The sequence below is a fragment of the Cyprinodon tularosa genome, unplaced genomic scaffold, assembly GCF_016077235.1.
Source record: "Cyprinodon tularosa strain WSP-4 unplaced genomic scaffold, ASM1607723v1 ctg51, whole genome shotgun sequence".
Classification (NCBI taxonomy): Eukaryota; Metazoa; Chordata; class Actinopteri; order Cyprinodontiformes; family Cyprinodontidae; genus Cyprinodon; species Cyprinodon tularosa.
The window spans coordinates 857,687-1,387,370 of record NW_024039241.1 but is presented as its reverse complement, the minus strand read 5'-3'; the positions used below and the strand labels follow the sequence as shown (position 1 = coordinate 1,387,370).

The window sequence follows — 529,684 nt, the reverse complement described above, 5'->3', positions numbered from 1 at the left end:
CGCTTCTCCCCCCCAACAGTACGGCGAGCGTTACGGGACAAAATGTTTTCCACGACGTCCGCATCACCTACCTTCTCAAGTGATGAGGTTTGTTTACATAGATAATTTTACAGATAGTATTTATTAGTCTGTGTAGGGTATAGATTTCAGTACCGTCTCAGTTCATCTCTCTCAACTTGCCGTAGTTACTTTCGAGCGTAATGGGCGATCTCGCAATCGCTAGTTTGTTGGCTCTGCGCTGCCGTAGCGCAAAGATGTCTGCCTCCATGGCTGCGAGACCCGCTCCTATGTAATTATAAATAAAGAATTCTAAGGCAACGCAAATATTAAGGTTAAGAGGCTGAGCTCGTAGATGATGATAAATAACATAGTTATGTATAATATATTACATTTCTGACCGTATATCCCTGTAATTATTACACACTGTAGCTTTAAAGCAAAGACTGATCAGTAGTTTAAATTGCTTTAAGTTTCAAGTAATTTGTCAAACCATTTGATATTTTAGGGAAATTTAATACAACAGAACTTATTTGAATTTAAAGTATACTTTATAGCATTGTAGCATGAGTAGGAAAAACTACATATACTTAATGGAGAAACATCTTTCTAAATAGCTCAAGTTATTCACGACAGGCAGAGTAGCCAGAAAATGTACTTCAGTAGTCTAAAAGTAAGAAGTTTCGGACTTTACAACTACTACTAAAAGAACATTTCAATATGTTCTGCATACAGATGTTGCTATTTATTACCCACGTCAGATTCTATACACAGTACTTTAGATTATTTGGAAAAACGTCAATTTAGTTTGAGATTTCTTAGAAAAATCATATTCTGTACTTTTTAATCTCAACAGAAATGTAAACATGTGATTGATCAAAGCACACTTAGCCAAACCAAACACATTTTTTATGTCATTTAGTTTTACAAAACTACTATAACTCACATACTTTCCAGATCCCTCCCCTCCTGCCAATGACCAAAGGATGCTGCATGCGGCATACTTTTTCAGGGTGTAAACTGAGTGAAGGAACAGAGAGCAGAGTGTCTACACAGCAGGACCAAATCACACAGTAGTATTTGGACACCCTCAGATTGCGATTTATTCTTTTATTTGCACCGCTGGCGTGCACTAAAAGATCCAATGGCTAAAATGTGATAAACCCAAACCAATCTGTGGGATGGCGGAGAATGCATTGTGGTCAAAACCTCGCTGCCTTGCCTCAGCTGAGCGTTGCACAGAAATATTCTCCAAATGTAGCACCACATGGAGTGTGGCCCCACATACCTGCAAGGAATCTAGTCCCTTTTTAAGAAAATCTTTAGCTAACACTGAACTTGAAGATGAAAGAAAAAGGAAGTTAACTCTGTTTGGTTTAAAAGGGTAGAGATTTGAATGACGTTTTCACCTCACAGTGAAAAGATGACTCAGCTGAGTGACTCATTTAAATCTGCCCCCCCCCATGCAACTAGAACATACAGTACTGTATTATTTAGTGCATGCTCGAGTTAAACTGCTGAAGAAAGGTATTTCTCTTTATTTTTTTTTTATTTTGAAAGGTTCTGTAGATTTATTTTCAAACTGCTTCTTTTGGAGGGTATAGAGGATGCTTATTATAGTTAGTATGATGCATAAATCCACATCTTGTTGAATAATTCAGAGCCATGGGATCTCTAAATTCAGTATGAAAGTCCAGCTGGATGTGTCACTTGCTGTTTGTTCACGGAAAAATGAAGAGGAAAACTGCCTCACTCTCTGAGCCTAAAATGTGTCAGATAAAAAAAAAGATGTTAACATCAGACACAGATAACCAGTGTAAACAACAACTGCACTTGATTTTACTTCAATCCAAGTTGTTTATATAATGCCAATTCACATCACATGCCCACTCAGGGCACCTTACAGGGTCATTTCAATCACACTCTAAAGAGAGAATGCAGCTCCGACCTAAATGGATGCTTTAGTTGATGATAGATACATTATTAAGTTTACTTAAAATTCTTTATTTACTATAGTTTAATTTCAAAGCTTATAAACCAAATAAATTAATCTGGGTAAGCTAAATCCAACCCTCTGTTACCAATTGAAACAGTTGGAGTTGAATTATGGGGTAAATCCTAAATACAGATTTGTAAAACATTTTATATCCAAGGAAACCCAGCAGACTGCATACAGTAGAATCTTTGGACATGCAGAGTTAACTTATTTTAAGAAAACTCCTTCATTTAATCATAGAAAAGAATGCCTCTCCTGTAAAATTGTAGTAATTAATTATTATGAACGCCATTTTTCCAGATAGCTTACACTAAATATAGCCTGACTTATAGCAGACCTTTAACAACAACAAACAAACAACAACAACAAAACTAAAAAATAAAACAAATTCCATTACATTCTCACTTACAATTCGTCAAAAACATTAATGCTTGGTCAGCATCCATCAGACACCAGTGCTGGGATTAACAACACTACCCGTAGTTGTTACCTGTTTTACTAACTCTTAATTTTTTAATTGAAAAAAGAAAAAAAATTACTTTTAACATATCAGTTATGCTGTTACTTGTCATCTAACACAGATGCTGTTGGTAGCTATATTGTAAGATGTTTACTAGTATTTGTTCAGGTTTAGGAGTCTGGGTTAGAAATAGATTATTATAAGTTCTACAGTTTGCAGTTCATGTAACATTTTTGCAAGTTCTTGCCACAACTTCATATGCATTCTGCACATCAATAAATTAGAGGTCTACTCAGTATTTAATGTGCAAGGGCCTTGACCAAGCACAAATTTCTGACACACTGGGAGTTAGAGTGCCCCCAAATTCTATATAAATGTGATTCAAATTCTCTTGAAATGTAATTTATATTAAATTGAAAATCATTTGAAATTCAATTGAAATTCAAGAATACTTTATTAATTACAAAGGGAAATTAAACAATGTTGCAACTCTCATTGTTTTGTTTTTTCACTAAATTGCTTAAAATGCAGTAAGCTGGAAAGGCTATGTGGAAGTGGATCTGAATAACCCTGTTGTTGTTCAACAGTCATCTTTAGAGAATGCTTTCATGTTCTTGATTTAGGAAGAATTCTTCTTTGTGAAATAATTTCTTCTAGAGGATTTCCAAGAACAGCACCAGCCTTTTTATTAGCATATTAAGCTTCTTTAGTCTTTTGGTCTGCTGCTGCTACCTCAACAGATGACGGAAGACATGACAGTCTCCCCAACAACCCTAACCCTGATATTAAAGAGGACAAGAAGGTGATTATACCTCCTCGATACCCTTTAATTCTTCTCCCATGATTATATCATTCAGCTTTTCCAGTTTCTGCTCAAACTTACAATCATCTCCCTTGCTTTGTGTACATTGAGAATCTGAATGTTTCCCCACCATTGCACAAAGCAGTTCACTAGATGACAGGAATCTGTCTTGTCTTGAAGTCTGAGGTGCACAGACTAAAAAGAAATGGTTATGTACCGTCTCTTGTGCTGTTGACTACCTTATTAGAAACACGACTTCAAATAATTATTCAACTAAGAACATTAAATTGGTTTTACCCTCGATTTTGAATGATTAAATAATCAACTACAACTCCAGTTCTAGTTAATCATATATTTATAATCTACAGTTAAAATATCACAACATAGGTTTTCTCACCTTTCCCAAAATTTGTATCACTGTTTCCCGAGACATTTGGGAAAATAACACGTAGACTGACAACACAAAAATTAAACTATTGGTAAAGCATCAGTTATGTTAAATGTTAAACCTCACATAATTTCATAAAAAGAATATGATAACCACAGTCAGGCATGGTGACAGTAGTTTAATAGTCTGGAGTCACTTCAGGACCAGGACAACTTACCATTTTTGATGAATTCAAGTTTATGCGGCAGTACAGCGACCTGCTGCAAATCCACCTCTAAATGGCTGAAATGGAAATAAAGAGCAGCTTTTTTGTGGTTTACTACAATCTGATCTTGAATCCAATAGAAATAAGAAGGCAAGACATAAAACAGACATGCTTGACAAGCATAACGTTTAAGCAAAGTGGATAAAAACACCTCCACAGTGATACAAAACCGAGAATGGCAATAGCAGCCCACCTGGTGAATAGGTATCAAGGCAACTATTTATTATTTAGGGACTTGTTGGTTAAAAAAGATCTCTTTCTAATAAGAAATGCAAACATTTATTTGAAAACTGCTTTTGTATTTAACAAGTTTATCTCTATCAGGTACCAAAACCCATTTAATAATCTGAAACATTTAAGACAAAAGGGCAAAAATAGAAGAAACTCATTAAGAGGGAAAATACTCTTCCACAGCACAATAGTATGTAACCGTTCAACACAATACATCATCCCAATGTATGTGATGTATTGTGATGAATGGTTTGTACTGAAACTGAAATCTGGATTGCAATGTAAATTGTAGTTGGCAATAAAGTTGATTGATTGATTGATAAAGTTATTACACACAGAGGGAAAAAGTTCACATGTGTAAAAAATCCTACATTGCAATGACTCAAAACAGAGGACCCAGTATTCAGGCCAGGCAGACAGTGGAATAACTTCAAAAGCATTTATTAAAAACTGAACATGTCTTCAGAATAAGCAGATACAGTAGGGCATCTAAGGCAGGAATCTCTGCAGTAGAGAAATACAGGTTAGTGACCACTAACCATCTAGTGACTAGAGATTAGATCCAAGCAGATGACAGGGAAAGGCAGGATAATCCAGAAGGCAAAGTCAAGAGGCAGATCCAGGTTTAGTCCAAAGTGGAATCCAACAGAATCATAAGACAGGTCAGGCAAACAAAACAGACAGGGGCAGGCAGACTCAAAGGTCGCAATGAAGAAATGGGTCAGGATCAGGCAAACAGAACACTATTAGAAACGCTAGCAACTCTAAAACCAAAGGCTCAAACATAATCTGGCACTGATGTTTGGGACAAAGCAGCTTAAATAGAGTCAGGAGCAGTTGGATCGGATGAGCAGTAATGAGAAACTGGGCAGAGCTAGACAGGTGAAGGCAATTTGCAATTAATCAGTCATCAGCGCCAAGATAATGACATATATTTGCCTGTTCAGCAAAAGAAAAAGATTTTTTAAAGCAGGCTACCTCTGCATTTGTTTTAGCCTCCATTTTCAACTATCATGTCTTAATTAGTATATTTTTAGAGCATGTATATATTGTTTCCATTTACCTTTAAACATATTTATTAAAATACAGTAGAAAAAAAAGCATAACATATTCCACTGTTTCTTAATAAAGCAAGATGTATACATTTAAAATCGTCTCCATAGGTAGTGATAGCAATAACCTTCTATTTCATGATTCGTCTTGCAGAGCTATGATTTCACGAGTCCACCTCATATAAGTCATGTAAATGTCATTCTGTTGTCTTCATCAGTTTGGTTTGTTTCATCCATCGAGCAGAGGTTGGTATGATCTTCCCTCTTTAAAATAGGTTGTATTACTGAATCTCTTCCACTGCTGTAGCAAAGGGGATCATAAGTACTGATGAGAACATTGTTTTCTGGGTCACTATATAAAAGCAGAGGTCGACAGTGCAAAGGAAAGAGCAAATGCAGTGTATTTGGTGGGTAACAGTGCAGCTAGCAAGAGAAACGAGGAAGATATTATTGCTTGATGGCAATTCTTTACAGGTACATTTTAGAAAAAAAGTATTTTGGATTTCCTGAGTGGATTAGAGGTTTTCTAGCCATCACAAGTCACACAGTTAAAGGCACTCTGATATTCAAACAGCCAGAAAATAAAGCTGCAGCACAATAAATGCTCACTGTAAAAATCAAACCCTTCATGTTAAAGCTACAGTGTGTAATAATTACAGGGATATACATTTAGAAATGTAATATATTATACATAACTATTTATCATCATCTACGAGCTCAGCCTCTTAACCTTAATATTTGCGTTGCCTTAGAATTCATTATTTATAATTACATAGGAGCGGGTCTCGCAGCCATGGAGGCAGACTCCTTGCGCTACGGCAGCGCAGAGCCAACAAACTAGCAATTGCGAGATCGCCCATTACGCTCGAAAGTAACTACGGCAAGTTGAGAGAGATGAACTGAGACGGTACTGAACAATAGATGGCAGTATTAAAATTATCTATGTAAACAAACCTCATCACTTGAGAAGGTAGGTGATGCGGACGTCGTGGAAGACATTTTGTCCCGTAACACTCGCTGTGCTGTTGGGGGGGAGAAGCGGTGGGGGGGGAGATGTTCATGTTGCTGCGGTCTGCAGTCTGGACGCTAGATGTCGCTGAAAATTACACACTGTAGCTTTAAACATACTAATTTAGATTGAAAACCAATATAATCTAATTGTTTTGCAATGAAGCCAACATTAAATATTCACAAAAGATACATTTAGCTGAACCATTCTTCTCAACCATGATTGATTTTTAACATTTAATTTTATTCATTTTATTTTATCATTAATTATTTTCTGTCAGGGTATTGATAATAATAGGAACATGGCACATGAGAGCTTATTTCGTCTTAGTCACTCTTCAAAACGGGCAAAAAAAAAAAAAAAAGAAACATTAGGATAGATGTCTGTTAAAGCTGCAAAAAATTGTGATTTCCCTACTTCCTCTATTCAGGTCATATTTAAGTAGTTTAAAACATGGATGGAACTGTGATCAAAGCTTACTTTTATTTGCCATCACACACTGAATGTAGAAAAAATATCTTTGCAGAAAAGAGTAACGTTTTTAGTACCCAAGACTCCATAACACCATTTTCTTTTAAGGCTTTGGGTTTAAAAGGTTTTATATTTTTTGTTCAGAGAAACTGTCCCTCTAACATAAAATCATCTGTCAGTCAGATTTGGAACCCAGGCAGATTTGTTCCACTTTTGCTTTCTTTGCTGCCCATTTCACTACTTCACAAGACATCTTTTTATTTGCCTCAGAACTGTTGTGTGAAACAAAGGAGCATTTTTTCCGGAAAAAGTAAAGCTGTCCAGATACATATCAGTTTTGTACAATATTTTATGCCTTACCAGCATGCTCTTCTTGCAGCTTTAGGGAACTTGCTAGAAATACTGGAACTATAAAATATGAACCAAACTGTAAACATCTGGACACAGTGATTTATTTTGAGTGGCATTGTGTTGAATATACTGCAAAGAGAATTCTATGTTTCTTTATTTCAATTCTTTTCTCAATTACCCTCTACTGCTATTGCAAGACTGTGTTTTTTGCTTTACAGATAAGGCACCAATTACATCAGGGTGTTGTTTTCTTTTTGTCGTTTTTGTCCTTCTCTAACAGCATCCTAAAATGTCATCTTCTAGCCTGCTGCTCACTGTGTTATTGTCTTCAGAAATAGTAGTGTGCTGTGAGTAAGCTGTATATGGCATGTTCGCAAGCTTGGTTGTAATTCCTCACACGTTGCCTAGAAGGTAATTTTTCAGTTTAGCAGGCATCAAATGGCTTCCATTCATTAAGTATTTAAGGACATATATCCACAGGGTTGACAGATTTAAAAAAGGATCGTTTGATTTCAATGCAGCAGGAAGATGTTTGAATCACCTCAATCGGTTGGAGTCAAATTATGGGTTGTGCGACAGTTTTATTCAGGATTAACCAATCAATTTTAAAAAGAAAGCCATGTGCGGGTGGTTATTGTGTAATTTGAAATTACTCCTCTGAGCAGAAATGCATGAAATGTACTTAAAAAGAAGAAAATTGACATTGATTGTGATCGCAATGACTTTATACCAAAAATTATGATTAGTAAATAGACCAAAGGCTATAGAGAGCTCTATTTTCCTTTTTTGTACTGACAAATAAACCTAAATGTAAAAACTTGGGTCTAACGTTGTTATGAAGTTTGGTTTAAAAAGAGCCTTGCAAAAGTATTCACACCCCTTAAGCTCTTCACAAAGTTTGGCGTTAAAAGCTTTAAAAACACTATATATTTGATGCTGGTTTTGTGGCAGACGAATGGTCTGCAAGTCCAAATGTGGAACTGGATGCTCTCCAAAGTGGTTCCTAAGAAATCTGGCAGAAATAATAACATAACGTAATGATTTTAAATTTAAAGCATGTAAAATTAACTCATTCCCAATTTCTACATAGAATTTACAGAACCAAACCAGTGGTGCAATTGGCACAGTTTTGTAAGGTTACAGGCTTTGGATTTTTTATTCTGATAGCTATAGAATTCAAGAAATAACATTTATTGTCTTTTTGTGAAGACAGAACATGATTTTTCTTTATTTTGAAATCATTAAAAGTTTTTATGACGCACCTAAGACCCCCGTAAGCCAGGCAAGAACAGATTTATTATGAGTTTGCTGCAAAGAAGGCAGGTAGACTGGTAGCAGCTTTGATCACTGGGAGCATATTGAACAAACTGATGATGGGTCAGAAGCCAATGAGAATCCAGAGAGGACTGGCTCAGCACAGTTCCATGCCAGGATTATTACAAACAAATTGTAACTACAGCTCCTAGCATGCATTGCAGTTCTTGCGTCACAACAGAGGTGATAAAATCAGCATCTATATATGTTTTGCAGCTGTTGCTACTCTGGAGTGGCCTGGCCTGTTAGATTACATTATGGCATGTACACAGTGTGTTAGCCTGAACTGTAGAATCAAATTTCAAATTCAGGGCTAACTGATTAAGTGGAAACAGTTCAGAACCAATTTATAACAATGGATGGGACGCAAAAAAAAAATGTATACGAAAAACTCTTACAGTGACCAAGTGTTGAAATTTTAACAATAGAAAAAGCTCTTTGGGGACATAATAAAGAGCATCATCAATACAAGCTGCAATCTGGACTGTTAAGCTTTCAAAATGGGGTGTTACATTAAGGTCTTACCTTCCTTGCTGTGGTTGGTCCTATTTGTTTTAGACTGAGTATTGAGCTTTACCAGACTGACTAAGTCAGTCATCTGGGCTATGTGGCGTTCGGAAAGATAGTGGTTAACCTCGTGGTGCGGTAGTTTAGTGGTCAAAGCCTGTAGATCACTAATTTTATCAATAACCTTGTAAGCTTGGAGACTGCAGAAAGGATTGCTTGCAGAGCTTTCTGATTGGTACAAAGCACTTCATATTTCTTTGGGATATTGTATTTATCACCTCAAAGTTGCATGAAAAAGGATCTTTGCAAAACCATTCAAGTTTAGTCAGAAAGAGCCTTTAAAGATGGAGGTTTGAGCCTTGGTACAGATTGTCCATTGGATTTAGATGTGCTCTCACACTGGATCACTCAACATGTGTGCAATCTGAAACTTTTGTTCCAGTTCTGGCATTATATCTGAGGTTTATGGCCCATTTGAAGGTTAACCTCAAGTCATTTCCAGTTACAAACAATGTTGCTGCAGATGGAACCTTGTGGTTGATGAAAAGTTGATTTGTTCAAATATCTTCCAAGCTGAATTGCTGATTTCTGGGTTACTCTCTGAGTTTTTGTCTGAGTAATGCTCTGATTATCCAGGGGGTAGTTCTGGTGGATGAGCATGTCTTTGTAGGTTTCTGGTTATTGTTTTATGACCTCAAGTTCCAAGTCCTGCACAGCTTCCTCCCTGACCTGTAGGCTGTGTTCCTTGGCCTGTGTAATTCTGTTTCTTAATTATTGTTCTCTTTCAAACCTCTTATGTAGAATTAATTTATGCTAAGTTTACTTTCACAAAGGGGAACTTAAAATAGATTACCCTTGAAGAAAATTATAAAAATTTTATTAAAGGTATTAGAATAAAGGGGGATGGACACAAAAGTGTGAGACAAACTATTTATACATTTCCTTTAGCCACACAACTGTACAAAGCCTCTAAAACTTTGAAAAGTTGAAGGGATGGAAAACCTTTTCCTTGACAAGTAGCTGTATGAATACCAATAGCTTTTACAAAGTTATTGGCAGCCCTCAAATTTCACCTTGAGCACAGAAATCCTCTGTTTCCTGCAGTCTCAGGACAAAAAGGGTGACAGCAGATATCTTCAGAGGGAGATGGTGTCACCACACAGTGGAACTATTGTCCTGAGAGTCTGTCTTGGGAAGCACACAGAACTCCTTTGTGCACTGCTGATATTAATCTGTAAAGACAGAAATGTGGAGGAGTCTGACTAAGCTCACACGCAACCACACACATCAGCACACAAACTCCATCATATGCATAATTATTATGTAACAGCAAAGAGAGGAGAAGCTGTGTCCACTACATGCAGTGCTTCACATGATCACATCATAGAGGTTTCATTCTTCTAAGACAATTTACAGATCACACTTAGTCTGCAGGCCTCCTGTCACCACAAGCAGACGTTAGGTGCAGCTTGCAGATGTCATAGAGGAATGCCAGCCAACGATCATCATCAAGAGACAGAGAAGCCTAACTGTATTTCAGACAATTGACAATGCCCCCCCAGATTGACATATGGAAGAACAAAAGAATAATGTTCTATGACTAATTTGACAAGGGACTAAAGTCCCAGACAAATCCAGTTAAATTAGAAAGTACAGCCAAATTCTATAAAAGAGCTTGAACCACTGCTTGCTTCACTGCATGCTATATTTCCATATATTATTAGTAACAAATGTATAATTGCAAACGTGCTGCTTTTTTTTAAGTTCACCATCCCCAAAGTATGGCAGGGTTTTGTTTCCTTGGTTATTATCAGTACATCACCTATTTTTTTTTAGCTAAGGTAGGTCAATAGCTGAAACACAGGAAACATGAGTCAATCAAGACTGAGGAGGTAGATGTAAATACATTTAGGCATATGCTGCCATCTAGAGATACAGAACTATTACAACATACAAATAGCTCTAGACATCAGAAGTCAACACATGAAGATTACATTTTACATGTAATTTCTTTGCTGTAACATTTGGGGGCAGCATAGCTCTTCTTCAAGAGTTTACATTTTCTCGTTTGATTCAAGCGTGGGCTGCATAGGAAGGCAATTAGGAAGAATTATAACTAATGTGGATCACTTTTCTGCCATTAAAGAGGTGTAATTTGGATAATGGCAAATGATAGATTTTCTACCAACACTAACTGTGTGGCCTCAAACTGTCTGAATCTGACCCAACCCACTAGCCAGAAAAGAGGACTGACACTAAATTGCTGTTATGTGAACTGAAAATGCCATTGTTTGAGTTTTATTACACTAAAAGGATCTGTATTGTTGAAAATATAAAATATTTCCTTTTTTGTTATTGTCATGCTATTTCATAGCACACTTTCAAAACGGGTGTGCTCTCCATGTTGTGACAGTTGCAGCCTTTTTCTAGCTCTTTATTTCATGATTTTCTTACATATTTTGATGATCAACTCATCAGTTACTTAGAATTAAAGGAAATTATTCCTAATTTACCTCATCTGATATGCAGTCATCATTTTGAAAGAATGCATGCACATGTTCTTTATCATTATTTTACAAGATACCAGAAAAAAAGTGAAAATTAACTCCATGAAATGAGAGAAATGCAGCTGTTAGATTTGAGCAAGTGGCAAACAGTTGATCAGAGCTATGAATCCATCAAAACAAGAGGGTGTGTCTCTTCTTAGTGTGTCATTACTTATAAATGGTATTAAAGGCTATACCACAAGACTGATATGTAGATTTTCAAAGCAGACAAATCATACAACTTGTGAAGTGACTTCAGCATGCACCGGCTTTTGAAATTCACAGTGACAGTTTGTATCAGATCTTTAGTCTTTCAAGAAGGCTGTCACTTTGGATTTCACTCAAGATGTATGACAAGCCTCTGACACACTCAAACCCCATTTTAAGCCCAGCACTGTATGCAGAACACTCATCTCTGCTAACAAATCACTTTCAAATGCCCCCTGTGATACTGAGGCACCACAAGACATCTAAGTGTGAAAATGAGACAAGAAACAATCATTGTTTGCATGTAGAGTCTTGTGGACAATATTTTGCACTTCAGCAGATGAGGTAATTGAAGTATTTGACCAGAAGTAAAGCTGCTCAGTGTTGTCTGTTTATGCTGTCTGCTCCTAAGGGCCACAACTATAAAGAAACATGCAACTTTTACTGAATCTTTTGAGTCTGTCAACACTCAAAGTTAAAAAGTTAAATAAAACCAACAAACATTTCTTTTATTTTTTTTATGTTATAATTTTTTATATCATAACAAAGGCTTGGCTGGTTTATCCTCAGAAACCAGGTCGTCTGCGTGTGTCGCAGTTAACGCAGATATGCCCCCACCTTCCGCGGACACTCTGCTGCACCTCTCCAAAATTGTAGGTGTCCGCAGTCAGTGCCTCAGAAATAGGCCTCTGTTTGGTCAAATCTACATCCACTCTTCACAATGCATATTTCCTGTTTGGTACCTTACCGGCTCGTTTTGTTTGTATGACCGCCATTGTGGAAAACAACTCATGACCAGCTAGAAGAGCGAAGTGTGTGAGAACGCTGGGACCCTTTATCCACCTGGATCCCCGCTCTTTTTTGCCCTCATGTCCCTCCGTTGTTGAAAAATCTTGCCCCTTGCTTTTTTCCACTTCTTCACCGCCTCGGCCGTATCTAGACCCACAGCTAGTACGCGATTTTCCCTCTTGCGTTGTGGTGTGGAATAGCATACCACAGACCATGCTTTAAAATTGGTAATGATTCAGAAATATCTACGACAACCTCACTGCGACACACTGCTGCAGGAGTATAACCAGCCCTTAAGGCTACAACTTCATAGTGCCAGGGATGTTGGAAGACCTTTTCTTCTTTGGTTTTGACTATAACTGAATGATAAAAATATTATTTATAATATAAAATGCTATGTTCTAATTTGCATGGTTATGCCATCATGATACAATGTTATGTAATGTTGAGGTCTAATACGGTGGTCTATATGATTCCAGATCTGTAAGTTATCAGATTCCTCTCCTATGGAACCAACTACCAGTGTTAGTCTGTCAGACACCGTGTCTACTTTTAAGGCTAGCCTTAAAACTTTCCTTTTCGACAAAGCTTAGTTAGAGTGGCTCAGATTATCCAGAGCTATCTCCGTAGCTATGCTGCTATAGGCTTAGACTTCTGGAGGACATAGGGGCCCCTTTTAAATAATTCTGCTTCACTTTATCTCTATTCTCCCATCCTGCAGTATTTGTTTGTCCTACCTCTAACGTAATGCTCTTTCTGCTTTTTCTCATCATAGTAGCTTCATCTGGTTAGTTCCTGTTTGGCTGTGACTCCTTCTTGGAGAGAAATATCAGCTGTGCTGCTGCCATCAACACTTTTGTTCATAGATGTTGGAGCTTGGCCTGTTTTTCATTGAAGTCCTGTGTCTCTGACTATGACTAACTCTATGTGCTCTCTTTTATCCTCTGACATGGGAACTGGCTAGGAGCTTGTCTCCCTAGCCGTGTGTTTCCTGGGCCACCTGTGGAACTGGTTGACAGTTACCTATTGTATCTCTGCTTCTTTCTGTATGACTGCTTCTGTCTCCTTAAATCCCTGTCGGCCTCAGGGCAGTTCACACTGAGCCTGGTTCTGCTGGGGGTTGCTTCCTGTTAAAAGGGAGTTTTCCTCTCCACTGTCACTACAAGCATGCTTGGTGTGAGGAATTGCTGTTGAGTCAATGAGTCGATTAAATCATCTGATTTTCCTTAGAAAACTTTGAACCAATCTGACTGAATGATCTGGGTGAATTGTCTCTGTAAAGTGCTTTGATATGAGTTGTTGTGAATTGTGTTGTGAATTGGCGGTATATAAATAAACTGAATTGAATCTGCATATTCACTAATTTTGTAAGCTCTCATATGTTACATTGCACTAAATAATACTGTTTTGTGATATGTTCTGATATAACATGCTTGTTAGTTTTTTTGGTTGTTAGTTGAGCTGATTCTTAGATTGATTAAAAGAAAACAATGTTAGCTACTTGCTATGAGCTCTAATCACCAATTTCAGTATCCTGGTATTTTGAATTGTAAATTATGTGAGACAGTTCATACGAAGTGTTAACTATTTGTGAAAAGCAAGATAAAGGGGTAAATGCAAATATTATCTGTGAAATGGCATTTAGAGCTTACCGTAAATACTCATTTACACAAGGGATATGACAACTATTCAGAGCTTTTGGAAGGATGTTAAAAAGGTTGGTTTAAGTCATACCAATATTTACTGAAATATGCCCTTACTTACTCATCTGGAGTTTAACAAATGAAAATTATTGTGTGATCAATAATTGTCAGAAAAAAACAAACAAACAAAAAACAGGTTATGTATCTACTAACAAATTGTATGTAAATATTTGCTTTCATCTCAGTATGATGTTGATATGCCACATCAGTCAGTTCCAAAGTTAAAGCCAGGACACATCTGAGGGATTCTAATGAGTGTGAAGAATTAGATTCCCATTTCTAAAAACAACCAAAAAGTGGTTATCTGAAATAATTATTTGGAGTGTTACTGTTGCAACTGACAGAAAACAAAGCCCAGTTAGTAAAAATCAAGACATTTTGCTATTGACTTAGTTTGTATTTTTAATGCACCTCTCTTTAATTGACCTAAGGGGAATATCTGTGTGGTTAAAGGATACATGTGATGAGGTCATGAATTGCTTACAAAAACCTTGTTTGAAACTATTGAGTTTAAGGAACAATCATCCAAAATATGTAGAGTTATTTTTTTTTATATAATGAGGCGACTACTCACTACTGCAGTTAGTTAGGTAGTGTCTAGAACTGTTAACTAGGTTTGTATAACACAGAGGGGCAAAAAAGTATTCCCTCAGCTAGTGATTGTGCAAGTTCCTACTTAGAAAGGTCTTGAATTTTCTTCACAAATACTATTCAAATTTAAGAGACTAATAGCATTGTAGGATGTTTAATTAATTTGATTATAAATTATGGTGGAGAATAAGTATTTGGTTCCCCACAAACAAGCAAGATATCTGGTCCTCGAAGACCTGTAAATTCATATTTAAGAAGCTCTTCTGTCCACCACTTGTTATCTGTTTTGAAAGCACCTGTTTAATCTCATTATCTGTATAAAAAAAACAACACATGTCTCAGCCTTAAACAGTCAGACTCCAAACTCAGCCATCTGTAACATGCTGGGAAGAGTAAATCTATAATCAGCAAGCAAGTTGGTATGAATCAATTAATTGTGGGAGCACTTATAAGACCCAGGGTACCATCAGTAACACATTGCATCTAGAGAAAGTCAAAACAGGACAAATGGACCAAGTATTCAAGGCGAGTCAGACAAGGGAAGTTTCAAAACATTTAATGACGGATGGGTCAAAACCCAATCACTGACAGTCTGGTTTAACAGGAAGGCAAGATCCAGCTGATGGACTGCCAAATGAGATGCGGCTCAGAGCCGTTCAATGTGTCCCTGATGTGGCAACCCCTGTTAGCAGGCAGGAGACCGATCCAGGTCAGAGAAACAGCTCAGAACCAGACAGTTCCGAGATCCAGGAGTCCATAGCCCGACCAGGGGTTCCGATCCGAACAGATACAGACAGATCCAGGGTTCCAGGAGTCCTCAGAGCGTGAAGGCAGGTTCGGAGTTCTATGAGTCCAGCATCGAGCTCAGACAGACATGCTCAGATGACAGGCAGTTTCAGTGGTAGAGAGGAACATAGACAAGACATGGTAACAGGATAAATGCCTAACTTTAAACTGGTCTCCTCTTGGGAGCCAGGCTTATGGGACTAAAACTGACCTCTACCGCATTCTGAGCCAAAACCCAGAAGGCTCCCCAGAAAAGGACGAGAACCTGCTATCCACCCGCACGCCGAGCCAAAACCCGGAGGGCTGGACATGATCAAAAGACATGAGACAAACAATAAACCCTCTCAATCCACTGGCCTCCGGAGATGGGGACATGAACCAGGGACTTAAACTAATGAAACAAACATGAATAACTGACATGAAAAAATAAAACGAATAAGCTAAGAAAACATGAATACAAACAAATAACTAAGAATACACAAAGGAACAAAGAATAATGAGTATAGGGAAATATGTTCAGATGAAACAAAAATATAACTTTTTGGCGCAAACTCAACTAGTTGTATTTAGAGAAAGAAGAATTCTTGCTGTTCTAGCCCAAGAACAACAAGCCTACTAAGAAGCATTGGGGTGGAAACATCAAGCTTTCAGGCTTTTTTTCTGTAAAGTTGACTGGATGACTGGTTTGTGATGAGGGAGGAATGAACAAGGCCATGTTCCTGAACTTGGCTTGGTCCTCCAGCCTGACAATGATCCCAAACATACTGCTTGGGCAACAAAGGAGTGACTCTGTAAAAAAAAAAAAAAAAAAAACTCCTCATGATTATGAACTGGCCTATAACATCTCCAGAAGTCACCATTAAAAATGTGGTGGAGGGAGTTAAAAGTACATGTTGTCCAGCACAGCCCACAAACATCATTGCTCTAGAGGAGATCTGCATGGAGGAATGAGCCAAAATACCAGATACAAAGTGAGCAAACCTGCAGAAGACTTATAGGAAACATTTAACCTCTGTCATTGCCAACAAAGGATATGCTACAAAGTATTTAGTTATTGAACAAATGCTTATTTTCTACCATGAATAAAACCTTAAAAAAAAAGCCTGCATTGAGATATCCTGATTTTTTCCTAATTTGTTCTGTTATAGCTGTGTTCTCTTGATGAAAAATACAGACCTCTCTTATCTTTCTAAATAGGAGAAATTGCACAATCAAGGACTGACAGAATTGTATCCCAACATAGCAATTTATTACATTTCTATCTACAAAACTAAAATAACATATTTTGATGTGCTTTGTTGGGCGTGTAAAGTAGTCTATTGATTGCATCAACCTAGTCAGTCTAAGCTCCCTGGTTAGTATAATATCACATTTAGTGTCATATAATGCAGGAATTTCCTGTTTGTAAAGGACACAACTCTTGTAAACAGTTTATTGGCTCTCAAAGGTAAATCCACAATAGGATTTCACTAAAACAAGATTAAGACAAACCAAACTAATAAAACTGTCCTTATATCACCTTTGCAGGAACAACAGGATTCACTCCAATCATTTCTTGATAATGCTTTATGCATGTTATCACAGTAAAATAATGGAGATGTTTAAAATTTATTTTGCTTTATTTTTCAATACAGCATCATAACACAGACACAACGTTATGTATAGCCCAAAGTTGACAATTTATTGAACAGTCATGAGACTTGCTGAATAGTTAATGTTTTTATAGAAAAAAACAAAAAACAAATAAATGGTTGGACTCAAATAGATTCTAAAATAATAAAACATTATTTTGATAGCTGTTAGTGACATAAAAAAAAAATAGAAAATGCTTGTTTTAATTCTAAATGAAAAACTCTGAGTAAATATATTCAAAAATATTCAGAAATGTTTGGCTTTATTAATATTTCCAAAAAACATATACTCCTTTTTGTGTGCACTATTCAAAGTTTAGGAGAAGCTAAGGGCAAAAGGTACAATATGAACTTCAAACAGAATAAAACGAACTTTGAAGAGTGTTCATTTGCCTTCTCTCGCTTCTGTTGATTGTGTGAGAAAAATAAGAACAAAGACATTTGCCTTTCAATCATTTCTTCTTTGGCCCTACCCTGCCTTTGCTTTTCATCTCTAAATAACATTAATTGATGAAGACTCTCACTTTGTATCTGCCCATACCAAAAAGACATCGAAAAGCACTGAGTATTATCATTTCAACATCCAATACCCCCAGCTATTTTGAAACAAAAAATATCCGTCTGTTGTGTTTGGGGTTTAGCAACTGGATGGCAGAACACTAATTGTTAGGGTGCGCATATGAAAGTGAAATGTTTCCAAATTTTGTTTCTTTTGTTTAATAAAGGCTGGAAAGTTATGTAAACTGTTACAACTGGCACTGAATTGCAGCAAAGTGTGTAAGCGTGCAAACCCACAACTTTACACAAACACACAAAAAAGGACCAATATGGGGACCTCTGGGTGCCACATGTACAATACCGCTAGGTCACATTTGTCAGAACAGTATTCAGTCCAAGCTTAATGCACAACAAAGAAAACCACCACTGGTTCGACGAAATAGGTGGTACACAAAACCTCCCAGGACCTGGACTAAGGAAAGATCCCACACCTCTAGTCAATTGAAAGAACCAACATCTGGACAGAAGAACAAAATGAGATACAAACAGGAGCAGCTCTGGACAAGCATCCCAAGGACAGTCACAGGATTGGACACATCATTGTCAAACCCACCAATTTGCAAGGTACTCTGGTGGAAGGTCTTCCCAAAGAACAGCTCTCAGGCTGTTAAGAAATATCAAGGGGTTATGATCAGCTGAAAAACAATTGCAGAGATATTTAAAGTTCTCAAATTTTTACCTCAAATAAAAGTAAAGATAGCCCTTGAAAATGCCTGGTACAAGTAAAGTAAATCTTAATCTCCTTTTTTCAAGTGAAATTATAAAACTGCAGGGTCTATATTCTATACAAAAGCTAAACAAAGTGGTTCTCTTAAATTACACAAAATACATTTTTGGAAACTTTCTTTACAAAAAGGTTTTATCCACATGAAAGGGGTTAATTTTCCACTCTTGCTGACATAAAGAACATAAAAAAAAAACCTTTTTCTATTTTTTTCTGAAAATAAAATTTCAGACAGGATAATATACATTAGATTGAACTGAACAAAAATCCCATATAAGAAACTGATTTTTTTAGAGCTTTGGAATTCGCCACATTAAAGTTGCAAATGGTCTTAAATTTCAAATGGAACTTGAAATGTGCTGTAATTGACTTGTAAATCTTAAATCTAATATGGAGGAAAGGAATGGGATTGTTATGTATCTCAGAATCTAATCCATCATCCTAAATGCCTTCCACCACCCTGTCATCATCCATGTTCCTATCAGTGTTTAACTATAAACAACCTGTGCTCCAAATGGACAGATTCTCTTGGTGCTCTTGATTTTCCCTTTGTTTTGTTGCAGCTGTTACATCATGTTTTCTATAGGTATAGAAGCAACAAGGCGATTCTAAGAAAATAAGGAGTAGAAAGTACAAACTGTGTTCAAATGTAGCGTGTAACAGTAAAAACAAAGTAAAAAAAAATATATATATATAGGTAGAAATAATCTCAGTAAAAATCTCAGAAATTTCAATAAATAAGTACAGTGTTTAGAATTGAAATTAAACTACACATATCGATCTGGGAAGGTTTCTGCAAAAAACTGTTTGCAAAAGGGAGGGATATTCAGTACAATTGTTCACATTTAACATTCAGTGTCGCCTAACTCTTTACTTTAGGTTTCAATTCAATGTGTTAACTCTTATATTTGAAATCCTTTTTTAAACATCAGTAAGGTGTAAATGTACCTTGTTAGAAATATAAATATGCTTTTTGTTCAAAGAAAGATTGTAGAAATAGGTTAAAAATACCTGAATCCTTTTTTCATACTGAAGTAATAAGAAAGGTAAAATTTTGAAGAACTGCATATGTCTTTCTAATTTTAAAAGGTAACACACCCCTTGAAACATGTTTTTGGCTGTACAGCATACTGCATAGAATTTAAATGCTTTTCCTTCTGTTAGAGAATCTTGCTAGACTAGTGTGGCATAAGGACTTTGAATAAAGATATCTTGATTCAATGTTTTAAATGCTAAACAGAGAGTCTTTAAGACAAATTAAAATTTAGTCTAATTAAGAACTAACAAAATTGTGTTTTGATGTATTTGTGGCATTAAGATAACTTCAAGTTAAGATCATATCGAAGCTGCAATTAATACAGTATATACAGGTCAAACTCATATTAAATTATTATAATATTTACAACATATTCTTAAAACACAGTCATGGTTTGTGAACCTTGCTGGTGAAGGCAGATATAAACATTGGACACCATAAGGTGGGTTTGTGCATGGTGGTAAGACCTGTCACTGTTCAGATGTCAACTTGGAGACAAGTCCAAAGTTCATTTTTTTTTTTACTTTGGTGTGACATGGGTCTATATTTCAGAACCAGAGTCCCGATCTCTGGATATAGGTGACAAAATCTACCCGACAGCACCACTACAGTACAGCTAAATAATGACCAAGATAACTGACTGGTACATTTTGTACCACACTCATTTAACATCATTATTAGTTGGGAAGAAACAAGGCTTCGGATGTTCAGAAAATCTGGGACATACAATAAACAATTACAATCCTTGTTATGGTGTTGTTGTACTGAATCGATAAAAATGCATAAGACAAAACAAACACTGCATAACAATGCCGGCCTTTCTCCTTTATTTATATTCTTTTATACTAGACACTGTTCCCATTTCACACTGCAAAATGTCCTCATGTCACGGTTTTATCCCTTTCCGACAGAGAGGAAACAGGAATGCAAATGCAGCGCTCTAACTAATTACACATCCTGATGGCTTGGCTGCCTGTATGTATCCACCTGGCCCATTAACTTTCAGTTCAGAGAGTGGATTTTCCACACCATTTCTACAATTAAAGCAGTCAGTACATAAGCATCTCAATTCAGGCTCCTCTAAATTCTTGAAATTGATAGGCTTTATTAGGCTAATAAGTTTATTTTTACATAGTCATTGAAATAGAAAAAAAGTATATTTTATTATCTGAAGCCCTTCTCACAAGAGCCACTAAAAAGTCTGTGTTGGATTGAAGTTATATCATAATGTTTTTCAAGTTCAGACAAGTTCAGACAGAAATCACTTGTCAGCTCTGCCTAAAAGGATTCAATTCAGAAGAAACGGACAAAACTGTCTTTTCTGAGAATTTTGGATAGTGCTGTTCTTATCCTTGATTCTTATTCTTGCACTCTGTCATATAAGAACCAAAACCAATGTATTCTATACATTTTTTTTTTTTATCAACACAAAATAGAGCATGAATATGAACAGGAAGTAAAGTGATAGGTGGTTTTAAATTCTCCCAGATAATTACCAAAAAAATGTTGCATGCATAGAAAATCTCTCATTCATGGTAGTCCTAAAAATAAAAAATATGTAGCCATTTTTTTCACACGTCAACTGACTGATAAACCCCATCTGTAACATTTATGCTGATGGCTCCAGATATTTGTTGGTGTGTTTTTTAAGTTTGGGTAAAAAAATACCTGAGTATATAACAAATAATACGCTATTGCACTGATCAAACATGGTGGCTGCAGCCTGTGTTGTGGGCGTGAGAGGTGACCTGAAGACAGGTGCTGCTTAATATACAGTAATCTTGACTTTGAAGCTGTCAGAGCTTTTAAAAACCAATTAGATTCAATATTCAGCAACAGTACTACCCTAAACATGCTACAAGAGAAAGAAAATAATATTTTTCTTTTTACCGATGCTCTCCTTCCAGTCTAACTAAGGTTAACGTACTATTTTGCAATGAAGCAAACATTTCAGACTCGAGTTGAAGTGGATGTGGTAGAGAAATCTACCAAAAGACTTGTAACTGTATGTGAAGTTAAACATGTTTCTTCGGGGGATCTGATTGCAGGTTATGCAGCACTTTTCAGATTTATATTTAGAAAAAAGGACATGAAAGCTATGTACGGATTTTATTTAATGTTAAAATTATACTATGCATGGTCTAAAATAAATTCAAGTTTGCTTTAAGGGGACAACATGTAGAAAAATTTAATGAGTACAGATACTTTTACAAGGTATGTAGTTAAGCTCAGATCTTGTTTAATACACTGTAAAACAAAGAATGACTTAAAAAAGCTGAAGCAAAAGAGGAACCAAGTTTGAACTGTTTTCATCTGTATATGACTCATTCTAACCTCTTTTTTTCTGTTACACAACCAACTCATTTATAAAGCTACCTTCTTACAAAATGTCACAATATAAGGATAATCCATCTATCAAGTTGGACGAGTTGTTCCAGTTTACCTTTATCTGTTACCTCACTGAACTGAGCCTTTCCATATTATTGCATATTTACAAAAGCCAGACCCAGCTTGCTTGTTTGTCTCAAAGAGGGCAAAAATTAGAATTTATCTTACGACCTTTATTTTAAGACACATTTAGATTTCTGGCAGAGACCTCATCAAACTGCAGAGAAAGCTCACCCTAGCAGCATAATAAACGAAACACAGAAAAAGGCCCATGTCTCTGTTGCAGCTCCTTTATTAAACTACTCACAAAATTCACAGCCCAGCCACAAATATGTCTTGTGTAGCATGTCGTCAAAATTCAAAGCTTCATTATTTCACATCTCGCTCTGTGTGAAGCCGCATAAAGCTGTTTAGATGGCAGCGGCCATGTTTACTGCTGTGAGAAAGTGTGACAAAGAGATATATTGTAAATCTAGGTGTCTAAATGAGACTGACAACACCACTTAATTTCAGTCTGCTATCACATTGTGGCATCATACATTCAAATATTTGTCGCCACTGGGAAATAAATTTATGATGCAATGTTTTCTTTGAGGAATGCAAGCGAGGATTTATGACTTATGCTTTTGCTAAGAAAGCATTGCACCTTGAGGAATCTGGTTAAATCTTCATTACTATGAAGCAGGCGTGGGTTTTTAAGTCTAACTTTACAAAGAACACTTTTGGCTTTAAGAAACACATTTGATGTTTCTGCAAATGTAGAACTCATTATATTTTGGGGTTTTTAGAGGAAAAAACAAAAGTAAAGCTTCAAATCTCCCTCTAATCTTTTTCGAATAATTGGTAATGAGAATATTAAAACCAAATCTTGCAAAAGTTAAATAAATTGCATATTTTTTCTTTTACGGCTTAACATGAAGCTGAATACAAGGAAAGATGTCATATCTCTGAGAGGTTCTGGCTAATTAAGACAACCTGAATCAAAGGGTCAACTTGAGAAAAATCTTTATTTTTCCTTTTTCATTTCATCCCCAAAGAAAATAAAAAAAATAACTGTCAACATAGTTTTTACAATTGAGATATCTGAAAATATTATTTATGCACAGTAGGGCTGAATGATTTTTGCCAAAAATTTAAATTGTGACTATTTTTAACCAAATTGTGATTTTATTTCGATGTTCTTTGCACTAACCACAAACTTTTAGATGTTTCGACCCAGGCTTTTGGTTTTAGAAAGCTTGTTTGCCCTAAGAGCATTGTTATAAGATTTTACTATAGCCTTTGTGAGAATATGTGTTAACTTCTACTTGCATGCATTGATCTGCATGCTAGCTGCTATCTCTCCACCTTTCTGTGTGGTGACGAACCCACGTCAAAGGTTTGGCCACCATCCAAAGAGCTGTAAGGAAAAATTTAGTGTCATACTCATGTTAAATATAGTGCGATAAAAACATCAGTGTGTCTGCGATTTGAAATTTGCATTTTATTAAATTGTGATTATTTTGCAAATGCAATTAATTGCCCAGCCCTAATGTGGAGACTGACACCTTTCAGATTGTCATTTCAACACAATTCTTTTTCATCTGTCAGTATCAATAGTGATCTTTCAGTATCAATAGGGATCTTGTCTCTTTTTGTACTTACTGTGTATTCTTGGTTCTGCTGGTTAAGATGAAATGTATTTTTCTCCAGCAGTTAATTTCTAGAACAGTGTGTCTCATTCAAGAACCATTTGTATTCACAAATTATTTCTTAAATCATCCATAGGATTAGAAGAAAATGTAGCATTCACCGTTTTCTCCTATTTCTAATCTTCTCTAGTACCAAGTACCAATTTTACAAGTGCTCCAGACATGCTAGTATTCTTTTGCAATCTATTTAATGTCATCCAAACCAATTTTTTGACTAAATGACTACATTTGGTTTACTTAGAAGCAATCTTCCATTTTAGGCTACATTATCATATATTATGCATTTCTGCAAATTTATAAAATTTTTATCAGTTAATGACAATAATGTCGGTCCCCTGCAGCTGGCATGTTGATATCCAGGGAAACTGATTTAATTTGCTTTTATTTCATCAAAAGAAAGAACAGTCTTTGAGCTCTAAGTCAGTTCAAGCAACTATTAAAATAAATCTGAAATAGGAAATGGATAGAAAGTTCAGCAAAGCTCCTCTTAGAGTGAGACATGCATATATTTCACTCCACGGCAGCTCCTTGGCTTTTTTATTCCATAAAATGTGGAATGTTTTGGTTTGGGTCTGGCTGAATTAATCAAATTAGAGTTTTATTGTAAACATTTTCCATATGTTAATCCGTTATAAAAGTGGAGAGTATGATGAATGGATGACAGACATGGTCTGGAAAAGTACATTACACATGTGTCTGTCTGTATTAAAAGGAGATTTAGTAGCATGTTGTCGTTTGAACTCATATTAAGCATTTACATTATATGTTGCACCTCTTGCCTCTGCTTGTTCATTCATTGAGTCTTGGGAACGTGTACCCTCCTATGGAATAATCAAGCTGGTAATTATGCAGATTTACATTTCTAATGGACGCGTACTCATATACAGTATGCACAGGTGGACTGGATCAAGTTAAGATCATTTAATGAAGTTAAGAACGTTTGTTGAATCTGATGTGTTGCATTTGTAAAAGCCCTCAGTAGGAGAAATAATAAGAGAAACTTACGATAAGCATATGAAAATGTTGTTGCATGAGGCCTATTATTTAGTTGTGGTTATTTCAAAATTCTAATATATTTCAGTGCTGTCCAATCCATCCATCCATCCATCCATCCATCCATCCATCCATCCATCCATCCATCCATCCATCCATCCATCCATCCATCCATCCATCCATCCATCCATCCATCCCAATACAGGAGAAACAGGCACCAAATTTGATTTCCTCAGAATTAATTTGATGAACTAATCGATCTCTCCCAACATAGACATGCTAGGGGAGATGGATTAGTTCATTGGATTAATCCAGTATAAACCATATAACACTTGCCTTTTCTTTGATATCATTGTTTCCTTTGCATGTCCATGCTCTGAAACTAAATTAGACATCAATAAACTGACCATCGTATTTAGTGTCAATTTCCTACCTGAAGTCATAAGCCCACAGTGTCGAGCTGCTTGTGATATTAATTGTTTAAAAACAAAGACACCAGCATGCAAACACTTCAGAAAGCAAATTGTCTTGGTGACACACTTGTGCTTTTCAACACCTTGAGCCAGACAATCTGACAGGCTGCACTAAGCAAGTACAGACTTCTTGTTAATACATTTTCTGATTAATACAGATTGTGTTTTAATCTGAGAAACCATCCTGGCGGAAAGGATGAGGGATTACATTTTCCTTATTCATCTCAGAAATTAATTGAAAAGACCCACACGGTGGTCTTATCACTTGTGTCCCCAGCTGAGCTGCGGTCATGCTGAGATATGAATGACAGGAGAAAATAAGAAGACTTAATGAACAGCTATTGGGAGATTTTGGACCTAGGTGTTTTTTTTTTCTTCTACTAAACCAGTATTGGTGCATCAAGGTTAAATGTTAGCATTTGAAGTGTTGCTTCATTTGTGATAAATGCAAAGTCACTCTTAATATATGGAGATTTTCTTTTTGGCTATTTAGGTGAGACAATTAATTGGAGTTTATTACTTAAAACAGATATAAATCACACAGTATAACATTAGAGATATTACACATTTGAGTTTGATTGTTTAAAACTGGGGATGAGTTCTTATATAGTTTTCCTCTTATATTTTAATGCACAAATCCCAGTACACACTTTGCAATATTTCATATAAATTCAACTGAAACATAATGCGTGGTTTTACCAGTTTATAATTTTATACTTGTTTTAGTTATTCCTCGTTCTGTGAGCACAGTAAATGAGATATCCCACAGTATCTAAGTGACAGATCTAATCTGGGAATAGTATTTAGATGACAAGGAGGTCCCTGACCTCTTTTTCTTGTGACCCCCTTAAAGGAACGGTTTGATATGGATTTATTTGCTTTCCTGCCAAGAGACAGATGAGAAGATTTATATCAGCTTTTTGTCTGAGACAAATATAAATATAAGCCAGCAGTCAGTTTGTCAGGCTAAACATAAAGACTCGAAGCAGGGGCTGAGGGTAAAATTGTGACAAATGTATCTTACAGACTTTTTCTAAACTAAGTTCTGCACATGCAGTTTTTGTCAGGGATTAAGATCCATAACTAAGGCCATAAATACCAGTTTAAATTGAGATTTTTAGTCACTAACTGATATGGAATGTTAGTCTTGAATGTCTAATATGTACAAGGTCAACAGGCTCAAACATATGTGCAGCCCACACTATTATTTTGTTGAATAACCGTCAGACACTACTGTGGATATTTGCAAGGTGCTGGCTTTTTCCAACTGCACTTCACTTGGCACAATTGGTGGCATCTCTTTAAATTAGTCTTTCGTTGTAAATTCTGGCTTTTGTAAACCAGACTGTTTACAAAAGCCAAAATTGACTGTAGGGCTTAACTTTACATGATCAGGGAGATTTATCTAGAAGTTGGGGAGCTCAGAGTACAAGTGGGAATATTTAACCAAATATTTGACCGATGACTGATGAGAGAAATAACCATTTTTACGCAGAGCTAAACCTTGCAACTGTTCCTCCAGACAAGCCAAGTGTTTGCTGAGAGAAGTTTTACAGCCCAATAAGGCAAACATTGAACACAATGACATTAAGTATGTTTGGATGAGTCAATGTGAGGCTTTCAGACCTAAAAATAATATAAGAACTGACAAATAGGGTCTGATTTGCATAAGGGGACCACAGTAATGGTAGAAGCAGAAAAAACTTCAACAATTACTGATTTCCTGACAATGATGGAAGACACCTGATGTACTGTATGTTGCTCTGAATTGAAGACTAATGATATGGACAAGTTTCGCATGCATTTACAGTTTACTTCTGACACCAAGCCAATTCTGCTCTCATCTCCGGTTCAATAGGTCAGCATTTATTTATATTGGATGCTGATGGTTCTCAAATTTGTATTTTTTAGTTTATTTGACATAAAAAAAGCTTCTTTATCAATGCTTCAACCTGCTATTGTATTGATTTGAGAGTATAGTACAAAATGGCCTAATTTTACAAGCAAAGTATTTTTGCACTTGTTGAGTCAGTGGCAGTAGACAGGAACGCCAGAACAACCTAAAAAGCTTGGAAGCTTATCAATACTTACATAGAGAATAAATAAGCCGTGTGCTCAGCCACAAACACAGCAGTCTGGTTTATATGAAGGCAGATGTTCAATGGTGTCTGGTGTCTGAATCATCTCTAATGCCGGGGTGTTGGGTATGGAGAGATGGAGACTGCAGCTTTACAGCTGGATCCACCTGATCATGCAGCTGCTACCCCAGCGCCCCAACATGATTTTGAAAAAAAAGAAAAAAAGAAAAAAATATATATATGTATGTATATACACTCACATTTAAAGACAGAGTTCGCAGCTCCACTCAGACTGCGTGTACATTGTTACATCAGTCAGAGATGTAAGGTTAAGTTCATGCCATGCATGTCTTATCTTTAGTGTACGTGGATAGATCTGGTTTATTTTTCTCATTTTGTAATAATCTGCTGCTGCAGACCCAAAGTATGGCACCTGAAAGATGCTGGTCAAGCTATTTTCATTGTGCATTGCTGGGTAGGGTATAACGAATGCAGGTGGAGACGGTGGGACTCTTTTACACCTTTATTTAAGCCATTATAGAGCTCTGGTTTTCAGCCATAACTCAGACCACAAACCAGTACATCTGCGGAAACCAACAAAATTGGCAGACCCTTTAATTTTGGCTATGAAACTTTTCAATAGATTTTTGAAAGGGTAGTAGGCTTTGGCAGAATGATGCTCACACTAAGCCGGGTTCTGCTGGAGGTACAGTATCTACCTGTTAAAAAAGAGTCTTTCATCTCCACTGTAACTGCAAACATGCTGGGTTTGAGGAATTGCTGCTAAGTTAACAAAACAGTGCAAACAAACTACTGTTGCTACAAGTTCATCCAGAAGGAGCAAATCATTTATTTAATACAAGCATCTTGGTTGCTTTGGACAAAACATTTTATTCAACATGTCTGTATAATTTGAAGGAATTGTCTCAGTTAAGTGCCTTGAGAGGACGTGTGTTGTGAATTAAAATGAATATGATTTTTATTTGATTTCCCAACCTATTCTTTTAGATTTAAAACAACATTTCATCTTGTTAAATTTAAAAGCATTTGTGTGACTCAGTCAAATAGGTATTTTCCTTTTGGTTATTCCACTAAAAGTGGCTTTACGTGGTCTGAAAAGAAACACACAAACAACCTAAGTTATAAAACAAATTGCAATACATCTAAATAAAGTGAAGGTGCTCACAAATACTTTTGAAAGCTTGAGAGCTTTTGGTGGGTGTCTAGGGAGGAATATAAGATAAAAATGAAAAACAACAAAAAAGAACAACAAACAAAAACAGGGTCCTTATTTAATGTGATTGTCGTTATTGTCAAACTGGTTGCTTTTATTTATCAATCTAAATATATTTAGAAATAACATAGGTACTCTCAAATGTCACAATAAGGCAGAACTCCCCATTTTGGTTTGGTTATATTTCGCTTTGCTAAAAGTATAGAACTAAAAAAATTATTCAGTAATTTCTGCCACTGTGGCAATATAGAGGAACTTCATTCAGTTCCACTGTATGAACCAGTGACGTGCGGTCAGGGGAGGCAGGTGAGGCAGTGCCTCACCAGCCATCATGGAAAGAAAGAAAATATATAATCATAAAGTAATTTAAATTGTTATATTCATCCGGTGGTTTGTACTAAAAAATATTAATTTTTCATGTAGCTTCACCAATTTCGATTTTTATTTGTTCAAAATCGCTGAATTTTCTTATTTTCCCATTCAAATGCTTGGAAGCGATGCCGGTGAGGCAGCAGCGAGCTCTGCCTCACCTTGGATTGCGCAACCCCTGGCTCTGCGCTGGCTGCAAAGCGGAGAGAGCATGTTGCTGTACGGCGTCAATAAAATGGTTTAAACAAATGTAATATGTGAACTTATTTCTAATAATTTGGCTTATGTATATAATGTACAGAGCTTTTTGTCACCAACTGTGTTTGTGTAACGTGTTTCGTGTAATGAGCGATTATAAACGGCAGAGAACAAGTTCGAGGTGAGGCAGGCAGTTCTCTTGCCTCATGGCAGGGGGTGCTCAAGAGACTGAAAACATAAGGCAGGAACAGGACGGATCAAGGAAGGCTTTCTTCCCTGGCAGTGATCTCCATTGAGACAGAGAGACTTTTAAAACTGAAGGAAGATAAGGAGGACTTCTATTCATTTATAAGTAAAGGTAAGACAGTAATAACATTTATTTTGTTTTGTTTTTTAAGGAAATGTGTGTTTTGTGAGCTACAGTTTGTATGTGTAAGGATGCAGAAGTGAAACATAACCTGTAAACTGCTGTCAATCTATGCATCTATTTGCAAATCTGATTCTGATGACGTCAGTGCCTCACCAGCTATGAACCTCACCGCACGTCACTGGTATGAACTGCATATAAAAATCTTACATATGAATTTATTCAAGTCAAGATAGGCTTTTATACAACTGTTCTTTACTATCTAAATGTGGCCATGCCATAACCTGAAGTTGTTACTTCCTCAACATCCAGAAACCTTAGTTGTACAATTTCACAATGATTTATGAGCTAAATGTGTTTTTTTTTTCTTTAAAATTCAACACAAAAGATGAATGCTGAAAAATTTCAGGATGGACCTTATGTTTCCACAAAAGGAAAATAGATCCCCTGGAACTGAAACTACACGTATCTCTTCACAAAAAAAATTATCATTTGGCCAGATTTTCTACCTAATTTTGAAAATGTGACGTAACTGGGTTTATAAATAAAAGCAATACATCCATAAAAACATCTTGAACTTTCTGTTGGGATCTGGAGTAGTTCCACCTTTCTCCAGCAGAGTCCGCCATGGATCCTCCTGAGCTGAGCCTTCGACACACCTGAGGCGCATCTCATCATCAGAGGACCGACAGTATATAACCTGCCTTCAGACCTTGCCTCAACGCCGCAGTGTTAAATCCAGTTTGGTTAGCACCTGAGCCTAGCATCTTCTGAGAACCTTTGTTGCTCTTGAGTCCTGATAGGATTCTAATCCCTTTTGTCTCTGCTTTCAGGAATCCAGTTTTTCCCTTGTGAGCTCTGGATGGGCTTAAACTGCCGAGCCTGCCCTCTGAGCCGAACCTGAAGACTCTTCCCTGGATTCCCATGCAGCTCTGGACTAAGAGCTGGAAACCCAAAGTCAAGGTCTGCCCTCACGTTAGAAGTAAGACGCTGAAGCGGTTATTGGACTCTGCTGAACTAAACAGTCTCTGGACCCAACAGTTCCTCTCTCAAAGCCAAACCCGGACTTCTCAAGGTATAAACCTGAAACTCTCAAACTCAAACTCATCTGCTTCCAAGCTAACTGAACTGTCATCTTCACAGACTCCAGTGAACCAGTCCCCAGGCCTGAACCAGTTCCTGTGTTTATTCCATGTGCTTGTGATCAATAAAACTTGTTAAACTTTTCATCCGTTTCCGTGGTGTTCTGCATACTGGGCTTTTCTGAAACCCATCATGACACTTTCCTACTGACTGCCTCGTCATGAATACTTTGTCTATCTGTTCCATTCATTTACAGCATTTACAACACAACATTGGATGCTATCAGCCTAAGTATGCAAAAGATGTTGTTACACAGTAAAATCTGAGGTAGGGGAAACACACTGTATAGATGCTGAAAAAAAGTTACCAACAAATGGAGCCGTGAGGAACAAGATGTTAGATTTTTGTTTGGCAGGTGTGTAAATCAGTCAACATACTATAATAAGCATGAAGGTTAACACACTGTTTTTATTTTATAAATCAAAACAGAACAATTTTCCAGATGAACTAACTTTTCCTAGTAATTTGGATATTGTGATCCATTGTTAAAATATCCAGCTTTGGGGTCTTCAAAAGAGGTTTGGCTTTGTTTCGGACAATTTAAAATTAAAGCTTTACAAACAACAGAAAAGTGGTATGATGAAGTGATGAATTTTTCTCTTTCTTAGCCCTCAGCATCAACAGTCTCCCAGATTCGTACTATTGAGTTTATTATACTCCAAAAGTCTTTTAAGAAAGCAAATATATTAATTCATGTACATATAAACATACATATACACGTTCACATTAACCTACAGTATACACATTCTCCTTCATAAAAGTATTACACATAACCCACATGACATTAACCATTGACAAAATATCTATATAGTTTTCTACATTAGTTATGACCTATACTGATGTTCATCTTCATTCATCTCATATCTTTTTAGAAAACCAGTCTAAAGATTTTCCTAAACAGTCTCGTGCTTGGATATTGCTTTAATCAAGACAGAGTTTGTTCCATTGTTTTTTTCAAACCTTTTACTGAAATGCTAATTTTTCCATCTTTGTTAAAGCACATACAACTTTGAAATTTAGATTATCTTCCTGTAATTATATCCTCTCTCTTTCAAAACAAACTTTTGTTTGTATGCTATCTGGTAGCTGTTTATTTATATCTTTATAAATTCAACATGAGGCTTGAAACTTTACAAGATCACTAACAGTGGTGACAGGCTACAATATTTCAGGTGCATGCGGCTGAGGATACTTCGTAAAAGACTTGAATATAAATCAAACAGTTTCTGTAAGAGATAAATAGACATATTACCATCAATTTACCAGAGCATTAAATATATGTGTATTAAATCAGTTGAAGTTATGCATTAAGCTAAGAAAAACATTGTATATAGTAATTAAACATTCCTCACCACATTTGTAAATATTAACGCTTACAAATTTCCTCTAAAAAACTAAAATAAGAAAATAGATGGCTTATAAAGCAAAAGCAAGTTCATGTCTCATTGCACCAGGCAAATATTTTCTTTCCTTCAAAGGCCATCCACTAGACACTGAGGTGAGAAACATCAAATCAAAGGTCAGGTTTGAGGCAGTAGCTTTAGGGCAGTCTGAGGATGAGAAAGAGAAGGGAAGGGTGTAGAGGCCAGCATGGTTTCCAATTTAAATTCAGATGGCCTCGCTACCCTGATGTTTACTTAAGAGTTATTCGTTTTCCTCAAGTAAATGTTTAGGGAAGGATGCTACTCTTTTGAGACGACATCAGTGCATGGGGTGATTTTGAGCAATAAAATGAAACACGGCTTTATGTGTGCTTTAAAGGCAGACCTTGGAGCTACTTTAGAAACCTTCTTTTCGGTTAAAATTATTTATTTTTTTTATATCTATATAGAGCCACAAAACTATTCTTTCATACATTCACTATCATTGTAACTGAATTGATTTATTTTCAACGGCTTAAAGGGAGAAAGCTGAAATGGTCGTTCTCGTGTACGTATAGACATTCAGCATTATGAGTATTCCATCAATCAGGACCATAACTTTATACTGTACAATCGTAAATAAATAAAACCCTGTTTAACTGATGTTCATTTTTGTTATCTTAAAATAACAGATTATGCGGCATAAAGGTCTAAATGGATTATCTTGAACACGGAAATTATTCCTGATTCTGGTCTAATGTGTCACAAAAAGGATTTTTGCAGACGACAACAACATGAGGCCAACATACCAGGACAGAGGATGTTGTTAACAAAGTATTTTTATAATTAAGGTCACTGTCTAACAGAAACCACCCCTCCCCTCTTCATATAATTTGAATAATATGTGTCAATGAAGCCAACTACATTGGGAAATCATAATGTGGTTCATCCCCAGTGTGGCCTGTTTTAATTTACAATGATTTACTGTTGGGTCGATTAACCCTTTGAGCAATAATTAGACAGTGGGATTGCTGATTTTATGTTACCAACTATTCAAGATTATGGTGATTTTCACAAAGATCTAAAGAAATTAATGGATTTTTATTTATACATAACAGATAAAAAGACACCCATTTAGTGTTTACATGATGAAACCCCACGTTTTCTTTTTTCTGCTTATCGCCAGCCACTGCACTGCCCTACTAGACTAATGACACAGAGGACACTTGGGCTCTGAATGTGCAGGGACAACTTCTTTAAAAAAAATCGACTCTCTGTTTGAAATGTTGGAGAAACGGTGTGGCAGCACGCTCCTTCATGCTTCAGTATCCCTTTTGTTATTTAACGACCGTTTAAAACTTCTGAGGCACATCGTTTAGAGCTGCAATACTGAGAGATGATGAAGTTCTCTTATTTAACTGACCTCATTCTCAGAAACCATTGTTCATTTCATTGCCCAAAAGAGTCTATCTATCTATCTATCTATCTATCTATCTATCTATCTATCTATCTATCTATCTATCTATCTATCTATCTATCTATCTATCTATCTATCTATCTATCTATCTATCTATCTATCTATCTATCTATCTATCTATCTCTATCTATCTATCTATCTATCTATCTATCTATCTATCTATCTATCTATCTATCTATCTATCTATCTATCTATCTATCTATCTATCTATCTATCTATCTATCTATCTATCTATCTATCTATCTATCTATCTATCTATCTATCTATCTATCTATCTATCTATCCATCCAATTGGGTAAGATGTGGTTCAACTGTAGCTATAAAGACACATTCCAGAAATTTGAACAAGCTTTGAAATGACATTTTTTTTCTTTAGAAATAAAGTTTTGTTTTGTTTATTTGATAATCTCTATCTTACAGAAATCCAAGATAGCCCTTAACAGTGATCTTATAGGTTGCTTGATCATGACCTATGGAGCAAAACTGGTTTTGTAAAGCCCTCTATAAAACTTTAGCGAAGGCTTTTAAAATTGATATTATAATAATATAAAATGAAAAATAAAATATTGGATTTTTACTTATTTGTCAACTCTTCTATTGTTTTTCTTCTTAAGGTTTACTTGGTGCATTGATGAGGTAGATTATTGAACAGATACCTACTGTACAATAATGGCACTGTTAATAACAAGAAATACAGTTTCTGATAAAACAAAAAACTATATGCACACCCAATATCAAATGCCACCTAAAATTGCAAAAAAACAACAACAAACAAAATATATAAAAAAAATAAAAAGGAAACATAGGTATATCACATAAAGTATATAGTATAAGGATGTTTGCCTTATTAAGGCCTTAGATAAAGTTTGGTGCACCTCTGACTGTTGAAATGAGTAAACATCTTTTTTAGTTTATGAACCAAACTTTTAAGCCTGCTTGAAATGTCACTGTCAAAAATAAAGTAAATGTGAAAAACTATTAGGTCATCCAGATAAAAGCGCTGCTCCAAAATATTGGACTCCATGCTCGTCTCATATTCCTGTTTGGAATTTGACTACATCTGTATTCTTCAACTTGTATTGATTCTTCTAATGTCTCTGTTGAAAAAATGATCCCACAGTTAGGTCAGTAATTTTGAAATGGGCCTCACAAAGTACTGATCTCTCTTATCTGGCCCTGGTATCTTAATGAAAATTTATTGGCGGAGTCAGGTAGAACTTAATTTAGTGAAACCAGGTCTGCCAGGAGGGGTGGGACAATATTCCAAGAAATAATTGTGATGGGTTGGTTAAAGTTGCTTTAAAATACTAGGGAAAGGCATGTAAACCTCTAAGAAATTTCAAATTCATTCTAAATTAAAAAAATCTCTTCCCCGTCCCCCTGGCATCTAGAAAAATAAAAAAGTTCTGAAATTCTAGTTTATCTGAAAAAGTAAATGATTAGGTCTATTTGAAAATATCTAATATCAACAATACCTATTTAAGCATATGTTAACAGGTTCAACAATTGGTAAATTAGAGAAAGACCATATATTATATGCCCATATTTTTTAAACTATTTCTCAGTTTTTTTCTTATCATGCAGTTCTCTGGGGTGGGGTGGGATAAGGAGAGATCAAATGCCATAACTTATTGACCTCCACATTAAAGGTAATTAAATAAACTTTGAATTCAAACAGCATGAGATGAACTTAAGCCGCAGTCTGCTGTGGGACGGTGCAATGAGTCCATGTGTATCATCTAAAAGAACTGAAAGAAAAATTTTATCACAAAAATGAAATGAATACAGAGTTTATGTTTATTCAAAAACCCGGTCTCTAATTCTGGCTCCACAGAGCAACTATTCAGCATTGCAGACAACATAAGACAATATGATGGTGTTGTATTATCATAACAATGCCAATTAACATACAAATAGGGATGCGTTAAAGCCCAGCCAACAATTTACAGGCCACTAACTATCTAATTAAACCATCTAATTAATGCTTATCCTTATGTTTCCATAAGGCTTCCTTAAAGCCTTAATGAAATAAATACATAACTTACATAAATCTGCCACTTAAAAAAAAAAAAAAATGTTTGCATCACTTTAATCAAAACCGTGAGATTTGCTGGAGGGGCTCTGGGAAAGTTTGAAAGCTCTGGTGTAATCTGGAGTCAGACATTCACTGCTTCGACAGCAGTCAATGAAATCTATAGAACAGAGCAGTGGAATAAATAAACCAGCAGAGAGGATCACCACAGCTGAAAATATAATGCTGCTATATGTAATAAATGAACCTAATTTTCAGTATTGTGTCACTTGGAAAAATAGAACATTCTGTATAATGGCTCTTGCTGAATATTGCTTTTACCTCAATCTCTTGAAGGTTGCAGTCTTCTTTGTTTGTTTTGGACAAAAAAAAAAAGCTTGAAAACCCCTTCCTTTCAAAACTATTCAAAAAAAGAATCTCTAAGCCATATGCTTATCTCTCTTGCTGCATTAATTGAAATAAAAAAAAGAAGAAAACAAAACTTATTTACATGTGTGAAAGCAGAGTGTTAAAAAACTAATTTGTACATCCAATAGGATTACAAACGACTTTTGTCTGCTGTGTGAAGGTTAAGATATTCTGCAGAATATTGTGACGTCTAGCGTATGCACAGTAGGCTTATTTTGTGATTTGAACTACAGCACATTCTTAAAGAAAAAGAGGTCCTTAATACTATTTATAACCAATGCCTTACAGACACTGCCACACCTCTTGAATTTATTCACATTTTGTCACGTAAACAACCACAAACTTGATTTCATTTTTGAACTATTTTCAACCACAGGTCTACACCATGTATTGCATTTTAGAAGTCAAAACCTTTTTTCTATTTTTAACTATGAATCAATTTTTTTGCAGAAAGACTTCGTATTGTAATCACATCTGTGATGTCTCCGAAAGCAAACTTACTTAGATGGGATGATTAATGTATATCCATGTACAACTGAAGCTCAGGAAATTAGAATTATACTAAAAAGGTTCAATGTTTTGTTTTCAGGGAAATGTATTTATTATCTAGATTTGTAATACATTGAATACAATATTTAAAGCCTTTTTTTCTTATTTTGATTGTAATGTATAATTCAGTGTATCTAGTAAATTTTAATATTGTAAAAAGTTTGTTGAATATTCAATAAAAGTTAAGTAGAAGAAAAAAGGGTGGGAGAAAAAAGTTTACCAAGAAGAGAGGATGTATTCACACCCACCACATTTTGTCTACTTTACATAGACCAGGCCTAATTTCCCTTCTTGGACCTTTCATACAGGTGTGAGTAAAGACCAGCAAACTCCGGTTGTCTTGACTCACTTCTAAACCAACTGTGGTGCAGTTTGCTTCAAGTATGAATACAAATTAGTAAGTAATGACTCAGTCAGACCCAAACTCAGAAAGTATACTTGTCTTTAGAATTAGCAAGCCGCTGTAAATTATACCCCTGTTGCTAGCGAGTGGTAGATCTCCCCCTGAAGGATGAAGTTTCCAACAGGTCTCAAAATTAAGTCTCAAAATCTACTTTTAGAATTGCTTCTAACACTCTCAATGGTTTTGGAGCTGTAATAACAAATATGCAAAACAGAGGTGCTGCATGCAGTTCTACCATACAAGCTCTCCTCCATTTCTGGTTGATGTACAGTACAGTCCACTACAAACTGACCAAACAAAAAAAAAAAGAATTTTTTTTGTTTGTTTTTTTCATTACACAGTTTTTTCACATTCTTCAATAAAGGTTTGATTTTTGAATTGCATTTGTAATAGTTGTGACAGATTGCCTGGTTAAGATTAGAGGGACATCCATTAATTGGCAGGTTTTAGGTTGTGCAATATTCATCATGTTAGGAATCCAGTTTGTGTGGGTTGTGTTTTTGTTTGTCTTCCCTCCTCCACCAGGCGGCGCCTGGTTCTGGTTGGCCTCCTCACACACCTGTGGATGGTTACCTCATTAACAGAGGACTCTTAAGCTGCTGACTGCCACTACCTTTACGCCAGAGTGTTTGCCAGTTTTGGGTACTCTAGCCAAGCTGAGTTTTGCTGAGTCAAACTGAGTTTTTGTCTACCTTAGTTTTTAACCTTGCTGTTTTTGTCTTTGCCTCTCGGCAGGAAGTAATCCTGCAAACTGGATGTTTTGGACCTTCTCCCCCCTGGAAGGATTCTCTGAGCACCAAACTAAGCTGAGGATTCAAGTTTGTGGTTTGGATCAACTTTAACCCTCAAGGACTGTTTTGGGCTTCTCACTGAGCAGGGGATTCATCTCCACTATAATCTGGGTAAACCCTGTCCGCTCTCCAACGAACAAGACATTCACTGGAACAACCGACACCGACTGGATTCAATAAGAGACACCTTTTTCTGTAAACATGAGTCTGCAACCTATTCCTCTTCTTCAAGTCAAAGACACTAATTTCCCACTGAGCCTGAACTAACTGCAGAATCTTCCCCTACACTTTCCAGTTCCGGTTCGACAGTGTTCAGAGCAGCACTGGACTCATCTCATTCACTCTAAATAAAATCACATCAGATGATGGATTGAACAGCACCCTATGAGTGTTCTTACATCCTCATGATGGGGTTTATTTACTCATATATATATATATATATATATATATATATATATATATATATATATATATATATATATATATATATATATATATATATATATATATATATATATATATATATATATATATAAACATTTATATATAATTACAACAGGAAGACTTGTTTTATTAAATGTGTAGCTTTTGGAAACAACTGGTTGCACTGAATTTCTGGAGTATCAGATTAAAGAGATTTTTATTCTTTTTATCATTTAAAACTGCTCTTCACAGCAATGTAAAAGTAACTGTTGATGTATCAGATAAAACAGCAATAAACTATTTATAAAGCACTGCAATGTTAAATCGTGTATAGTCAATTTTGTTTCATTAACCACACTGTTCAGCAAGAAAGGTCACAAACAGGCTTATTGGAAATCCTTAAAATATTGTTTAGAGATTAAGTCTACGATAAAAGATTCTCCCACAAATAAATTTGCTAATTCTCATAGGATTCAATTAAAAGGAGGCTTTAATGTAATAACTGCTCCCGAATGTGATGCTAAAAGCAGCCCAATGTCTACGGAAATACATACAGATTTATAACATTTCCATGTATTAGCTTAGCAGCAAGCTTTGATGGTTAAACATGCTTTGATACAGCCTCTATACATCTTTATTAATATACTGTTATAACTGGTATTATGTCATCAGTTTGACGTTGACTTTAATGAGGAAAATTATAGGCATGGTATTCTTCATTAACAACGGGTGGCCATGGCCGCCTGGCACCTAGCAGAAATAGAGACAGACAGTGTGATGCTAATGATCCTGAATTTGCATTATGGTATTCAATCTACTATATGTGGGTATGTTGAGCCAAGTGTTTCCAGCTGTGCTGAAAATTCTACTAAACTGTATAGACAGCGACTACACAGCATAAAACTTGCCCTGCTTTAGACCTTTTCACCAGTTTTATAATCATCTGAAGCACAGTTTGTGGTTTAATGTCTCTTCATATAATCGTGTAAATGATCAGGTTAACATAATTTCCCCTGCAAGATCAACAGACACCACTTTAATTTGATTAAGAACTGATGCTGTTTCATGACATAATTACTGAAGTCCATAATAAACTTTAATAATGTGACTCAGTGGATTTATAGTAATAAAAGATCAAATAATATTCAAAATCTTACATGAATAATGTGCTATATATGTTTTATGTATTGCTTCTCACATAGATTCAGCAACAAGATGAAGTATCCTGTTGGAACATTTTATGAGGTTAATCAATCTAAAAATGCATTTGATATGCATGGGTCCAAACTTGAAGAACAGCAAGTCCTGACATTTTTTATTTGACCCCAGTAGAATTTCAGCAGGTTAGTAGTGTGATGGGAGTGTGGAGAAATTGTATTGTTTGACTGAACAATAGGGTTACTGTCTTTCTTGTATTTGTAAATGATCTAATCTGTCATTAAAAAAATACTCTAAAACCTATATACCGGTAATATACAGTCATTTTTTGAAGGAGCTAGTAGGAAGTCCAGACTTATACCTCATAGAAAATCTAAGGTGGAGGGTACATTTTTGGGCTAATAAGACCTTCCACATTTAAAAGGGTATAAATTGTCCAAATAATCATGGAGACATGCCATAAAGGGTTCAGCAATTATAAGAAGGCCTTTACTGTTTTATTACCATTAAAAGCTTTAAAGAACTTTGAGAAATGCTACAATATTTTTATGTCAATTTTTTGAAAATAATAATAATAATTAGGTTCTAAAATGTATACTTCTTTTATAGTGCTTTATTCGTTTTTTGAGGCATGCCTGTCTTGATTCCTTAAAAAAAAATCTAATTCTGGGCATATAAAAACTAATTACAAATCTGCCAGGGGTACTGCATGGATATCAATGGACTTGAAGTGACATTGTGTACGTCTTTACTGAAAAAAAAATCTGTAAAATAGCCTTTTTATTTTAAGCTTTACAACTAGTTGTTTGATGGGCAGACTGACATCTCAGTAGTTAAGTGCTGATGCCTTTATAAGCCTGTAGCCTATTTTTTACTTAATTTACTTTGGGTCTGATGTTACTGCAGTGTTTGACAGATCTGATGTCAAGCTTTTCCATGTTAAATCTGTCCGAACTAGCAAACAATCCAACCATTTTATTCAAGAAGGACTTTGTGGACACTCTGAAGCCACCGTCATCCAGCTCAACTCAGACACCAATGGCAACTCCAGGTAATGTGAAAAAAAAAGTAAAAATAAATAAATAACAAAAATGTGTTAAGTACAAGCAGGAGTTATGAGAACAAGCATAAGAGGGCTTTCTGTGTTTTGGCCCCAGGTGGCATTAGGTAGGTGATATTCTCCTTACATTCTCATCAGTCTGAAACAGTTGCTTAAGAAACCAGTCATTTTTTCCACATACTCCCGACATTAGCACCCAAGTACTCTGTTCCCTAGAGAACATGAACCCTTTTGATCAGAACCCTAAAGTAATGGTTCTTAACTTGTGATAGGAGTAGCACTACATGTGCTTTGATGCCTTAAGTTGTATTTAGGAAATAAAGATAGCAAAGATATTCTGTAAACAATACGTACAAAGCAAATCAGCAGTAAATGAGCTTTTCAAGAACAATAACTTTTACTTTGAAACAGAAACTGTTTGACAGACAGTTGCAATAAATATGTTTGTTAAGAACTCTCATAGTATCCCAAAGAGGACTGAAGGGAACCATAAAGGTACAGATGATTACCTAGTTACTGTAGTATTGGGGCCTAAGGAACACAACTTATCCTACAGAAAAAACTACAAATTAGTTCATTCAGATACAAGCTTGCACTATCAGAAATAAAATACTACCAGTTTAGTTATTATTTTGATATTATGCATTTAGGTATTTAAACAAAATAAAAATGTTTGCAACCTAAATGAATAAATATCCAAATACACCATTGATTAGAGCAGTTCTGACTTTGCTTTAAATTCAGTGGAGGATTTTGAAGCCTCATTCTGACAGAAGCTGCAAACATGCACTCTTGCTGTTTGAAGTTAAATCCTCCCATTATCACAAATAGATCTTAGAAATATTGAATTCTATACAAAAAGGAACTCAATGAATATTTATTCAACAAAACCTACTGTATACTTACATAATGAACTTTCTTTGTATCCATTTGTTAGATATCCTGAGTTCCCACTCAGCAACATAACATAAATGCCTCCTGCGCATGATTTTATAGGTAGAGTTCAGGAAAACCAGCTCAGCTGGGCTTGGTATCCAACAACCTATAGAGACTGTAAAACATATGCCTTTAGCTGACAGAGCAACCCACTTTGAGCAGTAATTATACCAAAATTGTAAGAAAATATAAAACATTTTGGATTTAAGATTTTAAAAATGTTTTCATCTGTCAGTAGGTTCTATCCAGAACTCCTCAAGTGGAAACATTTTAGTTTTACCTGGTTTCATTTTGTAAAAAATGCTCTTTAAGGAACCTTTGGCTATCCGATTATTTAATCGAAAAAATAATCAACAGATTAATTGATTTACTAAATAATCGTTATTTGCAGCCCCAATTGTTACCAATCTGCCTTAGAAAATAGCTCTAGTGATGTTGGTCTCAACATGCAGCCTGGTCAGCAAGAGCATTTTTTCTTCATTTTTCTTCACCATCTAAGTAGATATATCAGCAAAACCTGCATTATACAGTAAAAATATCAAAACATGACAGCAATCCAATTTTGTTTTGCATGATTGATCCATATAAATAATCCACTGCATCTTTAATAATAAATTTGGATCTCAGTGATCAGCCAATGTTTCTTTAAATAATTAATATATTCCTATATGAAATGAAGTTTATATTGACCAACTTGAAATTGTTTACAAAAATAACTGTCTGCCAGTGACAAATTAGTAAATTGGTCTCTAAAATGAGAAGGTGCCTTTTTTAGTCAGGCAGTATGTTAGTATCTTGAATTTGAATAGAAAATATTCTGAGTTTTGCAATAAATTTGTTGGACCACCTGGGTTAATACATCATTTCAAGCCTCAAGAGGAACTGAAGTGACCGAAAGAAACACAGAGCACAAGGCCCCGCAGTCCCTCTGAGTTCAGACTGATACAAATGGTAGAACTGAAACAATATTTCTCTTTTGCACATACAAGACGGGGAATTCGAGCTAAAGCCTCTCGAGCCAACTTGACACACACTGTTCCTTGACAAATTTCTTACCATTAAGCATCCGCAAGGTTCCATGCGACTCGTGATTTATTATAATCACCTGCTGTGTGTCTGCAGATGCAAAATTGCCTGTGCATGGACTGGCTGATAAAAGGTGTAGACTATGTGTACCAATTAGGTATTTGCTAATGTTTATGTTGAGGAGAATAAAAGAGATAATTCCTGTTGGTAATATTTTTTTCACGATTTAATGCACAATTTTTAAAAAGCAAAAAACATAAACACCAAAAAAAGAAGAGCACTAGTGCAAGTGGGTTTGTTTTCTAAGCAATAAGTATTCTAGAGGCTTAAAATTAATGACTAATCATTAACTTTAATGCATCCAAGGATTAAGGATTACTCCTCTAACAGCATGGAGCAGTATTTTACAAGTGCTTCCCACATGTATGTAAATGTGACAAAACAAGACAGAAAACCAGCTGAGCGTACATGTTTTCCCCCCTCAGAGGCATGAAGAATTGATGGCCTGTGGTGGCATATTTGGACTATCATTTCCTGTAGTAATTTACTGCAGAAGGGAAATAAAAAGAGACTGGAATTCAAGCAGAAATGCTGTCCCCCATAAATGCTGTTGCGATGATGCAAATTGTAGTGTAGCTGGAACAAAACAAAAAACATATTTCTGAATGTGATGTTACAATCTGTTTTATAATGTTGATGTACAGTGTAAAACAATCCATACCTGTTTCATATTTTGTCACATTTCAATCATGTACCTCAGTTTTTTTTTATTTAAATTGTACGTATTAGACCAAAATAAAGTCGTGATTTTTTTTATAAATGCCTTTGAAAATACATACAAATAAAACCTGAAAAGTGATGCACGTGGTATTTATTTATTTATTGCATTAAAATAAAATCAAGCTCAACTAATTGTCCCCAGATGTCTACCATCGTTGCCTTGAAGATTAAGATGCCTTTCTTCCATGTTTATTGACTATGACCAGCTTCCCCAAAGCATCTCTACAGCATGACGCTGCCATTGCCAAATTCACTGTAGTATTCAGTATTTCTGAAGTAACCGCAGGTTTCGGGTGTTTGTTTTAGCCAAATAATAACAAAATCATTACTTTTTTGAAACACTTTTTGTATATGTTACTGTAGTGGTATAGAAATATACATATTTCTACTCGAATAGCTTCCAGGTGAGAAGTTCCGGTTAGGTAAAGTGGGCATTGTATATAAGAAGAAGCTGCGTCCAGCTGGACACGTCTTCCTCATGCTCCCAATGTGCGGCTGGTGTCTTGAATATTCTGGCAGTAAAGGCAGGGGTGGATTTACCATGCCCCAAGTTCCCAGGGGGCCCATAAAACTCTGTTTACATGTTTTGATTAATAAAACTATTACCTATTTGTGCACATTAATTATGTTTTTGATAAAAATTATTTCGCTAAAATGCCATCAAAACGCTTATAATATTAAGTGTGTTTTAGCCCCCCCCAGCAGAAAACCATTTGAAAACAAACAATGTGAAAAGCAGTGTTGCGAACTTAGCATTTTTGTCACCATATTTAGCAACTTTTCAGACCCCACTAGCACTTTTATTAAAAAAAAAAAAAAAAAGCGCCTACTGCCAAATCTAGCACCTTCTTTCTGCTACTGAAGACTTTGGCAACAATATATTAAAGGACCGAACTCTGATCTCCAGAGCAAGTAGATATATAACCCCGCCTCCTGCTCTCCTCTATCTTGTCTGCTGTCATGATTCATGCAGCTATTATTTAATACAAAAGGAAAATTGAGAACAGATAAGCAAATCATGGCTTGTTTACAGTGAAAAGGACTGTGTCATTTACTTTTGCTGTCACGTTTTTGGAAATACAGGAAGGAGCAATCAACTAAGTGAGCTTAGACCTAGGAAAAAATCTTTCATTCCTTTTCAGGCAGCATGAAAAGTCAGCTCAGTACAAAAGATAGAGAGGAAAAAGACAAGAAAAGGGACAAGAAGAGAAAGAATTAAGGAAGAAAACAATAATGTCTGTATACTCTAGAAAAATTTCTGCATCTGTATAATGGGTCTGTTTTATGTGTTGTCTTCTCGATTCAGAGGGCCCCATGCCCGTCTTTGCCTAGGGCCCCAAATTTCCTAAATCCGCCCCTGAGTAAAGGAGCAACAAATTGATAAGTGTGGTGCATGCTGCTCTTATTTCCTAGTGCTAGGTGTCATCTATCCCTGCCTGACTTTTTGTCAGCAAATCTGATTTCAAGATATTGTGTGTGCGCGTTTGTGAGTATTGGCAGGAATTCATTATTTATTTTGTTCCAGCCCTTTTGATTCTTTATATAACTGTTAATTTATTTGGATATTGTTTTTCTTTTGTATAAGGTTTAAGGTTGTTACATTTATTAATTGTTTTCTGCTTACAGTTGCTGAGGTCCGGTGTAGGTGCTGGTGGGTTGTCTCACTGGGTTTGGTGATTTAAAGGGTTTTTGTTAGCTGTGTTTGGTGGATGCCGTCCCTATAGTTGCCCCTTCTGCTGGTAACCTCAGTGACTGTAGTTTCTTCTGTTTTTCTTAATTTTTTTTTGGTTATTATAAAGGACTATTTTTTAAAGAGTATTTTAAAAAGAATTTAATAAATAGCTTTCTGTAAATAGCTTTCTGTTTGAAACTGTCTCAGATGTCTCAATCCATGCATAACTGAACCTGTGTGCCTTAAAAAGAGGATAATATTCCCTGGGTGAAATTTCCAGGGTGGCGTTGTTGAGCAATTTATTTGGGTCTAGAAATTTAAAATGCACAATATTCCACAATGTTTCATCTAGTGTTACCACATTACAGCTACACATACAGTAGTAGCCATTCAAAATTTCCCCACTTTCCTTGATGGGTTCTTTGCTGGTTCCCTACAATTCCTTTTTAAACATCAATCTTTGTACTAAAATAATCTTTTAGGATTTGCGGACAATATGATCTAAAGAGAAGCTCCATGTCATGGTTGGATCCTTTTCTTCAGTGAAAGGGTGGAATCAGAGTTAAAAAAAATATGCACGCCCAGGAGAAGCAGGGGGCCATTTTGAATGGCTGCTACTGTATTGTGAGGGATTTCTCTATAAGCTTTTCCCAGTTATAGAGAATGACATATTTGCCTATTGTTCTTTAGTGTCTGAGTGCATCAATTTTCAACTATTAATGATTTTACTTATTTGGATTTATGTCAAAGCTTTATTAGGGTTTAAAAACACAGATTAGCTCTAGCTTTATGCCTAAGGTCGGCATTCTGCTGGTAGATTATTTTGCTCCCCATGCTCAGCTCTTTTGCAGCCTCTTACTGGTTTATTTTAGGATCGCTCAGCATATAGTTCAATGCATCTTACCATTAACTCACCCAGCCTTCCTGTCTTTTCCAAAATAAAGCGTAGCACTACTATGTTTCATGGTAGCAATGATAGATGTCTGTTGGCGGTTAGGTGCACTAGATTTCCTTGCGGCATATCAGTGTACTAGGGGGTAAAAATGCATGCCATACCTTTCAGATTTTCTTTTGTGAAAATATTAAATATATTTCCCCTCTTTTGACTTAGTTTGCTGTAGTTTGGTTTTATTATGAAAAAATTCCCCATTTTAAGGATATTTTTGTAACACATTATAGTGTGCATTTTGTATTTGGTATGTAGAAGTAAATTCCATGTTTTGGTCAGAACATGGGGACAAAAACGTATATTTCATTCCAATTTGCCTTGTTCTGTATCAGCCACTGTGGGTCACTTACCAAGGTCTGATTCAATTATTCTTCCTTTCATAACAGGAGGAAAACATTTTCATGGTGAACGGTTTTCCTAAATAGATTACTATCTGAAATAATTCAATTTCCGTTAATTTGATTGATTTCATACCAAGGGGGAAAAGAAATCTTAATTTAAAAGCATTGCATTTCTAATCAAACATTAACGGAGGAGCAGCGGCAGGCGAAAATCTTTTATTACCAGTTTCTCCACTAATTTAAATAAAAAATGCTCACGGCTGCCCCTATTAAATATCACCATCACAATTCAGTGCATGCCCTCATATGCGAGATCTCCTAAAAATAAGCTCCTTAACTCTTTGCATCCTTTTCCATGTGTCCTGCACGCATAATCAACAAACAGAGAATCTAACGGTGGCCATTACAGCAGAGGATCCAGAAAAAGGAGTTCACTCATCTGATCCATTCCCATTTATTATTCATTCCAGACACACTAGGCTTCACTTTTAGGGCAGACCTACAAAACCAATCTATCCTTGTGAGCAAAAAGGAAACGCCACGTAGTAGTATGACTCACCGAGACACCAGAGAGACTGAAACAGATAGAAAGACAACGGGGTACAAACAGTGATCCACAGGTGAAGTGAATCATCAAGGAAACGCCAAATCAAATTATCACAAACCTGAAAACGAGAGAGAAATAAAAAAAGAAGGAAGGAAAGTTCCACACACAAAAAGAGAGGTGACATTTTTGACTTATTGAGCACTTCTTCAACAGGTGCACTCTGCAGACGGGTGCCCACTGGTGCTATGCTGTCAGAAAATACAGCATTCTGGCCACTGCTGCGAGGAGAAAACACCTTGCAGAGACATTGTGTGAGTGGCAGGCAGAACTGGCAGGCTGCCACAGATAATAACATCTGAAATAAATTTGATGTGTGGAATTCAATCTGTAGTGATAGGGACGGCTGCAGCATTAGAGTGAAGTTCTAAATGCTATCTACTCATCCATGGAATGAGGACTGACACGCAGCCTCAGAGAATAGATTGTGCAATTAGCAGCCTTTGTGCTGTTTTGACACAATGAAAAGGGGAAATGAGATTCAACGTTGTCATGCATGGCTTTCTGTGGCTCTGCGATTCTCATATGATAGTCTTCCTGTACTCCAGGTGAGAATAAGTTGAGATATTTGGAGATGTAATATAGCACAGAGAGAATGCACAAGGGAGACTTATTAATAATCTGAAATATTTTATTCAGACTGTGTGATTTTTGGAGTGTTTCATTCTGATGTGATATTATTCCCATTCTGATGGTCATCAATGTGAGGTGCAGTATGCAGTTCAAGGACAAGGGGGCGCTCTTTGAGTAGACATTGAGCAAAAATGTTTGGAGAACCAGAAGGAGAATGAAAGATAAAGCAAGATAGAAAGGTTTGGTGATGAATGAGAATTAAACTCCATTTAATTATTTTGCAGAAACAAAAAACAATCTTTGCTGTTTTCAACATGTTGGTCTTTGAGGTGAATGAATAACAGCAGCCACAATAATCTTGTTAGAGGTAGTCTAGTAGGAGAATTAAATGCTTTCCTCAAGCAAAAATGCTCTATAGGAGGATTTCATTAAACAGGAATATCAGCAGAAAGGTAATTAGTATTAGCATTTAATTTAAAAGAAAATAAATGATAGATTATATTGATGTGTAATTGTCAAGCTCTGCCCTTGTTATGGCCCACATCATTATGGCGTAGACAGCTGACCAGTTCGCTAGTCTTCATCACTGATATGCTCTTCAATGAGGGAAAGCTATGAAATGTTCTGGCTACAGAAGCTGTCTGTTCAATGGAAAGTTGAGTGGAAGGAAATGTGTGTTGGAGAAAAGTGTGCATGTAACAGAGTTAAACACAGCACTGAGAGCATTGTGAAGAAAAGCCCATTCAGTAGTTGAACTGTATGTGGATTCAGTTCCATAAAGGCAATCACACTCAGACATATCCAGAACAATTTGCTACACTTGGTTAAATCCTTGTGTTTATCAAAAAGTGACCTGAAGACACTTTCTAAATATAAGCAGACTCTTACTTAGTGTTTCAATCTGAAAATTAAAGATTTTTCTTTAAATTTCCTTTAGTAATCAAGGTCTAATAGTGTGAATTGAAATGAAAGAAACACAGAATCCAAGTTTAATGTAATCCAATGTAAAGTTTTTATATGAAGTAATGTTTGGGGAACAATTTACTCTTCTAGTTTTGGTCCGCTTAGTTAGTCCAAAGTCCAAAGTCAAAATCCATCATGGTGCTTTGATACAGCTCTGTGTAAACAGCTCCTTTATCAACTCGTACGGTTAACAACTGTTTAACCCCATTGGCTTGTATATAGTTCTGTATTCTGTAATACAATTTCCTGAGGAAATGAACTGTGTTTAAAGTAGGTGTTTAAATTTTCCTTTGAATAAAAATTAATACATGATTGACGGTTAATCACTCAATGTGCAAAGAGTCTGGATCATGACAAACATAGACCAGAGTGTTCTTTACCCAGTCCACATAATCTAAATCACCCCAAATTGTTTAACATGTAATGTGTGTACAATTGTAACAGCTATAGAAAAGGTCTTCTTGTATTTAGGTATTTCAGGAAAATATATATAACCCATTGTATATTAATTTATTGACATGCAAAAAATGAATACTGAACACAAATTTAATTTTTATCAGACCATTACATTCTACTGCTATAAAAAAAAGCCCAGCCAACAGAGCATAACTTGGTTTCCCACATCCGAATAAACAGCGTAAAACCCATAAAAGAAAATTACTATAATACAACCATAAAGTGTCTGTGGTCCTCTGTGGAGAATTTACCTCACAGCACTGCCTGGTATTTCATGCTTCCAATGGAATCACATTTATATTCCCTCAATTCGACCTCTGGGAATTACAGGAAGTCTAAGCAGGCAATCGGAGTAGGCAATAACATAGCCTTAAACATTTTTTAAAAGTCTCATGAGGAAGCGTTGGATTATTTCTATAGCAGCCTAGGTGTCATTGCAACGTAATGCAGCTCCCATGCAATAGTGAGCAGCCCCCCTATCCTCTCTTTCTCTCTCTCCGCCCCTCATGTGTCTACATTTCCATCCCATGGCCGTCTCTAGGTGATTTAGCGCCGCCAGTCTCAAGCAGGTATCCAACATGGCGATCACGGGGAGCGGATCTCTCGCTATTTCTTTCTATGTTTTAGTGATTTCAGCGGCGTTTCTTCACAAAGGTGAGTTAGTTTATTCTTCCCCTGAACGATCTAGTGACGGATCTCCTCCTTCACAACACTCAATAAGCCCAACAATTAAAAAAAAGGGTGAAGAAGAGTATAGCGCTCGCGAAGTGAAGTTGGTGCGTTTGCGCGCACGATGCGCACCAGCTTCTCCTCGAATCTCAGCATCCCTCTCGGTTTGTTGTTTTAATAAGAGTGTCCACTATCCACCCAGATACGCTCCGTTTTTATAGAAGATCTAGATCTGGTTTAAACTGTGTTCTCCACTGGATGTTGCAGGAGTTGCTTTAAAAAGTAAGAAGCAGAGATAAAGTATGAGCTGTCGAACGGGATCTATCCAAACGGGGAAGGCAGTGGCTTTTCTGGAGAATGAAATGAGCAGCAGGCTCTAATTCTAGTCTACAGTATATTCATAGATAAAACTCATCCCCTCAAGTCTTTCCTAGGCTCTGCGCTTCAGGTGCGCTTCAGAGGGGGGAAAAAACACGCATTGCAGCTTGTGTATCCTGTGGCCGCTCAGCAGCTGCAGACCCGGATCCATGCGACTATTCATGTGTCCGCAGTCCGCACTTTATTCAGCCCAAGAGGCTGCAAGTGAACATCTGCCATGCCACCTCATTAAAGGTGCAACAATCCTAGATGTTTCTTTTCTTTCTTTTCTCTGGATGTGCACGCTCATAGCATTGCATCAGAGTTGTGTCAGATTTTTAGGAGAGGTTACAATGGCCCCACTTTTGGAAACACTTTTGCAGGTAAGGATTGCCATCTGTATCCCGAGCAAATGAAGCAACTGTTTGAATGACACAGAGTTACACTTAGTGGCTTGATTCTGGCTCATGATGAAACCAGCGGTGCATAGAGCAATGTTATCTGCAGCACACATCAACAGGTCTGCAGAAACGTATGTGTGGGCATGTATTGGTTAACTTGTGGGGACAGTGTAAGGTGGATTTTCAGGAATATGCTGCTTTGTCGTTTAGGTGTAAGCAGAGTTTAGGTAGGGGTTTGGGTTGGGTATATATTTGTAATGACCAGGGTTAGACCACACAAATGGAGGTGAAATGGATGGAAGGTAATGTAAAGACCTCTTCAGGACAGCAGGACATGCCATTTGTATATGTGTGAATGTGTGTGTGTGTGTGGTGCTTCCAAAATGAGGGTACTTGTTAAAGAAATGTTTTGACAGAATGTTATTTTTTTGCAGTTCAGTGGTTACAAGGCTTTCATTTCAGAGCTGCTGAATTTATTATGCTCTGTGCTGAATTGCAGCTAAATGACATTTACAGCATTGTCTAATGTCTCCTTGTCACATTAATTTAATTAACCTCTCAGCAGAATAAAATAATGCATCCTGAATGTGGAATAACCTCCAGGCACAATGCAGTGAGAGCTGTAAGGCTTATGGAATAAAAGCAAGCTGTTCTTTGCTGCTCACTTGTTTTTAACCTGACCTTAAGTTTTAGGCCTTATGATGGACAAATAATCCTTTTTAGAAGCATTTTGCCGTACAAGCAGCAAAAGGTTTTCTACTAGATTTGTGGATTTAGAGACTGACAGTTTTCCGCTTTCTTCTTTGCAAGATAGCGTTTATGTTAGACTGAATGAAAAGCACCTGCAGATTGCAAATTCCACTAGGTTCTATGGACTTTGAGTAGGCTCTATTTACACACAATTCTCACACTGCATCTCTTCTCTTGGTTGACCCAGCAGCACGGCTGGACCATTTTGGAATCCAAACTCACTTTGGATCCATATTATCAAATAATTTGCCGAAGAATAACTAGATTTTATTTAAGGACTCCCTATAATAATAGACAAATCTGTAAATGTACGTATATCTGTCTATTAACCATCGTCAACATTAGATACATTTCTGTTAACTAAAAAAGGTAGTCAAAGCACTAAAGATGAAATGCACTATTATTCCAATAATACAACTGCTTTATAACTGGACACAGACATACTATATAAAAAGGGAACGTTTTATAACTCTTTTTACTTTGAATGAATTATTTTGGTCTGACATTTGCATTTATCACTGCCTTCTTTTGTGTGTTTTGATCATTTTACTCGGAGCTCATCTCAGCTTCAAAGAGGGGGGTATTTGAGCGCTTCCATCGTAAATCAGAGCTAAAGTAATTCTGTGCTGGAGTGGAACACAAGCAGTGTAAATCTGCAGGCAACACAGAACACACAAATATTATGATATAACCTAAAACCTTTCTTAGTATCTCAGATTAGAGCTGGACAGTAAAGCAACATCAATATATTTATATATCCCAGTAAGCATTTATTTAATAATTACAATATAAAATTTCAGGTACTTCAGTATTAAGTACAGTCCATTACCACTGCATTTGTCACCGACTCTCTTTTATTTAGTTTTATGTTTTTTTTTTTAAAGCAAATATTTTAAAATGTAATATTGGATGACTGCTCTATACATGGCAAAATAATTGTCTTAGATTCTTACAGGATTCAATTGGTAGCATTTTTGAAAGTCTGTTTTTTTTCAGTAATATCAATATTAAATTGATAAAGAAATTAATAAATATATTGTGATATAAGTTTGGGCCATATTTTTGAACCCCAGTTCTGATTATATGTAGTGTTTCTATCTGGCTGAAGGTGATTATCTAAACCTTGCTCAGGTCTGCTGGAGCTTCTAACTAGATTTTAACAAAGCATTCCACCAGCATTATGTTGGCACAACTATATCGTACCAACAGGTTGATGCATTGAGGGTGCAGTGTTGGTTTAGGTTATTCTGATGTAACATGAATAGATTGCTGAAAGAAAGGGCTCTTAAGAAGATCCCACGCAGCGTGCAAAAGGGTTCAAGGTTTTCTTTTAACAATTTGAAGTTGTTGAGGAAAGTAAAATAGAGAATTTGTAATTGTATGCTTTTTTCTAACTTTTACATATAACGGAAGAAAGGTTAAACTTCTTCAAATAGTTGAGTATGTGTGTTTTTTGAGTCACAAATCAATATCTTGCACTCTCAGTTTTGTTCGAGTTAATCTAAAACAAGCGGTGCAAAACAAATGCAAACCCTTGTATTCATTCCTTAAATTTTTAAAAAAAATTTTCGTTATATTGTATTCTTTTTCCCCTTACACAACTAGAAATGAGGGAATACCAAGGCTCAAAACAAAACTAAAATTGCAAGACATTTTGCATGACTCACAAAGCAAAGGTTGTGTACTTGTACACCAGAATTTGAAGAGATGATGTTTTTAAATAAAATTGTTAAAGAAAAATCTGTAATTATAAAATCTCCCAAGTTACAATGCAAAAATACAGCCATCGAGAGACTTGGAATACTTGGACAAAAACTAAGAATGTAAGGATCAATTTGTGTACTCAACAATCTGAATAGGTGTAATTTTTTTTTTAATGTTCAAATACTGAGCTTTCAAAATGATCTTCATATTAACTAGCTGAACTCTGGTTACTACATGTTGGCCTCTCTTAAAATGAACCTAAATTTGTCTGTTTAAAAATATTTTAGGTCACAAAGGAACACAGATTATTCCGGGTTCTGACTAGTGTATTTCAATGTAGAAGGACCCCACACTGTCACCACGACCCTGTGACTGCCCCCCCCCTCCCGTAACTGATATCTGCCCCTCCCGCGCACTAGGGTGGTGTCCAGCGCATTTCACACAACCACTTGTTATAGTGAAAGTTGTCAAAATTACACCGAAATCAGACCGATGCACTCAATTTTATGGAAATAATGGCTGTGGAAAGTTTTTTTTTAAACACATTGACATGCTTGTTTGCAGCCATGCATCGGATAAGCGCTATGAAAATGTGAACCCTAAAAATTTTAGACTCTGCGTTCAACTCAGACATGTAAGTGTTCTTGCAGGCAGGTGAACACATGGGCTCCCGTCCCACCAGCAGACAGAGAGCAACCTTCGAGGGTAGCGGTGGAGCATCCAGGTTCTTGATCTGTCAAGCTGAACCATATGATAGTCATGCTTTTATTTATTTATTCTTTTTTTTGACACTCTACCCAATAAAACGCAGCATTATTGCTGTGTTGGTGTGAAGCGTTGGTGTGAAGCCGTGGCTTGAAGTAGATGGCAATAACCCCTCACTGGGTTTCTCTGATGTTTCCATATAAAAGAGAGATATGAACCTTGCCTTTCAGTATGGAAGAAGATTGCAAGAAATAGGGGTAGGCTCAATTAGTAAAGAGGCAATCAAAAAAGGAAGACAATATAGTTGTAGAGCATAGAATAAAGAAAAAAAAAATCACACAGCCCTACCCCAACTCTAATAAAAAATCCTGGTGAGAACCCTACCGGTCCTGCTATTGAAACTCTTACTCAAGTAAACGATCTAAAACTACTGCTGGAAAGCCATGAGGGGGAACCTAACTTAGCCTAACAAATAGTTCAACAAGTTTTGCATTGCATTCTTTGATAAATGCATTCTTTGATAAATGCACTTAAAACTTCTGTATTTTTCTGTATTTTTTACTTTGGTCTATGAATGAAGCTGAACATAATTGTATTCCTTAGGTTATATATAGGTATATATAGGTATTATTTCAGCAGCAGTAGGAATCCTTTTTTTTTTTTTTTAGATTGAAGCGGTCATGTCATTTTTACAATTTAGCTTAAAATGTGTGTGTAAATTCAGCAATACCATGACATTTTACTCAAGTACTACCAAATGAAGCCAACACCAATCCATTTTTTGTCCTGGTTATCAAAAGACAACACTGCTCCTTCTCTGAACAGTGGCGGTCGTAAAACTACAGAGCTGCGTTGCCTAAGCATCCCCGTTATGAAAAGATGAGACTTTGCATTACAACAGAGGAATCTGTTTAGCGGTGTGTCTCTCCCCCGGGTCTCCTGGGGCCCTGCCTGTTGTAGCGCATCAGATGGTTGAATTTCAGAGGGTTCAATGATCCCACTTATTGCCGGTTTAAAGCCATTCGTCAGGACTGAGTGATGGTGAAGTGGATCAATACGAGCTGTCATGAAGCCTAGAGGCGCCGCTGAAGGACAGGATCTCAGAGAAACAAAAGGAAACATACAGCTGTTACAGAGCTCTTGGATGCCAGTTGGCGTCTGACCCTGTGAGTGATTGACAATGTTCGGCTCAGGCTGCCTACGGTGGGCTTTAGCTTTGAAACAGATACCGCTGAAATCTGCTCACAGCGTGCTGCTCTGCCCTCAATTTGTGTTTGTATATTTGTATTCTGGTGGGTGGTTGTTTTTTTTCTTCTTCCTCTGTTATTATGCAAGTTTCCCCTGTGTTTTATGATTGTCCTGTGGCCATGGAGGATGTTAGCGCCTAAGGGACAGGGATTCATCCTTTTTATGCATGAATAGGTTGTACATAGCAGATAAGGTCATTAGCTTAGCAGAAACGAAATCTAAGGAGTAAAATAAATTATAATAAAGTCTTAAACATTTAAATATTATTTACTAGAAGCTGCTCAGGACTTTTGCTTTTAGCTTTGCATTTCAGCAAGCAGCATAGTTTAATGAACTCTAGGGGCCCGATCTTCAGAAGGTTTGCGTCTCTTAAACCAGGTGCAAATGTGTTGTACACACAGAGCAGATCTTTATAGACGATGCAGAGTGATTTGTGTTTACAATAACGCAGTCGCAGACATAGTTTGCAAACCTTTTCTTTGCTTGTTTGGCTTATTCAGTACAGAGATACATTTCTAATGACCGAACTGCAGAAATTCATGGGTAGAGGATATGAAAATGTAAGCATTTCCAACGTGCAAAGCAATTTCCGAATCTGAAAATCCAATATGGCCAGAGTTTTTGTGTTTTGTGTGTTTGTAAGTAATTTTGAAAGTGAGGTTCAAACAAAAATATCTGACTTTTACAGCCCTTGTCAAACTGCCTGTAGAACACGCAATCCACCTATTTTATTTTGCGGATCCAAACCAGTTTGCATGTCGTAACAGTTGTGCAGCAATCTTTAATAAGAAATATTACATATATGTACATACATATTAGCGCTGCAACAATTAATCAGATTAATCGTGTTTAATCGATTATTGAAATAATAGTTGACTAATTTAGTAATCATTTAATTCTTCAATGGAGTATAGAGACTGTAAAACGTCTCTATATTTTGGTAATTATAACAGAATTGTAAAATAAATATGTAAACATTGTGCATTTAAGATAAAAAAAAGCTTTTACTTCTATCAATATGCTCTATCCAGCACTCCACAAGTAAAAAATTTTATGTGGTTTAATTTCACAAAAAGTCTTCTTTAAAAAAACCTTTTGCTATACGATTATTAATCAGTTAATTGGAAAAAAATAATCGACAGATACATTGATTTGTAAAATAATTGTTAGTTGCAGCCCTAATAAATATATATATATATATATTATATTTTATATATAAACACACACACACACAGTTTAGATATATAAAGTATAAATATGTGTGCATGAAACGTATAGTAAGGGCTATCCAAACTTCCAAAACAACACACAAGATAAAAGGGGATCTTATTGGACAAAAAGTCTTGTTCTGTAGTTTGTCTGAGCTTCAAAGGGTTTCTTGGACTTTGAATGCTTTTTACTTACTCTTTTTATACCCAGTCATGGTTCTCAGCCATTGATGTATATTGTGCAGTACATGCTTACTTATTAGACGAAGGGGCGAAATAAGAAGTGACTGGCCTAAAAAAACAGCTATCCCCAGCAGATGAAAGAAGGAAGAAATATGGCTGTGAGTTCTTTCGGCTGCTTCTTTTATGGGGACCAATATGAAGCCATTTCAACCTGTACATAGACTTGGCAGAATTTCTATGAGAATGGCCTTCCTGCCTTATGATAATTAGGGCTTCTGAGTCTTTCATTTGTTTTAGTCAAAATTAAAATCACATCTCATAGAAAAAAAATTGAAATATATTTTTATATATGTTTTGGCCATATTGTCTAACCCTAAGTTTGATACAATACTAATATTTCAAATGTTTTTTTAAGGGTGTAAAAAGAAAGTAGTTTGAGCAGACTTGGCGGGACAAAGGTATGAATTAGGCAGGTTGACCTAGACTCTATGCAAGTGTATTTAAGTCCAAAGTACAGCTCATGGCTAAGCTCTGTGGCCATTTCAATCATGTTGTGTGCTTCCTGAGCAAAGCTCAAGAATGATACAAATTTGTTCCTCCAGGAAATTGATCTAATGCAGATATACACTTTATATTTGTTCTTGGTGATATTTTCACTAATAGATTTTCATATTCTTGAAAGAAGAATATGTTTACAACAAAGTGTATGTCCTTTATTAACCATACTTTTTGTTTTTATTTTGACATTTTATCTGGGGCTAAAAACTTTAGTTCACTGTATTATTCAACCTGGCTAAATACATCTGAGTGAGATAAGTCCAATAAAAAAAAAAATAAATATATTTATTTCCATGGATGATTATTCGGTTCAGCATCAAAAGCCAAAATAATATCCAGCAGCATTACAAAAAGCTATGCAGCAAAATGTAAACGCATTATTGTAACTTAGATGCCTCATAGCATAAACTTTAAAGGTACATTGCATGAGTTTAAAGGTTAAATATCACTTTAGTTTTTCTTTTTGTCTATTTTCACATACATGTCCTTGCAAGTGCACATATAAAATGAGTTTTCCTGTATTTATTAGAGTTTCCTCTATAGGCGCTAGTAGTCATTGCATAAAGGAGTGACTCGGCTGGATTTTCTGGGCCTGTGTTGGAGTGTGACGTGCTGCTTGATTCCGTTCACCTGGCTACTTTGTTGAGCTTTCACTGCCATAGATGGATTTGCAAGGAAACATGGGCGACTCTTTCTGAATGTTGCTAGTCTTTTTTATTATGAAAAAATTAAACAAGTGCATTTCAAGCTCAACATTAAAATAAGGACATGCAACTTTTTTCTAGTGTCAAAAAGAGCCAAACTGGACTCTGCTTAATGGAGGAATCAGACGAGTAAATCATTGGGACAGCATTCAACAAATGAAGAGAGATCAGATCAGCCCGGGGAAGGAAAAGGGACCCACGGTTTGCCCTTTTTTTGCTACAAAGATAAGATTCTCTCCTCAAAATAACTTCAGTTTTTATAACTTGTTTGCCTTTGAAGAAACTAGGCCTCTCAACAAAAGACTTGTTCTGTCACTGTGATACTTTACTTTTCTACTATGCACGTGCACAACACTGATGTTTGTTTTTACTTATCTCCAGAGAGGACAGACATCTGGAAAATCTCTGGTGTTTGAGCTATGGTCCTTTAATAGTTTTTAACATTTTAATAAGAGATTTTCTTTTTCTTTAACCGATAACTTGGAATTTAAGTAACCTCAGCCACATCTTCCAGGCTCTATGGGACAGTGTCGCTTCTCCTTTAAACCATCCCAGGCCCCTTTGCTAATAGCATGGATTTTCGTTCCAAACAGGTATAAAAGAATAACGATTATAGTTATAGTTATAGTTATAGTGTGAATCTGATTACTACTGTCTGCACCTACTCCACATCAGATAATTAGTCCCCCCATTGTTTCTGTCTCCCATATATACACCACCTGTTCAGTTACTCTTTGCTGGTTTCTTCTTGTTACTTGGCTCCCTATGTGTGCTTTCTTCTGATGTCTCCTGGCTTTTTGGTTTGATCGAGTGAGTGATTGATTGACGTTATTGATCTCACAGTGGAGAAATGTACTTGTTATATCACCTCAAATAGTCAAAAAGAAGAAGAAAGTACCAAAGGAAGAAAAGGCGCATGGGGCTATATTCATATAGATATATATATATATATAGTGTTGCGCTGATGCCATTTTTTGGCCCGGCTATGCAGTATCAGCCGATACAGATACCACACCAATACCATCTGTTTGAAAGGGATATGTGTGTGTGTGTTTATTTATGAAGAACTGCATACTACTTGGATTTAAAATAATTGCCATCATGGCTTTGTCAAGCTGCTGCCTACCTTTGTGAAGCAGACTAATACAAAGAGAATCCACTTTTATTGGTCCCCAAAAAAGAAGCAGCCAAAAGGGAGAATCCACTATTGCCTACCTGGAATCAGTGACAATAGTTGAATAAACTTCTGGCTCTCAAAATGGTATCGGTGCCCTATTTATTGGTACTCGCCGATACTGATACCACCTTTTTAGTGCTGTATCAGAACCCTGCCGGATACTGGTATCGGTACAACAATAATATATATATAGATGGGTATTTATATTTATTTATATATATAGTTATTGCACTGGGTTTCAAATATAAAGAAAGAGGTTATGGCACAGGGTATTAAATATTAATTGCACATTATACATTGCACAAGTTATTGCCGTTGTAGTGTCTCATTGTAGAGTCTGGTGGCAGCAGGGATGAATGTCCTGCATCAGCGCTCCTTTTTACAAACAGGGTGTAAAGGTCTTTCATTAAAGGAGCTGCTCAGCTCCTCTACACTCTGGTGCAGGGGTCAGAGGTGTCGTGCATGATGGATTTAAGCTTGGACAGCACCCTCCTCTCAACCACATTCTCCACTGAGTCCTGAGTGCAGCATAGGACAGAAATGGCCTTTCTCACCAGTTTGTGAAGTCTCTTTTGTGCTGCTCTGCGCTGCCAGGGGCCCAGCAGATGACAGCGTAGAGGAGGGCTGATTCCACCACAGAATCATAGAAGGTTTTAAGCAGGGGCCTGCTCATTCCAAAGGATCTCAGCCTCCACAGGAGTTGAAGGTAGCTTTGGCCCTTCTTGTACAGGGCATTGGCGTTATGAGTCCAGTCGAGTTTATTATTGATGTGAACACCCAGGTATTTGAAACTCTCCACAGTTTTTATGTCTTGCACCTGGATGGGAGTGAGGTGGGGGTCTTCTCCTGAAATCGATCACCATCTCCTTGGTCTTACTGGTGTTAAGACACTGGTGGTTCTTCTCACACCAGTCCACAAAGTTCATGTTGACCGATCGATACTCCAGCTTGTTTCCCTCAAAAACACAGCTTATAACGGCAAAGTCATCGAATAACTTCTGGAGATGGCAGCTAGTGAAGTCTGAGGTGTTGAGGGTGAAAAGGAACAGAGATAGAACAGTGCCCTGGGGGTCCAGTACTGCCACCTCTGACTGACTGCCGTGCAGCCGCATATACTGAGGGTGTTCAGTGAGGTAGTTGACGGTCCCATGCAGCAAGATGTCTGTCCAGTCCAACATCCTCCAGCTTCCCCCTCAGCAGCTCTTGTCTGATGGTTTTAAAAGCGCTGGAAAAGTCATTCTTTGATTCTTGGATTCGGTTTCTGTTTTCTTTTTTATTTCATTAAACCTGCAAGAACTCATCTCTGCCTCCCTCATCTCTACCTACGGGTCATAAACCAACCTCCACCCAACCTGACACAAGCAAAGATTACTTGGGTTCTGAGTTAATACCATTTTCTGGTCAAAACCCTGTAGCGGATTGATGAGAGTCAATACAATAAAGATGATTGAATTGCGCTAGCCTTGTAAACTAGCCCAACCCGCCATCTGGTTTGGAAGAGAACCGAATGTTTCAGAGGTGGAGAATTATGTCCCAGAGGAAACAACAAAAAACGTGTTAGGAGTGGCCAATAATTTGACAAGGGTTTTTATGCCCCCCCCCCCACCCCCCCACCCCACTCCCCCTAGATCCACCCCTGTTGCAGACGATTGTAAAACGTCTCTTAATCTCAAAAGATCTTTAACGCAGAAACGACTTCATTTAGATATGTACATCATTTTAAAGTTGACAAGCCCTAGAAACTGCAGTTGAGAAATCAGTCAAATTGCTACTGTAGAATGGCCACATGTTGTCAACAGATGTTCTAGACCAAGGGTGTCAAACTCAAGTCCTTAAGAGCCCTGCAAGTTTTAAATATTTCCCTGGTCTAACACACCTGAATCCAATGATTGCATTATCTTATCAGCATGCAACCAAATTCTGAAGAGTCCCGCTAATGACCTGGTTATTTGGTTCAGGTGTGTTATCTAAAAGGTTCAGGAAACCAGCACCTTTTATATTAAGGAAAAAATGTGAAACCCTTTTCATACCTACAGTAATGTTTATATTGCTCTTTACTATCCATTTCATTAGAATATTGCAGGTTTGATTTCATGCTGAACAAGAAAAAAGGAGAGACCCCACAATTCATATATTCTACCTTTTTAAATTAAAAAAGGAAAAACTATTATGCCCGAGTACCTTCAGCCCCAATCAAGTGAAAACCACCAAAACGGTGAGCTCTGAACATCATTTATTTATTTAAATGCGTGTTTAAGTTTCTATTAATCTTTTAATAATCAATTCAGAACTTTAAATTTCAGCGGCATACTTTACAGCTTTTTCTGAAATGGTTTTTCTTCTATCGTCTGCATGAAAAAGCACTTATAGAACAGTACATGGTAGATTTAATAGTGCACTTAATGGCCCATTGATATGTGAAGTATTTCATTGCCTGTACTATGAGATCACCATTTTACATCATTTGTAACAATAATATACTCTTCTATTTAAAGAAATTGGATTCATTGCTCATTAAATATACATTAAGCTGTGCCTAATAAGCCTCCGTCTAATTGTTGGGTAATGCATGGCACTATTTTATGTGGTGGCAGCTAATCTAAGCTGCGGAAAGTAAGTGGCTGGCAAAGAATTGGCAGCAGGAATTTTGCCACTTTTAGCAGATTTAACAAAGAAAGCTGTGAAAGCTATGTACCTCTGAGGTGTGCAACATCAACTCTAGTGGCACAGACTTCTGCAAACTTAAATTCATTTTCTCAGCTGTAAAACACCTCTTCTTGCTCATGTGTTTTTTAAACGTTACACTTCTTTTCAGTTTCTAAACGTGCCTCAGTGTAACTTTACTCTATATGGTGTTTCTGAGAGGTCTTTTTGATTTTGACACTAATATGAGTAAAATTAATACAGAATATCTGATACTAGCTATAAAGTAAATTTTACACTCAATTAGAGTGGAAAAAAAATAAATAAAACAATCTCTGGTTCTGCTTTCTCTCCCATTTGTCATCCTGTTCACTTTATCATCTATTTTAAGATTTCATAGCTTGCTTTTAAAGTTTCGAAAGGTTTGGGCCAAAAATATCTAAATTATGTTAACATCCAAACTAAGGCATGGCGCTATAGTCAACTAACCAGTGTCTCCAGATGATCCTAGATCAAAAGGAAAAGCCAGAGGTGATTGAGCGTTGGTATTTTCCACAAGCCATAGAACAGTTTACCTTGTAACAGTTTTAGACTATTGATATACCGTTAAATCTGTCCTTAAAACCACTTTTTCCCTTTAAAATGTTATTCTAGTAGGATCCATCCATCCATCCATCCATTGGTATACTGTATACATATATACAGTATTCCCAAATTTTTGTCACCATGTTGATGAGTTGTGTTGTTTGAGTCATGAATTTAGGCCTTGCAGTCTTGAGAAGGTTCGCTATTTAATGTTTTTTTGCCATTTATTGAGTAGGACTTTCACTATGATTCAAAGGAGTTACAAAGCACCAGGTCTTGCTGTTTAACCCTTTCTAGACTAATAGATTTTCTTTAGTTTAATCAAGGGATGAAGTGTTCATTTTAGATATATATTTTAGCCTATTTCATAATAGACATATTCTTTTTAGGGATTTTCACAGGTCTAACCTTTGTGTGTTTTGTAAAATTGGAATAAAAATGGCTATCAAGCATAAATCTTAAATGGGGTCACAAATAACAGGATACTAGATCAGATTATTTTAGTTTTACTCTTCTAGTGAAGGAAATCATCATTTAAAAACAGCTTTTTATATAGTCGGTCAACTTTGCGTGATATAGATGTGTATAGTTTTTATGATGATCAAAGATAATACAATGGAGGCAGGTTAAAGCTAACCCTTTTGCATTTGGCCCTGTGGAGTAAGATCTTTTCCTTCATTTGAAGCAAAATCTGACACGAAGAAAATAAATGCCTTTAAAGGTTTGAGTTGGAAAAAAAAAGGAAATCTCTGTTTATCCTTGATTTTACCTTCCTTCCAATTTCTGAAATACTCCAATGTCGTATAAAAAATATAAAACCTTAGCCTGGATCCTGGGCATGAGGGGTTTTGTCTGCATACTTTATAGTGGGACCCCTGAGTCAATACCGTGGCATGTTGTTTTGTCAAGGTCGCAGAGTGCAGCGGCAAACACGCTATTACTGCAAGTCTTATACTTAATACTAAAAAAAAAAAAACCTCTCAGAGGACATTTCCATTTGTGCCGCAGTGCCACACAGAAGGACAAAACTGAGGATGATCAAAAATCGGTCTGTCTGTGTCGAAATGTAGTAAACAGTCAATTAGGGGAAAGAGACAGATGACAGGTTCTTTTATGGTCGTGGGGACAGAAGCTTCCATTCACAGTGATGTGGTAATGAGGAGGAGAGCTGATGTCTCTGCTTATGAATATGACATTGTTCTCTCTGTTCTGTGGATCTGAGAGACCTCACTCTATTTGCTGCGATGTTTAGACACTGACAATCAGGCCCGCATGGAAAAAGGAAAAAAAAAAAAAAAAGTAAATGCAATGGTTTTGTTTTGAAAAAAGGACAGAGAGTGCGCATTAGTATGGGTGATGGAGCAATTACAAGCCATCATTAAGGCTTACAGCGCAGCACTTTTCTAAATGAAAAACTCCAATGGGCAGATATCCTCCCCAACCAGCACCATGCAAATAACTTTCACTTTTATCAAGTTGCTAAAAAATATGGACGAGACATCATCCATTCTATGCTCTGACTGCACGGCTGTTTTGTTAGTTATTACGGCCCATCATCGATCTAGTTTTCACACACAACATTCAGATGCCAATAACTGTGTTTTTACAAGCTGAGGATGAGGTTCAGGTTTTGACACTTTTAAACTCTCCATCGTATTAATATGATGCAAGACCTCTACTCATATTATTGGAAGTAATACTTTGAAATTCATCAAATATACCCATATACATAAGCAGATAATAAAGAAAATAAGCTGCATCCAATATAAGTGTGATTCTGTAAATACAAATGGAGTTCAATGCAGCATTGAAAGAGGCTTTTTATTTTATTTTATAGAATGACCAAGATTCACATGAAATGCTTCTTTAAATGTAAGTGGACGTAATTTTTGTAGAGCTTTTCTGGATAAGACCGACCTCTCAAAATGCTTCACAGTACAGTTACATTCACGAATGCATATATGCATATGGCCATAAATCAGTAATAGAGTATCAGCTACTTTAATAGTCATTTTTTTTGGTAAAAGACCACATATTCTCCTAAACATGCCCTATAATAAAGTACAAATTAATGTCTTTTTTTTTTTTTTTTTTTTTTTTATGAAAGACCCTTTGTTAACGGAAAGTCCTGTTATATTAAAAATGTAAAGTTCTGAAAGTACTTTAAATGTGAAATTATAAGATACTGTTAAATAAATTATACGTGTTTTAATTGAGAGTAATGTAATTTGAATGTGCTTTACTGACATCCATGTTTGTCAAAGAACGCTACTGCAACCTACCGGTTTGTGACGTCATGGTGCGGTATCGGATATTGATCAAGTCCCAGTGCTGTATCCAAGGGCGTAGGTTTGATTTGAACTTTGGTAGGGACACTATTGGTCTGGTGTCATTGGTGCTATGCAATATGCCCTTTTTTATGCTCGATGTGAGCATCCGCACTGATAAGAGGAATTCATTGTTAAAAGAGAAAAGCAACATTTTGCTCCATTAATAAAAATGTTATAAGCTCTACACTCATTAGATGCTGTTTATCAATGTTTGAAGTATCACCGGCTCTGATGAATGTGGAATTCGGTCTGTTTTCCACTTTGAAAACGGTTTCATTTGAACGACTAAGAGAGAAGGTAAATACAGGATTTTCTTTTGAAGATATAGAATAGATCAGAGTTAAACCCCACTGTTATATTTTTACCTACTATTCTCTCTCTGTATCAAGCAAAATAATACATTCATTAAAATATTAACTTCACTAAAAAAGTTGAACATCTGGGCTGTAGTTAGTCTGTGTAGCCAATTTCATGTATTTCATCTGGGGCTGCAAAAAATGAATCATATTAATTGATTATTTCAATAATCGTCAACTAATTTAGTAAGTGATTCATCATTAACTGGAGAATAGAGACTTTAAAACATACAGTAATATAAATGTAAAATGTGCCTTTCCCCACAGAGCAACCTACTTAGATCAGTTATTATATCAAAATTGTAAAAATAAAAACAAAAAAATGAAAACAGTAATATCAACTAAATATCGGTAAAAAGGAAACCCTCACATTTTCTTTTTTAGTTGGCTGTGGCTAAGAATCAGAAATGTTGATGCTTACAGCCTTTATTTGCCCATTTTTCCAGCAGTCTTCAGAACTCCTGGCTGACCCAGAATATTTCGTTTTATAAAAGAAAAAAAAAAGGTTTTTGTTTTTTAGTGTACATGATATTCATTTTTTTATTGGGACTAGTTTTGTAGCCTAATATTAATTGTAGTAACCGCTGCATTCTAGTGTGAATACATTTTCAATGTTGTGCTCCAAGCACACGTGGACTAGAAAACAGCCAACCGGAGAGAGAGAAGGCGGAACTTAAGGCAGAACAACCAATGAGAGTAGAGTTAAACAGAGCAGCACAGTTCCATGCGCTGCTACATGAAAGGGACACGAGAGACCAGGCAGAGGAGCTGCGAGAGGAAAAGAAGCCACTGCTGCAACAACTACTGCTGTAAATTATAAACATGTTGTTCACATCCAATTATTGGTAGGGACAATTAGGTCGGTTCGAAATTTTGGTAGGGACATGTCCCTATGGTCCCTATGCAAACCTACGCCCATGGCTGTATCTGATGTTTTTCAAAATGCACTATTATCAAAGTCATCTTGAAAACCTTCTCTTTCGAAATGTTGGCTACATATTAAGTGTTTTTTCTCTGGCCAGAAGTTTGATGGCAAATCCTCCCTCTTCAAGTTGGCAATCTAGCAACAAACCCGTGGTGGATCATGAATCAGGAAGGTGAAACAACATCCTACTGCCATGCACGTGGGCATTGTCAGTTTAACCATAGCTCTCGTGAATTTCAATGGTGAAGTCCTCTCAAAATCTTAAATAATTGTTGTTGATTGCATGTGTCTAGCAGTTCTTAATTATTTTGCTTGTAAAGCGGGGAGACTATCGCTCAGCTTACCGTGATGTCACTGCCGGGAGATGTCAGGAGTGAGGTCTTACTATATTTGGGCAAAAATGGCTGGTCCCGGACTAAGTGATCGTGACGAAATTTATTGTTTCCATTTTGTTTTGTTTTGCTGATTAATGCTAAATTCTTTAAATCACCATAAACGTCTTAGTTTCCATGCTGACTGGACTTTTCATTTAATTTTTAAACAGTTTGGTAAAATTGCTCTAATTTGTAGGTTTTTATCCAGCAAACAGGTTTTCCTTATTTCACATTATATTATAGACATCTCCAAACAAGAAGCAGTAGTAAAGAAGATTCTCACTTAATCTAAAAAACAAAACAAACAAAAAAAACCCAACCAGAATCACTTTTTTAAATCACTGTTCAACAGACTGCAGAAATAATATTTCTACTTTTCAGAATATTTAGTCACAAAGTAAGTTTTTTTTAGTTTTCATTTGTTACCTCTGTGTTAAAATTTAAAGTGGCGGTGTTTTATGTGCAGTAGCAAAAGAAAATAATAAAACAAATCCTTTTTCAGCTGAATGGTTGAACCCTTCAGCCACTGGTTGCTACTCACACTCAGCAGTTTCCAAGCAACATCATTATCCATTGGGAGAGATGTTTCTATTATTCTGATGATTCCAAGTCAAACATTTACTCTCCATTAGCATTTTCTTTTTGTTTCTACCTAGCTACTAACTCCAGAGTGAAATGCATTCCACTCATCTAAACACTGTACTGTATTTGTTGTTAAGCAGATAATGTGTCTGAGATTTCTTTAGAGCTTGTTTGCAGTAGCAGCGAATGTGTTCAAGAAAAAGGGGACAAAAACATTCATGACAAACTTAACATTTCCTAGATTGATTAAGATTACATCAAGGCTTATGCCGATTTCAAGTTTTTTATATATTTGATCGTTTTTTTTACTATAACACATAACAGAAAGAAAAATAGCACTGCAAGTTCATTGACTATGACGGAGTATTAGGGCCAAACTTGGAGAAAAAAAAAGTCGTAAGATTACTAGTTTCTTCTCATGATCACATAAAAATCATATCACGTGATTAAATGAATAGTATTGCTAGTTTATTCTCATAATATTCTGAGAACAAAGTTCTAATTTTTCAAGAATACGGTAATGATAAAATAAACTTGCAAATCATCAGCATATTCAGAAAAAAAATATACGAACAATATCTGACCAGCACAGCCAACCTACCAAACAACAATCTCCATTTGTAAACATAATAATAACTCGGTTATTATTATGGTTTAATATTTCCTTATTTTTAAAACTGATACAGAAGTAGGACTTTATATTCATTATTCTACTACTTTATTCTCATAACATTACAGCCTGTCAAAAATAAATGTCTCTTTTGTTTAGCCCCAATACTGTTATAGCAAGTATTTTAGAGTGTAACAAAAAATGTTGGAGTTTCAGAATCCTTACCAGTTATTGATGCAAGTATACTGTATGTCTCAAGCTTGTATCTGTTCCTTTTGAATTAAAAAAACAACAATAAGTAATCTCTATCAAAATGTATGCTGGAAACATGCATTATATACTGGAAATTCCTGGAGGCATTTGGGGAAAAAAAATGACTTGCAGTGTCTGACCCCATCAGAGCCTATCAAACAATATTGAATTATTTTCATTTCATTATTTTAAGTGCTATATCTCTGCCTTTACTAATATCATATTTTGACTTTTTAGACCTTTTGCCTATCTTGTCTTTAGTATTGGCATCCATATGTTAACAATTATGGACTGGATCTATAAATTACCTAAAAAGAAACTTATTTTTCTTCCTTTATTTGTTTTACTGCCCTCCTTGGCTAAGATACGACATGCAATGTTTATTCTTTTGTGGAATTTGTAATAAGTTAAGGATGCATTTCCTCTTTGTCAAAATTATTTGAGCTTATTGTCCCATTGGATCACCTCATAAAATGTGCTCATTCATCCATATGTCATCTGTGCTACCTGAGATTTGATTAAAAAAATAAATAAAAATAGATTATGGGATTCATCAAAGCATCAAAGCAGTTAAAATTGAGCAACACCAAAGGGGAATTATTAAATACTCAGATACCAGACAAAATGAATCTCAGGAACTGCTTACACATCTTCAATTTTTCTGGATTTTCTCACATTTAGGGCTGCAATTGACGATAATTTTGCAAATCGATTAATCTATCGATAATTTCTTCGATTAATCGATTTATAATTTGATAGCCACAGGTTTATTAAAGTACATTTTTTATGAAATTAAACCAGGGGAAACTAAAACTTTCCCACTTGAGGATTTCTGGACTGAACATATTGACAGACGAAAATGCTTAAAAACAAAATAATAAATGCAAAATGTTTATGTATATTTTTTTAAATTTAGATATAGTTATGGTTCTAAGTGCGTCTCTCTGTCAGATAAAAGCATATTTTACAGTCTCTATACTCCAGTTAATGATTAATCGATTACTGAATTAGTTCATGATTATTTCAATAATCGATTAATTGTGATTACCGTATTTTCACGACCATAAGGCGCACCGTACTAAAAGGCGCACTCTCAGTTATTTGTCCCATTTCTGTATTTAACACACACATAAGGCGCACCGGACTATAGGGCGTGTTTTTTATATACAGGTACATGTCCTCTACTACCTTTAAATACCTCTACTGCGTATTTAAAAATACAGCAGGGGCAAAACTGAGTATGATTGTGCTTTATTCATGTATTTATTACAAAGTATTAATGAAACCTGGGAGCTGGCCGTGAGACAGAAACATCGCAGATGACACAGCGCTGTGATCACTCCTAAATTAACTTAAAATCCTGAAACCTGCCGACGGAATATGTTCGCTTTTATTACCGGTATCCTGGTGCCTGCAGTTTAAATTATTTAGATGAAAAACACCTGCCAGCCACCGCGTGAACCCGGAGCCTAGAGGCTGCTGTTGAAGAGATTTCTACTGTCGGTGCACCGCTGGTATGTGGGGGTCTGAGCGGCTCCGACAGAAATAGATAATCTGGATGAACTGACTGCAATTATTAAGTTTTCAGGTGGCCTTTCTCACTTAAAAACATATTAAAAACATATTAAAACTACTTTCCAGCAGCAAAACTTCAATTTTTCCATCTGAGCAGCAGCAGCGCGTTGGCAGATGCTTAAACGCTCCCGACGCGCTGCGCCTGCTGCTCAAAACGCGCTGCGGGACCTTTTGCTGCACCTATACGCGCGTCAACCATTGACTTTGCATGTAAACTCGCTGCTTCTGCTGCACCTGCTGGGTCCGGTTCACACCGATGTCGAGCGGTTGAACAGCGAGCACAGCGTTAATTTGTTTCCCCATGTTTTTCACATCAGCTGTGAGATGGGCACGCATGGAGTTACATATTAACAGCGATGGTGATGAGTGGAAAAAAAACACCTGGTCTCCTTACATTCAGCCACTCTTTCATCATCTCCTCAATGAGGTGGTCTCAAAAGTCGCAGTTACAATACACATAGGGTGCACCGCACCAAAGGGCGCACCGCACATTTTGAGGGAAAAAAAAGACGTTTAAGTGCGCCTTATAGTCGTGAAAATACGGTAATCTGATTGTTTCAGCCCTAGTCACATTTAAGACTTATTCGACCAAAGATTTATTTTTTCTTCTTAAAGATTTAAGTAAACTGGGCTTATGCTGTATGGGACAAAGATACATTTTCATAAAATGTCTGCAAATAATTAATCAGAAAGACCGGGTTAATACTGCATTTAATAAGATTAATATTTTTGTTGAAAAGCTTTTGGCATCAATCTTCTCTAAATCTTTGTACATCCGTTTAAGAAGAGTTTTCTACATCCCTTCTTTGTAGATTCTTTCAAGCCTATTCAGGTTGGATGGGTACTGTTGGTAGACAGCTGTTTGTCTCTGGCTGCGACAATCAAATGCGCTCACTGGTGCTAATTCAATTCCTTTGTAGTTTTGGCTGTGTGATTGAAGTCTTAGTATAATAGGACCACTGGGTTCTTGTTCACTTCTCTGACTCATGACCTATTTTCCTGATCGATCAGTTTGGTAGCCCAGGCAGATCTAGGGTGTCAGTTTTCTTCTATTTCCAAATATAACGGATTGTGAATCTTTTTCTTTTTTTTATGCTGCCGACAATCTATTCTCTCCTCAGATTTTTGTTTTGACACAACTGAATTACTGAGGTCTGCAAAGCATCTTTGGGCTACACAGATTAGTTTCTGCACTGATGTGCTCTGTCAATTGTAAGACTTTATATAGAGGAATCATGTCCAATTAACTGAATTTAAAACTCCCTTTTGTCTCTGAAGGATCTTGTTTATTGTCGCTGTAAAGGTCCCAGTAGTGTTCAGACAATATTAGCACTTTTTATGTATGTCAAATAGGAAACTTCTCTTCATTATATGAACTATTTGTGTAAACTTTTAAAAGAATCATGCTCACATGAATTTTGGATTAGAACAGAGAAGAAGGACCAAAATGTAAATGTATATTTGATGACATATTCTGCCTCTCAGGTTGACTGTAGCAAAATAGATGTCCAACAAAAGACAGACCCTTGACCGCGGTTGACAAGAACTTGCCACATTAAGGCTAAATAAAAGGTGATCAATAGAGAGAAGAAAGGACTCTGTGAGAACGAAGAGGGAATCTTTACTTATTGAGCCACTGCTAATCCACTGCTTCAATCAGAATGAAAAGGGTTCTGGTTCCCAATCGACAGCTGCAGTGTTTGGCTTTTAAAAAGAAAAGTTTAGTCTATTCTGCTTAAAAAAAAAAAAAATAATGCGGCTGCTCCTTCTCTTCTTTGGATAGCTGTTATCTGGTATGTCCAGTGTGGTTTGATAGTAGGTTGAACACTTCAGAAGCCTCAACCAGAGCCTTTCTCTGTGCAACAGATCTTTCAGCCAACAAGGAGAGCAGCAGCAGCTTATTTGTGTTTTCCTGGGCTTGCTCAAGCACACATCAGCCTGATAAATACCTACAGTGCACAGTGGAACACATTGCAAATAATTCAGTGCTGTACGGAATTAAAGTATCGACAGAATGAAAACAGTGCAGTAATCAATAAATCGTAGGCTGCTAATAGTAAAGCAATCTGCTGCAGCTGGCACATTTTAGCCTGTGATAAGAGGGAAAATGTGAAAAATCTTGTTTATATACAGTCAGACGTCAGAGGAAAGGCCTGTTCTTACTTTACACCCTCCTGAACAATCAGTCGCTCTCGTTCTCACCGGAGTGCTGTTTGCAAATGCATTTATGCAGGCATGAATGAAATATTATTCCCTTACACAGCAGGATACAGCCAGTTTCAGGGACAACATTACAATAGCCGGGTCCCTCCAAATGCTGTGTTGCTTTTTCAGCATTGCCCCCAAAGCCCCCCTAATGTTTCTGTGATTTTATTTAACAACACACCAAGGGATGCCAGCTGGAAAGAACTCACAAATCTTAAGAAAACAACAATACACACGGAAGTATGGCAAAGGGCTCGGAAAATAGAAAGTCTGAGTTTATATAAGCAATATCTCTGAAATGAATTCTAGGTCTTTTAAAAATGTATTTATGCAATGCAATTTTCTTTGTGGTTAAAATAGGCCTGTTTACATATCCACCGAACGCAACAAGCAGTTTTTTCATCTCCTTGTGACTGTAAATTAATATCGGTGTTGGGATATTGCTTTTTATATAAAAATATAACTGAGGTTGAAGTTAGAGCTAAGGAATCCTCCTTTTTTGTTTGATTATTCAATTTACTAGCTTCTATCTTTCTCTGGTAATTGTTATGCATCATAGAAGAAACTAAGATACAAGATACTCTTTTGTGTTTAAGCTTAGAAAACATATTTGCAGATGGTTACTTTGCACAATAAAGAGCAGAACTGCAAAATGTGTAGAGGGGCAAAATGGCTGATACCTCTTCCCAATAGAAATGTTTGAGAGGGGGTAATATGGGCTCTGAGATATAAATTGAATTTATATGTAGATCTGTGAAAATCATACAATGGTGACATTTTCAGTAAATAATGAGATTGGATTTTAGTCAACATAAATCCACATTTTGTTCACTCCTGTCGATATCATATGTGCATTCATATAATGTGTCCACAGTCCTGAGCACAGTCGGTTGTGACTCAACCCCTCTTATTAGTATGTAAATTATTTCCTTTCACTCTTTTAGAAGTAAACAATGTTTGCCTTTCAACCATTTCTGTGAAATATGAATATTGTAAAATATACTGTGCTATATTATTCACAAAAATATTTTGGAGACCACAAAATAAACCATGTCATTTAAAAATAAATAATAAATAATGTCATTTAAGCAACCTAGATCATTATTTTTACACTTCCCCCTTTTCTTGAATTCTATATCTATGTGATAAAAAGATTTTTTCTTATGTATTTATTTTTTTCTTCCCATTATCATCTTTGAATTACTTATTTATTTTTAAATTTGTAAAATGCTGTTATACTTTCTACAATAACAATGTGACTGTGCAGCCTGCAATGCTACTATACTGTCTTTTGTCTTTGCTTTTGTGGAGGCAGTGTTTGTAAAAACTGAATAAATTCCCCTGATGAGAATTTACCCATTTTGGATGGCCAAAAAAAAGGAAGAATCAATAGGTGAAGGTCAAAAACTACACTTTTGAGGCTGTTGATTTGCCAGAGTTCTTGCCAAATAACTGTGTGGGAGAAAAGGCTTAAATTCACAGTTCTTTCTTTAGTGTTGATGAAGATGATAATGACTTTTGAGATTTAAAAAAGAATAATCTATCAAAGGACTGGTTTTCCCTTATGACTAATGTGGTCATGTGCTATGAAGGCCTGAGTTAGACAAGACAACTGTTCACATTTCTGTCATTAGCAAAGGGCTTAACTGGAAACTGTTGTTTTGGCTTTTCATTCTGACAGATAACCTTTTTTTTCCAGATCATAGATCCAGATAATTTTAACATGGAAGAAGATTGTAGGAGATTTAAATTTTTTTTTTCATTTTTTCAGTCCCTGCAATCAGTAATTTTTAATTTTTCTTCAAGCATTCTTGGTTTCATTTTCAGGTGGAGGTTATGCTTGGACATCTAGAAAATGAGGTTTTTGCCCATTTTTGCTTAATTGATTAAATTTGGTAACATTAAATGTAGAGGAAATCTTCAAGTACTGCTACAGATTGTTATTTAGATTGTGGTTTTGACTTTGCTATTGCAAAGGCTTGGATCTGAATACTCCCCCCCCCAATTTTCATGTCTATTTCAGCTGCTATTGTTGTCCAGCTTTGACCGTTATTCAGCTTCACTTATATCTCAGTAACTCTTATCTGCTTCCCTGTACCCCCAGCATGATGCTGCCTCTATCATGTTTTCACATAAGGGTGGAGTGTTTAGGGTTTGTAGTTAGTATTAGTGTTTCTCCTCACATAGCAGTGCAGTAGAAACAGTTCAGTTCATCTGAACAACACAGACTTTTTCCAATGTTGTTTCTTAAATGACATGCAGCAAGCTGCGGTAATCACTTTCTTTTAGTAAATCTGTCGACTTTTACATAAAAGGTTGGACAAATTCTCCAACCTGAGCCATTCGTCTTTGTACTCAATGCATATGTTCAACTTTATGTTGTTTTATGATATAAAATATATACACAATACAATTCAGAATATTACTTTAACATGGCTCTATCCAAAGGTGTGAAATACTGGAATATTTTATTGATGGTCTCTAAAAATCTAGTCTTATTTACTAGTCTCTAGTCTTTATTAACTCATAGTACACTCAGCCTGCCTGTTATGTCTCTTTGCAAGTCTTGCTTTTGTAAAATGATTTTTAGAGAAGAGAAAGCCACAGAACTGATCGTGGTTGTAGAATCTTTCAAGGTGAATCAGAAGGCATTTTGATGCTGTATACCCAGAGGTGAGCTTCTAAACGACATGTTGGTGCTGCCTGCCTCAGGGGGCATGGTGGTCTTCAGTTATCAGAGCAAAGATAGACCCATCTTAATTACTCTCACATGCAGTGCTATAATCTGTCATTGTCAGCCTGATCAAGACTGTGCAAACCAAGCACTAAGGCTCATTCACCCAAACCGGAGGCCTATTGATTACTTCTCATACTTGAGTCATTGCAGTGCAGAGAGACATGCGAGGCAATAGAGCTAATGGAAGGGGGGAACTCAAAGTCACATTGTTTACATCTAAGATGACAGGTGAATGTATTTGAAAGGAAATATGAGCGTGATGTATTGGCTTCCAAATAACTGTCTGCTGGTAACAAGCTGCAGAGTATTTGGCTGCTCTGTCATGTTGGTGAATGTAAAACAGTTATTTCCCCTTTTAGTATTCAAAGTTTTATGCAAAAAACTAAAATGAATACAGGTCACAGTAGGAGGATTTTGTTTTATCTTTGCAGGTTCTCAAATCATCTCAGATCATCAGTTATATCCAGGTGCCTAATCATTTTCACTAGCTTTTTTCTTAATGTAATTACTCTACCATTGTATTAATGCATTAAGATTAAATGTCTTACTCTTTGAATGAATTATTATTTCCCTTTCTTTTTTTTTTACCTTTTCATTACACTGGATCATTTTAGTTGTAAAAAGAAATTACACTACATTTCTTATGTTTAAAGGTGTTGTGGAGGATTTTTTTCAATCTTTAAAAAAAATGCCTGTGCAAGAGCATGCACAAGCCCATTTATCCTAGTGCATGCTCTGTTTAAATGTTGCTGATCTCATAACTCATACAAGCTTACTGTGTCTGAATGTCCGCCCTAACCCCTAAAACCCTTACCGATCACTATATAGAGCGGGGACTTGTGGATTTTATATTGAACTTAGTTAACTGACCGTTCGGACAGATGATCACTGCTTTTTGCTCCCCGTTGGTCACGTAACTCCTCCTCCACTACGCAATGCCTGCGCCATGTTTGTTATTAGTCGCCGCTGTCGGGTAGCAACAGCCTATGGTGACAGAGGGCCGTTGTGACGAAATTGTGATTAAGCAGGTATCTTTGCACCTCTCCAGCAGCAAATTCAGGAACACATCAATGGCTAAAGATGCTGCACTTGCAAAGGAGTTGAGCAATTTCTTCTCTTTCTTTAAAAGGCAAAGGCCTGAAACAGTCATACCTTTAAAGCTGGGATGCAGCATATTCACCATTATAGTGTAGGAGCAACAGGGGAGGCTATGGGAAAATTATCCTGCCATAATGCAAGAGCACATAATTTCAGTTTGAGAAAAGAATTTCATCTTCTTGCACTCAAAACTTATAATGCTCACACTCAAAACATGCGCTCTCTCTCAAATATTTTCTCTTCTCTCTCAAATCTTTGTTTCTTCTCTCAGATTTAATGCTTCTTGCACAGATATTTTCTCCTCTCGCTTGCTTCCTTCTCTTTGCGCACAAACCGCACTCTGCTTGAGTCTCAGTTACGCTCCCAAACCCGTAGGCTCTGCTTGCGGATTTTTTTTGCTCTCTCTCAGATTGGATCGGATCGTCGCCTAGCAACCTTTCCAGCCAATACAACGAAAGCCTCGGAAAGGGTGCGCTTGTCTAACTCTACTGAGTGTGCCTGTGATAAACCTTACCGACAATAAAATGGCTTTTTAATTTAAAAGCTGTTAAAATAAGAAGCTGAAAAACAACAACAATAAGGAAAATAAAAAAAGGAAATAATAAAGCGATTCAAGAATCACCAATAAAAAGTTACTTAATTTCTGCTGGAGGCAGAATTAGCATCTGCCCTGACTAGCAAACATTTTTTTTTTTTCTGACGAGCAACTCTGAGGCGGGAGTTTTCTGTTCACATCACGTCACGTCTGAAAATGGATAGCTTTTAATTCTTTGGAATGGAAAAAGAGGGAAATTCCCACAGACTCTGTAATGATGCAAACTATCCTGTTTCTGAACACAGTGTTACATTACTCACAAGGGAAGAGATAGAAGACTGAATGTCACTAATATACACTATTGATTGATTGATTAATATTATTTATCCTAGGAAATAGGAGAGGCACATTCCTGGATTTCACAGTTGATTTTTGTTTAAATGGATGGAAAGAATGGATGAAAATATCACTGTCCCCGTCTCCTATTTTAATTTTTGTAAAATGTATTTATTTTTATCTATGAGCTGGAAATGTCCCCACATTAGATTGCAGAAATCACCTTACTGTGGGCAAAAATAATCACTTGAAAACAAATTGACCTTAAATAAATAAAAAAAAAAGACTATCAAAATCCCTCTTGCGTAACCAATGGTAGCAAAGGAGCACTCTGAAACTAGCAGTATTAGCCAATAGGAAGAAGAAGGGGGCCGGTCTTAGGAAAGCATGTACCTCCTCCTCTCGTTTCTTGCTCAAGTTGCCAGATAGATTTTGGTACAGTGCTGAAGATCTACACGGAAAGTCACCCTGCGCCGTTTATGGCTCCATTCAACGGAGAGACGTGTAAAAAGTCAAAAAATAAATAAATGAAACTTTCTGTTTGGAGAGAAGGATGATAGAGAGAACGGAATTGCAGGGAGTGGGAAAAATGCAGTTCATGAACCCCGGGAAGATGTCACGACCATAGATAAAGGTCTCAAAAATAAATAGCACTGGGCATGTCTGGAGGAGACAGGGCGGAACAAAGACTTTCTTTCTGACTTGTCTCATAGAGTCAGAGGGGCCCCAATGTTTCACAGCCCATGGCTGTAACGTTGTGCAGCTCCCCCAAGGTTTGCGTCCTTACCCATGTACACCTACTGTATGACTGTGTTGGCAATCACCCTGACAATGGCATCTTCAGATTTCATAATTATACCACTGAGCATGGGCTTGTCTCTCATGGTTATCAGTAATCATAAAAGGACAAGATCAACTGATTGGTGGGATTGTGCACCAATAACAACTTGTGCATTAATAGTTCTAAGACCATGGGTGTGATTTGTACTTTAGGAGAAGGAAGTTTGCCTTGTGTGTAGCCCTGGTCAATGTTTGGAGAGTGCAGCTAATTTTATAGTTCCTGCGTGTGCAGCTTGACACAGACCACCAATGGAACCTTCACACAGTAGTGCTTTAAAAAGAAGCTGTAGCATCACTTTTACTGTCTTAGGATTTTCATGAGGCTCAATCTGCTACAGGGGGTGCTGATATCCGCTCACCACTGCTCCATCCATAAGAGTGAGCTGATATACTGCATCTCTGTATGGTTCCATGTGCACCATGGCACAAAACAATGAACTACAGAGGATCATCAACATGATCCTGAAGATCATTGGCCAAATATTTCCCTCAGTAAGGGACCTTTTCAGAACTTGTTCAAAGAGGGCCTGCAGACTTCGGAGAAAGTCTTCATGTTAGACACTGTGGTGTGCTGGACAACCTGAAAACAACCCCATGATACTGGTAATTCTGCTGTGCATTGCTGTCTTTTATTAAAATTAACATTAAAAATAGTTTAAGAAAAACACATTGATCTTAGAATAAACACCTAATAGCCAACCATCAAACAAAGCAGTGGAGGTTTGGTGTTTTGGGCCTGTTTTTCTGCAGCAGGTCTTTCTTGTAGTCAATTATAGACACCTTTGTATGCCAACGCATCCAAAAGGTAAACTTTTTAGCCAAATTAACTCATGAGGCAATCAAAAGTAGTAATATATTTAAAAGACGAGTGGGCAGAATTATTCCATTGTGATAGGAAAGCCTGCTAAAGAGTTACAGACAACATCTAATGGGCTATTGCTGTTGAAGGTGTGTTTACAACTATTAAATCACAGTGTTCTTATTATTCACGAGACTTTTCTATTTCTGTTTAATTTGGTTCAGGGAATAATGGCATTTTAAGCACTTGAGGTAAGTTTTGAATTTTCGACTCTGGTTAAGATTGAATCATTTTTACGACAACCTGAGAAAAGAAACACCAGAAAGGAAAGAGAGTTTACTGTCTTTTAGATTTGTTTTTTATTTTTTAAATTCTTTGTGGATACTGATTTCCCACTGTCTTAGAGCATTCACGTGGACTATTTATAAAACCTTCTCTGCATGTGTCTGAAAAAAATAATAAAAAACTACAGACTCAATTTATTCTCTAAATAGGGGCTTGGGGTCAGAAATTGCACAATTAGGACCCAAAGTGCTCCATAAACTGTTTATTTCTTTTTGTTGTGTCTCTTTTCTGGCAGTTTTATAAAAGATGAATGGCAGATAGACTTCAGCTTGAAAATAATGAATAAATAAAACTGTTTTTTTTTGTATTACAGTTTGGTTTACGATAAGCAAACTAATTATGATACAAAACCCTTTAAGACATTTAATTGCAAGGTTTCAATCCCCTTTTCATATAATGGGTTTGTATTAGTTTCATGTATTTTTTTTTTCTATGTTTCCATCTCGATGCATTTTCCTACTTTCAATTTTTCCCACAGGGGTCGAAAAGAGGTGTTGAGTGTTTCTTGAGGACCAATGGGCTTTAATTGAGTTGGCAGTTCTTATTCCTGTTTATCACAATGCAGTGTTGTTTGTTTTGATGTCACGCTAGAGATAGATCCACACTGGCAAGATCCATTGCTATGTTTCTGTTTGGTAAGACAAGTTTAATTATTTCCTTATTATAATATATAATTATTTCCCAGTTATAATGTGAAGGAAACAAACAACAACAAAAAACAGGCCAAAAGTGATTGCAGCAATTTTATCATTTCATTTTTGTAAACTTTAAATTTCGTTACCATGACTAAGCCTATTGTAACTTAAATATATCGTAGTCCTTCATTAGTAACTCACAAAACAACCACTCAGTTGTTTATTTTATATCTAACATTTAGCTTACTGTTGATGCCTTGCAGCTGACATCACAGACATTCAAATCTAGCCTTGCCTATACTGAGCACCTGTTCTGGTCCGCCGCATGTCAAAGCGCAACTTTGTGAGCGGCTATTGACTCCTGCTTAATGATTGGCCTCAATGTTGTGGTTTCCCAGTACAAATATATTTAGACTGTGGCCCAAAAGTTTGGTTCCAAGATAAATTTCTCAGGTAATGCATTTCATCTTAGGCTTTGCTTTGCCTTAAATATTTTCCTCTAGTTGACAACGATTTGACATACTGTACATATGATATGCAAATATGTTTACTGTTGTATTTACGTTGTCAACCTTGCAAGTCTTATAAACTCTGAAACTAAGGGAGTTGGAGCTATTTTATGATTGTCTTAGTGAATAATTAATTCATATTTGGTGCATTAATGGGCTGAATATCTAATTTTCATGTTATAGATATTCTATGTAATCTATGAATATGTGTATTGAACGGCTGCAACCTACGATTATTTTGCAAATCCATTAATCTGTCGATTATTTTTTAGATTAATCTATTAATAATCGGATAGCCATAGATTCCTTAAAGTACACTTTTTTTAAACAAATTCAGTCAGGTGAAACTGACATTTTTCTACTTGTGACTATCTGGTGTCTGCCCACTGCAAATGTAAAGCAGGGTAAGAGGATTTGATTTGATATTTATATAAATCTATGTGATAATATTAGATACAAGCCGTATATTTTCAGTATTTCAATTATTTATAGAAATGTGTTTCTGTTACATAAGCCTTCAGTCCAAATGGGTAGACTTAAAAATGTTTTAAAATCATGTATAATTTTAAGATTTAGTATGTTAGCTGGGTAAATTTACTGCTAAAAACAGTATGTGGCGCTAGTCTTTTGCCCTCCAGCAGCAAAATGTGGGGCAGGGTCTTGCACAGGTGACATCACATTTCAACGTGCCTATAATTGCTGCTCTAAGTTGGTCGCTCTGTCTGCCACAGGCATGTTTAAGAATCTCTATACTTCACTTAACAATTAATTGATTACTAAATTAGATGACAATAATCACGATAAATCTGATTTTTTTGTTTCAGCCCTATTGTAAAGTATAAAGCTTTATCCCGGAACAAGACAGCAGCAGATTTCTTCACATTTGACCATTTTTTGATTAGAAACGCCAACATGTTGTTATAATAGAATCATAATATAACAGTGTGATTGTAACTTTGTCTGAACAAATACATTATCTTCTCCTAGGAACATTCAGTTCCCAATGTTCTTATCTCGAATTTGGCCTTGTTTAGTTTTGATTGCGTTTCAATGTTTGTGGTCATTGTAGAATCTGTAAATTGTTATGTTTCATATTCTGAAGTAGATGTGACATGTAAACACTCATTAGTGTGAAGCTACTGTTTACAAAAACATTGTTCAATAATTATATTTCAACTCATTTTCAGTGGACATAGAGGCTGATGTACACTAATGATGGGGCTTTAGTTAGCATGTTTAATTCAAACAAAGTTTTCTCAACTCTGAACCTTTTCGACTAGAAACTGAACTTTGCCTTCCAATTGAGCAGGAACCAAATATGGATTTCTTTTCTTACAAGTCTGGGGCCACTCTCGTCAGAGCTGTCAGTCTAATAGCTGGAGGTAGAAAAGCAGTAGAACCCTTATAGAGCAGCTATTTTCTGTTTGTGAACTATTTAATGGGCCTCACAACCCAAAAGTTTGCAGCCTTATTTTCTTGAGGCACTATGGCTCATAAACACGATGATTATTTGTTTGTCATAAACATGATCATTACTGGAATTGTCAGTTTATGCAGCAATAAACACAATTTCATTCCAAGTTTGGCAACAGCCACTTTATGGCCTGTTAAGTAAACCAAAACTAATTGAATACTTAATAGTGATTTAGGTGGAATATGGAAGAATGCTCGGCAAAAATGTTATAGATTTTTTATTTATTAAAATGTTTTGTGTGGAATATTACTTTTAAGTACAGGTATTATGTGTGTGTGTCTGTGTGTGTTTATGTGTGTACTTGTTTATGATATCTACCTAAGACAGGTTTTGTTATATTTACTAACCCTCTGAGGACCAACAGCCCTTATGGGGACCAAAGGCTGTTTATAATGTGGCAGACCCCCATTTGTAACCTTAGAGAGTCAGTTTAGAGGTTTGTTGTGAATTTACTTTAGGTTAGGGTTAAGACTGATAATGGTTAGGGTTCGGGTAAATATCAGGGTTTAACATAAATGTAATTACTAGAATTAATGTAAGTCAGTGTTAAGTCTTAATGTGGATACAAAAATAAACTTGTGTGTAGCTTAGTTTGCTGAGACGAAGACAATATTTTTTCACACTTTAAGAAACTTCGGGTACAAAAACAAACATTTTATGCTTTTGGCATTTTTTTTTAGCTCATTAATTTTACTACAAGGCAGGAAAAAACTGCTTCTTCTATTTGACTGCATATTAACTTTCTTTAGAAACCTGAGTCTGTCTGTCTCGGATAATAAAAAATGACTTGTATGATTATTCTACTAAAAGAAACAGAAAATAAAACACAGGACAAAGAGACAATCTATACTGTAGGTAGACATTAGACAGACAGAAAAAAAATTACCAACACCAGTGAAATTGAACATATAATAATCTTCAGCAACAGGTGGAGGAGGGGTACAGAGATTTTGTTTGCTGTTTTTTTACTGGAATCAGTAGCAGTAATAATTATTGCTCTATTGTTTTAAATTTAAAGCAGTTTGGTTCTAATATTTCTGTAAAATGCATTAAAATTGTAGTGTGTTTCTTTTAAGGTTGCAGAGGGAATCCGTTCCAGTATATGCTCTTTCTACAACAGAGGAAAGTTGTTCATATCTGTTTGCAATGTATGGATTTGTGTTTAAAAGAAATATGAATGCAGGAATTATTCCTGGTCTATGCAATTACATTTTTTATATTACTTTTAGCTTAATTTGTTACTGTTAGCATAATTTGTTTATTTGGATGATTAAACTCCTATTGTTTTTTTTTTTTTATAAGGCAGTTACTTCAAAGTGAAATGAGTGGCAATTTATGAAGTTTACTGAGATAAGCTGTTTAGATGTTCAGCATCTTATATCCTATCTTGAAACGACATTGTTCGCCTTTTTGTATTAAGGGTTCATTGCAAAATCCTAGCAATGCCACATACTGTCCAAAGATAATGATAAATTTAATGAAAAGACCACAGTCTCTGTAAAACTGCACAACATTTATAGTGCCTCATTGGTATGTTAGCAGCTTACAACTTATTTTTTAAGGCATGTTTGGCATCACCATGTTTGTCTGGCTTATTTGGAGGTAAAATTGACAGCTCTTTTGTTCTGACCTCCAGAACTATTCTTATAAAGGACCAACTATCAAATACATGTTTTATAAATGTAGTATTATCCATCTATCTAAAAATTCAGGCGACATATACCTAAATTACATACTTCTTTTCACTAAATAATCTAATTAACCATCAAATTCCTTGCTTACATTAAAGCCTGTTAGGAAAAAATCTGACCTTAGAATGGTATGATTTCAAAGTGTATCTGGTCACTGCTTGACATTTGCTCTTTGAAATGTGCAGCTTTGGCTTTAGGCAGTTTATCTTGCTTGCCATATGCTTGTCACTTGCAACTCTTTTGGAGCCCGCGATAGATTTCCTCCTGGGAGAGAAACTTCTCCAAACTCTCCTCACGTTGCCAAATGGTACTTTGCAGTAGGGAGGGCAATGCTTTTAAGAGATGAGAGGGCCTTGTGTGATTAACCTTGATTGTAACCAGCTCCAAACACTCTCTTTGGTAATATATGATGATAGCTTTGGTCTATTTCCAGCCTTTTTTCATGTTGTGGATGTAGGGGTAGAGGGGAGGCCTGTCCACTTCAGAAAGAAGCAGACAGACATCTCAATATTGAAGCTCCTCTTCATATTTTAATTGCAGATGCTGTAATCATGTAGGACGTTGTGGTTCGTGACAAGAAATTGATTTCATGGTCCTTAAACCTGTGGAATAAATACAGACATAGAAATGTGTTTAGCTTAAGATGTGGTTAAGTGTATTTACATTTTGATTTACAGGGATATTTACCTACAACTAAGTATTTGTATGTCAAACAGTGTTTTAAGATTTACACAAATCTCTTTGAGACACAAGTTGTTGATTTTTTTTTTTACCTTAAAACTCAGTTTTACTTTTATGAATTAAAAAAAATAAATAAAAAAATCCCAAAATTTCAGCAGCAGCATGATGAAATACATATTTTGTAGCCTCACTGTGGTCTAAGCTGTCCAAATAAAAAAGTTTAGTTTCTACTATATGAGTCCATGTCAACTGAGATGAGAATCACAGAAGCCCAAAAACAGATATCAATAAATGTAAACAGCACTGGCCTGGAGATGCCATTAAAAAGAATAGAATGACTAGACCTCATGGAACCCTAAACATATTGTTATTTTGAACCAGAAGGAGTTATTGGCTGTGAGCGCTAAGATGACATCCATAAATTTAGGGTTTTATTGGAAAATGTAGATAGGCTGCATAGGAGATGTAAATGATTTACTTAGCATAAAGTTTTGCTTGAACAGCCAGGGAGATAGGGTAGTTAAGGAGGGAGTGTGTGTGTGCGACAAGAAAAAAACTAAAAGGCGGCACTGAATCCAAAGCTGATTTCCTAAGCCTAGAATCACGATCTGTGCATGAATAAATAGGCCGGACCTGGGTAACTTGGATTATTCTGGTTCAAATATCAGTAGACTTAAGGCTTGTCAAATGGCATACATGTGTAATAAGATTGTTGTACATGATTTCATTTCACCACTTGGTCCTCAAATGTCACATCTTCTAAGGTTTATGCTGATTGTTTCTCACTCTGTGTGCGAATTACTGCTTTATTCCCTCTGCCTATTTTATATTATGTGTTCAGGGCAATTTAGCAGAAACCTAGTCACATTTAAAATTCCCTTTATTAAATTTATAATGATGTGATTTCTAAACAAAATACTTTGCAGTAAGGACAGCTTGTACGATGAATAGCAGAGCTCAGATAAATCACCATTAGCTTTATTGTTGCCTGTCAGTGGAATGCAACGTGGGACAGGACAACAACACTGAATCAATTAAACTGAACCAGATAATCATGTTTTGGCCCGTCTGAATACAAAGCTCAGATTGTTGAAAAGCTGCGGCTTCAAAGTACAGAGTATTTGCATTCAGTTGTGTATCACTCTGACATGTTGGCCTCATCTTTGGGTAAATCTCAAATCTGCATTTATTCAAATGTGTCGAACGCGTTGAAGGTTGACACTGCATAATCCATCAAAATGTTCCATTTGAAGAAAGACGTGAGAATGATCTGAATCATCAGAAAGTTTTTTTTTTTTTTCACTTCTGGTTAAAACACAGATATTAGGGGGGCCAAATTTTTAACCCATGAGAAAAGAAATTAAATGGAAAAAATCTTTGATGCATAAACATTCTCTTCTGACTCTTGAGTTAGACAGCAGCCTTTTCCTCTAACTGATGTTCCCTATCTTTTCTATGTTAACAGCATCAGAATGTTGTGAATAATGTATTATGTGCCAGATGCAAAAGTGAAATAAAAGGTTTAAGTCATTATTAGGAGCAAGGAAATTGCTTCTTGAATAACAAAATGTTTTTCCAGTAAGCAAATCTTCACTGCAGTTAAAGCTTGTTAAAGCCCACAGGACCTTTGCAAGATGCAAAACATACACATCAAAGCTATTGTGCACAACTTCCAACAACATTGCCTTTCCTGATATGGAAAAAAGTAAATATCTTAATAAGGAGATTGCAAAAACAGATGGTAGCCATTTGCAGTATTTAATTTTTTACTTCATTTGTTTCTGTTTTCATATTATATTATTATGCTTATGTTAGCTTTTAAATTTAGAGACTGTTTGTTAATATTTCAAATTAAGTGCTTGACGTGACCCTTGTACCAAAATCTTGAGAGGCCATTTTCTCCCCTTTGTCTGCTATATGAACCATTGAGGGGACATCTTCAAAGTGTTGAAGTGTGGTAATGTGAAAAAGGATAAAATAGTTTTTATCAGTTACAATTACACCTGAAGTAGAATCTGCTATATTACTATATTTTCTTTTTGTCATACTCCAATTTTATATATTATAAAAAAGTACATAACAGGTCTATTAAGGCAGCAATTAGAGATAATAAAATTAATGATTAAGATGAGATGATTCTATTAAGAAAATGCGTTTTTTTATCTTGATCTTGATAATAAAAAAACTTAAGGTGTCAGTTGTTTTACAGTTTTCTGGGAGTTTATTCCAGATCTGTGGCGCATAACAACCAAACTCTGCTTCTACAGGTTTAATTCTGATTCAGAGTCAGCAGTATAGATTGAGCCAGAAGACCGGAGAGGTCTGGAAGATTGATACACTGACAGGAAGTCTGTGATATAATTGGGGCCAAACTATTAAGTGATTTACTACTTACTGTTACTATTAAAAGTATTTTAAAATCACAAACCAGTGGCAAAAATATTTGTTTTTACTTTGTTTTTCATGCTCTACGGTATTTTAAAACTATTGCTTCTACAGATGTAGTACAGAAATGGCTAAATACAACACAGCTAACCTTGAATATAAAACATTTCTGCATCACAGAGATGTTAAGTCCTTACTTTTGGTACAGCCTCATCTTAATAGCTTACTTAGCATAACGTTTTGCTTGAAAAAGCAAGTGGATGTTGTAGTGGGCAAGGACAGGGAATTATGTGTGTGACAAAGGAAGTATTCGAAGCGAGAGGTTATTCCTGATCTGTACATGAATTAAAAAGCTGGACCTACGTACCATGAATTATTCTGGTTCACGTGTCAGCAGACTTAAAGGTTGTCAAGTAGTATAAATGACGTATATCGGTAAAGATATGTATCCTTTAAAGTGTTTTATCTTATCTTTTTCATGCTTGATAAAGTCCTTTGACATCTTTTATTTGTGTTTTACGATCAGTAAAAGGACTTATTATAAATTCAGTTCCTGTTGTGAAGGGAAGAAAAATTAGATTTGAGTCCACTCCTCATTTGTCAAAGTAAAAATTTGTGTGGGGAGGAGAACAAAGATGTGTTTCAGAAGTAATCTTTTCAGGGACTGCAGTCAAGGTTGTGGTTCGGGCCAGTGTATTAAGAGATGCTTACATTCATTCAGGGCTTGTGATTATTGTGTGTGGGAGAGCAGGAAGCTGTATTTTTCATCCCTGTATCCATTCTCAAGGTTGGAATGTGCAGTGGGTTGACGCATGTGTAAAAAATGAATTAAGCCACATTTTGCTGTGCTTCAGTTAAGGTCAAAACTGCACCCTTAATCTCAGTCACACTTTATCATCGGGTTTTTGGGATCAAAATGGAATTTAGTTACAACTTAACATGGTTGATAGGGAGGTAATTATCTTTTTGCTTTATTTTTTTGTGCAAAAAACAAAACAAAAGAAAGTCTTTATTTAGCTCGTTCCAAGGTTCAGAACCTGCTCTGCACCTGTTAAGCTTACGTATACTGTGTATTGTGCATGCAATCATTTTAGATCACTTGCAGCATGTCCACTATTTGCATGAACAATTGCTTTTTGTAGTATCAATTTTTATTTGTAATTGCTGAGGTCAGACTCAATGTCTCAAAGCAGTTTCAATTGTGTTTGTATGCTCAGAGCAGATTTTGCAAAGAATGTGCAAAATTATTTGGGTTCGCAATTCAGCTGACAAACAATTTTTTTTGCGTGCATGCCTTCTTTAATATGTAAATCATATTTTAATGACCTAACTGTGACATTTTATAGGTGGGGTAAAATGCGAAGGTAAACAATTACCACATGCAGAGAATTTTCCAAATCTAAACGTTAGCTGCCATTGTGCCACAAAAGAGTCATTGGTGCAAAGTCAGAGGATGGAAAGATTCTGTGCACATGAAAACATATTTGGACAATCAAAAATAACAATCCTAGAAAGAAGAAAACATCCTGCAGATATAGAATATACAATTGAACCAAATCTAAAAAGACTGAACTTTGAATATCGTGGCATGTTTATAAAAAATACCATAAAACCATCTCTGTGATTTTAAAACTCATCTTCCTTTTACAGACACTCTCAAACTGCCTGTATAACACCCAATCTGCTTATTGTAATGGGAGGCATCATATCGGTTTGCACATCTTACGCAGTCTTTGTAGAATACCTACAGCACTATTATTTATTGCACATACTGCAAAGCCTAATATCCCTCAAAGCAGGGTGTAAACGAAAAAAGTTGCAAATACTGAATAAAGAGAAATTGAACACTTACTAGATTTTTCTTGTTTATGACTGAACACATAAACAGAGGTTTTAAAATAATACAGTCACACCTCTCTGTCAACAACAGAAGGGAAGTCTGCTGTGTTTATTTTTAACTATCCATTTAGGTACTTTATAAATAAACATAACTCCTCTAGAATATAAAGATGCATTTGTTGTCTCTGGGTGGATGATTTCCAGTAGTGCTTGGTTAAAAACATGTACAGGGAGCCTTTATATTTACCTTGTTTGACACATGGAGCCCTCGGCTGATGAACTGACTGACATATGGTTGGCATTCAGGAGGGCTCCTGTCTGTCAAACATATTGTAAACATGACACTGTTGGGGAAATTTGTCACCCTTCACTAATGTAACATTGCATGTTACATTGGTGAAGGAAGTTTCATGCAAACAAGAGTTTAAACTTGTGTTCACCCTGCTTATTCTGATTATTTTATATAGTTATATTTAAGATTTGATCACAATGCTAATATCGGTGAAAACAATCTCACCTCTGCTTGTCTTTTCTCCAGCCATCATTTGTTGTGATTGTTTTTTTTATATTTATCTCAACATTTGACGCACAATTTCCTACAGATTTTACTCTTCTGCATCATTTTGCCTACCCCTGAAAGCTTTAGCTATCAAGCATCCGGAATAGCATAATTGTGGAGTATTAGACCATCAAAATGACATATCAGTCAGAGACGATATGCAAAATGTCTCCAAGGCCTGCTTGGTTTACGCTTAGTTCTTGTCAAAATGGGTTGAAAAATTGAGGCTTGTTTTGCGCCCAGATCATAATTTCAATTGGTGTTTATGAGAGCCATCAAGCGTTTGCATTTGAAGGTGACTCTGGAAAGCATCACATCAGAGTGTGGACATGCTGAAACAATCCTTTCAGACAAGCTGTCTCCTCTCTCCAGGCCTTTTAAATCATCATCACTTTAAGCTGGCTGTATGATTGTTCACATGATATATCAGCTGTTAGAGCTGTGGCATACACGCTGCCAGCACAGTGACAATGATTCTGGCAGCAAGCCCTTGCTTGTTTCAGCACTAGCACTTGTTTGATGATTCTGTTTCCTGTTATTAAGCTATCACCTCCATGCTGTTGAGTCAAGCAACCCCCTCCCCGGTTCACTTTTAGTTCATGTTTCCCGGTGTTGACCAGCTGGTTGTTTCAATGAATGTTTTATGTTTTCACTCATTTTGAAGCAGCTTGTTAAAACGCAAGTTTTTGACAGCAGCTTGAAGCTTCTGTCTCTCCAAACACTCAGCTGTCTTTGCATCAACAGAATCTGTGTAAATTTCCTATCGATCACAGTTAGGCCAAAAGTAAGGGACTTTTGTGTAAATTAGCCTCCCAAGCCGTGGATGAGAACACAGTCATATCAGATTCTGAAGCCTAATTGCTGACATTATGGCACTGTAAGACAGGCAGAAATTTTGAGCACATTAATTAATTTGGGAAATGAGTTGCTGTTATGTTCTTTGTTTTGATTGCTGACACATTGGAGAAAGCATTTGGTGACAATTTGGTGAGAAATTCATGAGCTTGTGGAATCTCAAGACATATCTCTAAAATATTATAAAATAAGATCCCTATAAACTGTAAAGACTTCAAGACCAAACAGAAAGATATTTGAATGCTGGGCAGTTTTGTGCCCAAATTCTTAAACTGAATCTTCCTTCTAGGTTTACTGTAACTTCAGGGGTCTGATGAGACAATTACTGTAAAAAAAAAAAAAAGAATAAACGAATTACCTGCTTTACTACATGGTTATAGTGTACTAGTGCATTCAAACAGAATGATGCATTCACACGGCACAATGTGACCAAACCCTATATAAAAATACAAAATCTCAGTTAATGCAGTATAATTTTGATACCCATATTAATGAACAAAAAAATCCTGTTACAGAATCCTTTACAAATTTATCACAATTACTTTATTACTTTGCCATTTTTATAAATTCCCCCAGTATAACACTTTAGAAATATTTTCTTTAAAAACAAAACACACATAGGTCAACTACATAAAACCTGGAACTTCAGTTAGTGAAGAATACTCTAACCATTAGACTGTAATGTGTTGAAATAGCAGAAATGTGATATCACCCCTATTGAATTAAATCCATTTGTTCTATAAATAAATTTTGAATAATTGTCAAACCCTACGTGAAACAAGGGAGTGATTTACATGAACCCTCAGGAATGCAGCGATGCAAAGGACACATTTGTAGCTTTTTAAACCTGTTGTGAAGTCGATGTCTTAAAATCTGAATTCAAGAATTTGTAATTTTCTGTTGCTTTAACCAATCAGGGAGCGGATGTGGGTGTAAGCTTGGGCGAAGATTAGCAATCTAAAGCTTTTTTTCAATCAACAAAAAATATAGAAAAAGTCATGAAGTAATGAATGCTCTATGTATAGAGGTTTGTTGTTGGCTTTTAAAAAAAGCTGTTTGGCCTCTTGCTGCTCCAGTACCAGATCCCTCCTTGCCTTATCTCTGTTGTCTGGGCGATCCTCACCTGAAGCAGGGTAACAGTCTTGGATCCAGGACAAACAGAGATAACGCGGGAGGAGACGATGATTCAGCCGTAGCTCCTGGAACGGGAGCATCTCTGGATCTTGTGAAGCCAGGAACACTTTGATTTTCCACATTAAATTCAACACCAGAACTCACTCTATAAAATACAGATCCATGTTAGTGAAATGGAAAACAGGACAGCAGGTAGAAGCTCCTCCTTTATGATGAGCTGGTGAAGTGAGCTTCTCCCGTTGTCCATGTGAATTGTTGGCAAAAAGTCAAGCGAACAACAGCATGTGATAAATTCACTGCATGGAACACAGTGTGAATGCACATAAACACTTTTCTCCACGTAACCTGGTATAAGTCTTTGCAACTTGTTTTAAATCTTAGAAGATAACATCCATGACAAAGAGATGGTGCCTCATCTACATCATGTTAGTACAGGTTCTATTCTAAGCTGTGTGCAATTTGATCTAGTAGTGCTTGAAGCAGCTTGAGAGGACATCAATACATTCTCAAACAAAAGTTGCATATGCTCTCTACTTATACAAAAAAGAAATACTGCATGGACACTCATCTTAGAGTATGTGATTATTCTCAGCACTCAGTGGCAGACATGAGTCTGAAGACTATGCATGAATGTAAAATACATTATTATGTAGACATGTAAGCTAAAGGTCTCCTTTGAGTTTCTGCACAAGAGATTTTACATATTTTAACAGTTAGTGATTTTTGAAACATATATAGTGAATAATGATCATGTATGCGATTCTAAATTTCGTTTTAGTCAAAGTGAAATTTTGATTTAGCAGCTCTCAGCTTTTTTTTAATCTGCACACGTTTTTTTTTTTTTTTCTTCGGAACAAGTGTTAAACCATACGTTTTCTGCCAGACAATATCACTAATAAACATTTTAAGACCTCCCCTCATTATGTTGAAAATCTGTCTTTTGTTCTGCTTTCAGTCTCATAATATTTTAGCACCAGCAAATGTAAATTAATGCAGTGTTTGGGGAATAATGGCCCTTAACAAATTTGTTTCTGCTAGAATAATGTTTATTGGAATTACCCAATGTTTTTGCTAAATTCTGGCACATTAGATTTGTATTTGAGAACCTTCTTTAATAGATAGGGGACCATATTATCAAGTGGTGGCCAGTAACCAAAAGGAAAAACTGAAAAGAAATACTGTTCTTTTTAAAATATTAAATACATAATATTAAGAAAATAAATATGGAGCTTTGAGATTTTTTTTTTTAATCTTTGCTAAATTACAGCAACAAACTTTCAGGTATTTTATTGGATATTTAGGTGATAGGTGAGGCAGCAGGAACAGGAGGTAGAAGCTACAACTCGAAATATTCGGTTAGCAGCCTAACTGTGCAAAGTTGACTGAGATATTTGGTAAATACTTGCAGCTGTCCCGTAATCGTAGCAAGCAGTTGTTCTAAAACACATTGACTCAGGGATCTGAATACATATGCATATGTGTTTATGATTGACATCATATTCATACATTTCCTATATGTTGAAATTTTCAGGGTGACAAAATCTAAAAAAGACGTTTTATTTTAAAGCATTGAGCAATGAGATGATATCTGGAAATTTTGACGTTGCAATAAATCCGAGTGAATCCAAATGAAAAGTTGTGTATGACTGTTTTTTTTTTGCCATCTTTTAAATCAGAGCAATGCCTTTAGAAGTACTAAAGAGTTGTGTAAAACTACATTTTGAAAAGCCTCTACTAGAGATCAGCTGATTTTTTTCAAGTCTGATGCTGATATATATTTTGACACCAGTCAAACCAATCCCTGATATGTGCCACCTAGTTTTGGGGGCTGATTCTTCAGGCCGATATTGCTTTCTCTTCCCCCATTTCCATGACAAATCAAACAATTATGTCAGATGTTTTGTAGATCTCAATTTAAACATAAAGAAACATGTGAAAGAAAACAACAACAATGGATAGCATGTGTGAATAGGTTTGTATTAGGGATGTCCAAATCCAATACGAATATCGATCAGATACTAGATATTATCGGATTTTATCGGCCGGCATCTTAAATCCCAGATATTGTCATGCTGATAGAAACACTGTTTCTGTTAAAAAATTGTGGTTAATTTTACATGGGTCAGTTGTTGTAGACTTTTGTTCCATTTTTTAATGTAATATTACTTGATCAAGTTTTTATTTCATATATTGTATAACATAAGTAATAAAAGGAGGTATGACTCATGCTAACATTGTAATGGGTCAGTATTGGTATTGGCCAAATACTCCATGTTGCGATATCAGTATCGTATTAGAAATGAAAAAGTTATTTTGTATTTCTCTATGTACATAAACTAATCCATATGCTCACTTAATGCACTTGTGGAGTAAAATAGACTGATAAGTAGTAATCTGGAAGATTACTGATGTTATTGACTATAGGAAGTTATGATTAAAAAACTTTCACTTCTTCATACCCCTTTTCAAACATTGGTACTAAATTATATGTCATTTTTTATACATAATGTAATTTTGATTTTAATTGTTGGAAATAAAGTTAATTCATTCATTTATAGCTAATGGAGGCAGTGACAATATATGAGCCTTAATTGTTCTCAAGGCATGGCTGCTGAATGCACTAATTAATGAGCAAAGGTTGTGCTTGCCTTGGCCGATGCCGGTACAGGAAAAATACACTTATATAAGGCCAAAAATATCTACTGGCCAAAGTATTGGTATTTATCTGGTCTTTTTGTCTCAGTGAAAATCTAAAATGTATTTGATAAACATCAGCAGAACAGGATTCTCAGCTTTTTCAATGGTATCTTTATTTAAGAGCTTCCTTTTCTTTCCTCTTTATTTTCTTTTGTCCTTATCCCTCTTCCTTTTTATCTGCTGAAGCCCCTTTTTCTGTCAGGGGCCAGGTGTGCCCGATCTCAGCTGGGCATTATCCTGGCCAAGATTGTCCTTGGACCCCTATGTTGGTCTTATGACCTCCGCTCCGGCAGCCACCATACATCACCAACTGTTCTTAAAGCCATCCTCGCTGCTGATTAATCCACTATGGTATCATTCAGAGCTGATCAAAGGCGAAGCAGCAAAGTATTTTATGGAAATAATCTCTCAGTCATTAGCCATATGTTTGACAAGTATCCTCTCCTGGAACTGGCACTGCTCTATAAATCACAAACACAGATCTGACAAGAGGTGATGATGAAAGGGAGCAATGCATATCCTGACTGGGAATCAACGAGAATTTTATTATTAATGGATTACAGACCAGGCTGCCATAAAGTAGCCCAGTCTTTACTTGATGTATGTCTGCCAAGAATATATTTTGGGTCATCTTTGCTGCCACTATATTTCTTCAGAGACCATGTTGTGGCCATTACTATTATAACCATGGCCTGCTGCAGGGATCATCCCCCCAAATTTGAACACCCAGATGTCAACATGCGCATCTTGTTGTAACAGAAACAATGAAAACAAATGATGTCACAGATCACCTAAGCATGTTTTCTTCCTCATAATATGAATTTGATACCCTGCCAACCCCCTTCTGTGTCCTCCTTATAGTCCAAAGCCGCCCACTCTCCGTCTCCTGTCTTCCTCGGCCATCTCCCCCGGCTAGAGGGACAAGACAGGACAGGAAAGGATAAATTACAGTCACAGAGCCTGGGCTCTCTCTCATGCTTTCATTTGCACCGGCAATTAATCAGCCATCACTGGAGAGCTCTTGCATGTCAGGCTGAGGATTTTATTAGGAATGTCCTTTATGGGCCTTAATGAGACTTATGTCTTCCTTGAGTATTTCATTTGCTGCACATAGCTTGGCTGCTTGTAACCTTGAGGTGAGGATTTTTTTTTTCTTTGCCTAAAACAGTAAAGCTTAGCAGAGCTTTACTACTCACCTCTTAGTGATCTTGACTTGATTTGTGCTTTCATCCTCTGCCTCTCTCATCATTACAAATCCTTGTGTCTTGCAGTCATCTAATTTTAGATACAATTAGGCCTAATTTGTTTTGTTTATTCTGCAATCCTTTTTCTACGCTCCAGTTTTGAAATGTAGCACTAAGTGCACTATTAAAAATGCAGCAGATTGCCCTCCTTTGTTTTTTTGGTTTTTGTTTTGCTGTAAGGCACTGTTGAAACATATGGCTCTTTCAATGTCTGTTTTAACAAAAAATATTAAAAGGTATACAAGATCAAACCACTGACCATTAGTAGTGGGATTACCACAAATAACCAAACTTCAAACTTTAAAACAATTTAATTTTTTTGGAGGTTACAATTTTCGAGAAATATTTTGGATGCAACAAAAGGTGTAATGAATTACAATTAGAATAAAAAAGCCTTCAAAGTTTTTTTTTTTATTTCAATGGTTTTATAATTACACAGTCAAGTGTTTGGATTTAACAGTGGAAGGTTTTCAAGATAAAAAGAAAAAAGGACTCTGGAAAATAACTTTCTGTGCAAATTTTCCAACTTGTGCTTTGGAGTTTGTTCATATGGGCCATAAGGGCCGTTAACCAGGATAAGAAAGTTGGTCTACATTAGTATTTGAAGCTAAATATTAGTTATGTTGTTGTTCTTATGTTATGTTGTTCTTAAAGGGATTTTTATCTCTCCATTCCCTGGACTACAGTCCCCTGCTTCCCATTCCATATTGAATAAAGCTGTCCCTTTGTATGTTGGTGCCTACCCCAAATCTAATGAGGTTTTCATTCCATTGATCCAATCTAAATAAACCATTTCTATGCTTTTATCTTTGGTTCCTATATGGTTTGTGTATATTGTTATTAGGACTTGTATGGGTTTCTTTTTTCCACTAACAGAAGAGGCCAGACATGTCATTTTCAATGAATAATTGTTGATTCAATAGATTTCCCCACTTGAACCTCCACAGTTCCTCAAAATTTACAAGGTTCATCTTGACCTCTCCAGACTTCGGCACTTAATGCTTTTCTTCCAAACTCTGTGAATTTAGGTAGGCAACTTAATCTTGATTTGTTTGCAGTGTTTGTCTATATTCTTTGGTAAATAACTGGAAAGTGCTCTCCTAAACTCTCAAGCTTGGGATATTGCTTTGAAAACTAACTGCGTGTAGAACTCCTCCACATCTTCATCTCTGACCTTTCTTGTCCGTTTGTTGATCTTAATGGTGCGGTTTGTTAGTTTCTTTTTGTACCAAACCTCAAAGGCCTTTACACAATAGCTGTAGTTATTCTAATTACATATAAAGGGACTCCATTAAGGTGGTGACCTTTGAAGCCAGTGGGTTGCAGTGGATTTTGTCCCAGAGGAAAGGGGGTTTAATAAAAAAAAAAACATTTCACTGACAATAGATTTATAGAAAAATATTATCTTCTGCATTGAGTTGACCAGTTACATAAAATTCTAAAAATAAACAAAAAAAATACATACTGGCTGTAATAAGAGCTGTCTATATTAATTTGTTATCAGCATAAATCTGACACTAATGTAACCATGTAGTTAACACAGTTAATGATAACATTGATTTACTTTATTTTATCTGTAATTAAGAATTTGGAAAAAGATCAAGGGAATGATAAAGACTAACTACTGAAATGTTGCTTGGAGGATTTTGGTGAATTTAAAATGTTCATTTTTGTTTGCTTGTAGGGTTTCTTTGATGTTGTAAATTGGCAGCCTAAAATTTCGTACAGCATAAGCTCAAAAATTATTATTTGCCAAACCTCTAAGCATTCACATCAAAAAAGGCTCAATTTACTGAACAATAAAAGAGACTTCTGTTATTAGTTTGCACACCTCAAATTCAAACATAAATTGGACTGAAAATGGGAACGATTTTTACAGGGTGGATCAACATTAAATAGTTTTTTTATCAGACCACTATTTCCCCAAGTGCTTAATATTTCATGCACAATATCTCTGTTTTTTTCCCTGTATCTTTTAATAAGGGTCAGAATATTTATTTTTATAGATGTGGCATATTCTAATCTTGAGAGTTCATTTCTAAATAAAAGGACACTTGTCATTTCTGATGGAGATACCGAAGGAAACGTCTTAGATTCTGATTATAAATTAGGCATTTGAATTTAAATCTTCGTATATCTATAGTTTTAAATCCAAATCTTTATTTCTTCAAAGCTTTGGGTCCGGCCATGGTATCAGTAAATACAAATATGATATATTCTTAAGTACAGAATCATGTAGGTAGGTTACAGATATCCTAAAATATTAAGCAGACATCATCTTTTTCTGTTACCTATTAGAAAAATCAATCAAACACATCTTTCCACGTGTCATTTGGCAAGTGGGACTGCCATATGATTTTAATTGTCTGTCGGTTTTTACCTCAGTTTTATTTCTTGGGTTAAGACATTTTGTTTAATTGTATTGTTTTTGTCAAAATGTATCTTTTGTGGAATCTGTCTTTCTGTTTTAGTGGCAAATAGACCTTTTTGACAATGTTAATTATTGCAAGGAAAATAGGCTTTTTTAGGCTGTCTGGGTGACAAATCTCCCCACCCCTTCCTTCCAACATTACCACACAACCCACATTACACATTTTGATGTGCAGCTTGGCTGAGCTTCAGAGGTTGGAAATGTTAATTTTGGATTAGCAGAAGATTTGAAGCCCCTTCTATCATTGTATCAAGACATGGACATGGCAGCAACTTCAATCAGTGTACATATTAGAGTGAAAGTAGAAAAAAGAAAAATCTTCAATTGAAATTAAAATTACTAATATAGAATTAAAAAACATACAAATAATTATTTCTTAGCTGAGGTCAAAAATGTCGAAATGTATTTCAAATGAATTTGATGGATTTAAGATGCCTTTGCTACCTGAGCACGTCTTTAGGAAACAAAGGTTTTTCCCTTTTCTTTGTCTTGCAGTCGTACTGCTTAGTGTGGATCCAAAAGGAGAAAATGCTTGGAGTGGGCGTGATCAAGTTAACCCGTAACCACAGAGTCAGGCAGTAAGAGGATATGGAGGCCATCTGGTAGCATTTTTACAGTATGGTATGGCACTTTGCCCATGTGTGCTACAGAAAGGGTCGTACGTTGGTCATGAAAGAGATACTCCCTGGTATTCTCTGCAAGGACACACGCATGAATATTCTCTGCCCAATTTTCCAGGTCAGACATCAGCACGGGCAAAGTACACGACCTGCTCACATCTGTTGCCAGGTTTCTCAATCTGGATGATCAAACGCTGTGACCTTTAAAAAACTTTAACGGTATCTTAGTGGTTCTTTGAGCTGCTTTTTGCTCCACATGATGAAAGTGTATGATTGGGAAAGGCCCTTTGGATTCATAATGTCCCTGCCCTCATTTTTAGTTGTCTAAGAAGTTGATAAATAGGACATCTTTTTGTACTGCCATGAAGTTTAAAAATTAGGTAATGCGTAGAATACATGTGTTTTATTAAATCAATAAAACAAATGATGTATCTCATAATAAAATACATTGCTAACCAAAATAATATGAGCAAATGTTTTCTAAAAAAAAATAAAAAAAACATAAAACTACTTGGTGTCACTTGAGAAACAAGAACCACATTTTAAAGAGAAAATCAAAGCCCTGTTATGAAGCATAGCTTCTTATTGTTTTACATTATATCAATACACAGAAGAGATATGTGGGCTGAATACAATTCAAAGCAGTTTCCCTCTGATAGAAAGGACGTAGTTTAGACTATAAAATGAGATAATTCAAACGCCTACATAGAAATGTATCGGCTGTCTCTAACATCCTTTCACATTCAAATAGGGAACAATGCAGAAACATGACTAATAAAATCCTTTTTATACGTTCATTGTAGATCACTTTGCAATTGACATGCAAAATTTGTAGGAGTTTTTAATTGTTTTCTACTTAGCCATCAAGAAACACACATGCATACAGATGCTTACAAAATCACACTTCTTAGTGAGTGCAGAGGCACCAGCTGTGCTCTCTGCTTGACAACCAGGTGGTTCAGTCATAGAGCGGTAGAGCTTCAGTTAATTAAGGTTACCTATTTCAGTTTTTTCAATCCCTTATCTTTCAGGGGAGTAAAACCCTTAGGTTTTTTTTCTATTTATGTATTATATTATTTTATTATTTAACAGTCAAAACATTGTTTTCCACTTCCCTAATGGCTAAGACCTAACCAATGAAACTTGGCTGGAGAGTGAATGATACCCCGTTTAGTTTATTTTGAGAACTGTGGTAGCTGAAAATCAATATTGAACTTCAAGAAGCTATTTACTTTACCTTGAAAATGTTTAACAGGGGCTTATCGAGCGGTCTGTGTGAAGTTGTGTGATGAAATCATGAGCCAAACTGTTTCTCTTGCTCACTGTTGGACCGTAATGTGATTATTGGTCAAGTTAAATAGGAATGAAAATATTCTGTGTCATTGCTTCGGACTTTCAGAAATATTTCGTTAACTTGTAAAGCATGATAAACTACACTATTTTACAGTTTTTAATGCCTTTTGAAATTGTTCCTTTATAAGACGTGTGCAAATCTATGTTGACAAGTTAGGGAATAACTAAAAGAAAATATTTAGTTGTTTGCACCTACCAATTTAGACCATGAAGTCAATATATAGTTATAAGCAACTAAACCACTAGAAGGATTTAAAATAAGGGAAAATATTATCTGTCACAGTTAAAGAATTACAAGAAAAAGAAAAATAGAACAGGGATAAAACTGAGTATATACATAGGAATAAAAGAGAGTATATCCATGGGAATAACATTTTTTTTCTTGAAATATAAAGAATAATGCCTTATTAACTTATTTTACCACATGCCTGATTAATCCGATTCAAACAGTAAAAAATATAATTTATTCCTATAGAATTGATGTTTTTTCTACACTCATATCTATTTGCAGAAGTTACCTCAGTTTGTCTTTATCATTCAGAGTAAATAAACAATATTTAAATAGATTATTTGGTTAGGATTAGAAACAAGAGTTGTAACTCAAGTGATCATCTAAAGTAGGAATATGTGTGCTTTTTTCTAGGTGCAAAATTGGGCTTAGGTGCAAACTTTTTTTTTTAATCCAAAGCCAATTAATTTGTAGTTTGAGGTGTGACAGTGGTAAGAAGCACAAATAGAAGAGCAGAATCATCAGACCAGATTTAATAACCAACATCGTGCTAATTTCACCTTTGATTGCATGCAGTGCTTAATGCCTAAAGAAACATTGAACTATTAATTTTATGGCCAGTGTGCCTTCCTCTGCTGTACACAATATGATCACACAAGGATATATTTGGCATAAAAATGTATGTTTTTCTGCCAGCCCTGGGAATTGTATTTAATGTTTAATAATTCACTGTTTGAGTGTAATGAATTAAGAGTTAGCTTCTAGCACTAAAAGGCCTCAAAATCTCTCTTTTGAAAATCATTTGAGGCCTATCCATTTGTCGTTTCCAAGAGGCTTCATCTGGAGCAGGACGTTTGCTCCAGTTTAGTTTTTATAAAGGCTTTGGAAGGCTTTTTACTGTGCCAGGGCTTGGTTTCTAGAGTAGATCACAGTGGTGTGAACAAATCCAGAACCCTGAGTCAAACTAGAGAACCATAGCACGGCACAGCCACGACTACCAGCACAGTTTATCTGAACCCTGCAGCTATTTGCTTACCATTTGAATGACTGAGTTTCAAAGTAGAAAGAGAGGATCTGATGTAAGAACAGCGTAACTGGATAGAAAAAGAGGAAAAACAAAGTAACAGTGCACATTTTATGAGAAAAGAATTGGAAAATGTCTTGTGGATCTAAATGGAATAGTGAACACAGCACAGCAACAGAAACCCAGCTCTGTAGAAATGCTGGCTCGATTTGAATACCCTAAATTGTAGCTCCTACATTCTATCCTTTCACCTTTTGCTGGTCCAGCAGTAAATACACTTTCCAGGTAGGAAAGGAACTCCAGAGTCTGTACAGAATTCAGACAGCCCTTTCCTTATGGACATCAATACTGCTCTCCATTGTAAAAAAAACCCTAAACATATGAAGGCATATATACAGTTGGAATCTCAGTAAGTCCCTATGCTAACTGAACCGGCGATAGGAAGCATTCTGCCTACTATTCCTAGATCCTTCCTTACTGCCAGCTGCATTTAGATGGCTTTTATTGTGGCGATTATTGATCATTTTCTACAATAGCTTAAGTGTCATTACTAATGAGATGGATTCTATTGTGTTTTTTTTTTTTTTCATAACTGCATGACATTGTTTGGTACGGTCCAAAAATATCTTGCTTAAAAGTATAATAGGGCAAATGAAGGTGTTAATTGTCTTTGTTTGTGGACCTATCATTTGGCCTGAAAAACAAAAGTAAAAAAAAAAAACGAAATTCATGAACGTCAGATTTACCAAATTTAAGTACATTTATTTCTGTTTTATTTTTCCCAACCCTTTCATTACTTCTCTGTTTTTTTACTTATTATATTTAAACATTTTATATTCCTTTTCAAATTATTTAAGAAACCTTTTTAGTTTTATTCTCTGATATATTTTGTGATAAAATATATTCTCTCGCAAAACAGATTTACCTTAGACCATTCATTTCCACCTCTTTTATTCCTGCTCTTGCTTTTCCCATTTGCAATCCCCATGTGCAGACATGTAAAAACAGAAAAGGCGGTCATTGGAACAGTGTCACCACCGCCACTTCTCTCCATTTATCCGAGGTCAATAGCTGCTGTTGGTTGTTTAAATAAAAAATAAGCATATAAGTGCAGAGACAAATTACAACATTTCAAAATAAAATAAAAACATATATATGTTTTTATCCAAGCAACTGATCTATATATAAATTTCCTCTTTCTATCACTACGTTGCATAAATTGTAATTTTAACCTTTTGCCAAGGTATTATGTTAATAATTATATATTTTTTATATATATACATATATTCTTAAAGATGGGAAAATTGGTCCTTCATTAAAGGTGCCAATCTATTTAACCAATTGAAATGAAACAGAAATACCAGTAGGGCTGTATTTATTGCTTGTACCTTCAAATAAAAGATAAAGATCTGTGAAGTGCTGCAGTTAACCATCATGAAATCTCCAACATAGTTTTTGGCAAAGCAGTAAAAAAACAAACATTATTCAACAAGAAGGACAGACATGTTGAAAATTCATAACATTTTATATGCCAGTCACTCAAGATGCTACCCTTCTTTCAAAGTTCATCGAGCAGCAGCTACAGAGCAGGAAACATGTAGCTTGAACTGAGCCACGGCAACAAATATGCACAGCAGGGTCATTTGCACAATAAAGATTTTTTTTTTTTGCATCTGTAGCCGAGTAACATTTTGAGCCATCAGTCAGCTTGCGAGGGGCTTTTACATCTTAACCAGCAGAAGCATTTGCATCCAGCTGAACTTTATGGTGCCTCACAAGATTCAGGGGGCAAAAAAGAAGGAGACAGACTGAGTGACTTTTTGCGCACAACCACCCACCAGCTGCCGGAACATAAATAGCAGCGTATGATTATGGTTGAGCGAGAGGGAAAACACCCTGTGTTTTAGTGCTTTGTGGAGGTCATGTGGCAGTCGGTGGGTGTGTTCTTGCAGTTCCTGCTTAGAAAAACAAGCTAAATTAGACCTTTATGGATGCAGCCACGTAAATCCTCAGAATCTCACATTGGCAGTTCTGGTAATCCCCCCCTCCCATATTTGTTTGCAGCTTTAGTATAAACACATCTTTCAGTGCTGCTGATTGTGCCGTCGCTGGAAGCTGATGAATGTGACCCTGAAATAAATTAGACTTTTCTACATCTCCTTTATGCCTCTTTTTGTTTGTTTATATGATGGAGAATAGAAAGATGTGTGAATTGTTTTATTGCTCATACTCTGCTGCAGGTTTGTCAAAGATGAGCTCAGTTTCAGATGACTTGGTGGTGTGCCCTCGACATGATGCAATGCACCGCAAGTCCACTCTCCTTTGAACTTGGGCTTTCAAGCTAGACCGCCAATTTTTTCTAATTTATTTATTTTTTTTATTATTATTTTTGCTGCTTTTCTTTTGTACTGGAATACAAATGATGTGTGAAAGTTGAAAACACATTATTTCTTTCAAATTACTGCGGCGTCACTGACTTGGGAATTTAATAGATTAGATATTCAATGAAATTTAAAGCCAGCATTTCTGCTTAAGTGCAGACAGTATAATAGAGCGAGGCAGTATGATAACTAGAAAGTTATTGCTGGAGTTTCTATGTAGTTTGGATGAATATGAAAAAGGAAAGTCCTTTTTTTTTTTTTTTTTTTTTTTTTTTTTTCTTTCCCAGGTTGGGGTCTCAACCGCACCCTCTCCCAAATACATCTCAAGTCTCCGCTAAGTGCGGAGCCCATTCCCCCCGTCCTGCTCTCCCTCCGCTGGCTGGCGTCGGGGCTCACCGGTGCACTGTTGGAGCTGGGGGTGGATGCCCGGGGGACTGCTGGCTCATTCCTGGCGGCCTCTCCACTGGCCCCGGCCGGCCGGGGCTTTGCTGGGGCTCCTGTCTGGGGGTGGGGTGCCCTTGGGGCCTCGGATCCCTGGGGCCTGGGACTGGATCCGCTTCGGGGTGGGGCTGGGTGTTGTTCGGGGATTTTCGGGGTCGGTGCCGGTGCCTTCGCTACGATGCCGGTTCCTGGGCGGTGTTTCTTTCCTATGCCGGTTCTGTGGTATCGGTTCGGGGAGGGGGGGAGCTGCGCGGCATGGTGGGGTGCGGGTCTTGGGTCCTGTTTTGGGCTCCGGTTTTTCCGCTCGCACTTCTCCTCTTGCCTATTTATTTTAATTGTAATTATTAATTAATTTATTTATTTACCTATTTATTTGTTATTTTTTTTTTTTTTTTTTTTTTTTTTTTTTTTTTCTCTTCCTCGGTGGGGGGGAGCGGTTGCGGGCGGGTCGGTGTCTGGTGTCCGCTGTCGCATTGTGGGGGCCCCTTTTTTTTCTTTTTTTTTTCTTCTCTTTTTTTCTTTGGGGGGTTTGGCATGTCTGTTTTCTCGGGGGGCAGGCGGGCCTGCTGGGTGGGGGTCCTGCTGGCGGCGCGCCGCTGGTGTGTGGGGGTCCGGGCGGCTCCGGCGGGGGTAGTGTTGGGGGGCCGGTCTGGGCGGGCTGGCTGCGCTGGCTGGGTATTCGGGTGGGTTTTCCCTCCTTGAGGCATGGCGGGGCTGCTCTGTTCCCACTGATCGCGGCGGGTGGGGCTGCGGGGCGGGTGTGGGCCTGGGGTGGCTATGACCGGCGCGTGGTGGGGGGCCGGGGCGGCGGAGCTGCTCTGGCCGCGTGTCGGGGCCTGGTGCGGGCTGCGGGGGGGGGGTGGCGGACGTGGCTGGGCTGCTTTGGCATCGTCCGGTGGGGGGGGCGGCGCGGTTCGCTCCGCTCTGGCTTTGTGCTGCCCCTCGGGCTGCTGGGGGGGGTGGTTGCGCCGGCTGCGGTCTGCTCCTCTTGCGGTTTTGCGCCGGGCGGCTTTTCTGCTCTCGGGCTGATTCTGTGCGCGGTGTGTTTCGTTGCGCGCTGTTGGCATCGGTCTTGGTGGGGTGGGGCTGCGCTTTTGGCCGGGGGGGCGTTTTGGGGGGGGTCCCGCGGCGCTCGTGGCCGGTTCGCGGCGGATGCGCATGGGCCCCGGCCGGGGGCGGGGCCGTCTTAGTGTTTTCCTGGGTGGTGCGGTCGCGGTGGGTGTTGCGGCCGGTCGCCGGGGCTTGGTGCGGGGGGGCGGGGCGTGTTTCGGTGCTCTGTGGGGCTGGGGCGTTTCGGTCGGCGCCGTGGGGGGGCTGGTGTTCGGCGCCCGGCCCTACTTCGGGGTGGCCGGCTGCCGGCGGGGCCCGCGGTGGCTGGGGGGCTTCCTCGTGGCTGTCTCTCCTCCTGCCTTGGTGGGGTCTGATTTCCGGGGCTGGCCCCGCCTTGGTGCCTTCGCTTCTGGGGTCCCCTTGGGCGCCTGGGGCTTTGGGTCTCCCGGCGCTGGACTCAGTGCTCTGGGGGGTGTGCCTCTCCGGCTCTCCACAACCACTATTGAGCATTTTTTTCTATGGTTAAAACTTTACATGCACAAGTTCACCCTCACAAACAACTACAGGTGCTAGGCTTCAGGTACTTAGAGATTCACTTCCAAACAGAAACCCCACATTCATATCTTCAGGTAACACAGAGTACATGTCAGACTTAATAATATTACTTTAGTGATAGTTTCAAGGTGTTTGCTTTATTGTATATCTCGTACCATGTTTTTTGGTTGTGCTGTTCTTTTTTCTTTTTTTTTTTTTTTTTCTCCATCTCATTACAGGTGTTGAAGCAGACTGAAAATGTTTTGTCATTGTCTCCTTCCTATCTCCTCTTTCTTTCATCTTTTGTCCTGTTTTTTTCTTTTTCCTTCTTCTTCTTCTGTTTTTCTGCTCTACTTACATTGCAGTGTCCATATGAACTGTAAAACTCCCTGCATAATTATAATAAAGCAATTTATATACATGAAACAAGTGGAGCGGTATGGCAATTGCGATACCGCTACACTTGTGAAAGTAAAATCTGTTGGGCTCCTTTTGGCATCAAGACAATTATTCTTATTGCCACCTTGCCAGACAGGACACTGTAGAAAAAAAAAAAAAAAAGAAAAAAAAAAAAAAAGAAAAAGGAAAGTCCTAGAGTCTTTCTAAATCAATCTGTCTGTCCGTCCATCCATCCATTGTTGTCTTTGGAGTAGTTTGGATTAATGGTTCGAAATTTGTCCAGAAACTTAAAAGAATCCTAAAAATGTCAGTCTGGGCAAATTTTAAACTTCTAAATGAAAAAATGTTTTAGAAGCCTGTTTAATATTTCTATCTTAGCAGCAAAGCAGAAAGTACTCATGTCATTTTGTATCAGTTCTTGTCAGAACGTTGCTGCTTTTCCCTTTATAGCAACTGTATTTGCAGTCTGTCTCCATTATATCTGAGTGACTTCTTGAAACGTAGTGCCCTGATTAGTTAATCGTAAGTCATGTGCCCTTTTTTTGTAACCTATGCTCATTTATTTCCAGTGTGTTACTGACACAGAAATATTTGGCTGTCATGTTTCTGACAGCTGAAGAATTCATGGAGCAAGTTTCATGAAGTGGCCGTGCTTCTCCCAAGTGAAAGTGACTGTTAAATATGCATGGCAGAAAAATAAATGAGGCAGCCTTCTAAGGAAATGTTGATGTTCAAGAGGAACTTCTGTGCCTCTGATTTACAAGTCTGTTTTATTTGCTACTTTGATGCTGCACTTGTTGAGATCCAGTGCTGCCTCCAGGTGCACCCACTTTTTTTTAATACAAAATGAAGGCTGCTGCTTACCAATGCGGCCACTTATTTCTGTCTCAGTCTGCTTTGCTCATGTGAACATTTTGTCTTTAATGAGACTGTTTTGGGTGGTCAAAAAAGACATGTTTTTGTGATTCTTTGGTGGGGAGCAACTGTCTTTTTACCACTATGATATATATTTTTTTAAGTAGGTAGAATTTAATGACTTGTTGTCTCAGTTAGAGTTTTTCTTCTTATTTTTGTTTTCATTCTGACCTATTTTAACTGTAAATGTGTCTTTTGCCTGATGCCGCAATGAGCTGTCATTTTGAAAAGTGAAAAAAAGCAGGCGGCAGGATCTGGATGAGCTGAAAATAAAAGTTTATAAAGAAAGATAACTGTGGCTAAATACTTGAAGAGATCCAGGTTTATTTCCTGCCAGCAGCCTCATTTGCTTTGTGGTGCGATCCAAGTAACGCTTTTGTCAGTGTTAGTGGGTGGGAGGATTTTGAGGGACCGAAATTTGAAAGGTTTACCTTCTTAGATTTGACGTACATTAATTAATTTTTAAAAATCAATTGTTTCTTCTTAAACCCAAAGGAACTGAAAGGGAGATAAAAAAAAAGGGAAAAGAAGATAATTAGAAAATATTAAAGGCGAATAAGGACTAATACTGAGCCAACAACATTGACAAAATAACACTGTGGTTAAAAGCAAAGCAAAGCAGTTTTTGTTTCCTTAATAAAAAAAAAAAAAACTTAAGTCTGTATTTTTGCTTCTATGCTTCATATGTTCCCCACTTCTCCCCACCCATATCATTACTGTAATAAAGGCCTCTAAGACTAAAAAAAAAATTAATTGATAAATAATTTAAAAAATGGCAGTTATGCATTATGTTAAAATAAAACATAATAACCTTGAAAACCATGACTTTGCATTTTCTTTTTAATTGTATTATTAAAATTGTTGGACATTAAAATCAAACAAAAAGCACTTAAAAACTTATCATGCAACAGTGAATACAATTTACAAAATAATGTATTCATTTTATTCTTTCTATTATCATTATTATTATAACTATTATTATTTTTATTATTATTATTTAATTACATTTATAACATAACAACATTTTTATTTTTTTTATGTAGCTTTATCTTATGGTCCTGCGCTAGTTGAATCTGCCATTACCAGCATTTAATATGGGCTGAATAAAGTTGGGACTTTTGACTTTTCATTTTTCATTAAAACAATTAGTAAAATTTGATTTAATTTATTCATTATATACAGAAAATGACTGAATAATTTGCCTCTGGATCTATTAGAGGCATAATTCTTGTAAACTATTTGAAGCAAAAAATGTTTTCTCTTTGGAAACGTAAATTGAATTTGTGTAAGTATGAAAAAAGGGTTATGCGTTAAAAATTCAACAATTAAATGTTTAACCTAAGAAACATAAATAAATTACAACTAGTGAGTCATTTGCAGTGCAACATTGTCTGCCGCCTGCAGCTCTAGAGACATTTATGGTTCTTTAAACCTTTTCAGGGCCTCTCTTAATTACTTTAGACAACAGGGATTTAAAACGGAGCAGTCTTTGAATATAGATGTAAATAATGTTCTTCTATTTGTAGGAGTTCTTCATTGACTTCTCAGGGAAAAAAATATATGGATTTTATCAAATGTCCAATTTTTTCTCCATCATTATATCATAAACTACAGGCTGCTTAGATTTCCATATACTGTAGGTTCCCTTCAATAGAAAATATGCAATCTTTATATCTTACTTTGTTACAGAGCATGAACATAAAAATAAAACTGTGGTGAATTTATGATTAGCAAAAACTGGCATTACGATTTTTATAGAAATGTAGGATATCTAATGCACTAACCTGTAGAGGTTTTTTTTTTTAGATTTTTTTGGACAAAGATTCTGCCTTTGTGTTTTACTGGTTGGAGCTTCAGTTTAATTCTCATCTGACTTCACATTGAAACTTTTTACTTTTTACTGAATGTTTGCCACAACCTAAGGGTCTCTTCTCATCCCAGCTGTTGCAGAATGAGTTTTGGTTTGGTGTGAAAGCCAAGAGATTTAGTCCACATATTGATAACTGATTAATAATATAATAGAGCGGAGTCAAAAATACAGCAGTTTTACACCTATTTAAAACAAGCTTGAAAGTTTTATTCACAGTGAGTTGTGTCTGTGTAATCTGGAAAAAAATGCAGACATTAATTGTTTTTGAATAGATTTCTGAGCCTTTTGTCACTTATTGATTGTTTATGTAACATAAAATTTAATTCCTGCTGTGGAATAAAAAAATGCAATAATAATAATAATCAAAAAGTAATAAAGGTGGGTGCTCTTTGTCCAGCTCTGATCAACATTCATCAAGCTTACTTGAACAGGGTTCTTTGTCTTCTCTCTTATTTTGTGTAGTATGTAATACTAATTGGCTACTTATATCCAGGCCATTTACCCCCTGTCAGAATTTCACAGGCAGGGAACCAAAGCTCTGGAGTACATTGACAGAAATGGAACTGCCATACAGCAGCTGTACTCATGACCATAGTGATTAGGCAATGCAGGTGGAACATATTGCCCCAAAAAACATCAAAAGGGTTAGGGTTAGCTGGGACCCTGGGCTTGCTAAACAAAATCCTGCATCCTAAGGCACTGTCGGCCCTAGGACGTGGCTTAGAAAAGTTACTGCATCTCGTGATAATTGCAACATATAAAAAAAGGGGGCACTCCATAATTCTCATTCTCAATCAAGTTAGCTGCAAATAATAAGAAAAAAGGTTGTATATAAAGGTTGTAGTCCTTTTAGAGAGGCCTGTTGAAGAAAATACCCCATAGGCTGCAGGGTAAAAGTTTAAGACCTGCAGTAAATGTTTTTTTACAGCGCAGTAATGAACATTTAGTCTGATGAAAAGCTGAGGCAATGCTTTGCTATATGCCTAAATGTTGCTCTCAATGACAGTTAAATTATGTTTATGAAGAGAGAGCAGACGTCCTCTTAATGAAGCATATGCTCATACTTCTGGGCCATTCCCATCCAGACATAAATCAGATCTGCTCTTATTTCATTCATAAAGTGGTACAAATGTTTTAAAATAGAAAAACATCTCCAACAAAAATAAATAAAAAGAAAATTAACTGGGTCCTTTATTGGAAACCTAGGAGAGGCTTTAAGTGGAGTGTTTGAAATGAAAGTTGATGCACAGCATGGTGCTCAGCATGAGGCTCAGCGTGACGGGTGAGCTCTGACGTGGGAATAAATTGATCTTTGGTCTCTCTTAAAATTTGATATCTCAAATCTGATCTCTGTCTAAATGTCTGACAGCTGAGGTGGATGAAAAAGAATTGTATTAAACACTTTTCTCTTCACTAAAAAAGTGAATACGTTCTTATTATTTACAGATAGACATTATATCAGAAAAATACCAAATGGAGAAACAGAGTAGGAAACAATGCATTCTACGTTTGTAGGCTCACTGGTAAAGATTTATAACAAACTTTCTAATAGCTACGTTTTTATTGTTGTACCAGTATCTCACTGTGCCGTTTTAATTCCACCCTTTAATGAGAGCACATTTACTCTATGTGTGTTTTTGTGTACTGATTTCCCTTCATCACAGTCCTCTTTAAACTTTTGTGCCTGTAATGGAATAAAGTAAAACTTTTAAAGTTTATGTTAAACAAAAACATTGAAATGTTGACAAAATAGAAAAATCTCTGCTTGGAAAAAAAGGAAAAAACTTAAACCATGATGTGAAAATGTCTTCATCCTTAAAAAAAATAGACGATACAAAATATCCTAAACACTTGCTGTGCTTTATAAAGCTGCCATTCCTTATTTAAAAGCTGCAGACTGAAAATCTGAAATCCTTATTTAGTGTTCACACTAGCATGTATAGCCATAGATGACAGGACTCAGCAGGGGAGAATGTCAAATATGCATTTGATGAAATATTTAGCTTTTCATGGGATTTATTTGAAAGCATTCAATGAAACTGCATGACTCATTTGTGTTTACATATTAAATGTACTAAAATAGTTTTTTTTTTATGATATTTTAAACATAGTAGAACAGATAAAAAAAAAACTATCATTAAAAAGAAAAATAAATTAAGAAAATTCATCAAACTTATGCTGTTTTGTATTGAGGCTAGCACTGTTAGAAAACAGTTTAAGACCCTTACTGATTTATGAACAGGCAGAACTAAGCTAAATTACGACATCTTGTTATACAGTATGGAAAAAAGAAGTGAGCTACTGTTCAGGATATGTCCACCTTCTTTGGATCTCTTCTTTTTATTTATTTGTTTTACTAAATTCACTGTGTATATTTCAGAGCTTATTAAAAATACAAATATGAAACAGGACAAAACCATCACTTGAATTGAAGTAAAATGACACCTCCATCGGCTATTTTATGGCAGCCATTTTGACAGGTCACAGTAGGGAAAGTCCATATGAATAACTGCCGTTTTCCACTTGGAGGGGGTTGTGCTTTGGGGCATGCTGGTTCACTGTCGTTGCTCACTAGGACGGATGGAACTGAACCATCATTTACTCCACATGTGCTCTGCTGCTGTGACGAGCCCAAATGACCGGCGTGACAAAGGCCCATTGTAAAGATAGATGCCAGAACTGTATCAATTGGATTTTCTGCCTATTTTTACAGTATACAGATGCAGATTGAATAATAATGTAGGTGTATTCTTGAAAAGATCTTATGATGCAAATGTGGTTCAGTAATAGAGATTGGGTATGGTACAGATTATTTAGATTTACCGTAAAGTGGGATGATGTGCTCTTGATTAACTCAATGTCACATCAGTTTACTGGAATGTGGTAATTGAATCTTTTTTCTTTGTGGGTCTAAATGCTTTTGTCCACAGTAAACAGTTAGTAAATGAGAACTAAGAGAATAGGGGAAGATCTGTGAGGAAGGTTTTAATGTCAGTAATCAAACCCTGGACAGATATATTTCTGCTATGCCATGGGGAACACCTAAAACTTCCATTGTTGTAACAAAGCTAATTATTGTGGAGTGATGGCTAATATTATTCATTTTAGAATATATTCATTTTAGAAATGTACTTATTAAGTTAGCTTTTATGGAAGGCTTATTACAAACTACATATTAAAACTGTGCATATGTTCGAGATTTCCTTAGGTGCAAATGTTACCTAATGATGATAAAAAATAATGCAATTATCAAAACAGAAATTATGCACATATATATCCTGCAGTGGACTGGCGACCTGTCCAGGGAATACTCCGCCTCTCACCCGTAGACAGCTGGAGATAGGCATCAGCAACCCTCATGACCACGCTTGGGATAAACATGACAGTAAATGGATGGAGATAAATATATATATATATTAATGAAGCATTCATTTCAAATTCTAGAAAGCTGAAAAGGGAAGATATATTAAGAGTTTGTTGGAAAATAGACCATAACAGTTTAGAATTTTCTCTTTATTGGATTGCAGTATATCATCAGAACCCTGTATCAACCACATATGAATTCCTCATATTTTAGATGCAGACATTTAGATAAAATGTTTGGCATGCTTCTCAAAGTTTTTTTTTTTTGGGAGACCAACATTTCTGTAGAAATGTGGGAAAACGTGCCCAAATCAGGCCTCTCTATGAAGTAAATAATAAGCTCAGTAGTAGACTTGTTTTTTTTTTTTTTTTTTCCAGGAACTAGTTCATGATTTTTTGCCTGTTCTTGCTATCTGATTTGATAAGTTTATCCGAAGTAAAATTTACATCTGTGACAGAATTCACAGCTATTTAAGAATGTAGTTTTGATGTACAGTAGATCTTTGGATTGGATATGATTTTTTAAGAAAGTAATTATTTATGGAAACATTTTGGGAATAGAACTTTGCAATTATAGTGATACATTTAACCAATTAATATTCATATTTTATTTATATTTATTAAATTACATAATATTAGTTTAATACAACTAGCGATGCATTAGTTGCAGAATGGACAAAATTATTTATAAATGATTTATATACAACTATTTATTTTTAATCATCTTGTAAAGATGCTTAGTTCACTCTATAGAAATGAAATGAAGTAATGGTTTATAAAGGAATAAAATAATTAATTACCAATAATTCATATTTTTATTCATATTTTTAAAGTCTACAATATTATAACAAGGAGATATGAGTAAATACAAAAGGCAGTTTTAAAATAGAAGTTTGATTTCCTGATCTGCAAAAGAAATCCCTCCATAACTCTCAAAACTTTTTGTAACACACTTGGCAAACCTCGCATCAACTGCAGTCATAATCGGCATTGAGTTTTTTTTACATCACAGAGGAAAAATTTCTACTTTGCAGAACTAATTAAATTTAGTGCCACTAAATATTTTGACCAGGGGTGACAAGTTGAAGCAGGTCAAAGCCTTCATTGGTCACGAAGCAAAATTTATAATTTTGGGCCTTGTGTTTTGCTGCACTTAACAGTCAGCTGATCAGATCATTCACATCTCTACTATAAACTCATCACACCTCCTACAGTGCTGCTTACATTCTTCTATATGTATATAATATAGCATGCAATTTATTATACGAGTGTAATGTGGGTTATCATTTTTTTTATTTCAAATAACGGCACCAGCAATGTGCAAAAATTATCTACAATATAATCACAAAATAAATAAATTAATAAAATATTGCTAATTAAGAATCCTAAATTCAATCATACAAAAACAAACACATTTAAATATTAGAATCAAAGTAGCAAGTAATTCTTGAATAATATCCCTTCCTTTTTGTGCTTCATTCTGGCCAACAAGATCAGTTTATTTTTCTTTATTTTTGGTGACAGAAATGTGGTTAATCAAAATTTATCCATGAATTAAGAAGGTAGAATTGACTTGTCCTCAAAAATATCTATAACCCATTTAATTAAATACACAAATAGTTCACTAATTGTTCTCCACAGGTTCTTGTGTGAGGAAAAGTTTGTATCTTCTCAAAAGACAGTCGCCTTGAAAAATTTAAAGTTTGGTTTTGCATTACCTTTTAAAAAAAATGTTTGTTTTTTTGTTATTGTTTAAAATTTTATTTTTATATTAAGCCAGGTTTTTTTTTTTTATGAAAAAAGATGTTTAAAGAGTTTAATCATACACGTGTGAAAAAAAGAGGAAAAGAAACTGTCGAAATCTGTGAAGACTTTTTATTTTAGCATGTAACGGGACAAAACCTCACATATAAATAATATGCGAGCTAACTGCAGGGGTGCTTATGTGTTACCAGAGTAGCTTCTTTCACATGAAAAATATATATACGTATACACAGTACTCTGTCAAGTGCTAAGGAACTCACACAGAGACATATTTTTGCAAAATGTGTGATGATTCATTTACACATGAATGGTGTGAAACACGGTGTCTCCATAATAGTTTCCGTCTTTCCCCCCCACATCAAATGATAATATCAGAAATGGATTTAGATAGCAGAACATTACTGTCCAGGTCTACATTCAACTCTTTAATTCTCGTTTCATCATTTTAATTAGTGAATACTCTTTTTTATTTATTTATGGAATTGCATCTTCTCAGCGCCTCTGTGCCTTTAAGTTTGTTTTACCCTGAATCCTCTTATCTTACATTCTCCCCATTACTGTCCACTGGATTATGAATGAAATAATCATTGTTTTCCAGTTGAAAGTTCTACAACTCGTCTTCTTGCTGATGATTATCTTGTTTAAAGCATATGTGCTGAAAAATATAATGTGTAATTTGAATGCCAATGATTCCAACAAATGTATCCTGGAGAAAGACGTCGCTCTAAGCTTTTATATCCTTTGTGCATTTGCAGCTTCTTTTCAGGAGCTCGAGACTGTATGAAAAGAGCAATTAAACTGTCCTTACACCTGTGAAAAAAATCTTGATCTTTATAGTGTGAGAATGGACTTTACACAAGAGATCATTGTTTCTTAATAAACAAATGTTGAGTGTTATGTGTTCCTATGTAATATGTGTGTGGAAGAATGGTTAGCATTGCAGTACAAATTCCAGTCAGTTTTTTTCTTTGAAAGGGTTTAATTAACATGGCCAAGTGAGGGTCAGTCTCTGGGTCCACAGAAGCTTTTGCCTTCCATTACGTCTTCTGAGGGTTTTGTTTTAAACACACAATTTTCTCTGTATGTGTGTGTTTTTTAGGGAAAGCGGCTTGGTTGAGGTGGATAGTCAGGTCAGTGGATGTGTGAATTGAATGACTGTCAGGTTTCAGAGTCAAGCCTCTCTTGCGAATGCTAAACCATTTGACTGTGATGCACGACTGAGATGCTGAACTCTTTCCAAACTGTTTTGCATCAAACTTTGCATAAGATAAAAAGCAAAACATTTCACTGAAGAGTCAATGCATATTTTTACTCTGTCTCTAACTTCCAGGAATATAAATAATGTTTTCTAACATCCCTCTTCTAAGCCAGGATTAAAAGAGGCAATGTTACATTTCAGCCCATTTATTTTTTTCTTTAATGAAACAATAACTTAATGCGTTTTGACCAATATATATTTTCAAAACGGTCATCAATCAAATGTACTCCAAATTACCAATGCTGTAAATATATATATATATATATATATGTATATATATATATATATATATATATATATATATATATATATATATATATATATATATAATGAAGACCCTCTTGTGGTTATGAGAGGGTCTATATCTATATATATATATATATATATATATAATGAAGACCCTCTTGTGGTTATGAGAGGGTCTATATCTATATATATATATATATATAGATATATATAGATAGATATATAGATATATCTATATATATATATAGATATATATATAATGAAGACCCTCTTGAGGTTATAAGATATATTATTGAAAATATATAATAATTTGGAAGAAATGGGTTTTTCACTTGCCTTTAAAAATGTGAGAAAATGTGTTTTTTTTCAAGGTGTTGGTTAATGAAAGAAAAATGAATCAGTCAAATAAACAAAAAGCATTTTTTTGATATTTTGCGTGAGGTGTTTGTGAATGAGAAAAAAACAAAAATAAGCATTTTCACTAAAAATATCTATGTAAACTAGACTGGAAACCAGCAGTATTATGAAGATGGCTGTTTTAACAGTTTAATTGAATGTGAAAGTCTGATGAGAGGGTTTCACCAGAGTCAGCGACTGGCATTTGTTTTTGGCGTTTGGAGACAAACTTTGAGAGTTTCTGAAAATGCCAGTTGGCCTGTGACATCACTGGTGAACCCCAGAGGATTTTTAAATCCCACCAGATTGATTTGGAAGAATCTTTCTTTGACACTTAATCTTTGGTCCAGGGGTCAGATCCGGGAGAGTAGAGAGAGACAGAATGATCAAGGGGACAACCCAGAGTTTGGAATCTGAGAGCCAGGCCAAATTCAAAGCCAGGTGATCTGAGATTCAGATACAATCCAGGGGAGAATACAAAAGTGAGGTCAGGGCACAAAAAACAGGTCAGAGATCCAAAAACACACCATGACAGCTCCGATAGGGTTCAGGCAGGCTCAGAGAATCAGGAGGGAGAATCGGGTAAGAATCAGGCAGACAGACAGGTCCAGGGGCGCCGTATTGGGGGGGGAAAGGTTGGATGATTCCGAGGGCCCTTGACTGGAGGCCCTTAGAATTGTTTTTATATTTTCAAATATAAAAAAAAAAAAATCCGTGAAATAGATCGGTAAATAAATAATCTTCATGTTCTCATGTTTTCAGCAGTAAACAACCCCCCCCACCCCTCCCGTGAAATTGCAATAAATTGTTTGGTGCTCAGATCCTGCATTGCTTCAGGTCTCCCCGTCTGTCACCCGCAGTTCGCTCATACAGGGGCATAAATGCCACGTGCACGTCATTTTACGCAGTGTGAACGAAAGAAACAAATTAACAAGAAAATGTGAAAATAAGCAGCAGTGTGGTAAAAAATGTCAGCAACTGAAAAATGCAGCTCCCCAAAGTCTGTATTTCAAAAAGGAACAAAAAGGAAGGGGAAAGAGGAGAGAGGGAGAAGGCGTCCGATACCATGACCCAGTTTTCCTCCCCTCTTGTTTTTTTTCAGAAAAATTTGTTAACTGAATAGCTCAAATTAACGTAAAATAAAATAGCCATCTGCTGGGTACAACTACATAGTTATTCTTCCTCAATGTTGGAGGGGAATCACATAATTAAAGATGCCGCCCAGCTGGGTGAAGTCTGAAACTGAGCAGGATTGCAAGTTCTTTATCATTTTGTTGTGTTTTTTTTTTTTATTTAAAAAAAAACCAAACAAAAACAAAAAACAAAACCAGGATTAATCTAGCGTATATTGAGCCTATTGTTTGTCTGTAAATAACACAGAGTTGAGAATTGACCTTTACAAACCAGGCCAGGCAACAGCAAAACACCATTGTCCTCAGAGGGTTAACATGAGCTAAACGCTAGTAGATCTTTAGCAGTATATTTACATTAAATTACTGTTTTTGTCCACCTTCACCATGTAAACAGATGATCCACCAGCAGCCCCCTACCCTGTCCCAGTGACAGGTGAGCAACATGTTCAGGGACAGGCCAGTTTGCATCAGTACAGTCTTTAGGAATTTCCCTCTTTTTACTGTTATATACATGTATATTTATACACATATTGAAAAACTACTTTTGTTTAAATAAAAACTATAAAATAAAGTGCATTGGGTAGCCTCCAGCAGCCTGTGTTAAAATCTGTGTCAATATAACAGTTTATTCAGATTTTTATATTCAGATTAAATTACAACCATTAAAAGGCATCTGTAAATCTCGATTGAAGCAGCCAGATAAAAAATACATGTTTTGTCATTACACGTACAGGTTAATGAAAAACAAGATCTCGGGGCCAGCATAAAAATAATTTGTCCTTTAATAAAGTTATAGTGAAACCTAATAGGAATATATTTTCACAATCGTAAACCTATTTTCTATGCATGTGGATTGCATGCATAGGATTTAAATATAAAGTTTAAAGTTAATGTATACTTAACTTTTTCATTTTCTGATAATTTTGCTTTTTAGAAATTTTACAATAAAATTACATTGACATTGTAAATTATCCTCCTCAGTGCAGCTTGATAGGAGTTTTAAAGCTTTCATGGGGCCCCCAAATTCCTGGCGCCCCCCCTGGACAGGTATACAGGAATCCTGAATAAAACTCACCAATGGCTTGTAATAATCTGGCCCTAGTGAGTGCTGCTTATATAGTCAGCTTAGTAGGTTAATCAGATGGAGGCTGATTGGAAACAGGGCGGAGCTGACAGGTGTGTTGAATCCTGAATCAAACCAGCGCTAGTGTCAGGAATAATGACAAAAACACACTACAAGCTGATCCAACTTTAATGTATCCATGCATCCATCCATCCATTTTATGGATGCATGAGCCGGATCGCAGAGGCAGCAGGCTAAGCAGAGATGCCCGGACTTCCCGATCAACAAACAACAAACAACTTCTACAAATATATATGTATATGTATAAATATATATAATATATGTAATGTCCTTAAAACAGGTCAAAATGAGGCTTAGTATTACTTGTGGCCACTTGCCTGTATAATGTCCCTACAACGCCTGGCCACGCCCCTAAAGAGGGAGAGGATGGTCTTCTGAGGGATATCAGGTTCTCAGTGTGAGCCTGCGTTCAGTGGCGAATTTGCTAATCCTATTGTTCTCTAGCAAGTACCAATTGTTGTGCACAACCCCAATATCTGTTGATGTCGTGTCCTTATACCATTCACTCATGGAGTTGCTCATAAGAACATTTGTTGCCTTCAGGAGGTCATTTTGCAGGACTCTGGCAGTCCATTTCCTCCTTGCACAAAGGTGGAGGTAGTGCTCCTGCTGCTTGGTTGTTGCCCTGCTACAGACTCCTCCCTGTCTCCTGGTGTACTGGCATGTCTCATGATAGCACCTCCAGCCTCTGGACACTAAGAAAGAAACAGCAGACTGTCTTACCACAGCGGATTTTTGATGTTCCATTCTGGATGAGCTGCTCTACCTGAGCCAGTTGTGTGGGTTGTAGAGTCCGTCTCACGCTACCACCAGTGTGAAAGCACCACCAACATTCAAAATTACCAAAACACAGCCAGAAAGGTGGTGCAGTGGTCCCCACCTGCAGAACTAATCCTTTATTAAGTGTGTCTTGCTAATTGCCAATAATTTCCACCTGTTTTCTATATGATTTGCACAACAGCATGTGAAATTGGCTGTTAATCGGTGCTGCTTCTTTAGTGGACATCTTGATTTCACAGAAGTTTAATTTAACTGAAGTTATATTGTTATGTTTACACGTTCCCTTTATTTGTTTAAGCCGTGTATTTTGGTGCTAAATAATTGTGTGATTTATCGACTAAAATATTTAAAAATCTATTCTCTGAGATATGGGGAAACATTTTGAGGACTCTGGAACAGGGGTGATGTGCTCCACTTTCTTAGTTTTAGTCGGGGTATGAGCAGCTGTATTCTAAATCAACTGCATCTGTCGGATTGTCTTTTGTAGCAGCACTTGAATGCAGTAATTATGATTATTGATTAGCTTGGAAAAAAGTGCTAGGGAGTGGTTACTGCTTTGAAAGCAAGTTGGAGCTTTTTCAGAGTTTTCATTATTTTGTGTCTAACTTTGTCTGATCTCTTGCAGAGAAGGTCCATAGATTGACGTTGAACTAAAAAAATAATACATGGTTCTCTACATGAGCCATGCTCTTTAAATCCTCACTGTACCACCACTGTATTTAATTAATTTTATTTTTGTTTGTTTGTTTTGTTTATTTTTATTTACTTTTTAGTATAAACAGAAGTACTGGCACAGATCCACAATTTTTTCCTGCTTCACTGTATTTTCATTTTAAACTAATTTTCTTTGACCTCTCAATGGATGCATTTTAACATCAAAAGTTGACATTTACCAATTACAAAGTAAGCTAAACAAAAACAAAACTTTAGTGGTTAATTTATACAGTATTTGGCTGTTATAAACTCTTATCATTTTACCCTTTTGCTGCTCTGATTGCTTGTTTTGCTTATTTATTTACCAAGGAACAATGCACATTAATTGAGAAGAATGTTGTTAGAATGAGAGTCCTTTGTGTCAGTTTGGTCCAATGAGTTCATTGTCACTTGGTGACAATGTGATATCTAGCTGTTGGTCAGCTGCATAGTTATGATAACTTATTTTGTTAATTATAACTTGAGTAGGGGGGACCATGTAGATATTGAAAGGAGGCGCCGTGATATTGATAATTGGCGAACGCCACGTGTACCTATTGTGGTATATAATGTAGAGTTGCCTTCTAACACATAAACTGCCCTGTGATTCAGGGAGGAAACTGGTGCTGTATTAGAAAGATGTTCTAATACAGGAAAGCTATCAACAGTATGGAACGCTACTCTAAGGTTCAATAATACCAGCTTCCAAACCCTGCCTTCATTCAGATGTCATTGAGTACCTTGACGAGGGCAGTCTCAGTGCGGTGGTAAACACTAGCCTGACTGAAAGATGCTTTTTCAGTAATCTTACTGATGAATAGGAGGTTTGGGTTGTTGAAGTTACTTTTTTTTTTTTTAACAGCTGCTTTATAATTGCTTTATTTTGCTTTTTTTCCAGATCTGGCTGAAAACACCTCAGTAAAGGGACATTAATTTTTGTTAGTTCTAAATCAGATGGGCAAAGCTTTCATAAGGAGAGATGTGGGTAAAACACTGAAACAGCAGAAGAAATAGCTTAGTTGGTGTATGATTTCTTCTAGGTTTTTACTACCGTTTCTTGTAAAATTGAGGAATTTTGTCAAACTCAGTTGTAGTTGGAAACAATTTTGCTACTAGAATTAATTGGGATTTACTGACTGCCTCTCCTATTTTTGGGGTCGGAGGGATTTGTGAAAAAGTTAGTTGACTGGAGTTGAGATGCTACTGTCACAGGATGGTTTGTTAAGCCACGTTTACTGTGGCAACAAGAGAGCAAAAGCACTATTCCTGTTTTTGCTTATTCTAAAAGTGATGTACAAAAAAAAAAAATAATTGCAATGAATAAAACATCTTAAGGGAATTAAAGTACAACCAATGAAATTTCCAGATAAGTGTCAGAACTCAGATTGGTAACACTAGAGAGGAACAGAGATGGGGAAGAAAAAAAATAAACGTTTCTCATCACACAGCAACAGGGGAAGCATGGTTGAGGAAACATTCTACATTCAGTACACAAGTGGTCCATTGTTTGATAGGTTAAAAAATCCAGCAGACAGAAAGGAGTCATAAGTCAGGTGGGGGTCAAAAACCATTAAATGAGACTACATCAAAATAACCAGGCAGGAGCAGAAAAAGAGCAGGGGTTCAGATGGCAGAAAAAGGGTCATGATCTCAAGGACTTGGCTTGGCCTGAAAAAGCCAAAATTCATGAAGATCTATCACTTGTGAGTGGAATGGGCTTTTTTCCAGGATAGCACATATGGTGATACTTAGAAAGACATGGGTGATCTTGGTTTGGTGATGGGTGCAGTCATGGGTAAGTAGTGCAGTGGCATATGGAAAACCAATCATAGAAACAGCCTATATACATGAATCATAACACTCTGTTTACCGTTCTGTGATCTGATTGGCAGCTCCACAACCTTTGATTTATCTTCTCAGAATTGAAATACAATTGCTGTCTTAATCAAATTCTTGTTCATTTATAAGTAACTTAACACCTCTCAATTTTAATTGAATTACCTCAACCGCTAAATATGGTTCAGGAGCAACCAGATCATCTTCCATAAAATAGAGGATCATTACATAACGTTAATACCCAGCCATGATAAGCTTGGCTTGCCAGTGCTGAAATAATTTAATTTGCAAACTGGTGTGTTTACTTTAAGAGCGCAAATGAGTAATCTGTCCCTGGTTGTGCTGGCCTGGATCCCCGTTGTGAGTTAGACAGATGGTTATTGCTGGGATTTCAAAGTGATGGAGTAAAACTAACGTCGCTTGCCTTTGCCAGCCTCAACTCTTTCATCCCAGTGAGTTGCACTTAAGGAAAACAGCCCCTTGTTGCCTAAATGAAAGTGCACAACAAAGCAAATCTGCTGACTGTCACTACTCAGCACATCAGTTTCCCGAGTGCCAGACTGAGGGGAGCAAAGCAGAAGCAGCTTTCTGCACTCGACCGCTCCTTCTTCCAGGCCGGTGCAACTCCGCGTCCTGAGAGGTAAATGGATGAATGGGGGGCTTTATGGTAATGAGGAAGTGTAATGGTACTCACCTCTCAGTCCCAGTGGCTGGAACAGTAGCTCTCTGTGTCTTTTATCAGGGACATGAAAGGAGTACAATGAGTCTCTATGCTATCAACAATACGGTGTCATTTGAAGCAGATTATCCCGCTGTTCAAGAAGAGGAAAATAAAGGCCCAGGAGACAATGGATGGAGCTATGAGCCAAGGTTTCTCCTCCCATAAGGGGATCCTTCATCCTGCTTTGTCTTATTTCTAAAATCTAATCTGCCAGCCATCCCACTCGTTATCATCTAAGGAAACATTTCACAGATATATCTCAGATACAAATGCAAAAGCGTAGGTTTTCAAAGGGGCACAAGTACATCAAGCTTTCTATTGTACCCTGAGTCAAAACCAACAACGGATAAATAGATAATCTTTTGATAACAACAGAGGTGGATAGAATACCACAAAAAATTACCCAAGCATAAAAAGATATGCTTTAACATTTTATTATTCAAGTACAAGTAAAAAGTTGTCATCTAAGAAATAACCCTCTAAGAATAAACAAGTGCTATACTTGTCCAAATTGCTACTTAAGTAGCAAATGTTTGCAATTTTAGGTATAAACGAAAAATTACATGATTACAAAACATCCATTTGGGCAGAAAAATCAGTTTTCCAAATCATTTTTTTTTTTTCAGTACAAACTTATAAACCAATTTTCACAGTAGCTAACACATATTTCAGGAAGGATAAAGGGATGAAGAGCTTCCATTGAAAATAATTAACGTTTACTGCATATTCACCTAATCTTGGAATACATTTGGTGGGTATAGAACCAAAAAGTCAAGTAAGAGTAGTGATAGAATATTACTTAAGTTAAATGGTATGTTAGAGTACAGCTATTCCTAAAACTATTGTTTTAAAGTAACTTAAGTAAATGAGTAAATGAAACTAGTTTCTACTCATCTCTGGATATCAATGTGTGCTAACCTCTCCATTTATTTTCATTATTGCCGGTTATCAACCTTTTTATATGGTTGCCCAGAGTTTTTTCAGGTCAAAACCAAAAGCAACAACTCAAAAAAGAAAAGTTGCCACACAAAAACAAACCTGGAATGCAATAACCCTAATTTAACCTTAGGATGACATCAAAAAGGGGTGTTTTAGACACAAAGGCTGGATTTTAATAAACAGTAATTTGTCAAAGTACTGTCTTGGACAGAGGCAGCACTACTGTATAAGACATCTGTTTATACAGTTTTTTAGCTAAAAAAAAAAGTTGATTTAGGTGTAAGCAGTCCTTTAAGCAGTTGTAAAGTTGCACAAAATACCAAACAGACTGATTGATAATCCTCCAAGTTTCACCCTTTGCCAATGATGTGGTTTTTACAACAGATACTGTAGCTCCCAAAGAGCTTTGATTTGGAAATCTTGGAGTGCAACTGGGATTAGATGTACAGTACAGATAGAGCCAACTAAGGCAGGCTTAGCCCACATAATATATGCTGCAAGCCTCTCAAGATATATAATGCAGTAATTCTGATTACTGATTAGCTCTGAAAAAAGTTTTAGGGAGTGGTTACTGCTTTGAAAGCAAGTTGGAGCTTTTTCAGAGAGTTTTAATTATTTTGTGCCTAACTTTGTCTGGTCTCTTGCAGAGCAGGTCCACAGATTGAATGTTGAACTAAAAAAAAAATGCATGGTTCTCTACTTGGGCCATGCTCTTTACATCCTCACTGTACCACCGCTGTGTTTATTAATTTTATTTTTGTTTGTTTGTTTTGTTTAGTTTATCATTATTTACTTTTTAGTATAAGCAGAAGTACTGGCACAGGTCCACAATTTTTTCTATGTGTTAAAAAAAAAACTTGCGTCACTGTATTTTCATTTAAAACTGATTTTCTTTGACCTCTCAATGGATGCATTTTAACATCAAAAGTTGACATTTACCAATTACAAAGTAAGCTTAAATACAAACAAAACTTCAGTGGTTAATTTATACAGTATTTGGTTGTTATAAACTCTTATCATTTTACCCTTTTGCTGCTCTGATTGCTTGTTTTGCTTATTTATTTACCAAGGAACAATGCACATTAATTGAGAAGCCTGTTGTTAGAGTGAGAGTCTTATTCTTTGTGTCAGTTTGGTCCAATCAGCCTAAGTGGAGGCCGTAGATAAACAACACATTGCAAAATTACAATACTGGCAAGAAGAAAATCCTTGGATACCAGTGTGGTGTGAGGAGGAGCTTAGGATGATTTTATCTTTAGTTCAGACTTTAGGTTTTGCGACTGACATTTTCAACAGAAACGTAAAATGTAAGAGGAAAAAAAGCACATCATGTCCTCTTTAATATTTATGCTCTGACCTTATCCATAGTCAACATGTAGAAAATTAAAGACCATCCTTCTATGTGACACATCTTTCCTCTGTGTATGCACTCCACCAAGGTGTTGCTCCAGTTTGTAGATCTATTACAATCTATTATCTAGATTTTATCTATAATAATGCTAATAATGATGTTCAAAGGAGACTAGCTTCCCTACAGCCAACAAAGATTTTAGTATTGGTTTTACAATGTGTTTGTATTAATAACATCTCATGATGCACTAATGTCTGTAAGTAATCTGGAAACACAGCACTCTGCCTACAAACCAAAATCCAATGAATAATAAAAATAATGAAATGTACAAACTGATATGAATTTATTTCTTTGGAGTTATGACTAATCTAAGTAAAACAATCAGAAATTTTTTATAACTACTCTATATGACCAGATGAAATTGTAAATGTCAAAATAAATGTTTTATTAACCTATCATTAGTTCATTAATTATATATATATAAATATATATATATATATATATATATATATATATATATATATATATATATATATATATATATATATATATATATATATATATATATATATATATGAATATACAAATTAATTAAATCAATTGCACAGCTTTTAAACAAGACATCTACATTTAACTTATATTGCTGATTGGTATTGTTAACTTTGCAGCAGTTCCTTAAAATGAGCAAGTATATGGTGGCAGTGGAAAGGAACAATACCTTCTTTTTTACCTCCTTTGGTAAGTACTACATTACTACGAGGCTGTGTTTAGGATGAGGTAGGTGCTGTTTTTCAAGAGCTGAAAAAAATTTGACAAAAGGTTGTCTTTCACTAAGGAAGCCCTCCCTATTATTTTGCAGTTTGTCAAATGATGAAGCACTTCATATTTAAAATGTGATGATTATACGTCGTTAAAGGTACAAGTTGTGTTGTGAAGAATGTGTTTTTCGTCAGAGAGTTTATGTTACCTAGTTTGTTTCCTTTTTTATTTGAAAAAAGAAGAAGCAAGAAACAGTTTAAAATAAAAACAGGAAATCAATATAATCAAACTCTTCCATTAGAAACTCCCAACACTTCACACACTAGTCTCTCCCTTCCTTCTTTTCCTTTATTTTTATTTATATAGTTTGAGAATAACTTAATTAAAGTCAAGGCAGGGATTCATGCTGTGAGAGATGATGGGAGGCCTGAGATGATTTGTGATGGATTACTGCATTTTATCTTCCCTTTATTTACTCGATAAAAATGCTGTGAGGCTTGATATAATACAAAACGAATGTGTGATAAAAAAGTGTTTTTATGTTTGCTGAAAAACATTCAAAAAACAACTCTTTCTCAAAACAAACAAGACTTTTTTCCGCCTTAGTTTATATATATATTTATATATATATATAATCCTTGTTTTTGTTTTGAACTGGTGTCCTGCTGTCTGCACAGATAAAAGTGGTGGCAGCAGCAGTAGGTACCTGTAAAAAGCTACTCTGCAGAGCTGCAGTGATAAACACGGCTTTTAATTGGATATCATGGGGGGAGTAGAACACACCATCTTCACTTCAACTGATTAATTAGCAAAGTTTGCTTCTCTGTTTATTTTCTCTTTCCCAAACATCACCCGACACTGTACAAGGTTATTCTATACAAGGTTAGCATCAAAGTTGAGAAAAGTTGAGCAAAGATCTAATGCTGTGGTTATAAGGGTCACATCATGGCCCTCTTACATGTTTTCTTAGACTTTAGCGCATGGTCCATGAAATATTAGAGGCAACTACAACAGGATCACAGTAATACTGCACTCATATCCAACCTGTCTTCAGAGCAGCTTTTATTGCACTTTAATTAGGAGGGAAATGAGAAGGTTCACCTCTGTGCTCTTCTCTTTTCTGCAGCACATGTATCTCTGAAGATTGTTGTTCAAAATCAAATATAAATCAAACCCCTTTTAAAGATATTATACAATATTTAACAAGGCTTTTCCCCTGAGGAACATCCCCTACTAATTAAAGAATACTCCTAATTGACAATGGCTTTACTTTTACAAGCCACTTACACAAACTCAAAGAAATAACTATAACCTTGTTGTTAAAATACCTGCCACAATATTGTACATTCCCCCCCCCCATTGACCTTAGACTTCTCTGTCCAGTCCAATGTTTTATGATCATTTTCTGACTTTCAAGTGAGTCAAATTTCACCAACCCACAGAAGACCTTTATTATAGATGCATGCTTTTTAAAAATAGTATTCCAGTAAGATTATTAGTACCGTATGCTAAATGCAGTGCGGGCTAACTTTATTTATAGAATAAGGGAGGATTTTGTAACAATAAAGAGAGAAAGCAATGGACGAAAGAAGAAAAGGATAACAACACTAATTACGTTATTTGTTATTGGAGTTATTGAAAAAGGCTCAGATTTAGTTATTTTGAATTCCAGAAAGGACAGAAAGTCTAAAAAGCTCATAGTAGGAACATTGTATTTCAGATTGAAAGAGAATCACACTTTTAACAAAGTAAAGCAAACATGCTTTGCTGTATGATTTTGAGGTTTTACTCCATCGTGTATCATACTGGATGTATAGTTATTTTGGAAATCTTACCATGAAAAGGAAGATCTATTTTTAAATGTATACCCTTATTAACTTTTTATAGCCATGTGAGTACCTTTTGTGGAAATATCTAATATAATGACAAGCCTGCAAATATGTTCTGTTTCGAAATGTGAGTTAAACCCTGTGCTACAGATAGTGTATCAAATGACACCTCATATTTTCCTAATAATTTAAATAATTGATGGCATTCATGAATATGATATAAACCACCAGCCTGTTCAGCGTACCACCAGCCTGTTTAGCCTTCTACCAGACTGTTCTACTGTTCAGTCTTTTACAGTTGTGGTCAAAAGTGTACATACACTTGTAAAAAATCATAATGTTATGGCTGTCTTGAGTCTTCAATAAGTTCTACAACTCTTATTTTTCTGTGATAGAGTGATCGGAACACATACATGTTTGTCACAAAAAACAGTCATAAAATTTGGTTCTTTCATAAATTTATTATGGGTCTGCTGAAAATGTCACCAAATCTGCTGGGTCAAAAATATACATACAGCAACATTAGTATTTGGTTACATGTCCCTTGGCCATTTTCACGGCAACTAGGCGCTTTTGGTAGCCATCCACAAGGTCCTGGCAAGCTTCAGGTCGAATGTTTGACCACTCTTCTTGACAGAATTGGTGCAGTTCAGCTAAATGTGATGGTTTTCTTGCATGAACCTGTTTCTTTAGCACTGTCCACATGTTCTCAATGAGGTTTAAGTCAGGACTTTGGGAAGGCCATTCTAAAACCTTAATTCTAGCCTGGTTTAGCCATTCCTTTACCACTTTTGATGTGTGTTTTGGGTCATTGTCTTGTTGGAACACCCAACTGCGCCCAAGACCCAACCTTCAGGCTGATGGTTTTAAGTTTTCCTGCAGAATTTGGAGGTAATCCTCCTTCTTCATTATCCCATTTACTTTCTGCAAAGAACCAGTTCCACTGGCAGCAAAACATCCCCAGAGCATAATACTACCACCACCATGCTTGACAGTAGGCATGGTGTTCCTGGGATTAAAGGCCTCACCTTTTCTCCTCCAAACATATTGCTGGGTGTTGTGGCCAAACAGCTCAATTTTTGTTTCGTCTGACCAGAGAACTTTCCTCCAGAAGGTTTTATCTTTGTCCATGTGATCAGCAGCAAACTTCAGCCGAGTCTTAAGGTGCCTTTTCTGGAGCAAGGGCTTCTTTCTTGCACGGCAGCCTCTCAGTCCATGCCGATGTAAAACACGCTTTACTGTGGAGACTGACACCTGTGTTCCATCAGCTTCCAAATCCTTGCAGACCTGCTTCTTGGTGATTCTTGGTTGACTCTTGACCATCCTGACCAATCTCCTCTCGGCAGCATGTGATAGCTTGTGTTTTCTTCCTGATCGTGGCAGTGACACAACTGTTCCATGCACTTTATACGTGCGTATAATTGTCTGCACAGTTGCTCTTGGGACCTGTAGCTGCTTTGAAATGGCTCCAAGTGACTTCCCTGACTTGTTCAAGTCAATAATTTGCTTTTTCAGATCCACACTGAGTTCCTTTGACTTTCCCATTGTAGCTTTTGTAGCTGAGTCTAATCACTGGGTCAAATGAGCCCTATTTAAATGGGCTCATGAGAAGTCAACAGCTGTAGTCAATCAGAATCACTTAGAAGAAGTGAAGAGGCCATGACATGAAGCTAATTTGATTGACACAACTCGCTACATCACCAAAGTTGACAAATTTTGTTGCTGTATGTATATTTTTGACCCAGCAGATTTGGTGACATTTTCAGCAGACCCATAATAAATTTATGAAAGAACCAAATTTTATGACTGTTTTTTGTGACAAACATGTATGTGTTCCGATCACTCTATCACAGAAAAATAAGAGTTGTAGAACTTATTGAAGACTCAAGACAGCCATAACATTATGATTTTTTACAAGTGTAGGTACACTTTTGACCACAACTGTATATCCACATCGTTCTATAAGCTGAAGTGCTAGGCCGTGTCCAGCTCAAATATCAGATCTCTGGATTCTGATGCCAAATCTTACTCTACTATCGTTTGTGCAATTAGAACTATGAAAATATTCCACTTTGTCACAGAGGTTTATAATCTGTAGTATTTCCAGGGGATGCCCTGATCCACATTTGTTTCACTTCTGCTCTGATCTCTGGATTTTGATATCTGCAGACCCTGATACTTTTCCCAATACCAGAGCTCTGTTTGCTTTATCGTTATTACTATGGATATTTTCAAGAGGCTACGTTAAAACTAATCTTTGCAAGCAAATACAGTATGTTTGGGAATGTTGACAAAGTTGAAAGACCTAGCGACCTTTCACTCACACCAGTGATCAGCCTTTTCTGCTGTCTGTATCTTCCTAGAGGTTCCCATTATGCACGTAGATTGGAATGGAAGCAACATCACCATCACTGCCATGTTAACCTACAATTAGGGATGGGACGATTTATGAAAACCATCCAAACCGTTCGGTTCGACTGTCTCGGTTCGATTCGCGTGTGTTTCGTTCGGTTCATGCGCTGCTCCATTTTCTCATAGGCGAAGCGTTTACACTCCAGAGCAGAAGGTGGCGGTACTGCGACCAAAGCCAACCACCAGTAGTAAACAAGAAGAAGAAGAAGCGAAGCAGCTTAGCCGGGTGGGAAAGAACAGGAGTTGGAAGACGCGCCAGCAGCACTTTAAAGGTCTGCTGTATGGGACCGCTTTGCATTTAGAGTGACCTACGATGGCGGCGGAAAGAAAGTTGTGGATAAAAGTGCAACAGTGTGCAAGCATTGTGCAACATGTTTTGTTTATGCTAACAGCAACATGACCAACATGTCATTCTAACCCCGAAATCCCTCATACTCCATCAGCAACCCCCACTCCGCTCCGCTGCGCTCCAGACCGGCTGCTCAAAGCAAAGCCTACAGCCTTTACTGTTGCTCCCGTCCGCTCCACTCTGAGTCCCTTGGAGATGGTAGAGAGCATGCGCGACATGATTAAATTCAAAGCAGCAAAACATACGGAAATGATCCAGGGTTTCCGCGGATCATTTAAAATAATTACAATCCATTATTTTTTGGGGGATTTTTTCATTAATTTCATACATTTTTATGGGATTTCGGTGTAACAATCAACATATACCGAACCAAACCGAAAACCGTGACCAGAAACCGTGAATCGAGACCGAACCGTGGATTTTGTGAACCGTTCCACCCCTACCTACAATATAGACAACTTGCCAGATAGCAATGCATTTATTAAATCTTCCTCCATTACTGATTTGTAATAATTCCTAGATTGTTGCCTCTACTTACTATTAATTACAGCCATGCGTGATGACGTAATCTGGACAACAAGGCATTACGTCTTTACTCTTTGAGGTACTTAAGCTGGGCGTAGACTGTGCGATTTTCAGGGCAATTTTTCCAGTCTTGCGAGAATCTTTTGATCGGCCCGACTTTTAGCCTGATCGTGCGTCATGAGTTGTGTAGTGTAGAGGGGGTAACGAGGGGTGATCAGCCTCAGGAATCGTGAAGTCGGGAGATTTTCTCCGGTCGTGGGCATATTGCTCAATGCGCATGCGCAAACAAGGATTTTTCTGCCTTGATGCATGGCAGGGATGCAATGAGTGAAATGCAGTTCTGTCTGTAAAATTGACAACCATAGTAGCCAGGTTTGCTCAGCCATGTCTTTTTTCCAAATAAGTCGTTGCCTTTTCTTTTTAGGGCTTTCAGCACACAATTGCACAAACTGCCAAGGCAGCAAGTTTCACTATAGTGTTCTTAATATTCCCCTTCTATTTGTTTGGCTTCCGGATAGGCGAGTCAAAGCAGCTCCATCTCACTGCGGAGGTGCTAGCTTTAAGAGGTGGTTTTTAGTCATACAGTGTGAGCAGTAGCTGCGTGCAATGATTGAAAAAAATTGCACAGTGTATGCCCGGCTTTAGTTAATTTGCTTGAAATCACCTCAAATTTGAATTTTTCTATTTCGAACCTTAAAAAATTCTAATTTCAATTGATTCATAAACTCAGCTATTGGATCGATGCATTTCTGTTTTCCCATCTCCAGAGCCCTAGTGGGTCTAAAGTTTGGAGAATCAAGCTAGGCTATATTTATGCATTTGATCATCAGTTTGCTTCCATTGTCAAAGCTACAAAGTAAGAGACCTTCCACTTTCAGGTACACTGAAAGCAGCTTTGATGTTAAAAGTTGGATGTTGTTGCTATGAATTTGCAGTTTAACATCATAATACATCTGAAAGGCTCATTGAATGAACCAGACATTTAAAAACAGTGGTCTCAAAGTGCAAAGCTTCTTTTTTTATTATTATTTTAAGCTGATAGAGACTTCACACACATCAGTGTATCCTCTGAAGCACAAAGAAAAAAATGTGATTTTGTCAACTTTGTAGCAGACACAGAGATACCATACATCTTAAACCTTAAGGTTTGGTCCTTCAGGCAGATTTTCTGCTTTTTAACACCTACACATCGGTTTGAAACCCGAAACACAGAGCTTGTTTCAGTCAGTATTCATGAAACAGTTAAGCTTCAACTGATATCAAACTGTGTCTGAGCTGTCACCCAATGTCAATCAGAAGACTGTATCAAAAGCTTAGTCAGTCAGAGCTGAGAGGTTTGTTTTGCTATTTCAGGGATACACGTGAGAACACATCGTGGATTTTTATTTATGGCTTACACCACTTTTGAATGAAGCTTTTAAATAGGGTGGATGCTTTCAAGCCACCACCAGTTGCTCCTAATTCTCTCTGAAAGCAATCCTCCCTACTCTGGGGTGAGGCTGCAGTCAGAGAGACTTTCTGCCTGGTTAGGGTTCACTAACCTGAAACTATGAGGGGTCCAAAGCAGTTAACTGGGGCGGACATTTGTACCAAAACAGTGTTTCTTTTTATTTTCTTGCAGTGCAGCAAACAGAGCTGCAGTTACTACCTCTGAATTTTCCTTAAGACAGTGTGGCTGGGCCTTGGCTTTGTGTATTCTCTTCCTTCTAATGGACTGTCTTCAGCCAGAGGTGCTATCCATCACATGCACTACCTGAAGTCTGGAGCCTCTATAAAGATTAGGACTGTTAAGAGAAGATGGATGGCCCCTGTCGCTGCCAAGCATCATTCCCAAATGCCTAAATTAAATCTAGAAATTCTCATGGGGAGCCCAGATTAGCCTGGTAATAGCTGGCATGAGCCAGGAGTTGCCTCTGTCCCCCGTCATCATTACAGAGGTATATCTTTAAATATTTATGAAAATTGTGAACATTAGCTTTAAGAGTTATTTAAGGTTAGTTGAAGAGCACTTTAGAGGTTGAAGAAAATCTCACCTCAGTTGAATTCCCAGTGATCAAGGTGGCATATTCTAAAGAGGCAGCAGTTAGCTGAGGGTATCTTTTCATATTTCCTTCACCTCTCCTCTCTCCTCTGCTTCCCTTTTTGCCTCTGGGAATTAGTCAAAGACCGAAACAATCGTTAAGGAAGTCCATATTAGATTGACCTTTGTATCTCAGCTTACACCTCTTCTGGTCTTTTAAAAGGTTTTTTGGTCCTGTGGCCTTATAAAGCCAGTAGTTATGGATTTGTTTCCACTCACAGATGGTTTTGTGGAACATAAAAAAAAAAAAACATTTAGAGGAATATTTTATTATCTCTCAAATGGTAGTACTATTTTAAAGAGGAAGAAAAAAAAAAAGGTAGTTTTAAATTGAATAAAAATTTACTTTTATTTCTATGTTATCCTTTAGTTTTTTCTTCAAGTAATGTTAATGTTTGCGTTTCTTGATTCTTCTTTTATAAAATGGATGAATTAGTAAGAGGTCTGATGTAGTAACAGGGTACTCTAAGGTCCGCTCTGTAAATGTACTTATTGCTAGTCCCAGTCGTTTCATCTTGTTACAGGACCATCAGAAGTTGACTCTTGAATAATAATTGGAGAGGACATTTTAATGAAGGATATTATTTATTATTATGGTTCCATTAAATTTAAAAAATTAAAAATCCCGAAAGGAACTTGAATAATGCAACGTTTTGCAGATCATATTGTTACTAAACTTCTGACAGTGACTTTTTTGCAAACCTTCAGCAAAGCAGTCTGTGCTCCCGGCTGCTTTATTTCATACATGGTTGTTAATGGAAGTCATGGGATCACCTAGATTCACTGTGATTCAATATTTTGGTTGAGAAAGCAAAGGTTGTGGTGTAAATGCATTTGTTTTTGAATCAAATCTTGCTGACTTTGTTTAAAACATTACATGTTTTTGACTAAATACGGCAAAAACTTGTGTGCAGCATGGAAGCATCATGAAATAGTAATGATTAATTGTTAAATTGACTTAACCAATCCTTTGCTTTAAGTTAAAGATACATTGTGAATATTTTGGTTTAACATTGAAAAAAAAAAAACATTTTAAACGCAAAAGTAAAGAAAAAAAAAAAGTATTAAATCAAAATAAAAACACCCCAAAAAGAAAAAATAAATCTTGTTTTGAGAAGATGAATTCGAAATTGAAATTTTTTTTTTTTTTTATGAACAAGCATGCTCATAAAACATGAGGAAATGATAAATAATTTGTCCTGTTTAGGAGCTTATTTCATATAGCCTACAGGGCTGACTCTCTCTGCTCTGGAGGTTAATGGAAACTATGTTAGAAATGAGAAATCAAAATACACGCACCGCACAACCCAAGCTGTTGGAGTTTATGATGGCTTCCCGTGGATGTAATGCCCTCCCCAGTCTGGTCATTTCCTTTGCATTTAGAGAGTTATTTAATAATGAATCAGTAGTGAGCACTGGAGGTGTTATGAGCAACTGATATCACTATGCCTTCTAGAAAGGCTTTTCTTTGTGGTACTTTTTCTCTATGTCAATCATTTCCTATTTGAAGAATAGTAAACTGCTTCCAATCTTTTTTCACAGTTTCAACTCCAAAGATTTAAATCTAGTTTCAAGAACATCAACCTGCTGCTGCAATGCCTTCCTCGGCCTCTCTTCTCATGTCAATGCATCATTAAAGATTTCTACAATCTTTTCTCTCTTGCTTGGAGGGTAAAGTCCCTTGTGTATCATAGCTAAGTCTGGCAATAGTGGAGATGAGGGGATTTTCTCATTTCCTCTGTTTTGGAACAGAATCACATTAGCACAGTGACAGGGGTTGTATGACTAGACCATATAACATCCCATTTTGCCTTGGTCCAAATGAGAGATGTGTTCTGCTCGACACTGCAGGTGCTTTGCAGCAGGTGAATGATGCAATAGGAATACAGGTGCTGGTCATAAAATTAGAATATCATGAAAAAGTAGATTGATTTCAGTAATTCCATTTAAAAAGTGAAACTTGTATATTATATTCATACATTACATACAAACTCATATATTTCAGATGTTTATTTTGTTTAATTTTGATGATTACAAATGACAACAAATGAAAATCTCAAATTCATCATATCAGAAAATTAGAATATTACTGAAGACCAATAAAAACAAAGGATTTATAGAAATGTTGGCCAACTGAAAAGTATGAACATGAAAAGTATGAGCATGTACAGCACTCAGTATTTAGTTGGGCCTCCTTTGGCCTGTATTACTGCAGCAATGCGGCGTGGCATGGAGTCGATCAGTCTGTGGCACTGCTCAGGTGTTATGATAGCCCAGGTTGCTCTAATAGTGGCTTTTAGCTCTTCTGAATTGTTGGGTCTGGTGTATTGCATCTTCTTCTTCACAATACCCCATAGATTTTCTATGGGGTTAAGGTCAGGAGAGTTTGCTGGCCAATTAAGAACAGGGATACCATGGTCCTTCAACCAGGTACTGGTAGCTTTGGCACTGTGTGCAGGTGCCAAGTCCTGTTGGAAAATGAAATCTGCATCTCCAAAAAGTTGGTCAGCTGCAGGAAGCATGAAGTGCTCTAAAACTTCCTGGTATGTGGCTGCGTTGACCCTGGACCTCAGAAAACACAATGGACCAACACCAGCAGATGACATGGCACCCCAAACCATCACTGACTGTGGAAACTTTACACTGGACTTCAAGCAACGTGGATGAAGTGCCTCTCTTCTTTTCCTCCAGACTCTGGGAGGAAAACCCATGTCTTTCATACGTCTGTGTGTGGTGGTTCTTGAAGCACTCACTCCAGCTGCAGTCCACTCTTTGTGAATCTCCCCCACATTTTTGAATGGGTTTTGTTTCACAATCCTCTCCAGGGTGCGGTTATCTCTCTTGCTTGTACACTTTTTTCGACCACATCTTTTCCTTCCCTTCGCCTCTCTATTAATGTGCTTGGACACTGAGCTCTGTGAACAGCCAGCCTCTTTAGCGATGACCTTTTGTGTCTTGCCCTCCTTGTGCAAGGTGTCGATGGTCGTCTTTTGGACAACTGTCAAGTCAGCAGTCTTCCCCATGATTGTGTAGCCTATAGAACTAGACTGAAAGACCATTTAAAGGCTTTTGCAGATGGTTTGAGTTAATTAGCTGATTAGAGTGTGGCACCAGGGGCCATCAATTTTGAACCTTTTCACAATATTCTAATTTTCTGATATGATGAATTTGAGATTTTCATTTGTTGTCATTTGTAATCATCAAAATTAAACAAAATAAACATCTGAAATATATGAGTTTGTATGTAATGTATGAATATAATATACAAGTTTCACTTTTTAAATGGAATTACTGAAATCAATCTACTTTTTCATGATATTCTAATTTTATGACCAGCACCTGTATTGGAAATTACTCTCTGTGGCATTTCCACTTATGTTAGCTAGCTTCACCCCTGCTTCTAGGGTTGCCACAAATTCCTTAAAATACACAATCATTCAGTAGATGATAACATTTTGCATCCCATTTGAAATCAATTAGGAAAATTGTTTGCCTTGTGCTTTCCAGTTATCTTTAATGTAGCATTATATATAAAGATAATAGCAGCCTTAAGGATGTACACCAGTGTACTACACCAAAGCAAATTTCCATGAGTGGATCAAACTCTGTCTAAACATATCAACCATCACAGCATCACTAACTTGCTTTTGATATTTTCATGCTTTTTCTTGTTTGTTTTTTCAGTAGTACACAATTTTATTAGAGATAAGCAAAAAAGAGAAAAAACAAATTTGACGATAAAACACACAAATAGTTTTATCATAAAATCACATCACTCAGTTTGCATTATTTATTTGACAGCATATATGATAAAATGCTAATATTCTTTTTTTGATTTTCTTATAAATATTTAATTTCCCATCCAGACTCTATAAAGCTTTTCTAAACCTAAGAGATCACATAGTATGACAGTGATCAAAAGGGAGTTTTTTTGTTTATTTGGTGGATTGTGAACCCAACACACTTACCGCTGTTTTGCAAAGTCCAACTTTTGGTACAGTAGGAGAAGCTATTGAGCTATTTTTACTCATTTGTGTCATGTTTTTATTTTATATTTTTACTGCACTAGGGGCTTGTTTCTCGACAGTAGGTTGACAGGAAAGGGGGTATGAGAGAGAGACATGCGGGAAAGGACCACAGGCCGGATTCGAACCCGGGTCGCCCCAACGAGGACTAAGGCCTCCATACGTGGGTCGTGCGCGCTAACCACTGCCCCACCTGCACACCCGTGTCATGTTTTTTTTTGTTTTTTTTTCACCCACATAAAGAACATAAATATAACATATACATAATTTAAATAACTTCAAAGTAAAGACACAGCTTTACTTTTACAAAAATGCACTCATTTTTTTAATTTTAAATACGAGGGTTGTAAATTTTGAGCAATGAATGAAGCATCAAGTAATGAACCTTTAGGCAAAGCACTGGGTTCGAAGGCTTAATTGCTTTGTGAAGCTTAATTTAGCCATTACTAGCTCTGGGCTGCCAGCTGGGAAGAGGACCAAAGGCTTCACCTTGAGCTTCATAGATGTCTGAAGAACTCAGATTTCTCAGAGGAGCAGAAACATTAGTCCTAAGAGAAGCATGGGAGAGAACTAGCTAATAATGTTTCTAGGTAAGAAAGTTCAGGACCTCAAGAGGGTAAGGAGTTAACACAGAGTTCAACACTCTAGCACTGGAGAGCTGGCAGCAGACTCCTTAAGTAGTCCACTGCTTGATGGGGAACAGGTGAAACCAATCAACCCGCCACTCAGGGAGAAAGTGTTTGAGGAGGACCTCTGAAGGAGAAGCTCAAAACTGGTTGAATGGGAGGAAAACTTCAAGACCCAAACAATTTGTTAGGATAACTGAATTTTTTTAAGTTTCCACTGTATGTCAGCATTTGACGATCTACTAAATTTAGTTTCTTAGAGGCCTCAGTCTATTAACGAGGCACTAAATACCTACACTAATGACACTGGGTCAGAGTTTGGACTATCAATGATTTGTAATTATTTGGAAGTGATGCCTTTATGAGATTTTTTTTTTTTTTTTGCAGTGCTATAAAACTAAATAAATGCACTTCACAGAATAAATTGCATCATGAGAGACAAAAAAAAGTGTAAAAACTGAGATAATTCAAAATTGATCCATTCTGAGCCTAAGCTCCAACCAAATTAGTTAAGAAATCAATAAAAAAATATCAAAGCCAACAATGATGAAATCATCAAATATTTCTCATCTTTAAGTTCCAAAGATATTTCTGATTTGATCTTAACTGTTATATGTAAACATGGAACCCTTTAAACCTGACTCAGGTATAGCAGTTTTCTTATGAGCAATGGGCCAAAGTTGCATCAGGCTGTTGTTAGTGGGTTCTGAAACATTTAATACATTTTTATTCAAGAAACCATAATTTCAGTCATCTTAACTGAACTACAGCAAGAAAGTAATTGTTTCATCTTGACAGGCAGTAAAGAAGTTGTTTTATCTTGTTAACAGTTTATCTAAAAATCAGAACTGAAAAACATTACAGCTGACTTAAATTGAAAAAGCCACAATTTAAAACCCTGTGTGAAGTGTTGAAAACTCTTAGCCTTTTCATTATTATTATAAGAGTCCAATTATCAGAATCATAAATACTTTAATAATCCCAGAGAGAAATGACTTTTGTTACATACTCCAGATACAGTTTTATATATATATATATGATAGTATATATATCAGAGTATTATTTAAAATACTGGCTAGGTTTGGTATGTGATTAAGACACTGACTTTGTTTACAGTGTTTACACACTCACATTTTGTCAACATTAGTTAAATATGTGGAAAACATCACAGGAAATAAGTGTAAGCAGCACTTATGACATTAATTCATGTTGCTGTTATCATTTTTATTAAACTTCATATGTCAGTAATCTGATGAGCTCTAATCATCTAAATATCACATGACAACTTAATTCTCCACTGATAAGTTTGAGGGTAAAAACTTTTTTTTCACTTAGACCCCGTTCATTATTGCTCAGATTTCTTTCGCTTTACCTTAAAATGTGGTAAAGCCATCAGTGGATAATTATTTTGTTGTCCCACAAGATATGGGATTCAAAGCCGCCATTACTGGTTGAAGTGCTAGCTGTTTTATGGTGGCAGTGTTGAGCACCAGCTAACTGTATTAGCAGACCTGGCCACCTCCAGTGTTGTGTGTAACCAGCCAAGATGTGTCAGGGGAGCAGAGTGCTATTATCTGAAATGAAAATCCATGCTATCCTGACTGCTAAAATTAGTGTCAGCTGGGGTATTGAGTCTTTAAAAAGGAATCCTGGCCTTTTGGCTCTCAGCCTGTCTGGCTATAGATGTCTCTAATGAGTCATTAGCTGCATGGCCTCTCCTCTCATGAGTCCACCCCATAATGGCACACCTTTCATCTATTTTACAGAGAGGCTGTCGTTGGTCATTAGTACGGCTCTGAAGTCCTATTACCTTTACGTCAATGATGAATGAATAGAACGCTGCTGCCAAGAACAATATCTCTCCGTATCCTCCGGTCAACCATGACTCTGTTTTAATTCAATTTCTCCTTTGCCATTAAATGTAATTGATAATTGATGTGGTCGGACTTCATTGTGAGAAGATGTTCAATGTTTGAGCTAGAACCGCAGGGCGCCCTGTCATTTCTGCCTGTTTGCTGAAGGTTTGTTTTGCTGTTTTCAGCAGCAGCAGCAGTTTTGCTGTCACAGATGATGACTTGACACTGATGTGATCCTTGGGGAGAGCTGTGCCTCTTGGAAAGAGAAACCTTCAAAAATAATGAAGCTGCTTCACTGGTCTAAAATGCTGCACAAATGCCCACAAGTGCCATCTGGGCTGTGCTGCTTGCTCCCTTCTCTCTCTCTCTGTAAAATTATGCAGCTTTGTATTGTTTTTTTGTTTTTTATTCTTTGTGTATTTGTTTATGAGACAAGAGCAAATTGTAAGTATGTGCTTTAGATTGACAATTTTGGGCAAGCTCGAAGTCTTCGGTTCAAAACAGAGGGCACTATCGACGGGGTTCAGTGGCTTGTTTTGCATAAAACAGCCTGAGGAAACATTCAAACAAGCACCTTTTTTTTTACTTCACCAGCTCCTCTGTTTGTCCAAAATGCGGATTCACTGCTGTGTTTCCTCTCACCTTGACATATTGTATTGATTAAATTCTAAATATGTAACTTTGATAAGGGAAGGATCATTACACAGTCAGAGGTGTTGCCCACAGTGATTAGGTAATTACTTTAGATTTGAGGTTAATCAATTAGCCAGTTGATTTATTTCTAATCAATGGGCTTAGCTGACAAAGCCTTGCTCTTTAATTGAATGGTCATGTTGTGCTTTGCATGAATTATCTAACAATGAATCTATCACCCCTCTGAAACAGCACTGATTGCATTATTGTTTACCAAATATTCAGGTTCTTGGAATTTCTGTCTCAAGAACTGTAGATATAAAAATACCTACCATATAGCAAAAATCTTAAAGATTAAAAATTTGAAGACTATTTTCCAGACTATTATGTGAATATTTTAACTATTAATTATTTATATTAACACAGTACTTTGGGAGTTTGTATTCAAAGTGTGTCTAGCCATTAGCTAAACACAGAGGAATCAACATTACCCCCACCGAGCCACAATTTTAAAAACCAAACTAGGGACATAGAGGCTTGATTTGCTCAACCAATGTACTGTAATAATAGTATGCAATGATAGTATTTTAAGTGTTTCAGAGTTCATTTTTTATCAATATCAATAATATTGACTTAAAAGTATAATGGAGGATTTTCGCAAATTTTTTTTTATTCTCCACTTAAAAACCCCAAAAAAATGCATGTACAAGAGCATGCATGAGCCCATATGTCCAGATGCATGCTCTATTTAAAAGTTGTTGTTCTCATAGAAGCTTATTGTGCTTGATGTCCGCCCTAACACCTAAATCCCTCATTCACCATATAGAGCAGGGACTATATAGTGGACTTTTTAAAAGAAAACTCAGTTAATACATTTGGACAAATGATCACTGCTTTTTGCTCCGTTGGTCTCGTAACTCCTCCACTGTACGGTGCCTGCGCTATCTTTTTTATTAGTTAAGGCTGTCGGGCTGCTGTGACAGCAAATCGCGTAATGCTTTGCAAGGAGAGTTCTCCACGCAAAGCATTCTGCTATATATCTGCCTCTTCTTAGGCCTTTCTTTTCTTCCCATACACTTCGTAGAAACTTTATATCTTACCACCCTTTACACGCCATTTTCAAAGAACCGCGGTGAGAAAGGTGAGCTTCAGTGACTGTCTGAAACCGTAGCTCACCACACATATATGCCTGAAAGTGTGCATTCGAGGAAGAAGATAGCTAATGGAACAAGCACGTAGGACGGCCTTACGTAAACATAAAAGCAGAAGGATTGACAATTACAGTAGCAGCCATTCAAAATGGCCCTTCCCAGTCAAAAGCCAGCCGAATGGCAGCAAAATCCCCTCCAACTTCCAGCCACATAGATATTTTTTCACTCTAACTCTGCCCTTTCACTTAATTACAGGGTCTGACCAGGAGACAATGCTTCTCTTTAAATCTTAATGTCTACAAATCATGACAGAAAGAAAAGTTTAGCTGCTTAAAAAGGAACTGTAGGGGACTAGCCAAGGACCAGCAAAGGGCCCCTCAAGGAAAGTGGGGAAATTTTGATTGGCTACTACTTTAGGAGGACCACCGTGTGCTTTGACAAACATGTCAGATTCAACAAACCATCAGAAAAGCGTACACCTTTGCGTAAGTCTGCGCGTGTTCCAGAGAAATCTAAATCTGCATAATTATTGCCCAATAATGCCATATAAGGGACCCATATAAGGCTATGAGGACGAAGAGGAAAAACTTCAAAGGTTTGTGGACTGAGGCCCTCCTGACTTAGGATCAGTAAAAAGCCATGCAGTGGGATGTAAATGCTGTGGTTGCACTGTTTCAGAAGTACAAAATAAAATAAAAAAGATTTAAAAAAATACTATTAATGGAAAAAGCGTTTAATCCAAAAACACTGAATAAAAACTTTTGATGGAGGCAAGAGGTGTAACTTATGATGTAAAGTTTATGAGATTGCCATCTATTAACACAACAACATTCTGCTAAGTCTCTTTTCTCCTGTTCATTACATAAGAAATGACAAACATAAGAGTTTCAACAACGTGGAATCTAAAAAGGAATATAATTTTTGTTTTGTGTAATGAAATCCAATAAAGGTTAGGAAATAGTAATATCTTTAGCCGAATAAAGTGAGATATCAATCTAATATTTAATAACTAATATTTGAAAGGACTAAATCTGTAAAAGAACCCCTTTGCCTAATTCTCTCTTTTTTATTAGTTCGGTTCAATTCAAATTTCAGCTAGAATGTTAAGATGTGAAGGAAAACTATAAATCAATATTTTGCAATACAAATTCTGATTGACATAGTTCTAGAATTACCTTATCTGCTGCCAACCCCCCTTAACTCTCTGCAATCTGCTTTCCTGGTTAGTGTAAAAAAAGTAATCGTACTGCGCATACTTTTTTTTCTTTTGCAAACAGATCTATTTCTATTTCTTCACTTTTAGGTTTCATTTTCCAGGCTCTTTTTTTTCCTCTGAGGCACATATTTTCTGTAGAACTCATTTAAATCCTAAATTCTACAATTGGCCCTCAATGCTTTCTTATTATTTTAGTATTTTTTATTGCAGTAGAATTTAGTGGCTTGACCTTAGTATTAGCCTTTATGTAACTTTGTTCAAGTGGTGTCCTTGCTCAGAAAATCAGTTCCTGCTTGCAAATATGTAAGGCTAGAAATATTTCTCGCTTCTCAATGCTTCTCAAGGCTGAAAACAAATTGCAATATGTATCCTTTTGTTGGGTGTATCATGAAGGCTTCAGAGGGAAAGCAGATGTGTTCATCACGGAGAGTTTTACTACACTGTTTTACTACAGTAGTGTTGTAGACGCTGGATGTTTGTCACTTTATTCAAAATTGAAAAACGAGTGCATCAGGCGATAATCCACCTTTACTGAGCTCAGAGACAGCTCATGTTTATTCTGTTGAGCTGTTATCTAGCAGCTGCCACAAACTGAGAACTGCTTAAGAGGAAACCCTTGAACTCCTCCCAATAATTGACCCTCAACTGCATTATGAATGATTATTAGTAGCAGTCTAGACGGTGTGGTTTTTGGTGTCCCAGTCTTTGTGTGGGCTTCACCGTCTGTATGGGATGCTCTTTATGCTGCTCTATAGCCAGCTCTGTGCCAATAGGGACAAAAAAACATCTTAGGAGCACCTGTGGGTTTCAGTCTAATAAAAAAGTGTAGGTGTTAGATAAATAAGCCAGTGGTTAACTTAATACTCTGCACCAAATTCAAAGCAGTGCTTTAATCCGGATTTCTGCAGTTTTATATTAGAATGCAAGTTTTTAAATGTTGTCCATTTGGACAAGGATAAGTATAATTCATTTAAAATTTTGGTCCATGTCATAAAATCTTTCCAAAATATTTTTTAAGCAAAAAAAAAACAAACAAAAAAACATAAGATTTTCTATACAAGATATAAAATTACAGATCCAAATTAATGATAAAATATTAGGTTAACTAATTTTTTGCTGCATAATAACTACTTTTTATCTGTCTGTAAAGTTACTTTTCAATAATTTTCTAATTCAGTGAGTGGCACCTTTGGAAAACAGTCTACAAAAAAACCTTCCCTTAATTAGATTCTCATTTGAGACCTAAGCATAGAATGATAGGAATATGGAAAGGAAGCTTTGCTGGATGTTTCAAAAACCCGAACGACAGAAGCACAACCATTAGGAGACAAGAACCCGACAAAGGGTGTTTAAAGCCTCTGGAACTGCTAACGATGCAGGAGCTAAAGACTATACAGCAGGTGTGCTAATTGGTAATTGAGAACAGGTGTGAAGGAAGCTAAGAACAATACAGACTTTGAAAAGCAAGCACAAATACAAAAAGAGCAAAGAGGCATAAAATAAGGATTCATGTAGAGTAAGCCAAGTAAATGCAATATTTACACAGACATGCTGTGAAAGGCCTTGCACAAAACTCCTCTAATAAAAATAGTCATGCACTAATCTGACCTGCCAATGTGAGCCAGATCTGATTTTACTGCATTTTTCTTTTTACTGTGTTTACAGTATTTTTCCACTTTCTGGTAAATTGAAAATTTACCCTTCTTTAGTCAAATATCTACCCTAAATGTAACATTGCAGTTTCTCCAGAGATTACAGGGCTGTCCTTCTCTGCATCAAAGGAAACCTATCCGTACATTTAAATTATCCAAACTCAAAAAATGTATCTGCACCCATAAAAAATAACACTTCAGATTTTAATTCATTTGAGTTTATGTTTAAAGCACCAATTCACAACAAACGTCATATCAGGGTGCTTTACAGAAACAACCAGATTATTCATTTAGATTGGTTCAAAGATTTCTGTTTAAGAAAAACCAGCTGATTGCATCAGTTCAACGTAAAATGTTGGACAAAAGCTCAAGTCTATACATAGATGTGTTGAATTAATCATTCATTCATTTATTGGAGCAGTAATTGAGCTTAAAGGAGCCTTTCAGTGGTGAATGTTTATCAATTATTCATACTAGTAGCAGATGTGACGTCACATGTTTGTGTGTAGGAGAGATCAGTTTCTGGTTTTTGGTCTCTAAAAAAGGATTAACCTTTATTTTAGAGAAGTGCATGGTTATTAGGGTAATGATTTCAATGTCAATCAGCCAGGTAATCATTTTACAAAGACAGCTGTTTGTATGTTGTTTTCCATAGTCTATCTAGACATTACCTGATGAAAGATTTTCTGGTACAGCGCTCCATTTGTTTGAATCCTACTTGAAGGACAGAGCCTTCTGTTGCAGATGGTAACTTTACATCAGAGACCACAAAAAGCATGTGTGACGGTCCACAAAATCCATCTTAGGGCTCATGTTATTAAATAGCTAGATGCTCCCCTTAACTTAGATTATAATAGAAAAAAACTTTAGTTACCATAACTGTGCTGACGATGCAAGCCTCTCTATTAAAATCTTACATGGTTACTATAAACCCATTCAAGCTCTGCGTTTAAAAAACGGAAATAATATTGTTTCGACCATGGGAAGAATATTTAAAAGTTAGAGCTGTGTTTTGGTTAATACTGCTAGAAACCACAAAGTGGGTTTCAAGTCTGAGGGTAGTGATGGACCTAGAGCTGAACCACCAGAGGCACATAAAGACAGTGCCAAGATTGGCGTTTTCTTTAGACAAATGAAAATCTCCAGGATTAAAGGACTGATGTCTCAGTCTTTACTTTACTGCAACATTGTCTGCACAGGTCTGCCTAAAAATGTATCAGACAGCTGCAATCACTCCATTTCTAAACTCCTTGCACTGGTTCTCCATATCTCAAAGAATAGATTTTGTGTCTTTTTTTTCATGCTCAGAACTCGATAGGTCTTGCTACAGAATTTCGCTACTAAAAAAGACAAGTATTATCTGTCCAAGCTATGCTGCATTCACTGACCAGAGAAAATAAGCTTTTAATATTTCTTCTTAGATAGTAAAAATATTAAATTTCCCCAACAATGGAGATATTTTAAGGTTAAACAAATTTTGCAGTTGGCTTGATTTATTTGTTTTTGATTTGATGAAAATTACATAAATGGAATAGAATAATCACAATAATAGGCATCAGAAACTATTTATAATTCATCTTTTTCAGTGAGATACACATTTTGTAAGGTTTAGAAGGCCTCCTAACAATCACTCTTATCTTTAGCTTTCCCCACAGATTATCTATTAGTTCAAAGCAAGATGATGGCTTAGCCACTACAAACAATGATTTTACTTTAAATCAAAATATTCATGCCAGTCAAACTGAGTGACTAATCATAACTGCCTGACCTAATTTTAAGAGTTTATTTGAAGTATATGTGAACATAAAAAATAAAAATAGCTGGAGTTTAAAATTTCTAAATTGGTTTTAAACAGGTGGGTATTTATTTAGTCAGGCTATCTGCTCAGGCAGCAAGGCCAGGTGGGCTGGCTAACAGCATTGTCATGTCTAGCTTGGAAACTAGTTTCCAAACAACGTTAATGTAATGAAAATTATAGGTATCAACTGTTAAGCTTATTTCCAATAAACTGATGTCCTTCTTTTTAGGATGAGAAAAATATAGTTTATTTTAATAAAAGAATTTTACTGTGCTGCACAATATGGTGAAAATCTAAATATTTTATGATTTCAAAACTTAACTGGGCAAAGCTAATGGTAGACTCAAATTTTTCTTTCTGTCTGAAACATGCGCACAGATGACTTATAGCTGCACAAGCTCGTTATAATTCATTACTGGGAATCACAAAGTCGTTCACAGAGAGGCGGATCTCTATTCCTTTTTCTCTTGCCCGTTGAGCAGGATTCCTCTCCTTTATTGTCCTTCAGCCTCTTCTGTGTGCCTGCCTGGCACTGCGGTGATGACGCAGTCCCAGGACTTCAATGGGTACAAATAAGCAGAGAATCGGTGGAGAGAGTGTGTTGAATCAAGCTGTGTGATGTAACATCCGGTGCTGGAAGACAACCTTGTCTTTTGATCGGGCCGAGTTGAAAACACTTCACACAGCACTGCGAGCTGAATGCGGGGCTCAGTTCTTCCCTGTTCTAGAGCACAAAACTCTTCACAACCTGCTGGTTTTTGTTCTTTAAGTCCTTGCTAAGGCTGTCACCCTGTGAATATTAAGACACATGGGACAGCTGAGTTACATGAAGGAGTGAAACAAGCGCCGGCTGTGGTTCAAGCCTGCATTTTGAATCTTCAAGAAAACGCTGAGCAGCAAAATAAATGGGATAATCTTCCTCTTCTTCATTTCAATTGAAGCTGGAGAGAGGTTTAAAACTCTGTGGCAGTACACCGTGCAGAGGAGAGATTGGCTAATCTGTGAAAGCGAGCCTAGCGCTCACTAGAATAATATGCTCCCTGATTTAATGTCCTTTCTGTCTTTTTCTCCTAGGTAAGCACTTTCCTGCTGCTGTGGGGATCGGGTCGCCAGCCGTGGTGGCTGCCTATGTGAGGGCTAGGATAACTGATTGAGGTGATGTACTGCGGTGTATCCGCTGACAACAGAAGAGCCTGTGGCATTTATTTATCAACACATTAAGGGGAAAAGACTGGCGGAAGAAAGCTTACACTCGCAGGATGTGGGTTTAGTTTGGTCTCTTAAAGCACTTGCTCATCAGCTGATCATACTGGAAAGAGAAAATTATACAATTTATTCAAGATATAACCTACAGTTAATTTATTACTCAAACCAAAAATCTAAATTATAACAAGAGGTACTAAAACCACAGAATTATAAACAGCACCACAAAATATTAATTTCTATCTTTTTTTTATTTATTTTTTTTTTTTACTTATCATTACTGTTATGCCCCCACTGTGTAAGTCTTTTCTTTCTCTTTTTTTCATGCACAGAGCTTGAATTTTCTTGCTACAATATTTTGCTATATAGATCAATTAACTAGCCTTCCCCTGCCTTACCTAATATATATATATATATATTCTCATGCTGCATTCATAACTAGAGAAAAGTTGTTTTTAATATTTCTGCTCACTTGTTGCGTTCACTTTGTTTGTGTGATATTAACATTTGCTTGATCTGACATGAACAACAAAGAAAAAAAAAACACAAATCTGTAAAGGAGGAAATACTTCTTTTTTAATAATTGTAAACATATAGATACAAGTTCAATAAGATACAATAGCTACACCTGCTAACGTTTTTCATACTGCAGCCTGCCGTATATCTGGGGAAACCTTGAGGTTGCTATAATCAATATTATGTCTTTGTAGTTCACTCTGAGGCTCCACGCAACCTTTTCAAGTCTTTCAATTTGCTGTCTCGTTTTTATGGATGCAGCTTTCCTGTTTTGGCTATTACAGTTGTTTTCTGCAGCTGCTGTTTTCAGGTAAAAGCTCTGCTAAATGCACTCTGCACCATCTGCCCAGCAGCTGATGGCAGAGGGACAATGTTAGCAACTTGCTGGGTGGACAAAGAGGAGCTTTTATCTCCTAAACACTGGGATGCTCTTTTTTTCTACTTTTCTGCTGGAAGGGAATATTGAGAATGTATATCAGACTTGCATGCATCAGGTGGTTGCTAATGTTCAGATCTGGGAAACACAGATGTTTGCAAACTTATTCATTCTTTAATATGCACTAATTATAAACTTTCATGAACATACTTCATCATTTTTATTTGTCCTACTAAAGATTGACACTCTTGTGTCACATAGGATGTGTCATGCTGCATAGTGATGTTTTTACCCTCATACTGTTTTAAAGGAAAAGTCTGGTCAGCAAGGAATAGCCAATAGATCATTATTTATACCTAAAACTAATATGTTTGCAGTGATTTAATGAATTTAGCATTAATCAGTATAAAAATCACTGAGTCCAGAAACTGCCAGTTTTGCCCAAATAAAGTAACACCTCACTCCTGACATCTTCATTCTTCACGCTTTACAAGCAAAATCAACTACTAGACACCCCTGCAATCAACAGCAGTTATTTAAGATTTCGAGAGGACTTCACCATTGAAATTCAAGAGAGTTATAGTTAAACTGACAATGCCAACATGCATGGCAGTTGGATTTTGTAATACATCTGGTAAAAGTGGAAAAGAAAAAGGTTATTTCACCTTTCAAATTCATGTTCCACCACGGGTTCGCCGTTGGATTGTCAACTTGAAGAGGGAGGATTTGCCATCGCACTTCTGGCCAGAGAAAAAACTTTAATCCGTTACTCTCTGCTTGACGTCGCCATCATAGAAATACTGCGTTGTGACAAACAATAGATAAAGCATTGGAACTGGCGCAACAGCCGATACCGCACCAGTAGGGCTCTTAGACAAACATGGATTTCTCTGGTAAAGCACATTCAAATGAAATTACTATTAATTAGAAACACTTATAATTTATTGAAAAGTATGTAATAATTTCTTACTTAAAGTACTTTCAGAACTTTGAATTCTGACTGTGACCGGACTTTTTTCTTTAAAAAAAAGAACTGGTCTTTTTTGTCTTTTAGAAGCAGCAGAACCACATTTGTTGTATCGATAAAAGTTATATTTCTACACATAACAGTATATGTAATAGGTTCTATTTAGCAAAGATTGTAGATGTCAATTGCTTTTTCATAGTTATGAGGTCTTATTTATTACAATTAAAAAAGCAAAGTAATACCAATTTCAGTGTTTACAACAGGATAAAACATTACAACAATCAGCTGCCATATTGTTAATAGCACCTAATCAGTAGAAGCTTTATGAAGACTGGAGTTTCTGGAGGTAGATTACTATCAACACAAATTAAAGCCTCTGTTTGACCTCAAAATGATAATCACACTGTAGAGTGTTGCAATGTGCTTCTGAAAAGAAATGTCCTTGATGGAAAAGCCTTCCTTTTGCATTATAAAATTTCAGATACGATGCTGTCAAATGAATATCCCAATATGCTTGGAAGGTTTTGAAAAAAATAAAATAAAGCAGTGATTCACTTGAAAATACCTTCAGTGATACACAAACAGAACTTTGACCAATTCCTGGTCTTTTGTTTTTACACAGATCTGGTGAAGCCACATTCTTTTTAATGACTCTTATGTTTAGAGACAGAAGAACAATATTAGGACCATTTGTTAGACATATATTTGTAACCAAAGGCGATCTAGCCTAATATGTTTAAAAAGCTTTACTAAAACATTTTTTTTACTGGTTTAAAACACAAAAAGACACTGTACTGAGCTGTAGTTCTAAAGTTATCTAAAACACAGCTACAGGTAGTCGTACACAAAAGTAGACTACATGTGTACTCTTCAGTGTTTTCAACCCTGGTTCTCCATGCAAACTGCCCTGCATGTTTGACATGTTTTGCTGCTTCAACACTCTGGATTAAAGTGACTGCAGTATATCGAAAGCTTGTTAATCAGCGACATTCTCAAGCAGCAAAACATCTGCAATATGTTTAGCAGTGTTTCTTAAGGGCCCGGGTTTAAAAACACTGCCCCAGAGAATGTTGATTCTTACCTTAACTGAAATCTTAAAAAGCCTGTCAATACTTTCAAATCCAGCATGTTTCAATATATCCTAGGGAAGTTTTGAGTTATGGATGATCAGAGTAATCCATTGTTTTAGCTGCACAAATGATTACATTTGATTTAAAGGTCCTATATCATACTTATTTTAAAGTCACCTACAGTATAGGCAATTAAATTATTCCCTTAGAGATACGTGGATACCTCCAAAGAAAAACACTTGCCTTTCAAGTGAAGCTGCCTTGTCTGCAGGGTTTTTGCCCATTTATGAAATTGCTATATAAAACCATAAAAACTGATTTTCACAACACTGGCTATAAAAGAAGGTTGCTGGGTTGTGCCAGTTAACTGCTAAAAGAGCAATTTTGTCCAAACTTTGAACCAAAATTATATTTGAAAACTACAATCATGTCCCTCGTTTTGTTCAGGTTTAGAATCAGATGATTGTTTCCACAACATGCCAGAAATTGGTTCATAAGTTCCCTGCACTCAGCTTCTTGCCCGTTGCTCATGCACCCAATGGCTACAGTGACCCAAGTATTTCTGCAGATGACATGACTCTCTCTTGTTCTAAGGCGGGTTGAGGTGTGACGCAACGAGAAGCACGACAGTTCAGTCTAAAGAACATGGCGGCTTCAGCCGATGAAACTAGCGTTAGCGTGGCTATTGAGCAAGTTTTATCGGAATTACACTGTATTTCTTCACTGAAAGAAGAGTAAAACACTGCTCTGGAGGCTTTTCTCAGAGCAAAAGATGTTTTTGCTCTTCTCCCGACTGGTTTCGGCAAGAGTTTGATCTATCAGTTGGCTCTGTTAGTACGTCATATGCTTCGTTGATCTGATTAGTTTATTTGGCCCGTCTATCACCAACATAGGCCAATTAGCTAACCAGTATTTTCGCCCGTTCCCAGAATTACTTCAACGGAAGGTTTCCAGATGGATATGTGGAGCAAATCCATCTGGCGGAGTCAGGTTAAATGCTTTGTACATTAACTTGTCAATTTAAGGAAAATAATTAAGACAGAGTAAAACAAAACAAAAACAAATATCGTTTCACATTATTGTGGGATTTAGCAAATATAAATAATTTTGGCCAAACAGAAAACACATCCTAAAACTAACAAAAGTTAGTCACATTTAATATCAGACAATAAGAAGAGGTTGTCTGCCATTTCACTGTGTACAGTAAATATCTGGTTTAAAACCACACACCCTAATGTCGTTGAATTATATTGTAATCAAATGACAAACTGCACACTTGAGATAAAAAAGAAACAATCATCATAACAGCTAAAAACACACTAAGACGTAGACTTTACACAGTAGTTAAAATTCCAGTAAGTCTCCAGTCCTGGCAGAGATGAGCCACTTTTATATCAGTTCAGCAGTGTAGCTGTATGCTGTGGTCTTTGAGGCTCCATTATACATGAGGGTTGATCGGCCTTTACCAGCTGTCACTGAGCTGACCCCTGAATCCCATCTAGACCCTGAGGGACATTGCTGTTGTCCATCAGGGAGGCTGTAAGACGAGCCCACTGGTAAGAAAACACCCACCTTGAATCCCATCTACCACAGTCCCAGCCTGTCTCCCGGTCAATATTCCCTCAACCTCCCCTAACCCTCTCTTTCTCACCCCCTTCTCTCTTAGCTTAAGTTTTACTCATTCATGGGTTCAAAGGTTGGACCGCTGTTCTGATCTAATAGCTTGAAATCAGTTTTTTTTTTCTGTCAGAGTTCTGATGCTTCCAACTTCAGCTGGTCTGTGGAAGAAGCATCAAACATCCTCTGGATTGGAGTGTTAAACAACGATTTCAAAGAAAATCAACAGAAACCAACTTTGATTTGAATGATAGAAACTTTTAAAAAATGTTCTTTGGTTTTAGGAAATTCTAGTACTGCCTAGTGAAGTTATTGCACAATGTTCAGACGTAGCCCATATAACACAAGAGCTGAGTGCAGGGATTTTAAAAGGGCTGTCATGTTTTTTTTTTTTTTTCTCTGTGTAGCTGCAATTAGTAGAAGCTGAAATATGTTACATAGTTTTGGAGAGGATAATCCACTTAAAGTAGCATTGCAGAACAGAAAATAGAAAGGGAATGCAGAGATCGATTCATTTACATCAGAAAGAGAAGGATATTGCACTTTTCCAGTGTTTCTCCAGGAGAAAAATGCTGTCTCACTAAAAGGGTCTGAGAGAACCAGATTAGACAGTGTGTTTTCATGACCTCTTCAGAAACCTGCAATATTAATAGTTGTTTAGGTCATAAGAGACTGCTTAAGTATGGAAATGCAGGCAGATAGCTGATATAGTCTTTCCTTTGAACTATATTAAATTATTTGAAACAGGACCAAAGTGTGGTTTGACTAATAGCAGAAAGAGATTGCTGTTTTTTTTCATTTTGTACAATATGCCAAAAAAATAGATAAATGTCGAATTATTAATTTTTTATTTTAATAAATTATGATTTTCCCTAATGTAATAGTGACATAACTTTTTTTCATATACTTTGTCTTTGATTTAGTTTCCTTATGTTATTATCCCTTGATGTCATTAAAGAGTAAATAACTTAGCAAGGCTTTTTTAGTGTTGCACAAAACTAATAACAGTGAAACTAGAAAGCCCTTGAGCAGACATCCACCAAGCAGCTCATTTGCTTATCTCACCATAGCCCCTTAGCCGCCAGAAGTCCCAGAATTTCAATACTAGGGGTGCAACAGATCACAAAACTCAGAGTTTTTATTTTTTATTAGGGTTTTGAGTCACGGATTGATCCTTTTTCGGATAACCAAAAAAAAAAAAAGACAAAAACTATAACTTTGCTCTCAATTTATTTTGTTAAACAAGAAAACCTTTTTGTTTGTTTAAAAAAAATAAATAAATAAAAAACTCAGGAGGTAGATTCAGGTCTCATATGAAATTATATTATTAATGATGTGAAAACAAAGCAATAAAATGCATGAAACCTCCTTCAAATCCCTTTAAACAGGTAATTTTATATGTAGCTTTCCGTTGCTCAGGAGGTCGACCCGTCTGTGGTGAATGCAGCAGAAATTGCCTGTGACAAGTTTTGTTTACTTCTGCTCGCACAGATAAGACACAATTTCTTTCACTAAAGTGGATGAGCCACAGAATTAAATATTTAAATACTGTGGCATAAGCACATTTAGCATGTTTAAAGATCTTGTTTTGTGCAACGGAGTATGGTCTTATTTCTGCAGCTATAGAAACTCAGATAGCACTTGTTAGAGCTTTAACCTGGCCTGATTCTACCGCCAAAGGATGTTTAAATGGCGCACCGAGAAATGGTTGTGAAGCAGCACTTGTCTTGGATCGCATATACACCCAGATAATGGGCTAGACATATTTCCACTCTTGTAAGATTTTTTCGTGCCTCAATGCCTACATATTGTCATTGCTTTATCCACCACCCTTCCACCAACATGTATTTGAAAGGGAAGCCAAAATGCTCTCATACATTTGGATTAAAGGATGTAGGGGTTTTTTCAAGCTCCTCTCCTTCTCTGCTAGCCATGATTACTTCTCTGTTTCACTTGATTGGAATGAACAGGCACTCTCATGTAATGATCTCAGAATGTTGGACCCAATATTCAAGGCGAGACAGGCAGTGGGAAAGTTCAAAGCGTTTATTTAGACAAACAGGGACACAGAGCTGCTTGTCAGCTGCGGCTCACTGGATTCTCTGGCAGAGATAGAAACTCAGGTTAGTGACCTTAAATCTAAGATGGTCCATGACTATGAGCATAAGCCACTAACTTGGTTCTGAGTTCAGTCCAATCTAGGAGGAAGGAATAGACTCCAAACGGGTGGTTTCTCCACAAATTGTGGGGGAGCCTCTCCCCAGAGTTCCTAGTAAAAGAGCAGAGCAGACTAAAGAGCAGGCGCCAGCCGACGGCGAGCAGCAACAGTGTAATTGAGAGGAAATCCAAAGCCTGAGTCGGAAGACAGGTCCAAGTTCAATAAGCCGGCAGAATCCAGGAATCAGTCCAGAGCAGATCAAACTAACAGAGCAAAACAGGACATTGGAAAAAGTCTGAAATCCCAAAAAACAGAAACAGTTTAGGATGAGAGAATCAGAATAATATTCAAAACGCTAGAGTTAATCTGACAAACAGCTCGAATAAGCTGGTGCTGATGGTAGGCAAGCAACCAACATAAATAGCTTACATTAGCATACAACATAAATATTTTTTTTTATATTCAGTGGAGAAAATTTTGGCACATCTACATATTGATCTGTTCTAAGCATCTAGCCAATGCTTTGATGGGTTCCCAGTCACCTGGTGACATTGTGATGTAAAGCTGTATGTCCTCTGCATAGTTATGGTAGCTGATCTTGTTGTTTTCTATAATGTGAGCTAAGGTTTTTTTTTTTATATAAAAGACTAAATAATATTTATTTTACCAGCAAATTTTGAAAAAAATAAAATAAAAAACAAATTATATATATATATATATATATATATATATATATATATATATATATATATATATATATATATATATATATATATATATATATATATATATATATATAGCATAGGTTTAGAGAATCAAGTAATGTATTGTTGATGTATAAGTACTGTACCTTGAAATACATCTAGCACTCAAAATGGTCAAAGTATAAAACCTAAAACAATCTTCTCTTCAAACAAAGCTTAGTCCTATCTATATGATCATTTTGCTGGTAGCTCATGTATTTTACTTTACGCATCAATTTAAGTGTGCAACTTCAATGAAATTTATAAAAATTTGCAAGTAATTATTGACTTAAAAGGTGTCTGGAGTTAATTGCTGAGCACACAGTGATCTGATTTTAAATCAGGATATAATTTGAAATGCTTTGATGTTTTGAAGAAGTAACAATAGCTCTTTCAAAGTTAAACGTTTTTCCATCACAATACTAACTGTGGTTGCCACTAATTTGCTTATTTGCCATCTGATGTTTTTTTTTTTTTTTTTTTTTTTTTTTACATATAATGTGGGCTCTTCTTGTATTTCATATACTTTCTTTGTTCTTTAAGCCAAGGTCATTTTCTGAATAATTCCCTCTTAATGCCTCATTTGATAAGTGACTCTTCTAAAAGCATTTATTTAATGGTTTAAAAACAACATTTAAAGTAATTTAATTAATTATGCCCCAGTAACAGCCAGTCATCTCTAACAGACTAAGTTATCATTTGCTCCTGTCTGTATTGATGATGTAATTGCTCCATTAATCACCACCTGTGTTCACAAGTGTGGTATTGTCTATTCAGCATGTCTAAAAGTGTCCTTTTGGAGCAGATGGTGCTGTAGGCAGGAGACCAGCCCTTCTCTAACCTCAATCTGGAAGTCAGTGCTCATCACTGCTCCCAGCCTGGATGGGATGGAAAATAGTTTGCTTTAGGCAAAACAACAGACAGGAACCTTGTGAGCCCAGCAGCTGTGCTTTATGTGTGGAAATGTACAGCTGAGGAGATTATCTCTTTACATAACTGTCAGTTGTGGGTCCAAGGTGGTTGTTATAGTAAAGTGCTCCCCTCTGATTTCTTTCTGCCAGAGAGCCATATGTTTAAATAAGACACCCGACTCCAATGCCCTCAGGAAGTCTATAGATTACTGTTAATAAGTATGTAGCATAGTGCAAATACACATCACACACAGTGTGTCGTCATTGAAACGTTTTATAAATAATTTTTATCATCCAGCCTTTGTGTCTCAACATCTGATTAAACAAAATTGCAGCTTTGCAGCTGTGCAGGCAAATTGGAAATGTGTCCAGCTCCTCCAATACTCCAATAGAGGAGTGGCTGCTCCTCTTCTGACAACTAGGAAGAGGTAGAAAATCCAAGTCCATAAACTAAAAACCCTGCCTAGTTTTTCCTCATCATTTTCACTTAACCAGGTGATTAGCACCTCAGTATGTGCTGTGGCAATGGAAATACAATTGGTTGGAAATAATCTCTTTCTGGACCTGGATTATCCAACTCTACAACCAGGTTGACAGGGGGCTTCAATAAAGGAGCAATAGCTGGTTCACCTTGTGTAAAATCTAATGATTTATTGCGTTAAAAGGAGAATTCAAACTGAAAATTCTGCTTCCCTCTAAAGAATTAACAACAGCTTCAACTGATTTGACCGAAAATATTTGCTTTTACATCATTTATAAATACACACATCACTGGACATTAATTTTACTATTTTAGTCTTAAAATCAGAAAAAAACTCAAAGCAAAACAAATAATCTTGAGGTTATAGTTACTCTGTTTTGTGCTATTTAGCTGACGGAGGACTTTAAACCATTTTGAGGCGTGACGCCCAACCCCACCACCAAACACACCCTCACAAACACACTTATGACAGATGTCTATATTTTTTTAAAAGGCTGATCTAGTTGATTCCTAACAATTTTTTAGGAGTTCTGCTCCAAGCTCTTTAAGGTAAAAGATGTAGAAAAATGTAGAAAATACCTAAAAATAAGATGGAAAGCTTTGAGGAGAGTATCTATTAAGCAACTGACTGCAATAAGGCTAACTCGGAAAAATAGTAGGCGAAATTAAGTAGCTTATACGCTACCTACAAATATATACAATCCTAAATATTGTTCTAAAATTTGTCTATTGTAGAATATTCCATTATAATTCTAGTTTTCTTTATTTGTTGAAAAAAGTTTATAGTACACAGTATTCAATTATAAGTCTTGTTCATCCATGAAAATAAAGTACCTACTCTCAGCACTTTTGATTTTTGTCTCAATAACGGCTAACTTTGTTTTTCTTTTATATCAAATTTAATATATTTGAAATACACTCGCCAAAGTATGATGAATGACTTGATTTTTTGCTGATCTGTGCAACAGAGCCAATTTCCCAAACAATTTCCTAAACAAACATTGCTTGACCTTTTCTCTGTGTCCGTTTCACTTATCTTAGTCACTGTTGCCATTGCTTTTAACTAATTAGTTTTAAAGTAATTTATGGCCTAACACTCCAATTGATGTTTCACTCAAACACAATTACATCACATAAACAAAGCACAACTCATAACTAATTTATTGTGGTTTAGTGAGGGGCGTTTAGGCTTTCTCTTGTATAATCACCTAACTTTTGCACCATAAATAAATACTTAATAAGAAAATGAATGAACAAATGTGTATGTAACTTGTAGATTAAATACCAGTTTTTGTTTTATGATGAGCTCTAAGTTGCACCCAGCCGACCGCACCTCCATTTACAGCCGACTGAAGCTTGTGAGCGTTTTAATCTATAATCACGGAGGCGTAAAACTAAATAATGTCAGAAAATATTTGTGGTTATGAGTCATGCTGCTTGATATAAACCCAGATTTTATCTGAAGGGGCTGTTTTCTGGCTATGACCAGAAACTTATGTTCATTAAATTTGCACACAGAACAATTAATGAGCAAATAAAATTTGATGCACTGCTAAACCCAGGCAGAAAGATTCTCTACTCCCAGGTTACTCATAGATATTATTACAAATCTGTGTTATGAAGGTGACCAAGATACTATATATATATATATATATATATATATATATATATATATATATATATATATATATATATATATATATATATATATATATATTAATTTTTATTATTTTTTTGATATTATATTTTCATACAAAAACCGAGAAAAACACACAAGGATTTGCTGAAAAGTGTCAAAGTGTGAAATTCACACATTCATCTTGACGGAATAAAAGGTTATTTTTTCAGGACTCAATAAAAAAAAACAAAAAACAAAAAAACAAACACAATGAAAATGGTAGGTTTTTTTTTTACACACAAAGATATATATTTCAGCATTTATCTCATGTCAAAATCCTAGAATGTTTTATTGATAATGAAAATACAGCAGTTTAAATTAAAACAGCCTCATAAATTATTAGTATATGAGACCTATTAAAAACTCAAGTGAATTGTTTTCTAGTCCAAAGTCATCCAACAGGCTATCAGGAACACTTGCTAGAACACTTGTTTTCCATGGACATTTCTAGACTTGGCACCCATCTAAACTGCCAAGGGTATCAGTACCCGTTTTAATCACCATGATGTTCCTTGCCTTGACTTACTGGCCGAGTAGCCTGACCATAACATTAGGGAGGATGTTGTCAAGAAAAAGAGGAGCTACACCAAAGCCAACAGTATAGACAAGCAGTCTTAAGTTGATGTACCTTAATTTTCTGCTGTACTGATGCAGTGATTCATGGGAAGGGAGCCCCAGCGAAGAATTGAGTGCATATATTGCAATAGAATACTTGATTGATTTCTTAGGTAGTAAAATAAAATAGGGCTGGGATCTGTGTGAGGAACCAACTGAAAAATTAAACAAGCTTTTATCAACCATAAAGTAAATTTTTATTATATGTTTGAGTTCACCTTTAGCTCTGACACACATCAAACCAAGCAGAGGAATAGAGTGGATGTAGAGAACAGCCTGGGATCAGCTGTTTTTCACACTGAGCTATCGGAGCTCAGCATCTCAGGTGTCTTGATGAAAACAAAGTAAAAAAGTATAGTCAGTCTGACTGTAATTTTCTTTCTGTATTTTTTTTTTCAATTCTTCAAGCTTAAATGTGATTATATGATAGTTCCTCAGAGGAGCTCCAGTTTTATAAATACAGGTTTATTTTTTTTTTTTATTCATTTCGATTCTTTACTAACTTCCAGGCCACATATGTATGCCATGTTTTTAATTTGAGATAGAAAACATACATTTATAAGAATTAAATGCTCAAATTAAAAAATGGTTATTGTGCTTAATATTCGACTTTTGCACAATCATCAATACTTTTGACTGAGAGGGGGAGTCATAGTGCTTTATAAATCCGTTGTTTTCTGCATTTGGTGGCGTCCTCCTCCTCCAGCGCCTTTATTTTTTTCTCTCTCTCCCTCTCTGTGCCACCTTCCCTCTTCCTTTCACCACATTCATAGACAGAGTCCATTGCTTCTTGTCCTCACTTGCACCGCTCGCTAGCTACACACACCGAAGCAGCAGCAGGCACCAGACACACGTCACACACACCTTCCTCCACACTCTGCTGTCTGTGTCCCTCCTAAAATGCTACTGGCCTGGTCTGTCCCTCTCACTGACAGAGGTGCAGTCGCTGCACCGGCACAATTAAAAGAAAAAAAAAGGAGATAGAGACGCAGGCCAATCCCAGGCCAGCGCTTCAGGAATACTCCCAATTCTCCCAATGGCCAGTCCAGTTATTCCTTTATATCATTATTATTTTAAAATCCAACTTTCCTGCAAAACTCTACCTAAGGTTTTCCTCCGCTACTATCTATAATCATCCAAGTTAAAAGAATGTTACATTTAAAATTACTTTAAGAAATTATTTTTGGCTTATTTATAATAAGGTACCTCTCCTTTTCGTAAGTGTTAACTTTCCTTCATATTAAACGTTTGAAGATTTAAACCATGCATTTGTTTTCTTTCCGGAAATAAGTCAGGTTTTTTTTTTCGCCAAATGCTTACTTTTCTTATTTGAAGACTTAACCTAAGTCTGCCTGGTAAACACATAGTGAAAGGGTTTAGATTTTCCCCTCCACCGGAATTTGTGGGAAGAAGTAACCTTATAGTATCCAGCACACTCAGCAATATTTACTCTGTATTCCTATTAATGAAGTGAGATGTCTGTGGAAGAACTCTTATCATAACTCATCTCCATTTGTCTTCTTTTGTTAAGCCGGCTTCCTTTCCGTATTTCAGTGAAAGGCTAACTTCAATTAACCTACCCCGCTCACAGTTTGGAGACTGTAGGTCTGCTTCATGGATATAAAGGATATGCTTTATGTCTCCCAGCTATTGAATTTGAATCTCATTCATAATTTTGTTTCTAATATTAAAGGTCACATTAGCATTTGTGTTGATAAGCAGTTAGTATGCAGGGCCTACAGCTTTGCATTTCTACTGCTGTTACCCACAATGCTGGTTGGTCTTTTAAAGTTTCAGGAGAAAATGCATATCACAATATAACTCCAAAGAAAATAGGCCTATATTAGGTAAAATATTATTATAGCATTATGTGAAATGAATTTAAATTCATGAGCTGAATTTCAGCATAACAACTTTGTATGTTTCATTTTAGCTTCACATCACATCAAATGCTTAGACTTTTTTTTAAATTAAGACAGACTGTATTGTCATTTTGTACACACAGAATGTCTACAAAAAGAAATTAAATTCAGTACAGCTCTCAAGACATTTTAATTTTTAAAGTGCAGCAGTGATAAAAAAAAGTAAGCAGCAGTCGTAAATGTAAACATATGACATTCAGGTTTTTTTTTTTTTTTATAAACCCCATTTCATACAACATTCAGCAGTCTAATGGCAGTGAGGAAGAAACTGTTCTGGAATCTGTTGGACCTGCATTGGATGCTTCAGAGCTTCCAATGCAGGGAGAACAGTCCATGGTGGGGGTGTGAGGGGGCATTTATAATGTTACAGGCTCAAGCCACGCAGCGCTGGGATGAAATGTCTCTTATGGAGGGAAGAGGAGCCCCGATGATCTTCTCTGCAGTTCTTACCACTCTTCTCACCTTCTTCCAGTCTGAGGCGCTGCAGCCTCCACACCACACAGTGAGAAAGCTGGTCAGAACACTCTCTATGGTGCTTCTGTAGAAGGTGGTGAGGATGGGTGAGGGCAGGTGAGCTCTCCTCATCCTCCGCAGGAAGTACAAGCGCTTTTGTGCTCTTTACAAGTGCTTGTAATGTGTGGCTGTGATCAGCAAACATAAGTTCAGCTATATTGTTTAAGACCATTACAGTTCAAATTCCTAAATATATTATTTTTTCTGAGTAACTGAGGCTAAATTCTGTTTGACATCATATATTATATTGCACAGCTAATGTAAAAATCAGAGTATTTAAATGTTCAAATACATTTTATATATCCCATGTCCCTAAATGCTTTTTGCTAACTTCTTCTTGGTATTGCAAGAATTCTTTTAAAGCTTTCTATTTTTTAAGAGAAACGATTGATAGCCCTTGGCTTTGTTTGCATCCCATGGGTGGGTGAGAAGAAAATGTAAAAGGATAGAAATGTTTAGTATCATCTAGTTTTACTTAAATGTTCTTTAAATGAAGCCTAGCAGTATATCTGTGTCAGATAACATCTCTTGGGCAAGTTTTGATAAGAATAAATGCATTTTTTTATGTGTCTTGCACTGTAAAACCCCAAACACCACATGCTTGATTTTCATTTAATGGAGAAGTTTTTCCATCTTTGGTCACTAATGGAAAATGGCCTGTATTTGTATAGTCCTTTTAAAGTCAGGGGACTTCAGTGCCCTTTACACTATTTTTAGTCGCTCACCCATGTTCGCACAGATTCTCACAATAATGTTCGCTGTCCTATATAGTTGCCATTGAGCCCTCCAAGTATAATCAGTAGGCATTGCAGGTGGAGTGTAACGTCCAACAACAACTGAGACTGAATGTTTAAATCTTTTAATGATACATACCTTAATGTGAAATGTCAGACTAAGTTTTCAGATCAGTTTTAAAGTCCTTAGTATTAACCTTATTCCCCCTGTTACAAATACAGACATTATTTAAAACAGGCAGCCTCCATATCAGAACAGAAAAAACATATCTAAAAAAAAAATATCAATATAAAATTACCTTTTAAATGGGTATTTCTTTTGTAAAGGGAAAAGGTTGTCCCAATCAACCTTACTATATGAGAAAATGTAATTGGTTTCCCTTGTAAATCATGAATTAACTGTGATTATTACTTTTTTGTTCAATTCCACGACCTGTGCAAGATGTAATTACTACTAGACCTTTTGGTAATTTAGTTTTTTCTATTATATTTAAATAAATCTCTATTATAGTTTTTTGTAAATTAAATTTACTCATTACTCATTTTCAGAGAACACTTATGTTCTCTTTTGTATGTATAGAAAATGCTCCATAAATATTATTTGACTGATTTATTGATTGACTTTTTTGGTCTCACAGTGGAGTAATTTACTCATCACATCAGCTCAATAGTCAAAAAGAAGAAGGTGCAAAAAGGATAAAAAGGTGATATGAGGTGAGTCTGACATAGTGAAAAAATTGCAAATCTTCTTTTGGAAAGTTCGATCTGAGAAACTCACATGGAAAGAAAAAGACAATTAGAAGAATTTTATTGATACAATACTTTAAGTCTTTGGCACTCAGCCCTCGGCAGGAAACATTCAGCTGTTTTGGTGAGATCCAGTAGACTGCGTGAGCTGATACTAGTGCTTCCCTCAGGAACCTTGGAAGGTGGAAGTCCAGCTTGGATTAACATAGATTGCATGAACCTGTCCATGATGAGCAAGCATGAAGAGCCAGTGGAGAGGAAAAACTCCCCTTTTGGAAGAAACCTCTGGCAGAACCAGGCTCAACATGGCGCTTGTCTGCTGGACCTGTTGAGATGAGACAGGGAATGCACTAAGAGTCCAAGAGGAATGACATGCTGATAGGGATGAAGTAGAAAAAGCGCTATGGAAAAGTCAGATGAAGCTTAAGCTACGATGGTGGAGAAGGGAACAAAGATGGGTTGAATCCAGGTCATCTGAATCAAGTCAGACACAGCCCAACCACTGCCTGTGCTTCCGCTGGGTAGCACACTGAATTGTGGATTTGGAGACCTTTTAAGTTGAAATCTGGATGCTGGGCTTCATTAAGCTTGTATGAGCGATGCAAACAGCAACTTTTAAACAGAGCGTGCATAAGGAGAAATGGGATTGTGCATGTTCTTTCACACATTTAATAGGCGTTCCCTTTTGGGAGCGGGTACAGGGTTGTGCATGGATATTTTTTTGTTGAGAGGGCAGGTATTTTCAAAAAGTTGCAAAAATCCTCCACTATACCTTTAAGTGGAGACATGTAAGGATGTAACTTCTTAAACACATACAGTAGAAGGTTTTGGAGTAGCCTAGTCAAAGTCCAGACTTCAGTCCAGTTATGATGTTGTTACGTGTCACTCCAAACCCTCTAAATTGCCTGAATTAAAACAATTCTGCAAAGAATGGTGTGCCTCAATTCCCCCACAGTGGTATAAAAAAAACTCAATGTAAATTATTGTAAACCTTGATTACAGTCTTGCTACTAAGCGTGGCAATTTTTATTATAACATTTCGACCAGAAAGACTTTTCCTGCATGGAGCCAGGATAATTTCAATAGTTATTTTCTCCTTAATTCTGGAAGTACTTTGGTTATTTATTTATTTTTGTCTCATTTTATTTTTCAAAATTAGTTAGATTTTTTTTCAAACATTAGAAAAACAAAATATGTTATATAAACCTGCAATTTGGCAAAGCGAACAACAGTAGATAGCAAAACAAGTTTAAGTTCCAAAAGGTGTACTGTATGGGAGACATCCATTTTCTTTCACGCTTCATCCCCACTGGGGTCGTGAGAGGTGTTGGTGCCTATCTTCAGCTGTCTACGGTCTACACCCTGGACAGGTCACAAGTCCATCGCAGGGTACCACAGAAACAACCATTCACGCACACTAAGGAGAAGCCAATAGGCTCTATGCACAGCTCCACTACTTCCTGAATTTAAGGCAGCTCCTTTGTTTCCTGTCTTTCATGATTGGATGCACTGATTAATCCAGGTGTGCATGACCTAAGTAACTGGCCAGACACACCTGGATTAATCAGTTCGTCCAGTAATGAAAGACAGGAAACAAAGGAGCTGCCTTAAATTCAGGAAGTAGTGGAGCTGTGCATAGAGCCCATTGACCCAACTTTGGACAGAAGCCAGAGTACCCACACATGCTCAGGGAGAACATGCAAACTCCATGCAGAAAGACCTTGGACCAGGAATTGAACTGGAATTGACTGGAATTGAACAGGAATTGAACCAGGAATTCTTGCTGCAAGGTAACAGTGCTACCAACTGCGCCACTGAGCAGCCCTATGGAAGACAAATTATACCAAAAGACATCCATTGGCAGCCGAGAGCTTCAAGGTCCCATAACCTTGCAAGTGATTGGAAAGCTGCGCTGAGACAGCAATAACTGCCACACAGAAAGAAATAACAAATACATTAACTTACAGAAAAACACACAGATTGACAGCTTAAAGTGTTCTTGCACATTCTTCCAGCTACCCTGTGTTTTTATATTCGCAGTAAGCTTTTTATTAGAGTATCTGTGCTTTGCAGATCTGCCTGTTACTACAATAAAGTCTTCATGGGTTTTATTGAATCTGTTTGTTTTCCCTTAAGAATTATGGGTTCTCACCATATTGAGTCAGTGTGTATGTGTATGCATTTCTGTGGATGTAAGCGCATACCCTGTTTTGTGCCAGAGCATAGAGACATAGAGTATATGTTTTATTTTTTTTATAAATCAATTTTCACTGGTTGTCAGCACTAAGGCTACTGGCAGCTGCAGTTGATGGAGCTCCACCCTGCTGTAAGACTCTCTGATCTATCAGCTGTGACGTAATGCTCTCCTCAATCACCAGCTCTGGGAACAGTAAATCAGAGTGCTGCTGCTCTGCGTGGTGCTAATGCCAGTTTCCTGCTCCCAGCTCAACCACTGAGCTCATCCACTGTCTAAACAGCACGAGAACAGCAGGATAAACGCTGGACATTTTAATTGCTCCTAATGGCCTCACATATCAACGTTTCAATAATGCCAAGAAGAGCCAAAAACAGTGGGAATAATCTACATCGGTTGGACTGTGCTAGTGAAATTTCTAACTTGTGTGCACTGTACTGAAAAGTTCACTTTATCAATGCAAACCTTGCATAGTTTTGGGGGGTGAGACACAAAACCATACATGCATATTCTCATACCTAGGACACTTTGCAGAGTCAAATGAACACAAAAATCAAATCTGACTGTGAAAGATAACTGGAGAACCCAGACACACATGCACACAAGCACTGGGAGAACATCCAAACTCCATGCAGAAGGACCTCCGCCCATGTTGGGATTTGACCAACAGCGCTACCAACTGCACCACAATGCAACTGACTTTGCTTTAGTTGTCATTTAATCTCTTTAAATATCTCCACTTTAAAAAAAAAAAAAAGCATATGCACAACCCTGTATCTCCTTCCGAGAGGGAACGTCTATTGAACTCGTGCAAGAGCATGCAGGAGCCCATTTCTCCTTGTGCATGCTCTGTTTAAAAGTTGGTGTTTGGGGTGTGCAGGTGGCGCAGTGGTTAGCGCTCACAATCCATGTACAGAGGCCATAGTCCTTGACGCGGGCGACCTGGGTTTGAATCCGGCCTGTGGTCCTTTCCTGCATGTTTCTCCCCCTTTCTCATACCCCCTTTCCTTTCAGCCTACTGTCGAAAAAATTAGCCACTAGTCCCGTAAACACATAGCTAGAATGATTGACAATTACTGTAGGAGGACAAATTATTTTGATGATCCACCAGCAAAAGGAACATACTCCTCTATACCGTTAACAACAACTTAATTGGATTATAATAAACTGACAAGTCCTTTTCTTTTAGTATTGTTTGCCAGGTTAAGTCAAAATCTTTTGAAATACTGTTTTTAATGCCAAACTTAGCGATGTTTAAGATAGACCAATCTGGTGAGTTGCAAGACTCAATAAAATTGGATCTTTATCCAATAAGTAAATGTACCAGACTAAGAGCTGCCGGGCCCCCTTTCAACAACACTCCTTAATATAAGTAACTTTTAGCACTAGCGAGGTGTATAAAAAACAATGTTACATAACAGTGACACACTTATTTATCATATTTTGTGAGCAACAATTGCTTTTCTTTATGAAAAAAAAAATATATAATTTCTATCACCCATTTTAGTGCCATCTTCCTTTCCTTTTTGCCCCCAAACTGCAAAATCATTATAGAGCTTCTGGTTGATCCTGCTCTGAATTAAATCCATAACTAGACTCTAACTTCAGGGTCTATCTATTTTAACTTTATAAATCAGATAGTCCTACCAGCTTATTATTTTATGTTTACCACTTAGAGGCACACACTTAGTTAATGAGGTAAACAACCTGGACTGTGTGAGTCATTTGCAGAAATAAAGTATTATTTTAGACATAGAAAAGGTTACACTTTCATTAGCAGGGTGTTTTGTCTCACTTTTTGTGTCTCCCACTACATTTTCACTTCTTCCTACACCCTCCTTTGCAGTTATACTAACGTGAACATTTGATGTTGATTTTAATTAGCAATTTATTGGAACGTCAGTGACAACTTTCTTTCCTAAGCAGTTGTCACTGCTGTTTTGTAGACAATAGGGAGGTACAACATATATTGGTATAATTGTTCCACCTTGGCTTTTGCGAAGTTGGATTCATCATGGAGGATACTGAATTTAAAAATAATGGCATGACTTAAAGTTTAAATCTTCCAAAGTACAGACATGGTGACTGTTTTTATAATGTTGGTTAAGCTGTATCAACATAAAAAACAAAACAGCCAATTTAAACCCTTCGACTAATGGTTTTCTCTTTGTTTTTAACTCAGTTTTACAACAACTGCTGTCGCACAGTGTGATGTCTGTTCTGCTCCATATATAAATAATAAGTGACTGCTAGTTGCAAGAGGGAAATACACAAATATTTACTAGTGGTATTCATAAATCTACTTAAAATAGAGTCTTAATGGGAATCCCGAATTAGCTAAAATCTATTTCGTTATTTCAAAGCTTTACACAAAAATGAAGATTTGCAATTGACCACAGAGCTAATTATATCTAATTTTAACTGAAGCAAGAGAAATACACTGTTTCCTTCTAAGAGGCCTTTTTTAAAAGGAACCTAAAGATCCACTTTCCTTTTTCCATTTGTTTTCTACTAGTAGATTTGACCCTGGTTAAGCCTGATAAAAAAGCCTGATAAAAAACTAATCTAATGCGATGTACAGTAATGTAACGTAATGTAATGCAGTTTGTTGCTAAACAGTACTCCTCTTTAAGCGAAATTTAATTAAAAAAAAAATAACAAATACAATGTCTATTGATATGTAGATGAGCTTGAACATTTTATGGGGTTAAATAAATTGTATACAGTCCAGACTTTCAATAGGTTTGTTTCAGCCATATTTGGATAAGACACATGACCTGAAAAGTTGATTCCCATCTTATTTCTTTTGTTAGAGAAAGATACACACAGGGTGACATGAATTAGCAATACAAGTGGTTTAAAAGGCAATACATTGATGTTTGTCTATAGAACATTCACTTGGTTTCCCAATAAAATCTACTAGTACAAAATAAAAATTGTCCTAGGTATAAATGGTGGCTTGAAACTTGAGAATTAGTCATTAAGAAGTAATTTTCCTGAGAAACTTGCTTCTCCATTGTTCTTTAAACACCTCAGGTTTTGGCCTGTACCGATTTTGTGAAATTAGACAACATCATCTTGGAACAGATTCCTATAATGGTGGCTCCAAAGAAGGCAACTCTGCCTTTTCCCTCTGATGTTCAGAAAATCACTACCATCTGGGTGGGGTTTGAAAAAGATCATAGTGAGCATTTTATTATGTTTGGCAGCAATTGTGCACCATGGACAATGGACGCACAACAGACGTGTAGGTGCTCTTATCCTATTATTCACACGAAATCCAATTCTCCTTCTTTCCAACTGAAGAGGTTTTTGTGGAGTTTCACAAGGTGAGCATAATGTAATGGGGGTACCTATGGTATTTCCTACTTCCACACACTGCTAGAGCAGAAAGCAAAGGCTCTAATTTAAGGACCAAAAATATTAAGGTTAAAGAACCACTCAAGTTGTTAGGAATTGTAATAATACAGATTTAAGGTAAAAACAGTTGTCTAAACATATTTGCTGTTCATTTTTGTCTCCAATATTAATAAATACCTGCTAGCAGATAGAAATATGATAAGAAATGCTATTAAAATCACCCAAAATCATAAAGGAGTTTTAAATATATTTGGATAAACCTTACATCTGCAAATAATTACTATTACAATTAAAACAGTGCTGATATTAAAACAGTGAAATTGCAATGTAATGTAATATGTAATGTTAAAACCAAAATTATAGCTGCTCTTTTTCTTGTTTTCTGTAATAACTTATGATAATCTATTAATTGTTTGCTGCCTCTTTTACAGCATAGGGATGGTAAAACAATATTAATTAACAATATCAATTAATTTGATATTCAATTTATGTTTGACATGGAGACATTATATTCTATCCAGAACTCTTTTAAACTTCTGGATTTTCTATTTTTCTGTGATTCTAGAAGCTTTCATAACAAACACTGTATTTCATCCATGCATGTATCAACAGTGCTCCGCAAAAGCATTTAATAACTTTGTTTTATTAAAGGGGATCAGATAAAAACCCTTCTTATTAATAAAAAGATGTTCAACACAAAGCCTATTCCTTCTAATTTACAATTACTACTTTTCTCTTATCTATGACATTAAATGTCAATTTTATTTGTTAAAGATGTTGGTTGTAGCATGGAAAATTCATAAAATGTTAAAATGAAATGTATACTTTTGTAAGCCTTTATGTGTCTTGTTTACTGTTTGAAATGACCGGGATGCTCTCCAGTAATAAGAAGCCTACCCTAACTTGAAGCATCTGTCCTACGGCAAAGGTCGGCATTAAAAGAGGAATTGGCTTTCATTTTTCTTCAGAATTACAGAACATATCAAAGGCTGCATTAAATAAAGCATTATAAAAAAGGGCTTTAGTTTGAAATAATGTTAAAATTGGGGGGTGATTTTCTAGTCATAGAAAAGCCAACCAGGTCTTAAAAGACTTTAAGTAAGGCACATGTTTTTAGTTACCAGAAAAACATTATAAGAGAGCAGCATTATATTAATAAAAAAGTGCCCTGACCCTGGCAGATTTTCCTGGGCAGCTTAAGAAAGGCAACATTAGCTGTCTACACACAGCCGGGCTGAAATTCAGCAATTGAATCTGGCCTATGCTGTTAAAGTTGCCCTGTTCTACCTCCCCAAGCAACTCTCTGACTTTATGATTGCTTCCATCTTTGCTTCCAATGGGCAAGAATCACTTTGTCACTTTAAACAGACGTTGCTTTTGGCAATATGACTAATGCTCTCATTTTCCTTCCAAGGTGTATAAGCACGGCAACCCCCAAGACGTAAGGGGGTGAGTTATTATAGGTGGCAGGGTGTTGTATAAATCCAAAAGCTGTATGACAGCAAAGTTATGAATGGGATCATGAATAAAGAGGGCAAAACCCAGAGAACTACTCCGGTACTACTGTGGCATGATGACCTCCCTCTGCTTTAAGGAGGAGACAGAGTTTGATAAGAAAGGTCAAAACCTGGGATTTATTTGTTTACCCATGAGTTTGAGGATTTTCTCTGAAAAATACCTTGCTGACTTGGAGAGATAATGATTGCCAGAGTTATAGCTGTTTTGCTATCAGGAGGACACAATAAGGGTAACAAACCCTACAGAGACGAGTGAATGCTGGCAGAGTTCAACAGATGGAGCCTGGAAGGGCAGATGGAACAAGCTGCACCAGTCCTCTCGCAAAGGGATACTGTACTGTCAGCGTCAGCACAAGAAAGTCAAAGTGGTAAAAAAAAAAAGAAGGGGAAAGGACAGGCGTGAGGTTTTGAAGAGGATCCTCTCTGAAGGATTTAAGGTTTAGAGCAGGAGTTTGAAGGATTATTGGCATGGTCAGGAATTTTAACTGAATAACATGATCTTCTAGTGCTACCAGAGTCACAGCTTAGAAGCACAGAGGCTGATGTTATGTTGCTCAATACAAAAAAGAAGGGAAAAAAACAGACTTCTACACAGACATGTATTGAAATGAAGAAAGAAACTAAATTAATGACAAAAAACTAGCATAGGATTAAAGTTAGTTGTCACATTCCTTTGTCTTGTAAACTCTTGTTTTATTTAACATTTTTTCTCTTTTCAAAAATCTCAGGAGGTAGGGTTTGATATTGATAGCTTAGGGTGCCTTTTCTAAAAAGGCATTATAGAAAAAGAGATAAAATAAGATAAAAACAAAATCTTAATTCCAAAAGACGGATTTTATAAAAACATGATATAACTGAACAACAGTCTTTTGTTTGAAGGTACGCATCTTTTATGTTGTTGTTTATTACACAAGTGGGACATTTCTAAAGGCAGATTTATATACTGTAGGGGTAACAGTGCCTTTGGATGCAGGAGTTTATGGATGTCTTTTTGAACCCTAGCTATTTGGGTCTCTGTTGTGTTTTTGGGCAAAACTGTTGACCTGCTTTGGCTATTGATGGTTGTCAGAGGGCCCGATGGTGTATGTCTAAGAAAGTATCACTTCTGTCAGTGAACCCCAGGGCAGCTGATTTGACTGTGTTGATGAGTGAAGACCGACTGTAGTGTAAAGCAATTTTAGGTCAGAGCACCCTTATTTTCTTGCATATAAAAAACATTCTTCTGGCTTTTTAAAATCTTTGCAGTTGAATCCTTCTATATTCATTTGTCATATGCTGACAGCTCTGCATATGAGCTCATGAATTGCATATAGGGTCTGTCTCCCAGAAAACTCCTGGATTACCTTTTGTAATTCTGCATCAAACTTCAAAAGTTTAGATTTCTGAATTGCAATATTGAATCTTGGTGCCCCAATGCTTAAAGTCTCCAACGCCTGGACTCCAGGACGCACCAATCCCAATGATCGGACACAATGCAGGATCTCTTGTTGCTGCTTGACGTTGTCCAGCGTAGACTTTATATGTAAATCAGATACTCCAGAACACTTTCGGTGTGAAAGCATCATCAGAACCTGGCACAGGTCCTGAAGCTTCTGGGTACTCAGAAGCTTCGGAACCAACACTCTTTTGTGTTTTTCTGTTTTAATTCTTCACACAAGAAAAATAAGTACAGCACTTCTGATGCAGGTATTTCACCACATGTACATGTCTGCACATGTGTGCTTTTATTTTGAATGAAACATGATGCAACTAAATCAGGTCATTATCAGATTGTTTAATTTTGAGCACATACAGTATAAGCTGGGCATGTAGATTATTTCAGATTGAACACCTTTACAACCCATCAAGAAAGTTTGCAGGTGGAAACATAGCTTTAAATTTTCTTCTATTGAGTTCTGACACAGATTTCCTCTAGGTCTATGCCCCTGATAAAACATCTGGATAGCTTTGGCTATTTACATTTACCTTTTTTAAAAACTAGCTTATCAACTATTTAAAGAGTGTCAGAATCGTGATCTACAGCCAAAACACCTCATATCTTTATTCGACAGGAGTGTATAGTGGTTGTACTTGGGCTTTAAAATTGATATTTTCCTTGCGGCATTGATCCTTAAGTCAAATTACTGCAGCTCTGACACCCAGCGTGCAGTGAGTTACTGTTTGATGATGACCCCTGTTTCAGTAGAGGGTAAATGCAAAGAGGTCTCTAAACACCTGAGGATATGTTGGTTTGAGCTGCAGACTTTTACCTTTTGTTACACTTATATTTCATCATGCTGCAGTGATGCAATGCCGTGATGATGAGTAACAACTGCACCTTATTTTTTATTTTTTGTTATGGCATAAAGGTGATGTCGAGTTAAAATCTGTAATTGTTAGATCACTTGTTTTTTCCTCATCTTATATTTCAAGATATATTTGGCAAAGCTATTATAGGGGTTTCATTCTTACAGTATAGTTTGTAATATTTAACAGACAGGGATCATTATTAGTACAGAACCTTGTGCAAAACTATGTGAAAATCTGCCTTGTACGTAAAGGCGTGTTTACATTTCACAGCTTTCTATATGAAGAATTGGATCCTCTTAATCTTAGCTTTACTTCAACAAATTATAAACTCTTGAAATTTTAATAGCAGGAAATTGGCACTCGTCTTGTCCTAAATGTACACAGCACCATCCAGATTTATTGGCACCAGTGTTGAACAGGTATGTTAAGGTGAAATAAAAAACGCATTCATCTTTTATGATAGCAGACGGCACCCTGAAACGTTTGCCCCAGTTCTGTAATGATTAACTGTAGAGAGCTCTCTTTTATACTCCAATGCTTTCCTCCTTGCTGTCAGATGTCTTAATATAAACCTGGGTGCTTGTCCAGCATTGTTTTTTGCACCTACAGCTGTTTTAACATTTTCATTAATGAGATGTGTAGCTATATTCATAACATTTCTCCAACTTTTTTAAAATCGACACATACTGTATCAGCCATAGATAAATGGCTTTTCCTTTTGTTTGGTTGTTTTTTCTTCACTTTGTACAGTAAGAAAGGTTTTTTTTTAAATCAGAATCAGAAATACTTTAATAATCCCAGAGGGAAATTACTTTTGTTACAAGCTCCAGTTACAGTTTTATATATATATATACACACACATCCAACTACACAAGATAATAAAGATAAAAATAAAAATACAAAAGAGATCAAATATATACACATTTATATAGCATCTATTTTAGGAGTGAATGTAAAAAAATTCTATACATGACTGAACTTCCGACCACTTCTTTTGAAACCAAAACACTGGCTTTTAAAAGTAAAAGAGGCTGCTGGTAAATGCTTTGTTTGTATTTAAATTAGATTAACTCCATACTTGGGTCCAAATTTGGCTTATGCATAAAAGTACAGTGCTTCTCTAATATTGTGATAAATCTGTACTTTCTCAGGTGTGAAAAACACAGCCTTATTAGGATTGCATGTTCGACTTTAAAAAGTGATGAATAGAAATGAACTTCAATTTATCATCTTATCTGTACTCTGGGGGGAAAAGGATTTCATGGAATAGTGATTAAAATGTTTTTAGACACTCTTGTTAATTAAAAAAGTTAAGTAAGGCAACCTGAAATTATCCAGTCAGATTTACTTTAGAAGAATTGTTGCCACCAAACCTGGTACCAGTCATTTTCTTAAAAGCAATTATTGCCAGATTTTGGATTTATTTTGAACTAAATATGAAATACAGTTAGATAAAAAAGTTAGATTTTTATTTTTAAAAATCAAGGTATTTTGACATATCCTTATCAGGGGAGTAAATGTATGTGGTTAGAACTGTAAATGGGTTTGTAAGAGTTGGTTGAGCAACTCAGCCATAAAAAAGTTATTAAAACTTAAGAAGAGCTAAGACTAAAGATGTGACCCAGGGAGACTTAATCTAAAGGTGTTGCTGTCCTTTCAGGACAACTACTTTTCACATCACTGAACAGCGTCTGAAAAGCCCAAGGTCCTGAAAGATCTATTTAGGTCTTATATACACCAGATAATATATGTGCACACACAATATTGTCTTGTAAAAGGGGATCAATAACAATAATTTTTCAGGACCTCTGGGCTTTCCTGGCAGTTTTGTTGGAGGGCAAGTCAACTTTATCATTGTTATTGGGACTAATGTGTGCATCCCAGCACAGCTGTAGAAGACTGCAGCCACTGCGCACCTGAAAACCTAGCTTTGGGCATGCATGACCTTTAACAGTGGACAGATAATAACTTTCAGTAAAATGTTTATTATTTTCCTAATGATAATGTAGGCTGCAACTGCTTAAAAAGATATTTAAAAAAAACAACCGGGAATTTCTCTTTGTGATTCTTTGCAATAGTCTACCTAAAGCTGTGCATAATAAAAAAAAAGCAAAACAAACAAAAAAAAAATTGACATTTTGTCTTTGCAAATTCTAAGTCAGAAACTGGCTTTGATTTGGGAAAACAAAGTTTCGCTGAGGTTACCTGAATAAAAGTTTTAAACATTTTAAAGGCAGAACACCTGAACCAAAGCTAAGAGGCTTTGTGTATGTGGTACAGTGCAGTGATGGCTTAGACTTCAAACCACAAAGCAGGATTACTGGATTAACAAGACAACTTCAATGTTAACCCTGACTTTCTATAACCACTAAACTGCATTAATTCTTAGCGAGGCCAGTCTCCATGGTAACGTACTCTGAACGGCAAACCTGCTATGGGGCATGCTAGTTTTCAGGATTGATCTGAATCCTTGAAGACGCCCCACCATCTAGGCAATCACCTCTTCGTTAAACAATGACATGCCCTTTCATTAAAGACCTGATGTAATTCAGAGCAAAAAAAGAACTTCAACAAAACAACATCACAATAAAGCAACTCTAAAGTCGTAGGGAAGTCACATTTGAATGTCAAATTATTCTGGCTTAAATATGTATATAAATGTTTTCTTTATCAGACTATATTGTCACAAAATTTAGAAAATTTCTATAAAAAAAAAAAAATCCTTTAAATCTGTAGTTTTTTTCCGTTATTTTATGCAGGCCAATTAGTTATATGTCAGCTTTTACACCTTAATTCGGCCAATCATATATAAACGATCATGTGTCAAGCAGGTTTTTTCGGTCATAGGTCATTTTGGTTTATATGTCGCAGCTAATATATGCAACGGTTGTAATAAGAATAATTTACTTTACCATTGAGTTACTTCCCAGTGTTCATGGGGATGAACATCTGTGTCTTCGGCAGGCGTAGAGCTAACAGAACTTGCAGTGTTGCGAGGCAAGGGCTCAAACATTTACGGCTGTAAGCCTTCTACACCAAATTAATCTTCTGCCGACCTGGCGTCCTCTTCAACATCTTCGTCCCTACTTTTCTTCTCTATATAAAAAATGACAGAGGAGACTCATCCACGACCTCCGACACAAAACTCTCCTCCTCTTGCATGTTTCCGCTGTCCATAGCGTTCCTTGACAGTGTCGTTTTTTTAAGTGCTACTTGATCCCAATGTAATTTCCCATTGGGAACCTACTAATAGAGCAGACAGGGACAAAGCAAAAACTCGGGATCTACAAGACAGAAACAGGTCACACTCAGATAACAAGAACAATAATCAAAACGCTAGAGTTACTCTTACCAAACAGCTTGAATAATCTGGCACTGGTAGCTGGAAAACAAACAGTATATATAGGAGCTGGAAGCAGGTGGATCAAATAAGCAATGATGAGTAAACGGGCCGAGTTAAACAGGTGGATGGAATGAGCAATCAAGCCAGCCACCAGTGCCAGGGCCATGACACCTATGTTGAAACTCTTTCAAAGAAATTACAATTGCAGTATCAGCATGATTAAACACAAAACCCATAAAAAAGATCAAACACTAACAACCCAGGAAGAAAAATGGGTGGGTCATTGATTTGCATCTGACTTGAAATATGTAGGATGATTAGCTTCCAGGCACCTAGAACATCAGTGCTCCAACTACAGGTTGCTTCAGTACGAGCCACCAGCATTGAAATCTACATTAAAACTGAGGGAAATTCAGGTTGCCTTTAATTTAAACTTGTTTAAATAATTTCTAAATGAATTGTATTGAGTGGATTTAAATTTAGTCCCCCGAAATCACCCATCCTAAATACAGTCCAGTACAAGCTCCTGCCTTCAAATATTATTCATTCATTAAAATTGTTCTACCTATTTAGTAAATATGGTTTAGAATTTATGAATCCTCGATTTTAAAACAAAAAGGCATGTTACTTGGAGGTAAAACCAAAACACACTGGTATGATGTAGGTTCTTTAACATCTATATACATATTACATCATACTGCTTATGATCACAGCACAGAAATATCCGATTTCAAGCCACCATGTGTGCCTCCATCTCATCCCTCCCAGGAGTCAGTGGTCTGCACATGTTAACTGAGATGTGAAACACAAAAGCACCAGCGTAAAGTTAATGCTATGATCCATGATTTGGAGGTAAAACACTTTATCAACATTTCCTCAGGGCAGCAAGGTCAGATGCATCGTCACAATGTGAAAGATAAATGGTCCAGATTTCCACTGCTTCCCATGTGCTTCAGGGCCTAGTCTTCCTTAAGCCACATAAACACAGGCTTTCCACCTTAAATACAGGCTGCTCGGACTATTAAGGCCTGTGAGCTATTCGACGTTGTCAATTGTGCCCGAGAGGACATTACAGAAGATTTTTGTGGACTAAACTGCTAATTTTCTATGTACCTTCTCTTGAATAAATGTAATGAAACATAAATCTTACGTATAGAGATTGTGATATACTCCCTCTTTGTTCCAACACACAGTGTTTGCAGTTACATTGTGACTGCTCAAATTTACACATGAAAGGGACATTTTTTTATGTACAACCATATATGAGAAAGCTTAATTTCCCTGCCTTCGATCTGAAAGATATTGACAGGAAAATGCAGTTCATGGGTCTATATCCAGCTGACTTGCTGTTGTAACAGGTGCTACCCAAAGATAAAAATTTAGAGAGAGAAATAGGATTTTCAGTTGAAGGATAGATGTTTCTTATCTCCGATAACCACTTTACTCCTGTCATAACCTGTCTCTGTCACTTAGTTCAAGTCTTCTCATTATGTGTGAGAGCAGAAGGTTCTGTTACATTGTTTGACACATAGGTTGGGATGGGCCCTATAATTGCTGTTCTTGTCTAAAAGGAAAGGTAAAGCAAGTTTATGTAGAACATAACGTCATTAAAAGTTTTATAGAGGAAAATAAAGCGACAATGGGAAAAAAAAAATCAATTTAAAGAAAATATGTCAAATGAATAATAATAAGGTCTTAATCAGTAAATGCAGCGTTAATCTAGATTTAAAAGAGTGGGAAAACAGAGGTGAATCATTTCCATTCTGATGGGGAAATTAAAAGCATAATTATAGAGCAGCCTTTTGAAATATTGATATGAAGTTTCCATGGCAGGTGTTGACTAAAAAAATTATAGTTAATTACACATTCCTCTCCCCAGTGTCATTTTTAGCTCATTTTGGAGGACCTAAATCTAAATCTAAGACGGCAAGCATTTTTATAGCGTTTACAACTAACATCTCAGAACGCGTGAAAATAACAATAGTAAAATTTTCACCATGTTAGACATGGTTGGAAAGCTTAGATTCTCCACAATTCAACCACCAAGTTCATTTTATGGACACAGCAAGCACCAAATCACAATTAACACAGATGTAGCAGCATGGTAAACTATAAATATGACAAAGTAGCCACAACAACATACATTTGAAGGTGTCCAGAAGCCATTTAAAAAATTCAATCTTCAAGTGTTTGTACTCCATTCATCCATAAGGGTCCTCAGATTAAAAGTAATCCAGCATATTGATAATAAAAATATTCCATGATGAAAAAATTGCCACATAAAATCCATTATTTGAAGACAGAAAAGTTAGCTGGTCATAGCTAATGCTTAGCATCTTGTTAATAAGGTGCGCTTCCTGAAGTATTAGCCAGTGATGTTTTGTGTTTTATTTTTTTTTCTTTACATTGTCCTTCTACCTAAAAAAAAAAAAGGTTCCACATCTTTGTATGACTTAATTTGAGTCAAGGACAGCCAATGAAGTCTCACAAGCGCTCCTTGCCTGTCAGCCAATGATGCAAGTAGAGCAATATTATGCCTCATAGTGTCCTGCTGTTATTGGTTAAGACCACATGGGCTGTTTGGCTTTGTAGCCAATGAAATAAGGTTTCAAACAAGGCTAGACATGGCTGGGTTGCATAAAGCAGAGCGGTGTTATTGGCTTGCGTAAGAGTGAAATACACTGCTGAGACTGGATCAGTGCGCGCAGTTAAAAGCTCTATACTAACAATACCCAGAAGTTTGGACACTGATTTTGTTTTATTACAATGCCTAAGGACGAAAAAACAAAATACAGCTCAGAAAAGGCACTGGAGCTATTTTAGCTTGAAAAGCAGCAGCTTCACTATTTTCTTTATAGATTTTAATGTTATTGTAGCTTTATAGATGTTATTTTGTTATATACACTGATTATGAAAAAAAGTAGAAAATACTTGCTTCATAAACGTCTTATGGCCATCAAAATGCTTCAGTATTATTATATGGGTCAAATAGTTGAGTAAAAGCATTTGGCACAATCTGGCACATTTGGAGAGGTTTGGACACCAGTTGGAGAAGTTTGGACACCAAAAGTTCAAAGCCCCACAACTTTGGAACTATTGTAGCTAGAGGGCTGACATTTTCTGCATTTGTGGTTGACGTGATGTAGAACAAATGTAATACAATGAGACATGCCTTTTCTCAGGCATGTCTTTATTAAAAAAGACCTATTATTTTTTAGAAGAAAACAACAACTTTGAGTCGTGTTTGAACTGAGGCAGCTTAGGCTGCGTTTTAGTCATACTATTTTCATTTATATTTTCTGAAACTAGAAGGTGATAGCTTTCAAATGATGTATCACACATGCTTACAGTTCCTTGGTTATTTGCTTTTCTGTTTGGGTATGCAAAATAGGCGAGGATTACTTCAAAATTACGTGGGTGTTATAAACAATAAGCTTTCCATCCAACGCATTCAAAGTTTGCCTTGGAATCTCTTTCAGTTTGATCTGTCCAGTAAACTTCAACAGAGAGGTGAGAGATTATTCCTTTTTTAGGTGTCTAGGGCAGCTCAACCAACTGCTTTCAGCATGAACGTGCAGCAACTCTACCAGCTCCTCCCAGATGACAAGATCATAGCCCTACCACTGAGAGTGAGCACAGCCCTCTATAGGGGAAGTTCATTTCATCTGTTTGTATCACGGATTTTGTCTTTAGGTTATAATACATATTTTATTACAATAGGTGAGAGATGAAAGGTTGACATACTGGTAAATGGAGACCTATGCCTGCTGATTTACAATAGAGCAGCATCTATATTAGGGCATATCTGCCTCTCCCTTTACCACTTCATCCTACCATACCACATTCATCCTACCATACCACAAACCATTAATAGCACAAACAACGTTGGGGACAAGGGGTAGCTGTAGCAGGCTCTTGCCAAGGCAAAGCTTGATTTTGTGGCAGGTTTTGGGGTGAAGCAACTACTTTTCTCACAAAAAACACAAATATTCCAAACTACCACAGCAAGTCAAGCAACATACATTGAGGGACATATGGCCCTTTTTCATCTAATATTCCTATTTTGCATTGCTCTACTTCACTCTGTCTTATTCTCCACACAGATTTTCTTGTGTTTCTAAGTGCTGGACCTTTGACTTAAGGAGCCCCAGCTGTCTACTATGAACAACATTTCTATACTGGTAGCTGCGTGCGTCTCTAGTAGAATACCAAGGCTTTCCGATAAAAATATGGTTCCCTGTTTGCTTTTTCTATTTTTTTTGAGTGTTTTTCACATTTTTGCTTTATGTGCAGGCAAAATTAAATATTGCCAGCTTTTATGTAGCATAACAAGATCATGTAACCGGATGTATGATACTGCTCATATGGACTCATAAGAGTAAAAAGGGAAGAGCCATACAAATGTATATTTTCTATATTAAAGAAGCAAAAAAAAAAAAAAGTCCAACATCAAGGACAAAAAAGTAGTAAGTGAGTAAAAACTAATGGCACCAAGCAGGTCAGCATTTGTCATTGGAATACAATACGAATGTTGGTGTTTACTGAGGCATTGGCTAAACCCTTGGAAGCAGGCAAGGTGATAGATCCATAAATACAGGCAGCAGAGCGCAACAGCTTACAACAATGTTTATGTCTGCTGAGTATGCCTAGTGCAAAAACTCAGTTTAGGCTACAAAAAGACCACAGAAACAATATTGTGATGAAAGCAATGTTTTTTATTTTAACATAAGCATATGTTTTATTAAAGTTTTTTTTAGAGGTGCAGAAGCTGACTAGACCTCCTTAAAGTCTCACCTCAATAAATATAAACAAATTACAAAAAAACTACTATTTTAAAAATGAAAAATAATTATATTTGTATTATTGTAAGCAGAAAGATCTTGCATGAAACAAGATATTTTTGCATACCATAAAACAGGGATAGTATAAGTGCAAGTATATTTTGTTGTCATTGCTACCTTCATTGTGGTTATTTAACTGAATTAATTTAGCAGTATAGCCCTGCTTCCAGGCAAATTTAAGAAAAGAGAATTCCACTAAAGTGGGCTCTGCTAAGGGAAACTGAGGAGTACAGCCAAAAGTGTGACTTTTTCGATAGTAGGAACAGGCACTTTTTATTTTAAAGGATAGAGCCAAAATTCAGGTTTACAAGTCCACAAGTGTCTCCCCAGTCCTCAATGCAAGATCAAAAAAAGACTGTCATTTATCACAGCTCCATATGTCCATTGCTTCCAGTATCTTAAAGTGAATCTTGCTCACTCCTACCATACGGCTGCCAGGGAGCTTTTCAAATAGCTTTGCAACCTCTGAGGTGGATATGAACTTGCTTTTTCTCAGAATCCAAAGAGAATATGGTGACCTGATTAAAGAGTAGTGTTCCGAAAAAACATCTTAAGCTTAGATTCACAGGTTCACAACAAAGCAGCTTGTGATGATGCCTAGTTTGCCTTTTCTTAGTGTTGAGTTGTTGAATGGTTTTCCAGAATCCTGTTGACCCCAGCCTAAAATAATTTAAAGTTATTCGTCAGACTTCTCTTTGTAAAGCAAATATTGAAACAATTTTTTTTTGTTTTATTCCTACTTAACAATGATGCACAGCTTTGTGTTTCTGTATCATATACAGGTGCTGGTCATAAAATTAGAATATCATGAAAAAGTAGATTGATTTCAGTAATTCCATTTAAAAAGTGAAACTTGTATATTATATTCATACATTACATACAAACTCATATATTTCAGATGTTTATTTTGTTTAATTTTGATGATTACAAATGACAACAAATGAAAATCTCAAATTCATCATATCAGAAAATTAGAATATTACTGAAGACCAATAAAAACAAAGGATTTATAGAAATGTTGGCCAACTGAAAAGTATGAACATGAAAAGTATGAGCATGTACAGCACTCAGTATTTAGTTGGGCCTCCTTTGGCCTGTATTACTGCAGCAATGCGGCGTGGCATGGAGTCGATCAGTCTGTGGCACTGCTCAGGTGTTATGATAGCCCAGGTTGCTCTAATAGTGGCTTTTAGCTCTTCTGAATTGTTGGGTCTGGTGTATTGCATCTTCTTCTTCAAAATACCCCATAGATTTTCTATGGGGTTAAGGTCAGGAGAGTTTGCTGGCCAATTAAGAACAGGGATACCATGGTCCTTCAACCAGGTACTGGTAGCTTTGGCACTGTGTGCAGGTGCCAAGTCCTGTTGGAAAATGAAATCTGCATCTCCAAAAAGTTGGTCAGCTGCAGGAAGCATGAAGTGCTCTAAAACTTCCTGGTATGTGGCTGCGTTGACCCTGGACCTCAGAAAACACAATGGACCAACACCAGCAGATGACATGGCACCCCAAACCATCACTGACTGTGGAAACTTTACACTGGACTTCAAGCAACGTGGATGAAGTGCCTCTCTTCTTTTCCTCCAGACTCTGGGACCTTGATTTCCAAAGGAAATGCAAAATTTACTTTCATCAGAGAACATGACTTTGGACCACTCACCAGCAGTCCAGTCCTGTTTCTCTTTAGACGCTTCTGACGCTGTCTGTGGTTCAAGAGTGGCTTGACACAAGGAATGCGACAGCAGAAACCCATGTCTTTCATACATCTGTGTGTGGTGGTTCTTGAAGCACTCACTCCAGCTGCAGTCCACTCTTTGTGAATCTCCCCCACATTTTTGAAGGGGTTTTGTTTCACAATCCTCTCCAGGGTGCGGTTATCTCTCTTGCTTGTACACTTTTTTCGACCACATCTTTTCCTTCCCTTCGCCTCTCTATTAATGTGCTTGGACACTGAGCTCTGTGAACAGCCAGCCTCTTTAGCGATGACCTTTTGTGTCTTGCCCTCCTTGTGCAAGGTGTCGATGGTCGTCTTTTGGACAACTGTCAAGTCAGCAGTCTTCCCCATGATTGTGTAGCCTATAGAACTAGACTGAAAGACCATTTAAAGGCTTTTGCAGGTGGTTTGAGTTAATTAGCTGATTAGAGTGTGGCACCAGGGGCCATCAATTTTGAACCTTTTCACAATATTCTAATTTTCTGATATGATGAATTTGAGATTTTCATTTGTTGTCATTTGTAATCATCAAAATTAAACAAAATAAACATCTGAAATATATGAGTTTGTATGTAATGTATGAATATAATATACAAGTTTCACTTTTTAAATGGAATTACTGAAATCAATCTACTTTTTCATGATATTCTAATTTTATGACCAGCACCTGTACAATACTTTGAAATTTGTGGTTTTATTGTGAAAAGTTGTAAAAAGCAGATAAAAATATACAACATGAAGTAACCAAAGCAAGTAACTAAATCTTAATTTACTGCTCACTATAGTAAACTACTGACTGTCCATTATGTATGGACTGCAGAAGTTCTTTCATGCATGGCATTTCAACACCTGCTGAGCTTTTGACAGCTTCCCTACAATCAGTGCCTTGCTCATTATAGGAAGAAAGATACCTAAGGCCAGCTTTCTCCCTTTCAGTCATGTCTTTTGAGTCTATTTCAAACATCAGTTCACCAGACAGCCACAGCAATCGGTGGCTCTATAACCTCAGGCCTCCCAGTGTGACTCTGCCTAATAAATTATAGCATCGTACTTCAAAGCACCATACAAAGGGCGCTCAAATTTCAGATCATGTTTTGAATGTAACAATTCCTGAAAAAAGCATTTGCAAAAACTCATACAATAAGGAGTATATTTGCTATATTTTCATAATTTCATTTTCAAATGTAACTCTATTCTTTATTATAACATACTTACCTTCGTTTTATGCATGGAAAGTATGTTTTTCATTTATTTATTTTTAAAAATCCTAAGAAACTTCTTTGCCGCTGAATCCTGGAAATGATTCTTACCCCAATCTTAAAATCAAACAAATAGCAAACCAAAACATGAAGATGAAGCAACCCCCCACAGAAAGAAATTAGATAGCCATGTGCCAACATGCTGGTTTGTGGGTGTTTTCTCTGGAAATATTGGAAAAAGCTCCTCTCTTTTTATGAACCAGCAGGTCCAGAGCATGGGGTGAAGACTGTGGAGATCTCAGATATTTGGCAAAGTCACCAGTGGTAACAGGAGGATACTTCATCATAGTCACAGTCACTGTCAGGTAGCTGAGACCTTGCCAGCCTTTTCAATTTCTTCTGGCCTCATAGCAATTTGACCAGTCATGAAATAGCAGTTGCATTGCAATCTGTGTGTAATTGTATTTGTATAACGCAGTGCAGGGAGTGACCTAAATGGGGCTGAAGGACACCTGCATTGAGATAGCAAATAATACAGGCAGAGGTGCCATATTACATAACTGCCACTGGAGAAATGTCTTTTTAGTTGCTCTGGGGACGTCAGCAGATGGCTTCAAAGTCACAAACCCTCATTTCTCACATTCCAATAGTCTATTAAATGAGTACTGACTCTATATTATGGTTGGAAAGTGTCAGGGAAGGGTTTGGCTGCTTTAGAAATGGTATTGGGGAGGGGAGATTTGAAACCCCAAATTAAGACTCATAGGTTCGAGATAATATGAAAAAAAAGCAGCCTCTAATTTAACTTAATGGCACCTAAAACACAAAATAGAAAAGAATTCAAAGTCCAAAGTCAAAAGTTAATGAAGTGATGAAAGTAATAAAGCCAAACACCCACCAAATAGGATTAAACTAGAAACCACTAACAAATAATTACCTGGCAAAGATGCTTAAATACTTTTGGGATAATGAGGTGGCTGAATTCAAGCGACTGTTTAGCAACAAGCAATGATTGAGGGGATGATTATTTAATTACCAGAGTGGGCATCTTTTAGCCTGAAAGGACAATGACGGAAAAAATGGAAAAAACAAAAAAATATTATGATAAAAAGTTTATTTTTTTGACAAAACAACAAGTTGGTGATTACATGGATTAGTAAAGTAGTTTAATTACAGTAAAAAGTGCAGATGTCCAAGAAGTTTTTTAAACTCACCAAGTCATATACTACTGTATGACCTTACAAATTTTAAATTCAATTTAACTTCAGTTCATTGAAATAAATCAATTTTAAACTAAGAAGAATTCAGATTGATTAAAAGTTTTCTATCTTAAGGAAAAGCAGTTGATTGCATCGGCTCATTGACTCAAAAGCAATCCCTCTCACCAAGCATGCCTGTAGCGACAATGGAGAGGAAAACTCCCTTTTAACAGAAAGAAACCTCCAGAAGAACCAGGCTAAGTGTGAGCTGCAGAGGCCAACTGTAGTAAGTAGTAAGTGATAAAAGCAGACATAGAAAAAGAAGCAGAGATACAAAAGGCAACTGTCAACCAGCTCCACAGGCGACTTCATCCAGGAAACACACAGCCAGGCAGATGAGGTCCAAGCCAGCTCCCATGTTAGAGGATGAAAGACAGCACAAACAGTTAGTCTTAGTCAGAGAAACAGAACTACACTGAAAAACAGGCCAAGCTCCAACACTCCAAGATGTTGGAGCTAAGCCATCAGATAACTCTGATTAAAATGTAATATTTTATATTTGTATTTTACTCTTTACTCTTTGCTTTAATTGATCGTATAGAAACTGCTTTGTGAATTTACATCAAAAAGACTATGTGAGTAGAGATAATATATCATGCATGCATGCAGTGAGTAAACAGGGAAGAGCTACAGACATATATCTAGTCTATAATAGAAGCAATGACAGATTAGCAACTCTGTGGTGCCAAAAAATACTGTGCAAATGAAAAAAGAGATCACAGATCAAGTGAGAAAAGGTGCAAAAATATACATTGTGTGCCAAGAGGGATAAGATGAGTAGTACTCAGGATACAGTAAGAACATTGGTTTTCACTGAACCGGTAGCTAAGATAGGAGAAACATTCTGACATCCCTGCCAAGTTGATGAATGCATACGTATACAGTCATATGCATATTAGTGACAACAATTTTTTTTTAATTTAAATTCGCTCAAAATAAATGTTAATTAATTGATTCATTCATTTGTTCATTCATTCAGGTATTCATGCTGTGCTATTGTTAGGTTTTATATTGATTGAAAAGTTGAAATATTGTATTTAATGCATACAGTATTTGCTTTTTCTAAAGTTTACCTTTCCAAATGTAACTTTTTGCAAAGGCATTCCAGCTCTATGTTCACAGATGAAAAAACGCATATTAGGAAAAGATCTCGGTCTCTGCAGTGAAACATGGAGGAGGCTCCATCATGTTCTGAAGCTGTTTTTCGTCATCCAACACAGGATGTTTTGAATCTCAGCAGGTTACAATAATATCTCAAGACTATTAAACGATTCTAGAGAGAAATGTGCTGCCCACTGTCAGAAAGCTTGGCCTTAAGTTGATCCAGTCAAAATACACAGCTAAAAATACCCAGTAAGTGCTAAGAGGAAAATATTGGACTATTCTGACGTGTTCTTCTATGAGCCCTGACCTAAATCCTATTGATCATATGGAAGGAGCTGAAACATGCTTTCTGGAAAAGACACCCTTCGAAGCAGTTTGTTCATGAGGTGTGGTCTAAAATACCTGCTGAGAGGAGCAAAAGTCTCACTGAAAGTTACAAGACTGGTTGGATTGAGGTGATGGCTTTAAAATGAAGTACAATAAAATATAAATTTAAGGTTATTATTTCTGTCCTTGTCTGCTCCATTAGCTTTTTTCAAATAATTTGAAAGATGGTTAAAATAAGTGTCTGACCTTCATTTGGATATCTTTCTATGAACATACTTTTTTTTTTTACATTAAATGATGGGTACCAACAACTTTGTCGTGTATCTGTGATGAAAGATCAGGATAAGAAAATGTTATTAGCTTTTTTCAGCATGTGCCAACACATTTTCTAAGGAATAATTATTACTGCATGTAAACATAAATATTACTAGGGTTTTTGTACATAAAAAACGTATATACCAAAAAAAAGGTGTGTATATAATATATAAAAACAGGTATATATATATATATATATATATATATATATATATATATATATATATATATATATATATATATATATATATATATATATTTGCATTTTAACCTGAGGAAAATATGTGAAGGTTTTTCTTTTCAATGAAGCAGGGTGTACCCTTATTATTCCTTATTGTATCCTTCAGTTTACTATCGGATCAAATCTGGGCAACTAAAAGTTTCTACTTCAGAAGATACCTGCAAAAACTTGTAAAAAAAAATGTTTATTTTCGCTTTTAATGGCCCACTGGTGTGATTCTGGTATTTATCCCATCCTGGTACCTCAGTTCACTTGGTAATCCAGTCATGGCACTGTGTCAGGATAGGTGCTGTTCACTCGGAGCATGTCAAACAGCGGAACTAGGCTAATGGATTTCCTGTGTGTCCCTCTGGGTTGCTTCACTATCGACAGAAGAGTGACTCAAGTACTGCCATTCACAACCCTGGAGCTGATAACACAGGAAGGCAAAGCAGACAGTGCGGCAGTTCACCTGTCAGTCCTGCTTCTGTTCCAAATGGCTACTGTTGATTTAACTGATTGGAGGCAGGCCCACTTAAACCAAACAGAGCGTCTGTGTCCCACTGAGAGTGTTACCGAGACAAAACATGCTGGTATAATCGGCCTCTTGTTTACTCTAACATGGCAGACGTGACCTTTGGTGGGAGTTGAAAAAAAAACTACAGGGACCCAGCAAAGACTGAGTTGGGCTTAGGAGAGGAAGCTCCTGCATGTGTTGACATTACAGGCCATCTGCTTTAACTGGCCAACTGGGATGTAAGCGAGAAAAAGGTACTTTTAGCTCTGTAAGCCACTCTGGAGCTCTGAGTGGAAGTGATGTGGGCTTCATTAAAAAGAGGAGTTTAAGGCATTTGTAGAACATTAGAAAAGAGGTGTATGGAACACACCCAAAAAATACAATATGACTTTTAAAAAACTAATGTGAATGGCATGATACATGTAGTACAATACTTAAAAGTAAGTTGCCTAGCACATACCTTTTGCACTGAAATATATAGAGAATCTTGCTTCTTTTGCATAACAGTTTAGAGGCTTGAAAACTATCATATATTGTGATACTGATATTATAAATCTTAAGAACACAAATAAAAACAATAGGTATGACAAGCTCTTTAAAGTTTTAAAAACCGGTATACAGTTTTAAAACAGGTCTCAAACTTAAATCCTCAATGGTTGGTGTTTTGCAACTATGTCCTTTATCCTTCACACCTAATTAGAAGGGCTTATAAATCTCACCAGCATTGACCCCAGCCACAGAGAGCTCTGTTAATGACCTCAAATTGGAGTCAGGTGTTTTTAGGCAGAGAAGCATCTAAGGCTATGTTCAGACAACAGCCTGAAGTGACCAAAATCCATTTTTTTTTTACCCATGTGTGATGTATCTGATCTTTTCAGGACAGTCTGAACTACACATTTGATTTTTTGCAATGTGACCCAGGCCACTTGGCTATGTGGTCCTGAATCCGATACGTGTCTGATCTTTTCAAATGTGACCTCTATCTGAACGGCCAGGTCGCATTCATCCAACCTGAATGTAGAAAATTTTTAACAAAGGTCCCTATTCTGTGTTTTGCTATGCAGAAGCGGGAAGAAAAGCAACAACCATGGCGGATGATAAAGTGGGGAGCAGTCTTTATTTTCAACCTTCTTGAAAAGATTACGCTGTTAATGCACTGGCTGAGGTTGGGAAAGAAATTAAAGATGGCAAGATGCACTCTAGCAATACCATCCATGTTAACTTAGATAAACACAGAGCACATTTGCTCATGACGTCATTGCATGCTCTACTGCGCATGTCGGACACTTAAGTACTTCTATTAAATCATCAATAGTTACGTTACCACCATTGTTTCATGGTTCACTTGGTCCTATTTTCTCTCTGTTCGTATCAGTGCGCGCCGTCATTCAGACAGCTAGGGCCTACTAACCTGACAACAGCCAGATGCATGTCTCCCTCCGCCCAGCTAGGAGCTAGGCGGAGGGAGACATGCGTCTGGCTGTTGTTGAGCTCGCTGTCTGAATGACGGCGCGCACTGATACGAACAGAGAGAAAATAGGACCAAGTGATAACGACGTGTGACTTTTTCCACTACAACGTTTTTGGGATGCAAAAATATCGCTCTTTTGAACACATAATGTTTTGGGAAGAGAAACGTTTTATTTCGCTGGCTCTACCAAACCTGCCGGACTACTTTCGGCTTGACCAAAACTGGACGAGAACTATGCTCACAGGATGCTGCCAGGGGTAAGTCAGTGTGATTGCAGGACACTGGTGATGGGGATGCCATACAGATTCATGTCAAAAATACCGAACTATCCCTTTAAGCATATTTCCAAGCAATATTGTTTCATGTGCTTAGAGAATAAATGTGTAGATACTACATAATACGAATAATATGCATATTAGCTTGCTCAATTCATCTCAAAATTCCATAGATTTAATGGATCAACTTTTTTTTCCCGTTTTCTGGTGATAGCGGGTCTCCCGACATTAGGAATGTGAGTGATGAGTGTGAAAAAACAAAAATACATTAAAACCTTGCTATCAAATATATTTTTTGTGTATTGACAGATTTGACTTCCTGTTCAAGAACTAGTCAAAATGGACAGATTTAAGAAACTCAGTTCCATAAATGAACCTGTTCCCATGCTGCTCTGCAGGCACTACCTCATACAGGTTTTGTGTTTATTGCATGCAGCGCATTATCCTCAGCAGTCTGCTATGCACCAAACTTAACCATACAATATGTAAACCCAAAGAAGCTAGGTAAGGGAAAAATTATATTTAGGAGGAACTAATATTCACGTTCACACAACACTGGAGTTTACCCTAAACTCTAGATTTCAGTGTATAGGACTATAGAAGCCTGTGGGAGGGTATCAAGCATAAAGCTCTCATGGTAAGGAGATAACCCCAGTAACCTGCAGGTCACAACCTTGAATAATTACTTTTTGGGGGTGTAAAAACAACAAGGGTCATGGCAATTGTTATTATTTTATCAATCATATGTATACAGTAAATGAGGAAATCAAAAGAAAGAGAAAAATGTATAGTATCCAGTTCTTTAGATGTGACATCAGCTATTTTATGAAGTGCCAAAAAAGTCATACTATCTGGAGAAAATTAAGTTAGTCAACAATTGTTTATTAAAGTAAATAATATGAAAGGAGATAAAGAAAGAGGCGAAATATCTTCTCTGAGCTGAAGGGTTGCAACATTCCACCAATAGGAATCCCAGATGCCTATATCTTGCACAGAATTCGCAAAATAAAGATCCATATCTGTTTTTGGTTAAATTTCTGAGTTATATTCCTTGACATTAAATAATTTTTAGGAATGTCTTTATCATGGAAGCTGATTTCCTTTAACATATAACATATAAACATGGAAATCAGATTGCTGTCTTAATTTTGATTAATAATACATTTTCTTTTCTCAAAGTGCTTCTGTATTATTGTGGCCCTGGTCAAAGATGTAATTTGACCATAGACTATGAACTGACATTAGAATGAATGACTGCATATCCCATTCCCCCCTCTGCTGGGTTTGCATTTTGTCCTCACTGGTAGAGCTTAACTGAGGCTGTTTTTAGACAAAAGAAAAAAAACTGACAAGATTGTCTTAGCAGCATAGGAAAACAGTGTGACATTTTTTTCATTCCACACCCTGCTGATTTTTGTCTGTGCTCCTCCCCAAACGACAATGAGCGCTTGTGAATAAGTAGTTATTGCCTGTCGCATAGCTTGCAGCAGAAATAATGAGCTGTAATGACATGTTAAGATTTGGAGTGAGAGAGTTTGGTCCAATACAGCAGAGTAGCCTCAGTCCAGCTAAGTGATGGTCCCAACCCAGCTCCATCTGCCCATTGTGTTTGCCCTTGGCAAACCAACATAGTTGCTGGTGATGGTGAGTTAATGAGGACTGTGGAAAGGTTAAGTAAACAGGAGTGGCCAGTCTAAGAGGAAAATTACTACTGCCATCATCATAGAGGGTAACTCAGCAGAGCTGGGGCAGCTCTTATCATTATGTCATTTATCAGCTGGGATTTTAATGATGCATGGGGACCATTGAACTGTATAATGCAAGTAGCATGCCAGTGGCACATACTGTAACCTCTGGCTGCTAAGATATTTAAAACCTTATTAGATTGGAGATTGCAGCATTTAGGTAATAAACCTTTTTCTCTCTTTAGAGGGCACCAGGATTAATGTATATACATGTACATGTATGTAATTTCCTTTTGCCCTGTGGAGTTAAGATATGTGCCACACAAACCCTTCCCCATCTGTTCCTACACATACTCTACTTGGAGTTGGTAAGTCATTGTATGGAAATTTCCTTTTTTTAACGGACAGTTTGGATTTCTTGAACTACTATGAACTTTTAATCTGTGAAAGTATTCTGCGTTCCCACGGGTCCTTTAAAAGTATTAAAGGGCATTGAATTCTTCAAAATAAATGTAAGGCCTTTATTGGTATTAAGATTCTTGAATCAGTCTTTCATATGTCTTACAATTGTTACCACATCATACTCTATATAGGATTTTATGTTTGTAATCCATATAAAAAATTAAGATAACTGACAATAATTTTTACCAAACTTACTATTATCGGTGCCATCCTGATAGCAGAACCAATAAAAACGATGTTGTGGTCAGACCTTGGGGTGATGTACTACTAACATTTCAACAACAGTGCCAGTAGCACCAAATCTCTGTATAATGTTTGGCGGTACACCTACAATGACAGCTGAGGTATTCTGGACTTGGGGTAGGGAACAAAACAAAGTCTGTGAATTCAGTTCAGTAGTTGTTGAAAATATATTTGATATTTCTGTGTTTTTAGCTGTCTTCCTATTTGGAAAGTTTTTTTTTATTTTTTATTTTAAATATTTATAGTAATAGTTTACTTTAAAATAAACATTTGAGCAAATTTCTCACAACCAGGTTTTTTCTTGTGTTTGTTGTGAAGTTGGTTTTAACATTTTATTTCAAATGGCATTACAAATTCGTTTTGCGTTATGCTGTAGGAACCCTGTGTATTACTTCGATGTCATGTCCGTAAGGTTTTAGTGTGTATACATCTACAAGATGGTGGGAGGTTAAGGTCTTGGATGGATCAGATGGATTGCCGGAATTACCTTTTTTCCACTTTAAAAGGACTGACAAAAAAAACCAAACAAGTAGAGACTCCTTTGGCATCCTGACTCTGTTAATACACTTCAGCTTCAATGAAGAAGTCAGAACCCCGACTCCCAAACTGCCTCTTCTCTCCCTACTGGCTCGAGTAAAATGCAGAATAAGGTTTAAAGCATAAGCAATGTGATGTAGATGCTTCAGTGTCCCTCAAACCTAAGGAGAATTTAGAAAAGCCAAGAAAAGCAAATTAACCTAACAATCATGTTTTGTATAGAACAATTGCGATGTATAGCTGGTTTTATCAATATATTCAGCTGCTGAAATATCGACCAAGCCCGTGACATCACCACTTGGAGTACTTCAACATGGTGGCGCCCTTGCAGAAAAATTATAAAACAAAGCTTCATATTTTTACTTTTATGTTTATAATTTTCATATTTGTAATATAATTATTGATAATAGTAATACACAATCTCGAGAATTAAGTTAGCTTGGTTAACTGTTTCATTACCACTTTAAAGAGGCACTGCAGAGTTTCCAAATGGTGCTGCCACCTGTGGCCAAAACACAGAACTGCAGCACTCTTCTGCTCATCGCACTCGTATTTGACAATATTATTTTTTCTTCATTACTTTTTCAACATTACGTGGAGTTGCCATTGGTGTCTGAGGTGAGTGATGTTTTAGTCTGAAAGTGTCAAATAAAAATGTAAATATTTTTCACAATAAACTTACAAAATATCTCTTTAAATGAACATACAACAATCAGAAAATGTGATTTATTCGTTTTCTGTTTAAATAGACTGTTCCATATATTAGTTTTGAACGTGGATATTTCTACTGAAACTTTAGCTTGTTACCGTATATTGTAAAAGTCTAACGTGCATCATTTAAACTTTTTACTGCTGTCCTGCACAGTTTTGTCAGTGGAGTGGCAAGGTTTATGTGTACTTTTGCTCATTGTTCTGAACTTTTTCTCAGAGCTTCTCCTTGTGATTAACAAAGTTTGTCGCCTCCCTACATACCATGATGGATGGCAGGAATGTTATTCAGCATTCCTGGGCTCTGCTCTGTTGCCAAGTGGCTGTCTCCTCCGATGGCCATTGTTCTCCAGTCGGCTGAAAGAGTCACCTTTATCCGATTGAAATAAATGAGATATACTCAAATTCAGACATTAATTACAAAGTTTATCTCCTGACTAAAGTACACTAATAAAGGTCTCTAATAAAGCATCCATCATACTGAGACTCTAGATGTGGCAAAGGGCACTGGCCAGAGGTCAGTTAATTTGATGAATGACAGTCAGTAAGATCCAGCAAAAGGTTTTATAGATCTTTTTGTTACACAGAGATTCTCACAGTGCTAAAAATATAATAAACTTAACTTTATATATTCCTTCCATAACATTGGGTGTGTTCACATACAATGTGCTTACTTGTCAAATGAGAAACCAGCACAACCGTAACTACTATTTTTGTGGGCTCGCCTGCAGACAATTATGACAAATGTGCATCGAGCTCTGCAGGCTCTCATCGCTGACTGCCACAGGCCAGCTCAGAAATTGTCCCTGCTGGCTTAAAAGATAAACTTATAGAAACAACCAACAGGACAGTAAGCGTTACTCAGAATTTATATAGGCTTTCTGTGGACCTAACCCGTGGGCAGGGGAGATTTTCAACCATAAAATTATATCACAAAAGCTATTTTTTTTCCACATGATCCATTACTGTCAATAATTGACTTTGAGGTATGTTTTTCTTCAGACACCTGCGATCAAGCGTGATAGTACAACGACCTGTCGCTTGTTTTGTTTTGTGTCCCTGAAGGGAAGGGGATCAACGGAAAAACAATAGAGTACAGGAGAACATGATCTCTGCTTTATAATGTGTTAAAAAAACTGACTTATCAGCAAGATATACGAAATACATATCTGTCTGTCTGTCTATAGATAGATAGATATTAAACTATTCATCAAATTGCTGCTTGAACATTCGCTGAAGGCTGCAGCTCCTCTTTTTTGTACAGAATAACAAAGCGGTTGTGACCATGATCCATAATCAGGATAAACTCCAGTGATGTTTACTGGCTCAGTAAACATCAGTTTCTTTTTAAATTAGATGTTATGGCTGAGGTGTGTGGCTCTTCAAACACATGGATTACAGGTGAAGTTCAAGGTGATTATACATTATCACTTTTCTGAGACTTGAGATTCCAAAAAAAACATTAGAAGAAAGCAAGCAAGGCATAACTTGAAAATAAAACTTTCAGGAGAAATGCATGCTATTCTAAAACAAGCTTTTTTGTTTTGTTTTTACTGGTTTAAATGATTACAAGAAGTCAAAGCACAGAGCTATGAAAAGAACCTATTATGCTCATCCAAGTCTTCGGTAGACTTTTTGTTTCACAGAAAAGTAAATCATCCATGCAATGCAATTTCACTGACCATATTGTGGCTTTTGGCAGGGACTCAGAATGACTGTCTGACATCCCCACTTGTTTCTCTGCTAAGATTGCACCAGCTGTCCCCCGTTAGCTTTATAATGTGCTCTTTGTTAACGTTTTATCGGGTGTCTTGATAATGGCAAAACTTGAGGGCAGGATTCATCCAACACTTGGCTGGAATAACATGGAGTCTTCTTAGAAAAGAGCTACTGTTTCCCTGTGTGAAAGAGAAAGCAGCACAGCGACAAGACAATGCAAAATCTGCTGTTAATTGGCGCTAAATGTGGTGCCAATGAAGAACAGCAAGTCAGACCACTTACAGTAAGAGACATTGGCTGGTTACCAGTATCAAATTGGTTAAGAGTACCGTAGTTGCAAAAACCCTTCAAATTAGATGCCAGAGGAAGTGTGAATGATTCAAGTTTACCCTTATCTCACTCCCCCACATGTTGCTGGACAGTTCTAGTCTACTGTCTTTACAAATTTGCCCTGCTTACTAGGGAAACACATTTCACTGCTTGAAGATATTTAATTTATGAAAAATTTGTATAGTCATACATTGTACAGTTAAGCCGAGTACAGTAGCAGCCATTTAAAATAGCCCTTCCCAGTCAAACGCCAGCCGAATGGTAGCCCACTTCCCTGCAACTCTCAGCAGAATCCCCTCCAACTTCCAGCCACTGGAGTGACATCCTCCCTCTCCTGGGCGTGCATATTTTTCTTCCACTAAATTACAGGGTCTGACCAGTAGATAGCACTTCTTTTTAGATCTTAATATCCACAAATCATGACAGAAATAATATTTTAGTACAAATATTGATGTTTAAAAAGGAATTGTAGGGGACCAGCCAAGTTAATGTACTCTGTAATAAGTACTTAAAAATGTTGACCAAATTGAACTACATTAATCATTTTTCTTTGGTTAAAGAGTGTATATGTATTAGAGGTGTGATTTTGTGATATATGGTTATTTTCGGCTGCCCAATAAAATATTGGCATTCAGATCCTAATAACGATTTAAAAAACAAAACATTTAAGCTAAAACAATGAAGGAAAGCGGGCTACCTCTGCACAGCCACTCTCGTAGATGGCGCCATGGAGCCCTTACGCTGTGCAGTGTGGCTCCATTTCTGTAGTTGAGGCAGTCAGTAGAAGACTTGGACTGACTCAAACCCATAACAGCATTGATTTTGATTAACATTTTTTACCCATTGTGCCTTTTCACTTGTCTCCCTGCTTTCATCCCACAATTTTATTTATCTATATATCTGAAATCTATTATGAGAGGAAATAAGTAATGTCACTCTGAGGTTTATAATATAAATTATACAAGGATGTGAAAAGCCAAACAACATTAAGCTAATGTTGTACAATGGTGGATGAATGTGGAGTAAAACATATGTATATAACCTCGAAGGAACTGCTGTTAAAAGCTCTCTTTGCTTAGAGAAAAAAGAGGTTGTAGCTCAGAACTATTATTGTTGGAGAAAATGCAGGAGGAACATTTGGACATAATAGTTTTTTGTTGTTTTTTTAACTTAATGCAGCCTTTTTTTTTTTTTTTACCCCAGAGGCCCTTGGGGTGAGATGAGCTTTGAGTTGGCCCTAAATATATAAACTAATTTGATTTGATTTGATTTGATTTGAGAGGACACAAAAAGAAAAAAAACTGGCCTAAAAAAAAAAAAAAGAAAATAATTTAATTCTCTTACCTGATACATCTGCTCACAGTTGCCGACTCTCTGGTGCGAATGTTGGTTTCCTGCTTGTTATCAGACATACCTTTTACAACATCTGTTGTTCCCTTGTTTGTTTTGGATCCTACTTATGATTAAATTCAAAATTCTAGCTAGTTTTCAATCCAACAGGACCACTCTTTTCCAAACATAAGCAATCTAGAAGCACTTATGCAAGAAGTGTTGGTACAAAAAACATTGTTCTTAAATTGTGTGATTTAGGAATAATTTTCCAGGATTTTCCTCCTATTTCTAATTTTCTCTCAGGTACATTTACATTTTACTAGTGCTGCAGAATTTACATAGAAGTGTTATGCAATAGCTGTTATCCAGACCTAGTTTTTCACTAAATTACTACATTCGTTGTTACTCAGAGGAAACTGTCCATTTAAAAACCCAGTATAAATCAGGTTACATCATTATATATTATGAAGTCTACAGGTGCACTTGCAGCTATAGATATCAAGAGGACACTGGTTTAATCGGTTGTCATTTTGTCAAAGGAAAGAACAATCAGTGAGGTCTATGCAGGATCAAGATACTATTGAAAGTTCCCTCCACTGCAGTTCCTTGGCTTTGTTATTACACTTAGGGCCGGATCTATCAAAGGTTTGCGTGTATAAAAACGTGAGCTATTTCACTGCGCACGCTAAAAAATGTACAAACTGATCTATCAACAGCGTGCTAAAAGGATTTGGTCTTTAAAACGTGCTAAATAGCGCCTCTTATCCATTTAGTACTTTTTCTGCAATGAATATGCAATATGGGGCGTTTACACGCAAAAGTGCGTCTTGTAGGAGGAGAACATGTAAATATATTAATTTAGCACTCGCAAAGTGATTTATCAAACCTGAAAGCAATTTTGCTAACGGTATCTGACTCTATATTTAACACGTTTCAAAAGAAGGTGCAAATGGTCTGTATGCGTAATTGTGCATACATGGCAGCGGTTATTGCAACACAGTCTCACTCCCAACTCGCAAGAAGGAGACATCGAAATGAAGCAAGGAGACGCAGAGAACGCATTTTTTCACTCCGACTGAATATTTTTGGAATGAATGAGGAAACGATCATCAAAACATATCGTTTATCCAGCATTGCCATTTTGGAGCTGTTGGGGGAACTCCGAATGGTTTTGGAGCCAGCCACAAGGAGGACCCACGCAATACCAGATATCACAAAACATTGGATCTCCCAATCTAGTTTTTCAGAAGTGCTGTCTGTCGTTCTAAATGCCATGCCATATATATATATATATATATATATATATATATATATATATATATATATATATATATATTTATATTGGAGGGGGTGGGGGTGTCACTGTAAGATTTACATTTCTTAATGCACTAGTTTGTACAAACTACAAACTACTTTGCCGCAAACCACAAAACGCGCAAAACCATAATTTAAATAGGGCGTCTCCAACAGTTTTGCACCTGCCACCAGTTACGCAATCACTCTTGTTAAATCACCCGCAAACCATGGTTCAGCCCCTTGCGCAAAATTCCAGTTTGCGAGCGCAAATTACTGCACGCAAAATTGGATCTTGATAAATCCGGCCCTTAATGTGTAATGTTTCGGTCTGAGTCTGCCTGAATTCATCACTTTAGAGTTTGACCGTTTTTATTTAGATGGGTTGTAGGAGAGAGACAGAGAGTACAGCACAGGTGTGAGTGCATGTTTGCTTGAACTGTTTTTGGCACCATTTCCAAATCAAATTATTTTTGTTTTTATTATTTACTTATTTATTTTTACTTTTGTAACAGTACAGATAATTTACTACTGTTGTGATTTATTCTTCACTGATTGACTCTTACCCCCAGATTCCACATACTCCGTCAGCGCCCCGCTCCGCCCTGTCTGATTTTTTTTCCATGTCACTTTGACTGCAGTGTGTATTGAGAGGCTCCTGCTACGTAGGGAGTTCAGATCCCTATCTGTGAAGATATGTTTCACTGTTTCTGTTCCCCATGAATTTAAAGACTGTCTACCATTTGAATGGGTCAGATTGAAGAAAATAAAAGAAACAAAGAAATGAAAAAAGTAGTCACTATTACTATCACTTGTAAAGGAGAGAATGATAAGTTGCACTTTCCTGCACTGTCCCTTGTTGTCTTTTTTTTTTTTTTGCAAGGCACAGAGAGGTTCACTATTTAACTTTATCTGTTTTCTGCCCTACTGAACTCCTATTACAGGTTAGATATTCTGTTTATCAAAATGTTTAATTATTTTTTTATGCCTGAGGGTGCCCCGCCTGCTATATACAGTGCATGTTGTGCAACTCTAAATCTGTCGCTGCGATTGAGAGATTTTAAACGTCGCCAAGGACATACTATTCCCATATCTGTCTTTCTAAAATCTCTAAATGGTTATACAGTGTGTGGTAAACTACTGAAGGGTTTGGGGCCTGGACTACCATTAGAAAACATAAGGTATTCTTTTTTAATACAGATTCAAAATATTTGCTATTAAAAATGCCTCTTAATCATTAAACAGGTGTCCTCATGCATGTCATACAAAATACAAACATAAAAGCCCATTCATGAGTGAAAACAAAATGACCAGCATACTTAAGTGTACCCCTTGCAATATGCAAAGTAGCTGCTCCCCCTCATATGCAAAACAGCCCCTTTTCTTCTGGAGATCTATTATTTCCTTTCTTGCTTGCATATCCAATTACTAAATGAGTTCTGCCTCATTCCAGCAACTCAAAAAAAAAATTATGTGGTAGCAATTAGTAACACCAGAGGGTAGCCTGGCTTGTCTTGTTGTTGCACATATAATGTCTCCCTTTGGTGTCATTAACCACTGAATCTGTGGTCTGTTTACTGTACTGATCATCCTGTTAATTGTAAACCTGTATCAGTGCTAGATAAGATCAGTCTTCATACTGTTGTATCTATTTGTATAGCTACCCACATAATGCATGGAAAAATGTCTACAAATGAATTTTCATTATAGACCTAAAAATTGTCTTGCTGAGAAATAGACAATAGACCCCTTCCGTGTATTGCATTGATCTCCAACTGTTAAGTTACTCGTAATACATGCCATTGTTGGAGGTTGTCTTGAAAGGATTGTGCCATGATGATATAAAATAATTTTACACTCCCTTTCCTGTTGCTGTAACAGAAGTTCAACCCTGCAGGCTGACCAAAGCTCTGTGGTTTGCCTAGGGCAAGCTGCCTTGCTTCTGCCTCTGCAGCTCATCTGTCACTGGCCTGACTTAAAGCTGCTGGGTCCTTGCCTGAAGACTTTTAAAACTCTATGGCAAGAGGTCATACATTGAATCAGAAAGCCAGGGGTAGAATCTTGGTGCTGGAGCGATAAGCAAGTATTAAATGTGCACATCTATGACTGCAGTGTCTTAAATGCTGCTATCCTAATAAATTTGGGTTAAGCCTATCATAGGGGATGCCTATCCCCTGCATAAACAATATATATATATATATATAGGACACACTAATGTATCTTAAAATATTATGATTATAGTAAACCTTGGGCTGGGCAATATGTCTTCACTTAAGGTAAGTAGTGTTAGTCAAAGTCTTCCTGTCACTACTTCCTGTTGCCTTAACCAATATCATTGTTCATGATTGAGGAAAAACATACTGATGAGTCTCCAAGCCTTTTGGAAATATTTTCTGTGGACTGATAATAGAAAATTTGAACTTTTTAGAGATGGACTTCTCATTCCATCTAATAATAGTACTTTAGAAACATACAGTAACATGTCATTAGGTGAAATATGGTGGTGGTTGTGGATAGTTCAAGTGCACCTTGCTGCTTTTGGAAAGACTTGCCGTACTTCACAGTCATAATTTACAATTTTGGAGAACAATGTCCAGGCTTGACCTACTGAGCAAAACATTGACCTAAACCTAACCAAAATTCCTCCAAAGCCATGTAAAATATCCATCACCAGTCATACATTTTTTGAAAAATGTTTCATTTCCGACTTTTTCCCAAATTAGTATGAAGAATTGAAACATTTAATCAAACACATAAAGCAAAGTCAAAAGAAATCTGTAGGAGGACAAACACCGTTTCACAGTGCTGAGGGAAATCCTCTATGATAAAGCATACCAGGTACAAGGTGTTCCTTTTAAAATGTTTTCCACCAGCATAAATAGTCTGAAAAGCTACTGATGTACCAATGATGCTGCTAAATGAAATACAAAAAAGCCACGAGTGGGTGAAATGAGGGAAAGCACTCTCTCTTCCCCAAAACGTCTCCTCTTCACTTTAGCCGTTGAAGTGTTTGTCATTCAGCTCAATACGGAAAACCTCAGCAAAATATTCTGCATGGAAATGGCCGGAGCCCTAAAAGACTTGATATTATGCTTTGTCTGACTGCAGAAAATAGATTTCTCTGGAGCTTTGTGGTAACCTTACTGCAGCTTTTTACTTGAATGATAATTGGTGAGAAGACAAAGCCTTCTGAACTATTGGTATAGCATAGAAATTATCCCTAAATGGTAAAAGTTTCTGCCAAGTATGGACCTGCTTGAGAATTTTTAAGGATTATAACTCTTATTGCAATTATTATGTGTTTTGTGTGCAGTATTTACAGAAAAGAAAGAAAAAAAAAACTGTAAAAAACATAAAAATACCATTTAAAACAAGTAACAATTTAATTTAATAACTTTTCTTTGCCACATTGCCTTCATTAGTGCAGAACAGCTTAAAAGTGTTAACCCATTTTTTTTTAGTTCAAGTGTTTATCTTTTTGTAACCTCTAGCAGTTCAGCATTTACTTGTAGACCAAACCCCTTTGACCTTTACAGTTTGATTGATAGGTTAATTGATTGATTGTTAATAAGAGCAGACCACACTTCAAAATTGGGCATAAATTAAAACTCTCTGCGTCATACCTGCGACAAGCTCACTGCGACACACGGCTGCTGCCTCTGCAACAGCACGAGCCGCAGCATGCTTGGCCTGCCGGTACCTCACAGCTGACTCTGGAGTCCTACTAGCTAACAAGCGCAGGTAGGCCTCCTTCTTCAGCTTGACTGCATCCCTTTCTTCTGGGCACCCCCAGTAGCTTCGGGGACTGCCGTAACAACATGCACCTGAATTATATATATATGAATATATATAAATGCAAGTTTATTGAAAGTTGTGTATAAATGAAGCATGGTCTTTGTAGTAAATCTATTTGAATTAGATGCTGAAAGCCAATAGAAAAGGAAATCAGTCTATTTTCCATAAGCAGAGAGATAATTATTTTACAATTTTCTTAACTTTAAAGGAAAATTCCGGTTTTTAACACTTTTAGCCCATTTTCTGTAGTGTCCAGGATGAAATCGAATGATCGACACCAAAATTTTGACGATTGGTCCTGTCTCTGCTATTTGGCTCATGCAGAATCCCCCCCTGGCTGCTTCAGAATGGCTTCCATAGTGCATGTCCGATAATGTCCTTAAAACAACCTTAAACGTTCTTTTTTTAAAATATGCTACTCACCGGGTCGTCAGCTCTGTTCAATGACGTTCCAAAAAAAGTTTCGTGAAGAAAAACCGTTCCTGTCTTGTTTTATTTAGCATTTTGTAAATCCCAGAACTATTTTTTCCGATACATCACAACCGCTTATAAACTTCCGCTTCCCGTTCGAATCTGAAGCGTTGCACACTCCAGACCACTAGTTGGTGACAATGTCTCTATACTTTGGGAAACTCAAAGTCCAATATGTCCTCCTCAAGAATCCACCTTTCGTATTCCATTTTCAGAGTTTTTTAAAGTGTTTAACAGAGACGTTAGCACCTCGACATCGGAGTACACAGAGTGAAGCAGAAACACTTGGGCCTTGCGAAAAGACTACAACTAAGCGTAAACAGGCCCCATTTCCGTTTCCGGTGGCGGAGGGATATTGACTATTCCAACAGAACTCAATGGGATTTACAAAATGCTAAATAAAACACTACAGGAACGTTTTTTCTTTACGAAACTTTTTTTGGAACGTCATTGAACAGCGCTGACGACCCGGTGAGTAGCATATTTTAAAAAAAGAACGTTTAAGGTTGTTTTAAGGACATTATCGGACATGCACTATGGAAGCCATTCTGAAGCAGCCAGGGGGGGATTCTGCATGAGCCAAATAGCAGAGACAGGACCAATTGTCAAAATTTTGGTGTAGATCATTCGATTTCATCTTGGACACTACAGAAAATGGGCTAAAAGTGTTAAAAACCGGTATTTTCCTTTAACTTCAGATTTCATTGAACATGTACTCTCTTTTGATGTCCCTAGGGATATATAAGGAGTGGATGTACAAGACAAATATCTAAAAAAAAAAGGACATAACTAAATGATGACCAACAATAGCCCTTTGTCAGATTTTAGATAACCATTTTGCTTAAACTCTCCGACTGATCCTGCCTGCAGTTTGATTCCCTCCTGGCAGCCCCCCTCTCATTTCATGAGGAATTTTCATAAGATGGGAACTTTTTGACATGAAAAATGACACGAGGTGAAACACAAATCGGATCACAATCAGGAGGAAGTAGTTTATTCTGGAGATGTTGACAAGACAAATGTTTGTTCATTGGGTTGTAATAATCTGTAATCAGAGCACAGCAAATGCGTTTTCCATCAGACAGTTTTGTAGTGCAGATAGATTTGAAAAATTGCCTCAGGACCGTGATCAAACACTGGAATCACATCATCTCCAGCAGCCAGTATTAGAACATTTTGTAAACAGTTCTTATCTGTAATCGCTGTCTTTTCTTCTGACGTAGTAGAAAGAAAAATGCATCACCTAACCCTTTTTTTCTTGAGTGGAGGTAACAATTTGAGTTAAAAGGTGGATCTGCTTTAGTTATATCATAAAAAAAAAAAAAAAAACTAAGTAAAACACAGGTATTACATAGAATCAATCCTCTTTTGTGGTATTTCAGAGTGGAATATGTAAATCTGACAAAAAAAAATATTTAAAAAAATTAACAAAAATCACCTATAATTGGGGAAAAATAGATTTTTTTTATTTGTTATATTACAGAATATGCACCATGAATAAGTTTCCTGATTTTATAGTTGTCCAACAGACTCTAACTCATGCCCTACTCACAGATATCAAGCCACAAAGCATAGAAGCTGGCTAGAAACATTGTTGTTTAAAAGTATAGTAAAAGAAAGTTGAGTGGAAAGAAAACTGAATAAAAGGATAGACAACCACAAAAAGAGACACCAAAGACCTAGCTACCAAAATCATCTCTTTTTGCAAGCTACTTACTTTCAGTGAGTTTAGTTTAGAGTTTATAGTTTCAGTGTCTTTATAGACTAATCACAAAAAGTATCGCACTGTTGTTAGCTTATTTAGCCATGGTCTTTACCCTTTATATTACATGGTGGCAGTGTATGTTTAGATCTTAACTTTGGCATAATTCATAATGCATGTGAATATATATATATATATATATATATATATATATATATATATATATATATATATATATATATATATATATATATATATATATATATATATCACTTTGATGTTTAAAGTCATTAGCAGTAAGTAGGAAACATCAAAATTAGCAGAATACATCTCTAATAAATAGTGTTTCAAATTAATCTATATGCATTTTATGGTTTGAATTAATTGCAAAGATCCAGAGTAGGTTGATTCCTTTTTTTCAGTGCATAAACAAAATGCATCGCCAAAACAGTGCTTTTAAGGTGTGAAAATCAACACATTTGCTTACTGTTTTTTTGTTTTCCTGCATATACTAACACTTCAAGTCCAGAGGTGTTTGTACCAGACAAAATATGTGTGGAGGTGGTCCAGGTGGATGGAGTGTGATAAAGGACATTAAGGACTGTAGAAGTTTGATTGTATGTTTTAGTAGGATATCAACAAATTCATCTACATGTAATATTTTTACTTGAAGGCAATTTAGTTTTACATCTCCTAGGTTGCAGTTTAATGATTTTTTTTCTCCACATTTACTGGCATCTATTGTTTTCCACTCTTTTCTGCACAGTATAAAAATCAATAGGAGGACTCCTGAAGCTTCAGTTGAGTCATTTATCAGACAACACATGAGCATAAAGTTTGCTTTTGTCAAGTACCTACAGTGTATTATTACACATAATTTTCACCTCAGAAGTATCAATCCTGCTGTGGATATAAAATAAGTCCTTGTTCAAATGTGTCACTAGGCTGCTCACTCGAACTGTGTGATTGAATAGTAAGGGGAATGGTATTATAGTGCTTTATAAATAATGAAGGAGTAGTAACTGGTCTAACTCCATCATTTACCAAAAAGCTTCTCAATTATGATGATGTTGATAAAAACTAAACAAGGACCCTGGTTCATTATTGAGGTGGTGTTTGGGGTGGAGTAACTGACTATTTTTCCTTGATTTTAGCCCCAATTAGTTCAACCATTTTAGTAATACTTTTACTGTAAATAATACTGTAAATACTGTCCATAAACTGTTAAAGAAGTGAAAAGTTGCTTTAGCATGCCTTCACTCCCCATAAAAATTCTGTTGTGAATACCAGAAAGCAGATAGTGGATGGTGGTAACATTATAACAGTGAAATGAATTCTTTCTAGAGCCTGTGCAATATTTTCAATCATTGCTCGCAGACCCAACTTAATTTGTGAAAACCAGTTGCAAAGTTCAAAAGTTCAAGGAATGCGATGTAAGTCCTCACACTGTATGGCCCGACATTTGGATGTGATCTTGACACTGTAGATACTCAAAAAAAGGTCAGGGTTTTGAACAATTCCGCAATGCTACGCATTACATAGAGGTACTGTAGCTAGTAATATAAGAAGAAGAATGTTTTGCAAATGAATAATGTTCAAATCTCTGAGAAAACAGTTCTCAGTCAGGTTGTGTCACTGCTTTAACGTGCAATTCACTTATGAGCCACAACCAAGCGAAGCGCCACTCATGACCCCCTTGTACAATGCACGACCCACGATTTGACCAGGAGTCGGCCCGAGCCTCAGGCTTATGAGAATAAAGGTGTTACATTACAAGAATAAAGTCATAAAATTACGAGAATAACGTCATAAAATTATCAGAATAAAGTGGTAAAATTATGAGAACAAAGTCGAAAAAATAGGAGAATAAAGTCGTAACAATACGAAAAGCACTATCTTCCCTAAAATGAAGAATGTCAGGCATCATGTAAACTTATATTATGGCATCAGTTTGACAAATAAGGAAATCTTCTAGCAGAACAGCATCAAATTGGCAGTATATCAAAGTCGACTCAGGTTGCTGTTTGATGGAGCTGGTCAGCCGTCATATGCTGGTCAGAGCTCAAAGCTTTCTTTTTGAAACGGGTTGTGTTATGATGACTTCCAACTTGTTACTTTTCAACTTTATACAAATAACATTACGACTTAATTCTTGTTATGTTACGACTGTATTCTTGTAATGTTGCAAATTTATTCTTGTTATATTACGTATGACTTAATTCATGAAATTTAACGACTTTATTCTTGTAATTATGAATTTATTCTGGTTATTTTATGACTTTATTCTTATAATGTTAAGACTTAATTCTTGTAATATTATAACCTTATTCTTGTAATGTTACGAATTTATTCTCATAATTTATGACTTTATTCTCAAAAAAAATAAAAAAGATCTCTAGCTTGGGCCTAATACAGTACTCCTTCATAGTTTACAATTGTTCCATGTTTCCTCCATTTAAAGGTATTGGCTCTTTCTATGATTGATATTGAGTTTTGATTCTATATAGCCATAGCAATAATTTTAACATCTTTTCCAGGGTAATTAATGACAGTATTTTCATCTTAACAGGTGGGTTGTTTTTAATTCCTTGTTGGTTCTACAGGTCAAGCAGTTATGGTGCCTTGGTGTATTATCATGTAGTTGTTTTTGATAACATTACCCAAAATAATTGAAGACTAATTTGGGGATTTTATGAGGTTCACTCAGTTGAAAATTTAAACTTAAACCTTGTTGACATTATGACATGAAGTTTTGTTTTGTTGAAGTTATACATCATTTTTTTTTTGCCAAAATTAGGCCAAAAGACAGCACATTTAAACCACAACAACATAACTAAACACTTGGAATGAATCTCTCGAATCCCGTTCAACACTCTGCATTTGTAATAAGTAACAAAGAGTTTAAATAAAGTATTTAATACTTACAAGCTGCCTAGGATGTACCCTGCATATTGCCAATGACTGCTTGAGGTAGACATGCATGGATGTACGGTATTTATTTAATACAAACTAATATACCCAACATACCAATATTTAACTTACTTGAAAGTTGCACAAATGTCACCAGAAACTTTATTAAAATGACTTATTTTCATTTTGTGAGCTATTCTGGGCATGGATGCAGAGAACTGATGCTAACTGTGCCTAGCAGTAGTACTTAAAGTTAAATTTAGCTTCTCCCCATCCTTAAAAATAGATGCTTAATGAAACCCAGTGGCTTGGCAAAAAGCAAACGATTTGAACTTTACCTCTCGTCATTTATTTATGCAGCAACGGAGGCCTCTTTGCAGTACTGCCATTTGTAGAAAGAAAGGGAGTACATTAGATTAATCTGACTAATGAGCTATCACATTGGATAAATAAATGTAGAAGAACAATAATGTATTTTAATAAGAAATGCTAAAGGGTGCTCCCGTGAAGAATTACATTTCAAAATCCCCAGCCTATAGAATAAATCTGACTTCCCATTTTTGTTGACACATAGGGGCCACGTGAAGTTGATTTTAATAATTGATCACCACAAAGTGCTGCAAGAGAGCTTTGCTGATAAGCAAAAGAATAGGTTTTTGTGTTTGAATCACAACATCCTATCGATCCCCTTTGAAGAATGCTTAGTGGAAGAGTAGCAGACTTAGGGATTATTTATGGATCCCTCCTGACCTTAGCAATTCCCTTCGAGATCGTGTTTAAGGCTATGAAATTGACTGCCAAATTTGCACACATGCAACAACTAAATCTAAAGTGACAGCAATAATCAGAGTGGAGAGATTAGCAGCTCTCAGCTTTATTTTTCCTTATTCTACAAAGACATACATCATCATCAGCAGCAACTAAGGTGGAGCACCTTCACCTGGAGAGTGGCTGTGCTTGGCTCCCACGTTTTTGGAAAACTGTTCTCACTTGTCACCTTTGATCCATCTACTCTTATCGGCTTAAAATTGAGGCAGCACAGGAATATTTTGAGGATGTAAATTCACAGGAGCAAGCTAATGCAAAATCAGAGTATATAAGAGATTTGTATAAAGTATTTTTTTTGTACCCTGATTGCCTGCACTTTGAAACATTAAGCATACAAATTTCCATCCCAGAAACCTAGTAAATCCTGTTGTGAAATTTGGTTTCAATTATTTAAACTGCACTTTGCAGAAATGTTTATGCTATTCAAAATTTTTTACATCTTAATTAAAAATGCAATACTGTGTTATTAAAATTATACATGAAAGACCAACCCAAGTATGAGTGCGATTGGGAAGTGGATGGAAAAAAAGCACACAGCATTCTTTAGAGATCAAATGATTCAGGTTTCCAACAGCTAATGCTGATTATTTTGATATGAGTCTAAATGATTTCTGTTATATGCTGCTGATTTGTTTTGGGTTGATGCTTAAAGCCAATGTTGGTTTCACTTCCTCAATTTACATGGAATGACACAAAAGATGTACTATTTATAAACAACTCTAACAAAAAATCAACAAGGAATAACAGATAATGAATCAATGCTCATACACGGATCAGCTGATACTCTTACAAGAAAAAAAATGCTAATATTGGCCAAAAATATGACCAACATATTTGTGTATCACTAATCGGCAATTGTGTTGAACCACCTGAGTGAAAATTTTCTAGAACCACCTTTGCTGCAGTTGCAGTTGTCAACTCTGCATCTCCAAAGACATAATTACCTTTTCTTATATTGCAAAAGCTCAAGACATAAGACATCGGTAAACATGATTTTTCAAGGTGTCACTGAATTAGTTTAGAGTTCATTATAGTTTAGAGTTAGATATAATTTAGAGAAATACCTATTAAGAGTTTAAATAGGTATTTCTTACTGACTCTACATTCAGGGCTGTTGCCCTCTTAAAAGGTGAACCTCTGGCCCAGTCTGGAAGTCTTTTACAGCCTATAAAAGGGTTTATAAAAGGTTTTCCTCTGGGAATGCCCTGCTGTGTTTAACTCTATTAAGGTTAATGTCCAGCCTTAGATTTTCACTACACAATGTTTTGCATTTAAACCAAAAAGTTCAATGTTGGTTGAATCTTGCAAAAGCACCTTCCCCTATTTGTTTGCTGTGTTCCCAAAGTTTAAACAATGCTTTTTCTATTTTTCATTCCACAATGGACTTATCTTTTCCACTCCTCCATAAATGCTAAATCTATACAAGTGCATGACTAACAGTTGTCTGTAAACAGATTCTTCGGCCTGAGAGTTACCAAATGAGTCTTAACTGCTCCTCTGTTTACATGCACTCCTGTCATTTTAGGTGGGTGGTCATGGCTCGGTAGCTTGGCAACCATATCTTACAGATTCCCATTTGGGTTTGAGGGATTGAACAGTGCTCTGTATCCTATGTTTAAGAACATGCTTTATAACTTATACCTAAACTTCTGCATATCTTTACACCTGACCTGTTTACCGTTCCTTTAGCCATATGTTGCTGATTTTCCCTTATGTTATCAACAAAGCTTTACAGAACAGGTGGATTTCTAATTGGGATATAGTGACATACAGATACTTTTTACTAATTGGTTGTATTCTTAAGGCTGAATTGCATTTTATTCTGTACCCTTAGAGAGTAAATGTTAGGTTTTTTTTTTGTCGTATCATATAAAACCCTAATAAAAACATTAAAGTTTGTGGTTCTCCCGTGATAAATTTTGGAAAAAGTTTAAAGAATATCAATACGTTTGCAGGGCACTGCACATTTAGTTCATATTATTTTGCCTCTATCTACTGCGACTTCACAGAATCTCAGCTTGGCAACATTTCTTCATTTCTGAGTCACTTGTCTTTTCACGCAATCTGCTGAGTTTCAGTTCAATGTGAAGATTGCCAAGAAGCAAATAGTTGTTTTTTTTATAGAGTGGACTATATCTCCTCATTGTGATAAACTAATATGAAGCACTTTGAGAGAGCAATGAACGGAGAATTTGAGCGGCTTTAATATGAAGCTCATATATTTTCTTTTTAAACCTTCTGAGCATTTCTGCCAAATTGTGTGATTTTCTCTTTGTTGCGATGGCACTGAGGGTGCACTGGCTGATGTTCACAGCCTCCCTCTGTTGTTCTCGGTTTACACTTTCACTCTGCCTGATGTCGGGGATTGTTTTTCCGAGGCGGATGGTGTTTATGTGTCTTTGTTGTTAATTTATTAAGTACAACGATGAACAACAAAAGATACCACTGAGTACATAATGAAAATACATATTTATTATTTTTATTATAGTTTATGTGAAATGTTTGGAGGTAATTTTTGTTTAGTTTGCAATAGACTATTTCTGTAGTAATATCTGAAAACTGGAGCTTGATCGAATTTTACTTCAGGTTTCTCTATACTGTTGTTCAGTGATTCATCTTGAAAGGTTCAGTTTAGGTAACTAGACATGACCATACCATACCATACCATACCATACCATACCATACCATACCATACCATACCATACCATACCATGCCATATCATGCCAACCTAATTTATGAAGCACTTTATACACCGGACAGGACCAAAGTGCTGTACACAATCATAAAATACGATGCAATTATAAAATAGAAAGAATAGTTAGTAAAATACATATTAGTATATAAACAAAATAAAACAAAGTGAAAGCTATCAAATTGTGCCAAAAGCCAAGGACAAAAGATAAGTCTTAAGAAAGGACTTAAAAATAGCAAGAGAAGAGGCCTGTCTTATCCTCAAAAGACTATGACCATGACAAGGATGACTGGGAATCTTCACAGATCTGTTCATCAATTTAAACAACCAGCTGAAGCCAAATCAATTGTTTTACATCTGCTCACCTGCTTTGCAAATTTAAAACACTGTTAATTTTAATGTGTTGATTTTTTTTTTTTTTGTGTGTGTGCCTTGCTTGTTCAGAGCTCATATTCTCTGTTTAATTTTTATTTTTATTTTCTAGCACTGCTGTAAATTATGCTGTTTTTATTTTTTAATTCTCCACTTTCAACTTTAAAGCAAGCCTTTCTTTGTGTATAGTGTTTAAGGTTAATTGCTTTTTTAAATTTTGGTTGTGTGTTTGTTTTATTCTTTGTTCTGTTTTTCTCCTTTTTTAGAACTTTTTAGCTTCAGTGTCTTCATTTGCTCAAGATTAAATGAGATCTTCCATGATTAAAGGAACACAAAATGTCAGGTTTCTTTTCTTGCTGTTGTTTTTTTCATTTAATGTTCTGTGTAACTCACGTCAGTAACACGAGTTGTATTATTTTTAGTGTACAATGTAATAATGAAAATGTGGAAAAGTGAAGAAATACTTAACACCATTAAAGGCTACATTTTTGCTGATTTGACCAGATGGATAAATGCTATAACTGTGAAAATTGATATTCTAAACTTTCAAAAATAGGGAAAACATCAGTCCCTTCAAATTATGCCATCATGCGTTGTTCACGCATGATGGCGGCGCGTGAACAACGCGAGGCTCGGCGTCTCTCCAGAATCCGCTATTTAGTAGTTTTCTACCTGGCTTTCACCGGACTTTTTATCCAAAACTGCACTGCGTTGCTGTCCTACAGCAGGCATGAGCTTCTGGACCTTTGGAACCACAATTCGGGCAACTTTATCACCGATCTCCGACTTGTCCCTGAGATCTCCAGAACACCGGAGACTGCCCACACCTCCCGGCCGGGCGGAAGTGCACGCAGACGGCGACGAGAACGTAAACAAAGGCGGGGTAAGCGCGGAGGACTACGAGCTAGGCTAAAGCTAACACCACACCGGCTCCCCTTACCCAGCATTTTCCTCGCCAATGTTCGTTCTCTGGCCAACAAAATGGACGAATTAAGACTATCCATCACAAATGACAAAAGGATTATGAACTCTAATGTCATGTTTCTTACCGAAACATGGCTAAACGATAGCTGCCCGGACAATGCTATCCAGCTAACCGGACGCCACACACACCGAGCCGACAGGGCAGCAGTTGACTCCGGCAAGACCAGAGGCGGAGGTTTGTGCATTTATATCAACAAAGCTTGGTGCACAGACTCTGCTACCACCGAGAGACACTGCTCACAGAACGTGGAGTTCTTAATGGTCAAATGCAGACCTTATTATCTCCCACGGGAATTTACTTCCATCATCCTCACTGCTGTGTATACACCCCCGGATGCTAATGCCAGGCTAGCCATGAAAGAACTTTATGCGGCCATTAGCAAACATCAAGCCAAACACCCTGAGGCTGCTTTTATTGTTGCGGGTGACTTCAACCACTCCAACTTGAAGACAGTCCTCCCCAGATTCCACCAACACGTGTCCTGCCACACCAGAGGAGACAAGACCCTGGACCATGTTTATTCCAACCTGGCTGGAGCTTACAAAGCAACACCCCTCCCCCACATCGGACAATCAGACCATCTCTCCCTGTTCCTCACACCTCGGTACTCACCACTCATCCAACGTGTGAAACCTGTTGTGAGGACGGTGAAGGTGTGGCCGGAGGGCTCAGACGCTGTACTTCAGGACCGGTTCAGGAACACAGACTGGAACACTTTTCACCACACAGACTTGGACCAGTACGCCTCATCTGTACTGGACCACATCACCACCACCATAGACTGTGTCACCACCCACAAACGCATCACCATGTACCCCAACCAGAAGCCCTGGATGAACCGGGATGTCCGCCTCCTGCTGAAGGCCCGCAACATCGCCTTCAGGTCAGGAGATGCGCAGGCCTATAGTGCAGCCAGGGCTGAGCTGAAGAAGGGAATCAAGAAGGCCAAACACCACTACAAGAGGAAAGTGGAGGATCACTTCTCCAACTCTGACCCTCGACGTATGTGGCAAGGCCTTCAGATTCTCACCGACTACAAGACTTCCAACACTTCCCCTGCCTCCTCTGACGTCTCCTTCCTCAACGAGCTTAACAACTTTTACGCTCGCTTTGAGAGGGAGAATACTACAGCTGCATCCAAGGCAGCCATTCCCCCAGACCACCAGCCACTGACTCTCCTCTCCACCGACGTAGGAGCGGTTCTGAGCGGGATTAAAGCCAACAAGGCTGCGGGCCCTGATGGCATCCCCGGACGTGTCCTCAGAGCATGCTCTGGGGAACTGGCGGGGGTGCTGACAGACATCTTCAACCTGTCCCTGGCCCGCGCTGTGGTGCCGACCTGCTTCAAGACCACCTCCATCATCCCCATCCCCAAGAACTCCAATCCATCCAGACTCAACGACTACCGCCCGGTAGCCCTCACCCCCATCATCACCAAGTGCTTTGAGCGGCTGGTTCTAGCACACCTCAGATCCTGCCTCCCCCCCACACTGGACCCCCACCAATTTGCTTACAGGCAGAATAGGAGCACAGAGGATGCAGTCTCCATAGCGCTGCACTCTGTCCTCGCACACCTGGATAGCAACCACACTTATGCCAGAATGCTGTTCTTGGACTTCAGCTCAGCATTTAACACGGTCATCCCATCACAGCTCACCGCCAAACTCTCAGACCTGGGCATCAGCTCACTCATGTGCAACTGGCTGCTCGACTTCCTGACCAGCCGCCCCCAGCATGTCCGGCTGGACAATCACGTATCATCCACCATCACCATAAACACCGGAGTGCCACAAGGCTGCGTGATGAGTCCCTTCCTCTACTCCCTCCTCACCCACGACTGCAGACCTGTCCATGGCTCAAACGCCATCATCAAGTTTGCAGACGACACCACGGTGATCGGCCTCATCAGAGACAACGATGAGGCCGCCTACAGGGAGGAGGTGGACCGTCTGGCTGAGTGGTGCGACTCAAACAACCTGCAGCTGAACACAGAGAAGACCAAGGAGCTCATCGTGGACTTCAGGAAGAACGCCGACCCACACCCCCCCATCCACATCAAGGGGACGGCGGTGGAGCGTGTGGACAGCTTCAAGTTCCTGGGTGTCCACATCTCTGAGGACCTGACCTGGACGACCAGCTGCTCCAAACTCATCAAGAAGGCCCACCAGCGCCTCTTCTTCATGAGGACCCTGCGGAAGAACCATCTGTCCACAGAGATCCTCACGAACTTCTACCGCTGCACCATCGAGAGCATCCTCACCAACTGTATCACAGTTTGGTATGGGAACTGCTCTGCCTCGGACCGGAAGGCGCTGCAGAGGGTGGTGAAAACCGCCCAGCGCATCGCCGGGGCACCGCTTCCTGCCATCCAGGACATCTACAGGAAGCGGTGTCTGAAAAGGGCCGGGAAAATCAGCAAGGACCCCACTCACCCTGCACACAGACTATTCTCTCTCCTGCCCTCTGGGAGGCGTTACAGAAGCATACGGACTAAAACCACCAGGCACCGGAACAGCTTCTTCCCCACAGCTGTCACGCTTCTGAACGCCTCATGACACGAACTATAAGGACTGTACTCCCATCCCCCTACACAACAATAACCATGGACGCTCCTCACACATACCACAAACTGCTTCCTCACACGCATTCACAATCCGTGTATATAATATGTCAACTTGTACCATACATTATAACCCCACTAATATATATATTTATATGATCCAGGTAACATCTCTGTATAGTTGTATACATGTATATAGTGTCTATATTCATTTACAGCCTCAATCACTGTTAATGCTGTTATACTGTTTATACATACATTTTATAGTCTATTTATACATACCCTCTGTACACTTGTAATGCATATTTATATCCTGTATAGCACTTCTGGATAGATGCTAACTGCATTTCGTTGCTTGTACTTGTGACAGTGCAATGACAATAAAGTTGAATTCTATTCTATTCTAATTCTATTCTATTAAACATGAGGATTTCTTCAGGACTAACATAGTTTTGATTTTCAATTAATCTTTGGCATAGCATTAACACTATTGAATGAAACTTGTTCATGGTATTAAACTTAATACTAAGCTAATGTTAAGATCTGGGAACTCAGAACTAGCCCAATGTTTGTAAAGGTTTATTTCAGAGCTAGAAAGCTAAGAAATGATCTGTAGAGCAGCAAAATATATGAGACCCGGATAAAATTTAAAGGCCTATAAAAGCATTTGAACTATATCCCAGTACTTTGCTACTCCTAAATAATTTACTGTAAAAAATTATTTGCAAGGGTGACCAAACATAATTTTATTTAAAGGCATAGTTTGAAAAATATATAATGTCGCAGGAAAATACTTCACAACCTTTGACCTTTCCACATTTTCAAGTAGCACAGAACACTTCGGTACAAGAAATATAACTATTCTATTTACAAATTTTTAATTTTGTCTACCTAACTACCCAAGCTGAATTACACAGACTGTAATTCATTCTAGTCATTGACTTCAGCCAAATCTGGCTGGCCCAATCACAGCGTGAGAGGCGGGGCTTTACGATGCCTCCCTCTCAGCACGTTTCTGCTTTTATACTAGCATAACAGCAAAATTATGAATACAACGGAGCAATGCTTTTATGATGCTCTTTCTGATGATGAGAATGAGGTAACCTTAAAATCCTAACAACGGACACCATTAGCATTCTTTCTTAAAAAAACAAAACACATTTGCTTTTTCCAGCTTGATATGTGTTACAGACCAAAAAATTGCAAAAAGTCATTTCATTTTTGCATCACATCTGTTGTTATCTGATTGGTTCCAACCTGATGACGCCAACCCTGTTAGTCTCGTCTATAAAATCCACATTTACTCGCCCTTTACAAGGTTAATACACCATTTGGTGTAATATTCTGGTAAATATAGCTGGGTAGGCTAATCTTATGCTCCTTATGAGAAGTGCAACCTTTATACTTGTAGTGTGGGGGTCTCCAACATTGGGGGCCACTGCCAGCTTTGCCCTGGACCACGTTAGACCAAAATGAGCTTGTTCTAAAAAATTGCATAGCCCACCCATGGAATGCACCTATAGTTTATTTTATTTTATTCCGTATCTGTTTGTTTTTCATTTCACTTTTATTTATAGACACTTAAAAAGGTCAGTAATTAAAAGAAAAACTTATAGAAATAAATTTACTATAAATTAGTTTTAAGGGAACGCTCTTTGAGTTCAAATTTCAGTACAGGTTTACCTCACCTCATCAAGTAGCTCTCAGTTCTAAAAAGTTAGTGACTGTGTGTATTGTGTCTACGTAAAATTGTTGCTTAATATATCTGTATACATTATTATTCAATAGAAAATGGGTGGACTGTCATAATAAAAACTGTTTACCTTTGTTTCTGTACTTTTATCTCAACTGCTATTGGTAAATGCTTCTCAAACCTACATAAATAACTTTGCGGTTCTTTCTTAAATTGTCTAGAAGCATTTGTTCTTCGACTAAAAAGTCCCTTTGAAGGTACATTAGTTTCCTGTTTCGTTTAAAAGAAAGGTTGTTTTTCTCTTTAAAGCTCTTCCTTTTTATCGCTGAACTTGCAACGACTTTAGGAGGTGAAGTCAAAAGGGTGAAGTGATGAAAGAAAGAGACACCAAGAAAAAGAGCAATGAAGGAAAGGGGGGTAGATGTCGGCTAACGGCCTAGCTGTCATTGTAGTTCAGTTGCTGATCTGTGATGGCACTGATTATTCACAGGGTAATCCTCGTACGTGTGTAGATCGCTGTTACATGCTGAATCAATACAAACAAAGTGACTGCAAAACATCACTGAGGGAAATTCTTACGTCTCTGCTCTAGTGTTTGGAAATTAAGTACCTGTGTATGTGAATACACCAAACCAGTGCTTGTTAATATGCAGTTTCAGGGACCAGGTATTAGCAGTGGATTACAGGTGACTAGCAGGCTTTTGAATCTCTTTCCTGTGATACCCTTTGAATGTGTTCATTCCCTTTGAAGTGGTGTCAGTTTTAAAATATCTCAACCCTTTTATGTATAACCATAGGTTTTTGCGTTCAAGATTCCCCCCCCCCCCCTCTTCTTTTTAAGAGGGAGGAGATGAAAGCATCACAACAGTCAGAATCCTTCAAAGAGTTTGGAAAAAGTCTTGGAAAATTCTTGCAAAGAAGGAAGTATAACTTGTTAAAACATTGCGCTGAGGCTGTTGTTGTGTCTGGACCATTGGTGTGCCACAGCAGGTTAGATCATCTGAATGCAGCCAGATCCTACAGAGCTTGCTCATTGCTCTCGTGACTAAATTAGATTGCCTGATTGTGTGTTTTGCAGCTGGAATGAGCTTTACAGTATGTTTGTAATGTCTCAAGACCTGATTCGTATGCTGGATGTGCATTGTAATTGTTCACAGTGCACATTCCCCTCTCGGCCCCACAGCTCCTCCTGATTTGGATTCATTTAGCCTTTATTTCGCCTCATTATAAAGCCCTTTGTTATTGCCAGGTTGTCTGTGAGGTGTTTGGTATCGCTGTAACTAACTCCAGTAATTTAATTTGAAGAATCAGCAGGACAGCTATGTACCTCTCAGCATAACTACAAAGGGAAGTGGGAAGGTGCTAATTTAAACTAAATGGTGAATCACATTGGCATTTTCTATCACATAAACCTAAAAAATGACACATCCTGAATTTATGTGTTTGCTTCAACTACAATGCAGAGAAAGCAAAGTATCACCCTAAGCCTACCAGTGATCCATTTCTCCAATTTTAGCACAGTGTGGACTCGCAGCTTACTGCAGGGAGCCGTCTTTAGAGCTACATTCAAATCTAATTCTTACATCTCCAAAGGCTGAATATTTAAATGTAGCATGTTATATAATACAAGCCGTGTTTCCAACCAAATGAAATGCAAAAGTTAACAAGACTTTCAAAATTTCGAAAATAAGGCAATGCAAAAATAAACGATTCATAGTGTAATGTCATATGTCATTGTCCAGATTATGTCCGCACACATGGCTGTAATAAACAGGAAGAAGAGGTTTCAATCTAGCCTGGACTATAGATCAGTAATGGAAGAACGTTTTAAGAAATGTATTGCTATTTGGCAAATTGTTCTTAGGCTAACATGTAATGATGATGTTGCTTCCAGCGTCGTTTACACTCATAATAGCAACATCCGAGAAGAAACCGACAGCTGAAACAGCTGATGCCTCATCTGAGGTCAAAGCTAGCTACACCAGAGCCGATTGGAAAAAAGTGTTTCATATCCCATTTTCCAGATTAACCTTTTTGCACAAAATACAAAAATCACTTCAAGGCAGCGTATATTTTTTGTCAAATTGAGGGAGCTTTCAGTGTTTCTGCTGTGACACTTCAAAATGTGCATTAGAAAAAGCTGATGGTAAGGCACCCAGGCATAGGCTATGAGATCTAAAGCTAAAAACAGAGCAACTGTGAAGTATTTCATTTAGCCTTCTTATTATCTGCCAATATTTTGCTCTCTCTCTTTAGTGCAGAGCTATAGTAAAAAAGAAATGCTGTTTACCTTTAGGTATTGTTTTGTATCTGTTGCTTTCTCTCATTAAATGAAATTGAGATTTATAATAGGTGGTGCTGCAAAGTTTTAACTCAAGGGGGTAGAATCATTGTTCATACCCCATTTTTCCATTTTCTATTTGTTAAAAATGTAAACGTCCAATAAATTTCGCTCCCCTTCATGATTGTGTCTTACATGTTGTTGATTCTTCACAAAAATGAAAACGGTTGAAGACTGAAATGTGGCAAAAGGTCTAAAAGTTCAAGAGTAGATTTTTCCGTTTTCCTTCTGTGAGTCATCAGTCATGATTGTTTAAGCTGAAAAACAGCTTACTCTCATCACCAACCAATTTCTAGGTGCATCTCTGTTTATTTTGAAAGTAAAGATGGTTCTAAAAAGAGTGGTAATGGAATGATAACCCTGCAGAGCTGCAGTACAGGTTTGCAATCCAAAGGATAAAATAAAGGTTTTCTGTTGTTGATCCTTTTTTTTTTTCTGATCCTCAACAACAGCGCAGAAAACAGACAAACCAGGTATTTACCCTTACACTCCAGAGGCTTTCTCTTGTCTGCTCAAGACAAACAATACCCTGTGCATATCCTTCCTGTACATTCCCCCCCTGTCTGTCTTCAGTTTAGTAACTCAGTTTAGACATTTGTAAATTTCACACATTTCTAGCCATTAACTTGTCTAAGGGTATCAGCTACTGATTTAACGCTGCAGTCAAGCCTCTGGTTTAAAAGTTGGCATTTACATTTGAAAGAAAGGAAACTCTTTAACAGTTCTTCATGAGAACGTTTCTCTGCTGTGACGGCTCTGCAAGCCTACAGAAACTTTTTCCCCCTTTCTCTCTAAAGACTTCCCTGAATTTTCCTCGTCAATCATCTCTTTTGATTCATCTTTATCTCACTTGGTGTAGTTGTGTGATTGAAGGTGCATGCAAGTGTGTTTGCATGTGTTCCTCCTCTCTGCAGCTTGGCGTCTACCATTGTGTGGGTAGCGCAGCCCTGAGGGCAGTACCCCACAAAGCAAGTAATGGGGCTGAGCATGCAGAGAAAAAACTGATTTAGCATGAGAGGCATCTCTAATCTTCTGAGGTGTCAGTGTTGTGTCATGGATTAGTGGACTATTTATGCTGTGACCCTTTTCTCTTTGTTGCATCCCCCCGGAAAAGATCACTCTGTAACATTACATTTAAATATTATTAATACTAGCTATAGCAGAGGTAATAGCTGCTGTTATCTTAACTGACATGATAGGCTGCTAAATTTGCATGTGTGAAATAGACATTCCCTTTTCTGATACAAAAATAATTTATATATAATTTTAAAGCTAAGGAACTAAGAATTGAATGAGATGAATGAGAAGTGGACCTGATTTGAACTAATAGCTCAAACAGAAATAGAAATGTGGCAGTGAAAATGAGGACTAAAGTAACTGTATGCCAAGAAAGGCAACAACCAAAGGTAATGTGATGATTGATTTAAAAAAAAAAAAAGGTGTTTAAAAAGGCAGAATAAGTAAGCCATGGAGCACAAGCAATGTTAAAACCCTGCAGAAAACCTGCAGACCATGACAGCAGGTCCATTCGTTACCAATCAGCTGTAAATGACCCATCTAGAGGTCAGGTTGATTATGGGAGTTTTACTCTTAAATGAGGTGCAAAAACATTTGCACCTTGAAATATGATAAATCTGCCAGTACAAGCTAAGTTTAAGCTCTGATAACATCAAAAATTCTAAACTGAAGTGTAAAGAGTCCTACATAATGATAGTTAATACGTGAGATAAAACACATCATGTTTATCTTTAAAAAACAAGACAACCCCCTCCGTGGAGATGTTCAAAATAAATACATAAATAAATTCAAGTTTCACCTAATTGTCATATTCTTACACACAAAAATAAATATCAAATCTTCATTTTGAAACATCTTCTGAGTGGAAAAAAAATCAAATTGGAACAATTAATTGTGTTTAGGACGCTATTTTTGGCTGAACCATACTCTTACTACTTTTTATAAACTTGTTCAATCTTTGTTTTCTTTCTTCCTTCATTTAATTTACTCTGTTGTTTTAATCGTGCATTTTTTAACTGTTTTTCAAAGGTCTCACTCTTTCTGTGAAGCAGTGTGATTATCTACTTAAGTTACTTTTTAAATTGGTAATAACCTTAGTTTGCTAACTTTCCTCCAACCCCCTTGTTGCCACTAGCACTGTATTGACTTCTCTCCTGTATTAGAAGACCTGATTCCAGAGAGGGATTCTATAAGATTTAGGTCTAGGTGTGTATTTTGTATACGCTGTATTATTTCTGTGTTAATCTGAGCACGTTTTTGGTCTGTTTATATTGTTAAAACCCTTTTTAAAGATTTGTTTTATCTGTCTCCAAGATTTTTCTTACACAAAACCACCTGTTAAAAAAGGTTTCAGATGCAAGTTACTTTTAATAATTATAATAATTAATAATTTAAGTTAATTGATCTCACAATGGAAAAATTAACCTCTGCATTTAACCCATCCACTTGGGGAGCAGTGGGCTGCCATTGTGTGGCGCAGAGAAACAGTGCCCAACAAGTTTTGCTCAGAAACCCAGAGTGGCAGTCTGTGGGAGTGGGGCTTCAAACTCAGAACCTGAGGATTTCAAACTCTTTATGCCTTAACCACTAGGCCACCACTTAAAACCCTGATATCTTAATTTCAATTAAAAAATACTTTATTAATCCCAAAGGGTAATTAAATGTTGTAGTAACTCACAGTTTTTTGTGTGTTTTTTCTTATCGATTTGTTGCAGGTGTTGATAGCTGTAGGCAGGAAGGATCTTCTGTAGTTGTCTGTTTTGCATTAAATCTGGAGGAGCCTCTTACGGAGATATTTTATTGTTATTTAAACATTTTCTGAAGAGGATGCTTATTGTTTTCTAAGATCTTCTTCACTATGAAGAATTCTTCCTGGTGAAATAACTTCAAGTGTTTCTAGAGGAGTTCCTACTTTTTTAAGTCATTAGCTCTGATGCTGTTTCTCCAGCAGAGGATGGAGGAAGAGATCCAACTCTACACGTCAGACTTGTAGAAGATATGTAGCATCTAGCTGCAAACACTAAAGGACCTAAGATTCCTTAGGAAGTACAGTCTGCTCTGTCCCTTGTAGACGGCTTCACAGTCGCATCTCTAGTTTAATATGTTTTCCAGGTGAACACCGAGGTATTTATACTCCTTCAGCACCTCGATTTCTTCTCTCATGATGTTCACGGAATTCAATATGTTCCTGTTTCTTCTGAAATCTACAATCATCTCCTTTGTTTTGCTGAAATTTGGGATCACATTATTTTTTTTCCACATCATGCCAAAAAGCTGTTTGCCAGCTCCCTGCAGAGACATACAAATATTTCTGCAGATGACAGGACTCTGTCTGGAACTGGAAGTCAGAGTTGTACAGAATAAAAAATAATGAAGAGTGTACCATTCCCTGTGGTGCTCTTTTGCTGCGCACTACTTGATTAGAAAGCAGTCACTTTAGTCTAACAGATGTGGTCTGTTTGACAGGCCTGATTCAGGCAGTAGTCGATGCCCCTGCCTAAATCTTCTGGAGTTTCTCACAAATTTAGACAGGCTGAATCATGTTAAATGCACAATGGACATGATCCTCACACTGCTGTCTAAATGACAGTGGGTTTGTTGAAGTAGGTGCATGATGGTATTTTCAACTCCAACTCCACAGTGATAAGCAAACTCTAGAGGGTCCTGCCCACTGAACAAAAATAGTTTGAAAAAACATTGAAAAGACAACATGATTTACGTGCAAACAAAATCTTCATTTGGTTGTAAAGTGAAAGGTGAAAATCTGTCATTTTCAGATTGTTGAAAAGACGATGCAAACCTGTCTTTTTCAACATCTTTTATTGGGCTAAAGTGGGACAAACTGAGACACACCAAATATAGCCCAATTTTCAACAAGTTTTTTTGGACTAAATCAAGACTATGATGGACCGAGCAAATGTAGCCTAAGAACCAACATCTAAATGGCGTTTGGTGTTTGGAGGATAATAACTGCTTGTTTGTTTGCTGAGGTGAACCAACAGAAGTCTCTCTAGGACCTTCAGCAGGTGGGATGTCAGAACAACAGGTTTATACTCACTGAGGACTATTGGCTGAGTCTTTTTTGGTACTGGAACAGGACAGGAGGTCCTCCCCATCACTGGAACTTTCTCCTAGGTCTGCTTAAGGTTGAAGAGGTGCTGTAAAATCCCACAGAGCTGCTCTGCAAAGGCCTTCAGGACTTCTGAGGTGTCACCATCAGGACCTTATCATAATTCAGTCTCTCCAGTTGCCCCTTTACTCCACTTCTGGAGAAAGACAGGTGAAAGGTGGAGGGAGCAGCACCATCTTCTGGTTTGGCTGAGAACAAACTGATAAAAAACAGGAGAGTCAATGGCAGAGAAGGGCAGGATATCCATATGAAAGTGGTGATCTAATGCATGTGCATTACTATGTGATTTAATTCCACTGAGGAATTAAGTTGGTGAATTTTGCCAAATAATCGTTGACCTTTGTTTCAAAACATACAGAAAAACTTCTAAGCCTGGTGGACATGCCTCTTTTTTAGGAGACCAGCATTCTGTACACTGAAGCTGCACAGATGCAACAAGATCCTGTGTGAGTCTGTCAGTCTGTTGGCCTCTGGTTTGTTTATTTGATGAGGAGTCTTTGATGTTGCGCTGTAAGATCTGTTCCTCTGATGACACAGATGACATTATGTAGGAATACTGCAGTGCTCCTGCTGGAATCCATACAATATCATTTCTAAATGGTTGCTTTCTACCACATGTCCTTCTCTCAGCCTATGTTCAGAACCATTGGATTTATTCCAATTAGGATAACATCAAACATTATGTTTAAATTGACACTATAGTGCCTTCTATTGCTATTGGGGGTGAGCTTGCACATTGTATTCCTAATAGTAGTTACAGAGATGTCTTAGCTGTTTTTCAGATAGAAGAGGAAAAGCTATTACAGTCTAAAGTGCATAAATTGCTGCAACCAAATGTGACCACAGTAAAGAATGCAATAGAAACACCAAAAATGGGGTCAGCCTCTCCAAGGGGGAAGAAAAACAGACATTTAAATCAGTTTAAGCTTCCCATCCTATAACTCTCATTTGTTTACACTGGATGCAGGTAGGGGAAACATCGATTAAGACCTTGCTTTTACCCTACAGATGCTGAAAACAGCAGTGACACACTATTTAGAGTGTAAGAGCCAGAGGTACCATCGGGGAAATGTGACACAAGGCAGTGGAGAACATGAGGGTGAAGAAAACAGTTGGATTGATCATGAAGGTGCTGATATTCCTCTAACAACTTCGCAAACTGTGTCTCGGAAGATTCTCTTTTGAAAACATTGGCTGACCGTGGGGAACCAGTGGATACACAGCAGTAAAAAAAAAACACTGACAGCATTTGTAAACAGTCTGTAAAATGCATGGCATACTTTGGAATACTTGGAACTTGGAAACAAGTTCAAATGACAACAGATTTTGACTGAAATTGTAATCTCACTCAGTCAAGAGAATTTGTTTAGGGTTTCTCCAGTATGCCAAATCATCACGTCATTACATCATACATGTTTGTAAATAAGAAGACATCCATGGCTCCAGCCTTATTAAAATATTACACAGTGTCCCAGATAAAAACAAACCGAACTCGCTGTTAAGAAAGATCCACTCTGTCTGTGTTTCAATTTCCTTCCCAAATCTCTGTTATGTGCATAATGAACATGACAACTTTATATCATGACAGAAGAACTGTCATAATCAGATAAACTACTTGGTAAAACATTAATTCTGACACGTAACAGGCAGGTATTATTATTAATTGTCATGATTCTGCACTTTTTGCATTTGTTTAAGTTTTCTTCTTGGTTTTTCAGTTTCAGTTTGATTCATATTTTTCTTTTTTGTTCTAATTTTATTGGTTTCATTCCCATTCGGTGTTTTTTTCTGGTTGTATTTGAGTTCTTATGTATTTCTTGTTTGCCCTCTGTTGCCCTCTTGTGTGAGTCTCTTTCCCTAGCTCCCTTCTAGATTCTTCTGCCCACACCTGTTCCTCATCTGTTAATTAGTCCTCCCAGTGTTTCTGTCTCTCATATATACACCTCCTGTTCAGTCACTCTTTGCTGTTGCTTTGTTATCTCTGTGCTTCTCATGTGTTTTCCCTGATGGCTTGTGGATTTGAGTTATTTTTGCTTCTGTTGACACCCTTTTGTATATTTAACTTGCAAGAAGCCACGTCAGCTTCCATCTTGGCATTTGGGTCCTTAAAGCCTCCACCCAACCGGACAATTACTGTAGGGACTCGCACACCACCAGCAAGAATATTCCTAATACAGTAGATAATCACTTGATTTTGTTCTGGGCCATGACTGTGCCAGTCTGAAACATTATGCTTTGATTTCTACATTTTCATCTTAAACAGTGACCCTAAACTCATTGTTTAGGGTCACTGGACTGTTGGAGGGTGAACCTCAGTCCCAGTCTTTAAACTTGTGCAGCCTTTTTGTATCATATATGCCTCTTATTTCACTTTTTTTATGTTAAAGCATATTATTTCCATAAAGAATCCCATTACAAAAAATACACTTTTTGGTTGGATCTAAATTCTTGTAAAAACTGTAGCAACAACAGCAACAAACACAGCCCTCTCTTCTGATCAGAGCACCTTTTCTAAACCTTTTACTGGTATAGTTCCAGCTGGAAGTATTTTGGCTTTGTTATAGCAATTCAGAAATGTTTGCCTCTCCTTGTGGATTTTACAATTGGTCTTTCTATCAACCAATTTCCCCACCTGAACTGTGTATTATGAAACTCTTTTTGAAATACTACAATTCTCTACTCAAATGCATGCCATATTTTTTAGATATTTGCAAAAAAATGATTACCTTGTATGATATTTCTCCTACGTCTTAAGAGTTTGGAAATGATGAATAAGGACATAAACTCTGTAAAATTACATCATATGAAAACTCAATACCTCACAGTATTATCTGCTGCACTTTTTTAGTCTGAAAAATAAGTTTTATCTCTTCTAAATTAATGCTGATAACACTTTATCAGTGTTGTGACTAAGTGCTTTGTTTTTCACCGCTGCTCTTTCAGGCAGTAAGGTCTCCTTGCAGTACTCTCAGCTCTCCAACAACAACCGTGGAAGGGATTGTTTCAACATCTCATTAAATTTTTTAAGCTTTTTGATTTCTGCTGTCAGACTCTGCACACATGTTCCTATTTTTTTTTACATTCACTTTAACTTCAACAACAAAGTGTGCAATGTCATATATCTTCACTCCTCTTTTTATCTCTCTGTCTTCATCTCTCAGTCGCTTCACAGCATTTAACTGAATAGAAAAACATGCGGCATACACATAAATACTTCATTGTCACTATTTAAGAACTAAACCTCTGCAGTGCCACTTGTCATATGTCACCTAACTGATTCACAGTGTGCTAAGCAGGTTTGGCTTATGGTGTGTCATGTGTCAAAATGGAAATGTTAATTATGTAACCCTAAATTAGGTTGTCTTGGTTGGCTTGCAACACTGGAAGTATATGCATTAAGTCCACTGATTTGTAGCCTTCCATGCGGTCCACAGTGTCCATATATTTAAAGAAAATGTCAGCAAGGATCTTAAACTATGAGAAGCACAGGTTTAGAAACACACAAGTTTTACTTTATGTAGTGTAGTAAAAATTTATTTCATGAACAGGTTTTTGTGTAAGTTTTAATATTTGAGCAAGATTTGTGATTATGAGATTCTAAAGTAAGATTAAAGTCTATAACAATTATTGACTAATAAACATCTTATGGTAATTATTTTTGCCCCCTAAGCATAAAAAGCACTCTTTTATTTTAAAGATTTTTAAGATTTATTTCAACTTTTAATTCATTTCAAATTAAATGCTTTTACAAACTGAAACTACAGTGAAAAAACAAACTTAGTTACATACATCTTACAGAGGATCATAACACATAATTTTAAGAAAAAAAGTATTTCCTGCAGTGATTGAGCTGCATGCAACCCAGGTTAATATGGATGTTTGTTTGTTTTTTTCGTTTTTTTTTTTTGATATTTCATTTTTTTTTTCAGAATCTCTTGTTTAAAAAGAAAAAAAATCGAAACCTAGAAGCATATATAATGCATAATTATTTAAAAAAATAAAAAATAAAAATGTATTGTGCACTCATGTTAAATTTGTTAATCAAGTTCTGTTAGCTGGTTCCACTAAACTTAGTTAAGTAAATACAAAGAATGTCACATATTTAGTTGTGTCATAAAATAAAGTAAATGCAAGCTAATTAAGATCACTAAATCCAGCATTGTAGAATAAGAGGCATTACAGTCTTCAAATGATACTGCCACCTGTTGCCAAAAAACAAAATTGCTGCAGTCTTCAGCTTGTTCTTGTATCTTGCGCTTGTACATGGAGGTGACATTGGTGTCCGAGTTGAGCGTGATGGCTGTCACTTGTGAGTTTCCAGATCATCCATCTTGAAAATAATGCTTTGATTGTTTGCTAGGTTAGACCCTTTTAACAAGGACACGCTTGACATTACAACCAAAGAAACAGCATGGGAACTTCCAGCCGAAAGTACATTCAAGAAAGTACATTCAAGAAAGTAGGCTTCAGGCTTATAGATGATCGGTACCAAACTACTGAGGTGTCTTAAAACGGATTTAAATATTCTTAAATAAAATCTTAAATAATGTCTCTTTAACTTAAAAAAAAAAAAAACATTTGATTTAATAAAAAAAAATGCATAGCTTTGTGCTTTCTTACTGTGCTCATGCAGCTACAAAGTCCTTTATAAACCTCCCATCTTTGCACCAGGAAATGCTTGCTTAGCTTGTGAACTGTTTTTTTTTTTTTTTTTTATACTGGTTCAAAACTCAAATCATTACATCGTTGTTTGAGTGTTTTTTATTGAAAGTTTGGACAGTAGTTAAAGCGATCGATTTGATTGCCTAAAAGTGTTGTAGCCGTAGGCTTCTCTGTATTCATGAGTAGCTGCTGCATGAACTCAGATAAATGTACCCTCACAAGAAACAGACAGACAGACAAGACCTGTACAAAATCCCTTGCTTTGCTTTGCTTTAAGAAAAAGACTGTTTGCAATTTTCTAATAGTTTTCTCTTGCTTTTTTTAATCATTGTCTGATAAATACCCTTTCAAATGTGTTTTAATTAAACCTCTTACAGCTCTTTAAAATAGAATTATAGACCATAAAATGTTTTTTTTATACCTTAAGGATTTGAAAATATCAAAGTAATGTACTCTGTGGTGTAAGACAGTGGCACAGAAGCGTTTGTAAATGGCATCTATAGAAACAAAGTAAGATGAATGTGTTTACTGACTGCGATAGGCCTGCGTGAGTAAGTGTTGGTGTTTACTCAGGGTTCACGCAGTCTATATGTTTCTGTCATGTCTTTCTACTAGTCTGTCATTATTCACAGCAGGTTAGGAGATTTCTTCTGGAGAGAGCGAATAAATGAAGTTGGACAAGTTTGTTTCCAGATATGATCCCCCTTTTTGCGCATTTCCACATTGTGCAAACAAGCAATCATAGGGATTGGGGTATAAATTGCATGTTGAATGTGAATGTGGACACAAGCAGGCCTCACAGTCAGTGAGGCTAATTGGTATCCAAATATAGAATAATAAACCGGCTTTTTTCAGCCTTTTACTGGTCGTCATGGTTATACCTCCTTAGGGACGATCTTAAAGCCAACACAAGTCAGATTCATAGCAGTGGCACTTTTTTTGTTTTTCTTTTTTCCGTCCCTTCTTGATGTGTTGAAGTTTGCATGTGTGTTTCTGGCCTGTCAGAACGGCACATCATCAGTCGTAACAGGCAGTCCCTGTGGAGGGCAGACTGACAGGTAGGTAATGATCAAAGAGGCTGTTTCCTGTGTTTCATGTTGGGCTCACAGACAGAAAGAGAGGGAGAGAGATGCATCTGTATTGCCAGTTTCTCAGACTTTAACAGACTCAGGTTGTAGAAAACTGATCTGATGTCTAGCATACACATCTGACCATAAGCTTCAGTCATTCTGTGACTTTTCACATTAACATCCACTAACACATTTCTCAGATGAAGCTCTACTTCTCCACTGCCAAGCTCCCTGTCATTTAACAAACGGATGAACTCTTACCGCCTCCTCGTTGCCTCTCAGTCATCTCAAACCGTCATCTGAGCTATATCACACATCCATGAAATATTATCCTGAAGGGGAAACTCAGGCAAAGCCACCAAACCGGTCTCCGATGTGTTCCTCCATAACCTTCTCCCCCTCAAGTAAGCAGGACTATCTCAAGGTGTCAGGTGCTAGGCCACTCACACATATCGTTCCCTCCATCTTGCGTCCACAGTTGCCGGCGGCTGTGAGGACTGGTTCACGCTCTGCTCCGTTCAGCCTGCCAAGTTTTTTATTTAACCAGTTGAAGCAATTCAGGTTGTATTCGAAATAGAAAGTAAATCTCATCTCAGCAAGGAAGTTCCCTGAAACATGAAGTGCATCCTCAAGGATAGATGTAAAATAAAAAACAACTACTTAACTTAATCTGAGAGATGAAAATGTAATTTTTACGGTAATCTATTTTGATGAAATTGTCAGGTAATCTGAGTATCTGGGAGGAGAGGGTTTGTATTTAACACCACCTCTGATCGAAGCCTGAAATTTACACACTCTGAATGAAAAGACTCAGGGCCGGATCTATCAAAGGTTTGCGTGTATTAAAACGTGAGCTATTTCACTGCGCACGCTAAAAAATGTACAAACTGATCTATCAACAGCGTGCTAAAAGGATTTGGTCTTTAAAACGTGCTAAATAGCGCCTCTTATCCATTTAGTACTTTTTCTGCAATCAATATTCAATATGGGGCGTTTACACGCAAAAGTGCGTCTTGTGGGAGGAGAACATGTAAATATATTAATTTAGCACTCGCAAAGTGATTTATTAAACCTGAAAGCAATTTTGCTAACGGTATCTGACTCTATATTTAACACGTTTCAAAAGAAGGTGCAAATGGTCTGTATGCGTAATTGCGCACACATGGCAGCGGTTATTGTCGCAAGAAGGAGACATCGAAATGAAGCAAGGAGACGCAGAGAACGCATTTTTTTGACACATTTTTCTTCTTGTGAGCCATTTGGTATGTGCATTTTTCTACAGCCCAATATAAAACACCTGTTTTTTTGTTTGTTTTTTTTTTGTTTTTTTACTGCAGTGAAGTAGAAATTCAGCCACATACCACCTTAGGGAATAAAGGTTGCCAAAGTTTATATATATATATATATATATATATATATATATATATATATATATATATATATATATATATATATATATATATATATATATATCCATCCATATATATATTTTTTTTTCTGGAGGGGGTGGGGGTGTCACTGTAAGATAAAAATGTCTTAATGCACTAGTTTGCACAAACTACAAACTACTTTGCCGCAAACCACCAAACGCGCAAAACCATCATTTAAATAGGCCGTCTCCAACAGTTTTGCACCTGCCACCAGTTACGCAATCGCTCTTGTTAAATCACCCGCAAACCATGGCTCAGCCCCTCGCGCAAAATTCCAGTTTGCGAGCGCAAATTACTGCACGCAAAATTGGATCTTGATAAATCCGGCCCTCAGTCTTTTTTCACCTCACATTATACTCATCTTTGTGTGATAATAGTCAGATTTGTTTTTGTCCCATTTTCTATCCTTGATTTAAAATATTTACATACAAAAAAAATACTATTTATTTAAGTTTGTCATAAGGTGATGTCAGAGTTTTGTTTGCTGTTGATAGATAGATTCACAACACCAGTAAATTGTAAGTATTGCTGAACCTTAAACACATTGCACAAACACTACAGTATTGTGCCCATAGCCAAAAAAAATGGTCAACATATCAGGAAGAGAACGATTGACCTCCACAGGTCTGGTTCATCCTCTGGTACAATTTCCAAAAGGTTGAAGGTGCCATGTTTGTTCAAACCATTTATTGAAAATATTAGCAGTATGAACAGTAAACTCCATTCATCCTACCATTTAGACAGGGATCTGGCTCTGTGTTCCCTATGTGAGAGAGTGTCATTATCTACAGTAAAAAATATTTTGTACCTACAGCAACATTAAAAGCCAGACTAAATGTATTTAATTAATTTAGATAACATATATAGAATGTATTGTTTTCTTTTTCAGGATTAATTTAAACTTTAACTCAAACCAAGTTTTCAAAGGGAATATCAAAATGTCTGATGAAAAGCTGATGAAGATTCTTGTATTGATTCTATGTACCGGTAAATTATGTGAATTCAAAATACTGCTAAAAAGTGAATCAAAAATACAAGTTAAAGGGGCTTTTAAGACAATAAATTATCACGTTATCTTCATCTTCATACATAGTCTTTGGTATTCTCCACTGGTGAAAAGCCATAATAGACTTTTGTTAAAAAAGAAAAAAAAAAGCTAGTTCTTTACAAATTGGTGCATTTAAGCATAGTGATGGAAAGTAGGTGAGAGGATAAAGTGATGGGAATACAGAATGTGTGGAACATGTTGTCAGATGTTTCCCTTCTTCTTAACTTTTGCTAAACAAAGGGCTTATATAATAGATTTTTTTTTTTTGCCTACGCTCCATATTAAAAATCTTTTAGTGACTTCTGGACTTTTATAAGGTCAGCAGTCTTCATGATTATGTAGGTATAACTTTACCATGAAAAGAAAGAAGGGAAATGATTTAAAGGTATTTTTGCCATTATTAACATTTCCAAATGTCTTTTAAAATATATTTTTTTCATTGGCTGTGAGTCCGGGTCTTTAGAATGAAATTCCTGAAAAACATCACTTTGTGTTAATGACTTCATATTTTCTATGAATTTTTTTATTTTTTGATTAATGGCTGACACAAATTAACTTAAGGTAATCTTGTAATTTACAGAGATACACATCTGCGGCTGAATCTCTTCATGATTTTATTTTCATTTTTTTTCGAGTGGCTGATTGGCAGGGTAGAGGGTTGTGTGATTGCTATGTGAGCTAAATTAACCAGCAATTAACCAATGTAAGGATAATTGCTTATCCAATCAAATATAACTCAGAGCAGGTAAGGCAAGCTGATTTAATCACCTATAAAAACTGCTCCTTAAAGCACTCTGAGGTTGAGCTTAGTGCTCTTAAGTTTGCCCATTTACTTTATTTCTTTTTGAAGTATTCACATCTTTTTCTGCTCTACCTGCAGTCTTGGCAGTGATGTTCCAGGATTAATTACTTTTTAGATACTGAGAAACTATTAGATTAGATATTCCAGTTATTGATTCTGTCAAACATTTGCATGGAATCTTTTACTCTGGAACCAAAAACAAGAATGCAGGTTTTCTTATTTTTATCTTGATAAGACAGAAGTTAGCAGCTGTAGAAAACAGACTTATTCACAACCCTAAGGTTTAAAATAGGTCACATAATCGCTGAATCATACTTGACTTGATTCTGATTAAACATTTAATCAGGCACTTGTATAATTAAACTTCACATTCTGACAAGAGAGCGCAGTTGACAGTGCAGATAGAAAGCAAAAAGGTAAGAGGAAAATGCAATGTTCATCCTAAATAGTCACTATCTTTGTGTTGTAGTAAAATGAAAGAGACATCCAGCCAGCTTCAAGGTGGAAATAGATATCTCAATATGAACTGTTATTTTTAGATAGATGTTGAGAAATTGTGCATTTTGACTGTTGTAAATGTTATGTTTATGATCTTTTTATGTGACATGTTTTATCTTCAGTCTCATTTCAGATTCAGTATGGCATCTGCCAAAACTAAGAAAGTTTTAAACACTGGTTCTCCTTAAGCAGACAAACTAAATTCTATCAAAAACTGGAAGTTATATTGTTTGGTTCCCATTGTGGGACTTTCCTGTAGAAAAAGGTATTTGCCTATTGAACAATTTAATTAGTTTCCTCTGTTGGGTCAAACAAGTTGCTATCGCTGAAAGTGCTTTAGATAAAGTGCTTTAGATGTGGTCCTGTGTTCCTTTAAGACCTCATGACTGAGTCATTAGGGATGTTTCTAATAACCATGAAATGTTTATGAAAATTAATTTTCTAAATGTACACTACAATTTTGAAAAATGTTTTTGCCCTTCAATTACGATGTTTTTAGTTGTATGAAAAAATGGTTTTAACTCCCAAAACTGCAATGGAAATAGTTTTTTGGCATCACGTGTTCTGAAAAAGAACCTTACTGCCTTTTAAAAAAAAAAAAAAAAAAAGGAAGACCAGAAGTAGCAAGAGGATGATGCCACCCACCAGACCTGTGGCTGAAATGTTGATGTAGATGCATGTGCAATTATTATTGTATAGGTTTTTTTTTTTTTTTTTTTTTTTTATGGAAATACCGCAATTGTGAAACTTTAGTATAATATCGACAAATGCAAACAAAGTTATTGATGGACTCAGGGTGATTTGCAAGGCTGGCTATTGCTGGGTTCATCACTTTTCCAATTTTTGGTCTCAAAAGGCCTCAGAAAAGTACCTTTAACTTTTAGCAGAATGATGATAATATCTTTCTCATACCTTTTTTGTTTTCTTCACACTAGGACTGGATGCATTCTGTAGTTAGACAGGGTCTTTTTCAGTGATTTTTTTCAACAATCATATATGAGTGCAACTTGGGAAATTAAATCAAGTGTCTTAGTTCAGCTTGTGATTTATATACAGAAGAAGTAGTAGGCCCATATTTGCTTGGATAGCTTTCAACATTAATGAATAAAATAATAAAAAATCTCTGATATTGATGATCAACAATCACAATTATTGGTAACAAGAGGAAAAACTGTTAAAAAGTGTTTTTACATTGCATTATGTCTTAGTTGTTCTATGATTTGATAAGGGAATATGTGGAGATATGTATTGATTACTTTTTTCAACAATATTGTATGGAAAATCAAATCAGTAGCTTTTAATATTTTTTTTTCAAAGCTGTTGATATTGCTTCGCTTCATAACTCAGCTTTAAATTTCTTCCAGGTTTTATCTCTGACCTGTTTGTTCCATTCCTTGGTCTTAATGAAGCAGTTTGTTTACTTATATAAATACTTATGCGTTGTGTTTTTTGTTTAGGCTGCCATGTTATAGTAGAATAAATCTTTATTTTCATTATTATGAGAACAAAAAAAAACTGTATACAATATTCAGTTTAAAGTCAACTGACATAAATTTAAAAAGTAATCTGTTGTCGGCTATGTTAACGACCTGAGCTTGTCGTTTAAAAAAAGTCAGGCATTTTCATACAAAATTTTCAAATGTTATAGGGGCAAACATGCTGAAGCAATCTAAGTTTATATTTCTTAAGGTTGGAAAAACCTGTGAATAAAACCAATCTCTCAAGATGCACAAAAGTCTGTGCAAGATTAATTACCTCTAGTTCTATGCTTGACCTTAGTGCTCCTCTCTTGCCTCAAAATGGTCTATTATCACAGCTGATATTGCTATTGCCTTCTGCAGACAATGACAACTATTATATCTCACAGGCTGTGAAATGTATCCTGCTCAAGTCCTCTTCACAATATGTGTCAGACTGAATGATCAGCTGTGTGCTGCTACATGAGCCAATCAATGCATACAGGGTGCTTAAATATAATGGGAATATGAAGCTCAAACATACTAATTGAGAAGCAACAAAAGACACATTTTACGGTCATTTAATAGGAAATATTTTTTTTATTTGTTTTAGAAGTGCATGGCTCTGTCTCTGTTAATACTTTCTATTTTTTCGCCTGAAGTTGGAGTCAGACAAATGCTGCCTGCCTCTCTCAGGGACGCCACAAACGGTGAACTCAAAGTTGACCCTTTTAGTTTAACTCCCGAGGCCGGCAGCTGGAAAAGCAACTGAATCTCTGAAAAAGGGGTTCAGAGATCCATCGCTGGCGAGCAAAGAAGGCTTGAAATGATTGATAGCCATTTGTTTTGCCTGCTTAATACAACATAAACTCTCCAGCAATTCATCACTAGAGTGAGAGTTTTTCATGGTGCCTCTGCAAAGCCCACTAAAAATAATTCATTTTCTGTGAGCGACGAGTCAGGCTCTAATGTTAAATATTCATGCTGGTCCCAGTCTAAATGATGTGGCCATTGGCACACAGTTAGAGCACACTCTGCGGAAGGAAGGAAATGTCAAGCTGTGAATAAATGAAATTGGTGAAGCCGTATATTACCCTGCCATTGTAAATTTACTATAGTTGCCATTTTGTCTGGTCACTTCAAATGATCTCCTTTTTTTCAATCAACATGCTCTGAAAAAGATCAAACATATTGCCTAGTTGGATAAAACCTCGACTTCCTATATAAGATGATCCTTGATGCGTTGTTTGTGTTTTTCTATTTCATGAGTAAAGATCTAACGCTGGTTAAAGAGGCAATGTGCTGGTTAGAAAAGAAAAGTTAAAGCCTTAGTGCCTAAGGACATTTTTAATACCTGTCATGATTTTATCTAAAGCTGTGATCCACATGCAGAAGACCAAACAGAGAGACCAGGGAAAAGTTTAACAGGTTTTATTAAGAGTTGGTTGAGGGGAGTCCAGTGCTGCTCTGAACACTGTCAAACCGGGACTGAAAAGAGAAGGGGAAGATTCTGTGGTTAGTTCAGTCTCAGTGGGAAATTTTGTGTCTTCGATTTGAAGAAGGGAATTAAGGACTCACGTTTCCAGAAAAAGGTGTCTCTTGTTGAATCCAGTCGGTGTGGGTTGTTCCAGTGAATGACTTGCTCGTTGGAGGGCGGACAGGGTTTACCCAGGCTGCGTTTTTTCCTTGAGGAATGGAGGAGCTGACTGCCACTTAGTTTTCCTGCTGTACTGCGGTTTCTTGTGGAGAAATAACCCCTGCTCTGAGAGACGCCCAAACAATCCTTGGGGAAAAGTAGATCCAAACCACTAGCTTGAATCCTCAGCTCAGCTTGATGCTCAGAGAATCCTTCCAGGGGGGAGAAGGTCCAAAACCTCCAGTTTGCAGGATGACTTCCTGCTGAGAGGCAAAGACAAAAACAGCAAGATTAAAACTCAGGTAGACAAAAACACAGTTTGACTCAGCAAAACTCAGCTTGGCTAGAGTACCCAAAACTGGCACACATGCGTCGAGGTAATGGCAGTCAGCAGCTTAAGAGACCTCCGGTAATGAGGTAACCTGGTGGTGGAGGGAAAACAAACAAAACACAATCCACACAAACTGGATTCCTAACAATACCATTGTCATCACATTGTGATCCATTAATTGATTTCTCTTTGAAATTTAAACACCCACATTAAGTTTAATAAGTATTGGCTCGTATGGTCATAATTGTTGAAAGGCTGTTACTCCTCTACTGATCGATGCAACATGATCTTGTCCCATCATTCACATGTTGTGTTCACACCATCAAAGTGACTCAGTGACTGTCTTCATGAATGTCCATGCATTTCGAGCTCCCCTTTGTCAACATAATTCAATTCAGTTTATTTATAGAGTGCCAATTCACAGGCACTTTGAAGGCATCCCCCATGCCAAGCATACTTGTAGCGACCGTGTGAAGAAAAAACTCCCTTTTAACAGGAAGAAACCTCCAGCAGAACCAGGCTCATTATTAGCGGCCATCTGCCGAGGCCAACTGGGCTCCAAGGAGACAGAAGCAAACATACCGAAACAAGCAGAGATACAAAAGGTACAATAGTAGCCATTCAAAATTTCCCCACCTTCCTTGATGGGCCACTAGCTGGTCCTTGGCTAGTCCCCTACAATTCATTTTTAAACATCTTAAATATTCTTTCTGTCATGATTTATGGACATTAAGATCTAAAGAGAAGTGCTATCTCCTGGTCAGACCCTGTAATTCAGTGAAAGGCTGCCATTCGGCTGGCTTTTGACTGAGAAGGGCCATTTTGGCTGCTACTGTAACTGTTAACAAGCTCCACAGGCGGCCCCATCCAGGAAACACGCAACCAGGCAGATGAGCTCTGAGCCAGCTCCCATGTCAGAGGATGAAGAGAGCACACACAGTTAGTCACATTGAGACAAACAGGACTACACTGAACATAATCAATATAGTATGTGTCTATGCAGCTGTCTGGGATTGATTCGAATCGAGTTCCGCCTCTGTTCCCATGTGTTAATTTTTTCAATTCAATCTCCTTGCTGACACAGAGAAGGAGTCATCGTGGCTGCTCAGAAATTGCTTGGAAACATTTACGTGTGACATCAACGAGAAGAGAGGAGGGAAAAAGAGCAAAATATATAATAGAACTTACTTGCCTCTGAGTTTCCATTTAGAAGAATTCAAATAGAGAGCGTAATGTCCGCTGTGCATCATTTGGATGGAATAGGAAATACTAAATGGCCTCATATTGACACAAGCACTCTTCCAGAATTCATTTTTATCACACACACACTCTACACACATGGCTGTGTTTCTCACACACACCCAGATTTCCTCCTGCAGTCTCTGACTAATGAGGCCTGGGGCTGGAGATGGTTCCATCAAGGAACTTCCCCCCTCTCTCTCAAACATGCACCTGATTGATAGCAGTGATTTGACTGAGAAAAGGGAAATGGGAAATTGAAAAATGGCGAAGGAAGATTGGAAACAACGTGCTGATTATAAACTCTGCACAAGAAACAAAAGGCCTTTTTCCCTGTGCCTCCTCTCTCGGCTTCTGAGGTAGCAGGTGTAAGTCTGACAGGTGCCTGATTGAGGCGCGCAGAAGACATTACAACTGCAAACAAATAGATGTGCTTAGTGTCCCAGGATGCAGTTAACGTTTTGGGCTGATAGAAGTGATTATGAACATATGAGCAGAGGCAGTCGAAGAATGGGCACAGGTGTTTGGGAGAGTTGGGTCTGGAAAGAAGCCGTGTTGTTGTTGCAAAGATAATAATCCGTCCATACAATTAATGGCCTGTCATTACCAAGGTCATCAGGCTTGGGGGATGTACTTAATATGTCTCATATTGTGATAATAGAGTTTCTCTCTGCTGGAGACAAACACACAGGAGGTGTATGATAACACATATTTATCATCATGAAGAACAAAAAAAGTGTAAAATCAGAGTGGCAGTCATTGAGTTGCAAATCCACTAAATAACAAAATAACCCCAATTACCTCAGCGCCATCACTTTTTTTTTCTCTCATTACTTGCAGTCTCTGTTTATGATCTCAAATTTCAGGTTAGGGAAAAAAAAAAAACAGGACTTTATAATACTGGAATAAATTAGCCACCACGCCTCTCTGGAGAGGTTTTGTGTGTTCCATAAACCTGGGAGGGAGGGAAAGAGGGAGTTGGCCGATGCTACTGTGGTTTAATATTCTCTGAGAGCTTCCAGACAGTGAGCGGTGGTGCAGCAGCTGTCTCTTGACCCTTCTGGACCCCCACTTACCCCTTTTGACCACCTCCTCTCCACTGGGCAGGCTGCAAGGATGACGAGCCTGTCATAGGCTTCTCCTAATGTCCTAATTACCCCACACAACCACAAATGCACACACCCAAACACTCACAATGAAAATGAGTTTGTGTGTATTGGTGGGTATCTGCTCATGCAGATCTATACCCAGTGACTAAGCAGATATTGTGCATTTCAGAACTGCTCTTGCCCCTTGGACCATTTCTCGTCTTATGATGTTATAACCACAGACTGCATTGTCAATCAGGATGTTTTTCTTTGATTGATAGCTTTGCATAATTGGGGTTGTTTTAAACCACCAAAGTCAATATTGTACAATGAAATTTTGCTGCAATTCCTGCTGAAAGGCTTTTATGATTTGTCTCTTCCTGCTTTGAACATCTAGAGAGTGAATTTTTCCTATTTTTTCTTTGAACAAAAGGTTGCCAAATATTTTCTGTAAAACTTAGATCTAGACTTTGAATAGGAGATTCTAAAAGATAATATGTTTTGATCCAAGCCATTGCGTTGTAGCTTTAGTTATATGTTAAGGGACATTGTTCTACTGGAAGACAAACCTCTGCCTCAGTCCAAGACCTTTGCGTCCCTATCAGTTCTTCTATTCCCCCATTATTGATTGTATTTAGCTCCATAGATCTTAACATCAGCTATAATCATCAACTTTCCTGCCTCTGCTGAAAGAAAGCTTCTCCACATCTCCAAGCATCTTGATGAGCATACTTCATTGGTATAAAGTAATGTTAAGCATTTTCATCTTGTTCTACAAAGCAGTTTTGCAAATCAATTAGATATTTTAGATATGTTCTTACCCAACCAGAGCATCTTATCCCATATGTTTCCTCTGTACCTTTTTTTGGTTCTAGAAAACTACCTCCCTAGTTGGTCAGTTAAGGTGGACTGGTATGTCTTAGTAGCTTTCCAGTTGTGTCATACCATTTCCAGGGGATGATGGTGTGAACTGACTTTCAAAGTTTAGGATTTTTTGTTTTACAACCTAATCTTTCTTAAACCGTCTCTACATCTTTATATCCGATATATATACACTGTATTCCTCTGTCATTTGTCATTCCTTCATCCACCTCCAAGGTTTCTCAGAACTCTCTACCAAGATTAAATCACACATTAGTTGAATCTTCGCTAAATGAAATAGGTTGTATTCTATTTTATTAAAGGCTATCAGTGTATGATGACTAGATAAAATGTCTCCCATTTGTAAAAAAAAAAAAAAAATTATTTTCCTTCCACTTGAAAATGATGCAGTACTTTCCACCATAAAATCCGAATGAAAAGCGCTTGCTTCTGTTGTAGCACTGTAGCAATGTAGTTCATTGTGCAGAAGTATGAATACTTCTGCACAATGGACTGTGAGCAGATATGCTTTCAGAGATTAGTGAGAGCAAAATCACACTTTCTCCCCCTGAGTGTTGTGAAATTCTCACGCAGGATACCACACTATAGGTGAAGCATCACAGTTTTACCAGAATAGCAGAGATTCTTCCCTCTAGACTTACTTGGGGTCTTTGATGCAAAACACTGTGTGATCACTTTGATCCCAGCTGAATCAGAGCATTAGTTTCTCTCCTGTTGTAGCGAAAGGCAGCTCTCCCTTTAAAACTTTCTTGCCTCTGCAACTAAGGCCGAGTTAGGAAAGAAATACACACAAAAACAAAACAACACATGAATAAGTAGGATTTTGAATGGGTTTTCCTTTGGCTTTTGCCTCTGAAGAGAGAAACATGAAAATTTGCAGCGTCACCCGAAATAGATCGTCTGAATGAGATGTGATGTTTCACTTCGCCAGACGTTTGACGGGAATCTCTTTGCTGCTGCTGTTGCACTTAAAGTCCATGTTCAGCCAGCTTGTGTTGTTAACATAATCGAGTGGATTATTGAATCTGCAACAGAGAAAAAAAGATGTTTACTTCTATCAAAAAGAGGAAAAAAATTGCTTTTTGATTTATAGACCTTTAAGTTTCTGCATTCCTCTCAATGAACATGACTTAAATATGTGTCCCTTTAATGCTCTTCCTAACTCATTTAATGTAAAATGTAGACAGTATGCCTGCGTTTTACAGCAGTGTTGTTTCATCACTGTACCTTGCGATAAATGTGCCAAATTGAATCCCGAGGAGTGACAGACTTTGTCTTTTACTTTGAGTATCAGGTGGAACTTGGCACCTATCAGGTGAGAGCATGCACAGCAACTTCTTGGCATCTGAGCTGCTGGAAATGAGCTAAATCTTTCCCTTTTTCTTCATGCAGCTGTAAAAGATGAATGTGAACCTAACCTGTGGGAGAGATGCCATTAAAGCTTTCTGTTATCTGTGTTTTTTTTTTTATCAATTGTAGACATTTTCACGTGCTGCAAGTGACAGAGCACACTGATCGGTCTTTTGTTTTCAAAAGGACTCTGGAAACTGATCTGTGTCGACTTTAGCCTTTAATTTGTTCCAGTCTTTATTTGTTTGCAACACCAAAAGCCTCTAGCACTACACTGAAAGGAAACTGGATAGCAAAAAAATTCAATATATCCACCTTTTCTAACTCCTGGCATTTTCAAAGGATTTCCCCTTAATCTCCCAATATGGAGGCTCTCTTCAGCAGCACATGTCCCTCTGGCTTTTACACTCATTCAAGCCAGACATCGGACAAAGCGCATCACATTAACAGAAAGCAATTACCCACCTCTGAGGGGATGTGTGTAAAATCTCCTTTTTGTTCCAGTTTATCAAGCAGAAACATGCTTTGCGTCTCCTGTAAGCCCACCTGATTATTATGTCCTGATTGACTCTGGGGAGAGTTAATCTGAGTATTCCCAATTGTGCTTACAGGTGAACGTGTGTTGGGATATCTTGTTGCCTGTTTCGCTTTTGACTTTATGCCACCTGAATGCTGATAATAATGGTTAACTGATCTTGTTTATGTTTCTGTACTAAATCCAGGATTTTAGAAGTGAAAATCTATTACAAAGATTGTAATCAGTTCTTGTTCTAGGTTCTGCTCTTGCCATCTTTTTTAGTAAAAGTCCATAAAGTATGAGTTGGTTTAGAAAGTTGAACCTAGCCGGAGATGAACTAAAGACAAAGGACCTTCTAGGGCCTTAAAACCCCTCCATACTCAGTAACACCATTGGCCATTACCAATTTTACTTTATAAACCTCTAAAGTGTCAGCTGCATTGGAAAGGTAACCTGGAATTGGTGGTAAAGAACCCTTACCACAATTTTCTTAGGTATGCCTTACTCGTACTATGTTTATCTCATTTTGAGAACTTCCCTAATGCTTTATAGTATAGATCCAGAAAAATATTGAATATAGTCCTCAGAGGTTTTGATCCCCCCAGTGGTGTGGTTGCTTTTTCTTGTTGCAAACCCGCCATTGTATAACAATATAAAGGTGTTCTATTAGATCTCATTCTGGTGGTTGTGGATGCCATTATAGGAGAGCTAACTATAAACATGCTTAAAGAAATCAGCATGAAAAATTTGTTATTGGTGACCTTATACATTATCTTTCAAAAATTTGCCATCAGAGGGTAGTAAAATTGTTTTTAAAAATCGGTGAATACTTTTGGAACAGTAGCCAATTTGGCGATTGAATTAAATCACCCTGGGTGGAGTCTAACGCATGCCAAGTAAATATCCCCCAGACCATTAAAACACCATGATTAATGCCAACTGATTGATGATTGTGTGCTAAATTTAAACTTTCCTATCTTTGCAACTTCAAGCTAAACTTCTTAGAACAAAGAACCAGATATTGCAGCCACAGTTTCCGGTTCTTAGGAGAGAGAAGTGGCCCGTGATTTTTCTGCTGAGTTTTCTGCTGCTGTAGCACATCTTCGTCAAGGTTTCATGTTTTTTGTTGTTGTTTTTTTGGCATTAAGAGTGGGTATTACTATAATGCTTTAGTAACAAGTGCTTATTAAAAAACTGTTACCAACCACCTTAATAATAATAATAATAATACATTTTATTTGAAAGCGCCTTATCACAACACCCAAGGACACTGTACAGGCAGATAAAAACATTAAAAACAGGGAGCTAAAAAGTACAAGCATAAGATGCCACAGAAAACAAAACAGCAGGAAGTAAGATAAAACCAAAGGAAGAAAAGGAAGAGAACAATATTGAAGTGATGCGTAGGAACTAGATGGGATAGGACTGTCTGAACAGGAAAGTTTAAACCATTATACATTGAATTCTAAGCTATGAGATCAGCAAGGCATTTTTTGACAACGAAAATGCTGCTCACTTCATATTGTCTCTGTTTTAGCACTATTCTCTCTAAACCCAAGATACAGTATACTCTGTAAATCATAGTATACCAGTAGGCAACAACTGCAAACGTACATTAAATGACAAAACCAGCTGTAAAACATGTTTGATGCTAACTCTACAAACAGATGAAAACACACAGTTTTGCAGCTTGCTTCTACATTTACTGTGTGTTTGCACCTGTCACCCACCTTAATAAAGCTTTGACTTTGGTTTTATACACCATAAGAAGTTAAAAAGCATGAGGTTCATTACCTTCTTATATCAGCAGTAAATGTTTCCAAAATAATGTCAGAATGTCTAGTCACTTGAAGGGGACCCTCGTGTACTTCCACTTTTTAGTTATGCTGAAATCATTGGCACTGCAAATCACCCTGGTAACTTATAGATAGATAAATCCTGATTGCTTGTTAATAAGAACATTCTATGGTCTCCAGTATGAATCAGAACAGCCTAAAATCAGTAAAGGTCAGACTACAAACATAAAATTCATGAAAGCCTGAGAATCCAAGCATATGCTGGTAATAATCTCATAGTATGTACTAATGCAGAATCATATATTCCATCTTCCTGGAAGCACAATGTTTATGATTACACTCTTTGAATAACTCTAATAAGGGCTTGAAGAAAGTTATGCACGGGAAAAAAATTATATTTGCTGCGTGCACTTCAGATATTAGGATGGCTTGTTTCCATTTTTCCTGTGAGGTCATGCTTTAATCGATGAGAGCATCAAGAGGCACATTTAGATAAACTCTGAAACTGAGCAGATATATAAGTAACCTCTTAACTTCATTATGTAAATATGCCAAATGTTTCAAAGTTGATTCTACCTTCTATAAAGGACTGAAATTAATATCACAACTATTTAAAGATCATTCTTGATGTTTCCTCTTTTTTTGCATTGGGACACAAAACACAGTTTAAGACCTTAAGAACAGGAAATTAACAGAGCTTCTGTTTTTACAGAGGTAATACTCAGCTTATCAATTGGCTGTGATTAGCTTAACTTGGCTACTGCTTATTAAGTTTTGTTGTTTCTTTTTGGTTCACCAGAAGTTGCATTTACTAGACAGTTTTCTAAAACCAGGTAACTTTCCATATGACTTTGATAAATGTTCTTTCATCAGATGATACAGTACTATCTAATTTGCCTAAAACACTCATTTACTGTAGCATAGGAAATCATGTTTTGTTTTGTTTTTTTAATGGTGGGTTATGGTGACCCTTTGCTCATACAGTATTATTGCATATTTAAGTGTACTTGTCGATTGAAGGCAATGATCATTAAGATGTTTTAGTTTATGATCTAATTTTTCTTATACATGTTTTACTATAGCAAGTTTGCAGTAAGTTTTCAGCAACAATAATTTTACCTTATTGTAGGGATAGGGTTAGTTCATAGGTTCCTAATTCTGGGTATAATTAAATAGGGAAATCAAACATGTTTGTATGCTTTTTGGGAGTGTTTTATTTTTTATTTTTATGGATATATTGACCTTTGTCAATATCTTGAAAAGTGTAAAAAGATATATATTTTTTTTATCTAAAATTACATAAAAACTTCTATACTAATGAATTGTACCTCCTCAGGAAAAACATTAACAATCAAAATTCTCTAATATAATCACTACCCTGCAATGTATCACATTTTCAAATGTAACTTTTTAGAATTTTATTTATTATTATTTTTTTTTTCATTAAGGGGTTATTATCATGAATCTAAAAATGTATTTGGTTAAAAGTAAAGCAGTTAAATTGGAAGTAACAGCTTAAAGACATAAGGTCTAACACTGTCTTGGTCATTTCAAGGGAAGGGGTTTAGACTGTAAGTGTAAGGGAAATTTTTGTTTCAATGTACATTTTAAAATGATAAAAACTGAAACTGACTTGATATATTGGAGACTGTTTATTTCTTTTTGCAACTAGGGCTGATACTCTTTGATCGGTTTCCTTTGTGAAACTAAGCTGACCTCTGAAGTAGCCCGTGTTTATTAGGTCTGCTCTGCAGGAGCTCACATCTCTGTCCGATTGAAGAGAAAAAGTTTAAAGCCCACCTCTGATCCCTTCTAATTAAATGAAAACACAGTGGGATACCCACAGTAAGACTGTGTTCTTCCAACCACATGCACAAACACAGTTTTGAAGGTAACCAATGTGGGTGTTCTCAACAGGGGAACAACAGCTGGAACAACACAGAGTTCCAGCATCCAGCTCTGCAGCATTCTCTTATGCAGCGCAATCACACACCAGGCTGACATTCAACACACTGCAATTCATGAGCATAAATATGCGATGGAATGTTTTACCTGAAAGAGGGAACTTTAATTCAAAGGCATCACTCTAGTACTCAGAAGAAATGTTGCCTCATTAGTGTTACCCCACTGCTTTTACTGAACAGCAGTCATGAAGAGAGAGAGGCATCGTGCCACTCTTACCACACAGACATCTCCTCTCCAGAGATCTTCGTATGCCTCAGCAGATGAAAAATACTGCACATTGTTATGGATCCATTGGCATGGCTACAGGTTTAACGGAGACGCTTGAATGCCAAAAATCTAGCCTTTCAAATGCTCACAACGAGCCAGCCACCAGCAGGTAAATGTGACACAACTGCTGCCGGAGTGCTGCTCTGTTTCTGAACATAAAGCTCGCTCAGTGTGCAGAACGAGAGGACGATAAGCACTGGGGTGATATTTAGACTGAAAGAAAAGGTGAGGAGACAAGGAAAGTCATCATTTGGAGGAGGGCTGGCCTGTTGCCTTCATCTGGCATGATTGGCAGAATGGTGCATTGGGTGCACTTGCTCGAACGCTATTACAAGCATTTCTGTACATGTCTGTCTATCAGTACTGTAAAAGCAGAGCGACAGCCATGACATCTAATCACAGGCGAGCTGGTGCCTCATAACTTTAGCCTAATGTGCTGAAGGTACAGAGTAGCAAAGGAAGAAGGGGGCCAACACAACCGCTTCTATCACTGCTACTATTAATAGCCCCTTCACAGGCCACTGACAGGAAGTGGATCATACCGAGGGGTTAGAGATTGTGTCCCCCACTCTATCTCGAGCTCCTGTATTTAGACATAGGTCTCAGTTGACAAGATTAAACAATGAGGTATCCTGGTATCTGTGTGATTCATTTTTCTGGGTTATACTTCTGACAGAGTAACATAAAAAGAGGGCAGATAGTCTACATGTACAAGATGATAATGAGTCATTTACATAATGTTGCTACAACATTATAATTACCTGGCAATTAAAGCAGCTCAAAAGCCTCATTATGGACTGTCCTGAGGGCCACTAAGACTGGGACAAGTTAGATTGTCATCAACTCTGTTTTCTAAATCAACCATTGGCATCATTATGTTGACTTGCACTGCTGAAAAACTAGAATGCATTGTAACAGGATTTTGTGTTGATGGACCAAAACAAAATACTTGACACAAATGAAGGAAAATGATAAATAAGTTGAACCTTTTTTAATCAAATAATAATCTTATTATTCTTGTTGTTTTTTTTTAAAGCTATTAAACTCATTACCTCTAAACAAAAGGTTGAACCAAAAACACAAACAGCTATTCTGTAGTAGAATTAAAATGAGTATCAATTTAGCTCTTCTGTGCAGGAGTGGTTGGTTTGTTAGAGACCATTAGAAAACAAGCAGCATCACAAAGACCAAGAAATATAACAGATTGCTCAGAGACATAGAGCTATGGGAATACAAATGAAGACCATATCTTTCCAGTTTTCTTTAATAATCTTAAGAACCATTTTTCCTTTTACCCCATGCTTATATTCTACTCTGTATTTGTCTACAAATAAATTGATTGAAAATAACATTAAGACATGAAAAGATTACAGTTTGAAGTTTCAACTGATAACCATATTAAAAAAGGCCTAGCATATTAATGCTTTTGACATTTTTTACCTAACTTTTTTTTTTATCCACACATAAAACATAAGAAAACTAAGGCATATTGCAGCAGACACAAGGACAATATTAAATATTTCTTTTTTATCGCGTAGCATTTGTCAGTTCCACTTCCCAGTCCACGAGGACTGAGTTGACATACTGAAAAATCCACAAAAGAACATAACAGAGACATGTGTCATACTTTACACCCTTATTATACCTGCAATGACAAGTGAGACGAGCAGCAGTTTCAATATTTTACCACTCAGCTTCCCATTGCTCACAGTCTAAGTCAAGAATCTCTTACATTTTTGGGGAAATGTCAATATAATAAAATGTTGTGTGTGAAATATAAAGATTTGGACTTCTGGGGGTGGTTTGAAGGGAGGGGAGGGGTGGGGCAGGAAGATTTCTCCTGAATAGCAGACAATGAATGATGGAGCCTCTCCCAAGGGTGCAGGCCCCTGAGCTATGCTGCAGGGACTCAGGAACACAGCAGTCTTCCATGCCCTGCGAGATGCCAGTTTTTGGTGGGCACCGTTCCGAATGGGTGCTCTTCTCTCCAGGATACGCTGCTGGGGCCCCCAGGGGAGAGTCTACAGGCTGTGGCGATTCCATAGTAGGGTTGGCTGGAATCTCAATCAGGGACATGAGTGGGGAAAAAACTAAGTCTTTACATTTATTCTGTTTCCTTGGATCACTGCAAGAAAGCAGAAACAAGTCCTTAATTTACTGAGATCACACACAGTCTCTGGCTGACTGCAACCTTTTGTATATTTCCTAATTGGTGAAAAATTACAATAACAAGGCTTGAATTTAATTTAATCTCCCACAATTATGGCAATGTTTAAATATGCTTGTAGACTGTCTGCTCACAACCTTTCTTTTTTCTTTCTTCTGCTCTCGTCCCCGGCTTCGCTGCAACAACACAGGAGCTGCTGAAACCGTGACAGGTACTTCTTCTTCTCGCTACCTGCTGTTCATTTGGAAGTGCTTGCTTCTGTGCATCTGTTGATTGGCTGTCCATCCCAGTCTGCTCATCTGTCTTTGTGAACATGGCTGCTTATGTTTGCATTATTGTATTGTAGATTTCTTTTAGGGCATGAATTTCTTTTCCGTTAAATTACCCTTTCATCATATAGTGTAACTGATAGTTTTGAATTCCTCTAATATTTCTTAATTGCCTTTTTTACACAATATCTAACAGCAATACTCATCTATTACTGCTGTTTAGCCTCTCCAAAAATATTTGTCTGCACTGTTTCCATTCTTAGTCACATAGTTGATCATTACCATTTTTCATTGATGATCATTTTTTTCACTATATTTTATTTAAAAAAATGTAATTCATTACATAATATATCAGCACTTAATGGAAACTGAACTTGAATGACTCTATTTACAATGGTAAGTAATGCTGATGGACTCTCTGTTTTAAATTAGATTTGGAGACATTTGCTTTCCAGCAGCTACTACTTCTCCAAGATTGCATTACGTTTGCCAAAACTCTTTGGTTAACTTAATCCTTAAAGTTTTACTGATTAAAACAAAAGCAAAGCACTTGAAAGTACGAACAGCTGACATTAAAACAACTGAAGCCAAAGGAAAGTGCAATACATGACTTTTAAATTTCTACCCTGTTAAGTTCAATCATCTAAAATATTGAAATAAAACTGAACTCCTATTAAATACTGAGCATCAGTCTGAGCATTTTATCATCAACTTAAAGTAATTTAAATGTAGAAATATTACATATATTTGTTGCGTTTTTTTTTTATTAATATATTTTTATTAGCTAAAAATGGGCAACTGTTTTTTGCTGTAGGTTATTGAGCAGCCAAGATCATATACATATTTACTTAATTACATAAAACCCCACTTGTTCATATAGCATACTATAAACAGCAGGTACGTAGGTAATTCATATTCTCACAAGGATGACACATACTTAATGAGGCAAAGGTGCAGCACTCATACATTATATTGCAAAAAGTATTCACTCAAATTGCTTCACCCGCATATGAGCATAAGTGACATTCCTTTCCTAATCCATAGACGTTGGTCCATCTTTTGCAGCTAGAGCATCCTTAGTTCTTCTGGGATGACTGTCCAAAGGTTGAGGATTGTGTTTATACTGTAAGAATTTTTGATCGTTCAACCTGAAGCACATTTGTGTGGTCACACACTGATGCTGGGTGAGAAGACCTGGCTCTCAGTCTCCACTCTTATTCATCCTAAAGGTGTTCTATCAGGTTGAGGTCAGAACCCTGTGCAAGCCTAGCAAGTTAATCCACACCAGACTGCCATTCATGCCATTATGGACCTTGCTTTGTGTACTGGTGCACAGTCATTTTGGTATGGGAAGGGGCCAGCTCCAAACTCTATCCACAAAGTTGGGAGCAGAGTTTTTCCAAAATGTCTTAGATTGCTAAAGCATTCAAGATTCCCTTTTCCTGGAACTTTTCCTGCCAAGCCCAGCTCCTGAAAAACAAACCCAACAACATAATCCTCCTTCCACCAAACTTTACACTTGGCACTATGCATTTGGTCAAGTAGATCGCCCATTAGATTTACAAACGGAGAAGCAAAAGTCGTCATTTGAGAGAGTGCATCTCCATTGTTCTGGAGTCCAGCTTTACATGACTACATCAGATGCTTTACATTACATATGGCGATGTATGGCTTGGATGCAGCTGCTCGAACATGGAAACCCATTCCATGAAGTCCTCAGTTGTAGAACTAATGTAAAGGCCACATGAAGTTTGGAGTAGTTTAGTGATTGACTCTACAGAAAGTTGGTGACCTCTTCGCACTGTGTGTTTCAGAAGCCACTGACTTCGCTCCTGTATTTTACATGGCCTACCACTTCATGGCTGAGCTGCTATAATTCCCAAACACATTTTCTTATGATTCAGCTAAAAGCTTTAAGAGTGAGAAAATACCATGACTGGATTTGAGGTATAGGTAGCATCCTTTCACAGGTTCAGATCCTCTTGGAAATCCACTGAGCTCCTGAGAGTGCCCCCTTCTTCCACAAATCTTTGCACCAACAGTCTGCATACTTAGGTGCCTTATTTTATACTTGTGGCCATGAAAGTGATTGGAACACATGATTCCAGTATTTGGAAGTAAAGGCAAATACTTTTGACAATATTGTTTTTACATTATGTACAAAAGCACAGTTTTCATGTCTTACATATAAAGATGCATATTTCAGCACATTTCAGCATCTGCATATAATGTATATGCTACGTTTAGGCTGGAGGAAAGGTACAACAATGCAACAATGCATTAATATGTTTAAAGAACTTTACCAATATAGAAAAACTGTTTTGTGCTTGATGGATTCTTGACTGCAGTTCATCCGAAGTTCATAAGAACTTAAGTTGTACTGTCCTTTGATTACCTGTAACCCTCTTCAAAAGAGGTGGAACACAGTGAGAAAAATAAGGGAGGGGTTTTAGATTTCCCAAAGGTCCCTTCTGTGATATTGAACTAAAATATAGATATGAATAGGTTGATTGTTTTCGCTTTTTTGATGCACTGATGCTTTACCTGCTCTCCGAGGGTTAAGTCTAAACTTAAATTACAGTATGTCTCAGTTGAGTTGTAGATTATTCTCGATTGAGGTTTTATTTCCCACACAGCTTCTTTGCAACTCTCCAAAAAAGATTTTACCTAAAAACTTATATAATGTGTTTTTTACAACATAAAAGTACATTTATACTTTTCATGTATAAACCCCCACTTGCTCAATGAATTCAGAGGAGAAATGTCATCAGTCTGACCTATACCTCCTATTTCACTAAGTGAAATCAATGGCTTAAACTGTGGCAGGGCGTTTGTACTGCAGTGTTGGAAAACAATAATCTGAAAATCCGTTGGCATGTAGGATGTAAGGTTTGTTTTACTAAAAGCTATTGACATTAACATTCTAATGCACAGCTAACAAAAAGTAAACAAAAAAAGAAAAGTGTTGCTGCGCCAACAAATTTCTTTTATTCTAGATTTTTTTAGTCGACGGATGATGATCTAATAACTGTAATATTAGACAGATATAACAGCATAACATTCAGAGTTATGTTTCCCAATGGTTATTTTGTTTATTAAGTAAAAGAACTGTCATAACAAACCTGATTTTGAATAAAAAAGAATTGCCCAGTAAACCTTATCACTGGGTTTACCTCCCTCGGAGGCACCAGCTGCCCCTAAGCATTTTCAATAAGGGGCAATGACTCTTATACGTTTTGTTTCTCAGTTATTTGGAATTACAATTAAATTATTGTTGTTTGAATGTTTTTAAGGCTGTCTGACAGTAAGCAGAATTTATCGTGCCACCGAAGAGGTGTGCTTTGATTAGAGCGCGCAATCCATGTATGAAGGCCTTAGTCCTTGACGCGGCTGACCCGGGTTCAAATCTATCCTGTGGTCCTTTTATTCTTTGTGGGGAGTGGCAGCCTAGTAGTTAGGGCATTGCGCTTGGAATTCAGAGGTTCTGAGTTCAAGCCCACTTCCCCACAGACTGCCACTCTGGATCCCTCAGCAAAGACCCTTAACCCCACACTGCTCCCAGGGTGCCACACAATGGCAGCCCACTGCTCCCCACGGGGATGGGTTAAATGCAGAGGTGAATTCCGTTGCTCTGTACTTGTGACAATGTACTGACAATCGAAAGCTGGGGGGAAAAAAATATATATATATATTATCTAAGTCATGAATAGGCAAACATTAAACCATTAAACTAAATATGTGTTGCTATGTTGCTTTTTATGAAGTGTTAGTTTTGAGCCTGAGTATAAGGAATATAAAAAAAACTGGTCATTTTTAGAATTGGCTTTGCTCAAAAGAAAGGTTCCTCAAAAACGATGATTATTTTTGCCCAGTAGTGCTTTAGCTTGGACCTCTCCAAATTGATGCTGTTATTGCCTTATTTTTCTCCTATTGTCCAACAATGATCACTGACTTTAGCTAAGAAATTTTGAGACTGCCACATTTTAATGGACTCTGGTTCATTTAGTTCTTTCCTGGATGTGTAGTCGGTGCTTTCTTTAATCATTTTTGATCAGGTGGACACTACTAGGAATGGCTTATCACAGTTCCATGTACTGTAAGCTCCATTTGTGAATAAAGAATCCATTATGGTTTATTGGACCTCCAAAAACTTTAGAGATGCTTTCTTTTTCCTCTTTAAGCAAGATGTTAATAAATTTCTTTAGCATTATGTGTTGCTATTTATGGCTATTTCTTTTTTCTTTACTTTATTCTTTTATGGTCCGGGAGTAGTCATGCCTGGGTGTGGTTAGTATAACTGATCTTAGCTTTCCAAAAATATGTGTTTAACTGATTAATTTATCATTGCTAGTTTCAGATATGGATAGGTGAAGAATATTTTCCCTATTTTAAAATAGTCCATGTATTTGCTCAGACTAACTTACAAAAATTTAAAAAGGGGTTTGATGACCTGAACCACTAAAGTGTAACTCCATAAAACTCCATAAAAGCCATAGCAAATCAAAAAATACCTGAAAAAGTTTTTATTTACTGACATGATAAAACAGTAACGTCTCAATCATACAGTTTCAGGTCAAAGCTCAATTTTTTTTATAGACATAATCATGTATGTCTAAAGAAAGTTGCCATTTAAACATTCTCCCCTTCAAATTCAAAACTGCTTTATTAATCTTAAAGGAAAATTAAATATAAATTAACATTAAAAATATTCAAGCCTTTCATTTTCTTTTTGATATGTTTAGACATTGGAACTCAAATTAAAGTTGCTCTCTTTATTAAAGTTGCATAGGACCTATGGATTGTTCAAACCTTTGACTGTTTCAATTAAGAGATTAAAAGATTGTATTTCTTTTAATACAAAAAAAAATTGTGATATATTCATACTTAAACATTTGCTTTTTATTTTTCAACAGGAGCAAATTTGTTAAAACATAATGATGTGAATATTTGGTCATGAAAAAGTATTTTTAGGTGTGAACACACCTCAACATCAAAGGGTTTTAAAATCTTTTTTAATTTTGTTTGATTAAAGGGTTACAAAACATTGAAGCCTGGATTTAAGGGACCCACAAGCACTCTATACTATAACAAAGACTTTTTTATCACTTAATGTTTTGACTTTTACTGCAAAAAAATAACATTTTTCAAGCTCATTTCTCCTCTTTTTGTCATTTTTAGCTTGTGAACTTTCATAAGAATGTTTTGTTAAATTAGAGGCTACCAAATTTAAAAAATCTGCCCATTGAAATAGTGCTTGAGAAATTGTACAATGCTAATTATACACTTCTTACTTGTGAACATGTTCAAACAGCATTTCATCATGAGGATTGGGATTTAATCACTAAGAAAAGGCAGTTTTGGAGAAGAGGAGGGAGAAACTTTTTATTGTTAATGACGGTCTGGTTGTTCCTTGAGAGAACATGACTGCTGCTGCAGACAGCGGTGACTCACGGGAGAGAAAAAGAAGGGCTGGCTGTCCTGCATTTTGCTGCCCCTTTCATGTCTTTTGATGTGAAAACAAGAGAGAAAAGTTCAAAGAAAGAGCCAACACGATTCAAAAGGTGCCGGTGTCTGAATTTCTGATGGAGGAGTCGGTTTGCTAAAAATTTCCTGATTTCGTCAACTTTTTCTTTGAGGATGGGCTCTGTTTGGGTGGGGTGGGGGGGTCTGGTGCCGTTTTGCATTCTGAGTATGGCTGATGAGTCGCGCCTCGGTGCCAGACTTTTCCTGCCAGATTGTACATCCCCTCGGAGAGTGCACAGACTTTTTGAAGGTCTGTATTTTCCTCAGACTGTTTCATTCAGTATGTTATGATGCGGGAACAGGAGGGTAGCCATGTGTAGAGATACAGGCACTTTACTCTCCCAGACAGCTGCTGGAATGAGTGTGAATCTATCAGCCAGTCATCTGTGCTATGCCTCTGCCCACTCCCCCCCCCCACCCCCACCCCCCACCCCCCCCCCCACACACACACACACACACCCCATCACCACCATCATCCCCACCCACCACGGAGAATTAATGACTGCCTCTCCTCATTTGCACCCAATCATGACCAGGATGCCGAGGCAATTGAAAATGTTTACTTCAATTGCGAAAACCCTCCATGTTCCACAAAGTGGCCTGTTTTCACTTTGATGGGATTGCTAATCACAGCAACGTTATTTATGTGTGTTTTGAATTGGAGATGAGCCTAGGCTGGGATGTTGGAGGGGGACCAACCTTGCTTGGGGGCTGCTAAACCTTATGGAGAATTTATCTTTTCCGTTCCTTTTCTCTCAGTCCAGCAGATTGGGAGCAGACTAACCTTGCTTTGAGGCTGCTCTGTGTTGCTGTTTTGACTGCCAAATATATTGCTCTTAGTGTGATGAAATGAAATAGACATCAAAACTTTTTTTTTTATATTGCTTTCCGCCTCATCTTTTGCAGTATTTATTGCAAATGCTGAGGAATGTGAACTGAGAATGACTGCCTGCTTTTCCAAATATTTTGTTTGAGAAGCAATGAAATGATGCAGCCTATGTGTAGCGCTCACATTCACTTATAGAGGCCGTTTGGGGTTACTAAAAAAAAAGTACTAGGGACAAGAAAAGTTCTGACTTTCCCTCAGAATTTTTACTCTAATGCAGAAAAACACCTGGAAGCAACTGGGAGCAACAAAGTTTGATGACAGAGATGTGAGATGTTTAGCAGGACAGCAAATTTTCTGGAGGAATATTTTGGATGGATTTGAGAGACTTTTTATGAGGCCAAATGGGGTCCCTGAAGAGAAGTAAATGGTTTCAGCCAGAAATCAGAGATTACAGTCAGATTTAGGATTGGTTTTGTTGACTAAAACTTAGAGCTGACTCAGACAGGTTTTAAAAATTTCTGGGTGATTTTTAAAACTCAAGAGGGGCCACAGATGATGATAATAAAATCAGGAATAAAACTCTGGTTGTACATTGTGTTGTTTTCAGGCACATGACATCAAACAAGCACACATGAGATGATCATTTAGAACATTTAGTTTTCACATGGAAAATTTCACCATGCCTCCAAGCGGTAAATGTATACTGCAAAAATAATTAAATCTAAATAAGTCGTTATTTTCCTTGATGGGTCCTTGACCGGTCCTTGGCTGGTCCCCTACAATTCCTTTTTAAAAATCAATATTTGTACTAAAATATTGTTTCTGTCATGATTTGTAGACATTAAGGTCCAAAGAGAAACTGGAAAGGGACATGTTGAATGGCTGTTACTGTAATTTAAGAAATGTTTACTCATTTCTAGATTGTTTTTGCTGTGTTAAAATGTATATGATTTCAATTACTGTTCGAGGAACTGATGGATCTATATTAAGATTAGAGTCCTGCAGCTGGTCTGGTATTGCAGGTACCCACAGTAAACTTTCAGCTACTGGTAGGAAATTAAAGTATTATTTCATGGTGACGAGTATAAATAAAGAAAAAGGGGGGTAGCTCAAATTGAGTTTCAATATAAACAAAAGTCATTATTTAAATTTAGCTATTTATTAACTCTAAATCTTAATGAGTTCATTAAAATATGACCAGATAATGTCAATTTTCATTAAGCATGAAAAGCAGAGGGCCTACACTAAAGTGAAGACACCCAAGGGGAATACTGTATTTAGGATGTTTTGTTGTGGTGGAAAGATCAGGCAAAAATGTTCCTGACCCTAACACTGCTAACTCACAATGTGCTTACTATCCTGACATTAAATTCAGCTTGTGAAAGAGACTTTTCATATGCTGGGTTTGTGATTAAGGAAAGGGAAAGCATATTAATGTAGCTGCAGTGATTGTGGATAATATTCTTTTTCTATTAAGCAAATTTAAAATTTGAAAAAGCAAGGCCTGAATATCAGTGAGTAAACGCATAAATAAGATAAATAAATTCATTTGAGTAAAAGCTTGTGAAATACAATGTTGGATAAGTAAGTAATAAATTTAATCCTTATTCAGATTTTTATTTGTTTAATTCAATATAAAATGGAACACTTATTTCAAAAGAGGCTTATTTTGATTATGTATGCCAGTTTCAGTGTGTACCTGCTGACACCGATCTGACACAGCACACTAATATTCAAGAAAGACACTTAGGAACGTTAAAAGGTAACATTTTGAAATCATATACACAAATGTATATATCTATAGCTGTTTGGCAAAATTCTGATTGAAAGTGAGTAAAGCACCCATCATGTGATTAGAGACAACACACTGTATCACTGGGCATGAAATGGTTTTATTCTATCATTGTTATTGTAAGTGTTATATTATCTATTTCATGTTAAATGAACCATTTCTCAAGCAAAACTCTGTGTTTCTATTTTATGTGAGTCAAATTTGAACCTGTACAATTCTGTATTACAAATACTGACCAAAGCTGGGTCACATGTGTGTATCTAGTGACTGTTGTATTGTACCTGTGATCCAGATTTGTTCTAGACCCACGATCCTATTTGTTTTGGGCAGTTGTACAAAAAGATCCCGTCCCAAGGTCAGTTTAAGCTGTTCATGCATGATGGATCCTCTGTATTTGGTCCGAGATGGCCTGACCCTCTGTTACTTTTGCCTATCAGGGTATACATGCATACATGCTGAGTAATAATTGGTTAAACATCCTTGAGTGCATGGCAGACTTCTTAAAATGATTCTGGTGTAATTCTGACTCAATATTCGACTGCTCCTTATATTCTTCCTAACAGTTACACTGGTAGAAGGATGGACAGCGCTGGTTTGCTTCATATTCTGGCTGTGTTTATTTGAACAGTATGTGAATTCAGTTTATTTTGTTTGTGCTCATGTGCTTAATTTCTTATAAAATCTAATTTATTAATAAACATTACTGAAAAGTGTGAGAAGCCTATGATCCCTAAGAAACAATTACATTTAGTTTGCTTGTAAACCAAAAGCAGATTATTTAAATAGATTTGCTTATTATTATTATTATTTGCTCAACATTCCAAAATTGCATCATCAAATTAAAACACATTAAAAACAAATGTCATTAATATAAATGAATTAAAGTCTATTATGGGGTTACAGTAAACTTTTAATTACCTACGTTGTGTTTTCTGACTGTTTTTTTTTTTTTGTGTAGTTTTTTTTAACCTATTTTCCTTCTTTTGTGTGCTGGCAGAGAAACTGAATAAAATGGGTAGTTCATTGCATCAGACAGGTCTGAGGAGCTTTTCTCCACAGGAGGTTAATTTCTTATTGCTCGGCGCGTTTGCAGAGTTCATTTTGGATCATGTTAGTTTGACTGTCTATTCCCATTATCACTATCGGAAAATGCAGGCATTTCTTCCCCCTCCTCCACTTTGTAAATGTCAGAATGCAATAGAGGTGTCTGACAACTCAGGCATGCAAATGTGCTTTTGATGTTTTTCTTTTTTTGTTGGGGGGGGCACTAGGAGTGTTGTTTCTTTGCTGGTGGGAATCTAAGGCATTAAATACACGTCCTCTACCTTTTTTTCCTTCTCTTCTGCCAAATAAATATAGGACAAGGTGACTTTTGACTCCCTTCCTCTTTCTTACTGAAGACAGGGGAAACAAAGCCAGGCTTTTTGTGTTGGGGCTTAGCGTGGTGTAAGTTATGATGACAAGGTCCAAAGTCTGTCAGAGGCAACAATGCCAGTGTGCACACAGTGACTCAGATGCTTGTATAGCTGGAGATAGGGAACAGAATCACTGAGTACACTGAGCACACACTGGTCACACCGAGCCTCAGATGGAGAGCTCTGATAAAGCTTAACCAGAAACAGCACTCTCCTCTGCTCCGGGTTTAACTCTCCCCATCTTTCTCACCTCCACCACCCCGCCCATATCTGCCAGTTTCCACTTTCTTACACTTGTTCTTTGTCCTTTTTTATTTTTTTCTTCATCTCCTCTCTCTGCATCTTTGTGGGCAGCAGAGCTTACAGCCCATCTGGCATTCACTCGAAGGGCCTACTCTGAGCTGCGGGGGGAGATCAATAGTGACAAACACTGCACATGGCTCTTATATTAAAAGGATTAGACATGGCTGCAAACTGACTATCTACATAGTCTCTTTGCATATCTTTGCTCTGTCCGTTGACATGAGGAAAAAACAAAATCTGAAGTATTTAATAGACTCTTAATATCCAGTCAAGAATGTTTGTTTTATGTTGGAAGTATCATCAACTTTTTTTTTTTTTTTTTTTTGCTTTTTAGTTGACAGCCAGAACCTGGCAACGGATAACGTGACCGTGATTGAGGGGGAAACTGCCACCATCAGCTGCCGTGTGAGGGACAACGACGACTCCGTCATCCAGCTGCTGAACCCAAACAGACAGACCATCTACTTCAGAGATGTTAGACGTAAGTGCTCCTGCCTGAGATACAAAGCTATTCACCATTCCCGGAGTTTTAAAATGCACAGTCATGCCCCCTTTTACAGTAACTGAGGGAAATATTGTTTGCCACAACAAAAGGGATAGAGTAAGTGGAAATCCAATTTTCTTCAATTCTGGCTGCCTACACAGGTTTGATTTCTGCCTCAAACCAGGAATATTTCTTTCAGAACTTTAAGAAAAAAGTTGTTTTATGTTTCTTCCTCAAATAGTTTCTTTTATTCTCAGCTTTTCTGACAGCTGTGAGGAATCTTTGTTCCTTTTTAGAGTTAACTTTAAGAACTAACTTTAGGAAGTCAGAGAAAAAGGAAAGAAAAAGTCTGCAGGCAGCAGCGTTGGGACCATTACAAGCCTAACACATTGCCACACTGTTATGCACTCCTTTCCTGCATTTGAGTTTATTAACCAGGATTTAAGTATGTGTATCAGACTCTTTACAACTTTTTCTTTTTCAAATGTCTTCAGTTTTTTAGCTCACTGTACTTTTATATCAATATCCTAATTGAAGAGATATCTAAAAAAAATATATTCTGCAAAGCATGCAGCTAAATCGACCATAGTGATGGTATTACACAAACACCAAATTAGAGCAAATGTCAAAACCAAAGGCCACCCAAGTTGGAAATAGTGCAAAGTCTTTAGATCCAACGCATGTTCAAATGGGAAAGAATTATATAGTAATTTATTTTGTAAGAGTGGGAACTCGATACAAATGTGGTCTGAGAGCAGAAGTTTGGAAATCTAACAGAACAACATCGTACCCATGGATTAAAAAATAAAACATGAGTCTGGCATGCCTGTTATTTACCAGATGGACAAACTGGAGCTTTCTTCTTTTGTTCTGAAACAGGGTTTTATAATAAGTGTTTCCAATATTGACCTAATTTAAAATATTTTTATTTTCATAGACTGGCATTTTCTTATAAGCCATGATCAATAAAATTACAAGAAATAAAGGCTTGATATATTTTACTCTATAAAAGCACTTCCCTTATTGGAAACATATAAACTTTTCATAATATTAAAATTTTTGAGATGTACCTGTATGTCACTAAAATACATCTAGGTATTACTAGGCCAAGTCCCCAGTGCTAAAACACATAATAAAAGAATGGATGCAGCCAAAAAGTTTCACTTTCCTTCTCATAATCAGTCTGTGTCCTATTTCACAGGGTTTAACTCAACTACACTGATGTTCATTAACAATATTGCATTTTTCATCTGTCATCTTAGTCCAGCTCTGTAAATGTATCTACAGTTAACAGCATGCAGTGAAAAATGTCTTCAAACAGATTTTATACTCAAGCCTTGGCTATACATTCATTTTTCCTTTCTATTAGGAAGGGAGCCACTGATAGTGAGCAACTGTCTTGCAATTTTTTGATCTTTCCCTTTTATCCCTATTAACATATTTTTTGTGACAAATAATCATCAGTAAAAACTATAGAACCAAAATTTAAAAAGAATAGGCTCACTCAGACAAATGGTGCAATTAGAAAAAATTTATTCAGTGTAATTATTTGCAAGTTACACGGTCGGATTGGTTAAGATTTACTATTTAAGGAAAACCAGCTGATTGCATTGACTCATTGCCTCTTCTGCAATCCCTCACACAGAGCATGCTTGTGGCAACAGTGGAGAGGAAAACTCCCTTTTAAAAGGAAGAAACCTCCAGCAAATCCAGGCTCAGAGTGAGCGGCCATCGGCCAACTGGGGTTCAAGGAGACAAAAGCAGATATTGACATAATGAGAAGCAAGCTTTGCAAGCTTCTTTTTGACTGAACCTGATCATTGTGATTAAAAATATGCAATGACAGTGCAATGACAGTGCAAGTAGACACAACTTCCCCCAGCCCCCATGCCATCTCTAAAATGAATCCACCACACCAGACCAACTGCTTTGACATTACTACCTGCGATTGGGCCCTGGAATGATCCATAAAGATACAACAGAATACAGTAGTTCAGAGGCTTTTTCCACCCAAATAAAATTGCACAACAGATGACATGGCTCTGATATTTACATTTTTGATTGTACAAAAATTTTGACATGTGTATTTAGCTTGATTTTATTATTAGTATATGTTCTTCTTTTTTCATTCAGGCAAACACATTACATTTTTGCACCTGCTGTTATGTTCATTTTATTGTTAAAAATATATCTATGTTTTGTCAAGAAAATCTTCGCCTTCTCTGTTTAGATTTGAGAACACCACTCTGCTCTTTCTAACTGTATGCTGCAGCCAATCATACAAATATATGTATATTACGGAAAAAAATTTCAGTTATTTTCCTATTTGAAATATCGTTGTGAAGGTTAGTTGTTATTTTTTTCGTATTTCATATTTCCAAGATTTTTGTATTTTAGGTTTCTGACTATTATTCTGAAGAAAAAAACTACAAAACATTCTATTCCTTAAACATTACAACATAAATATAAATATTGCTGATTAGAACAGACAAATTATCAAACATCCCAAAAAATTTATATTATGATAAGAAAGTCTGTAGCTTAATTATAATTTTTTTCATATGTAATTCATATATATACAATTTTCATATACATTTTATTTATTTTAACTACTGTCCATCCATTCATCCATCTTCTGCTACTTATCTGTTATGGGAGTATCTGCATTCTGTCACCACTAGTAGTTTATGGACGAAAGGTGCACCCTTAATAGTGTGCTAGAACATGGCAGCTTTGGTTACCGTATTTTCACGACCATAAGGCGCACCGTATTAAAAGGCGCAGTCTCAGTTATGTGTCCCATTTCTGTATTTAACACACACATAAGGCGCACCGGACTATAGGGCGCACCGGACTATAGGGCGCGTTTTTTATATACAGGTGCATGTCCTCTACTACCTTTAAATACCTCTACTGCGTATTTAAAAATACAGCGGGGGCAAAACTGAGTATGACTGTGCTTTATTCATGTATTTATTACAAAGTATTAATCAAGCCTGGCAGCTGGCCGTGAGACAGACACATCGCAGATGACACAGCGCTGTGGTCACTCCTAAATTAACTTAAAATCCTGAAACCTGCCGACGGAATATGTTCGCTTTTATGGGTGCCTGCAGTTTAAATTATTTAGATGAAAAACACCTGCCATCCACCGCATGAACCCGGAGGCTGCCCAGCCTAGAGGCTGCTGATGAAGGGATTTCTGCTGTCGGTGCACCGCTGGTATGTGGGGGTCTGAGCGCCTCCGACAGAAATAGATAATCTGGATGAACTGACTGCAATTATTACGTTTTCAGGTGGACTTTCTCACTTAAAAACATATTAAAACTACTTTATTCCCACTGATCACAGCAAATATAGCTGCAAGATTTAGATTGTTTAGATGAAAAAACACCTGCCAGCCACCGTGGTGAAGAGGAGGAGACCCGCCCAGAGGCTGCTGTTGAATTAAGTTTTCAGGTAGAAAAATAGAGCGGGAGCAAAACTGAGTATGATTGTGCTTTATTCATGTATTTATTACAAAGTATTAATCAAACCCATCAAAGTCATCATCCTCTGTTTCTGAATAAAACAGCTGCACTAAATCAGACATGCCAGTTTCCCCTTCTTCGCTGTCAGTCACTTTCCGTGCAGCGCAGCTCCTCAGAAATAATGCCGGCTTTTGCAAAAGCTTGAACAACAGAGCCAGCAGACACGTTAGTCCAAGCATCTACAATCCATCCGCAAACGGTGCCGTAACTTGCCTGGCGCTGCCTTCCACTTATCGCAGCCTTACTTTGAACGGCCGCTTCACACTGATGTCGAGCAGTTGAAGCTCCTTTGTCAGACCCCCCGGGATAACGGTGAGCACAGTATCCATTTGATTCACCTTTTTTTTCACATCGGCTGTGAGATGGGCACGCAGCGATGGTGATGCGTGGAAAAAACCACCTGGTCTCCTCACATAGGCTACACCTCCCTCAGCTACGCTTTCATCATCTCCTCATCCATCCAGCCTTTTCCATTTGCGTTATGTCATCAGAGCGCTGTGTCTGTCTCGCTGTCAGCTCCCAGATCAGCTTCTCTGATTGGTTGATGCGGCGCGTCCAGCAGCAAAACTTCAATTTTTCCATCTCGAGCAGCAGCAGCGCGTTGGCAGATGCTTAAACGCTCCTGCTGCTCAAAACGCGCTGCAGGACCTTTTGCTGCACCTATACGCACGTCAACCATTTACTTTGCATGTAAACTCGCTGCTTGTGCTGCACTTGCTGGGTCCGGTTCACACCGATGTCGAGCGGTTAAACAGCGAGCACAGGGTTAATTTGTTTCCCCATGTTTTTCACATCAGCTGTGAGATTGGCACGCATGGAGTTACATATTAACAGCGATGGTGATGAGAGGAAAAAAAAAACACCTGGTCTCCTTACATTCAGCCACTCTTTCATCATCTCCTCAATGAGGTGGTCTCAAAAGTCACAGTTACAACACACATAGGGCGCACTGCACATTTTGAGGGGAAAAAAAGACGTTTAAGTGCGCCTTATAGTCGTGAAAATACGGTACTTGAAATGAAGCCTAGGCGGAAGTTCAACTGAAGAAACTCATTGCTCTCTTACATCCACCTGCGACACAGCCAATCAGCTTTGAACCACACCTCCACTAAAGCCAATCGGCATCCAAAGATCATCTTAAAATGCCTCCGATACGAACTTGTCTGCTCCTGTACACAGGCGGCGGATGCGCTGTGACTTCATTCAGATGACACAGTTTCAACCCACCTCCAGTCCCTCCTCCACCATCGTAGCTAAAGCTTCATCAGAGTATCACTCCTCCTGGACTCTTACTGCATTCCCTGTCTCATCTCAACCGGTCTGGCAGAAGACCGCCATGTTGAGCCTGGTTCTGCCAGAGGTTTCTTCCCATTGGGGAGTTTTTCCTTTCCACTGTCGCTTCATACTTGCTCATCATGGACAGGTTCTCTCAACCTGTGATATCCAACTGGACTTCCATCTTCCAGGTCCCTGAGTGAAGCTCTAGAATCAGCCCACGCAATCCACTGGATCTCCCCATAAAGCTCAGCAGACCGTCTCGCTAACCAGCAGTCTACAGACTGACCAACTTCATCTATCTCCACTCCACCACCAGTTTCAGGCCTGGGGGGAAAGAGCCCTATTCTTTGCTCCTGTTCATGCATGTCTATCAAACATAAGCGCAAAAAATTAAACCTAACCCTGCCGAGGTCTGAGCACCAAAGACAAAGTAATTGTATCAATGCATTTCTCCTAATTGTCTTTTCTCTTTGTGTGAGTTATTCAGATTGAACAGCAGTTATCTAAGCAGTAGCACTAACTACCACAGAACTTTTGTTGAACAATGTGATGCAACAGTATATTGTCTAACCCTTAAATTAACATGTATCTCCTATAATTAAATATGCCCAAGCTGATTTCTCTAATGCATTAGGTGACATACAGAAAATGAATCAGCTGCTGTTATTTTCCTGAATGTGGCAACAGAAAATGTCATGAGTATTTCAGTGTCTTATTTTTCATAATATAAGCAATTAATTATTGTTAAAAAACGCATATAGCACTCTCCACAATTATGTGACCTATGTAAAAACCTTGAACTATGTTCTGATATAGAGATAGCATAACCGTTAGCCTTTATTCAGCCTTGTCACAGTTCACTTTACTTTAAAAGGTTAATATGTGTTCCTTTCATGTATCTTTTTCCTGAGTTATAAATATTAACAAATATTCCCTTGAACTGCATGTGCTGCTGCCTTTTATTATTTTATTTTTTTTATTTAATTATTTAAAAACAGTCTTGTGTGTATGGAACAGTAAGAGAACAGGAAGACAGATTACTAAATAGGTACACTAAACTATATTTTTCCCTAACATTTGTTAAAATGTATCAATTATCTATAAATGGTTGGTTAAGCAGTAGTTGTGTAATAGAGCCACGCTGGAGAAATAGTTAAAACTGCAATTCACTAGTGCTGTGATTAGGAAAGCCAATAGGAGTGTCAATCAGTTCCTACTGATTTTATAAAGGAACATTTCTAATTAACTTAACTTTGGCTCATTAACTGTACCCATAGGGATCATAAGGGTTTTTTTTTTCTTCAAACTTTTTCAGGTGATGTTGTTCTGTTAAAAGTATACAGAGATGGGAAGTAACGAAGTACAAATACTTCGTTACTGTACTTAAGTAGATTTTTCTGATATTTTTACTTTACTTTACTACTTATTTTTATGGCGACTTTTTACTTCTACTCCTTACATTTTTACACAAATATCTGTACTTTCTACTCCTTACATTTTAAAAAATTGTCTCGTTACTTTAGTTTTGAATCATTTCAATGGAGTTACCGTTATTATTTTTCACGTCATCAATACCAAATTCAGTCTAATTGGATGGGAATCTACGTTGCATTTGACGCACCACTACAAGATGAATCGACAGATTCGGCGGTATTCATTGGCGGCAAATCATTGCAGCTTGGTGGCGGTGGCGTTAGCATAGTAGCATGGACGACGAGATGATTGAAAATCAACACAACGGAGATCTAGTCCTATTGGCAGACATCCATTTAAAATGTAGGCAACGGCATGAAAAAAGTGGTTTCTACTTTTACTTTTATACTTTAAGTAAATTTACAAGCCTGTACTTTGTTACTTTTACTTGAGTAAAAAAGTTTAATCAGTACTTCCACTTTTACCAGAGTATTTTTTAACACAAGTATCTGTACTTTTACTCAAGTACGGAAAGTGAGTACTTTTGCCATCTCTGAAAGTATAGGTAAATTTTAATCTGATTAGAAATGCTGGAACAGCATTTTACAAGAAGTATGTATATAAAGTGTGGAGGAGGATTTTTCAGAACTCTAATTTATTGTCAAAACATTTATCAAATCATTCTTGGAAAAAAAAAACTTGTTTAGGTTAAATAATTTTACATATGAAGATAAAAAAAAAACTGATATCCCATCCTAATTTAATTATATTGGCTCCTTATAGTACTTTCTATTATGATTTACACAAAAGGAACATTACTGTACAACCATCAGAGCATCATGGTATCAAAGGAATTGTTCTGGTTTTATTATAGTAAAGGTGTCAGACATGACTCCAACTTCAGCTGCAGTTTTCATTTGGATTGTGTGCTAACCCGATTCCATCTGTCCTTGACATGCTGGCTCTTTTACACATGTCATTAAGCTTAGAAGGCAGAAAGATTAATAACAGATAATTCACCATGCTTATGTAATGGGGATAGTTTTGTGTCCTTGTCATTTTTTTTTTTTTTTTTTTTTTACAATAATCTCCTAGATTAAGGATATTGAGTGTTATGATTATGCATGAGCATATGGGCTACTTCTGCTTTAAGATGAGATTTTTTTTTTGTCTTGTCTAGAATTTTTTCACGTTTACATCTTGGATATGAGCCAGGATTCAAGGTGAATGAATACCACCCTTCATTTCAATCTATATTGCATCGCAGCTGTTATTTCACAGGTCCAGGTAGCCAGACGTGCATTCCATTCTCTCACCTGCAAAAATCGCCGGGGGAGTCTGAGCACACATCTTCATCATATTTGTGCAAAATACCCAGAGCAGCCTCAGAAATGTGGCAGAGGAGGGTAAAGCGTTATGAAAGTATAGATCACGGTGTGCTTCTATTTACTCAGACAGAAAGAAATAAAAGACACAATGATCAGAAGGCTCATCGTACTGCTAATCAATGATGAGTCTGTACAGTAACAGAAGTCTTGCCAGGAGGTTAGGACAACCTTTTCCTCTTTGTTTTATATTGAGCTGCGCCATGTGAGCCTGCAAACATGTCATTTTCTCTGCCAAAGTCAATACAGCTCCTTCGTCACTAACAAAAAACAAACTGCGTTGTTTATCCACCATTGGATGTGAATATATGTCAGACTTTGCGACGGGGGGATTAAGTGTTATTGGGTTTCTGCTGCGTATTTGTACTTCTTGGAATGGGGTCTGGTGAACCCCCTTGACAGCACTATTCTAGGCCCCCATTCCTAAAGGGCCTGATGTTCTGACCAGACCCCCCTCAGCCAGTGGCATTGTTACCTGTCATAAGGGGCAGCCCCAACACAGTGGCAGATCTTTGTACACAAGGAGGCAAACAGCAGTGACATAAAGAAACACCAGGAGCTGTGAAAACAGCAGCGACAAGCCAAGTATCCAACTCAGAATAAGACACAAACAACAGCAGAATAATACCAGGTTTACAGTTGAGAGGAGGCTTTGAAGCACATTTCTGCTGCAGCAAATAAAAGTGAATTATGCCACAGGTCTGAGCCTAGCAAGTCTTGTTAGGATGAGACATTTATTCCTCCAGATGTATGCAAAATGGCATGTAATTTGGCAGCGTTATGATTTGAAATGGGGAAAAAGTGTCTTTATCAATGAAGGTGGACATCTTCAAACAACGATGCAATGCTTGACCATGATTTATTTGCTACTGTATATAGTCTCCCTTTAGGAGGTTCCTGAGTTTGTTTTATAAAAGCCTTATATTTAAAGTGGTGCTGCACATATATAACTGATTTTTAGCATATAACCTTGCAGTTTTAAAGCCTCGTTCTTAAAATGTATTGATATTAACTTTGCGATAGCAGAAATATGCATCAGTTGAAAGAGTCAAACTTGTGGAAAGTAAGAGAAGAATAGTGATGCTTCTGTTGGGCCACAGACAGGATATAAATTTTAAACATTGTTGGAGCAGAATGAAGGTTTTGTTTTTCAGACTCTCCCTTTTCAGAGTCCCATCTGCAAGACAGTCTTAAATGGACTGAGATTTGAAGGACATCCTCAGACCTCTTGTCGACCTTGCTATAAAAGCTCCTATGTCAGCCACATTAGGAAAGGATCATCTAAATAGGGCTATCCCCGTAGGCCAGGGGACCACATTCAATCTTTCAAAGTTTCCAAAAAGCCTCTTTCTGGTGTCTGCTGTGGTTATTTTGTCTGCATGGAAAAAACAGTACTTAACATTGAAGGACAGTTTAAAGAGGTACAGGTGTCTCTGCTTTGTTGTCCTGACTGCCACGAGATGAAGAGGATTTTGTCTTGAAAACAACTTTTAAAAGAATGACTCAAAGATGGTAATAGAAGGCTCCTCTCTTGGATTCTTGTTAAGTCCATGTTATAGTCCATTCTATGTTCATATTCATTTCTGTAAGGAACGACATAATGTTTATGTAAAATTTCTAAATTCTGTAAGGTGTCAGCATTAGCAGTTACATACTGTAGTAACCAATTTTGTTTCACTTGGATGAGGTGGTTAAAAAAATTCTGTTATTTCAGTAGCTAAGTTCACGTAGTGATTATTTCTGCTAATTATGTTGCTCTTCTCCTTCCAGCTAATAACACACTTTTAATATTGTAGCAGCTTGAGGTATTTTTTCAAACTAATGAAAAATATATTAATTCAGAAATGTTTGCTTAATTAAAATATATCATGTTCAAATGTAGTAAATTTAACTGTTAGTCACTAGTACATCTTGTTTTTGAGTGAAACCCTGAGATAGCTACAGTTTGTGTTTGGTTTCTTTCTTCTACTCACTTTGTTTTTCAATGTAGTCTTGAAAACAGTGGAAGGATGTTGAATTTTCTTCATGTCACATAAATATCTTAAAAAGAATTGAGAGGATAGTAGAGTGTTGGATTTTCCAGACCTTCTTTGACTCTTGAATGAACAAAAAAAATTAAAAAACCCAAAGCCTGATTTTAGCAATCTCCTCCCTGATATATAAGTTTTTGGGGAGCTAACAGAATGTGCCTTTATTAAACAATCAAAAAGGGGGAACCTCCAAACCTTGCAGAGACAGATGGTTCCTAATATGATTTAGGTCCAGAAAGTGAAAAGCCAGTACAGAGATTAGTTCCAACCATGTGCATTCCCAGCTTCTCATCACAGACTGGGGGCTAATCACCTTGTTAAGTTAACAGGATGAAGAAAAATTAGGCAGGGGTTTTACTTTCTGGACCTGGATTACACACCTCTGGTTATATTTCTAAACAAAACACTAGAGGAATTTTCAAAAAGTAAAAATTTAGATACCAAACTGTGCTTTAAATAAACTGCAACTATTATTAATATTTATTTATTTTTTTACAGCGTTTTATTGTCATGATACTATCACAAATACAAAGCAATGAAAATAACTCAGCATTTAACCCATCCCCTTGGGGAGCAGTGGGCTGCCATTGTGCTGCGCTTGGGGAGCAGTTTGGGGGGGTTGAGGGTCTTGTTCAGGGACCCAGAGATGTGGGGGCTTGATCTCAGAACCTCAGGATTCCAAGCGCAGTGCCCTAACCACTAGGCCGCCACTTCCCAAAGCAGGCATTAGCGCAAAGGGTCTTGCCTAAGGAACTACACTGGCAGTTCATTCCCCACCACTTGAGCTAAGCAGCCACTGTTAGAGGAAAAGAGAGAGGGATATAAGACAAAAGCACATAAACATTATGAATTACATGGTCATTATACTATGAACCATCCAATAACGATACCTTAGAAATACACTCCTCAAAAAAATTTAAGGAACACCTTATAATTAGAGTATAGCATCAAGTTAATTAAACTTCTGGGATATTGATTTAGTCAGGTAAGTAGCAGAGGGGGTTCTTTATCAGTTTCAGCTGCTTTGGTATTAATGAAATTAACAACAGGTGCACTAGAGGGGCAACAACTAGACGGCCATTAAAACAGGAATGGTTTAACAGGTGAAGGCCACTGACATTTTTCCCCTCCTCATCTTTTCTGACTCTTTTTCACCAGTTTTGTATTTGGCTATGGTCACTGTCACTAATGTTATCATAAGGCGCTACCTGGACCCTACAGAGGTTGCACAGGCAGTCCAACTCCTACAGGATGGCACATCAATACGTGCCATTGCCACAAGGTTTGCTGTGTCTCCCAGCACAATCTCAAGAGCGTGGAGGAGATTCCAGGAGACAGGCAGTTACTCCAGGAGAGCTGGACAGGGCCGTAGAGGGTTTACAACTCATCAGCAGGAGCGGTATCTGCTCCTTTGTGCAAGGAGGAGCCGGAGGAGCACTGCCAGAGCCCTACAAAATAACCTCCAGCAGGCCACTACTGGGAATGTCTCTAAACCAAACAATCAGAAACAGACTTCACGAGGGTGGCCTGAGTGCCCGACGTTCTCTAGTGGACCCTGTGCTCACTTCCCGGCACCGTGGAGTTTGATTGGCCTTTGCCACAGAACACCAGAATTGGCAAGTCCGCCACTGGAGCCCTGTGCTTTTCACAGATGAGACCAGGTTTACCCTGAGCACATGTGACAGACGTGAAAGGGTCTGGAGAAGCCATGGAGAACGTTATGCTGCATGTAACATTGTCCAGTTTGGACATCGACAGGTTTGGTGGTGGGTCAGTGGTGGTCTGGGGAGGCATATCCATGGAGGGACGCACAGACCTATACAGGCTAGACAACGGCACACTGTATCGGGATGTGTAGCATTCAGATTTAGTTCTACATATGAATAATCTAGGAATACTTGCATCAAAGCGACACCTCCTGTATGCCGACCAAAGGTTGGTTTTAGTCAATCAAGGTAACAAGAAACCATGAAAACCACAACTTTTGGGCTTTTATGCTATCCTGTTTCCTGTTCAAAGGCAAAATTCTGGATTCTGACAAAGCAGAGGTGATAGCAGCAGCTACATGCATGTCCTCGTGCACTGACATTTTTTATTTTTTTTTTAGTTTGGCTGTAGACTCAGCAGCTCTTTTTATCATAGCTATATGTCCCACCATAAGCCATAACACTGCAACATGACTAGCCAATCCATATTCGGTCTGCATGTGATTGGTTTTCATGTGTTTGTTGATGCACAACGACAGCATTAATCAGCTTGCAGGCCAAGTTACTATATATGTTACCTCAATGTTTATCTATCCAATCAAAATCAACAGGAATTTAACAAAGAAACATCAACACATTCCAAGTAATTTTTCTTGTTGGTTAAATGTTGCATATTTTAAATTAAATGTTATTCGAATTATAGGGGAATGGAACTGAAATAAACCCAATTTGAAATTAGGGAATATATTCTATTTGCTCATTCTGTGTTTGTTGCTTCAAACTGTAGCCCTCTTTTAAGTTTTCACTAGAGTTTCATGCATTACGTCATCTTTAGTTGGTCTGAAGAATCCAGCAGTCTGTGATCTCTCAGTAGGTGCAGCTGTTAATTGTGATCCCCAGTGTCTTAGTCAAACAATAACCAACCTGTTATTGTAAACATATTTTATGTGGTGTAGTTTTCTAAAAGAAATGTATTGTCTTATAGGATCACTTTTAACATTCTAGCTTTGTCTTTCAGAGCCTTACGTGGTCAGGCTGCTTCTTACATCAGTGATCTGATCCACCCTTACACCCTTGCGCGGGTTCTTAGGTCTGTGGATCAGAATCTGCTGAAGGTTCCACACACCTGTTTTCATACTAGAGGTGAACGTTCCTTTCAGGCTGTTGCTCCCAGGCTTTGGAATTATTGTCCACCTTTATTGTTCTCAGTTGACTCTGTTGTTACCTTGAAGAGCTTACTTAAGATCCATGTATTTGTACAATTTCAATTAACTACCTTCTATGATGACGGCTATGATTTCCTATTGTTTTGGCCTTTTATATTTTCTGATGTTTTTAAACTGTGTTGTGAAGCACTTTGCAGCTTTGGTCTGTGAAAGGTGTTATATAACACTTACTTATTTACTTACTTACTTACTGGTAATGGTTTTTTTTGCATAATGAGTGCATGCAAATTTTTAAACAAATTATGGTAATCCTATCCAAGGAATTAGCCGTTTATTTTGTTGAGTCATATTTCTATGCTCATCATTTAAGCCATGTACTGTTCCGTATGAAGCAGGTCCTTTGCCTCCCAAAGTGTATTATTGTTTTCTCCTTTAAGGAGAGACTTCGAAAGAGCCCTGAGATAATATTGGGAAGATAAGGTTTCATATTAAGGCCGCCCTGAGACCCCAAGTAATGATCATAATGCAAAGTGTGAAGTCAGATGGGGATAATAAACTCCCTTAGCTTAAAATGGAGAGCTTGTTAACTCGACAGATGCAGAGAGGACTTGATAAAAAAGGCAGGTCAAGGCATCAAAAGGCCTCCCCAATCAAATCAGCCAAGGCTGTTTATGCAAAAGAGTGCTCAGGGAAGAGCGCTGACCCAAATGAAAAGTGGTGAGTTAAAAAGTCAGAGCGAACAGCTAACCCAGTTTGACTACATTAAAAGAAAGTCCAGCCAATCTTGGCTACTTTTGATTTAGAGTTTTGAGCATCCAAGCATCTTCCTCTCTGATTTAATTCATTATGTATTTTTGAATGCCTCTCTCCTTTCAGAGGAATATTTGAGCTCCACGCAGCCATCCATAACCAGCCTCGGCCCATTTTAAGTTTCCTAGCTTGTTAGGACTCTTCATGAACACTCTTCACACTTTCCTTTCTTTGCAAGTGCTCTGTGGACTGTAAAGGTACTTTATAAATCAACTCATAGGAAGCATTTTGAAACTCTCTTTTCCTTTACTCAATTAAGGAGAAATCCAGCATTAAGGCCAGCTCCTGCCCTCCAATCTCCCCCTTTTCCCACCTCCTGTCTTATTTCCAGTTAAAGTCTCCTTCGTCATCCTCTGCCTCCCTTTCTCTCCACTTTTCCTTTTTTTCTTCTCACCCCGTGCGTCTCATCCTTGTGTCCCTGCACTCTGTATCCCCACAGCTCTCAAGGACAGCCGGTTCCAGCTGGTGAATTTCTCTGACAACGAACTCCGGGTGTCTCTGTCCAACGTGTCGCTCTCCGACGAGGGACGCTATGTGTGCCAGCTCTACACAGATCCTCCTCAGGAAGCCTACGCAGACATCACTGTCCTGGGTAAGGTGTGAGGAAACACGTGCGAAGAAAAACACACACTCTCATTGTAAGCCGCTTCATTGTGAGGGGTGAATATGAAATAATATCTCTGATCTTGTTATCTTAAGCAACTGAAACAAAATGTCAGCCAATTAGGCTCTTGCGGTGCTCAACAGCATAACGAAAAGGAGCAGATGCTGAAACTGATGGCTCAGACCGTGTTGGTTTGGCAGCTGTGTTGACTCTGTGAATCCCGGTGAATGTTGACTTGGCTGCTCCAAACGATTTCCCATTGAGAGTCAGCTGTGCCACACTTTGATGCTTTGGAGAGAAATTACTTTAGTTAAGCTTTATTATACATGCAGACATCCTGGGGGATTGAAAGGAATTAAAAGCACTTTAAAGTAATTACTCTAGTTGTACGATTGAAACCTAGCTGCAGTTTTTTTATCTGAATCAAGGGTTGTATTGAAGAGTTCTTGAAATAAGTCCCTACAGTGACGTCTTGCTTTCAAGTATCTGAAGTCCATAAAGTTAGCGAGGATGACTAATACAGTACAGGGAAGGATAGAAAAATAGGCCTAATTCTGATTGTAAATCAAAGTGAACATAGATAGGTTGCAATTTCGTAGATTTGTTTGCCTTAAAATGTTTTGGTTAAGCAGAAAATGATACTTAATAAGTGAAGGCACATGATTAATACTGAATATACTTTGATTTATTCCTGCATCGTATTCCTTTGGATTATATATATGGGAAATGTTGGAGTATGACAGCTTTATAATAAACTGATGTTTAGTCAATAAGGTGGATCTTTGTCCAAAGTTAGATCACAGAATCTCCAGATGAAACTGGTTTTAAAAACATGAGTTATAGATAGAAATGTGTTCATTTTTGCACAACCTAAAGTAAACTGTAATTGCCATATTCCTATTTGTTATAACAGCTGAACTCCTTTTTTGCTGAAGCTACACTCTTCTAGATCAGTGAAAATGCTCTGACCTTATCTCCAGTCAAGTATGCAAAAGCAAGTTGGCTGATCCTCTTAGCCCCATGCTTAGAGTTCTGACTCCACTGAGGGTCAAGAAGCACCAGATGGAGCATCTTGAATCACACTCATGGGAAAAAATTAGGACATATAATTAAATAGACTCATTAAACAAGCTATAGATTTAAAGTAACAGTGGTTAAATAGGTACATGTACTGACATGTTAACATTTGCTTACTTTAAAAAATGTTGTATGATGGAACTCCTCTTCATTTCCACACAGCATAAAAATAAAACATATTTCTATTTAATTCTATTAATATAAAATTAATGTCATCCAGAACCTTGAAAATCTACACACATTCATGTCAAATAAAACACATAAAATTCATGGACTTTCTGAGAAAGAACTATTGGAAATTATATTTTATTTATTTATTGTATTAGAATATACATTGAAATTATAGTTAATCCCTCTACATATCAAGTTATTGTTTAAAAAATCACTTATGGTGTGACTACAATTCAATTCAATTTAGTGAATTCAGTTATTCAATCATGTTAATAACCGGGCCATTGTAGCAGTTTTACATTCTTTCCCTAAAGTTGCCTGGGTTGTTTTGAGGACTATTGCTATACTTGACAAAACCATATGACGGACCACAGCTTGTTCGTCCCACGAAAAAAAAAAAAAACATTTTAGAAATTCTGTATTTTAGATGTGCAAAGGGGTGATGGTTTTGAAGCTACACCTTACCATATCAGAGCTTAGCAGCTGAGCAACTTCGCCTGCAGCTGCAGAGCACAGGCTCCCTGCATGGTAAACGTCATTGCTGATGTAGTCACTGTGCTGCAGCTCTTTCTGTCCAGCTTGAAACGTCATTGGCCGTAATGTCAGTCAGTGAAAACGTCTGTAACCACAGATTGAAGCCTATATCTAAACAAATGGATAAAATGATATTGCAACATAAAAAAATATTGAATTATTATCCAGCCATTCTGTATATAGGGTATAGTTTTGTCACTAGACGTATAAGAAATATTTAAGCTAAGAATAACATTGATATGTTAGTGCTTTGTTGACCTGTTGTACCTGTTTATTGGACAGAATGATTTTTGTTTTATTAGAAACGCTTCTACACTGAAGTCTGTGGTAGTTGGATTTACAGCTAGAAGACTTGGTGCAGTAGCATTTATCCAGGAAAGCAAAGATGTTTCATGGGAGATAAAAGTAATAGCACCTTACATCTCAAGTAGACACAATAGGATTTCTAAGTTTAGTTAATTTACTACTTTAAGGAATAAATTTCATTGTTGGTAATTGAAAAGATTTCCTTTTAAAGATGTAAAGACTACTCTACAGCATGTTAAACTGTGATATATGTAATAAATTAAAATGGTAAGACGCATATTGGAACAAAGAATTCTGACTTGATTGTTAACATTTAACTTTGATAAAAATCTTTGCAGTAATGCTGTTTTACAATAGTTTTTCCTTATGTTTTGAAAATTTTTTCCCTTTTTTTTAAATTAATGATATTAACTTCTTCAAAGCTGTCAAAGAGCCAAGCAAATACATATATACATACATATATCAATCTAACTTCAAGTTTAAAATACATTGTTGGTTTTAGTTTTCTTTCTGTGAGTTTATTCAAATTATATATTTACATTTAAAAATAAAAATATTTTTATTCATTTTTCTGGTTTTCAGTAAATGTCCATGGGATAAAAATGGTCCAGCAATGATTGTTGAGATATTATTTGCAAAAATGAACAATATGCTGTATAAAAAAAAGATCCTTTATTTATAGAGTTATTTGCTGCGTGAAAAAAAACTGAAAGAGAGTCAGTTTTATCCCAGAAACTGTCCCAAGCCTTTCTAATTTCTGTACCAATTGATCTTTATCACATTAATTACAACAGATGTTATCCTCCAGTTTTTCACAGAAGGAACATTTTGTAACTCTCGACAGGCTCAGTGACCCGCATCTGCAGGTCAGCATCCTGTTTACCGTCTTGCTTTGGCACCAAACATAACTATTGGCTGTGTAAACCGCAGACAATATTATTATATCCTTATTTTAACAACTGCAACTATACACTCTTTTTTACTTTCACTCTTTTACAGTATGATTCTGACTTGACCACTTATTGTATTAGGATGCTAAAACTTCAAATAATTTGATTTATCATACAGTATTAAACCACAGCGCTCTGTGTTTTTACTGCACCTTTGGTAGATGTGTCCCAAAAAAAAATATATATATATAATAAATAAATAAAATGAATAAAAAACAGGCTGCTATGAAGACTCAGTTCCAACAAGAACCAGCAAAAAAAAAAAAAAATCTGACCCCACTCATTCATCCTACTGTCAGAGAAACACAAGGTCATTCACCTCCTTTGCAAAAAAGTCTTTTTTTTTTCTTAATATTCCTCACACTGTAGCTTTGGGCAAGTTGATTTTATGTGATTTTCTTAACCTGTTTCTATTCTTATAAGGACCGACACATATTGTATCTATCTCACTGTATAGACATGTTCTATTGTCTTTCTGATTTTAAGGAGTAATTTAAATAAAGAGATTTCTAAAAAAAAAAAAGATGAAACACAGTATATTTATAATCCAGTAAAGCAGGACATCATATATTTCTGACACATTTTGGACACCTTGAACAACTCATGCAATTAGTTTCCCAAACAAAATGCATCCTTTTCATTCATTTTGTGGGAATTGTTAGAGGCACCAATAAATGTATTAATTTTATGTAAATTTTCCCAGTGTCAATTTAAGTTTGTGCTACAACAAAGGTACATTTTTGTAGGATGATTTAACTCCTTTACCAGGGGTGCCAGTACTTGTAGATGCCACTCCAATCAGTGTTTCTTAACAGTCTGAAAAAGCCTAAAAATCACTGAATTATTTTTTTTTCCCAGATCAAAATAATTCATAAAAATCTTTGTGATCTATTAATACTTTTCTGAAGGCCACTATCTAAAAGTGTGATCTTTCTAGTGATTGACAGTACTCACTTAATTATCCATGCATCTTTGTTGAAATATCTGCCAAAGGTTATTTGCAAACTTTAAAATTTACATTTAAGAAATGTACGTAAAAACCCAGGAAATTTCAGTTTTAGTATTGAAGCCTATATCTTAATACAATATAAGAATACTTTTATATTATGAAGCAGTGGTTCCAAAAATGAAACATTATAGGCTTTGATAAGATAGAGTACTAGCACCAGCTGGAAAAGAAAAAAGAAAAAAAATAAATACTTGCCTTTACAATGGGAAGGTCATAGGACCGGCAAGTGCTATCATTGCCAAAAACATAAACTATTTATTGATGTAGCATACCTCATGCTCACAATTATTGACACATGTGTACCTGTGGTTTTATAATTACCTTTAAAGAATCTATGTATAAGAACCAGGTTTGTGGGTTTCTATCTAAGTGTTTCTGTTACTTGATGTCAGTCCCACCAGGCAGCCCAATCATTGAAAGCCGTGAGGATAAGGTCAGCGAGGGGAATGAGACGGAGCTCACCTGCATATCCATGGGCAGCAAGCCAGCCGCTTCCATCAGATGGATGAAGGGGGAGGATGAACTGACAGGTTAGTAGAATAACACCCTCCCTCAGTCAGCTTCACATGCTCTCTGCCTGTCTGCTTCCGTACAGGTTAGTCTCTCTGGAGGTTCTTCCATTGTGAACAAAAAACGAGTTCTATAAACATGATGTGTACAGATTATGTTGACTGGCATATGTACATGAGAAGATCATCTTGCCTGTCATATACAGTTGGAGACGCATAGTGTTAAAGTCACTGCTGCTTACCCATGTTTTGCACTCCTTGCTCTAATTTTCTCCTAAATATAGATTTTCCTTGAAGTAACTTCCGTGGTGTAGATTTAATTTCAGGGATCAATGTTTGGATTTAAGAAAATGCATACGTATTTGCTAGAAAAATCTAGCTACACCTCGACTGCTGATGGAATATGTTTTAGAAAGTATTTTACTCTAAGACTTTCTTTTTGTTTCCAATCCAGGCGCTCGTGGTAAACATGGTTTATTTGCAAATTTGATCTTCATTTCACCGCCTTCTGTTGCCTGCAGAAAGGTATATAATCTGAAGCAATGAAAAATCATACTACCTCTCAGTTATAATTAGGTGTTTTCTATTATTCATTACACATTTACAGCAATGACTAGTTTTATATTATTTACATTGTTATGATACAGAGTGAATGTCTTTGAGCTTGTTATAAAAATATATATTTATTGAATAAAAGGATACATTTGGCAGTTGAGAGATTAAATATTTAGACAAGAGCAAATCTGAAGCTAAATGCCATCTGTGCCTCCAGTGTTCCCTACAGGAGTCAAAGTCAATTTCTGTTTATGAGTTGTAGAGTGTTGTGTTGGGAAGGGAGAGACAACAGGATGGTTAGATCAGCAAAATGCCACTGACATGCTGAGCAGGGCTAATCCACAGTGGCAGATAGAAAGTCACGTCCTCTTGTACCCCAGGAAACACAAATCAGTTAGTGTTATGGATGTGCTAAACTATTCATTAGTCCCTGCTCATACTCAGATTCCAAGGCAGACATCAGGGCCTCTCTCATTGCAGCTGTCTTAAACAAGGCAGTTATAATGAATATTAGATATGGTGCCCACATTTTACTCAAATCAGTTGATATTTTCTATCTGTGCAGTTGTAACCTATGTTGTAATATAATCCACATTCAAATTGTATTACTGATTCTGTTAAAATTATGATACTATATGCATTCCTTAGTACATGACTGAGGCTTATTTTGAAAAAAAATATATTCTAGAGTTGGATAAAATGCACCTCTGATCCGAAGCCATTTCGGTGCACTATCTACACAAGTAGGGCAGCGAACATCAGGAGCAGATTGAAGGTTTTCTGAATTTTTTTTTTTTTTTTGGGAGCATTCTTGATGACTAACAATATTGTTACTCAGGAATTGTCAGAGTGACATATATTCAGTTAATATATAAAAACAAATGAATGACACATGCAATATGTTCATAAAGATGCATTAAATTTATTGCAAGTACAAAAGGGAAGAATTGCAAATTCTTCCATTGCTATTTAACTACTACCAACAAAATACTATTAACAAAATATTCTTTCCTAGATGGAATTTCGATTTCAGGAGGCATCTCATTGTGTTACTTGGGTGTAGAAAGAACTTCACATTAACAATCTGATGTTGCAACTTAATTGCTTTGGAATAAGATTCGACAACATAACAGAAACCAGTAGGTATGATACACATTTAATGAAGCACATAAAGTTGATCTATTTTCTAAATTTAAGATACTTTTATGTGAACTTGCTAGACGCGAAGTTGGAAGGCTACAGTTGGAACTTTTTTTTTAGATTCACCTTCAGTATTTTATTCTTATTTTTACTGCTGTGTTTTTTTTTGTCTTAGTCTTAAACAGCTTTAAGCTTTGATTGCTAACCGGCACTGCTGCAAAATATTCAATATTTATTCATCTAAATGCAATTAAATATTAAATATTGAATAATTGTTGATAAATGTCATTTCTATTCTGCACTCATATTTTTAAAATTCTCCATTTATTGTGTTTTTTTCACTGTTGGCTTGGTTTATAAAAAGTTCATAAACTCCGGCAAGACGCCTTCTATCTAACACTTATAGACTTAGACTTATAGACATATAGCTGATAATTGAAAAAGTAAAGTGTGGCTGACAGAAGTTAACCTTTTAAAAGTTGTCTAAACTAAAAAGTAACCTGCTCTATTGCAACAAATCATTATGACAAAACTTTTAATTATGTCTCATATTTAGAAGGCTCATGTCCCTATATATTATTGGTAAAGGTATATTCCAAAAATGTCCTGGTCAGCAAAAAAGCTTTCTCTTTTCCACCTAAAAGGGTCTTCTGTCACTGCAAGAGTCATTATGTTTTTACTTTACTGTAATTCTGAGGCCCCACTGCAGCAGCTAACTGTACAACTTCATTTTCAGACTCCAGATCAACTAATAGGACTCATATTTTCTCTTTTTTATAGCAGTTAGCTGTATATATATTTATACACATTGTGTCTATTTTCAGCAGATTTACTTATGCTAGAGCTTTACTTGTCTGAGCCTTTTTGAAACAGCTTGATCACAGACTGCCCAGGAGTGCATCGGCAGCAGGAGGACTCGGGTTAGAATCTCAGTGAAAGAAAATGTCACCCTGAGAAGAGGCCATGCTTGATTGCTCTGGGATTGATCACTACTTGATGCTCACAAGAGCATTTGATTTGGCATCTCTGGTGCAACTCTAAAAATCTCCTCTGCATTCAGATTTGAGTCCTTCTCTGACCTGATCCACAGTGGTTTCCTCTCGTTTGGGTGGTTAATTGACAAGAAGTAAATGGTTTGAGTTTTGATATATGTGTTTCAGAGCCTTCTTAAATTATCTTCTGTAGAATTTAAAATCCTCCTTCTCACATATAAAGCCTTAAATGGCCAAGCTCCATCTTATATCAGAGATCTGATTGTTCCTTATGTTCCTAACAGAGCACTTCGCTCTCAATCTGCAGGTTTACTAGTGGTTCCTAGAATTTCTAAAAGTAGATTGGGAGGCAGATCTTTTAGTTATCAGGCTCCTCTCCTGTGGAACCAACTACCAGTTTTAGTCCATGAGGCAGACACCCTGTCTACTTTTAAGGCTAGGCTTAAAACTTTCCTTTTTGATAAAGCTTATAGTTAGGGTGGCTCAGGTTATCCTGAGCTATCTCTATAGTTATGCTGCTATAGGCTTAGACTTTTGGAGGACATAGGGACCCCCATTTCATCATTCTGCTTCATTCTCTCTCTGTTCTCCTATTCTGCAGAATCTGTTAGTTCAATCTCTAACCTTCTGCTCTCTCTGCTTTTCCTCAGAGTAGCTTTGCCTCGTCTGTTCCTGTTTGGCTGTGACGTCATCCTGGAAAAAAACATCAGCTGTGCTGCTTCTATCAACACCCTTGTTAATAGATGTTGGAGATCGGCCTGTTTTCCAGTGTGGTCCTGTTTCTCTGACCGTGACTGAGTGGATGTGCTCTCTTCGTCCTCTGGCATGGGAGCTGCCTTGGAGCTCGTCTGCCTGGCTGTGTGTTTCCTGGACGCCTTTTACAGCTGCTTTTTGTATCTCTGCTTCTGTCTCCTTGAACCCCAGTCGGCCTCGGCAGATGGCCGCTCACACTGAGCCTGGTTCTGCTGGAGGTTTCTTCCTGTTAAAAGGGAGTTTTTCCTCTCCACTGTCGCTACAAGCATGCTTAGTGTGGGGGATTGTATTTGAGTCAATGAGTCAATGCAATCAACTGGTTTTCCTTAGATAGAAAACTTTGTATCAATTTGACTGTATGATCTGGTTGAACTGTAAAGTGCCTTGAGATGACATGTGTTGTGAATTTGGCGCTATATAAATAAACTGAATTGAATTGAATTCTGTTCTAACCCTTTTCTCTTATTTCAAAGTAAGTTTTTGATTTTATTTGTATTGAATGTTATATTTTTACTTTAAGTTAAAATCCTGATGGATATTACTATTTGCACCATGTTCAGGGGTACCACAGCATATCATTATGATCTGCTAACAGACTTTTTACATCGGATGCTCCTCCTGGCGCAATATTATTCTTAATTATAAATTTTACTGAAAAGACAAATAGTATATAAATAATTGCTTTATGAATTTTGATGGGTCTAAAATTTATACATTTAACACCTACTCTAAAGGATTTTCACCAAAACAAGTCGTAGGTTAAATGAGGAGGAGTTACGATGTTACCAGAGCCTACTACCTCTGAGAAATGGCCTCGCCGCATTTCTTTTGTTGTCATTAAAGGTGTGGTGGAGGATTTTCAAAAAATTTTTAAAAGACCTCTCCACTTTAAAAAAAAATGCATATGGACAACCCTGTACTGCTACCGAGAGGGAACACCTATTAAACGCATGCGAGAGCATGCACAAGCCCCTTTCTCCTTGTTTTACTAGCAGTGATGTGAAATGCATTTCTCCAAATAAACTTTACCTGTCGAGTAGAAATGTTGCAACCTGACACATTTTCTCTTACGACCTTCTGCCATTTTCAAAGAACCGCGGTGAGAAAGACGAGCTTCAATGACTGTCTGACTGTATCTCACCACAAAAATACGCCTCAAATTGCGCATATGCACAAAAAGATAGATAACTGGGGAAGCACATAGGACGGCCTACGTAAACAAATAAACAGAATGATTGACAATTAGAAGGACCACTTATTCTGATGATCCACCTGGAAAAAGAAAATCCTCCACTACACCTTTAAGGTTTCCACTTTTCTTCTGGGCTGGTAGGTTAAATGTTTACTCATGCTGGCAACTGGCTAGCAGACAGTATATTTGAGGTTAAGAACAAGAGCAGACGTGAGTGCACCACTTACTGGCGAGGAGGAGTTTAGCTTGTAGCAATCTCCTTTAAACCACTTCACCATAGTGACTTTATCTTACAGAGTATTATTGTCACGGTTTTGGTTATATTGTGCTTTACTTTGCTCTACAGTATGTTCACTAGTTTTATTGGTTTAATTCCTTTTTTGTTGTAATTTCTAGATTTGTTAGTTCTCATGTTTTTCTGTTGTCCTCTGTAGCCCTCTTGTGTGTGTGTGTGTGTGTGTGTGTGTGTGCGTGTGCGCGTGTGTGTGTGTGTGTGTGTGTGTTCCTTTCCCCTTGGCTCCCTTGTTGTCTCCTCTCACACCTGCTCCTTGTCAGCTCGTTAGCCCTCCCTTTGTCTCTGTCAGCTATATATGCTCTCCCTCTGCTCTCACTCTTTGTTGGTTCCTTCTTGTTGCTGGTCCTGTCTTCGCTGTAGTCGTCTCCCCTCGTCTCTCCCTGACTCCTTGGACGTGTTTTCCCTTGATGTCTCCATGGTTCTGGTCTGTTACATTTTTAGTTGGATTTTTGGACTGCCTTTGTTTACCATTTTCATTAAAACTAGAAGTATTCACCTCAGACTCTCTGCCTCTGCATTTGGGTCCTCCAAACCTCAACCAAGATGTGACAATTATAACCCTGCAAAAAAGCTATTTGGTTTGTCCCAAATTGCTCATTACATTTCTTATGACTTTTTTTAAGAGTCACTTTCTACTTGTTTTTTTTTCTGTAAACGGAAGATTTAAGGAATGAATCATTTGTTGTTGTATTTACTAGAGTAATCACATTTAAAAGCAACTCATCAAACCTGATTTTATCAAATTTGTTGTGTTAAACTATCCTACTGGTATCTGAATCTGAATCTTAAAACAAAACGATTGAAAATTTAAAAGGGCTTAATTGAAATGTATGCTTCCCTTTTCTTAATTGAATTTTGAAAAAATAAATAAATGAAGCAACCTCATAATTACTACTTTAATTACTTTCTGTTAATGTCTCACATCCAATCATCAAAAGAAAAACTTTAGCTTAACAAAATTTGGAAAAAAAGTTAAAAGGTGGGGAAGTGTTTTTTTAAGTTTCTGTAGTCCCTTTAAAATAGCATTATTACAGAAGTGTTGTAACTCACTGTTATTAGCTGTTCTAACAAAGTTGTTTCTTTAGTGATATTCAGGTTCTGCCTGCTACAGTTAACAACCAGAAAAGCAAGTCATCAAATAACATGAATATTTTATTGCTTCGGTATGTGCACTACGTTCTTTAATGTCTTTCTTCAATTCGACAAGAAAAAAAGTGAAAGGCTCCCAGTTTTAGGAATGAAAAGAGATTTGTTTACTGTTATTACTTCACCAAGTGTGCTTTTCAAACACCATGATCTCTCTCTGCAGTTGGTAGAGTCATCAAATTTAATGCCTACAAGAGCAGTGGCCACTCACTGATCCCGGTGCTTTAAATTTTATGTTAGTAGGCCTTTCATGGGTGGGTGTATTGAGGGTTAATATCCATCAAGGGGTCATATACGTGTGTGTTGGTGATCATCAGCTGTGGAACAACGCATTCTTGCCCTCCGTAGGTCTAGGCCAGTCTCCCCTGTGAAAAGACTGAAATGGAAGTGTGCCGCAGGTCAACGTTAGGCTGTAATTATTTCCTCACTTCATTAAGTGCGAGTAAACCATCACACTCAGCACTGCGGCTAATGCGATGCCCCTCTGGCATTGTAATGCTCTCTAAATGAATGCCCCTTTGACAGCCTCGGGCCTAGTGGGCAGCAGATTACTGCAGGGTGAGCCCCAACAATGCTCCAGCCTCGAGCTGCTCAAGCAATCATTATTGGGCTTGATATGACCCAGCCGCTCTGTGCTGCTCTCGTCAGAATCGAAGGCCTCAGGCTCGTCTGAATCCTCTGAAGTCTCGTTCGGGTACCACATCACCGAATCATAAATTAAATGTAAATGCCATCTTAAAGTACTTCACTTTGACAGGTAATATGCTCTTAATAGCTATGACTATTTGCCCATTACAGCCACTGCTGCAGCAGCAGCAGCTTCTGCTGCTGCAGAGGGATTGGAGATTTGATTTTGAAGTTTTCAGCCAGTGACTTTTATTTCCTCTCCTGCCTGTGCTGGTTTTTCCAGGTGAAACAACAGTTGAGGAGAACTATGACAGGATGTTTACCATCACCAGCCGGGTGAGGTTTTCTGTCACCAAGGAGGATGATGGAGTGCCAGTGGACTGTATCGTTGACCATCCAGCTGTAAAGGACCTACTGGCTCAAAGACACTTGGAAGTGCTCTGTAAGTGACCCAAAAATGCATGTTTTTAAAGAGTGTGAACCACACTGCCAAAAACAGCATAATGCTTGTCCCAAAGTAAAGGTCAGGACAGTCCAGTTTTTTTTTTTTTTTAAAGCATCATCTTGTGACCCCTGAGGAGTATGGAGAACAAAATTACATGAATAATTATAAAATGAATAAAGGTGAATGTTGTACTAAATGGATGAATGTATCATTAAATCTCCCATTAGATGACGTACCATTTATCTAACTAATACAGTACAAATGATATACTATTACATTTAGTAATTCACACTTAGATTAAAAGTAAATGTTCTATTATAAAGTTAGATATATATTCTTTACCATATAATTAAATTGTCCAAATTATATTAAAGAAATAATTTATTTCACTCTATAGTTTATAGTGAAATATTTATATGTATTTTTAAGGGGTTGCAAGGTTGCCAAGTAGGGAGTCATCCATTTCTGCCAGGGTTATTTTAGTGGTCAAAGGCTAAATGATTGGAAACTGATGTTTGGGAGATGAGAAACTTCTTGGTATTAATGTGTTTAAAAGGCTTAAAGAGTTCGGCTATAAACTCTAAAAATAATCTCTTGCCATTGTAATCAATGGAAACATTTGTGCTGTCTTCATAAGCTGGTGGTGTGCTACAGCCATCCGTCAATATTTGACATGATCCTATTTTTGCTTTACACAAGAGTCAGCTGGGAACAATGCAGCAACAGGAAACTGAACAACCGCAACATCCATATTGTCCAAATGACTTATTAAACACTAAAGATTTTCTTTAGGGTCTATCTGCAGCAGGTAAATCAATCAATGCACATACATATATATCTCTGCTGTCTAAGTTAATGATTCATGCTTAACCCAATACCAAGTAAATACACAGCAAGTAGTGTCAATACTGATACTGATACCAATGCTTTTCACATTTCGGTTTGTTAGATCATTACACTTCTGATATTTAAATGTTACTGTGTTTTATCCTTTGGACAATGTTTATAGGAGGCTACTGCGATTTTATAAGTTAGTATTAATATGATAAACCGAAGAAATAGAAACACTAAACAAAACTGTGTGTTTCTTAAATACACAAAATGTGAAACATAATTTGATACCATATCATAAATAAATCTTTCTCATATAGAGAGCCAATAAACTAAGAAAGAAAAATAACAAGTTCACCCAATCAATTAAAGTTTTTTCTTTATTATTTTTAAATAAAAAAGTGGTAGAAAATTAGCAAATTACAATAACTGAAAATCAAAGAAAACTTTCCAGAAGCCTTAGAGTGGGGCTTTCCTGCTGTACAGGAAAAATGAAAGCAGGCAGAGTTAGTTTGGGCTTATAAATTCTGCTGATATTTCTGAGGCTACAAATATTATGATTTAAGTGGATCATTGCCGGCTGCTCAGAAACTGAGTTGCACTACATTCTACGTACAGAAGATGTTTTTACTTTTTCAAGAACAACTTATGTCCCTCACAGGGTTAGGATTAGGACAGAAAATAATTATTCAAATATATTGTTATATATTATATTATTATATATGTTATATTATATATATTATATTATATATGTATATCAGTAATTCCAGTGGAATCCACATAATCTAGTTCTAAGATGGGTGTGCTTTGGTTGTGTGGTTAGCGGGCATGGCCTATTTATGGATGCCTTACTCCTTGACGTGGCTAACTTGAGTTTAAATGAAACCTGTGGTCCTTTGCCACACGTCTCTCCCCCTCATACCCCTTTCCTGTCGGCCTGCTGTTGAAAAAAAACAAGCCACTACTGCAGTAAAAACTGAGAAAAAAAAATCTTTCTCTAAGATGATTTGTCCATTTAAGCTCTAATTTATTGTAATGCCTAAATACTTAAATCCTCTCACTTGTGTGTCTGAAAGTCCAGATTTGTTTTTTTTGTTTTTTTTGTATCTGAAATGTGCATTTGAGAGCTTGGAAAATACTTTTACCATTTAATCATGGCTTTAATTTCAATAATTTAAATTTTTTGTTGATTTAAGTGTAAATTCAGTATAATAGTTGTATATTTCTGTAAATACAATACAATAATGATTATACATAAAATAAAATAGCTTCATGATGTTTCAGATCTTTTTGATTGATTTGTTTTTGAGATTTTTGCCAAATCAAATGCTCTTGTGAGCATTTTTTGAGATTTTTGATTGATTTTTTTTTTTTTATTGATTGATTAAAGAGGTAATATTTGCCTTCTGCCACTGTTAGGCATCAAAGAAAGGTTAAGATAGTCTTTTGTAATCTGTCGAATATTTTTTTTTTAAGGTAGATAACTGTTTTGTCTGACCTTTTAAGGAAAAAGAGAAAGGTTGACTGTAACCGCTTGACATTTTGGTAATCTTTTGCGTCCACAGATAAGAGAGTCAAAAAAAAAATCACACTTTGCTTTGAGGTGGAGCAAACTGAGTGTATGTGTAATGAGAACATCGAATAATCCTTTATTACTTACAGCTGTTTTTTTATCTTTAGGTTTTCTTTATTGTTTAATTTTTCTGCAAGTTTCACTCTGTAGAAATAAATCTGTAACTCACTGTTACTTACACTATTTAGCTTCCATTTGCCATTTGTCTATTTTTAGATAAACCCGAGGTGAAGATTGTTGTAACTTATCCTGATGGATTAACAAGAGAGGGCGACAATCTTGATTTGACATGTATCGCTGAGGGGAAACCGCAGTGAGTTTTCACACATGGATTAACTTAAGCACTGGATTTTTATTTATGTTTAGTTGTTGTATCCTGTCCAGCAATCCACTTAATGTTTTTTTTTTTTATTCACTGTACCATTAAAGCAGTTGTTCAAATGCTGTACCACATTAGTGATCTCACCCTCCTCTGTCGATCTTAGATCTGACCTTTATTTCAGATTTCTAGCATGGATAGACAGCGTCTGAGTGATGCGTGTGGCATTTGTGCTCTCTAGGCCCAATCAGATCAACTGGCTTAGAGTGGACGAAGATGTGCCTCCTCATGCTGTGGTCACCGGCTCTGATCTTTACATTGAGAACCTGAATAAGTCGTATAACGGCACCTATCGCTGTGTGGCATCTAATGCTGTCGGAGAGGCTTATGATGACTACACCCTCTATGTGTACGGTATGTATTAGTCATGATAAAGCTTGGTATTAGCTTCCTTATCTCTTGAGGTCTGTGACACTGTTTTTACAGTATTAATATAAAGCTTGAGAGGCTTTGGTATTTTGGAAATTATGCTAAAATAATAGAATCTTTTGACAGTTTTCCTTTATCAGATTTTCATTTAACAATCTCAGACATTTTGGAAAAATGAAAGCTCAAACTTTTAAAAATGGGTTTGGTCAACTTAGCATAGTGCACTGCAATAGTATTCACATTTAAAGGGCAATTTCACATCATGTCCAAGGACAACTTATCACTGTGTGGGCTTAAGCCAAAATGAATGAAAATCAACATATTAGTTTTTGTAGCAAAAAAGGAATCTGAAAGATTTGACAACAAACTTTGAATGCTATTATATCTCTAAGTTATTTATCTCTCACTTTCTTCCTTCCTTTAGTTTTCAAACTGTAAGGTGAATCACTTAGTTGTTTTACCACGATGTTGCAACAGAAACAGTAAGATAAATTGAATTTTTGCCTGCGTTAGTTAAAAAAAAAGTTGAAAACTTAAATCTTAAAAAAAAAAAAAAAAGAAACTTTCAACACAAGAAAAACTAAAGTATTGAATGTGAGATTTATTTTTTTATATCAACAGAAGGGCAGCATATAAACCAAGTGGAACTGCTGCACAAAAACAGCATGTTTTGCCATATGCTCTGCAGTTAGCAGGCCCAGAGGGAGTCTGAGATGTGGACAGGTCATATTTATACAAAAATATGGAAAATGCTGTTCACAAGCTTTCAAGCACCACTGCAGTCTTAAACCTTTCTGCCCTACCAAACACCGCCCTGCGCGACTTGAGGCAATTAATCAGAGTTCACATGGTTCCCTCTGGAGCTGCCTAATAATTAATATGACTGTGTACCTGTAATGGTCTGTTTGTTAGCATTTGAATTGTTATGGGTTTTTTTTTCTCTTTCAGTTTCCTTTGAGGCACTTTGGTCATTACTTTTTCAATAATGTCTCAAATGTGCACAGAAATGTACAAGTCTTTGCTGTACCCAGTATGTTGCTTTTAATTATTAAGTATTTTACCGCTGAGAGCAGCTTTGCTCTCATGCATAGTTTACTTTTTGTGAACTTCTAATAAGTTTACTCAGATGACTGTCATTAACTTGCCTATACAGGTGCGTAACAGTAAATTGGAGTATAATTGACAGAAGAATGTTGTATGACACCAATTAGAAATTAATCTTTCAAGCAAAGGACAGACTACCTAAATGTTAGTTCATATGTTGCACATTAAATACGCTCAAAATCTGGTAAGGGTTGCATGAATTTCTGCATTAGTTTAATATGCCACTAAGGTAAATAGCCTTAGACCAGGTTACCTTAATAATGGCCTTCAGCTTGTCTGATTTGTTTGGTCCTGTGTCTCTCTTTTCTAGTCATTCTTCGTAAATCCTTTAGGGTGTTTAGGCCAAGTCTGTTTCCTTTTCTGTCAATTAAAGTTTGAAAAAAGAAAACTTTATCCTTGCACTGGATCTCAAACAGCTTGCATTCTGTGCTCAAGATCCTCCATTTTCAAATTAAAATGCCCTTTCTCTCTTTTTCCCTTTTTAATAGAGGACTTTAGATCATGGAGTAATAGTTCTGGTTGTTTTTAGTCCTTAGCTCAGATAAAAAAGTTCAGATAAAACTGTGACATAACTGGCCCTAAGGGGCAGTGCAGTATTTGCCGTCTATGTCTTAGATACATCTTTGAAGCAGTCCTCCAGCTACCTTTTAAATGGATTTTACATTCATGTCAAGTGATGTTATCCTTATAGCAGTGCCCCTTTTTTCTATCAAACTTTTCCCTTTACCAAACTTTGATAAATAAAATATACGTTGCTTCTTTAGTCTCTTTGAGACTAACACTTACACCAGTCTGCCCTTTGATTGTATAACACAGTGTATAGCATAACGTTTCATTTGTATAATATTAATAATAATTATAATATTGGTTACCAACATTGTTATTATTACTATTCGTATTGTATATAGTAAATCTGTTTATAGTTCATTCTTTGTTTTTTGTTCTGTTTAGAAACAAAATTGCCATAACATGATAATTCTGCTTTTCCATAAAACTTGAATGTTATATTGAGCTTGAAACTAAAAAAAATGGAGGAAAAAAAAAAAACAGATGCAGAGATATGTTGCTTATATTTTCTAAAAAAACAGAGTTTAGGTCTTAGATTCTAACCACAATCATCCAAATTAACAGTAATAAATACATAAATAAATACAAAAATGTGCCCTGAATGCAATAGGTTACTAAAAGCAAAAATAGCTATCTTTTAAAATGCAGTTCTAAATGATATATTTAAAGTTTAATCTGTTGTCTGAGCTTTTTTTTGTTCACAAACAACTTTTAAAGGGCAACATAGAGACCATCTCTCCTGAGGCATGAATTTCAATGAGCTGTCAATTGGCTAACCTCTCTTCATTTAGGCCTCATTTTCTTCAAATCATAACACGACTGCCATTATTTTCACAGCTGTGTTCATGCTATTGTTTTGTTTTTTAACCCATAACTACAAAACAATTTTAAAACACAGCAAATTAATCACTGAAACAATTACTGTGATCTTTGGAGAATTTACTTGATCAATTTATAGAAGCAAATTTGTTTTTTTGCAACTGCAAAAAAGTTTTTGAAAGACACCAATAATGCTCTTGAATTCCCTAAGAGGAGTAAGCAGGAGTTAATTATTTGAAATTTTTAAAGCACAAAACGACCCAGTAATGTAACATCATGGAAGCGCACTCCTCCTCGGACCTTAATTTCCTGTTTTTACTGACTGGCAGGGGTTTATTGAGATCAGAGGAAAAAAATAAATTTCCAGCAGCTGCAGCCGTTGTTGGCATGTTTAGTTTTCTCTCTGTGTATCATCCTGCTGTTTTGCATTTTTCTCCCAACTTGTCAGCTGGTGTGCCAAAACCATTCTCTGCCAGTGACAGTACCGGAAACCTGCGATTGGAAATTTATCTGATGTTGAGGTTCCAAAAAATCTGTAGAAATAAAAATTTTTTGATCTACAATAATATCAATATTTAGTTTCATTTTTTCTTTTACTTCCCTAATTTTTTTTAGAAGCCATTGTGAAAAAAATGCAAATAAATGCAAAATGCACATTAAAAACAGCTGCCTGCTAATATTTAGCAGAAGGATGTTAAGGTCTGTATTATGTAAAATTAATAATTTAAGTTTTTAACTATATGATAATTTATGCCTTCATCAAAATTGTCTCAGACTTTGTTAGCTGTTCTAAAGTAGAGCCTATTTAACAGAAATTGAGTTATACCATGCTGCAGCAGCTTTAGGCCAACTTGGGGAAAGGTGCCACTGCAACCAAGGCAAGTGACTTTCATAACAAATGAATACTTCACTCTGTAGAAAACAATATTTCATCATACATATTTGTATAGTTGACTTTGTAAGTCTTAAAAGAAGTCATAGCCTGGTAGTTTACATGTACCATTCTACACAGGCAGCAGTGCTTGCCCACTGCCTGCAGGCGAGTCCATGATTGTTGGAATCACCCCTTTTGGTGGAATAGATTTAGGCATGAAGACAACAGATTGGACTGTAGTTAGCGCCTTATAGTACAGGTGCTGGTCATAAAATTAGAATATCATGAAAAAGTAGATTGATTTCAGTAATTCCATTTAAAAAGTGAAACTTGTATATTATATTCATACATTACATACAAACTCATATATTTCAGATGTTTATTTTGTTTAATTTTGATGATTACAAATGACGACAAATGAAAATCTCAAATTCATCATATCAGAAAATTAGAATATTGTGAAAAGGTTCAAAATTGATGGCCCCTGGTGCCACACTCTAATCAGCTAATTAACTCAAACCACCTGCAAAAGCCTTTAAATGGTCTTTCAGTCTAGTTCTATAGGCTACACAATCATGGGGAAGACTGCTGACTTGACAGTTGTCCAAAAGACGACCATCGACACCTTGCACAAGGAGGGCAAGACACAAAAGGTCATCGCTAAAGAGGCTGGCTGTTCACAGAGCTCAGTGTCCAAGCACATTAATAGAGAGGCGAAGGGAAGGAAAAGATGTGGTCGAAAAAAGTGTACAAGCAAGAGAGATAACCGCACCCTGGAGAGGATTGTGAAACAAAACCCATTCAAAAATGTGGGGGAGATTCACAAAGAGTGGACTGCAGCTGGAGTGAGTGCTTTAAGAACCACCACACACAGACGTATGAAAGACATGGGTTTCTGCTGTCGCATTCCTTGTGTCAAGCCACTCTTGAACCACAGACAGCGTCAGAAGCGTCTTGCCTGGGCTAAAGAGAAACAGGACTGGACTGCTGGTGAGTGGTCCAAAGTCATGTTCTCTGATGAAAGTAAATTTTGCATTTCCTTTGGAAATCAAGGTCCCAGAGTCTGGAGGAAAAGAAGAGAGGCACTTCATCCACGTTGCTTGAAGTCCAGTGTAAAGTTTCCACAGTCAGTGATGGTTTGGGGTGCCATGTCATCTGCTGGTGTTGGTCCATTGTGTTTTCTGAGGTCCAGGGTCAACGCAGCCACATACCAGGAAGTTTTAGAGCACTTCATGCTTCCTGCAGCTGACCAACTTTTTGGAGATGCAGATTTCATTTTCCAACAGGACTTGGCACCTGCACACAGTGCCAAAGCTACCAGTACCTGGTTGAAGGACCATGGTATTCCTGTTCTTAATTGGCCAGCAAACTCTCCTGACCTTAACCCCATGGAAAATCTATGGGGTATTGTGAAGAAGATGCAATACACCAGACCCAACAATTCAGAAGAGCTAAAAGCCACTATTAGAGCAACCTGGGCTATCATAACACCTGAGCAGTGCCACAGACTGATCGACTCCATGCCACGCCGCATTGCTGCAGTAATACAGGCCAAAGGAGGCCCAACTAAATACTGAGTGCTGTACATGCTCATACTTTTCATGTTCATACTTTTCAGTTGGCCAACATTTCTATAAATCCTTTGTTTTTATTGGTCTTCAGTAATATTCTAATTTTCTGATATGATGAATTTGAGATTTTCATTTGTTGTCATTTGTAATCATCAAAATTAAACAAAATAAACATCTGAAATATATGAGTTTGTATGTAATGTATGAATATAATATACAAGTTTCACTTTTTAAATGGAATTACTGAAATCAATCTACTTTTTCATGATATTCTAATTTTATGACCAGCACCTGTATTGATGGTAATATTAATACGGTACTCACACTTTGTGAAGAGCACGCTACTGTAGACTTTTCTGGTTTAAATAAGGCACCCCTACACAAAAAAAAAATGCACGTTTACATTCCCGACTTTCCAGCAAGTTTAAACTAAAGCTCAATACCAACACACACGTTTCACATGAAAAAGTGAGATTTGCAGGTGATGCTTCATTTAAAGACAACAAGCAGCTCACAAGACCCTTATGGATATAATTAAACCAAGGATCATGACATTGCCCGGTATGGCGCAGCCAGGGCCCTACCCTAGAGCCAGGCCTGAAGTTGGGGCTTGCATACGAGCACCTGGTGGCCAGGTCTTTGCCCACGGGGCTTGGCCGGGCCCAGCCCGAACAGACAACGTGAGCCCGCCCTCCTGTGGACCCACCACCCGCTTAGGGATCCGTAGGGGTCAGGTGCAGAGAGGACTGGGTGGCGGTCGAATCGGGGTGCCACAATGGCCCAGTCTGTTCACAGCTTCTGGCTGTAGGGACATGGAACGTCACCTCACTGGGGGAAAAGGAGCCTGAGCTTGTGTGTGAGGTTGAGGGGTACCGGCTGGATATATTTGGGCTCACCTCTACGCACAGTTCCGGATCCCATCTCCTGGAGAGAGGCTGGACTCTCCACTTCTCTGGTGTTGCCCACGGCGAGAGGTGGCGAGCTGTGATGGCCTCACTCATTGCTCCCCATCTCAGTTGTCACATGTTGGAGTTCACCCGAGTGAACGACAGGGTCGCGGAAAAGTCTTTCACCGTTTTCTCAGCCTATGAACCCAACATTGGTATAGAGTACCCGGCCCTCTTGGAGTGCTTGGGAGGGATACTAGATAGTGCTCCAACTGGGGACTCTATTGTTCTACTGGGGGGCTTCAATGCCCACATGGTCAGTGACAGTAAGACCAGGACAGGGGTGATCGCTAGGTGCAACCTCGATGATCTGAACCCAGGCGGTGTTCTGTTGTTGGACTTCTGTGCTAATCACAGTTTGTCCATAACGAACACCATGATTGAGCACAAGGGGTTCATAAGTGCATGTGGCACCAGGATGCCCTAGGTCGGAGGTCGATGATCGACTTTGTAGTTGTGTCATTTGATCTCCGGTCGTGTGTCTCGGACACTCGGGTGAAGAGAGGGGCCGAGCTGTCAACTGATCACCACCTTGTGTTAAACTGAATCCACTGGCAGGGGAGACCTGGCAGGCCTAAGCATGTTGTGAGGGTATGTTAGGAACATCTGGGGGATGCCTTTGTTAGCACTGTCTTCAAATCCCACCTCTGGACGAGTTTATTCCAGATCCTGAGGGAGGTAGGAGACATGGAGTCGGAGTGGTCCATGTTCTCCTCATCCATTATTGATGCAGCTGTTTGTTGTTGTGGCCATAAGTTCTCTGGCTCCTGTCGCAGGGCAATCCCCAAACCTGGTAGCGTTGCCTGGAAGTAAGGGATGCCATCAAGCTGAAGAAGGAGGCCTACCTGACCTTGTTTGCTAGTAGGACTCCGGAGTCAACTGAGAGGTACCGATAGGCCAAGCGTGCTGCGGCTCATGCGGTCACAGAGGCAAAAACTTGGGTCTGGGAGGAGTTTGGAGAGGCCATGTAGGAGGACAATCGGTCAGCCTCAAAAGTGTTCTGGCAAACTGTACACTACCTTAGGAGGGGAAGCAGTGCTTCACCAACACTGTTCACAGTGCGAGTGGGGAGCTGCTGACCTTGACTAGGGATGTTGTCGGGCGTTGGAAAGAGTACTTTGAGGATCTCCTCATCACCCATTCTGAGGAGGAGGAAGAGGCTGGGGACTTAGAGGCGGACTCTCTCATCAGCCAGGCTGAAATCACTCAGGTAGTTAGAAAGTTTCTCAGCGGCGGAGCCCTGGGGTGATGAGATTCACCCTAAGTACCTTAAGTCTCTAGATGTTGTAGGACCTTCTTGGCCACTCTGGCTCTTGGCTCTGCAGTTTCCCTTGGCAGCGGCCGGGATGAGGATCAGCACCTCGAAATCCGAAACCATGTTTCTCCACCGGATAAAGGTGGACTCCCCGCTTCAGGTTGGTGGAGAGTCCTTGTCTCAAGTGAAGGAGTTCAAGTATCTTGCGATCTTGTTCACGAGTGAGGGACGGATGGAGGGTGAGATTGATAGATGTATCGGTGCAGTGCTTGCGGTGATGCCGTCGCTGTATCAGACTGCCGTGGTGAAGAGGGAGCTGAGTCGGAGGCAAAGCTCTCGCTTTACCAATCAATCTACATTTCCACCCTCACCTATGGTCATGAGATCTGGGTAATGACTGAAAGGACAAGATTGCAAATACTAGTGGCTGAAATGAGTTCTCTTCGCATGGTGGCTGTGTGCACCCTTCGAGATTGGGTCAGGAGCTCAGTTTCCCCTGGAGGAGGTTGGAGTAGAGCCCCCCCACATCGCAAGGAGCCAGCTTAGACTTAGACTTCTTTATTTGTCATTTTGTAAGCACAGGGTGCATACAGAACGAAATTGCGTTACATACAGCTTATGAACGTTGCATTGATATTTCAAATGGCACAAGTTATAGAAAAATACAAAAAGTGCAGCAGTGGTCAAAGTGTGAACAGTGCAGAGGATAAGAGACAGTGTGCAAGTTGCAGTGGATTCAGTGCAAATAGGCATTTGTGCAAAAAATGCGTTATTGAAAATAGAATGAGATGAACAATTAAAGGGCTAAAAGTTAAAAGTTCAGCAGCATTTGATGCCCGATAATGTGCAATAGGTGCAGAGTTCGGTTTGTGGATCAAAGGTTCAACAGTCTGATGGCAGTGGGGAAGAAGCTGTTGCACAACCTGGTGGATCTGCAGCGGATGCTGCGGAACCTCTTTCCAGAGGGCAGCAGGGAGAACAGTCCATGGTGGGGGTGTGAGGGGTCTTTGAGGATATTACGGGCTCGGGACACACAGCGCTGTGATGAAATGTCCTTAATGGAGGGAAGAGGAGCCCCAATGATTCCTTCTGCTGTCCTCACCACCCTCCTCACATTCTTCCAGTCAGAGGCTCTGCAGCCTCCACACCACAGAGAGAGACAGCTGGTCAGAATGCTCTCTATGGTGCTTCTGTAGAAGGTTGTGAGGATGGGCGGGGGCAGGCGGGCTCTCCTCATCCTCCGCAGAAAGTACAAGCGCTTCTGTGCCCTCTTCACTAGAGATGAAGTGTTTACAGTCCAGGTGAGGTTGTCCGTGATGTGCACCCCCAGGAACTTTGTGCTGCTGACCACCTCCACAGCTGAGCTGTTGATGAGCAGTGGAGCATGGTGGGGGCGGTTTTTCCTGAAGTAAGATGTCAGAGCTGAGGTTGCTCTGACATCTTTTTCAGATGCCTCCTCGTCACCTCCCTCGAGAGGTGTTCCAGGCATGTCCCACTGGGAAGAGGCCTTGTGGAAGGCCCAGGACATGCTAGAGGGCATATGTCTCTGAGCTGGCCTGGTGTCGCCTCGGGGTCCCCCCAGAGCAGCTGGAGGAAGTGTGTGTGTATCAGGAAGTCTGGGCATCTCTGCTTAGAATGCTGCCTCTGTGACCCAGCCCTGAAAAGCTGAAGAAAACGGACGGACGGACGGTGTTGCCCTGCAATGGACTGGCGACCTGGGGTGTAGGCACCAGAACCCCTCACGACTCCAGCGGGGATAAAGCGTGACGGAAAATGGATTGATGAAATCAACCAATGTATTAAAGTACTAAAGTATTAAAGAGACATTAAAGTATTAATAAAGCTTCTGGCAATAATAATCTGAACTAGGGAAATATAGGGAAATCCCTTGTCTACAGTCAGTCAGAATAATGAAACTTAAAAACAACATAAACAGGTGCAAACCAGGCTGGACATCAACTAAGATGATTGTGAAGAAGGGAGTGAAAGGGGAAATATGACGGATTAGATAATGTTCTGATCAAAACACAAGTTTATAAGAAAATTTAAATTGTTACACTTGATGTTTTAGTCCAAACTTTTAGAAAAGCACAAATAACAAAACCTCAAATAAGTAAACAATGCATTATGGTATGTAAAATAAATGAAGCTAGAACAATTGGGTTATTAAAGGGCAAAATCAAAAGTTGCAATACAGTCCAAATGTCACAGAAATGCAGCAAGGAGTCTCCATATGGGCTGTTACCAAGTCTACATAACTACAATAAGACTGTCAGGATCCGGGACTTTGCCCACCAGAGGGCTCCGTGGATCCAAGCCTGGGGAGCTTGGACTCAGCTTGATCAGCTGTTTCCTATCTGCTGATTAAGGAAGCTCCCTATTTAAGCTGTGTGTGAATTTCTCTCTGTGCTGGATCGTGTGTCTTACCTGTGCCACAATGCCTGTCTGAGCCTTGAACCTGTAAGATTCTTCTGAGTTCCAATAAATATTGGACTTTTAATCCTCCCTCTGTGTCTGTGAGTCTGCATATGGGCTAGTAAAACCATCGCATCATGACAGAACGATCCAGCCAGCAGACTAGCCCCGCAGACTCCTTCTACGCGCTCCTGGAGAGCCCGCTCTGTGCCGTCTAGGAGACCCCTGAGCCCGCTCTGTGCCGTCTAGGAGACCCCTGAGCCCGCTCTGTGCCGTCTGAGAGACTCCTGAGCCTGCTCTGCGCCTTCCAGAGACTCCATATGTGGAGCCACAATCGGTGGATCCCTCTGTTCCTGAGGTGGAGCCACAATCGGTGGATCCCTCTGTTCCTGAGGTGGAGCCACAGTCGGTGGCTTCCTCTGTTCCTGAGGTGGAGCCACAATCGTTGGATCCCTCTGTTCCTGAGGTGGAGCCGCAGTTGGCGGCTTCCTCTGCTCTGGATGTGGAGCCTTAGTGGGCGGACCTGTTGCAGAGCAGCGGGAGCGGAGACGGCGTCCTTCCCGGGGCTACTTGCTGAAGCGGAGACAGAGTTTCTCCTGGTGCTTCCTGCTGAAGCGGAGGTGACGTCCTCCTCCAGGGCCCCTGCAGCTTCTGAGACTGCAGGCAGCTTCTGCTGCCGGTTTCATGGCCGGCCACCTGAGACTTTTCCTGGCATCCCTGGTTCGCCCTCCATGGGCGAGTTGTTTTTTTTGTTGTTTTCTTTGGGGCGTCTGGAATCCGCCTTTGAGGGGGGGGGGTACTGTCAGCATCCGGGACTTTGCCCACCAGAGGGCGCCGTGGATCCAAGCCTGGGGAGCTTGGACTCAGCTTGATCAGCTGTTTCCTATCTGCTGATTAAGGAAGCTCCCTATTTAAGCTGTGTGTGAATTTCTCTCTGTGCTGGATCGTGTGTCTTAACTGTGCCACCATGCCTGTCTGAGCCTTGAACCTGTAAGATTCTTCTGAGTTCCAATAAATATTGGACTTTTAATCCTCCCTCTGTGTCTGTGAGTCTGCATATGGGCTAGTAAAACCATCATGTTTTGCATCATGACAAAGACACAATCTTCATGCCAACTACTGTTTTAGAAGGCATGGCAGGGGAAGCATTAAGTGTTCCAAGCTTACAAAGGGCCCATCATTTCAGCTTTTATCCAGGGTAAATCAATAATGATGTTTCTCCAAAGGTGTTTCCAAACCCTGCAGTTTGTACCCTATAATAAACTAATTTAAAAGTGGTGGTTTTAAATGGAAGGTGGACCCTCCTTAGATATTCTAGCAGGATAATGATCCAAAGCATATGGCCAAAGAAAAATTGCCTTCTGTACATCTAATTGACAATAACTGAATTATTTTATAAATGTCTCTGTCTTTTTTATATTTCTGAAATGTTCAGCAAACCACATGGATCTTTCCCAGCATGCTTTTTTATCATAATCATTAAGTAAGTTTGAGCAAAAGTATGGTTTGCAGATTTTGAAGCTTTAATGTTTCTCCCATAGGCCTATTTGATATTGCTGGCAATTTGCAATCTCCTTGTCAAAAACAAACAGTATAACATTCAGTATAACATCCAGACTCATATGTTAGTGTTTAGGGAGGTTTCTGAAATTGTCAGTTTAAAAATAAGAAATGCATGTGTAATAGGTTTTATATTAACGAAAAACTGCACCCATTGTGAGGCAAAAAGTGAATAGGAAATTCCTGAAAGGACAAAATCATTGGTAGAGGAATAAAAAAAATCATCAATGTCAAGAAGTTGAGGAGGGCTGTGGGTCTGGGGATAATACTTATTTTAATTATTTGTGTTGGTATAGGGAACCAGTTTCTGAATTGTAAACTTTAAAAAACTTGTAAAATTACTGCTTCCTAAATGGTTTCCAGCATGTTACTTACAGCATGAATTTGCAGCCATATGGGGTCTTGGGAGCTCGCACAGCTAAACAACGGAAGATCTTACTAATCCAAATCCTTGAATAATAAATGGTATGGAACAGTGCTGCTATTCCAGTCTGTCCTTGTTTAAATCACTCCATAAGCCTGAAAATAAAATCTTCCCAAACTTGATTTAAATTACAACAGATGGGATTGCCTCATCTGCACATTTTCAACATATATCAACTAATCTTTTGGTTACCTGTGTTATATCTTTTCAGGGCTGAAAGACAGAAGCTTTATATTTAGAGGGGGGAGCTTTTAGAAAAAAAAACTAAGGGGTTTATTGGAAAGTGCATTGCAAAAGTCAACACACTCCTTTACATTTTCAGAATATAATTAAGTAACAACTAATTAACAGGATTTTAGGTAGCAGACAAACGCAAAATTTTGAGTAATAGATAGATGGAAGACAACAATGCTTGGTTTTCTGATTGTCTTTTGCTGTAAAAATCTCAGGTTTCAAGTTATCTTTTATCTCCTAACTGAAGAATAACTTCCCGCAGCACGTTCTTGCCTTCTTTAATTGAGACAATATTTTCAGGTTTGTTTGGGGTGTTATGAAACGAAACAGGTAAAGCAACTTAGAATTACACCATATTGAAAAGAAATTGTGAAAATTGTGTGTTTCAAACTAAAAGACTTAGAGAAGCACTACTAGAAGCACATCCCTGTAAGCTGCTCCAGAACGTCTCTCCTTCAAAGATCCAGCCTATATAACCAATTAGCACAATAAAACCTGTGCAACACCCACGTATTTCCACTGTATAGCAGGTAAGGGTGCAGAGTCATTCCTGTGCGAAACACAAATATGCAGCTCTTTCCCTTTTATACAGGTATTTTATTACACTGATACCTCTATGTATCAATGGTTATTCATTTATTTGCCCTGCCTAGAGGATGATGACATCTGCTTGTTCCCAGTGGACCCATGATGATCACTTCCGAACAAAAGGACAACATTTGCTGCCAAATAGCTCACTCAGAGCAGATCATCAAACTATTAGGATCACATTTATGTTTGCTGAGCAAAGCTTCCCTTAAAACTGGAGCAGAACAGTATTTTGAAGTAAATCTGAAAATTACAATTATTACACCTCCTCATAGACCCCTTTATTAGGGATGCAGTATTCGTACCATCCAGATAGATTTACTGAATTGGCAGCAGGCACTAAAACTCATGTATAATGTGTCTACTGCTGTTAAATTCATGTATTATTTGACCCCCAAACCCCCCCCCCCCCCAATACCTACATGAATGAATAAAAGCAAAGACAACCAAATGTGCTCTGCTCCTGCTGTAAAATGTAGAGTATCTATGTTATCAGCTTTTGTGCCTTTGGCCATGACCCCTTCAATTAGTAACTTCGTATCCACATATTTGACCAATTTCCATTAAGCACATTTTCTCTGGTGTGTGAGCTTTGGAGGCTCCATGACCTCAGCTCTCTGTAATGAGACACAGGAGATTGGTAAAAGGTGTTCAAAACTGCATATAATTGCAACTCCCACTACTCTTTTCTGGAGGATTTAATGCCTGACAAAATCATGTTGCAGTCCATGTGAGAATTTGTTGTCCCAGACTAATCATGCCTGCTGCAGTAGCTTAATTAGTGTGTGTTCCTGCAACATTGATTGGTCCTAGCACGATAACCTCGTAGTGTTTTTTGATCAGTGCACTGCTTCCTAATCCTGAAACTTTCCATAAATTTTTGTTTTAATATTGTTTTAAATTTGCTTGGTTACAGATTCCTTCTGATTTTTCTTTTTCTAATGATGTTTTAAAGGAAATCATCCTCCTTGTTAAGTTATGACTTAAGTTTAATACATCACATTTATTAGAAAGTTGATTTCATTTAACACATTTGGCCCTATACAATCCAATAGTTAACTATATTATCTCTGTCTGACAACATTAAGAAAATGATAAAGTCTCAAAATACAACAATCTAATGCCCAGAATAAAATAATTCAAGAGTTCCAGAGCAGAATGGTTACAAAATTATTAACATCTATCAGGGTATTCAAAAAAAAGAAAATTAAAAACAAGCCACTGGACTTTGTTTCCAATTTTGAAGACGTTTCGCTTCCCACCCAAGAAGCTTTTTCAATTCAAAATGTCAGGAATAGCGTTGAGTTCAAGCTTTTTTACAGTAGCCTAACAAAGCCTTGTTTTTGTTTTGAAAACATGCAAATTGAAATGGACGAAGGGGTCCAGCCCTTTGGAATGAAGGTCATTTGGCTTCTTTTGTTAGCCTGCAGTGCCCCATACCCCTCTAAGTGTCTGAAATGGGGGTTGTTAAAGGGAATTGTTGGCCTGGCTGAATAGGTGAGGTCCTCCGCTCTCTTGCACAGGGTTTGGGGCTTCAATGCTAGCAGGAAGGGATTAACTCAATTGGTGCATTGTAAGCTTTTAAAAGCTGAAATCTGAGTGCACCCCAAAAACTATATGCACCACCTTTCATCAAATCACGAAACCACGCCCACATTCCAAAGTGACAGCCGGAAGTCCCACCTTAATTAATATAAAATTTATATTAAATTAATATTAAATTGATATAAAATTAATATTAAATTAATATTAAATTAATATAAAATTGATATAAAATTAATATAAAATTAATATAAAAAAAATTTTGAATTAAAAAAATAATTAAATTAAAAAATTTATAAAAATGCATATAAAAATTAACTATGTTATTTTTATAACGGTTATGATGATTAAATGATTATTTTTAATTATTTGTATTAATTTCTTATATAATCACTGTTAGCACTCCGTTTCAACCTCTGCCTGCAGCAGCTTGAGCAGCTACCTACCCTTTTATGCAAATGATGCAGTCTACTATCTTAAGCAGGTGACTTAGTCGCCTACCCTTTCATGCAAATGATGCAGTCATCCACTATCCTAAGCAGGTGACTCAGTCGCCTACCCTTTTATGCAAATGATGCAGTCTACTATCTTAAGCAGGTGACTCATTCGCCTACCCTTTTATGCAAATGATGCAGTCTACTATCTTAAGCAGGTGACTCAGTCGCCTACCCTTTTATGCAAATGATGCAGTCTACTATCTTAAGCAGGTGACCGAGTCGCCTACCCTTTTATGCAAATGATGCAGTCATCTACTATCTTAAGCAGGTTACTCAGTCGCCTACCCTTTCATGCAAATGATGCAGTCATCTACTATCTTAAGCAGGTGACTCAGTCGCCTACCCTTTTATGCAAATGATGCAGTCTACTATCTTAAGCAGGTGACTCAGTCATCTACCCTTTTATGCAAATGATGCAGTCTACTATCTTAAGCAGGTGACCGAGTTACCTACCCTTTTATGCAAATGATGCAGTCATCTACTATCTTAAGCAGGTGACTCAGTCGCCTACCCTTTTATGCAAATTATGCAGTCATCTACTATCTTAAGCAGGTGACTCAGTCGCCTACCCTTTTATGCAAATATTGCAGTCATCCACTATCTTAAGCAGGTGACTCAGTCGCCTACCCTTTTATGCAAATGATGCAGTCATCCACTATCTTCAGCAGGTGACTCAGTCGCCTACCCTTTTATGCAAATGATGCAGTCTACTATCTTAAAGGAAAATTCCGGTTTTTAACACTTTTAGCCCATTTTCTGTAGTGTCCAGGATGAAATCGAATGATCGACACCAAAATTTTGACAATTGGTCCTGTCTCTGCTATTTGGCTCATGCAGAATCCCCCCTTGGCTGCTTCAGAATGGCTTCCATAGTGCATGTCCGATAATGTCCTTAAAACAACCTTAAACGTTCTTTTTTTAAAATATGCTACTCACCGGGTCATCAGCGCTGTTCAATGACGTTCCAAAAAAAGTTACGTGAAGAAAAACCGTTCCTGTAGTGTTTTATTTAGCATTTTGTAAATCCCATTGAGTTCTGTTGGAATAGTCAATATCCCTCCGCCACCGGAAACGGAAAGGGGGCCCGTTTACGCTTAGTTGTAGTCTTTTCGCAAGGCCCAAGTGTTTCTGCTTCACTCTGTGTACTCCGACGTCGAGGTGCTAACGTCTCTGTTAAACACTCTGAAAATGGAATACGAAAGGTGGATTCTTGAGGAGGACATATTGGACTTTGAGTTTGACGGTAGAGGATACCGTCACCAACTAGTGGTCTGGAGTGTGCAACGCTTCAGATTCGAACGGGAAGCGGAAGTTTATAAGCGGTTGTGATGTATCGGAAAAAATAGTTCTGGGATTTACAAAATGCTAAATAAAACAAGACAGGAACGGTTTTTCTTCACGAAACTTTTTTTGGAACGTCATTGAACAGCGCTGACGACCCGGTGAGTAGCATATTTTAAAAAAAGAACGTTTAAGGTTGTTTTAAGGACATTATCGGACATGCACTATGGAAGCCATTCTGAAGCAGCCAGGGGGGGATTCTGCATGAGCCAAATAGCAGAGACAGGACCAATCGTCAAAATTTTGGTGTCGATCATTCGATTTCATCCTGGACACTACAGAAAAGTTATTATTTTTTTAATTCAACATTTTTTTTAATATTAATTTTATATCAATTTTATATAAATTTAATATTAATTTAATATTAATTTTATATCAATTTTAATATTAATTTAATATAAATTTTATATTAATTAAGGCGGGACTTACGGCTGTCACTTTGGAATGTGGGCGTGGTTTCATGATTTGATGAAAGGTGGTGCATATAGTTTTTTTCACCCCCTCTGTTTAAGGTTGTTTTTTCTTTCCTAACATAGCTGGCTTCCTTAATGCCCCTCTCAAACCACCTATTTTCTTTTTCCAAAATGTGAACATTCTGTTCCTCAAAAGATTGTTCTTTGTCCTAAAGGTGTAGATGTACCACAGAGTCTTGTCCTGAGGAGGTTGGTCTTCAGTGTTGGGCCATGCGTCTGTGGAGAGGTTGTTTGGTTTCTCCGATATAAAGCTCAAAGCATTCCTAACTGCATTGAACTGCATACACCACAATGCTCATATCCACTGAGGTGAGATGATCCACTGGACTTTTGGGAAAACATTATGTGGCTGATGAGAAAAGTGGAGATTTTTTAAGATAAAATCTAAAAAACATTATACCAAAGTCAAACATGGTAAAAGCGCTGTGATGCTGTGTGCTTCTGAACTTGGACCACTTCTCATGATTTTTGGGATCATGCAACATATTCAAGACCAGGAACATCATAACAAACCTGCAAATTCACCCCTGAATAGCTTAAAATCCCTCCATCCATCTATCCGTCTGTCCATCCCTCCATCCATCCATCTTTATCATGGTCACAGTGGAGCTGGGGCCCATCTCCAGCAGTCTTTGGGCGAAAGGCAGGATGCACGCTGGACATTTCAGCTTAAAATAACAAGAGTACGTTTTTTGGTTGGCTTAGCCAAAGCTTACACTTGAATCTTACTAAGATGCTTTTGAACTAGATTAAAAAGCTAATTTTTGCTTGACAACCCAAGAATGAATGATGGCTGAATTGAAATATTGTGCAAAACAAAATTTCCTCAATCTGATTGCAGTTATTGTTTCGAAGGGTGTCAGTTATTGGGTTCAATAGGTTATACCTTTTCAAACAGGGCTTTGTTGCTTTGAATAGCTTTTTTTCTTCATGAACAAAAACCTCATTACACATGCTGAATTTTGCAGATAGTCCGTTTCGCCCTATCTGATTTAAGATGACTTTGATGATTTTGAATGTGTGACAAAAAGGCTAAAAATAAAAGAGATTTTTAAAGAGGACCTTTTTCAGTGCGCTGTAAAAGTTCCAATTAAAAATATAACACTCATATCCTCCAAAGATTTTTAACTTCTAGCTTCTTATAAATAGTTTAACTTTAATGAGCTCTATTCTTCTGTAAAAATAATATTGATGGAAGTCAGGTTGACGTGCTCATCAATTAAATTTTTGCTCTTCCTGCCTCACTCAACCTGTTGTGGTCCTTCAGGTTGTTCCTGTTTCAAAAAGACTAATGACCTTCTCTGTGTGACAGCCTGGACAGGTGGGAGGCTGATGTAAATCCACATCAAATCAAGTCCTATTGTGCTGCCTGCATTGTGTGTGGTCAGTCGAAAGAGGCAAAGAGAGAGGCTTCTCACGCTGTTTCTCCATGAGAGTCTGTCTAAGACGGCCTTTAAATTGTGCCCCTGTGGCTGTCGTTTGGTTTGTGAGGAAAGTGACCAGAGCGAAAGCCTTTTTCTCTCAGGGGCAGCAGAAGCCTGGTGATATAACTTGTACCGCCGAGCCTTTTACCACCACACTTCAGCTTGCAATTGACTTTTTGACCTATAAATCCCCGATGGACACAGAGTCAAAGACACACAACCTGCTGGAAATTTGGGGTTTGTAAAGGGTTTGACATTACATGAGCGGACAGGACTGCTCTCTCTGGTCTTAGGAAAGACTATTGGAAAAATTGAACTTCACTTTCACTGTCATCACTTTAATGATAAAATGTAAAAAATAGCAAACACTTATCCATCCATCCATTTTCTTTCACGCTTATCCCAAGGGGGGTCTCGAGGGGTGTTGGTGCCTATCTCCAGCTGTCTATGAGCAAGAGGCAGGATACACCCTAGACAGGTCGGCAGTCTATCACAGGACAACACATAGACACACAACCATACATGCGCACACCTAAAGACAATTTAGAGAAACCAATTAACCTAAAAGTCATGTTTTTGGAGTACCCAGAGAGAAGCCATGCATGCTCAGGGAGAACATGCAAACTCCATGCAGAAAGACCCCAGGCCTGGAATCGAACTCGGAACCTTTTTGCTGCAAGCCGGCAGTGCTGCCCATTTCCCACTGGGCATTGGGTAGCAGTGTGAGTAGTGGGTAGCAGTGTTTATCATAAATGTGCAAGTCACAGATCATAAATGTGAAACTCACAGATTTTTTCTTTTTTTTTTCATAATAAATTATTAGTATTAATAAGTAGTACTTGATTGGTGATATACAATTACAACATTGAAGTAGAAGCTTCATTGAAGTAGAAGTAAAAGCTTCACTTGTTTCTCAGCTTGTTCTGGTCTGATCCCCAAAAAGAATAAATGGCACCTACCTGCCTAGAACCAGGGTGCCCGGGTCCAGTCCTTGAGAACTCCTGCATCTGGCATTTTTCTTTTTAGATGCATCTGTTCTCCGGCATGTAAATCTAATGGCCAAAATTGCTCAGCAGAGGTCTGGTAACAAGCAACTCATATTATTTAGGTGTGTTAGTGGCAGAATGGTATCTCTCAAGGGCTCGACTTGGAACACCCATTGCATATAATTATTTAAGTCAGAAATAAAGTTTGGAGCTGCACCGTTTCTCCACCAAGCCACCACCGTACACCAGTCACTGAGCTGCAGAGAAGGGGTTTGATTATATTCATTCTTGCAGCTGCTGCTCTTGGGTATGTTCACTTTGAGTCTGTCTGGAGTATGCAGGACTGTGCGCAGACTCAAGTACATGTCGGAGCCTTTACACAAAACGTAACCCAGAAAAATGAGCCCAACTGTGAGTCATGGTGAGAACTACATCATGCTGTTCGGATACTTTAATTCACCAGAGACAGAAAAGGCTGGTCAGACGTGATAAGAAGGTTGAGAAAGCTAAATACTGGGTAACAAAAGTCTTGAAGGGGAGCAGGGTTTCACCTTCCAGGAGAATGATGGTTATAAAAATACAGAGTAGTTTGCATCAAATCTAAATTCATGTGTTAGAATTGTTGAATCATAGTTTAGATATAATTTCAAATCTGTGGAGATTATTACAGTATGTCCACAGTACAGTATTGAACCGATCTGCTAAGCTTCGCTAGAAGGAGTAGGTTTAAAATGCCAATATCTTGATTTACAAAGCTAGTAACGACATACCCTAAAAGATTTGCTGCTGTATTTTCTGTAATTGTAAAGTTTTTTATTTTTAAAAATGTTATTTTAAATCAAGTGTTTCTTTCAGTTAATGATTTTCCACTACATACTACACGCTGAAAAAAAAAATCTAACAAGTAGTGTCTTTTTTTTGTCATTGGCTTTACTGTATTATAATACTGTCTGGTTTGTACCTGTTTTCTTTCATTCTCTTTTTAGTTTGCAAAGGACAAGCTAGAATTCACCCACCCCCTGGATAAATCATTGTATTTCCAAAAAAACAAAAAGATAGCTGCAATTACTGGTTCAAATGTGAAAAAAGGTCAAGAAAAATTTTTAAATGTGTGTTGTGTAATAGGGTGGCCAGGGTGACCATTACAGAAAGACTGTTAGGCTACAGTAACACAGCATACAAAACCCAAAACCAATCTTTTTTCCTAAATGCAGATTTTTAAATCATTGCCAAGCCCACTAGACATCCACAGAAACAGCAGCGGTATCGCTGATTGCTTTGAAAAAGGCTGTTCCTATTTTACCTACCTTCTTTGTTAATGATGGGGTCATTGTGTCAGTTTAATAACATGGAGACGTAGGTACACAACTGTTAAGTTTTTTGTTTTGTTGTTTTTTTTCAGTATAGGTTTGTTTAACAATTCTAGTGACTGTCAGCCAATCAAATTTTAGCAAGAAATAAAATTTAAGTATAAAGACCTGCAGTGTGACCATAGCCTAAGTCTATTAAAAGAAATACTCCAAACACAGTAGATCTCCACCTGTAATAGATTCCCCATCAACAACACACCACCTCTTAACTACAGGTGCAGTGCTCCAATTAGAGGAGTACCCATTTATCAGGACCAATAAATTATAGGTAGTAATCTGTTTGACTCTGAGGAGGGCTTGCTTCCTGAAACATGTAGGAGATTTAATTGGCTTTGGTAGTTCCTACCAAGAAAGAGAAGGTAGAGGGTGCATTGGAATCCTCAGAAAGTCTAAATATTTCTCTTGGTTTCACCCACCCCTGGATAAATCATTGTATTTCCATTTAAAAACAAAAATAAGTTTGCAGAACCTCTGCTATAAAGCCTTATGCAAAAGAAACTTTTTAGCATAAGGAATAGGGAGACAAAACAAAAACAAGCAAAACATCTTCCCCGCTGTCATGTTGGCAGGCAGATTTAAGCAGGCGTAGATAAACAATTTCTCAAACATTGTTTCACTTTATGGTTAAATTTTCTCATATCAAATTGCTCAGTGATACAAATGCTCCCTGAAAATATGGCATCTCCAAAACACACTCATATTTCAGCCCTCATAAAGCCAAGCCCAGAGTCATCCAGCCTGGAAATTGCCCATGGAGAATTTGTGTTCGCCTGGATATTATACGTGCCACATCCCATCCCAGCCTTTGTGAAGACCCTCATCCCTGAATGGCCAATTTCCCCCCACCCTCTTCCACACTGACATTTTAGCTATCACACAGCCTACGGTCATAGGGAAGAAAATCTAGCCCACCCCTCTCTTCAAACACTGTCAGAGGAGAATCTGCTGCTGATACCCCCCTACCACCATCAGCACCACCTCTGCTATACACTCCATCCCTGGCGGCAACATTATGCTGTCCTTGATGTTTTATCATTAGCTTGGGAGTGTGTGGTCCCCCACTGCTGTCTTTTGATGGAGTGCAGGCAGTAAAGGCATGGAAACAGCCAGCCAATTTCCCTTGCTGCAGTTCTCCCTCAGCAAGGGGTCGGGCTATCTTCCCCCTGCACCAGAGCCTGGCAATATAATTTTCCTTGATGAGGTGGGCTTTCAGCTCTCCTTAATATAGTTGCATACCTGAATTGCCCTCAATTTTGTCTTTCTGATTATTTTTGTGAGAGGTTAGTGATGTGCCTAATAAGGAGAGTAAGGAGCAAGGATGTTGCTTGTGGCTCTACTGTGCTGAAGAATTAGACCAAGCCGGTTAAATTTGTCATCTTGCTTAATTATTATCGAAGTAGTAAAGTCAATGATGTTATGGTTATGGTTATTGCTCACAAAACATTTTCTAAGTACAATTTACAGCTAGCATAATGAAATATGATCCATTCCCAACACAGCATATCATAGTCGCTTATGTTTTAGCCACAAAGCCAGCTTTATTTCTATAATAAAGGTTCTGTCATGAAACATGGTTGAGGTGCTTGGGCTTTACTGGTACAGCTAATAAAGAAATGTTGGCAAACATGACAAACATGTCCATGAACAAACAATGATATACTAGCTCAGTCGATGCCGCTTGGCAGGGAGGAAGTAGGTCTGTAGCTCTGCTTAATTGTTAAAGCAACCTATGTTGCTTTAATAGTTACCTTCTCTTCAACTGCACGGCCTGTCTGCTGTCTCCTATCTTACTCCTGACAATGTTGCTTATATTCTGTGTGGGGTTTAGATCAGATAGGATTATGGGGAACTTCTTTTCCTAGCACTCAACCACTAAACCCTCCATTAATAATGTGAACTACCAGTTTGAGATCAGACTTTAGGTTTGGTAAAACACAGTGGATCAATACACTGTACAGAAATCCCACTGGACTACATACAGTGCACAATCCAACATCCTAAAATGTTTCCTCTTTTTTGAGGACTAAGTTTCCTCTCTTTTTCAGAAATATAAAAAGGCTACTGGTTCAGTTGTGGCTTGTGTGATACTATAAAGTAGTACCACACAAGTAGTCTCTCTCTTCAAAATCTTTGCTATGCTGCTGTTATCCTTGTTGCCTTATTTCCACCAGGAATCTCCCTTCCACTATATGTTGTATAGACCATAACATGGCAAATATATGCAACTCTTTTTAAATATTTCCAATATTATTTTGTAATATTACATTTTTCTTAGCAACTGAAGGAATATTTCATGACATTAATCCATTATCATCACAAATATCTGATAAAAAAAGGTTAATTGTATCCCTATTTGGAAGGAGTTGCACTTAGGTTCTCTGTTTATCACAAAGATTAATTCTGGAGACATCACCCTATTAAGTTCAATCATTTGTGGTTCCACCCAATAAAGTCCCCACATTTTTATGACATCATAAATCCATTTATGTACTTGTTTCTAAACTACAAAAATAATAATAATACCTAATCCATGTCTTGGATGTTCTATTAAGCTTTGTGGTCTAAATTTGGTCAACATGTTAAAAAGAAAACGCAGGGTTCATAGATGAACTGAAATGAAAAAATATTTTAAGCATTTGTTTAGCCCCTTTCAGCCTTTTAAACCAATACAAAAACATTTGGATTTCAAACATGAACTGTCTAAAAATCTGTTCTACTATATAATGATTTGTACAGTATGTTGTAAATAGGCCACAATGTCATCACCAATAACCTGGGCTTTTTTTTTAAGGAGACTTAGAAATGTCATTATTATGCAACGGTGAGGGAACAACCACTGCGAAATTTGAGGAAAAATGTTAAGAGATTTATTTACAAAACAAGTATGAACTCTAAACATAAATATGGGCCCACAAATAAAATTAGGTCAACAAAACCAAACTTGAAGTATTAATTGACCTAACACACTGACACACAAGGGGAACATATATACTGGCTGATCAGGCCATTTTGACACAAGAGGGAACATTTAAATACAGTTACCTAAATAAAACTACAACAGAAGAAGTAAACTAATCTATGCAATTGAAAATCAGTAAATAGACAAAATAATTGAAGTAATTAACAAAATTGAAAAAATTTTACTTTCCCACACCTCTTCTAAAATAAGTGGAAGAGTCCAATCAAGTCTCAGTGCCACTGAGATTATTTGCAGCTGGGACTCCTGCTTCACTTGCCCTGCCTGGTCCACATGACAGCCTCACAGAAACTGGCAACTCAGAAGAAAAGTATTAATTTAAATCAATACCATACAAGCAAAATGTGTCAAAATGAATCAACCAAATGTGTGCACCAAAATATGGTACACAAATATAATGTGCTACATTGGCTGCACATGCTGCCATCACAGCAACATACATGTGATTTACAAGCAAACATGTACATTGTTTTTGCTTTAGACATCACAACATTTTTCTTTAATTTCAAGCATTGATACATGGACTCCACAGGATTTACGCTAGATTCTCAAAACTGTTGCAGAGTAGCATATCATCTCCCCCCAAAACATTTCAGTATCTCAGAAACTCCATTTGAAAGAAATTCCAAAATGCATCAAAACTGTTCTTTAACCCAACCTTAAAAAAATTGTCTTTGCTTAGTTCATTCATTTTCAAATTCCTTGAATAGGAAACCCAACAGATAACAATGTTTATATTTTTACACATTAAGGCTGTTTGTAAGTATGCTCATTTTTGCTTTTGGCACAAACACGGTCATTGCTTTTGGGGGAAAAAAAGGTTTGGATGTTTTTTTAAGCCTTAAGTCCTTTTTGAAAATACATGTTAGATGCACAGGTGAGCATAAAACCTAAAAGTTTTAAAAAGGAATTTGAAATGTATTGTTTAAGTTAACAAATCATGTAGAAATTATTAAATCATTCAGGCAGGAAACTGCTAACAAAACAGTTATTTTATTAACAGTTAGTTAATCTAAGCAGCTGAATGGTATATCAATACAGTGGCAACACAGACTTGTGGGGACTCTTGGAAGTGCTTCTAAATAAAGCCAAACAGTTACCCTTATATTATGCTGAAGTAGTTTTCATAACTTGAAGGATCCTTCCTAAAAGGGAAAGTAGTCAATTGTTATTTTTCATAGTTGTTGGGTCAGATAGATATATATATAAAAAAAAAAACAGTAACGAAAAAACAAGCTTTTTTTCCCCATCATGCTTTGTATCTAATCACTTATAATATTCATAAGGAAAATAATGAAAGCAAATACAAATTAGTTTAATAACTTGAAATATTATGTAAAATAAAATAATATCTATATCTATATCTATATCTATATATATATATATAGAGAAGAGAAGTTTCATATCCTCAGGATTTTGTTTTTTTATCTCTGTGTATTCATTTATTCAGGCTGTGCTGAAAGCATTAGAGTGATACTGCTATTTCCAACTCCCCAAAATGAATATGGGAAAAATACTGATGGGGAGACAACATTTAGTAACTGATAGCACATATAGATTAAATGGGGAAAAAGAGCAAAAACAAATCTTGCCATCTTCAAGCAGCTTCACAGCTACTAACATGTACTCTAACTCTCGCCAAAGCTTAAATATGTGCATGTTACTGTATGATGTTTTATAGTACAGCCTTTCATCTTTAGTGACTTTGTCTCTTTCTTTGCTCTTGTCTATATTTTTCTTATACATGTTCTGTATTTTTCCACTCTTTCCATCTAGATGCTCCCACTACTCTCCCCACACCCACCACCAACCCAGTCAACACGCAAGGTACTGTATTTCCCCACTACACTGTAAAAAAAAAAATCCGTTGTTTTTACGGAAAAAAACTGGCAGCTGTGGTTGCCAGAATAATCCCGTAGAAAATACAACAAAACTGTTAACAACATTACGGAACAACTTGTACATTTTACTGGGATTTAATGTACAATAAATGATGACTAAATGTACATTTTGCAGTTATTCAGTGTACAATAAGCAGTTTTAGGACGTGAAATTTACAAGTTGTTTTGTAATGTCGTTTACATTTGTACTGTATTTTTAACGGGGTTATTCTGGCAACCACAGCTGCCAGTTTTTTTCCGTAAAAACAACATTTCTTTTTAAAGATGTTTACATTTGTACTGTATTTTTAACAAAATCATTCTGGAAAAACAACAGTATATATATTATATATATTTTACAGTCTTACTATCTACATTGCTTCAAATTACTTCTAAATGAAAAGTCAAGCTGTAACAAACCACTCGTCAGACAATATAAAATTCACAATAATGCAAATTTATTGTTGAAAAAATAATGAGAAAGAGATCATTAAAGTGTGTGTGTGTGTGTGTGGTTGCACTTGTGTTTGTGAGAGAGAGGAATTGTGAGTGAATAAATGTGAACCTTGTTAATATAGAGCCACGAAAAAAGGTGATATAGGTGTTCATCGGCTCCATCACTTTGAAGGAACACCTAGGGGAATAGAGAAGAGAAACAAACAATAATCTCCATTAGTTTCATTAGCAAAGTCAACAATAATCAAAGATAACAGTAGCATTAGCACACGTACACTGAACACATGGGAATTATGTACAGTACATCCTGAAAGTATTCACACTCCTCTCAATGTTTCACAATTTGTTGTATTGCAGTCATCTCCTTCAGTCAAATAAGTTAATTTTTTTCTCCTTGATCTAGACTCAGTGATCCATAATGACAGCAAGAGTGTTATAACATAGGATGTGAATACTCATGCCCATGTGGATGTTTCAGTTTTTTAACGATTTGCCAAAACTTCAACAATTCTGTATTTTGCTGTCATTATGGGGCACGGATCCTAGATCAGGGAGAAAAAAATGAACTTATTTGACTGAAGGACATGACTGCAATGCAACAAATGCTGAAACATTGAGAGGGGTGTGAATACTCTCTAGATGCATTGAACATAATTCCCACGTGTTCATTCATAGTTTTGATGCCTTCAACGAGAATCTACAAAGGAAATAGACATGGTAATAAAGGAAACATTGATTGAGAAGGTGTGTCCAAACTTTGGGCCTGTACTGTACCTTTTCAAACAGCTCGCCATTCATGGTTGAAAAGGTCATGAACCAAGTTACAGAAGCTTAGATTAACATGCAACTGCATTGCTTCTAGAAGAACATCTAGAGAAACATATGGGTGTTCACTGTTGCAGTCACTTGAAGGAACATCTAATGGAATAGAGAAGAGAAAGAAATACATAATCTCTATTAGTTTCATTAGTAAAGTCAGTCAATAATCAAGGACAGCAGTAGCATTAGCACACATACCTTTTTAAATAGCTCGCCATTCATGGTCTGAGAGGTCCTGAATCAAAGTAAGGACTCTTGGATTCACATGGAGCCGTTTTGTTTTTGTTTGTTCCACTTTCGTCCCCTTCTCCGGATTAATAGAGAAGAAACATCTAGGTTAACAGAAGAGAGAAGAAACACATACCACTATAAATGATACAACCATCTCAACCAGTCAAATCAGTACAAAGGAAAAGACAAAAAAGGTGAGAATACAGGTTACAGTTTTCCATTACTTAAAGTTTAACTGGTGGGCGGGGAGCTAAGCGGCCAACCGTGAACCCCCTACATAATCCAACTTTTTTTATTTTTTTATTTTTTTTAAAGGTCTCATCATGCTTAACATGAATCAGAATGTTTACATTGAACATTTTGCACTACATGTTTCAGGTAGTCAGTGTATTTTCCAAACATTGCAAATTGCATTGCACCTTCCCCTAGCTCATGGAGAGTCATGTTCCTGTAATGCATTTCCATTGCATTTTCAATGTATGGACATACATTGACTACTTGAAACATGTAGTGCAACCCAAAATGTTCCGTGTTAACATTCTGATTCATGCTCAGTATGGTCAGACTTTTAAAAGAAAGTTGGTTCCTTTGAATTATGGGAGGGTGCACCTTAAGGCCTATAGACATTAGACACTACACTCTGCCTATTGACATATCGATGTCTTTTTTTCTCCTCTTGATGCCAGACACCTTTGGTATAATGTATAGATTCCTAAGTTAAAGGACAACTTCGGTCAATTTCAACAAGAGCTCTATTGCTCAAGCTACTTGAGACTTGCCAGGGCTGAAGACGTGAGAAATTTTGGTCTAAATCCTATAGGTTTCCTTGAACAGAGAATTAGCACTGACAGCTAACCCATGGGGACATAACTTTAAATTGTGAATTTAACGCTCCAAATGTCAACGCCAAAGCTATGCAACACCACCACTTACCAGTACTGGCAAGTCTCGAGTAGCTTGAGCAATAGAGCTCTTGTTGAAATGGACCGAAGTTGTCCTTTGAGCAGAACATGTCATTTTGCCCATGAAATGAAATCGTTTTTGCTAAAAAATACTCAGGCAATTAGTTTAACAAGGTGTCAACATTATTTGATACATGTTATTTGATACATCGTATTTCAGTTAGCAATGCTACAGAGCAGTTATCTTGACTAAGATGGTGGTGGCGATGGGGTAAAGAAACTTGGTTATCATGCCAGTAGCCACAGAAGTCAGGGGTTGAAGCTAGCCCCTAGCAAGGCACTTAACCCCATGTTGCTAAATAGAACAACAGAAATAAATAGAACAAAACAATTGTACAAAATAAAATAACATACCTCTGTAGAAATTCCAGGGTCGATGCAAGCGTGGATGGGTAATGAATGTTAAAGCAGTAATAGCTGCCAAACATCATGCACAAGGCCGAGATGAAAGAAGAGATGTTCTTGTTCACGATGACTTGATCCATACTCAGCATCATCCGTCCGGAGGAATAGCAGGACTGCCCTATTTTTTAAAAAAAAACAACAGCAGCAATTTAGGTAACATTTCAACATGTCAGTAACTCGTAGCTCAAGTGTAAAAATAAGTGTGTATACTATATGTATGCGAATGAAAAAAAAACTCATCTGAAAAAAACTGAAACAATTAAGAGATAGAGGTCAGTGTGTGAATGAGAGAGCATGTGTTCAGTCTTAGGAAGGCAGGTGTGTGTGTAAGAGATAGTGTTCATGTGAACGTGTGAGTGAGTGTGTGAGAGAATGAGTAGGGGTATTTGAAATTAACAGCTGAGACAAAAACAATTACAGATGCTGCATGAACATAATTTAAATTAGAAATTAAGAAATTTGGGATATATTTGTGAGTGAGGTTAACTTACCACATAAAACAATCGTGGGAGTCAAGGGAACTCTGTTCATGTCCACTTCCCCAGCCAGGCAAGTGTCCTCCACATAATGGAACATCACAACCCTACAATGCAACACATAACCCTTTAATGTGTGCAATGTTCTCCTGCAAAAATGACAATGAATCATGGCGTGGGGAGCTTGAAACAGGCAAAATAGCTATTAGCTGCTAGCAGCCAGTAGCAATGTGAAGTTCGCCTATCAGCCAGTGAAATAAAAAAAAAAAAAACGCGCCTTTTTGTTTCACAAAATTGTCTTTTGACTTAACCTGATGCTAGAACCAGAGACATTACTTACTGAATCATGGCGTGGGGAGCTTGAAACAGGCAAAATAGCTATTAGCTGCTAGCAGCCAGTAGCAATGTGAAGTTTGCCTATCAGCCATTGAAATCTATAAAAACGCGCCATTTTGTTTCACGAAATTGTCTTTTGACTTAACCTGATGCTAGAACCAGAGACATTACTTACTCAAACTTGGTGTCTGTTAAGTGCCACTGCCAGAGAGCCGAACACGCACGTGTACCAACCTAGCTAGTAGCCACTCTGTGGGACGTTGACGCTGATAAGCAAATACAGCCTGTGAATGGGCGGAGCTAACATTTGAACCAAAATAATTTGATATTCTCCTGCAAAGAACAAAGTATTTGTAAAATAAACTATCCTATATAGCAGAAATAAACAGATAATAGAATTGTTTACTTACCAATGATTGGTTTCATGAAAAATTCCAATATATGTAGAGCAGAGAATCGATTCAATAAGTCCTCTTCCAGATGGCCATGGTTTGATTCAGCTGTGTTTTCCATTCAAATATCATCATGGATAGGCATCCCGTGTTAACTAGACCTACATAAAGCTTCCCATTCCTAATTTATTCAAAAAAAAAAAAAAAAAAGTATTGTCTTTTAAACACATTAACAGTTTTATTTGGTTTAGAGTTTTACGAAATGGTAAACAAAATTAGGTTAGGGATCAGTCGAAGCGCAGCCCAAAGACCCCTTATGATGAGTACCATTAATGGACTCAGTGCTCCCTGCCTGTGGGATTCCAGAGGCAGCTGATGGGTATCGGCAGTCCAAGCGACAAGCGGCTCGGGCGGTTGCCGAGGCAAAAACTCGTTTTATGAAATGTGCCAAAGAGCCTAGGCTACTGACTTTTTTTTTAACAGGGCAATGATGTAATTTTAACTGTATGACTTTTTTTTTTGCATTACAGTTAATTTGTGTTTAAATTACATTAATTTGCTAATTATACAAAAAAAATTCTGATAGATTCAACATATTCTTACTGTAAAATGAACAGTTTTATTTGGTTAGGAGTTTTACAGTTTTTCATTGTAAATTACACAATGCTTCATTGTTTTTGCATCTACAGTTTTTTTATGTCATGATTTTACAGGAATTCACTGTTAATTCTACGGATATTATTTACAGTGTACTTTCCCTCTCAGCAAACAAATGTGTGTGTGTGTGGGGGGGGGTGTGAGCTTGCATGCATGTGGGATGGGAAGAAATAAAACAAGAGCTTGTACCTACAGTGAAAAGAGACTGTGGCTAGCCAGTTTAAATTAGATAGCACTGTTGATAGGTGACAGTGAGGACGGGCAACGCGGGACTGTCAGAGGCACCTGTCACAGCCTTTTTCCATTCGTTGGTTTGATCAGAAGAAAATTTGCAACACTGCTTTACTGCTGTGTTATCTTATCAGCATCTGCAGCTATATCTCATCCGGGCCCATCCATCACATTATAATGCCCTTTACATCCCCTCTACAAATGCCAGTCACATTTTGTCTTTGCAAGGCTGCAAAACATCAATAGCTAGTTTGTCTCGTACAGATGAAGTGAGTGAAAGGTGGCTCATTTGCTGTGCTTGGGGTGTAGCAACCTTTAGCATGGTTTTATGATTTGATTTGCCTGTTGCAAAAAAAAAAGAGTATTTTAATATAAACCATCATTTTCTTTTTTTTTTTTTTGTTTTTTTTTCTTTTTTTTTTTGAAAGGCTATTATTTCAAAAGCGGTGTTAAGGCTAGACAGATGGTGAGGCAACCTTGGGAGTTGACATTTGGATATGCCAGAATGTGACATTTTAATACAAAAAAAATATCTTTAAAGAATAGATCGGTTTATCAATAGCTGCTTTAAAGATATGGCAATTTTGCTCTTTTGTCATGGGCCCTCTGCAATTCTTATACATTTAAAAAAAAAAATCCAGCGCAACCAATAATAAGTTTAAAACTCTCGAGTGAGACTACATCAAAAGCCACCATATTCTAATGAGGCAGCTCTCCGATAGCATTCATTTACACATTCATTTGATCAAATAACTGACATTTTAGCTCTATTTTTGTGTGCTGGATAAAAATAGGGTCCTATTTGCAGGTTGGTGCTGTAAATCTGTCTTCGTTATGAAACAGCTTTTGTATAAAAACTCATTTTTCTCTAGTTTCTCCTTCAAACTTGCTCTCTTCTGCCTCAAACAACAAATCCAAAGCAGTGCAGATCAGTGACCGTCCTCTACGGTTAAAATCTCAGTCAGCTTACTGACTCTTTCCGGGAGTGGTAGAGTCAAACAGGATACTGCTTTGCACATCTGTTACATTAGTCTGCAGTTTTCCATAAGCTCCTCTCCTTTAAGTCACCGTGATGCTGCTGTCTCTGTTTTGTGCTGAAACATTCCAAGAAGACAGGCCCCAAAGAGGATTTAGTGTGATTTATGTGAAACACGCTGGAAGGATGTAATTGAGCTTTCTTGCAGTTCACTGCTCTCCTAAATACTCTCTGTCACAGGGCAGTTCTAAGCTAGCTTGTGGTAGATTGCTTTCCAGTACCTTAATTAGCATAACCCCACACTTTCCTGCCAATGAATAAATGAAGCTTTTTTGGAATAAACATGCCACCCTGAGGAATTGTTTCCCCTGGAGTGCGATGCAACTGAACTTCTTTAAAGCTACCATCTGTACATTCTTCTGTGCAAAATTATTGTTTCCATATAACATGTTTAGGGAGTCAGCAGAATCTAAAATAGATTTTTATACAAAGAAAAGCTTTCTCTTTTTTTTTACCTCAGATGTCCGATTTTTGTCAGATTTTTTTTTTTTTTTTAAGATTCAATCATAGATTTTTTTACTCATTAAAAAATGTGTGGTGTGTTGTAACACATACAGTAGGCACTAAGCGCTGTATAGTTGAATCATAATAATAAAAAACTTAGCAGATGATGCATTGATGAAGATTTACTCACCTAAGGGTGCCTAATGGTTGTTACTGCTTCCAATGACAAATTCAGACCTGCTTGTTAATTCAGCTAATATTTATTCGGCTACATGGTGGAAATCATAGCTTCTATATTAGGCTGTGAAAGTTTATTTCAAATCAACTAGAGACCTACTGGATTGAGTAAAAATTATTCATGGATGTACAGCAAAAAGAAAGAATCAGAAGCAAATAACACCTTCAGTTTGCCTTTAATATAATTAATATCTTGAAGTAGATACGTATGCTTTAAGATTTGCTTCGCTGACATGAAAGGCAACATAAAAAGGTTAGAGTAACTACCCAAAGCCTTTAATGCCACCCCACCTTCTTATAAAAGTGCATCTGCAATTAGTGCAGTAATTTATTGATATTAAAAACTAGACTGTTCAATAGGTTCAATAGTCTGTGCCCATTTGGAAAAATAAAATATGATAAAAAAAAAAAAAATATATATATATATATATATATATATATATATATATATATATATATATATATATATATATATATATATATATATATATATATATATATATATATATATATATATATATATATATTATAATAACAATATGATTTGAATCCATCATGGTTTTAACCACTTACAAATCTTACTATAACATTTTTTTTAAGTAGAAAGTACAGTTACGATGGTTAAATGCCTGGCTGGCTGGCTGGCTGGCTGGCTGGCTGGCTGGCTGGCTGGCTGGCTGGCTGGCTGGCTGGCTGGCTGGCTGGATGGATGGATGGATGGATGGATGGATGGATGGATGGATGGATGGATGGATGGATGGATGGATGGATGGATGGATGGCGCTTGAAATTTAGTTTAAAAAAAGAAACTGAGAACACGAATTTAAACATTTAATAAGTTAGTAATGGGAGGCTAATGGCCATTATTTCAGATGTTTTTTAGGAAAAAATTTTCTTTTTTTCCATGGATTTGAGTAGATGTGTATTTTTCCACGTGTAGTCAAAATAATTTTCTTGTATTGTTTTTTTTATCTGAATGTTTTTTTTGTTTGTTTTTTTTTTTACCTTTTCTAAGGTTTGTTTTGAAAAATCACTAAATTGGCTTTCTACATTTTTGTTATCTATAGGAGTAATGACATATTATTAATAAATATAATATTAAAAAACTACAATCACAGATCTATATAGAGATCACAGATTTCTATAGGAATCTGTGATCTCTTTAAAATTATATATCAAGTCAGTATTTTTGCATCTTGCATGCAATTTCCTTTTTTAGTTGTCACTTCATAAACATCAGTGACTAATCTTGTACTGTCATGTGCAATGAAAGAGCAAATGTCATAACAGAGCATAGAAAATCACAGCTGTTTGTCTTCAGAGTTTTTTCTTTCGTGTTTAGAAAGTTTTGTAAGAAATTTATCAGGTAGCCTGGTGTCTTGTTAGATGCACTGTGTGTGTGTGTGTGTGGGTGGGTAGACCACTGGGGATAGACAAGTCACTGCTTTTAAAAATAATTTTTTTTAATGTCTTTGAAATTGTACAGGCATCGTTTCTCTACATGTGTTATTGCTGAATATTTAGAGAGAAGTTAAAAAGCTTCTTTCTGACTGCGTCAAATCAAAGATGATTCACGCGTCTTTGACGTGAAACACCAGATCTGAACTGTTTAAGTGACTGTTTTTATGTAAACGAGGAAGCTAATATCTGTAGCCCAGACATAAGATTTGACAACACTGAAATAAATATTATTAGGTAATGACCTGCTTATCTGTGGTTTTATTATTTACTGGGTTGAGATAACCAAAATCTCTCTCTCTAAAGGAATTCAGGAATTTTGCAGTGATAATGCTGGAGCTTCTCAGATGCTCACAGATAATCCAGAGCAGGGACATCATATCCTACGTAAGCCTCCATGAAACCAGAGATGTGGAGGAGATCCAGAGAGGGTAGAGATAAAAGAGAGACGTTAGGAAATAAAGATGTATATTCTTGACTGATTATGAACATTTGTTTCTGCTGATCATGCTCCTCCGAGATCTCAGCTAATGGTGCTCACTTGGTGCTTTTTGGTGCTCAATGCAGTCTGCTCCTCTCAAAAACTCCCCTACACAACTTGAGAGGGCCAAGTCAGTCATTGAATGATTGAGAGCATTGCTTTATAGCAGTCTGATCTCACCTTGCCACGAGAAGAGCTGACTAACCTAGACATTGTTGCAACAAAACGGATATGACATTAACCTGAACAGACTTTTTTTGCTTCTCTGATGCAGGGTTTCATCTAAAGCAGGGGTGTCAAACTGGTTCCAGAAAGGGCGGTGTGGCTGTAGGTTTTCTTTCCAACCAAGCAATTGCACACCAGACTCTAGTCGTCTCATTCAGGGATTCCAATCTGGACATGATGACTTGATGAGATGAATGAAGTCTGGTGTGCTATTGCTTGGCTGTAAAGAAAAACCTGCAGCCACACGGGCCTTTCTGGAATCAGTTTGACACCCCTGATCTAAAGGGATGAATGTGGCCTTGTCTGTATAAGTAACTCCATAACTTCTCAATCTGTTGGTTCAGAGTGGTCTACTATCAGATTCCAAAACACAGAGGAAGACTCTATGTTTGTCATTAAAGTCGTAGGGAAACGGCTGTTCCAACCGTTGCATTTCTAAATTCTCCCGAGTGGTGCACGACTTTACACGAGTGAATAAAGTGAATTTGAATGGTCGTTTATCAAGGGGTCGGGAATGTTCTGGCAGAAGGTTTGTAAGCACGTTTGGTTGTTGCCGGTTTCTCGGAAGCGTCTCGCTAACCAGTTAGCAACTTAGTGCTAGTAGTTTCCCAATGGGAAATTAAATCGGGGACCAAGTTGCGCTAAATTGGTGACTTTGAAACCGTCAAGTAACACTATGGACAGCGGAAACATGCAAGAGGAGGAGAGTTTTATGTCAGAGGTCGGAGAACAATATAGTTTGATAAAGACTACATTTATATACATGTTTAAGCCAGAATGATTTGACATTTAAAGATTTGAAATTTAGGATTAAATGACTAATGTCTCAGCATGACCTGGAAAAACTAATCCATGCGTTTATTTTTAGTCTAATTGATTACTGCAACGGCGTTTTCACAGGTCTGCCTAAAAAATGGATCAGACAGCTGCAGCTGATCCAGAACACTGCTGCCCGTGTCCTCACTAAGACTAAGAAAGTAGAGCACATCACCCCAGTTCTAAAGTCCTTACACTGGCTCCCTGTATCTCAGAGAATAGACTTTAACATACTTCTGTTAGTCTATAAATCCCTGAATGGCTTAGCACCTAAATACATCACATACTTGCTATCAGTGTATCAACCCTCCAGACCACTCAGGTCTTCTGGCTCCAGTCTGCTCTGCATACCTAGAACCAGAACTAAACATGGAGAAGCAGCAATTAGTTCCTATGCTCCACTAATCTGGAACAAACTTCCAGAAACGTGTAAAAGTGTGGAAAGCCTGAGTTCCTTTAAAATAAGACTAAAAACACATTTGTTTAGGATTGCCTTTGACTGTTCTAGTTAAACAGTTCAACTGAAACATCATTAGTTGAACTTTTTTATTTTCTTTAGTCCAACTGTTTTAATATTATTTTTTGTTTCTGCATTTTTTATTTTATTTTGTTTAAATATTTTTCCTACTTACTTTGATTCTGTTTTATTTTCCTATATTTTAATCATGTAAAGCACTTTGCATTGTCTTTGTTCTGAATTGTGCCATACAAATAAATTTGCCTTGGCTTGTCTATTTAAATATGACTTCCCTATAGCATTAAGTTACAGTTTTGCTCTCTTTACCCTCTAAGAAAAAAGGCTGTTTATTGTATTTCTTGAGCCAGGAGTGGACTTGTTGGAGCCATTTGATTCGCATATTTGCATGCTGTGCTTCAGATCTTCTTATAAAGAACATATTTCATATTTCTGTTGATTATGGCAAGAATTTAAGGTCCTTAAGCACTATTTATGGGTATGTTTTTTCTTTTTATGAGGTGTTTTAATGTTATGATTATATTAAAACATATGATTATAAATATATGATTATATTATGATATAGAAGGTATAGAAGGACATACACAGCTTACCAACAGTTCCCCATGACTCTTGTCAGTGCCCAGGATTTTCACTAGTGTGATTGGGTTTGTGTTCCTTTTGCTTAGCAGTAGTTTTCATTTAAAAATGTCCCCATGCAATTTTTGTCCAGTCTCTCTGTTGTTAAATGACCTCAACTAAGGCGAGCAAACCCTCTGGGCTTTAGATGTTACTCTGCGCTCTTTTGTGCCTTTTTAAATGAGTCCTCAATGTACTTTTGGGGTAATATTTGTGGGATTGGCACTCCTGCGGAGGATTACCTAAAAAATGTTTTTGCCATTTGTGGATAATGACTCTCTGATCTGTCTTAAAGCCTTGAAACTGACTTTTGTCACCCTTTCTAAACCAATAGATGTCTACTGTATGAACAACCGATGTGTGTGCTTCTATTCTTTTTGATTTTTGTTTTACTTAATGAGCTTAAATGAATTCTTGGAAGCATGAAGATTCAGGGATTACAAAAAAAAAATCATCAATTTAAGAACAAGCAGTTTTAAAGATTTTTGGCTTCACTTTTTTATCCCTTTTTTCAAATATGGTAACCATGCAACTTTTGTTTTTCTTAGAATACATGTAAAATGCACAGTATTTGCAACAGTATTTAAGTAACAGATTCTATGTTTTGAACATCTATATTTAGAGATTACACAGAGCTGTTGACTGTTGGAGCTTTGTATCAAATAAGCATTATCCTGGCCAGTTCTTTGTATGGCACTAATCTAAACTGTTTGCTGATATATGTACATTTTGCTGCTATTTTGGCCAAGCTGTGATAGACTTATAACCTTCACAGGGGCTGCAAAGGAACACAAAGGAACTCAGGGTCGTTCTCATGTCTCTGTTTTACAAAACATGTTTCTGCTCAAACCCAAACTGTCTTGTGATGGTATTTTGGGAATGCATTGGCAGTTTTTTTTCTAGAATTCAGTAGTAAGATACTATATTTTACCACTGGTTTCCAGGAGAAAATTTTAAAAGGTTTGTCCGGTTGGGAAGCAATCATTGAGTGTAGCTGTATCAATTTTTAAAAATGTATTATCAGAAAAAAGTGACAAAAATCTGGTCTGGAGTCCGCCTTTGATAAATACTCGTTCACACGAGACTGGGATGTTTTCAAATATTATATAGATTTCAAATATATCCCCCTTTTCACACTTCAGGTATTTTTTTGTGTGTTTCAGTCAAGCTTACACTCTTAGCCTTTCGGTATTTGAAAGCAGAATAACACATTTTAATGATCTATTCCAAATGGCTACTGGACAATTTGTTAGAAGTGAAATCTCCCTCAAAAAATTTTTTTTACTTCACCAGTGTGCATCTCAAAGATACTGAGATATTACCAAATAGCTTAGTCTTTTACTTAGCTTTCTCCTCATAAAGGAAACTTAATTCACCCTTCCTGTGTCTAACAAGCATAGAACCTTCATATGTTTTTTTTTCTTTTCTGCTCAGCCATTACTTCTCCTTGGTCTCTACTGGGTTAATAATCTTACACAGAAAGAAGAATAAATAGTAAATAAGCACTACTTGATGTGTAAAGCATGTAACACTCCTACAATGACAGGGCGGTGAGCTGTTCAAGTTCACATCAAGCTGTTTAACTTAGTTTTATTCAGTAACCTTCAAATGAAATGAATAATAAGCCACGGAAGGTCATTTTCACATTTATATATTGTCAAATCATCATTAGACAATCGTCTCTATAAATCTAATTAGTGACAAGGCCACTGAAATTTAGCCAAGGAAGTGTTCAAGTGTCCCTGGAGAGGACGTTTTACAATGCTTTTACTACTGATAAGCTTCACAGTGTGTGAGTGATCGAAAAATTTGTGCATGTATCAAGGTTGATAATGAATGAAGTAGAAGTATGTTGTAAAAGAAGCACTTTGAAGAGCTATGATAGGATTGTACAATTTAAAACCACATACATTTCTATTCTATTATGCAAACTTCAACAGAAATTGACTGCTTTTAGGCTTCAATAAGTAAATGACCTTGCCGAACAAACAAATCTCAATGTTCAGTATTTTAGCTATTAAACAATAAGGTTATTCTCTTTGCAAGTGATACAGAACAATGCTACATGTCCATCTTTATTCTTAAATAGATCCAGTACAGCCAACCTGCTTCAAAATCCAACAAGTCATTGTGCCAGGAGCATCATGAAGACCACAGGCTTTGAGCATCTTATTGAGCATTGTCCAGTCTGTCAAATGAATACGGAAACTGTAGGCTGGTGTTATGGAACATGAATCAGAATAACAGCCAAGATGGTTGACTCTGCTGGAGATGCAGAACTTGTTAGTTAAGGTTGAATACTTTCTTACAGCACAAACAGAAGCAGTTGACTCCTCTGGACTCTATGAAAGATTTGCAAAAGGCAAACATAAGACAAAGTAAATAGTGTTGTAGTCAAGATCACACCAACTGAGAACAAGAGGCCAAGAAGAAGACATTTAGAGACCAAGACCCTATATTGTCTTGGTCTCTGTAGTCGTTGGTCTTGGTTGGTGTGGTATTGACTACAGCAATTACAGTAAACATGTAGAAGAATAAAAAATGTAGAAAATCTCTTACAGGCTGCAAAAGATTTGGTAGAATAGAAGAGGTGTACTGTCCAAGAGAACATACTCATGCACATACTGAGCTCCAGTGAGGTTGTATAGACTGAAGCATAAACATGTATTAAAGTTGCTTAGTTCAGACCCAAACTCTGTGTATAAAAAAAAAACAACTAAAAAATGGATGGTGATAGACACATGCTATCCGATCTAGGTTTGCAGAACCCATTAAGGGACACCCCAGAAGATTTTTTGTGGAATCACAACTCCAAGCCATTCTCCAAAGTATTGACTGACAGGAACTATTCAATGATATCACCCACTTCACATTTATAAAATTGGGTGCCTTGGTCTGCTGCATAAAGTACATGGAAGTTTGTGGTGGTGCTGGTAGCATGAACAAAAGATATGAAGGCTGCATTTTTGAAAAGCACTGTCCGACAGCCATATTCCTTCCTGTGAAAAGCATATTATAGGTGTGCAAAATTAACAGCAAAATTAAAAAAATTGAAAAATTGTAATAATAATACAGCAATGTAATAAACCTGTGAAAAGCCTCACTACTCTGATGTTGTCACTGACAACAGGGATCTAACAGCAAACTCTGTTACTGACCAGAGCAGCAATTAGTCATTCTGGTGTGAAGACGGAAAGGTGCGGCTGTAAAGCATGTGACAGTAGGACTTGAGCAGAGCAGATTTCCAAGCTATGCAGACATGGGCATCAGTTGCAAATCCTCTTTATTCTCCTATAAATCTCCACGACTGCACGCATCCTGTCAGGACGCCGGTGTGGGCATGTCAGCTCACTCTGATCAAGCCACTAGCAGAGAGAGAGAAAAAGGAAGAGCTGCGCTGGCGATATGGACAGCAGCCAGCCACATTACAGACATAATCAAATTCTACTTGATTCAAGTGCGAGACCACAAAGGCTGTCATAATGATACTGTCTCTCATTTGGAGGTTTTCTTCCTCCTCCAAGCACCTTCTGTTAATATCAATGCAAAAAACAGTTCACTGAGCATAGGCAGCTGCAGGGGAACTTAATCCTGGACATGTTAGAGCGCTTAATAACAAGCTGATCCACATTGGAAGAAGGATAAATGACAGTAATGATAATAAAGGACTATGCAAAGATACCAATTTGGTAAAAGCTTGATTTGATTGTGGCTATGATAATATCTGCTGGCTGTGAGCCAAATGACTCTTTTGAGCTTAAATTTGCTTTGTTAAACTCTAGCCTAAAGAAAGAGTTATTTATCAATTGCAACAACATGACAATGTGGGAGAAGAGACATCTAAACAATGGCATCTGTTGATGTCTAAATGTGCCTCACGGATGTGAATGGTCATCCAGTATATGGAAGTGGTGGTCCTTTGCCGACTATCGGCTGTAAATATAAGGCATCATGTAGGTGTATCCATCCATCTTCTGCCGCTTATTCTGTCAGGGTTGCAATGGGGCTGGTGCCTATCTCTAGCAATCTATGGGCAAGAGGCAGGGTACACCCTGGACAGGTCGTCAGTCAGTCGCAGGGAAACACAGTGACATACAACCATGCACACACACCTTACGACAATTAACCTAACATGCAGACTCCATGCAGAAAGACCCTAGACCGGGAGTCGAACTCAGAACCTTTGCTGTAAGAGAGCAGCGCTACAAACAGAGGTTTCTCCAGTGAGCAAGGGGCAAAACCCCTGATTTCTATTTATTCACTGGATTGCTGATTGCCTTAAAAAGGTGAACCCACCGTTTGCCATGCTGGTACTACCCACTCCCACAGAGGCGCGCAGTAAAAATACCAATGTGTGTAGCATTTGGCTGCAAAAACAAGCAGGTTGCCGGCAATGGGAAGTCGTTTCACAGGTAATTTTACTGTCAGTGGATGTGCTTACCAAGAAAATCCATATATACGCCAATGTATTACATAGTATAGTATGTAACATTAGTCTGGCTATCTCAGACTGACTTGAAGATATTGACTGAGTTAGCCATTGTGTCTAACATTAGAAAATAGAAAGTAGAGTAAATAGAAAGTTATTCACTGTAAATTGTCAATGTAGTAACTCTTTATTAAGTGGCTGATGCTAATATTACTGTAGTGTTTGTTTATAACTCTCATTCGAAAAAGTCATGTGCTAAAATATGTTATGCTAATGCTAATATATTTCATGTACATCATCAATTTAGAACTTTTGGCATAATGTTATATTACATGACTTCATTGACTTCATAAAGACTATGCAATGTGATGTGCCTATTTTTTTAATCAAAGTTAAGTAAACTACTTATGCTATGAAACAGCAAGTGTGTGTCAGACTGATGAATTTATCTTTTTTTTTTAAGTCCTAAGTCCCCCTGAAAATGAGAATATCATCGTTGTTTGATGCTGTAGCGCCCCTATTGTGTACATTTCGACCGGTCTAAATAGGGAGTACCAATATGGTGGCCGGTGGCTTCACTTCAACCCCATACTACTATCGGGCAATCCAGCGAAATAATAGAGATCAGTTGGTAAAACCTGTGTTTATGAACCAAACAGCAGCTCAGATTAACCAACGTTCTTAATGGTATCCTGAAAGGGGCCCTCTCTGGAGTGGTTCTTCTGGTGGGTCTCAATACCAATGTGGGACAAAACATCATTACCTAAGGGTGTGTTATTGTGAAGAAAGGCAGCCCAGATCTGAACAAAAGTGGTTCATAACTTTACTTAGTTGGTAATAGATTTTGTAACTGATTCATAAGACCTGAGGTGTTGTCTTGGCCACAGGGGTGAAGACAGTTGCAGAGCTCTCGGCTAATCATCACCTGATGATCACAATCACAACCAATAAACTCAGGTTGTGAAGGTGTGCTAGGGATGCTTGGGGGAGGAACTCATTTCAGTGACCTTTGGTTCACATCTGGAGATTTTCTCACATGTACCCATTGGGTTGGATCTGAATATGGCTGTACTTTAAGCAGATGGACATAGGGACATTTGTGGTTGTGAAGGCAACACTTCTGTATTAAAGAAATTCAGGGAGGTTGGGGAGATGGACTTTCAAATAACCTCAAGTTCTCAACTATACATTTTGAAAACCTCAGAAAATGGAAAAAGTAGCCATTCCAAGCTGTGTCCACTTTGGTGCTTTATATGTTTTAGTCAATTGTAATAAATATCTTTTTGTGTTTTTTAGTTCTTATATCTGTTGATTTGGGTATTTTGATTATCTGTGGCTAACTCATTTTAGAATAATTTTAAAAGATAATTGCTAGATTAACTGGTTACTTAAATAATCATAATCAGCTTCTCTACACCCCTCTATCAATGTTTTCCAGGCACCTCCCACTAGGAAGAGACCCCATGGAGGACCCAGATCTAAGTCAAGAGAATATGTATACCTTTGGCCCAGAAATGCCCCATTAGGACTATACATTGTGATTTCTACATTTTCCATTTTTTTATAATTTTCAACAATCTCAAAAAAAAAAAAAAAAAATCAAATAACACTTGGAATTAGGTTTTTACATAAGAATAAATATAAAAAAGAGTTGCAATGTAAGTACTTCCCAGATGTATTAAACATACATGTATGTAAATGCACAATCAATACAGGGACACATGTATTAATTAATAAACAATCTATTAACAATAGAGCTCGACAGCTGAGATAATCAATTCAAATTTTGACACAAATAAAAAAAAAAATAAAGTAAAATATGTTGTCTGGGTATTAACCACACAGAACATTAAAAAAAAAAGTATTGTCCAAATTAATGATTTAATCTGTTATTGAAATAATGTAGTCAACATGCCCGTTTAATTTTTTTACCCAGGAAAAGATGATACTTGTCACCAAAAGGCTAATAACTTTTTGATTTAGGTAGTAACACATAGCCTTTTTTGACATGCTGATGTCTATGACTCTGCTCTGGATTGCTTTGTAGTTTCTCTTCACATGTGTTAATCAGTTTCTTCAGTGATGCAATGTCACCTCTGGGTATGTTTACCACATGCAAGTGGAAAGGGAATCAGATAAAGCTCACATATAATTTTTTCTGCTCAAATCAATATATCTGAAGTCATCAGCTACACTGTTAAGAAATGGTAAACCCTTCTATTTTTTTTCAGCACCAACACTTGCTCCCAATAAATGTTTCAGAAAAGTTGTGGTGATGTTCATACTCCGCCTTGTTTGGCAATTTCCAGGCGCTGCAGTGCATGCAAAAACAAATGCTTTTAAGGCTGTCACTGGTATGTCACAGTTGTAAATTGGAATTGCTCAGCCATGGAGGCTTAAAAAGATTATTTTGTTTATGAGACATCCTCCAATGGAAAAAAAAATCCCTTATTTACATGTTATCAGTAAAAAAGCTTCAATTTTGTTGGAACACGTCCATCTGAAATTCATTGATGTAAATGGATGGTTTCACAAAGACTAAAGCTGGATTCTGCTAAGTAGTTATCAGCAGTTAGTATCTACCTAGATGTCTCGACAGCCTCATTTTGGATATGGAGTACTTTTTACAAAATAGTCAGTGTAACTGCTTATTAAAGTAAGCCAAACTCTAGATTTTCTTCATGCTTTATTTGATTTTAATTGAAACCAGGTGTTTATATAGATTGCACAAAAAGACAAAAGGCTGTTTTATAGTCTCAGAGTTTAAATCAGACTTCTCTTACTAAGGTCGGTATTGAAAAGTGTATTTTATATGCACAATTGTTATATTGTCTAAAACTTAAATTTTAAGTCCACCTGACCAGAAAACATATTTTCAAAAAATGGTTATATTTCTTTTGCCTGAATGAATTTATAAACTCTAATATGACTCATGTTGCTTTTATGATGAAGTATTTGTTGCATTGTGTCTAGGGCTTTCTTTTCAGCTGCAATCAGGATGTTTAATGTTAGGTTTTTATTCTGTATTTGATAGTTAAACATCTGGGGTTTTTAAATCACCTTATTTATTCTGTAAACCTCAAAATTAAATAATTCCTCACATATTATGCTGACATTTAGAAAATGTAAACACTTTTGGCAACCCTAACTGAAGCAGACACAAATTTCAGTCTGGTTTAGTGCCCCGCAATGATGAAATAGAGGTTTCTCCATTTCCCAATTTGCATAACAAGGTACCATCTAAATTCAGCTGTGTGTACATCTGGTAAGATACTGACTGCCGATTAACAGGTATCTGAATTCCTCTAAAAAGATAGAACCAGCCATTTAAGGTTTTGAGTGATCTGTCTTTTCAAACCCATAACAAGTTGTGGCAAAATACTTAGCCTAGTTCTTCTGGAGGTTTTCATGATAAAATGGGAGTTTTCTCTTCATTGTCAAAGTAACTGACACAACAACATTGCCTGTTTACTTTAGTCACATCCTCTACAGGAGGAGTGAATACAGTAAATCTTTAAATAAAAAACAATCTTCCTGTATGATTTAATTACATAACCATGAAAAGTCCCTTGAGATTTGCACTATATAAGTAAACAAAATTTAATTAAACTAAAAGTTGCATTTTACTGTGAAATTTACCAACATCACTCAAAGTCCATTTATGATTAATTTTACTTTCCCTTCCAAGTTCTATTCAAGTTTTTGGTAATCATGACATATGAATAACCGATGAGGCAATGTCCACCTACGATAAAGAAGTGAAAGAGAAGTCTATTGCTCAAGTTCAAATTTATAAAGTCAAGACATCTACAGTGATAAACCAAGTGAGGAGGGCAAGGTAGGAGGTTTAACAAACCAGTATCTATCAATAGACCTAAAAGTACCCTGAGTTATGCTCAATTTTAAGAACTGCAACCAGTCCTGTGCTGGTAGTACGGTATCACTTTTTTCACTTAACCCGTTCTTACTACAATATTAGGTCAAAATGTTTTGGGGTTTTTTCCTCTCAGCAGATGTACTTTTTGGTAAATGTGCTCACTGTTTTGTTTTCTGTCACCAGTTTACAGCCACACATCTATTTCACATATTCTGATTTATAGATGTTTTCTTTTCATCAGGATAATTTTGAGTTTTAAGATGGTGCTGTGACAATTGCAATATTATTCTCAATGGATGGAAGTAACTTTCTGATGAAATATGATTATATAAATGCACTTGAATTGTAATCTATCATTTAAAACTTCAATATATATATATACATTTCTATTTTAAGATTATTATTATTATAGCACATTTTTCAATACTAGTTTGTTCTGAACTTTATTTTTTTAACTTCACTTGGTAAGAAAATCACATATTTATTATGTGATTACACACATACTATAGCTATGTGTAACTGAATACTTTTGTATAGGAGTGTCCTAGGCTGAGTTGGTGTACTTCGTCAGTAAACACCTTTAAGGTCATCTTACAATGAGCTTGAGCTGCTTGGCATTGCACCGCATGTTTAAAAATCTTACATTAAGTCAGACTTCACAAAATGAACAAAAGTTAGATATTTACTGTGTGTGCTTGCATTGGATTTTAGGTCATGTTTTTTTTACAGCTCACCTCTGTAGTAAATACAGAACTGATGAACAGGAAACCAGTGTTCAGCAGTGTGCCTAATGCAGGCAACATGAAATGCAACCAACCATAGCAGCTGATACTGCTGGTGTTAGGGGATTTTAAGTTATTCTCTGACATTTTTGTGATAGTGTCTTGCTGCTGACTCTGGATTAATTTTTCCTACTTGTTAAATCAAACTCTCCCTTGGTGCACGGAAACAGTCAAGACCTCCGCTTGTTTCCTCCAGAATGTGTCAAACGAAAGACAGGGGTGAGCAAGGTGAGGGCAGGAGGATGGGAGGAAGGCGGGGGGAAAGGGAAGAAAGATGAGACAGGACGGTGCACAGGCCATTTAGCGAGAGCATGTTCATTAGCATGGAGCATGGGCTGTTTCATCTCTTCTGGGAAAGAGTTGTGCTATCCTGACATCCTTGATACAGTAAACAAACTGCGCCTTGTACGGGCTTCAACGCACAACAACTGTGCTCCCCTGTTGAAAATGAATCAATTTTAGCAGGGCGCTCAACTGAATCGAAACGTTCCTATTAATTAGTTTTATTGAAGAAATCGTTTCAACACTAGCTGATGGTAAGCAGACTGAAAGAGATGTTGTGGATTTTTATTTTTTTTAGGTTGAGATGTGACTGTCACGTCTCAGACCCTTCAAGTCAGCTTATTACGCCTTTGCCGTGTTGAGAGAAATTCTGCACTCTCAGCTCGTCTTTTATCAAAATCGTTCAAGTTCAGAGCATGACTGGAGAGATTGATGGAAAATTGAGCTGCTCTCTCATGCAGCAAAGAACAGTGCAGCCATTCCCCTCACCCATCACTCCTCAATCAGCCCAAATGTGCACAGATATAGACTATTGATAAATGCCTCTGAACTATTCTAAGACTGGAAATTTAAAGGGCTTCTGATTTTGCCTTGTACGTCAGTGGTGCACGGATAAATCTGGCTAAGTGCTGGACAGTGATACTCACTGACACCTGAGGCAGTCGTGTATTTCTTCGTGCGAGGACGCCAAATACCAATTTATCTTCAGACGTCTGTCTCTTTCTCATTATTGAGGTCTATAACTTCCAGAAATTGCCTCCTAAATCACATTGTATCTTACAGTGTGTGAATTCTCGCTGAAATAGCAGACAGTGTCCGGTGTTTCATGGTAAAATAACTGGCTTAATTTTTTTCAGTGTTACTCACTCAAGGAGGCTGGGATAACCTTAAAGCATTGCTGAGATTGAAGTAAAAACTGGAGTTTAAAATTATAAAATATTTGAATACAATTTTTTGTGCATTTAAGTTTTGCTTTTTTTTACATATATCCTTTTTTTGTTTTTGACAAAAGAGACTACGAAAAATATCAAGGGTTAAATTTTGTTGTTTATACAAATATCAAATACAATTTATCCAGCATAATGTCATAGGTGTAAAAGTGCAGAGAACAAAAAAGTAGGGACACTGGTCTTCAAGGACTTGAGTCTAGGACGTTAGACTATCCAGAGTCTAAGGTCTATGCTGTTTTCTGTTCTGCAAAGGCCAAAGCTTTTCTATAGTATTGAACTTTTGAGACAGAAGGCAATGGAGGAAGGTTGGTCTCATGTCTGGAAAAGTATTTTGATTTTGTCAAATGTTTTGGATTTGGATCTCCAGGTGCCAGTTATCACTTTGTTCTAATTGTTTACAAAAATCACTTTGCTTCGCTTTGTTAAAGCATCCCCTGGGCACACGGAATTGCATATCTGTCACCAGAGTTAACAGTGGTCATAAGGGAATTTTCCATTGAATTTTGTTCATTTGAACAAATTGCGGAATATCACTTTAAAGTTTTAGTAGGATTTAGCTAAGATTGCAAGTCTACACATGTGATGGTAGGTCAGAAAAGCTTTCTACCTGTCACCATCCTTTTACAACTGGCAGATTATGGTGAATAGATGACCATTGGATGGCATTCTTACTTAAGTTCTTCAACAGTGTAATTTCTGACATTTTTCACGTCCTTCAACATCCTTATGACTGTGTTTTATAATGAAATGGGTTTCACACTTAACTTTTTTAAAGTTCCAATCGTTTTGGTTCTGATTGTGAATATAGACTTATATTGCTGAGTAGCCCCATTCAGATGTTATACGACCGCCCTCCATCTTCCTTATCTAAATGACACTCTAATCTTTTTGCACCTTTACAAAGTGGCTAAGAGAAAGGCTTTGTGCCACTTTATATTTATATCCAAGTTTATATAGAATTCATCAGAGAGTAACTGCTCCCGACACACCTTTCAACTTAAATTAACTTAAGTTGAACCTATAGAAATGATTCATATAACATAGTTTTGTAGGACTTTCCTGGGTTGAAGTTTATTATTGTGGGTGCAGTTTATTACTGTGGCATTTGTAATAAAAAACTAAATTTTAGTTTGCACTGAAAAAGAAATTGTTAAAGTTTTTACTATAGGGTTACACTGCATGCATTTTTCTACACGTATTTACAAAGATTCCTCTTATTTATTTTCTCTCAAGATCTTTTGATTGGCTCACTCGAACATTCATTTTGCACACTCATGGCTGTGGTTTATGTGCATGTGCATTATGCTGCATTTTTACTGCTTTTACTGGCTGGGGAGGTTCATAACAATGTTAATTTTGTTATTTTTTGTTTATTTTTTTCCCTTTTTGTTAAGACTCCAGAGCTGGTGAGGGAGCACCACAGAAAATCGACCATGCAGTCATTGGAGGAGTCGTTGCCGTTGTGATGTTTGCAATCCTCTGTGCACTCATTGTGCTCGGGCGGTACTTTGCCAGACACAAAGGTAAAGCACCAGCACTGCAACCACTCTGGATTGCTAACACATTGTTAAGTGTTTAAGTGCTTTATTTGGAGAAAGCGTGCCGTAGAGTTGAAGAGTATAGGGAGGTGGAGTTGTCTGCCTGCTAATTTGTCTGGCACCTTTTTTTGCAGGAACTTACTTCACACATGAAGCCAAAGGAGCAGACGATGCGGCTGATGCAGACACAGCAATCATCAACGCTGAGGGGGGGCACAACAACACAGATGAGAAGAAGGAGTATTACATCTAAACTAGGCGGGCCTGGAGTGGTGGTTTGGGATGCTGTGGGAGCACTGTGTCCAGCATTGATTGGTAACAAGATGGCTTGGGTTAGGGTAAAAAAAAGAAAGGAGGGTAAAACACGGAGAAAAGCAAGAATGGCATAGACGTGTGGGAAAAAGAGCCGTTACTTGGTCTCCTATCCGACCCTTTCTGGACTGCTGGGTCCTATTATGTACAGGTTAATTATTTTACAGAGAATTTTGTGCCTTGTTCTATTTCTTTTGTTGGTTTATATTCACATGCTTGTTGGATTGAATACTTTCTCCATGTACTCTACTTGATCCTTTGTTGCAATTGGCATTCAGAAGACATAGAAAAGGGTCTGGTGTTTATCAGTGTGTGCTGCAACTAGCTTTTAGCTTGTGTAATCAGATATATGAAAGGCCAGATCAGTCACACTTTTTTCTTAAGTCATTTCCAGAGTTTAGTAAATGAAACCCAATATCACAGTGTTTCTTTCTGTTGGGCCAAAATCCTGTGGTGCCTCCAAGTTTATCATATTTAGATGCAGGTCTAATTGGTTGTCATATATTCTGTCAGATAATACAAGGCCCGCTTCAAATTCAGGCCCACTGTTTATTACTTACTTTAGCAGTTTGAATAATCTTGCATATCTTTGAATGTATTTGCTAAAGAAGTCCAAATGATGAGAAACAGTAACGTGATATGTATCTGTATGGGGTTTAAATCAAGCTGTAAGATGCAGCCACTCCTTCAAAGATTATGTGAAACATACTCTGAACCCATTGTCAATATTGCTTCCTTGTCCCTTTAAAGTGGAAATTAAACAATTAACCCAACTGGCTTCATTTACGAGATTGTAATATAATATTATCAGCTATTATATTACAAATGTGAAAAATATTACTTAAAAGAAAAAATGCAGCATTGATTTTTGAATTGTTGGCAAAGGTGCCATCATGATACAATACTCTATGCAGTGACATTATGGGTTGGTTTCCTCTGTACCTTCTGGTTGAATAAATTGGAAATATCCACTATACCTTACAACCATAAATTAGCTCAGAAATGTGGTATGATGGAAGGGGAAACTGAAAGGACCCTAGAGCATCTAAATCCCTAATACTAATGACCAGCAATTCAAATGAGCAAACCTTGGTAATGTACAATCCACAATCCACACAGTACCTGATGCAGGTCAGCCTCCTGACTGAAGATGGACTTAATCACAGTTGGCATAGGTGAACAACAGCATTGCCACCCTGCTCCATCACAAACACATGTACTGGTGTGAGAAATCTGACCGTAGCGCATCCAGATACTGCAGAGTTATCTATCTGCAACTTGTGTTGTGCTATCAGTCTGCGCATGTGCATCCTCACAAGGTAGGGTGGATCAGTAGCATTGATAGTTCACAGCTGTCTGTTCTCTCCTTACCAGATCTCAAACCAAATGCTCAATGGGCTCTAAAACATAAGCAATGGAATTTAGATGCTTTGTTTTTTTATGGCGGTGAAGTATAGCTGTTATTTACAATGTATTCAGAGCTACAGAGCGAACTAATCCATGTAAGTCACTGCTTCGAGTACTGCAACATGGCCAGGCCCTTGCCAAAAATGCATAAAACAATACTATTTTTTTCTATTACATCTATGTTTTTCACGTTTGTAAAATAATTATGAATAATAATAAGACACAAACTTATGAATTTAGTTTGGTTAACCATTTTATTTCTACTGAAGCGTATTGCATTCACTAAAGAAAAAAAATCAGACAGCTTATCTCATAATTACAAGATCAGTATCTCGCAATTATTAGATCTTGTATTGTAATATGGTATCTTTTCTCATAATTACGAGATAAGATCTTATAATTACGAGATTTTGATCTCTTAATTCTGAGACCCTGGTCTCAATATTATGGGATCATATCTCATTATTATGAGAAAAGATCTCATAATTACGAGATAAGATCTCATAATAACGAGATAATGATCTCGTAATTATGAGATAAGCTGATTTTTTTTTTCCTTTGATGAATGCAATATGCTCCAGTACATATCCACTTTAACTCATTTAGAATGAAATGTTTGCTGATGAGGATTTTCAATCTACTTCTAGCACTTATTTACAGGTAGATTTCATTACTAAGGACCATTAGTGCAAGAAGGTAATGTAAGATAAAATCGTGGCAGGTTTTCGATTAACGCCACAGTGGTGTGTACCCTATAGAAGCTTGAAGTGTTTAAAATGACCAAATATCTTTCTGTTTGTTGCCATTTCACGTGGTTCTGAGTCCCAAATGGCACAATCAATTTTTGTCAATTTCTTTACTGATGTTTTGCATTATTGCATAGATAAACATTGATGTGTTCTTTGACAACTTTAAATCTGTAATGTCTCCACAATATCCACAAAAATTCAAAAATGCATACCACAACAGGAAAGACAACTTATTTTTGAGTAAAGGGATGCATCCAGTGTGCCATGATGAAAAGAGATTACACAAACTCTAAATGTCTACGCTACCTGGTGTTGTAAAGCTCAAAATTGTCATTGCAAATTAAAATAACAATGAAATAATTTTTTTATTCAGCTCAGGTAGTATTATACCAGCTAAGTAACATCTTGAGGGGTGAACATACCATAGCATCTATGACAGAGAGGAGAAACCACAGCAAGTGATAGATTCAGTGTAATTTTTACCTCTTCATTGCTGCTGCTTCATTGCTTTCTCTTTATAGCATTTTCTTTTAAGTGTTGCCTTACTCTGATCACTGCTTCACGTAATATGTGGAATGTGTAGGTTTTTCACAACCACATGAGAAAATGCTCACAGCTATGCTAAGTGCTAATTTTGCGAATTAATTTTCATTATTTTTGCTTAAAAATGATACCTAACTGCAAACCTCTCATTAAGCAGAGTCATCACCTGGTACCTCTCAAAAATTCCACATTAAACCTGAAAAGTAAGGTGGTAACGCGAAATGTTGATTAAAGCCCATAATCAAGATACTTGGGATTAGAAAGGGACATGCTTTGTTTCTTAAAAGATAGTCTTATTTAGTCATAATACATCATGTAAACATTTCCTCTATAGCTTTGGAAGTCATATATTGGTTTTTTTAAATTGTTGTAAAATTGTCAGTTTCATTTAAGAAGTTGGTCTTTATTCACTTCCTATAGCGAAATTAATTTTTTAAGAATCTTTCTGAGGCATTTTTCAACTGTAATCATATCATACTGCAGTCTGGATCTACTCGCAACATGTTATCACATTTAGAAAGCAATTGTACAGTTTCCTTTTTTTTGTTCATCTGTTATGATGAATTAACAAAAGCTAGTAGAGAGTTAAGCCTTCTAAACAAGTTTTTTATGACAGCGTCGTATTTAACTGAATTATTTAGCAATTTAAGAATCAAATACTTTACAGTTTAGCTGTCTAAGCCTAATTAGCTGTCCAAATTTGCTAACTATTTAAATTGCTATTTAAATAGCTTGCCTAAATTTTAATAAGGGAAAAAATTTTTCAGGTAAAAATTCAGGTAAAAAGCAAAATAACTAAAATTCCTAATTAGTCTAAAAAAAAAACTAAAAAAAAAAACCGCAAAATTGCCAGTTCATTGAAATCATCTGTTTGGCTGTTTAATCTTGATTAAATGAATAGTTCAATTAACAATCTAGCTATGTTTAGCTTATTAAACAGTTAAATAGCTAAACAGCCTTTGGTCCGATTTAGTAAAATTAGCTAAAAGCAAATTTGGCATCAAAATAGGTTATTTAGTTAGAAAATATTTAACTAAATAGTCTTAATTATTTAAACAACTAAATTCGCTTTTTAGATAAATTGAATAAACTTTAACACTTACTTTGCTGGCAAAAAAAAGTCACCTCACCTAAAACCTGTCACATCAAAACAGACAGAAATTGGTGATTCAATGGCCTGAATCTCAAAATCACCATCTGTGTTGTCAGTGAAACCTTTTTCAATAATTTAGCTTTACAGTCTTTATCAAATAATTTCATTTTTTACATTGCTGTTCTGATCTGTTTCAAGTCCTGTCAGTCACAGGAATTTTGAGTTCATTAAAATGTTCCTTAAGGTAGCTCCAAGATAATTAAGCAATCAAAATAGCTAATTACACAGTACTTAACTAATTTATCTTATTTATCTGAAAAACTAAATTACCTTTTAAGCTAAATTACCTAAGTTCTAACATTTATTTTGTTTGCCTGAAAAGTCAGACTTCACTTAAAAAATATCACAGTAAAACAGGCAGCAATTAGTGCTTCACTAGGCTGAATGTTTTGGGGTTTTTTATATATATGTTCAATCCATATTTTGTTACATTTCCTCTCACTGAATCCATTAGTTTGTGTAACTGTACCATAAATGTTTTGTGTACACAATGAAGTTGGAAAGTTGTTTTTGCAAAATGTCTCTCATCTGCTGGTGAAAATATCATGATGTTAAACTTTCAATGAGATGAAAATACAGAAAAAAAAATACCCACATAGATTTAGCTTTGAAGTCCTTGCCAAACCATTTTTATATTTTAGGCTTTTATCTTGTTTGTTTCCAAGTTAAAAACCTTTCAGTCACAGTAAGTCTGAGTTCATTAAAATTTATCTGTGCAAATACTTTATCTTTAGGCTCTCTCTGATAACTTCTAAGGTCAAAATGTTTTATGTTAAGAAGCTCTTTTTTTTTTTTGCATGTCATCTTGTAGCCTCAAACCTTCGCAGAGAAATTACATAGTTCTACAATTTCTCTCTCTTTTTCACTAACCCCGATCAAACAGTGTGAACTTTACACATATTTGACACCTCTCCGACTCACAGTTAGAAGAGCAACACTTGTTTGGCAATTAGTGAGAGACATTATTGTATTGCCTGAAGAAATAAAAAAAAAAGACCAGAGAAAAACGAATAACCACTGCCTTAAACAGACCTCTTCATACGTATCATTATAAAGAAAATAAAAAAGTGAAGGACATAATGTAGTGCCTTCTCCTTCTGATTTTGAGGCATTTGGTTAGAATTTCACTCTTGTACATAGATCTGTCCTTTCTAACTTTCAGGCCGATGCTCAGCCAAGTTGTCTCTTCATTCACTACAAAATTCCATCGTAATTTGGATCAAAATTACTAAAAACATAAAACAGTGGGAACATATTAATTTTGAAAACAAATATGTAAACTTTTTATGATTCTTTGAACAGTGGTCCTGTATTTATAACAAAAAAAAGTCATTTATTTAGTCTTAATTATGTTTCACCTTTACGGTACTTGCTATTTTTAAAAATCCTGGGCAAGGACTGAAAAACATTTACAGAGAGGGATACATTGATAAAATAAGCTGAGATATAAACAAATAATTTCTTCTTTTGTTTCTGGATCGTGGAGTTGCGGTGTCATGGAAACAGCTATGTGCATGACAAGTGTTATTCTGGGCTTTGATATTTATCTTAAATGGTAACTGTTGCTTTTGATGGATTAACTTAAAAAGACTGTTGGGAGAAAAAAAAATAATATAATTTTTCATTTATGTTTACTTACATTATATGTAGTATTTTTTCTTCACTCTCTCAGGTTCATGAGTCTTCTAGTTGTGTTTTTTTATTTTTGCATCTCAGGTAGAATGCAAATTTTAAGCCCCGAGTGTATATATCTATGCTGTAGTACCACAGGTATTGGAAAACGTAACAAAAATCACAAGATGTACATGTTTCTCTCAGTTGTACATGTTTCTGTGTTTAATATGGTGCACTGTTAAAGTAAATGTTAAATATTATTTTGCATAGACCTAGTTCACAAAGAAAACTAGATTTGTTAAGCAGCTGAAAACAATGTACAGTTGATGTTAACGAAATCACCACAATGTTCATGACACTTCTTCTTCCACTGTAACACTTTACTCATATGGTATGGGTTAATTAGTAATTACAGGATGTTTTCACAGCCTTCGAACATCTGTTTGCATCATGCATAGCTTTTCCTAATAGAAAATGGTGTATTTACTGTGACATGAAGTTTTATGAATGATCTGTAACCTCTTGGATATTTGAAAGAAACTCATGTTTAAAGCTTAGGGAGGGAGAAAGGGACATTGGGAGAAAATAAATGGGGGGGGATGATTGTTTTATAATCCCCAGATTGGTTGTTTAAGTTGTTGAATCTTGAATTTATTTTTGTTCCCAAGTGACATTGTTTTTCTTTTGTGTAGTGATGAGGGTGTTTTCTCATTTGACCATCATATTTTGTATTGGTTCACACCAACATTTTTACGAAAGAAAAAAAAAATCTAAAGAGTACTTGTCTTAATAAAAAGATATCAATGTTTAAACCCATTTGTTGCTTTATTCTGTTTAAAACATTGATTTCACTGAATTGTATTTTTATCATTGGCAGAGACTAAAGACTGCAATTTAGATTCACATCAAACCTATGTACCGGTATTTGTAAAAAGATTAGCAATATACCACAATGAAAACGAGTGAGAACTAAATGTGAAAAATGGGACATTGGAGTGGCCATCCATCCATCCATCTTCCTCCGCTTATCCGGGGTCGGGTCGCGGGGTCAGCAGCTTAAGAAGGGAGGCCCAGACTTCCCTCTCCCCAGCCACTTCTTCCAGCTCTTCAGGAGGAACCCCAAGGCGTTCCCAGGCCAGCCGAGAAACATAGTCTCTCTAATCTGTTTCCTGACAAAACGTGTAACCTTCTAGAGATTTTGGCTCCGTACACCAGAACTGTGTTTTACAAAAAACAAAAATAAGGGATTAAGTCAGGATTATCCAAATATGCTGTCTTAATTAAGACTTAAATTTGTTTCAAAAACAGGACTTGCTTGCATTGTATCGTAGATTCTACAGAAATCCCTTTCACTGATCATGCATACAGTGACAGTGAAGAGAAAAAAAAAAACCTCCAGCAGAATCAGGCATGATGTGGGCGGCCTTCTGCTAAGGCTTACTAAGCATCAAAGGAGAGAAAAGCAGACCCAAAAAAGGAACATAGAAGCATTGATTTATAAATACTTCAATGTTGGAAAAAGTGTAATAGTAAACTAGCCCCATAGATTAGGTGAGTTTGTCTAGAAAAGCATTACTTGAGAAGATTAACAGTGAGCCAGTTTTTATGTCAAAAAGGATAAAAGGGAGCACATACAATTACACACTGTAAAAGCTGAAATTCTTGGAGAGAAACAGGATTAAGCACTGAAAAAAAAACAGATTCAACTCTATCATCTCTAATGTAAGTTGTTGATGGCAGCAGCCCAGCTTAAGGCTGCTGGTGTGCTGCACACATCAACATAAAAAGCCGTTCTATGACAAAATCACCTTCATGTGCTTTTGTTAACAGAAAAAAACAATCAGGTCAGAGTAAGTCATTACTAGGCCTATTGATACCTACATACAGTGATTTTGTGCATTCAATTACCTGAAATAATTGCTTAACATGATCTTTGATGCTGAATGCATCTTCAGCAACATGGAACGCAAACTGGCAGAAAGGAGCAGCAGGTTTAGGAACCAATTATGTAAAAAACACAGACACTATGAAAGATTTTCTAACAAAGGGTGGCATAACAAATTATTAGGTTTGTAGTACCATAACATTGTTCTAATTTGACTTTAATCAAAATGTCAAAATCTCGTAAAAAGTTTTAACATTTCTTTTAAAAAAGCACTATTAGTTAAACAGGTATACACATGTGAGCATGTTTTAAAGTTTTAAAAAATGTCCCTGCCCTAAACAATCTTTTTTTGAAACTCATATAGCCTACTCTTAAGTGGAAACAACCCCAATAACAAGTCACAACAATATTGATAGCAATATTTTTAGTCTAACATCCTGTTATAGCATTCTTTTTTTGTCAAGATTAAAAGTGTTTAGACATTGATTGAGCTCCATATTCAGACTTTTCCAAAGTTGTATCTTGGTATCAATTCATATTTCAAAAATCAGTTTGATTGAAGCTTAAGTGTAAAACTCAGTCTAGAAGACTCTTATCAGCCTCACCTGGATCCCTTACTAATGTGTTATGTACAAAGCTCCAGCCAATCGATATCAGAAACACCTCCCCTCCACAGCCAATCATTTTTCAGGATCCCCTTCATTCAGCTCCTTGTCCAGCTCTCCTCCTGCATTAGAGCTGATTTTAACTGAATATTCTCCCTGAGATTAGGATATTCTTAATCTCGCCCATCCTCTGGCATAATCTACCACTAGTGTCTGAGTCTCGGCGGAAGACCAATCTAATCTTTTCCTAAGCTATGCATTCAACCGCATGTCAGTTCACAGTATTAAAGTTCTTGCCGGGATCTGAGTGCCAATGAACATATTTCATACATGGCAATAAAATCTCCCTAATTTCAGATTTTCTGTGTGTGAGTCCTTCCAGGTTTTATCAAAGCTGTCAGCTAATTTTTTCATATTATCCTTGTTGGGTTTTTTTATTTTTTTAATAATAAAAAGTAATTTTTTTTAATGATGTAATTTAAAATATTCAGTATTTGTTGGTCACAGCTGCAGTGCAACATGGGTCAGTGTGTGACCCATGTACAGAGGCTTAGTCCTCGTCCATAGGTTTGAGTCCTGAAGTTGTGAAATTTGACTCCTATTATCTGTCTGCCTACTTTCAAAAATAACAAGAAAATCAAGACTTAAAAATATTCTGTTTATGTTAAGTTTGTTTTTATCTAATATTTATTGTATTTTCTTTTACCTTAAAATATTTATCGTTTAATATCTTTTATATCTACTTCTTTAGTTATTGTCCTTTTTGTTTGGGATTTTTATTGGGCGGTGTTTATCATATAGCATCAAAAACATATAGAAAAGACTCTTTATGCCATATGTATATCTTTCATTGATAGATAGTGAGAATACAGAGAAGCTAGAGAATCATACAGAGAAAAGCTGTAAGTAGTGCCAATCCACAACACGTGCCACCCTAAGGCCCTCCACAGAGACAATCCAACCACTTAGCACAGTCAGATTGGTCAAATTTTTTAACTAGAACAGTCGAAGGCAATCCTAAACAAATGTGTTTTTGTTGATTTATCGGAACTCAGGCTTTCCACACTTTTACAGTTTTCTGGAAGTTTGTTCCAGATAAGTGAAGCATAGAAACTAAATGCTGCTTCTCCATGTTTAATTCTGGTTCTAGGTATGCACAGCAGGCTGGAGCCAGAAGACCTGAGTGGTCTGAAGGGTTGATACACTGATAGCAAGTCTGTGATGTATTTAGGTGCTAAGCCATTCAGAGATTTATAGACTAACAGAAGTATTTTAAAGTATATTCTCTGAGATACAGGGAGCCAGTGATAGGAATTTAAAATTGGGGTGATGTGCTATACTTTCTTAGTCTTAGTGAAGACACGGGCAGCAGCGTTCTGGATCAGCTGCAGCTGTCTGATCCACTTTTTAGGCAGACCTGTGAAAACACTGTTGCAGAAATCAATTTGACTAAAAATAATCACATGGGTTAGTTTTTCCAGATCTAACACTCACATAACACTCACATCCAGTAATCCCAGGACCGAGGACCTGGCCACCCCATAGGCTGGTCCCGGGATAGGGTTGGGGCAAGGTTATTTAGGCACTTAAAGACAAAGATGTGAAATTGTGATTTATTATATTAGAAAATTAGGACTTGACACTGTAACAGTTACTTGTTAATTCTATCATTTTCTGAGACAGAAGAAGAAGAATTTTTTGTCATATTAACTTTGCTTGTTTAACAGGATGAATGCATTATGAAGCTTAAGCCTTTTTATTTTATGATGCCCTGCTGGTGCTTCTCAAATTTACAAAAAAAAAGAGCCTTTGACATGCAGGAGAAATATTGTATTGCTGTCGATTGGCTGTTAGTGAATGACAGCAGCAGCAGGAATCTAGGCTCCCATCAGTGACTGACAAGTTCGTTGTGGTGCAGGTAGAGGCAAGAAACATTTTAAACGACGCAGTGACTGACATCGACAGGCTCAGGGGCCCTGTTAAAGTTTCCAGCTGAACACTGGATGCTGGTGATTTTACAAATTGATAGGCATTTTGGGGAACAAGACCTAATTCATAACCATAAGCTATTCTGTCATCATAATTCTGTTAGTACCACCATTTCCCATGACTTTGAGGTGATCCATTCCAGGTAAAGTTCAATAACATTATTCAAACTTTAATGGAGGTAGTCCAACCTTCAAAACCAGTTACTTTTCTCGTTTATTCATACAATAACTGGAATGTAATGCTTCTCTCAAAGAGTATGAAATAGTTCTGCAAAAACTGACTATTGAATCATGATGAGTTAAGATTTTTTTTCTCTTAACAAAGCATAAATTTAAGGTTTTATTCAGCAATTAGCAGCACCTCTAGAAAAAATCACACAGAATGCCAAATAATAAAGGTTTTCTTTCTTTTTTGCACAAATGTAGTTTTCTTTTTTTTAACAAGCAACCAGTTAGATAATTTCAATGTTTCAGCCAATGACAACAATGCACACCACTTGGACGATTATTTAGTTATATTGAAGCCTAGCATGTCTCTACAGGAGATACAAAGAGGCGGAGATTGACCACATTGCAGACCCATACCTGTTAGGAATCCAGTCTGTGTGGGTTGTGTTTTTGTTTGTTTTCCCTCCACCACCATGTGGCGTCTGGTTCTCGTTGGTCCTCTGACACACCTGCGGTTGGTTGCCTCATTACCAGAGGACTCTTAAGCTGCTGACTGCCACTACCTCGAGGCCAGAGTGTTTGCCAGTTTTGGGTAATCTAGACAAGCTGAGTTTTGCTGAGTCAAACTGAGTTTTTATTAACCTGAGTCTTAACCTTGTTGTTTTTGTCTTTGCCTCTTGGCAGGAAGCCATCCTGCAAACTGGATGTTTTGGACCTTCTCCCCCTGGAAGGATCGTCTGAGCTTCAAACTGAGCTGGGGATTCAAACTGGAGGTTTGGATAAACTTTTCCCCAAAGGATTGTTTAAGCTTCACACTGAGCAGGGGATTCATCTCCACAAGAAACCGTTCAAGTACCATAGGAAATCTAAGTGGCAGTCAGCTCCTCCGCTCCTCAAGGAAACACCTCAACCTGGGTAAACCCTGTTCGCCCTCCAATGAGCAAGTCAATTACTGGAACAACCCACACCGACTGGATTCAAAGAAAGACACCTTTTCTGGAAATGTGAGTCCTGTTGCCTTTATTCCCTTTTGCAAATCAAAGCTCAAATTTTCCACTGAGCCTGAACTAACCATAAGAAGTTCCCCTTTACTTTTCAGTCCCGGTTCGCCAGTGTTCAGAGCAGCACTGGACACATCCCTACCAGTTCTCAATAAACCTGTTAAACCTTCCCCTGGTCTCTCTGTTTGGTTTTCTGCATGTGGGTCAGATCTTTGAATAAAATAATGACAATACCATATTTGGACACTTGGCTCTTGTCCTGTGAATGTTTGGATCTTGCATTGTGCATGTGTGGATCTTATCCTGTGTATGTGTGGATCTTGCATTGTGCATGTGTGGATAACATGTGAGATTGTGATTATTGCGACGTCTTGCTCCATAAAGACTAACTTACTTAGATTTCAGTTTTTTGCCGTCTTTAACCTTTTTTAGTTTGCAGTAGATTATTTAGACAAGTCTGACTCAGTCAAAGCTGATACCTTATATCAAAGGTGAACTCTAAAAAAAATAGAAGCACTTGAAATGTATGTGTAGATGTGTATATGGTTAAAAGAAGGATGGCTGGAGATATGTGACAGAATTTATTTTTTTAGAATCTAAAGAAAAAGTCTCAATTTACAAAAAGGATAAAAGCCCAAAAGACATAGCCAAGGAAACCAAAAGCCTAGCAATTTTCTATGAACCAGAATTTCCCTTGAGTGGTAATCCCAATGGATAAATAAAGTTGAGTCTAAGTCTATAATTCTCAATTATAGTTCTGATTAGCTGTTATGATTATCTTTCTTAAAATTTTTGTTGTTTTATTTCTTCGTCTGATTTATGTTTTTCAGTTTTGCTCACATTGTTTGGACATAAATCATGATGTCTTCTAATGTCTTTTCAAAATTTTTTTCCCGGTGGGCCACTACTGTAAAAACTATTTAAAAAGTATAATTTAAGAGCCCAGTTATTCTTGCAGCCTTGGCCATAGGATAGGTAAAAACAATGAATCTTACTTCTCAGAATGGAGCTGCAAAGAAGGTTTTCTTGATGTCATCAATGGAACCTCACAACTATTTACTCTTATTCTCCAAACATCATTGAAATGGTGTCAATAATAGTAATCAGTGGTACAATCTGATAATCTAAATTATTAAGAAGTTGAAGCAGTGTTCAGTTTAAAGCTACAGTGTGTAATAATTACAGGCATATAAAGTCAGAAATTTAATATATTATACATAACTATGTTATTTATCATCACCTATGAGCTCAGCCTTTTAACCATAATATTTGCGTTGCCTTAGAATTCGTTATTTATAATTACATAGGAGCGGGTCTCGCAGCCATGGAGGCTGACATCTTTGCGCTACGGCAAGCGCAGAGGCAACAAACTAGGGATTGCGAGATCTCCCATGACGCTCAAAAATAACTACGGCAAGTTGAGAGAGATTAACTGAGACGGTACTGAACAGTAGATGGCAGTATTATGCCTGAGAAGCGTTTAGTCTGCCTGAAACCAAAGAAGAAGAAGAAGCAGGTATACTGCGCCTCAGTAACAAGAAAGGTGAACAAGGCGGCAGGCGTGAGTGACTTTGCAAACTGTTTGGCACTGTGTGGCCAAACATCAGACGAATGGAGGATCATGCCGACTCTGTATCACAACGAAAAGCGGCGGACACCGAACCCCCGTCATCTAAGAAGCGGAAACACGACGAGAATAAACGCAAGCGTGACAAGAAACGGCAAAAAACACGGATCAACATTGGCACGGCATTTACACGATGGAAGTCACTGATGGAGGAAAAAGGTTTTCAAAGTGACGCTCAAGTTGCCAGTTTTCTCTTGGACAGGTAATTAATCCTACACACACAATTGTCTAATATCACTGCAGTTTTTGGAGTACAGGATGCTCAGACCTGTCTAAAACAATAACATGCTGCGTGATGATGCTGTTACTCTCCAGTATACTTATTCAGCAACGTCCCTGACGTTTCACAGGTAATGATTCAGTAATTTTCTGTAAAATAATTTTCTGGATATATACCTCGGTTACTTCTCTCCGGCTCCTTTGGAGATCTTCAAGCCTTTCCTCCTCTGCTCTCACCCCGCTGGCTCCCCTCTCTCGCCTGGCCCTAGCTGCACGGCCTCCCTGCCTTCGCCCTCGTCCTCTCCCTCTCCCTCGCGTTGTAACCCCCGTGCCACCAAAATGACTTGGACTCTGTAAACGGGGGATATATATTCTTCCAGCGAACACAATCTCGCTGTTAAACTAATGACTACAATTACTTCGTCTGTTTATATCACCATGCAAAGCAGCTCACCAAGACGTCACAACGATGTAGAAAAAATAACGGGTATATTTATTATCTTAAGTCTACATGAAATCTATACCCTACACAGACTAATGAAATACTATCTGTAAAATTATCTATGTAAACAAACCTCATCACTTGAGAGGGTAGGTGATGTGGACGTCGTAGAAGAAATTTTGTCCCGTAACGCTCTCCGTACTGTTGGGGGGGAGAAGCGGTGGGGGGGAGATGTTCATGTTGCTGCGGTCTGTAGTCTGACCGCTAGATGTCGCTGAAAATTACACACTGTAGCTTTAAGGAGGTCTAGACACCACCATGTGTGGCATTTCAGATTATTTATTTCTAATCCTGTTTAAATGTTCAATTTTAATTTAAAATGGCATATTTAAGTGTAATTAGCTCAATTGGGAAATTAGAGTTGAAGAATGTCTGAACATGGTCTGTTTAGCTGATTAATGAATTGATTAAGATTGATGGCATGAACCACTTGATTTTGTTGAGGTGTAATTAAATATGCAAGAATAAGTAATGAGTCAACAAGGGCGAAATGCATTATACTCTGATTTAACTACCAATCCTTTAACATCCTTGCTATTTGCTGCCCATATGTAAACATTGTAGACATTATTGAATTATTTGCAACTTAAATCAGTAAGTAAAAAGAAAACTAATATAAACAGACAGATTTTTTATTTATTCAAAACATCTGAAATGCTTTATTCTCACAAAATTAAAATCATTGATGTATAATATTTCTGTAAAAGAAGCTAGTTGGATTACATTATAACATTATTTTTACAGAAACAGACATATGGAGGATCTCAAACATTTTCACACCCCTGTTAAAATTAGACCATTGTAAAATAATTTGAAACTTTTGGCAAAAATAATTTGAAATGTGTCCTGAAATTTCAACTAAAATCCAAACAAACCTGTTTGGGAAACCAGTTAGAATGTACTGTTAAAGTTATATACTGCTGAATTAGCTTATTTCTTTCTTATTTCCAGCACCATCCTTGATGAGTTTGCACCTGTCATCCCATATAGGGAATCCTTGATATTTGTTAGTTTTTATCCTGCAGCACAACCTAAAGTTTGGAGAGAGGTGACAAAGGATCAAAATGAGCATATAGTACAAATCATATCATGGCGCAGTCAGGGCCGTCGCTAGATAGGCAAGACAAGACAATAGTGACTGAACCGCAATAACAACTATTTTCCAACAACTGGTAAAAAGACCAGACTGGAATGGTCGGACACACGTACTAAGAGGCTAACAACAGCAGTTGAAGATTGCAGTGATTTTTTCAACCACCGGCTGTTTCCTACATGCAACATCACACAACAACAACCTTCTCTATATGCATTCTAGTCCATGTAAGTGACAAAATTAATCTAAAAAAAAGGGCCTGGTTTAAAACCTATTAAAACTTTTTTTTTTCTTGTCTCACTGACCTATTACTCAAAGACCTCTGGATATGGACTCCAGTCCACCTGTTACCACACATATGTTTCAAAACGAATAAACAAATTTTAGGGATAAATCTAAAATCAAAAGGTTTGGCCCAGACCTTCAGGTCTGCTAAAATGATGAGGAAGGATTTCATTTATTAACCAGGCTGAGCCAAAGTATACATCTAAAACAGGAAATGAATTACATCATGAAAGGAAAATTAAAGCTGAAGAGCCTTGCAATTAGTCCAGAGCTAAATCTGACAGATAATTACTCGAGGAGGGCTGTGGATAAAAGATGTCCCCAGATAAAACTGGAGATGTTTCTCAGGTTGGAGTGGCTGAAGTAAGTATAGGGGATGCTATTATTTTTAGACTAATTTCAGAATTTAGCTCAAAACTTACTTCAGCTACATATAAATACAGGTATATAGGCTGATTTATGCACCTTTTATGTTTTTATATCTTCTTTTGATAGATTTACAGTTGAACTACACAAGAAAATAAATCATGTCCAGCGTGTATCCTGGCTGCTTTAGATAAGCCCCAGATCTGCTGGGACCCTGCAAGGATACTTACAAAACCAAATATTTTTACCATGATTATAAACTAACCTATTGTATATTTGGGCACAATAGTGGGGCCCTTAAAATTTCAGTTGTTGACAAAGAAATTGAATTGTACTTTGCGGGTTTCAAACAGATTTACACACTGTTTACATTTGATCCCTGCTGCACTTTATGTTCATCTCACTGCTCAGCTGCTGCTCATTTACTGTCTGAAAGCTGCACAAAACGAAATTTCATTGTCTATGCGCTCTGTGTATACAAAATGACAATAAAAGTTGTCTAAGTCTTAGAAATTAGAAGAGAGCATATCATTATAAATGTACAATCTTGCTGATATAGGACTGGTTCCAAGAAACATCTTTACCAAACACCCGCTATAGGTTTTTATCTCTTTTAGTGCACTACAGTAGATCAAAGGCATTGTGCAGTTCTTCCCAGCTCTGAGAAAGATTTGAGTAGACTGGCCTACCTGATGAATCAAACAGATTCCCAAACCTATCATATATAACCTCCATGTCCTTTCTGTCACAGGTGTGTTGTGCCTTCCAGTAATAGTAACTGGAGTTGTGATTGTGGCTGACATCTGTTTCTCAGGTGGGCAAGACAAATTTGTTGATCCTGGAGAGCAATAGTTACACTTGGCTGAACTGTCTAGGGTCACCTTGATGTATCAGGGGCATTTTTTCAATCTTTCCTTAGCAATCTGTGCTTAGTGGCAGCAAGCTTCATCCCACTTTAAAAAGTCCATTGCCATCTGGGAATCATTTTGAGGTCTATGTGGTTTGCAGGAATCTTCAGGTATGTGGTATATGTCAATCAAAGAAGAACATGGCCTTGGCTTTTTCTGTCTCCGCTGCAACCTACAGCAATCTCTTCTGCATTCACCAAGTCAAACAAGATGGAAAGAGCATGATTTATTTGAGGCCTATTTCTTTTCCGTTTGCCATGGTTCAATTCTGGCTCCTTGTCAGTCTATTGATGGCAAAGGTTGTATTAAGTTAATTTTTTTGATATGATATCAAAATGTATTTTACTTTAAAAATTGAAAATTCAGAAAGCTATCCGTCATGTTGACTGACCACAGCGTACAGTAAAATTATTCACTTTACAACAATGCAAAAAGTTTTCATGGAAATAAATATTAGTGATATCAAAGAAAACATGATATTTAATAAAGTAATAATATTATATATTTGTGCAATTGCTTTCCTTTAAGCAGAAAAATTACAGTACTTCAGCCGGCCAGATTCTCCCCCTCAAAAATGTTTCAACAAAATATATTTAATTTTTTATGACTTTTGTTAATATAAGCTTATAACTTGAGAACCTACATGGCTTAAATGCTTGGAAAATGCCAAGTCATGTTGCAGGAAAACATATGAGCTGGGCGTTTCAAACAATGTTGAAGGACGAGCACCTGAAGCCTGTGATAACCACAACACAATTATCTCCAACTGCTGCTGGATGACCCAGAGAAATCTGCATTAATTAAAGGCACACACAGCCGGTCTGTTAATCCCATACCAATGTGTCGGGGAGAAAAGACTCGTGTTTGGGAGGTGATTAACCTCCCAACCTGAAAGATGCTGTGAACAGCACTATGAGCTCTAATGTCAGCCGTGTTGTTGCTTGATGTTTTATTGCTCTGATTTTTAATCATAGATTGATATTTACCAGAGGGAGGCACTGTGCTGGATGTTGATGTGTAAATTTAAGGTGCGATTAAAGAGAAAAAGCTTTGAGGGGGGGGAGAAAAAAAGCTTCTGTTTTACTGCTCTCTCCCTTCCAAAATTAAATGCTTCAGACAGGAAATGGGTAATTATCTGCTCAGTCTCAGCTTGAAGCACCATCCTCTGATGTCCCCAAACAACCACATCTCAAGGTGACTCTTCTGTACTGCGGCAAAGTTTTTTTTTATTTTTAGCAAATTTATTTTGACGTTCCGCTTCATAGCTACCACCCACATACAATAAGCAAAGCTAACATTTCCCAATCTTCTCCTCTTATCTTTTATTGCGCAGCGACTGCATGTAATCTTTCTATCATATTTAGGACCGTCGAAGCATAATTAATTTCCATTTAAACCAAGCTCCCACTGTTAATCACTTAGTTATTAGTAATTATCTTTTAGCAGATAGCTGTAACAAAAAGTTTATTGTTGCACCACGTTTTTATTTCATCTTCTGAGCTCAGTGTGACTATTTAAAAGTATATATAAATGTATTTGCTGTGCCTAGCAAAAAGTGGTTATCTTGAAGTTTTAACATTTTATGAACAATAGACTTCAAGACTTTTACTAAAACCTCATGTGAAAGTAGGGTTTGAAATAAAGAGTTATTTTCAAAAATGTTGTGTCTCAGACGCACCATGAGACTAAAGCCTACACTTTCATTGTTTTGTTTTTGTATTTGTTGTTTTGTCTTTTTGGCTGTATTTAGGGTCCTGTTAGATGTATTGATTTATTCATCTAATATTCCTTTATTTGTTTATACATCATCATTACAGTTGTACCATTTTCTTTATTTTGAAATCACCTGTGAAGTGCTTAAGTCTTTTTAAGGTTGATTTAAAATTATCAAACCAAAAACTTCTTTAAGTTGTCTAAATTTTACTTCAACAAACATAAGAGGACTCTGTATAAAAATGCACAACACACTTTAAAGATCTATAACTGTAAAAAAAAAAATCAATATTATTACTTTATCAGATAGTGCAGTTATAAATTTTAAAGAATCTGCTTCACTTTCTCTCTGCTCTGTGTCACTGAGCAGTGCTGCAGAGTGCAAAAGCTTAGCTTATTCCCCTTCACAGGTTGATGATTTTGTTGATGGGGTTGCTAGTTCTCTGCGTATTGCCTTAGACAACGCAGCTCCTTTGAAAATTAAAACTGTTAAAAATAGAAAGCTTGCTCCTTGGTTTAATGCAGAGCTGCGTACTTTGAAGCAAAATGCTAGGAAACTGGAGAGAAAATATCGCTCCACAGGCCTGCGAGAGTCCTTCCTAGTCTGGAAAAATGGTTTACTGCTGTATAAGAGGACCCTTTGTAAAGCAAGAGCAGCATACTTCTCCTCATTAATAGAGGAGAATAAGAATAATCCTAGATTTCTTTTTAATACAGTTGCCAAACTCACCCAGAGCCATAGCTCTGTTGAACCGTCCATTCCACCTGCTCTTAGCAGCAATGATTTTATGGGATTCTTTATAAATAAGATTGATCTTATTAAAAATAAGATCATAAGCACTCCTCTATCCGCGATTGTACCTGAGGTAGTCATGGAATCTGAACCGGGTTTAGACTGCTTTGATCCAGTTGAACTCTCTGAATTAGCAAAATTATTGTCTTCATCTAAGCCTTCAACTTGTATGTTAGATCCAGTTCCAACCAGGTTATTTAAGGAGGTATTCCCTTTGATCTCCTCCTCCATTTTAGATGTGATTAATCTATCTCTGTTACAGGGATATGTACCTAAAGCTTTTAAGATTGCTGTAATTAAACCTCTGCTTAAGAAACCGTCTCTTGACCCAGATGACTTGGTCAATTATAGACCTATATCCAATCTTCCTTTCTTATCCAAAATTCTTGAGAAAGTAGTTGCCAAACAAGTTTGCGATCACTTCCACCATAATGAACTTTTTGAAGAGTTTCAGTCTGGCTTTAGAGCTCATCATAGCACTGAAACAGCTCTGGTGAAAGTCACTAATGATATTCTCATGGCCTCAGATAATGGACTTGTATCTGTGCTCGTCCTGTTGGATCTTAGTGCTGCATTTGATACAGTTGACCATAATATTCTTTTAGAAAGACTTGAATATTTTGTTGGAATTAAAGGAACAGCACTAGACTGGTTTAAATCTTATCTATCTGATCGAATTCAGTTTGTTCATGTTAATGATAGATCTTCAACACGCTCAAAGGTTACCTGTGGAGTACCACAGGGATCAGTGCTAGGACCAATTCTCTTTACTTTATACATGCTCCCAATTGGTAGAATTATTAGACAGCATGGGATTAATTTCCACTGTTATGCTGATGATACCCAGCTATATCTGTCTATAAATCCAGATGAAGCTAACCCATTACATAGATTACAGGCATGTCTTGAAGACATAAAAACCTGGATGACTCTTAACTTTCTGCTTCTGAATGCAGACAAAACAGAAGTTATAGTCTTTGGACCAGAGTCTCTGAAAAAGAAACTGATTAGTCAGTCACTTCATTTGGATTAAACTGATTTCAGATAATAAAGTAAAAAATCTTGGTGTTATTTTTGATCAGGACCTGTCATTTAAATCCCATATCAAAGAGGTTTCTAGAATTTCCTTCTTTCATCTGAGGAACATTGCAAAAATTAGAAATATCCTGTCCAGGGGTGATGCTGAGAAACTAGTCCATGCATTTGTTACTTCAAGGCTGGACTATTGTAATTCTTTACTATCAGGAAGTCCACAAACTGTAGTTAAAAGCCTTCAGCTGATCCAAAATGCTGCAGCCAGAGTTCTAATGAAAATGAAAAAGAGAGATCATATCTCTCCTATCCTGGCTTCTCTTCATTGGCTTCCTGTTAAATCAAGAATAGAATTTAAAATCCTCCTTCTCACATATAAAGCCTTAAATGGCCAAGCTCCATCTTATATCAGAGATCTGATTGTTCCTTATGTTCCTAACAGAGCACTTCGCTCTCAATCTGCAGGTTTACTAGTGGTTCCTAGAATTTCTAAAAGTAGAATGGGAGGCAGGTCTTTTAGTTATCAGGCTCCTCTCCTTTGGAACCAACTACCAGTTTTAGTCCGTGAGGCAGACACCCTGTCTACTTTTAAGGCTAGGCTTAAAACTTTCATTTTTGATAAAGCTTATAGTTAGGGTGGCTCAGGTTATCCTGAGCTATCTCTATAGTTATGCTGCTATAGGCTTAGACTTTTGGAGGACATAGGGACCCCCATTTCATCATTCTGCTTCATTCTTTCTCTGTTCTCCTATTCTGCAGAATCTGTTAGTTCAATCTCTAACCTTCTGCTCTCTCTGCTTTTCCTCAGAGTAGCTTTGCCTCGTCTGTTCCTGTTTGGCTGTGACGTCATCCTGGAAAAAAACATCAGCTGTGCTGCTTCTATCAACACCCTTGTTAATAGATGTTGGAGATCGGCCTGTTTTCCAGTGTGGTCCTGTTTCTCTGACCGTGACTGAGTGGATGTGCTCTCTTCGTCCTCTGGCATGGGAGCTGCCTTGGAGCTCGTCTGCCTGGCTGTGTGTTTCCTGGACGGGGCCGCCTTTTACAGCTGCTTTTTGTATCTCTGCTTCTGTCTCCTTGAACCCCAGTCGGCCTCGGCAGATGGCCGCTCACACTGAGCCTGGTTCTGCTGGAGGTTTCTTCCTGTTAAAAGGGAGTTTTTCCTCTCCACTGTCGCTACAAGCATGCTTAGTGTGGGGGATTGTATTTGAGTCAATGAGTCAATGCAATCAACTGGTTTTCCTTAGATAGAAAACTTTGTATCAATTTGACTGTATGATCTGGTTGAACTGTAAAGTGCCTTGAGATGACATGTGTTGTGAATTTGGCGCTATATAAATAAACTGAATTGAATTGAATTGAATTACTGAATATTATATTATTATATATTATTTTTTTGTCATCATTTGGTTACTTTGCCTTTCATTTTCCATCCAGTACTCATATATTTATCAAATAAAATATATGTGTGTGCAGTTTTTTCTTTCTGAAAAAATTTTGAAAAATGTGAGAATGTTTCCTTGGGTGTGAATACTTTTGCAAGGTTCTGCATTTAACTAATTAAACTAATCATTTTAGTGAAAAAGAATTAAAAAAATTTTTTTGATAATTTTTTTGCACCAAGCATTTAAATCAAACACAAGGAGCAGGAGGGAAGTGGGGGATGGTGCTGCAGGAACAATGCCACCTTAATAATTTATTACTCTGAGTCTATTTTCACTTATTGAATTAATTAGTTAGGTAATTAAAAGTTACATGTTTTAATTAAAATTGCCGATGAATCCTAACATTGGTCCTCCACCTGAAAAAGAGGCATCAGGGGATGAAGTTCATCAGCTTGACTGAGCTAAAACTTAAATTCAGTCCCATTTGGGAACCCATGGATAAATGAAAATTATCTGTTTCATGCTCTGTGACCCATTCAACTAATTCTTTTTATGACAAGAATTTGAGATAATATTATATTGTTTTATTAAGACAGAGACGACAAAAATGAACATGAGGGGAAAGAAGGTTTTTAAATTGACAAGAACTGGCATACAGTATAGAACACCCTAATAAATATCTCAATTTTAGGTTCTTACAACTTCAAAAGGTGCACAAAAACCCACCTATAAATGTTGATACGATGTTTGCATATGCCACGGTCTGTCACAATAAAAGGTCCATTCAATTCAATTCGCATGTCTGTGATCAATACGATTTATGATAGCATCTGCTGGTTCACATATTTTTTTACACTGATATCAACACAAAAACAATTAGAATTAGAAAAGTTTCTACTCAGCCACACACCAAGTTCACTCTAGAATTGACTTCTTCCTACTGAATAAAGACACAGACACATGGTGAAGGAATGCTCCATAGGAGCAGCAGACCTATCAGACCACAACATTATCTATCTATCCATTAATTTAGAGTGCACACCAAAGAATACTTTATGGAGACTAAACATTGGAATCTTATATAACAAATCTGCCGTAAAAGAGATTTAAAAACAGATAAAATATTGCATAACTGATAGCCAAAACAGCCAAATAGACCACACCATACTGGGACACTGTAAAAGCAATAATGAGAGAGAAATTAATTTCAAGAACAGCATACTTAAAGAAAAGGAAGAGGGCTGAATATGAAAAGTTAGTTGAAACTTTGAGAAACCTAGAAAAACAACATTTAAACAAAAGTTTGTTCTCCTAAGTACGAAGCCAAATGGAAGCAAATAGAACTAAACATACCCTGAATACAACTACGAGTCAGGCTTGGGGAAAAGAAGGAATAAGTACTTTATTTTAGAAGAAACTCTTAAAATATGGTATGAGGTACCTAAAAAATACAAATCAGAAGGGGATATTAAACTATTAATGTGGCCCTCTCAGTCAACGATATTGAAACCAGAAGACTTGGATAGCACATTTATAGAATGGGTGAGAAAGAGGATAACAGCTATCTGCAAAACATTCAATAAAATCAGAAGAGAATTTGAAGTGAATTACAGAGATTTTTTTTCAGATACCAAGACCCTTCACTATACTAATGAGGTTAAGAAAGAATTATCACCGGAAGGAAATGAGTTGATTCATCTATTTTTTTGATGCATACATGAAAACCCCAAGAAAAGTTTTCTCTAAGCTTTATAAAAGCCTACAAAAATGAAATGGAAATAACTCACTATATATAAAGTCCAAATGGGAAGCAGAAGTGTGACAGGCTTTCAATGTGCAAAACACAGCAGTCCTCCACAAGCTCTAGAGGCTGGAGTGAATTTGGCTGGAAAAATTAAACACGCTAATTTATAACACCTCAATTACAAAATAAATTACTCCATACTCAGCAACAATGTTGGAGGCAATGTGGACAGATGAATGGCAGTCACTCTCATATATTTTGGCAATGTACAAAAATACAAACTTCATGGGATTAAGTTGTTCAGGCAATAGAAGAAATAACGTATTGTGTACTTGGGCTTGCTGGATAGTGAAGAGATACACAGAAAAAACATCTATCTCCTCAAAATCTTGATAGTGGTAGCTAAAAAGGCGGTTACCAGAAAATCAATAGTAGAGGAAATCTTCACAATGGAGAAAATGACCTACCACCTAAGGATCAAGTCCAAATACCTAAAACAACATTGGAGTAAGTGTCTTGATTACACGAATCGGAAAGGACTAACCTAAGTAAGACAAATCTATATAAGACCTGTGCAATCCCTAATCATGGGCTCTTTTATACCTTTGTTGTATTTTTGTTGCCCTTGTCTTTTCACTTTTTGATTTTTAAAGTAGATAAGTAATTTCAAAAAGAAAATTGTTGGACTTACTCCTTAAAAAGAAAGCCCAACCAAATAAAGCAGGTAAAATAAATATTGAACACACCACCAGTTTTCTCAGTAAGTATATTTTTAGAGGTGCCATTGACATGACATTTTCACCAGATTTGGTAACAATCCATCCACTACACAAATACAAATAAATCAAACCACAGATGTCCAGAAATTAAGTTATGTGTAATAAAATGAAACGGCACAGGGAAAAAGTATTGAGCACGTGAAGAAAGGGAGGTGCAAAAAGGTATGGCAAGCCAAGACAAAAGCCTAAACCTCTCAGTAAGTAGAAAGCAATCCTGCCCCTTGTCAGTGCAAATTAATATCAGCTGGTTCAGTCCAAATGATGACCTATAAAAACTTGTCTCTGGCATCACACAAGAAACACCTCATGATAGGTAAAAGTAAATAACTTTATCAAGACCTTCACAACCTTATTGTTGCAAATAATGATGCCATTGGTTACAGAAGGATTTCTAAACTTCTGAATGTTCCAGTGAGCACTGTTGGGGCCATAGTCCAGAAGTGGAAAGAACATAAACCAACCATAACCAGATGCTCCTCACAAGAGTCGCCCAAGAGCCAAAGACTATTAGTGAAGAGCTTCTCAAAGACCTGGAATTAGCAGGTACAACTGTTTCAAAGAAAACAATACTCAACAGACATGGCCTGTATGCACGGTCACCATATGACTCCATGGCTGAAGAAAAAGCATGTTGAGGCTTATTGAAAGTTTGCTGCACAACGTTTAGACAAGCCTGTGAAATACTGGGAAAAGATAGTCTGGTCAGTTGAGACCAAAATTTCACTCCCATAATACACAATATGTTTGGAGGTCAAATGCTACTGCACATCACCGCCAAAACACCATACCAACAATGAAGGATTTCGGGTGGGCACTGTGTTATTAGCCTGACGTAGTCCGACTCAATTCTAGTCAGAATATGAGTCTGATACTGCTCCATAGAGCTGTGATTATGGGGCGTGTTTCGAACGAACCAGGAAAAAAATTGCCTCTGCACTCAATTGGATAGACCTACAACCAATAAGAGCAACGGAGTGCGTGACGTATGTTAAGCGAGGCATAGTTGTTGTCCACAAAAATCAAAGCGTGCAGTTCCACGCCTATAATAAGAAGATGAGACTTGATCGCGTTTCTCTGTTCCTCTTTTAAAATTAATTTGCTGTCGATATCTTCTAGAACAGACCTAATAGCAGAATCTACTCACCTAAACTCTCCAGCGGCAGCCATTATTGTTGTCACCCAAGCGCGCATTGGTCACGTGGTTGATTACGTTACTGTTGATCATCTGTCCATCATCGTATAAAGCCCGCCCTGACAATTTGATTGGATCGCCTGACAGTGGGCGATAATACTCGCGCTACTATGGAGCAGAGCCAGACCGAACTTCCCGACCTCAAACTTTGTGGGCGGGACTAAGTTCGGAATGGCACCCAGGCTACTGTGTTATGTCCCAGTATGGCATTCCAGGTATAAAGGTAACAGTTACCAAAATTTTAATTCATTTTTTTCTGTTGACTCCCTTTTTTCCATCTCTTTTTTATGTTTCAGCTTTGAATATAGATACTAATATAACTAAGGGGAGTTAACTTTGAACTGGCATGCTAAGAGATGAAATGAGGGAAAATTATAGCACATGTAGTGAAAACATAGGGCATTATTTGATATTGATGAGTACTTGTACAAAAAAATCTTTTAAGACTCCGGAAAATGTAATCATCTAGCAAACTCAGAAAATAATTTATTTATCTATTTTTTTAACAGTGTCATGTCTGGAAATGTGGCAATAAGAATAATCGTCTTGAAGCCAAAAAAGATCCCAACAGATTATGCTTTTACAAGTGGAGCAGTACGGCTATCGCCATAGCGTTCCGCTTGACTTATGCATATAAATAGCTTTATTATAATTCATGCAGATAGTATTACAGATTATATGGACACTACAATGTAAGTAGAACAGGAAAGGAAAAACAGGAAGAAGGAGAAAAGATGACACAAAGAGGAGATAAAAGGGAGACGATGAATATAATGAAATAAAGCGTCTTTTGTCTGCTTCATCACCTGCAAAGAGGGATTTTAAAAGAACAGCATAACCAAAGGATATAGTATAGGAAACAGAATATTCTGTAACGGTGGTATCTGACCTTGGACATCAAGGCTCTTCACTACTCTTGTGTACATATATGATGTTTTAATTCTGTTTAATCCAAATGAAAGAGCTCTGATCGAGACTCAGTTTAACATACTCTTTGGATTTTGTCTAGATTATTGTTTTTATATATATATTTGCAATGTTGTATTAAAAATTTTGTGGAATATTTTTCTTAATTTTTCTTCAAGGTGAAAAATACGCACCAGTAAAAGAACTGAATTTTTTTGAAAAAAAAAATAAAATAAACAAGATTCACAGTAACCATTGCAACTTGGTTTAGCAATGGAGATTTTAGAAGGTCTGGCTCTAGAGGTTTTCAGTGGAACATTTTTTATTCACTTCCTTTGTTCAGCTGTGCAAAGGATTGAGTCTTTGGCTGGTAAAACATTGCCAAGCGGAACTGTTTATACAGTTTGCTTGTGTGGCCGTCATTGCACGTCCACACTGAATTTATTCTCACATAACCGTTACAATTGCATGTGTGAGATGAAGGAAGCTATCATCTGATGAATAATACTTGTGCCTTTGCTGCATATTCATCTTAAGACATACAAGCCTGAGCATGAGATATTTGAACACCAACTTTTGGAGGCACTCATACCAAGTTGCTGAGAGCAAAAGAGAGCTGGTGAGACATGGAAAAGGTGTACAGGAAAAAAACAAATAGTTAAGGTGATGGAAAAAATGGAATGCACTTTTCTTATTTTGCTTAATTAATGTTTTTAAAAAATTATAGAAGTACCACAATGACATTTTTAGTATTTCATCAACTTACCCCCCGGTAATTAAGGGGATTGTAGGGATGAACCACCCTTTTTAGTTGGGCCAAAAAATGACCACCAAACACGTACAATATTTGTTTCTTTGTAGGAGTATATGGTCGGGACAGCAGAGGTTAGTCAGTCAGGTGAGATAGAGAAAATAAAATGAAGGTGAACCAGCATTGCTGGAGGCGAGTGGTAAGAGCTGACCAGAGACTGCAGCTTAGTCAACACAATGCAAGGCAAGGCAAGTCTATTTGTACAGCACAATTTAAAGTGCTTTACATAAATTGAAAAATAAAATAGAAGGAAAATAAAATTGAATTAAAACAAGTAATGATAAAAAAAAAAACATAAAAACATGAGGTAAAGCTAATGAAACAGTTGGACCACAAACCTAAACTAATAATACATCAGCTAACAGTTTAAACTGAACAATTAAAGCTTGTTCAGTTAACAAATGGGTTTTTAACTTCTTTCAGCACTTTTACAGTCTGTGGACAGAGTAGAGTGGAACTAGAAGACATGACAACAAAATATTTTATGTATTGAGGTGCTGATCCATTCAGTGAGTTAGAACAGAAGGATTTTTAAGTCTGTTCTCTGAGCTACTGGGGGCCAGGGTAACAACTTCCGAACTGGGCTGATATATTCTACTTTCTTAGCCCCAATGAGAACGCTGACAGCAATGTTTTGGATCAGTTGCAGAAAATTATGTCACATCAACATTTTGGACTGTTCTATGCATCCAGCCTAGATGCACAGGCTGGTGACACTGTGATGTAAAGCTGTGTGTCGACTCTTAAGATATGGTAACTGATCTTGCTGTTTGCTATAGTCTGAGCTGAGGAATTTCTCACATAAAAGGGTTTCTCAGGAGGGCAAAGAGCTAGGCACACTGTGCCAGAACAACTAGCATTAAATTAAATTCAATTCAGTTTATTTATATAGCGCCAATTCACAACACTTGTAATCTCAAGGCACTTTACAGTTCACCAGATCATACAGTCAAATTGATTCAAAGTTTTCTATCTAAGGAAAACCAGTTGCTTGCATCGACTCATTGACTTGACTGCAATCCCTCGCACTAAGCATGCTTGTAGCAACACATGAAAATAAATAGTTTTTATTAAATAGTTTTTTGTACATGACTACGTTGAGGTAGTTTAAAGTGTATTTATAGAAGGGACTAGCTGCACCAGCAATCTGCAAAATGCGTCCTGCACAAAACAGACATCCTGCCAAGCAAATCGTTGATGGTATTGATTTGGACATTACATCATCTTGGATACAGCAGCTTGGCGAACCAGAAGGAAGATTAATTGAAGTGAATCAAACGTAAGATGCGTACTACTAGCAAGGTTGTTGTTGGCTCATAAAATTTTTCGTACCATGAGTCCCCCTTTCAGTCAGAAGTATTAATAATTGTCCAAAAGTGGAACTTACACTAACTGAAATAAACACAGTTTCATCGGACTGGAGTGGCGGTGCTGCAAGCGGCTGGCTAATGCTCTGGGTCCATGTTTATGTGACGTGGCATGTTGAGCTCCGACACTCATTTCCGCCTTAGCAGCCCACCTGCCACCGCCAGGCAACCATTCACAGCAGCCCACCCCAGCCAGCTGCCCCGATCAAGGGCAAATTTTCTATTTACACTTTTATTGTCAGAGTATAAAGAACACTACAATCAGTAACCAAACAGACATTAAGAAAAGGGGTAATACTGCAACAGGTAAAGATGGTTAGTTTACCCATTACTGACCTGAAAGACAGATGAAATAAAAGGAAACTCAAGCACAGCAGCTTTCTATGTTTTCTCCCAAATTGCATCTGAAAGCAAGCTAAAGTGTCAGGATATCAACCCTAACCAACCCAGTCTCATGGGAAAATGTACCCCCACTACGTTGGTCCACACTGCAAAACGTAGTGGAGGTACATTAATGGCCATTTTTTTGTGGTACTGTTACGTTTCTTCTGCCTATACGCTTTCTATTGTTTTACGTCCTAGTCACGTGACTTTCAAGATTCCAGCTTGGAGAAGAAAAAAATATATATAGATGGCCGACATTCTCTCATTTTTTTGTGGAAAGATTAATGACTTGAGTTTGTTTTTGCATTAAAATGAGTTTTGATTACATTTCTAGTGAGAAATGTATAGTTTGTTGCCAGAATATTTACTCAGGGAATGTACATATTCACTTGCTTGTTCGTTTCTTGCAAAGATTTTTCAAGATAATGTGAAACTGAAACGTTTTGGTATAAACATGGCTGAGATTTCTCTAACTTTTAGGGGGAAAATCAATAATTTCAATCAGTTTCTGCATTTAAATGGGTTTTGATTACATTTATAGCGAGAAGTGTAGGGTTTATTTACATAATATTTATTTAGTGAACATACATAATCACCCGCTTGCTAGTTTTTGCTACGGTTTTTCGGATCTCGTCAGGATTATGTGAAATTGCAACGTTTTGGCTGCTACCCATCGCCTAGCATTTAGCTGCCGCCCCGATTCAACATTGAATTCTTTGTGATTTAACTCCATCTGACAGATCAAACCCTCGCCACTGCGTGCGTTGCGTCTGAGGTTGATTTTCAGATCAATGAATTTAAAAAATTTAAATACACAACCAGCATATCTGGAATCAGTGACAGAGAGCGACTTGGACCAGAAGTTTATTAATTTCTCCCCATTGATCTCCATTCAAAATGTTTTCGCTCCCACCGAGCTCTAGGGAAGGGGCGTGCATACCGCCACCTACTGTTCATGAGTGTGTAGCAACATTGTTTTACATCTATTAAATTCTATTTTTTAATTTTGTATTCTGAAGATAAATAAATAATGCTTTCCTTAATCTATAAATATATTTTATTTTTCCTTTATTTCCCAATAATCCTTTAAGAGGAAAGAAATTGAAAAATGGCAAAAAAGGTGGAATGAAGATAAAAAAGGAAGAAGGTTATATAAAGTACAAAAGTCAGTATTAAATAGAAATATTAATGAGAGAAACCGAAGGGAAGAAATAATAATGTATTTTTTCATACATATATTGTTTAGATTTACTTATATATTTCTAGCTCTTTTATAGAATAGAAAATCCCTTTATTGTCCCACAATGGGCAGATTTACAGCAGCAGAAAGATTATTGAAAATGGTCACACAAATGTGGACCTTAGAAAAATGTATAAGAATAACATAATAGGGAAGAAAAAATATAAACAATACAATTCTGTAAAAGTGTTTTAATAATATAAAACTGGAGAATAAAATAACCAAAATGAAGCTATGCACGTTTTTACAGTAATGGATATTTGAAAATAGCAGCAACATCAGAGATGTTCAAAATGACAGCAGCATGTTTTTTAACTAACTAATGTTTCTATCATTACATTTGCTTTTATTTGCTCCTGCTCCCGGTGGTTGGAACCTTTATTCCACTCTGGATTCTTGTGAGTGTAGTCTTTGTTCACTTCATGATAAAAAATAAATAAATAAACAAACAGTTTTGAAAACTTAGGTTTTTATTCTTTTCTTGCTTTGTGTGTCAACTTTCACGGTTGCTAAGCAACAGAGCATATGACGGTAAAACCCGCCGAAGGGTAGACCTGTTTGAATTCACAGCCAAAACACTTCCGGTCTTCTTATTTTCAAGGACTTCAAACGATCCAGTCTAGGTAGACCGCGTCGTTGGAGGATGCAGCCCAGGATTTCGAACAGAGCCATTGACTTGACTGCAATCCCTCCCACTAAGCATGCTTGTAGCAACAGTGGAGAGGAATAACTCCCTTTTAACAGGAAGAAAACTCCAGCAGAACCAGGTTCAGTGTGAGCGGCCATCTGCCGAGGCTGACTGGGGTTCAAGGAAATAGAAGCAGAGATTTGGACAAAAAGCAACTGTAAAAGGCGGACCCATCCAGGAAACACACAGCCAGCTCTGAGCCAACTCCCATGTCAGAGGATGAAGAGAGCACATCCAGCCAGTCACAATCAGAAAAACAGGACTACACTGAAAAACAGGCCAATCTCCAACATCTATTTAAAAAAAAGGTGTCAATGGCAGCAGCACAGCTGATATTTCTCTCCAGGATGGTGTTAAAGCCAAACAGGAATAGGTGAGGTACAGCTACTATGAGAAAAAGCACAAACAGCATAACATTAGAGATTGTACTAACAGATTCTGCAGAGTGGGAGAATAGAGATAGAATGAAGTAGAAGTCTGAGCTAACCAACACTGAGGGACTTTCCTCCAGCAGTCTAAGCCTACAGTATAGCAGCATAACTATAGAGATAGCTCAGGATAACCTGAGCCACTCCAACTATAAGCTTTATCAAAAAGGAAAGTTTTAGGCCTACCCTTAAAAGTTGACAGAGTGTCTTATTTTTAATAAGATCAATCTTATTTGTATGAGTGAGTTGATTGCATCGACTCATTGACTCAAAGGCAATCTCCCGCACTAAGCATGCTTGTAGCAACAGTGGAGAGGAAAAACTCTCCAGATAGGTTAACAGTTAAAAATAACAACCCATTTTAAAAACAACTCCTTTAAAAACTAGATAGGCAGACATAAACACAAAAGAGACAGATGGATAGCAACAAGGCATAAAATACTTCCTCTGAGTTTCACATTTACTATGAACAACAGGCAAACTTTATCGATAAAACTGAAAACAAAACGAAAAGGCAAAAGACAGTACACCTATGCTTAAAGCATTGCATTGCAAGACATTGATAAAACAACTGAGTCCAACATCCAAACAGTGGATGTTGGACTCCACCAAATGTACTGTTTATATCTGCTCCATTTTCTAGTTTTATGGACAATATCTCAAGGTTAAAAAATGCTTTATATTCTGCAATATATTTGCAGTTTATAGAGTTAATTTGACAAAATCAAAATAAGTTCAAAGGGATATTATATTTTTAAAATATACTTCAAACTTTGTTCTGGTGTGCTAGATGTCTGAAAATTATGTCCAGAGTAGAAGATGTTGTTCCACTGTACTGCACACTCTTGCTGTTGTGACTTTGTCTTACATGACATGTTATACAACCTATCTGACTCAAGGGTCACTGACCAACCCTTAATCAACGAGCACAGTACTTCGGTGGGCAGTATTTCTACCTGCACAAAACACCACAGCTTCAGTAAGAGAGCAGCTGATTATGAGCTTTTTTTTAGGACCTTCACTTCATGATTTCCACTGAGTACTTGGAAATACAAGTAAGAGGGGCTTAAACAAACATTTTCCTTTCTGTGGTTGACTCATTCATCTCTACAGATGACAACTTGTTGAGTTGTCTCTCTTTTTGTTCCTATTTCTTCATTAGTAATGGTTTATTGTTTTCACTTTGCATAATTCAGACTCCCTTAACTTTGTTCAGTAACAGAGAGCCATGAGCGCCACCTAACAGATGTATCATTTACAAGTAAATGCTCCAAGTGGATTCACATGGCTAAATCCTGCTCAACCGGTTGTTGCTATTTGAACCAACTGTAGCACCTTGCATAATTACATTCTGTTTCCAAGGCTATTGTCATCAGTTAAAGGTCAAGAGGATTATTTGTAACACAAACCAAGCCTTGCATTGTGCTGCCCAATAGCTGGGTCTTTAGTTGCTCAGTCACTTTGATATGCATGTGAATGTCAAATTAAAGAACCAAGCCCTAATAGGCAGCCATTACTGTGAGCGAGGATTCTTTGTGTTAATCTGAGTTCTAATCACTTATTCAATCACTAAGCATTGTGTTGGTGCACCCCCCAACCCACCCTGTCATGGCTGCACATAGGAAAAAAAGAAAGAAATTAACAATTTCTTTATTTTATTTTCCAACACCATGGATACACTAAAATAAAACCCACATTTGTGGCTAGAGGCATTGCCTAATGGGTTATCCAGGGTGCTAACAAGCTTTTCTTGTTTGCTTTAATTAAATTTGAACCCTTTATAATTAGGTGAGAGACACAGTTGACCTCTGTATAATGAGGCCCCGTCCACACGAAGTCAAAACGAACACGAAACGCTGATATTTTCCAAAACGTTTGCCGTAAAGACGGAGACGTAAAATAAATGTGAGCGTCCACACGAATGCATGAAAACGCTGCAAAATGTATGCCAGGCCTGTAAGTGGCGCTGTGGTGCTAAAGCAAAAATAAGCGACGAAATGTTGGGCATGCGCACTAATATACATGGTTGCCCTGCGGGTCCATTTTCGTGGTTAAGTCAAATTCAGGTGCTGAACTATGTCGTCGATATTGCTCTGTTCTTCCTGGAGATATTCCAGAAGAAGAAGATTCTGTTGTAAGCCCGACAGCAGGGTGAGTAGCATTAGCAGCAACGGCGCCATTGTTGTTGTGATACTGGTCGCGCATGCGTGTTTAGAGGCGACGCTATGACGCATGCTTGTAAAAAAAAAAATGCGGTTACAGCGTAAAGATGGAAACGCGAAAACGGCGTTTCGAAATCTTCCCACTCTGAAGGCTGAATAAAAAAAAGATCGTTTACAGACCCCCGAAACGCCGGCTTCGTGTGGATGAGAGGCTGGTTTGGTGAAAAATTTGTGCGTTTAGGCCAGGGTTCGTCTTCGTGTGGACGGGGCCTGAGTCTCATCACTTTCACTACTCTTGTGCTTGTGTATGTTTACATAAAGTCAAAATAAAAAACAACAAAAAAAAATCAGTGATTCTAACTGAGAGGTGCTAGCTCATTTCATCTAAACTGAGATATTTTCAACAGATCTTTCTGAATAGTACGACCTGCCTTTTTTTTTGTTGGTCTTGTGAAGCACACCAATGAAGTGTTACCATGGAGGACAATATGGCAATACGCCAAAGAGTTGAAGGTAATATTGGATTTTTCCATTGCTTGATGAACACAGGAAAGGAGTGTTTATCTTTCAAGTCAATACTTTGTAAATTCTCCATGCAATCCACCTACATCAACAATTTCTTCATCAGCTTTCAACAAATAGAAACAAAAACTTTACCAATTATTGCGATCAAAAGGTCAAAACACATGGAAGTGCGTTTGTATAGTTAGATAATTATACTTTGCTTGCAGGATTCCTCAGGGGCTTATCTTCAGTACTCGGGTCTACTTTATGCATGTGTTGCACCTCGACATAAAGCATATTTAATGACGTAATGTTATCAAAGTCTGCTGTAACCATTTAATTGTTCAAAAGAATAATACTAAACTACTCGCTGAAGATGAACATTGAGAAAGATATAACCTCAAATCCTTTGCTTTGGTAAAGCCAAATTCATTAAGAGTTCTACTATCCATCTCTGTTTCTTGGTTTATCACAGCCATTCTGGGTGCAATGCTTGATAGGTGTACTGAAGTTTTTTTTCCAGCATAGAGCTATTGCTAGAATTAGTTTAGAAAATGCTTTTATTACACCCTAAATTGACTACTGCTTGGTAACTTATCTTTGTCAGGATCAAGTAACTCTTGATTAGACTGTATTGCAAGGTTAAAAGGTTGGGATTTTGATTTTACTACTTTCATTTAGTTGAAACTTTTTCTTCTCTACTTCAATTAATCTGTGTTTTTCAGAGTGTGCTTGATTATTATTATTCATTATTAATATTGTCATACTGCTTTAGATTTCATTAGTTCAAAAGCTAGTTTTATTTTTTCAATGCTTAAGGATATAAATAGGTTAGAGTACTGTATTTGTTGCAATTATGGATGTAATAAAGACTCAACACAAGACACAAAAAATTATTTATATACGTCTCTGAATAAATCTTGTAAGTCCAACCAAAAACATGTTGGCCAGTCATTTTGCAGTATTGTAATGTAATGGAGGAGGTACATCGGTAATGAAAGCTAATGAAGCCACAGCCAAACCAAAATCAACATGGCAAACATGGCATCTATTTTGTTGAAATTCATTAATGCATCTTTGAAAGAGAAACATATGCTGCCAACTTATCTTTTTACTGTGACTGGCTAAAATCAAACTGAGGTAAGGCAGGCTCTTGATGTCACGTAGCCCAATCATTTTGAAAGGGTCTGCTGAATGTCCCTCGTTTGACCGAAGGGATTTGATTGGAGCAGTCCCAGGTTCAACATAATATTAATTTATGTAAAGTAGCACAATATTTTGTAACTTTGAGGGCTCTTTATTTCAGGGGTTTTCACTGTGTGAGATTTCCCCATACTTTGCGACTAAATAACCAAAATGATTGATATAAATAGTCATATTTTTTATTTTATACTTGATTGTCCCTTGAATGATCAGTATATTTTCTTTAAAACATTTTGAACATTCTCTACATAATCACATATAAAATTAAGCCTATTGTAACTGCTTTGCAAGTTGTAAACACTGTAGTGATGCTCGAGTGAAAACTGCATGACATTAAATTTCTTTACATATCAGAATCTATACCTAGGGAGCATTAAATGTATTCTACATATTTAACTTTTTTATATTGCTTAATTTTTCTTAGGAGTTGTTAAACTTCCAACTTAGGTTCTTCCAATTCTATATCAGTGAAAACTTCTTATTTCCCTCTTGTAAAAGCATAACTTATGTATAAAGCCAAATCCTGCACTGTATCAACATTGGATATAAATGTACTCTCACTTTTATGTGCATCACATCTCCCATACAGGCATATTATTGTTCATTTAAAGGTCCGGGTGTGTCACAAAGCTTTCAAAATCTTTCTGTTGGCAGAAATATTAGCCATAGTTGTGTTTCATGGAGAAGAGAGCATATCCTGTAGACACTGCCTTTAAAACTTTTGACTGTATTCTATTCTAAATCTACTTGAACTGGCAGGGTGACATATTACTCTAATCCCTCTTACCAGCTTATTTTCCATTGTTAGTCTGATGTTAAAATTTGGTTGCTTCCTTTTAGGTTTTAAATGCTTTTTTGCTGTCATTTCTAATCACTCTTCTTATAAAACCCAAACATTAGAAATTCTGCAGTAAAAGGCACACCGAGTAACTTTTGGCCACTAGGGGCACTAGACGTGTAACTTTTTTCTTGCCTCAACCATGACCAGTAGTCAAGCAGGAGGAAAATAATAAAGCCTTAGCTCCATGACTATATAAGGGCCTGCGGCCATAAAGGAATAGGTTCTTCCAGGTCACATGACCTGACCAATGACGGTGCATCTAGTCCCAACTTACATTGTGGTATTTCAAGAGGGCAGCCCCGCTTGTAGCATTGATAGTGTCAAGCACTGTATATTGGCCTGAGGAATCATCTTAAAAACCCCTAAGCTTATCTAAAAAAAACTAATTTAAATAAAACTAAGCAACAAAAATGAGAGATTAGTTCATGCTCAAGGAGAATGGATAGAGAGCTTTTGTGAAAATCATTTTCAGATGTTGCCACAGATGCTCGGTGGGATTTAGGTCTGGGTTTTGACTGGTCCATTTAACACAAGTAGGTTTAGTTCAACCCATTATCTATATTCAACATTCCTTTTGCTGGTGTAGACAAGCATGTGCGCAGCATAATGCTGCCACCACTGTGTTTCAAAGTGGAGTTAAAGTAGTGTTTGGAAGTTGACGTTCAGTGTTAGTTTACCCTATATATTGTATTGTGGTATTTGAGGACCCAAATGCAGAGATCAGGCGGCAGAGCTGAATCTTGTAGATTTAACGATAGAACAGAGGCAAAATCCAAAAATACAACAGCCAAGAGATTAGAAAACGTTAGGAAAAACTCACGTGGGAAGACAGAGATGAGGAAGCAACTAAAAACCAACAAGGATCCAGCTCTGAGTGACTGCAGAGGTGGAGTATATAAGTGGGAACAGAACAAAGGATGGGCTAATGAGCTGAATAAGGAGAAGGCGTGAGTGGAACTAACTAGAAGGAAGCCCAGGGGAAAGGAAACAAGCACAAGGGGCAAACAGAGAGTAACTAAATACTGCTTGAATATAATGGAAAATAAACCAAAGATTAACAAAACAGAATAACTAATAACTGAAAACAAAAAACTCAGATCTCATAACACAAAATAATTGTATGTGTGAACCAAAAGGTTGTAACCACCTTGGCTTTGTTGGTTTTCTCTAAGTTTTCAGTTTCACGTTTATCCATGTTTTTCTTTGTTTTCTAGCTGATGTGTTCTCGATTTATTTAAGTTTCTTAAGTTTTTCTTTGCTTGTCCTCTGTTGCCCCCTTGTGTTTTCTTTTCCCCTGGCTTCCCAGTCAGCTCTACTCACACCTGCTCCTTATCAGCTCGTTAGTCCTGCCTTTGTTCATGTTGAGCTGAGAGGTGTGGTGTGGAAGGAAAAATCCAGCAAAGTTGGTTGGAGCAAAAACAAAAGGTCATTTATTAAGGTTCTTCCATCAGAGCATGGTTATACTGAACACAAAATGGCAGCTTTCCCATCAGACTCTTACTACAGCAATCAGTCCACCTATATACTGTTATCCCCGCCTTCTCAATTTACCCACAGCCAATCAAAGTTCAGCCATCATGGCTCCCTCTATAAGAGAGCTGGGTTTGAGGCGGGCCTCCTCCTTAGCAAGGTTCCAAGATGGCTTCTAAAAAGGAAACACCCACAAAGGTAACAAACAATTCAAAAAACAAAAGAATCACATACACACACTCTAGAACCTGAACATTATAGAAAATCTTATTGCTTCTTAACATTTACTCACTTCCTCCCCCCTCTGGTTCACAAAACTCAGGCAAACGAGAAAGGTAGTCAGCAATCAGATTTTTCTTACCTGGACAATGCTGTATGGTGAACTGGTATGGCTGAAGGGCAAGGCACCAACGAAATATCCGTGCATTCTGATGCTGCATGGAGTGCATCCATTTCAGAGGTCTATGATCGGTTTGCAAAGTAAACTCCCTTCCTAGGAGATAATATTTTAAAGAGTCCAGAGCCCACTTTATTGCAAGTCCTTCCTTTTCTACTGTGGAGTACTTTTTCTCTCGGTCAAACAGCTTTTTACTTAAGAAAAGGACAGGTTTTTCTTCACCAGCTTCTCCCTGAGCGAGCACTGCTCCAAGACCAACATTTGAAGCATCCACTTGAACAATAAATGGCTTGGAAAAGTTAGGACTCTGCAAAACAGGAGCTTGACAGATCAGTTTCTTCAAAGATTGGAATGAATGTTCACAGTCATCCTTCCACATGATTTTAGAAGTAGATCTTTTTGTTAACTCAGTCAAAGGGGCTGCTAAAGTTGAGAAGTGGGGTATAAATCTCCTATACCACCCAACTAAGCCCAAAAATGATCTCACTTGCTTCTTTGTTTTGGGTCTGGGGATTGTTTGAATGGCTTTTACTTTTTCAAGTTGTGGCCTTATTTGTCCATGGCCAACAAGGTAACCCAGATATTTAACTTCTTCTTGCGCCCATGCACACTTGTTCACATTCAAAGTGAGACCAGCCTTCTGGATCTTTGCCAACACATCCTCAAGGTGTTGTAGGTGATCCTCCCACGTCTCACTGTATACCACAACATCATCCAGGTAGGCAGCAGCAAACTTTGAACAGTCATTGAGAATAATGTCCATCAACCTTTGAAAGGTAGCTGGTGCCCCATGAAGACCAAAGGGTAAAACAGTATAATGGAATAAACCCATTCCTGGAATCTGAAAAGCTGTGTATTCTTTACAGGATGGATCTAAAGGGACTTGCCAGTAACCTTTACATAAGTCTAAGGTTGTGATGTATTTGGCCTTCCCCAATCTTTCCAGTAGCTCATCAATATGTGGCATGGGGTAAGAATCAAAACAAGAAATGCTGTTCAACTTTCTTAAGTCAGAACAAAAGCGTAGTTGAGATGAGTCCTTCTTGGGAACAAGCACAATGGGATTTGACCACTCACTTCTTGATGGCTCTATCACTCCCATTTCCAGCATTGTCTGGACCTCCTGTTTCAGTGGTTCCATCATCTGTTGGGGAATCCTGTAAGGCTTAAGACGAACAGGTGTTGTGTCTTTCAAGGTTATTTTGTGTGTTATGACATCAGTTCGCCCAGGTACATCTGCAAACAGTGATGGAAAAGATTGTTTAATCTCACCCAGCTGTTGCCACTGGTCTGGAGTCAGATGCTTTGGAGCCTCTTCAGATTTGGCCAATTTTCTGCATGGACTCATTTCAGCTTCTCCATCCATCAACATGGCACTGTCTTCAGGCTGAATGTCTTGTACCATCAGGGTTTGCTTCACATCCATTTCTGGAACATTTCTTTCATGATACTCCTTTAGCAGATTTACATGGAGCAATTGCTTTGACTTTTGTTTTTCTGGACAAGCAATTTCATAAGTTACCGGACCTGCTCTTTTAATCACAGTGTAGGGTCCTTGCCATTTAGCTAGTAGCTTACTTGGTCCACTGGGCAAAAGTACTAAAACTTTCTGGCCAGTTTTCAGCTCTCTTTCACGGGCATGTCTGTCATACCATACCTTCTGCTTGTGTTGTGCTTTCTGCATATGGTCTTTAACTTGTTCTCTGTATTTTTCCAGTTTGTCTCTCATTTGCAGTATGTAGGAGATGACGTTTGTTGTTGGTGAAGACCTTTTACTGGATCCAGATGCCCCTCCAGCCATCCAGTTCTCCTTCAGCATGTCCAAAGGGCCTCTAACGTGTCTCCCATAAAGCAACTCAAAAGGAGAAAAACCAGTTGAGGCTTGTGGTACTTCTCTGTATGCAAACAAAAGAAAAGGCAACCATTTATCCCAGTCTTTCCCAGTTTCATCAATAAACTTTCTCAACATTTGTTTTAATGTACCATTAAATCGTTCTACCAAACCATCGGTTTCTGGATGGTATGGAGTAGTACGAATACCTTTTACTCCCAGTTGATCATAAAGAGTTTTCATCACTTGTGACATGAAATTGGTACCTTGATCAGTTAGAATCTCCTTTGGGATACCAACTCTGGAGAAAAGGTCTACCAAACACCGGACAATGTGTTTGACCTGGAGAGAACGTAATGGAAAAACATCTGGATATCTGGTTGCATAGTCACAGATAACTAATGCATATTTTTGACCATTACTGCTCTTAGGTAAAGGACCTATAATATCCATGGCGATTCTCTCATAAGGAACAGTCATTATTGGTAAAGTCTGCAACTGGGCACGGTCTGAAACTTTAGTGGGGGCTACTAACTGACAATCATGACATGATTTGCAGTACTCAATCACATCTTTATATAATCCTGGCCAATAAAAACGCTGAGCAACATGATTATATGTCTTTGCCTGTCCTAGGTGCCCTGACCATGGTACAGTGTGACCCAAATGCAAAATTACTGAACGGTATTCTTTTGGTACAACAAGTCTGGGTTCATCAATGTCTGCTAGATACAAAAGTTCGTCCTTTATAATAAAAGGCTCTCCTGCTAAACTTTTGAACTCCACAGTAGTCTCTTTTTCACCATCTTTGTTTGCTTTATCAAAGAGAGGTATCAGAGATGGATCATTTTCTTGTCTTTCTTTAAAGTTATTAGGAATTTGCCACTGGAGATCAACACATGGAATTAAAGGTAATGTAGGTTCAGGAAGTTTTGACTTGCTTTTGTTTTTCTCCTGTCTACGTTGTCGTTTTGATTTCCTGATTTTACTTCCTCCTTCATACAAATCATCATCTGCATCTGGCAGAGGTTCTAAGCCCTTTTTCATAGATCGTGTCATGACAGCACAGGAATATGCCACAGAATTTTCTTGAACCAAACTGTCTAGGATTGGTAAATCTTCCCCTAGGATAACATCATATGCTAACTGATTCACAACTCCAACAGTCAACATAAAAGCTTGGCTTTCAACTTCAATAGTGACATCTGCAGTTGGATACTCTTTCTGACATCCATGAACACAAGTAATGTTTACCAGCTTGTTAAAGTTAGGCATTACATTGTTCAAGAAAGAAGATTTCACCAAAGTTTGTGAACTACCCGTATCTGCAAGAGCTTTTACAGCTTTGCCATTTATCATCACATCTACCACATGTTTATGTGGAATCAAACCATCAGAAAGTTCATAATTATGTTCTTTGGAGGGTACCACACATAACTCTACTGACTTAGGTTTTCTTAAAGGACATAAAGAAGCTTTGTGACCAGGCTGCTGACAATAGTAACAAGTGAGGTTATACTTTAGTCTGGATTGTTCCGATTTCTTACCACCCCTCATGTCCAAGTTGTCAGTCTTTATTGCATCTGGAGGTTTTACCTCCACAAACCTTGGTCTCCCCACAGTTACTCTTGACTTTGAAGGTTCTCTGTGAGCAGCCAAGTAACGTTCAGCCAGATCTGCAGCTTCCTCTCCGGTCTTTGGATTGTTCTCCTTCACCCATGTGCGGACGTCTGGATGAAGCACACGTAGATATTGCTCCAAGATGATGGTTTCCCCGATCTCTTCTTTACTCCGACTGTCAGGCCGCATCCATCGCTTGTAGAGTCCCTTTATCCGACTGTAGGTTTCACGCACACTCTCTCCCACAGGTACATTGGTGCTTCGAAACCGGTATCTGTAAGTCTCTTCTGTCACATTAAACTTAGATAGCACAGCAGCTTTAATAGATTCATAAGAGTCTGACTGGTCTTCATCCATACCAGCATAGGCCTCCAGTGCTTTTCCAGTCAATAATGTGACCACTCTAGCAGCCCATTCAGTTGGTTGCCATCCCCATGTTTTAGCTATGCGTTCAAAACGTATGAAGAAACTTTCAGGATCCTCACCTTCCTTGAAGTCAGGTATCCTAGGATCACCTCCACGGGTTGGTTCCACTCTTTGTCCTGGAACATCATGCGCACCACACAGCTGAGGCTGTGCAGGAAGTGGTTGAGATGGATAACGAGGTTCAGCTTGGTAACCAGAGGCTCCTTGGGCTTGCTCTGTTGCTAATAGCTGAGATAGTGTTCTGCTCTCTCGCTTTGGGAAAACTGCTTCTGTAGAAACTTCAGTCTGTACAATCGTCTCATCAAGTTCAGTATATACATCACTTTGCAGCTTTGGCATGTTACTGCGCAACTGTTTAATCTGTTCAAACAAAATTGCTTCGGTTCGTTTAGAATGTCGCATAAATTCTCTTATTTCATCAAAGATGTCAGTTTCACAAAGTTCTTTACTCACAGTACCAACTGTGGTCTGTTTAGGCCGCACCACTGGTTCAAAGACATCTTCACCAGACATGACTCCTTCAGGTGCTGGATCTGGTTCTGCTGTTCCTCCACTATCTCTTTCTTCCATTTCAGAAAGAGGGTTTTTCCTTGTTCCTCGAGTTCTTCCACGTCCTACTCCTCTCATTTAGCCTGATTTCCTCCTTCAAGCAAAAGCGTAAAGATCCCACTTCTGACACCACTGTTGAGCTGAGAGGTGTGGTGTGGAAGGAAAAATCCAGCAAAGTTGGTTGGAGCAAAAACAAAAGGTCATTTATTAAGGTTCTTCCATCAGAGCATGGTTATACTGAACACAAAATGGCAGCTTTCCCATCAGACTCTTACTACAGCAATCAGTCCACCTATATACTGTTATCCCCGCCTTCTCAATTTACCCACAGCCAATCAAAGTTCAGCCATCATGGCTCCCTCTATAAGAGAGCTGGGTTTGAGGCGGGCCTCCTCCTTAGCAAGGTTCCAAGATGGCTTCTAAAAAGGAAACACCCACAAAGGTAACAAACAATTCAAAAAACAAAAGAATCACATACACACACTCTAGAACCTGAACATTATAGAAAATCTTATTGCTTGTTAACAGTTCAGTCAGCCATAAATACACTCCACCTGCAGTCCCTCAGTGCTGGTTCCTGGTCTTACTTTGTCTCACCCTGGCTCCTTGTGATTGTTTTCCCCTGATGTCTCCATGATTCTGGTTTGTGTTTAATTTCTATGTTGGATTTTTGTATACCTATTTTTGTTTAGCACTTTCAAGTTGGATTTTTGCTACCTGTGTTATCTACGGTGGCCCTGAAGTGCAAACTGCAACTACAAGTCAAACGGCGCTGTCGTCCAATCAGCGATGTCTCATGTTTCCCACTGGTACCTACCTTTTCCGGTAAGTTAATGTAATTGTGCTTTCCTTAATGTAGTTGCGCTTTGCTTTATGTAGTTTTGTTTTCCTTATTGTAGTTGCGCTTTGCTTCATGTAGTTTTGTTTTTCTTAATGTAGTTGCGCTTTGCTTTATGTAGTTTTGTTTTTCTTAATGTAGTTGCGCTTTGCTTTATGTAGTTTTGTTTTTCTTAATGTAGTTGCGCTTTGCTTTATGTAGTTGCGATTTCCTTAATGTAGTTGCGCTTTTAGATTTGTAGTTGCAGTTTGCACTTCAGGGCCACCGTAGTTATCCCATAAAATCTTCTAAGAACTCACCCCTGCCTCTCTGGCTCTGCATTTGGGTCCTTACAAAAACCTCCAACCAAATCATGACAAAGGTTCAGTGTCTGTCTCATTCTACCAGAGCAACGTCATCCACATTTTTCAGATTTTAGTTAGTAAAAATGAAAACCATGTCTAGCTTTTATTTGATTTCATAGGTGTAAACTATTTTGGATGCACATAACAAATTAAACTCTTTCATATCATACACTTAAAAAAACATGTATGACCACAAGTGAAAAGCTTTCACATAAATTAGAGAAAATATTTACCTCTTATATAACCTACTGAAGTCCTGTTTGTCTCTGTGTTGCCCTGCGATGGGCTGGCAACCTGTCCAGGGTGTACCCCACCTCTCGCCTGTAGACAGCTGGAGATAGCAGGCAGCAACACCCCTCGCGACCCCACTTGGGATTAAGCGTGTAAGAAAATGGATGAATGGATGGATAACCTACTGAAAACCTTGCACAATTACTAGTGAAAAGCTCTCACATGAAGCAGTGAAAACGTTTACCTCTTATATAACCTACTCAAAAGCTCTCACACAAAGTGAGAACCATTCATATAAAATGGAGCCTAGGCAGTAATTCAACTGAAGAAACTAGTTGCTTTCTTACATCCACCTGCAACACAGCCAATCAGCTTTGTACCACACCTCCAAGAAAGCCAATCAGCATCCAAAGTTCATCTTAAAAGACCTCCGATCCGCAACTTGTCTGCTCCTAGTGCACAGGCGGTGGATGCGCTATGTGACTCATTCAGATGACACAGTTTCAACTCACCTCCAGCCCCTCCTCCACCATCACAGGTAAAGCTTCATCAGGGTTTCATTACTCCCGGACTCTTACTGCATTCTGCGTGTCATTTCAACCAGTCAGGCAGAAGACCGCCATGTTGAGCCTGGTTCTGCCAGAGGTTTCTTCCCAATGGGGAGTTTTTCTTCCTCATCATGGAAAGATTCTCTCAACCTGTGTTATGCAAGCCAGACTTCCATCTTCCAGATCCCAGAGTGAAGCTCTAGTATCAGCTCAAGCAGTCCACTGGATTTCACCATTAAGCTCAGCATACCTCCTCGCCAACCAGCAGTCTACAGACTGACCAACTTCATCTATCACCGCTCCACCACCAGTTTCAGGCCTGGGGGGAAACAGCCCTATTCTTTGCTCCTGTTCAAGCATATCAATATTAAGCGTTATGTTTCCTGCCGAGGTCTGAGCGCCAAAGACAAAATAATTGTATCAATAAATTTCTTCTAATTATCTTTTCTCTTTGTGCGAGTTTGTCAGATTGAACTGGTGAAAGCTTTACCTTTCATATACACTACTGAAAAGCTATTGCAGATTTCAGTTCAAAAGAGGAAGGCATTTCGGTGAAACCGGAAGGAATCTCATTAAACCGGAAGTTTTTTAAACAGAGGCCATTCCAGTTAGCCCCGTAGATTTTTATAAAATAAATTAATTGATTATTGCTCAGCTATCTGCTGAAAACCTCACAGAATCAGGGACATTACTCTTACTTACTCTTACTCTTACTTCTTACTTATTTTGGTTTCAACGGAGGCCCTGTTCTGGTCTTGTGCGACATTCTGTTTCTCTATGAAAATCTGTTCCCCTTGTTTCGGGAATGCGCATTGCAGCCAGAGAGGTGGATCTGATCATTTTCAAAGGGGTTCTGAAACATTTCTCGTATAATCATGTCAAGGCAGGCACATTCAGTTTAATCGGCAGCTGTTTTTTTGTAAAATAAATAAATAAACAAGGTCTTTTGCTGTTTTGTGTTGTCACTTCAACATGTAGTGTGTATTTATAATTTTTCATCGCTGATATAAGAGGATGGAAACTGGCTGATAGCAGGGCACAACAATTTAGACTTCCTGCAAAGATGAGAGTGTAGAAATCCTGTTCTAATATTAAATATTACAGATTATAGAATAACAAAATTTCTAGTATATGACATGCTGTCACACATAAAATTTTTTGAGAATTTGGAAACAGTTGCTCGATATTTCCCAAAGATATGGGAGAAGGAGAGGAGAGAATGGATATTTTAGCTGCCTTAAATAATCTGTTCCCCCTCCATAACATAGGAAGAAATTAATTTACCTGCAAGTATTTAACTGTTTTTATTCCTCTCTTCATTAACAACAAACCCTGTGGATTTGGTGACATTTGATCATTATTTGCCAAAATTAAAGGAGTGGAACCATATAATTTAGTTTACTAAGATAAATACTTTCCTCTCCATAACATGTGAACAAATTAATTTACCCGCAAGTGTGTAACTTTATTTAATCCTATCTCTTTATCAACAACAAATCCTCTGATTTTGGTAGCATTTGCTCCTTGCTTGCAAGAGTTATGAGGGGGGAACCATATAGTTTAGCAAACTAAAATAATCTGTTCCCCTTCCATAAAATGGGAAGAAATTAATTTACCTGCAAATCTTTAACTATGCTCGTTGTATGTATGGATTCCAAAATAAGCTAAACTGAGATTATATATTTAAATAGAGGCTTCTATTGCACCACCTTACTGCATAAATATGCTCCACTTTTCACATGTCAAGATCCATCAAAGGAACAATGAGAGAGTCTACATTCATAAAGTTCCAACAGTGTTTTGTAATGGAACATTACACTGTAATGAGCAACCAAAAATTGTTCTTTATGGAGCTACTAAAGCTCTGTGAACCGGAGAAACACAGCCCACCACCATGTGCTATATTACTGTCAGAGCGTTACACTGACTGAAAGTCACAACCATTAATTTGTAGATCTTTCCTTCTGAAAGTAAGGAGTCGTAGAGCACAGTTTTGTTTAGCACTAGACAGTCATCTCTGCTTCTGTGGAGGGCAACAGATTTCCTGCCCCTCCTTTGACTTTGCCCCTGCTTGTGTTTTGCACTTCATGATTCAAACATGCTATTTTTTGCATCTAGATGAAACCAGATGTGGAATAATTTTAATCAGCGGTAAAAGTTAGGCTCCCCTTTCTCCTGGGACTCTAATCACCTTAGAGTTGTTTGAGTTTTAACACTCACAGATGTGCTCGTATACGTCCAAGTTCGTTTCCTTATCTGAAACCTTCAGTGCAGTGCACAGTAGTAAAAACCCTACAGAAGCTGCACCAGGGAGGCTCGTTTTCTCTGCTCATTTTATTTGCCTCCTGCTGAAAAATAAGACTTTAACCTGATCCTGATAGGTGGCATGTTTTTGAATTCATCACAATGTTTCGAAAAGGCAGAAAGCTTTCTCGCAGGCCAGCAATTCCTTTTTCTTTTCTTTTTTTTAAAAGCTGAATAATACATGCATATTTTGATGTGAACCGGTAAATTCAATAGCTTATGTGGAAAAGGATTGCTCTCAACCATTCTTTGCAGGCAGCCATTTACTTTCTTTAGGTCCAGTCTCCCATAAATAATTTGCCTTCAACCTTCACATGCATAAAAATTGCAACTTGTTGGTTATGAGAGAGAACAGTGAGGATGCACTTTGAATGCCAATGTAGCGATGAATAAACAATGGCTCACTGCTCCAAGAGCAATGCAGAGCTGCCAGAAGACATTGCTTTGAGTCCGTAGGCTCTCTTAATGGGTTTTGCCACAGACCAAGCCTTTCAGTCAGCTGTGAATGGGAGACTGTTTTGATCTATGGGAACACTTTAATCATTTCTAACAAAGCAACGATTCCCTTGGCACTTTGGACAACCTTGGCCGACTCCGTCTGATTATACCTCATCCAATCAACACTCTTTAAACCATAACTTCTGTGAGAGAAAAAGTCATGGCACATGAGAAATAAAAATCAAACTTACTTTCAGAGCCTGTTATTGTCAACAGAGGTACCTTGTATGGTGCTCATAACATCTATCACAACAAACAAATGCGTTAGTTGTGCATTTTAATACCATACCCTATAGATCTTACATTCAAAACCATAAAAATAGTCCAGCTCTTCTGTAGTGCATCTGAAACAATATGAGATGCTTGAAAAGTAAATGAAAGCCTGTGATATTCTTTAAAGGCAGTGGGAGGCTTTATAACCAGCTTTGCAGTGTTACAGTGCCACCTGGTGAGCAGTGTTGGATGATAATGTCTGCCGAACAGGCTCCCTCTGGATTGACTGCTTACTTAGTTATTTAAAGGATAATATTCAAATTATATATATATATATATATATATATATATATATATATATATATATATATATATATATATATATATATATATATATACCCAATTACTTTGGGAATACAAAGTAAAAAGCTTTCATCATGCTTTGAATAGCCTTGGTTTTAACGAACCCTATAGCACAAGGAAATATGAAGCAAGGGACACAGATGGACTTAAGGAAATACGTGTGTTCTTATTACAGTGTCATCTTACATGATATCTAACTTTTATAGAAGCACAAACATTGAACAACAGGCTTTTTGATCAACTCAAACTATATACAACCATCAAAATCACTCAGAGGAAATTATTAACAATGCTATTAAAATTCTGTTTCAGCTTACAGATTGCATTTCATTAACAGTGTCACAGTTTTTTAATTCTTGCACGTTATTGGATATCAAAACTTTCTTTATTATCAATAGATAGTAATGACAGGCCAAGCAAAAGCTTACTGTCATTATTTTTTTCCAGTTGCATATAAACAATTTGTATCTGAGGCAAATAATTTTATTATGGTTGATCTGCTTACATATTAAAGAGACATCCAAATCCTGCATAAATATAGTTTTAAATTAATTCTTACTGCCTTTAACCAATGCTTCTACAGTTACAGTTATTTTCAATGTAATAAAACGTACAACTGTGAGGCTGTATGCATGTGCCTGTCTGTGTTGTCTCTCACCTCTTCTCCTCATCCTGGGTGAACCCAGGCAGGTGGAGCAGCACAGATGAACCTAATCAGAGCTCCTCGCTCAAGTAGGAGTATTTAAGAAGACGATTTCCTCAGACAATACTCTCACTTATTGTGTGGTAACTAGGCCTTATCTTGTGTTCCAGGATTACCTGCCTTGTCTCTCCTTCCGGATCAAATCTCTTTACCTGGTGTCCCAGGTCCACCTACGCTCATCATCTCCCAGCTGCCTCTTAAAAGAAAAAACCTCCCCATTTCTCCTCTGTGGCTCAATAACTCCAGAGGCCCAAACCACCCCATCCAGCCTCACTGATCCTCCAACTCAGTGTCCTTTTGCCATAATCTGATTAAGCAGCTCAAACCTGACTTTCAATCATTTAAAACCCATCATATCATTGTTTCCATAACTCATTGACTTCTCTTTCTATGAAATCCCACAAATCCAGCATTCAGACCCCCTTCCAGCTGAGGGTCTTGTTACATTAAATAAACCTTTTATCAATTCTTTCCCTGTGTTTTAATTTTTGATACTTAAGGGTAAAATATTGGTTCTGATACGTTAAAATATGAGCTGTTGTTTTGTTTTTTTGTTGATAAACACCAAATCGACAAGTCTTCTCCAGCCTTGTTTTCATCACTCTTCTCCAGATGTAGCTCTGCTTCGCCAACAGAGCACTAAAAGGCACTTACTGTACCTTGTTGCTTTTGGGTTTTTCTGCGTCTGACAGGTCAAAATGTTTTCTGAAAAGTAAGTCTACACATGCTCCATGGTGTCAATTGCTGAAATGAAAATGTAAAGATATCAGCATGCATGTTTAAGGGTTAGCAATTGAATCTAAGCCAAACATTTGACTAATTAACATTTCTACATTTTTAGGCTATTTTAAAAATAAAATGTTTACTGCTCTGTTATTTTTGACATTTTGTAGCTTTTTGTGAGTTTAAGATCATCAAAGAATATAAATCAGCAAACAGTTGAATAAGCTTTGTACTACCACTACTGTATAGCATATAATTTTAATGTGTTACATAAGGCTGTTTTTTTGTATGATTTTAAAAATTGGACAAATAAAGTTAAAATACTTGGTGCATGGGTCACATTTATACAAGCAGGTAAATAATACTTTAAACAAGGAATTGAACTATTTAAGTCATGCGCTGACAACACCTAAGTCAATCCTAAGAATCACACAAGAAGTCTACTGTAGAACACTAAAGAAAAGTAAAACAATAAAAAAATGTCAGATGTTTGATAACACTAACTCTTATTTCATAAACTTTTAATACATGGAGGAGTGTGCTAAGGCGTTTTGTTTTTACTGCAACATTTCTCCATCAAATGTTGTACATTTCTCTACTTTATTTTTATAGCAGATTTCAGTAAGATTGCAGTGGCATAAAGGTAATTATGTAATAAAATAGGAATGATTGAAGTGAATTAGAACTGATCATTAAAGTAATAATTTGCTTTTGAAAAATGAAATGATTATTATTAAATGAAAGAAAGTTTGACTACAAATTTAAATTGTTAAAAAGCCCATTCAAAAGACACTAAACTAATTTTTTATCTCGATTTAAAATCCTGGATATTCAGCAATTGTCCAGTTTTCACATTTTATTCTGGACCAGTGGAGTTTAAGAACTTAAAGATAGTTAGCAATGTTCTTCTTCAAGTTCTGGTTCTAGGTAAGCAGATTAGGTTTGGGCCCGAAGACCTCAGAGGTCTGGATGGTTGAAACACTTACAATGTAATGTATTTGGTGCTCAGCCGTTATTTATATACTAACAGAAGTATTTTGAAGTCTGTTATCTGAGATACGGGGAGCCAGCATAAGGACTTATAGATCTGTGGTGCTGTGCTCCCCTTTTTTAGTTTTAGTGAGGACAAAGGCAGCAGCCTTCTGGATCAATTGCAGCTTTCTAATAAACTTTTTTTGCAGACCAGTGAATTCACCATCACAGTAATCACTTCAACTAAAGATAAAAACATTAATAACTGTTTCGAGATTCTGGTGAGAGTGTCATGATTTTTGCGCTGGGGACTGGCTCGATTGTTCATTCCATTCACCTGCCTAGCTTTGCCCAGCTTCTCATCACTGTTCATCTATTCCACCTTCTCTAGTCTATTTTACCTGCCTGCTTCCAGTCATCGGTGCCAGATTATTCAAGACTTTGGTGAGAGTTCTCTAGCATACATGATTGTGTTCTGATTGCATGATCCTGACCCATTCTGCATTTGGACTTCTGAGCCTGCCTGTTCTGCTGTGTTGGCTTGACCTGCCTTAGGACTCCTGCTGGATACTGCCTGTTGACCGAACCTGGATCTGCTTCCTGACACTGACCTGGATTTCCCTTCAGTACCTCTTTGGATCTCTGATCTTCTGGCTTGGACTCCTGTGGACCTCTTTCACAGCAGTTTTGGCTTCTTCCTCTGGATTGCCCTGCCTTCCTTTGTCTGCTTGGATCTGATCTCCTGCCAGTTTTGTAGTCTTCAAGGCTTCAGTCTAGAATACTCTTGGCAGGATTCAGTACGTCTTGTTGGCAGCCGCCTGGCTGGAATCAACCTCATTCTCTGGGGACGGACTGAACTTAAAGACCAGGTTAGTGACTCACACATTCGTAATCATCCTTCTCCAGATTAACATGGTCACTAACCTGTTTTTCCCTCCTGCAAAGGTTACTGTCTTAGACGCCCTAGCTGCCCACTGCCAATCCGTCATTTTTAAATAAACACTTTTGGGAAATCTATGTCTCCCTTGAATACTAGGTTCTCTGTCCTGAGCCTTGACATAAAGATTAGTCCTTTAATTCTGAAGATTTTCTTTAGGTCATAGAATGCCGACCTCATTATTGTATTTATTTACCACTGCTTTTTCAGCACTGAGTCTATCACTGCAAATGTTCAATAGTCTTTTTTTGGTCCAGATATTATTACGTAAGTTTTGTTTAGATTTAGCTGGAGAAGATTTTGGCATATCCATGCATTGATGCCTTTTATGCATTTACCCAGCACTTGAATGGATCCTTAGTCACCTGATGACATCCTAATTCATGGTCTTCATAGTTATAGTAACTTATTACGTTGTCTATTATAAACCGACTTAGGGGAAGAGTGTAGATATTGAATAGAAGGTGCTTTATGATGGACCCTTGTTGAATGTCACATGTTTCTTTCTGGTCTCTGATATAAACTTACTGAATAACGCAATACCTTTTCTGTCTTTTAAGTAGGATGTAAAGCCAATCGAGTACTGCACCAGAAAGGCCAACCTAGTTTTCCAGGTGCTGTTATAAAATACATTTTTATTAGAGTTCCTTTTGACTATGGAGTGTTCAGCAGGCCTGAATGCCACATTATGGTCTGATACATTTACCGCTTCGACAAGAACACTTCTGTACTATGGTTAGAACGTGAGCTAGAATGGAAGACATGTAGACACAGCTTTTTCAATAATCTTATAGATGGACAGAAGGCTTTAGATGGGTTTGCAATTTGGCAGTAGCAGCTTGTCTAAGTTCTTTTTTTCCAACAGCTGTTTGATAACTGCGGGTTTTAATGCATGGGGGAAAACACCTGACAAAAGGGACGCATTTATTATTTGAGTTATATCCAATATAATGACAAGGCAGAGCTTTCTTAAAGAAAGCTGTTAGTAAAATATCAAGGCAGCAGGAAGAAGCATTTAGTTGGTATTAAATTTCTGCTAAGTTTTTGTAGTTTATTTGGTAAAATTTTAAGATATGATCAAAATCAATTCTCATTGGAGATATCTTTAGTATTGGACTTCATAAGAAAAACAGCCTGCCCCTCAAATATTTGTGTTTTTTTTCAGTGAAGAAGTGAATAAATCCATTGCAGACCCTGGCTGAGTAAAGTTCAGATGCTACAGTTACAGTAGGGTTTCCAGTGCAAACAAGGGATAAATATAAATAATGTTTTTGCTGGTGATCTCACAGAAGAGCATTTATCTTACAGTTGTTACAGTTAATTTATACTCATAAAGCCTCTCTTTATAGATGTTATTGTGAACCTGGAGACCAGTCTTCTACTACCGGTACTTGCATTCAACTTTTGAACACTCCCCTGTTTCACCTCTGACTATTGGAGCACTTGATTATCATTAAAGGAAAAAAAAAAGGTACGTGACTAAAACCTTTTTAGGTTTTGGTTGACTAAAACCAACTAAAGCTATCACTTATCGTAATGACAAAAATGAGTTTAAGACTAATAATAGTAGTTTTTGTCCTGAAAATTAAAAAACTAAGACAAAATCTAAGATGGCTGTCAAAAACATTTGTTAAAAATCGTTTAAATAAAACATTTTAAATAAATGTTTAATTTGCAATAAATTTTTCAAAGAAACAAATATGTTAATTTGACAAATACCAATGCAACTATAGGCACTATGTGGCTAAAAACAATTGGTTTTCAAGGTTATTTGATCATACTTTTATACTGTATATATCGTGTATCGTGATATAGCCCAAAGATATCATATAGCATTTTCCTCATATCGTCCAACCTTACAGATATTTTTTCAAACAAACTTAAGCACACATTTAACAAGTTCAATGGACTGTTATAACAGACGACATACAGTATCTTTATATTTCTTATTTGTCACTAAAATAACTTGTAACTTGTCCTAACAGAATGTCTTCATTTAAATGTTGAAATAGCCAATGTTCAAAGTTTATGATAAAATGTGTAAAACACCACATGGTTAAAAGTTTATAAAGAGGAAGTATTTCTTTATTTTATGACAAAACCACAATGCCATATAAAATACACTTTTTATTATCTAAGAGCTTGAGTTGATTTGCCTTAAATCCAGCATATTTAGCCACAGTAGCTTCGACTTTAACAGAAACCATACAGCACTCACGGCTTGGATATCATTTAACAAGAAGAGCTTGTGAGCGACCCCTGAAGAGTTAGAAAGCATGAGGTTATCTTTAGATTTTACCCCCCGAAAAGTGCTATTTAACAATGATTCTGAGCAAGCTGCTTCTTACAGAAAAAATATAAGCTTTATGTCTCCATCTACACCATGTTAAGACAATGTGTTTCATCCACAGTTATCCTCAAAAGTGCTTGTTGAAGTCTGAGCAGACTGTAGAATAGAAAACAAAATATACAGTACATTGGCCACATATTATATGTGTGTTACTCCTATACGGTACTGGCCACATTTATTGGCATCCCTGACAAGTATGGTTAAAAAGCTTTACAATAAAATGTGTAAAGATGCTTCACCTTTTTTTTGACACACATTTATTTCAAGGCTCTTTTTTTTTATTTAAAACCTTCTAAATAGTCTGGAAGGAGATTAATGTGTGCTTTGTGCATCACAGCTGGAATGAGTCATAGTACATCTCTAGATTTTGAAGGCAGGCCGACACTTTGAGGTTCACATGACCATTAAAACAGAAGCAGGACTACAGCCTCACAGATCCTCTATCCTAGTCATCAGGGAAGATTATTTTCTTTCTCATGTGTTCATGCTTTATTTACTTCAGACTCACCTAGCCAGTTTGATGTTAAAGCCAGATCTGAGGCACACCTCACCAAAGGATATATTTTCAGTAATAGTCATGAAAGAATTAGGACATCTCCGCATGGCTGCATTTATGATAGTATGACAAAAAAATTTTTTCCTGGGGTGCCTCTCAAAAACAGTCCAGAATTCATACTTTCTAATGGATGTTATAAAAAACATAAAAATGGTGCCTTTAAGGCAGCACTCTGTGAAGATTTTCTTTAAAGCTGCTCTTGCCCTGTCTCCTAACCAACAGATATGCTGCTTTTTGAAAAATATGTGTTTCGAAATGTTAGTAAATTAAGGGAATTTTGTAGAAATTCAATCCTATGCACAGGTGGCACATGCTTCGTTATTTGATGTCCTTCTCTTCTTCTTCTCTTCTTTTGCTGTGATGTCACTCATTTATGCTTCTGCAATAAAGTCTGAATTCAATTGAAGTTTTTTTCACATCTTTATCATGGGTGCCAGTAAATATATCCCCTTCTGTCAGTATAATACATTTTAAAATAAGTTATTATCTACACTTTCCTAAACTTAAAAATCATATTAAAACACAAATTTACCTTGTTATCCCTTGTTATGCAATTGAAACATAGAAAAGTATTTTTTTTCATACATGCTTCTTACACCTATTTCCACATTTTCAGTGTTAAAACAAAAGGTTTATTCCCTTAAAACGTTTTCCAACAGCAAAGTCCATACTATAAGCCTCATTTCATATTTAGCAGCTCCATAGAGTAAAGCAAAACTTGGTCTGTTGGTCTGGCTGAGGATAAAGTGCAGGTGTCCTTTGGACCCAACAACGAAGTAGATGAATAAGCAGTGGACTGAGATCACTTATAAACCCCCACCCTCTGATCTTAGAGCAGGGTGATAAAAACCTTCATGAACCAGAACATTGGACAGCAGTCTCTGCCCTCGGGGAGACATGCAGCTCTGTCCAGGTAAATATCCTCTGGCAGATTTTCCAGATCTTGTGGATTTAGATCTTGGTGCTGCGTAATACCCCTCCATGTGGTCATATTGTGTGGGCTTGACTTTAGTGCTCTGAGTCCGTCTGTTGAACTGGGCAGGGAAGGGTTCCATCTGTCCAGGATCCAGGGGAGATTTTGATTGGTAATGATAGTAGTGACGATGTTCTCTGGTGCTCTGTGAGCGTATCGGTCTTCTCAGGATGCTGGGATTTTCAGCACCAGCCAGCAATGACTCATCCTGTCCGTAGCCTCTTGCTTGGCACCTGTGAGTGAGTTCAATGTTTTTCAGGTTAGGGCAGCCTCTGTCAGGCAGGGAGGGGACTTTTCGGAGAAGTGGTTGCTGCGAGTAGTCCTCTTTAATATGAATCCGTCTCACTGGGCCAAATTCGGCACCAGACCGGTGGCTACGACGTTGACTGGAGACCTCAGGGAATCCTTGCTGGGAACTCATTCTGGGTGAGGTCGGGGATGTAGTTACAGCCTTTTCACCTTCCATGTTGTGGGCAGAGAGAAGGTTGCCGTTTCCAGGGTCTGACTTACTCCTCGTGTGCATTATGTCCCTTGGTGAGTCTGGAGTCTCACAGGGAGACACAGAGTGGTACGTCCCCTTATGTGTCTCCTGTTGAACTGGTTGATATATTACCCTTTCAAAAACCTCTGCATCTCTAGCTTCATAAACCACAGTGTCTCTGCTTTTTATGTAGAGCTCCCTATTAACAGGGGGGATATGGCGAGGAGAGTAGTTGTAGTATTCTGACGGCTCACCTTCTCTTGTGGAGTGAACACTGAATGTCTGTTGACGATGGATACCACTTTGCCGACGGGGATCAAAGTAATGAGATCTTGGATTTTCCGCGTTTGAACCGGCATGGTATTGGTGTTCTGGCAGTAGGTTCTGAAACTGTGTCCGTACAGGGTTGAGGCCAGCCTGGATTAGTCCTTGATAGGGTAACTCAGGGCTTCTCTTTTGCTCTACGTAAAACATGGCATCAACAGGCAGGATTTCTGTGTTAGCAAGCTCATAATGACTTATCTGTGGGGCATGGAAGGAGTGTGCCCTGCGGATGGCAGGGTTTCTTGCCACTCTGTCCTCTGAGCTCTGCCATTGACCATGTTGCTTCCGCAAATCACCCCGGTAGCGCCTGTACTGGGGTGACAGAGGTTGCCTCAGACCTAAGGAGCTGTAGTGGCTATCAGATGACTGCCTGTACAGGCCTTTATGTCCAGAGAGGTAAGGTGGCAGAGCACTGGGTCGAGGATAGGGTGGTGCAGGTGTTTGACCCAAATGCAATGGCCGGTGATGGTACTGTGGATGATGATGGTGATTACTAAAGGCATCCTCACTAAACCCGGGAGGACTGTCCTCCTCTGGGCTATAGTGATGGGGTGAAGAGGTCTGCAATTGGCGTGGAAAGACCTCTTTGATAGATGCAGGCATCAAAGGCTCTGCCAGGACAGATCTGAAATTAAAAGCATCCACAGAGTCGGTGTTGGCATACACAGGAGAGGCTGTTGGGCTCCTTGCCGAGCAGAAAGGCTGACAGGGTGTGGAAACTCCAACACTCTGGTAAGTGTGCTGTTCTTGTTTGAACTCTGTCTCTCTTTCCTCCCTTTGCTCCTTCCCCTCAGCGCTGCCTTCATCCAAGCTCCCTGACCCGAGGGGGCTGACATTAGGGGTAAAATTGCACACACTTTCCTGGCTTTCGCCTACCTGAAACTGTTCTGAGCAAATGTGTGAAGAGCAGAACTGGACAGGATTAGGAGAGCGATGGGTCTCCCCAGCTGTTTGCCACTGGGACCCTGAGCTCCCACGAGGGCCACGGTACTCCTGAGGATGGGCTTTGAGGTCGAGAACAGAGGGTCGCTGCAGTCTGTGGTTATGTGCATGACTTCTTCTGTGGGATGCGTTGCTTGCCTGATGGGCAGACTCAGCCAGGGCCAAGGCCAACTTGCGTGCAGCACTCATCGAGGGGGGGTGAGGAGGAAGAACAGAGACTGAACTCATAAGTCTATCTGTTCCTGGGGAGGGATAAGACAAACAACGCTACAGTATGACAGGACAAACAAAGCTATGGTAACACATGATGGGACAAGACACAAAAGCTTTCATAAGAAACTACATAGGGCATTAATTGTTACATACTTACTGATTATATATATATACAGATTTTTTTTTTACTTATATATAAAAATGTGTCTTGTATAATTATTGATAGTACTAAAAACATTTCACATTTTGCCCTTACCTAAACAGCAAACATTGTGCAGAATGACAATAATAAACATTTTTAATTATTTTACCTGTAAAAATCTGTGTGGTGCGTATTTGTTTTCTAACCCCATGGTCAATACTTTTACTGCAATTCCCCTACAAGTCTTTTAGGATATGTTTCTACCAAGTTAAAACATGGAACATTCCTGATTGTAAAATAGTTCAAACTCAGTCAAGTTGAATGGACGCATCTGTGAACAGCAATTTTAATACTTATTTAAGATGCTCGGTTGAAATTAAGTATGCATTTTGGATGGGCCATTCTAAATCATTAATATACTTTAATCTAAATCTACTATTTTATTGTAGCTATGGTTGAACTATATTTAGAGTTGTTGTCTTGCTGAAAGATGAACTTCTGTCAGTCATTTGAAACCAAGAGACAAGTTTAAAGTTAACTACAAGGTTTCTGACACACTTATATGGACTTTTTTTGGTTCAACAATTGCTTTTTCCTCTTCCTCACTCACAAAACTCTTCCTCAAGGCTAGGGAAGCTGAGGAGTAGACGTTAACAGCTGCAACCATGCAGTCTCACCTTAAGGTTGGTTTATGCTCAGTAACCAGGTCTTCTGCGTGTGTTTAGCAGTTAACGCAGATATGCCCCCCCACCTTCCGCAGACACTGTGGTGCATCTCCCAAAAATTGTAGATGACCGCAGACAGTGCCACAGACATGAGGCCTCTGATTGGTCAATTCAACATCCGCTCTACACTATCCATATTTCCTGTTTGGTACCTTATTGGCTTGTTTTGTTTGTATGATCGCCATTGTGGAAAATAAGTTGTGATGATGGACCAGCTATAAGAGCGAGGTGCGCGAGAACCCTGGGACCCTTTTTCCACCTGATCCCCGCTCTTTTTTGCCCTCATGTCCCTCCGTTGTCGCACAAACTTGCCCCTTGCGTTTTTCCACTTCCTCACCGCCTCGGCCGTATCTAGACCCACAGCTACTTCGTGATTATCCCTCTTGCGTTGTGGAGTGTAATAACAAAGCGCAGACCATGCTTCAAAATTGAGTATAAATCAAAAATATCTGAGTCATACCTGCGACAAGCTCTCTGCTACACACCGCTGCTGGAGTATAACCAGCCCTTTTTTGTGTGGATACTCGCAGCTTTGTAAGTGTTACTTTTGACCAGCCGTGTGACAGTTTTCCTGAATAATGTTATTCATTAACAGCTTCAACAGATCTGGCATTTGTGCCTCACTCTTTTCAGTTTTGAATAATTGATGAGTACTCTGTATGCTAAAATGTTTAAAGCCTCAAATATCTTAAATCCTAGATCTGCTTTAAACTTCTATAAAACTCATCCTAATATTTTCTAATATCTAAGGCCTGAACAGCACAGCTGGAATTATACTTGCAGGATACTAATGGCTTTTTATTAGCAGTATTGGGGGACAAGGGGCTATAGACAAATACACATCACATTTTTCAGATAAATCAGCTAATGTTTCAGATGTTAAATCTGGTTTTTGTACTTGTAACAGTATAAAATGTGAAAGGTACTATGGAAAGGTACAGTACAGTTCAAGTTTAAAAGGGAACTGACCTGGATCAGGGAGGTTCTGTGCAGTCTGACTGAGGTCAGTTGCAGCTGATGCCTGACTTGCTGTGTTGATAGGGCTGCTGTGCTGAAACGTGGCTCTTGGCTCCTTTCCATCTGCCACTGCAGCCTCCCACTTGCCCTCGTTGGGAGAGGAAGATGGCACGGGAGTCTGAACATCTGCCAACAATTTTAATGATTTCTTCCTCACTTTGGGGGAGAGATGCTTCAAGCTAACTTTTTTCCCACTTTTGCACAATGCTGGGCTGACATCTGGAGAATGCGTGCAGCCAAAGTTGTTCTGAGAAGATGCAGGCTCCGATTCACCGGAACACCCCACACCTTTCCTCCACCTGTTCCCATCTCTGCCGTGTTGCATTGCAGGAGTCTGGCTGCACTGAAAAGACATGGGGTCGAAGTCCAGGGATGAGATGCCTGCAGCCGGTGGGGAGAGGTCAAGATCGTCCTCGGAGTGGTTAGGGGTAACAGCTCTGCGGCTTCTGTCAGAACCGCGTTTGCTCTCGTTTGGCTGGTGAGCTTGGCGGTCCTCTTTTCCTCTTGAGTTGTGCAGGTCATCCCTGCTGGTGGCAGAAATAGCCTCACTGGTTGAACGAGGTCTGAGGGGGCGGTAACTTGGAGGCTCTGGGTTGGAAAATGAAAAATATAAATGTCATTAGGTCTAGAAAAAAATATATGTATATATATATGTAAACCAATAAGAATTTTGCAAAAGCTTTATTAGTTTTAAAGAAAGATCACCTAAATTTTGTAAAGAAGTAAGTGATTCTTCACTCTTAGTCGAGCGCATTGTGCCACTATCACCTCGTCCTCCTACAATCGTTTAAGCAGAAATTGTTCAAAATGAATTTCACAATGTCCATGACACATTCAAAAAGGAAAATAAGCTCCACAGGAAACTGACCTGGCAGTGCTATGCTTTTTATCTCATTAGGTTCACTGGGGTGTCGCTTCAGTTTACGCTTGGACACTGAATGGGACTTGCCAAGGTGGAAAAAGGACAGCCAGTTCCCCACTGGAGACTTCTTTGACTTCACAAGAGACCGCTTCCCACTGAAAAAATGAAGGTTTTAAAAGTGAAAATAGCTCTGTTAAAATGTAAGAAAAAAAAACACTTTTAAACCGTAAGTTAATCACAATTTATACGGTTGTAGTAAATCACAAAACATAGAAACTAAAGTAAAGTTGGTCTTATATAAGGCCATCATTTGTGGAAAGGTTTAAAATCATTTAGTTTTATCAGTTAAATCCTCAATAGAGAGTACAGAAAAGAAAGTCATTACCAAATGTACACAATGTGAAATGTGCTTTTGTTGCACCTTACAAAACCTGAACGTTTCTCCCTAAGTGTCCCACATGTAGGTTTTCAGTTTTATTGTTTACATTAAAATATCCAGGAGTTTTAACCTGGTTGTGTTGATTTTTAAGAGCCAAGTGCATACATATCTAAAAATTATTTTGAATTTTTTTTTTTAACCAAAAGTTCACCTTTTTAAAACAAATTTCCTAAATAATATGACGATATGAAAGGAACTAGTCTTTTTTTGTTTGCCATTTTTTTCAATCAAAAAAAGGTTCTAAATTCATTAATACTTTGGACACTTAAGTGCCCCCTGTCAGTCTTTTTGACAGTGATAGGTTTGGCCCTAAATGTAGTTTCTTTGGGTCAAAATAGTTCATATAATACAACATTGATATATCTACTTCAATTTAAATTTCCAGAATTTGTGAATTCGCAAATCTCCCGACAATTTATTTTGCTTGCACAGTGATGAAAAAAGAGCCTCTGCCCTTAAATAAGGAACAATGGTGAACCTAATTAATACACTGTCCAGAGAGAATGTACAGAATAGATTTCTCCCCTTCTTCATATGTTGAAATATAACAATTATTTGGGCTTCACCTGAGCAGCTATCTGTCCTTCATCCAAAGCTTCCTGTCAACAACTGAACAGAGAGCAGGTCTAATGTCACAGGCAGGAAGCAGCAGCCATTACAACCTGTCCTTGTCTATGAATGTCACTATAAAATGAAAAAGAGCTTAGATTTATAAGGAAACTCAGCCTATAACACTGGTTAGCTTACAAACAAAGATAATGTCAATGTTTTGGATCTGCTTTACTTTTCTTTTCGAGTTTTCATTGGTTTCATTTCCATTCTGAATTATTCTAGTTGTTTTTGGTTGAATTTTTTGAGTTCTTATGTATTTCTTGTTTCTGTTGCCCCCTTATGTCGGTCTCCTTCCCCTAGCTGTCATAGTCTTGGTTCTGTTATGTTTTCTTTTGAGTATTCAGTTTTACTTTGCTCCATGTTTTCTAGCTTTATTGGTTTAATTCTTATTTTGTGTTTTCTGGTTATATCTTAGGTTTTCAGGTTTTTATTTGTTGCCCTCTGGTGTTCTCCTTTTCCTCTAGCTCCTTTCCAGTCTGCTATGTTCACACCTGCTCCCAATCTGCTCATTAGTCTTCTTTTTGTTCAGTCTCCCATAAATACACTCCTTGTGCAGTTCCTCAGTGCTGGTTCCTTGTCAAACTTCCTCCAACTTCGTCTTACCGTGTCTTCCTCGTTGAGATGGTTTTCCCCTGTAGTCTCCATGGTTTCTTATTTGTTTTGTTTTTTTACCTTTTTCATGTTTGATTATTGGATTCCTGCCTCTGTTGTCGTTTAACCTTTCATTAAATCTGCAAGAAACTCATCTCTGCCTCCCTACCTCTGCTTTTGGGACCTCTAACCACAACCAAATCCTGACACTAGCTCTAAATGCTTCCATCTACCGTACAATTGCTCCTTGTGAGCTCATCAGCTCAGTCTTTGTTCTGTCGCCCATATATAGGCTGAATTCGAATTCAGGGGCTGCGTCCTCCGAAGGACGGGTCCGGTGTATCCTACGTAGTCATGGATATCCCGCGATTCATTGTGAGTCTAAGCAAGCCGGCTGCTTTGTGCTCAGAGGGAAAAGGTACTTGGCACCAAACAGTGATGAATATTAGAAGTGAGGTTTAATATAATACAAATATGTGAATAGTTCTGTCTGAAACTAGTAAAAATTGTTTTTTAAATGGTCATTGAGTGACATATGTGTTGGTAATGTTTGATTTATCTAAAGGTTTTTATCTGTTACTGTATTATTGGTTTCGCTGTAATTTAAGGACAGATTCTAATATATCTGCAATGTGGGGACTATAAATCTGATAGGATTTGTATTTTTTTTATTTCTATTTTGCACAATTTGCTTAACTGACTGTTATTGGATACAAGAGATTTTGCAGATATATATTTAATAAATACATTGTTTAGATTTACTTAGATCTTTCTACCCCTTAAATATTATTACATTGGCTTTTATTTGTTCATGCTGCCGGTGGTTGTCACCTTTATTCCACTCTGTATTCTCATGAGTGTAGTTTTTTGCTTACCTCACAATAAAAAAAAAGGAAAAAGAAACAGTTTTGAAAAGTTCGTTATTCATTTTTTTTTTTTTTTTGGAAAGTCTTAATCTCTACCTCTCTGTCGGCAGTTCGATGACAGTGTGAAATTTGCCCAGGAGAGCTTCGGGCCCTTCTCCGACCTCAATGTAGTCACTGGGGTTGAGGGAGGGAGTTGTAGCCGGAGACCCAAGCTGCGTCTGATTCCGAGCCTGTGCCTCCTCTAAAGACAGCAGCTTAGTGGACGGGGAGCAAACCATCAGAGACTTTGGTCTTGATAAAGTGTTGTTACCTAAGATGATTATAAACAAATTAGTAGACGAATAAATATACTCTCAGTCATCTTTTTTAACCACGTTTTACTCCTTCAGAAGGACCTACCAGTGCTTTCTCTTATAATAGCATTAAGTTTGGAGCTGAAAAGGGACTCTGTGTTGTTGAGAATGAACTCCACCACCACCGACTGGATTCGCACTTCCATGAAGGCTGCTGTGCCACTAAAGCAGGCCGACTCAATCTGTCTGGACCTGAAACAGAGCACAGTGAGACCTATTTCAGCTCTTCAGGACCACTGAGATGTGCCCTAGTTGGATGTGACAGAAGAGCTAAAAACAAATGCTAATCTCTGACAGTGCTGTGGCCAAGATAATCACCTGAGGAGGTTCGGTGCCCAGACGATTGCAAGGTTTTTAGTGTGCATGTTGGTGACAGAGCTAAAGGTGGCCAGACGGGACAGGTGCCTCATGAGGTACTCCAGAGTCCTTTGGATATAAATCAATTCTTATGGTTAAGATTGTTCACTATTGTTCTCTATCAAACATTTAAGGCATTGAGAGTTACTTCACTTACAGTAAGTGACATACAAATTGATTCTATTTACAAATTTCGCAACTTCTACATGCAGTTGGTTGCTGCTGTTTGGTGTATCAAATTAAATAACTTTGAATAAACTGTGCTTTCATTTCACAAATAACCACTTTTCATTTTTTGTATCAAATAAAATCCAAATAAAATATGTTGACATTTCTGATTGAGAAAGAAGGAGAAAAAAAAGTACAACAACAGTCAACTTTGACCAAAATGATACAGATTGATACAGTGACTGATAAACATTCACTTTTGTGACAGCAGGGTGCAGCAGAGAGCTATGAATCTGACCTGTAATGAGGAGGAGGCAGCTGCTGAATGACATTGTGGATTTTTACCAGCCTCTCCTCTTCTGTAGCTGCAGACACAGCTTCCTGTGACGACACAGAGGACAAAGCACAAATCACACATGCAAGCCTAATAGTCAGGCAGAGGGGGGTTGCATTAATATCTACTCTATTGCTCCCTTTCATATTCAGGATTTTCTTTTGGTTTCACAAAAAAAATATGAAATGCCTTTGTCTTTTATGTATATCACTGAAAGGTCAGAAAGTCTGACTGAATCCTATATCAGCTTCCATTGAATTTTTATAGTCATATCCGTTGATGCTTACTGAGAATCGTTCGTAGAGCTGGTAGGTGAGCAGGGGGTTGGGCAGTTCTCTAAAGTAGAGCTTGCACAGGGAACCCACTGAGTGGATGTCCTGTCTGAAAACGTCTCTGGTCAGATCTGGGATCTGCTCAGAGTCAAACTCATGCCTAGATATGGGGAAAGCAAAATGAGATGTTAGAAAAAAACAAGTAAATAGACATGGTTTTAACCAATCTCAGTATGAAATACTAGATAGACTTTTTATTGTATGTAATATTTCCTTTTTTTTTTTTTGGAGAAAGTTGAATAAGAAAAGATTTTCTCTGGCTCCACAAAGTAAAGCATTTTTTAAAAGCAGAATGGTGTTTAAAATGATGTTAATGACTTTATCTTAATTGAGTCTAGGAGCTTTGCTGACAAAGCCTTTGCTTATGCAACTAATACCTATCCATCTCAGGTCAATCATTGCGTGTTTATTAATGACCACTTTTTCATTTATTTTGTTCTTATTTAACCATAAATAAAACATTTGGTCTACTAGAGAAAATTCTTCAGCAGCACCACTTACATATGGAGCACTCTTAGATTTATCTTATTCTCATATCATGCTGTTGTTTTAATTTATGTTGTTCAACCACATTTAAATCTCTTTTCTTAATCAAATAAAAACTTACTATACTAAACTGTGCTATTCACACACACATAATGCCTTCCAATCATGCTTTGGCTCTTTCATCTATAAAATGTTCAGCAGGTGAGGAAATCTGCTTATTTAACAATGGACTTGTATTGTTACCACTTTGAATCTGAATGTATATCATGAATTACAGGGAAGGAACAAACCGTAGTTTTTGTATGTTGGAGGAGATCCCTGAGAGTCGGTAGATGCCATCCACGACTCCATTTTTCTCAATAAATTCAGCGCAACTCTTAACAACCTGTGGGACTACAGGAAACAAAAAAACATTAATTTATAATGTTTGTCTGGCTGTATGTTTGTGTAAATATATGTCTATGCACCAGTAATAAATAAAAGTCTGCATGTATAAAATGAGGGTACAACTGGCATTGACAAATTCAATACTTCACAATTTAACATTTATTTTTTGAAGCAGTGGTAATGATACCAAGTCAGAAAGAAGCTAATTAATTTGGCAAATTTTGGACAAAGGCATGCCAAACCAGACAGGAGGAAGCCTTATTAAAATATTTTATGGTTTGAAATAAACTAGGTTTTGTGAACAATCAAGAATCTACTTCAGTTATAAGCTCACAGCAGAGAGACATTATATGAAACCTTAGAGGAATTCAGAATGGAGAAGTATCTTCATATGTGTATGTTTTTGTGTATTTAACAAATACATTTTTTGTCTGTATTAAGGTTTTTCTTTGATTTGAAACATTAAAGTAAGATGAAAATTAAGAAATGCACCATATTTAAGAAGCAAATCCAGTCACCGCACCATTTAAGCAGTGCAGATGCTCAGCACTCTGAGGTTTTTGATCATGGTGGAGCACATTCTCTTTGGTGCTGAGGCCTGGATCACTAAACGAGATGCCCTTCTGACAATCCTAATGCCATCTGATACTACGGCTATTTTCAATTAAAGGAGGGCTGATCTGTTTTGCAAGAAGATATGCTCCTTTTTTGGTATTTAAAAAAAAAAGGACATAAGTTGAATTCCAATAACAACAAAAACAAAGCTTAGACTGTAAATACTAACACCCAAATGTGCCTTAAATTATTAATCACATTTCCCAAAACTTTCATAAAGCTCTGGACTGGTGTTGGTAATTTGAATTAAATTCAAATTATATAAAGACATAAAATTTTTAAGATCTCGGCTTCAACTGCAAAAAGCAAGCTTTATTTGAACAGCCAGAGAGTCCTGATGGAAATGAAACAAAGAGATTGAAGATGAACATGATTCTAATCCAATAACTGCCATTTCATTTCGTTTCAGTATAGCTGGCTATGAGAATCAGATTTCTATGAACAGAATCTTTGGCTTACTTTGTTTTACCTCTAAGCAGATCTTATTTCAGAGTAAATTACAATACATTCACAACACAATAAAAAAAAAAAAAAAAAAAAGAATGAAATCCAATGTTTCACCATCGTGTCCTGAGTTGTGGAGATGCTCTCCCAGGTCGCAGCCAAACACTCGCTCTTTGAGGATTCCACGCTGACGCAGCTTCTGTGGTGGCGGCCGAGACTTCATAAATGACCTCAGGAAGGTTACAAGCTTTCCATGTTTCTTGCACACTGATTCAACACACAAGCACAAAAGCATCTTTAAAAACTATTACATTTGATGTAGTTTAGGTCCTCTATGATAGTTCAACAAGCACGTACGCACACTAAGTAGTACCTGGCTTTGGTACTGAGTTCTGAATACTGGGAGGGATCTTTTCGTTTATCAGCTCCACACAGTCACAGGGGAAGAAACCAACCTGCAAGGACAAAAAGAGACTGAGGAAGCAAATACAGAGCAAGTATTTTAGCAGAACGTTGTGAAGATGCAGAAAAAGTTCAGCAGTCTGACAGCTTCACAGTCTGCTTGACAGAGCCAAACTCTAGAGTTTCTGGTTTCATCTGATGAAACTCTAGAACTTGAGAATAAATGTTGATGTTGTCTTTAGAATAATGAGAACAAACGACTACCAAAGCTCTGACAGGTTGTTTTGAATAAGCTTCTTTAAGCATGAACCCATGAAAAAGGTATTTATTTTCTAAGGTGATCTGTGGGATCATCAATGCCCAACATTATGTTTTCATTAATGCTTTTTCCTTTTCAGAAGATGACTGAGAACTTATATTTATAGAATAACATGAGTTATTTTTGAAGAGGGGGCATTCTTATTATTACTAATAGAATAAATATTTTATTATAAATGCAATATTTTGATTGATAATGTGATCTATCTATGCTATAATCTATCACATTTATAAGTAGTGTTGCGCCAATGCCATTTTTTTGGCCCGATACTGATACCCGATACCTGGCTGTGCAGCGTTGGCCGATACCGATACCATACCGATGCATTCTGTTTGAAACTGATTTGTGTGTGTATATATGAAGAACTGCATAGTACTTGGATGTAAAATGCCTAAAATAGTTGAATAAACTTTTGGCTCTCAAAATGGTATCGGCACCCTATTTGTTGGTACCTTCCGATACCGATACGACCATTTTAGTGCTGGATTGGGGCCCCACCCGATACTGGTATCGGTGCAACACTATTTATAAGTAATGATGATGATGAGTAATAATTAGCTCAATATAATTTATAATCTTATTTATGTCTGCTTTACCTCCATTGGCAAAATTAAGGCTTGAAATTTGGAAAGCATCTTTGAGCTCCACTTTGAAAGATCAACATTATCCATTTGGATTAGGAGATTAAGAAAACATCTTACTTTCCCTTTAAGGTGAGATGTTTTTCAAAATAAAAGCTTTAATTTTATAATTATATTATAAAATTAAAACATTAAAACTTTTATAAAAAAAAAAAATCATACTTTAAAGGGGAAACAAAAGAAACATTCTTCTGACAGGTTCATTTAAATGAGGTATATGGATTTTATTGTATTCTCATTTACAATCATTTGGCAAATTAGACTAAATAATGTATACACCGTTAGTGTACTGTGTATCCAATAAGGCAAATTATATACTCAACAAAAATATAAAGGCAAAACTTTTGGTTTTGCTCCCATTTTTATAAGATTAATTCAAAGATCTAAAACTTTTTCTAAATGCACAATGTTGCGCTCCACAAGTGGAGCATGTGTTGAAAAAAGTGGTAGGTTTTTGAGTTCATCTCATAAAAAATGAGAGGAAATCCAAAAGTTTTGCCTTTGTATTTATTGAGATTACTTAGAATTCAGTATAAAGTGTGTAGAGCAGGTTTACCTGAAAGCCATGCTTCCCCCTCCACCAGCCTGTGTCTTCTTTTGGAGGCATGTCGATGACAGACACAATATCTCCTACCTAAGTCAGACAATGCATTTTTAAGAAGCTCATCTCCACAAAAAGTTGAAAAACCATAGTATAGAAATATGGTTGATATACTGATTGAAGACTAAGTATATCTTCTACTGCAGCATTTACCTCAAAGGTTAGCTCATCTGTGGCCTGAGCAGTGTAGCGTTTGGTGACGTGGGCGGCAGCAATGGCTGGGACATTGATCGAAGCTTCTTCAGAAACCAGCAGATGGTTCCCCTTGTTGTCGATCTAAAAATAAAAACAGCAGATACATGTTGGCTAAAGCTGGGAGTGGGAGTTGGTCACGATTTATTAGGAGACAAAGCATAGGAGAAGCAGAGAACAATAAAATCATAAAACATCCTGTTTTGTTTTTGTAACTAATAACGTTTGAAGGGGTTTCACTGTTAATACGAAGTGACACAGGTTAATCGATTGCACTAATCTATTTGTATCTGTGAAAACAAATTATGAATGATTTTCAAAATTAGATACAACAATAATGATTTTCAACTGTTTGACATAATTTCAGCAAATCAAACTGCAGTTCCAGAATACGTCCTGTGTTAAAGCATTCAGTTAGTATGTAGTTAACTGCAAGGTTTGGAAAACTGAACAAGATGCTACCCATTTATTCTGCTGCACTCCAAATGTTAAAGTTAGATAATTTTCTTTCTGGCACCGACCCAGCGTTTAGTCACCATCAAATATTTTCAATAGGACTTTGTTTTGGGGTTTGGAAAAGCCATTCCAAGAGTTTAACAAAAACTCATTTTTTTAACTCAAAACCAGTTATAAGTGTCTCTGCTAATCTACTATAGAAAAAGACACAACAATTTAGTTTAGTTTTACACAGCTAAAATAAATTCTACACAAAGAAGAGTGATTGGTGTGAGAGAACAGCCCAGAAACCTCTAAAATTATTAATATACAAAGGTAAACTAATTTAAGATCTCTATCTTAAATCAATACTAGTCTCTTGGGGAAAAAAACAACATATTCTGCACTAACAGGTATATCAAATAGCTTCTTAATAACGTTTGGAAAGACAAAGATTAAGCTATTTAACAAAGGAGGAGGTTTTTCCAAGAGGCTTTAAAACCGAAGAAAGTGTCAAGCTTTGGTTTGATTACAGTGGTACTACAGCATTACAAGTGAGTGGGCTAATAAAATAGGACCATATTCAGAATATACTACATTAGCTTATATCAACAGCTTTACAATTAAACTTGGACATAATTTGATGATCCAACAGGAAAATGAGCCAAGTTTGTTTTGGAATGATGGAGCTGGCTATTATAAGGAATTTGCATGAATAAGAGAAAATCCACAATAATTTCAACTTTTTCCGTCAGAAACTCTTTTAAAGTCATGCATTGAATTTGCAACCCACCTAAAAAAGAAAAGAAAAAAAATTTAAAGGCCCCTAATAATGAATGGATGTAAACACCTTAAAACCACTTTATTTCTGTAGCTGCTGCGATGAAGGCAGAGAAAAAGAAATGTCATTCAGCAAAAATATTGTTCAGGCTTCTGGTGGTTTGGAGTATGAAAAACCTGGAGCTATAAAATAAATTTGTACGAAATTAAATATGTAAATACTTAACTAAGACATTTTTCTCCAGATATGCAAGATTAATTAAGCCGTGCATGCTTACAATTCGTGCAAGAGGCATCTCTCATTGTTTAACTGATCATTAGACTTCCACTTCATATTGGATAGGAAAAGCTGCATGCACCTACATTTTTCTGCACCACTACTGTATATCCACTTAAGCCATGGCAAACCCCCTTCCTGGATTACTGATATTACACAAACCCCGCCTTTAACAGGGATGTGAAAACCCACACTTAAGGATTATGCTACCAGCAAGCGATAACAAATTTTATTCTTATCCATTACATTTCAACCATAACCTATTTTTCCATCAGTTCATCTAAAATCTGTAAATTTGCTGGCTACAGTTAAACACCTGTCACTTCAGTATCTCAGTTTAGGGTTTACATTATAAATAAGAATCCCAGCCTTAAATAACTACTACCTCCATCCATGTTAATACTGGTCCACAGTTGATTTTGTTGTCCGCGATGGCAGAAAAGCGGGACAGGTAGTTATTCAGCATTGTGGCGACTAACTGAAGAGAGACAAAAAAGGCAAATCTCAATAAAGTCCAAACATAATACATAATGTCACATAAGCAGCATTTATATTAGACTCTACAAATGTACTTAAATGGTACTTAATTCTCACCAGTCATTTTACAACCCTAAACTTTGGTGTCTTTCATAGAGCACAATATTGTGATGTGGAGGTTAACTAAAATATAGATATTGGTTACTAACCTGACAACAGCCAGATGCATGTCTCGCTCCGCCTAGCTCCGCTCACATACATCTGGGAACCCGCCATAGGAATTGCCTTTACTGAAGGCTGGGCCTTATCAAAATTCCTTGCATATGATTGGATAAGCCACTTGTCTGTCATCTTTATTGACGTGCTATTTCAACCACTCACACCGAAGCTAACCCGTGACGCTGTGAGAGGAGGAGCCATTTGGTAGATCAAGCTCTTGCCAAATTCGGTCGGAAGAAGAGCGAAAACATAGTTTCCACCAACAAAAGCCTTCAAAGCCGTTCTCTGATGTTCTTTTAATGAAACAATATCAGATAGATTTGACACAGAAGAAATAGCAGCATCAATGCTAACGCTTGCTTCCTCAATGCGAGCCGCCATTGTTGTTGGAATCTCACGGTTGCTTCTCCACTCCAGGACACACCCACCCTGCGTCCTGATTGGACAGACCATAAATTCGGTTGGGGAAATCACTTTCAATGAGCGGGTTCCCAGATGTATGTGAGTGGAGCTGGGCGGAGCGAGACATGCATCTGGCTGTTGTCAGGTTAATTGGTTACACCACACACCACCAAAACGACAAAAAGCAAGGTTATGGTTGTAAGATGACAAAAACGTTTTTGCAAGGCATTTTATATGGAGGTGGTCCAACATTACCATACCTCAACAGTGTCCTTTAAGGTGTCGTATCTTGGCAGTTCGGTGAGATGGGAGTAACGACGGTCATAGATACACAAGTGCAAGTGTTTGTCCAAGACCCGGAAGTCCTCATAAGATCTTTTCACCAGCCAGTTTCGACCCTGATGGACACAATGAAAAGTAAATACTAGATGCTGAAAGATTACTAAAAAAAAGGGCTCTCCGACTGAGATGTTAAAGGAAGATGTAAAGGATGTTAAGCTGAAAATCCATAAATATTGCTTATACTGAGGTGACATTACCTGGCAAGTGATCTGGACCAAAAAAACAAGTTCTTTGCTATCCAGACCAGGTTTTGGTCCTTCGTTTTGCCCCTCTGCCAAGGCCAACTATGTAGAAAAAAAACGAGAGGAAGGAGAAACAGAGGAGCCTGGATTTAGGATGGTGTATAAATAATAGATGAGCATGATGCAAAAAACGCTCTGTTTCAAACCTGGGATACAAAAAGTGTCTAGTCATAAAACAAGATGTATAAACTATAAGATCTATATTATTTTATCCTCTATCCTTTATATGCATGATATATATATTTTTTTCTATGAGCTTGCAGATAATGGGATTTCAACACAACGAGAGATCAAAGATGTTGGTGGAGACTTCAGAGGCCTTCACTCTGAGGAAGTTTTGGTTATTTATAAATGTTTGCAGCTCATCCAGATACACTGTTACACAACATGGGCCGACCTAGTTTCACCAAACTGATGAAGACCACAGACTGAGAAAATTATTTTTAAATGAGCCGTTATGGGGAAAATGCTGTTCACTGCAAGGATATTTGTCTTTAATTATGACTCCGAACTACAAAGCTATTTAAGGTATGGTACAGTCAAAGGGTCAAAGATCCAGTTACCATAGAGAGGATGGCAGATAAAAAGAAGCCTTGATAAATTATCCAAAATTAGGCAAAAAAATGTTGTGGTTTTTTTTTTAATCACAGTGCACACATGCTTTTAAAATAAAATAAAGTATCCCATCAGTTTCCCATAAACAAACCTGCATTATGTTATTTATTCACTAAACAATAAATGCATAGCCAGGGGCCCTATTCATGTTACCTCCCACTAGAGCATCTCAGATATCCATTTGCGGATGAAGTAAGTGGTTCTTCTTTGTGTGCGGGACTACAGCACGCTCCTCAAAAAAAAGGAAGAAAAAAAAATCTTGGCTGAGAGTAAAAGGGTTTAAATGCTGCTCCTGACTCGCCTGTTTACTGTCCCACCGCGCTGCATGCAGACACTTATTTGCAGAGCTTTGGACCCCCATGCACCAGTGAGCTATAGAAAGCAGAAAATATGAGACACGAATGCTTCCCTCTGAGTATCTTAACGCCCCTGCCTCTGCCTCCCTTTTTACCCCTCCTCCCTCTCCTGTACTCCATCCCCCTCCCCCCTCTTAACCGATCTCCTCACTCCAGCGACAAAAGGAGGTTTGCCTATAAATGGGTTCATCTGGGACACACAGATGCATATTCTCATCCATCATACAGCAATATGAGACAGACAGACAACCCTCCAATTCTAACTGATGTCTTATCAAGGCGAGACTGGCGCTAATCTGGAGACAAATGTGGTGGAGGATGTCTGCTGCCCTTGTGCTGTTCTGCAGGCAGGACACATGAGACCTGATCACTGCTTCGTCTTTGCTGTTAAGACTATTGTGAATGCACATGCAGCCTTATGCATGAATAGGGAAAACCAGAAAAAAAAAACATGTTCTTTAGTTAAAGAACCCCCGATTGCGCAGAACATTGAACTTCCTATGCAGTTCTGCCTTTAATATTACTGTCCCCAAAAAATAATGCTTCTGTTTCTGTTCTATTTTAATTCAGTTTAAAAACAGCAGATGCAACAGCAATGGCAGCTGCTGTGGATAATTTTGCCGAAGAGAGTGAAAATGTTTACGATTTAGCCTCCTGCAAGACAGCCCATAAATGCGGCAATGCAAGGATTCAGCTCCTTGAGCATCACATGCACCACTGAGGCTGTGCTAAGCTAGGGTAGCGCCTTACAGTTGTGCAGAGATTAGTGATGCACTCTGCTGGTGATCAAACCAAACTACAAGTTAGTTAATGAAGCCTTTAGTATGAAGGACCAACTCTGCCATATTTAAAAATAAATACAGAAATAAATAAATGCTCAATAAATGTATAAGCATACAATTAATTGCCAACAAAAAAGTGAGACATAAATGTATATAACTCTTAATTAGCTTCTTTATTTATTTGCCTTTGTAATATTTACCTTATTTATTTTTCTGTCCTTTATAATCTTCAACTTCTTATTTATTTTTCTGTCCTTTATAATCTTCAACTTTATTTTTTAATTACTTATATTTTTAAGTATTTATTTATGTGCATGTTATAATATTTTTGTCTGTTTTATTCTTCCTTTGTATTTTTTTACCTTAGTTATTTCTTCGCCGCTGTTTATTTCTCTCTGCCCTTTTTACATTTCTCTCTGCCCTTTTTACATTTCTCTATGCCCTTTTTACATTTCTCTATGCATTTATGCCTCATTATGCAAATGAGGAGGGGGGGGGGCCTAGAGAGTCAACTTCTGCTCATTGGTTGGCTTGGCGGCCCATCTTCTTAACTCACAGAGCTCAGAGTACTAAGTTAAATGTTCTCTTTTCTGTTGCTGTTGTTCAATTAAAGTATGTTTTAAGATGATTTGAGGCGAGAACCTTATACTTTTAAGCATCACCATATGGCCCATTCACAGATTTAATGCGTAATTTAAAAGAAAATGTGATGAACTTGAGAGGACCGTGGCAACCATCGGAGCTCCGAAGCTGATGGCAGCCAGGTCTATAGCCAGGCTATGATGGCGATTTTTTGTTGTATTTGGCAAAGTTTGGCAAAGTCCATACTCAAGTTCTAATGACTTCAGACTCGACATCAGACTCTCCTCCTGTAGATTCGACCGATGTAGTAAAATGCTAACCAACACGCTTCACACACGGCTATGCCGAGAGAGGGCCGCTGCAGACGGGCTGCGGTTAGACCTGGCTGCCGTCAGCTTCGGAGCTCCGCTGGTTGCCACGGTCCTCTCAAGTTCGTCACATTTTCTTTTAAATTACGCATTAAATCTGTGAATGGGCCATATGGTGATGCTTAAAAGTATAAGGTTCTCGCCTCAAATGATCTTAAAACGTACTTTTATTGAACAACAGCAACAGAAAAGAGAACATTTAACTTAGTACTCTGAGCTCTGTGAGTTAAGAAGATGGGCCGCCAAGCCAACCAATGAGCAGAAGTTGACTCTCTAGGACACACCCCCTCCTCATTTGCATAATGAGACAGAAATGCATAGAGAAATGTAAAAATGGCAGAGAGAAATGTAAAAAGGGCAGAGAGAAATGTAAAAAGGGCAGAGAGAAATAAACAGCGGCGAAGAAATAACTAAGGTAAAAAAATACAAAGGAAGAATAAAACAGACAAAAATATTATAACATGCACATAAATAAATACTTAAAAATATAAGTAATTAAAAAATAAAGTAGCTAATTAAGAGTTATATACATTTATGTCTCACTTTTTTGTTGGCAAATAATTGTATGCTTATACATTTATTGAGCATTTATGTATTTCTGTATTTATTTTTAAATATGGCAGAGTTGGTCCTTCATACTTTAGCACATAAGTGAACAAATATAAAGACCTGAAAACTCTCCTTAGCACTACCCCTTCTTAAACATTGTCACATATACTGTGTGCTGTTATTTAAAAAAATCCCTTTGAGAAAGGTTTTAGTATTTATAAAATTGCAAAATTGAAAGGGGTGCCCATAAAAATGCAACAGACAAATGAGAGAACGTGGTAACCAAGAAAGCATGTTGCAAAAGAGGTACAATGTTATCAGTAGAAACACCAAGCTTGGGCATCAGTCCATAAAATATTGTCCCAAGACAAAATCAATCAGAAAAAATCTCCTGATTTGAATTCATATACGTAATGTGTTTTTAGAAACTGATTTATGAAGTTCAAAGGAGGGGAAATGTTGTCAGAGATTCTACGGAGGACTTTCTAAACACTGAGGTAGGATCAGTCTCCCTGTAATTCACTGCAGTGTTGAAAGACCACAAATCTGAACTCAAACATCTTAATTCTACCAGCATGGATGCATAGGCATGCATCAGCGTGTTCCTCCCAAAAACTTGTTCCATTGACATCAGCCATGTGCAAAACTTCCATTTCACCCATACAATCAGTCCATGTTTTCACTCAAGGATTTAACCAAACAGATCTGATGTCCGCTATTAAAGTTATTATGAGGACACAGATAAAATTTGGGCTAATATTAGCAATAAAATGTGCCTCTGGATTAGAGAAAGTGGTCTTTTATTTTTTCACTGCTTGATTTAATAGAATCGGCTGACATCAGCTAATGTTTTGTGTTGCCAGATGGTTATCTGATGCACATAAACAATAACTACTTTTAGCATGGTGGTCTGTATGTTTACTTATGGCCATTGGTGTATTTCGTGCCTCCTCCGTGTTAATTGATCATTGTGGACTTTTGGGTTGCCAAATTGTGTAAAAAGGTGGGGAAAATCCAGGTCATCCGTCTACTGTAGTAATTTTCAGACTTAGAGTTCCAGAACAAGTCAAGCCAAGATGGATGGATGGATGGATGGATGGATGGATGGATGGATGGATGGATGGATGGATGGATGGATGGATGGATGGATGGATGGATTTATCATATTTATCACTTGGCTTGAATAGAATTACCTGCTTTAAAGAACCAACACCTGGTGTTTTATTAAAGTAAGTCATTAAAACATACTTCTAGATCTAAATGGTCAAAAAGCAAATCATGATGTATGCTGAAACCAATGTTTAAAGTGTACTGGGGTTCCTGACAGCAGTCGTTCATTTTTGCTAGTCCACAATAAATGATCATTCTCTGGACCAGAAATAAGATTATGTTGTCTTCTAATCCAGACTCATAAGTTTGAGCAACCCAGTGGTAAAAGTTGACAAAAAAATTTTTTATTAACAATAGCAGAGTCTGTAGATAAGTTATCTAAACAGTTTAGAGATGTTCCAAAATGTGAGCTATGTATCCAGTAACCATCAAGATACAATCCTTCCAGTAAATTCCTGTACACACATCTCTTAGTCACACTAGAAGTAAACAAAGCCTCTTTAACAGTGACATCACCCATTTCACCTAGCTGTACTTTAAAAGTCGTAGGGAAGCGGCCGTTCCAACCGCTGCATTTCCGAATTCTCCCAAGTGGTGCAGAACTTTACACTAGTAAATAAAGTGAATGTGATTGGTCGTTTATCAAGAGGGTGGCGTTGTTGTGGCGGAAGGTTTGCAAACAAGTGTGATTGTGGCTGGTGTCTCAGAAGAATCTTGCTAACCAGTTACCAACTTAGAGCTAGTAGGTTCCCAATGGGAAATTCCATTGGGACCAAGTAGCACTAAATTGGTGACTTAGAAACGACACTGTCACGGAACGCTATGGACAGCGAAACATGCAAGAGGAGAGTTTTGTGTCGGAGGATGTGGATGAGTCTCGTCCGTCATAGATTTTTTATTTAGTGGAGGAAAGTGGGGACGAAGATGTTGTGGAAGTGGTCGGCAGAAGCTTTGTTTGGTGGAGATGGCTTACAGCCGTACATGTTTGAGCCCTTGCCTCACAATGCTGCAAGTTCTGTTAGCTCTATGCCTGTTAAAGGCACAGACCTCCATTTTCGTGAACACTGGGACGTAACTCAATGGTAAAGTAAATTATTCTTATTTCTTATTTCAACCGTTGCGTATATTAGCTGCGACATATGAATCAAGATGACCAAAAAAATTTAATGGACAGATGACCGTTGATATATCATTGGCTGAATTTAGGTGTTCCGGCTGACGTATAGCTAACTGGCCTGCATAAGATAACCAAAAAAAAATTTGGTCCTTTTTGGACAGATTTTAAAATAGGATTTTTTTTTTTATATAGAAATTTACTAAATTTGGGGATAATATTGTCTGATAAAGAGTATATTTATATACATGTTTAAGCCAGAATAATTGGACATTTCAATATGTTTTCCCTACAACTTTAAATCTGTCATCCAGAAATGCCATAGCATAACTACCTGTTTTATGTTTCTTACATGACCTGTGAAGTGTATGAGGGAAATTGCTGTAACGATTGTCCAGAAAACCCAAACAAGGATATTGATTCTCCCTCAGCACAATAAATATTCTCCATATGCAGCGTTCTGGAAGCTAATAACTCTCTGCCAAGTATTTTTAGAGCTCACCTGAATGTTGCCAAAATCAACAGTCTCATAGTGGAAATGGGCACACTCTGCCAATCTGGGGAAGTGACCTCTTGGGAACGTTAGCCTAGAACACACAGAACAGCAACTCATCAACATTCAAGACACGCTGACACTGTGATGAAGCAAAGCAAAGCAAAGAAAAGGAGGAAGAGAGGTCAGGTTTATGTGTGAGGGTGGCATTTAAGATTCACACTGACCCATCAGTGTGAGAGGCACCTTTCTTTAGAACACAGGCCATCGTTTCACTGGCCTGAATAGAAACGCTATATTCAGGCCAGTGAAATACTCCCTAATAGTAGCAACTGAGAGCACCTACTTCTTCATGTTCTTGACCTTCATACTTGCTGTGCTGACGCAGGAGCACAGGAGGGGCTCGGCAGGGTGTTCTGTGATGTCATCACTCTTCATCTGTCAAAAACAGAAGCCATTAACAGGGTCAGAGATAAAGAAATTGCTTATCACATGTCTTTGGAACATAAAGAAAGCACACTCATACATCTAATGGTTTTTAAAATAAAAATTATAGCCTTGTTCTTCATTAGATGACAGTCAAGTTGAATAGGTTGGATATGTCTTACATTTATCGATGAATCAGGATTTTTCAATTTAAACAAAAACATTTACGTTATCTACAAAACTGTTTTCAGGTAAACAGTCAGAATTCCTGATAACATCACTTCCTCTTTCAGTTTGTTTTAGACACTTAGCTTCAGACATTCCACCAAATTAACAGGAACTTTATGGATAATAGTTTAACCTATAGAAACTCACATGTAAAATATCGAAAATGTAGCAGCTTCTTGTCTTTTTTAGCTTTTACTTGGTTTGGACATTTATAATTGTAGTTACAATTATGGACAGGCATTCCATAGTTTTCCTTATGTAATTACAGCCAACATAAACACATTGTTATAAACTATTAACAGAAAACATTTTGTAAATGTTACTATCCAGTAAAATGGGTCTCTAGCTAACATACCAGCCTGCTTTAACTCCTGATTCCATGAGATCAAGATTGCTAATAAGATTAATTTCTCAGATCATGAATCTAAATGAAGTCTTTAGTTTTTAGGTTCTGAATCCAACTCCTGTTTAAAATCTAAACCCCCCTTTTTTTTAATAAGAGCCTCTTTTAATTTAAGTTTCTGATGAAGAAGACAAAGATGGCTTCTTTTTTTACACTTGTCAAATGGCTCCTTGAAAGAAGTTTGAACTCTTTGGCGAAACATACAGCAAGCATGCAGCTTTTTCAAGTTAAAAACCATTCTGAAGGTCTCTTTAACAGCTGATACTGATCTATTAGTATATGACATGATAAAAAAGGATAATTCTTTTCAAATTCTCCAACTCCATGTTGAATAAATAACTAAGTAGGGCAATAAGTTTAATATTTTGCCCATTTCCCACTTTGATACTGTTATTCCACTGGGAAAATAATTTGCTACACAAACTAGAACCAGTATGTAGAAAATCCAAGGTTAACTTTAAGCTACTGGAATAGTTCTGACCTCAACCAAAATAATATTCATGGTCTATAATTGAAAGCCAGATGATTTAAAAAAACCTGGGATAGAAAAATACTTCAAATATCCAAAATGACCATAAAAGGTTGTTGATGGTTATAACAACTGTTTAAATTCTCAATGACAAACTACAACAAATAGTGGTAATATGTATGTATGTATGCCTGCTTGTGTGGTTAGACCCTAATTGGAAAATAAATTAGAAATTTTGCTCTGAAATCTTTTAACATGTTGAGGGGACATTAGAAGAACCAGCTGAAAAACCAAAACGGATTCACAGAGGAAGGACAACATGTCTGTTGGGTTTTATGTATTGTATTGCAAGGGATATGAGTCAGCGCCATATGTGTAAAGGAGTGTACCAGGGCAGTGGATGTCTCTTGTGGCTGCTTCTCCCCAGGAGGAATAATGTTGGTAACTTGAGGTAATCCATCATCTTTTTCGAGGTCAGTAGATGGTAACAAATCACTGCAGAAGAAGCAAAAGAAGGGGTTTAAAACTGGCAAGGCTCACAGTTTTTATAATTATTATTTTGATCCACCAGAGGGAGCAAGTGAGGAGGAAATTATCCAAGCAGCTTGTTCTGAAATCATGACGTTGCACCAGCAACATGTCATGCTGAAGATGTTATTTCTGAATCCAAAATGTCAAAAAAAATAAAAATAAACACAAAAATATATGCCAGTCAGCTGGATCTATCTGCAATTACAGAGAAACCCTGTTTTACATCAGTGTGCTCGATTCACTGGCTCTTTTATGTGCACTCAAAGCTCATGTATTCAGTCATCCATGAAGACAATCCACCCACAGGGAGTGTTTCACAAAACCTTCACTTGAAATGTGACTCAATGTGTTCAGGAGTGCAGGGTGAGGTCCATTCAGGGAAAACTTTTATAAGGAACAAAGACTGCAGAGAGTTTGGCTGTCTTACATTGATTCAGCTGGATCAAACCTGGAAATATGGCCTGGAACCCAGACACACACATCAACATTTATGGGATCCAAGAGGACTCAACAAATTCAATGAGTACAACAAAAGGAAGACAGTGGGGTTTGAAGCTGACAGAGCTAAAAAAAAAGAAAAAAAAAGAAGAAGAACAGTTTGTCTCTATCTCACTATGATAACTGGGTCGTTTTTTAATATCACATCTCAAATGCAAATTCCCACGTGCCTGTTAAGCAGCATCCAACAAACCACATTCAACTGAACTACTTTTTATGATCCAGGTAAGCAGACAAAGCCAGGAAAAATAGTAACTCACCCCTCAAGGACGCCACTACTTCCTGGTTCTCTCTGGGGTCCTGAGGCAGCATTCTCAATCACCGCGGCAACCACACATCCAGCCTCCATGATGTTGCCTTGCTGCAACAGCCCGCTATAGAGAAACGTGAGTAGGAGGAGACAGAAGGAGAGAAAGTCACAGTGGGTGGGTAGGAGGGTCCGAAGCTGTGAAGCTGCCAGATGTTAACCCACTCGAGGCTAGGATCCACCCTGACTGTAATCTGGGATGACATCATGCTGAAATGTCATGGTCTGTCTTGATGATAAAAAAACATGTCAGGCTGTAAAATTCACAGGATGGATTTCACAAGAAAATCATCATCTGTTTTCTACTAGAACTGACAGATAGCTGTTGAAAACCAATCATTGCTCTCTTCAAGGAAAGGATAGGATACGTTTCTCACAGCAGTTAATAAAATTAAAATTTACTGATTTCACTGTTACCCTTGTTTTCAATTGCTTTTTTTTTGCTGTGCTATGAAAAGGTAATTCCCAGCTTACAGATTTCTTCTCTTTTTTGAATATAATTGTCACCAAAGACAATAAAAATTAGATAAGAACAAAAAGTTGTTCATACTAATTGGTTTTAACGTACAGTAATGCATTAAGGGACAAAGGGTATTCATAGCAACCTGGGCTTATGTGAAAAAAGAAATGACCTCCTTGAGTAATCAGAATTTAATGCTGATGTTTTGGGTTAAATTTCATTAGCCATGCCTAAGCTAATTACTGTCGGATCTATAATCAAGAGGTCACTTGAGAAAAATCTGACAACACAAAGTAGGCTGAAACATCTCAATAAAGAAACACACCATACCCAAATCTACAGAAATGTATGAATAAATGACAAATAAAATAACAAGATCAGTCTGGAAAGGATAACAAAGCTATTTCTAAACCTTAGGGGCTCCATAAAACCCTGGAGGGCAAGGAAAACCCAAAATAAATAAAACATAAACTATATCGGATCAAAAAGATAAATAAATATTATCAATTTTGGAAAATGTTTCCATATGATTGACTTTGTGGTTAGAAAAATTAAACCCTTTCATGAATGTGAAATGATTTAAAATTCACTGGCAGGCTATCACTGGGTTTACAAATATGAAATACAAATCTTAGAAGTTATTTTGAATGTGATAAAAATGTTTCATCTGTATAGCTTATTTAGTGGTTTGCAAAATCAGGAAATTGTGCAAATGTAAATAAGAAAATAGAACATTTGAAAGTCTTATACATATTTGCCAAAGAAGACGGGACTCCTGTTAGACTCATTCTATGCATTTTTCCTCAAATGCATTAATTTTGTTTTCCTAATTTAAAATCCATTTTTCATAATTGTGCAATATTTCCCTACACCCAAATAGTTTCAGGCTTTAGTCCCTCTAATGGGATTTTTTTTTAACTTAATATTTAAGAAGGATTCTTTTGTTACTAAGCAGGAACTTTAAATTCCCATATCAAGTTCTACTGCTTTCTCTCTGTATGGTGAGTAAACACTGGGAATGTCCTGGTAAAACAAACTTGGCTCTCTCACAATTTTCCCATAACGAGCACCTGAAACTATGAGGGTGTTTGTCGGTAAACAATGCCTTGCAGACGTGGATATGTCCCTCCCACAGCTCTCACCACTGAAATGGAGTTTACTGAGGAACAGGTTACAATCAAGATTGAAGAGTTGTGCTGATCAACCATAACATGTTTGGTCTAACTGGTATGTTAATTAGGCTCAATGCTGCAGTTCCAGCCCCTCCGGCAAAGAATCTGCTCCAGGATACTGGACTTCCAAAAAGTTTCCTAATTTTAGCAGAATGCTAACAAGCAGACACGAAGGCTTGGCAAAGCTTATTCGACCTTATACTCATCTCACGCTGTCTCAATCCAATCCAGAGAATAGGCAATGAAGTTACCAGCCATCCAGAATCTACAGTACATAAACTTAAAGTATATCACAGTCACTAGGACACTGCATGTACTGTATAGCTCCCTTATGAGCAAAGCCTTGGTGTTCTTTGAGCTTCATCTTTTTTATTTTTATTTTTTTTATTTAGAGAAGTTACAAACAAAAACCTTTGGGTTTTGCAGATTTGATGTGATGCTCTGACAAAAATTAGTAAATAACCATTCAATGAAAACAGATCATGTAATCAGCAGCCTTTAAAAGTGTTCAGTTGTATGAAGCCTTTCTTAGCCAAATCCTGCACAAAAACGACTTCAATCAAATTAAGGTTTAAATCCGTCGGATCATTACAAGCATAGACCGTAATAATTTTATTGCGGCCATTTTCATATCTTTTATACTCTCTTACGGCGTTTCATCTATACCTATCCTGTGTTTCCCTACATTTTTTTCCCAATCAATTTCAGTCAGCTTCACCGTTTCTGCAGCAGAAATACACCCCCTAGCATAACACTGACACCACCATGCATCATAGTGGGAATTGTGAGTTCAGGGATAGTCTGAGCACTCCGCTCCATGTTTGATATGTACTTCAAAGAATGGCTATATTCACAGTGAGATAGAATTACTAACAGGTTTTCACTGATTTTCACTGGGGGTATTAAGTTAAAGGGGGCTGAATGTATATGCACTAATCCACAGTCTTCAGGTTTTTATTTGTATATTTTGAATAGCATATATAATTTTCTCCTCCACACTCATACAGTTTTTAAACACAATAAATGTAACATAAGAACAATACTAAAGCTGTATGTTGCTAATAAGCTGAACATTTTTTAAAACCCACACCAAAAAGCCTGGCATTGCTGATTATAGCAAATTAGACAGAAAGCCTGTTTCAGTACAGGAACATGTTGTCCTCAAACACAGCAGAGAGGACAAGCTTGTTTAAAGCACCTGCTAAAACACTAGCAGGTTTTTGTCTGGAATAAGAAAGAAAATCAAAAAACAGCCATGAAAAACAAGCACCAAAGTAATCACTTCTTTTAACTAGAAAACCTTAACGGTAGACCAATGTAGAAATGCCACAAATAGCATACACTGCAGACATGCAAGGCTGTGAAGAAACATGATTTCAAGTGATCCTAATATGCACACCACCAACTTATGTAGCATTGTGGGTGGGGAAACCAAAAGAATGTCAAAACTGTCAAGACAACATATTTTCCTCTTTTTTTATCTTTTAGCAACCTTGAAGTCATCACAACACACAGCTGCTCAATCAAATGGTGGCTCTGTTTTCACCGCTTCTCCATCAGCATTCATGTACAAAGTATCAAACTTTCTTTCCTGGATCCAAGCATAAAGAGGCCCTTTACCTATCCTAGATAATGGGGAAGGCGCAGCTCTGATCTCAGGAGACTGAAGCAGCAACCATAAAGGATGTCGCCTGGTATCTGATGGCCTACATAGTATTTCTGCAGGAAAATAGGCCAGCATGCACAGTCCTACATGCTGTTTGTAGGACTTGCATTAACCAGCATGTTTGAAACAAGGTGGTGAGTGAATATTAACGGGTAAAGATCTCACAAGAATGTCAGTCACATGTCATCCATTAAAAATTAAACAAGGGGGCAGCTGAACCAGGGAAAGGCTGTGCTACTGAGTGTTTTCAGCAAATAAATGTTAATTTTAATCATATTTGTTTTAATTCCTTCCAAACCAACCATTACCTCTATTTTGGAAGCACGGCTAACAGGCACAATGTGACGCTCCAACCAATGATTGTTGGACGACTCAAAATACAGAAGACTATATCAGTTACCATCCATCTACTCGACATGAAGGGGAAAGCAACGTGACAGCCTGTCAGAGTCACATACTCTGCTTTTAAATAACAGTTTTAAATCTCTGCTCATGGGAGAGTATAGGTGTTTCACATGTTTTATGACATATTCTGTTTCATCTTATATTCTGTGATTTTAATCTGTTCATTTACTTTTTTGGCTATATTTTTAAATTATGTCAAAGTTGTAAAATGTGTGAGAAATCAATTTTTTAGTTTTTTTGTTTATGCAGCCAGTATACAATATAATATATACAGTATATATACAGTATATATACAGTATAAATGTAATAATATAGTAATGCATATCATTGATTAAAAGTCAACATATTGTTTTAAAATTTGGCCTTTTAATATTATGAAAAGAACCCAATTAATCGTTAGTTAACCAGTCAGATCAATCAACTTTAGACTAACTCATTAATTGATAACTTGCATTTCTAAATGTAGCTTTATACTGCAAAGCTGTTGACCTCGTCATCATCGTTTAGTGCATATCATTGCGTAGGATCTGTTTTATAAACGCTAGCTGAGGTTGCATTAGGCTAAAGAAACACTTATATGTTTCATTTCTGAGAATCACTGTTGTCTTCCTAAAATAGGTTTCTTACACAAAAAGATTTTCTTCTATTCACTATTTATAGTGCATCATTTGCCTGTTTAAGAGAGAGCAGATTTGCAGCTCGCTACAAGGTTCGGATTGTCTTTCCGAGAGACAGACTGGATTTTTGATTAAATGTTTGGATCATCGTGCGCCTGCTATTCACACAGCCCGCTGGCCATCATAGGAGATCACTTGCTTAGAGATTTAAGCAATTACATTTTCTCTATTTTAGATGAAATAATCTCAGTCTGACAGATTGCAGAAGATTAGAGGATCAAATTGACTCTCACCACCAACCAATTTACCTCTTTCTCTCTGAGAGGTGGCATGAGCCATGAAGCACTGTAAAACAATTGCTGAGCTGATGGAGACAGCCTGAAACCTGCAACGCAGTGACAGTCAAACAGCCTTGGGTAGACTGGCTGATGATCTGTCAGAGCTTCTGGTCAAAGGTTCCTCTGAGGCTTCATTTGTCTCCTTGTCGCTCTGGAAGAGCATTGAGTCACGATGGATGGAAGATGAGTTACCATAGCAACTGCAGAGCTTTTTCCTCTGCATCTCCACCTTGTGTTTGACTGCAGTCAGACTGAAAGCCTGAAACCAACTTTCTGCACAATAACAAGAGTGATGCCATTCTCTGTTTGGGTCTATCAGGAGGAAATTGAAGATTGATGGCTAATTGTGAATTTAGCAAATTCAGGTTTTTTTTGTTGATAGTACCCACTTGCATTGCTTCAAGGCACTAAAGACTTTATAGAGGCAACAAACTCCAAAGTAACTAGATGTTTATTTTTGAGGACTAAAGCTAAACACCTGGGTATAAAACATAATGACAAAATGGGATGAAATAAGAAGCATTTAAATTAGACCAGCAAATAAATCCAACATTTTGATGCATCCACTACGTGAAAAAAAAAAGATATACTGGAGATTGTTTAAAAAAATTGTTTAGCACTGATTTCCATTCCACTTGAAAAAAATGGCTATGGCTATAATTGGTATATCTAAAATATATAGTTGAATTTATAAAATATTTCCTATTAGATTTTTATTTTAATACTTTTAGGCTACTTGATACTTCAAAGTTGAGTAAATGAATGGTTATTGATAAAGCTCTCTGTTTTCAGAGTCATCCAACAATCATTGGTTGGAGCGACTCATTGTGCCTTTACCCGAGCTTCCAAATGGTAATGGTTGGTCTGGAAAAAAATTAAACTTGGCTCCTTTAAGTGTTTTAACACACTAAATTCCTCACAACCAACCATAATTATTGGTATTAAACATTGTAAAATGTTACCATATTAAACTCTGCTTAAGCTTATTTATGTTTCAACCCTATCATGTCTCAAACATTGATATTGTTTTTCTCTTGCAACTACTGGTCCATTTAAGGGTGAACAACAGCACTCTAATGGAATAGCAACAACACTAAAACACTAAAAGCAGATCTGTCTAAACACCCACCTATTTTTAAGCAATCCTCCCATATTTTGCATACCAAAATTGAAGAGCAAATAACTGAGTAACTGTAAGCTGACATCTTTTTGTTTCTGAAAATATATATGAAAACAGTGTGATTAAAAAACAGCCTAAATTGCTCCAGTTCAAATATACCTCAAAGTTGTTTTTTGTCTTCTCCAAAATAACAGGTCTTTTTTGAACAGCAGCAATAAAGACATGCTTGAGAATAGGCATTTTTAATTCTATTACATTTGTTCTACATCATGTCAACCACAACTCCCAAAAAAAATTCTATAGGTATAACAGTTTCAGAGCTGTGAACTCTCTGTGTCACCAGCGTGTGCCAAATTTCACCCATAGAATAACACTGAAACATTTTAATGGCCACAAATCATTAAACCCATTTAACCCTTATGGACCAATGGAGTACAAATAACTGGAGATTGGATTTATAAAACAGCTTCTGGACGCCTTCAGAGATATGTTGCTGTGGCTTCCCTGTCATATTTATATTTTGACTTGCTGCTATATCTGTGTTAACTGTGCTTTGGTGCTCGCTGTGTCCATAAAATAAACTTGGTGGTTGAATTGTGGAAAATCTAAGCTTTCTAACAATGTCTAACATGTCTATATTGGTAATAATTTTACCAATGTAATTTTCATGTTTTGTTAGTAGTTAGTTGTAAACACTTTAAAAACGGTGGCCAGCGACTGGGTGGATTTTGAGAGACTTATCAAAACCTTATCAGTTAATCTGATTTAGCAATTTTAATCTATTAAAGCATTTAATAAACAATTAATCAAAAGTCGGTTATTTGTTTATATCCTTTTATTTCCTACATTTAATAGGCCTACTCTATTTCCTCGATGTGCATAAAGGGTGTCCAATCTTATAACTAGTTTTATGGGGAGCAATTGAACTAATGATTATTTTATAAATAATTTGACCATAAAACTTTAGAAAAAGTATTAATAAAAAAAGTAAAATATTTTCTATAAGGAGTAAGTAATCATGTCTCTCTTAAATGATTCCTTAATCTAACTTTGAAACAGATAACAGATTGTTCTCTATCAGCTTGTTCACAAAAACCTGCCAGCCTTTCATTCCATTATCACAGAATATTTAAAAGAGGAAGATTGTGGACGTCTGGCAACCTGTCTGTTTCCAAGGGAGGCAAATAATGCTATGATGGACTTGACTACACAACACCTCTGTTTTCAGCTAATGTTCATTTCTCTGATGGTAGGATAGATGATGCAACACCTGTGTCAACAATAAAAAAAGCAATTATACTTTTGGTTGCAGGTAAACATGATGTGTGTGTAACACACCATGTTTACTACAAAACCCTACACCATAACGCCAACAGCATTGCCTTTATACACCCAAGAGCTTTAATGACATTCTATACTCAATAAAAGGGCTTTAATATTAAGTTGACACCAAAAGGTTTAGATGTTAGTTTATGAAAATATGGGACCAAACTTCTGAGATACCATTTATGGTCTTGCTCACGGTGATCGTTTAATTCTTCTTAAAGATGTTCTAGCATTTGAGCTCAGGACTCTGTGCAGGCCAGTCAGGTTCTCCCAAATTAACTAGCTCAAAATTTAAATAAAAACGCTATCACAATATTGGTTGAAAATAATGGCAATTTACATTTTTGATACTTTGTATGATGTTATGGAGTCATTAACAGAGGTCATTTCCAAATTGGACTTGTCTTAAACATTTTTTTTGTGCTGCAACATAAACAGTATTTTTCAAATATAGCGAATGGGCAAAGCTAAAGCCCTAAAAAAATCAACCACAACCTTTAACAACAGTATCTAAAGGATTGACAGACTGAAAACAGATTTGTTTCTCCAAAGAACAACTTCACACCTTACACAACTCTATAGAAACAGTGGGGTAAGCTTTGAACCAGTACATCTGATGTTTTGCGCCTGATGCAACAATTTGATGCAGCTTCTTATCCATGAAAACCCATTCCAGAATGTTTTATCAAATTCTGCTCATCATGTTCTTCAGAATGCAATGTTGCTCAGCCTTATACTCAACAACCAAGTTGTTGTTAACCATTACTTCCAATGTGTTACAAAAAATTACTATAGATGGAATGCAAGAAATTACTTCTAAAAAGGTTTGACAGGAAAGTTCTTTGGGTTATTTTGGACAATAGTTGTATTCAGATCTCTTACATCTAAAGGATGAAATGACTAATATAGTCAAAAAAATACAAATATCCTTATCAATGGTATGAGGAACCCTTGTCTCATTCCGTATAAAGGGCTCTGAAAAAAAGGAATGCTTTCAGAAATACTTTTGCTAAATTATCTGCTCATATGACAGTGCTCTACTCAATTATTGTGTCCAATTGAGGAATCACATTATGCTTTATTGGCTCAGTCAACAAGCTTCTTGTCTTTTCTTTCTTTATTCCAAAATAAATCTCTAGTACTCTTCTGTTTAAGTACTTGGGAGTTTCATCAGAGCCAGCGCTAAATTTGATTAGGGGATATATCATGTGCTATTGGTCACCACTACATTTAACTAGCAACCTTTAAATTACCCATCCCAGCACTTCCAAATAAAGCCATCAACCTATAGCGTGTATTATGATGTTCATTTTTGGAGTTGATTAAATTTAAGTAATGCATGAACTAGAAAATTCCTACAGTCCTTTAATTTGTTTGTTTCAAACTTGTTTGAAGGAGCTTAGAGCACATTTTGGAGTTATACAAGCGAAAATGCTTAGAAAAAGGTCATGACAATCAGGTAAAGGAAAAGTCTGGTCAGCAAGGAATAATCAATGGACCATTATCTATACCTAAAACTAATATGTTTGCTGTGATTTAATGAATTTATTAGTAAAAAAATGAAAATAATAATTTTCATTGCGATCACTGAGTCTGGGAGCGGCCATTTACACCCAAATATAGTAACACCTCACTCCTGACATCTCCAGCATTGACGTCACGGTACAGTAAGCCTAGAGCCATTCTTCCCACAAAATCAATGGGAGCTACTAGGCACACCTGCAATCAACAACAATTATTTTAGATTTTGAGAGGAATTAAAATTTGCAAGAGCTATAGTTAAACTGACAATGCCCAAGTGCATGGCAGTTGGATGTTGCAATACACCGGGTAAAAGCGGGGGGAAAAAATTGTTATTTCACCTTTCTGATTCATGATCCAGGAGTTCGTCGTTGGATTGTCAACTTGAAGTGGGAGGATTTGCTATCGAACTTCTGGCCAGAGAAAAAACACGTAATATGTAGCCAACATTTCGAAGAAGAATGTTTTCAAGATGACTTAGATAATAGTGCTTGTGAAAAACACCAGATACAACACTAGGACTTGATCAACAGCCGATACCTCACCATGACGTCACAAACCGGTAGGTTGCAGTAGTGTTCTTTGACACAAACATGGATATTTCAAGTAAAGCACATTCAAATGAAAATTACTCTTAATTAAAAACACTTATAATTTATCGAACAGTATGTAATAATTCAATATTTAAAGAACTTTCAGAAGTTTAAATTCTGAATATGACCAGACTGTTCCTTTAAAATCAGTGTCAGGGTTTTTTTGTGACATCATATGCATTGGTCAGGAGAATTCCGATCACTGCATCTTAGATTGTAAGGTCAACCTAGTCGTTGTGACACTTTTATATCTCCTATAGTCTAGATGATTGCCCATGTGGAAAGGCCATCTATAAAACAGATCCATGAATAAAACGTCAATTACAAATGATCCCATATAAACAGCTAACTGGTCTGAGTTTGCTTCTGAATTGGGCACAATTGTTATGCCATTGCTGACAGAATACACTGCAAAAAAATTAAAATCTAAATAAGTCATTTTTTCTAAAAAAATAAGTGCATTTAGTCTTGAATTGAGGAGGCAAGTGAGACACTTTGCCAATGTAACAAGAAAATTTATATTTAAAATAAGAAATGTAAATTTACTTACTCAAATTATTTACTTACTCAAATTAAGGGTAAATTGCAGTGTAACCAAGCTAGACTTTAATCACATGAAATGTTCGGGTGTATTAAAGCTTGCACTTGTTGCAGGTCTGTTGCAGAAGAATTGCAGCATACCCGACCAGACAGCTCACTAAACAGTTAAACTCAGGCCTGTGTTTATAACCTCTGATGCAATAAAGCAACTAGAAGCCCCAGCCAATGAACAATGGGAAAAGTTAACCGGTAGTGTACTATGACCTGTTGGGCCTGACGGATAAGGCGCATTAATTCAACAGGGCTCGCACAGCACGCTGACTATAAACCTCTATTATTTCATAGATTTTATGGGGGGGAAAGCCGATAGCTCTAATAGGCAGTGTCTTGTCATCACGACTCCAGGACATCTGGATAAGATCCCCCTGTGTTTTAGTTCCAGCAGCCTACCTGTGCCTGTGCGCGCTGCTCCTATCCGCCGCCTCTTCTATGCTGCAAAGCGCGCAGCTCCTCGGTTAGGAAGCTTGCTGTCAGCATCGCACTGCAGAACCATGCAGCCCCTCATTCAGACTAAAAGGGCTCAGCTGCTCATCTGATTGATGTTTTTGGAAGGAGAGCCCGGGATCAGGTGCGGCATCGCTCTATGGCTGCTGGGGAGCGTTTCCGTAGCTGGTGTTCAGAGAGAGAGAGGGAGAGGAAGAAAGCTGCGCTCCGTGAGTGTCGGGAACGCGCACTGCTGAAACGGGATTCGTGCCCGCGCCTCGGATGTTCAAGCCTCCCGGGTTCTTAGATGATTTTTTTTTTCCCAAACCAGGGACCCAGATTTGATGTAGGCGTGGGGGTATGCAGGCAGGCGCTGATTCATTACATCCACGAGCATCGAGGAACCGCAGTTGTGCAGTGTTAGGTAATGGTAGAAGAATTACATAACCCACCACTGTGGGTGGGCGGTAACAGTGAGAGGAGTGAAAACTGGTGTTCAGTTTGTCCATAATCATCATGTAGGCCTGTCTATTTTAATGTACAGATCTACCAAGAGAAATACAGCTTATGTTCACAATACGAAATATGTCCTACCCCTTGATGCTTTTCCCTATTTTTTTTTTATGTAAATCCATTAATTTTATTTGTATAGCGTCAATATACAAAAGGCCATCTACAGTCACTTTACACAATCAAATGAAGTCAAACATAGATTGGTTAAAACTCCAATGGAAGGAAACCATGCATGACATGGTGTCAGTGTCTAACTTGCAGAATTCAGTCCTCCTGGTTTAGCAGGGTGACAGTTAGTTTGCATTGCACAATTGAATTTGCAGCAAACCCTGTTACTGAGCATGCATGCAGAGGAAATGAAAACTCTTCTTTACCAGGCTCAATGTGAATGGGCCTCTGCCATGACCAATGGAGCTAATACACACTATATAAACACTAAAGCACAGATCTGGAGGTACTTTCTATGTGAGAGAAAAATAAAAGGGCAGATACAGTTGTAGCTCTCCTGAGGTGGGTTAGAGTAGAAGAGCAACACTGCCAAGCAGATGAAAATGAACACACAGTTGGTCGCAGTAAAATCTCAGTTAATGGTTGTCTATATCTATGCTTGCCCAGCCAATGTAGGACAGTTCACAACTGAAAATAAGTCCTGGGGCTGGTATAACTACGAAGAAAGGGGGAAAAAAAGTTAACCTTGTGAGCTCATGTGTACCGGGCTGTACACCATAGGTGTGAAACACAGGAGGCAGGGGTGGGACATTTACCCAAGCAGCTTTTAGCAGCTAAAATGGTTGAATCCCTTATTTACATGTGGTAAAGTTTAATAGACCCATCCTTTATTTTATTTTATTTTTTGGGGTTTTTATGACATTAGTGGCTTGTTTTTTTTTTCAATGGACAGTAGGCCTACAGGAAAGGGAGTATGAGAGAGGGAAAGGACCACTGGCCACATTCGAACCTGGGTTGCCCACATCAAGGACTAAGGCCTCCATACATGGATCATGCACGCTAACCACTTATGTATTTCCACTTACATGCAGTTTTTAATTTATAAAGTTCTTGCTCTAATGCAAACATTAAAATACCAGTTATTTTATTATAGGGATAAAAAGGAGCATTGGTTTTTAAAGTCCTGTGGACTGATTGAGTTGTTTGGTCATTAAAAAAAAAGGTGTTATGCATGGCAACATAAAAATTCAGCATTCCAAGAAAAACCCTTGCAACCCACTGTAAAATTTGGTGGAGGTTCCATCATGCTTTGGGGCTGCGTTGCAAATGCTGGCACCGGGGATCTTGTTAAAGTTGAGGGTCGCATGGATTCCACTTAATATCAGCAGATTCTTGAGAATAATGTTCAAGAATCAGTTATGAAGTTGAAGCTACGCCGGGGATGGATATTTCAGCAAGACAATGATCGAAAACACTGCTCCAAATCTACTCAGGCATTCATGCAGAGGAACAATAACATTAGTCTGGAATGGCCATCCCTTTTTTTTTTTTATATATATATACACACACATATATATATATATATATATATATATATATATATATATATATATATATATATATATATATATATATATATATATATATATATATATATATATATATATATATATATATATATATATATATATGTCTCTTTTCTTAGACTTAAACAGACTTTATTGTCATTTGTTCAGTGAATTTTGTTTTTGCTGAGGTGCTCATATTTTTGCACCTGTCAAAGTTTGTTTTAATGCATACTGCACATTTTCTGTTAGTCCAATAAACCTCAGTTCAATACAGAAATATTACTGTGTCCATCAGTTTTTGATATATCAAACTGAAATAGCTGTTACAAACACCCAAATATTTAGAAATAAGAATAATTAAGATTAATAGGGGTGCCCAAATGTTTTCATAGTCATTGATGAGGCCTACAAAGAAACTTCCTGACAAATATGGTTAATCACAGATGTTTTTTTTTTTTTGTTTTTTTTATTTCAGGAAATATATGTTTATATAAACTAAGCTTGGTTTGAATGGCTGTTTTCACTTAGTGAACAAAATGTTCACTTTCAGTATTCTGTATTTAATCAGACTGGTTATCGTTGCCAGATTTTGAAACACTGGTTTTCATACATACATCTTTACATCCAGAAATACTTAAAACATAATATTTTAATTGTGGAGCTGTGGGTGGGCCTTAATGAGTCATCACTATAGGGTGCAGTCTCCCTATGCTGTTCACACTAAACTCATATCATTTTAACACTGAAAAACAAACAACTCAAGTAAGTAATTAATCTACATTTGGGCAACATTTAGTCCACTTTCCTGGGACACATTTTATTTATTCTTGCTGGATTTTCAACAAGAACTGTTGTTCCTACTCTTTAAATTAACTTCTTGTTCAATTCTGTAATATCTTAAATTGCTAATTATGAATTCACTATTGAATAAAAGCTGAAATACACCATAAAATCTATTTGAGAATTAAGTTAATGATAAATGCATTTTATTTCATGTTTTTTTTTTTTTTTTTTTTTAAGTTGAGTGTAATAAATGCCTTTGGTTTTATGTATGTATAGCAAATTTAAGAATAAGCATACAAGGCACTAACTTTTAACGGTTCAACATTCAGGATTTTAATCCAGCCATCATTGCCTTAGGGCGGCTTAGTGTTTGAACAGTGGATTAACTGAACTTTATATGTTGCTCAGGTGTATGCAGATGGCTGCTCATTTGTTTACTTTTCATTGTGCCTAAAATAATTCAAACAAAGTGCAAAGGTTGCTCTGGAGGAGCTCCATTTTCTTTAAGGTTGCTTTTATTCCTGTTTTGGACTCATTCCCTAACAAGTGGGTAAATACACAAAGACATTCCTTGAATTTATCCTCCTTTTTTCTAAATTAAATCCTTATGAAATGTCTAAGAGCAGATTTCAAGTGTTTTTTTTATTTTTATGTGTGCTTGTTTTTCCTTTGGAAAAATGAATATAGTACTTTTGCACTTCTATTTTGTCTTAAAAGGAAAGAAAAGAGTAGAAAACTTGACCTGATTATGACACATCATTATCCAGTTTCTGGTCAACACTCACCCCCCTGTGTCCAGCATTTGAACTGCAGCATCATAATGGACACATGCACTCATTCTCATCTTGCAATATGCAGTGAAGACCATGTGTTGACTCCCATTGTCTTCCATTAATCTTGAACCATTTTTAACCCTTTCTATATGCCCTAACCCTGTCAATATCCCTAAACCTAACACTAACCATTACCAGTACATACTCCAACCTAACGTTAACCTAACTCACACACACCTTATTAAAAAAAAGTGAAGGCAAACAAAATGTCCAGCTTAGGTTCAAACGGTCCTTAATGTATTGGTGAAATAAGAAAAATTGTCCCAGTTCTGATGCTAAAAGATGAGCACAGTCAAATAAACACAACAAAAATTATGCCTCTTTTGATTTTTTTTATTATATCAAAATACAAAAATTTGAGAGGAAAATCTTGTATAGGACTAAGCATTTGAAATGATATGGTGACAGGGATACAACACTGCGTTCATATTCTCATAGACATGCCATAGATAGAGCATAGATCATGTGCTAGGCCCATGTCTACGTCATGATGAGCCACCAGGAGTGAGCCTGTGCATTTTTCCCCCTATAAAGGCTTGTGATGGCGACTGCAGCTGTACATCCAGGCCTGTTTTTGTAACAAGCCAGGGTTTGCTTTTTTTTATTTTAGTTCGTTCAGGTTTCTAGTTACTCAAAGAGAAAATATACAGAAAAAAAATAATTAATTCATGGCAGTTGAACATGAATAGTGAACAAGACATGATTTCAGACGAGTCACTGGATAGCAGTGGCAAATAAAAGAAAAACTAAAACAGATATTATACATAAGGCTTTGGTACAGCACCATACAGTATGAGTTAATTGCTCACAAAGAAAAGTTAAGTTAAGCATCGAAAAACCTGATGCGGTGACAGAATAGAATTAGATTTCTTAAAAAAAAAAAAAAATCAGGGTTATCATTAAAAAAAGGAAAAAGTGAGAAACGTTTAGCTCTGAATATTTACATATGGACATTATGATCCAAATAATAACATGGATGATACAGAATGTAAACATGTGATATACAGCAAAGAGTTCAATGGATTGAAAGAGAAAAGAAACATGGGGAGTTCTCATTTCTTTTAAACTCTACTGGGTTTGCTTGTGTATGCGCTAAAACAGTCAACAATGTAGTGCTTATTGTAGCCTACGATAATTATACATTCTAGCTTCTCAGTGCTGGTACACATGTAAAACAGAAAGAAAATAAAAAAAATGAATATAGAAAATTCTACATACTTCTAGCTTCCGTCCAATAACCAATCAGCTCAAATGGCCATGAATGATTGCTAAATAGGCGTTTTTGTAATTCTCTCTACATGCAAGATAAACACGATAAAAAAAAAAGAATCAAATCTGTTAAATATCATCCTATCTGCAGCTAGTGATGCACTAAAAGCCGTAAGTCGAAAACACCCCCAAAACAAAAAAGAGAAACAAAGTTCAGAAAACGTAGCTAACAGTACGTCCAAAGCAGCCCTCTTAAACGCTTTACATGTTCCCACTGAATATTGTGAAGCCCGGAAGACGGCATCTGTTTAAAAAAAACCAACAAAACTGCTGTGGGGATGTATGAGCTTTTCTAACTGGGAATAAATGCAAAATTAAATTACTCGTGGCTGAACTGTACAGTACTAATAGTTTTTTTATTTAAAAAAGTTACGGATGGGTGGATTCGAGACATTTGCGTCTCTAGTAGTAGTAGTGTGCTTGAAAAAACAAGTGCTGTTGACCATAGAGCTACAGTGCTGTGGAATAGCATATCCCTCTTACAGATTTCCTCTTTTTGTTTACTTGTTAGAGTTACAAAATCATATTTATTGAGGAAAAAAGCTATCCAAAAAACAGACCCCATATGAAAAACGAATTGTCTCTAAACCTAATAACCGGTTGTGCCCACCATCCTGGGTAACACCTGACATTAAGCATTTTTGCTGACAGTAAGACCTTCACATCACTGTGAACGAATATTGACTCATTCTTGTCTGCAGAACTGTTCCAATTCAGCCACATTGAATTCCTGGTTATGATCTCCATAAGCTTATGTCACATCTTAATAAGACTTAAATCCAAACTAGACCACTTGCATTCAATTTGGACTTACTTGTTTGGTTTTTAAGGTTGTGAAGTATCAGTTTAAAATTCTCAATCAGGATACTTTGCTAGAGAGAAGAACTAACAGTTGGATCAAGAATGGGAGGTCCGACTGTAAAGCAGCTCAGACCATCATGCTGCTATGTATTTATGTTTGTATATTTAAAAAACAGGTATATTTCTTTAACTTTGGTTCTCATCTGTTCTCAAATCTCTTTAGGTCACTTTGTCCTTCTAACCAACTTGTGGTTTCTCTATTCTACTGGTATGGCAGTAATGCAATGCAAATATTTAGTTAGTAATTCCTTGCTATGGCTAGTAAATTTAAGCCTAGTTGTTCATATAATGTTGTTGAAATCAGTCAACTTTTTTCTCAGCAATGTTGGGAGCAAATACTTTTTCACATGCTGTAGTTCCATGACTTATGGATAACCTTTTCCCCTCATTTAACAAACAAATTTTGCATTCAGGTCAATCAGGTCATACTTGACTGATATCAGTCAATACCACATTTGATATCAAATGTGCTTGATGATCTATAGCAAGAAAAAAAAAACAACAAAGATTGAAAAAATCTTAAAGCAAGGGATGTTTTTTCACAGCACTGTACAGGAAGTGTGTATAAAAGATCCCCCCACCTGACCTGAACCAAAGGTGCTCTCAGATTCTCTCCCTTGTGTCCTCTGACCAGTACTAATCTAAGTCAGGCTAAGTTTCTCCCATTTAGGCTGGGTTAATAATGTCAGTATCATCACAAATATATTTTAGAGAGGGTACCTTGGAAGCACAGACAGACATAGCAAAAACACACTGTAGAAAACAGGTCATTTTGAGTTCATTGAATGTCACAAGTCTATTAATCAAGGTTATATGTCTACTTATTCCAGTATTGTCTATCACTGTAGTCACACTGTTAAGATTTGGACAATGTCTACCAGAGCTAGTTTAGCTGCTCAAACACACAGAGGAGATGGAGAAAAAAGTTCCTTCTAGAAACAGAAATAAATCTTGAGACCCCTATTCTACAGCACCACAAAGTTAAACATAGCACCAAGTCGTAATGTTCAAAGCAACTATGCCCTAACACACTGTATTTCTTCAAACTAATGTAAACACAATTTCCTCCACAGCACGTTTTGTACATGTCTACAGCATGTCCGTTGCTTTTAGGAAACCAAACAAATAAAAAAAAAAACTAAATGTTTCCTTCAGGTTTATTTGCTTTGGACAAGTGAAGGTGAAGAAAACTGGAGTGAGTCTGCACGTGTGCTCATCAACGGGCAAAATACATTATTACTTTGTTTCAGATATATAATAGAGGGCAACAAATTTCTGCTTCTAAAGTGTTCCCCAAATGGGTATCCACGTACTAATACTTCAGAGAAAATACGACTCAACTTGTGCAGCCAGCGGGCTATGGCAATAATACACTGTACGGTACTAACATTTAGTGTACTTTTCTTCTCAGATAAAATAATGTCTGCTAAAGTATGACAAATTAGGCACCTTAAAATGTTTTTTTTTTTTTTTAACTTCCACTTAAAGCCGTATTGTAAGCAAATACTTTGATATATAATCTAATTACTTTCGACTTGGGATATCTGTCCCATTTTTTCTATTCATACGTCCCCATACAAGAAAGTCTTCCTGTAAAACATGGTTCAGTTTTTCTTTACAAATACAATACACACCATGTACAGTACATAACAAATATAGATTATTTCCTTGTATCTTACATGAAAACAATTATTGTTTTTTCACTCGCTTTTAAGCAATCACCACTTTCTCCCTTGTGGATAACCTCAGATTTAGCGCAAAAAAAAAAACAAAAAAAAAAGTTGATTTCGTAAAATAATAAAAAAAATCAAAAACACAGTCTGATGTGTCCTTAAGTGACTAGCCTTAGCAAAATGATCAAACAAAATAGAGAAAGGAAAAGAATATCAGGAAAAGAATAAAAGAACACCTTAATATCATCAGCAAATGTGGTCACCAGGAAAACGACTTGGGCATTGAATACAGGGGTTTGGACATATTTTGCCAACTGGTCATCTCAGCAAAAACGCAGCTGCACTACGTAAGCATTATGACAGGTCATTCAATGCACTGTGACGTAGGGACATTCATTTCCTGTACAGCAAAACATACATTCATTATCGGTTAGTGTCAAAAAATTAGCAAACATATAGAGAAGTAGCTAGCAATTAATATACAGTTGTAAGAGATAAACAGTCAGGGTGGCCATTCGTTTGGATATTTCCCATTGCTTGTTTTACAGCTTAATAAAGCAATCACATTCCGCTCTAAAAACTTTGCCGTCGTCACTGTGCAGTTGCTTGGGATTTCTTGACTCCCCATTTTTTTTTACAAGTATGTTGATACTGTTAGAACAAACTAAATGAGACATATGCATTCTCTCGTTCATGTGTCCTTGGCAAAAAATAAAATAAAATACATATATTGGAGTTCTAACTCACTTAGAGTGACAAACATAAGAAGGCGACTAAAAAAAGGCAGTTTATGTCAGAGAAAAACAAAACAAAACTATAAAAGGCAAAAAAAGGCACCTTAAGATGTGCCCAATTACACAAATGATTCCTTAATAATGAGATACATACAAACACTTCACTTTGTTTCATTGCTCAAGAACAACCTCTGCTGAGCATTAAAGTCCCAAAATTTTTATAACAGATCTCATGAAGGCTATAATATTTAGTCATTATGCTGTGCCCCGACAATAGGCGTAACGACACAGAGCTACCGCTCGTCTCTACTCAAACCCAAAGTAAATGCAATGTACCAACTGCAATAATAAAAAGCATCCAAATAAGATTAAGCTAGGCCATATTATCCATTTGAATGAGCAGTGAGTATTATAAACCTTTTTATCTGTACCTTTAGAGTGTAAAAAGGTCAAGTACGTACAGTATACCACAAGAATTACAGCAACTCTGCGTTTACTCTGAGGTATATTTTGTGGTAAGAACCCTGTGTTTAAAGACTGACACTATTTGTATTGTAGGAAAGGTAGACTTGTGTCCCTGTACAAGGACGCACCAGGCTTTAACAGTACACTGTTTCACTGAAAAACCTAAAGATATGAACCCCTCAATGATAAGTGAGAAATCTTTTTAACGTGTTGTGACATACTCAACCAACACATTTTATTACTGTAAGAGGAAGCTTAATTCCCTTGTTTTACAATTTATATACATTATATATTTTCAGAGCATTTGTTCAAGTGAAATGCCTAAGATAAAAAGCCACTGTTCTTGTCATTAGATGAGACTTCTGGCGCCTGGAGGATTCACTTTGCTGCTCCTCATACACATATCAGCTTATACGGATTATATGAAACCTGTGTTTGTCGCTGTGGCTGATCAGGAAGGGCTGAGGTGTTTTGTATTTTTTTCCCATGAGGGGCCAGTTTAATCGGGTCCAATGGCTTGATGAGCACAAGATCAGCGTAGAGTTCCATAATTTGGGCCCTCAGAGTCTGCGCTGGCTAGGATGCCTGTCTGGTCCTCCTCAGACGTCCTGCGATGCAGGAACGATGTCAAGTAGCTGTATGGGTTCTTGCTTTGCTTTTTATTCTTTATGTGGTGATTGGGATCTTCTCCCTCTTTGGGTGTCTGAGATTGCTGCTGGGTCTGAGAGGGAGATAAGCCTGCAAAAGAGGCAGGGAGGTTATTCCAAAACCTGCCTTCAGACTCATCCGTGACTCCAGGACTAAGTATCTGGGTTGTTTCCTTACCCCACTTTATACACACACATTTTGTCCATTCTTTACTCTCATTTTATACCTGCAAGCAAACTATTTAAAGTATTATCCAAGTTACCTTCTAACTATTACCAATCCTAGCATCAGGCCATAAAGATAGAAATATTGGTCAGGAACTGTTGCAGGGAGTGCTGCTACAAGAACCTAAAACAATGAGAAAACCCCAAAATACACACAATTCAAAAAGTGTTGATTTACTTAGTTGATTTGCACAGGTTCTTTTGCTGGTAAAAGAAGGGTGAGGTTTAATCTGTGCTCATGGGACAAACCGAATAGGATCTGGAGAAGCTGTGGTAAACATTATGCTGCCTCCAACATTGTCATCATATAACACTGCAACGTTGCTATCATCATTTATCATGGCATAACAAGTGTGTTAAAGGTTTTCAGGATGCATACAAACACAAAGGGGAGTTGGACCTATTGAGTACCATGTTGAGTGACTCACAGCCATTTTAGTTAATTGGACATGTCTAATCCATCGGTTTTCCAGTCTCTGGACATTGATAATTTTCATTTTTTTATGAAATTAAGTGACACCTGTTTGCTTGCAACCTTTTTTTCTACCCCACATCCATATCGAAATCCATAGTGTTTGATTATCTTTTGAACTATTCTGGAATTTTTTAACTTTTAACTTTAATTTTTAAATGGGATCTCATCAACTTCTATTTATATCATAAAAGTTGTATAGTAAAATATATTTAATAATAACAGTTCATGGAAGGAATAAAGATGCTCACCAACAATACCTGATATAAGTATTTAACAGTACAAATACTGTAAACTCGTTTGGTAAAATCATACCTAAAAATGTATATTTTTGACCAGCCTTCTCTGTAAGCAAGAAATATCTTGTTTTGCAATAAAGAAGAGAAAGAAAATCATAATGACTATGCAATTATGTATTTCATTGATTGATAACTTCAATTAACGACATTTAACATTTTTATTAATTAGGATATAAAAAAAAAAATTTTATTCAATTAATGCATGCAACTCAAGTAACACTGAAATTTTCAGATTTACAAAAATTACATTTTCCACTTTTTTATTGCATATGTGGCACTTTTGGCTTTCCATACTTGTTCAGCTTCCCAAATACAGGAACGGCAAATTGGAAGAAAATAATAATAGGAAAAGATTTTTACGTAATTTATATTTCAAGCCTATGTACAGTAATTCTATACAGATGTTCTTTTTTAAAAGCAAAAGAAATGTTTAGCTAAAGTACTGCCCGCCCTGTTGTCAGACATAAAAATTTTCATTTTTTTCTAACCAGTTTGAAACACGGAGAAACAAAACAGATTTTATTGACCTCTAAATTCTATTTATTTCTTAACTCCATCTCCCACTCATTCTAGTTCTACTGTTCTGGAACCCAAAGTCTGGAATCTAAAGCGTTGAGCTATAAACCTTTTTTTTTAATCATTTTTCCAAGACCTCACATTCTCATTTGATTTACTTTTAATTTCATGGGTCATCTGACTATCAACTATTAATGTGTCATTCCTCTCTGAGTACCAACAGGTGGTTAGATAATGTAAACTAAATTAACCAGTATTATGTTTAAAAATGTTTTTTCAAGTAAAAACCCAAAAATGGGGTATTTCAATTGTTTATACACAGAGGTAGTGAACCGCTTGTATACTGCTGTGAAATAGAAGTAGGAAGTGATGGATAAGTAATGTTTGGTGGGAAACACCAATCCCAATTGGTAAAAGGATATGTTAACTACAAGCCTTTCATACCCAGTAGGATAAAAAAAAGAACTGTAAAGGAAATGGAGAAAAGCAGAGTAATCAACACCCTCAGACTAACCTGTTCTTCTCACAGATGTTGCGTTGTTATTGTTGTTAGTGGCCACTCCCTTGGCTTTAGTTATACAGTGATGTAGCAGTGCTGTTAGGCTCTCAGACCCGGCAGTATCACTAGACGCACCTAAGGGTTCCCTGAAAGGACGAGAAGAGACAGCAAAGCATGCATTGCTGCTTTAATCTGGCAGTCTGTTAAATCACATCACATTGAAAAAGATCAAATATTGCTTCCATTGCTACGTCCATAGCTGCTATCACATAATTGATGAGGACTCAGACTTCTATTGAGAGTCATTTCACTAAGATGATGAGATTCCAGTCTATATCTGTTTTGATGGATGATAAATGTTAGAGAGGAAAGAGAAAATAAAGGAAGAAGGGAAAGTGAAAAAAAAGGCCTGCTGACAGAAGGTGTAATTTCTGAAATTTCTACTGCTCTCAAATGGTCACAACATTAAAGATCCAATCTAAAGGATTCAGGCACATATTTGTACTTGTACAGGTACTACTCTGTTTTGTTTTACCTACAGTGCTAAAGATCAGGATTACATTTTATAATTGGTGCGCTAAGACTTGAATTGCATATTCTGCCCATATTTTGGGTCTTTAATTAGTGACCACTTGAGGATTATGGGTGAAATTAATTTCTTGTGTAAAAATAATTATTATAGTTTATTTTCAGATCATCCATTACCAAAATATTTGACACACTGTTAGTTGGGGGGGTTGGAAGCCTTTTAAATTGTGCCTCTATTACTTTAATTTAGGGTTATAATAAAAAGGTTAACATTAAATGCTGACTTTCTTTTGACTATTGAACCAATTAATCCTAAGCATTTATAAAGTCTTACAGATGCAAAAGTAAAGTGGGGCCTTATCAATGAATTATATTAGTAAACGAGAAAATGGGGATCTTTCCAGGTCTTTTTCTTTTCCTAATTCACAATATTTGAGTTTTTTGGCGATGTTATTTAATATTTATTTTTAACAAAAAAGTATAAATTTGTTTATAGTTCAGACTTTACAGATCAGCAGGTGAAAATGAACTAAACTGCCCTAAACTGAAAGTGACCGATGACTCTAACAAAACAAAGAACACCTTATTAAATGCAATTAAATTAAAGGCTCGTTAGATTCCAGCAATTTGGGACTATTTATCTATATAATGTACTAAAATATTTCAACACAATAGTTCAGCTATTGTTAAAAGCAATGCAATGGCCAAAGGTGTACAAATTACAACACAGAGCCAAGGGGGCTGTGTCTACAAAGATTTGTGAGAAAGTAATATGCTGGTGAAGATTCTCAGTCATCCAGATCATAGTCATTCCAAAAAATTATGTTTTTAAATTAGGTTTAATAATCATTCAATTAGTTGAATTGATTGATTATTATGAATCTAAAGTTACTGGAATCACTGGAGTTGAATCTGTGTTTGCTGAGGCTTGTAATGAGCAGAGGTTGCCACTTGTTGCAGATTAAATAGCTGAAGACTTTTAGATTTTAACTGACTTTTAGATTAATTCGGGGTCAGTAAGTTTTAGGGAATAGCTTTCCATTTGCTAGAAGCTGCATCTAAAGACGTGGATGAGCCTGTTCACTTTGGAGACGCTTGACTTGCACACACAGAGTACTAACCTTAAGATAAGGAAAGTGGAAACAGGCAATGTCCAACACAATCTCTGACCTCACAAATGTGCTTCTAAAGGAATCCTCTCAAATTCCCATAATCACACTTTTAAACTTTGAGGAAAAATATTTACTACATAGACTGGCTACTGGACAAAATGGAAGGAGAAAGTGACAAAAAGCCAGAGTATAGTTAATGGATGAGGGCCTGGAGCCCAGAGAAGACGAAATATAAATGCTACATTATACTAGGGCTGCAAATAGAAATAATTTTGATAAATGATTAATCTTTCAATTGTTTATTTTTTTTTTTATTAATAAGTCAAAACGTTCTTTAAAGATTTTTTTTTTAGAGAGACCTACACCAGGTGAAACTAAAACTTTTTCTACTTGAAAAGTTCTGGATAGAGCATTTTGACAAACAAAATACTTTTTTTCCATCTTAAATATAAATATGAATATATATTTATAGGGTTGAAACAATCAGATTTATTGTGATTAACGGATTGTTGAAATAATTGTCAACTACTTTATTAAACAATTAATCATTAACTGGAGGTTAGAGACGGTAAAATATGCCTTTAGCTGACAGAGCGACCCACTGAGAGCGGTAATTATATCTAAATTGGGGAAAAAATATATATATAAACATTTTGCATTCAAGATTTAAATAAATAACGTTTTTATCTGTCAATATGCTCTAAAACCCCAGCAGTGCAAAAGTTTTATTTTCACCTGGTTTAATTTTCTAAAAAAATTTCCAGGAACTTTTTGCCATCCGATTATTAATCGTTTAATCAAAACAATAATCCACAGATTAATCAATCTGCAAATGAATTGTTAGTTGCAGCCTTAATATTTTACAGTTGTGGTAAAATTACTTCTATAAGTGGGTTTCTTTAACAGCTAAACAAATATTTAAGAATCTCTATACTCCAGTTAAATTTGAATCTGTTGCTACATTAGTTAATGATTATTTCAATAATATATTAATCATGAATAATCCGATTAGTTGTTTCAGCCTAAGATTATACTCCATTTCAGATTATCTTCTATCGGAGACTCACCAAGCAAATAATAAACCTGCCCCCCAACACACAAGTAAGTAAATCCTTTGACACATTTCAGAGGACTGCCAACCCCTTCAAATAGGTGTTTTTTTCTATCAATGAAAAATGAATTGAACAGGGATTATTTTCATTCAATGAGGAATACAGGCCTGATTCCTGAATAGAATCACTTAAATCAGCACAGGGAGAAATCATACGAAACTTAAGTATCTTGACTTTCATATTCTGTTCTTTGTAAAGCTGTGTCCTATAAAGAAGCACTTTAAATGTGTAATCTATCTCAATAGGCAAATAAAACTGCACAACATCACAAATCTAATAAGGCCACATGTCTGAATACTAACAAATTCAAAACTTGATATAATGCTGCGATTATGTCAAGTGTTTGAATCAAAAAAGTAGTGCATTAGAAAGGGAGAGGAACACAAAGCTTTATAGATGCTGTCCAGAATTTGTCACTGTGGAGAGAAAGATCGAGAGTCGTTAGCAAAGGGGGGAGGGGGAGAGACAAATCTGACAAACAGTCCCGTACAGAAGAAAAAAAACATAAAATCATTTTAAGATCAACTGTGTGCGGAAGCCATAGTGTGTTAAAATGTAGTACATTTCCATACAGACACTATACAGCACACTTTCATCAACATGAACACTGCGTACAAAGGCTTCACCATGCTGACGGGAGGAGATGGCAGGAAGAGCAAATGGCCGTCAAAGGACGAGTTACATGACAGGAGGAGGAGATGGCCATTAAAAAACGGTCACATGACAGAAAGAACGAAAGCACTCAGGACAACAGATGTAACAGAGAATTTAGTTTGAGATTTGTTGTTATTTGTTTGGTTAAAAAGAGAGTTTAAAGAATGCATGCATGGCATTTTGCACATGGAACGAAACTTTAAAGGGGAATACTCCAGTCTGTTTTTTTAAGTTCATCCTCTACTGATTCAAGCCTTTAATTTTCTCCCTTTTTTCACTGTAGGGATTGAATAATGTATTCATACTACATTCATTTCAAATCAAAATTCTTATTCTGTTTAAACGAGTCTTCAAACTCAATTAAAACAGGCTACCCCACAGCAGGCTAAAACTGTGTAGACAAATATGTCCGGCGGCCATGATTACCATTACTGTTCCCTGCTTGAATCCAGCACAGAGGCACAATCCAAAGTGTTTCCCCTTTAAAGAAGAGAGTGATTAGAGCCCTCCCCCTGCTGACCCCTCCCCTCTCAGACATGGGTCCGACCCTTACCTATTGTGGCGTAGGGGACCGGGTCACAACAACGCTGCCAAGATAGCTGAGATCAATCAAAAACAAATCAGGTAAGACCCTTACCCTCTACAAAGCAGCAGCCTTATAAGCTACTCTCTCTTAATGGCCAGTGATAATGTAGAAGCAGGAATCAGCTGTTTGAGCTCAGGTGAGGTCCTGGTTGCTAGGTCAGTGAGGTGGGGGTAAGGGGGCTCAGGTTTGTGGACAGAAAAGAAACTCGCTGGAAAATACACATTAACCTAAAAAAAAAAAAAAGGTTCTGTGTTTCATTATCTATACAGCGCCTTGCAAACACTTTCAAACCTGTTAAAATATTTTATGTTTTGTCATCATTCAACCACAAACCCTGAAAAAAAAAAAATCTATTTATATTTTACATAAATGTCCAAACCAAGAAATGCACACGAGGAATGGGGATTTTTGGTATGTTTTTGAAAAAAAAAAAAATCAACACAAGATGATGGTGCCACCACCATGTTTCAGAAACACAATTTGCTCCTGCATGGTTCAAAAAAAGGAAAGGGCATGGTAAAAATAAAATGTTTAAAGACATGATCTTCTATCCATATTACCTACAACTCTAGAATAAATTAAACAAGCAGCCAATGTGCTCTTGGAGGAGCTGCAGAGATCCACATCTTTTAAATCTCTTTACCTTAATGATACAGTGAACAGAAGAAAGATACTGTTCAAAGAAAACTCCACGTAGTCCAATTAATAGTTTGCCTCAAGCCAAGTAGGGAACACTGTAAACCAGTGTGTTTCCTGTCTATATTTAAAATTATCTGTCTGACAATAAACAAACTAAGAAAAAATGTACCATCAATACACCATCCCAGTAATGAAACATGGTGGTGGCAGCATCATGATGTCAGGTTAGTTTTTATCAGCGCAAAATCATCGTACAAAGCATTGACTATAGAGTACAAATTAGGAATTTTCTTTGTGAAAAGTTTTTAAAAGCACGTAGGGCTTTTTTTTTTTTTTTTTTTTACTTTATAGTTATTTTATACTTTGCAATTATCCCCTACACAGCATTTCTATAAAACACATCATTGTTTGTGGCTGTCAAATGTAAAAAATAAATAAATCAACAGGTATGACTAGTTTTGCAAGACACTTATAGGGGCACGGTCATCTAAGTATATGTTGCTATGCCTCTGATAAACTGGAACATCTTTAGAAATTATTTACTTGAAAGACACAGCATTCTATTCATTGCTTTATTTATATATTGCCCAACTAACTTTCTTTATTTGAAAAGAATGCATTATTTAATTGGTTATTGTTTAATTCATTCTGCAGGAAATCACTCATCCTGTCTTTTAAATGTATCTTTTTAACCACAGATTATTGCAAATAACACTTCTAAGGACCTGGGAAGTGTTTTACAATGCAAAAGTGATCTTCTCTGTGGAAGCTGGCTCAACAAAACCTTAAACTATGCTCTTTAATAGTAGGTTACTTTGCTAATTCAGGATTTGTGCTACTTCTTAATTAAACCTTGATAAAGGTGTAACAGATTAAACATCTCTTGTTTAAGAACAAACAAATCTATTCAAATTATTTAGGTATTTAATTAGAGACATTTTTTATTTCCTAATCAAAGTCAGAAGTTTACATACAGACAGATTGACCTGCCTACTGTTATGTCTTTTTAAGTTTCTGGTCTTAATTCACAATAGTTGAGTTATTTTAAGGCACATCTGTGGGCATTTTTAAGGCAACATGTCTGTCTTGTTCTAGGAGTTGGAGGGGGTTTGTTTGTTATCTGCAGCAGGCTTCGGAACGAAGGCAGGGTAAATTCTTAAAATGTCTCCAGTCCATTAGAAGGGGAACACAGAAATGCAAGGGGAAAATAATGGTTGAAGGTGCTAGGCAAGGTTGACATCATTATACAGAGGTATAAAAATGGGAATATTCAGTCATAACAACATCAGAAAGGAGATGAGCTCTGTGTCCCAGAGCTAAAAGTAATGTGAACTTTTATTTTGATTTTGGATTGTGGTAGAAGTTCATTTCCATCAAAGCTCATTGTGTGCTGCATCAAAATTGGCTGAAAGGCTACTCTGAAAGAAAGAAGCATTTCCTCAGCATGAGAAGTGATCTCACTGTTTTTCTTTTAGTGACCAATACCTCATTTTATAGGTATATCCAATGGACTGATGAAACTCAGGAGTTTAGAGGACATGACATTCATTAAAGTTGAATAAGATGGGGTCATGGTGTGGGGGTAGAATAGGAGACTGGTATAGATGAAGATACATTTTGGAGGTAAATGGGTCCTCCATATGGCCATACATCATAGATAGACAACAGATCTTACTCAGTTCTATTAAGGGTAATGGGCTAAAATTCCAGAAACTATCGTGAGATGCTTGATGAAGGGTAGCCATATTTAAGACAAGTCATACAATTCAAAGGGCAAGTCCACAAAAATCTAAGTCAATGTAGGTAAACTTCTGAATTTGTTACAAATCTTTTTGAAACAGATCTCATTATTTTGGCGTTTAACAAATAGCAATTTTTGATAATCCTAATTTATCTAAAATAGTAAGAAAAAAAAATGGTCAGAAGTCAGGGAAAAAAATGGTTTTACTTTTATGTATAGTGTAACTAAATACTGTATACGGTTCTATAAAATAAGCAAAAAAATGAAATGAGAAAAAAAACAAGTTAAATAAATAAAAATAATGCATCCTGAATAAACAAAAAAATGTTTCAGATGTCCTAATAACCAAATAATATATTAAAAAAAATTTAAATGCCGCGCTCCTCTAAAAAGAAATTAGTTAAATGGGGGAAAAAAGGAACAACTGAATGTCCTGCCGATGGAAATTAAAATATGTCAAATCCCAGACTAGGAACAATCTTTGTCATTAATAAACTAAGCGTACCCAAATCATATTATTTAATTAATTATTAATTATTTAATTTCACTACGGTCACTAATGAATTAGATCAAACTGAAGCTACATTTTCTTCTTTCAAATGCTTAAATAAATACATCATAACGAAACGATAAAATCTAGTAGTTTAGTATACTTTCAAAAACTAAGAAGCAGTACTACCAATATTTCGATTTTATTATTTACATGTGTTTGTTAATAAAACAAAGTATTAATCTGAATTTTGTACTGACATCCTAGTAAATTACCTAGATAGAAAACAGATAGTTTTTTTAAACTTTCAGTGTGTGCTAAATGCAATTACATGCCTTCTGCATATTGGAGTGAATATGCATCATAAAGTTTACTAAACTGAAACACCGAGGCAAAAATTTGGAAAAATACATATTTTAAAAGAAGTGATCAGACAAGGAGAAAAGCCTCCTTAAAAAAAAAAATAAATAAAATGTATCGTCTACATGAATGGATCACCTACCCTGAGGCTGAGATCTGGAGCTGGGAGGGCTCTGAGGGTAGCATCTCCTCCTCTGTCCGTCTCTGGGATGGCCTCTGCCCAAAAACATCCCTGCCCTCTGGAGGGGGAGAGGGGGACTGAGAAGGGTAACTGGCTGCAGTGGAGGCATAGGACATGGGGTAACTGGGGCTGGGCTGCTTGGCGCCCTGACTCTGAGTGGGAGAGGCAGTCAGCGAGGATCTCCGAGAGAAGCTAACAGTGGCTGAGGGCTGCAGGGTGATCTCGGGCATCTCCAGAGACCGAGAGGTACGGAGGATGCCGTGACGTGGAGGGGGTCTCACTAGAATATCTGGGGAACCTGGTTGGGTGCTGAGTGGGCTCTGGGAGAGTGGAGAAAGACGGGAGGGTTGTAGTACTAGTGGGGGTAGGCTGGGGTCTGCCCGGCGCCCTGCCCTCGGGCTGAGCCAAGACTGAGGGCTACTACTGGGGGCTGTGCTTGGGCTCCCTGCACGGGCTGCCGGGTCAGGGTAAGGCAACACTGGTACACCCACACCGTGGGCCGTGTGTCTGAGCTGGCCGAGACTCTGGGCCTGTTGCATAGCTAAACGCCTAACTGGAGGCCCTGGGGGCCTGTCTCTGCCTGGTGGAGCCACAGGGACCTCCAGCTGCAGGAGTCCAGGGCTCGTTGGATCCCTAAGGGGTGGAAGGTGCAGGCGACTAGGGGGGAGAGTATGGGGAGGGTATGGGGGTGGGTCAGGGAGGTCCTGGGGGTGATGTAGGGGATGGTGAGGTGGGTATATGAACCTTGGGCCCTCTAGGCCCAGAAAGGGTAACTCATGAGGCTGCCAGCTTTCAGGTGAGCGGAGAGGAGGGCTGTGAGTGTGTGACAGAGAATGGCCAGAGGCAGTGTACTGATGGTGTTCCAATCCTTCACTCTCCTCAGGGATGGAGGGGTAACCGAAGGGCCCCTCAGCTGTGCCTGGTGGTGAGGAAAGAGCGGAGCTACGTGGGCTGATGTCAGGCATGTAGAATGGTGGTGGAATCCCTGATTCAGCACGACTGCCTAGATAACCATAGAACAGGCCCTGGGGAAAGCCCCTGTAGCGGGAGGCTGGGGCCTGCCCTGAGGCGTAAGGTGCGCTGCCCTCTGCAAAGCTCATACCTTCCATGGGCCTGTGTAGGCGAGGGCTGTAGGTGGGGGGCTGCGTTGACTCCAGGCTGGAGGATGTTGGGGAGAGCTGGGGTCGCAGCGTGGGCATGATGGGTGGCAAAGGCCCAGGGTCAAAATCATTCTCTTCGTCCGACTGCCGGAACTCTGGGTACATGTCTGACTCCTCTGCAAAGGGGAAGCCCTGGATTCGGCGGGGAGGCGGACTTGTCTCCATAACAAAGCGGCCATCGGGGCCTCGGCTTATCAGCTCTATAGGCGTGGTGACCTCTGCCTCATGTTTGGACACACTGTATTTCTTGCTGGCTATGGCACGCTTGGTTTTCTTGTAGAAGGAGAGCTCTTTGTCCTTTTCTCTCTGAGGGCTGGGCAGCTTCCTGACGTACAGGCCTGGAGCATGGGAACCTTCTGATGATAGTGAGCGGGGCCGAGATGGAGGGGAGCTCTCTGGACTTATCTTCCCCGACGATAACCTGAAAGAATAATTTAGATAATAATTTAAAGCGCTGGGGTAAATCCTAACAAAGATAAAACTCAAAAGACCTGAGTAAAAATGATTTTTGACACCACAAACCAATACGCATGATTGCACTTTCTAAAGCATGAGACAAAACAAAGCTGGAGCATTGAATTAATGCAGCTTTAACCAACTACATCAAGAAAATAACTACTTTTGCTGATGTGGGGCAACAATAGTGCAGCAACTCTGCAGATCCATTAATTCGACATCTTATTGGAGAAGAGACCTTTTAAACCTGGATGTTACAGGTCTAGCACCCCTAAAAGATATACACTGTGCTTTCCCCAATAATCATTGTGATCAAATCAAATATGTCATTATTTTTCAGGATGAGGCATTGATGCTGTAATCAAATCTTTATTTATTTTAAGGCTTTTTCAGCAATACAGTTAGCAAATGTAAGTCTCTTAGTGCTTTGCAAAAGTATTAATTTTGTTAAGTTAAATTAAAAACTATAAACTAGTTAGGACAGTTCCACAGAAAGTAACTTTTTTTAAATATTAATTTTAAAATGGTGATTAAAAAAAAATATATATATATGTATTTATTTTAATCCTTGGTGAGTTAGTCAGATTGGATGGAAAGCTTCTGTGCCCATCAGTACCGCCAATAGTCCAGTGGACTACCACATTTAAATGCTTTGATCTAAAATGACCCATTGTACTTCTGGCTCTCTGGGGTTAATGTTTAACTGTAAGGTGAAGCTCTACCCCAGCCTCAAGTCTTTTGCAGCCTCAAACTTGTTTTCTTCCAATGTAACTGCATTTAAATGTACCTATCTTTAGATCAAATATGATCAAACTGTCAAAGCAAAGCCAGCATCCACCCAACATGACGCTACCACTGCCATATATCACATTGGGGGATCAGTTGTCACTACTTGGACTCATGGTTGGTGCCTTTCGGGTATTTATACAAATTTTCACGTGTTTTTAGGGGCAGGCAAGAATACATGTGAGCCTGGGATCAATCCCATGGAAATCGGCGTGTGTGAAGGTAAAGTGGTGACCTATTTATACACCATTTTATACAGCATACTTTTCTGTGCACTGCAAGTTTCAAAATGTTTTCCCATTGCTAACTTTTAGTATAAGTATTTAGTATCTGCAGACTTTTAAATGCATGATGACCCAAATTTGTGCAGTGTATACCCATATAACATAATTTTATTGTTAATACACTGTCACAAGTACAGAGCAATGAAATGAATTCTCTGCATTTAACCCATCCCCTTGGGGAGCAGTGGGCTGCCATTGTGCGGCGCCCGGGGAGCAGTGTGGGGTTAAGGGTCTTGCTCAGGGACCCAGAGTGGCAGTCTGTGGGATTGGGGGATCAAACTCACAATCTCAGTATTCAAAGCCCTATGCCCTAACCACTAGGCTGCCACTCAACCATATGGGTTGCTTTAAACATCTTCCTGACTTTCTTATTGACTTATCTTAAACCTTATACTATTTGTTCACAATATGTGGTACTCTTTACGGAGTATTTTTTTCCTTCGGATTTGCGTTCCATTACAGAAGCGCAGTATGTGTACTAGTTATACTATGACTTTAGGCAAATAACTGATTGCATTTGACTTTATGTGGGAGTATTAGGGTAAACAGTTAAATAGAAAGATTTAAAGACATTTTGTTTTTTGTCAAACAATTTGAAAATAAGTTTTTTTTCTTCCATTTCACATTATTGCACATTTAGAATGCTTTGATTTAAGATGGTGCGTTTCATAAAATGTCTGTAAAGTAATATGAAATTTGCAGCTGGAGGTTTGTGTGTATAAAAACAGGTGCAAACTTGATAACACTTCCAAAGCTTCTTCTAAGGTGCAGGTGCAGAATAGCAGGTTGCCTTTATGAATATGCAGAAAATATGCTCATCTTGAGAATGTGAAAGAAATGAGGGGATGAATATGGAAACATGTTTACTTACCCTCCTCAAATCAATATAATCATATCGGAATCTGTTTTTTGCCTCCATAAAGTACTTTGTATGTTTAAAAGTCAGGCGCAAATTTGCACACAACAATGTCTGAAGTCATAGTGTTGAGAAGGAGGGTTGTGTGCAATGGCAGACAATATAGAGAGAGAACAGTTTGTGTGTTTCTGTCAGAAACAACAATGGTAGACGAACAGTAGAGACTTAGCTTCTCTTCTGCAATGACATTTTGGAGCTGCAGGATTAAAGAGCAACATCAGTCTATGGCGAAACACTGTTATGTCAGCATCACACTGAAGAAGTGCCTCTTATATATCCCAGATACGCTGGTGAGGTTTGTAGTGGTCTACTGCATGTTCAATGACAAGGGGGCAAAGTCCTGTTTGCACAAGTGAGATAAAATGGGCTGCAGAAAATCTCGACACAGTGAACCAAAATGGAAAACACAAAATGACTGAGCTTAGACATTATGACATGTTTATTAACAAACAAAACTGAACATTTACAGACACCAGAGAGCAGATAACAATCATAAAAGCCTTTAAGTGAGCAGGGGGGTCTCCTCATTTGCACCTCCCTTATAGATATATATGTGAAGTCCAGTGTAAGTAGTTTATACGTTTTTTAGGTTTCTATTATTGTTATAATTATTACCTCTTATTAAATGAGATTAATTCAATTAATTCATTAATTCATCTTTCTTTAGGCCACTCTGCCCTTTCAAACTTATCATGGTAAAAAATTTGTTTATTATTTAAATGTTATTGATTGCAGCTGCAGTCTTTGTGGATTAACGGGAACACGCTCATAAAGTGCTGTTCTTTTTTCTTTTGTTTGTTTGCAGATGCAATTTAGCACTTCTTATGTGAGATCTTAGTAGATCAGGCCCAATGTGGAAAAGTTCAAATTACCTGAATCCTTTGGCAAGGCAGTGTATCACAGCAAGGCTGAATATTTATTAATGATATGATGTATGCCTCTAAATATTCTATAACTGTTAAAAAAAAAAAATAACTAAAAAGAAACATTGCTTTTGTCGTTTCAGATTTAAGACATTTTTGTTCATGAAGATTTGCAGAGATTGAAGAAGCTGCTTCATCGATTGGACTAAAATGGAAAGCCAAAATAATCACTCTCCAATCAAGCTGTCTGATCAATGAGATGGCTCAATGGAACATATTTGTTTAACCAAGTACAAACAGCACCCCTGTGTTGAGACATTTTAATGCATTAGCTGATGAATATTAAAGTTGTAAAAAAAACAAAAAAAGGCAAGCAGTGGAAGTAAAAACTCCTAACATGGGTTATGGAAAAAAGCATTCTTTTTTTTACTTTAGTCTTTGAATCTTGAATCTGGATATTATCCACTGTCATAGGCCTGTAAAGCGCTGGGCATTTAAAAAGATAATGAAAGATAATGAAAGGTAATAAAAGATATTTCTATCTTTTATTACTAAGAAAGTAATAAAAGATAGAAATAATTCTTTTAAGTAGAGAATTCAGGTTTAAAGTCTATCTGGATTCTTTATTCTTATAGGTAAAGAAAAGGTGGTATCAGCTATACATGTTAGTGCATATCCACAGTATTGTATTGTACGTGCAACATATCTAGTGTAATCTTCTCCCAGTATGGTGTAAGGGGATGTGCATGCAGTAATGCTTGACTACATCTAAAAGAAATCACTGTCAAATGATAGTTTCTAAGCATTGCTTTAACCATGCAGCCAAGCCAGTGCAAGGCAGCACACTCTGGATTTCTGTGCAGGCAGGCACTCACAGGGGGCTGGCCGGAGGGGGCAAGAAACTGCTCCTGGCAGGCTCGTCCCAGCAGGGCTCTACCCCTGGCAAGGGGGTGAGAGGAGGCCTGCGATGGGAGACAAACAACACGGGCCGGGTTCATTTCTAACTATGCTATTTGAATGAAGCACTAGGTGCAAACTGCCAGACTTGCCTTCACCTTTTTATAAAGATATAAGGACAGGGAAGTGGAACTGATTATTTTGGTCAATATAAATTCATAAACAAACTGGAATGAGATTTTGAGACATATTAATGTTCAGAACGGACCTTGTTTTGAGCCTGAAATGCAGTCATACATGTACAAAGAATTTACAATGTGACAAATACACTCAGAACTGATACAGTACAATGTACAAGACCATTAAACACGACAATCATGCAAGAAGCAGACAGTGGTTTGAGGTTAAAAAATACAGATGAAAAGAAAAATCAAAACACATACAGCAGCTTGTGCTTAAAATGCTAACTGTGCTGCTATAAACTAAACAAATTTGCCTATGATCTGCAGGTGATCACAACTGTAAATGTTCTTCTACACTGACAAGAAACCTTAACATCATCATAGGTTTCATTTTCAATTTAAACCGACTTATAATCAGCATTAACCTGCGACTTATTTCAGCTGTATGTCTTGTGCATGCATGGCACCAACGGAAAGTTGTTGCCACCTCAGGCAGATGCAGGAGCTTTAAGGCATCTTTACTTACGGTGACTCAATGCTTTTCCTGAAGTGTGTCACTGACAAGGGAGGGTCTGAGAGGACAAACAGATTTAAAATTAGTTTTCAGCAGCAAAAATAGAAACAAGAAACTTGGATATTTAAGAAAAATGATAGATACGGTATATATAGTATACAAAAATGAGAGAAAAGATGACCCAAAGTAACCTTAAATTGTAGTAATGATCATAAATAAAAATGCTTTTAATCAGTTTTAGAAACCATGAGGATTTTTAAGCTATTGATATCACCAAAACACAAAAATTGCAGTAAGTTTCTAAGATTAAAATTTTTTTGCATCAATAATAAATAATTAAAATTCAGTTAGGATTACAAGAACAAAAGAAAACTAAAAGGGGCAATTAATGCATTTAAGAATGGATTTTGCTAATCAGTCTATTTACTAAAGATATAATTTAGTTAAAAACCATCACATGAAATATGAATTCAATTAGAGTCAGAATTAAGTTGCTAATGCTGATAGTATTACACGCAGTAGTCCTAAAAGTCTAGAAAGGGAAATAGTGTTTTGGGAATTTAAATAAATGGATAAAAAATTTTGAATTTAGTTGTTTCTTTGGAGTTTAAAAAGATTGGCTTTAGCAACTCATTTTTGGTTCTAATATCCATCTAATGTCCATGTGGTGTTTAAACAGCTAAGTGAGATATAGCATTCATAACATCCAGTGTTTCTATATATACTGTTTTTTTTTTTTATTTGCAAAAATTGCATTTAACAGATTCAGATTTCCACAGTTTCTATCAACCTGGATATTGTAATAACCAATTTTTAACTTTAAACACTGTGTTGTTTTATTATCTGTGAGACTTAAAGATTAAACAAGCTTTTCATGTTTTAAACAATAAGGCCTTTTTCACAGCTATTTTGACTAACTTACAGTTGCTTAGTCTATTTATTGTTTATTTTATTTTTTTTATTTAACCTTTATTTAACCAGGAAGTCCCTTGAGATGGAAATCTCTTTTTCGAGGGAGACCTGGCCAAGAAGGCATTTTATAATTAAAATGTGCAATTTGAATGCAACATGAAGTATTTTTGCCAGACTCACTTTTGCCCGAATTTTAGGTTAAGTCCAGATGTAATCAGGGGAACTTTTCAGTCTGTTTTTATATAATCTATTTTTTATATAATTTTATTTTATTATTTTATTTAAAATAATAATAATAATAAAAACTAGATATGTTGCAATTCTAAAAAAAAAATGTTTGTCCTTTTGAAACCTGAAAGTGAAAAAAGTCTCGACAATTAATAATTTTCCATTCACCTTCTCCCGTTTTTTAACGGTGATTTAATCTGTTTTTCATATTGAATTTTGAATCTTGCATGGGCATTATTTAAACACAGCAAACCGTTCAATATGAAACAAAATCATTCATCGCAATCACACATCAGGAGGGTTGCCAGGCCTGTTTTTGACCTGGTGGTGAAAGTTACTTCCTAGGTTCTCTGGTTTTTTTATTCTCTAACTAAAGAATTTTTGACAGCTGGCACTACCAGAAGAGGAGACATAAGCGCTGATCCCTCAGTTAGAAGAGAACTATTTTTTTGTCCACAGAATTCTTAGACTCAGAGGGACCAAAAAAATAATCTTTGGCTTGAGCTCTAATAACTATATTTTCTGTGATATTTTGTCACTAAAGGTTTTCTTAATATTAAACATTTGCAATTCAGCATAACACATTAATCAATATATAAAGCTATGAATAAATACTAAAAAAATTATTTAAAAATTTCATTTTCTGGCTTTTAAATAGTCAAAATCCGATTAATCAGAAGAAGCTGACATATAAGCACAGTCTATTAGAAAAGCTTGTGTTTAGCACATGTGTTTGCATACACAACACATACATTAGTATTAGTTAAGAGAATCCAACCTGGTTTACGCTTGAGTTTTCGACGGTGCTGTTTATTAACGAAGCAGGCAGCAAGAGTGCTAAAGAGTACCGCCGCTGCCAGAAAAGAGATGGTCGCCACGACGCCTGCCACCACAGGGCGTGCCAGCCCCTCTTCGGGCAACTCTGGAGCAGGGAAGGGGTCTGCTGAGGCCGCCAAGGAGATAGAAAGTTGTTAGAGGCGCAAGACCTAAAAAAGAGAGTCCTCATAAGGGGCAAAGCATCGCTGTGTAAGAACCCTGACCTGTGCTGGAAACTCCTACTACATTGCTGCTCTCGCTGATAAGGTCATCCATGACCGCAATCACCCGAAACTCATACCAGGACTCCTGTTACAGTCGTGAAACAAACATACATTGTTAAATGTCTTTAGTAGAAATCCAAAGATTTCTTTGCTGTCTCATGCTATCTTCAACTTTTTTGCAGGGGGAAAAAGAGATACAAGCACCAAGGCACTCATCTTCAAACTGACCTGGACCAGGTCTCTTGCTACAAGCTCAGTCTCAGTGGATGGGATTAAGTCATCAAGAACCTCCCACTTCTCCCCGAGGCGGAACTCCATGATATATCGGTCAATAGGTGAGGAGTGGTTAGCTGGGGGTAGCCATGTAAGGAGGACACCATGCTGCGTGCGGTTGGCTGTGAGGCACCGTGGTGGAGTAAGAAGCACCAGAGGTTCAGCGGTACCCAGAGGAGAGCCTGTAAAGACATACACTTTTAGCATTCTGTTTTTAAAACAGTCTTGTTGATATTGTTAAAATTAAATAAAACACCGAAATTGTGAGGTCTGTGGAAGTAAACCAACATGCAAACAGGCAGACAGAAGGAACAAGATAAGTTCATTCTAGCAGCCTAGTGTGAAACAATGCGTAGTAAACAATGTTCCCCCATGAAGAAAGAATCAAATGGAACCATACTAACAGAACATGGCGAAGATGAAAACAAAAATGTGGAAACAACATGAATAATGCAACAGATGAAACAAAACATGATCAGAACTAAAATAAATAAAAAAAAACTGAATATAATGACCTAAGAATACACTAGAAAGCTCAACACTAACAAATATGAGCAACAAGATTTGGATAAGACATAAACTAAAAATAAAGATATCAAATACAAACAAAAAACAAAGACTTCAAATTCTGACATAAATATTACAACATAAATTGTTTGGAGGGTGACTTGAGAGTCGTTTTTTAAAGTGTGCTTTAAGCTTGACTGGCAATACCTTTCTTTTCCTTTCAGTAACTAAGGCAGTAATTATTTCTTAACCTCTTAAAACGGAAACTGTCTGGGTTTTACCAACGTATTGAGTAAAGAAGAATTCAAAAACTAAAGTCAGAAGAACAAGAGGGTTTAAAGTTTCAATAGTCATAGAAAGAAGGTGTAATCAAGTAAACTCCATCAGATAAAAAAGGAAGGTTCAGAGAGTTAATATGACTACATCATTTTTGGATGAAACATGGAAAAAAACTATATTCTACAAACAAAAATGTTGTCTTTAAGAAATGCTGGGGAAAAAATAAAACACTTATTTAATATTCAATTCTTTATCAAAACATATTTACGACAAAAATTAAACTTGGTTTAAGGCTAAGTTTTGGTCACTATCATGTCACAAGGTGCAGCTATGCTTTATTTTCAGCTCGCAGAAAAAATGTAACATTTTTGTAAAAAGGTGTCAAAAAGATTTTTAAAAAAGTTCAGTTCTCAGAAAAAATCGTTTTATTTTGAATTAGGGAAAATCTTGACCAGCTGAATAAATGTTTGAGTTCAACAAATCCACAGTGTTGCCTAGAAGCATCTTAAAAGTTTATTTTGGGTTTTTAGACTGATTACATTACTGCGCTGAACTGTCCTAATTCTCTCTGAGAAATGACAGTTTTTAACTTTTTTGAGACCGGACAACTTTTTTCCTAAGACTTCAGGATGTCCTAAAATATACACACTACACATGCTTTTCTATAGTGGACTTTAGCTAACGTGTTTGTGTGAGGTCTAGTCGCTCATTTATTTTGGTACTTCTTATTACTTTTTATCAGCATCAAACAGACTTTGTTAGCAGTAACAAATGAAGTGCATCATAGAAAGTACAATAAGAACCCATAGAAGTCATTGAAACATAAAACTGATTTTTATGCTGACAATGTTAAAGCAAATTAGCCATTGAAGCCAAAATCTTCTTTAAATAGCAGCAGTTGAAACAACATCAAGGATATTTTTTTTTTTACTTCCAGAGGGCAGCAAGTATGCTACTGAGCTCAGTTATACTATAAAAATGAAACTGACAGCCTCTACTTTATGCTCAGCAATTAAACGACCTTTAATCAGGAGAGCCAACCTGCGGTGGTGACCGTCACAACTTCGCTGAATGGACCTGTGCCCAGTTTGTTTTGAGCCAACACACTGAACTGGTACTCTGTCCCAGGCTCCAACCCTGGCACCACCAACCAGGTCTGAGCACCAGAAACAGGCATCGAATGCCAGTCATGAGGACCAAAGTCTGTTCTCTTAGACCTGAGAACAGAAACACAAAAAGAAGAGTACTTTAAAAATGGGGTAATATATTGTACTAATTAAAAAAAAATGGGACCACATCAAATTCATTGGTTTTGAACCTTTACATTTAAAGGTATAGTGGAGGGTTTTTTTTTGTGAATGTTTGAAAAGACCCACCCACTGCACTTAAAGAAAATGCACATGCACAACCCTGTACCCACTCCCAAGAGGGAATGTCTATTAAAAGTGTGCGAGAGCGTGCACCAGCCCATTTCTCCTCGTGCACGCTCTGTTTAAAAGTTGCTGTTTGCATAACTCAAAAAAGCGTACTTTCCAAAAGAAGATTTGCAATTTTTCCACCATGTCAGGGCGTTTCTCAATTCAAGTCCGTTCTTGGCGAGAACCCAGGAAGATCGGACTTGACGAGAACGCGAGCACGCAAGCACGTATGTGTATTGGAGCAGAAGCGTACTCGTGATGTCATCACAGGCAACGTTGTTTAGCATTTCTTTAACAGTCAAAACTATTTATTCCCTACACAAAACATTTTGAAAACAATATTTTTAATTTCTAAAGCTTAAAAAACATTTTAAAAAATTACCGAACCGCAAAAAACCGCCATCAGAACGAGCGGTAGTTCACACATAACTAGACCGAGAGAAGTGCACTACAGACGGGGTAAATTTAGCCCTGGCTGCGGTTACCCTCGGAGGTCTGCTGGTCACTCTGGTCCGCTCAACGTCGGACTTTTTTTTTTTTATTTCGCACTAACTCTGTAAACAGACCACACAGGGAGGCTTAAATGTATAATGTTATCGCCTCAAACGATTTCAAAACGTACCTTTGAAGAACAACAGCAGCAGAAAAGGGAATGTTTAACTTAACACTGTGAGCGCTGTCTCGAATCAAGCTGCGGCCGCGGGGCATTCTGGGGAAGCGGTCAGTCTGAAGAACGCACAAGTCTGCTCTGATGCATGCTCGATAAAGAGGGCGGGGCGAGAACAACATCCGGGGATTTGATGCGTTCTCGATCTGGCGTTCTTGAGAATTGGAACGGTACTCGGGCTGAGGCTGATGACGTGTCACGAGTACACGAGCACACGAGAACGCTCAAGAACGCATATTGAGAAACGCCCTCAGACTCACCACCGGTAAGTGAAAATGGGGACGACCGCGTAGGCGGCCTTACGTAAACAAATCACCAGAATGATTGACAATTAGGAGGACCACTTATTTTGATGACCCACCCAGAAAAAGAACATCCTCCACTTAACCTTTAACTTAACTCCTAATTTTAGCTCTAAGAAAAGTTAAAGGAGGTTAAGCCACAAAGAAAAATATATATATATTTAAGCAATTTTTTTTTTGCATTTTGTTCGTATAGGCAGTCTTTTAAAAAGTGAATCAGTTGAGATTTACTAATCTACTAATCCATCCTGAAATCCTCAGGATGGATTGTTAGCTCAGTAAAAACATTTTCTTACAAGTTCGCTGCATTACACTCATTACATTAATGGCATAATTCAGAAATTGGACCTTTGCATCACAATATTCAGTGAGATTGTGTCATCAGAACAGTTTAGCTCTCAGGTCCTGAGGGAATCCATTCACTGTCATCTTTCTGAGTGTAGAACGGCATCCACGCTCTATCAGACAGCTCTGCTAACCTTACAGCATGTTTAATTTTCCCTGCTGCACACTACCACTGTTAAGTAGAAGAGTAAGGGCACTCACACTGGACCATACCACACCGAGAATGTCTGCTCGAAGCCGCCATCATAGCCTGGTTCCCAGGAAACATTTGCAGTGGTCGTAGATGGCAACACGTGGATATTGCCAGGAGCGTGTGGGCTGGTGCCTGAGTATTTTTTTTTTCCAGAGACAGAAACATACTGTAATTAGAACGCTGTAAAATGTTGCAATTTAAAAATTAGGAATCTTTATTTTATTAAGATTTTATTAACAGCTGTGCACAATGCCCTGAAGTCAGTGACTTTTCACCAGGATTAAGGCAAAACCTGATGTGTTCTGAGGAGCACAGCTGCAATGCCACCCAGTGACCTCAGGTGAGCTGATGGCCGGCCTAATAGATACACGGTGCCAGCTGTAGCACTGGATGATACTGTAGGTGTGCAAGAAGCAGAAGGCAAACAAACAGCAGGCTAACTGACTGTCTCACCTCATACCAAACATAAGGAAATACTCTGAGAGTAAAATATCATGTAATAAACTGACATTTTTCTCTATTTTCTTAAGCAATGTCATTTTTTTTATTGGTCAGACCTAGCTAACCCAATGAACAAACTGAAAGAGAAAGCCTACTCTGTTCTAGAACCTCTGGAAATTATTTCACAAATGAGATTTCTACAAAAAGTAAAAAATATTATGGAGAGAGGTGAGATGTCTACAGTTCGAGAGCATGACAGACTGCTACAGAAGATCCTTCCTTCCTACAGCAATCAACACCTTTAACAACCCATTGAAGAAAAACCCATGAATTACTACAGCGTTTAACTCCCCTTAGGGATTAATTGTTCAAATTTAACTGAACTGAGCAACTTCTCTCCATTAGGTACCCAAAGCTAACAAGCTGCAGTATTAGCATAATTTGACTTTAAAATATATAACATATCTAGTCAGTAAGCAGCACTATTTATATGATGTCAACTTTTTAAATTTATTTTATTGAAATTTATTTGAGTAAAAATACAAGCAAGATTTACATTGTGATGTTAAGACATTTTAGTAGCACTAAAAAGGAGTAAGTAGAAGTTCAAGAATTTATAAGAACCTACCCCCAATAACAATGTTCATGTCACATGAAATATAAGGTATTTTGCTAAAAGGAGGCATCAAAAAATCAAAGTACAGTTAAATGAATACAGAATTCTTATTTTGAAAGCAGTAGTACAGAAAAAAGAAGATATCTATTAGTACATATCAAAAATGTTGCAAATCATCAAGTTTAAATATTTGGGTAACATGAATATTTTTTAAAGATTACAATTCTATGCATGCTTTTAAATTTTCTTAGTGTGGTACTCCTTTTAATTCCATATTGAACCCTTTCCACAGGATAACTCCTGCTTGGCTGAGTCCCAGACTGTAACCAAACATCACAGACCACATCTCATGATGTGAGATTTTAAGAAAAGTTCATGATCTCTAAATTCAACATTATGAAGGATTCGTAAATCTTTTTTCTGAAGTTTAATAAGTGAATCTAGATTACTTTTGTACGTATTACCCCAAAGCTCTATGCAATAACTAATGTATGGAAGAACTAAAGAATTGTAGAGGATATGTTGTGCTCTATAATCAGGCATCTGTCTTACTCTACACAGGATTGCTATAATTCTTGCCTTGTTTAATTGAACATTTTCTCTTTGGGGTTTCAGGCAAACATTGTGACTTAAAATCAAGTCAAGAAATTCATATAACTTCAGTGTCAGTTTACTATATAACATACTGAATAAATACTTAAGTAATACTGGATCACCCCACCTGGGAAATATACACTGGGTGATCCCTGGCCTTGTTAATTAGTAATGTACTCTTATTTGTGAGAGTGAAAACACAGACAATTATTGGACATATCATTTAAAATTGACCCAATGAACTACAATATCGTTGCCTTGTTTTTCTATGGAATCATGTGTTTCTTTGAATTATCCATTACAAATAATTAAGGAACAACTTAAGAAATGTAAATAGATTTTTGGTTGATTTCTGTAAGAGGAATTAGAGCAAATACTAGGAGAAGAAATCGTAAGTATAAATTAAATTTTGCCAAAACCTACATTGCGTATTCTTCACTGGGTTGGTGTAATAGGAGTTTGGTACTACAGTACAACTGAACAAACACTGAACCAAACCGATATACGTTCATTTTTCTTGAAGCCCCTTTACAAATTGGAAAACATCTTTCATGTTGTGCATTATAACTGCCAGCCAACACAAGTGGCTCCCCTGCTAAGTCCTTAGACATTCGTGGACTGATTTTTTTTTTTAAACTTAGTCCCAGCTGCCTCCTTCTTGTACAAATGCATATCATTTTAAGGTTGTGTCGTGTAGAAAATAGTCTTGCACCATCAGACTTGTCTGTGGCAAGACTGCCCTGTGAAGAAGCAAAACAGCTAAATGCTGTGCATTAGGTGAAAGACCCTTTTGTGAGAGATAAACCAAAATGAACTGAAAATAGCAAAAATGCTATATAACAAGTAAAAAAAAAAATCATGAAAAAAAAAAAACTTGGAGAAGCAATATAATCTCTTTCCTGATAGAACTTAAGATATATTGATTTGGTTAATCACTTCCATTTAATAGTAGAATATGTTATATTTACACCATGAAATCACACAGCAAAGTAGGATCACCATGAACTCAAGGAACTGTTAAGTTACTGAGGTAAACTGAGGCGCTGTGTCAGTACCGATGACTAGAATACGTGTGCTGGCAGTGATGCTTGTGACCACATTGGTGGCTACACACTCCCACTCTCCATGATCCTCCTTGCTGAGCGATAGAAACTGTAAGCTGCCACTGGGTAGAATGTTGTGTTTACTTCTGCTTGGCTTCCCCACCTTGAATTGACAGAAAAAAATTAAAGAACTATAGTCAAGCGGCGTGAGAAAATAAAACACTTCATGCATGATGGGTAAAAGTAGAAATTGATAAAGTATTTTCTTCTTGAGCTGGAGTGTTTACCTTTCTCCAGGTAATGGTTGGTATATCGGGGTCTCCAGAAGCAGCACAAGGGATTACTAGCTCTCTTCCAGCCTCCTGACGGTACTCCCCCCCAGGCCTCACATTAAAGTAAGGGGGATCCTTGATGAAAACATGTATTAAGCAGACTTTGGTTCAGAACCAAGCAGAATATGAAGAGAAGACACATCAAAACTATAGTGGAGGCTTACCTTTAGCACCAAAGTGGCAGGGGGGGACATGCCCATTGTACCCAGGGCATTGTAAGGCACACAGGTGTAGGTGCCCAGGGAGTCTTCTGTGGCCTCTGCCACCCGGATACTTCCATCTGGCATCAAGCTCCAACCAGGGTACTACAAGACAAGAGGGGCATCTGAAAGGCTAGTTTTAGCTAGGGTGTTCCTGAACTCTCAGGGTCCCATCTGCAATGTTTTAACTGCACAAAAAAACAAAGATCCTGATAAGTAAAGTTGATTTTTACATCGGCTATTAAAGTGATGCCTTGTTTGTTCGATTCAACCTATTCGTATAAATTGTGATAAGATACATATTAGTTTATAAGGATGAACTGTACAGCATATGTGAAATTTTAGCAGTATTATTAGTCACTGGTTTCAATAGTTTAGGGCGGAGATCTTCAACAGGGGGTCCGCGATCCCTAGGGGGTGGCAGCTTACGCAATAGTTTTGCTTTAGATTTAGATTTTGATTAGACTTTTTTTATATCCCCCCGTGCAATTTTTTCCACTTATTGAAATGTCTCTGAATACACATTAACATAAATTCAACACACTGTAGTAAACAAATAAATGGAGGCAGAAGATGTCTGTCAGCAGAGATGGGAAGTAACGAAGTACAAATACTTCGTTACTTTACTCAAGTAGATTTTTCTGATATTTTTACTTTACTTTACTACTTATTTTTATGGCGACTTTTTACTTCTACTCCTTACATTTTTACACAAATATCTGTACTTTCTACTCCTTACATTTTAAAAAATTGGCTCGTTACTTTAGTTTTGAATCATTTCAATGGAGTTACCGTTATTATTTTTCACGTCATCAATACCAAATTCAATCTAATTGGATGGGAATCTATGTTGCATTTGACGCACCACTACAAGATGAATCGACAGATTCGGCGGTATTCATTGGCGGCGAATCATTGCAGCTTGGTGGCGGTGGCGTTAGCATAGTAGCATGGACGACGAGATGATTGAAAATGAACACAACGGAGATCTAGTCCTATTGGCAGACACCCATTTAAAATGTAGGCAACGGCATGAAAAAAGTGGTTTCTACTTTTACTTTTATACTTTAAGTAAATTTACAAGCCTGTACTTTGTTACTTTTACTTGAGTAAAGAAGTTTAATCAGTACTTCCACTTTTACCAGAGTATTTTTTAACACAAGTATCTGTACTTTTACTCAAGTACGGAAAGTGAGTACTTTTGCCATCTCTGTCTGTCAGTCATCAATGCACACATTCAGCGTCACACAGGAACTCTTTCAAGCTGGGCACCGTTTCATTCACAACACCTCTCCCATCAACCAGGAATCCGAATCAGAAATATTTGAATAATCCCAGAGCGAAATTACTTTCGTTACATTACTCTATCTGTATAGAATAACTATAGGGCCAGTTTGATATAACACAATTTCATTCAATACATAATTAGGGGGTCCCCGGTCCATCTCGCCATCAGTTTGGGGGTCCTTGGCCTGGAAAATATTGAAGACCCCTGGTTTAGAGCTTTTATACCACATAAATGTATCACTCACTGAGATAGTGGATCTCTATGACAAGCAGTCTAGCAACCATTGAAAAAATAATGTGGTGCTTTTTTTTGTTGTGAGGCACACAAATAAAAGTCAGCCAACTCTATTTTTTTTTCCTATTTTATTGGGTTTATTTGTCAATAAACTTGTTCTATAAACCCAAAATGTTTGCTGTATCAGTGATGTATTATAGTTTACAGAAATGTAGGTGTGTTGTCGGCTACAAAAAGTTTAATAGTTGAAAATCGAAGACGGTTATCTGCACTTCAGATATTCCCATGAGCTCCTGTATGTATTTAATTACCTTGACGTGACATGTCGTATTACAGGGCAGGTAGTTTTATTTTTTTGCTGATCACAGACTTTATAAGATTTTTTTGGTGCATCTGGAGTAAAATTAATTACACCTAACTATGCAGGTCAACTTAGCAGGTTTTCTGTTTTGTATCATTTAGATGAACCTTTTCAAAACGAAAGGCTGCCAGTACATTGTGAATGATGGAACATCTGTCTTAAATTTAGCCACATAATACAGTAAAATTATATATTTTGTTCTGTTTATAAAAAGCTGTTTTAGTAAACAAAGCATAAAATCTACAAATGAATGTATTAACAACAGTGCATGTAAAAAAGCTTGTTTTTACACCACTGGAGAGCTAGCATATAATATGCTTTCATTGCTTTTTCCTAAAAGAAATTATTCCTGGTTACATACTTAAATTAAAAAAATGATCAGAAGATCTTTGAGCATTAATATTAACATTAAATAATAAAACCTATTGAATTAAAGCAGATGTTCCTGAGAGCAAACTACTGAATAATTTAGCAGTAACGTTAGGCAGGAAAATCCCAGCTTAATCCTGAGTTGTGACAGGAGTAACTGACCTTTTCTACTCTGAGTGTGTAGCCATCTTTCTCCCACTTCACTGATGTCACAGGCGGGTTGGCGTCCACAGGGCAGCGGATGATACCTGGCAGTTTCCTCGGGACGTAGATGACAGGGGGCATGTTGATCACTCGGGCGGGGTCTGAACATTAATTGTAGTCTGAGTTAGATTTTTTTTTTTTTTTAGACAAATCTACATGGAACAGCTGATAGATTGGATTTAAGCCAGGACAAGGAAAAAACACATTTATCTGAAATACCTAAAGAGTCATGAGTGGATTTGACAAAGCGTCGTTTGCACAGAATACTTTTCTTGATTATAAAAAAAAACAACAAGATCTTATCACAACATATAGTGATGCAGCATACACTTCTATTATAAGGATCATGCAGGAAAAATTTTATGAAAGATGAATAGGTCAAAGTTATCCTTTTTTTTTGGTAATGCTCTCTCTCTCAGCTTCCTAAAACAAATTATCTCATTGATTCATCATTAGAAACATGCCGACAGGGGGTGGCAAGGGAGCCAAATGTCTCAGGACAGAGGCGCCCAAAATTGACACTGATCATTAAAAATACAGGCAGCAGTAAATTTTTCCGAAAATATGAAATATTATAGTAACTAATATATATCTGCATTAGGCATATGTAACATTTTTATTTTTTTTTTAAAAGAACCCCCCCACCCCCCAAAAAAAATAAGAGAAAAAGGGAAGATGTGACCAAAGGCTTTAGGGTTTTAATGAGTAAATATTAAAAATAAACTGAGGATGAGTCAGGAACACGTCCAGGAAAGAAATTGCAAAACAATGATGCTCATTCAGAGACAGGTAAGAAGCAATGCGTTTATAACTGTGATTTTAAAGAATAGCTTCTGCTAGTGTAAGGGGGAAAACACCTTTTCCTTTACAGAAATACTTGAGCTTAGCGCCAAAAGAGCAAAATATTTGGTAGAGGTGCATAAAGAGGACATTGTAGCAGTTCTCCTGTTGCAGCTTCGGCAGGCGGGGGAGAGACAGTGTGTGTTTGAGGAGGAGACAGAGAGCCATCCCTCCCTGCACAGTGCAGGTGGAGGGGCTTGCTGCCTGTTCGGATAGTCCGAGCTTAGTGGCTCAGAGACGGATCACGCCACTAATTTTTCAATGATCCTGTGCTATGGCCAACAAAAATGACTAATTTTGATTGAATGAATGTTTGTAATGACAAAAAGGAAGTGTTTCTCAGAAATGGCAAATGAACTGCCAGCAGATTCAGAGGGTGGAGAATTTCCAAAGTATCTAAACTATTCCACCTCCCACAGTGAAACGTAAGAAATTATTAAGGCCTGGCTAATATACAGCAGGTCAAAAAAAAGGCAATATTTTGCTGTACTTGCTGTTCTCCTATGAAGTACAGAAAATATCAAATACTGCACTAAATTCAACAGATTGGATGAAAATATCCATTATAAAATACAGAAAGCTTTATGAAGGTTTTCCAGGGCATCAAAGAAACTGTGCACACAAACATTTTTAATTGAAATGGAAGAGCCTGCAATGTATTTTTCTATCTCTACCTGTGACTGGCTGGAGGTGAGCGGGCCTTCAGTAAAATTAAGATTATTAAAACATACCTGAGCTCTAGAATGTTCTAGGAAAGCTTCAATTAGCAATGCTGCCTATAGAGCATCAGCTTGCCAAGAGGTTAGACTTTAAAGACATCATAAATTACTTTCCCACTAAAGAAGTTCCCTGTTTGGCATTTGGAGACCAAGTCTAAACAACATTTTTGAAGTTTAGTAATCTATGACTTGTTTGCAGGACAAAAAAATATATTTCTGCAAACAGCAGATTATTAAATAAAATCATAGGCAAAGGAGAATGCGGTTAAGTAGACTTTTGTGTGTGTGTGTGTGTTTGGGGGGAGGGGACCTAATTATTACTCTTATTCTTATCAGTCTTTAAATCAAATATGCATGAGAGTGTTTAATTGTAGCTGCACTCTGGATGAATAAGACGAAACACATACACTTAGAAAAAAACAGATTTACTCCCAAGAAATGTCTTACTTTTCTTCTTTAGTTCTTAAATTGTAGTTTTATTTCAAGCCAAAATGGGTGACTTTACAGGTGCTGGTCATAAAATTAGAATATCATGAAAAAGTAGATTGATTTCAGTAATTCCATTTAAAAAGTGAAACTTGTATATTATATTCATACATTACATACAAACTCATATATTTCAGATGTTTATTTTGTTTAATTTTGATGATTACAAATGACAACAAATGAAAATCTCAAATTCATCATATCAGAAAATTAGAATATTACTGAAGACCAATAAAAACAAAGGATTTATAGAAATGTTGGCCAACTGAAAAGTATGAACATGAAAAGTATGAGCATGTACAGCACTCAGTATTTAGTTGGGCCTCCTTTGGCCTGTATTACTGCAGCAATGCGGCGTGGCATGGAGTCGATCAGTCTGTGGCACTGCTCAGGTGTTATGATAGCCCAGGTTGCTCTAATAGTGGCTTTTAGCTCTTCTGAATTGTTGGGTCTGGTGTATTGCATCTTCTTCTTCACAATACCCCATAGATTTTCTATGGGGTTAAGGTCAGGAGAGTTTGCTGGCCAATTAAGAACAGGGATATCATGGTCCTTCAACCAGGTACTGGTAGCTTTGGCACTGTGTGCAGGTGCCAAGTCCTGTTGGAAAATGAAATCTGCATCTCCAAAAAGTTGGTCAGCTGCAGGAAGCATGAAGTGCTCTAAAACTTCCTGGTATGTGGCTGCGTTGACCCTGGACCTCAGAAAACACAATGGACCAACACCAGCAGATGACATGGCACCCCAAACCATCACTGACTGTGGAAACTTTACACTGGACTTCAAGCAACGTGGATGAAGTGCCTCTCTTCTTTTCCTCCAGACTCTGGGACCTTGATTTCCAAAGGAAATGCAAAATTTACTTTCATCAGAGAACATGACTTTGGACCACTCACCAGCAGTCCAGTCCTGTTTCTCTTTAGCCCAGGCAAGACGCTTCTGACGCTGTCTGTGGTTCAAGAGTGGCTTGACACAAGGAATGCGACAGCAGAAACCCATGTCTTTCATACGTCTGTGTGTGGTGGTTCTTGAAGCACTCACTCCAGCTGCAGTCCACTCTTTGTGAATCTCCCCCACATTTTTGAAGGGGTTTTGTTTCACAATCCTCTCCAGGGTGCGGTTATCTCTCTTGCTTGTACACTTTTTTCGACCACATCTTTTCCTTCCCTTCGCCTCTCTATTAATGTGCTTGGACACTGAGCTCTGTGAACAGCCAGCCTCTTTAGCGATGACCTTTTGTGTCTTGCCCTCCTTGTGCAAGGTGTCGATGGTCGTCTTTTGGACAACTGTCAAGTCAGCAGTCTTCCCCATGATTGTGTAGCCTATAGAACTAGACTGAAAGACCATTTAAAGGCTTTTGCAGGTGGTTTGAGTTAATTAGCTGATTAGAGTGTGGCACCAGGGGCCATCAATTTTGAACCTTTTCACAATATTCTAATTTTCTGATATGATGAATTTGAGATTTTCATTTGTTGTCATTTGTAATCATCAAAATTAAACAAAATAAACATCTGAAATATATGAGTTTGTATGTAATGTATGAATATAATATACAAGTTTCACTTTTTAAATGGAATTACTGAAATCAATCTACTTTTTCATGATATTCTAATTTTATGACCAGCACCTGTATGTCTGTAACAAACGGACATAAAGATGCAGGGTAGATGAGCTGAAAGGGGGATTAGTTGAAGTGAAGAATAGGCGATGGCAGACAGAAATACTCAGGGCCATCAGTGAATATGCCTGATGTGGGGAAGCTTTACAGCCTGAGAAATGTGCAAAAAATGTCCCTCTGTGCACAACGATTTTTTTTTTATTCAAAAAACACTTAGACTGTATGACTATTTCCTCAATATGTGCCTGAATGTGTCCTTTGAGTCCAGTTCTTGGTACAAAGGAAAACGGCAGAAGATTTCTCAAGCAATCCCATTCGTGTAAAGCCTCTTTAGCATCCAGGACTCTTATTTCTTTATGGTCCCTCCATGTTGGGCTTGCAGAACTCTGCTCCCTCTCTCTTGCAGTGACACAATAATCAATGACCGGTAGTGACTTGGGAGTAAATCAGCTCAACGTAGCACAAAGACTGAAGATTAGATGTCTTACACAGAGTGGAGAGGGCAGGGCGGAGAACGGAACATTCCCCGCCCTGCCCTCTTCACTCTCATCACAAACAACTGCTCTGCGATCCGTCCCACAAACATGTTTGTGAAGTTTAGGAAACAACCATAATCCATGAACATGTGCACTTGTTTTTACATCTTTGAGTCTCCTCTAAGTTTGCTCGTTATTCTCGTTTCATATTTTTTTTAACTCATGTTTTTGTATTAAATGTGTTTTTAACGGGGATCTCAGAAAAACCTCACTATGGTGACGTAACGACTTGATATATTTTAATATAGACGTGATGTTATTTATCATTTAGTGGTAATTCATGCAGAGGAATTTGACTATTTCACACACTTGAACAAGTGTCAAGAAAAAAAGGCATTAAGAGAGGGAAAGAAATGGTGTCTAAGGATAAGGTAGTCCATCTCAGGTCATAAGAAGGAGGCGAGGATCCTGAGTGAGGAGTGATTTCATTAGATGTAGGAAAATTGCTCTACTGCCTCACTGTGACACCTGACCTTCACTTCTATGCAGGATCCTCCTCAGTTCAGTCAATGAGCAGCCAAAAACTACAGCCTCCGTACCACCACCGCTGCTCCCGTTCCCTTCTCCTCACACAGCTCGCTCTGCCACCTCCCCTCCCCTCCCCCCCTCCGCTCGGTTGCCACAGTAACACTCACACTGAACAGTCAGGTACGCTGATGCTGACGGTGAGATACCGAGGCTGTTGCTCGGACTGCAGGTGTACTTCCCAGCATCCTCGGGCTTGACCTGGAATATCTTGAGGGTGCCGTCGACGAAGATGCGCACTCGGAGCTTCAAGTCACTGCAAGAAGACATACATGTTCTGAAACAGAGCAGGACACTGCCTAATCCTTTTTTTTTAGTGCTACACTGCATTAAAGAGCCATAAGAGAGCAGCAGAGAGTCAAACAACAGCCAGCAGTGAGGGATGTAGAGAACAGAGTGTACAAAGCCAGAGATTCAAATGAATCTGCAAAATGGAACCGCCTTTTCAATTTCCTGCTGGAAAGTCTTTACTGCTAAAGACACCATTACATTCAAATGGAGATATATTCACCCTTTTTTAATAAAAGAGACCTCCACCAGGAATGAAGTTGACTGTAGTTATAAATAAATGTTTTAGTGCCATCATGTTAAATTGCAAAAGCTTGTTTTGTTGCATTTAATGTGACTCTTTATAAAGTTCAGGTTTAATCATTCATAAATCAATGGAGGACTGGTTATAACACAACCCTGGCAACTAGTTAAACACAGTATGAAGGACAACTCTTTTTTTTTGTGGCATTAAATAAGACTGACCCTTTCAGTTTTTTGGTCAATTAGGATTTTCTTTTTAACTAATCTCCATTTCCAAAATGCCAGAATAATGACTGCAGGATTATTTTAGACATTTTTGATTATAAGTGTACATTCTGCAGTTTTAATAAATGTCCTTTTTATATTTAGTAGAGCTAACTTGTAAACTGTATGGGTCATCTCTTAGTTCAGGTTTGTGAGATGCCTTATTTCCACCCCATTATAGCTCTTGCTCCAAATTTTGTAAGGCTCTTAGGTTTCACAAAGATTAGAGGTATCTGCTAACATGTTTTGCAGTTTAGGTGCTTTAATATTGGTGCGATTCTTTTGCACTATCACAGCACCCCAAAAGGCACCAGCATAAGCCCTACAGTGCTTTTAGGGAATGCTGCATACACTCCTGTGGCTGCATTTTTTTATATGTCTTTCTCAGCAGCCCTCAAAATATTTATCTCTCTCTTTGTAAGTATGTAACCGGCTGTAATGTGTATACTGTACCTATATAATATGACTCTGTGCTTGGCTGTACACATTTTTAAAATGGACTCTGGGTAATAATAACTGTATGAATCAAGATGTGTGCAGGAATTTGTGCCGTGAGTATGTAGAGAATTTAATTTATTTCGTCTCTTAACGGACTTTGGATTAGTACTGACACATAATTGAAGTAGGGAATCAAGATCGTAGGAGGACAACAAGAAAGAGAAGGGATGTGATTAACTAAGTTTCATTTCCAGACACTGAATTATATATATATATATATATATATATATATATATATATATATATATATATATATCATTAGCTATTATTATTATTATTTGTATGTGTTAAATTTGTAATTTCAGTGGACTGTCTCAAATAAACTTATTCATTTAGTCATTCTTCAAGGTCATTATCATTTCAAAGGACTTAATGCGCCCAACCTAGTTTGACATTTTTGATATATTAAAAAATTGCACTTTCCCTATGATATAAGCTATTTTGTCTACTATACTACAGTCTACTATAGCAAAATTCCATCCAAAAGACTTTTATACCTAAACTGGTGAAAGTATTTCATCTTCAATGCTATGATGGTTCTTTATTTTTTTTATGCTCTTTATGCACAAAATTGTTACAGTGGTGGACTGTGTCAGATTAAGGAAATTATTCTGAAGGATAAACATCTTAGCAGGTTTCTTATGATTTTTCCATTAAATAATTTAAGCTGTGTGTTTCACGAGATGCCATTAATGCCATTATATTGAAGTGTTAAAAATTTACAATTTTTTTAATCCTCATCTTTGATGTCAGTTTTAAAAAACCTTTAAATGCATAGGAGCCATACTAAAAGTGTGCTTATGCCAAACAGATAAATATGCTGTACACCAAATATTTTATAAAACCATGCAAATGCTTAAAACCGAGTAATTCTCTAGTTGTACTTCAGAGTTTCGCCACTATGCATTCAAATTAAACCATAAATGGTCCATGCAAAGTATCAAATGAATATCATTGCATATTTAAATAAGGCAGATGATAAATTTTTTTTTCATGGTTGCCGATATTAACCGCCGGAAAGGAAATAGATGCGTCGGTGAGTGACGTGGTTAGCTGCACAAATGTTATTAGTAGCTAAGGTATCCAGAGTCTGAGTATGGACTAGGGGCGTGCAAAATAATCGTCATGACGATGCATCCCGATTCTAATTTTTGTGATCTACTGCATCGATTCTTGAAGGCGAGGATCGATTATAAAAAAAAAAAAGAACAAATAAAATACATGAATGGTTGGCGCAAATCAGCCAAATCAAGTGGAATACAACTTCCAGTCCAGCAGATGTCGCTACAGATGTGTTGACGCACGCTGCTTTGTGTCACAAGCATGTCCAGCCGTGGGATACTGCGACGAGTCATATGAAATAAAACATGGAGGAGACTATGAAAATTCGACCAGATGCTTGGATGCATTTTGGCTTTAAAAGCAAATAAGGGAAAAACGAAATTGAAATGACGCACGTCATTTGCAAAAGGGGAAAGATACATTTGAATGTTTTCATTTTATTGGTTTAAAGGACCACTGAGGCCATGTAAACAGCACTGATTATCCTTATTTTGTTATTTTAAGTTCTTAAGATGAATCTTAAGATCTTTTTGTCAGTGTGTCCATGCCAGTAATAGTAATATTTCTGTCCAGTATTTGTTTTCATGGCAACACCTCCAAAAGTCATTTAAATAAATACAGCTATGTATGAATTCAGTTGCTTTCAGTTATGTATCAATTGAAGACACTATCCAGATCATACCCAGCCAGTCAGCCACTGGTAAGGGCTGTATCTTTTTCTTACAGTGTTCAGTGAAAATATCGCAACGCATCGCGATGCATCGCAATATTTCAAGTATCATGATGCATCGTGATATAATCGCGAAACATGGTGTGTGAATCATGATTCGAAGCGATTAATGACTTCTTTGCCAATACCCACCCTTAGTATGGACTGATCATATTAACAAGGACAGCTAGTGGGGTTATCTTAGATTTATTGATCATTTCATTTTAATTATTTTATTTCAACAATTGGCTTTAGGCATTGAGTTCAATAATTTAATACCTGTGGGAACATTTGCATTGGTATAAGCTGCTATTGAAGCACCTCAGAGTGGTAAACAGCTGTAGTTAATAAAAAATAATGTACAGAATAAGAAAGACAAACAATCCGGGAAAGCATCACACCTATCTTTAAGAATTATTATGGGTAACCAATTGTAATGTCTTGGCTACATCAGCCCATAATACAGATGTTCCCTAATCTCTTGTGGATCTCAAAGCTGCATCCATTTTTAGCCCATATTCAAAATTGCATTTATTTATTGGTTAATAAACATATACAGTATTTTAAATGTTACATGTGCCACAGATAGCTTTGGTGTGTATATTTTATGGTGTTTCTTTTTAACTGTATGAACAAATGAAAATGAACAACTGCAGAAATAGTCAGAATAAAATTTTCTATATTATGGGCTTCATTCCATTAGTGTTGTGTTAGGCAATAGATCTGATCACTTCCAATAAATGTTCTGTAAGGTTCATAATTAGGCAGAAAGTTGGTCTACAGACACGGCTATAAATAGCAGCGAATTAAAAAAACAGTAAATCATAGGAACAGTTTCACACCATTAATTGCTCTCTGACATCAGCAGCAGCAATGCTGCATAATCTCTGTAACCCAATAAACATACCATTTAAAATCTGCACAATGATCTTATACCACATGCCATTTGTTAGTTTTTCTTTAATTGTCTCCTAATAGAGAGTAATTACTGGTCTTTATGAGTTAGTTTTTTTAAAGAAATTACAAAACATGCAGTTAAAACCATGTTTCCACATGCTGTATAAAACAACAACTCTTTTTTCCGCATTGTCTGATGTTAGACCTGTACTGTTTGAGGTCAACTGTGATAAAAAAAAATGATTTATATGTTACTAAATGCCAGAACATAGATACTTCCTTCAAACTTATAAATATACTTTCATGCGCTTATTAAAAGCTTTAAGGAATTGGCTTTAAATTTTTGGGTGGGAAGCAAAAATGTTTTCACACTTGAAAACAAAGTCCAGTGGATTATTATTTTTTTTTTTACTTTTTAGGCAAGCTTATATTCGTTCTTGATATTTGGGTCTAAATAATATATTTTGGTCCATCTGTATTTAGCATCAGGACCATTTGCCTCTTATTGAACCTGTATAACTGGCATCTCTTTGCCTCTTGTTCACAATGACAGAGAAGTCTTTGTCATTAAACACAGGTGGGGGTAATAGCTGGCCACAGGAGGGGACTCAGTTGTGTATTGGATATTAAAATGTTTTTTAATGAGTGAAGAAGGAGCAACAGCAGCTGAGAATGATAATCTCCCCTTACTGGAGCAGCAGGAGGAAACCAGTTCATCTCTCTCTAACAGGTTGGTTAGAGGGGGATCCCATCATGTAAGTATGAATAAGGAGCCACGAAATTAATAATTTAACTGGTGGTTAAAAGAAAGTGAGATCAACTCAAATATAAAACTAGATTATTTTTTTATTGAACATCAGGTGTAGCCAAATAAAACAAAATATAACTATGTGTTATGTTACAAACTGCAAAAACGATCTAGATCTAAGTATTTCTTTCTTAAATTCAGTGTGTTTAACCTTAATTTGAGTAGGTAAATAAGACGATTTGCCAATTAAATTAGTGGGTGAAGATTCTCAGTCATCCAGGTCATAATCATTGCAAAAAATTAAAACTTAACAAGACCCTTAAACAGAGTCTAGTGCATCCTAAACACAAAACCCCCCAGACCAAATATGAGCGGAGCTGTATATGCAGTTCAATGCAGTGAGGACTGCTCTGATCTGTATATTGAAGAAACCAAACAACCATTCCACAGACGCATGGCCCAACACAGAAAAGCGACCTCCTCAGAACAAGACTGAGAGAACATTCCTTTGAGACCAAGAATGTTCATATTTTGAACATAGGTGGTTTAGGAGAGGGTGTGAGGGAAGCCATCTATGTTAGGAAAGAAAAACCAACCTGAAACAGAGGGGGTGGACTCAGTTTTTAGCTTTCAAAAACCTACAATTTAGCGATTAAGTGGATTCCTTCCCACTAGCATCGCAACACCACCCCATTACAGGGGACCAGAGCACCTCTTCTGTTCAGCAAAGCCAACAATTCCCTTTAACGACCCCCCCTTTCAGAGGCATAGACAGGTTTCGGGTATTACAGGCTGACAAAGAAACTAAAGAACCCCCATTCCAAAGGGGTGGATCCGCGCATCAGGTTCAATTTGCATGTTTCTAAGCCAAAACAAGGGTTTGCTTTGGTCCACTATACAAGGCCTTGAACTAAATGCCATTCTGATATTTTAAATTGAAAATGCTTCCTAGAAGGGAAGCGAAACGTCTTCAAACTTGGAAATAAAGTCAATTGGATTTTTTTTTTATGACAATAAAAGTAGTATTTTTTACTCCTAAAATAAGATAATTAGATAATATGCGCTTGAAATAGGATAATGCTATTGGTTGTTCTTATTTTAAATGAAACTTGTCTTGTTCCGTTGGCAAATTGTCTCACCTTCCTCCCCAACTCAAGAAATATGCTTTTATTTTAACAATAAATTACTTATTTTTCATTAAAAAATTTTGTAGTGCATCTTTTTAGTATTAGCATTTTAGGATCGAGGATGAAAATTTTAACTCAGAAGGAGTCTCAGGCATGAATATCATCAATAACTAGTGCATGAGGCTGTTAGCTAAAAAAGAAGACAATTTAAACTAAAGTTTACACAAAAACAACCAATATTCTGTATTCAGCTTCATCTATTTTACACTGTAAACCAAACCAAATCAAGAATACTCAAAACATAACTCAACAATTCTTATAGAATTGTGTTCTTTTAGCCTTACTCATTCTCTCTCATAGCCATATAACTCTCTCATGATCTAAAGCACTTTGGAGCCTGTAGAGGTCTGGATTGGGCTTCAGATCATCACTGCATGAGGCCTACAGATGACACCAGGCCTGACTGAAGTGATGCTGCCATCAGAGCACGCTAAGTAGCGTGGCGTGCTCCAGACAGACCCCCGGCAGGTTCTCTCTAGCTGCCTCTAGTGCCGCAGCGGGACAGGGCACAAACACTCCTAACACACTTGGACAGCAGTTAAAACATGGCACAGTGCTCCACTCAAAGACATATAATGTCACTCATTTCACCAAAGCTGGTGGATAAAGACCTCATGCTGTCTGGAAGCTGGTGATTTGAATGTCAAAGCGTCAAATCTGTAAACCCCCCCTCAAAAAAAAAAAAACAGTTTCAGCTGCTTCAGCACAAAAGTTAACTTGATCATAACTTTACTTCTTGAAGAAGACATTGTCCTCCTCCCAGAACCAGGTGTAGGTCAGGTTGCCTGGATAGGCCTCGGCTTTGCAGTTGAAGCGTGCATTCTGTGATATGTTTACGGTGACGTTTTCTGGTGGCGACACGATGTACGGAGGTCCTGAGAGAAACAAAAGCAAATACCCAATAAATAAATCGTTCTCATTCACACAGAGCATATGGTGCACAAAATCTTTACATTTACTCTCTTAAAATGTGCTTTCTCTAGTTTCTAAGTAGGACATAAAAAATAAATATATATAAATATTATCTCACCTTTTTCAGATTGATGTCTATCATAATAAAAATAACAATATCAATAACCAAGAGTATTTGAGGCCTTTGTTCGTTCTAAACAAAAATAACAAATAAATAAAAAATATCAAGTATTATTGTGCATCTTTTGATCATAAACAAAAGCAGCTAATTTTAAAGGCCTCTTTTCTAAGGAAATGTCAACTTTTTTTCTCTTTGCAACAAGTCAGTGTGAGTAAAAGCTCTCACTACACATTATTTACAATATTGTCACTACAGTCAGGCAGAAGACACAGAAAGGATCCAGCTACTGTGACCTTAATAGTAGTCAGAGTTAAAGCCCCTGCATGCTTCACATTGTTACCCCTTCAGCCTCTGAGGTGCTGAAGGTTTGCTGAAAACTCTTAATAAAACAGCAGAAACCATGAAAGGTAAGCTGTCTTTCATGATGGATCCCAGACACAAACCTTTTGGTTACTTTTCTTTCAGCATCAGCAGCTTTATACATCAGCTTTGACTCACAGAATGATTAAAACACATCACCACGGGGATCAGACTGTTATTTCTACAACAGTATTAAAAAAGTCACATTTCATGTTACAATGGTTAAAACAGAAAACATCTACATTCTGTATTTTACTATTGAAATATTGCTGAATGTTCACTCAGTGCTGCAGCAATGGCTCCTGTTGGTATAAATCTGATATTAATATGACAGAGGTTAACAGGCAGTCACAAAGCCTCAGATTAAACATTAGCATCTCGCCTGGTTGGTGACAGAGGCTGGGGGAAAAAAGGCTAACACTTTTTTCAGGGGTCGCACTGCTAAAAACATGAAACCTCAGAGGAGACATTCTTAAAAAACATTTCTATGAGACATTCGAAAGATAAGTTTAATTACTTCGTTCACACCAGGTAACAAAGCCAACAGGTTAATACATTTAATTGGTGCTTTTTAATTACTTATAAATTTTATTAAGCCTCATAAAAAGAGAAATAACAAAAAACGACGCCTGGTAAAGAGGTGGATTAAATAGACTGGGTTATGTGCATCATTGCATAATTAAACTGCCAGAAAATGTGAGCGATAAAAAGAACGCATCATGCCCTAATCCAAAGAAAATGATTTAGGAACCATGACTTCTGCTCTCCGGTAAAATAATTTGAATAAAATATTGCATGGCTGTGGGCTTATGTTAATCCAGTTTGGGTTATGCTAAAGAAAAACAACCCAGAACACAGCAGCAAGTCCACATTTGAATGGCTCACACTAGGGCTGAAACAATTAATTGGATAAATCAAGATTATTCAATTATTGAAATAATCGTGAACTAAATTAGTAATCGATAACTGGAGTATAGAGACTCTAAAACATGCTTTTAGCCACTTAATGGCAGTAATTATATGAAAATGTTTAAAAATATACACAAAGATTTTGCATGTCAGATTTAAAAAAAATATATTTTTCTTCTGTCAAAATGCTCCATCCGGAACTCCTCAAGTGGAAAAGTTTTAGTTTCACTCGGTTTAATTTTGTAAAAAAGAAGCTTTGGCTATCTGTTTAGTATTTCAATAATCTATAAATCATATATATCCATGTGCAGAGTTATTAAGTTTAAGATTTAAATTTGATGTTAATGTATGTAACTTTTGTCAGAAAGATCTACTGTAGAAACACAAGAACATATTTTTTACAATTGTTGTGTGGTTAAGTATTTTGGGACAAGATTTATGATTGGCTATCAACGGATAATGTGATTCCTAATTTTGAATATAAAGGAGTTAAATTTGGCATTACTTTTCATGATAAAAATGTGGAATTTTTATGTAATATTATTTTCATTATGGGAAAATTCTTTATCCACAAGTGCAGATTCTTTAAAGTTTCTCCAAATTTTCAAGCATTCCAAAACGATATTAAAAGTTTTCATGCCTCGATTAAGTTACTGGAAAACAATAAGGCCTTAAAGTTTTCAGACTTGATAGCAATATACTTTAGCTAAACCCCTGTGTTGTTTTCTTTTGTTTTTTTTTTTCTATTTAATTTAATTTTAAAAAAATTTTCCTATTATTTTATGTCTTATGTTTATTTTTCTGAAAGAAAACTGTTATGGATGGCATATGTTCAATTGTACGTTTCTGCTTTTCTGAAAGTGTTTTTTGGATTTATGAAAATAAAAGTAAAAAAAAAAAATAATAAATACATTTCAAAAATCTAAAAAATAATTGTCAGATTATTCATTTTGCAAAATGATCGTTATTTGCAGCCCTAGCTTGAACTACACAAAATTAGGCTTTTAGAGGTTTTTGGTGAAAAGTCTGAATATAAACCTGATGTAGAATACTGTCACATGACCTGACAGCTGGTTAATGGTGGATAACCTTCCAATGCGGCTCAATTCAAACAACAATTCAATCTACTGCATACATGTATGAGCCTCAGTCCCTTTAAAGCAATGTAAAAGACTTGTTGTCAGGGATCGCAAACGACTACTGGCAGAACTGGTTGTTTGGTTAAGGGGGTAAATGCGGTTAGACTTATCACTTCAAATAAATGAACTCTTAGCATCTATTTTGTTTGATGATCAATTAAGATAAAACAGCAAAACAGAATAATTTTTTTGCAAATTCTTCCTCACAGCACTGCATCAATGTAAGTATATCCAGTAACATGACTGTTCTCTTTGTTACAAAACAAAATGACGTCTGCATGTTTGCTTTTGCTGTATGACTGCATTTACTGTACTGTGAACAGAGAAGTGTAATTTCTCTGCTGTTTGCACCTACAGAAGTCAAGCTTTAAAACAGACTTGATGCCCACTCTGCCATGAAAGCGAGGCACTCGGCTGCTTGTTAAATACACACTGTTAACTCCCTGAAGCGGTGCTGTATCAGGAGACGGCGAGGAGCTGCAGGTGGGAAGCACGAACCATCTATCTGATCCGTGTCTAGCGGAGAAGCGGGTTAATGGACCAGAGACAGACGGGGACGTTCTAGTAGACAGACTGTCTGTGTGAATGTAAGCATTCATACAGACTGTCTATACACTTAAGTATTGGTCTGCCTGATACATCCCCACGAGGTATGTTTAACACATGAGTGCACCAGGAAGCTGCCTTTATGACTATATGCTGAAACTAAGCCGGCTGGGTTGATGCACGGCTAACCCAAGACTGCAAGCGGAGAACAGCGAACAGGTATTTTCACCTTGAAGTCTGATGATCCAATAAAATGCATTTGTCAACGAGTCTTGCTGCAGTAAAGAAGCAGCACGGCGACATTACCTTGAACTAAGAGGCGGGTGGTATGAAGTACCTCTCCCTGGTCACTGTACGCTCTGCAGGTGTATGCCCCTCTGTCGTCCCGGGTGATGCCAAGAATGGTCAGACTGCCATCATGTACCTTCAGTTCAGAAAGAAAGGGGATTACATCAAACTTTAGACAAAATGCCATCCAAAAAAATGCATCAAACGTAAGTTAAAGAGAATCAGATCATTCTGTGTCTCAGCTCAATTATGCTCTGATGTAACTGTTATTTATGTTAGTTGTTTACCATAATGTCAAACTAGATTTAAAGCTCAGTAGAGCTGGTATATCAATGATTTCAAGAGCAGAGGTCATTAGAGTTCTAAATTTGGAACTATTTTCCTAGAAATGAAATATCCACATTGCTGTGTACAAGTTCTCATCTGGATTCCACTAAAAAGTGAAGCTCCAACTGCAGAAACACACAAACTACATTAGTTAATATGAATGAAAACTGCTGTTTTAGAAACGCAGTATAAAAAGAACTTTAAAACAGTAGAAGCCTTGTTTGACCATGATTCTTCTTTAAACACAGATGAAAATGGCTCTTCACCTCATATACCACAGATTGCACATATTTTTATTTTATTTTATTAAAGAATACAGTCCTGCGGGGGGCCGCCAATTTTCATAATCAATGCCAGAAGTACACATCAGAAGTTGTCCCAATGGAAATTTAATGAAGTCATATGGAATTCACTTTCCATAGGTTTAGCTTTCTCATCCACCACTGTTAGAATTAGGATTAGTCTTCAGGAGAGGGGACTAAATTAGCTTTAGGATCAAGTCTCTGGAGCTTAGGTTTAGGTTTCTGTGAAAACTTACAGTGTAAACTTTGTATGTGTGTGTTATTGTTTGTTCTTGGCAAATATATAGATGATCTAGTGTTCAAAAATCTCTCCAAACAGAAGTTCGGGGTCATTTAAGTAAATAAAGCTTTAAAGTAGAGAATAAATAAAAAATTTGAATTGCAATAAATTCTGAAATAAAACAAATCAAATGGAAAAATATTTAAAAATTCTGCCGTATTAACCAACTTCCAGTGTGCACTTGTGGTTTGTACTGTACTGTAAAATGGCAGCACCCTTCCCCTCCAATAGGGTGCCTACTTATGGTGGAGAACAAAATAATTAATCCAAAAAATCTATAATTTGCCTTTCTTAAAATATTTACCCCAAAATTTGATTCCAGCCTTTTGTAAACCTGAAAACATCCCGATCTATTACTGAGCATCTCTACAAGGAAGGAACACATTAAAACAAACCAGTGAGGGAAAAAAAAGGAATACCCTCATAAATTATGCAACAAGTTGCAAGAGGCTCTGTCCATTCAAGTCACTCACAGCTGTAGTCTGTCCATTCATATGACTGAGAGGGGAATCTGAGACGCCTACAGCATAATTCCTATTCATCCTTCTCTCAAATGCTTACTAAGCTGCTGTTAGATAAACCAAAGCAGCTTTTAACTTCTCAAAGTCTGTTGGCAAACTGGATCATCATCTATCTTTCACAAGGTAACACTTTGTGCAGAGCTGCTGTAAACAAGCAACACACACGTCATGCTGAGTGCTTGAAGTGTTAACTAATCACTGGTTTGTTGTGAAGTAGGATTGTGAGGTTTCCAAAGCCATGTGCAGGGATTAAAGTAGTTAGGAGATTTAAACTTGCATTAGTTCTAATAAAACAAAATGGACTCTCTGACGGATGTCATGGGCTTTTTGTTTCTTTTTTCATCATATCAGCCATAAACTTATTTATGGTTGGAATATTGGTTGTATCATATCAGATCAAGGAGGCAAAACATGCCTGCAAACAAAGAGTCATATATTTTGTAGGTGAGGTGACCAAAATGACTAAAGTTGGTGTTTAAATTGATAAGGAGCAGAAAGTATAACTAATCTTTGTTTCTATGTCCTCAGAAGTAGTACTCAAACGTTTGTCTTCTAGATGATAATTATATGTTTACTACATTTCAACAATCTAGTTCTTTAGGATAACATTTACCTTTATGTTCTCATTTAAAATGCATAGTGTGACAGAGGGATACCATTTTCACCGTTCTCCTATTACAGAGGTCACAGATTAGCGGACCGCGGTCTGGATCCAGACCCACCTGCTGAGTAATCCGGACCCAACCTGATTTAAAACATTTATAAATTATGGCTTGTTGTCGGCAGTGTCTAACTTCACTTGCGCTGCTTCTCTTGTTAATATGATAAAGCCCATGCAGTGTAAAGCCCACCTCTCTCATTAAGGCATTAAAAAGAAAACAAAAACAAAGTGTTCAGGTGTTTTATGAAATATATGAATCAGGAATCAGGAAAATTGTCTGTATACCAAACTGAATGATTGTTTATCTCTACTTCAAAAAACACTTTAGATAAAAAAAAAAATGTTTTCTAAAAAAAGTTTTTCAAAATATTTTTTTATTTAAAAAGTGAATGTATAAAATGGATGCATAAACAGCTAATTTTATTTCAGAGTTAAATTTTGTTTAAAGTAACGGATTACAATTGAAAATGTCTCCGGACCTTTACTGGTTGATGACTTTCTTTATTCGGACCCTGCTGATTTTTAATTGGTTACCCCTGTCCTATTATATTATTGTTTTAATGGTGTCTTTTAGGGACACCTTTTGCTTATTTATGATGACAAGACGCTATGGATGACTGAAATGAAATGAAACAATGCAATGGACAGAACTTTTCTTATTTTTTACTCTACTGTAGGTATAATGCTCCTTTTATGCCCCCCTTGCTCACACTGGCTCCAGTGCGGTTACCGAGCCGAGGGAGACCGCAACTCCCGCACACCCCCTCTCAAACCGCCCTTTTGACTACGGTGCGGTGCGGCTCTGCGGCTACGGCAACAGGTCCGGAGATTTAACTCGCGAGAACAGAAGTTCACTTGAGTTCACGTAACTTCACGCTATAACACGGCCCAAATAAGGATATTTGCGAGAGCTTGTTGCGGAGGGCTCCGGCACGCCGCAAGGATAGCTTTCTTGCTGAATTTTCTGCAGCGCCGGAGTGTCTCGGTAACCGCAGCCGGACAGCTCAGCAGCCGGCGAGAGAGGTTTACGTCTTTTTAATGACTTGGAATCACTGCGGCGCCGCACCCACCGCACCGCAACGGTAAGACCGGAGTCGGTGTAACCCCTTGCTCACACTGGCTCCGGTGCGGTTACCGAGCCGATGGAGACCGCAACTCCCGCACACCCCCTCTCACACCGCCCTTTTGACTACGGTGCGGTGCGGCTCTGCGGCTCCGGCAACAGGTCCGGAGATTTAACAGAAGTTCACTTGAGTTCACGTAACTTCACGCGATAACACGGCCCAAATAAAGGATATTTGCGAGAGCTTGTTGCGGAGGGCTCCGGCACGGCGCAAGGATAGCTTTCTTGCTGAATTTTCTGCAGCGCCGGAGTGTCTCGGTAACCGCAGCCGGACAGCTCAGCAGCCGGTGAGAGAGGTTTACGTCTTTTTAATGACTTGGAATCACTGCGGCGCCGCACCCACCGCACCGCAACGGTAAGACCGGAGTCGGTGTGAGCCTGGGGTGAGCCTGGGGAGCCTGGGGTAAAAAAGCATAAAACTAAAATGTAGTTAATTTTGTTTTACTTCCAAAAATTTAAATATTGTCTGATCCATAAGCAGAAACAAAACCTGTGGAAAAGCGGAACCTTTTTGAATGTTTTTTTTTACCTGCATTTGAATGTAAAGAATAAAGTATTAACAAACTTTATTAGTTGTTTTTTTTATTGATTTAAAAATTTTAGTTTGGCTACATTTTAAATAAAATTGTAAAATCTTATATTTGTAAAAAGCAATCTGTGAATCATTGCAAAGCCAAAGCCAAGGATTTTGGAGCCTTTCACGTTGGCCTGATTAGAAGAAAAACATAAACTTTACAAATTTTTATGAGATTAAAAGATTTCTAGTTGTAAATATTTTGGTCACTATTAAGCAACATAAAGACAATTATTCCAAAATTAAGCAAATAGTATTATCTGTGATTATTATTATTATTTTTTTTTTTTTTTGAAGACAGAAATTTGAAACTTTTTTCATATTTATGTCGCAGACAAAACACATGGCTTTGAGACACTGGGAAGCGAGTGTTTTTCTCTTTGTTCCACTTTAAAGATGTCCTTCTAGTCCCATCATGGTGTCTGTTCCAACTTTCAGTGTCCTCTTTTTGTCCATACCCATAAAGAAACGAGGATGAGGAGGGACCCTAACCTAGGCTGTCACATTCCTTCCTTTCTCCATGACGTCGCCTTGGATTTGAAGCCAGTACAGTGAGCAAATATACCCTCATGCTCACTCTCACATTTTCTTATTTTACCACAAATAAGACCGTTTACCTATTTTAAGAGAGAAACACAAGTGAGAAGAAGATTTGGTAAAAGCAGAGAAGCTAGAGGGAGATTTTCTCCTTTTAGTACATATATTTTTCTTTTTTTTGTCTAATGTAATATTGATACAGAAGGGAGAGATTAATTATGCATTAGAACATTATCTAATCATTTAGCGGACAAATTCAGTTAGAAGAGGCGAGTGGAGGGAGCAGAGAAGCAAAATAAAAGAGAAAGGGAATAAGGTCTTTAATAGGCTCTATATGATGCTGTCCATTGATGTATATCATAAATGTGGAGACCAGATGATGCCTGCACCATCCAGACTGTAATATCAGTGACATGATGAAATAATGTAAAGACACAAAAATAAGAGAGGCAAAAACTACTTGAAAATTTAGAAAATAGTCCCAATCTGTTTTGTTCAAGCAGTAAAAGCACAGGTAAAACACATGTATTTTATTTTCTGCAGTTCTTCACTTATTATCACATTCCTGCTTCAACAACTGTCTCCTGAGTGATAATACAAAAAGAAAAAAAAAAAAAAAAAAAACACACACACACTAAGCCATACAGTAAAACCTACAATGAAAGAAACTCAGTTTTGGTTTCTTTTTCTCCCAAATAAATAGTCTCATCCTTGTGGACTAAATAAATCTAAACCATTTAGAGATTTAGTAGAAACAGCAGTCTATTTTTTAAGGTTGTTGAAAAGCATTAAATGAAATGGAAACTCACCGCCTTACTGTAAATTTGACTTTGCTATTGTCAACTGTAGCATCTCATTTAATCAATAAGTTAACCTATATAACTATGGGCATCAGAGGCAATTTGTGTTTCCTTATAGTCTGTGCTAAATGAAAGACATCTTGTGTAGTATGGAGTTATTTTTGTCTTTTTTATGTAATTCAAGCACAAAAGCAAACCTAATGGGGAAAATAACTTTTAACGTAAAATAAATATATTGGAAAGGACAAATATTCACACTGATAGGAAGAAGTGATGTTATTTGAGACTGAAGAAAGTAAATCTTTTGTCATGGAATAAATAAAAGATAAATCAACATTTGGAAAATGATTTCCAAAATACATTTTAACTCTCAGATATTCTTTTTTTTTTATCAGAGTAAAAACATATTCTCTCAAAAAGAATTTCTTTCTCAAAACTTTTTTTTTTCTCTCTCAAAATCAAAGTCTTTACTTTTGATTCTGGATTTTTCTCTCGGTATGAAAATTGTGTCATGGCGGGGGGGTTGTTCCTATAGGCCAGTCTCAACAGAATTAACAGAATTAACAACAAGTGGGGCACTCTTCAATTCCAGTACACCTAACATCGCCTCAGCTGTTAAGACTGACCAATAGGAGCAAAGGCTCGCCCATGACACCTTTTTCATTATGAGAAAAAAAATCATGATCGCTTTGTTATTATACTTTGAAATGTATAATAACACGTTATTTTTCTTTTGAATTTGATAAAAACACAAAAATAACTTCACAGTGTATCAGGGCACTTCCACAACTTTCACAACTTCCAACATTACATTGAACTTGGTTTTTAAGCTAATGATATGTCAAAGAAATGTTGAGGAATTATACAAAGAGTTAAAGAGAGAGATGACTAAATAAGAACAGTCAGGGGGCACCGCCAAGTAATTTTTGATGCCTTGGTATTTTGCTGATCAACATGTTTTTTATGTATTGGTCCACCTTAACAAATCTCCAAATAAGTAAGAAATATCTATTGGAGCAGTGGCTTATGCCCTCTGGACTAAGTGCAGGAGTTGGGAAACAAAAGGATCTTTAGTAAATTAAAATCTCTGTTGGATAATGTTTCCCACGCCATGCATGAAGCTGTTGCAGAACTGGAGAGCTCCTTCAGTGACAGACTGCTGCACCCTAAATGCACCAGGAAGAGTTATCCCAGATCCTTCCTCCCAGCAGCTTTAAGACTCTATAAGCATCACTGTTCCAAACAACCTCAATAAGTTTTTACATTCATGCTGATTTTGCACTTTTTCTATCTTAATCAGTTAAATAACATGCTGCTCTCATTTTGCACATCTCTGATGTTGCTGCTATTTTCAAATATTCATTGCTGTAAAAATGTCCTGTATATTGGTTATTTATTATCCAGGTGCACAGTATTATATTCTTAAAACACTTTACATTATAGTATTTTATTAACTCTTCACTACTATGTTATTCTTATAAAAAAAAGGTCTGCATTTCTGTGACCATTTTTTCTATAATCTCTATGCTGCTGTAAAAACCAGAATTTTGTTGGACAATAAAAGAATTTTCAATTCTGTTCTATTCTATAAGTTAAAGCCTGTAAGTTGTCTATATTGTTTTTAAGTGTCCTATTTGCAATGCATAAGATGTTTGACGTGTAACAAAATCATACATTTGGTTTCTTTGTTTGTCTATTTTTATCAATTTCGGACTTAAAAATATATATATCAATATCATAAACTCAATTCTGACCCTTTTATTTATTCCCCCCCCCAAATGTATCAGACATGTACTATGAAAATTACATCAAAGATTTTAAATATATGAAAATGTTGATCAAGACAACTGCTTTTGAATGCAAGTGCAAGTCAACACTATGTAACCATAATGCATCATCACAGTTTTCTGAGTCATCTGAATGTTAAACACCTTTGATTCTCTAACAGCAGCACCGAGGAGCTGATGTTTATAGATTTAGCGATGTGTCACTGAAAGGCTTTTTTTGCATATCACACCAAAGTGAGGCTGTGCCAGAAATATCCTGTCAGGCATTAGACATTAGAGAGGTTTTTTTGTAGTGAAATAAAAATCCACCATCACCAGACAACAAAGAGGGTTGAAATATGAGGCCAGTAGCTGCTTATAATACAATAAAATTGATTTAGCATGTGTTGTCATTTTTTCTAAATGCATCACAAGGAGGCAGCAGCATCCCCCCCCAGACAACATATATTTGAGTGATTTTTCTTTCCTCTTGATATCAGCAAAGTGTTATGCTGCAGACACTAATGAAAATAGTCTGCAGATAGCTTGATGCAACATGGAAAATGTTCAAATAGCTTATTGATTCCAAAGAAATTCCAATCAATACATTTAAAGACATTGACGAAAAAGTAAAAATAGGCTTGAAGGACGACTATCTGCAAACAAAGCCTTTCTGTATCTTTGTAAATCGTGAATCATTTTGCTGCTTTTATATTTTCTCACCGAGTACTTTGAGTTGGATGCAAGCTCCTCCCCTTCTCTAAGCCAACTGATCATTGGTTTGGGATTTCCCTGGGCAGAGCAGCCGAGCAGAGTGCTTCCCCCTTCCTTTGCTTCCACATACTGCGGTGGTGTCGCTGTGAAGGAAGGTGGGGCTGTAGAGAGAGGAAAAAAAGAGCATTTACTAAAAGTCTGTATGATGGTTTTACAGTAAAGCTGAAGCTATTCAATGATCCAAAGACAGTTTAAGTCCTCAGTTGCTCTCTGAGGTCAAATCACAGCTGCGATATGAATTTTATATTTCTTCCAAACTACCAGGACATTTTTTCGTTCAAATAAAAAAAACAGATAAAAATAAAGCTTTTATTTAACGTTTGTGGTCCAATTGTTTTATCTTTGACCATGTTTTTATCTCTACTTGCTTTTATTCTGCTTTTACGTTGCTACTATTTCATCCAAATATTTCCTCTTGATTGGCAAAAATGTTATCATAAGTGCTGCACACTACTGTTGTACCACAAGGCCTTGAGATAAATGAACATGGATGGATATTGAACATGGTTTGGACCAGGATGCAGGACTGAAAGAATTGTGAAGTGAAGAAGAAGCTTGATGGAACATCCTGAGAGCCCCTGTGGAGCCTACTATCAAGGCTACTGTTTGCCTTCACCTCTTTCTCTATAGTTGAGGTTACAAAGTGGAGACAATGCTTCTACTGACAAGGGACAACAGTCTTTAAACTCTAATATAAGTTGACTGTCCTGTAATTATAAAGCTGACAAGCTGTATGCCTCTTGTTAGGATTCTCTGTGCTTACACCTCACATTTAGGTGCTAATAAGATGGCCGCTCACTCTGAGCATGGTTCTGCTGGAGGTTTCTTCCTGTTAAAAGGGAGTTTTTCCTCTCCACTGTCGCTACTAGCATGCTTAGTGTGAGGGATTGCATTCGAGTCAATGAGTCAATGCAATCAACTGGTTTTCCTTAGATAGAAAACTTTGAATAGATTTGACTGTATGATCTGGTGAACTGTAAAGTGCCTTGAGATGACATGTGTGGTGAATTGGCGCTATATAAATAAACTGAATTGAATTAGTAAGAAAGAAAGAATTTAAAGCAGGTCTTTTTTTGACATTTTTATGAAGTCAAGTTGTTGATTTAAATCTAAGAAGCAACCAAAGGCTACTACTGTATATTTAGATCTGCTCTGGATTATTGTGACTTGATTAATATCTGTAGTCCCTCTCTAAGCCTTTATATTCTGATTGCTAATAATTATTACAGATTTGAAAAGACTCACACACCTCTTTCTGCTATATTTTTATGTTGGTTGGTCTGACTTGTTTTCTCGCAGACTGAGGCACTGGTATATTTTAATCTACAAAGCTATTTTGAGCCATCTGTGCTCATCTCTCTAGACCTACTTTGATCAGAAAAAATTATGTTGATACAGTCTTGAGTAACAGGATGTTGTTTTACTGGCTATAGTAGAGGGCTAAAGAAACCTTTGAAAAAGGCTGTTTAAAAATGCCCAACTTGCTGTCTTGAAGTGTTTGCAAAATAATTTTTTTAGGTAAAATACATGGTGTCTTTAAAGATTAAAGACATTTTTTAGGAAATAACTGACTGCGTGTTGTTTAATCTGATACCTAACAACATGCTAAATGTGATCAACTTGTGGTAAATTTTTCTATTCTTTTCTTTATTGCCATATGTTTTATTCGCCCTAAAATTCATCAACGTTTTTCAAGAATAGACAGAGGCAAAATTACATTTTAAAAATATCCATAAACAGTCCTAATGACTACTAGACCAGCCGATCAAGAAATCACTTAATCGTAGACTTGGACAACTTTCATTCTCATTCTGTATACACAGAGTGTATACAGAAAGACATTTCGTTTAGTACAGCTTTCAGACAGTAAATAAAAATTTGCATTCCATAAATGCACCAGTGATCAAATGATCTAATCATCTGACTAACATAATGAATTAGGCACATTGAAGGGAACAGTCTCTAAAGCAGTGAAGATCTTGCTTGCATCATAATTCAATACCCTCTCTTCCATTGCAGAGACTTTCAGCAGTTTCCCCTGATTTTTCAAAACATTTAGAGACAATTTTATGCTAGTAATTGTACTGGGCTCATATTTTCCTGGAGAACAGTTCACAGTCTGGGAATGGGACTTTCAGAATACCCCAAGATTGGTTAGGAGTGAGTTTATATGCTGAGTAATGATGATGATGGACCGTTACTTGTAGTATTTAGATTTCCAGGGCTTAATATTTAATGATTAATATTTAAGTTGATTGTTTGTGATTAAGAACGGTCCAAAGAAAAAGGAGCATATATGCCGTGTTTAGAGTTTTCCATCTTGTTTCTTGAACAAATTGCAGATTAAATATTCCCAATCTGTCTTTCTGGCACCTTTATTATTGCCACCAGCAGGACTGGAGGTGTATTGCCATGTGCCATTAGGTTGATTTCAACAGAAATTTAATTTTTCATTAGAAATTACAAATTACAAATTACCCCTGATTTATTTTACCAGAATCCAAAATAATAATAATAATAAAAAAAAAAAATAACAAGGAACCTTCCTGAAAACAATTCCCTCTGCCACATACAGTACAGCATGCACCTATGTGGAAGAGGGAAGCGTCTCAGTTAAAATCTCTATAAAACAAAAAGGATATAAAGGATTGTCTTACTGTTCCCAAAATCTTTTTTTATTATTTTTCTTTTTTACAGTGTCCTGTCTGGCAATGTGGCAATAAGAATAATTGTCTTGATGCCAAAAAGTGCCCAACAGATTTTACTTTTACAAGTGTAGCAGTATGGCAATTGCCATATAGATCCACTTGTTTCATGCATATAAATTGCTTTATTATATTTATGCAGGGAGTTTTACAGTTTATATGGACACTGCAATGTAAATAGAGCAGAAAAACAGAAGAAGAAAAGGAAAAAAGAAAAAAGAAAGAAAAAAGATGAAAGAAAGAAGAGATAGAAAGGAGTGTTCCCAAAATCACCTTTTTGACCTCTGTTAAAAAGGCAGTTACGTTTTCACGTTGGCCGAGGTTAATATAGAGAAATTCTTTTCTAAATGAATGGAGTTTTCATGGGTACTTAATCAGGTTATCTTTGCTACTGGATCCTATCGTTGCTGATCACATGCTCAGTGACGTGACAGCCACCAGCTGCACAGTGGACATGGATCTGGGATGATAACGACCCCCCTCACACACAAACCATTTAGCAAAGACACTTTGAGCTATATCTCTGTACTTCCACCTGATGTTTCTAAGATCCTAGAACAGCCTCTGCTGTGCTGCTAATCATTTTCTCAAAGCCACTAGGCTACAGCTTCCTCTCTACTTAACAATGTGAATATAAATAGTCATACTGAGTTTAGTTAAATAAAAAAATAAGACTGCTTTGGTGAAAAATGGGTCACTGCTTGCCGCTGGGAGTGCTGCCATGCTTCAGCCTCCACCCAAGCACCTGGCATGGAATAAACAAATTGCCCAATTAGCACTTTAGACATCTGTCTGTCCATACTGTCCTCTCGCTCTCTAAGACCCATTACATTACATGATAGGGTTGATTATTGGGGTTCCTAGTAAAACGTTCTGATAATTCATGTGTCCCTTTGCTTTTTGACAATGATTGGTCCTAGTTAAAATAAATGTTAGTCTTTCAAAGAAACCTCAACAGTAATTTCAAAAAAGCTTTGTGTGTCTAATTCAAGTTGAACATAAATAACTGTCACTGTGACTCTATTCTGTAAATTTCTTTTCAAATGTTTAGTTTTTCACGTTTTTACATCTTGATAAAAGAGACAGTTGAATCACCCCTCTACATATAATGTGCCATATTTAGCTGAATTCATACCTTCCTTAAGGGAATAAGAATCAGCTGACAGGAAGTGGGTGTCAAACACTGCATCGCTGTGACCGCAGCAGGTACATCAGCCCACCTGGGATTTGTTTCACATCGTCAGCTGCAGCACCTCAAACAGGGAGCGTCACCACAGATGAGGGAAACATGGGAATTACAGAAGAAAGCATGCTGCGCAATAAACTCCTGTCCTACTTACAGCAGCTCTGCATCAATTATCTACATGAAAAAAAGTGCTTGAAGAATTTATGTTCCTTCTGTTTGTCTCTCTAGCCCACATGACGCACATTATTTTCTCACTAACTTTAAAGTGGTTTCACATCTCTTATATTCCCAAGTATGCTCTTTTTTTTACTTCCTCTTCCTCCGTAGAGAACATAGCTAGAGAAAGAACACATTTCTCAATGGTTTAACAACAGAAGGTTCAAAACTTTTAGTTTAAACATTCAGAAAGAAGTAAATTAATACTCAAGGATAAATCTCTTTCTTAACTAGAATTGCTACACTATACAGAATAGTGTTCATATTACTTTAGTGTTATTTGACTAAAAAGATTTTACAAATTCAACTTTTGATACAGTGGACCCAATATGTACTTACATTAAATTATAACTGAAAGAACTCTTTATCTTAAGATAGCAAGAAAGAACAATAACGCATTTTTTTTGCACATATGCACCTCTGAAAGTTTATTTATTTCCTAGCTAGTTGACTCTCTTAACACATTCTACTGCCAAACATTGATGCAAAGGCGTAACTATTGGCAAGCAGAGACTGTAGTTGCTTAGGGGCCCCCTACCCCTTTTTGCCCCGTCACTGACACCTGGTGGGTCCCATACGCGATTGTGGACTAGGATGTCTCTTTGCAGATGTAATGGTGCGAAAAACTCCTCTTAAACCCACCTGATATTAGATTGACTGACCGAACCTTATTTATACCCCAACACATGGCCGATTTCAACATGATGGTGAGCCGTTTAAACACAACACCAATAGCAAAGCAGACAGTGGTACTTTTAATTACTATGTTAATCACTGTGTATAGCTCATTAGACGGTTGGTAAAAAAAAGGGATGCACGATATTGGGATTTTGGCCGATATCCGCTATGCCGATATTTTAAAACTCATGTAGCCGATAACCGATATCGATACCGATATTAAAGCTGGACAAAAATAAGTAGTGATTGAAAATAGCAGTTTTGTTATCCATTTCTGACACTTTGAAAAATAATATACTGAATATATTTTCATATGCTGATATCAAATAGATTTTTAAAAACGCGGTATCGATCTATTTTACTTTCAAAATCTTGTGAAATTTCATTGTTCTGTTACAAACTCTCGTGATATTTTGCAAATTCTTGTGAGATTTTGTTAGTAAAATAGATCGATACCGCGTCAATATATCAACATATAAAAATATGGCAAAATTTCGTCAATTTTCGGGGGATTTCGTAGCATAACGATGACATATAGCAATATTTCATTAGTAGAAGAGATTGATATGGTGTTTTTAAATGGCAATATATCAGCATATGAATATATTGTGATATTTTAATGTATCAATATTTTTTTAAGTCTGTAAAAAAGAAGTTTTTGAGGAAGAAGAAGTAGTATTTTTGATTTTTTTTTTAGACTTTAGAAACTCAGAAGCTGATCAAATATCGGGTAAAATATCGGCGGGGTGGCCGATGTCTGATATTCAGTTTTAAGGCCGATACAGGCCGATAACGATTGGGGGACGATTATATCGTGCATCCCTAGTAAAAAATACACAAATCTAATATGTTTCAAACCGCAATAAAGATCTTAAAAGAAAGATGTATTTGAGTATTTTATTTTTACAATACGACTTGGAATTATAGGTAATCCAGAGCGTAGATTAAAACCATAACCGTTACGTACAATGTGTTAGCGATGATGGATACCTAAAAGAGGTACTTAAGCGGATTCCAGAAAAGAAAAAGCAAAGAGGAGCTGCTGGAGGAATGAAGGGGATGGGGTGTTGTATTTCATATGGGGCCCACCCAGATAATGTTGCTTGTTGTGTTGTTACGCCATTACATTGATGCTTGCTCAAAGTCCCCTAAATGTTAGATGATGGTCCAACGTGGGTGCCTCCTCATGTAGTGATGTGCAAGGTGGATTGCAGGTTGCAGACATTGCATCATATAACCTGCAGCAAAAATGTTGGCCTACAGTCAATGCTGGCCGCTTTAGGAGTGTATGATCACATGTAGTGTTTGTTCAACTTTAGGTGTCAGGAAAAATGATGGTTTATTGTTAGTTTTTCAGTTCAATAAAAAAATGTTAGACAGTTCCTGTCACAACCTCTCATTCAAGTTCCAAAATTCAATATTCAATATTTGTGACCTTACAAAAGAAGTCAGGAAAAACATGCTGTTAAATTTAAAATTTCAGCTAAAGCGAAATCTACCAGGGGTAGTGAATGATTTCATGTTTATGTGTTGTAGATTTGTTTTGCCTCTCTTTAATAGAGTCATTGCATTGTAGGAAGTAAGAAAGTTCCATATATTAATTTATTTCTTGCTCTCAAAGCCCCCCAAAAAATATGTTGACATTTGAAATGACTGACCAATTTTTTATGGCATTTCAGAACAATTTTTTCCCCTACCTTTACTAAGACATGTATTTTTACGTCGTGATTTACAGATGAGTACTATCCAAAATTCAAGGGTTAGTCTTTAACCTAACAACTTAGCAAGTAACCCCTTTCTAGATTTGATAATGAGATTTTTGAGACATCTGACTCCCAACAGTTTGAAACAAAGATACCAATTTTGTACTATTTCTATGACTTTCAGATACTCAAATCTGTATTGACTGCAAAGGGATTGTTTAAGCTTGGCTCTCACATTTTTTTCCCCAAATGCTCCCTTTTTTAGCATAAACTTCACAATACGCTATAAGAGGCAAATGCAGGAACCAAATGTAGAAATCTAATTATAAGCTTAACTAAAATGGGCTCTTCTCTAAAAAACAAAAAATAATAATAATTTAAAAAGTGTGACATCGAAGTCAATCAGAGAAAACCTGTGATTCGTCTAATTTCTTTCCAAACTGCTGTTTTTTTCTGTTTTAGAAAAACTGGTTGAAGTCAACTTCAAAATAAGAGAAAAATTATGTCAGAAAGTGAGATAAGAAATATTTTGTTTAGGGTTTTTCCTAAAACATCTTGCTTTAGTTTTATTTATCTATTATTTCAGTTTTATTATAAACACAACTGTCCACAGTAGAAGTATAAAAAAATTATAACTAATTGTTAGTATAGTAATAAATAGTTTACATAGCAAATCAAATAATATACAGGCATTCCGGCCTGTATAATATTGAGGTAATTAGAGGTAATTAATATGAACATTATTTAAATCAGGCTTTTAGTCAGGAATTGCAATCTTCCATCTAACAGGAAAGGGCACAGAGGTTTTTCTGATGGTGGATTTTTAATATACAAACAGGTTCAAATGTGAATATTTTTGTTGTTGGTGTTTTTCTTTTTTACTCTACATGGGATTAGTATTTAAGAAAAAAAGGGTCAAAAGGAAAAGGAACATGTATGCCAGTTTAGTGTTTTCCATCTTGGTTCTTGGACAAACTGCAGACAAAACATTCCCAATCTGTCTGTCTGGTTTTTAGGTTTCTTATTATCGCCAACAGCAGGACTGGAGGTGTATTGCAGATATCTGTTCAACTTTTCCATGCGTCATTAGGTTGAGTTAAACAGGAATGTAATTATCTGCAGCCTTATAGAGCAGTTGAAAGAGTGAATACACAAATTACCCCAAAATTATTTAAGAATCCAAAAAAAAGAAGAAAAAAAAAAACAGGTACCTAAATCATGTGAGATTCAGTGGATAAGAGGTATGATGTCAGAAAGTGCACAACATAAAAAATATTTATTTTAGGGTTTTCCCTAAAACATATTTATTTTTATTATTATTTTAAATTTATTATGAACAAAAATGTCCACAGTAAAAGTATTAAAAAAGATAACAATTATAAAAATAGTAATGAAAAGGTTACATTGCAAATGCTAGTGCTTTGACAAATCTCCCTTGGTAAAGTTCCAGTTAGAGGTTCACATACAGTAATGATCCTGATTTAAATTAAAGCTTTTATGCATAATGCATTTCAACCATCCTACAAACAGGGATATTTGAACTTAAGTTATATCCAACTGCACACTTTTTCTTACCATCAACAAGCTTCTGGCATGATTCAGGCTAACATGTGACCGAAATTAGAAGCCTGGTCATCATATTTTCTAAAGATCATATTGCTTATTTAAATCTGTTATTTTCTTGGTACAGTCCCCATTTTTAGGCATAATCCATACTTTACCAAGTGTGCTGAGGTCAGAGCTTTGGAGAGGCCATTCTGGAAGCTTAATGTAAGCCTTCTAAAATGAGTCTTGATGAATTTTTGGGATGATTGTCCTGCAGAACACCAAGATTCATCCCATCTGACCCCAGCTCGACTCAGATGAAAGGGAATGAGTCAGGATGCACATCCTTGAGCCTCATTGTTTAAATTTGATACACTATGAATCTGTGAAAGCACAAAACACATTCACACTTGTGCTCTTAAATTATAATTTTTAAGTTTTCTTAAAGCTGTAGGCTGTAGAATAATTCCAGCCTACAACATGTTGAGCTCAAACAAAGTGATATATCCCAAATTTAAAAGACATTTATGCCTCTGACAGTAGTGTGCTTATTCTACATGACATTTCTCAATTTAAACCATGCATACGAAAAAGGAAACCCCTTTAAATTAATGAGTAATTGGAAGAAAAAGAGACAAAAGGCCAGATAAACATAAGGTTGAATCAGAGATCCAAATGCCAGATTATTACTCACTAAATGGCACAAGATTTAAATAAAGATGTTTTGGATGAATAACAGATTCTTAATATTTAATGTTGTAAAAACATGTCTGGTGCTTCAGGAGTGGCCAGAGGAAGGAAGACATGGTGGATGAGGGAAATGAGAAATGAGAGGAAGAAGGTCGGAGGACAGAGATAGAGAGAGACTGGCCTCAGTGTCTTTTTCGGGCACAAGGCCTTGCCATCTGACACCTGCCACTGAGCGGGCATGGGGTCCCTGTCCGCTTGGCAGGAAGTCGGGGCCCACAAACAGGAACCCAAAGGACGAATTCATGCAAATAGCAACAGCCAAAGGAAATGAGTGTCCTTTAATGTTTCGGGCCCGGGCGAAGACGCCACCTGCTTCCTTCAAAGACTCCCATTCAGAGGACTACAAGCACTTAACACCCCTGTTAGATGTTTTAAACACTGCGCCAGCTTTAATATTGTAAAAAGCGAGTTCAGACCAATCCTGCTGCTGCACCTCAAAGAGTTTAGCTCATAGCTAGATTTTTTTGTATATTAATGAGGCCGTTCGAGAGATGGAGTTTACTTAAACAACTAAATATCTACACAAACATGCCTACAGATGTTCCTGAAGAGCAAAAATGCACGCAGAGAACCCGCAACGACAGAGCATGACCGACCGGAGATTTTTTATTTTTTTTTACCCTGTGGGGGAAACACAGAGAAATCATTATATTCTGCCTTGGCTACAGCCACTTAAAAAGATCTGCATTTTTATCCTGTAGTGGTTATGCTTGCGTGGTCGACTTTCTAAATGCTTCTTCAAACATTATTTTACACCCCACGCGCTGTGATCATTACTCAGATGATGAAAGCGGGTTTGCTGTTAAAACGTGGAAGGAATCGAAGGGAATATGTATGAGTCCTATGCAGCTCTGGTTAAATTCACAGAACTAAAATATACGTAAATGAGCCTGACAGCACTTCACCCCCTAATTCTCGCTAACAACACTGAGGATTACAGCTTCCTCAAGTCAGTGAAGTCAACACTTTAAATATTAACATTACTCTTTTTTATCACTTAAGTCCAAGAACTAAAAACTGCAGATTAATTAAACTGTACAGCAAAATTAAGAAGAGATGTGCTAATCTATGCTGACATATATAGCAGCATTGCCTCATCTGGAGCATTCGTCATATATTGCCTTCAAACCTTGCCTCATTTAAGTATGTTAAGTAATAGTGTTTTACCAGATTTTTATACAAAAATAAAATACTTCATTAATATGAATGGGCAGGAATTTTTTTTTTTCTAAATTTAGGGAGAAATGTATAACATATCCCATTAACAAAGTATGCATGCAGATAGCTGTGTGGAGAAAAGCTAAATGCTTTACGCTTTGAACACAGTATCCTCCTGGTAACCATGGTGGTGGCAACGTCATGGTGAGGAAATGATTTTCCAAACCTAAAGTAAATGCAGAAAAGCTGCTGTAGAACTGGCATTTGCTGTTTATAAGTCAGTGAACTCTAACCCAGTTTATGGTAACTTGAAAAGGGGAGCTTTGTTCCAATCATTAGATCAGAGGTCTTCAATGTTTTCCAGGCCAAGGATCCCCAAACTGAAGGCAAGATGGACCTCCTTATTATATATACTGTATAAAATTGTGTTATATCAAACTGGTCCTATAGTCACTCTTTTACATATGGAGTAATGTAACAAAAGTAATTTCTCCCTGGGATTATTAAAGTATTTCTGATTCCTTGGTGATGGGACAGGTGTTGTGAATGAAAGGGTTCCCAGCTTGAAAGAGCTCCTGTGTGTCGCTGAGTGCGTGCATTGATGACTGAAAGACATCTTCTGCCTCCATTTATCTGTTTACTACAGTGTGTTGAATTCATGCTAATGTGGATTTAAAGACATTTCAATTAGTGGAAAAAACTGCTGGGGGGGATGTAAATAAAAGTCTTAATCGAGCTCTGCATTAGACCATTGAAGGGTAATATTCCAAAAGACTTTCAGCTTTTAGTGCAATTGGAGGATGAGATACAGGTAAAATCAAACTTATAACAGTACCTTAAAGATTCCCAGCAAAACATTCAACTTATAATGCTGAGTTTACCTGTAACGCCTCAGCCTCAAGGAGGTTCTTGTGAGAAAATACAAAACAATTCAACAAAAAATAGCCTGCCCAGAAGAATTAGCATTGGCATTCAGAGATGCTACAGCATTAAAAGAACTAGTTTCCCATTGCAATCTTTCAGAAACAATTTCAAACCAAGAAGATGAATATTGCTTACTTTTACTTTGTGTTTCCCTTTAATCCCTTTAAATACAACACAATTTAATGTTCTACTGCATTTTGCATCATTTTTATGTATCTACACTGCCCTGAACCTTTCTATATCAATGCCTTTTGCACCATGACTTTAAGCTGGTCATAATTTTCTCCTACACTGTTTACATTCTGACCACTGCTGCACTTTATAAATGATAATGTTCATTTCACTGTCGTAAGCTGCTCATTCACTGTTGAAAACTCTGTGTACCGTATACAAGATGATCATAAATTTGGTCTAAGTATAGAAAAATTAAGATAAATACCAATATCATTGGTAATAGTTATTCTAATGTCAAAGGCATATATCAGGTTGTTTTTTTTTGTTTGTTTTTTGTAAAGAATTTTATTCAGTACTTCTTTTTTTCTTAGTCCTACATGTTAAGACAGCAGACAGACATGATTGCACATAAAAACACAATCCCTTTAGTCAAGCATATAGGTGTTAGCCTTTTGTTCAGGTGTTGGTCAGAGTTAATGGATGAAGCTAACTATGTAGGCATCCTTCAAAGCAATGATATCGATATTTTAGAGTTGGCCAGTCAAGGTCCAGTCCTAAATAGAATAGGATCACTGTGTCCAAACTTTAAAATTGAGGTTCAAATCTGCATTCAATGACTGAGTAGAAGATATTTGTAAAGGTTTTAGTGTGCGGATGTGGTTAAGCTGGTAGAGACATGTCTAGCTTCCTGTCTAGCTCATCTTATATTTAGAATTTGATATGTTTTGCTCAATCATCTGTCAAAAATACATTTGATCCCTATCTTTGACAGACAACGGAGACGGCCCCCCGTCACGCTGCATCATGAGGGAGCCAGTGGGAGTTACAGCGTTGACAAGACCTAGCTTATTTGTAAAAGAGAGAAACACAAAGAGGAATGAGTCTGTGCCAGGAGTCTGAGTAAGACTAGAAACTGAAACTGAAGTGGAAGGATTTACCACAAAGTATGACTAGTAGCAAACTTAGCACCACTTTCGTTGGTTTATCACATCTAATCTAATCTAATACATGTAAGACTGTGATACTAAAAGGGAGAAATTCAAGAACTGTATGCAAGAGGGCATCATACACATGCACATTGTTGTCTGTGATGTGACTGCTCTGCAACAAATTAAACACTCTTCACCATGGATCCTCTGAGCCACTGGGGCATTCCTGGAAAATGCAAATGTGCAGATTTTTTTTTGTTCTTTTTCCGCCCGCTCATCAGTTTCATAGCTCTCTGACTATCTCAGATGATTGCAGGAAATGCCTCAAACCGTCCACAATCAATCCCTAATCTAAGTAGCCTCTTACACCATTCTGTAAAACACTGCCCTTATCAAACGAGAAACTGTTCATTTCCATCCCCTAGAATAGGAGGTCAGGTCTTTGAAGAGGATGTAAGTAAAACGATATGATCTACTGACCACATTAATTGTGTAAAAACACTAAAAGAGATTTATTTTAACCTATTCTACATAGCGTATTCACAGTAAATATTTTAGAAAATTTCCACCTTTAATATATAGGTAGATGTTTTCAGTATGGAACGATATTAATACCTTAGATAATATCACTGCATTTATTGGCAACACTGCTTTTTGCACAACCTTGTTTTCAATGGGAAATTACTTAGTTTTCTCCTATAAGACTCTTCCCAGGTTGGAGCTTATATTGAGAGGGGATGCTGACCATTTCTATTAATCAGGTAACTTTCAAAGTTATAATCAAAGTCATAGGTCTTCTCTTAAGCTTATGTCTGAAACTGGGATGTCCATGGGCGGTTCTAGTCAGGGGCCAACGGGGGCCAGTGCCCCTGTAGATCATGTTCTGGCCCCTGTTATGGCCAATGTACCAAAGACATAATACTAAAAGAAATTCTTATAATGATATGCACTGGAAAGGACATGGTTTCTAATGGTTTCTGGGTTCTTTGGATCTTTTTTTTTTTTTCCTTAAAAAATTCTGTTTTACTAATTACCTAAAAACAAAAAGGTGATGGCTTCAGTGGTATTGAGATAGGACCCCACTTTTCACCTGCTAAATATTAAAAAAAAAAATTCTCACAGGTGAATTTATCAGTTTTTCTAGAGTTCTAATTCTGATTTTATAGAAAATTATTTATAGTAATTCAAAATTAAATTAAGTTACAAATATGTAAAAGTCCTAAATTATAAATTTACATTGACCAAATATTTCAAAAAATAGCTTTATTTGATCTTTTAGATATTTATATAGCTACAGTTGTTTGAGTTACTCTTTAGCTATGCTAAGGGATTTTTATTTTTATTTTAACGATAACCCAAATATTTTCAATCCAAAAATAAATATTTTCATTTGGAAGATATATCATTTTAATTAAACTTAATTGAATGGAAATTTCACCCCATGCAGCTCTCTTAATATATTTGAATTTAGTTTTTTTTGTTTCATGCTTTTCTGTGCCCCCATGAAAACATGCAGGCCCGCCCCGGCCCCCTGGAACATTTGGTCTAGAACCGCCACTGGGGATGGCCATGGGAGAAGATTCATTTTTTGTTTAATGAATAATTTTTTGCAATTCTTTTGATAACAAAGTCCTACTCAAAGACACAGTTATTGCCCAGCTTTACAGCCTGTGACCATAAGAGTTTAAATGTCCTCTCTGTAGATAAAGTGGGCGCTATTCAGGAACTTACTTCCAAATTTGAAAAACATACATATTGAGTTAAGTAGTATTTCTTTTACTAAAAGTTTAATGTAGCATAAAATGTTTTAGGAAGCTTGATAATGCTGAAGTCATAAAAAAGGATAACTCAATGACAAAACAACCAGAGGTACCTTTTTTAATAGAATTCGAATGTTTAGAGAAAATCAAATGCTATATTTCTCCAGTAGCTGCTTAGTGTCAGGGGTGTATTTTCAAAGTGAACCCAGAGCGGAAAAAAACTAAAGACTAAATTTTATTTTATTTTTTTTTACCAGACAGTTTTTAGTTGTTGTTTTCTGCTTTCATATTGATATAAAAGCAGTGTTGGGCAAGCTACTTGTCCAGTGTAGTGAGCTAAGCTATCAGCTACTCAACAATAAATTAAGCTTCACTACACAAAAGCTACCACCTAAAGAATTATAGCAAGCTAAGTTACACTAATGTGTTAAAAGTAGCTTAACTACATCAGAAGCTACTTAACGTTGTACCAACCTAATGTCAATTCAAAATGAGTCTGACACACTAGTTAAAATATTTATTAAAGATCAGCCAATGACATATCACAGTGTAAACATTGCTTTATGATCAGCATATTAAAATAAAAACTAAAGTAATTACTAGTAGACAAACTAGTAAACAATCTGCTGTTATTAGAACCAAATTAAAGGTACTGTGTAGTGTTCTACACATCGAGACATGGCTATGAGTTTGCAATCAATGGACATCTCTAGGGAAAACAAAACCCTACAAAAGACCTCAATTAAACAGTTGATTCAAGTAACAAACAAAACTGTTTACAAAAGAAGGAGAAAAAATAAAGAAGCTATTTAAGAGATACATATATATATGTCTCACCATTTAATTTAATTTCTACCTACATATTTATTCATTGTATTTTCTGAGGCAATTAATTGAATGCTTATTTATTTATTTTTTGAGCATTTATTTATTTATGTATTTATTTTATATACGGTAGAGCTGTTCCTCCATAAAAAATCTTATCTGTGCCAGCCTAAAAACAGATTTATGTAAACATCCTGTCAGGTAAACTAGGCCATGAAAACACAATATGGAAGTTTCACTACTGCTCTCTAATTAGAGTATCTTAGTGGCACATAGATATGGGAGAATTATCCTGCCATAATGCAAGAGCACATCATTTCAATTTGAGAAAAGAATTTCATCTTCTTGCTCTCAAAACTTATAATGCTCACACTCAAAACATGCGCTCTCTCTCAAATTCTCTTCTCTCTTTGTTTCTTCTCTCAGATTTAATCCTTCTTGCACAGATATTTTCTCCTCTCGCTTGCCTCCTTCTCTTCGCGCACAAACCGCGCTCTGTTACGCTCGCTAACCCGTAGGCTCTGCTTGCGGATTTGTTTTGCTCTCTCAGACTGCAGTTGGATCGTTGCCTAGCAACCTTTCCAGCCAATAGAACGACAGCCTCGGAAAGGGTGCGCTTGTTTAACCCTACTGAGTGTGCCTGTGCTACTACGCCACTTACAAGAGCGTCAGCTGAAACTGCTATTTACAGTAGCTTGTGGCTAATTGTTGTTTCAAAATAGAAAACCTGGTTTCATTTCTTAGTTTTGCCCTGGATTTTGTAGCGTTTGTGGACGCTACGTCGCTACTTGATCAAAACAATAACGTCGCTACAGGAAAGTTACTTGATAAATAAAGCAGCGACGCTACGGTCAAGCTACTGGAAGATGTAGTTAAACTAATAGCTTCGCTACATGTAGCGGCGCTACTGCCCATCACTGTATAAAAGTAAACAAGAACACAAACATCCCACAAATAAAAACAGTTGACAGACTTCATAAGACCTGACTGAATATAGATTGGGTTTCTCAAACAAAGTTTTGGATTTTGTTCCTGGGAGTTGACAAACTATAGTGATAGATTTGTAGACCAAGTAAAAAAAAAACACAACATTATGAAAATATAGACAGTTCCTTAATTACCGGCTTTGTTGGACCTTATTTTATAGCTAAACACCCATTTTTTTCTCAACTTACTAACATTAGCACAAAAAAAAAACATGTATCCGATCTGGTGACTAACCGTTGACTGTGAGATGCACCCAGCTGCCGTTATGGAAGGTGTTGAACTGTTGCTCCAGCATCAGGAACTTGCACTCGTACCAGCCCTGGTCCTCAGAGCGAACTGGGTCAATTTGCAAGGAGGCCTTCCCATGGAGAGAGGCTCTGCCTGCAGACAGAGATGGGGAAATGCCTTAATTAACCCTTACAACACAAAAAAGATTACTTTGTGTGAAAGGTGAAAAGAAATAACACCAAATATTGATGCTTTGGACAAGCTCAGTCAGAATACCATTTTAAATCTGATAGGGAATCCCTGGGGAGGAAAAAGATTAGAGTAATGGCAAGAAAATCTTCTACCTCAAAGACTTGAAATTCATTACCAAAGATGAATTATAAAACCAACAGTTGAAGCATGCAAAAAGCTGTGGTAAAAAGAAGGATCTGATTGTTCTGATGCCAATAAGGAATTTTTTCCCCCGGAGATTATTTAGAGGGGGAAAAATTAGATGCCATTCTTTAATAAAATCTCATCATGTTTTCCATCATTGATATTTATCTGCATTTATTAAAAAAAAATATATATTCTCTCATTTTAAAGTTAAAATAATGTAAAATTCAAGTCTGCAAAAAACATATTTATTTTCATTTTTGGCTAAACTATATTTAGGCATGTATACCCATGCATTATACTATTTACCTTTCACTACATATGTTAATAAGATCATATGCAATATTTACGATGCATCTCCAAAATGGAAGCTAAAAAAGGCATAATTTTAACTGAAACATTCAATGCAGTAAAAATACGATCCTGTTAATAAAAGGGTTATGACACTTTAATAAAAAAAAGAAGTATTTAGTCATATCAGTAAGGTATACAGAAAGCTAGAAAAAGAAAATGTGTTTATGGAAAACTGAAAGAAGGGTTTTGAATGTTTTATTAAGATTTCTTTTAGCAGTTTAAAAAAAGGAAAGTGTTCAACAGTGAAGCCTTTAAAAAATAGAAAATTATTTTGTAGCCTGAATTTATTCTGTGCAATTAAAATAGGTTGATTAATATTACATATTTTATTACATAAATTTTAGTGGTTACGAAACTAAGGTTTGGTCTTAAAGTTGATTTCTGCTATAAAAGCACTGTGGTTATAGAAGTCAAATAAAATAGATCACATTTAGAAATGCTCCTGCTGGCAGGTGTACCTCAAACAATCGTAAAATTCATTATAAACATAAAGCAGTCATTTAAATTGGCTGTCAAAATGTATGCATATTTCCCAGATCCCGCTGACTAGTCCTCTAACTGTTTTAAGATAACTTAACAGCCATGTGGCTCCATAAGCAGGATTTAAACTTGAAGCTGTCTAGGAGACACACCTTCATCTGAATTAGCATAAATCCTTTGATGTCACAAAAAATATATATCAGTCTTCAACTTCACAGAAGTAATACTTCTTATGCAACTTTCCCATCCTCCAGTCTTCCCACTTCAAGACCGAGGATAAATTGGAATGCTAGGAGGAGAAAATCGCAAGGGATGAGAGAAGTTAAGGAAACCAGGCATGGCTGAAGCCTTCAGCTGCTGAGCTGCCAGTCTTCAAGCCTCCGGCCCTGCTGCTCATATGGCAGCCGCTGACAGCCCGGTAGGATAAAACAGGCGTTTCTCCTCTGTCTGACAAGTCTTGAGAAATGGGGCATTTTTCCAAACTTTGATGTGTAGACGTACTGTAAGTACAGCTTCCTGTCACTTCAAAGTAAGTTAAGCAAATATATCGACACTGGGAGAGCTAAAATCACTCTTGCAGAAATGAAACTGCATTAGTGAGATACTAAAGCCAAGCAATGTTTTTATTCCCGGTGGGAACCGGGGAGAGGGTGGGGAGAATGAGATCTTTTTTTGTGGGACAGAAAATCTATTTATCAAACAGAAAGTAAGAGAAATCAGAACTACAAACTAGTATTCTGTCTTTAAAGTCTCTGCTTTATTAAAAAAAAATTATAAAATCCCAAAGATCTGACATGCTAAGAGTTGGAGGTGTTGGATTGAGGCAAAGAGATTGTGGAAGCTCATTGGTAGAATTCCCTTATGACAGAAAGAAGGCCTCAATTCACTCCATCGTCATCTGGAGGGGGGGGAACATTTATTTACAAAACCGAATTCATACAGCTGTCTTAAACACTTCATACATTCAGCGCTATGTCCTCACATCTGTAATTTCCCCCACCTTCAATCCATTGTGGGCGGCCTTTTATAGGCTCCACATCGCACTGTGTGGATGCACGTGCACGACTGGACGCTCTGAAGAACTTCCTGGAAGTTCTTGGCCTGTGACCCGATTGCGTGCGAGTGAGCCAGTAATAACCCTGTTTTTGCCAAGATTCGTATGTGACTCCCAGCTTGTAGACTGTTTACATGTTGCATTCTCTGTGTTGCTAAGTGGGCATAAGGTCAGAAACAGGACTACATAACGCAGTACAACTGCTTCCATGTTTGGCAAGCCAGCCAGATATTTATTTTCTACAGCATTAGAGACTTTATTATTGCTAAGACTCATACTTGAACTTCAAGATGTACTGTTTTGTTGCTAAGTAAGTGTAGGGTCATGTTGTAGGATATATTCTGATTCTGATTTCTGATTCTGATATGATATAAGACAATAAAACTGCTACTACAAGATCAACCTGAACTTCTTTTTGTCGAGATGAGAAAGGATGCTACTGTAATCAGAGTTCAAAGAGCTGCATCCATGTCAAGAACAGCCTAAAGGGCACTGAGCACCCACACAACACCTAGTGTATGTCTCCTCCAGTGAACACAAAGAAAAAGCTCCTTGTTCAGACCGAGAACTTTACAGCTACCACACATAAAGTACTGTATACAGAGCAAACAGTGTAGAGTAATGGCATTAACTAAAAGATGGTGTTGATAGTGATATTCTGGACTCCACACTCTCACTCAGTTTCCACATCCAGAGCATCACTAAATCTGCCTTCTTTCACCTCCGTAACATCTCAAGAATCCGGCCGTCACTTACCGACTCAGTCACCGAAACTCTCATTCATTCATTTGTCACCTCCCGTCTGGACTACTACAATGGTGTCCTGTCTGGGCTGCCCAACAAAGCCCTAGACAGATTGCAGTACGTCCAGAACTCAGCTGCCAGGGTGTTAACCCACACCAAGCCCTGGCAGCACATCACCCCCATCCTCAAGAAACTCCATTGGCTGCCAATCAAACAACGCATCAGCTACAAAATCCTCCTCCTCACTTACAAAGCACTTCATTCTCTGGCACCCAAGTACATCACTGACCTTCTTCACCCGCTCACTCAGTCACGGTCCCTGCGCTCCACCAGCAAGAACTTACTTTCCATCCCCCTTACCAGACTCAAGACCTTTGGCGACAGGGCTTTCTGTGCAGTGGCCCCGGCTCTTTGGAATGCCCTCCCCCCTCCTATCCGTTCCGCAACTTCCCTGACACAGTTCCAAAAGCACCTTAAAACACACCTTTTCTCTCTTGCCTACCCTTCCTAACCCCCTCCCTGTCCCTACCCCCCTTATTTCACCTCTTGTAAAGCGACCTTGGGTGTCCTGAAAGGCGCTATATAAATCAAAGTTATTATTATTATTAGTCAAAAATTTCAAGCACTCTATATGTGCATTTGATAAATAGCTTGTTTTTGTCATTATATTTCTCTATTTGTCAGCTTCACTTGTATTGTACCTGTCTAACAACACGAAGTAGGCTAAAAGATATAAAACAAATAGACATCATGGCCAGAACTGAAGAAACTCAAAAAACAAAAGAGGAACAGCGATAAACCAAGAGTAGCAGGGCAAGATAAATGACTCCAGAAATGTATTAATGCAGAAGATGACGAAAGAGGCCATCCAGAGCTAAAGTATTGCAGGCCTCTCTTGCATATAGGGTCAGTGACTACATAAAAAAGAGAAACAATTCGAACTTTAGGAAAGGATGTTTCTCCAAATATTTCTGATTTAAAACAAAAAAGCATGTCAGAAAAATTACCCATCAGCCATAAAAGTGATGGCAATGTGTTGTCGGAAAATTTTTATTTCTCTTCTATTATATATTAATTTATCCTATTTACTCACTATAAAAGTTCTCAGTCTGTTTCACTTTCAAGGCCACACCATTCTCTGCAGGATGGTGTTTGTAGACCAGACATAGCTTCTTCCAATAACAAATCAGATTCTTTCTCAAGGTTTATTAATAACATGTTACTGTTTAACCAAAGTGTCTGTAATTTGTTTTGACTCAGACTACTTTTCCATTGTTATAAGTAAGGAGGAACAAACAATGCTCATGCAGAACAGGGCAGAATGCTGTGCCATGACTGTTCTCTCTTTGCAAAGATATGAATAAATGTGCCGACTGAGTGAAATCCATCGATCTCTGTTTATTTAACTGGGGTGAATAGTTGAATACTTTTTTCCCACTACATAATGTGATAGTTTTGGGCTGCTTTGCTGCATCACGCCTGGAGATGATGACGTAAATGAGCATCTACTTTCTGCAGCAAATGGTTTGTGATCTTAAGCTCCAGCATATTTGGGGTATACAGCAGGACGATTGTCCAAAGCAAACCAACATGTGAGGATTATGTAATGGCCTACTTAATCCAATTGAAAGGAAACAGCTAAAAGTTGCAAGTAAGGTTTCGAGGTTCACCAATGCTGATGCCAACCTTTAGCTATTTTGACAATTTTTTCTGTAATCTTTTTGCTGCTGTAAACACCAGAATTCCCCCATTGTGGGACAATAAAGGGATTTTCTATTTTATTTTATTCTATTCTATTCCAGCTAACCTTAGCATTAGTCAGCATCTTAATTTTCTGTTCAGAAGGAAAGCAGCATAACATGGAGTGGAAGTAATTTTATTAGTGCTATCACAGAGTTTCTAGGATCTGGCAACAACATTGGTATTGTAACCAGATTTAAATATTGATTTATTTTGGACCCGCCAACATTTTTAAAACAATTATTTATATACTATATTTGCTTTCTGTAAAATCAATACTTATTCTGCACCACTTTAGATGTTTTGTGTATGTATTTTTTTTTTACTTGTGTTGTTTTGATGAGAAGGTTCTAACTATGACCTTTAAATGACATGGAAAAAAAAGTGAAACAGGCTGTATGCTTCAGAAACCTTAAATATGACTGAATTTAAACTCCTCTCAAAAGAACAGCCCCCCGCAGAGAGGTAAAAGGCTCACTGCCACTTATCACAAACACATTCAGATTTTTCTTACAGGTTTAAGGGAACTTTTCACATACTGTACAGCCAGAGCAGTACGTTATTTTCACAAAAACACTTTATATGTCTAATCTAAAATGTCCTTTAATGATCTTAACCCTTTAAGTGTAACACAAAGTTAATATAGGAAAAATACTTAAAAGAACAATTGCTTCTTCACTTTTGCATAAAAGTTAATTAAGTTAATGTGTGTAATAATGTAGGACTGCTGCAGTCATATGAGTGAAAGTGTCCAGGGATGATAGATATCATTTGCTAAGAAGATCGGTATTTTTAAAACTAGCTAGCTAGACAGCAAAAGAAGATTTATTGTACACATTTCACCAAACCATCCCAAAAACAGCAGGATTTGATGTTTAGTCCTGACAAGATGAACATCCAAAATATTGATTGCATCTTTACTGAACTGGGAAAAAAACAAAAATAGATGTTTTCTATTTAGCTGCTGGGCAAACTAGGAAGATATGCATTTAACTGCAAGATATACAATTATAATAATAATAATTGAACTTTATAGATCTCTCATTGCAGAAATTTATCTCTGCATATAACCCATCCCCTTGGGGAGCAGTGGGCGGCCATTGTGCAGCGCACGGGGCTTAATCAGGGGTTAAGGGTTTTGCTCAGGAACCCAGAGGGCAGGCTGTGGGGATCAACTGGGTACTTGCAACCTTCTCAGAGCACAAGCGCACTGCTCTAACCCACTAGGCCAACACTTCCCTAATTAATTAATCTTATTCTTTCATTTTGCATTAATGGAGGTAATATGGCAAAGGCACTGAGAACATATCTGGATTTTCTGAGAACAGTATAGAGATTTGTATCTGTGTGGGTAGCAGCTGTGTGACAGAATAATCACATGTACTCTATTCATCAACTTTACTTACAGTGAGTGATAACAGTTCATGGGAATAGCCCAAATGAGCTCTGAGACCAAATGAAGCCATTAGACTGCCCAAACGGGCATCTCATAAAGCAGCGTCCAGCGTCACCATGAACATGCAATCCCCAGAATACACTTTAATCTGTGTAATGAGACTGGCCATATTCATGTTGCATCTGTTCACCGATAATTCCTCAGCAGTGGTCTGCCTCTTGGAGCCACATGGCCGACACCCAGTAACAGGATCCAACTACGAACTGCAGAGTGTTAAGAAGTGCCGCTCATTCAAACCCTGATGTAAAGGAGGTAAAAAAAACACTTCAGCAGATTCAGTGTCAGCTGAGGCCAATTCCCAAGATAATACGTGTTCAGTGGCGTGAAGTCCTGCTTCAAAAACCATAAGGCGTTTCGGTGAATTAATTATCTTTCACCTACTTTGCACAGCGTTCATATGAATAAAACACAGAAAGCCTGACACATCTTTATTTTAGAGAGAGAAACGAATCCCCAAGCTTTTTCACATGTTTTCATTCATTTATGCTTATTATGTGATCCAGGGAGGCTTTGTAAGTGATAAAAAAGTTCTGAAAAGGGACTATTCTGATCCCCTTCTGAAAGCTCGGCTTTTAGAGATTCTACAGTGCCGTCATAGAAACGAGTTTCCTCTTGTTATGTTCCAGAAATCATTGCTAACCAAGAAGAGGAATATTACTTGCTTTTGCTTTGTGTTTGACTTAAGATAAATGAAGACAAAGGCCAATTACATTGTCATGTTCTTTACATTTACTGAAACAGTTATTCTAAGGTCAAAAGCATATTTCAGGTTGTTGTTTTTCTTAATGACTTGTGTTCAGTACTTCTCATTTACTGAGTCCTACATGTATATACAGCAGCCAGATGAATTTTAGTTTAGTACAAGAACCTCACACAGAGTTCTCAAATTATAGGCATTTCAAGAAAGGGGTAGGAGTATGAGTTATAGGCACAAATAAGCCACAAAATGTTAAAATCCCAGTAGGAGCAGGGATGCCTGAGACTCAGGTCTCAGACTTTCTGTAGTCAGTTGACCTCCACCGACTCCAGAGCAACAAATAATCCCTCTGTCTAACAATCCAAAGGATAGAACTCTGTTTGGCAGTTGTCGGGGGAACAGTGCTAACAGGGCTGTATTGTGGTTGTGTTAGTCTTTGTGTGATGGGAATTATGTAACGTGGTTGTTTTCAGTACATCGCTATTACTCCTTAGTTCAGTAACATTGACTCTTATTTGCTTTGCACCTTTTGGCAGTTGGATACTCCTACATTGGTAGAACACTTTAGAAGTCATCTGTTCCTTTCTGCATACTAAGAATACACCGTCGTATGCAAAGCATTGTCAATAGAGACTTGAAAGAACCGTTTTAGTCTGCAGGAACTGGACTGAGACTGTGAGAAAAAACTCTAAGGTTATATAAAGAAGCTATTTTCTCAAACATCAGTGTCTAACCTCAGAAATGCTTTTGTGGAAGACTTTTTAGTTATTCCCAGAAACACACTTCTAAGTATTGTAGGAATTTTAAAATTTAAAAAATTTGAAGAAAAAAGCAACCAAATTTTTTTAGGCAATGTAGCATCCCAATACGTTGGATTAAACGAGAATATTAGCAATGAATCTCATATTTAAAAAAATATATAACTAAGTCAATTTCTAAGACTTAGATTTGAGCTTTTATAAAAATTTAATTAGGAACAAAAGTTTGAAAAATTGAACGATGTGGCATACCAAATGTTCTTTCTACCATAACTACAAATGATGGAGAAGGTTCAGACGTTTAAGAAGAGAGTCAAGCTCACTAATACTCAAATAAAAGCATTTTTCAGAAATAATTTCTGCAATCCGACAAAAATACTAACAATGCGCTTTTTATAATTATGCTTTTACGAATTTTTTATTTAATCTCTTCCTTTATAATTATAATTTTATAATCCTGAATAACCTGACCAAAACCTCCCCATGTGGTGAAATGCTTTAAGGCTCTGTTTTCAAAGTAAACCCAAATATCTCAAATCAAAGATGAAAAAGCAGGTCAACTGAGTTACCATTTAACCGATAAGGATAACATATTTATAGCCAATAAAGAACCATAGATTTCCTTCAGGAGTTGGTATGTTAAAAACTGAATTAATATTGAGGGCTTATAGCTAAGGAACAAGATTTGGAGCTGGAAAATGCAGCCATGGCCCGCCGAGCCTAGTAACACTACTGAATGTCAAACTTCTTAAAAGAAATAACGTATTTTCATGATTTGACATTGAAAACATGTTTTCTTGTATCTATAGTGACACTTAAAATCGTACAAAACCAAGCTATCTGCCTCTTTGAGAAAAAGGCTTATTGTCATTATGTTCAACTGTTGCTTAGCATTTAACATTTTGTAAAACTGAGATTTATTGACACATTTGTACCTTTCATCTACATGCAAATTTTATGTTTTGGTGAAAACAACATTTATAAAAATTGCCTTGATGGCAGTTGGTGGTATGTCCATCTTGGAAATCTTGTTGAAACAATCTAAGTTAACAATCTAAATGACCCAAAAGAGACAACAACAAAAAAAACAATAACATACACAATTAATTTGAAGCCTGTATGAAAGAGGTGAACATCTAATGTTCTGACTGTAGCAGGCTGTGAGGTGGCATGAGAGCAGAAAAGGAATCCGCCTGTGGTAAAATATGCTGCTTCTTGAAAACAGGAAGGAGGATGTGCTTTCAGGTCACTATAAACATCAGAAAAGTTTAATACATTTGTAGTTTGTTTCCTTTTTAAAAAAAAGAGGTACGGAATGCTAAGTAAATGTTGACAGAACTAAAATTCCAGCCAACATCATGGTGATCTTAAAGTTTAGAATTGCTTGGTAGATATTGAAAACTCCTGATGGTCTAATTCAACCATCCATCTTCTCCTGCATATTCCAACAGGGTCGTGGAGAGGTCAGTTTCCTATCTTTATGGATGAAAGGTGAGGCACACCCTGGACAGGTCTCTAGTCTGTCGTAGAGCAACACAGAGACATACAACCAAGCACAAACACCTAAGGATCAAATAGAGAAGCCAATTAACCTAACAGTCATGTTTTTGGACTGTGGGAGGAAGCCGGAGTACCTGGAGAGAAGCCATGAAGGCGCAGTAAGAACATGCAAACTTCATGCAGAAGAACCCCAGGACGGGAATCAAACCCAGGACCTTCTTGCTGCAAGGCAGCAGTGCTACAAACTGTGACACTGTGTGGCCACTTAATTCGACTACAATTTAAAAAATGTAGTTTTATCAAACTTATCAAAGTTTTATCAAGCCTTCCTTGTAATCAAAGTTGTTAATATAATATTAATCTATTCATAACCTTGGAAACTCATGTGTGGTATTCTTCCATAACTTATCTTTTATTTTAAAGTGAGACTACTCCAACAAAATATGAAAAGCTATACAGTAGCGCTGCAGCTAACGATTATTTTGCATATCGATTATTCTGTTGATAATTTTTTCAATTAATAATCAGATAGCCAAGCCAGGTTCCTTAAAAAAAGCTTTTTGTAAAATTGAACCTGGTGAATCCAAAACTTTTCCACTTGATGAGTTCTGGATAGAGCATATTGACAGATGGAAACAATTTATGTCTTAAATGCAAAATGTTTACTTATATTCTTTACATATATATATAATATAATTGCTGCTCAAAGCGGGTTTCTCTGTCAGCTGAAAGCATGTTTTAGGGTGTCTACACTCCAGTTAATGATTAATATATTACTAAATTAGTTGATTAATCACTAAATCCAATTATTGTTTCAGCCCTAGTATACAGGGATACCCATTAACACAACTGCTCATCCTGTATTCTAATAACTGGCTGCACAGGATCAGTTCTGTACATATTCTCTCTCCTTGTTGTAGACGTTTTCAGTCCACTCCACTGGCCGTATATGTGCTGTATTTTCACTCGAGTGTGTGGGAAGCCATATAAATACAATGCAGTAGTAAACTGCTGAGACCCAGTTATTTCCCCTCTGTTCACTCAGATGCAGCAGATGCCTCTCTACAGGCAGGGATACCATGTTCATACATACATAGACGGAGTTTTAAGTCCAGCCATGATATTCCCTTTTCAGTGATTCATCTTGATGCTATACATAAGCAGCAGAAGCTTAGGTGCTGTTCTGTGACAAAAGATAAGTATATATGCAATCTATTTAATATTAGTTAGGCATTGTTTTGCTCTCACCGGCTAATGGGATTTGCAACAAAGCAGAGGAGAAACTCATTATATAAACACTGCATTGTCGCTGAAGAAATACTCCATATTTTCAAGCAATGCACCTTATTTCATGCTAAGAAGAGAAAAAAAAATACAAGAAAACAAAAATAAAAAAGAAAGACTTTGATGAGTTCTGAATTAAATGTTTGGGTTTGTCTCTTGCCTAACCTCTGCTTTAAAGGTACAGGTTTCGGTTTTTGTTAGACACAGATGTCCCAGGGAGCAAATGATATGATTTAAACATGGAGCCGGTTGCATGGCTTGTTTAAGCCTGAATCCCTCCTACTAAATTTAGATCGTATTTACCCTCAATCTGCTTAGAGCGTATATCTTCCTTTCTATTCCACACAAACAGCTAAAAACATGGAAGATACACAGCCTAATAGTGTAAATCGTATAAAGATGCCAGAGAGCAGCCAGCGGGGGTTTTACACTGATTTATGGTCTGAATGTTGTTTTAAGACCCTTTTCATATGCAAATGTGAAATTTTCATATAATACAGTCAGTTGAGAACTGGAAGATGGAAATACTAGTTATATAACATAAAGAAAGAAGAATAGAACCTCTGGATGTTAACAGCTTAGAGTTGACCTGGTGTTAGAGGTCATGTTGAATATTCAATTTTAAAAGAATGACTGAATATTGTCTGCAAAGATTTTCACTGGTACATCATAGCCATGAAAACTGTTATCAAATGTCATTATAATTGTTATTTCTATACATCATGTAAACAAAAAATATCAAACCAAATAAGAAAAGCTAGTTGAGCTGGGGAAAAGTTGGTGTTGTGACCTAAGGTGGAGCTTTGTTAGCTCCACCTTAGCATCTATGTTGTCTAAGAGAAACAAGAAGGTGTATTGACAAAGGGAGGAATGTGCATTTAAACCAGAGAAAGGCTGGCGATTCTGCATTAGATAAATCATACTTCCTTAACATGTAGTAGAATCAGAACAATACTACTTCTGAAAAGTATTCATATCCTCCAATCCTTCTAACATTTTCTTACGGTAGAACCCCAAACCTTAATGTCTATTTTTTCCATGGAACTTTATATGAAAGACCTATTCATAGTAGTGGATGTTTGTAATGCTAAAGGAAATCGGACACAACGTTTTCAATATCAAACAAACAGAAATGTAGAACATTTTACAATGGCTTATCAACTGCAAATCACAATAAAAGGTTTGAATTTGAGGCACGCTAACTTCTAACAGAAATTGAATGCCCTCAATTCTTTAGGATTATTTGAGAAAAGAAAGGGGTATACAAATGCATGCTGTACCTGCAAGAAAATGGAAAAAATAAATAAATAGCTTTCACTTCGCAATTATTCTCTAACATTGTGTTAATTCATCACCTGCGCCCCAATAACATAATGTACCTTGTGATTTTCGGTTGTTGCATATCAATAATCAGAAAAACGCACATGTGTATGAATATTTTTGCAAGGCATGTAATCCTTCTGAAGGAAAAAAAGCAGGTGGTCCATTTTTTTTTTCTTTTGGATTTACTGAGCTTCTCTGCTAAAAAAAAATAACTTGATCCTCATTTATTCCAAGGTCAACATCAATTCAGAAGCAGTTGGACATAAAAAAATCTTCACACAAGGTTTTTTTTTTTTTTTTATATTCTCAAAGGTTGATTAGGCTGCCCTGTCTTACCAGTGTACTCTGGGTCCACATGAGGAGGGTAGTAGCGGAAGTTGATGAAGACGGGGATAGGCACTCCAAACTTAAACCACTCCACCACATAGGGGGGCTCCTGGCCATCCAGGGGAGGGGACACGTCACACCCCAGGATCACGCTCTCTCCAGCGCGCGCCGTCACAAACCTGGGCTCCTCTCTCACTCCGTGGGCACCTGGTAGGAGAAAAACAGTACTTTTATTACAACAGTCCTCTGCTTTGTGCAGTGTACGGTGCTGTGAAAAAAGTAATTCCCCCTTACAGATTTATTATGCTTTAGATTTTTTTGGTCCCACAAGACCATGCCATATCATCGGTCTGAATAAGACAAAGACAAATCGTTTAACCCCAAAGGCAGTTTTCAAATAATGATTTTATTTATAAAAGGAAAAAATTAACCAAATCAACGCGGGCCTATGGAAAACATAAATGATCTCTTGTCAAATCCTGGATCGGCTGTGGTTACCTTTGTTTTTTTCTCCTTTCATCTTATAAGCCAAACCCAGGCTGATTCCAGCAAGCCCTTAGAAAAATAAATCCCTTAACCAGAACCCATTAGAAAAAGTAGTTCACATGAAACTCTACAAATAATACTGCAACTTCAACAACAGATTAAAAAAATCTACTCGAGAAATAATTAGAATAGAAACTACTTTTTTTTTAAAGAAAAGTTCGATTTTATTGTTCCTACTTTAATATAATAATTATCAGGAATTAAGAACTGCTTTTTGTAATTCTTACAATTAGTTTTGTCTGACATTAAACCTTTTTTTATCAATGCAAGGCGGATTTTTTTTTTTTTTTTTTTTTTTACAACCCTGTCCATTTAACCCATGCTGTAAATGTCCATGGCTATTTAAGTCCAGCCATCCATCTCCAACCATTTTGAGTTTCAGGAGCTGGTGCATATCTCCAGCAGTCTTTGGGCAACAAAGGGGTATAGGTGATCTGTCCATCACAGGGCAGCACAGAGAAACACAACCATGATAGCCTGGCCATGAAATTAGACTCTACTCGCCTCTGTCCAGACTGATACACCATGTAAATGGTCTAAAAAAGTCTTGTTGGCCAGGTTACATTTTCAATACATCAATCGATCTTAAAGAAATGTTTTTGGATGATAGGAGGAAGCCAGAGTACCCAGAGAGAAACTATGCATGCACATGGAGAACATGCAGAAATAGCCTGGGGTTTTAACCCAGCTTCTAATGTGAGGCAATAATGCTACACACTTCATTAGCATGCCGCCCAGCATTTAAGTAATAAATAAACAATTTCAAAATAAAATGATCATACACAAAATAAAAGCTTCAATATCTTAAAAATACATTTTGTGTATGCTGTGTGGACCTGTGTTGTAGAGTCTAACACAGTCGACTAAAAACTCTACCTTTCATCAGCCTGCCGTCAACTCAGCCTGCTGTCGTCATCTGTCACATGCATCTTTTGGTGAATAGTTCGTGGCTGTGCCATACTGTACAATAAATGAGCTGCCAAGAGGCTCCATTGATCATAGCTGGGCGCTGCTCAGATGAGCTTTACTATTAGCACCACCAAGCCTGGCATCATGCCACCAATGTGCTGGCAAGCACTGCAAAGCGTTGACCTATCAGATGACTCAAAGGTCGGTGTACCTGTCTCAGCAAAACGCTCACTCTCAGAATGGATTTTCTCCCGCTGCCACCCCCGCTCGTATCGAGCCGGCTGCATCTCCGCCGTCAGAGTGAGCGTGACTGTCGACCATCACCCAGAGGGAAGATCGCTCCGGGGATCAGGAGACATGCTGACGTTTCCAGCTGAATAACTTAATGCTTTCATTAGCAATATCATTTGCATGATCACGGCAGATTTTTACTGAAAAACCAGCACTAAGGACATGGAGGTATTATAAACCTAAGTGGGATCACTGTTACTGTCTTTGATGATGTTCCACATCCTTCTCCTGCAGCATTGAACTAAAAGTGTAGCGTGACCTGCAGGCATTACCTTTCCAACTGTTCACACTGAAATTAAAACCCAAATATTTCTGTCCAGTTCTTCTGCCTTTACTGGGCCCCAGCAGACCATATGCACCACTTAGTGATTGTGTTTACCAGTTTAATCTGCATTATCCTGTGACAGAGTTAATCCACTTTGTTCATACCAGCCAGCACAGATTCTGCAGTGAAACAGCGCAGATTTAATGAAACTGCCTTTTTTTCAAGTTGAAATGTGTTCTGCCAGTTACAGGCCTCTGTAATCTGGAGTCTGCTGTGCTGTTAGCTCTCTTTGGTGACTAAAATATAATGCATTGCAAGTTTAAGCTATAACAATCATTAAACTAACACACAATGTCTAATAACCAGCATATGACGACTTATGAACCAGCATGCAACCCTCATCTAATCAGTTGCATTTAGACAAGTTTACACTTGATGCTGCTCAGTCAGTAGAGAATAAAACAAAAAAAAAAAACTTTTCTGATTATTGAATGAATAATAGGTTACAAAGGGGAGGAGGGGGCAACACTGCTGCCTTGCAGCAAGAAGGTTACGGGTTTAACCAGTACCAGTACCCCTCGTGACCCCACCAGGGATAAGCGTGATGGAAAATGGATGGATGAATAATGATTATGTGCCAGAGGATCGCTCTAACAGCAATCTTCAGTGTGGAAGTTGTTTACAGCAGGACAGAGCCTTAATGTATATATTTAAGTGTCAGTTTTAGCATGAAGTCAGATGAAGATCAAACAGAGAGAAACTAACGCTGCTACCTCACATCAAAGAGAAGCTTCAACAAATAATAGAAGCTGAAACTAAAGCATTAATTTATTATCCTTTAAAGACTTAAATGTTTGTCACAATACAGGCTGATTTGGTAGTTATGGTAATGTTATGTTGTTAATAAAAGATAGTAAAGAAGTTGAATATGTTTTGTGTTTTTGAGTGAAATTTTGTCTAATCACAGAGCTGTGCAACACTGACTGCTTTTTTTATTTTATTTCTATCGTTCCCCCTTTTTTCACTTTATATGTACAGCGTCCTTGGGTTTCTTGAAAGGTCCTTTAAATATTATCATTATTGCCCTCTCTCTCTTCCACATTAGGTTTGATGTGAGCTCTTGATTTTGTAAAGCTAGATAATGATCCATCACAGAAGCATTTCTCTTCAGGAGAGAAATAGGCCCACTGCATCACAGGTCTTCCACCATACTTAATGCTTGCTGAGAGATGCCTTTATATTGATTTATCCTTTGCATTGCATTAAAATATGTCTTCCAATGTCTTGGAATATTTCATATTTTGTCATCATACAACCTCAAAGTCCAATAGTGCCTAGTTATCAGGTAAATAAACGGTTTACAAATTAAAATCTGAAAAGTTTAGCATACATCCTTATTCAGCACAATTGAATTAATATTTTGTAGCATCACCTTTGGCTGCAATTACAGTCAACTAGTTTTGAACATATTTTCTGATTATTCTTTGCACAACTAATAATTTCAGGTATGTTGGACAAAGAGCATCTAATATTAGTTTTAATATCTAACTAGATTTAATTTTAACTGGATTTCAGTGAGGTCCTTGGCTGAATCATTTCATCACATATATAGGAATTAATCTAAACGTCAGCTAAGTTCAGCGGCATATTTAGACTCTTTGTCCGAACTTATTATTTACCTCCCCTCTGTCTTCTTGATTTTAACAGGGGTATAAGATTAAAAAAGGACTTAATACCTTAATACCTTTACATTTCTGTTGGGAAAAATAATAGGTCGTCTCGTAAGAGACTGATAAAATAAACGGAAATGTATTTTAAAAACATGATAAATGTGAAAAAGTGAAATGGGCACAAATACTGGAGTAAAATGTAGACTAAAATACAACTTAGAAATCCTCTGGCTTTTCTCTATACTTCTGAGATGCAGAACTTATATCATAATTACTATATATGATCAGAATTCATCTTTTTAAATCAAACAATAAATTCTGCAGAAAAATATTTTTGATGCATGTATCTTCAGAGTTTACTAAAATTACTACAACTTTACTCATGAATTAGAAAAAGGTAACAATTGAGTGAGCAGGAGATAAATCAACCGTAGTGCAAACAGCTCAGATACAAAAGTGAAACACACAGAGGTAATAGGACCTTTCTGTTTGGCAGCAGTTAAGCAGTCAGTGCTGGAATGAGTCTGTCAGAGTGAGTGATTGGGCTTCAAGTATGGATTGTTTACCTTATCGAGCAATCGGCTAATTATTTCCTCAATTAATTGTTTCAGCAATAAATTGTCCTAAATGGCAACAAAGATCTGTCAGACACTATCGTTTTTTTTTTATCTCTCTGTCTTGAAGAAAAGCATGTATTTTCAGACATTTTAAAACCTTATTATATATGGATTATATTCCATAGAAATTGACTATAAAACAGAATGAATATTCTTAATTAAATTGTATTTGTTTTGATAACTGTATCAAACAGTATGGGCATCATGGAAGTGCCACCTCTACGCTTCTCTGACAGTCAATGGGCTCTTCACTACAATAGCCCTTTACTGTTAAGCTGTTATTTTAATTGAAATTTTTACATTTTTGTGGTTTAAAAAATTTTTCATTACAGTTTTAGTTAGGGTGGAGGGGTGTGAAATGTTCCAAGAAGATCCAATACTGTAAAATAAATGGAAACTGAACAGTATTTCACAGTAAGGCCCAGTCCCATTTCTCTCACTTGCACCCATTTTGGACCCTAGCACTCTGTTTTGCTTATTCACAGGTAAGGTTAGTGTGTCCTAATAATTTTAAGAGCTAAGGGGAAGTGGCCTCCAGCCCTTAAAATGATCCCTTCAGACCGAGTGAGGTCAGGAGCTGACTTCAGAAAAGAGTGGCTTCCCAGAACTCATTCAGTGAAAGAAAAAACGCCGTCCGGCTGTTGAAAAGAACTGCACAAATATAAGTACATTTTTACAATTAACTATGCATTAAAAAAAATATATGTTGGGAAATCTTAGTTAGACGTAAATACAACTTAATTCCTTACTGTTGTGTTAAAACATGAATATTGTAAAATCGCTGTTTTTCATAATACACAAATCTCCTGAGAGTTTCTTTTTAACATAAAGTATGATGATTATGACCAAGGTGGGCTTGGTTTTCATTATTTCTAGGATAGATGTTATAAAGAAGATTTTAGTGTTAATGGGGTATTGCAGAGGTAGTGACCATGATTTGCTCCTGTCTATTCTAATAAAAGTTCCAGTAGAATTTTGCCTCTTGGTTGGAGGAATTTGGATTGTTAAAATGTGTTGCATATGTCTTTGTTATTTTATTTGGTGCCAAGAGAATTCAGTCCGTTGAGAAACAAGTCGGTGGTCAAAGTAGGAGTAAATTTTGATCATTTTAATAATTGTTGGAATCCATAGGGGATGCACTCTATAATTGATTTGTATTCTTTGTATCTTAGTTTATCAAAAATTATCGTAGCTAATTATATTACCATGATTACCATAATGACAAAGCAATCCAGTTTTTTATATCCATGCTGGCTCATAAATTGACTTTTTACATTTTGTTATATATTTGTTGTTCAATATTATGCATGTGTTTGGTGAAAAGTTATGAGTATGGCAGAGTTTCCATGCAGAAGGTTGAGACTCAGGTTGTGTTTGCGCATGACATAGGTGAACACATCACTGAAGTGTACAGGCTATTTATTCCCGCCATCTACTGGGCTCGGATGTAATTTTACAACTAGTGGTGTTCCATTTCTTAGGGAGAAAATCTTCCCTTCACTTCCCTCACTAAGTGTACTTCACTATGGAGGGAGCTCACTGTGTGTGAGTGTTCTCAGAACCAAGTGAGAGAAATGGGACTGGGCCTTAGACTAAAACTTAAGATTTAGCCGAAGCCTGGACAGAATTCAGAGCATTAGCCTCCATTGCTGGATGCATCCAAAGAGTTTATATAGAATACTTTAAAATCATTAATGCTGTTTGATTACATGCAGCGTTTGGAGGCGATGGGATATGAGTGAAGCTCTTTGCCGGTGAGAGCTCCTGATGTAGAGGATGTAAAGGAATATAGACTGAACAGAGGCTGCAGAGAGAATCTCAAGGACGTACAGCCGCTGGGCTGGATGGGCCACTGACAGGGCGGTAATTGAATGCCAGCCTGCATATGCTGAAGGTCACATCAGAGAAACTGTGTGTGTTTTTAAACCTGTAAGTTTCACTTTGTTTGAATGTTAATCTAAACCTGCACAATAAAAAAAGAGACATTATCACATGGATCTAAAGGTAATACTTTAATGGGAAATGTGAGCATATACGTCTTATTTCTTACTTGTTCAGCCTTTTTAAAATCATTAAATCTGTCGTCAATAATCATCACTTTTTCACACTAGGCTGACGTGAATCAAAGATATCTTTATGCTCTGTTTGCCGGCCTCCCATGGGCTTACATTCATTTAGAAAGCGTTGCTGGGAATACTTCTTCCTTATCTATGTTGCCTTCTGTCTCCAATAACAACTGGGTAAAGTTCCTGTTCATTACAGTGGCTTCTTTTCAAAGTCTTTAGACTCAAAAAGAATTTGGGAGATCTAATTTTTCATATAAGGTTACCTTGGTGATTAAAGGAATTTCAAGACAAGCATTTTAGTGGCCGAGTGAGGGCCTAGTAGTTAGAGCAGTGCGCTTGTGCTTTGAGAAGGTTGCAAGTACCCGGTTCAATTCCCACTGCCTGCACTCTGGGTTCTTGGGCAAGACTCTTAACCCCATGCTGCTCTCCACACAATGGCAGCCCACTGCTCCCCAAGGGGATGGGTTAAAATGTAGATAGTGAATTTCCCCATTGAGGGAGAATAAAGGGATTCAAATTATTCCCCTGGTTGAATTTTAAACTGGAGAATGTAGCTATAATGCTGCAATTTTCCATACAGGCAGCTTTCCTTTTTTAAATTCTGTATCATTGTCAGATGTTCTGGGCTGCTGTGACAGCTGACCAGGCCTCCCTTGCAAAAGACAAATTTTAATTCAAAGGGCATCCTGATAAAAAAACGTTCAATAATTGAAAACCACCTTCTAATATTGGTGCACATGTTTCTGCTTTAAGGTTTCTGAGAATTTTGCCTAAGATAGGAAATTAACCATTTAATTTTAAGATTAAAAAACTTTAATAAGTTATATCAGAAAACCTTTTCTTCTGAAGTATATACAGTGCAGTCCTCTTTCATTTAGTTGACTGCTAAATATTTACATTTAGAGCCTATTTAAATTAATTTATCCACCAAACACTGTACTGTTATTATAGTTTTTTCCAATTACATTTAATCAGATCTGTATCAGCGTATGAATAAAAAAAACAAAAATTTTTTTTGATTTTTATCTGAGGTAGTAAGCAGAAACTATAAGAAAAATGTAACTGAAATTAGACTTAGCTGTTTATAAATTTTATTATATTATGATTTTTTTTTGCTTTATTTTGTTTCATTAATTAATGTCTTGTTTCTGTATTTAAACTGAAAAATGTTTCCATGGTGCAAAAAGTTTGCACACCATTTAGAGATCAAATTATAGATGTCCTTATAATGCTATCTGCTTCCAACCTTTATTCATAATCAGTTTTGGCAATTTAGGTTTATTTCCCAAACACTCTCAAACCAACCTTTGAATCACTTTATCTAACTTTCTCATATTCCTGCGCATTTTCCAATTAAGTCTGAGACACCGTGCATTGTGTGTACCTTTTAGCAGGAGCAACACAACACAGATCTAATAGCTTTCGCGATGAAGCTCTCTTTATTGGTGGAAACACAGCTGAAGATGTGCTGACGCACAACCAAATGTGCAGAAAAGAGAGCACAAAAAATTGAGGGATGTGTGAAATGAATTTGGCTGGCCATCAGGCAGAGAAAGCATCCCTGGACGCTGCAACGCTACGAGGCACAGAAACTCCTCATTCTTATATTTCCATTGTGACTCACAGCGATGTTGAGATGAGTTTTAAATGCTTCAGCTCAGGTGTTTTAGAGTAATTACTGTATACAAGGAGGTACGTTTCTGCAGCAGCAATGATTGCTGCTTTCATGCGGCTCCTCTGGTAATGCCTTCTTATGATTATTCAGTATCATTGAGTTATATACAAATCAGTGTGGCTCAGAGCTTCCTCATCAGTGGCTCAGACTTTTAGACAATAATAGTTGTTCCACATACAGTAGTGTACAAAGCTTAAAACCTACTTTTATTAATTTAGAACTTCCTTTGATTACAATTTCTTTAGGCTTTTTTTTATTTACACTTTGTGCAATAAAAAAAAATACTGAACTGCATTCTTTTTAGCTTACCATAAGAAGCATACTGAAAAAACGAACAGATTCAGATACGTACGTCTTTAAGAAACTTGTTAAAAACCAGTGCTGAGTCAGTTTACTGGAATTGCCACAATGTAGTGATGTATGTTGATTGCGCTCAGTGGTGTTCCATAAATTAATGGGTCAACCCGGGTCTGATGTCCCCATTTTATGCCGATTGGAGCCTAGGCGATTGAAGGCGATTTCAACCTCTCTCGAAATCCGAGTTGTTTGTCGAGGGTCGGCTGCGACTAAAAGACGATTATTCACAGATTTAAACTGTTTTACTGGCCAGTGGGAAAGTGGTTGAGCAATTGACAGTGCTGGGTGCTGATTTGGGATACTAAAGACAGTTGAAAAAAAAATTCTTTCAAATAATAGTGAAAATCATAACACATTTTACAAAAGTAAAGCTTCAACAGATGTTCTTATACACATACATCTAAAAAATGTAAAATAGTTTTATCTTTTGTCACTTATCAGAAGGTAAATCTCATGTAGGGCTGAAACATTTAATCAGATTAATTGTAATTAATTGATTATTTAAATAATTGTCAGCTAATTTAGTCATAAATTAATCATTGACTGGACTACAGAGAATCTTAAACATGCCTTTAGCTGACAGAGCAACCCACTTAGAGCAGCAATTATACCCAAATTGTAAAAAAATGTATATTTTGCATTTAAGAAAAAAAAAAACATGTTCTTCAGTCAATATTCAGAACTCCACATGTCCAAAAGTTAGTCTATCCTGGTTTAATTCTGTAAAAAAAATCTTTTAAGAACCCTTCATTTATTCCTATTTATTAATTTATCAGCAAAATAATCGTTAGTTGCATCCCTAATATAATAGAGTATATATAGTTTAAATATTACAAGCATTTATTCATTATTTTAATGGTTATGGATTACAGATAATGAGAATCCCAAATTAATTGCCCCAGAAATTGCTAACTATTCGAAAGTCGATATTGCAGACTCATATTGTCACATTTTAGTCAACTAATTGATTCAAAACTACCCTTCTAAATATTCTACATCAGGGTTAGCAGGTTACACAATAATAGTAAAGACTGCTAACTTTACACATGTCAAGATGTCAGTCAGCCACAAGACGTAATAGCTAAAAAATGTTGACAAAGGGCTGTTTCCAAGCACATTTATAGAACATTGAGTGGAAGGAAAAGGTGTGGTGAAAAAGCAATGCACCTCTATGACATAAAAAAACTTTTTAGCTATAGAAAGATTGGAATGAGCACTACACACACATAAATCCACCCATGGGAAACAAATATAGCATCCCTTGTGTCAATCCACTCCTGAAAAAGAGACCAGACCATTCAGTCATGAACATTTGTTTGGTTAAACTTTGCATTTGAAGTGGACAATAGGGTCTGGGCATCTGAAGAATGAGTGAATAGCCACAGAAGTCCAGTTGCTTGAAATACCCTTATGCACAGAAGGACTTTACCACATTCATTGATGATATGGGGTGCAATATCCTCTGATGTTGTTAGTTCACTGCATGGTCAATGCAGTCAATTTTAGATCACTCTGATTCCTTTAGCTGAGAAGTGTTATGGAGATCCTAATTTTTATTTTCTAGTAGAGATTTGCACCTTCCCACATTCCCAAAGGTATCAAAAGATGATTTAATTACCATGGTTACATTGAATACTGACTGACCACCAAACCTGACTGATAGAGAATCTAACAGGAATCTTTTGTCAAGATGAAGATGAGAGACACCAGACTCAACAAAGCAGATGAGCTGAAGGGTGCAATCAAAGCAACCCTCCTTCCATTAAACCAGCTCTCTTATTGGTTATTTTGTGAACCAAGTGTGGCAGTCCAACCAATGAGAGAGCTGCTTATATCTGAGGAGCAAGTGTGATTGGTTTTACTTGTTTTCAGTATGCTCAGGGGCCAAAAGGCTAACACAGAAGGTAAATAGAGAGGGGAACGTAAAAAGAAAATGCCATTTCAAAAATAATTTGAAAATGGTAGTTGAAAACGAAGATGGAATAAGGAATAACACTTTTAAGTGTTTGACTAGGAAAGGTATTTATAATCAGATTTCTGAATTTTGTTTTTAAATCTCCATTTAGAAACAGGATTGATTTGATCAATCAATATCAATCAATAATCAAATTAAAAATGTGCAATTAGGAAACGCTTTTCAAACTGGATTTAAAATGGAGTGATTTAAATGTTAATTTGAAAATGCTGTTTTTCTTTTCTAGTGACTTTCTAGGTCCTCCATATTTCTAAGGGTAAAAATACTAATTCCATTGGCAGATAATCTTATTTAAATATTCATATTAAGGGTAAACACTTTTATTTTGAGAAATGTTTACTCAGTTTTTGCAGTGAAAGAAATTAGCCCCCAAAATATTTGAAAGACCAATGAAAATCACAGATTAAGTTCATTTACATTGATTACAAGATAATTTTTTATTATCTCTTTTCTTCAATCCGGGAGTAGACAAAAATCTTTTTTTTTTTTTGTTAATGTGTTGACCTCACTTTTAAAAGCATGAAGGGAAGTTCACAAAAAAATATATTTTTGGGTTCAAAGTAGGGCGCATTACAAACTGTGACTGACTACATGTACTCAGATTCAAGAGGATTGAAAGTAACCCGTCAAACCAGAACCACATGATCTAAAAATGTGGCTTTCCCAGAATGCTGCAGGCTTTGTTTGCAAAGAGGACTCCGCCGGGACCGGACTGGCTGAGGAAGAGGAAGGCCGAGAGGGGGCGGGGGTGGGGGGGCACTGCCAGAGAGAGCTGGCAGGTGCCCAGCACTGCGAGTCTGCCATCCACAGCTTGAGCACAGCCTTTCCCCTAAGCTCATTACTAAGCTTTACTCTCACGATCGTTAGAAAATAAGGCATAGAGGAAAAACAGCATAGATTTGTAAAGGAAAGCTGTGGTTTGTGTTTGATTCAGGGTAGAAAGAAGTAAAATCTCTGCATGCTAGATTTAGAAAAATATATCACATTAATGCAAAAAACTCACTTTTATATGTATAGTAATAGAGATTTACAGGAATGTGTATGGATGGTTAACATCTCAAGCTAAACTGTCAGACCGTAGTCAACATTTGAAATTAAACAGTAACAGGAAAAGAGAAAGGATACAAAGATCAAGGCAACACATTTTTCTAGCCTTAACAACTGAGAGTCAACATTTTCAAGGGGAAAAAATGGCAAAATTGTCAAAGATGACAGAAAGAAAATAAAAGAAAACGGTTTATAAAAAAGTTATGTCAGAAGAAAATTAGTGCCTCAAATATTAACTTTATTGGTTCCAAAGATGCAAATATATATATTTTTATCTATATATTAGTCTGAAAAAAGTCAAGTAGCCATAAAAAGATTGAAACATTCACAGGTTTACAAATAATAAATCAGTATCATTTGAGTATTTAAAATGGACTGCATTTAAACTCCCATAGAGCTTTAGCATTAGATTATGTCTTCTTTCTAGAAGAAACTGCAGGTATGTTTAACATTTCTGGCACCTTTTGGTTTCTTTTGACTCTTAAAGGACAATTTTACACTTGAGGTGTTTAGTCTGTTAAAATGAACTCAGTTTCGTTTGTTTGTGTAAATGAACACAGTCATTTGTTCTGCTTGGTATGAATTCACACAAACTCCAGAGCGGTTTGCTGATGGTGCAAACCTGACCTTACACAGCTACCGGCTGTACGGCCCAAGCTTGAATCCAAGTCCTTCACAAAGGTTTGCATCGCAGTATGATGCAGAACAGTGAACCTACTTACAAATGGAAAACTTTTTTTTTTTTTACTACAACGCACAAAACCACATAAAATCTTCCCATCAAGGTTTTCAAAGCTGATTGGTGTACTTTTTAGGTAAAAAATTGTTTAAAATAGCTACATAAAATACACTACTGATATGAATGTATTTTACAGATTTTATACTTTTTTGTAGATTTTCTCAGAATTGTTTTTGCAATTCAGCCTCAGCCTCTTTTTTTTTTTTTTTTTTTTTTTTTTTTTTACATCTGTCTGGGTTGGAATCCCACCCCAGACAGGTCTGACCAATTTATGTATTAACAATTTAGACTGACCTTTTAAGTTTCACTGGGTTTATAAGCTTTCTATTGACCTAAGTAAAGGGTTCTGATCCCAAGAAAACATGTGGTACAATGTTTTATGTAAAACTTTAAGTATAAAAATCAATATTGAGTGGAAGTGTGAAACCGTCAAGGGAAACTTTTGAATTTGCCTTACCCACACAAACTTTTCAATTCACATAATAAAGCTAAAAAGCACAAAAAAATCCAATAAAATGAGATGCGTCTAGTAAATAAATTTAAAGTGACGGAACATTGAACATTGAGCTTTTATGGAATAAACGTGAGTGATGAACCTGAATCATGTTTAGCCTCAAAACCATAACATACTGGTTAAATGATGGGAACATCCTTAGTAGGATTTATACTTTGAAAGTCCCCTGTTAAGGTAATGGAAATTTGCATCGGTATAAAATCCATATTTATCCTCAAAGGGACACTTTCATGTTAACAGAAAAAAAAGGTGGCAGATTAGCAAACTATTCCAAGCAAATCGGATGTAATGATTTATCGGGTGCGTAGACCAGTTGTTGCTAGACATTTCTTGGTGGGCCCCCATTACATGTAACAATATAATCTCCTTTAAATAAAGAACTGCCACAAATAAAGTGTAAACATGTGTACATTGCACACGTCTATAAAGAGCTGCACAATGGCATGTGTAATTGTGCAGCAATTGCAGCCTAAGCACTGCTGGAGGACATCGCCGGTGGAAGAATGCAGTTGTATTTGAGTCCAGAGATCCTGCTGACCTGCTGGTAGATGATCATAGATGGCTTATTATGTGGTTTAAATGGTGCAACATCACAAAGGTACACTAAGCAACAATGCGTATCCATGGCAGTTAGAGATTTAACTGCCCCCTTGTGATGACAAGTTATTTTTTGAAGGCCCTGATTGACAGGTTGAGTATTTAACCCTTACCCGAAGCCATTCCACTAGGAGCCACGTCCATATGCTGCTCAGATATATGAAACTCCCTGAAAATGTTCTTAAACAGTTATACATCCAAGTACAATTTGAATCAAGGAGCCAATTTCTAAATGGGATCAAACTAGAACTAAAACAAATAATCGGATTAATCATGATTAATCGATTATTGAAATAATCCTCCACTAACTTAGTAATCGATGAATTGTTAACTGGAGTATAGAGATTTTAACACATGCCTTTAGCTGACAGAGCGGCCCACTTAGGCTGCGTTCACACTGCAGGCCTTGATGCTCAATTCCAATTTTTTTTGCGAAATCCGATTTTTTTTTTTTTGCTTTGCCGTTCATATTTCCAAATATATGCGACTTGTATGTGATCTTCTGTGTGAACTGCAGTCATACAACGCGTGTCCCGCATGCGCAGTAGAGGACGCAATGACGTCACAGGCCAGCGTGCTCTTTTTTTTCCGGAAGTAAACATGAATGGTATTGCCGGAGCGCATCTAGCGGTCTTTTCTAACCATAAAAACACAATCTTTTCAAGATGGTTAAACATAAATACTACTCTCCGCATCATCATCTGCCATGGTTGTTGTTTTTCTTGCTGCTTCTGCGTAGCAAGACTCATAATAGTGACCTTTGTCGGGTATTGATGGCGTTCAGGTCAGATGAATGCGACCTGAAAAGATCCGATTCATATCGGATTCAGGACCACATAGCCAAGTTGCCTGGGTTGCATTGGATTGGAAAAAATCAGATCTGTGTTGTTCAGACAGCCATGGAAAGATCAGATACAGGTCGCATATGGGCAAAAAAAGCGTGAATGTAGCCTTAGAGCAGTAATTATACCAGAATTGCAAAGAAATTTGTACATATTTTGATACTAAGATATTGACAGAATTTTTGTCTGTCAATATGCTCTAGACAGAACTCCACAAGTTGAGAACTTTCACCTGGTTTAATTAATAAAATGTCTTCTTTAAGGAACCTTTGGCTATCTGATTATTAATCAATTAATCGAAAAAAATTATTGACAGTTAATCCATATGCTAAATAATCATTAGTTGCAGATCAACTTTAGATTTATAACTTCAATTATATAGAGGGCAAGTTATGTTAAACTTGCTCATTAAATTGAAAGCAATAATTACAAAACTGTGCAGGTATTTATTGTGCACAAAAGTGTATCTAACAAAATGCTGCATGTTGGCCACTCAAATAACTGAGCTTAAAACAGATAGAACCTTTTTGACTTTATACAAACATTGTAAAACAAAAAAGAAAATGACTTTTATTAACAGCAAGTTTGTTTAGCGAGTCACTGACGTCATCCAATAAGTTGTTGCTCGAATGTAATAAATCTCCCTGAGGTGTGTTGACAAAGTCTCTCTATGGCTGCCTGACAGCATCATTGCCATGGTTATTTTGGCTGCCTCTTAGGTATCTGATTTGTATGTGTTTAACTGCAGGAAAAAGTACAAGTGAGCCTGGGAACAAATCCACACAAACTGGCATGTATGAAGGTAAGGTAAAGTATGATGTGACACTTTAAGGCACAGTTTTATATTTCTGGAAAAAGGAACCAAAACTGAATAAACAAACTAAAGATGTGAAAGCCCTCTGTTTTATTAAACCTTGGCTGGTGTCTTAGCAAGTCGGATTCATTTGGGGAGATGTATAGGTGCATTTATGGCGCAGATCAAAAACAGCTAGTTTTGTGTGAGCAAAGCTAGGTGTTATGTTTGAAAAACATAAGTCTTGGCCTACTCTCTGTCAAATAAATGCAGAAAACACAGCATGAAAACACAATGGATGGCTCTGTGGGTAGATACATCCAAATCAAGCATAACAGACATGATTCGTTGTCATACATGGTGTTAGGATGGAGTGAAAGCCACGACAGAAATACGACATAAAAAAACAGAAATATGGGCCATTTTTTAAGAAAGTGGCAGACATATGGGAGACCCTGATTATTTAAAACTACGAAAACATGATTCTAAAAAAAAAAAAAACATAGCCCGTGAAAAGCTAACTTGATGTGAGCTTAAATAACATCACTGACCAAATATTCTACTTGCCAGGGATATTTAATTACTTCTATACTGCCATCAGCGCCCCTCTTGCTTGGGTTTGATTTGTTGCCAAGTCGCTGCTGTCTTTGTTTAACTAACCCCAGGTCTCTCTTAGCATATGTGGCTTCCCTGACCAGCACTTGGCATTAAACAAGGTCTTTGCATGTGCATTTACTGCAAGTGGCTGCACATACAGAACCTGAGCCTACAGGGGTATTTCACAATGGAGATGACCCACAGTAGAGTTTTTGTCACAATATTTTCATTTGGTTGCAGTTTCTTTAATATTTTATATTATTTTTCACATTGCACATTCTACTATTAAGATGAGGCAAAAACTGCATCAGTAGTCCAACAGTGTGCTGCACAATTCTTTGTATCCCATACACATACCGCTTCAGGTCTGTAATAATCTTCATTGACAGCACTGGGGTGCAACACCAAGCTCAGTGTTTTTCGAAGCCATACACATCAGTAGGTTAAGAAATGTCAATACTGAACAGGGGTGTCGTTCAAAAGTCTCTAGCTGTTATAAAACCAAATGGATTTTGCTTAAAACAGTTCAAATATCTACACAGACTATCAGAGCAGTGTATTCTCATTATGAGTTCGTATGAAATTGTACGAAAAGTTATGCACCGTAATTTCGTACGTTTTTGACGTTTTTTTTTGGCTTATTTCGTCGTATTTTTATGTCTTGCCTCAAGACAAGATATCCTTGCGCATGCGCATCTTACGCACCATTCAATAACATAGATTTTAACATACAATTAACCCTAACCCTAACCCTGACCCTAACCCTAAAATACAAAACAGCAAGCAACGTAGTTAGAGACATGAAGAGGTAATTATTGCACTGTTTTTCCCAGTTTTACGTCCGTTCGCGGATCTGCTTTTTTCGTCTGTCTGGCTGCGTATGCGCACTGATCTGTTTTTTCGAGGAAAAACGTCCAAAACGTACAAAATACTGGGCATAACTTTTTGTACGATTTCATACGAACTGATAATGAGAATATGTTGATCAGAGGCATATCTTATATGCACCTTTAATCAGTTCCTATCTCCATTTTGTCCAAACTTATTCCCATTCAAACTTGTAAACCATTTAGCAGTAGTACTTGAAGATTAACAACGAAAGAGGTCCAGAAATGTAGGTTTATCTGAATAGATATCATCACTGCAACTTTTAGATATAGTATTACAGTAGGATATTTATATATATATATATATATATATATATATATATATATATATATATATATATATATATATATATATATATATATATATATATATATATATGCTAGAAATTTTTAAAATATGCTTGGTTGTAATTAAATTAAAATAACAGTATCATAATAACATTTAATTTATTCTAATTTATGCTTGTGATGCTCTTGTTGCCCTGCGACGGACTGGTGACCTGTCCAGGGTGTACCCTGCCTTTCACAGACTGATGGAGCTCCAGCCCCATTGTGAACCTTGATGGATTAAGCAGGAGAAGATGGATGCAGCGAACTCAAATGGGACCACAGGCTAAGCAAAGTAACACTAAAACAATGAAAAACATTTACAAAGCCTAAGTCTACCCAGACACAGAAAGGTTTGGCTTACGTAACTCAAAGTGGGAAGGATAGCCAGAAATTTTCCACAAGTAAATGTAGCATTAGTTTAAAATAGCTATACTTAATAAGAAGTAAAGGTATAGAGAAGTAAATCTGCTCCTAAAAGTAGTTTTCTTTAGATATTAAGCTAGAGATTAGACATTATTTAGGTATCAAAGTTGTGCATCCATACTGATGATAAATAGAAGCAATACATGAACTGAATCTGACTTAATTTAAATACCTACATAATTAAAATAGAAACAAAAAATAAATGTTATCATAATAGAAATCCTAACTTTTATCATTTATTATGGTGCCCATTTTTGCATCACAATTCTTCAAAGTGTTTGAGCCAGGTTCAGCTGTTTTTTTTAAAAGGAGAAAGAACATCTATTTGTAGCTCTCCTGATCCTTTGTTTATGCCTGACACAGTGCAAAGTGCACAACCAGCGAAATACCACTCCAGAGAAAGGAGCCAAGTTTCAACTGAGCTGAGCTGAGCTGCCCTGATCCAACGTCCCTTTTTTTTTCTGTTATGAAGCAAATTCAGGCCAGAAAATCTTACCTCCATCACCCACACAGGGAGAACAAACAACTGTTCAGAGAGCAAATCATCAAACATTCTAAGAATTGTAAAAAATAAAATAAGAATAACAATGAAAAAATACATATATAAACTATTGAAATTACTGAATTTACTTACTGATGAAAATCAGGTTAAAGAATTCAGAGATAACGCTTTTGAGATTCATTTGCTTCCTTACCAAAAGTGAGTAACACAAATCTATTCCATCATTGTCTTTTAGAAATTATTTATGAACTGACTGGTTGATGTAGTTAATTTACAACATACTAGTGTTGCACCGATACCAGTATCGGACGGGCCCCCGATACTGCCCTAAAATGGTGGTATCGGTATCGGCGAGTACCGACAAATAGGGCACCGATACCATTTTGAGAGCCATAAGTTTATTCAACTATTGTCACCCACTCCTGGTAGGCAATAAAAAGTTCTACTGGATTCACTTTGTATTAGATTTTTTCCTGCTTCACAAAGGTAGGCAGCAGCTCGACAAAGCCATGATGGCAATTATTTTACGTTTTTATGGTATCGGTATCGGCCGATACTGCACAGCCAGGTATCGGGTATCGGTATCGGGGCCAAAAAATGGCATCGGCGCAACACTACAACATACCATATACTCTAATACTGCTAAGGAAAATATCAAAGTAGGAACTTTACTTTAAATTTGCACACTAATACTCATTAACTTAAATTTTATGGTACAGACAGCTTTACTGAATCAACTACAGGTGCTGGTCATAAAATTAGAATATCATGAAAAAGTAGATTGATTTCAGTAATTCCATTTAAAAAGTGAAACTTGTATATTATATTCATACATTACATACAAACTCATATATTTCAGATGTTTATTTTGTTTAATTTTGATGATTACAAATGACAACAAATGAAAATCTCAAATTCATCATATCAGAAAATTAGAATATTGTGAAAAGGTTCAAAATTGATGGCCCCTGGTGCCACACTCTAATCAGCTAATTAACTCAAACCACCTGCAAAAGCCTTTAAATGGTCTTTCAGTCTAGTTCTATAGGCTACACAATAATGGGGAAGACTGCTGACTTGACAGTTGTCCAAAAGACGACCATCGACACCTTGCACAAGGAGGGCAAGACACAAAAGGTCATCGCTAAAGAGGCTGGCTGTTCACAGAGCTCAGTGTCCAAGCACATTAATAGAGAGGCGAAGGGAAGGAAAAGATGTGGTCGAAAAAAGTGTACAAGCAAGAGAGATAACCGCACCCTGGAGAGGATTGTGAAACAAAACCCATTCAAAATTGTGGGGGAGATTCACAAAGAGTGGACTGCAGCTGGAGTGAGTGCTTCAAGAACCACCACACACAGACGTATGAAAGACATGGGTTTCTGCTGTCGCATTCCTTGTGTCAAGCCACTCTTGAACCACAGACAGCGTCAGAAGCGTCTTGCCTGGGCTAAAGAGAAACAGGACTGGTGAGTGGTCCAAAGTCATGTTCTCTGATGAAAGTAAATTTTGCATTTCCTTTGGAAATCAAGGTCCCAGAGTCTGGAGGAAAAGAAGAGAGGCACTTCATCCACGTTGCTTGAAGTCCAGTGTAAAGTTTCCACAGTCAGTGATGGTTTGGGGTGCCATGTCATCTGCTGGTGTTGGTCCATTGTGTTTTCTGAGGTCCAGGGTCAACGCAGCCACATACCAGGAAGTTTTAGAGCACTTCATGCTTCCTGCAGCTGACCAACTTTTTGGAGATGCAGATTTCATTTTCCAACAGGACTTGGCACCTGCACACAGTGCCAAAGCTACCAGTACCTGGTTGAAGGACCATGGTATCCCTGTTCTTAATTGGGCAGCAAACTCTCCTGACCTTAACCCCATAGAAAATCTATGGGGTATTGTGAAGAAGAAGATGCAATACACCAGACCCAACAATTCAGAAGAGCTAAAAGCCACTATTAGAGCAACCTGGGCTATCATAACACCTGAGCAGTGCCACAGACTGATCGACTCCATGCCACGCCGCATTGCTGCAGTAATACAGGCCAAAGGAGGCCCAACTAAATACTGAGTGCTGTACATGCTCATACTTTTCATGTTCATACTTTTCAGTTGGCCAACATTTCTATAAATCCTTTGTTTTTATTGGTCTTCAGTAATATTCTAATTTTCTGATATGATGAATTTGAGATTTTCATTTGTTGTCATTTGTAATCATCAAAATTAAACAAAATAAACATCTGAAATATTTGAGTTTGTATGTAATGTATGAATATAATATACAAGTTTCACTTTTTAAATGGAATTACTGAAATCAATCTACTTTTTCATGATATTCTAATTTTATGACCAGCACCTGTATATTCTACTTAAAAAAAAGTTATACATTAAAATGGCAAAACTTTTCCAAATAATTTTTATTAGGTTATTTTGAAAGCCCCAGCTGATATGACTGTGTTATACTTCTGATCATTCTTGAAAATGTTGATCTCACATTTCTTCTAATAATAAAAATGTAGTGCCTTCTTGCACTTCATTGACATTTTACAATTTTTGTTATTTAATTCTAAATGGCCTGTACTTATATAGAACTTTTTCAAGACTTGATCAAAGCACTTTACACTACATACAGTCATTCTCCCATTCACACACACACTGGCTGAGGCAAGCTACATTGTAGCCACACAGGTGCTCACTGACAGAAGCGAGGCTCCTTCCAGTTCCTTTTGTCTACACGTGCTCCCTATTAGCTAATTAGTCCTCCCCTTTTTTCCGTCTCCCATATATACACCTCCTGTTCAGTTACTCTTTGCTGGATCCTCATCATTCGTTTGGTTTATTCCTCCATTGGTCACGCTTTTTTGGTTCTTGAGTTTTGGTTGTAAAACAGTTGAGGAGTTTGTATTTTGTATTTTTTTATTTTTTCAATAAATCTACAAGAAACCACCTCAGCTTCCATCTGTGCATTTAGGTCCTTAAAAACCTTCACAAAACCTGACAAGCCTGACTACCCATTCTGTAGCTTTTCTGTTTTTTTTTTTCAGTCAAGACTGCATGTGCAATGGAGTGATGTTTTTATGATACCCTTTATTATGTCCCAAATGAGCTGGATAAATCTTAAAATGTAAGCAACTGCCTGCTGTATGAGCTCTCCTTTTATTAAACAGATCTGTCACATCCATTGTTATCTGATTGATTCTAACCTGTTTCCGCTAACTCTAGTTAAATTCGAGCTTTACCATCTTCTTTAAGCCTTATTATGAATCCAGATGTTCTGGTAAAAACTTCAGAGATACATGTAAACAAGGAAAAATAATATAAAACACTCTAGTTTAGTGATAAATTGAAAGGCAGATTAAGGTTTGAGCATCTCAGAGATATCTTCAATGTTTTGTACACCGTTCATCCCATCACAAGACAGCAGAGCATGAAACAAGAACAAGCCAAAACTGACAGGCTGGGCAAGGAGAGTATTAATCCTAGAAGTAGCCCATAAGCCCATCGTAAGTTTAGAGGACCTCAACACCTTAGGTTTGAGAATTACCTCACATGAGTAGTAGGGAAGAGTGGTAAAAAAGAAGACATTCTTGGAAACAAGCCAAAAGAAGTCTTTTTTGTATTTTGTCACAAGCAAAATACTGAATAAAAGCAGGCATAAAGATGTATGAGGCCTGAACAATGTCCATACATACATTAAGCTACTATAAACAAGCTTAAACTATTTTGCAAAGAAGTGTGCTGAAAACTTGACATGAGAGCTAATTACAAATTGGCGCCGCCCTTTAAATTTGAAAGCAGTTTATTATGTCCTTTCACTTTACTATTATGCACCAAAATATCCCATTAGATCCTGTAAAATATGCTCAGGTCTGTAATCAATAACATATTTTTCCCACTGTAGAATATAACATAATTTACATTGACATTTTTTGTGCCACTTATGTTTCAACATTTAAAAAGGCTGTGTTCGAAAAAAAATAATACATTTATTTTCTTTCATTCCCCAACCGCAAATTCCACCCTCCGGCTTCCAATGAGGAGCCAGACCTGCTGGCAGACCAGTTGTGACTGGGTATGGTGTGAGGGGGTCATTGGGATCAGTTACCAGGCGACAGACTGGCACATGTCTCCCTCATCTGGGCGCAAGTGGGAAAGCAAGGTTAAGTAAGTACATGGGTCAACATCAGAGCAGATCAGAGGCAAATCAAAGCAAAATGGACAGTGTGCAGTTTTGCAGCTTTGCAGGAATGCGAGTATTTCTTTGAAGCTCTTAGATCAGCAGAGGCAAGCATGCGGCGGTGCATCAGTACCCCCCCACCCCCCAAGCTCTCTCTGGTGTGAAATCCTGCATTTTAGTCCAGACCATGCTGCAGCATGGTGCGTTATTAAATCCAGGAGTGCATTTCATCTGACATGTGATGCATTATTTAGCTTTTTTTTTTTTCCATCTGGAGGGCTGAGTCCTGGTCACACCCCTCTCTGGAGAACTCAAATGGGACTGCTGGGCTTTAATACAAATGCACACATTCCCCCCTTTCAGCAGTAGCGGATTCGTTATCCTCCAGGCTGCAAAAATGCGCCTAATACACACACACACACATAAAACAGACATCGGCCTAACCCAACAGCCATATCAGTCTAAGCTTGCTTTGTTATGATCTACTGTATAATGGTGCATATGCAAATGCTGGGAGATATGCACCAAAAATATTTGATATCACAGGATGAAATGAAATGTGCTGATGTGATCCAACATGCAGGATGATGGATAAAAAAAATGGCATGCACACACGCGCTTTAACATATATTGCACTTCAACTCACCTTGAGCGGCCGTTCCTCTGGTGCTGAATACACTTGCTATCAGAGTGGCCACATACCAAATCATAGTACTATTGCCGACCAGCTATTACCACGCAAAGTGCCCCGTTCGACCAATCTCTCATATTCGACCTTGCACCTCTCGGACTCTCGGCGCAAAGCCCCTTTTTCATTTCATGTCTTATTCTCTCTCCCCGCGGCGCTGCTGCTGCTTTGCCTTCATCCCTTCTTCCCTCCCCCGTCCTTCCATCCGCATCCTCTCCCGAAGAGACAGAGCACCTGCACCGCCGCGTTTGTAGTAGACACGGAGCCCTTTTTTTTTTTTTTTTTCCTTCCCCTATCCTCTCCCTCTCTCTCTTTACGAGCGCATAGTGAAACCAAGTGTGAGAATGTGCGCCACAGGTCCGCCTCTTCCACCGCCGGATTGGCTGTTAATGGAGGCTATGGGATGTGTATTGGCTGGCCCCGCCGCCCTGCCCTCCCCCTTCCCCCGCATGACGGGCCAGAAGGAGCGCTCCGATTCAAGGTGAGTTGGAGCGTGCCGTAGTGTAAGCGGGAGCCGCAGTATCATGCGCATTGCCTGCGCGCACATCTGTAAATACCGCTCCTTAATCTGGCCCCACGTGCGCCACCACCATCTCCATCAGCAGCAGCAGCATGTCAACATTTGCAGCTTCACTGGATGTGTGATGCAAAGAACAGGAAGGATGCTGCAGCTGAAGAGGATGAGGATGATGGAGGTGTGTGACTCATCCGCAGCCTTTCATTATAGTGTCATGTCTAAGGCTGTGTGTGATGGGTGTGGCGACATGTGCAAGATGGTTTGCTTTTTCCTTGATGGCAGACATGGTTGCCAGTGATAAAGCACGCTCAGATTTCTTTCTTCATGCAAAAGCTCTCTGGCTGCTCAGATCTCACACCTTTTAGGGCTGCCTGCAGCTGCTGCCATAGGAAAACGAAGCCATGCAGGTGAGCTGGCTGCTGGCTGATTTAGGAGAAGTATAGGGGCGCATTTTTATTTTATTTTTTTTGACCCGACATGTCTGTCTGCCACCTCCCATATACAGTATATAAATATATTAATTTTTTTTGTCTATCATAATTATGTCTACAATCAAAATAATAAAGCATAGATCCTTAAAGAGCCTCACTTATGTATTTATGGGGATAAAAAGCATACAGACTCAACCTAAGATCCATCATTATGCAGAGTTTAAGAATAGATTCAGTAAACCCAAAAATGTTTAAAATTGATTCTTTATTACAAGATTAATCTGTCATTAAGAAACAGGTGAGTTAGATTAAGTAACTAAGCTCAGGTTCTAAACTAGAGGTCATTATATAAGCTTTTATTTCATCATTATATCATTGCAATGTGCTGTCTGTGTGTCTTAGCAAGTTACCTCTAGTAAACTTCATAGTGTTGCCAACCTTTTTCCTATGTGACACCAATCTTGTTGCAACTAGGTCTGCAACTAATTATTATTTTGCAAATGAATCTGTTGATTATTTTTTCAATTAATTAATTAATAATCGGATAGCCAAAGGTTACTTAAAAAAATACTTTTTTACAGAATTAAGCCAGGTGAAAGTAAAACTTTTTCACTTGAGGAGTTTTGGATAGAGCATATTGAATGACAAAACGTTTTTTAAAATCTTAAATGCAAAGAGTTTATATATATTTAGAAACTTGTTATAATTACTGCTCTAAGTGGGTCACTCTGTCAACTAAAAGCATGTTTTACAGTCTATACTACATGTAATACTGTAGATTACAAAAGTAGTTGACGATTATTTCAGTAATCGATTAATCAAAATTAATCAGATTAATTGTTTCAGCCCTATATAGTAGCAACAATACAATTTTTATTACTATTTAAAAGTGCTTTTTAACTTTTACAAATTTAGAGAGCACTACCCAAACGAGCACAAGTTTATCTCAGAGGATGTCTCTTGGACTTTGATGGTGCCCAGGTGTCCAACAATAAGCTAAAAACAAAATGAGACAAAGCCAGTTAAATATAGTTAA

At 37.2% G+C, this 529,684-nt stretch overlaps 5 protein-coding genes and 1 long non-coding RNA gene across 13 annotated transcripts; 1 reads left to right on the top strand and 5 right to left on the bottom strand.

The window, feature by feature from the left end:
* The first annotated feature begins 48,824 nt into the window (after window positions 1–48,824).
* On the top strand, window positions 48,825–329,800 carry cadm1b (cell adhesion molecule 1b). 2 transcript variants are annotated; one of them, XM_038303433.1, is made up of 11 exons: window positions 48,827–48,964; window positions 241,981–242,001; window positions 252,256–252,402; window positions 266,163–266,315; window positions 270,767–270,904; window positions 277,867–278,025; window positions 280,649–280,745; window positions 280,993–281,165; window positions 305,925–305,975; window positions 328,498–328,626; window positions 328,776–329,800. In XM_038303433.1, the coding sequence occupies exons 1-11, from the start codon at window positions 48,889–48,891 to the stop codon at window positions 328,892–328,894; spliced, it is 1,263 nt and encodes a 420-aa protein (XP_038159361.1). In that variant the 5' UTR covers window positions 48,827–48,888; the 3' UTR covers window positions 328,895–329,800. The 2 variants fall into 2 exon arrangements, with proteins under 2 accessions (XP_038159362.1, XP_038159361.1); XM_038303434.1 differs by lacking the exon at window positions 241,981–242,001 and having other exon boundaries at window positions 48,825–48,964.
* LOC119795418 lies at window positions 306,468–310,004 on the bottom strand. The gene is made up of 5 exons (XR_005282324.1): window positions 309,889–310,004; window positions 309,393–309,484; window positions 307,502–307,635; window positions 307,259–307,402; window positions 306,468–306,662 (listed from the first exon to the last, which is right to left on the bottom strand). It is a non-coding gene; the product is annotated as an uncharacterized LOC119795418 (long non-coding RNA).
* Window positions 329,801–366,278: 36,478 nt separating the features above from the next.
* On the bottom strand, window positions 366,279–367,874 carry LOC119795417. Of its 3 annotated transcripts, none has more exons than XR_005282323.1 (3): window positions 367,763–367,874; window positions 367,183–367,341; window positions 366,279–366,412 (listed from the first exon to the last, which is right to left on the bottom strand). XR_005282323.1 is itself a non-coding variant. In XM_038303436.1 (3 exons), the coding sequence occupies exons 1-3, from the start codon at window positions 367,832–367,834 to the stop codon at window positions 366,301–366,303; spliced, it is 657 nt and encodes a 218-aa protein (XP_038159364.1). In that variant the 5' UTR covers window positions 367,835–367,862; the 3' UTR covers window positions 366,279–366,300. The 3 variants fall into 3 exon arrangements, 2 of the variants coding, with proteins under 2 accessions (XP_038159364.1, XP_038159363.1); XM_038303436.1 differs by having other exon boundaries at window positions 367,183–367,270; window positions 367,378–367,862; XM_038303435.1 differs by having other exon boundaries at window positions 367,183–367,862.
* A 933-nt stretch (window positions 367,875–368,807) lies between these two features.
* Window positions 368,808–370,609, bottom strand: LOC119795330. The gene is made up of 3 exons (XM_038303270.1): window positions 370,436–370,609; window positions 368,926–370,342; window positions 368,808–368,821 (listed from the first exon to the last, which is right to left on the bottom strand). Exons 1-3 carry the CDS (start codon window positions 370,607–370,609, stop codon window positions 368,808–368,810), a joined length of 1,605 nt encoding a protein of 534 aa, XP_038159198.1.
* A 10,663-nt stretch (window positions 370,610–381,272) lies between these two features.
* arhgap32a (Rho GTPase activating protein 32a) lies at window positions 381,273–418,557 on the bottom strand. Its single transcript, XM_038303380.1, has 22 exons — window positions 418,143–418,557; window positions 407,888–408,001; window positions 406,988–407,093; window positions 405,419–405,510; window positions 405,082–405,166; window positions 399,059–399,145; window positions 398,780–398,917; window positions 397,807–397,899; window positions 395,891–396,013; window positions 395,693–395,770; window positions 394,148–394,229; window positions 393,892–394,041; window positions 392,619–392,721; window positions 391,798–391,942; window positions 391,475–391,557; window positions 390,970–391,077; window positions 390,698–390,843; window positions 390,395–390,608; window positions 387,797–387,945; window positions 387,634–387,705; window positions 386,881–387,516; window positions 381,273–385,073 (listed from the first exon to the last, which is right to left on the bottom strand). Exons 2-22 carry the CDS (start codon window positions 407,974–407,976, stop codon window positions 382,918–382,920), a joined length of 4,935 nt encoding a protein of 1,644 aa, XP_038159308.1. The 5' UTR covers window positions 407,977–408,001; window positions 418,143–418,557; the 3' UTR covers window positions 381,273–382,917.
* A 7,170-nt stretch (window positions 418,558–425,727) lies between these two features.
* Window positions 425,728–527,993, bottom strand: igsf9ba (immunoglobulin superfamily, member 9Ba). Of its 5 annotated transcripts, none has more exons than XM_038303350.1 (21): window positions 527,659–527,993; window positions 505,218–505,415; window positions 493,123–493,269; window positions 477,298–477,449; window positions 469,702–469,819; window positions 466,142–466,283; window positions 459,623–459,768; window positions 454,747–454,889; window positions 452,297–452,437; window positions 452,088–452,207; window positions 451,813–451,963; window positions 449,115–449,238; window positions 447,223–447,398; window positions 445,351–445,577; window positions 445,123–445,207; window positions 444,861–445,025; window positions 442,955–443,000; window positions 442,225–442,311; window positions 436,846–438,465; window positions 429,497–429,627; window positions 425,728–427,561 (listed from the first exon to the last, which is right to left on the bottom strand). In XM_038303350.1, the coding sequence occupies exons 1-21, from the start codon at window positions 527,720–527,722 to the stop codon at window positions 427,356–427,358; spliced, it is 4,389 nt and encodes a 1,462-aa protein (XP_038159278.1). In that variant the 5' UTR covers window positions 527,723–527,993; the 3' UTR covers window positions 425,728–427,355. The 5 variants fall into 5 exon arrangements, with proteins under 5 accessions (XP_038159278.1, XP_038159279.1, XP_038159280.1 ...); XM_038303351.1 differs by having other exon boundaries at window positions 444,861–445,022; XM_038303355.1 differs by lacking the exon at window positions 425,728–427,561 and adding an exon at window positions 433,441–433,486 and having other exon boundaries at window positions 429,496–429,627.
* Between the last annotated feature and the right edge of the window lie 1,691 nt (window positions 527,994–529,684).

Bases quoted from the DNA above. Each gene is read 5' to 3' on its own strand.
- cadm1b (XM_038303433.1), top strand. From the start codon at position 48,889: ATGGCGATCACGGGGAGCGGATCTCTCGCTATTTCTTTCTATGTTTTA. The intron at 270,905-277,866 runs GTTAGTAGAATA...TGGTTTTTCCAG, and splicing joins GGGGGAGGATGAACTGACAG to GTGAAACAACAGTTGAGGAG. The intron at 280,746-280,992 runs GTGAGTTTTCAC...TGTGCTCTCTAG, and splicing joins ATCGCTGAGGGGAAACCGCA to GCCCAATCAGATCAACTGGC.
- LOC119795417 (XM_038303435.1), bottom strand. From the start codon at position 367,834: ATGAGAGACAAACTGGAAAAATACAGAGAACAAGTTAAAGACCATATG.
- LOC119795330 (XM_038303270.1), bottom strand. From the start codon at position 370,609: ATGAGAGGAGTAGGACGTGGAAGAACTCGAGGAACAAGGAAAAACCCT. The intron at 370,343-370,435 runs GTGAGTAAAGAA...TTGTTTGAACAG, and splicing joins AACAGACCACAGTTGGTACT to ATTAAACAGTTGCGCAGTAA.
- arhgap32a (XM_038303380.1), bottom strand. From the start codon at position 407,976: ATGGAGGCTGGATGTGTGGTTGCCGCGGTGATTGAGAATGCTGCCTCA. The intron at 405,167-405,418 runs GTAGGTGCTCTC...TGTGTGTTCTAG, and splicing joins AAGGTCAAGAACATGAAGAA to GCTAACGTTCCCAAGAGGTC. The intron at 394,042-394,147 runs GTACTACTTAGT...GTGTTGAATCAG, and splicing joins GAACTCAGTACCAAAGCCAG to TGTGCAAGAAACATGGAAAG.
- igsf9ba (XM_038303350.1), bottom strand. From the start codon at position 527,722: ATGATTTGGTATGTGGCCACTCTGATAGCAAGTGTATTCAGCACCAGA. The intron at 449,239-451,812 runs GTACTGACACAG...AAAAATACTCAG, and splicing joins CACACGTATTCTAGTCATCG to GCACCAGCCCACACGCTCCT. The intron at 447,399-449,114 runs GTGAGTGCCCTT...TTCTGTTCTCAG, and splicing joins TCGGTGTGGTATGGTCCAGT to GTCTAAGAGAACAGACTTTG.